The 576716-nt window shown below is 37.9% G+C and overlaps 2 protein-coding genes, 3 long non-coding RNA genes and 2 pseudogenes across 15 annotated transcripts; 3 read left to right on the forward strand and 4 right to left on the reverse strand.

Moving 5' to 3' along the window:
- Positions 1-10700: 10700 nt before the first annotated feature.
- Positions 10701-341439, reverse strand: JMJD1C (jumonji domain containing 1C). Of its 9 annotated transcripts, none has more exons than XM_072823247.1 (26): positions 341316-341439; positions 197985-198149; positions 102926-103039; positions 64869-64974; positions 62471-62595; positions 61319-61462; positions 61033-61225; positions 59241-60925; positions 55247-55419; positions 52783-54992; positions 47584-47785; positions 44782-44996; positions 43664-43816; positions 40166-40255; positions 39358-39485; positions 38983-39196; positions 38248-38462; positions 37248-37526; positions 33782-33950; positions 33114-33204; positions 32503-32633; positions 32004-32126; positions 26950-27089; positions 25484-25660; positions 15666-15797; positions 10701-15152 (listed from the first exon to the last, which is right to left on the reverse strand). In XM_072823247.1, the coding sequence occupies exons 4-26, from the start codon at positions 64873-64875 to the stop codon at positions 15063-15065; spliced, it is 7086 nt and encodes a 2361-aa protein (XP_072679348.1). In that variant the 5' UTR covers positions 64876-64974; positions 102926-103039; positions 197985-198149; positions 341316-341439; the 3' UTR covers positions 10701-15062. The 9 variants fall into 9 exon arrangements, with proteins under 9 accessions (XP_072679348.1, XP_072679344.1, XP_072679343.1 ...); XM_072823243.1 differs by lacking the exon at positions 341316-341439 and adding an exon at positions 273103-273255 and having other exon boundaries at positions 61315-61383; XM_072823242.1 differs by lacking the exon at positions 341316-341439 and adding an exon at positions 273103-273255.
- LOC140631909 (uncharacterized) lies at positions 219156-269946 on the forward strand. Of its 2 annotated transcripts, none has more exons than XR_012029455.1 (3): positions 219156-219252; positions 220228-220378; positions 269762-269946. It is a non-coding gene; the product is annotated as an uncharacterized lncRNA (long non-coding RNA). The 2 variants fall into 2 exon arrangements; XR_012029456.1 differs by lacking the exon at positions 269762-269946 and adding an exon at positions 261164-263929.
- Positions 308320-308746, forward strand: LOC140631827 (large ribosomal subunit protein eL32-like; annotated as a pseudogene).
- Positions 340970-439513, forward strand: REEP3 (receptor accessory protein 3). The gene is made up of 8 exons (XM_072823254.1): positions 340970-341154; positions 386437-386509; positions 412461-412537; positions 415101-415221; positions 415393-415506; positions 426533-426680; positions 435219-435364; positions 436042-439513. The coding sequence occupies exons 1-8, from the start codon at positions 341123-341125 to the stop codon at positions 436096-436098; spliced, it is 768 nt and encodes a 255-aa protein (XP_072679355.1). The 5' UTR covers positions 340970-341122; the 3' UTR covers positions 436099-439513.
- A 7244-nt stretch (positions 439514-446757) lies between these two features.
- Positions 446758-495895, reverse strand: LOC140631499 (uncharacterized). Of its 2 annotated transcripts, none has more exons than XR_012029043.1 (3): positions 495593-495895; positions 495297-495418; positions 446758-446901 (listed from the first exon to the last, which is right to left on the reverse strand). It is a non-coding gene; the product is annotated as an uncharacterized lncRNA (long non-coding RNA). The 2 variants fall into 2 exon arrangements; XR_012029044.1 differs by lacking the exon at positions 446758-446901 and adding an exon at positions 493653-493856.
- LOC140631500 (uncharacterized) lies at positions 446932-459831 on the reverse strand. Its single transcript, XR_012029045.1, has 3 exons — positions 459667-459831; positions 449596-449735; positions 446932-448070 (listed from the first exon to the last, which is right to left on the reverse strand). It is a non-coding gene; the product is annotated as an uncharacterized lncRNA (long non-coding RNA).
- Positions 495896-527056: 31161 nt separating the features above from the next.
- Positions 527057-527422, reverse strand: LOC140631848 (small ribosomal subunit protein uS10-like; annotated as a pseudogene).
- Between the last annotated feature and the right edge of the window lie 49294 nt (positions 527423-576716).

Below are 576716 nucleotides of genomic sequence, written 5' to 3' on the forward strand. Positions count from 1 at the left end.
AGTTCTTTGAGGCTCTTAATAGAATGTATTTGCCTCTTGACTCAATGTGACTCTTTGCAGCATCCTAGTGGTGTCTTCCACAGAGCAGATAATGAAGTGCACCACTTGGTTTATTTAATTGTGAGACCTGGGCACGTGGCCCCTCTGCTGTCGGGGTTTCCGGTGTTCTTGGGTCTTAGTTTAGCTTAAGGCACTGAATGGATTTAGGAATAGCTTGTTTCCACGGAAAGACCACATGTTGTGCTTGTCCCTGTTGCTCGGCGGGCCCTGGTCCTAGGTGACTCGGTGGTGGCCTCTCGCTCTTGAACGCAGATAACTAGTTGGGTGTTGGGCCAGAGAGTTCAGCTTTTCGCAGATGACAAAAAACATTTCTTTCAGAAGGTAAGTATCCTGCCATGGTAACCACAGGCCATCCCTCCTACCTGGAAACCATGCATAAGAGAAGAGGGAAGAAGGAGATATTTTCAAGATCGTTCCATGAAAGCCATTGTCCTTCATGTTTCATCAAGGTTATTGAAATAATGAAAATACTTTGTCTCTAAATCAATTCAAAATGTTAAATCCATTATGTTCTATTTTTAACACTGTAGGTATTACTTTAATATATTTTGAATGTCATTATTTTTAAAGCCTTTAAGATCTCTTCCTTGATAATGAAACAAATTGAGGCCCAGGAGGTTATGACTTCTGTGAAGTTTTATACCAGCTTGGGAGCAGAGCCGGGGGGAAGCGGCAAACAGTCCCGTGCTGCGTTTACTGGGCCACACGGGGCTGGATTGTCTAGTTTTCCTACTTGGGCGAAGTGACCTGGTCATTCACATTTCAGGCCCACACTGTATCCCTATGCCTCAGCTATTCTGCTCCCCAAGGGAAAGCTGGGGGACCACCTGCTGAAAGTCCTCCCTACACTAAACTATAGAAAGCCTAATCCCCATTTTCTGTGGTGTCCCTTTTCATTTGTGTGGAGTCGTGAGGAACATTTTGTTGTTTTAGAAGGTGACTTGAGGCAGTCCGCCTTAGGATGGTTATAACCTATCTGGAGAATCAAGGCTTATGAACTGTAACAATAGTTCATAAGTAATAGTTCAGTAGTTCGTAATAGTTGAGTAGTAACGGCTACCCACCTGTTTCTGGGCCATTGTAGACCAGTTGGCTATATATGTGAAGATCAAAAGTGACTCCTATTATATTTTGTCACATTCCTGGCATAGCCTAATTGGAGACCTCTGTGGAAGCAAGTGGCATGGTTTTATTCTTCAAGATTTGACTTTGTCCCAGTTGGAATAGGGTCCTTTAAGGGTCACTGCTGACTAAGGAAGCAGTGCCATCTAGTGGACAGTGAGAAACTTCTGGTTCTTGTTGGGTCAAAGGGGGAGTGTGGGCAGCAAAGGCAAAAAAAAAAAAAATCCTTAGTTGGTCACTAGTAAATACCTTATATTTAAATGCTCTAGTATTTAGTAAATATTTTCATATTCGAGTCATTCTGTATATACCTATAGGCAGAAAGGGGAAAAAAGCCTGAAATCTGTAATCTGAGTACAGGCACCAGATACTTAACACACAGCATCTTTCCTTCCGCCACTAAAACTATGATGTAGCCGGGGCGCCTCGATGGCTCAGTTAAGCGTCTGCCTTTGGCTCAGGTCGTGATCCCGGGGGGTCCTGGGATGAGCCCCGCATCTGGCTCCCTGCTCTGTGGGGAGTCTGCTCCTCCCTCTCCTGCTCCCCCTCCTCCCTGCTTATGCTAGTGCTCTCTCGCACACTCGCTCTCTCAAATAAATAAAATATTTAAAGAAAATTATAGGGATGCCTGAGTGGCTCAGTTGGTTGAGCATCTGCCTTCGGCTCAGGTCATGATCCCGGAGATGTGGGATCGAGTCCCATGTCGGGCTCCCTGCATGGAGCCTGCTTCTCCCTCTGCCTGTGTCTCTGCCTCTTTCTCTGTGTCTCTCATGAATAAATAAAATATTTTTAAAAATTATAAAGTAGCTAGTGTAGCCTTCATGGAAGAAGCAAGGTTGGCGAAATGGCTTTCTTGGTAGAGAACAGCGTGAACAAAAGTATGGAGTTCAGAAATGGGAAAGAGGAACTGTAAGCTTGCTCAGAATCAAATCATGGCAACACACAGGAGGAAATTGGGTGGAGGCCCATGTGGATTGTCCTTTCATTTTTTAAAAGTGAGGGGGTCAGAATCAGGTCCTGGTCTTGAGTGGAAAATATTTGGAATATGTTCTCAAAGTTAGGATTGCTTACTCAGCAGCCAAAAGGATCTCAGAAGCTGGGGTCAGTTTTTGTTTTCCTTAGCATGCTTCTCTGTTGTAGATGTTAAATTGGAAAAAGAAGGTAGAGTACTCGGTATGACGAAGAGATAAAAGTGAAGGAATCAGGGATACAAATGGGAGTATCTTTAAGGTTACCAAACAGCCCAAGATGTTCAAAGGATACAAGACGGGTTAGATGATGGGGAGTAGGGGCAGCACTGAGGGAACAAAGCCTCATGACGGGTTCCCAAAGGTAAAGGATACTTTTTCTTTTTTTGTATTTATTTATTCATGAAAGACAGAGAGGCAGAGACACAGGCAGAGGGCGAAGCAGGCTCCATGCAGGGAACCCGACGTGGGGACGTGGGACCCGATCCCGGGTCTCCAGGATCGCCCTGGGCCAAAGGTGGTGCTAAACCGCTAGGCCACCCCGGCTGCCCAAAGGATACTTTCTAAAACAAGGAAAGGGAGGTTGTAGCCTGGAAAAGGGGCTCTTGGTTTGAGGAACCAGACAACTTTTAGGCCTATGCTCCTTTGAAGCCGATCCCCCAAAGAAAAATTCTGCTGAGGGTATTATGAAGTCCTCGAGCCTCTGTTGGCACCAGTAGATCTTCTGTTGGCTTTAGATCAGATAATTCGCTATTCTTATGAGGAAATGGCTGTTCAGGGAGGGGCCTGGCTATTTGAAACAGATGTTAACCTCTGCCCCCTTTAGTTTCAGGGTTAAAACTAAACCATGGAGGGAGCAAGAAATTGAGTGGGACAAGGGTCACAGACCCCTTTTCATCTCTAGGTAGGTTTCATTTACTTAAATACCCAACACTTGGGATAATGTAAGTTAAGTTCTAGAGTGGCCTTTATTCCATAAAGTAGGAAGACGGTGGAGTAGGAGGACCCTACATGCAGCTTGTCCCACAGGTACAACTAGATAACCCAGCAGAGTAAATACCCCAGAAAATGACCCAAAGACAGGCAGAACAGACTTCACAGCTGAAGGTAGGGAAGAGGGCAGGTGGGGTGGAGGTGTGGCTGAAAGTGAGGGGGACCCGTGGGATTGTCCACAGAGGGAGGGAACTGTGGGTGCAGAGAGGAGGGACCCTCACAACAGCACCCCAGGCACTGGAACCCTCGGGGAGGATAAATCCCCAAAACTGGCTTTGAAAACCAGAAGGGCATAAATAATCCTCTGAGTTCTTACAGTCTGCAGGGCTTAAACCTATAGCTATCAGTGGGCTCAGCTCTGGGAGACCCAGGAGGGCGAGAGGAAACCGAGTCCCCATCCTTAGCCCTGCAGAGACACAGCCTAGAAGCAGCAATTTGAGAACCTCTGGGGCATATGGGAGGGAGGTTTGTTCACTGACCTCAGAGTGCACGCTGGGAAGGCAGGGATCATTGGGAGACACCCCCGGGAACCGAGGAGCTGGTGGGCGCCATTCCCCTGCCCTGCCACTAGTGCAGACACCTGCAGGAACCAGCGCTGGACCAACACTCACTACCCAACTCGCTAACAGCACACCCTGTCCCCAGATGCCCTTTTGGACATGCCCCTCCAGCCAGGCCTCCACTCCGGGTCCCCTCCCCAAGCACACCTGTGCAGACCTTGCTAACACCGTCCACCTGGCCCCTGCATTCTGTAGACCTTACCTCTCCAGCATGCCATTGGCCAGAGCCAATTCAAAGAGGAGCCACAAGCCTTGCATGGGCCAAGCAGTCCCAACAGGGACTAGCACCACTCCCAAGTGACTCCTGCCCTGGGCAGAGGGTAAGATAACCACACACACTAGTCTGGCTGTAGCCCCAGCAGTGGGCTGGAGGCAAACAACGGGTCTGACTACAGGCCCCACCCACCAACAGAAGTTTCTCGGGGCAACGCAGGAAAAGCACTCTGCAGTTTGGTGCTACTGCAACTCTGGCAAACAGCTGGTCTGACTCACGGCCAAGGTGTCCTCAGACTGGCTACCCCATAGGGACCAAACACTGCCCACAATGGACAGAGAGTCACTGTAGATGACTGAAGGAAAAAACAATTTAGTCACAACTGTAGGGTGCACGAAACCCCCTTGAAGCCTCAGGTTCTGGTTAACAGGGGACCCTGCACTGCAGAGCACTACAGGACCCCTTCTTCATAAGGCCACTACTTTCAAGAGCAGGAGACATAGCTGACTTTCCTAGGAAACAGAGAAATGTACCAAATGAAAGAACAGGACAAAATCACAGCAAGACACTTAAGTGAAATGGAGGTACGTAATCTATATGCCTGATAGAGAATTTAAAGTAATGGTCATAAAGATATTCACTGGACTTGAGGAAAGACTGAAGGACATCAGTGAGACCCTTAACAAGGCAATAGAAAACATAAAAAAGAACCGATCAGAGATGAAGAACTCAATAACTGAAATTAAAACTACACTAGGTGGAATAGATTAGAATATACAGAAGAACGGATAAATGGCCTGCAGGATAGAGTAATGGAAAGCAACCAAGTTGTAAAGGAGAGAGAAAAAAATATATATATATGAAAAAAATGGAAATGGACTTAGGTAACTCAGTGACACCATCAAGCATGATTATAAGCCGTGTTATAGGGATACCAGAAAGAGGAGAGAGAGAAAAGGGACCAGAAAATTTATTTGAAGAAATGATGAAAACTTCCCAAGTCTGGGAAAAGAAACAGACATCCATATCCAGGAGGCACAGAGAGCCCACCCCCACCAAAATCAACCTAAGGAGTCCACACTAACACACATAATTAAAATGGCAAGTAATTAAAATGGCAAAAAGTAGTGATAAGGAGAGAATCTTAAAAGAAGCAAAAACAAAACAAAACAAACAAAAAACACCCAGTTACATAGAAGAGAAAGCCCATAAAGCTATCAGCTGACTTTTCAGCAGAAACTTTACAGCCAGAAAAGAGTGATATGATACATTAAAAATGTTGAAAAGCAACAGAACTACAGCCAACAATTCTCTACCCAGCAAGGCTAACATTCAGAATAGAAGGAGAAGGAGGGATAGAGCTCCCCAGACAAAAGTTAAAGGAATCAATGACCGCCAAACCAGCCCTACAAGAAATGTTAATAGGGGCTCTTTGAGTGGAAAAGAAGACCATAGGTAGGAGTAAGGAGAGAGCATGAAAGCAGCAAAATTATACCTATAAAAACAGTCAAGGGGACGCTTGGGTGGCTCAGTGATTGAGCGTCTGCCTTTGGCTCAGGGCGTGATCCCGGAGTCTAGGCATCGAGTCCCACATCAGGTTCCCTGCATGGAACCTGCTTCTCCCTCTGCTTGTGTCTCTGCCTTCTCTCTCGCTGTGTCTCTCATGAATAAATGAATACAATCTTTTAAAAAAAACAAAACAGTCAAGGGATTCGCAAAATAAAAGGATATAAAGCGTGACACCATATACTTGAAACATGATGGGGAGAGGAATAAAGAATGGGTTTAAACATAGGTGACCATCAACTTAATCTAGACTGCTTTATGCAGAAGATGTTATATATGAACCTCATGTTATATATGAAATCAAAAACCAATAACAGATGTGCAAAAAATAAATTAAAAAATCCCCTATATCACTAAAGAAAGCCAGCAAACTGAGAGAAGAGTAAGAAAGGGACAGAGGGGAACTACAAAAACAACCATACAACAATAAAATGGCAATTAAGTATGTATCTATCAGAAATTACCTTTTTAAAAAAAGATTTATTTGAGAGAGAGAGAGAGAGAGAGAAAGAGAATACACAAGCCGGGGGAGAGGAAGAATCTAGAGCAGACTATGCTGAGCAGAGCCCAATGTGAGGCTTGATTTCATGACCCTGAGATCAGGACCTGAGCCACAATGCAGTCGGATGCTCAACTGATGGAGCCAACTCGGTGCCCCTGAAAAATTATTTTGAATGTAGGGATGCCTGGGTGGCTCAGCAGCTGAGCATTTGCCTTCAGCTCAGGTCGTGATCCCGCAGTCCTGGGATCGAGTCCCACATCGGGCTCCCCACAGGGAGCCTGCTTCTCCCTCTGCCTGTGTCTCTGCCTCTTTCTGTGTCTCTCATGAATAAATAAATAAAATCTTTTTAAAAATCTTATCAAGGGATCCCTGGGTGGCGCAGCGGTTTGGCGCCTGCCTTTGGCCCAGGGCGCGATCCTGAAGACCCAGGATCGAATCCCACATCGGGCTCCCGGTGCATGGAGCCTGCTTCTCCCTCTGCCTGTGTCTCTGCCTCTCTCTCTCTCTCTCTCTGTGACTATCATAAATAAATAAAAGTTAAAAAAAATAAAAAAATAAAAAATCTTATCAAAAAAGAAATATATAGGTAAAATATTTTAAACAATTACTTTGAATATAGATACACTAAATGATCCAATCAAAAGACAGAGGGCGAGGGATCCCTGGGTGGCACAGCGGTTTGGTGCCTGCCTTTGGCCCAGGGCATGATCCTGGAGACCCAGGATCGAGTCCCACGTCGGGCTCCCGGTGCATAGAGCCTGCTTCTCCCTCTGCCTGTGTCTCTGCCTCTCTCTCTCTCTCTCTGTGTGTGACTATCATAAATAAATAAAAATTAAAAAAAAAAAGACAGAGGGTGACAGAATGGATAAGAAACAAGGCCCATCTATATGCTGCCTACGAGAGACTCATTTCAGACCTAAAGACACCTGCAGATCAAAAGTGAGGGGATAAAAACATTCATCATCAAATGGAAGTGAAAAAAAGAAAAAAAAGGCCAGTCTAGCAATACTTTAATTGGACAAAAAACACATTCTTTTCAAGTGCACATGGAGCATTCTCCAGAATCAATCACATATTAGACCACAAAACAAGTTTCAACAAATGCAAAAAGATTGAAGTCATACCATGCATCTTTTCTGACCACAACACTATGAAACTAGAAATCAACCACAAGAAAAAAAATCTGGAAAGATCACAAATACATGGAGGTGAAATAACATGCTACTAAGAAATGAATGGGTCAACCAAGAAAGCAAAGAGGAAATTAAAAATTAACACATGGAAACAAATGAACATGAAAACACAATAGTCCAAAGTGTTTGGGATGCAGCAAAAGTGGCTCTAAGAGGGAAGTTTATAGCAATACAGGCCTACTTCAAGAAGCAAGAAAAGTCTCAAGTAAAACAACCTAACCTTACACCTAAAGGAGCTAGAAAAAGAACAAAAATCCAAAACCAGAAGAAGGAAGGAAATAACGAGAGCAGAAATAAATTCAAACCAAAAAAACCCAATTGTACATATAAATAAAATTAGGAACTAGTTGTTTTAAAAGATTAACAAAATTGATAAACCCCATTTTTAAAAAAAGGACTCAAAACCAGAAATGAAAGAGGAGAAGTAACACCGCAGAAATACAAAGCATGATAAAGGACCACTACAGAAAACCATGTGCCAACAAATTGGACAAACTAGAAGAAATGGATCAATTTCTAGAAATATATAATCGCCCAAAACTAAGTCAGGAAGAAATTGAAAGTTTGAGCAGACCAATTACCAGCAATGAAATGGAATCAGATGGCTTTACCAGGTGAATTCTACCAAATATTTAATGAAGAGTGACTATTCTTCTCAAACTGTTCCCAAAAATAGAAGAGGAAAGGAAGCTTCCAAATTCATGCTATGAGGCCCACATTACTCTGATACCCAAACCAGAGAAAGGCACTACAAAAAAGAACCACAGGCCAATACCTCTCATGAACACAGATGCAAAATTCCTCAACAAAATATTAGCAAATCAATCCAACAGTGCATTTAAAAAAGTCATTCACCAGGGCACCTGGGCGGCTCGCTTGGCTCAGGTCACGACCTCACGGGCCTGAGCTCCAGCACTGCACCCGGCTCTGCGCTCAGCCCAAGTCCGCTGGAAGATTCTCTCCCTCTGCTCCTCCTCCCGTGCACATGTTCTCTCTCTCTCTCTCTCTCAGATAAATAAATAAATCTCTTAAAAAGGCGGGCACCTGGGTGGCTCAGTTAAGTGTCTGCCTTTGGCTCAGATCATGATCCCAGGGTTCTGGGATCGAGCCCTATGTCAGACTCCTTGCTTAGCAGGGAGTCTGCTTCCCTCCCTCTCTCTGCCACTCCCTCTGCTTGTGCTGTCAAGAAAAAAAATAAAATCTTAAAAAAAAAAGTCATTCACCATGATCCAAGTGGCCGTTATTCCTGGGATGTAGGTGGGTTCAATATTCACAAATCAATCAGCGTGATACAGCATATCAATAAGACAAAAGATTAAGGGGCACCTCGGTGGCTCAGTCAGTTGAGTGTCTGCCTTCAGCTCAGGTCATGATCTCTCAAGGCCCTGTGGTCCAGCCCCATATCAGACTCCCTGTTGGAATGGAAGCCTGCTTCTCCCTCTGCGCCTCCCCTCCCCCACTTATGCTCTCTCTCTCTCTCTCTCTCTTTCTCTCTCTCTCTCTCTCAAATAAAATCTTTTAAAAAAGAAAAGATAAAAACCATATATATGATCATTTCAATAGATGCAGAAAAAGCATTTGGCAGAGTACAACATTCACTCATGATAAAAACCCTCAACAAAGTAGGTTTAGAGGGAACATTCCTCAACATAATAAAGGCCATATATGAAAAACCCACAGGTAACCTCATACTCAATGGTGAAAAATGGAGAGCTTTCCCCCTAAGGTCAGGAACAATACAAGCCTGTTCACTCTCACCACTTTTATTCAAATACTGCCTGTGCTGTCTTCTAGAATTTTTATGAATTCAGGTGTCACATTTAGGTTCCTAATCCATTGTGAGCTTATTTTTGTGTGTGGTGTAGGAAAGTGAGGACCAGTTTTCCCTGCACCATTTGTTGAAGACCATCTTTTTTCCATTGTATATTCTTGCCTCCTTTGTGGAAGATTAATTGACCATATAATCCTGGGTTTATTTCTGGGCTTTCTATTCTGTTAATCTATACATCTGTTTTTGTACCAGTACCACACTGATTCCTGCAGCTTTGTAGTAGTTCTTGAAACCTTGGTTGTGAGATCTCCAGTTTTGTTCCTCGTTTTCAAGATTGCTCTGGCTATCTGGGGTCTTTTGTGGTTCCCTACAAATTTTAGGATAATTGTTCTAATTCTGTGTAAAGTGCTATTAACATTTTAATAGGGATTGCATTAAATCTGTAGATTGCTTTGGGTAGTATGGACATTTTAACAGTATTTGTTCTTCTAGTCCATGATCGTGGAATGTCTTTTGAGTCACCTTCAGTTTCTTTCATTAGTGTTCCAGTTTTCAGAATACAAGTTTTCCCCCTTCTTGATTAAGCATGTTCTTAGGTATTTCATTACTTTTAGTGATATTGTAATGTGATTATTTTTTTCTCTCGTCATTTTTAGTGAATAGAAATTTCTGCATATTGATTTTGTATCTTGTGACCTTACTGAACTTATTAGTTCTAGTAGCTTTTTGGAGGGGTCTCTAGGGTTTTCTATTACAGTACTATACCTATAGTGGAATTAAAAAATGTTTAAAGTTGATTGGCTATAAACAGTTATTTGTCCAATTTTTGAAATGTAGGCTCATTTATTTTAAGACTGGCAACAGAATGAATAGGCTCACAATTCAAGACAGAGTTCTGAACTTATCATAGGCTATTTTAAATAATAAATGAAACAAAATAAATAATAAAACATTTCTTAAAAGTAATCTCTACACCCAACGTAGGGCTCAAACTCATGACCCCAAGATCAAGAGTTGCATGTTCTAATGACTGAGCCAGCCAGGTGCCCCCATCTTTGGCTATTCTTAAATGCTATTTTTCATTATCTTTCCACAGTGGCAAAACTATTTGTGGGTTTCTAAAGCTATGAGAAATATTTAGTTTAAAAGTTAGGATGGCACAGTAGTTGGAAAAAAAGACAAACCCAAACAGCATTACCAATCTCTATATAATACATGGATCTCTGCTTTGTGAAGTGGAAAAACCACACTGAAAAGATTTGTGGCAAGTAAACCAATAACAGTGGTCATTTCTAGGAAACTACAACACTCCCTTTACCCCCAATTTTTCATACTTGGTGGTATCTTGATAAATTCAGGAAAAAAGCAATTTTTAAGACTCCTGAGGTTTTTTAACAATCAAAAATGACTCAATTAGTAGTCATCCCTGTCTACCTTTTAAATAAACCCTTCTCTCCATAGTTCGGTTGACAGTGGTGGCTCTGAGTCACTGACCATCACAGAAAATGTGCTGAACACCAGGAATGACACACTGTGTGGCTGGATGAGGACTAAACATTGGACTTGAAAAATTCAAGAAACTGCTAATGGTTGGAAAGATGTGAATAGAATACTTAGAACCAGATGTGGACTCCTAAGAACATATGTCAAAGCAGACGGCGGTAGATCAATGTCCTATGTATGGTATCAAAAGCTCCATTAACAAGGGAAGGGCAGCAATTCCCCAGGACTACAATTTCTGGAGCTTATACTTTTTTTTTTTTTTTTAAGATTTTATTTTATTCACGAGAGACACACAAAGAGAGGCAGAGATATAGGCAAAGGGAGAAGCAGGCTCCCCAAGGGGAGCCTGATGCGGAACTTGATCCCAGGAGCTACACACAGCTGCTCAACCACTGAGCCACCCAGGTGCCCCTATACGTAACCATTAGTCACTGGACTCAATCGCTACTTTCATTTCTCCTCTGGGAGGGAAAGTGAGGTGATGCAAATCATGTGATAATTCAACAGATGTACAAAATTTTTAATTTACTAGAATTTGTTTCTGAAATCCTATAGCGTCACTGGCTCAAAGCTTTGAAGAATTTTTTGTTGTGTAGAGTCAGCTCAGTGGTGGTGTTATGAAAATTCAAATTTGTCCCAACATAAATTTATGGGGAATAATTTAAGCATGATAGGCATTTTGTATTGGCTTAACAGGCAATTTCATTGCAAGAAAACCTTAAGTTGAATGCAGAAAACTGCAGCACCTGAACCCTCATGATGGCATTGAGCCCCCACTCATCCATCCACAGCTGGTGTTTCCCTCTGATTTCATAGAACCCTATTTCCACCATTTCAGTGTTTGTCACAAGCAGCAACCTATCTGATGCCCTTTGCCAAAGCCAATTTCTGGTCTGTCTTCTTCATAGTAAAGTGCCAGATTTATTTTATAGCGTTAATCTACTTCTTAACATTTAACATATGTAAGACACTATTGTCTTAAAAATGTGTCACTGATAAAAGTTTTTCAGTGTTATGCCCAAATCCTCCCCTTTCCCCCTTTAGGTCCTGTGGTTTTTACTGGACTCAGCAGAGAGCAGTGGTTTTTTTAGGGAAGGACTATAGTGGGATTCAAGGGATTCATTCAATCTCCTTCTGCAAAACATTACAGGCTGGCCACTATTATTTACATCTGGAAAAAAGTTTCCGAACAAAATCTTAACCTTGATCTTGTGCTTTTCCCCATCCCTGTATTGATAGCTCGACAGGAGCTGTGAATCAGTTACCACCCTCACTACAGTTGCAGAGGACTATGCTACCTCCTCTTGGGGCCCAATCTTCATCTTGTTTTGTGCTGCTTCATTTTGATTTGTTCACTGACCCAGCTATCCAAATCTTTCGTCTGTCAAATCTGGGGTCAAAGACTAGGGGACAGGAGAGCATTGTTGGGGCTCATTTGTCCTCAGAATGTACCTCCTCTCAAAATGGAGTCCAGCTGTGACCCACACATACAACACACCATTCTTGATTTGCCCCTCCATGACCCCAGGGCTGAGGTCTTTTTCATAGACAAGACACAGAAAAGATAGGCAATCCTCCAGTCTTTCCTGCAGCTGGTTGGCTTATTTACAGAGAACTGAGTGAACAGCTTAAGTCAGCTGTAAAATCTTCCCAATCAAGAAAGGGAACGCACTTTGTATGTAGCCAGTGACCTGGAGCTCGCCAACATTTCATTTTTGTTTGAAAGTCACTTTGTTTTCATTACAAGAACCAGATTGATTACTGTGAGAGCCAAAGTACTTTATATACTACTCCGTTCCTATACCTTTCATATAGTTTCAAGGTGTCACTATCGAGATTACTGTGTAACCAGGTACATCATAAAGTTGAGCCTGAATCTTGGCCACTTGCTACACCCGTTTACAGTGTAAGGTACAGTTGCAGAATGGTAATTAAATCACTTTCTTTTGTTTCCTCTTCTGTGGACAACATTCCTGATCTGGTCTGGCAGAGTGTCTTTGATAGGTTGGCATCTAGAGATAGAACATGATAAATTTTCATCTCTATCTATAGCATGTATACACACACAGAACAAGCAAAGTAAAGGTAGGAGAGAACATTTTTCTTCTGAAGCTCACTAATCTTACACAGATATTATTAAAAGGGAAGTAACTAGACATTGTATGGGTGTTACGATCCAGGACTGTGTTGGCAGAAGAGAAACGGATTGGGATTCAAGTACTTCATTGGTCAGGAAAAGGAATTCATATTCAGGTCCAAATTATAGTAAAATGGGAGGAACCTAAATACTTAGCACAAGTTTCCCTGTATAAAGTCTCCTTGAAACTTTTCAGATTATCCTACACATTTATTACTCTGTCTCTATGGGGAGGAAACAGACATGCTCAGATCGTTTCATATGGGAGAAGCATCTGAGCCAACCAAAAGGATGGAGGAAACAAGGTAAATGGTCAGTCTAAGTACTCCATCAGGGATATGATCAGTAACACAACTCCCGGCCTTCCAAAAAGTCTAATGTCTTTAATGATGTAACCATTATAGTCTACTCTCTCCACCCTGCCGTACCAAGAATTAAGTCACTAGCATGGAATTCAGACCATGGATAGAATACTTTTATCGGTTGAGTGTACTCTGAAAGAAGCCACTTTTCCTTAGTTTCAGCTATTCTGTAGAATTGTAGTATGGTTAGAAGGTGGCTCAAACAACAGCCAAAAAGCAAAAAAGTTTGGAAGACAATCAGCACAAGACTTTGGGTTCTTGGCAGACTTTAGGAAACCAGCAGGCAGTCTACTCCAGATTTAATATCTTGGATTTGAAATTAATTTTATATCAAAATTAAATCAGATGGGACTTTTCAAAGTGTTAAGCAAAAAGTATTGAATGCATTGAAATGTTTTGAAAAACAGTATTAAAAAGTAAAAAACTTACATAAGATTCACATAATCATTTGAGCTATTCCTCAGCCCAATTTTTCTAGCCATCTAGTCATCATCCATCCCATGAACTCTTATGCCACGTGGGCCACTGCTCAGTCCTGAGAACCTGCCCAAGTGGAAGGTGATGTAATAGCCCACATGGAGCTAAAGGGGTAGATGGAAGCAACAGGATGAAAACTAAGCAACTTGCATGGTCACAACTTGGGCTACTTACTACTTTTTTCTTTTAAGCTGCGCTTTCAGGTAAAAATAAAAGGCTGTCCCTTCAATATCCTGCAGGTGTCAGTGGAGGACTACGTATTTCCAGGAGCTTCAAATAGGGCTCTGTGAACCTCAAAGCGACCAGCCAACTGATAAATAGCTATTAAGACCAAGGTTTCAAATTAACTCGAATTACCAAGGTCACACAGTAAGCAGAACTACTCAACTAGGCTGCTGACGTTAGCCACTTCCCTGCCACTGCTTCCCCCCACCAACAAAATTGTATTACCAGCTATCTCTGCTGTGAAAAACAAACACCTACTTGAAACTGATCACATATGCTCATAATCATGGCTTTTAAAATTCATGTATGGGTTTTTATTTCAATTAAAATGCGTTCATAAATAACAAATGGGAGTTACTCGTAGTCCTTTCTTTAGTTGGGCCACAGGACAATTAAGTTGAGGCACTTATGATGGTTCATAAAATCTGAAGAAAAGTTGGAAACTTCTAAGAGTAAAAGAAATGTTCCAGAAGAGAATGCTGTATTACAAGAAAATGCTAGTAGTCATCATCATGATGAATCCCTAGTATTATGTATGTCATAAGAGGAAGAACAACTCTGGAACAAGCCATTTTTTGATAAAGTCTTTTTAATGGAAAATGTAAAACCCCTTTCAACTTTAATGTACAAAGCCATATGTAACACTTGCACTTTTAACAAATAAAAGCAAGCCAATGTTTTAAAAAAATACATCATTAAATGTATATATGTATATATTTACATAGCATATTAAGTTTAATATTTAGCTTTAAAAGTTCACATAAATTTTACCAAAATGAGACAATTTTAAATAAATTACACCTTTTGAAAATGTTTAATTGTACAGTCAATAGCTTCAACAAAATATTGAAGTGTCCATATTTAGTATCTACTTTATATACTTCATATTTTACAAATTTTACAATTATTTGGCAGTAATTTTCTGATTATGACATGAATGCTGTGCGATTCAGCAATTTCCCAAATGCAGGCAATAGCTGGTGTTTGTGTCCTATTCTCACAGTAACTGTCTCAATGTAGTGAAAAATATCAGTTATTTTAGTAAACTGTACAAGGTCACATTTACACTTGATCAACAATATAGCATAGAATTTTGTGGGTTTTTTTTCCTCAAAAATAAATACATCATTTTAAATCTGGCATTTTCACAAACATCATATACACTATAATACAAAAACAGCTATGAAGTGCTGCTTTTTAAATTTAGCTTGTTTTCATAACTAACATTAAATCACAGGAGTTGTGACATATGCTATACTGCTGCGGTATCAGTAACAAGTAATTACTACAAAAGAGAAATTTCTTGGCACTGATGGTTTTATGAAGCTTAAGTCAATGTGCATACATATCATCGTCTGAGAGTAATTCCAGTTCAACAGCCAAAAAACATCGAACTGGATGGACCACACCTAGTTTTCTTCCATATCCTCTACTTCATCTTCATGTATCTTCAAAGCTCTCACCATTTCCTTGACTGCATGATACAGTATATTTTTAACCTGAAAGAGATGTTGGTATTTCTAATCACTTCAGCTGGAGATAAAGTAACACATGAAGAACTGCTATATTAAAATTTTTTTTTCTTAATGAGAAAAGCCAAATTAAAAAAAAAAAGAGTCAAAGTTAAAAAATGTTAAATTGCAAGTTAGACTAAGGGCCACTAAAACTCATACAATTAAATGCATATTGTTAATCTGTGGTTGTTATCCTAATATGACAATGTAGGCAGTGATCACCTAAGCTGGTTTTTTTTTTTTTTTTTTTATGATAGTTATGAGAGAGAGAGAGAGAGAGAGAGAGAGAGGCAGAGACACAGGCAGAGGGAGAAGCAGGCTCCATGCACCGGGAGCCCGACGTGGGATTCGATCCCGGGTCTCCAGGACCGCGCCCTGGGCCAAAGGCAGGCGCTAAACCGCTGCGCCACCCAGGGATCCCCACCTAAGCTGTTCTACGTGCATCCTGTTTATAAAAGGCATGTAGAACAGAAGCTCCTTAGAAAGCTCATTTCTTACCTGTAGTTTATCATCGTAATTGATTTCCTCCTTCAAAAGTCTCAGTTCTTGTGTTAAATGAAATGACTGTACAAGATGTTCTGGAGACACAAAATCTTCAGTTACCTGAATACAGCTGTGAAAATTCTGTACCTATCCCCAAAACAGAAACAATAAAATCTAAATTTTAGGAGGCAGCAATACCACAGAACTTATTTTCTCTAAAACATCAAATGCATTTCAAAGCATAACACCTTATTTTTATGAGAGCTACATCACTGAAAAGCTTTCATGTGGAGACTTTTTTGTAAATGTAAAAGGGATTTTTTTGGTGTTATTAAAAAAAAAGCTAACTGGTAACTATCTGCTTTACCATTCAGTGCAAACAATCTGATGTCTACTGCTGGTCCTTTGGCTTTCACAGCATTTGGGTCATTTCACTGTTAACTTTATTCATTTATTTTTAAATATTTTCTTCTTTTTTTTAAAATTTATTTATGATAGTTACACAGAGAGAGAGAGAGGCAGAGACATAGGCAGAGGGAGAAGCAGGCTCCATGCACCGGGAGCCCGATGTGGGACTTGATCCCGGGTCTCCAGGATCGCGCCCTGGGCCAAAGGCAGGCGCCAAACCGCTGCGCCACCCAGGGATCCCTATTCATTTATTTTTAAAGATTTTATTTATTTGAGAGAGAGAGAGAGATCACAAGCAGGGAGAGGAGCAGAGGGGGAAGCAGACTCCCTGCTGAGAAGGGAGCTCAATATGGAACTCGATCCCAAGACCCTAGGATCATGACCTGAGCCAAAGGCAGATACTTAATTGACTGAGCCACCCAGCCATCTTTTTTTTCTAAATATTTATTTTAAAGAGAGAACAAGCATGATAATGGGGGGAAGGGCAGAGGGAGAGGGCAAGAATCTCAAGGAGACTCCTCGCTGAGCATGGCGCCCAACTCAGGTCTTGATTTCACAACCTCGAGATCATGACATGAGCCAAAATCAACTCGGACACTTAATGGACTGAGCCACCCAGGCACCTTCACTGTTAACTTTTACAATAGAAAGTAGATAATGGGGCACCTGGGTGGCTCAGTGGTTGACCGTGCCTTTGGCTCAGGTCAAGATCCTGGAGTCCTGAGACTGAGTCATGAATCGGGCTCCCCAAAGGGAGCGTGGTTCTCCCTCTGCCTCTCTCTGTGTCTCATGAATATATAAATAAATAAAATCTTAAAAAAAAAAAAGGAAATGAAAGCAAAAGAAATGAAATTTAGTTTGTGAGGAACTGTTCTAGACAGATCTATTGCTCACAGGAGTTTTCAAATTATTCTAGTTTTTTTTGTGCCTTTCTTCCAAATTAACCAACGATAATACCTTTAGGCTCCAGTGGCATCAGTACAACTGTTTTCAATAGTTGTCCCTCCTCTGACTAAATGGTTTTCACAAGAAGCCAGTCAATAGTCTTATGTGTAATTTGTACACCATGTACAAACTGACTCGGTACTTCATTATTTCTTGGAATTGTTTCCTATTCATGTTTAGTATAATGACAGAAAGGACCAAGCTGATCCAATCTGGATTTTATGATGTTCTAGGTTGTCTTCGAATGATATGAAAGGATATCATAAAATTCCTGAGAAAGGAGAAATAACTGAAAACTAAGTGTTTACATTAATTCCATTAAAAAAAATTATTTACTTGGAAGAAAGAGAAGGAGAGGGAGAGAAAGCAGCAGCAGCAGGAGAGGGACAAGCTGACTCCGAACTGAGCACGGAGCCTGACACATGACCCTGAGATCAGGACCTGACTGAAATCAAGAGTTGGACACTTAACCAACTGAGCCACCCAGGTACCCCTACACCAATCCTAATTTTAGTAAGATGAAAGTAAGTTTAATTGGGAGGTACAAGAAGAATATAAGTGAGGAATAGAAGACTGAAAAAATCTAATTTGACAATGGTGTGGTGGATTCCAAAGGTGCTGGAATTCTTCCTCTGGGTATGATGTCTGACCTGGACAGCTGCTCAAGCTTGCAGACTTCTTTAAGTCAAGTAATGTCCTTCTACTGACAACTTGGTAGCATAAATAACCATTCTTGGGGCATCTGGGTGGCTCAGTGGTTGAGTGTGTCTGCCTTTAGCTCAGGTCATGATCCTGGGATCATGATACCCGTTTATCAGGATACCTGCGGGGAGCCTGCTTCTCTCTCTGCCTATGTCTCTCATGAATAAATAAAATCTTAAAAAAAAATTCTCTTCCTTTAATCATTAGGTTGCTGGTTCCTTTGCAGGATGAACATAGTGAGTCCTCACATTCTCAGCACTGCTATACAGTCTCATTGGATCTTTACTATATGTTTCTAGAACAGATGCTCTATTTCACAGAGCAGGAAACTATGGATAAGAACTTCAGTGCCTGTTCCAAGATAAATCAGCCAACAAATGGCAAGCCGAAAGGAACCCAGCTCCTGTAACATCTTGTCGAACAGATGCTGTACGGTCCTATATTAATTCAGTCATACCAGCATACAGCCTCCAGATGTCCTGTCTTGTTACGTCTTTCACTTACGTGAACATGCCCATGGGGATTAAGTCCTTCAAAAGTTCTGGCATGTACCTTTCTTTGAGCATGTCTAGTTCTACTGTTTTAGAATTTGTCTCTTCATCAATATTCTAATTTTGTTCATATGCCATCTTCCTGATTTTCTTTACCAGTTTCCTTTAGCTCTTTGAGCACATTTAAGACAGTTGACTTCAAAAAAAAAAAAAAAATAAAAAAAATAAAAGGCTGTTGACTTCAAGTCTATGTCTAGTAAGTCCAATGTCTGGACTTCCTAAAAGACAGTTTTTGCTGACTGTTTTCCCCTATGTTTTTTTTTTTTTTTTTAATGATAGTCACATAGAGGGGAGAGAGAGAGAGAGAGAGAGAGAGAGAGAGGCAGAGACATAGGCAGAGGGAGAAGCAGAGGGAGAAGCAGGCTCCACGCACCGGGAGCCTGACGTGGGATTCGATCCCGGGTCTCCAGGATCGCGCCCTGGGCCAAAGGCAGGCGCCAAACCGCTGCGCCACCCAGGGATCCCGACTGTTTTCCCCTATGAATAGGCATACTGTATGGCTTCCATTTGTCTTACAACTTTTTGCTGAAAACTGGACACCTGAACATTATAATGTGGCTACTGGAAATAAGATTCTTTTTCTGCCTCAGGGTTTGCTGCTGATTGTCGGACAAGGCCTTAGTCATACATTTCTTTCGTGACTTTTCCACACTATTCTTGCAGACTGTGTTCTTTGTTGGGTGTGATCACTGAAGTCTGTTATCTCAGTGGTCAGCCAGTGACCTGTCAGAGATTTCCTTAACTGTCCCAAATCAGCTGCCCTTTTCTTCACTGAATAGTCCTCGATTGATGTAACTTTGGATTAGATTCCACAGTTCTAGAAAAGTTGATTCTGTCAGTTTTTGCCAGTTCATGGTTATTTTAAAATCACTTTTGAACTGTGACTTTTATTAGTGCTTAAAAATGCTATGATACTTTCTAATGACCTCAACCTGATAGATTTTGCTTAAAGGCTTACAGGTTAGTTTGAAGAGACAAGGTTTAGTGTTAAAAGCAGAACCTTTTTTAACTTCTCATTCTACTTAATACCTTTTTCTGGCCATCTATGAGTCAATTACATTTTACTCCTTTGACAAACTGTCTTATTCATACTTGCCTATGGGATCAATTGTAATCATAAATAGGAAATGTTTAGAAAATGTAACTCTTTGTGTTCACAGTAGGAAGGCTATTATATCTTGACACAGTCACTGTGGTATACATAGTGACTAAGAGTAAAAGGTTTTGGGATGCCTGGGTGGCTCAGAGGTTGTCTGCCCTCAGCTCAGGGTGTGGTCCCGGAGTCTAGGGATCGAATCCCACATCGGGCTCTCCTTGAGGAGCCTGCTTCTCGCTCTGTGTCTCTGTCTCTCTCTCTCTGTGTCTCTCATGAAGAAACAAAATCTTAAAAAAAAAAAAAAAAAAAAAAAGTGAAAGGTTTTGCCAAAGTCCTTTTAGCATTATGAATGCAGAGAATTCACAACTTAGGAGTATTATAAACTCACTATGAGGGATCCCTGGGTGGCGCAGCGGTTTGGCGCCTGCCTTTGGCCCAGGGCATGATCCTGGAGACCCAGGATCGAATCCCACATCGGGCTCCCGGTGCATGGAGCCTGCTTCTCCCTCTGCCTGTGTCTCTGCCTCTCTCTCTCGCTCTCTTTGTGACTATCATAAATAAATGCAAATTAAAAAAAAAAATAAAATAAACTCACTATGAATGACCAAACATGATTAAGATAAACAGCTAAGGACAAATTTATCATAAAGATTTTGTGGCAGGGTCCCTGGGTGGCTCAGTTAAGTGGCTGCTTTTGGACCAGGTCATGATCTGCAGGGTCCTGGGATTGAGCCCCATGTTGGGCTCTCTGATCACTGGGGAGCCTCCTTCTTTTCTGCCCCTTCCCCTCTCCCCACTCATACTCTAATAAATAACTAAAATCTTTAAAAAAAAAAAAAAAAAGAAGAAGATTTTGTGGTTTTTTTTTTGTTTGTTTTAAATTGTTGCTGTTTAAAATGAAGGCCACTGGGGAACCTGGGTGGCTCAGTCAGTTTCTGCCTTTGGCTCTGGTCATATCTTAGGGTCCTGGGATCGAGTTCCCTGTCAGGCTCTCTGCTCAGTGGTTAATCTGCTTCTCCCTCTGCCTCTGCCCTCCCCCCTGCTCATGCTCTCTCTCAAATAAATAAAATCTTCAAAACAAACCAAAAAATATGAATGAATGAATGAATGAATGAATGAATGAATGCCACTGAGAACATCAGGTATTAGAGCTAAGACAAAGTAAATCCTGGAGGTCAGGGTCCACTTGCTCCATCTAGTGATACACTAGGGTTTCACAGATACACTCTGTGATGTGTGGCAAACATCAAAAAATGTTAAAGATTAAACCTGCAATTGTAGAGTAGTTCTTTTTTTTTTAATATTATATATTTACTTATTCATGAGAGAGAGAGAGAGAGAGAGAGAGAGGCAGAGACACAGGCAGAGGGAGAAGCAGGCTCCATGCAGGGAGCCCAACGCGGGATTTGAGTCAAAGGCAGATGCCTAACCACTGAGACACCCAGGCATCCATTCTTAATATATATGGAGGGTTGTGGCTACTCAGTGTGGGTACTCAAGGTACTCCCTGCTGACAAACCAAAGAATACAATGTATCATCTGGTCAAAACCATTTTTTGATAGGTGCCTTGGGTTTGCAAGGACTTCCCTATCTGCCAATGGTTCTTGAAGCATGGTCCTCAGAGAGTAAACAAAAGCATTACCTGGGGACTTGTTAGAAAATGTAAAATTTCATGTTCTTCCTCAGACCCACTGAATCAAAAATTCTGGTGGTTGGGTCCAGCAATCTGTTTTATCAAACCTTCTAGGAAATTCTGATGTATGCTAACACACGAGAAGTACTAACTTAAGAGTTCTGGTTGATTTTAAGAGCTACCTATAGTATATTGGAAGTGAAGTCATCAATGAAGTTTTCAGGACCTCTAAGAACTAAGTTGTAAATAATCATACATCTCAAATTCAAGTTAATACTGTGAACAGAGAGTTCTTACTTCCTTTTAATTCTCTCAAAACTACATGATCATCACTTCTGAGTCATGGACAACACCCTCTTTACAGAGTACAAATAACCATGTGTCATTATCACACCACATAAGGAAAAGACAAATTTTTGTGCTTATAGCTGGCAATTTTATGCCAAATATGTAGCAGAGTGGTCTTGGAACACTGAGCAAGTTAGTAGCAGAGCTCAAAATAGAATTTGCCAGTCTAGGTTATACATGCTGCTTCAGTATATTTAAGTATAACATCTTTTATACTCTAGAAATCTATGATGAAATTTGCTCTCTAGAATCTAAGTGATATTCCTATGTATCTCAAAAGAAAACATATTGTTCTATGTACTCATGTCTATAGTCATAATTGAAAGTTAGAATCCAACCTACGTAAACTTTCCTGAAGTAGCCAGAGAAGACACATCCAGGAAAAGGCTAAAATTTACATGTTTGTACAAAGAGCACAATATATATAAATTACGTAAAGTCATAACTTTGTTTTTATCTATACATGTGTGAAATGTTGTACAGGAGAACATATTTTCAGGCTGTCAGGACTTACAAATATTTAAGTGCATTATTCTAAACATAGGAGAAAGCAATGAAAAAAACCCAGAAAACTCTGTCTTCATGAACCTTATATTCCAGTGGGGATTAAAAGACAATAAACAAAGCAAATAAATTATGAGTAATGTCAGGAGGTGATGATCAAAATGGAGGAGAATAAAGCAGGGAAGATGACTGGGAATCGGAAGACACAATTTGCACTTTTAAACTAGGGTGTTAGGGAAGACCTCACTGAGGAAGGTGACATTTGAATAAACAAACTTTAAAGAATGTGAAGAAGCAAGTCTTATTACAGATATCTGAAAAAAAGAATTCCAGGCTAAAGGATTAGTAAGCACAATGGCCCTGGAGTGGAAACCTGCATGGTGTATGTGAAAACCATAGATAGGGCAGGGTGGCCAGGGAGAAGGAAGGAAAGCAGTGAAGGGGGTAGTTTATGTGTGTACACATGAGGGCATGGACAAGATACAAATGCAGATCATTTAGGGCCTTGTAAAGCTTTGAGCAGTGTTATGTGAGCTAAACTTTTTAAAAGGATCACTCTGCCTACTATTTTGAGAACACATGGTCTCTCCCCATACAAAAGCAGTGGCAGACAGACATGTACATGGCATAGAATCTCTGTGGTAAACAGTGAATGCTTCTGAAGGAGGGGAACAGAGGGCAAAGGTGAGAAAAAGATCGAATTTTTACTGTGAATCCTTTTGTACTATTTGGATTCTTAAAAATCATATAACTGTATTACATTTCAAAATAAAAATTATTTGAAAATAGTCTTTTCAATAGATAGTACTAAGAAAAACTAAACTTAAACTATTCATATGTAAAAAAAAATTCGAACCTTGGTCCATACTTTGCTCTATGTACAGAAATTAACTAAAAAGGAATTACAGATCTAAATTTAAGACTAACAACAATAAAGCTTCTAGAAGAAAATGTAAGAGAAAATGTTTGTGATCTTGAGCTAGGCAGTAACTATGAGTATACAACAATAAAAGTCTGATACATAAAAGAAAAAATTGATCACCTGAACTTCATCAAAATTAAAACACTGCTCTTTGGAAGACACCATTAAGCAAATGTTAAGGACAAGTCACAGTTCAGGAGAATATCAGATAAAGAGCTTATAAAGTAGAGTAGTTAAGAACACTACTCAAAACTCAGTAAGAAAAATGAACCCCCCCCAAAGAAAACCTAACTGCAAAAATGTATAAAATACTTGAACACAAAGATTTACCAAAATAGATATGTAGATGATGGCAAATCAGCACATGAAAAGATGCTAAACATAGTTATTAAGAAAGAGTAAACTGAAACTACAATGTGATACCAATGCACACTTATTCATATGCTTAAAAACAATACTGCCAATAAGCAGAGGAAATGGAACTCATATAGATTACTTTGGGGAATAGAAAATGATATGACTTTAGAGAACCACCTGGCAGGTTCTTATAAAGTTAATCATACATTTATTATATGACCAGGAAATTCCATTACTTGGTATTTATCCAACTGAAATAAAAACTGATGTTCATAGAAAAACCTGTATGATGGGGAGCTTGGATGGCTCAGTTGGTTAACTGTCTGCCTTCAGCTCAGGTCATGATCCCAGGGTCCTGGGATTGAGCCCCCAGTGTCGGGCTCCCTGTTTTTCCCTCCCTCTGCTCCCCCTGCTCCTGCTATCTCGAATAAATAAAATCTTTAAAAAGAAAAACCTGTATGCAAATGTTTTTGGTGGCTTTACCTATTATTGTCCCAGCCTAGAAACCACCGAACGTTCTTTGACTGGTGAATGGCTTAAAAAAACTGTTACATTTATACAATGAACAACTAGCCAGCAATTAAAAAGATCCAACTACTGGTATATCGAACATGGATGAATCTCAAATGTTTTATATGGTGAATAAGAAAAGTTAGACTCAAAAGCTACATATTCTATGACATTCAATAAAGGCAGAACTACAGGAGAAAAACATAAGCAGTTGTAGGAATGTCAGATGGAAAAACAAAAAAGGAATGTCAGATGGGAGAAGCTGAGTAAAAAAGGGCAGTAGGGAATTTTTAAGAGTGATGGAAGTGTTTGATATTTTGTTGTGTTGTTACCTAATGATATATTAGTCAAAACTTGGAGAACTGTGCACTGAAATTATACCTCTGTTTAAAAAACTGCACCGGTTTAACTTTAAGAAAATAGATATTGAGGCAGCCCAGGTGGCTCAGTGGTTTAGTGCCGCCTTCAGCCCAGGGTGTGATCCTGGAGACCTGGGATCGAGTCCCACGTTGTGCTCACTGCATGGAGCCTGCCTCTCTCTGCCTGTGTCTCTGTGTCTCATGAATAAATAAATAAAATCTTAAAAAAAAATAGATACTGGATAAATTAAATATGTAAGGCTTTTCAAGGGAACTTATCTTGTATTATCAAAGAATTCTTTCTATTTACAAAAAGATTAATGTACCATTTTCTTAAATGCTATCTGATATGTAGAAATGAAAAATTCAGCCCTGAGTTTGACATATTAAAAACTAAGCAACTATTATCACTTAAGCAATATTTGTGCTATTATATACTGGTGTCACAATGCTCAACAGGCAGTAATTGCTTATGTAGTTACATAAAATGTGGAAATCATTCCTTGATAAAAGTACATAGATCAGATACATCTCAATTACTAGGTGGTAGGAAAGGTGAAGAACCAACTCTGAAGTGAACTAACATTTGGGGTTCTGGGTTTCCTCTCCATACTCTGTTACTATGAGGGCTAAGCTGGTCTGTGGTAGCTGCAGTCTATTTATAGGAATCCACTGTATGTTCTTAATCCAATCCTCCATGCCCACTATCTATTCCATGCCATTTTCCCAGGTGCCACATAGTTAAGCCACAGCAACAAAGACAATGTGTTTATTTTTGTTTTTAAATGTTACAGATCAACAGCTATAAAAATTATGTATCATCTTTCTTTGGACATGCTATTGCTATGTTGGCAAACTAATAAGGCGAGAGTTTACACTAAAAGCCTGAATTATGGAATGGTTTAGCTGACACTTCATTCTGCTCAATTTGGTGCCTTAGAAAATGTGTGATCTCTTAAGTCTTAATTCTTAAGTGTTAAGTCTCACTTCTGAGAACTGAATATATAGTATCTCTTATTTCTCCCTTAAGTCTTAAAAATGAGATTTTAATCCACTAAACCAGAAACAATACAAAAATGGAAATTTGGCTCACACTGAAACAATTTTAAGTTCTCAAAGCATTTAATTACGTCCGATCTCTTCAAGCACTGGAAAGCTATTTTCGTGATTTCTTAATGAAAGCAAATTGGGTGCGGGTCATTCTCTTATCAGAACAATTTCTTTTTTTAAAAAAATTTTTTAAATTAATTAATTTATTTATGATAGTCACAGAGAGAGAGAGAGAGAGAGAGAGAGAGGCAGAGACACAGGCAGAGGGAGAAGCAGGCTCCATGCACTGGGAGCCTGATGTGGGACTCAATCCCGGGTCTCCAGGATTGCGCCCTGTGCCAAAGGCAGGCACCAAACCGCTGCGCCACCCAGGGATCCCCAACAATTTCTTTTTCAGAATTGGTTCCTTCAAGTAACAGATGTGTGAGAAGTTAAGTGTTTACGTACCTGATGAAGTGCTCCTGCTGGTAAGACAATGGCATCACCAAGGAATTGAATAAGAGTACAGGTTCTGACTCCATATTCCTCAAGTAGTCTTTGGCGGAGCTTTTTGTTCACATACCAACTTTGGTCACGTATTGGATCGTGTTCTGGTAGAACTTCAAGGCCCTGTTCTTTTGAAATCTGCAATATGGATTAAAATTAAAATATATACCTCAATTTTAAGTAAGGGAAATGGTAAATCCTGTTTGGTTATATTTCAATTTTCTTTACAATAACCATCTTTTATTCTTAGAATCTTATGGAACAATGTATGCACTTAAGTTAAATAATATTCTACAACAATTGGAAAAGCCAAAGGATATTAAAACAATATTGCGCATTGAGATGCTGTTAATAAAGTGAGTCATACTACTACCTCCTCACCTCTTCCATCCACCAGAAAGTTACCAACCATCTGGTTTCTTCTTTATGATTGTTTCAAAAGCATAGCACAGAGATTAGGAAAAGCTCAGGTTTAATAGCTTCTTTTTTCCCCCAAAAGCCAAACTATCTGTATGGACTTCTTCTTAAAACACTTCCTGATCTTGCCTTTTTTAAAAATGTAGTACAAAATGTAGGTAAATGGTGCTAACCTTCTAACCTTTGACAAGTCAATTTCAAGGGATCCTTTTACAAACCAGTGCAATAATCATTCTGCTTTTAAGAAGCATAATTTACAATATTTTAAAATTAAAATATTGATAGGTATTCTGGGATAAGATAGTAGGTACAGAGCTATAGCTCCTTCACTTCATACTGAACAGAGACAAACCTTAAATCCATTCTGATGGAAAATTAAGTATATAATAAAATCAGCAGTGATAGTCCCTTACAAGAAATCCCTGTAATTGCATGTTTAGTAAATATCTGAGCAAAAGGTTGAACTAATTATTCCAAATTCATGTCACTTTCAGTGTCTAACTAAAAAGTACAATTACTAAAATTTCAGTCTATTCAAATATATACAGCAATTGATGTGGCAGCAATTGGCAGCCTATGTCAAAAGCCAAAACTATTAATCAAATTAAAAAAAAAAGAAAGGTCCTACACCTTGTTTAGATGTTTCTAAGACATACTAGTTTTTTTTTTTTTTTTTTTTGACATACTAGTTTTTATATCCTGTAATTTTCACCACATTTCACCAAGGGTAACACCTGACTCATCAACAGTTTAGTTCTTCACTATAAGAAGATAGGGATCATTAGCAACTGAAAGAAGTTGCCATTCAAATATCTCAACATGAAATGGGCTTTAAAAGGAACAAAAGAAAGGAGCTTTTGACTTTCAACAATAGTAAGAAGTCCCCTCCTTTTCTGAAGTAAAACTATTTAATGATCTTATATTCCTGAATGCTAAATGAAGCTCCAGTAAAAATTACAAAGTCCTTGCTCAAGGTAAAGAAAGAAACTATTTGCAACCTAAATGTATACCTTTTGAAGAAATTCCCTTATCTTATCAATGTCTTTCCCTGCATAAATATGCCACAGAGCACCAGGTATTTCACTTGAGTCCTTCAATCGTTTTCTTAAAATGTCATCCAAATCTTCTTCCTCAAATTTCTTGAGTATTCCTGAAACATAGGAGAGTATTTTCAAATTGGTCAATAAAGACCCCAGAAAGCCAAGTGTCCTAGAATTGATCTATCAGAACAGCACAGTGCCTAACTAGATCAGGACTCTTAAAGAGGAGGTACACTCAGTTAAACTGCTATAGAATGGAAAACACCGACCATGTGTAACAAGGGACAGAGTAACAGGAATTCTCCCAGATCATTTGTTTTCTGCAAATCAAGGAACAAGATAAAAACTTTGAGGGTTTCTAACTCAAACTTCACCAACTTTCTTCCTGTCCCAAGGGTGTGGTTCTAACAATGATTTGTACTCATACAGCATTTCATAACTTACAAAAGACTTTCATAACCACAACTAACTACTTAGTAAAGCAGGCAAGGATCATAACCTCTATTTTACTTTTTATTTTGGGGAGGGCAGGCAGAGGGAGGAGGAGAAATAGAATCCCAAGCAGGCCCCAGCTCAGTGTGGAGCCCGGCACAGGGCTCGATTTCATGACCCTGAGATCATGACCTGAGTGGAAACCAAGAGTTGGATGTTTAACTGACTGGGTCACTCACGTGCCCCAACTACAGCGAATATTTTAGAGGAATGTTCTTTTGAGAGTCAAAGAAATTTATTGCTTGCTACAAAGAATACATCAGGTGTTTCCTAATTTGTAACAGTAAATTCTTTTTTATGTTTAAAGTTGATTGCAAGGATTTTTTTTTAAAGATTTTATTTAGGGGATCCCTGGGTGGCTCAGCAGTTTAGCGCCTGCCTTTGGCCCAGGGCATGATCCTGGAGTCCTGGGATCAAGTCCCACATCAGGCTCCCTGCATGGAGCCTGCTTCTCCCTCTTCCTGTGTCTCTGCCTCGCTCTCCCTTTCTGTGTCTCCCATGAATAAATAAATAAAATCTTAAAAAAAAAATTTTATTTATTTATTCATGAAAGACACTGAGAGAGGCAGAGACATAGGCAGAGGGAGAAGCAAGCAAGGATTTCTTTACTTGACATTAAGTGTTTACAATGTATGCCAGACACTGTTGTAGAATGTTGGGGATTAGAGCTAAACAAAGACCCAGTTAAGACTTCACAGAGGAAAATAGAGTATTAATAAATGTAGCAAAATAAACAAAAAAACCACAGTGAGGTAAATGCAATCACAGGAGTACGAAAGGTACACAAAGACTGGTTCAGTTCTCAAATGTTATGTATTAACAAAATTATAAACTGGCAACCTCAGAATGATTTCCCCCCACTTTTTTTTTCTTTAAATTTTACTGCTCTGTGAATTACAAAAAGGGAGGAGGGGTGGGACACCTGAGTGACTCGGTTAAGTGTTTGCCTTCAGCTCAGGTCATGGTCTCAGGGTCCTGGGATTGAGCCCCACATCAGCTCCCTGCTCAATGGGGAGTTTGCTTCTCCCTCTCCCTATGCCACTCCCCATTACTCATGGTCTCTCTCTCAAATTAAAAAAAAAAAAAAAAAAAAAAAAAAGACGGGATTATTGGGGAAGAGAAAGTTTAGGCCTCTAGAGGGAGAAGACAGTATGAGCTACACTTTGAAGGTATTTGCCAGGGAGACAAGGAGGTATGAGAGCCATTATAGGTGAAGGAAAAAGCACATGCTTTAAGTAGGTCAGTATTTCTTGGGGTGTTTTAAACATTAACCCTAAAACACTTTCTTTTATGATATCTATAAAGAAATGCAAAAATCTTTAGATAAAGACAGCCATGGATTAAAATGATGAATGTTTTCTCAAAAGACCAAATCCTACATTACAAACGAGGGATGGGAGGTGAGCAGAACCGAAAATTGATAATGAAGTCTCAGGCTTTAAGGACATGAAAGACTAATAGAGGAGAAAAACAGGTATAATTTCTGTATTTTAGAATACATGCTATAGGGGTTGAACAAGTACAATGAGGTACAAAAGAGATAATTAACTCTGTGTCATCGCAGGCTTTGAAAAAATAAGCAATTTGAACCATAAGTCACACATTTTTGTTTTAGAGCTGGGACTACAACCTAACTGTGCCTAACTCTCAAATTCTTGGGAGTAGGGGAGGCAAAGAGTTTATCAATTATAATCAAGTGTCAATTTAGGAAGCTGAGAAACATATAAAAATGAGTTTCTAGTTTTGGGGGAATTTAGGTTGTGTTTTACAGAAGCTGTCAAATACTGTGAATACTATAGGAACCCTCATGTCCTCAGCACCAAATCATTAAGCTTTAGATGCATTCTTGGCTTTAGATAAAGAACTGGTGATGGAACCCAGGGCAATATACACGTTTAATGCAATCCCTATCAAAATACCATGGACTTTCTTCAGAGAGTTAGAACAAATTATTTTAAGATTTGTGTGGAATCAGAAAAGACCCCGAATAGCCAGGGGAATTTTAAAAAAGAAAACCATATCTGGGGGCATCACAGTGCCAGATTTCAGGTTGTACTACAAAGCTGTGGTCATCAAGACAGTGTGGTACTGGCACAATAACAGACACATAGATCAATGGAACAGAATAGAGAATCCAGAAGTTGACCCTGAACTTTATGGGCAACTAATATTCGATAAAGGAGGAAAGACTATCCATTGGAAGAAAGACAGTCTCTTCAATAAATGGTGCTGGGAAAATTGGACATCCACATGCAGAAGAATGACACTAGACCACTCTCTTTCACCATACACAAAGATAAACTCAAAATGCATGAAAGATCTAAATGTGAGACAAGATTCCATCAAAATCCTAGAGAAGAACACAGGCAACACCCTTTTTGAACTCGGCCATAGTAACTTCTTGCAAGATACATCCACGAAGGCAAAAGAAACAAAAGCAAAAATGAACTATTGGGACTTCAAGATAAGAAGCTTTTGCACAGCAAAGGATACAGTCCACAAAACTCAAAGACAACCTACAGAATGGGAGAAGATATTTGCAAATGACATATCAGATAAAGGGCTAGTTTCCAAGATCTATAAAGAACTTATTAAACTCAACACCAAAGAAACAAACAATCCAATCATGAAATGGGCAAAAGATATGAACAGAAATCTCACAGAGGAAGACACAGACATGGCCAACATGCATATGAGAAAATGCTCTGCATCACTTGCCACCAGGGAAATACAAATCAAAACCACAATGAGATACCACCTCACACCAGTGAGAATGGGGAAAATTAACAAGGCAGGAAACAACAAATGTTGGAGAGGATGCGGAGAAAAGGGAACCCTCATACACTGTTGGTGGGAATGTGAACTGGTGCAGCCACTCTGGAAAACTGTGTGGAGGTTCCTCAAACAGTTAAAAATAGACCTGCCCTACGACCCAGCAATTGCACTGTTGGGGATTTACCCCAAAGATACAAATGCAATGAAACGCCGGGACACCTGCACCCTGATGTTTATAGCAGCAATGGCCACGATAGCCAAACTGTGGAAGGAGCCTCGGTGTCCAACGAAAGATGAATGGATAAAGAAGATGTGGTTTATGTATACAATGGAATATTACTCAGCTATTAGAAATGACAAATACCCACCATTTGCTTCAACGTGGATGGAACTGGAGGGTATTATGCTGAGTGAAGTAAGTCAGTCGGAGAAGGACAAACATTATATGTTCTCATTCATTTGGGGAATATAAATAATAGTGAAAGGGAATATAAGGGCAGGGAGAAGAAATGTGTGGGAAATATCAGAAAGGGAGACAGAACGTAAAGACTGCTAACTCTGGGAAACGAACTAGGGGTGGTAGAAGGGGAGGAGGGCGGGGGGTGGGAGTGAATGGGTGACGGGCACTGGGGGTTATTCTGTATGTTAGTAAATTGAACACCAATAAAAAATAAATTAAAAAAAAAAAAAGAACTGGTGATGGATATGGTGGTTGGGTCATGCATAGAATTTCACATGAAGTACACATAAACTAGAAAATGTTAAAAAAAAAAATTCTCTGACTCTAGAAAAGCCTTGGGATTCCATAAGGTTAGTCAATAAGAACTAGGGGAGTAGTATCACAGAAGCCAAGGGCAGTATTTGAAGAATAGGCAGTGACTGTAATTAACAGTGCCATTTATTTTAGAGGGGCAAGCATTAAGAAGACCAGAAAGAAACCAATGAAAACACTGATTCAATTGTGAATATTAGGGAGGGCTGCAGCAATAGTAATTTCAGTGAGGCAGCAGGTATAAGGCCAACCTTTTTTTTTTTTTTTTTTTGGCTAACCTGCTTTTTAAATGTGACTAAGAGTTGACAAAGACAGCAAAGAATTTGTTACAAAGACAGGAGCTATAGGATGGTGGCTAGGAAGACTAGATTTGAAGGTTTTCTTCTGAGAAAGAACAGTCTAGAGTGCACTCCTATCCTGAAGAAGATAAGCCAGTGGAGAGGAAAGGTTTAAACATCTATTTACATACAGAAGGGGTTAGCAGATGGAACAAGGTTTTAGAAAGAAATCCAGAGGATGAAATCTAAGACCTATATACACTGGATAGAAAGGTTATGTCTATTTAGGAGAAAATATCCCTTCTCTCTCTGATAGATGGGGAAAAAATGAAGAATGCCTGAGGCAAAAACCAAATCTTAAATCATCTTCAGAACCCCAGGACCCAGTTTCTATTCTCTAATAAAGTGTTTATAATAAAAAGTAAGCCTAAGAGTATATTTTCACAAATGGAACATTTAAAGATAGAAAAGGAGCAAATAAATATATTCATTCTTAAAATTTAAATTCCTATTATATTGAAAAAAGGTAAATCTAGCACTCTTAAAGTAATAAAGATTAGAATACCCATATATCCACTGCAATTCTTTTTGCAATCCTTGCTATTTACTCAGAGGCTTGACACTCTGGATAATAAATCTTTGTGTGTGTGTGTGTATGTGGTTATTCAATTTCATTTCAAAGACCACTGTTTTTCAAGTTTCTTTACCTGCTTTTGAGAGAATGCCATTTCCCTTTGCTATGCCAACATAGACTAGAATATTTACAACATCAGAAACTTCAACATGGAGATTTGTTGTTCCTATGTCATGATCTTTAGCAGCAGCTACACCTATGTAAAAAACAAAATTTTATTGGACTGAATGTCTTACATATTCCCTCTAAAATCAGCTCTATGAGGAAAATTTGTTAAATGTAATTTGAGCTTTAGGTTTACTTGTTCCAAAACCTCCTCAAGAGCCACAATCCAATAAATTTTTATAAAAATCAAATTAATAGAAAATGTAAATATCTTGCAAGGAATTAGCAAGTACTTAACTATATTGGCTATTAATTTCTAATATACTGTTTGATAGGAAAAAAAGATTTCAATGGATTGCTAAAAAACAGATTTAGTAGAACCTAAATATCATTAGACAATTTATTGTTGGACAGAAGTTAAAATTTCATATAATTCCAAGTTCATGAAAATGCAAATATATACCTACCATAGGCACTGCACAATCTGGGTCCTAGATCAGGGCGTACAAAAAATCCTGGCAAGTGAGAGGCCAAGTTAAATTTTCCTTCCGGATTACAATATTCTGGCAATGGCAGACTTTTTAAAAGATCTTCATATCTGAAGAATAACAACATGGACTTTTTTTGAGTACAGATTTACATTCTTACATGCTTTCATATACACAATTTTCAGGTTGCTGAAAACATAATACAACCTTTCCATAAGGTTTCTGACAAGCAACACTTTCCTTGACTTCATTAAGTTTAAATGAATGCCTAACACAAGGGCAAGAAATGATTGACTAAAACTGCAATTCTGTTTCTCTAATCACAGCAAATTAAAAACACCAAGAGAAGGGAGATCCCAAACAGGACTCCATGTCCTTTGAGATATTAGCATTCTTTCTTTTAAATCCCAACATAAAGACTTTATCCGGCTGAGACTACAGAGATTGGGTTTTGTTCTTAATTTATTTTTAATTGGCAAAGAAAATGCCTGAAGGTCAAATACGTAGAATTCCTTATGCTTCTTCTGGGGATACTCTCAGCTCAATTTCAAAAACCCAACAGTTAAAATAACAAGTTTTAAAATATATACCTTGCTGGCATCATAGTCTTGAAGTCTTCTCCTGAAGGGCAATCTTTCAATTTTAAAACAACTGTTTCTCCACTTTTTGTTTTTTGTCGTTCTATAAAGAATGCAGTTTATTATTAAAAGGTAATCTCTGCCTTTTAATTTTTATTAATGTTTGGAGAGGAAGGAAGAGATGTAAAATGAATGACTTGATTGTCATACAGTAGGTATTTAATGAATGCTTGCTTACTGAGTTTAACTTCTTATGTACTTATACAGTATTAGGACTCCTGTTCCTTATGTATTTAGATATCTGTAATATTGCAAAAATATTCTTTAAAAGTCTGTTTACAGGGGTTATTGAAGTTAGTCTTACATTTTTACTTTTAATTTTCTAAGTGTTTTACATAACTTATGTAATTCTCAAAGGTTTACAGTGTTGCCAAAAATACCCCCTATATAATAGGGAAACACAATATAAATTAATTATTTATTTATGGTCAAAGGAAATTAGGGGTGGAACCAAGGAATAAGACCCAATCTCTTGTTCCCAAGTATCTGTCTCTTCTTTATTAAAAGCCAAAGAATATAGAAGTTTCAAAGATTAAAAATCTTTTAAGTCATATTTGTAATTTGTAATGGGGGGGGATTATGTTTCAGAAAACAGTAAAACAAACAAAAAAACAACATACTTGAAACTTCTTCAAAACCATCCCAGAATTCCTTAACATTGGCATTTGAAATTATGCTGTCTTTGCAGTTCAGGAGATCAGCCTGGTGGTCTCCAAAATCAAGACTAATTGATTCCGCCTTCCACAAGCTAATGTTCATTTTCTTATGCACACCAGAAACCACTGCAGGCTTAAAAATAAATAGATAGATCAATAAGTAAGTTAAAAGGTATATGGACACTTCCAAAATTCAATTTTATAACGCACATACAACAGATAACATGTTAAGTTTTAGGACTACCGACAAACCGTGAAAATAAAAGGAACTATTGCAAATAGTCCCTAACCTGGAAAGATGTACATAATATGCTGGCAAAGAGAAAAGGTAATGAGAAAATGCCATGTAGAATACATCGCCATTTTTTTAAAATTAAAATTAACATGTAAAATAAATAAATACATAAATAAATACATAAATTAATACATACATAAATAAATAAAATTACCATGTAGTAAATTTTCAGGAATGAAGTCCTAAAGGCTATATTAAAGACTTCAGTTCTAGGCAGGATAAATATGGATTTTTGGCTGCTTTATTTATAGACTTATTTTTGATGATAGAACATAACCTACTCATATATCTGTATAATATATATAATAAAATTTTAATAAAATAATACAGTCCTTGAGCTTAAAACATAATTTGTATCACTTGAAACACATATACATGTTCTTTACCTCCACAAGGATTATGATAAATAAAAATATTAAACCAGGCAAAATATTAAGTTTCAAGCTTAATGGCTAATTCCCTGAAAGTAAACCTTTCCTTTGAAATCATATGAATTTGAATTCCATCAAGGCTACCTAACCCAAAAACAACTGAAGATTTAAAGCTTCTAAAACTCCAATGCTGATGTAAAAAAACCTCTACAATGCTCTGATATGCTATCCTCAAGGTTTTCAGTTTTTAAAATTCTTTTATTACAATAAGAAGCAAAAATCTGGGATATAGAGAACAAAGAAAGTTGTGACTTGAGAGTCTCTTGTAAAATACAACATTTATTAAGTTATCTTAAACTTCATTAAGATAATTTTATTTTGGGAACCATAGAGCAGAATAACCTCTAGCTAGGGTTCTTATCACAAAAAATATCTCAAAATTAAAGAAAAACAACAAAAATAACCTTAATTCTGGTTAACTACTTTACTTGGAGGACCACTCCATTAAACTTCTCTTCAACGGGCTAATAATAGAATATTCCACTATTAAAAATAGATTCAACTATTAGATAATTAACTATTGTTGGCAATTCGGATATTAATTCTCAGCCTTTAGTATGGCTATCCAATAATATTCCTATCCAGCCCTATGCCAATCTTTCTAATGATAATCATACTGGTAAAAAAAAAAAAAAAAAAAAAAAAACAAGAGGCAAGTTATGTAGTACATTAGAATATTTTCAAGCAGAATTCTTATGCTAACATCATCATCTTTCTGAAAAACTGGAAATCTTCCTATTTTGATTCCTTGCCCCTAGCCTTATCTTCCTTTAAGTCAGTTTCTTTTTTTTTTTTTTAAATTTTTATTTATTTATGATAGTCACACAGAGAGAGAGAGGCGGAGACATAGGCAGAGAGAGAAGCAGGCTCCATGCACCAGGAGCCCGATGTGGGATTCGATCCCGGGTCTCCAGGATCGCGCCCTGGGCCAAAGGCAGGCGCTTAACCGCTGCGCCACCCAGGGATCCCTTTAAGTCAGTTTCCAATCTGCTTTGCTGTCAGTTATTTTAAAATGCCAATCCTATTACTTTGACTCCTCAATTTAAACTATCATCTACAGGATAAAATTCAAACTCCTTAGTGTAAAATACCAAAAGGCCCTTCATAAGCATAACCGTAACTACCATTTCCTCGTTATTATCCTATAGAATTCTTTTATCTATGTTCCAGGCAAACAAAACTACTTAGCAGTATCCCAAGCACATGATGGTTTTGTTTATTTCCAACCTCTTGTTCACATCTAGAAAAATTTTACTTAATCCTTGAGGCATCAATTCAGACTAGCCTTTCTGAATTAGTACTCAAGCCTGGTCATTCTCTCTTGTGGGTTTTTATAGCACGTTAACAAAGTTCTTAGGATATTTAATGTACTTATTAAAATATTTATGTGGGGCAGCCCTGGTGGCTCAGCGGTTTAGCGCTGCCTTCAGCCTAGGGCATGATCCTGGAGACCTGGGATCGAGTCCCATGTCAGGCTCCCTGCATGGAGCCTGTTTCTCCCTCTGCCTGTGTCTCTGCCTCTCTCTTTCTCTGTGTCTCTCATGAATAAATACATTTTATTAAAATAAATAAATAAATAAATAAATAAATAAATAAATAAATAAATAAAATATTTATGTGGGCAGCACCGGTGGCCCAGCGGTTTAGTGCCGCCTTCAGCCCGGGGTGTGACCCTGGAAACCTGGGATCTAGTCCCGCATCGGGCTCCCTGCATGGAGCCTGCATCTCCTTCTGCCTCTGTCTCTGCCTCTCTCTGTCATGAATAAATAAATAAAACCTTTAAAATATATATATATATATATATATATATATTTATGTGACTGTTCAAGCACACACCTAATCAAGTGGTCTAAATTATGACCCACCAGTGGCATCAGTGCTTCAAGGAAAGCCAACCAGAAAACAAAAAAAGGCTAGATATTGTGTATGTGCAACAAAAGGGTATGATTTTTTTCTGGGGAGAAAGGGAGCAAGATTTCTTCACATTGTGAAAAGGATTAGTGAACCAATCTAACAAGATTATGAATCATGGTACTAAAATATAAAATAGTTTACTATCTTACTGATTTTTATATAACTTACTCATTTTTATATTTTTTTCATTTTTATATTAATAGCTAGTATAAAGAGTAGATTTTATTACGTGCTCAAAAACTATCAATGAATAAAAATAAAATTGCAAATGATGTTTTCCAGAAACCAAGAAAAAAACATAATGCTAAGCCATGCAAATTCTTAATTTTGTTCACAATTTCTGCATTAATGCGACAAACTGCCATGTGAAATGCCTATCATTCTATCAAAACTTTGGTCAAAGAGAAAATCATTTTCATTTTAACAGAATTCAATAATGTCATTCAGGATCTGATGAACTGACGTATAAATACATGTTCTCTGAATGAACATTAAAGGCAAGGCAAATGCTTCTAGTATTAACATTTATTAGTAGATATGGATCTGTTAAGTGGACTAAACTACAAATAAAAAAAAAGGAAGTACCAAATTTTGTTAATACACAGCTTTATTAAAAGTTTGTTGACTGACATGACAGCTAAACAATATAATGTCAAACAATCAATGCTTCCCTATTCATGTCTGACCAAAAAATAAGAATTCAGAAACAGTAATTCTAGTTTTTGTTTTTGATATCTTACTTCCAAATGCGTGAACTTATCCAACCAGCTTAAATACTTAAAATACTCACTTGTCCATGTTTCCAACACTCTTTGAAAAGCTTCCAATTATTAATATTTTTATAATCCTTAAGCCACAGAATATGCTGCTCACAGATCCAAGAATGTGGTATGTCACTGTACAATTTATTGTTTTCCTCCATGGATGATTTTCTGCTCTCTTTAGGCTCTTCTTTAAGCTCTGGTTTTACATTTATCTTAGAGGCTTTATTTGGTGGAATTTTGTTTTCAACAACTGAAGCAATTATGTCATCAAGAATATTTGGCATAGTCCTTCCACTTTTGCCACTCTATAAGGGAAAAAGTTGTATTTTGAGAGGAAATGTATACATCTTTAAACTTTCACTTTGGTTTACTACTAATATAGCAAACAACCAACGCAAACATTTTAACTACCTTCAAGAAAATGTAATCATGTCAGTGGATATGGATCTAGAGTCCCTATGTTGTTCCTAAAAGATAGAAACCAGAAGTTTGGTGGTATTCCATGTGAGAAATGATCAGGTCTGCAAGAAACTAAGTGTGGCCTTTTATATTCCTTTAGGACTGGGGCAGAGTAAAGTTAGATGGTTGGAATCTCCCATATATGTTTAAAGATCAGTAAAAATTTGTGCCTATCTATGCAATTATTGCTTTTTATTTTCTTATGGTGCATAATTAAGATAAAAACTGATTACCAAGTGTTTTAAGTAAAAAACAAAACAAAACAAAACATATTAATAACATCCATGTGGTTTATTTCCCCTACTAGATACAGGGTTTTCAAATTCTGAAGGAATATCTTAGGGCTCTTCTGCTATAAAAAGCCCCTCCCCCAACCTTTTTAACCTAGAAAAAAACCAAAATCTCCAGCTTTTAAGCTAAGAGATTTATAATGCAACTGGGAGCATGCTTAGTAATAAGTGAATTTTATTTCATTTGCATCTATTTATTGTGTAGTTCACAGCCAAATCCCCAAATCATCCAAATTTAAGGTCCATTTGAAAACCAAAAATCTGGCATCTTACTCACTGGGGTTCCCATTGAATACACTGGGGCAAAGGCAATGCCAGCATCTGTAGAACCCACACGTAGCTTGCCAGCAGTTGTGGTCAGCAAATCTCGTAAAGTTGAACCCTGTTCATTATTCTGGGATGCAGGAGGTGATGTTCTGCTATTTGGAGAATCAGGATTGTCTTGTTCTCTCTCTTCTTTAATTTGCTTTTCAAGGGCAAATTCTTTGTTTTCTGAAATACAACATTTACAAAATTCAAATAAAATTAAGCATGCTGCTCAAGTACTGAAAAAAGTGGGACCCTAACATTTGATAGTGAGAGGTAAAAAGTGTAGCACTAGTGATTTATTCACCTGAACACACACCAGAGGATGGGTTAGATCCTTCAAAATGGAGTCAAACAGTTTGAATATGAAAAGGCCTTCCTCAATATCTTAGACATGTAGCTGAGTTTGCACCTGTCACAAATGAAAAATGCTATAGCTAAGACAGGGAGAAAGTATAGTTTAAGTTACAAAACTACTGCCCTGGTGGTTTTAATGATATGCTCATCCACAAATGATTCTGTAACTAATTTTGATACAATCATAGGAAGGTGAGTTCCTAACAACAGAAAACAAATGTTTTGCTGAATCTAAGCCATGCATAATGCAAGCAAATGTCAAATGTAAATTGTTCTAAGTGAATATTATACATTAATGTGCATTGTTGGTTATATTATAGTTTTCTATTATATACTTTATTATATGTACCTTTTTTTTCCTCTCTGGACTTTTGCTCTGCAAGATCTGCTAACCAGTGCAGTGGTGACTGGGATTCTGGAGGAGTTAACTTGCTGTCTGTGCTTATGTCACTCCCAGGGCTGCTATTGCCATTACTCTCAGAATTCTGAGGGTTATTTTGCTGCTGAGACTCAGGCATGCACAGAGAAATTTTATTACTGTGATTAAGAACATTCTGTAAAACCTGTAAGGGTAGAAGAATTAAACTTTTTAAATACTACCTTTTCAACTATTCAGAGTAACATAGAAAACATAATTTACAAAACACAAGTCCTAAGTTGTAGCTCAAATATCAAAGCTAATTAATTAACCATGCATTTCATTTCAATAATTAGTTGTACTCACTTGAGATACACCATTCACTGCAGGAAAATTTCCAACTTGTATATTTTGTTTGTTAGTGCACTGACAATGGGATTTAATACCATATTTTTCTCTAAGGGTATGCATCACATCTAGAAGATCTGTCAAAACTATAGAATATAAGAGTGGTTAATAAAAGGATTGCCCCAGTTGTTAAGATCATAAAACATTTTTCCTATTTTTCTTGTGTCCTTTCTTCACTTTTCCTCCCATTTTTTCCATCACTTCCATCTATTTCAGGTTTGATCATTCAGCCAAATTCATGTTCTCTAATTCTTTTCTCTCTTCTTTTATTTAAAATTCAGTATCCTCAAAAAGGGGAGAATGATTTTTGATCATAAATCTAATAAGCTTTCTCATGGGGCACCTGGGTGGCTCAGTCAGTTAAGCGTCTGCCTTCAGCTCAGGTCATGATCTGAGTCCTAGTATTGAGACCTGCATCAGGTTCCCTGATCAGCGGGGAGTCTGCTTTGTTCTCTCCCTCTGCCCTTCCCTGCCACTTGTGCTCACTTACAAATAAATAAATAAAATCTTAAAAAAAAAAAAATTAAAAAACTTTTTGATTACACTCTAGTTTTCCCCCTCTAAAATGGTTCCTCCCGCTTTCTTCATCATTGGGGCTGGGCTTGCCTTGCTAGCTTTATTCCATAGAGAATTCTAAGAATTGAACAAAAACAACTCAGGATTAGATAAACCTTACCTTTCCATTGTATTATATTCCTACATACTCCTAAATAATGTAAAGCAAAAAAGAGCTGTTACACTACTAAGTAAATACATTTATACTTACCAGAACCGGGTATAATTTGAGTAGGCATTAAATGTTTGTGATCATGCGGTTGTCCTTTCACACACTTCATCCAAGCATACAGTTCTTTATCTGTATGATTACAATGTACACTTTTATAGGTCATGATTTTATAATTGTAAAATTGGAGGTTTGTATATAAAGAGCTAACAACTATATAAAATATCAATGGTAGGCTTCAAATGTTCAGTTTTTAAAACAATAAGACAGTTCTATCACTGAGAATTTTATAAAAATAAGATACAAAATTGATTTATGTTATTTAGCCTCTTCTAACATTACCATTACTGTCACTAATATATTTGTTACCTCTATCTTCCTTACTTGATTTTAGCTTCTCTGTCGCTAATTTCCTTTTATCTCTTCACTATTTTCTGTGTCCAACAGGGCTGTTGTCTGATCTTAGTACATTAGACTGACACAAATTTGAGGTTACTACTATTTTCCTCTTATACTTCAAAGACATGTAGAGGAAATGCCATAAGATGTCAAAAAACTGCTATTTTATATAAAATATTTAACTGTTATTACTGCCTTCAAAAAAGGCTCCATACCTGGAGTTGTAAACATATTAAGGCATATCATACACAGGAAAAATATTCAATTACCTTGACCTCAAGGAAATTTTTTTCTATAAATTTAATGACACAGCTACATATTGGTGTGGTTATAACAGTTTCAATAAATATTAGAAAGCTCATTATATTCAGCACACAAAAAAAACTACAACCGTTTCATTAAAAGTTTCAGACTAAAAATTCAAATCTAGTCTAAAATGTCTAAAACTGGGGTGCCTGGGTGGATCGGTGGTTGAGGTCATGATCTTGGGGTCATGGGATTGAGTTCTGCATCAGGCTCCCTGGAGGGAGCCTGCTTCTTCCTCTGCCTATGTCTCTGCCTCTCTGTGTCTCTCAAAAATAAATAAAATATCTAAAAATAAATAAATAAATAAAATGCCCAAAATTGGTTTTCTATAAAAGCTTTCCAACGAGGGGCACCTGGGTGGCTCAGTTGGTCAAGCAGTTACCTTTTGGTAAGGTCATGATCCCAGACAGAGCCCCACAATGGGCTCCCTGCTCAGCGGGGAGTCTGCTTCTTCTGCTCCCTCTGTCCCTCCCCCTTGTGTATGCACACATGCCCTCTCTCTCTCAAAGGAATCTTTAAAATCTTTTAAAAGAAAAAAATTCCAACTTTCCCCTCCAGAGCCTACACAGTAATCTGTAAATGTTTTCTAATTGCTTATATTTTAGATATATAAAACTATATCCTATTCAATGAGTTTATTACAATATTTAACAATGACATAGCTAAATAGATAACAGAATATAAAGCATATAGGTTATATTAAAAAAAGATACAGTGACAATACTTTCAAAATTAATAGTACTATGAATATCAATAGCAACATATTTATTTATTTATTTATTTACTTACTTACTTAGGATTTTTATTTATTTATTCATGACAGAGAGAGAGGTAGGCTCCATGCAGGGAGCCCGATGTGGGACTTGATCCTGGGAGTCCAGGATCATGCCCTGCGCCAAAGGCAGGCACTCAACTGCTAAGCCACCCAGGCGTCCACAGAAGACAACTATTTAGGATTATACATACCCTATCTTATTAAAAAAATACTACATACTTATAATTATGCATACAATATAGGAAAATACAAAACATTAATTTTTTAATTAGGTAAAGGGAAAACAAAACTAACATGGAGCCAGGAATAATAGAAAATGTATGTGATGTTTTTTAACAGTGTAGCTAATTGTATTAGTGGAAAATATCCAAATATATTTTTATAATTTTGAAGATAGTAAATGCCTAACATGCATTCCTTTTTTTAAAAAAAAAAGATTTATTTTACAGAGAGAGAGAGAGAGACACACACAGTGAGTGAGCATGTGCCCAAATACACAGGAGGAGCTGAGAGAGAGAAAGTTCCAGTCTGTGGAGCACCAAGCCCAACAGGAAGCTCTATCTCACTACCTATGAGGTTATGACCTGAGCCAAAACCAAGAGTCTGACGCTTAACTGACTGCACCACCCAGGTGCTCCTAGAATGCATTCACATTTTTGCATTATCACAGAAAACACCCAGCTGTGATGTTTGGAAATGTGTCCCCAGCTCCAGAGGTCTTTTTGGTTAAGTGCTGGGTATCTAAGAAAAAGTTTTTGTAAATTTATCAGTGGAAAAGATACTGATGGCTAACTCATGGTTTATCTATCTGATATACTATTCTGAAAAAGATACCTGGATATGAAAATAGCATTCATCATTTTTAGACATTAAACCGTTTCTATCACTAAATATGATTTTACTTCTAGTACTTCCACAACTTGAATCCTCTCATTTCATGAAAACTGTATCCCAAACAAATTACTCAAAAATCTCATGTTACTAGTATTAGGTATCTATTTCCAAATTTGCCTTGTGTAAACATTCTCTAAAAATACTTTTGGGATGAGAAAAGGTGAACTTAGTTACTTCCTTTTTAAATTTTATATTATTTCACAGATCACCTATTTTTGTGCCACTTTACCTAGAAATTAGAAAATAATAGCTTCAGAGACTAATTTCATATGTAATAAGGACTTCTTCATTATTCTCTAAGAACCAAGAGATAAATGACACTGGGGGAAGCATATTCTTGAACACTTTGATTTGAACTTTATGGTTTTAAGGACAGAGAACAAACCGAGGGTTCATAGAGGGCAATGGGCGGTGAGTAACAAGAAGGCACTTGTGATGAGCACTGGTTGTACTAAGTAATGAACCACTGAATTCTACTCCTGAAACCAATATTTGGCTAGACCATTAACTGTATGTTAACTAACTAGAATTTAAATTAAAATTTGAAGAAAAAAAACTTTATGGACCAATTATTTAGAAAAACCAGTTCATACAAGTAAGTATTCAATTGTGGCTCACGTGCATGACCATGTAATTCATAGGTTCTAGAATGGACTTCAGGTTCCTACATACTGGAATCTGAAAGAAGCAAAACCTATCCTAAATTGGGCTACAATAAAAAAAAAATACCTGCTTGAGGGTGACCCTGGGTGGCTTAGTTAAGTGTCTCTGACTCTTGATTTCGGCTCAGATCATGATTTCAGGGTCATGGGATTGAGCCCCATGTCATACTCCGTGCTCAGTAGGGAGTCTGCTTCAGGATTCTCTCTCTCCCGCCGTCCCTACACCCACCTCACTCACTCTCTCTCTAAAATAAATAAATCTTAACACAACTACCTGCTTGAAATGAGAGGGTGGATCTTACTAGAGGATAAAAAGATGTAGATGGAATTTTTATTCTAGAAAATCTGGCCATTAATAAACTTCATAAAACTTCTTTAATGTAATATATTCAAAATAAAGGAAAGTAGAGAAAGAAAACCTCACACACACATAATTTTCCAGATGACTGATCCTATAGAAAAGGGACGTTATAAAAATTTCAATTTACACAGTTATAAACCAACCTCTAGAACTCTTTCTTTCCTTTGCCTTGTAACAATCTAAGCAGACCACAAATCCACATTTTTGGCAGACCCAATGAATGTTAAACAATGTTGCTTCACATGCATCACACATTTCCCGGACTCCTCTCACTGCTCTCTTCCAGGCAATTTTGGCTGAAATAGAGAAAAATAAAAATTTAAAGGCAAACATGTTCTTTTCCACACATTTTTTGCTGAAATATACAAGAACAAAAATTTAAAGGCAAATCAAGACTTTAAAGGATATATTAACTAAAGATCAACAGATTTCTTGAATTAGTAATTCTTTTCAGAAGTTTTACATCTAATGAATTTTTTCAACTTTAGTACTTTGAAGATTTTTGATTGAATAATTCTCTGTTGTGAGGGACTATTCTCTGCAATGTAGAATAGAATGCTTAGTGGCATCTGTGACCTCCACCCATTAGATGCTAGTACTCTATCAAACACCTCCAACTTATGCAATCAACTTATGCAACAATTATGCAACCAAAAATGTCTCCAGTCATTGTTAAACATCCCTTGAGAGACAAATCATTGATTTAAGAGAAAGGGAGGATAAGAAGCTAACATTTAGAGAATTCATGTTAGATGCTTTACATATGTAGATATAATTTACTTTCTAAACAAAGCTGTGAGACAGTTATTCCCATTTTATAGCCATACAGTTAAAAGGAGTAAAGCTGGGATTCAAATATAAATCTAACTGAAGGTTGTGATGAACCACAGTACATTAAAAACTTAAATTGGCATAGACGGTATCTTTCTCTGGCAAATGCTGTTATTTCTCCATTTCATATCTGAAATATCCTTTTCATGCTAACTATATGTCATGATTGCAGAAACAGCATAATGCTATTGTGATTTCATGAATTGTTAATCCACATTCATTATAACCTCAGTTGGAAAATATGTTACCTTAAGTACATGTAATCGCATTTAAAACAGTACCATCAAAATAAAATCTCAATGAAACTAGGTAAAATTAGGAACTTAGCCCATTAAATATCCTTGAAAGAGAAATTCTTTTCTTTTTTGAAAGAGAAATTCTTAAAATGAAATTTGTACAGTTGTATGTTCTAAGTATTTAACTTCCTTACCATCCTTTTTCACCCAGGACAAAGCTGTTTTTTCAGATGTTACTAACTGACAGAATTTATCACCTATGATATCCAAGATGTATTTTGAAGTTTCTACATCTAGTTCATCATCTTCATAATTTTCATGTGTCCATAAGCTCATGGCTTCATCATCATATTGGTCAGGAGAAGAGAAACCATCTATTCTGACCACTCCATTTTTACTAAATGACAATCTGAAATTTTAAAACATAAGAGGATTAGATACCTAGCCAGAAGTCCAGTTTTATAAAGTTATAATTTTTATATTATAAACATACAAACTATATTTATGTTAAAAAATAAGAAAATAGGGTAGGTCTTTCATACACACACATTTTAATTATTAATTAAATTTAACAAACTTAAATGACTTCCATAGTGTTACACAAATGGCAATGATAAGCAGTACCACTTTTAGGTTATTTCAAGAAATAAGATTTCTATCACTTTTAACTACATTGTTAATTCAATCAAATGAAAACTATATCCAAGTGTCTGACAAGGACAAGAATTAAAATGTGGGCCAAATGCTGCCTAGAGTAATGTTGTTATTTTATATATAACTTAAATCAGGAACCTTGAGAATGCCCTAAATGGAGGTGTGTGGATGGCTCAGTCAGTTGGACATCTGACTCTTGATTTCAGCTCAGGTGACGATCTCAGGGTCATGAGCTCAAGCCCCACGTTGGGCTCTATGCTGGGAGTGGAGTCTGCTTAAGATTCTCTCTCCTTCTCTGCCTCTTCCTCCGAACTCCTTTCCCTCAATCAATCAATCAATAAATGGAAAAGAAAATTCCTTAAATCACTTTAAGATATTTACTGGATTAAAAAAATGCCAAGTACAGTTTCATTAATTTAAACGACACTTTAGGGCAGCCCCGGTGGTGGCTCAGCAGTTTAGCGCCGCCTTTAGCCCAGGGCCTGATCCAGGAGCCCTGGGATCAAGTCCCACGTTGGGCTTCCTGCACGGAGCCCTGCTTCTCCCTCTGCCTGTGTCTCTGCCTCTCTCTCTCCCTGTGTCTCTAATGAATAAATAAAATCTTAAAACAAAACAAAACAACACTTTATTTATGACTTAGAGGAACAAGGATGAAACTCCCAAAAAGTTTATTAGGAACCCCATTATGTATGCTTAGTTCCTCTCAGCTTCAAACATCCAATTCATGTAACTACTAAATTCAGAAAAGTTTAAGGTAAATAGAAAGGAAAACTGCCACTCTTCCCCTGGTTAGTGGTTATTCTTCAGTTATTATAGTACTTACTCTTTTTACTCTCAATCAGGGAATATTGGCAGTTCATTATAATTCATTCTCTATTTTTCAAATGGACAACACCAAGAATGTTCCTTCTACTACCTCATCTCATATTTTTATTATCTAAACCTTTCCTTCTTCTTTTTTTAACCAGATTTCTCCCTTTGTTATAATCCAACATCTTATTTCAGCTTTGTGTTATTATCTCTACCTGAATATATATTTCCTTCCTTTTTCTTCAAGAGGGGGGGAGCAGAGGGAGAGATAGAATCTTAAGCAGACTCCACACCCAGCAAGGACTGACATGGGACTCCATCTCACCATCCAAGATCATTACTGAGCTGAAATCAAGAGTCTGACACTTAACTGATGGACACTGCAACCAACTTTCATTTTGATGTTTTTTTTTTTTTCCAGCTTTTCTGCAATTCCAGGTGTATGACCTTTTACAACTATTCTTTAAATTTGTCTGTCCTTTGGAGATTGTTGGCTAGAAAGACCATGAAGTAAAAATATGAAATAGAACCTGTTCTTGTTCCTACCAATGCATTTCTTGGGGTTTCTATTGGGCCACCAGCAGAGGTATATTTGCCAGAGCAAAGGGTCTCCTAACTTAAGAAGATGAGGGTGATGATTAGGAAAATAACAAGTTAACATTTATACACCATTCATATGTGCTTGGTATTAAACGAAGGACTTTGTATACTCTATGTCATTTAATCACGAAATCTTTGCTATATGTACCACTATTATCAGCATTATGCATAGGAGACAGGCTTAGCTGTAACCCTACTATAGTTAACAAAGTCATACAGGAACCAAGAGAATGAGCTAAAACTCAGGAATAACTGATTCTACAATCTGAGACATTAACTGTTGGTCTCTACTGGCTGGATCACCCAGCTATTCGTTTTGTTGAACTCTTATAAGTCCATATATGCTTTTGGTATTGAAGAATTATCTAGTAATATTATTATTAAGAGTAGTATGTAGGATAATAACAACTACAAGTTGTTTTTATACTTACTACAAAACCTGTAAAATATGACATGGTACTGACATTCTTTTTTTCATAACTTAATTATTTTTATAGCTCCATATTTAACAAAAATATGAGTAGTTCAATGTAAAGCAATGACTTTAGTTTAATGCCTAGATTCTTTACTCTGATTTATAGACTACTTGTATTGCTAGCTAACACACAGATATAAATACAACACTACTTTGGTCAAAGTATATAAACTTTAAAAAATTCCTTAAATCAAACAAACTACTGTTTCCTATTATTTTCTAGAAGAAAAATAACATTTTCTGAATAAGGATGAATTCTCTCAGAAGAGAAAGGCCATTTGAATGCAAGTAACAATATGATTATGAAATTTACCACAAAAGTTTAATATTCTTTATGTTTCAGAAACAGGGAAGTTCAAAGGACTCATGCCCACCTCTACGAAGGACCCTCAGAATGAGAGTATAATTTCCAATATCCAGTAAACAGATTTTCCCCCAATTACATATTTTCACTTACCGTCTAAAGTAGTAAAATCTACAGAACACTGGTGAATGAGCTGGTTCTTCTCCTTTTTTACTCCGAATAAGTCTACACTCCCGGCACTTTTGCAAATTAGGCCCTATCTCACAGCAGGAGTCATCCTGTAAAAAGGATTCCCCAGTTTGCTTCAGCTTCTTGACTTTACGCCAATCTTTTAATACTGAACGAGGGATGCCAGCTGTAAAACCAGTAAGAAATTATTAGCAAGATTACAACATTTTAAAAAAGTACATAAACTTCTTGCAATAAAATTCAAGACAAGTACACAATTGTCACAATATATTAAGATTATAAAAGTAAAGACAAAGACATAGGTCCTCATTAATAACAGAAAGTCCACAACAGCATTTCTATAATCTTATGTCAGTATACTGGAAATGTAGAGCTGAGTAAATCTTTTGCTGACTGAATCTTTATATATTAGATATTCATATTTGTATAATAGAAAACACAGGAATCATTCATTTTCTATGTGAAAATATAGCTACAAATATAGCCCTTTTACACAGGAATTTGGTTTATGTAGGAGAAAGTTCTTTCAAGATCCACAGGAAGAACCTGAAGACCGAAAGTTAATACTTTTAGAAACTACAGGTTAATCAAACATACTTGTATAGTTTTGAAATATTTAACCTGACTCTCCACAGTAAGTGTGGCTCATTATGACAAGTTAAATAGTAGTTCTATAACACCAATATTTGAGAGAAGAGGGACTAAGCTATTTCTCTTAGCATCTCTCCCTTATTAGGATGCCCTCCATTTAATTCAACATACTGATGGAACAGTCAGTTTTTTTTTTTTTTTTAAAGATTTTATTTATTTATTCATAGACACACACAGAGAGAGGCAGAGACACAAGCAGGCTCCATGCAGGGAGCCTGACGTGGAACTCGATCCCAGGTCTCCAGGATCACACCCCAGGCTGCAGGCAGTGCCAAACCGCTGCGCCCCCGGGGCTGCCCCAGTCAGTATGTTTTAGAAAATAAAAGGGTTTAAAGAAAATTAAAAAGCCAGTACTAAATTGACTTTTTGATGGTAGAAAGAAAAGCACCAGAGAAATCTAAAGAAAAAACAATCCCTCAAATGACTAATATTTGACGAAGAGAAATTATTTATTTATACTCTACAAGTCATTGCTCCATTATGCTTATTAACTTGAACTTAATTGTTGTCATGGGCTCAAGTAATCAATCACACATCTACAGAGCAGATTAAAAAATTAAAAGCATGTTTATTTAAAAACAACCTATGTTGGGACAAAGAAATATCAAACTCTTAAATGTATACTTACAAGATGTCTGTATGTCAGGTATGAGATGTACATAGTTTGCTATTTGTCATGTTAAAAGATATTTCCTGTGTTTTCTAATCACTCAGATGTGGAAAAGAGGCAGTACAGCTATTCTCCTGAGTCTATATACTTCTTGCAGAAACATGTAGCAGACCTCTTGAGCTCCCACTATCACTTACCTGCTGATACTGAAAGCAGCACAATGACACCAAGATAACATATCTCAACATAGGAAGAATTGTGTATAAACTCCGGGATGGCCCATTTAAAATCTGCTTCCAGTTATTAAGCACTTTTAGAACTGCTGCCTGGGTTCTTTACAAAAATGACATGTTCCCTCCTCTTCTATTTCTGACTCAGGGCAAGCTATTTGGCTTAATCCACTAACTAAAGTTCAATCTATTTCTATTTTGACTAGAAAACAACTACTAACCAATATGCTTTTACATTCTAGGTAATGGAACAATTCAAAGATTATGGATAACCATACCACTGTGAACCATTTAAACAGTATTATAATAAAGAACCAGATATTACAAAGCAAATCTCAATTCTGTGACACAAAACAGACACTTGGAGCTGTTTTTAGATTTAAATGCATGAATGAATTACAAAGACATGAAGGCCCAGGTCATATAGACAGTTTTTGATATTATAATTTTTGCTTCTAAATTAGGCTATACACAATGGTACTTAATGCCTTTTATGGATATTACTATAATAGAATTTGTACAACAAAATATCTTTCAATTATATATGTCTAATTTATTGACAATATCTAAAATCTAAAACTTTGAGAATAAGATATTCAGTCAACAAAAAAATACCTAGTACTCCCCTTTTACCATTAGAATATTTCAATCTTAGCTCTCAATTTATTAGCAAATCCTCAAACAGCTGCTCTAGCCAACAGAAAATTAGGGAGGAAGAAAACAGGAAACAAATACATACTATACCCTTTAATCTCTGATATGCCATCACCTGTAAAAATATTTTTTTGAGATACAGAAATTAATTGATTATAGTAAAGCCACTGGTTTTTTTTTTTAATTTTTTAAAATTTTTATTTATTTATGATAGTCACACAAAGAGAGAGAGAGAGGCAGAGACACAGGCAGAGGGAGAAGCAGGCTCCATGCACCGGGAGCCCGATGTGGGATTCGATCCCGGGTCTCCAGGATCGCGCCCTGGGCCAAAGGCAGGCGCTAAACCGCTGTGCCACTCAGGGATCCCTAGCCACTGGTTTTATCACAGGACTTACATTTAAATTTGATGGGCAATTTCAGTTTATAAAATAATGTAAGAAATTAGTCACGGAAAAACAGCTAACTTTTAATTATCATTATGAAAAGGCAGCAGATATGAAGACATTCCAAAATAGATAAAATCTACTGTACCTGGCTTTATTTTTTTTTTTAAAGATTTATTTATTTATTCATGAGAGACACACAGAGAAAGGCAGAAACATAGGCAGAGGGAGAAGCAGGCTCCCACAGGGAGCCCGATGTGGGACTGGATCCTGGATCCTAGGATTACGCCCTGAGCCAAAGGCAGATGCTCAACCGCTGAGCCACCCAGGTGTCCCTGTACCTGGCTTTAGAATGTATTAAGAAACACAAGTTTCTTTACAGGCATTAATTGTGTATAATTAATACATGGATAGCAGTGAATGTAATCACATTATATTCTCTAAATACAGACTTAGTTCACTCCTTTTGACTATGAGTGATGACAACTCCAATGACCATTAAAAAGATAAACGTATTTAATCCTCAAGGTAGATAATCCACTCAAGTTTAGAAGTCAGATTCATGAACTCTCAATTTAGAGAACTTTTCTAGATAGCGCAAACAAAGGCTAGACAACTGTGCCCATAATTAACAGATAGCAATTAATAGTCACTTTTTATTATTTTGAACTTGAGTATATGGGACTTAGAATACCCTCTCTCTGGGGTTAACTGTTACTAAGGTTTGACTAGGTATTATGAATTAGAGGAAAGTGATGATTCCAGTCTCTTTGTCTTTGAACTCTTACTTGGGAACATGTACATTCAGTCTCAAAACGAAATAGAATATGTACTTTGTTAAGAGTTAATTTTATAAATTTAACTTCACAAGAGCTTCCTAAGTGTTAAAATCTGGAAAATTCCTACCTCTGTTTTCTTTCTTTCTTCCTTCTCTTTTTTTTTTTTTTTTTAAGATTTTATTTATTTATTCATGAGAGACACACAGAGAGAGAAACAGAGACACAGGCAGAGGGAGAAGCAGGCTCCACGCAGGGAGCCCGATGTGGGACTTGATCCCAGGGCTCCAGAATTACACAGTGGGCCAAAGGCAGGTGCTAAACTGCTGAGCCACCCAGGGATCCCCCTATCTGTTTTCTATAAATTTAACTCAATTATATGTATACTCAACACCAAAAGAAATATGTAAAACAGAAAAGAAACAATTATTGACCACACTAAGCCTCTTAAGAATTCACTGGGGAAGTGGAACATATGAGAAAGAAAACAACACTGTACAATATCCAATACTCAAATAAATGGCATGCATGTATCCTGTATCCTCTGATGTCAATCTCCTTCTTTCTTCCTTCTGACTATATTTGCATTTCAGTCTGTCAGCCTCTGTCTCTAGCTGAGCTTGTTTTCCTAGGTCTTTCACTTTCTGGCTGTCCTTTTCTGTGAGCCCATCCTCCTGTTTTTCTCTCCTTCACTTTGCCTCTGGTTTCTACACAGGCACATAAAAAAACTCATTCAGTGAAAAGGCCCAAATAAGAGCCTTCAAGCATCCAAATGCTTGTGAAAGTACTTCTTGAATGTCCACATTGTCAGATATTTCATATATTGTATGTGGATGAATACACAGATATAGTGAAACTATTAAGTGCTTTCTGCATTGTACAACATACCTGGAAATAAATAAGCAAACTGAGAAAAATGATTTCTAGAGTAAAAACACAGAAACACTTTATAGTAAATACCATTGGCAAGTATCACTTATTTCGCCCTGCTGAGGCAACAAATGAAATGTAAATATTACCAGTTTTGAAACTTTTACTTATGAAAATCCTTGAGTATAGAAATGAGCACACAAAACCACAATCTCCTGCTTTTAACCTTTACCCATTGTTAAGAATGTCCTGAGTAACAATATTAATTAAATAGAAGGTAATTTCAATAAGCTTTCATTTTGTTACCAGATGAGAGGATAAGAAATAGGCCACTCACATCCACACTAATTGAAGCAACTTTCATCTAAAAATGTGACTTAAAGGAAGTATACATGTGAATAGAATTTCTTTTACAACTATATCATGGTAAAGGTGAATACCTTATTATTAGAAGTCCTCTTTTGAAATGTGTGGAAAATATCAGAAAGGGAGACAGAACATAGAGACTCCTAACTCTGGGAAACGAACTAGGGGTGGTGGAAGGGGAGGAGGGCGGGGGGCGGGGGTCAATGGGTGATGGGCACTGAGGGGGGCACTTGAGGGGATGAGCACTGGGTGTTATTCTGTATGTTGGCAAAGTGAACACCAATAAAAAATAAATTTATTATTAAAAAAAAGAGAAATCCTCTTTTGGTATGATAGCTTTAACTGCATTTCGACAGTTCTTAGAAATGGTCAAAATCTGAGTAACTGCTAAGTAACATATTGGGTTTTTGTCAGTATGAGTGTAGGTAAAACATTATTTCTACAAGTCTCTTAGAAATGGGAAGAGAGGTCTTATTTGCTTTTACAGTTTACCTGGGAAATGCAGAAATGAGGTCAGTGAGCACATACATTATGCTAGAGCTAGATGCATCTTTTGAGAAAGACACCATTATTTTAAGTACAACCCATTTTACCTGATAGAAAAAAGTAATCAACTTACTTACCACTATTACTGTTGCTCTGTAATTTCAATTTACTTTTTTCTTTGGCACTCCTGCTGAGAACCCCATTGGGTTTTAAATCTTCTTCTACTTCACCTTTTCTCTTCTGCAAATCATTCTGCTTCTTTTTGTAAGTTGGCTTAGGTTGCCTCTTAGTCCTTTGCTCTGACTTGCTTTCACTTTCATCTGAGTCTCCACTTTCAGAGCCAGATTCATAAGTCCTTTTGGCTTTTCTCCTACTGACTTTATCATCTTTTACATATTTATCAACTATAATCTTACTATCTACACTATTTTGTATATCATTAGATGTTGAGGCTATTAAATTGACAGAACATGGCTTAATAATTTCTGCTACAGAATTCCCTGAATTTTCCATTTTATTAGTATTTTTATCTTCCTCTGAGTGTCTAGTAAGCCAGGCCTTTTTCAGCTTAGTATGGTAGTTAGGTTGAGTTGTCTGGGATGCTTGCCCATTTCCTACAGAGTTTGCTTTGTTTATTGTACTACAGACTATAGTGCTATCCAAGAGAAGGGAGGTTGAAGATGTCTGATTTTTTACAGCATTAGGCTCAGTCTCACTGACATTACTACTTTTATACTGAGCTGCAGCCAATGCTGCCTTGTGCTTTTTTAAATGGATAAAATCAGTTGTGCCTGAGAACCCAGGGCTGGGCTGAACAGCACTTCCTGTCTGACTACTGGCTGGTGTAACTGGAGCTGTGGTGCTGACCCTGCATTCTTGCATTTGAGCCACTGAATGACTGACGTTTTTTGAAGAGGTACATTCTAAGGATTTAGAGGCCAAAATGGTATTTGATAAAGAGTAAATTATTTCTGAACTACCCCAGCTGGAAACACTAGTGGTAGTGGCAGCAGATGTGAGTACATCCGTTTTGGTATTACACACTGTATTTACAGCAGACATGACTGAACTGGGAACACTGCCCTGTGAGACAGCCTGGACACTTTTTTCAGATTTTATGTGAGCACTATCTGAATTCACACTTGGCAGAATGATTCTTCCAGTCTCTCCAGCTTCTGCTGGTTTGAGGCAATCTGTTTGATTTGCCCCAGTTGAAGATCTTTCACTAACTCGATCTTTGGAAGCTAACTGCATTGCTGGCACGCTCTCAAGTTTTGTACTAGATGGTGGACGTACAATGACAGATGCCATAGCAGCCTGTGACTTTCCACTGCTTTTCTCCACATGCCATTCAGCTTTTTCTTTGCTGAGGTTATTATTAGATTTCCACATTTCTGACAAACTCTGTTCAGAAGAACTCTTAAAATTTGCCTGAGAGTCTTTTGGCTCTGGAATTAGAGTTGGAGGCTTTTGTGATTCTTGAACTTTCCCACCAGCATTTACAGGCATCACTGGGGTTAGAGTTGGAGGGGAAAGACTACTATAGTTGCCTTCCTTTCTTTCCAAGCTGTGATGGATTGGTGGATGAAATACTGGTGCTCTATGTAAAGCAGGCATGCTCCGGAGTGCATTTGTAGAAGAAACTGTCAAATGGGTAGGACTCCTACAATCATTTCTGAAGGTTGTTACTGAGTGAGAAGCAATCTGATGGGGAAGATGATCTGGAATCTTTCCTACTAAACCTTCACTTTCTGGTTGGTGTTTAATTAAAGGTGGAGGCTTTGAAAGAGACGATATAAATGAAGTCAGAGTTTGAGGATTAGCTGCTGCAGCAACAGTATTACTCTGTTTTTCAGTGTAAATATTTGAAACCTCTTTGGATGGATATGACCTTGGTGGTTCGTTGACCACACTATTAGACAATGTAGTGAAATAGTTACTTTGGGGCAAACTCTGAGGCACAGAATGCTTCATTTTATAAAGATCTGATACTGAGCATTCTATGTCTTTGTCTTGTTTGATGATCACATGGCTTTTAGGGCTAGAAGATGACAATGCTACTTTGGAATAATTGTCCCTCTCACCCTCAAGCCCCTTGATTTTAGTTGTAAAGGGAGCAACATCAATACTTTCTTGAAGGATTCGACGATGTTCCTCCTTATATTTGTGTAATCTCTCTCCAGTCTCCTGGGGTTGTCTCTGTAATTGATTCAATACAGGATCCACAAAATGTCTATGCAATAGACCATCTTTTCCAGTCTGTGATCTGTTTAGATCCAGGTCATTTTTTGCTGATGTGGATGCAACAGAACGTAATGGTTCTATAAAAGCTTTCCTCTCCAATTCTCTGTGAAGAAAATACACATAAAGGTTTCTGTAACAGCTTTTTCTTGCATGATATGAGGATAGCATCTATGCAATATTATGAAAGTAAAACATGACTTTGCATTTACTTTAATACTCAAGTAAATTAGAAGATATATCAAAATGGAAAGAATAGTGCTTATTCAAAGCCTACTTTTAAGATGTTTATTAACTTGTCTAAAAAGAAAAACTAGAAAAGACAAGGTATCTATAAGTTTTAAGCATTAGTGAACTTACTCTTTATGGTGATCTATTAAACTTTTTGTCAATGGTGGACTGGAATGTGCTGTAATTTTAAGAGACCGATGAGGCTCTGCACTGGAAGGTCTGACAGGAATGTGACTAAGTAATCCAATACCATCTGCTGAGGTCACAGGGGTGGGTTGATGTAACCAAGGACTGGGAGAATTCTATTTAACAAAATATATATATATATATATATCAGACTTTAGTAACTAGAAAAAGCTAAACACAGTATCACGGTAGGACTTTAATGTATATTTATGAAATGTAACTTTTTCTAAGTGCATCTTACGAGAAATTTTCAGACAAATAAATAAGTAACATAATTATATGGATTTTTCCATATGATGTAGAAAATCAATCAGCATCAAAATAGTAATTTCCAAAAATTTATTATTTATTTTACCGAATTTAGAACTTGAAATCACTGCCTTTAAGTTATAAATGTACAGAATACCTAGTTCATCAGATTTCCAGTCATTCTAAAACCAAAAAAATATATATATTGCTAATACAAAAACCAGAATTTGTTATTCCTAAAGTCCATGTCAGAAACAGAAATATCAAGTTCGTGTGCCAATTTTTGTTGTCAAAAATAACTTTTTCAATGTAACAATTTACTTAGAATAGACAGAAGATTGTATTTTCAAAGCCCACTTGTACTCCATTTCACTGTTGGACTATTAAACTTGGGAAGTGTGGAAATGCAACAAAATTAATCTTTTATATAACATATTGATAGGCTGCCTTCTCATATAGAATATTTGGTGACATTGATCTCTGCTGATATTTAAAACTCTCTAATTACATGCTTAAGAACTGTTTCTACACTATGACACTGACATTCTCTCAGAACTTACTTTGTAGAGTTACATTTTGTTGATACTGGGAAAATATAATCAATCCCTTTTTGGTTTAAACAAAGAGAAAATTTTACATCTCAAGATGATAATGCAAAAGCAATGATATATCACACCAAAAACATGCTGCTGTGAAATTAAAAATTTCTATTATAAATTTTTAGATTAAAAAATATATTTTATAGACTAAATCTCACACTAGAGGAAAACACACAGACACACACACACACACACACACGAGGATCATTCATGTTTAAAAGGCCTCCGTTCTACATGATCCAGAAGTACTAAGTTGCAATCACTTGATAATGATAAATTTTTTACTATAAGATGCTATTAAAAAGTATTTCCTGTTTCTTTACTTCTTACAATATTAGGGTTAAGAGATCTTCACTTTTGCTCAAAATGTTAAACTTACTCCTTTATAAATTTACCTAAGAAATGAAAATTTCATATGCTTGTTTTTAGTTTAACAAGTGTGTGACCAGTTAATAAAATATTTTATGCTTTTATATACATGGAGGCTAGAATGACATATACTGAGAGAAAATCCTACCCAACCCAGTTCAAACAGTTATTTAGATTGGTTTTTCAGGATTGGGAAATTACGGAAAAAGACTCAAAAGTATTTGCTAGTTCATGTGTTCTTCTAGCCTGTCTTTGTCCAGTACCAGCTGCACCTAACATTCATGACACAAGAGTGAAGGATCAGAGTAAAAATGTGGGTGCATTAGGCACCAGGGTCATCAAGCCCGCTTTCAATAATGGCAAGGAGGATACTACAGTAATTAGTGACTTTTCATTGACATCAACTACATAATGTATACATTCCAGTAAGATTCCAACTACAAGTTCAATAGCACCATCAAGAATGGAAATAGGAAGCTTATGGATCAGACCAATGCAAGCACAATTCTTCTAGAATTGAAATCCTGCCAGGATCAACTGTGGGGATGCTGGCACAGATTAAATTATGGAGTTTACTGGTGACTGCATTAAGGAAGGCCAAAGCTCATATAGAAAGAAGTGGAGCCCAAAAGAATTATTTTATTATGGGATTAAACCATACAAATTATCACTCAAAACTGTTAGCACTCTATATTGCACCACTAACCACTTGATGCCCTTTACCACTACTAAGGTTAACAATCACAACTTGGGAATCAAGGAAGGACTCACGACCATAATCTATGTCATCACGGCTACTGAGAATATAACAATTCCTTGGACAAACTTGGCATGAGGAACACCACCCTTGCATATATTACCAAGGCTCTGTGTGAGCAGGATTATCAAGGATAATCCTGATATCAGGGATAATTACCTTCCAAATCATCACTCCCAACATATTTACTGTAGATCTTGCCCAAATGTGAAAGAGGTAAAAAATTCACAAGTTCACTGCAGCAGTATCCATAATAGTCAAGGGGTGGAAGTAAGTCAAAGTCCACTGACAAATGTATAAAGAAAATATGGTACATGCACATAATGAACTTTATACAGTAGAATATTATAAAGGAAATCATGTTACATGCCATAACATGAACATTAAAGATATTATGATATATGAAAGAAACCATACGAGGACAAATATTGTATGAATATCTATTCATATAATGAATATTCAAATAAATTATCTATAGCAGTGAGAATTACAGAAACAAAGTAGAGACGTGTTTGGCCAAGGAATAGTGGAAAGAGGGAAGGGAATTAGTGTTTAATGGATATAAAGTTTCAGTTTTGCAAGATGAAAATGTTCTAGAGAAAAAAAAAAAAAAGAAAATGTTCTAGAGATCTGCTGAACAACAATATAAACATACCTAACACTACTCAACTGGATACTTAAAAATAATTAGTATGATACATTTAATGTTTTACCACAATAAAAATAAACAGGGGGTGCCTGGGTGGCTTAGTCGGATGTGTCTGCCTTCTGCTCAGGTCATGATCCCAGGATTCCGGGATCAAGCCACACATTGGGCTCAGTGTGGAGTCTGCTTCTCCCTTTCCCTCTGCCCCTTCCCCCCGTTTGTACTCTCTCAAATAAATAAAACCTAAACCAACCAACCAACCATGTTTAAAACGAGTCTGTGGGATACTTGAAGAGCAACCTGGGCTGCAGCAATGACGAAGTTGTGTCCTAGATTTTAAGAGAGCCATTCTCACTATTTTTGATACTGGGGATGGTAATGGCCTCAACAATCATTTCTTTCTTTTTATGATTTTATTTGAGAGAGTATGAGGGGGGCAGAGGGCGTGGTACGGGAGCAGACTCCTTGCTGAGCAGGGAGCTCAATGCCAGGCTCAGTCCCAGGATGCTGAGATTATGACCCAAGCTGAAGGCAGAAGCTTAACTGACTGAGTCACCCATGCAATTCTCAACAATCATTTCTTAGTATGAAAATATATTTGGCTAGAGAAATCACATTAGCTCATAAAGGAATAAGAGCTCTCTATACCACCACCTTCACCAATATTCCTCACATTTGATGTTGGCAGGATCTCAGCCCCAACTTTACTTCTCAAATACCAAAAGTCTCCAACCTAGACACCATTATGAGAACAAGAGCATCAGAGAATTATAGCTTGTAACATACCATCAATATATCTAACTGGGAAATATAACAGTTTGTCTTAAAAAATAATTTTATGATGGGGCCCTGGGTGGCTCAGGTCGTGATCTCAGGATTTTGAGATTAAGCCCCCCACTGGGCTCCACATTGGGCATGGAGCCTGCTTAAGATTCTCTCTCTCCCTTTCCCTACCCTCTTTAAAAAAAATAATAAGATGATGATATATACCAAAAGCCTTACAATTTTATATAAATTTGAATCAACAAATTTTACTTCTAGGAATTTAGCTGGTCAAAAATAATTTTAGATATGATTCACAATTAGTTACGAAGACCTTCGTTCTTCACAACAGGTACGTCAGAAAATTGGCTTTTTAAAATAATTTAGCTTTTCTGAGATGTCAGCTTCCATGTTTCCAAAGTTACTAAGTATCGAAAGTTTCATCATAATTGGAAAAATGTTTGTAAAGTTCTAACATATTTTACCGTAATAAAATGTGATTAATGTTGATTAATAAGTATATACTGATATGTGGCAAACCACAGTATAACTTACCCTCCTTAATGAAGATTCAGCATTAACTGCATTTTCTGGGTGAACCCACTTTGAGGAAGGTAGACCAAGTCCTGAGTATGCATGTGTTCCATTTGGATATTGCCAAATAATTGGATAAAGTCCAAGCTGATTATATGAAGCAGAAGGATGGGCTTGTCCAAGAAGATGAGGTGACTGGTGCTGTAACAACTGTTGCTGTTGCTGGTGTGCTAATGCTAAGTGGCTCAAGCTGCTGGCATGAGCAGTCTCTAGTCGTGGGTGGCCACCAAGTAGGGAGGCAGTAGGCACTCCAGGTAACACGGCAGGAAGTAAATGGGGGTGATGAACAGAATGGTGTGGACCACTAGTAAGAGGGTGTGTGTTAATGGTAGGTAATGGAGTTTGACTGGATGATCCGGCAAGTAAGTGGGGTGCAGGAGTTAAGGCAGGGTGATGGGTACCTGGATTTAAACAGGTTCTATGGGATGAAGAATGAAGAGGAAAGGGATGCTGGTTTAAGAAAGGTGAAATGTGGTTAGCTCCTGTTTCTGACCCAACAAGTGCAGGATCTCTGTAAACTGTGAAATGCTCATTTTTATCAATGATAAGCGGGCTCTTTGTAGCTTCCAATGTATTGCCTCGAGTAGGAACTGAATGAAAGCTGCATCTTGATAACTCATGTTCTATCTTATTTGCTAGTCTTCTTTCACCAGTGGCTTGGCTATTCACATAAGTGGCCTTAGACTTTACAGAATCAGGAGAATGGGTAACTTTGGGTTTAATAACTTCAGGTGAGGGATTCGATTTTGTCTTGTGAGCATCTACTGAAGTATTAAGTTTAGATTTTATGGTCTCTGGGGGTGGGCTTCGCTTATGTAGCTTATCTTCCGTGATAGAAACTGCACTTAGAGAAGACATGTAAGAGACATACTGATTTTTCTCTTTTTCCATAGTCAGGTGATCATTTCCTGAGGAAGTACTTCTAACATTTGATTGGGTTAAATCTACTTTAACTACATCACTGACCCAGCTCTGATCAGAATCTTGCTTTGCTGTTTCTAAGTATTTTGCATTTGCAATAGAATGTTTTGAATCACTAATATTAGGATCCATTTTCTGAAGTGTCTGAAGGCCAAAGGTACTTGAGTTTTCCTGAGCCACCTTTTCTGAATTAGTGTCATTTGTAATATCAATAACACATTTTGGTGTGGGTGGTCTAGATACAAACTTCTCCTTTGGTAGTAATTCCACTGTGTGTGTTTTTTCGATATTGCATTCCTGAAGAAGTAAATCATTAGGATTATGATCAGAAAGTGTGGCCTGCTCTGATGAATGAATAATCATTTTTTCTTGAAGCTGAGAGTCAACAGACTTCTGTTTCTCTGCTTCTTCACGTTTTTTATCTTCCTGTACTTGATCCCAGGGAGGCTGGCTATCTATTATTAGTGTCTCTTCTACCTTCTCATTATTCTGGGATTTTCCTTCTTCTCCATTTATCTTTGAAGTGTTTTTATTTTTCAACTCATTCTCTGGCTTCGGCTCTGAGGAATTATTTATCATCCTTTTATTTGAATTTTCTGAGTCACTGCTCTCAGAAAAGTCTGAAACATTGTCGGTTCGTAGTCTTTTCATATGTAGTTTCTTTTCATCCTCCTCAGGTTTCCTTCTTTTATTCATCAACTGTTTGTTTTTCCCTTTAGGGTTTTCTATAAGATTTAAAAAGAGAAAGTTTTATTTTTCATTAATTAAAATATTAAATATATCTTAAATGTATTTTTATTTGTTCTCATTTCCATAAAAAAATGAGTACTACCTCCTCGTGCTATATAATCATACTTTTCCTCCTTCATCTTCTCTTCATCTGGTATACTGCTATCTGAGCCCTTCCTCTTACTTGGACGAGTATTTCTTTGTTGCTGTTGCTGGTGTGTATTCTGTTTTGGTAGAGCAGCTTGGGAGTTCATTGCTGGTCTGGGACTATTTGCTTGGGCACGTGTATAATGACTCTAAAAATAATTTAACAATGATTATTATTAACTGATCCTAAGTAACCTAAGAAAAAATATTTTATAATAATACATCACTAACAACATACATACGTGAACTGTGTTGCTATTTTGACTGGCACGAGACCTTCGCCGTGATGTAATGCCAATATTTTCACCTTTTAACAAAGAGTGAACAACATCATCTAGAAAGGTCATTTGAACCATAGAAGGATCGACATTCTGTGGTTCTAGTACCTAATCCATGACACAAAACAAGAATAAAAATTAAACCCAATCAGCTAGTCGGTGTAACATTAGGTATAAAAGCAAGTTTAAGAATTAATTGGGAGCATAATACTAAGTCATAAAATGTATTTTAAAAATTAAGAAGTAATTTCCAAAAGAAAAAAAAAACCCAGCTATAAAATAAAGCTAAGAAAATACACTTTAAGAAGAAAATGACAAAAAGTGTAAATGAATACAAACAATAGTAATTTGAAAAAGGTTAAAGAAGCAACTATTTCAAAAACCAATGGCAATTCTAAGTTTCACTGAGAAGTGAAAGTTTCTCACCATTTTAGGAAAAAAATTAAATGTGACCAAACAATATAATTTAGCATTTTAGCTAAAAATTTAACCAAAGCATATGAATCATTTCTAAAGGGGTACTCAGACACCCTCCACAATCCACTTAATTTGGAAGACGTAAAATTTATTTTTTTGGGGGGGGTGTGTGTGTCAATAAAACACAGCTTTGAAAGATTTAAAATCAAGACTTTCAGACTGTTCTTTAAAACTTCTTATGAAATTTGAATCCTTAATATTCACCATAAAACTTAAGGGAGCATACCATTAATGAAATTTGTTTTGACAAAACCTACAGTGGTGTGCATTAGTTTTCATTAGTGAAAAACAATCATTTGGGAAATATATTTATCACCGGAGACAGAAAAAGATTTTAAGAAAGAATTTTAGCTGACCTAAGAATAAAAAAAAAAATTAATCAATTAAAAGAGTTTGATGCTTCTATTTCAGTGACTTATTTAATCATTGTTGAAATAAATTTGTTATCATTAATCTCCCTGTGACCTAAAGTGACCTCTAATAAATATCAGACACATTTAAACTTATTAGGAGTATTACAACTATAAAAAAACCTAAAGATGAAAATTATTTAGTATCAAACTGTTGAACCATTTTTTGAAAGGCATGGAATATTGGCATTATAAATTTCTCTTCAAAAATATTAGTTGTACTATTTACCTGATCATTCATAACGATCATGGTGCGAGTGAAGAGATCATGATGAGTAATTATGCCAGTAAACCACTGGGTGGCAGAGTCTTGTCTATATACTCTCACTCTGTATCCATTTAAGGAATAAGGACCTTAAAAAAACACACACATACATACACACAAGAAATAGGGGTATCTTAAATGGAGACATTTCACTGAAGAACTACCTTTCAGGAGAAACAGGAGCTTTGTGATGAGTAATATCTTATTCAAGTATCAGTTTTCAAAAAAAATTTATTAGAAATTGTATACCTTAGAGCCAGATCACTGTGAATTTATCGTTGAACACACTCTACTACACATATATTTCCTAATTCAATGGAAATAAAGTACTTTAAGTCAGAAAGAAGGTTTCTGGGATCATGAGTTGTAAGAGGACAGAACAAAGTGTAAAGTTAGAGTGGTCTACAAAGTCACAAGGTTGTATAAAGCTACTGAATAGGGTTTGGGGTACATAAAGGAATACACTTGGCTGAAACGGAAAGGTAAAATTTGGAACCCAATATCTGAGTTTTCTAAGTTGCCAAAACACTTCCATGTGACAACTATAAATTTTAATCTTCTGTGACAGCTAGAAAAAGCTGCCAAAGCTAGTGTGTATTTAATCTTCTTCAATTCAGTATTATTTTCCCTTTTATAAAAATTAAAGTGAGGTTGTTAGGTTAAATAAAATCTTAAGTGAAAGAGCTAGGAATGAATTTACTTTTCTGAATCCTAGGTTGATGCTTTATTTGACAGTTTATAAGTTTATAAGCCATTTAACATACAATTAATAGCTGATATTTGCCAATTAAAAAAAAAAAACTGCCAGTATCAGCCTAAAAGTCAATTAACAAATGTATAGAAAATATTCCATTTGACCTATAAGTTAAATATATTCAGAGCCATTATAATCAATTATATAAACTCTAGTCTTTTCTAACTATAAAGAATGAGACTCTAAGAATGTAATACAGTAAAAGCTTATAGAACAACTCCAAACATGACCAATTTTCAATTTCCACTAGCACAATTTTCAATTCCTAACTGCCTTATTCCTATCACAAAACACAGTTTGGAGTCAGCCTTACAAAATAATTCAGCTTAGGATGGACAGGGACTATATACTACCTCAATTTTTCACCTCTAAGAATATGATAAGGAAACAGAAGTTGCTAAAGAATATACTAGCCTGGTATCTTCAATAATTGCAAGGAAAGGAGAAAAAAAGATACAGGGCATATCAACCAATTAAATTGTGGACTTTTTTTGGTTCCTCTGATTTAAAATTCATAAATGAATAATAATAAAGATCAGTCAATCCTGTTAAAAATCATTCAAGGCATTAATAAAACAAATGGAAATTTGAACATGATTATCCAGTATTTAATATTAAAGGACTATTAATTTTAGGGGAATAAGGGTATGTTGGCTTTATTTAAAAACAGAATTTGGCGATGTCTGAAATTTGATAGAAATAAACAGCAGTGTGGTTGGGGCAAACCATCATTTTTGGGGCTAAAAGGCAGATGGAAGTTCACGGAAATATTCTATTTCTGTGTATTTTTCATATTCTCTGTATTAAATTTTAAAGAATACTTAGCCTAAGAATTTAGTAAGTCGATGATCTGCTGCTATAAATACCTATAACAAAGCAGAAGAGCCACACCTTAGAAATTATCTCTATTAATGCTGAAATTAAATGACATGGAAGTTGAGGGTTGAGATGAACATGGGTACTTAACAACAAAATTCCTTTTTAAAAACATTCAACAAAATATCAATACTTCACATCATACTGTCCCAGTTTCAATTCAATTTCAGAAAAAGCTTAAAATATATGATTCTACTGATAGAAAAAGAAATCACTAAGAATTATATAAAACCTCATTGGTCTGAAAGTCACACATTATAGACAAATTTAGAGCTTACTAAAAAAAGGAAACAAAACTAAAACTAGTATTATGGTCATTGCTGAGAAGGGTGAGCTGAAATAGGACACTTTTATCAGATACGAACAGCATTCTTCAAAGGAAATCAATTGTGGCTTTGGGCAATCCTCTACTGCAAACAATACTTCCTTCTCCAGGAAGGACACACCTAATTGTATTCTGTAATATGGAGATTTTCCTATCAACAAAACACCTGTGTGGTTATAATTTCATGTCAGTTATTTAGCTCAAATTAGTTAATAAATTGGTGAAGTTATCAACTTTCTACTGAAATTGTGATTTTGCTATTCTTTTCCCTGGATTGGATATAACTCAAAATATTAAACTGAGTTTTTTATAAACACTGCACATAATTGAACCAAAACCAAACATGAAAAACTGCCCAGTTCCAAAAAAAAAAAAACCTTAATGCATAATAACTTCAAAATAGTTACCTTGCATAAAAATCTCCTGAACCTTTTGTTCCTTTACCCAGACTTTCACTTCTTCCTGAAGTTGCGGGTTGTCCCTGAGAACTGGGTTTAGGCTGTCTATGTCGTCCTAGAATTACAGATTAAAACAAAAGTCCATGTTATGCTGTCCTAACATTAATGTTACAAACTCTCCCTCCTATATTTTCTAAGGATTGAAGAAAATTCCTTCATCTAAATGTATGCAAAAACACAAATTCGTAAGTTATAGTTCATTAGCAATTACATATTAACAGAGCATAAGAATTAACCCATGGTAAGATTTGATCCTTGACAACGATGTCCTAAAGACAAAATGTGAAATTTACTAATGTGTTTTTTCTAACTTTAAGTGTGGCCTTAGATAAAGATATTTTTAAGGGTTTCATGATAAGAAGCAATATACAAACCAAATAGCATCAGGTCATCTAAGGTTGGTAGCAAAAGAATCAAGCAGAGTATTTTAGTGACAATGCATATACACATGGATGAATTACCCTCTCTTCCCATAATGCTTAAAATGTTCGAGTTTTAAACTACACAAGTCATTATCCACTATCTTGATTTAAATGTCAGTGAATTCAGTTCTACTCAAACTCATCTAACCAGTAACTTCACTGCTAAAATTTTTATTTTTTCAAGCCAGTGTCAAAGCATCCAGGCAATTAAAATTACATTATTGATGGTATTATCCTCATAACAGGGTGGATCTAGACACAGAAACAACCGGTTCTCTCTCCTTGGAGATGTGAATCACACAGTCACATGGTTTCCCACAATCTGTTGGTCCCCCGCTGGACTCTTTGACATTCTGTTCTCTCTCTCTCAAAGCACCTCTGCTGCTCCTGCATTTGAGATCAGCGGCAGGAGCCCTAGAGTAGAGCTGGGAAGAACAACAAAGCAGCACTGTCAATTGGCGGCCCTTATAAAAGTGGACTGGCAGATCATGGAAACCAGTGAACAGAAGGGAGCTAAGTAAAGGGAATTCTATCTGGTGAGTAAAAATAATGTGGCAATTTGGAAAAGTCAAAAAAGTGGCTGAAGAGTACAAAGAAGGACCTCTAATGATGTAAGTCATACTTCACTCTTCTACTCTAAAGTTTACCTAAATTAAGCTTTTTCTTCTTACCTCACTACTACTTTACAGGACCATTATGTATTTTGCAATAACAGTGTGGTAAAGACTCCGATACTTCATTTATGCCTAGTGAACACCAAGAGGAATAAAGGACTTCAAAGTTATCAATTATATTCCTTGGAAAATATAAAGAAATGCTATGTTACAGAAGGAAATACTTAGAGTGGAAAGTATCACACAAAAAGTAGGTAAAATCTGTTATTTGGGGGAAAAATGTGTATGACATTCTTTTTCGTAAAGAAACTTTCTAGAATCCCTTTCTCCACACCCCTTTAATAATGAATGCACTGCACACTTCGTTAACCTCTTCATCTTAGGAACAGAAAATACAATGGAAAGTTTAGACTATAAGCCTCTTGATGCACACCAGGTAACAGTCTAGTCTATGAGATGAAACACAGGAAAACATTCTATTTCCCAAGGAAAACCATTACCATTTTCAGACAACTCTGAAAGCTATCAAATTCTTTTAAAATCTCTTACTTTACCTTCCACACACAGATCCAAGTTCAACTCCTTGAAGTCAAGCAAACACAAGTCTAATCAGGCTCCTACCCTACAGTCCTTCAAACATTTACATTCTGGTTTTGTTTCTGTAGTTGTTTTGTTTCTTCTCTAGGCCAAAACCCCACTTTTATCACAACCACTCTTCTCCTATTCTAGACATTTAAGTAGCAAAAAGATGGGCATTTGTCTAGAAAACCACACAATCATGTGGGCGTCAGTGGTGACTTATACCAAGTTTGTATTTCTCCCAAGCTTTTATACTTTGAGGTGGAAGGGTTTAATTGCTATTAAAGCAGCACTGATAATACTTTGTAGACAGGTACAGGTATGCTCTATAAAACTAGTTTCCTGTATTAAATTTTACAGTTAAAAACTATTAGGGGTGCCTGGCTGCTCAGTTGGTAGAACAAGTGATGCTTGATCTTGGGGTGAGAAGTCCAGCCCCACATTGAGCATAGAGTTTACCTACAAAAAAACAAAAACAAAACCCCTATTGGAATAAAAAACTGTTCAATATTTATATTTATGTAGAAAGTTAAGATATAACTTATCTATGGGCTATATTTCCAAGATCATTAAACATATACTTCCTCAACAATGACCCATTAATTTTTCTTTTTTAAGATTTTTATTTTTAAGCAATCCCTACACCCAACATGGGCCTTGAACTCAACAACCCGGAGATTAAGAGTCACAGGCTCCTCAGAATGAGCCATCCAGGGGCCCGAACCCATTCATTTTCTACTGAGAGAAGCATACCATTAAAAATTGATAAATTCAGTGGCTCTGCTGGTTAGGCATCTGTCTTCAGCTGAAGTCGCAATCCCAGGGTCCTGGGATGAGCCATCAGCTGAGCTCCCTGCTCAGTGTGGAATGGGCTCCTCCCTTTCTCTCTGCCCCTCTCCACTACTCCTTCTCTGTCTCTAGCTCAAATAAATAAGATCTTAAAAAAAAAAAAAAAAGAAAACTGATTTGAACCTAGTTACTGAAAGGACCTTATAGAAGTTCAAATTTCTACATATCAATTTCCTCATCTATAAAGCAGTTACTAATATCTGACTCTTTTCATCTTAATGAATACATTTTCATAGTGAGACTTTTAAAAAATAACTGAAACTAGTTTTCTTAAGACATCCAATTCTGAATTATCCATGGTATTGGATGACATATATTACTAAATCAATTAAAACTCAAGAAAATTATCCCAACAAACTGTCTGGTTATGATAGTCATGTTGCTAAAGAACTTTGCTCTGTAAGTTATATGTTATTTCTTTTTTAGAAAAAAAATTATTTCAGAGAGAGCATGTGAGAAAATATGGAAGAGGGACCTAGGAAGATGGAGAGAGAGAAAATCTCAAGCAGGCTCCATGCTAAGTGGGATCCACAACCTTGAAATTGTGGACACCCAGGTGTTCCTGTAGGTTTATTTCTGGTAGTCATCATTCCCCATTTTAAAGGATTAAGTAATCAAATCTTCTAAGAATTGCTACAAGGTGGGACGCCTGGGTGGCTCAGCGATTGAGCGTCTGCCTTCAGCTCAGGGCGTGATCCCGCGGTTCCAGGACAAGTGCCGCATCGGGCTCCCTATATGGAGCCTGCTTCTCCCTCTGCCTGGGTCTCTGACTCTTTCTGTCTCTCATGAATAAAAAAAAAAAAAAAAAAAAAAAAAAAAAAAAAAAAAAAAAAATTGCTACAAGGTAGCCAAATAGGGTGAGGTTTTTTTGTTTTCTATTTATTGAACAATTTTGTGAACGTGCTAAAACTCAGATACAAGGCTACAAGGCAAACTCACAGAGGAGCGAAACTAAGGATCTGTAATTAATACAGATTATTAATATGAATATTCACTATCTTTCAGACTATGATTAACTTCAGTTGTGCTTTGAGTCAGATTTTTAAAAAATCAACTACACAGTAATTTTTCAATAATTAAGTTACCTATACACATAATTTTTATATGAAGTGAAATAATATGTATTTCTTCAATTTCCCCAAAACAAATCACCCAGACAGTGAAGCAACAGCACCCTCTGTGAATCTCTTCTCCTTCATAAATTCTATGCTATGTATTATTCTGTGAATTGTAACTTCCAGCAAATGACTAATGGGAAAAAAATCAGGTAAGCAAGATTTGCTTTACTAGAAGCTTATGTAGAAAGCACAGAAAAGCTCTAAATAATTAAGTGAAGTTTTGGACTACCTTTATTGTTCACTTGTGTGCTGTTTCTCCTTTTACAAAGATAGAAGTTAACTCTAACTGAACACTAGTGGGGCACCTTAATGTACATAAGAACAGCTAACATGATTGCTCATGTTTATTATGGCAGATACCGTGGTAGATGCTTTCTGTACAAGACAATTTTTGTAACACTTTTCTAATGCCTAAATTATTATGCCCTTTTTACATGTTATACCCAGGGAGGTGCATGGCTATATCATTAGGATGTAGATAGAGAGACCTTAGCATTTGAACCTAGTTCTATAACTCTGAGAGCTCAGGCTCCTTTCTCATTCTCCTCTGAAGTAGTTACAATGAAAAGGAATGACCTTTTTTAAAAAAGATTTTATTTATTTATTCATAAGAGACACAGAGAGAGAGGTAGAGACACAGGCAGAGGGAGAAGCAGGCTCCATGCAGAGAGCCCGATGTGGGACACGAGTTCCCTGTGGCCCTGGATCATACCATACCCTGAGAGCCAAAGGCAGGCGCTCAACCAGGTATCCCAAAAAGGAATGAATTAGATTGTTTACTATAACTGCTTTTCAAAATTTGACACATTTCTTCAAATTATATGTAAGAAGTAAAAGGCAGCAAAAGTAAAAAAACTATCTTATGAAGTCAGAATGGGTCAAAAGTGAAGAACCGAACGTCAGGTCGAAGTTATATTGCTGTAACCCCTCACATTAGTTATGTAAAATTCCATATATAGCAACCATCTAACACTTATTTAAGAGGGGAAATTTAGGATAAACTCATGCAATCTTATAATCAGACAGCATCAAAGAGAATACAATCTCTTTTGCAATATGACTTCGTCATGACCTACAAATTCTCAATTGCTTATTTCTAGGTAAACACTGCCCTAAACCACTATTTGAGAGAATAAAGTTTTTTTTTCATATGTAGAAAGAATATGAATCTTTTTTTAAAAAAGCATTTCTCAAAATATGAAAGTCAAAATCAGGTTAGAATCTGTATTCTGACAGTAAGACTATTGTACTAACCTTATTTTTTAAGCGATTCTCTACTTCATTCCAGTTCAAAAGAAAAAAATAACAATCACATTAGTATAAAAAATAAGATTACAGCATGAAGATATTCAGATATCCCTGACTAGGTTTAATGAGAGGAATATTATGACTGTTCATAATATACGTAACAAATTTTCTAAGATAATAAGGGAACTCTGTCTTACCATGACAAAGTGCTTCATACTGGTTCAACAAATATTTTCTTTATGTCACATATATTCTGTATATAACTACTGACAGAATAGCTGACAGTAGCCTGAATTAGAGAATAATATACCAGCTGTTAGGTTTCTAGATAGATGACTGAACTGACTGGCTTAGTAACTCTCAGAGATTTGCTCTGAAGTCCTACCTGATGTCTAGGATAGCACTTTCATTTTAGAATGCAAGAAGTATGACAAGACCAAGTTTCTCTCCTTTTGGACAATTTCTTTTTTTTTTTTTTAAGATTTATTTATTTATTTATGATAGAGAGAGAGAGGCAGAGACACAGGCGGAGGGAGAAGCAGGCTCAATACAGGGAGTCCGACGCGGGACTCGATCCGGGACTCCAGGATCGCACCCTGGGCCAAAGGAAGGGGCCAAACCACTGAGCCACCCAGGGATCCCTGTTTTGGACAATTTCTAATACACAATGACCTAATACATGCTTTTAATCGAATACTGATAATATGTAGCTAAGGAATGATTTTTCTCCCTGCAATAAAATCCTTGACCTTTGTGGTGACCTCTTAAATCTCATCACATTACATAAATTTCTCCATTAAAAAAAAAATCACATTTGACTGCATTTTATTAAGAGTATATAAAGTAACTACTTGTATCTTGAATGTCAGGTTAGGTAATTAAACATGCATTGCCACGCCATTTTCCCACAGTTATAATTTAAATTCATGCTTCAGCAAAACTATAAATGATTGCTTGTCCTTAGATCCCTGGGGTTGCTAGCCAACAGTTAAAAACATGAATGTTAAGTCCATGTAGGTCAAGAGTGATACCCACTGCTATCATAGCAATTCTTGTATAACTTACAGAAGAATCCACTTTGTTAGAAAGGATTTACTGGAACAAGAAACCTACTTAGTCTGAGACCACTACAAAGATCTTCAAAAAGCAGATGTCTAAACCATCTGCAGTTTAATTAAATCTACCAATGAGAGCTTCCATGTCTTTTAATGATTTAAACGAAGGGTTAAGAAAAAAGTTTGCCAACTTTTCTTACAAAGGGCCAAAGAATAAATAAGTCAGGCTTTGAGGGTCATACTAACTGCTACAGCAAGTACTCAACTCTGCTATTGTAGTACTACAAGCTGAACAATACCATAAACAATACATAAATGAAATAGCATGGCTGTGTTCTAATAATTTATTTTCATTCTATGAAATTGAATTTCACAGGATGTTCAGGTGTCATGACATATTATTCTTCTTGTGACTTTTTCTTTTTAAAAATGTAAAAGGCCTAAATGTTTTACCAGAATCTGGGGAAAAAAAAAAAAAAAGGCCTTACAGAAACAGGAGGCAGGATGGATTTGGCCCATGATGGTAGTCTGCCTACCCACGATTTAAAATAAGAACGGATAAATTACTGATACAAAGCAAGATTAGAAACTTTCAGTAGAGGCAATTTGATGGCAAATTGCAAATCTATTTCCATAAATTGCTGCATTTTATACACACACACACACACACGTGGCATGTGTATACACACACACACACACACACACATATATATTCCTATATTCATGAATATAGAAATCTATTCATGAGCAAGGGAAAATAACTCAATGACCAAATCCTTTTCGTTAATAATTAAAGAAAAAAAATACTGAGACAAATCATTTTTTAAGACTTTCACAAATAAACGAGTTTCCCTGGATATATTCCTCTACCATATTAGGCCTTCCAAATATAATAATGTATCTGGTTTTGGAGGAGAAAAATCACTCACTTTGAAAGATAAGATTTATTCTCTTAGGTGAATGAGAATTATACTTATCGAATACAAAGATTGGTACCATCCACATCTGTGAACTTTGTCGGAGGGTAAAAATAGGTACACGCATTGAAAAATGATAATTTTCCTAAAGATAGTGTTCTAATATTAATGCTATGCTTCTAAGATCTCATATCGGATTTATTAAGAACACCAGAGATTAATTTTTAAACTTCTCTACATATATAATGTTAAGATATACCTATTTAAAAACTATTTAAAAACTTTACTAATCAAAATCAATACATAATTAAGTCTTGGGTGTTACATGTTTTTATAATTCTTGGTTGATTCTGGTTAACTCAGAAGCCTTGAATTCAGACTACAATTTACACCCCCCCCTCAAAAAAAAAACCCCAAAAATATAGGGATGCCTGGGTGGCTCAGCAGTTGAGTGCTGGCCTTCCGCTTAGGGTGTGATCCTGGGGGATCGAGTCTCGCATCAGGCTCCGTGCATGGAACCTGCTTCTCTCTCTCCCTATGTCTCTGCCTCTCTCTCTCTCATGAATAAATAAATAAAATCTTTTAAATAAACAACAACAAAAAAGAATTTCTCTTTCAAAAACATAAAGATTCAAATGGCAGAAGAGAAAATGGGCTAACGTTTTCTATTATCCATACAATTCTTTCCTCATTCACATAATCAAGGAAATAATGTGATACACACTCATTCTGGCTAAATTATTTAAGTTGTGAAACTATGTGGGAAAAAATTTAATTTCTATTAACTTCTTAAGACTATTAATCAGCAAATAGTTCTGGAAATAGGACTGATGTTCAGAAAGTTTAAATGACGTTCAGATGTAGTTTTTATTGGCTAAAAAATGATTCTGTTGTATAAGGGAAAACATTTTAATATTTTATAGTTTTTAAATGTATATTTTTAAGCAATATTCTCACATTAGTTTTATTTTTATTTAGAAACAAAAATTTTAAAAGTGATAAATGGTCTTTAACTCACATTGATTCAAACAAGCCAATTTCAGTCAACAGCTTAACGAAAATTAGAACTATTTTGGCGCATTATGTTTTTTCTCTAAAAGTAACTTTTCTATAACTATTTTTATCAGACATTTTGGCCTAAAGGTAACCGATAATTTGAAGTCACTTAAGGCAATACCCAGCAGGTCAATGGGCGAATTATTTTAATTTTGTCTATGCATAAAATGAAAACACCACCATAGCTTTCTCCCACATTTTTTGTTTTCAGTTCCATCATTTTCACAGCATCATCACTTAATCATAAGAACTTAACAAAATAACAAATTATCTAATATCCAAAAGGTTCTATAAATTCTATAGGATCCTGAAGCCAAATGTCTTGTCCTTTCTATAAAATAAGAAATGTAAACACAACTGAAACTTGAGTTATATTCACAATGGTAGTTCACAGGTTTATAAGTATATGAGATATGCATTTTAAAAATCTCTAGTTAGAAGTTAAGATGGAAAAATGAATGTTTTCTTCATGAGAAGGTAATTTAATTCTGTATGGGGGAGATTATGATTATTTTTTAAAAGATTTTACTTTTTAAATTTATTTATCCATGAGACACACACAGAAAGAGGCGGAGACACAGGCGGAGGGAGAAGCAGGCTCCATGCAGGGAGCCTTATGCGGAACTCGATCCCGGACCCCAGGATCACAACCTGAGCCAAAGGCAGACGCTCGACCACTGAGCTGCCCAGGCATGCCTGTATGGGGAGATTAATCTCATTTATATGGTCTCCTAAGGAACACAGATACTGCAAACAACAAAACAAAAACAGGGGAGGGGAGAACCCAGATAGGGATGGAGATTCTCTCTCTCTCACACACACACACATTATATGAAAATAGATGGTTCTATCTATCATCTATCTATCTATCTATCTATCTATCTATCTATCTATCTATCTATCTATCTCCATCCCTATATAATAATTCTTTGTTTCTCTATATCCTCCAAAACCTAACTATATGACTCGGAAAAAGAAAACAATTAGGGGGATCCCTGGGTGGCGCAGCGGTTTGGCGCCTGCCTTTGGCCCAGGGCGCGATCCTGGAGACCCGGGATCGAATCCCACATCGGGCTCCCGGTGCATGGAGCCTGCTTCTCCCTCTGCCTGTGTCTCTGCCTCTCTCTCTCTCTCCCTCTCTCTGTGACTATCATAAAAAAAAATGTTTGAGGGGCAGTCTGGGGGGGCTCAGTTAAACGTACACTCTTGGGATCCCTGGGTGGCGCAGCGGTTTAGCGCCTGCCTTTGGGCCAGGGCGTGATCCTGGAGACCCAGGATCGAATCCCATGTCGGGCTCCCGGTGCATGGAGCCTGCTTCTCCCTCTGCCTATGTCTCTGCCTCTCTCTCTCTCTCTGTGACTATCATAAATAAATAAAAATTAAAAAAAAAAAAAAAAGAAAACAATTAGGGTTTAAAAGAAAAAGATGTTACCACATCTTGCCACATAATTGTCTCTATATACTCTTGGGAGAAATGATCAACAGTTTTCAAATACTTTTACCTGGTATTTTATGTTACATAAAAGTAATGCTATGTTATGTCTAAAACGTTTCTAGGGGATCCCTGGATGGCTTAGTGGTTTGGCGCCTGCCTTTGTCCCAGGGCATGATCCTGGAGACCCGGGATCGAGTTCCGCGTCAGGCTCCCTGCATGGAGCCTGCTTCTCCCTCTGCCTGTGTCTCTGCCTCTCTCTCTCTCTCTCTCTGTGTCTCTCATGAATAAATAAAAAATCTTTAAAAAAATAAAAAAATAAAATAAATAAAATGTTTCTAAAATATAATCGTGAATCAATTCTGGTGACTTGACTCTTTACAACACATTATATGATAAAACCTGAAGTTGATGTGATTATTATTACTAAAATTTTAAGTTTTAGGCAGAATCTTAAATTATTATTTATGAACTACTTGATTCCCTGTTTACAAATACATTAATATTTTTGAGTCAATAGTGTTGGAGACTTTATATAGCACACTAAAAAAAAAAAAAAATGCTATGCAAGACCTCAACGTACCCTAATCAGAAATAAGCTGGTATATACAATTCACTCAACCTTCATCCTTAATTTGTATTTCTTTTTTTAGAGAACAAAACTGACTTCAATGGAAATTAATCCACATTTCTAAAAAAGCAAGCTTTAGAAGCAATGACCTGTTGCAAATAGCTTGGGTGGCCTTGGGAAATTCTTGCCAAACACAATCAAAGACACTGACTAGTTGTAGAAATCAGTGAGTAAGCCAGAGGTCAGCACTGAATCCAAAAGTGGGGACTATTTTATGGATTACAAGCACATAAAACAAAAAATACTCTTGTTTTCTACTTATGAGCTTATTTTTATACTGTTCCTTCTAAAGTCTTTTTGCCATAGTCTTAACAATCTTGTCAATATATTACAACATACATTAAAATAAATCAGCCTTCTAGAATACCCCCTTTCTGACCTTGTCCTGAGTAAAATAACCTACCAATCTTTTTAAATCATTTTACTTGCATGCCTCATTTTATTTTGCTTCACAGATATTTCTTTTTTTTTAGAAATTGAAGATTTGTGGCAGCTGGGACTCGACTAAGTCTATATTGGTGCCATTTCTCCAAAAGCATTTGTTCATTTCGTGTCTATTACACTTTGGTAATTCTTACATTATTTCTAAGTTTTTCATTATTATTGTATTTGTTATGGTGATCTGTGATCAGTGATCTCTGATATCACTAGTCTGTTTTATGGCACCACGAACCACACACTCCTATATGGTAGCAAATGCAATTGATAAATGTGTATGTTCTGACAGTTCTACCAAAGCAGCCATTCTCAGTCTCATTCCTTCTCCTCTGGCCTCCCGATTTCCTAAAATACAATACTGAAATCATGCCAATTTACCCCTACCATGGCTTCTAAGGCTTCAGGTGAAAAGATGTCAATCATCCCTCACTTTAAAACCAAAGCTAGAAACGATTAAGCTTAGTGAGGAAGGCATGCCAAAAACCAAGACAGGCCAAAAGGTAGGTTTCTTATGCCCAACAGTTAATCAAGTTGTGAATGCAAAGGAAAAGTTCTTGAAGGAAATTAAAAGTGCTACTCCAAAGAACACAGGAATGGTAAGAAAGCAAAATAGATAGCAAAATGGTCTAGATAGAAGATCAAACCAGCCACAGCATTCCCTTAAACCAAAGCCTTATCCAAGGACAGGGTCCTAACTCTCCTCAATTCCATGAAGGCCGAGAGAAAGGTGAGAAAGCTGCAGAAGTAAAATCTGAAGCTAGCAGAGGTTGGTAAATAAGCTTTAAGGGAAAAAGCCATCTCTATAACATAGAACTGCAAGTGAAACAAGTGCTGATATAGAAACTGCAGCAAGTTATCTAGAAGATCTAGCTTAGATAACTAACGAAGGTGGCTACAATAAACAACAGATTTTCAATGTAGGTGAAACTGGCCTTCTACTGGAGACGCCATCTAAGAGCTTTCATAGCTAGAGAGAAGTCAACGCCTGACTTCAAAGGTTCCTAGAACAGACTGCCACTCTTGCTAGAGGCTAATGCAGCTGGTGACTTTAAATTAAAGCCAATGCTCATTTGTCATTCTGAAAATCGTAGGGTCCTTAGAAACTATGCTAAATCTACTGTGCTTATGCTCTATAAATGGAACAAAGCCTAGATGACAGCAGATCTGTTTACAACATGGTTTACTGTTATTTTAAGCCCACTGTTGAAATCTACAGCTCAGAAAAAAAGATTCCTTTCAAAATATTACTGCTCATTGATAATGCACGTGGTTATACAAGAGCTCTGATAGAGATGTACATTAATGTAGTTTTCATGCTTGCTAACACAACGTCTATCCTACAACGCATAGATCAAGGAGTAATTCAACTTTCAAGTCTTATTTAAGAAATATGCATCTTGTACGGCTATAGCTGCCATAGATAGTAATTTCTCTGATGAAGTAAATGGAAAACCTTCTGGAAAGGATTCACCACGTTAGGTGTCATTAAGAATATCTGTAATTTATGACAAGAGGTCAAAATATCAACATCCATAAGAATTTAAAAGAAGTTGACTCTAACCCTTATGGACAACTTTTAGGAGTTCAAGATTTCAGGAGAGGAAGTAACTGCAAGTGTGGTAGAAATATTAAGAGGACTAGAATTAGAAGTGGGGCCTGGAAATGGGACTGAACTGCTGCAATTTTATGATAGAACTTGAAAGGATGAGGAGTTGCTGCTTATGGATGAACAAAGAAAGTGGCTTCTTGAGATGGAATCTACTCCTGGTGAAGATGCTCTGATGAATACTGTTGACAACAAAGGATTTATAATATTACATAAATTCAGTTGATAAAGCAGCATCAGGACTTACTCCAATTGAGAGAATTTACTCCAATTTGGAAAGTTTTACTGTGGGTAAAATGCTATTCAATAGTGTTGCAGCTACAAAGAAATTAGTCATGAAACAGAGTCAATCAATATGGTAAGTCATTGTTGTCTTCTTTTAAGAAATTGCCACAGCCACCAAAAACCTTCAAATACCATTGTGCTCAGTCAGCAGCCACCAAAAAAATTACAACTGGGTGAAAGCTAACATGACAGCTAGCATTTTTTAGCAATAAAGTATTTTTTAATTAAGCTATATGTACACTGGCTTTTTTAAAAGACATAATGCTATTACACACTTAATAGACTACAGTATAGTGTAAACATAACTTTTATATGCACTGGGAAACCACAAAAATCATTTGACTCACTTTATTGCAGTATTTGGTTTATTGCAGTGGTCTGGAACTGAACCAGCAATATCTCCTATGTACGCCTATATTTACCATATATATCTCATGGCTCCTAGTTTCAGAAAAGCAATTTTATCGAGTGAATGTTAAAAAAAAAAAATACAACAACTATATGTGGCCCTCTGAAGGGTAACATAATTTACCATTACCTATAAAATCCTGTTTGTAGACTAATCCCAGAGTTTTAACAGAGAGAAGGGAGGAAGGGGGGAATGGGGGGGTAAAGAATCATCCTCAAAAATCTACCTTGAAGCTTTTTCAACTGTAAGCAACCAGTCATTATAAATCAATCCAAGTATTAGGAATCCCCCCTTGAAACCTCCATTTGGTACTATTTGTCATTACTTACTTCATTATTAACTAAAACGGAAATGGTAAAATTAATTTAAGAGTAGTATATACTGTGAGAAATTACAAAACAGTGAAAAGATTCTAAATTTTTAAAGTTTCAAGGTTTTTAAATTTCATGTATAGTTACAGTTCTTTGTTTCTCTGGTCTTAATGACTTCCCCAATTTTTTTTTTTTTTTTTTAAGATTTTATTTATTTATTCATGAGAGACAGAGAGAGAGAAAGGCAGAGACACAGACAGAGGAGAAGCAGGCTCCATGCAGGGAGCCTGACATGGGACTTGATGGGGACTCCAGGATCACATCCTGGGGCCAAAGGCAGGTGTGAAACTGCTGAGCCACCCAGGGATCCCCAGGACTTCCCAAATTTGTAGCAACTGAAATATGATAATGTGAAGCAACATTCCAATATTATTTTCATTACATATACTTCCATCACTGAATGAATTTTAAAGTTAATTTAAAAAAATATTTCCTCTGTTCAAAAATCTGGCAATTCACAATTCTGAGGAACTCAAATATCACTGTAAATGTCTTTTAAAGTGAGAGAAAGGTTCTAACTACAGTGATCTTTACTTCCACTGAACATTTTAAGTAATTTCTTTCATTAACGAATTTTGACACATTCTGATTTGCAAAACTGACTTTGGCCTGAGGGCTTTCACCAAAAATTATCAATACAAAAGAAAAAACAAAACACAACTCAGAAAAGATTGCCATAGTTTTAGCTTTTTATAGTAGAGTTAACTCCTTATAGTAATAAATGGGTATAGTTTATTTGTATAAACTAAACATACTAAACTGAGCATTATGGTTTATCTTTTTTCTGATTTTTAAATTTTTTTCTTTAGTAAACTCTACACTCAATGTGGAGCTCAAACTCACGATCCCAAGAACAAGAATTGCAGGCTCTACTGACTGCTGAGCATTCCTGTTTTTTCAAACTCTTCACAGCATAATGATAACTTATGTTATTTGTCAAATATATTTCTCTGGGTATAAGACTATAATTACTGACAAAAACATTGCTTATAAGATTAGTATTGATAAAAATAGACTAAATAAAATAGAACCAAGCTTTAGAATTCATGTCTAACCAAAGGACAAATCTCAAATAACAATAAACATGCCAGGGAAACAAAATTCATGAAAATATAAGTATTTTAACATAATTTTCTATCATATTGGTCTGAATTTATATCTGGAATTAAAATATTTCCCCAAAGAAAATCCACTTAGGTAAATGGATAAAGCTTTAAAAATACTGGGGGACCTGGGTGGCTCAACTGACTAGCTGAGCATCTGACTCTCGGTTTCAGCTCAGGTCATGATCTCAGTCACGGTCTTGAGACTGAGTTATGCTTCCAGCTCCACATCAGAGATGAGCTTTCAGATCCTCTTGCTTCCCTTACCCCTCCACCACCTCCAACTCTAAAACATGCAAAAATAGGTTCTAAATAAAATAATTCCCTCGACACATAAAGGCTTGGGCCTAGAAAGATGTGTCAAAAATGGTAGTTATGCCTCAGTGGCAGTTATGACTATTGTTATTTTTTAATAAAAATGTTTATTTATTTATTCATGAGAAACAGAGAGAGAGAGAGGCAGAAACACAGGCAGAGGGAGAAGCAGGCTCCATGCAGGGAGCCGGACATGGGACTCGATCCCGGGTCTCCAGAATCATGCCCTGGGCTGAAGGCAGCGCTAAACCACTGAGCCACCGGGGCTGCCCGCAGAGTTATGATTAAATACCACCTTCCTTCTTTAATTTTTTTTTTTTAATAAAGAGCATATGTGAATGAAATTAGAAACTAATTTCAAAGAACAAGGGGATCCCTAGGTGGCTCAGCAGTTTAGCGCCTGCCTTTGGTTCAGGGCGTGATCCTGGAGTCCTGGGAGTTGAGTCCCACATTGGGCTCCCCACATGGAACCTGCTTCTCCCTCTGCCTGTGTCTCTCTGCCTGCCTCTCATGAATAAATGAATAAAATCTTTACCAAAAAAATTACAAGAAAAAAAAAACTTAAGTGTATCTTTTCTGAAAGGTTAACTTTGGACAATTATTTGCTACGTCCCTGATGCTCTTTCATAGTCTTGAAGATGCCCCTATCTTCATATCATCTTGTTTTAAAATTTTGTCTTTTTCTTTGCCTTTACTAAGTATCTTGAGATGCTTCTCATTTATTGTTTTATTTCAATTGCCTAGAATTTATTAACCAGGTAATTGGTAAGTCAATAAAATTTTATTGGCCAAATCAGTTGATTTCGTAAAGGTATCATTTGAAGTATTTTCTTAAAAGGTAAAAATAAAATTTGATAGTTCCAAGCTGGGAAAAATAATTATCATAATTAAATAAACATTCTTTTATATGTAAAAAGTTCTTACACACCATAAGGAGTATGACCCAATTAGATATAAGGGCTAATGACAAAGAAGTATGTCCAAAAAAATATGTGAAACTCTTTCATTATTATTCAGGAATCACAAAATTTAAATGTATTCTAATATTTTGGTCGATCAGATTGTGAAAAGTTAGAAAATTTATGACACCAGGTTGGCAAGACAAATATTAAAAGCATACATAAACACTAGTTATGGGAGAGAAACTTTTCTGAAAGGTAGTTTGACTACATATCCTATTCTGAATCAAGAGGTATTTCTGTAACTTAAATTAGTTTTCAGACTTGGAAAAAATAGGTGAATGATGTTAGTGTAACACAGAAGTAATGTTGGTTCACATGTTAGTATAACACAGAAATAATGCTGTTTTTTTTTTACGCTAATACGAGTAGTTGAATGCAAAGTACAAAAATAAAGCGGAACACAGTACTAGTCACAATACTCATCCAATTAATTCCACTTTTTGTTAAAAGATTTTATTTATTCATTTATAGAGACACAGAGAGAGAGAGAGAGGCAGAGACACAGGCAGAGGGAGAAGCAGGCCCCACCCACACAGGGAGCCCGGCATGGGACTCGATCCCGGGTCTCTGGGATCACGCTCTGGACTGAAGGCGGTGCTAAACCACTGAGCCATCCAGGCTGCCCTAATTCCACTTTCTTCTCTTAGTTTTTAATGTAACCACATGCTGACTTAGACATTCATTATTGATTATACTTGCCCCAATCTTCTTTTGCTTTTGATTCCTTAACTCAGCAATCTCAATTCTTCCCTACGTATTCTTAATATCAACCAACCTTCCCCTTTTTTCTTAAAGCTACAGTACTTTATTAACTAACTTTATTAGAGGATTATTGCTCATATTCATCCTCATTAAAAATTTACATAAGCTTTAAACAATCTACACCAACACCATTTTCCCCCAAATCTGTTATTTTAGTGTGAGATTTTGTAAAACATGAGGTCATTCATACCTATGCATACATTTCTTAAGTTTTTTTTTTTTTTTTAAAGATTTTATTGATTCATGAGAGACCCACACAGAGAGAGGCAGAGACACAGGCAGAGGGAGAAGCAGGCCCCATGCAGGGAGTCCGACGTGGGACTCGATCCCGGGACTCCAGGATCCCGACCTGGGCCAAAGGCAGGCACTAAACCGCTGAGCCACCCAGGGATCCCCCTACATTTCAAATATATACTCTTCTAAAAAAATAAATAAATGAATGAATGACAAAATAACACAGGCACAATAAAGAGTCTACATGCTTTAAAACAGAAAATTTTCCAACAGTTACTAAAAATAAAAAACTTTTAAAAACAGCTACTTAAAATTTGTTACTAAAACTAGAGTTAGGGGCAGCCTGGGTGGTTCAGTGGTTTAGCGCAGCCTTCAGGCAAGGGCCTGATCCTGGAGACCCGGAATTGGGTCCCGCGTCGGGCTCCCTGCATGGAGCCTGCTTCTCCCTCTGCCTGTGTCTCTGCCTCTCTCTGTCTCTCTGTGTCTCTCATGAAGAAATGAATGAAAATCTTAAAAAAATAATAAAAAATAAATTTTAAAAAATAAAACTAGAGTTAAAGGCCTACAAAAAGAATGGGGTGTTTAATACAATTCTATTAAGTCACTGATTATACACCAAATATGGTTCAACCGAATGTCTTATAAAAACTATTCATAAAAATAAAAATCTTTAATTCTATATCTTTGATAAATACTAAGTCATAAAATTCAATTTCATGGAGCTAGAGGAAATCCCTCCCCCCCAACTGAGAGGTTGTGGTACAGAAAAACACTTTACAATTATTTGATAGTGAACATTCAGAGGACAAAAACTAACAAGAACACACAAATAAATGACTTTTTTTAAAAAAGGTTAATTTAGAAAGCACACATGTAGGAACGCCTGGGTGGCTCAGTGGTTGGGCAGCTGCCTTTGGCTCAGGTCGTGATGCTGGGATCCAGGATTGGGTCCCACACCCAGGCTCCTGTGAGAAGCCTGCTTCTCCCTCTGCCTATGTCTCTCATGAATAAATAAATAAATCTTAAAAAAAAAAAAGCACACATGTAGAATAAATATTTTGTATTCATTATAAAAACTTGATGTGGCATTTCAGATATTGTGCTCAAGAATATCTATTCTATTTTTAAAGTACTGAGCCAACACATCAATTTAAGAAAATCAATATAATGAACACAAAAACCAAACTTTCTCAGTTCCCAAGTATTCATAAAGATTACTTATTTTATGTATATTGGGCCAGCTACCCTTCACTCTTACAAAGCTCATCTCTATATAGTCACTCCTGAAAAAGCAATTTAACTCAGCAATTGGCTTTGCAACTTAATTCAAATTTAACCAAAATGAAGACAGTATGATGATAGTTACATCTGTTACCTCTCAAAACATTACTCAAGCAAAATTTAAAGACTCTGGACTATTGGCATTACCACTCTTCAATCATGCTAGATGAGTAGTATCCTTAGGTACAATGTAACTGTATACGATTTATGGGACAAATCCATTTTCAGCCTTTAAAAAATATCTACCTAAGAGTAAGCATATTTACTTGTTGAGTATAAACAATTAAAACATCTTTTATAATTGAAAGAACAGCTAGAAATGTTCATTGTAACAACTCCTTTTCTCGTTTGACATTCTCTTCATTTTACAGATGAGGAAAAATACTCAAAGATTAGGTTATTTATCCCTAATCACACAGCTGGAAGGCAAATTCAGCAATTTATCTATTATCAAGGCCCCTCTCACTTAACCTAAGTCCAATCTATTCACATGTAGAATCCAAATTTTGAATACTGTCTGCTGGGTTTCCAAAAATTTACTTATTAGTAACATGATCACAAAAAGTGAGAAACCCAATGAATCAAATTATTTTTTAATTTTAAATACAGAAAATTATTTGCTAAATCAAGATCAGTTCACAGGAATATGGTATTCTAAGATTTGGAATGGATATCATAAAGTATGATTTATCAGATATAATTTATTAAATCATCAAAAACATTTTATAATGGGATATACTCTATTAATATACATGTCCTATTACATCAAAACATAAGAAAATGACTACATCTCTTGTTTTACTTGTTCAATTATAACAATGTTAAATTAAAAAGCTAACTAAATTATTTTTATTATATTAACTAAAAGGAGTGCCTGGTTGGTTCAGTTGGTAGAGCATGTGACTTTCTATGTTTCAGGGTTGTGGGTTTGAGCCTCACACTGGGTGTAGTGATTACTTAAAAAAAAATTAAAACACCATCACCACTACCACCACCACCACCACCACCATTTATTTGGGTTTCTCTGCTAATCTCCCAGCTAAAACTGACCTTTCAAAGAAGTATCCTCTTGCATAAATTTTATGCAAACTTGCAATATTTCTGCGTTTTTAACTACAACTTGCTAAGTGTCACTGGTGTAAGGTCCTCTCAGAACTACTACAGAGCAAAAATCAGAACAATTAAGTAAAACTCTTAAAACCACTTGAAGAAAAATATTTCCTTCTAAAGCCACATGTTAATATTTTTTGATACCTTTAATAATAGTTTGAACTTTTTATGGCAGTTCAAAAGTTTGGAAGGCAATTTTTCTTTCAAGCTATTTATCAGCATGGTTTTTGCACAGTTGAGTCATCATGAGTTCAACCTACTGAGTCACCTGCTTACAGCATCTGCCAACCACAATTTACTAACTGCAGCTTCCTCAAACTTACAACTGAACAAACTCAGGAAGGCCTAGGAACTGTTTAATGTTTTCCAAAGTAGCAACTGAAAATATTCTTTCAGAACGGCCCAGTTTAAAAAAATAAAACAAAAAAACCCCAACTTCCTTGCCCTGAATGAATACTCCACCTATGGCAGTCTCACTCTACCTTGTATTCCCCTTTTCTGGGAGGAGAGGGAGTTCAACCTAAGGAGGAAATAAAATTATATACTTGCATAATATTTTTAAATAAGTATTCTACTAAAAATAATTCTTAGTACAAACTAATGCTAAGCTGGAGTATATGTATAATTTATGTATAATTGTGCCAATGACTACTCTGATTATATACAGTGAACATTCACTTTAATAAAATGCAAAGGAGGGTGGCCCTGGTGACGCAGCGGTTTAGCGCTGCCTGCAGCCCAGGGCCTGATCCTGGAGACCCCGGATCAAGTCCCATGTCAGGCTCCCTGCATGGTGCCTGCTTCTCCCTCTGCCTGTGTCTCTGCCTCTCTCTCTCTCTCTGTGTCTCTATGAATTAAAAAAAAAAAATGCAAAGGATAGAATTTCAAAATTAATACCACACCACACAATATTGGGGGCAGACTTTCACTATTTCCAACTTTTATTATTTCCAGCTATGAAAATGATAAAACTATAAACCTGAAGAACTATTGTACTATACTTCTCTTCTCAGAAATCCAGTGTAAACTGATATATTCAACAAATCTTGTAACTTGACAGACTTGGATCTGCCAAGGAGGACTTACTCTTTTATCATCTGACCCCTATTTAAGTCTACCTGTTCTCTTCATTAGCATCTAGTAAATACAAATATATGAGAAATGCATTAAGTTACTCAGAAAAAAGGAAGGAGTTAAAACTACAACTCCTAAGTATCGTAACACAAGAACATCTCAATTACCTAGTACTTTTAAGGAAGACAGTATGGCACAGTGTACTTCAGAATGATTTCCAATCAGTTTTGCTATTCCTAAAAGGGTAAGTTTAGCTCATCTAGAAATCTAATTAGAAAAGAGAACATACACTGAAATGTTTGTTAAACATTTGATATAGTCTACAAAAAAAGGAAGTTTTAAAAAGTAATTTATAGAAATAAATTGATCAAATACTAATTCTGAATGAAAATATCTAGTGTTCCTTCACTCACTAAATAACATACTAAATATAATTTAAGATTTTCATCAATACTCACGGTTATCACAAGGATTGATTATTCTGACTCAGTCATAATTATTAACTGATATATAAAGTGTTGTTGCATTTATATCAAACCAGCCCATAAAGACAAAATTTGAGTTGTAACTACTTTTTAGTTTCTTTCATATCCTCCTCTTGCGCTATTAAGTTTCCAATCTATCATCATCCCATTTTTAAAAAAATTCTCCTTTTGGCTTCTCATATGCTGTGGTAGAGGAAACCAGATTAGACAGCTTGTCGTAATTATGTTTGAAATAGTTTCTGAATGTGGGACTAAGAAGCTCCCTTATTAGTAAAATATATGAGGGAATACATTTCATTTGATAAGCTTTTGAACACCAGGTGTCTATTACTTTGCCAAGAGACTAGCAATACATTTAAGAGTTAAGGCCCTCAAGAATCTTAATGGATTCTGGAACAGGGACTAACATACAATTCACTGCAATACAGGTTAAACCAGCATTTTACGTGGGGTAGAGAGGTGAGACAGATTGTGGAGAAAGATAATCTAGTTAGGTGTATGGAAAAGGTATCACAGAAGACAAATCCGAGTTGGAACTTCCAAGACACCTGCCATGCTATGGGACATCAAAAAACAGCTTCCAAAATCAATCAATTTATTTAAGAATGAATGTGAGTGTAGGTATGTGCACATGCAGTGGAGGGGGTGGGGCAGTAGGAGGAAGGGGCAAAGGTAGAGAGAATCTTAAGCAGGCTTCACGCTCAGCAAGGACCCTGGGGAGGCGGCCAGGGCTCAATCTCGGGACACTGAGATCACGACCTGAGCTGAAATAAAGAGACAGAGTCTAAACAGCTGAGCTACCCAGGCATCTAGGAAAGGACTTTTGAAACGGAGGGAAACACAGGTGCAGGCACAGACGGATGAAACAGTATGACAGATGTGGAGAAGTATAAGTATACGGGTATGGAGTGAGTGAGGACAGAAGAATAGCAAGGAGGAAGACCGAATGACTGTATTTAGAGAGCTAGGTGAGAATGAACGCCTTACAATTAATATGAGGATAGGATGGACATAGTGATGCTAAGAAGGTAGAATCAGCAATTTTTGGAGGCCAATATAAGAGGGCAAATGGGCAACCTAAAACATTCCCAGATGTCTATTTTATTGACAAAACAGGGAAGATATGGTCATGCCATTAGCCATAATACAGAAGGATTGGGAGGAATGACAAGGTCTGAGTGATGAAACTTAGCATAGCAGGTCGTAGGATATCGGGTTTTCCCTGCTCAAGGACATCCACTGGCCCACCATTTATTTATATTTTTAACATAATATTCTAATTCTATCATTCCTGATGTTGCTGAGAACTTGTAACTTTTTAGAACATTACTATGAATAATTAGAATTCACCAAATAGGGGATCCCTGGGTGACTCAGCAGTTTAGTGCCTGCCTTCGGCCCAGGTGTGCATCCTGGAGTCCCGGGATCGAGTCCCACATCGGGCCCTTGCATGGAGCCTGCTTCTCCCTCTGCCTGTGTCTCTGCCCCTCTCTTGTGTGTCTATCATGAATAAATAAATAAAATCTTAAAAAAAAAAGGATTTACCAAATGTAAATGTCTTTAATTTACATATGCACACACGTAAATATTTAAGGATGAATAATATGATATATGGAATTTGCTTAAAAATAATATATGAGGGCAGCCCAGGGCATGATCCTGGAGACCCGGGATGGAGTCCCACGTCGGGCTCCCTGCATGGAGCCTGCTTCTCCCTGTGTCTCTGCCTCTCTCTCTCTCTGTGTCTCTCATGAATAAATAAATAAAATCTTTAAAAAATAATAATATATGAGAAAGAGTAAGAGGAAACAATTTTGGCCAGGAATTAGTAATTGTTAAAGCTGAATGACCGGTACATGGGAATTCATTTTACTATTCTATGTCTATGTTTTAAATTATCTGGGGAAAAAAGTTTTATCACCTCACACTTCCTCTCTAAAGCCTCTAAAGGCTTCCATTTCAGTTTTAACCAGAACAAAAAACAAAGTCATTATAATAGCTTACAAAACCCTACTTAATCTACCTTTCTGATTTCATTTTCTACTAATTTCTATATAGGTGTCTTCTTGATATTCTATGAATGCTTTCATTCTAGGGTCTTTCTATTCTTCTGTTCCAGCTAACAATTCCTATTAGGTTCTTTTGCTCCATAGCACTTACAGTCTTCTAATACTTTGCTTGCAGTCTCTTCCCACTACAAGGTAAGCTGTACAAAGGCAAGGAATTTTTTGTTTTGTTCAAGATTGTACCTTAACTATCAGAAATAGTGGCTGGAACATAGCAGGTGCTCAGTAATTATCTGTAAAGCTGAATCAGTTATAGAAAAAAAGGAACACAACTCTGAGACAAAAGACAAGGAGGTAAAAGAAAGGTGCAAAAACAGGTCTAAGAACAGGAAGTTAAGGGGGTTCCTGCTTGTAACCTCCATTTCCACTGTGCTGCAGGAGAAAGGTCTTCTACTAAGAGAAAAGGAGGAAGCTCAGTAGAATAGTGATAATTTAAAATAACTGCTTCAGGAAATGAAAACTCAAGGAACATAAAGAAGGATGCCAACTGGTACTAAAGGATCAGCTGAGATCAGAGACAATACAATGACACCAAAATACATAGATGTAATTTTCTCTTGCTTTTTAGTCTTAAGAGCTTTTAAGCATTTGGGGCAAGGTTTTCCAAGATAATTTTCTGTAATAATGGGAATGTTATATATTAGCATTGTCCCACACATGGCTTTTGAGTACCTGAAATGTGGCCAGTCTGACTTATGAACTTTTACATTTACTTTTTACTTAAATAGCCACATGACCAGAGGCTACTAGTAATGGGTAGTGCATTTTTAGCGTATTAAAAAATGGAGAAAATAAATTGTAGGACTGGTCTAGGATAAGAAATTAAAAAGCGGTTGTGGCAGAAAGACAAAGGCATAAGGAAGTTAAGGTACTGGTAAGAACGGTAATATACCACAGAAGTGTCTTGGTTGGGAAAAAAAAAACAAAAACTAGAATACAGGAAACTCTCCAAATATGTGACCCATTGGTGAAGTGATAAAAGTCTGTGAATGAGATCTATTCTGTCTGCTTATGTTTTAAAAAAGTTATTTCTAATAGGCTTCTTTAAAGTACACATATCACGAACTGAGATTTACTGATCAGACCTATTTATTTTTGAACTCCTACCACATTTATTCTCTTTATCACCCAAATTTAGGGGGCAAAAAAAATCCTTCTATTATCTCAAAGACAATGGCAACACATGTACCATTAAGTAGGTATTACATACCTAATTTTATATGTGAAAAATAAACTCTTAGGTGGCTATTTGCCTTGCTGTGTATTTCAGAATAAGCAGCAGATTTGGGACTGAGTACAAACTGGCCTGCTGTTCTACTATCAAGGTCTGATACTTTAATAGATATAAACTTTTTCCTCCCCTCAAAAGAGCCAGAATTCCCTAAGAAGGTAAATTTTGTATGTGTATATGTATGTAAATGGTATGTATCTTAACAGAGAATTTCAAAAACTTTGGCAACTTATTTAACTTGTATGCTGATTTTGGTTCTTCTTTACTTTCAAATTTGATTCATTTGTAAACAATTTCGATTTTAATAACATTGGCAGTAAATCAGATACTGTAAAGTTCATGGAGTTTTGGGGCAAAAGGCGGAGTTACTCAAGTTGTGCCATCATTCAAACTGAATTCATAAAAATTTTAGTAGAAATATGTATACTTATGTCTATTTGTGGAACAAGACAGAATGGTAAAGAGATATACTGGAAGTAATCGAGACCAGTAAGAACAAACCAGTAGTTCTGCCCATTCCTTGACAGCACTGGTAGTGAACATCATTAATTAACTACACTTTGGGCCAGAGCAGAGCCTCCTAATCCTCCACAACACACACAACATGCTAGTCAGAGGATACCAACTAACGGAAATGTGCTTGACTGATATAACACATGTCCAATAAACATTAAGAAAAATTCTCAACAATGAGCTCTGTTAAGCATTGGAAAGAATCATTAGTATGCAATGGAGCTTAATTCCTTGAAAAAAGAAGTGGATGTGGGAGAAAAAAAGATTTAAAAAAACATCATTCTAGGGACACCTGGCTGGCTCAGTCAGTGGAGCATGTGCCTCTTGATCTTGGGGCTGTGATTTCAAGCCCCACTTTGGGTGCAGAGATTACTTAAAAAAAGAATTTTTAAAAAAGAATTTATCTATTTATTTGAGAAAGAGAAGGAGAGCACAAAGTTGGGGGGGAGGGGGAATCCCAAGCAGACTTTGTGCTGCATGCATAGCCTGACATGGGGCTTGATCTCATGACCCTGAGATCATGACCTGAACTGAAATCAAGAGTCCACGCTTAACTGAGTCATGTGGGTGCCTTAAAAATGAAATCTTAAAAATATTACCCATTTATGATTAATAATCTTGATCAAATAACTATGTCTCAGAGAATGTGAGTGATGTAAGAAAGTGATCAGGGATGAAACTGGATTGGCAGGAACCAGTGATAGCCAACAGAAAACATCATACTACTGAGACTCAAGAAGCAGAACTATGGTAACATTCAGAAAGGAATGGCACTTTTTCCACATTTAAGGTGTTGGCAATGGCTGGTAGGCCATTTTCAGCTGACCACTTCTAAACTGACATGACAAGACTGTTCTGAAGACTTCTACTTTTCCAGTTGTCTTAATCTACAGTCCAATATCTCTAAATAAAGAAGAGGGAAGGAAATGTGCGAGGATGTTTTTCTTGCATTAGCTAATGACTAGGAAGAGGTACTAAAGACACTAAACTGTGCCAAAGCCTACCATCCTACAATTCACTACAAAACAAAGATTCAAATATCCAAAGTACCTGTGACTTGTATTTTTTTTTTTAAGATTTTATTTATTCGTGAGACACAGAGGGAGGGAGGGAGGGAGAGAGAGGGGGAGGGAGAGAGAGAGAGAGAGAGAGAGAGAGAGAGAGAGGCAGAGACATAGGCAGAGTGAGAAGCAGGCTCCATGCAGGGAAACCCAATGTGGGACTCGATCCCAAGACAGGGATCATGCGCTAGGCAAAAGCAGATGCTCAACCGCTGAGCCACCCAGGAGTCCCTCTTTTTTTTTTTTTTTTTTAAGATTTTTATTTATTTATTCATGAGAGACACACAGAGAGAGACAGAGAGGCAGAGACACAGGCAGAGGGAGAAGCAGGCTCCAGCAGAGAGCCCAATGTGGGACTCGATTCCAGGACCCCAGGTTCATGCCCTGAGCCAAAGGAAGACACTCAGCCACTGAGCCACCCAGGCATCCCCAGGCTGTCTTTAGACTCAAAATCAACTCTTGCCAGATTTTCCAGACTACTGTCCTGCCCTTTGGATTTCAGACTTGCCAGCACCCACAATTACATGAGTCAATTCCTTAACCCTCCTCCCTCAACCTTTCTCTTTACATAAGCTTGGAGGCTGCATATGCATGCACACACACACACACATACTATTGGTTTTGTTTTGCTAGAGAATCCTACAGTATCTTATTGAGAAATACTACTAGCTTCCCTTATCTCTTTCCCATCTTCTAAAGCCTTGTCTTCTAAGAAGAAAATAAAACCAAGACAAAGAAACAGGCAAATATCTGGTATTACTGACTGCATCAGTTGATTCCATAGCACAGAACACTGAGTTTTAGAACTTTTAGAATGTTGTTATAATTATGTCTTTCCCCTTGATGTGAAAAAAGAACCAAGTATTTTATGTCTTTAAATTCCTAGTACCTAGCAAAGTGAATGGCACACAGCAATGAATGAATATTATCTTATATAGTTCATCAATCACTGGACCTTTTTTCCTTGAGTCTTAAAAACATACCTTCCCTGCAAGGCAAGCCCATGTCTATCAATTTACACAACAGGAGTTACACTCCAAAAAGACAGATTAGGTGCTTCAGAAAATTTCAACAGTTAGGGAGAATAGTAAGTATACTTTAAATATGATTTATCTTTAGGGTTAACAATTGTTTGGACAAATTACACAGTTGAAGAAAAGTGAAAAAAAAAAAAAAAGTGGTATCCCAAGTAATCAACAGTGTGGTACTAGCATAAGGACAGACATAGAGACTAAAGAAATAGAACTGTGAGCCTAGAAATAAAATTTTAGAATAAATGGTCAGCTGATTTTCAACAAGGTTACCCAGACTATTCAATTGGAAAAGGACAATTTGGTACACCTGGGTGGCTCAGCTGTTAAGTGACTGAGCCCCACATGGGGCTCCCTGCGTGGGGCCTGCTTCTCCCTCTGCCTGTGTCTCTGCCTCTCTCTCATGAATAAATAAATAAAATCTTAAAAAAAAAAAAAAAAAGGAAAAGGACAATTCTTTTCAGCAAATGGTGCTGGGAAACTTGGATATCCCCATGCAAAAGAATTAAGTTGGACTTTTACCTTACGTCCTGTAAGAATTTTAATTAAAAGTGAGTCAAAGACCTAAAGGTAAGAACTAGAACTACAAATCTCTCAGGGGAAATTTTTTATGGTTTTGGGAGTTGGTAAACATTTCTTGGATATAATAGTAAAAGCACAGGCAACAAAACAAAAAATAGGTAAACTGGACTTCATCAAAATTAAAAACTTTTGATGCACCAAAAAACAAACAAAAACACACCACTGAGAGAGAAAAGCTCAAAGAATGGGATAAAATATTTCCAATGTATCTATATTTGATTAGTAATAAAACTCCTGGACTCAAAAACAAACCAAACAACTAAATAAAAAAATGGGCAAAGAACTTCACACCTATTAGGATAGCCATTCCCTTTCCATTAAGAAAATGGAACATAGCAAGTGTTCTTACAGATACGGAGAAACTGGAACCCTTGTTGGTGAGAATACAAAATGGAGCAGATGCTATGGAAAGCACTTTTGGCTATTCCTCAAAAAGTAAAACATGAATTTCCATACACTTCATCAATTCCATTCTTAGGTATATACCCATAAAAACTGAAAGGTGGATGGGATGCCTGGGTGGCTCAGCGGTTTAGTGCCTGCCTTCAGCCCAGGTCCCGATCATGGATCAAGTCCCACATCGGGTTCCCTGGATGGAGCCTGCTTCTCCTTCTGCCTGTGTCTCTGCCTCTCTCTCTCTCTCTCTCTCTCATGAATAAATAAATCAAACATTTAAAAAAAAAAAGAAAGGCAGGACTCAAACAGATACTTGTATACCAATGTTCACAGCAGCATTACTCATAATAACCAGAAGGTGTAAAAAACCTAAAAGTCCATCAAGAGATGAATGAAATAAACACGATGTGGTATATACATACAATGAGTTATTTGGTCACAGAAAGGAATAAAATTCTGACACATGCTGCAACATTCAGCATATTAAGTGGACTAGATCCATTACAAAAGGACAAATATTTTATGATACATAAGGTAGCTATCAAAAAAAAAAAAAGGTATCTATCTAGTCTAGGCAAAGAAAGCATAGACCAAGAAAGTAGAACAGAGGTTACCACAGGCTGGAGAGAGGAGGTTACTGGGAAATGGAGATTTATTATTTAAGGAACATAGTTTGTTTGGGGTGATGAAAAAGTTCTGAAAATGTCTAGTGCTGATAGTTGTATAGCATTGTGAATGCACTTAATGCCACCAAAGTATATACTTAAGTGGTTAAAATGGTAATGTTTGCTTCTTTTTAAACAAATAACCATTATTCCTCTACTCCACAAGACAGTGAGTTTGATGTCAGTCACGTGGTTGACCCAAATGAAAATGGTTTAAAAAGCTCCTCATCATCAGTCCACCTTCACAGGAAAGGTATGGTTACATATGCAAGTAGACTATTCAACACAAATTCTGCTTATACACTTGATCTCATGCACTTCTCCAGCCCTGCTGTGCTACTTAGTTAATTTACATTCATCCTGAGATAATTTAGGGGTTATCTATTTTAAGAATAGGGGTATCCATTCTACCTCTCACAACCAGGGTGGATTCTGTATACCTCCCTGGTGTCTACTACTAACTATATTTTGTCTATATTTTCATTTATACTTTTATGTGTGTGCTTCCCCCACTAGATTATAAGCTCTATGAAGGCAAGGTATTTGTATTCCTGAATACAACACAGCAGGCCCTCAAATACACGAATAAACAGCCTCCAAACATTATTTATGGACTAGGGATTAGTGCTGCTTTGCATTTAATCCGAAGCTTAGAAGATGCGGATTTTAGAGACAATCCTACTGGTCAGAGTCTGAAAAAGCCTCCATGTTAAAACATTTTTTTTAAGTAATCTCTACACCCAACATAAGGCTTGAACTTATGACCCCAAAGAGACACGCTCTACTCACTGAGCCAGTAAGGTGCCCCAAGGACTGCATTAGTTTTCACTTTTAACCTTGAGTAAATCTAGGATTCAGGATACCTATATGCACAACAGAGAAAACTAGGCAGCTGAGAAAACAAGGGGAGTGCAAAATATCTTAATCCGTTTGGATTCTCTGCCTACGGAACAAACTGAATCTGAAAATGATACACAGATTTGGAGTACATCTAGACGGCAGTGTTGGAAAGTCTATGAAAAATGTTCAGGCAATAAAATTAAGAAAAAGTTTAATCTTATACTTAAGAAAGAGATCAATTCTAAGAAAAATAACAAAGTACCAAATAAAGAATGATGCTAGCGTCCACTGGTTGTATGAACCTAGATGCTAAATCACAACTTCCTTAAACTTCACTGCCTTTGCATATAAAAATTGCTATCATATATTGTCTCTCCCTTCCTCATATTTCTTCCATCTTCTCCTTGCAGGCTTTCATTCTCCTACACTCTCTATCTCTAATTTTATAAAGAAACACAAATATTAGATCTAAAAGTTCTTGTAAAGGAGGAGGGGCAGGGGATGCCTGGGTGGCTCAGCGGTTGAGCATCTGCCTTTGGCTCAGGATATGATCCCGGAGTCCTGAGATCGAGTCCCCCATCAGGTTCCCTGCATGAGCCTTCTTCTCCCTCTGCCTATGTCTCCGCCTCTCTCTCTCTCTTTCTCTGTCTCTCATGAGTAAATAAAATCTAAAAAAAAAAAGAGGAGGGGTGAGTAAATAAAATCTAAAAAAAAAAAAAAAAAATGAGGAGGGGCAGGTGGGCGAATTGACAATGACACACAAAGTCACATGGAAACTGGTATTATGAGAAGCAAAACCTATGAGTAAGCAGAAGAAACCTGTCTGCAGAAAGGACACTTGAAGAAGAGGGGAAGAATGAATATGTGACTTGAGTTCCTGACTTTCTAGTTCCCGATTCCATTCCAAATAAGGTTCAGCTGTACTTTTCTGCTACAGCTATCTAAGACGTTGCCTGTTGTATCTTTATAATAACCCCCACTCCTTTTTTATTTAATCTGGTTTAAGTGGGTTTCTATTTTGCTACCTATGCATTTGTACGTTAGACTTCTCACAGACTTGTGTGAATTAAATAAATTAATATATGTACCCTGAAAACATTACAAAATTAAGATAATACGATCTGTTTTACTCATAAGGATAACATAAGGATTTGCTAAAATAATGCACATGGAAATACTTTGAAAATTGTTGAACTTTACAAATATAAAATATTAACACACTAAGAAATAAAATTTTAATTTTGAAATTTTAAAATAGTATGGCTATGTTTTAGTATGAATTTGCAATTGGTTAGGAATAAATATCAACCTATTTTGACTGGCAGAAAGCAATTAGAAAATCTTTCTCAATGGTAACTAGCAATGGCTTAGAATCTTTTGAATCTGATGTCTACAAGCATAATTTCATGTACTTTAAATTCATAACAGCAGTCACAAAAAATTACAAAGAGACTGGCAGATTTTTCAGCATATGATCATAGCAGATTTGGGACTTAGAACTACTGCAGACTGTGACTTATAAATGTTTTTAATCTGAATATTGCAGAACAGCTCATACTTGGGCCAAATTTCAGTCAAAATAACATGTTCCTGGACTCCATGGATACATTTTCAACACACTAAGTTTTGCAACCAATTTTTACAAATGAAGAACTCCCTTTTTTAATGCCAGGCGATAAGCATTTGGATAAATCAACATACCTGATTTGTGGGACGTTAATAAGCATATTTTATAACTATTTTTGAATTTACGGGGATATAAAAATCAGGTACGTGGGACATAAAAAAAAAGAATTTGAACAGAATGTAGCACAAAACTACTAAATATTAAAGCATTATGTACCAACTTTAAATTTAAAAAAAGCCTACTTAAATAAGGAAGTACAATGACTATTTTAACTACTAGTTCCCCTTTTCTTGTAGTCCATCCTACTTTCTAGGCTTCAGCTTGGCTCCACTATTGCAAGCTGTCACTTTTGACTAGAAATGGAATAAAGCCAAGTACTACACAATAGCAGCTTCCTGCTCTGGCTTCGTCTTCTAGACCACCCCCAGGCCAATGCCTGCCCACAGATGCTGATCCTACCACGCCAATAATCCACCAACAGTCAGTTCACAGCTATGGCTATGATCCTGTATTTTTTTACACCGTTGGCAGAGTGTATATTCCACAATCTCACAGTTCTCATTTTCACTGACTTTATGGCAACAAGGCACTTCTAAATTTCAATCAAATGCTAATATGAACGCAGAATGAAATGGAAAAGGAAGATGCATACAAAAAATTCTGGGACTAATAAACAATGTGCTCAACTTCTGTCAAAATATAATTCAGAAAGAGATATTGAAAAATATAGGGTAGAGAGCTCTCTTGATAAGTACTATTAATACAAACAATTCTGTTATTCTAAACCTGTATAATTTTGATTTGCATCTGGCACTGCCTGACTCATCAGTTCTCTCTTTTGAGCTAAACCTAGAGTTAGGTTGAATGTCTCTTATCTCTGAAACTAAAATAATTAGCCCAGGATTAACTTGTTTAAGGTTATGTTGGTCAAAAATGGTTGTTTTTCCACCTTGAGCAACTTCACAGAATTATTAGTGTTGAGAAGGAAGTTCAAAGGTCATATAGTCCAACTCTTATTTAATGCCTAGAGGACTTCCAAAACATGGTACTATATCCACATGGCCTCTCACCAGAGCTAAATAAAGAAAAACAATTCTGTCATTTGTTGAATAACATTTATGCGTTTTGAGATAAAAATAACTATTAGTAGCAAATGCAACCTTTAACTTTCCCTGTGGTAAAAAAGGTAAGAGAGTTTTCTGGAGGGTAACATCACACAAGAGGGTTCTACATTTTTTCTAGTAACATTTTCTTAAAATAATAATTTAAGAAGTCACCAATGGAATCTTACCTAAGTAAGGGGCAGGTTGGGAGGGGTAAAAAGAAATACTACTACAAAGATATGTTAATACACTGACCATGGCTTATATAAATAGCAAAAAAATATTATCTAAAATCAGCTGCAGAAAGAAATGGTAAGAGTTCCAGAGACAACTAGTAAGACAGATTGTTAAAAGTAGGAAGTGCAGATGGTGGAAGACAAATACCCAATGGTTATGTATGATACAAAGAGAAAGGAGTTACAAGTAACTACCAAAAAGGTTTAAGATACCATTTACAAAAAGAGAAATTCAGAACCTGTCTAAATAGGTACCTTCTACTGAGCAGTTTGTATGTAGGAATAGCTCCTCAATATAGCATTTCATTTAACCTTCTTAACAACTCCGAGGTAGACAATAGCTTCATCTTATACATGAGGAAACAATTTATTTAGAATGCTAGAGACTTTTTCAATGTCACTTAGCTAGCAAATAGCAAAGCTAGGATTGAAAACCATGTCTACATGATTTGACTTCAAAACTCATGTTTTTAACCATTATGCTATACTGATTTTTTAGGACAAAAGACTAGTGAAGAAGACCCAATCAATTAGCTGCTTCTCTTATATTAAAATAACCAGATGTCATGGTCATGTAGAAAATTTTGTTACTTCTTCAAAAATGATTCATTTGGCCTACAAAATAAAATTCACTTAATAAATAACTATACTTAGCGCAGCAATCCTTTTCCTCATTTATCTGACTCCATAATACTTATTTATGTAGTATGGTGTCTACTATTCAAAGCCAAACTCTCTTCTCTAGCTAACCTGATATTCTACTATCTCCTAAATCTACCTCCTTTCCTCACTGATCAGGCTATCTCTCTTGCCAAATGTCTGACCTTAGTCTTTCACTTTCATCTCTATTCAAATGAATCCATTCAAGTTCTACCTTCTTCATGAGACTTTAACCATTTCAATCTCTACTGATTTCTCCTTTCTTTGCACTCCTACTCTTTATTATGCATTTTTGGCTCCTGAAATCAAGTCTATTTTTAAATATAAGTTCTTGTCCTGAATTATGAAGTCCTTGGGGAAAAAGTAAGTACTATGACTTAGTATATTAATTTTTTAAACCATTAAGCACCTAGCAGGATGCTGTGCAGAGGGAAACCACAGAATTTAAATAACTGTAAATGAATGAAGTCAGTTGGGATGTTTCCAAGGTCAGACACTGAAGAATTTTAAGTGCAAGTCAAAGGGAAGTAGAGCCTAAGCATAAAATTTCCATTTAAAGACTCTCTTCTGGGGAAGAATCAAGTGAGTCAACAGTCAGTGGAACACAAATTAAGAGCTCTAGCCTCTCTTTCTGCTCTGGGACTGTTTCTTCCTTTCTCAACCACACTGCAAACACTCTCACTCTTGGGGGCTAGGGATGTAGGTGTGTTCCACTCCCATATCCTAAAAGGCATGCTTAGAGTGTTTCTTATAAATTCCTATAAAACGTATCTCTCTACGTTCGGTTATCACTTTTTAAAAATCTAATTTCTTTCTGTACAACAACAGCAACAGTTTGTTGAGGAGTATCTGGAAGCCAATTTTTTTTCTTTTCTTTTCGTTTATTAAGTTAATGGGAAATAGTAATTTGATACCAGGAAGAGAACAAATTTGAGAGGAATTCTGGGACAGAAACACCTACCTAACTATACTAATAAATCCAGCACCCAGTCAAAACCCCATTTTCTCTACAGGATTATTAGTCTTAAAATGATAGATCTACACTACAAACTGAAGTGGGAGTAAAGAAATGTTTAAAAAATAAGTTTTTTCTCTACCCATCAAAGCAATTCTAACATGAAGTTCTGTTTACTTCCTTCTGTAAACTATTAGCAGTGCCACCTTAGTACCCTGGGGAATAAATCTGCTTGTAAAATGAATTACTACCAACAACATTTTCAAATTTTTGTCAGTGGCTCATTTATGCCTAATATTTAATTCAACAAAATGTAACATCTGGCAAGTAACAACCAAACCAGCAGTTAACTGTTCACCTTGGCTGACTGGGGATTAGTTTCACCTCACTCGCATTATCTTGTCCTGGTTGTGAAACAATTCCAAAGTCCACAGGACAATAACAAAAATTTAGAAGGAAAAAATACAGGCCTCTGCTATACTCCACTCCCAAACTACTGGTAATTTATCCTAAGCAATCATTTGAGCTATTTTTAGTAAACCAGAGAAGTTGAGCAACAATTACACCTTAGGGATATTCTGAAATCATAGCCAATAAATTTATATTATCAATGACATAAAACTTGTGGGTCAAAATGGACTCAAACAGGGAAAACAACTTTTTCATTGAGGAATACAGAAACAATAGATACATAGATCTGACATAGTTCAGAAACATTCATTCACTAAATATTTTAAGACACTTACTTCTCTGTTAGTCTTTTAAGTATTTTTTAGTACAGGTACTAAGAAAATACTCAGGTTTGCTCCACCTGTTCCATTTTCCTTCAACCAGCAACTCACAGCAGAGCAGTACTGTATCTAATATTTAGTAAAGCAGCTCAATGTCTATATTCTATAATGATGGAAACTGTAGAATTAATAGTCTTATCTTTAAACTTGTGTCAGTTTATTATGACCCCGAACTTCAAAAAGATCATTCCTTGAGGTCTAGGATAATTCTACTTATTAGTAAGGAAAATATCTCAATACTACAATGAATTTTAATATACAGTAAGATAAACATAGGGCTTAAGTTTGAACAAGCACATTCTGCTTCAAATCTCTAATGGTTTTTTTAAATTAGTGACCTTTGTATTATTCCTTCACTACATTTAAAAACAAAGAGAATTGTGATCCCTAGAAAATACTGGACTAACAAGCCAGACCAACCCAGATTTGTTGATATGAGTCATGTACAATTTTCAGGTAAGAAATAATCTCTTCTATATCCTCTATGAAGCAACCAATGTGAAAACTGCAGGTGTGTGCATGGCCAGAAGCCAAAATTCAGAACAAGATGATTTCAAAATCATGCTAAAAGTTCAATGTTCATATTTCATTATCAAACTGTTTTTATATTAACTTGATCAAAACTTCAAATTTTAATAAGTTTTTTAAAAAATTTCTGTAATCATCCTCCAAAGAATAACAATACCTCAAAAATCATATTAACAAAACCCCTTTCAGAATCAAGAATTCGTTTTTTTCCTTATTCTTCCCAGTCAGTTGAAAGACATAGTAGAATCTGCAGTTTCCTCCTACTTCCTCTCTTTTCCCTTCCCCCTCTACTTCAAAGAAAGTTAACTGCAGCCAGGCATGATCAGGAATCTAAAAGGAGGAAGCAGAAACTCATTTGTGTATATAAGGAAGGAAAAAACAGAATTAACAATACCATGCTCTTCAGTGACCTAATTAATATACATTGATTATATTATCTGTAAGATGGTTGGTTTGGTTTTTCTCCTCATTCAACTTTCTTTCCAAAATACTGAAAAGTGTAATGATGATTGGACCCCAACTCCCCAACTACATGCCACCTAAAAAAGGGGTCAACTCTAAAAAAAGATCAACTCTAATATGTGGCATTTGATAATTCAATGCATTGAAATCAGAGGTAAGTACAGATTCAAATCAGTCACCTAAAAGTGAAATGATCTGTATTAATCTTGAGTAACTGGTTTCCTAACCATTACCTTAACAATATGCTACTATTCTGATATGTTAAAAAACAGGGCTGTACAACTTTATTAAGGAAATTAAAGGGAGCACACTACTATAGAACAAAATGCTAAGGACCAAGGAGAGGATGGTAGGTGGGAATTCCCACTACAAAAACATTTACTGAGATTCATAGCAAGCATTTGTGTGAATTTTTAAAACAAAAGTTATGCGTGCCCATCATTCTATTCTATACACAAAGGCCATTTCTTTTTTTCTTTTTTTTTTTTTTTTTTTTTACAAAGGCCATTTCTAATGAAGGCTTTCCCTCATCACATTTAAGAAGTCTATAAAGGATAATTAACATCTAGATTCAGAAGAAATTGTCTCATGAAATTTTAGAAAGTGAGAAAAAAAACAGGGGAGAGCATTTTAAAAATGTGTTCAATTTTTCCCAAACTCCGTTTGACTTACATAGGGTTACCCTAAAGTTAAGATATGTCAAGACACTATTTACAAAATCTATGCCAGTAACAGCTGCCATGTTTAAGATGCCAAGGAATTTAATGTACTGTTTGGACAAGTGGTTACAGAAAAGCATTCTGGGATAAAGCCACTCTAATTACATGAACTCTAAAATTGTTTCCTTTATCGAGAATGTAGCTATATTTCACAAACTCATTTAAATAAATAAATTTGAAAAACTAGACTGAGCCATCTTAGGTCTCTGGAGCATATATATTTTCACTTGAAATGTTACAATAAGTGTATCATTTACATACTAGAGAAATATCTTTATATTTTTTAACTTGATTAATAGGAATCTAAATACATCAAAATACATATTAAAAAGCTCTATTGTACACCATCTATTACTTTTGAAACTCTTAAATTCTAAAATTAAGGTATGCTGCATCCCTAAATCAAGTGCTGTTAGTGTAATTCCTTCTGATTTTCTAGAACTGAGAACTCACATTTGTGAAAGAGAAACGGTTAAAATGTCAAGAGAATCATTCCACTTTTAGAAGGTTGAATATTCTTCCTGGCTAGAGATCAACCTGCCTATACTAGCAGAGCAATACAAATAGCTTAGTAACAAAGACAATCATACAATTCACTAAATCAAGTAAGACTTTAGCTCGCTGCCTTTATTTTTTAAATAAAATGATATAATTATCAGAATCTAAAAACTTAAAATGCAAACCAAACAAAACACCTTATAAAATGTTAGCATATTCTTTCAATCATTATAATTTTAATAAACATGTTGTGGAGTTTTAGGCCACCTGGCAAAAAGAGTTTATTTTTAAAAATAATTTCTACATAATGATTTCACTTCTCTAAATCAATTCCAAGCTGAAACTTCCAGAGTGCTGCTAATCAGCAACCACAAAATTAAAACATTAAGTGTTAGAAGGTTCCTTTGATTTTACCTAGACTCACCCAGTCTAATTCCCACTAAAAGACTGTTAGAAATGAAACAAATTATAATAAGGTCTATAGTAAGCTAAATGGCATTCACAATTAAAAACAAAACAAAATAAAACCCAAGGGAAAAGCTCTAACCTCCAATATTAAACTGGAACTTGCTATGAATTTTTAGCTATAAATATTGTAAACAAAGAGCAAAAGCTAACAGCATTAAAACTAGGCCATTTAATGAAATAAGAAAAATAATGTGAGAGGACAAAAGCACGTCTATGTAGACTTCAAATAAACATTTAACTCAGGGAGCTATAATCTCATTTTGGTAGATATAACAGAAGAGGCACATAACTGCTCTAATTCCCTAAGTATTATAACTCCACACACAACAAATCACTGCTAATTAACTCAAGCTCTTGTTCTTTCCATGGAAACGATGCCTCTACATTTTATTTTCGGAAAACAGTAACTATTCTGAAATGAAACAGGAGTATTGACTTTCAGCTCCATTTTTAAAAAAAAGTCAAACTAGTTCACTCATCCTTTCTTTCAGTTCAGTTACCATATTATTTTAAACCCTTAAGTAAAAAACATATAAAAGAGTTAAGTCAATCTGAAACCCAAATATACAAGGAAAACAAACCTCTGTGCATTTTTACTTCTATCTTAAAAAATTAACTGGTAGAATTCAACTAGAAATTTAAAAATTCATTTAGTCTACTATTTTTGAGGACTTTCTTCACATGACTTAAATCTAAAACCCTATTAGGAAATATTTTTCCAATTAAATGTATTTGTATTTAAACTGCAACTGGGAACTAAAATATAGAAAATGAACAATTCAATTAATGACAATCTAAAGGAAACTTCCGACTTAAAAAGAACTATTACTGTATGCATACAGTAAACACTAATCTCCCTTAATTACATTAATTGACCCACTTCTTAACCTTTAGAGCTAGAGACAAAGGTAATTTATACTAATATCTAACCAGTTATTTTCTAACAATGAACATTATTTATAATGGCAGGGACTTGATCTTGCTAGCTTGTGTAAGTATTCTCAGTGACAAAATGTTGCCTGGCTCAGACAAAGTTCTCAGTACATAAATCTGTTGATTGGGTAAATTAACCATTCATTCTATAATCAAAATTTATTGAATGCACTGGGTTCCTTATATGCCTAGATGTTAGCTTGAACTGAATATTTAAAAGAATATCTGATTATCAGTGAAATTTAAAGATTAGCTAACTTTTAAAAGCAACCTAAAATTTCTTACCTGGTAGGGTTGAAAGGCACTATCTTCAGTTAAAAAATCCAGTTGTTTATCTACAAGGAATTCTACCGCAGTGATTGAACTGGGTATACTTTTTTCAACCAGGGGTTTGAAAGTCTGGTGAGAGGAAAAAAAAATTCATAATGGTTATTCTCTGATTTTATACTCAAATACAAAGGGCATATATGAATATAACGTACAAATGTCATTATCACAGTGATTTTAGGATACCAATTAATATTTTCATATTATAATCTAAATGCTTTTATTCACACAATAAAATATTTTATATTAAAAAGGAATGAAGATGTAGAATTTGTTTATTTTTAAAAGGATTTAATCAAGTATACATATATAAAAATTTCTTTTTTTTGTATAAAAATTTCTAAGATAAAAAGAGAAATTGCTTCTGAAAAACTCAACTGACTAGGAGAGCATATTTACTCCAACTCTTTTTAAAAAAATTATTACGTATTAATTTTTATAAAAACAGAGCAGATATAGTTCAGAGTTGTTTTTTTTTTTTTTTTCCCTAGCTCATTCACATCAAGGATTTTAAATGATCAGGATGCATCTGGTCTTTTAACTCCACCCCACGTGCTACCCACCCCCGCCCCTGCCCCTGCCCCAAGCACAAATAAAAATCCAGCTGCTTCAGTACGAGCAGCATGGGGGAAGGGAAAAGGAAAAGAAGGAGGTAAGAAGTATTACAGAAAACCTACCTCTCAGTCCAGATCTCTACTACTACTCTAAAAATCAAACAAACAGACAAACCAAAAATGGGGGCTGGGAGGTGGGGGATCCATGGTCATTTTGATTATTTTAAAGAAGACTCACTCATCTTTTACATAAAGGAGTATACTCATATCTTGGGGTGGGGTGGGAGTAAAGGAGGCAGAAGAGGAAGAGGAAGAAAGGAAACAAAGGTACTATGTATGCAGTTTTTAATTACTGTCATACTTTCGAAGCAGAAGCAGCTAGAATAAAAACCAAGAGTCACATCCCTGATACTTTACTAAACTTTACATAGAATAGCTTTAGTATAAAATAATCTAAGTGTGGAAAATGGAATTAACAACCAACTTAGTTTAATAAATTACCTATATTAACATGGAGAAATTTTTCTTGCTACAAGCCAACTTGTGTGACCATTTAGATACAAACCAAAGCTTTTGGCACAGACAGTATAAATCCCCAGGAGATTGAAAGCCATTGTGTTTACCCCTTCTCTTATTATGTCTTAAAGAAATCTAACATCTTGTTAATCACAACTAATTCACACTCTGGGGAAAAACTTTTCAAGATATGTAGTTCAGAGTGGCTCTTAAGGAGTTAATTTCTGTATTTAAGAAATTTCTTTTTAAAGCTTTCGATTCATTGAAGAGTCTGTAACAATGTTTTTGAAAAAGCTAAAATTCATGAGAAAAAAGCATTTAAAATATGCCTTATTTCTATACTACACCATGAACTTAATATCTTCTTTCCTAAATATAGCATGAAAAAATTATCTTACATCCCCACTTATTTTCAGTATCTATGATTAGAAAATCTAACCACAGTTAAGTTCCTCCCTCCCCAGTCCCAAAGCTAACCTTTTAAGTACTACATATGTATCGGGAGTATTCCTATTTGGGTGAGAAATTACATTTTCAAAACAGACATTCCCCTATTACCTAGCTATCTCCTGCAACTATTGCCAACTAGCATTTTCCATTTGCCAAGACTAAATTCCTAAAATTATTTCATAAAATCCTATTATTTTACCTAACAAATTACTAAAGTTTTGTAAGAAATCCAAGAGCATTTATCTAATTTAGACTTTAAAATGTCTACCAATATGTGACTGACCTATGCAACATTTTTCATATTATATATTTGTTTAGTTTTTAGTAAACTAGAAAACACTGGCACCTTTTCAAGAAGACTTGATTTAATCCTTGAACTTTATTCAAATGCTCTATTTCTTTTCAAACAGTACCATGTCAGGTCAACTCGTGAAGGTTAACAAAAAGGTCTACAAAAGCTATTATCTAAGTGGCTAAAGGTACAATTCAATTAAGTAGGATGTGAAAAAGAAGTAAACTCCTGTCTGAGTGCCTCTTTCTTACGCAAATAATACAGGTGGTTTGCATTTCCTATGAGACCTAGTCATTTTATAATATGAAAAACATTCTTGTGAAGAAAACCTCTCAGAACTCTGCTTTTTTTAAGGTAGGTCAGAGTTCCAAGGGTAAATTTTAACAGGCCAACTAATCATAATTTAAATCACTGAGTTAGTTTAGTTTCTAGGCTAAAATAAAAAAAGAATTTCTCATTTTAAGATAACTAACTGAAAGCCACCTGGAAAAATCCAGCTATCAAAAATGTTAAAAGATTAGTTTATAAAGGTCTATTTCTGATACATTAATACTTAAAATCATGTACAAATGGAGGTCAAGAGTATATCAGGCTTCTTAAAATAGTAAATAGGGCCACAACTGGCAAATTTTAAAATGTGCAATTATATTTAAGCTATAAATATGTTCCCAGCAAATGCTGATAAATACTTTTACAGTACTTGTTAAGAAATGTTTCAATATGTATTAAATAAACAACTCTGAAAAATGTGACTGTTACCACTTTATGGGAAAATTAAAGACAAACAACATATGAAACTTAAGTAGTTAAAACACTGATTTTTTTAAAGTGGCAAATCAAAGAAGTAACCATTATTATTTGTACCCAGGTTAAACACATTTCAAAGATCTACTATTAGCTTACAAATAAAAACATAAATATTTAAATAAAAGTGAACAGATCCTACAGCTTTTATGATGATTCTGTACTAAATATTTCATGGGCCTAGGTGTACTGGAATGTAAAGAAACTAGAACTCATGCATAACTAAGTAATTCAAGACTAAAGATATATCCTTCTATGAGGAACTTCCACAGCCTAAGGGGAAGCAATGAGCTACCATCTGATGAAAGACACAGTAGAATATGGCCCGAATCACAAAAAGACTATTATTCCAATGCTGAAAAAAGCCTCTGAAAATCCAAATAAAAATTACTAATTTAAAATCGAATATTCACAATTGAAAAAAACTTTTTCAATTTTATTAATGGATTAAGAGTTCTTTTAAGGTCCTTTGTCTGTGTTAATCATACTTTAAAAATAATTTAAAGCCAAAATAAATAGTTCAGAGCCTGCATTTTTAGTGGGGCCTACACCACGCTATAGGAAGAATGCTTAGAACAACTGTATCCTGTTTGGGGCTCCATGCTGCACCACATTCCATTCACATGAGGAAGAGGAGAACAGATGAGCCCTCCTCAAAAAAACATTTTTAAAATAAATCAGCTACAGCTCTCAAACATAACTCAGCTGCTCAAACAAACCATGTTAAAGCTCACATTTAACATTTAACTGAAAATTCACAGAGTTTATGTCTGCAGTCTGAGTTTCTAACAAATCTCCAGTTAACATTTTACAATTCCTTTTCCAAGTTAAAAAAAAAAATCATGCTCATTAACTACAAAAATCTGATACAAAATTCACTAAAGGAAAACGCTGAAGCAGAAAACTAAGCAACATTTTAGAAGTCAAGGTTTAGTCTACAGAAAAAAAAAAAAAAAAAAGACTGGAGTGACTTGAAAGAACAAAGTCCACATTCCCACCCAAGCAGGTCTATTGAAAAACACGATACTGTTAGAAAACAAGTTGGGGGTGGGGACTGGAATACACCACACAAAACCTTCACAAAACAAACCTCACTTCCCTTAAAACACTGTATTCTGAAAACCCTAACCTGAAACGTTTCTGCTGTAATACTTTAAACAATTAAACTCTAGTTTTTAATCTTTTTACAGTGTTATGAAATTACTACACACACAATAATCTTTTCTGAACAAATGAAAATAGTTAAAATTTCGTAAAACTAAGAAAACTAAGGCTAGATCAGTAAAAGGCAATGACCTTAATTCCTAAGGCTGAGAAGTAAAACCAAATGTAAATTAAAACAAAAGAAAAAGGAAGCAGAAAAATACAAACCGTACTTTGTTCTTTAGAATTTTAAAGTATCTTCAAATCTCAGAAATCCACGACACAGCTTTAAAGGTCAAGAAGTAGCTGACATTTCCATTTCACTCTTGAGCAGTATTAAAAATCTAACCTAAATACTTCTCTACTCTTCAAAAATCACAGGCAAATGGCTCTCAAACCAAGCATTTCTGAGCTCACTTGCAGCGTCGTCATTGTATAGGAAGAAAAGCCAAGACCACAAAACGAAGCAGAGCTGTAACCTAACAAGTCTCCGACGAGCAAATGACGATTTTCTGTCTGCTCTGGCTCAGCCCTGGCAGTGATGAGGATTACAACTCGCTCTTTGTCATCAGCACTGTGGTGTTAACGACTAAGAAATCCTGCAGCTGAAGCACTACTGCATCCTCCGATCTGGGTCAGGATAATTTCTCCCGAGGTCGCTTACATAACCAGTGAGATACTCCAAATAGAGAGAACAGCCATCCATCAGCTAGAGAAAGCCTTTCCCACTGTACTCTGCGTGGAAACACACTGCAGTAGCTTCCAACAGTGCAGACACCCAAATGAGAAAGACTACTTGGCTTAGGGCACTCTGAGAGAAGGGAAGAGGCGGTGCTCTGTAAACTGTAACTAATCCCCCGTCACAGGTGCTGATGGAGTCACTTCCAGCACGAGTCACATTACTGGTGATTACTCATTTGGCTGCGGCCATAGAGACTGGCTCATAATTTTAACAACAGACAAAGACAGACTAGTGGTGAGACTGAGACCTCAAGTTTACTGTCTCTTTCAATAAAGCAAATGCAAATACAAAGTTTTTGCTTTCCAGATTAACGAAGGTGAGAAAGCGCAGAAAACAAATAATATGTATCTCTCAAGTTGGCAAAAAAAAAGAAGTTTAAACTATTGAAAATACTATGTGTTTTAAAGTCCTTGTTTTTAGCTTAATCATTAGCTTAAAAATATACTGATATTAAAAGAAAACCAGGAAAAAAAACAGTTAAAAGCATTTTTGGAGTAACATTCTAAATGAAATCAAATGACATAACCACATAACTCAAAAGAAAAACTGGTCATATTTATTTTGGCAGACTTAAAAAAATACCCCTGAAACAACTTTATTCTTAAAAAAAAAAAACAAAAAACAATTTAATCTAGACAACTCACAGTTATAAAAATCTATCATTTAAAAGCATAAAATTTATTTTTCTAATGTGTTTACTAACATACACTCTTCACTTCTTTCTAACCTCAAGAGTTACGCTGTCCAATATAGTGGCCACTAGCTACACATGGCTATTGAGCACCTGAAATGAGATAGTCTAGAATTAGATGTGTGCTGCATGTGTATATACACACTGAATATGAAAAAAATGACTATTAGATATCTGTAATTGTAGAAAACATTTGCCCTATTTTTTAAATGATGTGAATGGTCATAAATACGATACAGTGTAGACATCTCAATTTTAATAAACCTAAAAATTCATGTTATTTTAATACCACACACAACCAATTCATCAAATCATATTAAGAGAAAAACCGCCAGTCACCAGCCAATGCCTTCTCTATACCTATTCCAGATGTATCAGTTTCATTTCACAGAAGACATCAGATTAACCACTGAAAAGATATTTTCAACTTAGTATATGACACACTGTATCTACAAAAAAATCTCAATCTTTTTGTTTTAAGGATGTTAGAGACAGATAATGATTATTCTAAGAATGTTATAGTAAGATTAGCTTTAGAACACTGATGGTACTAAAATACAGCTTTAGAACAAAATATTTTTAAAATAATAAATCAGGGCAGCCCCGGTGGCCCAGCAGTTTAGCGCTGCCATCAGCCCGGGGTGTGATCCTGGAGACCCAGGAATCAAGTCCCACATCAGGCTCCCTGCATGGAGCCTGGCTTCTCCCTCTCCCTGTGTCTCTGCCTCTCTCTCTCTCTCTCTCTCTGTCATGAATAAATAAAATCTTTAAAAATAAATAAATAAAATAATAAATCAAGTGAATATTACATGATACCATTTCAATAATGAATTCATAATTAGACATGAATATAAAACTTATATGGAAATAAGAGAATTCCAAATGTCATGTAATATATGAAAAAGAAAAAAACAACTGGATCAATACGGCAGATTTATTCTGAGCCCCAAACAACAAAGAAACATCAAATGTTTGATGCAGGCTACTAGATTATAAACATCACATTTTCAGTACATTTTCCACTACATTTCTACAATTTATTGTACATTAGAGAATGAGCTTAATATTTCACAGGATTCATCTTACAAGCTCACATAAATTCAAGTTTGACTATATGATATAGACTTAAAAAAAAGCTTTGTTCCTCAAGTACTATTAGTACACCACAGAAACAAACAGCAAATAGAACTACCCTAAGCTAACAATCCAAATGCCATTAAATTTATATATTCCTAGTGGCATAGAATACAATAATTTTGTAAAAATCAAAATAAGTGATATCAATAAAGAAAAATCATTTTTATTTCATACTATATCACAGTTGAATTAAAATTCTTCTCCATTATTTTAAAAAAAATACTATATAGTCAATTCTTAATGCAAACAGGTGAGCACAAAGATGCAACTAATTGAAAGCCATAAATATCTTTTTAATATTTATTTCATAATTGGGTTTGACAAATATTTTAAAAATATTTTTAAAAATGTAAGAATATGAATCTGGTCTGGTACTCTGGTAAATTTCTAATACAGATAAAAACAGTGAAATAACAATATAGAGAACCCACTTCCTAACAAGCATAAAAAGTTGCTCAGCTTTTACATCAAGTCTCCTTAATTCTCTCTTGTTTTTATAACCTCTTAGGGATGGTAGATACCACATTTCAGACAGCAAAAAGCACCATTTTGAGGAGAGCAGAATTTTAGTCCTTTAGATTGGTTGTTCTTATGGCTTATAACTTAATGGATTAAGGAAGTAAGTTGAATAGTTACTGTTAATTTTTCTTTTTCTTTTTTGGGGAAGGAGGGGAGTTGGGTGAGGGTAGGGGGTAAAAAGTCTTTTTTGGCAGCTAAACCAGGCTAGAGGAAGAGGAAACTACTCCAGTTACTGCCCAGAAATACACATCTCTGACTTCCTTCCTTTTTAGCTGGTTTCTAGGTTACAAGCTGAATAAATCAACAGAGGTGAGAAAGTAAACAGAGGCTAAAAGGAAAGCAACACGGTACGGTATGGCTAGCTAAAGAAAATCTGTTTCTTCCAATAATGTAAGACTCTTACATGTGTAATTAAGAGTTAAAATAAATGAGCATTTTGGTTCCATTTATCTTAGGCCATGGAAGAAATAAATTCCTCACCTTTAAAGATATAAAAGCCTAAAGAAACAAGTGGATTTCTCCAAGTATATCTTTAAAATAAAACCCAAAAGCCTCTTGGTTCAATGGCCTAGCACTGTAAATATTTTTGTAGACATAAAAGTAAGAAAAGAAGATGAACAAGAGTAGTTCAGAGGATTTTAGTGTGATACGGCCTTATGTGAAGGCTAACTAGAGTCAGGAAAATACTTTTCAATGTGCCCTACTGTTCTGTAATACACAAACGTTTAACCATTGTATCGTGGTAGTGTCCAAAGGATTGACTTCTTCACAAAAATGAATCCATGCAGAACCTCCAGGGACTGCAAAGATGGTGTAAAATGGTTCCCTACTTTCAACAGACTAGGAAGTCTAAAAGGATTTTCAGATGATATGGGCCTAGTCTTGCAGATCTTCCCTCCTTCAAGCATTCAGCACATTCATTCAATCAACAGGTATGGGATCTTTTAACGTAACAAGCACTACCTTTGGCCTAGGTATTCAATGGTGAGGAAAAGACAACCAAATTCCTACCCTAGCACACATTCTACACTTTTATTTAGCAGGAAAGAGATAAATCAATTATCATAGAAATAAAAAATTACACTTTTTAAAAAAGATTTATTAAGATTTGTTTATTTATTCATGAGAGACACAGACTGAGAGAGAGAGAGAGGCAGAGACACAGGCAGAGGGAAAAGCAGGCTCCTTGCAGGTAGCCTGATGCAGGACTCAATCCCGGATTCTGGGATCACGACCTGAGCTGAAGGCAGGCGTCCAACCACTGAGACACCCAAGTGTCCCAAAATCACACCTTAAGAACTCAATTAATAGGGGCACCTGGGTGGCTCAGTGGTTGAACCTCTGCCTTTGGCTCAGGCCATGATCCTGGGGTCCTGGGATCAAGTCCCGCACTACGGTCCCTGCAGGAAGCCTGCTTCTCCCTCTGCCTGGGTCTCTGCCTCTCTCTGTCTCTCATGAATAAATAAAATCTTTTAAAAAACCTCAATTAATAATTGGAGAATTAATGTTCCTTCCCCTCCTTTCTTCACTGTATCTTTGATATCACACCCAGTCATAAGAGGAGTGCAACAGAATGCATCCATTCTTTAAGCCTTGCAGATATTGATGACATATAGTTGAGCTAAGAAAAATCACTGTTGAGGAAACTAAAACAACATAAAAACACACTATGCAAATACACTCTATATTTTTTCAATAACCATATGGCTGAATTCAGTTTCCTTTGTTTTGTTTTTTCCTTCTAGGCCATCTGAATACTAATAAGGCATATACTCTATACTCTAGAGTAGTTCTAAGTTTGTCATTGCTATGTTTTCTTTTTCAGAATCTCCCTGATCAGACGCACTTCTTTCCTCCCAGTATTATGAGGTTCGATTTACTCTTCAGTCTCTCAAACTTTGCAGGTGTGTGTCATTAAGATAACAAATTTTTCTTTCTATAAATAAATGAGTAATTCTAAACTGTACTTTTAGATCTGTATTTAATACCAATATTAGGACATTGTTATATTTATATACTGTCACCACATAAAGCTATATATGACTAAAATTAAATGCTTAACCTTTCTTAAGTTATTCACACTTCTTTCAAAACCACTATAAGTACTATTACTACTTACTTTAAATACAGATACCGCAAAATTCACTAACAAAGTGATCATGTTTGATAATTTACTTTGTCTCCCTAGCTCATATATTACTCTAAATACCTGATATTTTCCTTTAAAACTCTGTCAATAATGAAAATGTAATTTTTCGTGTTTTTTTTTTTTTTAGATTTTATTTATTTATTCATGAGAAGTAGGCAGAGACACAAGCAGAGGGAGAAGCAGGCTCCCTGTGGGGAGCCCAATGTGGAACTTGATCCTAGGACACTGGGATCAAGATCTGAGTTGAAGGCAGACACTAAACCACTGAGCCACCCAGGAGTCCCAAAAATGTAATTTTTCTATAAATTATTCCAAAACTTTAATCTGACCTCAATAAAAATACCAATAAGATGTTCGAACTGGAAAAATCAATTTTATGCAAAAGTAAATATAATCAGGAAAGTTCTTGAAAGAAAGAGAGAAAGAGAAATATGAAGAAAAAAATATTAATGACCAGGAACTAGCCTAACAGATACTACATTTCCAGGCTCAATTAATACAACAGTGTGAAACTGGAGCATGAATCAAGAGTCATCAGGAGAGGGCAGCCCCGGTGGCTTAGCGGTTTAGCACCACCTTCAGCCCAGGGCATGATCCTGGGGTCCCGGGATCAAGTCCCACATCAGGCTCCCTGCATGGAGCCTGCTTCTCCCTCTGCCCCTGTCTCTGCCTCTCTCCTTCTGTGTCTCTCATGAATAAATACATAAAAATTAAAAAAAAAAAAAAAAAAGAGTCATCAGGAGATAGTTTAGAAAGTCCCTAAATAACATCAGATAAGTATGGGCATTTAATGTAAGATAAAGGTGGATTTTCAAATCATATGGGGGAAAAAAGAATGAGAAAACTGAATAAATTCTTTTAAAAACAGAAATGGAACTTTAGAGAGTAATAATGTAATTTTTACAGATGAAGAAACAGACACAACAAGAAAATAAGTGACTGAATTTTCCTGTCCAAAATCTTTTTATAGAAGCCCTGGGACTAGAACCTGGATTTCCTAACTCAGAGCTGAATGATTTTTACATTCTAAGATGGTGTGAAAGAACTATATTGTTTTCATTGCTTGTTGGCATGAGGTGGCAAAGAGCAAAGTGTTTTGCCATCTGCTGAATAAAACTTTAAACTTTGAACATAAAATGGAGGAAAAGGAAACCAGTCTAGAACAAACTACAAAATTATATACCTGAGGGGGAAAAAAGGGTAAAACATAATAATTTATATATTTTTAATATGCTTTAATAACATTGATGTTACCTTTCAGGAAGAATAAGCAGGATTAGAAAAAAAAAAGCAATTCAACATGAAAGGGTTTTTCAGATTGTGTTCATAAAAAGAACACAGGAAGACGATAAACCATTAATGGTTAAAAAGAAAAAGAATTCCTATTTTGTTAGTTACTTCTGTCAAGAAAATTATTTTTAATATGGCAAGTGTAAACTAGAGATTACAAATAAACTAAACTAGAAAAGAAAGTAGAGGATTCGTTTTAAGAAACCAAATTAGTTTTCCTTATAAATAACATAATTACATTAGAGATAATTTGGAAAACAAAAGAAATGGGTAAAAAGGACCTTCTACTTTTAACAGTTCAGAAGTAAGTAGACTTTTAACCCTTTTTTTTTTTTTACAAGTATATTTGCTACCAAGTTTCAAGACACAATTTAAAATGAGCAGCCTGGGGCAGCTGGGTGGCTCAGCCTTTGACTCGGGTTGTGATCCTGGGGTTCTGGGATCAAGTCTTGCATTGGGCTCTAAGGAGCCTGCTTTTCCCTCTGCCTAGGTCTCTGCCTCTCTCTGTCTCTCTCATGAATAAATAAATAAAATATTAAAAAATAAAATAAAATGAGCAGCTTATAAATTGTATCTTGAAACTCATTACATCACCATTCTTTAAAATAGTTGCCTAATAAAAACTTAATCAAGTAAATGAGCACTGAATTTTATTATGCATTTTCTTACTGTTGGATATTTAGACTTTTATTATTACAAAAAATAAGACAATCTTCATGCTTTTATTAACTAAAAATCCAAGTTTATATGGGTTCAAATAAATTACATGTTAGCATATTAACTTGACAGATATAAATTCAGAGCCATTACTGATAGTCTTTGAAAAAACAAATCAAGGCACTGTCAAGATATTACAGACAGGTATCTATTGATATAAAGGAGGAAAGGAGCAATTCAGAAACAAATTATATGCTAGTAAACTGGAACTCCAGCAAAACCCCAAGATGGATAACCAGAATCATAAAAAAAAAAAACTAATAAACAGTGATTACTAAGAGCAAATATACTCATTGAGAATAATTTGTCTTTTAATAAAAACAAAGATTACTTTCATCAAGACAACCTGCAATAGGAAAGGCAATGAAATATGTGCCTGGATGACAGTTTTTGAAGCTGGTTAAAGGAATGCTAAATAACAGTACTCTTTTTTTAACCTGTATGTTTAACCTGTACCTGTACTGTTTCTAATCATCTTTTGTCTTACATACTATTACATGAAGACTATCTTTATTTGCAAATTAATAAATGATTCAAAAAGAGAGGCACCAGTCCCTTGAGGTCTTGCATTGGTCATACTATCCCTGAATATCTTGTTCAATTTGAGAAAACATGAGAAATAATTACAAACTGAGATGTGTAAATGAGATTTAAAAATCATGGATTATTAGGATTATTTAAACAAAAGGAGAATGTCTTGCTTGGAGAAGAAGAGGACAAGTAATGATTATTTACAATTATTTAAAGTGTTAGGTTATTTGGAAAGGAAGGATCTTGTGTAAGTAAAATTCAAAAGCCAATTCTAGCTCAGCACAAAGAATAAAAAAATTTATAATAATTAAACATTACCATACCAAAGCAGCCTTACTCATGAAGTAGTGAGCTTCCAATAACTAGAAGCAATTAAGAAAAATCTGGATGAACACTTGACAAGTGTCAAGTCATTGAAAGATCCCATTTCTGGCTGTGGCAAGGAGTGATTTACAAATATTAAAGATTCTTTCAAATTCTAAGATTCTAATACTAATACTGTCTTCTTTAAGCCATTTCCTTCATGTTTATGAGCAAAGTGAAGATAAGGAAGATTAAATCAAATTTTTCATAAACACTGCTTCTACTTTTGCATATCTTAAAGCATAAAGGGAATACTGTCAAATGTTCATGTATCATTCAGATAAGGTGGAAGAGCTAAAAGTAAAAACTAACTTCTCTCATATCAGAATAAATTAAGCTAACCAAGGTTTGTACCACTGGGCAGCAATAAAACTACATGGGAGACTTCTACAATATGGGATTTCTGTAATCCACAGATCCTTTACCTCTTATGATAAAAAAGCAAACGTAATTTTGTGGGAATGGGAAATATTACAAAATTAAATGAACCCAACCATAAATGCAAAGCATGTATTAAAAGGATATTAATCAAAATCACAGAAGAAATTCAAAGTTAAGCTAAAATATGTCTTATAGTTTTGCGTCCTGTCAAGCATACCATCTCAGAAAGTAGGGTATACACCCTAATGTTTGCATATAACAGATTTCCTGGTCTTTTTTGTTCTAAAACTAACTTAAAAATGTATTTTCCAATTTTTCTTAATCATTTCACTATTTGTACTTTTGAAAACTTGAATAGAATATCTATTTCTTTACTGGTTTTATTCATTTCCGTCTGGCAAACATCTATTTCTTGTACAGCACAAGTCAACAAGGCTCTACAATTATTTCACCATTACCTTCTTGTTTGTCAAAAACTCTGATGTCAGCAACAATCAAGAAGCTGAATTTTTCAACGAATGGGGGATTCACAAATTCCATTAAGCATGATATGGTAATTATTTTACTTCTTTAAAAAATTAATGCTTTTTAGGTAATGATGATCATGTATGCTAAGTACCACTTAGATTCAAAATATAGTTAATACCAAAATTATCCAGGTTTCAACCGTATTTCTTTAATTATTGATCATTTATGCCAACATTTTGACAGTTATATCAAAATACTGCTATGCAAATTTAAAAAACTAAAATGGAAGAAAAAACTTTACATAAAGACTTTCATACTGAAGTGTTTTCTTTCAATTACCAACAAATTAATGATTCATTTTAAATGAACTTTTCTTCTTTTATAACATGTAGTATAATCAAAAGTTATAGTACGTGCTCACTTTAGCAGCACACTCTAAAATTGGAACTAAAGTTATACTGCAAATGAGTACAGAGAAGATGTAATTTCAGGTCAATAACCACTAATAAAATTTCTATACACTTCCTTTAAATACTTCCCTCCCCTCTAAAGCTCTAAATTTGCTTAATTCAGGTCAGTTCCTGTTTCCCCTTTAGAGGGACTTTCCCTCTAAAGGATAAGGCAACAAAAATCCCAAATCTAACTGGGAAAGGAAAATATTGAGGCCCATTAATAATGCCCAGAAGCCTTGCTTAAGTTTATCTGTGTATAGAGAAGAAAGTTTCAAAATTAGACTCTTCATGGATAATCAAGATTCCTTCCAGGATCTTAGTTTCCCTCAAAGTTTGAGACAGACTAGAAGCAGTCTGTGAAAATAAACTTCTTTGGGACTCCTGTGGATTTAGTAGTGCTTTATAGCTTTTCAAACAGTTGCTTTTTCCTTGGGGATTTGAAAGCTTCCCTGCACTGACAACTTGACCACCTGTTACAGGAGATTTTTAAAGAACAAGAAGTTTTCCTAATTTCAGGAATCCTTAGGATTATATATTTCCTGCTTTCCATCACATTTAGGTCAATTTATATTTTAATGTTTTAACTTCAAGCTTTATTCTCCTTGGCCTTGGAGAACATAAGCATACTTTATTTTTTATTTTTATAAATTTATTTTTTATTGGTGTTCAATTCGCCAACATACAGAATAACACCCAGTGCTCATCCCGTCAAGTCTTTATTTTTTAAATCTTTTATTTTTTTATTTATTTGAGAGAGAGTGAAAGAGGCAGAGACACAGGTAGAGAGAGAAGTAGGTTCCATGCAGGGGAGCAGGGGGATTGGAGTAGAGAGACAAACAGACTTCCTGCTGAGTGGAGAGCTCAATTCTGGGCTTGACCCCAGGACACTGACATCAAAACCTAAGCCATAATCAGAACCTTTACTGACTGAGCCACCCGAGGCACCTTGAGCATACTTTAAAAGTTACATCATTTAGTTACAGAAAAAAACTATTTTAAGTGGTCATGGAACTATGCAGTTTTCTACTCTCATAGGAAAAAACAGTTGCTACTAGAAAAGCAACTGTTTATGAAACCAGTTCATCAATGAATGGATCAACTAAAAATGCCTGTGTACTTTCCATTGCCATTTCCTTGACCAGGAAGGAGTCTTCTTTACTATTCTCTTACAGTGGTGAACTAGATTGAGCTTTGTTATGCCTCATTATGTTTATTACTATATTAACTGGTGAGGAAATCTGAAAGGTGCACTTTGCTTCCAGACCTTGATGCTGAAGGCACAGAGTAGTTCAGCCAACTAGAACAGTGGTTCTCAAAGGGTAGCCCCTTGTCTGACAGCATCGGCAATAATAAGCAACTAGTTAAAAACATGCATTATCAGGCTCCACCCCCCACTACCTGAAACAGGTAACAAATTGTGTTGTAACAAATATTTTAGTAATTCTGAAGCACTATAAAATTTGAGAACAAGTGACTCAACAGTGACTTTTTTTTAATTAGAGAGAAAAAGGAAGAGGCAAAGGGAAAGAGAATTTTTTTTTAAGATTTTATTTATTTATTTATTTATTTATTTATTTATTTATTTATTTGAGAGAGAGAGAGAGAGGTAGAGACACAGGCAAAGAGAGAAGCAGGTTCCATGCAGGGAGCCCAATGTGGGACTCCATCCCGGGACTCCAATCATGCCCTGAGCCAAAGGCAGATGCTCAACCACTGAGCCACCCAGGCATCCCGGGAAAGAGAGTATCTAAAGCAGGACCCACTCTCAGCATAAAGCTGGGGGCTCAATCTCAGGACCCTGAGATCATGACCTGAGCTGAAACCAAGGGTAAGATACACAACCAACCAAGCCACCCAGGCACCCGAAAGCAAGTCTTCTTAATCTTTTTGGAGTTGAGGAACTCTCAGAGTCTGATAAAAGTTATAGCTCCCCCAGAAACACGAAAATACATAGTTTTGCATCACAATTTCAGAGGTGTCAGGGCAGCCCGAGGGGTTCAGCGGTTTAGCGCCGCCTTCAGTCCAGGGCATGATCCCGGAGACCCAGGATCGAGTCCCACGTCGGGCTCCCTGCATGGAGCCTGCTTCTCCCTCTGCCTGTATCTCTGCCTCTCTCTGGGTCTCTCATGATAAATAAATAAAATCTTTAAAACAAAATAAAACAATTTCAGAGGCTTCCAAGATCATCTGGAGAATCTAAGAATACATATTACTAAGCTTTAACCTTGAAGGACTACTAAATCAAAAACTCTGAAGATGGGGTACTGTACTTGTAAGTATTTTTCAAACAATATTTAAATCTTTTCTATACTGCCTCAACATTCCCACAAACAAGTTCTAATTACCCTGCCCAGGTGACCAGGTACACCAGGTTGATAAGGCTGGCCCCTGGCTTACAAATTCTTCCCATCTTCCTCTATGACCTAGTAACGACATTAATCCACAGATCGTTGTACTCTCTCTTGGCTCCCAATCTACTGGTTGAACCTAGTCCCTTCTGACACACAATGACATTATCACAGGACCTATGAATATAAAAAACTTTGTTTTCCTGTGCCTCTCCTATGGTCTCCTCTTGTGACTATACCTGACTGAACATCACATAAAAGAACACAGGACAAATGAAGGAATCCTTAATTTTAAAATGCTATCTTGGGATCTCTGGGTGGCTCAGCAGTTTGGCACCTGCCTTCAGCCCAGGGTGTGATCCTGGAGACCCGGGATCGAGTCCCACATTGGGCTCCCTGCGTGGAGCCTACTTCTCCCTCTGCCTGTGTCTCTGCCTCTCTCTCATTCTGTGTCTCTCATGAATAAATAAATAAAATCTTAAAAAATAAAATAAAATAAAAATAAAATGCTATCTGAGGTTCGTCAGCTTTGGGAACCATGAATCATGGTTGAGAACATTTGGCCTACAATGACTAGATCTCAGGACAGAATGCCCCAGTCCAGGTCTTAGACATTCTCTTCATAGATCAGATCAGTCTCCTTGTCACTTTGCTAACTTAACCTCCTACTTTCTCAGGAAGCACAGGATCTTTAAATAGCTTACATTGGAAAGCTATTCGTTCTCAATGTGGGGATATTTGAGCCATGTAGGGATCAATTTCACTCACTAGGTTTTCAAATTCAAATAACCTAGGGCTAGCAAGGCTAAACTCTTTCAAATTATGTAGAGAGAGAACTATTTAAAGATGCCCTCCCTTCCTAAAAATATCAAGCAGTTAAAGCACCAGGGCTTAGAAAGCAGCAATGCTGCTTCCCTAGATTACACGGAAAGAGAAAACACACCCCAAAAAAGTAAACAATATAACCACAAAGGTAGTTTCCTCTTGATGCTATAAAAAAGAAGAGGTTTCCAATCATTGCCGTTCCCTACTTTCTACTCCTAGTAGGAGGAACGAAGAGGAAGTTCCTCTAGAGAAGATATGAAGAGCCAGAAGTGTAGTTAATCATTCAACAAAGATTTCAAAGCTGATTAAAATTGCCTGTGAGGCCAAAAAAAAAAAAAAAAAAAAAAAAATCCCAGGTCACATGAACTATGAACTCAGAATGACTTGGCTCAAGTCTGTGGCCCAAAGAGTTGAAGGCCCAAAACTATCCCATAAATGTTTCTATCACTATAATCAATTGTAGCTATCCTAGGGTGTGGGGTGGCGGTGGAGACTAAGGGTAGGTGTCCTACCCTAACATTTATAAAGTACACATGAAATTATAATTAAAGTGCTCATCTTTCAAAAAATATATTCAAAATATTACTCATTTTGATATATGAAGCATAAAACACTACTCGTGAATCAAGTTCTCTAAGTACATGCTTTGATAACTACAAGTTTATGGCCATTCATTATTCATTAGTTAGCCAACATTTGTGAAACACCTACAATGTGCTTGCTACCTATCCACTATGCATGGTATCATACACAGGAAAGCAAGATTATCAATATTTTATTTTCCCTGGCATCTATCTAGATAACAAAAGAACTGGTCTTACACAATGAAATTTAGTAAATGTTAAATCTCTAGTTTTAGGTTCCAAAAAGCTACTCCTTCAGTATGGTGCAACACACACTCCCACCTCATCTCTCACAAGCACACATTAGTATAATATGTGGTAAAACTTGCTTGGCAGCTTTTGATGCAAAAAAGGATTAGGAAGTTTTATTCAGTCTACAAATATTCACAGGAACATCTACAATGTGTTAAGCATTGTCCCAGAGATTTTGGATGATGCAAAGATGAGGCTAAATAGAAACTCATTATGAGGCAAGAATGTTACTGTGGTGTGAATGCTAAAAATGCTACTATACAGTGTTCCAAATATGTTAAGAAACGGTCCCAACATATTAATATTACTTTACAGGAAAATTAAAGGCATCCCATTTAGAAAGATATTCATATTAGAATATAAACAAAAACAGGTGATCTGGATAGAAGTTCTGTCTATAATCACGTCATATTAATACTGGTTAAAGGAATTGGGAATGTTTAGCCTAAGGTGTTTAATATATGGAAAAATTGGGCAGCCCCCGTGGCTTAGCGGTTTAGCACCGCCTTCAGCCTGGGGCGTTATCCTGGAGACCATCCAGTCCCATCCAGTTCCCTGAAGTCAGCTTCTCCCCCTATGTCTCTGCCTGTCTCTCTCTCTCTCTCTCTGTGTCTCTCGTGAATAAATAAAATCTTAAAAACAAAATACGGAAAAATTTAACATACCTTGTTCTAGAACAGAAGAAAAGAAAGGAAGAAAGGGAAAGAAGAAAGAGAAAGCCTTAAAGGAGTCCAGAAAGTCCTTGAAATTATTTATAAAAATTAATTAATATAAGTTCCGCCCCCCCTTGGGAAAAAGGTTATTGATAGTTTCTATCAGATTTTCAAAGGAGTCTCTGATCCAATGGATCTAAGAAATAGTGGCTAGAAAATAAACTAGGTCCACTAATATAAGTTACATATAATCAGATTTTGGTCCAATGTTAGGAAAAGCCTTATAACAATTTTAGCTGCTCAGCAATGGAATGAGCTACCTTATAAAGCAGTAGTATCTTAGAAAGAAAGCATTTATGCAGAAGGTGTTTATTTATATAGGATACCATGGTATAAGACATTGTAAGTACACTTTAATTTTTTTTTTTTTTTACACTTTCAAATCTGTCAGGTCTTTAAGTTGAAAAAACATTTGTTTTGAAATTCTAAACCATATTTAAGAACATAAGAGTTTTCAAAATTTGCCAAAAGTGTGTTAGAGGCTAAAATTATTGTTGTGTAAGAATTCTATTTATAGGTAGGACGTATATGACATAATAAATAGCTGTAAATAGATGTTGTATTTTTTGGATAATATCCAATTCTGTTCTAGCTAACAACAAAAAACGGGAAAGATGAAACACTTAAGATGTGGTTAGTATAGACAGCAAATACCCAGTGTGGTATTTGCTGTGACAAGTGTGGCACAGTAGACACAGAAAGAGAACAGAGAGAAAGAGAATACATGGAAACATCAAGTAAATCTTATCATTAAGCTCAGATGTCAGCCCTAAATGGTCATTCATCATTGGGGATCCCCATTGTGGCCTTATATGTCCTCTGTCAAAAATGTAAAAGATGAAAGGCATGGCTGCTCGGCAAGTCTCTGACAAGTAATACTTGTGGTCAGGTTTCTTCACTCCCACAAAAATAAGCATGTATTGACTCCAGGCCCCTTCCTTTGGCTAAACTCCTAGGTTCATATCCAACTCTGGTCCTTATAGTTATGTTATCAGCAGGGAAGACTGTTGTGGCATAGACAGAACAAAAGAACTTGGTAAGTCTCAGAATTATGATCCTTTCATCTCAACTGCATCATATCATGAATGTGTTCATCAACTTCGTATTCTTCCTCTTCTTTCTTTCCAGTATTTAATATATCTATATCTGTATCTATCTATCTATCTATCTATTTTTAAAGTAAGCTCCACACCCAGCGTGGGGCTTGAACTCATGTCCCCAAGATCAAGTGCTGCATGCTCTAACAATTGAACTAGCCAGGTGCCTCTCTTTCAAAATTTTCTTTTTAAAGATTTTATTTATTTATTTGAGAGAGAAAGCAAGAGAGAAAGCAAGAGTAGGGGGAGGGCAGAGGGAGAAGTAGACTCCCAACAGAGCAGAAAGCCTGACATGGGGCTAGATCCCAGGACCCTGAGATCATGACCTGAACTGAAGGCAGACACTTTGACTGACTGAGACACCCATCGTACCCTCTTTAAAAAATTTCTAATGGATTTTATTTCTTAGAGCAGTTTTAGGCTCATAGCAAAATTGAGCAAAAAAACCCCTTGAGTTCTATATAGTCCCTACTTCTACACATGCACAACCTCCCCATTACTAATATCCTGAAACAGAGTGGTAATTTATTCTAACTAGTGAACCTACACTGACACATCCTTATCATCCAAAGTCCAAAGCTTACATTCGGTTTCACTCTTGGTGTTGCATACTCTACAAATGTATGAGCTTCAACAAATGTATGACCCATAACCATTCATTAGAGTTTCATGGAGAATAGATTCACTGCCCTAAAAATTCTTTGTGCTCTACCTGTTCATCTTTCCCTCCCCACTCACCACTGATTTTTTACTGTCTCCATACTTTTGCCTATTCCAGAGTGTCATATAGTTGGAATCATACAATTACGGCCTTTTCAGATTGGCTTCTTTCATCTAGTAACATGAATTGAAGGCTCCTCTACACCTCTTCATGGCTTCATACTTCATTTCTTTTTAGTGCTGAATAATATTCCATTGTCTAGATGTAGCCCGTTTTATGAAAGACACCTTGATTGTTTTTAATTTTGGGAACAATAAATAAAGCTGCTGTAAACGTGCAGGCATAGGTTTTTGTATGAACACAAGTTTTCAACTCATGTAAGTAATTGCCAAGGAGCACAACTACATTAAATGGTGAGGTTAAGTTCAAGTTTTGTAAGAAACTGCCAAACAGTCTTCCAAGGTGTCTGTACCCACTGTACATTCCCATCGGCAATGATTCAGAGTTCCTTTTCCTCTATATCCTTGTCAGCATTTGGTGTTATTAGTGTTTTGGGATTCTTTTCCTTCATTCTAGTATGTATGTAGTGGTTATTTCCTTATTTAAAATTGCAATTCTCTAGTGATATTTGATGTTGAACATCTTTTCACATGGTTATTTGCCATCTATAAATCATCTTTGGTGAGATGTCTGTTCACGACCAATTTTTAATCAGTTGTTTGTTTTCTTATTGTTGAGTTTGTGTATTTTAGATGACAGTCTTTTTTTTTTTTTTTAAGATTGTATTTATTTATTCATGAGACATACAGAGAGAGAGGGGCGGAGACACAGGCAAAGGGAATAGTAGGCTCCATGCAGGGAGCCCGATGTGGGACTTGATCCCTGGATTCCAGGATCACACCCTGAGCCAAAGGCAGACGCTCAACCGCTCAACCGTTGAACCACCCAGGGGTCCCTATTTAACAACTTTTAATTCCAGTATTTTAATATGATCTGTGCATCTCTCTGTTGTAGAGCTTCTGGGACTTTGTCAGTTAGTGCACATAAAAAGTACATTAAATCAGAGTAATTTCCTATACAACACTTGGAAACCAGCTCACCCATCAAAAATTCAGCATTAATGAAGTTTAAATCACTGTACTTCTTGGTGCATAGTCCTGTGAAAAGGCTTTCATTTGGTTTATTCATAGAAGAATGTCATAAGAGAAAACTAAACATTTTCTCTCCTCGAGAATAAGTAATTTATCATCTAATTATTCATTTTCTATGCACATGATAAAAATTATTTATGATTTTTGCTGTTAACTGAAACAGCAAAAAAACAACTGATGGACAGGAAGAACTTTTAGAAATAGTTTTCGTTTTTTAGCAATTAGCAGCAGTGCTCTGGCTTATAAATTAAGACAATGAGCAGTGACTTGCTTTTCATGAATAGTGACTAAAGCTACTTGATGGATGGCATTTACATATTTATTTATAGTTTAAATTTGTTATTTATAAGATCCTGTTATAATAAGGTTCTAAAAGATTGTACAAATTCCTTAATTCTAAAAGTAAGTATTATTGCAGTTTATATTAAAGGTTGTAGGCTATGGGTTGAATCTTCAAGAAAAAAATTTTTTACTGGGCTCAGTCAGAAAAGCATGCAACTTGATTTGGAGATTGTGAGCTCAAGCCTCATGCTGGGTGTACAGATTGATTAAAAATAAAATCTAAAAAAACTTGTTTTAAACATAGCTTTCAACACAGCAGTATCTATTATAATATTACCTAAATATAAATAAAATCACAGACGTAGGGGCACTGAGTGGCTCAGTCAGTTAAGCATCTGCCTTCAGCTCTAGTTATCCCAGGATCCTGGAATATAGCCCCCTGTCAGGGAGCCTGCTTCTTCCTCTCCCTCTGCCCTTCATCCCTGCTTGTGTACACTCTCAAATAAACTAAATCTTTAAAAAAAATAAAATCATAGATGTCACAAATATTTAAAAATAATGGCATTTTCGAAATGTCATTCATTATTCAAAAACTTGATTACAGAGCAAAAATTCTATGATAACTGTCTCTGTTACATATAAAACTTATAAAAATTATAAAAAACATGATTATGAAAATCACAGAAAAAAATAAAAGGAAAGATTAATAGTAGATGCACAAAATCAAACATGTGTAACTTAGCCTTTTTCAAATAAAGAGACGACAAACAAGATCATACTCTGAAATTACATAAATTACATAAATGTTCTAGGGAGTAGTAAAACAAGTTAATGCCAACACTAACAAAATATCCTTGAAGGATGGTCTGCAGGTATGAATTAGACTTCAAGGAAACTCTGAAAATTTATGAAATTTCAGAAAACGTTTAAAACTGACTGAGCAGGGATGACTGAGTGGCTCAGCCTTGAGTGTCTGCCTTCAGCTCATGATCCCATCCCATCCCACAACAGGCTCCCTGCATGAACTGCACTGCTAGTAACTTGTTTTAAAGAACTGTTTTAACGTCATCCTAGTGGTGAGGGTGCCTGGCTGGCTCAGTCAGTGGAGCATGTGGACTCCTGATGAGGGGGTTATGAGTTTGAACCCCATGTTGGGTGTACAGATCACTTAAAATTAAAACTTAAAAAAAGTCATTCTAGTAGTCATTCCCACAGATTGAATAACCCTAGGAGCTACTTAAGTCTGTGGGAATAATTAAGACAGGACAACCATCATTATATCATACTAATAGTCTATAAACATTTTAATGCCAAATCTATTTTATAGTACCTCATTATTAACATGATGATATAAGACCACCTCCCATTCTTAATCAGACTCAAGTGGGGCTGGATAAACAACAATCACTATGTTCCTAACCATATTCTGAAGTGAAGACCTCTCCTGTTTCTTTTAGTTACTACTAATGGTTACTACTACCACTCTCTCAGTGCTACAACATAAGCTGGCGACATTTAAAGTTTATTTAACCTCCTTTATGGTAAACACTTTATATTAACACACTCTTTGACATTAAAATAAGGCCCCAAGATAAAATCTTCAAGTTATGCCAGTTTTATAAACCGATATAATCTACCTTTCTATTTCTGCATTCTCTTCAAACTACTCTCTCAAAGTAACGGCAAATCCCAATCTCTTTCAATACTCAACTCGAGCATTTTTCATGAACTTTCTTAGAAACTCATTCCTCCTCTGACGCTGAAAATATCATGTTCTAATGCTCTTTCCTGACTCTGACATCTCTGACATCTTCCCAGCTGACTCACTTCTTTTCAACCCTTAAATGTGGATATGGCTCAAGATTAAGTCTATCACTTTGAAGTCCAGCTGAGCATCTAATGGTTTTCAGTATTACCTATATGCAGTAAACCGCCATCTAGGTACCTTTTTTATGACCTTTCTCATTGTACTAATTCAGTTCTTCTAATTTCCTAACTGCCTTTCTGGCATTTGATATTACTCTTGCAAGCTGACCCTAAAGCAAATTTGACTAATCATTCCCTTGTTCAAATACTTTGGTATTTACATACAGAAAGGTGTCCAAATCTTCTTTACCTTACCAATGAACTCCCCCATTCTGCATCATTTTCCACTACCTTATTTCCCTAATAATGCATTCCTTACATCATTAAGCATCCTTCATTCTTTCCTATTTATTCCCTAATTAGCTCAAGGTATTTTCCCATATCCATCTGTTAAGAATTGATCAGTCCTTTTCTTTGAAGACCTAGTTCAAACACGACTTTTTCTGTAACTATTCGGATATCACCAGTCAACATTAATCTTTACCTGTCTCACGTGCCCACTGGTGTTTTAGACTTTTACTATGACACAGTAAAATAGATTGATTGATTGATTGATTGATTGATTTATGACCGTACATATCTATACAAAACTTTGAGATCTAGGAGGACAAAGATCTCTTTTTATTCATCTTTTTATTTTCCATAGTGTTTAAACCAAGGTTATGCACAAAGACTATTTATTTGTAAAGGGGTTGTAGAATTGATGGTCCTCAAGTGAAAACATCTTCCAAGCCCTTAGGAAATCAATTTTAAAACAGTATCATCAAAACTGTAGAACTGAACTGTTACGGTCAGCATGCAATTTTATATGAGGCTGCTATGTAAGGCAATGTCACAACCATCTTGAGGCCACCAAGTTAAAAAGGGGAATTAGTAGGTAAGGAATTCTCCCTGAAATAGTAAAAGATCTTGGTATATTAGTTAGCATTTCGAGGAATTCTGAGGGCAGCCGTAAGTATTATAAAATGAAAAGCCGAATAAGATATTAAGTATTTCAAGCTTCTTACTTTTCATGGATTCTTTTTTTTTTTTTTTTAAGATTTATTTATTTATTAGAGAGAGAACTCGAGGTGAGGAGGGGTAGAGGGAGAGGGAGAAAGAAACTTTAGCAGACTGTGCTCAGCGCAGAGGACATGAACCTTGAGATCATGACCTGAGCCAAAACCAAGAGTCAGATGCTTAAACTGACGGTGACATCCAGGTGCCTCCTCATAGATTCTTTTCTTGCTCTGAATCCAGAGGTTCACCAGGTTAGCCTGTTGATTAAGAAAAAATTAGTTCCAAAGTGTCAGAAGACAAATTTTGTAAGATTATAGTTAGTAAGTACAATTAGTAAGTATAGTTGCTTGTTGTTATTTGCAGTAGTTCTAGTCTATAAAGCTACCACAAATGTTGAATTACCAAACACTGAGCCACGTTGCTCCTAGAGGAAATATAAAAGTAGATTCCTGCAAGCCTCTGGGTCACATTTTCATCAACCTATCAATACATAACTTTATTTATTTATTCACTCATTCATTCATTCATTCATGAGAGACACAGAGAGACAGAGGCAGAGGGAGAAGCAAGCTCCATGCAGGGAGCCCGACATGGGACTCGATCCCGGGTCTGGGATCATGAATCATGCCCTGGGCTGAAGGCGGCACTAAACCACTGAGCCACCTGGGCTGCTCACGTAACTTTCTTTTATGTGTGTTTCTGCTTCAAGACATCTTATTTAACACACTGTTGAATCACTAACATCAAAATTAAGGCCAATAACACTATAACTCGTCTAAATGAAGCTTATCTAACTTTCTCACCTATGAAATAATATACTTCTGATATAAAAATTCAACTATCACTGAGTATAAGTCATTCTTGAATTTATTGAGAATAAAAGTTTGGTTGGTTAGAGCTACTATTTCAGCTATAATTACAGCACAAGTTATCTTCAGAGAAAAGTTAAAGGCATAATAGTAATTTTGAAGAAATTGCGTACATGTGCAAAGTACACTTTATACACAATAAATGCTAACTTTTTTTTTAAAGATTTTTATTTATTCATAAAATAAAGATTTTATTTATTTATTTATTCATTTATTTATTCATGAGAGACACACAGAGAGAGAGGCAGAGACACAGTCAGAGGGAAAAGCGGGCTCCAGGCAGGGAGCCCGACGTGGGACATGATCCCGGGACTCCAGGATCATGCCCTGGGCTGAAGGGCGCTAAACCGCCAAGCCACCCAGGGATCCCAATAATGTTAACTTGTCGGTGCGTTATTTTCACAGACATTTGTTTCTTCATTAACATTTTGATTTTCAAAAGTGCAGTGAAAAATTATATTAACATGAAGAACTTAACCAGGTCATTTTAGACAATGAGAGCATTACAGGGCAGCCCAGGTGGGCTCAGCGGTTTAGTGCTGCCTTCAGCCCAGGGTGTGATCCTGGAGACACGGGATCGAGTCTCACGTCGGGCTCCCTGCATGGAGCCTGCTTCTCCCTCTGCCTGTGTCTCTGCCTCTGCCTCTCTCTCTCTCTCTCTCTCTTTCTCTGTGTCTCTCATGAATAAATAAAATATTAAAAAAAAAGAGAGAGAGAGAGAATGAGAGCATTATAAAGGAAGAAATGAGACAGTTAAAATTTTCTCCTATTCACAAAATGAAAAGGTTGGACAAGATGACTTTTTAAAGTCCATTATACTGCTCTAAAACTATAGAGCCTAAGTTTCTCATAAAGACCATTGAAGACCATGAAGGCAAGCTCTGCTATATCTTTCATGACCGATTCAGTGTTTCATCATGCCCAGGTATTACAGACTTCACAGTCTGAAGAAAAAAAAAAGTTCGGTTTATGGCCCTGATAGATAAACCTGGATGAAAGGACTTCAACTACAGCTTCAGCTAGAGAAGAAAATGAGATTATAGTTGACCCTTGAACAACATGGCTTTGAATTGCATGGGTCCACTTATATGTGGACTTTTTTTCAATATATACAGTACAGTACTGTAAATGTATTTTCTCTCCCTTGTAATTTTTAAAATAACACTTTATTTTCTCTAGTTTACTTTATCATAAAATATGGTTATAATACATATAACACACAAAATATGTGTTAATCAATTGTTTATGTTATTAAGGCTTCCAGTGAATAGTAGGCTATTAGTAGTTAAGTTCTGGGGGAGTCCAAAGTTATACGCAGATTTTTGACTAGGTGCACTGGAGGGTGCAGATTTCTGACAGTGCCTCAATTCTCACATTGTTCAAGGGTCAATTGTATAGAAAGAAAAAGGCAAAGGAAATAGGAAAAGGTGAGAAAAAAAAAGAAAGATTCTTAAAAAAAAAGGAAAGATTAAAAATGAGATTAAATTAGAATATGTGATATTATAATAACAAAATATTTTATTTTTTTAAAGATTTTATTTATTTACTCATGAGAAACACACACAGAGAGAGAAAGAGAGGCAGAGACATAGGCAGAGGGAGAAGCAGGTTCCATGCAGGGAGCCCGATGTGGGACTTGATTTCGGGACTCCAGGATCACACCCTGGGCCAAAGGCAGGTACTAAACCCCTGAGCCACCCAGGGATCCCCAAACAACAAAATGTTTTAAAGTTGTGTTTTATACATTGCCTAGGACTGCTGTAATGAAGTACTATGAGTGGCTTAAAACAATAGAAATTTATTGGCTCATAGTTCTAGAAGTAAAGAAGTGTGAAATCAAGGTGTCTGTAGGGTCATTGTTCCCTCTGAAAACTGTAATGAGTTTCTTCCTTATCTCTACCTATGTTCTGGTGGTTTGCTGGCAATTTTTGTGTTGGTTGCCCTTATAGCTGCATCATTCCAATCTCTATCATCTTTGTGTATCTGAGTCCACTGCTCTCTTCTTAAGAGAATGTTAGCTGTCTTAAATTTAGCCCACCCTAATAACTTCATCTTAACTTGATTACATCTACAAAGTCCCAGTTTTTTCAACTAGAGCACATTCACAAGAACAAGGGGTTAGGGCTTTCAAAATATCTTTTGGTAAACACATTTTATCCCCAAACATATTATTTCCAAATATTTATATATTTGAAGTATTCTCTCTGTACCACTTATTAATCAATGATTTACATATTTAATATATGTTATAGTCTATAATGTTAAGAACCATTCTAGAAACTTTACAGTATGGAAAAAGTTTAGAAATTAAGATATTCGAATTACTGGGATGCCTCGGCTCAGGGCGTGATCCCAGTCCCGTGATGGAGTCCCACATAGGGCTCCCTGCATATGGAACCTGCTTCTCCCTCTGCCTGTGTCTCTGCCTGTGTCTCTCTCTCTCTTTTTAAAAGATTTTTATTTATTTATTTATTTTAAAGATTTTATTTATTCATGAGAGACACAGACAGAGAGAGAAAGAGAGAGGCAGAGACACAGGCAGAGGGAGAAGCAGGCTCCATGCAGGGAGCCCGATGGGACTCGATTCCGGGTGTCCAGGATCAGGTCCTGGGCTGAAGGTGGCGCTAAACCGCTGAGCCACCCGGGCGGCCCTCTCTGCGCCTCTCTCTGTGTGTCTCTCATAAATAAATAAAATAAAATCTTAAAAAGATATTTGAATTATTTTATGCTTAAACACTAAAAATGGATTTCCTATTATAATTGGAAAACTGGATTTTCCAATAATAACAAGTTGGCAAGTCCACTTTAAAACAGACACTTCATGGGACGCCTGGGTGACACTCTGTGGTTGAGCATCTGCCTTTGGTTCAGGTCATGATCCCAGAGTTCTGGGATCGAGTCCCACAGTGGGCTTCCCACAAGGAGCCTGCCTCTTCCTCTGTTTTTCTGTGTCTCTCATGAATAAATAAATAAAATCATTAAAAAATAAAATAGATATTTCACAACAGAACAGAGCTCATTTCTGTTTCAAATACTCTACAAATATATATCCACTATTACTGATGTCCATAATTTTTAAATAAAATATCATTAGTTTGTCTTCAGCAAAAATTTTTTCTTCATGGGATCCCTGGGTGGCGCAGCGGTTTGGCGCCTGCCTTTGGCCCAGGGCGTGATCCTGAAGACCCTGGATCGAATCCCACGTCGGGCTCCCGGTGCATGGAGCCTGCTTCTCCCTCTGCCTGTGTCTCTGCCTCTCTCTGTCTCTCTCTCTCTCTCTCTGTGACTATCATAAAAAAAAAAAAAAAAAAAAAAATTTTCTTCAGCAAAAATTTAATAATAAAATGACCTGTAGATAACCAGATAATATCAATTCCTATGAATTCCAAGAGGCTCTGCATGAATGCCCTTATCCTTGTGTTCAAATTTCAAGACCATCAGAAAAATCATCTCCATAAATAAAAACACAAGGCCTCTCAAAGAACCCAGTCTTCTTGAGTTTTCAGTTTTCTGTGGATGATTAAGTCTTTGAATTATGCCACTTATAATGATGGTGATCCTTTATTTATTTCTAACAAATATATATAGACTATGCAATAAACTCTTAGAAGTAGAATGTCTGAGTTAATGCACATGTACCATTAGAATTGCCAATAATCTGCATTTTCTAAAGAAATAGAGAAGTAGACATTAAACGAGTGTATTTCTTAAATGTTTACTCCACTAAGCCATTATCAGACTTCAGTAAATATAACACCAACCAAATACCTAAGGTAATATGCTAGTTCAATATGGTTAAGAAGCTATGTTAATTACAGTACTAATGAGGCCAAGGTTAGAGACTCTATTTCATATGTTTGGTTTCAGAACCATAAACTACTCCCCTAAAATAGTAAGTCAGTGCTGTGATCAAAAGCACAACAAAATTACTGATGAAATATGTGTACCACAGGGAATGGGAGACTATCCTTCTTTGCCTAGACATAAAACAATTTTGTACATCTTTCAAATATACTACTTTAGGAAATGATAATATAGTTTGGAGAACTTGAAAAAAGGAAAATGTTCCATCACAGAAAGGGTACTTTTATAGAATCATCACTCTTACATGAACAAAATCTTTGCTATTTTCTTTTCTAAATCTTTTTTTTTAAAGATTTTATTTATTTATTCATGAGAGACAGAGAGAGAGAGAGAGAGAGGCAGAGACACAGGCAGAGGGAGAAGCAGGTGCGATGCAGGGAGCCTGACATGGGACTCGATCCTGGGCTGAAGGTGGCACTAAACCGCTGAGCCACAAGGGCTGCCCTTCTTTTCTAAATATTAAAGACAGATCAACTAAATAGCACACCATTGCTTTCAGGGTGAAAACTGAGACCTAAGGAAACAACATTAAGAAAGAACCATCTACAAAGGTTGCATATTCAATTTAAAGACCTCAGCAAATTTCTTTAATAGCCACTAAGGTATAAAATATACAAAGGGCACTAAAGGAAACTGTTTGAGAATCATTCTCAGAAACACAGGATACACAAAATTGAAATATACACAGGGAAACACCAGTCACCCTTTCAATCCAGACAAGGACACCCAATTTCTTTAGCCCAGATGCAACAAGTTTTATAACAAATTCTTCAGTTTCCTTCCAGAGATACAGTATCCATATTCAGGCTTGCATACATACCCATAATATACAGACTATATGTAAAACAAATGGTTAAAAAAATTTTATATACTTTGTACTGCATTTTAAAAACATTTTTTAATTATTTCCCATAAATAATAAATATATTACTTATTAGAGACCATGAGAGAGAGTAAGCATGAGCAGGGGGAAGGGCGGAGGAAGAGGGAGAAGCAGAATCCCCTCTGAGCAGGGAGCCTGATGCAGGACTTGATCCCAGGACCCTGAAATCCATGAAGTGAGCTGAACACAGACACTTAACTGGATTGAGCCCCCCACATGCTCTACTTCATTCTTTTTTTTTTTTTTTTTTTTTATTTATGATAGTCACAGAGAGAGAGAGGCAGAGACACAGGCAGAGGGAGAAGCAGGCTCCAAGCACTGGGAGCCCGATGTGGGATTCGATCCTGGGTCTCCAGGATCGCGCCCTGGGCCAAAGGCAGGCGCTAAACCGCTGCGCCACCCAGGGATCCCTACTTCATTCTTTTTAATGGCTGGCTGCACTCCATTCTTCTGGATGGATATATCATAATTTACTTGATAGATATGTAGGCTGTCCTCCATCTTCTGCTATTACACACAAGAAAAAGCCCTTACTTAAATAATTTCCCACAAATGCATGAAGACTGCAGAACAAATTCCTAGGGAAAAAAACGCCTCAGTTGAGTATTTAACTAGAATTGATCTCCTTAAAGGTTATATTTATACATACTTATATCAGCAATGAATGTGTGGCAGTTTCCTCACACTCTTTCCAAAATGATGTTATCAAAACTTTTGATCTTTCCTAAGCTGGTATTTGAAAAATGGAATCCCACTGTAGCCTTCTCTTGCATGAGAACCTCTTTCAAGAGCGCACAAGTTGTATGTTTACCTTTTTAGATCGCTGAGACTAGACAAAAAGTGAAAAGCAATCTTTACAACATTTCACTGTTTTTTTTTTTTTTTTAATTTTTATTTATTCATGAGAGACACAGAGAGGCAGACACAGGCAGAGGGAGAAGCAGGCTCCATGCAGGGAGCCCAACGTGGGACTCGATCCTGGGTTTCCAGGATCAGGCCCTGGACCGAAGGTGGTGCTAAACCACTGGACCACCCGGGCTGCCCTTTCACTGTATTTTTACTTCACTTATGAATCACACATGTGAATCAAGGCTTTAATTCATCATTTTAAATGTTTATCAAGTTGAGATTGTTGAAGTCTGACTCCAAGTCCTAGATCTAGACAATATGCTATCTCTAATACTAGTTGGATTTAGTAATGAGGCTATTTGTAAGATCAGGTCTTACTTCGAATTAGTCACAATTATGGCTTAATAAGTAGATTTAAGTCACATTCAAATAATAATTACCCCTTAGAGGGATGCCTGGGTGGCTCAGTTGGTTAAGAGTCCAACTCTTGGTTTGGGCTCAGGTCATGATCTATGTATGGGTCTGAGGACAGGGACAGTCTCTCAGTAGGGAGTCGGCTTAAGGATTCTCTCATTCTGCCCTTGTCCTTGATAGAGCATGCACTCACATTCGCTCTCTCCCTAAAATAAATAAGTCTTTTTTTTTAATTGCCCATTTAAAAAAATACTTAAAAAATTAGTAATTACCCCTTTGACACTAAGAGTGGTAAACATCCATATTACTCCTAAAGTTTATAAACACATAAAGAAACTTTATTAAAACTCAAAGCCACAGAGAAAAAAAAATTATGTTTTAACAGTTACTATGCATGTTTTAGGACAATTATTGCAATCCCTAACTGACTAACTCTTGGCCCAATGATTTAAAAAAATCTTTGGGCCTAAGATTCCTTATCTATTAACCTGACTTTATTTATTTATTTACTGTTTAGAGAGCGCTCACACAAGAGAGAGTGAGCAAGAGAAAGCAGCGGCAGAGGGAGAAGGAAAAGCAGACTCTGCAGAGCAGAAAATCTGACATGGGGCTTGATCCCAGGACCCTGGGATCATGACTTGAGCCGAAGGTAGACTCTTAATTGACTGAATCACCCAGGCACCCCTATTAACCTGACTTTATTGTGAATCACCTAGGGTAGAGAGTATTCCCCCACCTTACTGAACAAGACACTTTGTTTTCAGAACACTAGGGTTTTTTATAGGGCATAGTTTGAGATACACTCACCAAAATACTTTAGAGTAAAACTCATGCTTATTACCTATACTAAGATATAATTAAAAATTTCTTCCATAAAGGGCTGTACGATTACAAAGTCCCCCCTTATCCATAGTTTCTTTTCCTGCAGTTTCAATTACTTGAGGTCAAACACAGAAAGCAAATGATCCTCCTTCTGATGTACTCTCAGAAAGTTAATAGTAGCCTTACACTATATACATCATTCACTACGCTTCATCCCATCATGTGGACATTTTATGAGACACATCACCAGAAGAAGGGTGTGTATGGTACAATAAAATATTTTGAGAGAGAGACCATATTCACATAACTTTTATTACAGTAGGCCGTTTTGTCTTATTCAATTATTAATCTCTTACTGTTCCCAATTTATAAATTAAACTTTATCATAAGTATGTAAATAACATAGGGTTCAGTACTGTCTGTGGTTTTAGTCATCCACTGGAGGTCTTGGAACATATCCTCTGCAGATACGAGGGGACCATTGTACTTTGTTCATGCTTTTAATCAATCCCAATGCTAAATTAGCAGCTAGAGCTTGCATATTTTATTCATATGTTATTGGTTCTTACTATTATGTTGCTTTTTGAGTTCATAAGATATTTGAAGCATCTAAGATTAGTAACAAACTCTTTCAAAGCAGGTCCTTTTAAAATATACTTTCTTCAGGGTGCCTGGGTGGCTCAGTCATTTGAACACCAGACTCTTGATTTCAGCTCAGGGCATGATCACAGGGTCAAAAGACTGTACCTTGTGTTGGGCTCCAAGCTTGGCAAAAAGTTTGCTTGGGATCCCTCTGCACCCCTCCCCCTTTGCACTTGTGTGCTGACGCTCTTTCAAATTAAATAAACCTTTTTTAAAAATAAATCTTAATAATAACAATATATTTTCTTGAAAACTTGTCATGGTGGGGCACCTGGATGGCTCAGTGGTTGAGCATCTGCCTTTGGCTCTGGTTGTGATTCTGGGATTTAGTACCTGATCAGACTCCCTGCAGGGAGCTTGCTTCTCCCTTTGCCTATGTCTCTTGCCTCCTTCTCCGTGTCTCTCATCAATAAGCAAAATCTTAAAACAAAACAACAACAACAACAAAAAAACTTGTCACAGTAGAAAACAGTGTTCTCTGCCCAGAAAAGCAGCCAATAAGAGCCTGTTATTTGACTTTACTAAGCCAAAAATTCTGTTTATCATTAGAATATATATAATATGTATATATATAATCATTATATTACAAAGTACTCTCTTACTAAGAGTTTTTCTGGTAACAACAGAATAGCTTCAGAAAAAAACAGCTAGGAAATCCCTGAGAAGGCATAGTCTTTAACATACCAAATCTAGAAATGATATACTCTTATGGCACTCATCTTACTGTATCTTGGATTACAGTAATTAATGTACTTGTCTGAGCAAGGATCTTGCTTTACTCATCTTTGATGTTTTTTTTTTTTTTAATTTTTTATTTATTTATGATAGGCACACAGTGAGAGAGAGAGAGAGAGGCAGAGACACAGGCAGAGGGAGAAGCAGGCTCCATGCACCGGAAGCCCGACGTGGGATTCGATCCCGGGTCTCCAGGATCGCGCCCTGGGCCAAAGGCAGGCGCCAAACCGCTGCGCCACCCAGGGATCCCTTTTTTTTTTTTTTTTTTTTATTTATGATAGTCACACAGAGAGAAAGAGAGAGAGGCAGAGACATAGGCAGAGGGAGAAGCAGGCTCCATGCACCGGGAGCCCGACGTGGGATTCGATCCCAGGTCTCCAGGATCGCGCCCTGGGCCAAAGGCAGGCGCTAAACCGCTGCACCACCCAGGGATCCCTTTACTCATCTTTGTAATTCCTGGCTGTATCTTTCTTTTTTCTTTCTTTCTTTTTTTTTTTTTTTTTCAGATTTATTTATTCATGAGAGACACAGAAAGAGAAGCAAGACATAGGCTCAAGGAGAACCCGGCTCCCTGTGGGGAGCCTAATGTAGGACTCATCCCAGGAACCAGGGGACCACACCCAGAGCCCAAGGCAGATCCTCAACCACTGAGCCACCCAGATGTCCCCTGGCTGTATCGTTCTATTAGAATATCCTCCACACATCCTTTCCCCCCTCCCCCAAACACCATTACCCTTTTTATTCTCTTTCATCATCCAGGTTTGTTCACAACCTTGTAAGAGGCATGAAGAGAAAAATAACTGTGTTTCTTAAATTTAGTCTGTCCAAAGCATGTGATAATATATGAAACCATGCCCTTATCTCTTAGGGGAATAAAAGCATTCAAAAATTATTTTGGTACTAGGAGTAAAGAGGAAGACCAACCTTCAGGTAAGCCATGGGTAAGGTTTAAGGGCAAGCAGTGTTTTCATTCCAGTGATTTTACAGAAATGCAAGAGTCATGTGTATGCCTGGAAATATGTAAATCCTTGAAGGCTTCTGTACTAGCATTTAAATAAAAATTAGCGTGTTGGTGGAGTTTCAGTGGCTTTCAATTTCTTTCACACAGGTGGTACTGAATAAAATCTCTTAATTGTTATCACCCTGAAAGGAATGAAAAGGCCAAATTGATGAAAATTTCAAACTTTTGGAAACCATCTTAAATATGAATAATAGTTAGCTACTGCCTTTGCTACTTATCAGGAATGCAATCAACATAATGCATATTAAAAAAAAATAACTCATATTAGATACCAGGAGTTGGTAAGAGAAGTTTAGGCAGAAGGTAGTCTGTACTTTTTTTTTTTTTTTTTTTAAGATTTTATTTATTTATTCATGAGAGACACACACAGAGAGAGGCAGAAGAGACACAGGCAGAGGGAGAATCAGGCTCCATGCAAGGAGCCTGATGTGGGCCTCGATCCCGGGTCTCCAGGATCACACCCTGGGCTGCAGGCGGCGCTAAACCGCTGAGCCACCGGGGCTGCCCAGTCTGTACTTTTCTTTTTTTTTTTAATTTATTTTTTATTTATTTATTTATTTATTTTTATTTATGATAGTCACAGAGAGAGAGAGAGAGAGAGGCAGAGACACAGGCAGAGGGAGAAGCAGGCTCCATGCACCGGGAGTCCGATGTGGAATTTGATCCCAGGTCTCCAGGATCGCGCCCTGGGCCAAAGGCAGGCGCCAAACCGCTGCGCCACCCAGGGATCCCAGTCTGTACTTTTCAGACACAACATAACCAGACTGCTGGCTACATCTGAAGGAATGAGAATTTAGGATTCAGAGCCAGGAATTAAAAACAAACAAACAAACAAAAAAACCCACAGCTGCCTGTTTAACTTCAAAATGGAAAAGTATTCAAGTATAAATAAAAGTACCACACTTTATTTGAGCATGCATATTAACAAATGCATTTTTTTCTTTCTTTTTTTTAAGGTTTTACTTATTTATTCATGAGAGACCCAGAGAGAGAGCAAGCGAGAGCAAGAGCGAGCGCGAGCGCAGACACAGGCAGAGGGAGAAACAGGCTCCATGCAGGGAGGGCAACGTGGGACTTGATCCCGGGACTCCAAGATCATGCCCTGGGATGAAGGCAGGGGCCAAACCGCTGAGCCACCCCGGGATCCCCAAAAAACTATTTTTTTAGGCTGACTGGAGTAACTCTAAATGTGAGCTTCTTTGTCTTCATGCAGAATTCACTTTTATGATTGGTAGCATCAATCACAACAAGAGTACCAACTACGATAACAGTCTGTATAGTAAAAACACTGAGTCCTGAGCTAAGGTGGAAAAATTCCCAAGACAACAGATAGTAGTTGCTTATAAAGTCTATTGGCAAAGGCTATGTAACAGAATTTGAAAGTATACTCCCTCTCTCTCTCTCTCTCTCTCTCTCTCTCTATATATATATATATACACACACATACACACACATACACACATATATATACTTATAAATGTGAGAAATATATAAAGTGAGAAATTACTTCTACTTTATTCCCAAATAGAGACTTTCTGAAAGCATCTATTTTTTTAAAGTAAACCCTACCCCCAACATGGGGTTTAGACTCATGACCCCAAGATCAAGGACTCACATGGTTTACCGACTGAGTCAGCCAGGCACCCCAGAAACATCTTCTATATTGATCAAGCTATTCATTTAAATGGGAAAAAGAGGCAGTTTTATACAAAAAGTACACCACAGTCAGTTACAATTCAAACATAGTAGGAAATCTCTATCCAAATTCTCATAGAATAGATTTTTCTATACTCCAGTTAACAACTAACCTTAGTTGCTTAGCATACCTAACTAAAGAAAGACTTGGGGGTGCCTGGCTGACTTGGTCAGTGGAGCATATGACTCTTGAACTTGGAACTGTGGGTTTGAGCTCCATGTTGGGTATAGAGACTACTTAAAAAAATAAAATCTTAAAAAAAGAAAGACTTGGGTATCCTATAGACAAAGGTATCTGGGTAAAGATAAGTGCAAAATATCATCTGTTTAAGCATTTGTAAAGTGTTTATTTAGTATTGGGGTAGCATTGAGTGATTCCATGTCTTGGCTAGAGTTCCTACAACAAAAGTGATTATCAAAGCTGCCTCTCAAAGGATCTACTTAACAGGGAGCTGGCTCTTCCCAGAACTAGTGCTGAGATTTCACTGCTGCTTCGCTTTCAGAACCATGCTTCTGATAATAGGGAAACTAAGTTCTCATTGATTACAATAATATTCAAGTACATTTTATTAATATTTTGTCAAATCAGTTTCTTTTTTTAAAAATTTTATTTATTCATGAGAGACACAGAGAGAGAGAGACAGAGACATAGGCAGAGGGAGAAGAAGCAGGCTCCATGCAGGGAGCCAGATGTGGGACTCGATCCTGGGACTCCAGGATCATGCCCTGAGCCAAAGGCAGATGCTTAACCACTAAGCCACCCAGGTGTCCCTCACATACAATTTAATAAATTATTTCATTTCTCAGACAGATATATCCTCTATTTTGAAGATACATTTCTGTAATAGCATATGTTATGGCTGAATTGTATCTCTTATTAAAAAATTCATATGTTTAAAGCTTAATTCCCAGTGCCTCCAAATGTGACCATACTTGGAAGACATGGTTTTCACAGAGGTAATTAAGTTAAAAATGAGGTCCAGGGTAGTAAACAGTCCAGTAAGACTAGTGTCCTTATAAGAAGAGGAGATCTGGACACAATACAGAAGGGAGTGATCTGAAGATGCAAGGAAAAGACAGCCATTTACATCAAAGAGAGAGGCCTGAACACATCCTTTCCTCACAGCCCTCAGAAGGAACCAACTCTGCTGACAACCTTATCTTGGGATTTCTAGCCACAAGAACTGTGAGAAAATAAATTTCTGTTAAGTCACCCAGTCTCTGGTATTTTGTTATGGTAGTCCTACCAAACTAATATAGCAAGTGTTTTACCATTTAACATACTTCACAAAATAAAGTTCTAGTGAAACTATAAGGAACCCATATGGGGGGAAAAGTGACCAATGTATATGTCATCACTATAGAGTTCTGTCTTCTAGCAAAACCTCAGAATGAGTCACTAGATCCTGAGTAAAATTCATACTAAACAATTCTAGCCTCCACTGAAGCAAGGCTTTGGATAGAATGTTAAATGGCAGGAAAAAAAAAAAAAAAGGACTTGGTCACATAAGTTTGTTTATTCTTCTCCTTTATATATTCTTCAAATAGACTGAGACTATCTTAGTACTTGAGTTTTGATATGCAGAGCAATATGTTTTTAGGTAATAGATACTCCATACGTTCTAAGTTTACTTCAGGATATAACAACCTGAATATCATGGTACATAAAAACTGTAAGGTGTCTCTTAACAGTCAACAGTAAAACAAATAATTTAAAAAATACACGCAATGCACTAATTACTAAGTTCTGCCTTGACTTTGCCATAATTTTTTGGATCTTTTTCTGCAGTTTACAACCCAAACTTTGTAGGGATGTAGGTGAGATAAGACTACTCTTATAAAAAATAAATACCCTGATTTACCTATTCCATGTTTTTTAATTTCAAAAGCATCCAATATACTTTGAATATATATATTCAAGTGCAAAGATTTTTAAAGATTTTTTTTAAAGATTTATTTATTTATTCATGAGAGATACACACAGAGACAGACAGAGGCAGAGACACAGGCAGAAGGAGAAGCAGGCTCCATGTAAGGAGCCCAATGCGGGACTCGATCCTGGATTCTGGGATCATGCCCTGAGCTGAAGGCAGACGCTCAACCGCTGAGCCACCCAGGAGTCCCTTTATAAAAATATTTTATTTTTAAGTAATCTCTACACCCAATATTGGGCTTGAACTCACAACCCTGAGATCAACAGCTGCATGCTCCAAAGACTGAGCCAGGGAAGTGCCTCTCAGGAGCAGTGACTTTTAAAGGTTAAGCCTATAGAGGAAGTATAAGAAATTTAAATATCAAAAACCTCTTAACACCAAATGCATTACTAAGCTAACAGAAAGACATTTTTCTGTGTACCAAATATTCAAGTAAGAACCACCATAAAAGGCAGCCCGGGTGGCTCAGCGGTTTAGTACCCCCTTCAGCCCGGGGAGTGATCCTGGAGTCTGGGGATCGAGTCCCACATAGGGCTCCCTGCATGGAGCCTGCTTCTCCCTCTGCCTGTGTCTCTGCCTCCCTCCCTCCCTCCCTCCCTCCCTCCCTCTCTCTCTCTCTCTCTCTCTATCTCATGAATAAATAAATAAAATCTTTAAAAAAAAAAAGAAAGAACCACCATAAATACTTTTTTGGGTGTTTTTACTACCATATAAAAAAGTACTTCTCTCTCTCTTTTTTTTTTAAGATTTTATTTATTCATTAGAGACACAGAGAGAGGCAGAGACCTAGGCTAAGGGAGAAGCAGGCTTCCCTAGCAGAAGCCCAACGTGGGACTGGATCCCAGGCCCCAGGGATCAAGACCTGAGCGAAAGGCAAATGATGCTCAACCACTGAGCCACCTATGCATCCCACAAAAATAACTTTCCAATACATTATAAGGATCATATTCAGTCTAATCAATCATTTTCAAAGATGGCTTAGGCATCCTTGAATTAACTGAATTTATTAGATCTTTGTCGAAGGCATACTGCTCTGCTTGTAATCAAACTTTACAGCACTGTTAAGTAATTTAATGAAAATAAATTTTTCTGATATTACTTCTTTTTCTTAAAGACTTTATTTATTCATTTATTTGACAGAGAGAAAGGCAGAGCAAACACAAGCAGGGGGAGCAGCAGGCAAGGGAGAGGGAGGAGGCACCCCACTGAGCAGAGAGCTGATATGGGGCTCAATCCCAGGACCCCAGGATTATGACCCATGCCAAAGGCAGATGCCTAATGGACTGAGCCACTCAGGTGGCCCTGACGTTACTTCTTAGTAACAATATCGGAAAAGAATATAATTTTTATTTTTTTTAAATATTTTTATTTATTTTTGAGAGAGAGAAGGAGAGACCAAGTTAGTGGACACACGGAGCAGGGGCACGGGACCAGAAGGAGAAGCAGATTCCCCCTGTTGAACAGGGAACCTGATGCCAAATGGATCCCAGGAGCCTGGGATCATGACCTGAACCTAAGGCAAATGCTTAACTGACTGAGCTACCCAGGTGCTTCCAAATTTCTTTATTTCAATATTTTACAGTGATTGGTATTCCCTGTGAATTAATTCAGTACATTCATTTGAATTTTCCTAATATGTCCTTTCTTCTTATCTAGTTCCCATTCCAAAAGGGGAGTATGACTGTTGATACTCACAGAAATAATTAATACCCTTAATGTTTTATTTTTTAAAATATATGGAACATCTAGATATTACCTTTTTCAGGATATTTCAATACTTCATCATAAACATGTACAAATTAAAAACAAGTAGGACAATTAAAAAGTAGGTTTAGGCTTCCAGGTTAAGGTGGAAAATTATATACATGAATTTAATTTCAATCCCTCCTAAAACTCTACTACTATTCACTACATCAAGGAAATCTCTTAGAAGGAAAAATACTTTAGAAGGATAGGTAAAAAAAGGTTAAGAGGAAGAAAAATCAATGACATTTTTAAAGTTAGAAAGGAAATGGACCTTTCCTCAATGGTAAATGACTTAGATCAGAGAAAGCTAAATTCCAGGCTGAAATAGAAGGTGAGAACCAACCTATATTACACCACAGAATTTTCAAAAAGCTTAAGAACTGGTAGTATCAATAATTTTGGAACTGAAGGTAAAAGGAGTAAAGGGCTTGGGCAGCCCTGGTGGCTCAGCGGTTTAGCGCTGCCTTCAGCCCAGGGCGTGATCCTGGAGACTGGGATCGAGTCCCACGTCAGGTTCCCTGCATGGAGCCTGCTTCTCCCTCTGCCTGTGTGTGTCTCTGCCTCTCTCTCTCTGTGTCTCTCATGAATAAATAAATAAAAAAAAAAATTTTTTTTTTTAAAAAGGGAGTAAAGGGCTAATAAAGTAAGAAGGAGGTCAGGTGACAGCTATTTAAGAAAAATAATCAGATCCCTCAATCCCCTCCCATGACTCCATGTACTAGGGAGATATGGTGTCTTGAAAGTTCTTTCTCTGAAAAGTTTAAAACAAAGTGTCTCTGGACAAAGATAGCACAAACTCAGTTATAGGTTTCATTCTCTTGTCCAAACCGAAATAGGAAAAGTGACTATTTAAATAGTAGTATCAAAAGGCAGAGAATCCAGCCTTCTTCTCCAACTTGGGATCCTAACATACATGCAGGAGTGTGACTCTTTCCTGGGGAAAGTAACTAATCTGAGAAATAACTGAAAATCCTACCACTGGAGTTTGACCCACAAATAGTCTTCCCAGATCACCATCCAATAAAGTTCAAAATAGACAAAACCTATCCATGCACTTGAAACTTCCAATCAGCATTTTGGTTTCCTTCTCAATCATGAGCAGCTAGCCAGTGATATCTGGTATCTTTGAAAACCTCTAGCTTAAGAGACAGAGTCTATAAATAGACAGATGGAAGGAAAAGCATAACATGTACAAAACAGAGACTAGGAACAGAGACCACACAGGAACAAAACCAAAATTTATATTCTCATAATAAGATATTCATCAAACAAAACAAAGATGGTACAAAAGAAAATCAGTTGAAATCTTAAAAATAAAGTTGAGGAAATTTACTTTTTTAAAAAGATTTATTTATTATAAAGGGAGGGAGGGGCAGAGGGAGATTGAATCTCAAACCAGACTTCTCACTGAGCATGGGCCCTATGTTGGGCTCAATCCAGGACCCTAAGAGCATGACCTGAGACAAAATCAAGTGTTGGACACTTGGGGATCCCTGGATGGCTCAGCAGTTTAGCACCTGCCTTTGACCCAGGGTGTGATCCTGGGGTCCCAGGATCGAGTCCCACATCAGGCTCCCTGCGTGGAGCCTGCTTCTCTCTCTGGCCCCCGCCCTCTGTCTCTCATGAATAAATAAATAAAATCTGTGTAAAAAAAAAAAAAAAAAATAGTGTTGGACACTTAACTGACAGAGCCACCCAGGCACCTCTAGGAAATTTACTTTCTAGGAAATCAGAAATTCAAAGTAGGACAAAAACAGAGAAATAATAAAGGGGAGAAAATCAGAGAACCAGAAGAAAAGTGATGGGCCATTTTATTAGAAAAAAAGAAGGGAAACTATAATCATAGGGGGGAAAACAAAACCAAAAACAAATCTCCCAGGGTTGAGAAAGTAAGCCACCAGATTAAAAGGGCCTAAACATAATGGATGAAAATTAAAAAACAAAAACAAAAACAAAAAAACCTTAGAACCCTTGGGGGAACAAAAACAAGATTCCATGAACTTCCATTAAGGAAAAAAAGTGACATACTAAGGATCAGGAAATAGAATGTCCTCAAACATATCAACAGCTGGAGCGGAAGCTTTTAAGTGTAATGATGCATCTTCAAAATAGTGAAGAAAACTTAATTATTTTTACACTAGAATTAAATACCTAGACAAACTTTTATCAAGAAAGATGAGGGGTACCTGGCTGGCTCAGTTGGTAGAACATACAACTCTTGATCTTGGGGTGGTGAGTCGAAACCCCACATTGGGTATAGAGATTACTTAAAAACAAAATATTTATTTTTATTTCTTTGAGAAAGAGAGAGCAAGTGGACTTTACAATTATGAAGCAGATAGTGGCCCATTCCTTCTGACTACACTCTATATAGTATCTATATTAGTAAGGGCTCACGAGATGCCTCAGTGGTGGTAAAGAGGACTCCACTATTCACCTTATGAGTGAGTCATTATGATCTCCCTCAAAAGAGACTGTGAAGTCACACAATGACCTAGAAACTATTCTGCTTGTATCTCCTTCTGGAAGCTTTCTTTCAATGGTGGCAATATTATGCTGCATACAGAGTTAAATCTGTTTGTTACTTAGCTTTTGAAAACTAAATAGTAACTGTTTACAGATACATACTTGGGTTATAAAGCTATAAATAAAAGCAAGGGAATGGTCACACAAAGTCATGACACTAGTTACCCATTTTGAGGTGAGGAAGGAGAAGAAATGCAACTGAGGAACACTGGTAATATTCTACTTTTTAACCTGTGTGGCAACTAAAAGAGTAGGTTGCTTATCTAAATTTATGTAAATAAAATATTACATAAAAATAAACATGTTTACACATGTTCTTATTTTTATTGTACATTTCACTATTTTATTTTTTAAAAGATTTTATTTATTTATTTATGAGAAACACACAGAGAGAGGCAGAGACATAGGCAGAGGGAGAAGCAGGGTCTATACAAGGAGCCCGATGTGGGACTCAATCCCGGATCCTGGGATCACGCCCTGAGCCAAAAGCAGACACTCAACCACTGAGCCACCCAGGTGTCCCATAGTACATTTCACAATTTTAAGAATAATGTTTACATTTCCTGAGCTTGCAACATGATTCAGATAAATAAAAAATTTTTCTGTTAAATAGACCTAGAAATGCTCAAGGCAGGCTCCTCCTCAGAATGCAAAGACTATTCTATGAATGTAATTCACCATACTAAGGTATTAAGGGAAAAAACTATATAATTATCTCATTAGATTAAAAAAAAAAGCATTTGATGAAGTTCAATAATCATTTATGAACAACAAACAACTTTAAAGCAATATCAGAAACAAGGAATTCCTTAAACTAATAAATGAGTATCTATGTAAAATCTAGGGCTAGAATCATTTTTTTTTTTTTTTTCAAGATTTTATGTATTGGGATCTTTGGAATGTCTTACTATTTTGGCCTGTGTGCTCATTTTCTTCTAAGAAACTCACTCAAGCAATGTATACAGGAGAGTGCCAGACAACAGCCTCTGTCAGCCCCAGTGAGCTGAGAATGTTGAGGTGGAAAACACCTAAGGTAAAGAGTTTCAGGGGCAGCTGGGTGGTTCAGCCGTTGGTCTGCGTTTGGCTCAGGTTGTGATCCGGGGTCCTGGGATAGAGTCCACATCAAGGAGCCTGCTTTTCCCTCTGCCTATGTCTCTGCCTGTCTCTCTCATAAATAACATCTTTAAAAAAAAAACGTTTCAGGCAGCCGAAAACTAGTCAATCTTTCTTTTCAAAAAAATAATTCCTTAGGAAAGCAGTTTCACTCTTTGATCACATGGAAAAATGTTATGAAGGGGAGATTCTCTTTAGATTATAATTTATCAGTACTAAGAATCTGATGAGTATGAGCTGTGGAGGCAATAGTTCATATTTCACATCCCTAAGAGCAAAGAGTACCATCCTGATTTCACTTCCTGAGGATACCAGGATAAGAATTCTCAGACACTGGAGGTATGGAAGAATTGGGTAATTTGTGTTCAAAGGGGAGAAGCAAGAGCAGAACTCCCAACAGTTCGTTTCCTGTATTTCTTCCCAAAGCCAAAGCAAGATGCCTCCAGCCCCAAAACAAAGCTCTCATCCCTCATACCAGTTCAAAACAGTCTTTCTTTCACCATCTTAGAAGTTTCTCACTGTATCTTCTGCACCTTTTATTTTCCTTTTAATTCTGCTGAAGCCGATCTTGGGTGAGGAAGTCAACAGTGACACTACTTAAAAATGCAAGAATCTGAATCAGTACATTCTTTTTAATGAAGAAATATTTTCTGATTTGCGTATATTAGAAGACTTATTTTACCCTTAAGTTTTCATAACTGTTCCTTGCAATTTCTTGGTTATCATTTTTCCCCCATGTTTCTTCTCTCTCATTTTGGGAGGGTCTTCTCAAATATTGAGCACTCCTTCACTATTAATGTATATAAAAGAGGAATGGAAAACCTGACTGGAAAATGAGTGGATGTCAGTCTCACCAAAAAATGATTAGGTACTGCTGTTTTAGTGAAGGACTTTTAAGTGTCAGAGTATTTCTTCCCTGAAAAATTAAAATTCCAACAAGAAGGAACATCCCTCCAATCTCTTACTTAGGAAGTAAAGGCCAAAACTGGTAGTATTCTGGGAAAATGACAGAGAAAATAGCATAGAGGAGGGAACTCCCACTACCTAGTATGAAGATTTTAAAGTTTCTAGATTCTAAACTACAAATCACAAGAACCTAAGGTCATGATACATTAGTATTTCCTAATTTTTCACATTTATTGAAACTAGTAAAAATTTCTAGGTTTGTCACAGCACAGTTGAGAAGAGAATATATGATATGTTTATATACCCCATCATAAAAATGGTATGTGATTCCCAGTGGAGAAAAATATATTTTATATATATGAAAATTCACATGTACATAAAAATTAGATAATACTAAGGAAAGAACATGGCTACACAGCCAAGACTCGAGTAGAGTTGGGATGAGAGAGTAACAGGAGAGGAAAATCAGAAAATTGTACTCAATAGTCATGAAGGACAGGTGCCAGAGTCAAAATGCAGGGAAGCTTGCTGGCTACAACTAAACCTTGATATTACACTGGTGTGTCCTGAAGTACAAGCTGGAAAACAGTGTTATTCATTCATAAAACAGAAATCACACTGATAAGAGTACAATAAGGAAGAGTAGGAACAAAAAGCTAAAAATAATCCATCATATACCTGTGGCATATTTAGATGGTATATAAAGTGAGATGATAGATGTAGGGACTTTTTCCCCCCCTTCTTGAAAGTTATTATTATAAACAACATAAACTAATCAAAAGGAATGAATAGGGGCTTAGTTGGTTAAGGTCTGCCTTTGGCTTGGGTCATGATCCCAGGGTTCTGGGATGGAATCTCACATTGGGTTCCTTGTTCAGCAGGAGCCTGCTTCTCCCTTTCCCTCTGCCTGCTGCTCCTCCTGCTTGTGCTCTGTCAAATAAATAAAAATCTTTAAAAAAAGGGGGGGGGGGATGAAAAAATGCTTTCATCATCTAGATAACAATGGCTACATTTTATTAAGCTCACTATATGAGATGGAGCATGTTAGGCATTTTTTTTCAATTTTCAAATAAACTATGTTGTATGTCCTCAAGTATCACTATCTAGTACATTCTAATACCACTTTTAGCACAGGATCAGAAAATTTGCCTAATTTCACAAAGCTAAGTAAATGGCTGAGTCCAAATTCAAATTCATGTCCTAGCTGAGTCAAGAGCCCAAACTTGACTATCAAGCATAATAAAACTCTGGGGCAGGGGAGGCCACAGAACAAAATAGGGCCCTAGGCCTTAGGACAATCTAAAGGTGACAACGACCAAATTTATATACATCAACCACCATAAAATTAACATTTTATTTTGAATATAATCTATAAACAGAGAAGCTCAGAAGGATGGGAGATTCAGAATTAACTTCATTCATTTAATAAATGTTTTTCAAGAACCTGGCATGTGCCAGTCACTGGCAACAGTAAAGGAGATAGAGCAATATTTTTGCAAAATCCTAAAACTATGAAGCTCACAATCCTATTGTGCGTGTGAGTGTATGTATGCGTGGAGAGAAAATGGCAATAAACAAACAAGAAACAGAGATGTCAGATGGCGATAAATGCTTTACAGAAAAACACAGGATTTAAGGAGAATAAAGATTTTTCAGGACAGTATTTTACACTGGGTAATCACTGCATGTAAATCTAATCAGGGGAAGTTTAAAAGAGACAGAGTTGAATTAAGCCTTGAGAAAGACTTCAGGTTAGAATGCATATTGTCAGTCCATAAAGTCCTTAGATTGCTTCAATATATTTAAACTATCTGGTGCTTATCAGAATAAGTGAATTCCTTAATCACCACCTCCTATTTCACCCATCCCCACATATCTCCCCTCTGGTAACTATCAGTTTGCTCACTCTATGGTTAAGAGTCTGTTTCTCGATTTGATATCTCTTTTTTTTCTCCTTTGCTAGTTTGGTTCCTTAAATTCCACGAGTGAAATCGTATGGTATTTGTCTTTCTCTGACTTATTTTACTCAGCATTATACTTTCCAGCTCCATCTATGTCATCGCAAATGGAAAGATTTCATTTTTATGCCTCAGTAATATTCCATCATATACATATACCACCTCTTCTTTATTCATTCATCAATCAATGGACACATGGGCTGCTTCCATATCTTAGTTATTAAATAATGCTCCCATAAACCCAGAGGTGCATGTAGCCCCTTGAACTCGTATTTTTGTATTATCTGGGTGAATACCAAGTATCACAATTGCTGGATAGTAGGGTAGTTCTGTTTTGAACTTTTCAAGAAATCTCCATACTGCTGGAGATTTCCAGAGTGGCTGTTGTAGTTTGTATTCCTACTAACACTACAAGAGGGTTCCTGTTTTTCTACATCCTTGTAGAAGGATGGCTGTTGTAGTTTGTATTCCAGAGTGGCTTTTGTATTTTGTATTCCTACTAACACTACAAGAGGGTTCCTGTTTTTCTACATTCTTGTCAACACCTGCTGTTTCTTGTATTGTTGATTTGAGCCACTCTGACAGGTATGAACTGATATCTCATTGCAATTTGTTTTGCATTTCCCTGGTAAGTGATGATGAGCATCTTTTCATGCGCCTGTTGAGCATCTGGATGTCTTCTACAGAGAAATATCTGTTCATATCTTCTCATTTTTTAATTGGATTATTCGGTTTTTTGGTGTGGTGGGCTGTATAAAATCTTTATTATTTTGGATACTAACCCTTTATTGGATATGTCATTGGCAAATACCTTCTCCCAATCCGTAGGTTGCTTTTTATTTTTATTTTTAATCATTTTTATTTTTAAAAAGATTTTATTTATTTATTCATGAGAGACACAGAGAGAGAGGGCAGAGACATAGGTAGAGGGGGGAGCAGGCTCCCAACAGGGAGTCCAATCATAGGCTGCTTTTTAGTTTTACGAATATTTCCTTTGCTGTGCAGAAGTTTTTTATTTTAATGTAGTCCTAATAGTTTATTTTTGCTTTTGTTTCCCTTGCCTCAGTAGATGTTATCTAGAAAATGTTGCTATGGCCTATGTTAAATAAGTTTCCTGTGTTCTGCTCCAGGATTTCTATGGTTTCACATGTCATATTTGGTAGGTCTTTTATTTTTAATTATTATTATTATTTTTTTAGTAATTTCTACATCCAATGTGGGGCTCAAGCCCTGAGATCAAGAGTCACACGCTCTTCTGAGCCAGCCAGACACCTCTCACATTTAGGTCTTTAATCCATTTTGAATTTACTATCAGGTATGGTATTGGAGGTGGTCCAGTTTCATTCTTTTGCATACTGTTGTCCAGTTTTCCCAACAATATTTGTAGAAGCAATGGTCTTTTTCCAATTGGATATCTTTCTTGCTTTGTTGAAGATTAATTGACCATAAAATTATGGGTTTATTTCTGTTCCATAGATCTATGTGTCTACTTTTGTGCCAGTACCATACTGTTTTAATTACAACAGCCTTAAAATAAAATTTGAAGTTTAGAATTGTATGCTTCCAACTTTGCTTTTCTTTTTAAGATTGCTTTTGCTACTTGGGGTCTTTTGTGGTTCCATACAAATTTTAGAATTGCACACCACACACTTATTTTTACCATGCAATGCCAGCTGGCTATCTCCCTAAGCCATCACAGGTGTTTTTTATCCTGGCAAAGTGACCAAAATGTACAGTCTAATTCTCAGTATTACAAACTCAGAAATGTGTTATATACACACTGAGACTACATCTTCTTTGGGACAGACATTAATTAAGTTCACTGATAGTGATACATAAAACAGAATGCAAATTTATTATTTAAAAATAATTAACTTGGGACGCCTGGGTGGCTCAGTGGTTGAGTGTTTGCCTTCGGCTCAGGGCATGATCCTGGGGTCCTGGGTTCGAGTCTCATATCAGTCTCCTAGTGGGGAGCCTTCTTTTCCCTCTGCCTATGTCTCTGCCTCTCATTCTGTGTCCCTCATGATTAAATAAAATCTTTTAAAAAACAAATAAAGGGGCACCTGGGGGGCTCAGCAGTGGAATGTCTGCCTTTAGCTCAGGGCATGATCCTGGAGTCCCAGGATTGACTCCCATATCAGGCTTACTGCATGGAGCCTGCTTCTCCCTCTGCCTGTGCCTCTCTCTCTGTGTCTCTCATGAATAAATAAAATCTTTAGGGCAGCCCGGGTGGCTCAGCGGTTTAGCGTTGCCTTCAGTCCAGGGCCTGATCCTGGAGACCCGGGATTGAGTCCCATGTCAGGCCCCCTGCATGGAGCTTGCTTCTCCCTCTGTGTCTCTCATTAATAAATAAATAAGATCTTTAAAAAAAAATATGACTTTCAGTGTATTGTTACACTTTTCTGAAATCTTCAGATTTCTACTTGTTACCCTTCCCTGTCAATTACAAACTTCTTTTCTTAGTTGTCACCTATTTGCGTTACCCATTTTTCTCTCATATGGATCATTCACTATACGGAATATGTTGCTTTGGTTGCATCAGAACGTACAATATTCACATCTTCGCTTTTCTTATATATTGCTGTTATCATTTAAATTTTTTTTTGTAATTTAGTAAAAGTTGTACTGCAACAAACTTAGCCAGTTAATATGTACAAGCTACTTGGGATGAGCACACTTAATAATGTGTTAACCTACATAGTATACATGTAGTAAGACATATTGGAGTGATGGGGACCACTGTGATACATGGCTCCTAAAAACTTGGAAATGTAACAGTTCTGTGAGATTTAAACTAATAAAGTTCATTCTAACAAGGGTTATATTTAGCTGTCTCTGGAATAAATGGAGTATTTTTATGCCTATTATAATGTGTTAGTTGTGTAAACTAACTAGTGAAAGTCATATTTAAGAAATAGTTAGGAATCACTAATCACAGGAATCACAGTGATTCCATAAAACTACAGGGAACCTTGGGCAACCCAGGTGGCTCAGCAGTTCAGTGCCGCCTTCAGCCCAGGGTGTGATCCTGGAGACTCGGGATCGAGTCCTATGTCAGGCTTCCTGCGTGGAGCCTGCTTCTCCCTCTGCCTGTGTCTCTGCCTCTCTCTGCGTCTCTCATGAATAAATAAATAAATAAAATCTTTAAAAAAAATACAGGGAGCTTCTAACCTGAAAAGGGACAAATTTTATAAAAATACAACAATATCTGGAGACAAGATGCACCTCTACAAAAATATGTTTCGTCTTCATTACACTGTTTCATGAATTTATTACATAAGCGTATACAACTATGGTTTTATCAACTATAACAATTTCTAAACAGATGGAACAGAAAGCTACCTCGTTGCCATAAACTAGACAGATATATATATATACACACACACATACATATTTTCCCCAAGTACCTAAAGCCTTTTAGTGCTTAGAAGACTGAATTTGTGCTAGATATATACCTCCAAATTTCAAATATGGAAGAAGCTCACAAAAGAAAAGCTTTATTAAAAAGCTTACAAAGGTAAAGGAGTTGGGAAAATCCAGCAGATTCCAAGTTTCAGATTTTCATTCTGTTGTCAGTGCTCTTTAAATCAAAGGGCTTCTTTTTTTTTAAGCTTTTTTTAAGATTCTATTCACTTATTCATGAGAGACACACAGAGAAAGAGAGTCAGAGACACAGGCAGAGGGAGAAACAGGCTCCCTGCAGGGAGCCTGATGTGAGACTGGAGTCTCAAGGATCAGGCCCTGGGCTGAAGGCGGCACTTAACCCTTAAGTCCCCTGGGCTGCCCCTTTTTTAAGCATTCTGAAGCCTTTAAGAAAGTAATGAAAATGCTACCTGAGATATCTAGGTAAGCACCAACAAACAAATAAACCTGAGGGGCTTAAAAAACTATGTTGGTAATTCTTGATTTTGTGTGTATTTGAAAATTTTTATAATAAAAAGACAAAATACAGGGAAAAAAAAGCTTCTGCTCCATATTACAAAGACATACATGAACATTTTCATAAATGCCTTATATAATATTTATTGACAAGTTGGCTTTATTTCTAAATTTTTATTGATGAGGGCTTACTGTCACAGCTGTTTCAAATCAGATATGATTTTTTGTTTACAAAATTAAAAGTCAACATACATATATGTAAATGCATAAATATGGGAACAATTTTCACCTAAAACTAAATGTTTCCTCTTCTAGACTGTGTATCTCTGAAAGGCAATGATATATACCTTTGCATCTTTTCTATTCCAAGTACATAACATGTGCTTAACACAATCTAGTGAATGTCTAATAAATAGTCATATCAAAATGTCTAACCCAGTTTTGATATACTTTAACTTTGCTAAAAAGAGGGTTGTTTTAATTAATTTAAGGCACTGGTTTTGGTTACATTTAAGAAATGTAAATATATAATATATAGAAACACATTATATTTTAATTACATTTCACAAGGTTTAAGATTCTTAGCATTTTCCACCTATAGAGAAACTGATAAAAAACAACCTACCTAAAAGGTAGGACATAAATTATTAAAATAATGAGTCACATAGTTTTTAAAGCTAAGAGACAGTATCTGTACTCCTTCTCCTGCATATGAGAAGGGCAAAATACTGCTACTAGAAATTTCTCCAAAGGATAAATCTCACTGAATAAAAATGCTACTACCATCCTATGGTGAGGTCACTGCCCTGTAAAATTTTCTCACTTAATTGCAATCCACTGACAATTAGGAGGAAGAAAGCTAAGAGTGTTAAGAACACAAGTATCCTGCTATAAAAATGAGGAAATGCCTCTTGACAATCTTCATTTAAGCATGTACTATTTTGGCTTAGACTTTTTTCAATCCTTGCAAATGAAGTATATAAAAGTCAGTTTACCCTGATGTGATTCCCTCAATTGAATTTTAGATATTTAAGTACAACTTTTTCTGCAAAAAATTTTTCTAAAGAACTTTTTTAAAACTAATATCTAACCCCAATGTGGAGCTTGAACTTACAACCCTGAGATCAAGAGCTGCATGCTCTGCCTGAGCCAGACGGTCACCCCTCAGCAAAATTAATTTATAAAGATAAAGTTTTCTAAAACCAAATACCAAAATGAAATCACAAAGCTATTCCTCAAAACAACTAAAAATATTAAATGTAGTAAAATCAGAGACTGGGGCGCCTAGGTGGCTCAGGCTTAAGCATCTGCCTTTGGTTCAGGTGGTAATCCTGGAACCCCAGGTCTGGTTCCTTGCTCTGTGGGGAATCTGCTTCTTCCTTGGCCCCTCCCCCCACTCCTCCCTCCCTCTCTCTCTCTTTCTCATTCACTCTCTCAAATAAATAAATAAAATCTTTTAAAAAATAATAAAATCAGAGACTATTTTATATACTGATAAAAATCAAAGGAAGTGATGATAGCACTATTAAATAACCTTCAGAGACTGTATTGATACAAGACTACTGTCACAGAATTCATTAGATGTTGACCTACTAAGAGGTAATAGATACATTCCATTATCCTTAGCATATACGACTTTTTCAGTACCATTAAATTTGATTTATTGGCACCAAAAGTTTTAATAAAGGAGAAATACAACAACATGGTCTTAACTATTCCTTCTGAATATAAATTTGTGTTCAAAAACAAGTTTCTTTAAAAAAGACAGACTTTACTCTTTTTAGATTTAGGGGAAAAATCTAATTTGGCTGTCACTTTAATAAAATTTTATCAATTTTATAGTTTTTTGCATTAAAACAGTAATTAACACAGGTGACTATTATCTATAATTATATATGCTAAGCATACAACAGGATTTTTTTATCAAATTGTGGCTTCTTTTGTTTTTAAATCTTGTTCCCTAGGCTAAGGAGTTCTAGTCCTTCACAAAAACGAACTGACCCAGAAAAACAGAGACACTACCTCACAGAGGATAAGGTCAGTACAGCAGTCTGACAAAGTGCCTCTAAATGTTGCTATTAGACTGTTATTCTACGTGGCTTCAACCTTGATAACAAAATTTATAAAACTAACTGGATACCTATCCAAAAAGGATTACCTAGTAGTAGGAGCAACGAAATGCAAGAAAGGCCTCTGCAATATGGTATAAAGCTAAATATCCCACTTACATTGTTAAAAGGAAATTTAATTCTAAATATAATTCCTCTTTTTTTTTTTAAGATTTTATTTGAGAGAGAGAGAGAGAGAGAGAGAGAGAGAGAGAGAACTCATGGTGGGGAGGGGATAGAGGAGAAAGAGAAGCCGGACTTGGAGGGAGAGAGCAGGAAGCCTATGTGAGGCTCAATCCCAGGACCCAGAGATCATGACCTGAGCCGAAGGCAGACACTTAACCGAGTGAGCCACCCAGGCAACCCTATAATTCCTCTTAAAACCTGGCATTTTCACTGTGATAATAGAATTTGAACCATTATAATTGTTTAAAAAAATTCTAATTGGATAGAAATATCTAAACTATCTTTTTTTTTTTTTTAAGATTTTATTTATTTATTCATGAGAGACACACAGGGAGAGAGGCAGAGGCACAGGCAGAGGGAGAAGCGGGCTCCATGCAGGGAGCCTGACGTGGGACTCCATCCCAGCTCTCCAGGATCACGCCCGGGGCTGAAGGCGGTGCTAAATCACTGAGCCTCAGGGCTGCCCTTTAGCTTTTTATTAAGCTTAATTCTCTATCTTTTATGGTGGGACAGGTTATTTTTTCACATAATAAAGATGTGAGAATGGGCAAATATTATTTCCTTCATCCCAGTGGAATTTCCTTGCTTATAGGGGGAAAGAAAAAAAATTAGATTTTATATATATATATATATATATAAAGATTTTTTTAATTTACTCAGACACAAAAAGAGAGAGGCAGAGACATAGGCAGAGGGAGAAGCAGGTTCCATGCAGGGAGCCTGATGTGGGACTCGATTCCGGAACTCCGGGATCACGCCCTGGTCAGAAGGCAGGTGCCAAACAGCTGAGCCACCCTAGTTTATATTTTCAATAACATTCTCTTTGAGCAGATACATAACTCACTTTAATAAGTGCTTAACAGATCTAGCCAGCCCAACAGGAAATGGACAGCACTGAATATACCAAAAGGAAAGGAGTAAAATGGGACAATAACTGAAGCATAATACACTTACTATCTGCATTCTTTAACTGCCCAGCTTATGAAACTTTGTTATGTTTGGGAAAACTTCCACATTTTCAGGCATTCGCTTATATATAGAAACTGGAAAATGCAGATACACTTCCAGACTCCTTAGTAGCTAAATACTATCATTCAGACAAATCTGCCTCAGAATCTGAATCTAGAGCCTGATGGTGGCACCTGGCCGACTCAGTTAGATGAGCATACAACTCTTGATCTCAAGGCTATAGGGTTCGAGCCCCATGTTCAGTATAGAGATTACTTAAAAAAGTAAAATATTACAAAGAAAGAATGAGAGAAAGCTAGCAAGCAAGAAAGCCAGCCTGTAGGAAGAAGCAAAGGACAAGTGAACTCAATGCTGGCAGGAGTGTTTGAAGTAGGAGCATCTTTATGTGCTTTCCAGAAGCAGTAATGTTCCAACATTAGAATGGTGACCATGTACTTTATTGTCCAAACTGGGAACTTCTGAGAGTGTAATGACATATTAATTATCCTCAAGAAAAACCAAGATGTATGGCTACTGTGAGCATCAATGGTATTGCTATAGTGCCTCTGTCCAATAATGGAACCATTTGTGATTTGTGATTTGATTTTGCATCTATATTGACTTCCACAGAGCCTCTGTGCATGGTTCTTAGATCTTGCTGGGATCCAGTGTTCCAAACCTTACTGAAGCCCTTTTTCTGCTTAAAATGGTCTTAGTTGGTTTCACGATTTTAACAAAGTACATGGTAAGAAGATCTATAAAGAACAGGTACCTATTTATTAGTACACTGGGGAGAATTAAATTTGGATGCCCAAAAGTAAGAATATTATGAAATTTATCTACCATATTTCTAGTTCCCTCTTATTTTAAAGAGATGAACTACTTTTTCTCTACTATATTTTTCTACTTTAGCACAGGAAAATACCATTGTTGTCTCAATTTGTCTAAAAAATAGTTACAGTTACAAGACGTAATGCTTAAATGGAAAGATTTGTCTTTTCTGCAACCAGCTGGAATGAGGGGAAAGGATATCTAATTAGTACCCATTTTCTGCTACCATCCTGACCCTTCTATTCTTAACTCCTTTCTCTTGGAGGTTGGGCCAAGAGTCCCACAGTATGCTTTAAAGCCTGTCTCAACAGTGCACTTAACAGTGCTGCTGTAAACTCCTCTGTGCCTCATTTTACAGCTCTCCCTCAGGCCCTTTATATTCAAAGTATCATCACTTCTGTCATCCTGGCTTATTTCCAAGGGGAAGGGGAGGGTAACCTCTCTACTTTTTGGAAACAGTTGGTGGAAACTCATTTCAGTCTCTAACCAAAAAAAGATACCCCCAAAAAAAAGAAAAACAGAAAGAAAAAGTCATATAAATCTAGAATAGGTATATCCTATTTTGTACAAGAGCTTTAAATTAGTTCTTAAAATTAATAAGAGAAACTATTAAGAGACCTATCCACTCTAATGTTCCTAAAAGAAAGGTGCCTCTGGCCATATTTAATGTGATTTTGGCACCCTCTCTGCCTCTTCCAAAATCCCTAATAATTACCCTATATCTATGATAACTTTCTCCTATGAGAAAAACTGTAGGGCAGAAGAGTACACTGGAAATACCAGAAGAGGATAGTTTCCTCGTATCTCTAAAGAAGCAGTTGAATTTGAACCTTTTCTGGTCTCCTTTAACACAAATACTGTATAACTCTACATTTAATCATTTCACTTTAAAGTAAATTTTATAATTTAAAAAAGTTTATAATCTTTGAAATAATGATAAAAGAAAATTCACTTATGAACATGCATAATGGCTTCTTTAAAAATTCAATATAATTTGGGGAGCCTGGTGGCTCAGTGGTTGAGCGGTTGTCTGCCTTTGGCTCAGGTTGTGATCTGGGATCCTGGGATTGAGTCCCACATCGGGCTCCCTGCATGGAGCCAGCTTCTCCCTCTGCCTGTATCTGCCTCCTCCTCTGTGTGTCTCTCATGAATAAATAAATAAAATCTTAAAGAAAAATTCAATATAATTCAATACAAAATATAAAATTATAATTTTATAAGCTGTTTTTCTCTTAATGTTTATAAACTTGGTAGTACCCACCATACTACAAAATATCAATCTACTTTATGTAACAGCAGACCTAAAGATCACGTGAAGAACAATGAGAGAGCTTGTTTTTTAATTTTTTTAAAATTTTATTCATTTATTCATGAGAGACACACAGAGAGAGAGGCAGAGGGAGAAGAAAGCTCCATGCAGGGAGCCCGATGTGGGACTCGATCCCGGGTCTCCAGGATCATGCCCTGAGCCAAAGGCAGACATAGAACCACTGAGCCACCCAGGCGTCCCCCAGAGCTTGGTTTTATCTCTATGCTACTCACATTAACACTGTAAATTTGAACATATCATATAACATCTAAACAGCCCGTAGAGAGGATCCCTGGGTGGCTCAGCGGTTTAGTGCCTGCCTTTGGCTTAGGTCATGATCCTGGGGTCCTGGGATCGAGTTCCGAATCAGGCTCTCCATGGGGGGGGGGGGGGAATGCTTCTTCCTCTGCCTGTGTCTCTGCCTCTCTCTGTGTCTCTCATGAATAAATAAATGAAGTCTTAAAAAAAATAAAATAAATAGCCCATAGAATAATACAAGGACTGTGGAAAATAAATAATGACATGGGACATTCTTGTCTCATTCCCAAAGGTAAGTGAAAAAGCATGCAATATTTCACTATTAAATATGTTAAAAGCCAAAGACTTAGTGTAGATATTCTTTATCACAATAAAGTTCCCTTTATTTTTAGTTTCTGAATTTAAAAAAATCAGAAAAAAATACTGAATTTTATGAAGATATTTTTTCTATTACATAGTTTCTCTTCTTTCTTCTGTTAATGAATTACATATCATCTTTTTACATGTTAAACCAGCTTTGAATTGCTGAAATAAACCCATCTGTTCATGTTGCATTATGTATTTTTAATGTATCACTGGATTCTATTAGGTAATATACTTTTTTATAATTTGTGCATCCATGTGCATACTATAAATTAGTCTACAATTTTCCTTTCCTATAATATGCTATTTAGGTCTTATCAATGTTATGCTGGCTCATAAAATGAGCTAGAAAAGATTTTTCCTGTTTGGCTATTCTTTAAAAGGATCTCTGGTATTTCTTCTTAAATATGTAAGAAAATTTGCCCATGTAGCCAGGTGGGTTTAGAATGATCATGTGGAAAAGTCTGTGAGCTACATACATTTCTTCATAGATAAAAGATTATTGGAATTTTCTATTTCAGGGGCTCCTGGCTGGCTCAGGCAGTACAGCATGAGACTCTTGATCTCAGGTTTGTGAGTTCAAGCCCCACACTGCACATAGGGACTATTTTATTTAAAAATATTAAAAAAAAGAAATTGTCTATCTTATTTTGTGTATATTTTGTTAACATCGAACTTTTAAGAAATTTGCCCATGTCATTAAAAATTTCAAATATACTGACATTAAGTTGCATATAATAGTTTGCAAGTAACTTTTTAGTTTACTTTTTTAAGATTTTATTTATTTATTCATGAGAGATACAGAGAGAGGAAGAGACACAGACAGAGGGAGAAGCAGTTTCCCCATGAGGAGCCCGATGTGGGGCTCAATCCCAGGACCCTGGGATCATGACCTAAGCCAAAGGCAGACTGCTCAGCCAGTAAGCCCCCTAGGTGCCCCCCATAAGTAACTTTTTATTATCTGCAGTAATAACCAATTTTGGGCATTTGATTTTTTACTTTTATACCTTTGTCTCCTATTTTACTGACTTCTATTTTTTAATTAAAAAAATTTTTTTAAGTAGGCTCTATGCCCAATGTAGAGCTTGAACTCATGACCTCATGCTTAAGAGTTGCATGCTATATCAACTGACCAAACCTATTTTACTTACTTCTATTTTTATTATATCATTCATTCCTTTTTTTTTTTTCTATGATAGTCACACACACAGAGAGAGAGGCAGAGACATAGGAAGAGGGAGAATCAGGCTCCACGCACCAGGAGCCCGACGTGGGATTCGAACCCGGGTCTCCAGGGTCACACCCTGGGCCAAAGGCAGGTGCCAAACCGCTGCGCCACCCAGGGATCCCCAATTCATTCTTTTTAAAAAAAAAAAAAAAGATTTATTTTATTTGAGAGAGAGAGAGAAAGAGAGTGTGGGGGAGGGGGACATGGGGGGGAGAGAGAGAGAGAGAGTGCGCTAAAGAGAGAGAGAAAGTCTTTTTTTTTTTTTTTTTGAGAGAGAGAAAAGTCTTAAACAGACTCTGCGCTGAGCATGGAGCCCAACGTGGGGCTCAATCTCATAAGCCTAAAATCACGACCTGAGCCTAAAGCAAGTGTGCAATGCTTAACCAACTGTGCCATCAAGGCATCCCTGTCCTTCATTCTACAATTATTAGGTTTATTAATTTGCTGTCTGTTCCCTAACATCTTGAAATAGAAACAGATTTTCTTTTTTTTTTTAATTTTTTTTTATTTATTTATTATTTATGATAGTCACAGAGAGAGAGAGAGGCAGAGACATAGGCAGAGGGAGAAGCAGGCTCCATGCACTGGGAGCCCGACGTGGGATTCGATCCAGGGTCTCCAGGATCGCGCCCTGGGCCAAAGGCAGGCGCCAAACCGCTGCGCCACCCAGGGATCCCTAGAAACAGATTTTCAACATTCTTTCCCAATATATACATTAGGAGCTATACATTTCCCTCTAAGTATTGGTTTAACTGTTTACCACCAGTTGTGAAATATATTTTCATTTCATTTATAATATTTTCTAATACTGCAATTTCTTTATTGAGCAACAGATTATTAATATGTTACTTATTCTCAAAGTATTTGGGGAATTTTCTAGTAATATCTCTACTACCAATTTCTAGTATAATTCACTGTGGCCACAGAATTTATGCTACATGAATTCAAATCTTGAAATCTATGAGATAATTTGTGAGATTTGCTTTATGGTCCAGCATATGAACTAGCTTCCTAAGTGAAATAATGTATATTCTACATTTTGGGAGTTTGGGTGGGGAATGTCCTATATACGTTAACTAGGACAAGTTGATTAGTGTTCTTCAATGACAATATTCTTACTCTTTTCTAGACTTGCACCATCACTTCATGGAACAAATATGTTAATTATGGATTTTTATCTATATCCTTTTAGTTTTTTCAGTCTCTGCATTAAGCAACTTTGAAGATTCTCTTAATGAAAGTGCATAAATTTAGAGTTATTATATCTTATTGAATTGATTTTAACATTATGAAGTGTTTCTCTATATCTCTAGTAATAATTCTTACTTTGAGTATTTGTAAAATATCTACAGTTACACCAACTTTCTTTCAGTGAAGTTTTTTTTATAATTTCTTTTTCCATTGTATTATTTTCAACCTTTTATATTTTAAGTATGGTGCTTATAAACAGCATATAGTTGGGCTTTGTTTTTTATTTAGTATGCATATCACTGGATTTTACCTGAATTGCTTAGTCCACTTCAATGTAATACAATGACTGGTATAAATGGGTTTAGGTCGATCATTTGATTATCTATTTGTCCCATTGCTCTGTTTACTTATTTTTTTTTAATTATTTTAAATATTTTATTTATTTATTTGAGAGAGAGAGAGAGAGAGAGAGAGAGAGAGGCAGAGACACAGGCAGAGGGAGAAGCAGGCTCCATGCACCAGGAGCCCGATGTGGGATTCGATCCCGGGTCTCCAGGATCGCGCCCTGGGCCAAAGGCAGGCGCCAAACCGCTGCACCACCCAGGGATCCCCTGTTTACTTATTTTTAAATGCATTTTGGATTGGTCAAATGTTTTAGTATTCCATTTTTTTTCCTACTTTATTCACTTTTTTTTTTTTGGATTGACATATTATTATTTTCAGAAGAGGAGTTTAGTGATTCTTCAGTTGTATATAACACCCAGTGCTCACTACATCATATGCCCTCTTTATTCACTGTAAAGCTTTACAATTTTATTAACTATTTTAGTGGTTATCCTAATATACTGCAAAAAGATTCCTGAATTAGTATTACCTACCATAATCAGCAAAATTAATAATTTAAAAAATGCAACTTTACAACAGTTTAACCCCATTAACCCATCCTATATCACCTATTGTGCCATTATTGTCATATATTTTATTTTTATGATTTAAACTACAATAATAGGGGATCCCTGAGTGGCTCAGCAGTTTGGCGCCTGCCTTTGGCCCAGGGCCCAATCCTGGAGTCCTGGGATACAGTCCTGCATCGGGCTCCTGGCATGGAGCCTGCTTCTCCCTCTGCCTGTGTCTCTGCCTCTCTCTTTCTCTCTCTACATCTATCATGAATAAAAAAATAATAATAATAATGTTTAAAAAAAAACTACAATAATAGTTTCTTAAAGACAATACTTTACCTGCATTTTATATTTTTATTTATCTAAATTTTATACTTTATAAAATATCTTTTTTTTTTTTTTTTTTATGATAGTCACACAGAGAGAGAGAGAGGGGCAGAGACATAGGCAGAGGGAGAAGTAGGCTCCATGCCGGAAGCCTGACGTGGGATTCGATCCCGGGTCTCCAGGATCGCGCCCTGGTCCAAAGGCAGGCGCTAAACCGCTGCGCCACCCAGGGATCCCTAAAATATCTTTATATTTACCTACAACTCCTCTGGCCTCTTCATTCTTTCCTGTACTTAATTTCCTGTACTTAAATGCTTTGCTCTGGAATCACTTTCTGAAGGCTGAAAGAGCATCACAGTTAAATTCTACTATGCTTTCAAGAAACTTTTAATTCCAGTCTTAAAAACATCTTCCACAATAAAATGGGATTTATTTTTTCATAGCTCATCTTATGAGTCTTGCATAACCTTCAGACCAAAAGCAAACAAACAATGTAGAGAAAACTGCACGCAAATCTTAGGACTACAGATGCAAAAATTTCTGAAAAAAGTTATTGGCAATCTAAGGCCAGCTACATAAAAAAAGATAATTCATTAAAACTAATTTGGGTTAACCCAAGAAATCTAGGGATGCCTACTTTCAGAAAATTTTATAACTGTCACTCAACACAGTACAATAGTGAGATGAACCACAGCTTTGATAGCAATTAATTGCATCTTATTAGAAAGCAAAAGTTTTTTTTTTTAATTCTAGGATTGTTAACATACAGTGTTTTGTTAATTTCAGGTGTACAATATAGCAATCCAGTGTGGAGCACAACATGGGGGCCTGAACATAAGACCATGAGATCAAGACCTAGCTGGGATCGAGTCAGATGCTTAACCAACTGAGCCACCCAGGCACCTCTACCATTTCTTTATCCATTCATCTATTGATGCAACTTGGGCTGCTTCCATAATCTGGCTACTGGAAAAAATGCTGCAATAAACATACATTTTTCCAATTAATATTTTTCCCTTTAGGTAAATACCCAGTAGTGGAATTACTGAACCATATGGTATGTCTATTTTTAATTTTTTGAGGGGCCTCCATAATGTTTTCCACAGAGCTATTCAAGTTTGCATTCTCACCTACAGTGCAAGATGGTTCCTTTATCTCCACATCCTCACCTACAGTTTTTGTTTCTTGGGTTTTTGTTTTTTGCCATTCTCAACAGTGTAATAACTCATTCTTTTGATTTGCCTTTCCTTAAGGGTGAATGACGTTGAGCATCTTTTCATGTATAGTCTGTATGTCTTCTCTGGAGAAATGTCTGTTTATGTCTTCTGCCATTTTTAAGTTGCACTGTTTGATTTTGGGGTGTTGAGTTGCGTAAGTTCTTTATAGATTTTAGATATAAACCCTTTATTGAATATGTCTTTGGCAAATATCTTCTCGCATTCAGTAGATTATCTTTTAATTTTGTTAGGTATCCTTTGCTGTGCAGAAGCTTTTTATTTTGAGTAGTCCCAATAATTTATTTAATAATTTATTTTGCTTTTGTTTCTCTTGCCTCTAGAAAAATGTTGTTATGGCCAGTGTCAGAGAAATTACTGCCTGTCCTCTCTTCTAGGATTCTAATGGTTTCAGGTCTCACATTTAGATCCCTAATCCATTTTGAGTTCCTTTTTGTGAATGATGTAAGAAAGTGATCCAGTTTTATTCATTTGCATATAGCCATCTTGTTTTCCCAACACCATTTGTTGAAGAGACCATCTTTTTCCCATTGCATACTCTTTTCTCCTTTGTTGAAGATTAACTGACCATGTAAGTGTGAGTTCATTTCTCGGCTTTCTATTCTATCCCATTGATCTCTGTCTGTTTCTGTGCCAGTACCATACTGTTTTGATTACTAAAGCTTTGTAATAAAATGTGAAGTCTGGAATTGTGATACCTGCAGCTTTTTCTTTTTTCTTTTTTAGCTTTTTCTTTTTTCAAGATTGCTTTGGCTATTTGAGGTCTCTGTGGTTACATACAAATTTTAGGATAGTTTGTTCCAGTTAGTGTAAAAAATGCTGTTGGTATTTTAACAGGGATTGCATTAAATCTGTATATTGCTTTAGGTAGTATGGATGTTTGAACAATATTTTTCTTCTAATTCATGAGCATGGTATGTCTTTCCATTTGTTTATAAGTCTTCAGTTTCTTTCATCAATGTTTGTAGTTTTCAGGGTACAAGTCTTTCACCACTTTGGTTAAATTTATTCTTAGATATTACTGGTGCAATTGTAAATGGAACTGATTTCTTAATTTCTCTTTCTGCTGTTTCATTACTATTATATAGAAATTCAATGTATTTCTGTATATTGATTTTGTACCCTGTGATCTTATGCATTCATATGTCAGTTTCAGTAGTTTCTTTATTTTGATGGAGTCTTTAGGGTTTGCTATATATAGTATCACATCATCTGCAAATCATGAAAGTTTGACTTCTTTCTTCCTGTAGTTCTCTTTTTTTGTAGTGTCTTTATCTGGTTTTGGTATCAGGGTAATGCTGGCCTCATAAAGTAAGTTTGGAAGCTTTCCTTCCTCCTCTATTTTTTGGAGTAGTTTTTAAAGTAAAACGTTAGAAAACACTAAAGAATATCTAGGAAAAATCTAACAAAAGATATGTAAGCCTATTATAAAATTATTGAAAGGTATTAAAGAACAGTTAAATCAATGCAGAAAATAGCATAAACTTAATAGGAACATCAATAAAGTAAAGATGTTACTACTTCCTAAACTAATATAATTGCAATAAAAACAAAAACTGAGTACTGTGGAATATGACACGGTAATTTGCTGTTATAATGTGGTATTTTTGAGTTCTAGAATATTTCCTCGGTCCAGTCCTCTTTAATTTCCTTGAATATATATTTATTTTATATTTGAGTCTTAATTATTACATTTTATGGATCCTCTCTCTTCATCTGTTTCTGCTATATTTTGTTTTACTTGTCTTTCATCAGATGTTGTCCTGTATCCTTTTACGCTACATATATATCTTCTAACTGATTTTGACTGTCAGATACTATCTGTAAGAATCTGAAGAGATAATTTGAAGATAATACTATCTTTTCAGGGGTGAACTAACATTTGCTTTTCACAGGCAGCTTAAAGTAAAAAACTACTATGTATCTCAGATCATCTTAATCTAATCAATGAGAGTATTCTAAATGAGCTTCAATTCCTGTAAAGCCTAGTTTATTCAAGTATACCATATAGGGCAATCTTCCTTAAATAGGGATGGTTTTAGCCAACCAGGGGACATTGGGCAATACATGGAGATATTTTTGATTACCACAGTGGGGGTGATGTGTTGGTACTGACATCTACTGAGTACAGGTCAAAGATGCCTATAAACATCCTTTAATGCACAGGACAGTTCCTGACAACAAAGAATTATCTCATTCAAACTGTCAATAGTGGTGAAACTAAGAAACTTTGATTTAGAGCATAGCCCCCTGAAGTTTTAACATAAAACCAAAGAGGTTTAGCAAAAAACTCTCTTCTTAGAGGTCCTGAACTCCAACTTTTGTCTCCTTAGACCAGTAAGTGTAACAAAATAATGGCTTAGCTTTCCAACCTCTCAGGGGCCTTTTCAGAAATTTATATACCATTACGGGGAAAGAAGGCCTCAAATATCAGTCTCAGTGGACTGGCTCTGGCTCCATCATTCTTCACAACTTTGGTGACTACCTGATGTCTTCAAAGATAAATTCTTGGGCAGCCCCGGTGGCGCAGCGGTTAAGCACCGCCTTGCAGCCTAGGGCGTGATCCTGGAGACCCTGGATCGAGTCCCACATCAGGCTCTCTGAATGGTGCCTGCTTCTCCCTCTGCCTGTGTCTCTGCCTCTCTCTCTCTCTCTCTCTCTCTCTGTGTGTGTCTCTATGAATTAAAAAAAAAAAGATAAATTATTTATCTTTATTTGGTTCATCTTTTATGATTGTTCTCAATCGCAGACTTGATTTAAATTACATTCTTTACTTGACAAGGTTCTAAATGTATATGTGAGAACAAAAGAACAAGAAGCAGCACAAGATTCCTGAAGAGTAAGTACATGGAGGGGTGTCCCACTAAATACCAAGTCATATTATAAAGCCACAGTAACAAAACAGCATGAGAAAAAAAAAAAACTTAAAAGAAAGGGAAAAAATTAAGTACCAAAAAACTAAAAAGAACCTCCCCAATAAAGCTATAGTAATGAAATCTGTATGTTATTAGAATAGAAATATGGAGGAATAACAGAAAAATAAGTAATTTTGCTGGATATTTCACTCACCCTCAAAAAACCCAAAAGCACTAACACTAACACATCAGAAAGATATATGCATCCTTATGTCTTGCAGTATTTACAATCCCCTAGATATGAAAATTACCTAAGTGACCAACAATAACTGAATGAAGAAAATGTAGCATACACACTATACACATACACACACCCTGATGCACTGGAATATTACTCAGCAATAAAAAAGAACTAAATCCTGCCATTCTTCACAACATGGGATGAACCTAGAAGATCTTATGCTAAGTGAAATAAGTCAGAAAGACAAATATCGTATTATTTCAATTTTCTGTGGAATTTGAAACACAAAGTAAACAAATAGAAAAAGACTCAAATAAAGAGAACAACCTGGTGGTTGCCACAGGAGAAGAGGATGGAGCAAAGGACAAAATAAGTGAAGAGGATTAAGTGATACAAAATTCCAGTTATAAAATAGTAAGTCACAGGTATGAAAAGTACAGCATAGGGAATACATCAATAAAATTGCAATAACTCTGTATGGTGACAGATGGTAACTACACTTATTGCGGTAAGCATTTGTAATGTACATAACTGTCAGATCCCTATGCTGTGGACCTGAAACTAATATTTAAGGTAACTATGTTTCATTATTTAAAAGAAATAATAAACATAAATTAAAAATTAAATTAAAAAAACTAAGACATGAAGTGTGCCTGTGTGGCTCAGCCAGTTTAGCATCCTGCTCTTAATCTCATCAAGTCTTAATTTGAGGGTCTTGAGCTCAAGCCCTGCTTTGGGCTCCATGCTGGGCCCATGGAGTCTACTTTAATAAAAGAAATTTTTAAAAAAGACTTGCAATAATGGGCAGCCCCGGTGGCTCAGCGGTTTAGTGCCTCCTTCGGCCCAGGGTGTGATTCTGGAGACCCAGGATCGAGTCCCACGTTGTGCTCCATGCATGCTTCTCCCCCTCTGCCTGTGCCTCTCTCTCTCTCTCTCTGTCTCTCTCTCTCTCTCTCTCTCTGTGTCTTTCATGACTAAATAAATAAAATTAAAAAAAAAAAAAGATTTGCATAAGATGAGTAGGAACTAAAAGAATTAAAAAAAAATTCCAGGCTGATTTAATGATTGGACTGGAAGCAAGGACAAAGAATAAATATTTATAAATTAAAAATTTTAACTTCAGCTAATATATGAACTAATGATGTACAACTGAAGTTGGCTGTTGATTCCATTAGTTTTTCTACTGTCATAAACAGAGCATAAACATATACAGATAATATATTAAGCACAAAAATTTTATCTCTATATATATTTTATATGCCTTCTCTATACTCTAATCAATATCTTAGCTTGAATGGAAAATCTAAAACTGCAAAATATTTTTCAAAAGATTTATTTATTGGGGCGTCTGGGCAGCTCAGTGGTTGAGCATCTGCCTTTGGCTCAGGTCGTGATCCCAGAGTTCTGGGATCAAGTCCCACATTGGGCTCCCCTCATGGAGCCCGCTTCTCCCTCTGCCTATGTCTCTGCTTCTCTGTGTGTCTGTCATGAATAAATAAAATCTTTTTAAAAAATTATTTATTTAGAGAGAGAGTGCATACAAGCAGAGGAGGGGTAGAGTGAGAGAGGGAGGAACAGAATCTCAAGCAGACTCCCTACTGAGTGTGGAGTCCAACATGAAGCTTAATCCATGACCTGAGCCAAAACCAAGAGTCAGAGGCTTAACTGACTGAGTCACACAGGCACCCCAAAACTGTAAAATATTTAAAAGAAAACATAGGAATGGGGCACCTGGGCGGCTCAGGTGGTTAAGTGTCTAACAACAGCTCAGATTATGATCTTAGTGGTCCTGGAATCAACACTGAGTAGGGCTCCGTGCTCAGCAGGGAGTCTATTTCTTCCCTCTCCTTCTGTCTCTCCCCCTGCTCATGTTCCCTCTCTCTTTCAAATAGATAATCTTTTTTTAAAAAAGGAAACACAGGAAGAAAAATTGATGACCATGAGTTAATAAGCACAGTCCTTAGATATGACACCAAATTTTCGATCAGTGAAAAACAAAAACCCAATAAACTGGACTTCACAAAAATTAAAAACTGTTGCTACAAACTGGGAGAAAATATTATCAAGATGCATATGTGAAAAAGGACTTCTATCCAAAGGTGTTTTTTTTTTTTTTTTTAAAGAACAACTCTCAAAACTGAAAAAATTAAAATTTTGTAATGGGCAAATGATTTGCAAAGAGACTTCTCCGAAGAAAATAGACAACACATATGCTCATTAGCAGAGCTCAACATCCATTACTATAAGGGAAAAGCAAATTAAATAACAATATACCACTACACACTTGACAGGATGTCTAAAATCACCAAAGCCCAACTCTGACAATATCCAGTGAAGGAAAAAAGCAACTAGAACTCTCAGACATTTCAGGTGGGAATTAACATGGAACAACTACTCTGGATATCAGTTTGGCAGTTATTCATGAAATTAAACACTGTCTTAACCATATGACCCAGCAATCTTCCTCTTAGGTATTTGCCCAAGTGAAATAAAAATTTACATTCACACATATGAACGTTTTTAGAAGCGTTTTTCACAATTTCCCCAAACTAGAAACAATTAAAGTTATCAATGGGTGAATGAATGTATAAGCAAACTCTGATATTTCTATAAAAGCAACAAACTCCTAGCATCAAACAGCACAAATGAATGTCAAAAGCATTATGCTAAATGAAAAAAGCCAGCCTGAAAGAATTATATGTGCTTATATATACATGATGTTCTGAAAAACACAAAACCTATAAATGAACAGTTTAGTGGGTTGCCAGAGGTCAGGAGTAGGAAAAAACCTGACTACAAGGGGCAGCACAAGGAAATTCTGAGAATGAGGGAACCATTTTGTATTCTGTGGTGTCATTTACATGAGTCTGTAAATTTGGCAGAACTCAGAAAACTGTACGTGAAAAAAATAAATGAATTTTATTGTATATAAATATGTTTTGTTTTTTTATTTGACAGACAGTGAGCGTACAAGTAGGTAGAGTGGCAGGCAGAGGGAGAGGGGAAGCAGGCTCCCTGCTGAGAATGAGACTCCCTCCCGGTATGGGGCTCAATTCCAGGACCCCAAGATTACCACCTGAGCTGAAGGCAGATGCTTAACTGACTAAGCCACCCAGGTGCCCCTGTATCTAAGTTTTTTAAAAATCCAATAATTTTTTTCAGAAATTGTACTCAAGTGCTTACAAAAGTAAAGCTATTGACTCTTACATAAAAGAGGCAGAGGGGTACCTCTGGCACAGTTAAGTGTCCAAGTCTTGGCTTTGACTCAGATTGTGCTCTCAGGTCCTGGGATATAGCCTAACCTCAGGCTCCCTGTTCAGTGTGGAAGTCTGCTAAAGCCTCTCTCTCCCTCCCTCTCTGCTCCTCCCCTTTGTGTTTTCTCTCTCTCAAATTAAAAATAAATCTTGGAAAAAAAAGGGAGGTACAAAAAGCATGTATGTAGACTCAAAGGAAATAGATCCAAATCTTTATAGCAGTTTATTTTTAGAAATATTAAAGATGACTTACTCTACTCCTTACAACTTTCTTTATCTTTCAAAAATCCTAGAATGGATACTACTCTATAATCAGGAAATAAATACAATTTTTAAAAAGTGGAATTACATACCACTTATAAAATTTCTCTGAGTAGCTGATAAACAACTAAAATCAAACCATGGAAGAGGAAAAATAAAAGAGAAATCAAATGAAGAGGCATTAAACCCTGTGATAAACAAGTCTATTTGTATTTCCTTCTATTTTGCTACTATTTTTAATTACGAGTATCACTCAGTGTCACGGTATATTACCCCTTTCTCCTTCATAACTTAGCTCAATTAAAATGCAATTTAAAAAAAACTAAAGTTCATCTGTTTCTGAGAACTTTAGTTTTGAGGAAAAGAGGTAGGTCCAAAATCTTCCAGGACTTAGGTTTTTTTTTTTTTTTTTTTTTTTTTAATTTTTATTTATTTATGATAGTCACACAGAGAGAGAGAGAGAGAGGCAGAGACATAGGCAGAGGGAGAAGCAGGCTCCATGCACCGGGAGCCCGACGTGGGATTCGATCCCGGGTCTCCAGGATCGCGCCCTGGGCCAAAGGCAGGCGCTAAACCACTGCGCCACCCAGGGATCCCGGACTTAGGTATTTTTGCATGAGAGGGCACATCATGCTAACAGTAAAGCTGGCTCCTGCAGGTGACAATTCAACAAACTTTTATTTAATTCCACAAAATAGAAATAAAAGTAACAAATGAAAACTACATTTTTATCCAAGTATATAACTTTTTATTCAATCCCTGATTTAAGTTTTTTCATATATGAACATCCAATCACAAATAAAGGAAATAAGTTTTCTAACTGCAGATAAAGAAAGGCACAGTGGTCAACAAGTAGTTTGAATAAGATTTTTAATAGACTATACTTTCAAATAGTTATCAAAATACATAAAACTATATACAGAGACTATTCCATTACTTTTACCCCTTTTCTTGTATCTATTCCTGTATCTACTCCCCAAAGATCCCCATCTGAAACAGACACACATGAAGATAACCATGACTAATGGTTCTTTTGTAGCCTTGTCAAGTTCGATGTGTAAACAAATATAAGCGTATGTATTAACTTTCCTCACCTATTTTACACTTATTTTCCATAAAAAGTAGAAAACTGTATGTAGAACTCCACATCTATTTTTTCTTGATATGAATTAATATTACATTATATTCAATTATTATTATCTTTTAAGTACTAAGAATAAAAATGAAACGTTAAGTATAAGGCTAAATAAAAATTCTACAATGAAATGTTATACACACACAGATTTAGGTTTTAAGGCCATCAGCAGAGCTGATGTGAAACTATATTAAGAAAATGTTAATGATTTATACAACTGTAAATGAGAAACAAGACTTTCTGGGAGTTAGCTAAGGCTGCTGGCCTATCTCCAGTATAACATTAACCTTAGTGAGATCCCAAAAGGCCTCTTTAAAGTATGGCAACTCCAAGGCTTAACCTGCCTATAATATACAAATGAAAGTTACTAAATTTAAATCAGGAACTTCCATTTTCTTAGCATAGCAGCTACTGGAGTGGCTAAAAACATATAACTGAAGAGCAAAAATATTATTTCATAAATGGATAATACCAAATCCCAATTCTCGCCTCCTAATGGCATAAAGCAGTAAAAGAAAGCACTAAAACCAGTAAAACCTAGAAACTGTGCCATGCGATTTTTCTTCTGTTTATAAATTTAGTCAGGGGATAGACACAAAAAACATTCAATTCTTTAAGCTATAATAAAGCCTGGATTCTTGTCACTTTCAACTGTCTTCTTGTGGGAAAAAAAAATTCTGTAAGAAAACTACATTTGCTAATTTGAGTCAAATGTACTTATCCTAAAATTAGTATATTAAAAACAAATATTTCAAGGTTTATAAAAAATAATATTGAGATCTAAAACTTACTAAATATGGGTGCCTGGGTAGCTCAGTCAGTTAAGCACCTGCCTTCACCTCAGGTCATGATCCCAGGGTCCTGGGAGCAAGCCCCTCAACCAGCTTCCTGCTCAGTGGAGAGCATGCTTCTCCCTCTCCTTCTACCCTCTCTTCTCTCATTCTCATGCTCATTCTGTCTCTCTCTCTCTTAAATTAATAAATAAAATCTTAAGATAATATCCATTTTTTAAGCAAGGAAATCCAAACACTGCTTACCAATGATATCAATGTTAAGAAATTCGAGTATCATCAAGGTATCAAAAAGTCTCAGCATTTGACCAAGAAACATATCCTAAGCAGGTACCATCGAGTCACCCATGAGAATTTGTGTCACCTCCACAGATCATGAAACTATGGAGATGTAATAGCAGTGTGGACTGAGACTGGCCCAGAGCCTACAACATGACTAACAAGAAGCTTTATGTAATCCATAGGAATAATTCATTTCTAGGAAGTTTACTGGGTTAAAATACAAGGACCTTGGGTCAGGATAGCCATGGCTTTAATCCCAGGTCTGCTACTCAAAAACTGTAAATCCACAGGCAAAGTGCTTATATCATAAAATTCAGTTATCTCATCTGCAAAATGTACATGACAAGGATGTTGTAAAGATTCAGATGACACAAAGGTGATTTACACAGTCTGGTATGGAGCAAAAAGTTACTAATAATGTTTTTCTGTTGTCGTATATGTTCAAGATACTATGCTTAAAACTTGGAGAAAGGGAAATAAAAATATTAATAAAATACCACCAATTTCTGTTCTTAAAGTACTTGGAAAGGCAGGTATATATAGCAATAACTATAGCTCAAGGACAAATGTTGAATATTTTTATAAGCTTTACCTACAAAGAGGATTCTCTGACTATAACTGATGGAATTCTTGAAATGAAGGAAATGTATAAGTTACTTCAGATTTATAGAGATCTAATAAGCAGAAATAGGTGAAAAGGTTTTATAGGTGAGGAAAAAGCACAAACAAAAGAACAGAGATATATAAAAATATACAGTATATTCTGGAAGTGCTAAGCATAAGCAGTTAAGTATGGAGAGAATACAGCATTTGGTAGGTATGGGGTAAGAGTAATAAATTTAGAAATATCCTAAAGTTCACTAAAAGAATAATTCATAATTTGAGGTGGTAAGAACTGATGGTAGGTAAAGAGTCTCTAAATATATTATTTAAAAATGTAGGCTTTTAAGAATTCTTAACATTTTGCCTCCCAAAAGTAGAAAAAAGCAGTCTGGCTTAGAGATAACTAATAAGGAAAGCACTTATTACTTCTACATCATAAACAGCCTACAGTGTTAATAAAAATTTCTACTATAAAATCATACAAAAAGAATAAAAATATTTTATTTATTATATATTTGTAAAGATTTCTGTAATTGTTTCAGTGGAATTTCACAAATGAATATTAATCTCTTCTACAATAAATGTTTTCTTATATTTCTTTTCCATATATTTTAAAACTTTATTATCTAATATGATATACTAACTTGAAAATTATTCCACCATTTTACTTATGATTAACAACTAAACCCTCCAAAATCCCACAAATACACCAACAATCATTTCAAAACTTTTTACTTTTCAAAATCAAGTTAAGTTTTGCATAGTAATAGTACCAACAAGTGCCATGAATTTACTGAAGGGTTCTATATAAGCAAAAGCCTTTAAAACTCACAATCAATTATAATCTACATGTGAATAATTCCAATATATGTATTAAATCAGGACAACACTAATTTTGTGTCTGCAATTCCTAGAAAATATTAATTTCACTTATTTCTAAATCCTCATATTGAAAAATAGGAACTTTTACCCTAAGAGCATCTGCTGAATGGAGGCAAACGAGATTCTGGGGAAAGAGTAACAAAACACATAAAAGCCTCAGTCTGCTCAAAGCAAGAAGGCTAACAAGAGACTCACCCCTCCAAAACCTGGAACATAAAGGGCTAACTAACCCTAACTTTAGATAAGAATAAACTTACCCTACTCTTTTCACTTCTTGAGTCTACAGAGAAAGCTAGATTGATACTAAGCAATGACAGTTAAAAAAAAAATTCCTTGGAAGTTTTAACTACAAACCAGCACTCATATGGATTCATTCACATCATCTTAGTGATACAAAAAACCTCAAGCTTTTAATTTAAAAATATCTAAGACCATCAGGACAATGCCAGCCCAAATATACAGCAGACTCCATGGAAATCCACTCTGGAGAAAGCTACCTTCATTCTAGGCATCAAACGAACATCAGAAAACTCCCCCAACCATCTCAACCTGGAAAAGGGAGAAGTGATGTGAAGAGTAATAATGAAAGAAAATAAGGTAACATTCTATATGTTACCTAAATTGAATTTAAATTAAAAAAAAAAAGAGGATAACATCACTGAGAACCAGCAAAGACAAACAGAAAAAAATTCAGACATGATAATTAAAAGTTACAAATTAACACAGAATAATTATGAATACTATATCTTTAAGCAATGAAAGACAAGTTTAGAAATATATGTAGAATATTTTTTTAAAAAAGGCAAGCAGGGACACCTGGGTGGCTCTGCAGTTGAGCGTCTGTCTGCCTTTGGCTTAGGGTGTGATCTCAGAGTCCCAGGATCAAGTCCCACATCAGGTTTCCTGCATGGAGCCTGCTTCTGCCTATGTCTCTGCCTGCACCCCCGCCCCCTCCCCATGTCTCTCATGAATAAATAAATAAATAAATAAAATCTTTAAAAAAAAAAAAAGGGCAAGCAGAGTTGAAAAAGAATCAGAACTTCTAAGTATAAAAAACCCAGATTTACTGAAATTTTTTGAAAAGATAATGGATGGATAAAGCTTATTAAATACTATTCAAAAGAATAAGTAAACTAGAAGTTAAATCAGAGGAAATACAATGCTGAGAAAAAGCAGAACAGTAAAAAAATAAAAAGATATAGATATATTGAGAAAGATGTGATATAGTCAAATTCAGAGTTCCACTAATGGAGGAGAGAATTTACAATACTGAACAAAAACAAGCATGACCCTGTCATCACTGGACATAGACTCTAGTAGGAAAGGGTGATATTCACTAAATAATCACATAAAATACATAAAATTATATCTGTGATAAATGAAATTAGGAAAATTTACTAAGTACTTTCCTCAATTTATTTTTTATTCTTTAAAATTATTTATTCATGAGAGACACACAGAGAAGGCAGAGACATAAGCAGAGGGAGAAGCAGGCTCCCTGTGGGGAGGTGGATATGGGACTTAATCCCAGGACCTGGAATCACAACCTGTGCCAAAGGCAGATGCTCAACCACTGAGCCACTCAAGTGTCCCTAACTTTCCTCAATTTAAATCATGGATTTAGAGAGCCCTTCCATGAAGACATAAAGTAGTATCTGAGGTATGAATTGAGTTGAAGAGTAAAATGTTCTAAGCAAAACAAAACAAAACAAAACAAAAAACAGTACGGTATGAAGCAGGAAAAATTTGCTATTTTTCTAGAACTTAAAGGAAATTACAAGGATGAGCTATGAAGAACAGTGGGGCAGGGAGCAGGGGTGTCTCAGTAGTTCATTAAGCTAGAGAGGCAAAATCACTTAAAAGTCTTATAAAGGGTAAGTTTGGTCTTCTTCCTAACAAGAGTAACGAGAAAATGCCGAAGGAATTTAAGCAAAGCAGGTGAAAAATTGGGTTCTCATTTGGAAAATATATTCGTAATAGTTTTGACTGTTCTCCTTTTAGGAACCAAAGAATATTGGGAATTATTATTATCTAATTAACATTTTATAGTAACTAGGCACTTAACTATAAACATAATCAAGGTATAATCTAATCAGTTACACAACCACAACTGCAACACATAACTTAAAGAAGATCATTATGAATCAACTATTCTAGCAACGGAGAATTTCCCTCGTGTCATTAAATGAGAGGTAAGAGAAAGGTGGTCACCAGATTTATTTTCTTTTATGCCAGTGAAATTCTACATTTTTAATCTCCTTGCTCTAAAACTGTTCATGTTTTTTCATTGTTTTGACATTTTTTTCCATTTAACTTTTAAATTTCTAATTGTATTATATTATTTACTATATCTAACTAGCCAGATCTTTCTTTTAAAAAAAAGATTTTACTTCTTTGAGAAAGAGAGAGCACATAAGCAGTGGGGAGAGGCAGAGGGAGAGGGAGAAGCAGACTTCCCATCAAGCAGGGAACTGGACACAGGGCTCCATCTCAGGGCCCTCACTGAGATCATGACCTACCAGAAACCAGAATTTAACTGACTGAGTCACCCAGGTGCCCCTAGATCAATCTTTCTTTTTTTAAAATATTTTATTTATTTATTTGAGAGACAGAGCACAAGCGGGGGTAGGAGCAGAGAGGGAGAAGCACATTCCCCACTGAGCAGGGAACCCCACTGAGCAGGTAACCTAACTGAGGGGCTCAATTCCAGGACTGACCTGAGCCACCCAGGCACCGCTGCATCTTTCTTATTATTAACCATTTATTTATTTATTTAATTTTTTAATTTATTTATGATAGTCACACAGAAAGAGAGAGAGAAAGAGAGAGAGGCAGAGACATAGGCAGAGGGAGAAGCAGGCTCCATGCACCGGGAGCCCGATGTGGGATTCGATCCCGGGTCTCCAGGATCACGCCCTGGGCCAAAGGCAGGAGCCAGACCGCTGCGCCACCCAGGGATCCCCATTTATTTATTTTTTAAAAAGATTTATCTATTTTAGTTGAGAGAGGGAGAGAGAACACAAGCAGGGGAGGAGGGAGGAAAGAGCAGGAGGAGAGGGAAGGAGAGAATCTCAAGCAGACTTTCCAAAGACTGCGGAGCCCCCATTGTGGGTCTCAATCAGTTGACCCTGACATCATGACCTGAGCTGAAATCAAGAGTCAGACACTTAACCAACTGGGCCACACAGGTGCCCCAATGACCATTCTTCATTTCAAACAATTTTTTCACTTAATGTATATTTTTAGCTATCTGATTTTAATTGTGCTTTATTGGGCAGCCCAGGTGGCTCAGCAGTTTAGTGCTGCTTCAGCCGAGGGCGTGATCCCGGAGACCCGGGATCAAGTCCCATATCGGGCTCCCTGCATAGAGCCTACTTCTCCCTCTGCCTATGTCTCTGCCTCTCTCTCTTTCTGTGTGTGTGTGTGTGTCTCATAAATAAATGAATAAAATCTTTAAAAAAAAAATTGGGGATCCCTGGGTGGCACAGCAGTTTAGCGCCTGCCTTTGGCCCAGGAATCCCCAGTGCCCTCACATCATTTATCAAAAACTTGAAATGGAGACAGACTAAACTGATTTACTTAAGAGTACAAAACAGTACTCCTGGTAAAGATTCAGGCAATATGTGGAAGAGGTAAAAAAGATAAAAGGTGTGGAGCAGGCATAAAAGAGTTTTTGAGGAACAGCTTGTAAGAGTGTCTCTTGGTTAGGGAGAAAGGCAAAGATTTTGTAGTTTTGTTCAGCACTCATATCTTCTCCACTTATTCAAAAGAGATACTATATGCTCATGTGCATTTATTTTAAATAATGATATGGGTACAGCGTTAAGAGGCAAGCAGACCCAGCTTTATTTGGACTACACAATGATGAAGTTTCAAGACTAGCTGATTTAAAGCCCAATAAAACCATAATTCAGCAGAAATAGCAGGCTACAGGCATCACTATTTTCTAAAATAAAACTCATCTGGTACTCTAAAATTACTCATATGTTCTTCAAATACGCTATATTTAAATGAGGACTCCTTGTACTTCAATGAGAAAAGGGAAAACTAAGCTTAAAAACCATTTATCTCACATTTAAAATTATAACAGTATCAGATTTACACAATCTATATTGTAGTATATAGTAGTGCTGTATCATAGTAACGAAAGGGCTGCAAAAAGATTTTTTCCAAACCCATACACACCACCACTACATACATATTCCTTACCACTACTTCACAGATTACAAAACAGAAGACAACATTTGTCTGCAAACACAACATATGTCAGAATACCAGAGATTTCCTGGCTTTACTCACTAAAAAGTGGGAGACAGAGACATTTCAAATGATAAAAATATTTCTAAATCTGTAATTATTTTCTTCAACTAGAAAAGGTGAGACTTCCTTTTTTTTACTGTGAAAGTAAATTACTTCGATATATTTTACCTCTAACCCTTCCCTGAAGAACAGAAAGACCTTGCAAATCATTCTATTCCTAGAAATCCCTAGTTAAGCCTCAAGATGAGTACAACCATCTTTGAGTTTACCCAGTTTACAAGATACTACAATGGTTTGATAGGTATCTTTCATGGTTCATATATCCACTTCATCACCTTAAAATATCAAAATTACATTTAATTCACATGCATAATAACTTCTCTAGTTTTAAAACAAGAATTTTTCATAAAATGTACATGTTCACCAAGAAAGGAGGAAGAAAGTTGGATAGGAAAATCTAAAAAGACATATAACAACCAGTTAATGACAGATACCTATGGAAAATACATTGAAGAGATTGAGAGATAAAATTATCATTTTTAATATTATATAATTCACAATTATTTAAACCTTCCAATACACAGTTCCTTCTGACCCCAGTAAGTTACATAACTATATGTCTCAGTTTACTCATCTGCAAAACAGGGATAATAAAAATATCTACCATGGGCACCTGAGTGGCTCAGTCAGGTTGACACCCAAGGTTGGGTGTCTGACCTTGGCTTGGGTCATGATTCAAGGGTCTTGGAATCAAGTTCCTCATCGGGCTCCCTGCTCAAAAGGGAATATGCTTCTTCCTTTAACCCTCACCCCTGCTCATGCTCTCTCTCTCAAATAAATAAATAATTTTTTTAAGTACCTCAAATGAATAAAAAATGCCTGGAATTTAGTTAGTCTTCAAAAATTAAATGATGTTATGTTGTTGATACTCTTACATGCAATGAAATAATAAAAAGCTAATACAAATCATGTCTTCAAAAGGTAAATATAAATACTTTAAAACAGTATCAAAAGAGTTATCTAATTTATTTTTAGGTATACCCAATGTGGGACTTGAACTCATAACTCCTAGATCAAGAATCACATGCTCTACCAAATGAGCCAGCCAGGCACCCCAATCTATATTTATTTTTCATGAACTCTTCACAGTGCCGTTAAATAACTATGTCAGACAGCAAGGATCATACTGTTGGATTCACAGTACTTGCATAATGCTTAGCACACAGTAAATTGCGAAGAATATTTACTGAAGGAAATTATCATGCAACACATGTACGATGCTGCTGCATTTTAAGCTATCATAGCCATTTATTAAAAGGAAAAGTATATATACAGTATAAGAGAATCTACTTATATAAGTATTTTTACACTGGGTTAGTATACCTCAACAAGGCAGACATTTTCCCCCCAAAAGCTGAAAAAAACTTCTAAAATTAGAGCACATGGTAGACATGGTAACTACATTTCTGGACAGGAAGAAAATAGAATGAACACTTTCCCATCTTTATTTTACATGCCTAGCTGCTTTTGGTTGCTTCAAATTATAATAGTAACAAAATGAGAATCTGTAGCAATTCCAAGTATAACAAAAAAGATACATACCTGTAATGGAAAGGTAAAAAAAATCAAGTAAATGATTCCAAAATAATTTTAGTATGTAGAGATTTTTCATAAATTATATCCTGAGAATAATTCACTGTGGCTCAAGAAAAGGTCAAAAACAAAAAGGCCTATCAAATATGAATACCCTTACAGAGAAAAAATAACCATTCTGAGAAACAAATTCTAGTTAACTGCAACTAACTGCTGATTATGATTACAACAATGAAACGTGACAACAACAAAAATACATGCAAAATAATGTAAAAAGGGAATGCCTGGGTGGCTCCAAGAGGTTGGCCTTTGGCTCAGGGCGTGATCCCAGGGTCCCAAGATCAAGTCCTGCATTGGGCTCCCTTGTAAGAAGCCTGCTTCTCTCTCTGCCTATGTCTCTATCTCTCTCTCTGTCTCGAATGAATGAATAAATAAAATCTTTAAAAAAATGTAAGATAAGATAGATCATAGATTAATGTTTAAAAGGGAGGAAAAAAGCAAAAAGAAAAAAATTAACTGCAAATTCAGGAATATATAATGTCCTCCTGGATCTAAATTTAAATAAAAATAAGATTTTATTTTATTTTATTTTATTTTATTTATTTATTTATTTATTTATTTATTTATTTATTTATTATTTATGATAGTCACACAGAGAGAGAGAGAGAGGCAGAGACATAGGCAGAGGGAGAAGCAGGCTCCATGCCGGGAGCCTGACGTGGGATTCGATCCCGGGTTTCCAGGATCGCACCCTGGTCCAAAGGCAGGCGCTAAACCACTGCGCCACCCAGGGATCCCCTAAAAATAAGATTTTAAAATGGAAAAACCCACATTTGTATAAAAAAAGTTTCTTTTAAATACTTTTAAATTGCTTTTGATTTCAAACGTTAACTGTTTTCAACATTAACTGTGGCTAATGTCTTAAAATCATAATTGTTTTTCGCTTTTTCTACAACTTTTCTGAGTTTTTAAGTTTTTTTTATTTTTAAAGATTTAATTTTTCATGAGAGACAGAGAGAAAAAGGGAGAGAGAGAAAGAGAAAGAGAGAGAGAGAGAGAGGCAGAGACACAGGCAGAGGGAGAAGCAGGCTCCATGCAGGGAGCCCGACTGGGACTCGATCCCAGATTTCCAGGATCAGGCCCTGGGCTGAAGGCGGTCCTAAACCGGTGAGCCACCCGGGCTGCCCTGATTTTAATATTAAATGAGTTCTTTTAATGTCTTAAGAAAGAAACAATATAGCTTGGTACTTGTATACTAAACTTGGCACACTAAAGTTAGAAGTAACAAAGTAACAGATAAAAGAAATGCCTCTGGGGTTTGATATATAATTGCTTCATTTATTTCTTCCCAGTATTATTTATGGCATATTAAATTTATGACTCAGTAATCATATCCTGATCCTCAATTTGATCCCAGTCAACAAACAGAAAGTAAAATCCAAAATTATGGATTAGAAAAAAATTTAGAACTACTTGTCAAAAGTACTCAATCCTGGGGAAAAAAGTACGAGTATTTGGAATACGAGGTCACTTCTTTTTTCATATGACTTTAGAAATATTGATATATTAAAACAACTACTTTGAAAGAAGTTTGACATTAAAAAATAAGAAAATTCCTGGCAATTCATAACCACATTAAAGTGTCTTTTATTCATTCATTCATTCATTCATTCATTAATAGTTACTCAATAGCAGTATCAGGTCCTGCACCTATACTGAATACATTTAAGTGCATAATTGTTATCCTCATTCAGGCAAAAAGTTAACTATAAATCTCATTAGGTTACTATATAATATTCATACACAATTTTATTTATTTATTTATTTATTTGTTTGTTTGTTTTTAAGGATTTTATTTATTCATGACAGACAGAAAGGCAGAGACACAGGCAGAGGGAGAAGCAGGCTCCATGCAGGGAGTCCGATGTGGGACTGGATCCTGGGACTCCAGGATCACACAAACCAGGCCTAAGGCAGTGCTAAACCGCTGCGCCACCGGGGCTGCCCTTTATACACAATTTTAAAACTATGATCAGGCCTCAGATGACTGGTGATCCTCAGATAACTGAGTGATCTTGGTACAGTATCACTGCAGATTTGCTGCATTTTTAGTAGCATTACTGGTGGGTCTCACTACAGATTGGATTGGTGGAAATATGACCATTCTGCTGGAGGATCCTTAACAGTATTTGTTGTTCTTTTCTCTGGGGACCTTCACTTTCCTTGAGAAGACAATACTCTAATTCATTTCCCTAGGGGTACACACCTGCATAACAGTGTTCAAAGTGAAGAATGAAGAAAAAGGCGCTTAAGGAAAAGTTGCACCACTTAGTAAAAGGATTATCATGTAGTCCTCTCGTGTCACACCCAGAAATACTGATGCAAGTGTCCTTGAAGCCGAAACCTCTGGTGCTCAGATTCTTGAGAGAATGTACCTTCCACTTCCCAAGATGAGAAGGGTTGGCTGCCTGGCTAGGAATATGGGGAAGGTCCTGAGAGCCTACCTCTCTTACTATCACCTGTTAATTAACCCTTCCATTTTTAGCCTCATCAATTACTTCTATTATACAAAAGCATATGGTACTCCAATTTTTGAAACTTTTTGGGGTGTGCCTACATTCTCTATCGAGAATGTTTTAGTTTTCTTGAATTTCTCTAAGTGGGTCACTGCTTCTAATCCATTCTATATTCTAAAGCTTTATTAATATCTTATTACTATTGTCTCCTGTCCTCTTTGTCCTTTTTAATTGTTTATTGTCATTTTGGTGCAATTTTGGAGGAATGAAGACAAACATGTACTACATCAGATACATTTATCCAAGTCTCACTTAGATTATTTAAACAAAGGGATAAATGATGAAGTCCTTGTCTCTTTCCCATCACTTCACTCTGCTGTTATGGTAATCTACCTAAAAAGTGACAGTTCAACCCATATGTTATGATTCAATGACTTTCCATTTTGAACAGGAGGAAATGTCCAAAATTTCTTTTGTAACCCAAGGCCATTTATGGTCTATTCTATGTTTGTTCTTCCTTCATCTTCTGCCACTCCATCACAACTACTTTACATTCCAGCTTGGTATAAATCCTTGCGATTTCCCAATTAGAACCAATTTTCTCACAAAATGACTTCTATCCTTTTCCAATTAGAAAATGTCAATTCAGCATTTAAAATCACATCAAGGATCACTCTCCTCTGTGTAGCTTTTCCTTAGATCCCTTACCAAGTAGATACAGCTTTCCTACTTCTCCCAGTTTTATAAACTTTTACTATATCACTGATTGGTTCATTTTCCTACCTGTATCTCTATCTTTCTCTTTACTCTCTGGACTTCCTGACCAAAACTTTTCAGTTTATTCTTGGTTATATCTGCAAGGCCTTAAATTATCTGATCAGGAATAAAGTAAAATGAGTATTATTGGGGCATCTACATGGCTCAATCGGTTGAGGGTCTGACTCTTGGTTTCAGCTCAGGTAATGATCTCAGGGTTATGGAGATTAAGCCCCGAGTTGGGCTCTATGCTCAGCGTGGAGTCTGCTTGAGATTTTCTCCCTCTGTCTCTGCCTTTCCTCTCCCCCTCTTTCTCTCTCTCTCAAATAAAATAAATAAAATCTTTTTTAAAAAGTGAAAGGAATATTAGGCTGTTTTCCTTCTAAGAATTTTTCTGAAACTAGGCTGACTGAAAAATACAAATGATTTTTTGTAGATTCAATAATTAGCAGGGTATATATGTTCTACTATAGAAGAAAAAGCCTTATCTTAGAGATAGAGGAGTTTGGGGTTCCACTTCCAGTTGTGCTAATTAAATTGAAAATAAATGTAGACAAATCAACTAACATAATTCCATTAGACCTTCTTTTTTCTTGCTGGAAAAGGGGGGGGGTCATTAAATTGAATAATGATAGTAAGACCATAACAAGAGGATTTCATAAAGTGTTTTACATATGATATGTGCTTGTATAGTAAAGAATTAACCTAAGCCAACGAGGAATCTGGCCTCTGCCCTGGACTACTGGGAGGGGATCTCTAGGTCTCTGGAATGTCCTACCTAATAGGCATGTCTATTTGTCTAGAGGCTTTGACCAATGTACAGTCTAACCATTTGATTTATGATGGAAGCTCTGGGCCACGTAGTATCAGCTGTGACCTCCACAGAGGTGATAACTAAAGGTATTGGTTTGACCCCCTCCCCCCCGGAGGGGCTAAAGACTAAAGGTCGGTCATGTGGACAGTATGTGATCAAGCCCCAATAAAAACAATGAACACAGAAGGCTTGACTGAGCTTTCCTGGTTGGCAGTAATCTGCAGTGTCACACACTATGGCTGGAAAGAGGTTATACTGTCGATGACTCAATAGGGGAAGATGACCAGGAGCTTCATGTTTGAACTCCTACTGGACTTTGTACCCTAGGAGTCTTCCTCCTTTGACTAATTTAAATTTGTATCCTTTCTCTGTAACAAACTGTGGGTATGACTATAGCAGTTTTCAGTCTGCTCTCTGAGTCTTTCTAGCAAATCATCAAACTTGAGGGTGGTCTTGGGAATCCCTGAACTTGCAATGGTGTCAGAAATGAGGGCAGTCCTGTGGAGACTGTTCTCTCAAATTGCACAGACGGCCAAACTCACTGCAGTTGGTATCAGCAAGATAGATGCTAACCAGCTAAACTGTGTGGATGAGAGGATAGGAGATGACAAATCTTTAGTTTCTGTGTGGCCACAGGTCCAGGCCATTATACGAACTACAACTGTATTGTGAGGTTACTAGAGATACAACTTACCAATTGGAATTTAGAAATGGTGGATCCAAGTCCTAAGGGGTTATATAAAGACATGCAAAGTTTAAAAACTGAATTAACTATACAATCTATTAATTACTGTTATTTCTAATAGCTAAAGAGAAAAAGTAAGGGAAAGTGTTGGGGCAGAGCCTGGTTAGGTTTTGGCTAGATCCAGCTATAACCACAGATCTACCTCAGGACGGAAAAGTTACGCTGAAATAACAAAGATTTTAAGAGAATAGAGAAAGGGAAAGGCAAAAGTTAAGAGACTCATCCTGGCTGTGAGACTCTTTAAATAGTTAAGAAATGGGATCACTGAAGTGGACATTGATGGAGGTCAAAACAAAGATATTATCACAGTACTCGTATTAGAGTTTGGGAGAACTAACAGGAGAACCTGCTAGGCTCCCAAACAGTAAAGAGCCCTAAACAAATCTGCTTTATTCACTCCAGTTTGGGATAATCTTAAAAACCAGGAAAAGGGAAAATGACTATGAGAAACTTCAAATTTCCTGAGCTAATGTTTCCACAATCTAAACAAGATTACAGATGAGAATTCCTGAGTCCCCTGGCCAAACTCCAGCTGGGGTCCAAAGATCAGAGGCACATTAAGTGGGTAAAATAGGGCAGAAAAAGGTGTTTCTGTGACTCCTTGCTACAGGAGCCTCATGCACTAAGGATACAAATCTACTGGTAAAATCCTAATGGAGGCTACAACTGGATTCAGGGAATACAGAAACATAAAGGTTGATATGATTAAGCTGAACATTTAGATGACAATTGGGAGTGGTTTTTTTTTTTAAGATTTTATTTATTCATGAGAGACAGAGAGAGGGGAGAGAGAGAGAGAGAGAGAGAGAGAGAGAGAGAAAGAGAGGCACAGAGACACAGGCAGAGAGAGAAGCAGGCTCCATGAAGGGAGCCTGATGTAGGACTCCATCCCGGGTCTCCAGGATCACGCCCTGGGCCAAAGGTGGCGCTAAACCACTGAGCCACCTGGGCTGCCTGACAATTGGAGTGTTTACACAAACTTTATGTAAAGTGACTGCATCTTCTTTACCTTAAAGTGTTACAAAGATTATTTATAATGTCTGACTGGGGAAGGTTTCTCCTACTTAATACTATAAAACAGAAGGCTTATAAAGCCATTTTAAGGGCAATATTGATTGGACAGGTTAAGTGCGAACCAATGAGAATGCTCTAAACCACACAAGTTAACTTCAAAGAGTACAGAAGGAAGGTAAAAAAAATTATTTATATAATAGCCCTGTGAACAGGATTCTCAAGTGCCAACATCCTCAACTCTTATTTTTCAGGCTATATTTAGTATTAAAGATACCATTTGGAACAAAATCTCTGGGTACCGGTCCTACTGGGCTATTGGACCATGTGGTATACAACTTCTGGCAAACTGATCACTAAACAACTTCATGGCCAAATGCTTAAAAGGTCCCGGTTTATAATACAGAAAACACAGTAGTGGCATGTCTAACATGCCCCAGTATACTATACATAAATTCATATCATCCTTGTTTTTGTGGGTAGAAAGCTATTACACAGGATTAAAAAAGAAATGGGTTTCGCATTTTAATCTCAGGTCATGGTGGACCTGAAACCTCCTGGGAAACCACTCCCTCCTGAGACAAGGAGGAAGACCAATGGGAGGCTTTATGGCACACTCTAAATTAAATTACATCTAGGTATGTTTACCACTCATCTAATCCTAGTAGAGAGACTCAACATTTTAGAGTAAAAAAGATGTATCCTAACTGTTCTCCATTAGTGCACAAAGGTAATAAAATGTACAGTGGATGAAATAACACAGACACACAGAACAGGACTGGATGGATTTGTTTTTAATGAGGAGTGGCAAAAAAAAAAAAAAAAAAAAAAAATAATGAGGAGTGGCATTCAGAAGGAAAAGACCTACTAACTAGAATAAGCAGATTCTTATCTGCTTCTAGGAAGGAGGAGCTCTCTTCCAGGAGGAAAAAGCAAGAGATGAGAGTCATTCTATGAAGATAATGGGGTTGTAGTGAAATAAGTCTGGCAGACTCTAAGAAATAAGGCTAGGAACCAGCATTGGGAAAGAACTGTACTCTGACCTAAAAGGGCCTCTGGACTGTTTTAATACAGATGGAGGCTAAAATAGCCATGAGACAATAGTCCTCTATCTTAGATGATAAGGCTTAAGGGGCACACCTAAGGGGATCTTATGGACCTCCAAACCTATAGAAGTTCTTCTAGGGCACTTGTAATATACATTGATGCACTATGACTGCCCTTACCCCATAACTGATCAAAATAAAACATATCCTTCAGTATAACCTAATAGGGGCAGGAACTATTCTGAACACTTCCTGTGTCCTCCCTATAGGAGAGTGGTAGACTCTATTATATACAACACACAGTGGGAATCAGTCTTAGTACAAGCTTGTGATATGAGACAGGGTGAATTGCTTTGTTCCAAACTAACAAAGCAGTAACAGAATAAAGGCCAACTATAACTAATACAATTGTATAGGGGCAACAGTTAATTCTGTTGAAGAGGCAAATTCCTCCCAAATTCTAATTTGTTCTTTAATGAAACTGAAAAGTATTATGAACATACTGCAATTGTAACCAACATTTAACATTGACACTGTTGGTAAAATTCATGGCCTATATAAAAAAGTCTAAAAATAATACTGGTGATAATCAAATGTATCAGGAGACAGAGTTAAAGCCTTCTCAGAATACAATGCTGATAGAAAAAGAATTTGGCCTGAGGAAAAATTATATTTGGCTAGCAATCAGTTAATTTCTACACTAAATAAGTTTATCAAGTTATAAGTTTATTATAAATTACAAATAGTAATCAATCATGGGAGTAAATGAATAAATTAGTGAAAGAATATTAAAATATATAAAATGGCTTTATGAAGTCAGATTAACTATTTATTTATATCTATTCCTACTCCACACTAAGTTCCTCCAAATGTTGGGCATATTCATAATGCTGCTATTGCTATGACCATTACATAAATGCTTTATGAAGTGTAGATATCCAGACAAATATGATGCTTTTGCTGTAGGACAGCATAGGCCAAAGGCTAGGGAGTGGCCTGTATAGTGAAGAAGCAACCCTATCCCAGAGATCTGACCTAGATGTCAGTTACTAAGAGGTCATTTCTAGGTCCTTGGAATGCCCTGCTTGGTAAGAGTCTTTGTTTGCCTAAGTACTTTTGCCACTAAACAGTTTAATAATGTGATTTATGATGGGGACTTTGGGCATTTCAGTATTATCAGTTCCAACTTCCAGAGGAAGTGATTATTATATATAATAGGTACTAATCTGATGTCCAGGAGGAAACAGAGACTAAAGCTCACAGGTATGCAGATAGTATGTAAACTGAGCTCCAGTAAAAACTATGGACAGCAAAGGCTTGGGTGAGCATCTTTGCTTTTCAAAATTCTGCATAGTGTTGCATATTGCAGCTAGTAAGACGGAATACTATTCATGACTTCATAGGCCATGTTGCAGACCCCTTCTATACTCTGTATCCTATGCATCTCTTCCATTGGCTGATTTTAACCTTCATCCTTTCCCTACAATAAACTGTAGGCACTAGTTCTTCTAGTGAATTATCAAATCTGAGAACATGTTTCTTCAACTTACAATTGGTATAAGAGAGAGTGGTCTTCTGAGGATTCCCCTAAAACTATACAATTGGCAAAACTCATTGCAGTGCTATACTAAGGCTTCTATTTATATATTTTGTTGTTAATCTTCACAACAACTTTATATAGTAGGTACTACTATTAGGAAGACAGTAAAACATAGAATAACTAACTCAAGTTCATCCTGGTATTAACCACAAATGGCACAGTAGGGATTTGAAGGAGGAAATTCAACATCAAGACTTATGTTCTTAATATATTACACTGCATTCCTAGATGACTGCTAAGGTTATCTTTTCCAGCAAATACATTCTCTAAATGTATGACTAGAAGGTCATATCAAGCCATATAAATACTAATTCAGATGCAGTTAAAAACAAACCTTAAATAAGCTTCATTATATTTTATTTTGTTGTTGCTTGTATTATTTTTATTAGAAGGTTTTTCTTTCTTTTTTTTTTTTAGAAGGTTTTTCTTAAGATTTATTTATTTGAGAGAGAGAGAAAGAGAGAGAGCAAGAGCATGAGCAGGAGGGGCAGAGGGAGAGGGAGAGAGTATCTCAAGCAGACTCTGTGTGGAACCTGATGTGGGGCTAGATCTCATGACCAGGATATCACCACCTGAGACAAAACCAAGAGTCAGATGCCTAAGTGACTGTGCCATCTAAGTGTCCCAGAAAGAATTCTTTGTACTAAATAGTACAAATGTTAAAAATGCTGTATTAACAAAATTTAAAAAGCAGCTGTCAAAGTGTATTAACAGAAAACTAAAACAAATCTAAAAGAATTCATTTGAAAAAAAATAAATAAAAAAAAATAAAAGAATTCATTTGGAGAAAATAATTTCCAAAATTAAAACTACATGATAAAGTCATTATATTATATTTATATTAAATTTCTAATTTTAGGGAAATAATAGCTGTTTCTATTGAAAACACAAATCAAATGAGGCATAATCCCATCTTTCTAAAAAAATGATTTTATTTAGTTGGTAATACTTTCTAAATATGTAATTTTGACCCTGCTATAATCAAGACTTTTTTAACTTGAATTATATATGTCCATGCTTCTCTATTCATAATTATAACTTTTATTTATTTATTTTTAAAGATTTTATTTATTTATTCATGAGAGACACACACACACAGAGAGAGAGAGAGAGAGAGAGAGAGAGAGAGGCAGAGACACAGGCAGAGAGAGAAGCAGGCTCCATGCAGGGAGTCCAACGTGGGATTCGATCCCAAGTCTCCAGAATCAGGCCCTGGGCTGAAGGCAGGGCTAAACCGCTGAGCCACTCGGGCTGCCCCCAATTATAACTTTTAAAAGCTGCATAATATCTGTATCCTATTAATTTAACAATATTCACAAATTATTGTAAGACTATAATGATCATCTTTCTGCATATAACATTTTGTCTTCTATTTTTGTATCCAGGGGCCTAGCACACACTGCCTGGCTCACATAAGGTGTCTGATAAACATTAGCTGAACTAAATATAATCTTTACTTCTTAAAAATTGTTTTATAAGAATAATTTCCTAAGAGAAGAATTAATGAATCAATGAGTATAATGAGTATGAGCCTCCTATGCTTCTTACAATAGAATATTTTCCCCTAAAGTAACGTCATTTATGACCAGAAGAAAAGAATAAGTGCTCATTCATTGCAGTCTGTCAGTATTTGCTTTTGTCATTTAAAGTTTGATACTGGGACGCCTGTGTGGCTCTGTGGTTGAGTGTCTGCCTTTGGCTCAGGGCGTGATTCCGGAATCCTGCTACTCTGTCTGCCTATGTCTCTGCCTCTCTCTCTTTGTCTCTCATGAATAAATAAATTCTTTTTTTAAAAAAAGTTTGATACACATAATTTGATCACATAGTTTAACTTTGCAGAAAAACAAAAATCCTGAGGGTATAGTGTCTTTACTACCACTTCATTATTTATCAAAGTACAAAGAACTGTAAAACTAGTAATCCTAACTCTGAAAATTCAATTACTATGTAAAAACTCTTTTAAAAAATGAATTTATTTCAAAGCTCAATACATAGTTGGAATGTGGCATGGGTTCATATTTCAGTAAAATCTGGTTGAGGTCATAATCTAAAAACGAAGTTTGGCAATGTAACAGCCAGATATAAAGGTATTTTGTCCCAAAGAGCAATAAATTCAATTTTAAAATGAGAAGGTTTCTTTCAGAACAGAGAATAACTAAGAAGTACTTTCACTAGGCAAACAATCTAAAGGCAATATATATAAATATATTTTGAAGATTTTATGTATTTGACAGAGAAAGAGAATAAGTACAAGCAGGGGAAGAAGCAGAGGAAGAGTGAGAAGTGGGCTTCTTATCAAGCCAGGGAGCCCAAAGCAGGGCTCAATCCCAGAACACTAGGATCATGGCCTGAGCTGAAGGCAGACACTTAACTGACTGAGCCACAAAGGCATCCCTAAATGGCAATATATTATTAACATTTACATGTTTATGATCTGATCACAATTCCTGATCAAACCAGAATTTACATGTTTATGATCTGATCACAATTCCTGATCAAACCAGAATAACCTATCTAATGAAGGAAAAGTTGCACTAGGAAGGAGAAGCCTGAGTTTCCTAAAACTCACTCCAGAAAAATCAGATAAATTATTATAGATCAGAATACTTAGTTGTCAACAAAGTTGTAAGTTCTTTCCTCCTGCATTTTGAAAATAACCCATTTTGGGTAATTTTACATCCCCTCCTCCCCTCCATGACAATTTAAGATTTCACATTTCTATTTGATTAGAATGAGGGCATCTATTATAAGCATTTTTATTATTTGTCTATGATTACCTGCCATGTTTAAAATTGGTGACTTACATATTTTTACCACAATTGGTTGATTATGGTTTCCTGTCATTTGATCTTAGTATAAAGCAATAGCTAGAAAACTTGCTATAATTCCCAGTAAAATTCTTTTTCACTAGCTAGGGTAGGATAAATTCAACACTTTAAAACAAGCATGTAAGGGCAGCCCGGTAGCTCAGCGGTTTACTGCTGCCTTCTGGCCCAGAGCCTGATCCTGGAGACCTGGGATTGAGTCCCAGTCGGGCTCCCTGCGTGGAGCCTGCTTCTCCCTCTGCCTGTTTGTCTCTGCCTCTCTCTCTCTCTGTCTCTCATGAATAAATAAATAAAATAGTTTTTAAAAATAAAATAAAATAAACATTTACTCACTGTATAAGATAGATTAGGTACTGTACTAGACTTCTAGGAATGATTCAAAGATGACTAAGACATGATTCCTGTCCTCAAAGAACTTACAATCTAGTAAGGAAAGACAGACATGCAAACAAATAGGTATAATACAAAGCAGAAGTGCTGGTTGCTATTAAAACAGAGGTACAAACAAGGTTCTACAGGAACACAGGATGGTGAGATTAATTCTGGTTGGGGTGATCTGGAAGGCTGAGCCAGCAGAAAAGTAGTAGAAAACTCTGCCCCTTAGAAAATGCAGCAGTGTTACAGCCCAGCTGGGTTAGGGTCAAAGCCCCACTCCCCACAGAAGGTTTTCCTAAAGGAGATGGAGCCAGGGCCCTAATCCAGTTAGGTAGGTTATTCGCTGATTTCAATTATGAATGCCAGCACTTTCTTTCCCTGGTGCAGATAAATGTGATTTCATGAGTATTTTACTTTATTTTAAAAGATTAAGTTTAACAGTATATTAAGTAACTTACCTAAAAATATAAGATAAGACACCTTGGCTTTCATTATCAGAATAGCCTCAGGTGGTACCCTGATCATACCGGACCAAGCAAAAAAAAAAAAAAAAAGAGCACCACTTCAGCATGTTACATAGGTGGTGCTCCAATGTATGTTTTATTATTAATACACTGGGAAGAAAGACGAATAGACAATTCCAGAGAAATGGGTGTCATACTATTCCATATTTTGTTGAAGTTTTAACTTTTTAATTTTTAAAATAAACTTTAGAAAAGGCTAATGAGACAATAGGATTTTTTTTTGTCATGTCATGATTTCAAGAACTAGCAGGTACACTGTCAGTTTCTACTGATTTCTTAGAATAAGTAGACAATATAACCAATATGTAATATTTAACAGGTACCACAGGAGGAGTGAAACAACTAGAAAGAGGATTATACAAACATATGCTTAAGTACAAAAGAACATGAAAGTATTAAGTACACAGAATTAGAAACATTAAAATTTGTAGAGAATTAAAGACAAGAGCATTAGTTTCTGCTGCTTAATGCTTTTTCCCCACTGAGTTTAATTCTATTGCCATCTCATATGTAACTCTAAAATTTCTCAAATTTATATAGTATTTTATTCTGCTATAAGAATTTAAAATCTCTGAATTTCAGAGATTGTTGCTTACAGGTATCCTTAAATAAGCCTCATTTTAATGAACAATAGGGAAACAATACAATCTCAGTTATGCATACTATATATAAATGAGTGTTTGTAGAAGTCTTATAAAACTTAAAAATAATTATTTTCTAGAGTACACCATCGTGATTTCAAATATTTGTTCTATTAGTTTTTACAACCTCCTAAAACAAAGAAAGAAAGGAAGCAAGAAGAAAGGAAGGAAAACACATCCTGACTATCTGAATTTAAGGAAGATATCTCACTATATAGAACGTTCTTTAGATACAAACATATAATCCAAAAAGACTTGCTATTGTAAAATTAGTTGAGCAAACCATAAGACACATACAAAAAGGGTTATAGTATCTCTAATAATATAAAGAAAACTTATCACAAATATTAGAAAAACACAAAGTCTTAAAAATAATTTAAAAACGACAATCACAAAAATAACAAGTTGCTAATAAATGAATATTCATCCCATTAAAGAAATGCAAAGTAAAACAATGTAATAGTATTTTAAAATATCAAATTAGCATATATAAAAATTATAACATTCAATTCTGTATTCAAGTTGTAAAAATCCTTTTTTAAATATTTGGGTTTTAAAACAAGACAGCCCAAAAATAAGTAATCAATGTTTGCTGGTGTAGGGGAGGAGAAGAGGTGGGGGGTGAGGATTAGGGTAAGAGAAAAGCACTCACACACTGACTGGGGACAATGAGAGTAAGTATTTGTAGAGAGTATCAAGAGATTTTTATATATTTTTTCAAGTTCATACTTGAACTTTCTTCATTCATTATTGAATTCATTACGGAATCTAAATTTTTAAAATAATGCAAAAAAGATGCAAAGATTTAAAAGATGCAAAGATTTACATGTTTATCACAATATTTACCAATTATTTATAATCACAAAAAATTAGGAACAGTATCAAACATTAGGGAAACAGATCATTATAAGATGAAATACTATGTAGCCATTAAAAACTGTTAAAATTATGACCTGTGAAGAGAAATGAATACATTGAAACATCAAGTAAAAAGAGTAGGATCTACAATTTTAATGCAGTCTTAGCTAAAACTATGATTAGAAAGCAGAGATTTTAGGTCTTGTTGCTTATTTATTAGTTTTATTATGTGGACATAATACAATCTTTAGGGCTTTCTATATATAAGATCATATCATCTGCAAACAGAGAGAACTCTACTTCTTCCTTTCCAATTTAGATGCCTTTTTACTTTTTCTTGTCTACCTGCTCTAGCTAGAATGCTGTGTTGACCAGAAAAGTGAGTATGATTGTTAGCTAATCAGAAGGATATAAAATCAACACATAAAAATCAGTGTGTTTCTATACTCTAATAATGAACAATCTGAAAATGAAATTATCAAGTTGATTCCACTTACAATAACATCAAAAAGAGTAAATTACTGAGTAATTGACCAAGTAAGTGAAAGACTTGTACAGTGAAAACTACAAAACACTGCTTAAAAAATTTAAAGAAAACATAAATAAATGGAAAGACATCTTGGGGTCATGAATTGAAAGGCTTATTATTGTTAAGATGTCAATACTACCCAAAGTAACCTATAATGCAATCTCTATCAAAATCCGAGTTTCAGGCTGAAGTAAAAGTGTCCATCCTGAAACTCAAACAGAATTTCAAGGGACACTGAATATCCAAAAGAGTCTTGAAAAAGAACAAAGTTGGAATACTCACATTTCCTGATTTCAAAACTTACTACAAGTTACATGGAGTGCCTGAGCCACTCAGTCATAGTTGAGTGTCTGACTCATGATTTTGGCTTAGGTCATGATATTGAGCCCTGTGTCTGGCTCCGCACTAAGCAAGGAGTCTGCTTGGAATTCTTGCTTTCCGTCTGACCCTCCCCCCACTCACAAGCACACACTCTCAAATAAATAAATAAATCCTTAAAAAAAAAAACTTACTACAAAGCTACAGTAATCAAAACAGTATGGTACTGGCACAAAAACAGACATACAGATTGATGGAATAGAGAGACCAGAAATAAACACCTGTATATATGGTCAAATAATTCTTGCACAAGGTGCCAACACTATTCAAAAGAAAAAGGAAAGTTTTTTCAACAAATGGTAATAGGAAACTGGATAACAACAAGCAAATGGAAGAAGCTGAACACTCACCTAAAACCATAAGCAGAAATTAGCTCAAAATAGATCAAAGGCCTACATATAAAGCCTAAATAAGAAAACTCATGATGTTGGATTTAGCAATGATTTCTTGGATATGACACCAAAGGCATGGGTAACCAAAAAAATAAATAAAACTGGACCATATGAACATTAAAAAACTTTGTGCAACAAAAGACACTGTCAACAGAGTAAAAAGGCAACCACGGAACTGAAGAAAATGTTTGCAGATTCCATCTAATAAGGGATTAATACACAGAATATATAGAGAACTGCTAGAACTAAACAAATAAAAACCTGATTAAAAAATGAGTAAAACTTAAGACATTTCTCCAAGGAAAATAAATTAATAGCATATAAGCACCAAAAAAGATGCTCAATATCATTAATCATTAGTAAAATGTAAATCAAAACCACAAGGAGGTACTACTATCTTGTGCTAATCAGGATGGCTATTACCAAAAACTAAAACCAACAAGTACTGCCAAGAATACTCGGCAATGGAAATGCAGTAGAAAACAGTATGGCAGTTACTCAAAAGGTTTAAAAATAGAACTACCGTATAATCCAGCAATTCCATTTCTTCAGCAATTCCAAAAGAATTGAAAGCATGGTCTCAATGAGATATAGGTACACCTCTGTGCACAGCAGCATTATTCACAATAGCCAAGAGGTGGAAGCAACATAAAGGTCCCTCAACAAACGAATAAATAAAATGTGGGACATACATACAGTGAAATATTATTCAGCCTTATAAAAGGAAGGAAATTGTGGCACAGGCTACAATATAAAAAAGAACCTCACAGACACTATGCTGAGTGAAATATGCCAATCATGAAAAGAAAATACTGTATGATTCCACTTCTACTGAGGTACAGAGTAGTCAAAAGCCTAGAGACAGTAAAATGGTAGTTGCTAGGAGCTGGGAAAAAGACGGAATGGGGAGTTGTTTAATAGGTATGCAGTTTCAGTTCTGCAAGATGGAGTAAGTTCTACAGATGGATGATTGTACAACAATGTGAGTGTACTCCATGCCCCAGAACTTTATACTTAAAAATGATTAAAGTGGAAAATTTTATGTTAAACATATTTTATCATTTTTAAAAATTCTTCAATTCTATGATGGAAAAAAAAGCAGAGAAATACTTTCTAAGAAAATATGTCTAAAAAAAGTCAAAGAAGTTGGCTATTCCTTGGTGATGAAAACAGAATGATGATGATATTCTTCTACTTTATACCATTTAGCATTTTCCAAATTTTTAATGTATACTTTGTTTTTTTTTGTTTTTTTTTGTTTTTTTTTAAACCCTGAGCCACCGGGCTGCCCAACCACCCGGGCTGCCCTATTGTTCTTTTTTTTTTTTTTTAATTTTTTTTTTAATTTTTATTTATTTATGATAGTCACAGAGAGAGAGTGAGAGGCAGAGACACAGGCAGAGGGAGAAGCAGGCTCCATGCACCGGGAGCCCAACGTGGGATTCGATCCTGGGTCTCCAGGATCGTGCCCCGGGCTAAAGGCAGGCGCCAAACCGCTGCGCCACCAGGGATCCCAATGTATACTTTGTATAAGAAAAAATAAGCTGAATTTTAAAAAGAGGTTACATAATTAAATATTTTGTAAGGTTAAAAGGTTTTCAACAGAAATATATTTCTAAAATAATGGACAAAAATTATTAAACTATTTTCTTATAGAAATTTTCTCCCAATCAGTAATTTATGAATTAATTATGAATTAATAGGAATTCATCTTGATTTTAAAAATTATCTCTAAAACAAGGCAAAGGTTTTCTAAAGTTCTATTTATTCTTTAACTATGATACTGAGGCATACTCTCGAGTATTAGTGTTGTTACTGCTTCCTGCTTGTGAGGTTTTTTTATACAAAATTCACATATTTTAACCAATTTTTTAGTTAAAGTTTATAAAATAAAAAACATGTTAGTCATGGCTTTAAAGGCTTCATATTGACAATTCAGCATATTCATTCAACAAGTATTTCTTAAAATCTATCCTAGATAAAATTAACTTATTTTGCTAGAGCAGTAACATATCTTGCCAAAACTATAGTTTATGGATATCATCTTCCATCTTTTGATATTATATGTATTTTCTTTTAAAATATTAGTTCACTGCATTCTCTCTTCCCCTCCCTGCATTTTCTTTTTAACCACTATCTCCTCAGACTTTCAAAGGTCCAACTCACTAAAAGAGAAAATGGATAGGCACTATAATTATTAACAATAAAAACTATCCTTGTCAATAGTTAATTTGTGTTAAAAAAATCTGAAAGTTACTCACCCTTTTTAGGTATTTATACCAAATATAAATATTTCTTTGATATCAATGTAAGAAAATTATTTCTTTGATATCAATGTAAGAAAATTATTTCATTCAAACACATATAGCACAGTTGTTAAACATATAGGGATTTCTTCCTAATAGAACTATCTTATTTAGTTAGGTTTTTTTTTTTTTTTTTTAAGTTTATTGTTTTTTTTAGTAATCTCCACACCCAATGTGGGGCTTGAACTCACGACTCAGAAATCCAAGAATCACATGTTTTTCTAACTGAGCCAGTCAGGCTTCCTTAGTATGTTTCTTTTACAAAACCCTTCAAAGTAGCAGAGAATTTTGTGAAATCTTTATTTCTTAAGTAGAACACTTTCTGATATAAAGCAATCTTACCTATTATGCAAATATATAATTTCACATTAAATACCTGCTATCATCCACAATGAATTCAATTTTTATTAAATTTAACAAACCAAGAAAAATTACATGCTAATGAATGCTTTATAAAATATACCCTCTTATCGTCTACTACAAAGTCTCAATCTTGTAAAACTGTGCCACATTACATACAAACCAGTCAATTATTTGTTAATAACCATTAATCTAATTTATGTTTCTCCTAACTGGATAAATTAGTTGTAGAGTAAATATGCTAAAATAGTACTAACAAAAAGTTGTTTAAGAAAATAAAAGCCGTATTTTTATATTTTTGCCAGATACCTCAGAGACTCTTCAGGAGTAACCTATGATCACCAAGATAAATCTGAACTAATATTCAGTTTTTGTTCTTTTAAAACAAACAACTGAAATGTTTCATTAAACAGGAACAGATCTTACCAATGCAGGCCACTGAATTTGTTTGTTCTTTGATCCCTGAGTCTGGCTAGGGTCGACTCTTCTGGCCCAGATTAAGTGGTATTCCACCAAGAAAGTTGAAAAATCTTCATATACTTTAACCCACTCTCGTTTATCCCATTCAAGGTCATCAAATTCCACATACACCTATAGAAAAGAATACATAATATTCCATGAGCGATATAGAATATGATATATATATATATTTTTTAAAGATTTATTTATTTATTTTAGAGAGTGAGAGCTGAGGGGGAAAGGCAGAGAAAGAGGGAGAGGGAGAGAGAGAAGTCTCAAGCAGACTCTGAGCTGAGTGTGGAGTCCCACACAAGGCTTGATCTCCTACACTGAGATCATGACCTGAGCCAAAACCAACAGACCCTTAACCAACTGCACCACCTAGGTGCCCCCAAAAAGTGTATTTTAAAATATAATCCATGAAAATTGAATTAGAAAAAGACATTACCAAATACATTCTTTGAATTAACATTTCTCTTTAAATGAAGTTAGTATGATTTAACTAACTTTCTCATTAATCACATTAGAACTCCCTACTTATGTATGTCAAGAAGATAAAGCACACATTTATTAAAGAAAAGCAAATTACATAATGTTAGTCAGTACAGACTGGCTGGTATCTACTAAACACATACTAAAGACTAAGTGAATACTGATGACTATAGGAGCGGAGGTTGGGAAATATTTAAATATTTTAGGCTTTGCAAACTATATGGTATCTATCATACATGCTTACCTCTGATTTTATAGTATAAAAGCAGCCAGAGGTAATATTAATATGTAAACCATAGGGTCTGGCTTTGTTCCAATAAAACTTTACTTACAAAGACAGGTGGCAATTCAAGGATGGTTCAACATATGACCGTGCAATATACCACATTTATAGAATGGAGGAAATATATTACATGATCATCTTGCTTGGCAGAGAAAAAGCATTTGACAATCTCAACATTTTGCATGATAAAAAAAAACTCCAAGTAGGAATGAAAGGAAAAAACAACACTCCGCAACTAACAGCATACTCAATGTGAAAGCCTGAAAGCTTTTCCTCTAAAATAGAAACAAGGATGGTAATATTTGGAAAACCAAAGCTGACTCTCTTACATCCATTCATTCAACACCTTCTTCTCCCACTCTTATCCTTTTTCATTCACAACCTAAGATCATTTCCACACAGAGCTGTTTTCCCTACTACATTATGAGTTTTGTTGGAGGTATTTTTTTCTTCTACGTATCTAGTGCTCCCTTACATCTGAAGTGTTTCACTTTCTCCTCATTTAAATCCTGTTTGCTCTTACGACTTCACCCAAGTTCTTCCAGAATGTTTATAACCCCCACTCCACTCAAATTTACCTTTGAACTCCTAAAGCAGTTATTTTTCGTATAGTTTATATTAGTATATTATCAAATTCTGCCTAATACTTTTCATATATAATATTTCTATATTATGGCTGCAAAGTCACTGACAGTAAAGCTGTTACAGTATCCAGTACAGTGCTGCTTACATGTGAAGTATTTAATAAATATTAAGTATGTCCTGATTCTTGCAATCACTGACTTTTAAATATGGACACAAACTGGTATTATGTTTGGTTCTGAGGTATTTGTGGAAGTTAGTTAGATACACTAAAGAAGAATACACTGTTCAAAAAGTTAATATCTATTCCTAGTTATCTATGCCAAGTTAGAGCAGGAGCCCAAGTCAAGGAAGGAGCCAACAAAACTGTTGGCTTCTAAAAATGCATCCTAAGAGTTTGAGCTGAGGTCTACCTGATGTTAATGCAGTTTCAACTATACCAATTTCTCTATCAGTTGAAATCTTTTGTAAGAGTATTACTAAACTGAGTTATAAATGGACTTTTGAAAACTACAGAAAACTGAAGCAGAAAATGCTCACAATGGGACACCTGGGTGGCTCAGAGGTTGAGTGTCTACCTATGGCTCACTCGGCTTCTTCTAAAAATGCATCCTAAGGGTTTGAGCTGAGGTCTACCTGATGATAATACAGTTTCAACTATACCAATTTCTCTATCAGTTGAAATCTTTTGTAAGAGTATTACTAAACTGAGTTATAAATGGACTTTTGAAAACTACAGAAAACTGAAGCAGAAAATGCTCACAATGGGACACCTGGGTGGCTCAGAGGTTTAGTGTCTGCCTATGGTTCAGGGAGTGATCCTGGGATCTGAGATCGAGTCCCATATCGGGCTCCTTGCATGGAGCCTGCTTCTCCTGTCTCTGCCTCTCTCTGTGTCTCTCATGAATAAGTAAATAAAATCTGTAATAGAAAATGCTCATGAAAACCTAAGTGCTATCTTTGCTTTCCCCTCATGGACAATAATATGTGGTCTTAGTGACAAAACATTTCAATCAAGAACCTAAGAAGCCAAGGTTTTAAACATTTCCCTACCCTAAAGGGCATTAATGCAATTAAATTCTTCCAAATGCAAAGTCCTTGATAATAAAATTAAAGTTTTCAGCATGAAGTGAACTTTCTAAACTCATGGTTTATCTGGCATGGACAGTGTCACTGACAGTTTTAGAAATCTACTAGGACCCTGGGAACAAAGGAAATGAAATTCTTTTCCTTTGCTATATAGCCAACTTACCTTCACATTATCAAACCAGTGAAGGGTTTGAATGTCAATAGATAAGATAGATAGACACTAAAATAAGCTAGCCTGTTACTGTTTCATGGATTCTGGCAAAAGACATGAGACTCCTAGGACTTTATTACTTAGAGCAAAGGTTACATTAAAGCAAAGTAAAAGTTTATTGTTTGTGCTGGCCTCATGCCTCCCAAGACCCATGAAAAGGATGCCAATAGCCCAAAGATGAACACTTGTGCACATAGAGTTGTCATAGGAGAGGAACACTGATCTTGCCCCCCCACCCCGGAGGTGGGGGGAAGGAAGGCGGGGGGGGCTTTTATAATAGAACAAGCCTGCTATTTGGAGGAAGTTATTACTTCAATCTCCACTGTTGCTCACTACAAACACAACTCTGGGAAATGGCCCAGGTAAAGAGTGGTCAGGGTTTTCCATGTTTGGTGTATCTAGCAAGAATATGCAGGGATGCTTAGTGCCCAAATTGGATTATCTATACCAGTACAGGTTAAGATTTTGTATATTGGCTAACTGAATGAGTAACTAATCTAGCCTTATGATGTACTAGTATGTATGTGAGGTGAGGTTTGAGGCATAGTTTCCTTCCATCTATCTGCAAACCTGACAAAAACACTATACACACACACACACACACACACACTTACCTGGCTGTTTAATTTTATATTACTTTATATGGACTCCCACCTCATTCACCTCTACTGGGTCCTTCTATTTCCCCCTTAGTAACTAAGGATACAAGATCCTTGAGGGCAATAATTAGTATGCCTTCGTCTTGTTTTTTTTTTTTTTGTTTTTTATTTTTTGCATATCTAGTGTCTGGCATGGTGCCTAACTAAAGTGCTCAGCAAATGTTTTTGACTACCCAGCACCATGTAAAACATATACAAGTATAAATAAATGACTAATTTGCAAAAAAATTTTTAAAAAAGGAGAAAAGGTCTTAAATTCAACATGAAAATAGTTGCTTCATTTACGAATTAATCACTACATTCAAAATTCTGTAGGAAAAAAGAAAATTTCACTCAATAAACACTTCTGATTGCATATTAGAGCCTATCATTATGAACAGTGGGAATTCAGAAATGAGAGATATTAGATCAAGAGTTAACGGCTATGGATAGTGTGATTACCATAAAGAGTGAATATGTGAGAAAAAAGCTCAGCAAAATAACCATTAAAAATAATTAATAATTTCATAGTGAACATGTGGTAAATACTTTTGTTAGCCCAAGATACAAAACAGTGATTTCGAAGAACTGGTCTCTAGGTAATTAAAAACCTCACATATTTCTTTTAATACATGTCTTTTACAACAGGTCTCAACATGCACCAATTCTGTTTTATATATGCCTAAGAGCAGGCACTGGGTCCTGTCAGACTGCCAGAGGAACCATTAGCAACATAAAAGAAGTATAAGACTATCACACGATGCAGTTTCTGTTAAGTGACCCATTAAAATTAACCTAACCTTTAAACTCCTCAAACATAGGGCACCTTAGTGGCTCAGTTGGTTAAGTATCTGACTTCCAGCTCAGGTCACGATCTCTGGGTCCTATGATCAAGCCCTGCACCAAGCCCCACAACTGGCTTTTATGTGCTCAGCGGGGAATCTGCTTCTCCCTCTTCCTCTGCTTCTCTCCCAACTCCTGCTCATTCTCTCAAATAAAAATAAAATCTTAAAAAAATAAACTCTTCAGACACAATTACCGTCTATGTGGAGAATGTATTTTTTTCTTGTACACAGCTTGATTGCTTGAAAGTGGCAAATGGATACTAGTCACTTGGACACCTACATTCAACTTACACATACCAAAATAATAGCATATTAAAGCTAAGAATAATTATTTTTGTCTAAATTATAATTTTGGCCCTGTCACTTTATTTTAGGACTTCTCAAGAAGTCACAATCTTTGTCTGCAAATGTTATACAGTTAATTGGGGAAAAATAATATGGGAATAGTAAAAATATCAGCTATATAAAAATATACTAATATACCAATTTGAAAAAAATATTTCAGCTTAGTATGATGGATGTTTTTGGAGTTAAAATTCATTAATAATTATCAAAAAATGTTTGAAAGCTCCTAGGAGAATCCCTTATTTTCCTAGAACTATGAAATAAAACAGTGACTAGTAACTAAGAAAACTTATATTCTCTCACAATATACTATTTTCACTGATATTTATAAAGAAAATTAAAATTACATAATTATTGCCACTGTAAAATCAAGTGATAAAAACAAATTTATCTAAAAGCACTCTAAAAGTAAGAGTGATCTGCATGATGTCATGTGGAGAACGGTGAAGAGCTCCTAGGTTTGGTTCTGTCAAAACCAACAAGGAACCATGGGCTAAAACTATTTAGCCTCTAAAGAACTTTTTGTGTTAAAAATAAAACATTAGACTATATTAACATTCCTCAAACTATACATTATAGAATTGTCATTTCTTTATATATAAATAAGCATTAGGGAAGCCAAATAAGTTATGAACAATCATAAACTAATAAGTTACAAATGTCTAACTTTATCGGAGGTCTTCTCAAGGTTTTTAATGATGCCAATGTTTACTGTGATTAAGAGAGTTTATACCATGAGATCTTCCCCAATATATATGTCCATAAAATCTCCTATTATGAGATACCTAATAGAATATTTCTCTATAAAAATAGCAGTATTGGTGGGGTGGGGGGAATGGACTAGTTTTTCCACAAGATTTACCTATCTATATAAATCTATATAAATAATTTTGTGAGGGCAGCCCCGGTGGCTCAGCGGTTTAGCGCCACCTTCAGTCCGGGGCCTGATCCTGGAGACCCAGGATCCTGTCCCACGTCAGGCTCCGAGCCTGACGACTAGTTTTCCCTCTGCCTGTGTCTCCGCCCCTCCCCCCTCTCTGTGCCTCTCATGAATAAACAAAATCTTTTTTAAAAAATAATTTTGTTAAAAAAAAATAAAAATAAATAAAAATAATAATTTTGTGATAACCAATGGGGTGGGGAGCTTAAAACTTGGTCATCTCTGCCCAAATACTGAAAAAATTCTAAATGTGGGAGTGTAAGCGCCTGGTTGATTGGATGGGTTAAGTGTCTGACTCTTGATTTTAGCTCAGATTGTGATTTCAGGGTCCTGAGATAGAGCCCATGTTGGGCTCTGCGCTCAGCACAGTCTGCTCTGGATTCTCTCTTTTCCTCTCTCTATGCCCCTATCCCCCAGCTCACAGCTCGCTCACTCTTGCCCTTAAATAATAAAATCTGTCAAAACTAAACTTTAAATGTAATATTAAATTTATGGGGTTTAGAATATAACATAGTAAAGTCCAAAACTTTTTTACTGAAGACATAAATACTGACCTATGCTTTGATAACCAGAATCTTTAACCACGGCCTAAAGTTCATACATTTAAAAAATCAGATTACCAAATTAAAAATATAATATGACAGATTGTTAGTTTACCTCCTTCTCTAAAAAATAAAGCACACTTATCTCAAAAGACAGACTGTAAGGGATGCCTGGATAGCACAGTCCTATAAGTGCCTGACTCTTGGTTTCAGCTCAAGTCATGATCTTCGGGTAGTGAAGCTGAACCCCATGTTGGGTTCTCCACTCAGCAGGGACAATAATCTCCCCCAAAACACCCTTCCCAGATACATCACAATGGGGGTTAGGATTTCATAACCTGAAATATTGGGTCCATAATAACAGCAGCAATTAAAATTTGAGCATTTACACTGTGTTTGGCAAGGTTTTTGGTTTTTGTTTGGTTTTTTAAAGATTGTATTTACTTATTCATGAGAGACACAGAGGGAGAGAGGCAGAGACACAGGCAGAGGGGAAGCAGGCTCCATGCGGTGAGCGCGATGCCAGACTCATCCCGGGACTCCAGGATCATGCCCTGAACCAAAGGCAGATGGGCTTAACCGCTGAGCCACCAAGGTGTCCCCTGGCAAGGTTTTACAGAAAAGAAAAATAAGGCATAGGAAAGTTAAGCAACTTAATAGCTTTTAGACAATTATGTCAATAATGATACACAAATGAAAACACCTAGTTTAGTTCTCTGTTTTTTTAGTAGCACACTGAAAAACCTAAGAACTGCTGAATAGCTCAGGAGGAGGAAAACCATCAGTTCAGTTTTTTAACATCAGGTTGCCTGACAGAACAGTAATTTCTGGACATTTGAAAAAGTGAAAGAGAGAAACAGCTTGATCAAACAAGAAGGAAAAAGCCTTCCAGGAACTCAAATTCTGAGAATGCTTTTAAAGCTTGGGAGTAAATCAATGAAGAAAGCTTTTCTATTGGTTAAGATTTTATTTATTCACGAGAAACACAGCGAGAGGCAGAGACAAAGGCAGAGAAAGAAACAGGCTTCCCACTGGGAGCCCAATGTGGAACTGGATCCCAGGATCACGCCCTGAGCCAAAGCAGACACTCAACTGTTGAGCCACCCAGGTGCCCCTATAGATTAAGAAAAAAAGGGTACCTAAGAATAGTTTACAAGTCTGAAGATACAAGGATGTAACTAGAGAGTTTAAAGGAGAGGGACAGCAATTGAAAAATATAAGGAAGAAAAATCCAAGTTAAACGCAAAGTCCTGTGTATTACAAATGCTTGTTAATATATATCCAACATAATTTATTTAGAAAAAGCCTCAAATTCTGGTTTTAATCTTTTGAGGCATAATTAGAGATTATACTAAGTATAATGTTTTTATAGAAAAGAGGTCAAATACAGAAGCTCCCATAAACGTATATATAATTCCAATTCCTAGGAGTAATTTTTAAAGTAGGTTGGAAATCTTAGGAGACAATATGAATATCAATCATCTTCTAAGTATGTATTAGCTTTTGATTTCCTTTCCCTAGCAGTTGCTTATTAGCCTCTTAAACTCAGTGCTAGAGCTCCACAGTTTTGAAAATGTACTTTCAATCACCCAACCGACAAATCTTTTCTATAACTATTATTGCTACTGACTTTGGATCCAGTCATTCCTTTTAGATATTTCTGTCCTAGCTACAAGAGACTTTGTTCCTTCCTTCTTAAAAGAAGATAGACAAGGAGAGGAGAGGAATGACAGGAAAAGAAGTATTCCTGAAATCATCCATTTAAGTTAGAATATATAATTCCAATGAAACATTATAGGTGTATAAGAATAAAATAGTGAATAATATTTTACAATTATATTACAACATGTAGTTTTAGTATTATACTTCACTTATTCTGTGGGATCAATGTATTTTATGCTGGTTGTCTAGAGAACATAAGCAATGTTTAAAACATTGTTTCTAAGGAAAAACTTATACTTAGTAAAAGATAACGGACTTAAAAATTTATTTGTGAAATATATCTGCTCACATTTTACTTTAAAAAATGAATGTGCATATTATAATACATACCATTCAATTACACTAGATACAGAATTTGAAAGTATAGTTTCCATTACAGGTTGAGCTTTAAGAAATTCACAACCAGGAAAGTAAAATATCTGCCATAATACTTACAGATTCTAGAATAATGTCTTTCAACAGGTGAATAAACAAGTTGTGATACATTCATACAATAAATATTACTCAGCAATAGAAAGAAATGGATTCTCAAGACTATCAAGCCATGAAGACCTGAATGCATAAGAATACAAACTGCTAAGTTAAAGAAGTTATTCTGAAAAGGCAATATGCTATATGAATCCAACCATATGAAGTTCTGCAAAAGGCATAATTAAAGGGACAACAAAAAGATCAATAGCTGTCAATTGTTTGCTGGTGGATGAGGGCATATATTTGGAACACAGGGCATTTTTTTGGACAATATAACACTGTATATGATACTATAATGGCTGATCAATGACACATTTGTCAAAACCCATAGAATTATACAACACAAAGAGTGAACTGTAATGTAAATTATGGACTTTAGTTAATAACAACACATAAATATTGTCTCATCAGTTGTAAGAAGTTAATAATTAGGGAAAACTGTAAGGGGTTTAAGCATGATGAGGTATACAGAAACTGTACTTTCCACTCAATTCTGCTGTGAACTTAAAACCATTCTAAAAAAATAAAGGCTATTATTTTTTAAAAATACAGTTTACTATTTTTTTGAAAATGGGCTGATATTGCATGTAATACGTTCATTTAAAATAATCAGAAAGCAAGTTACTTGTGTCAAAATCAGATTTTAGTGTCACAAGAAGGTATATAATCAGTTCATACATTAAGAGAAAGAACTGAGGATGGAAAATAACTTCAGAGCAGGGACTCTATGCAGTTCAGTGCCTTTCATAATGCACAACTACATGCAATAAGGAACTAATACAACATCCTTGAAGAATCCAGGGGATGCAAGGTACAGATAAACCATTAAGATTCAACATTATTCATAATAAAACCTAACTATAGCCTCAGTACTCTTGATGGGGAAAGAGGGAGAATTATAAATTTATTGCCTTGTTCTTGAAGCCAAAAGTTAGTATGGAAGGCTCCAAAAGTACAATAAATTGTCTTTACATTTTAATACAGATCCAGCAATGGATTTTCTAGCCATAATAGGTAGAGAATCGAAAGCTAGGTCAAGTAAGCAAAGGTGTCCTCCACATTTTGATCTTTCTTCCATAGGTTATACTCTCTGTTTACACAATACACACACACACACACACACACACACACACACTCTCTATTCCCAAAAACATGTGAAAGACAATTTGGAAGCGCAGGAAATTTGAATGGTTTCAGATTCAACTGAAGATCAAAGAAAGTGAGGTGTCAGAAAGTCCACATGATCTTCCCTAGCTAAGCACCAAGGACCTGTGATAATTGTGTGATAATTGCGTCTTGGTACATAGCATATATGGGTGAAACATATAACAATGGCTTTGCAATGGGCCCTTTGTAGTCACACCTATTATCCCTGAACAAGTAGAAAATCAGCAAAGCATGTGATAGGAATGAATGGTCTGAAATGCTTGACAAAAATGGTAGGCCCGTTTTCAATTAAAAAAGAGAGAGAAAAAAAAAAGAGAGAGAGAGAGACAGAGAGAGAGAGAGAGAGAGAGTTGGAATCTCAAGTTTCTTAGAAAAATAGAAAAAATAAAATACCTACACCTCAAATGGGTGCTCAACCTTAGTATGTGTCTTTATTCAGACAGCATATATTCTAGTACAATAAAGAATGTTAGTTTTAATTATTTTTTTAAATTTATTTATTGATGAGAAACAGAGAGAAAGAGAGGCAGAGACACAGGCAGAGGGAGAAGCAGGCTCCATGCAGGGAGCCCGACATGGGACTCGATCCCAGGTCTCCAGGATCATGCCCTGGGCTGAAGGCAGTGCTAAAATGCTGAGCCACCTGGGCTGCCCCAGTTTTAATTATAATATTCGATGACTTAAATGCTTAAGTGCTACTGAAGTCTCAAGAACTTGGTGGCTGAAATTTTGTTCCCCAATATTTCTATAATACTTTATGCTGGCACTGTCTTCAGACCTCAGGTTGGTAGGAAAAGCCATGTATAACTCTCCAAATAAAAATCTGGATACTGGGATCCCTGGGTGGTGCAGCGGTTTGGCACCTGCCTTTGGCCCAGGGCGCGATCCTGGAGACCTGGGATCGAATCCCACGTCGGGCTCCCAGTGCATGGAGCCTGCTTCTCCCTCTGCCTGTGTCTCTGCCTCTCTCTCTCTCTCTGTGACTGTCATAAATTTAAAAAAAAAAAAAAAATTTGGATACTGAATACTGTAGTTGGCTGAGAGTATAGAAGTATTAAAGACCATTTGATTACCTTTTAATAATATATTAGTAGTATTTAATTAAGTACTAATAGAATTCTGAATGGAATAAAAAGGTATTTATTCTGATGGCCTTTTTCATTTTTTTTAACTTACTAATATTTAAAAATAATGCCTAGAATCTACTTGAAAGTCATAAATGTTTTGGCCTTACAATTCAGGTGATTTTGCACGTCAGGATTATTTTGAAACAGGACAGGGCAGCCCCGGTGGCTCAGCGGTTTAGCGCCGCCTTCAGCCAGGGGTGTGATTCTGGAGACCTGGGATCAAGTCCCATGTCACACTCCCTACATGGAGCCTGCTTCTCCCTCTGCCTCTCTTTCTCTCTGTGCCTCTCATGAATAAATAAAATCTTTTAAAAAAAAGAAAAAAGAAAGAAACAGAATAGACGATTTATGGAATCTTCCCACAAATATATCCTAATCCTTACAAATGACAGAATAGAGCCACAGAAAGGGATGTGATCAACTACTTCCATTTTTTTGGTACTCAAATTATTTAACTGTATCAAAGATGTCTTCATTGAGAAATTCTTTTACAATCAGTAGCAGTTAAAGGGATCAAATAAAGAGATGATGAAATATTGTTTTAAAAAGAGACAATGAATGTTCACCTTTATTAAGTTATTCAGTTTTAATACCATAACTTAGCCTCCAAGTTTTCTAAATTTCTCAACCACAGTGAATTTTTACCTCGTTTATACTCCATCTCTCCAGACCTTGTCATCTTCCAGAACTACTCCATATCAGAAATCTTTTCTTTTTCTTTTATTTTAGAGAGGGAGGGGGAGAGGGACAGGGAGAGAGAGAATCTTAAGCAGGCTCCATGTCCAGCGCAGAGCCCAACATGGGACTGATCTCACAACCTGAGATCATGACCTGAGCTGAAATCAAGAGTTGGGCACTTAACCAGTGAGCCACCCAGGTGCCCCAACAGAAATCTTTAACAATCTATTATTTCTAGGATGCCTGGGTCGCTCAGTGGTTGAGTGTATGCCTTTGGCTAAGAGCATGATCCCAGAGTCCAGGGATTGAGTCCGGCAGCAGGCAGGGAGCCTGCTTCTCCCTCCCTCTCTTTATGTCTCTGCCTCTCTCATGAATAAAAAAATAAAATCTTTTTAAAAAAAATCTATTATTTCCTTCTGTCCCTCATTTCACATTGACCTTGAGTATTCCATTTTCAATGTCTACCAACCATTCATTCATTCAGCAAATACTGATTAAGGATACCACTCAGTACTTGCAATCATACCTCTTTTTCAACTCACCTGAACCTTACATAGTCCTTTATCAGGTTTCTGAACTTCCTTGCTTTAAAAAGCATTTCAGAAGTCTGCTTCTCAAAAACAATATTCTATCACTTGAACTAAGCCAGAAGTCTCTTTTTCTATCATCTTGCAATGCACTTACACATCTACCAATGTATTTAGTAGTCTATATTGAAATCGTTTGTATATTCTCAACTAAATTATGTCAGTTAATGGTACTGATCCAATTTAGAAAATAAGGAATGAAAAACAAAATTGGCTTGGTCTCAAGTGGTAGGGAACTGAATTCATTATTATAACTCTTTTGGAGTCATGTTTTTTGAGCCATGATAACATGGTTACCATTTAAAGCCTTAATCTTCCTTCAACTATAAAGGTTAGTTCTCTCTTGCAGATTAAAGTATGAGTTGAAAAATATGAGAAAAATACATGAAGAATATCCCTTATCTCAAAAAAAATCCCCAAACAATCTGCACTTTTGAGGCTATATGAATATTCTGACTAAATATACCTATATCCCTAAAAGAAGTACAAAATATATAAAAGATTCTATTAGGGTGAGCCAATAATCTAGTTCAATGAAGAATGACCTCTGACTGAAGCTAAGATGAAGAACCAGAGCCCAACAATCAAAGTACCAGAGAGAGGTGGGAAGTCTTGTGTGGGAAGAGCATGCACACTCCTGGTCCTAATTAAAATAGTTGGTAGGATTTAAAGATAAGAAAAAATAGACAACATACAGAGAAATCTATCAAAATACTAGAATGTGTATGTGAGAATTGTTAAAACACTAATAAAAGAAACCAAAGGTTCCCAATATATGGACAGATACACTGTTCATTAATTTAAAGACTCAATATTAAAAAATAAATTCGGGGATCTCTGGGTGGCTCAGCGGTTTGGCGCCTGCCTTTGGCCCAGGGTGCAATCCTGGAGTCCCGGGATCAAGTCCTGTGTCGGGCTCCCGGCATGGAGCCTGCTTCTCCCTCTGCCTGTGTCTCTGCGCCTCTCTCTCTATCATAAATAAATGAATCTTTAAAAAATAATAATAAAAATAAATTCTTCCCTAAATTGAGCTATAGATTCAAAGCAATTCCAACAAAATTCCTGTAGATTTTTTGCAGACTCTAAAATTTACATGGGAAGGGAAGAGAACAGAAGAGCCCAAACAATGTTGAAGAACAACAGAAAGGTGGAGGACTTACACTGGTTGGTTTCAATATTCAGTATAAAGCTAGAGTAATAGAGTATGGTATTGCCAAATACATAGACACACAAATCAGTACAAGAGAATGAAGTCCAGAAACAGAATCCATACAAAACCAGTAAGTGACTTTTGACAAATGAACATATGTAATTCAAAGGAGATATTCTTTTCAACAAATGATGCTGGGATAATTACACATTCATATTCCAAATAAAAAACCCAACCAGAACTTCAATCCATTCTTCATATTCTATGCAAAAATTAGACCCAAACAGTCCCAGACTTATACTTAAAAGGTAAAACTTTTTTTTTTTAAAGGTAAAACATTTTGAAGAATAAAATCTTCACAAGTTAGGGTTAGGCAAAAAATTCTTCAAAAGGACTTTAGAAGCACAAAACATAAAAGAAAAAATGTGACAAAATTAATCAGATGTAACCAAAATTTTAAAATTGTTAAGATTTTAAGAAGATGAAAAAAAAAAAATTTGAAAAAAGACTCGTATTCAGAATATATAAAGAACTTCCAAATCCAACAAAAAGAAAACCAATAAAAAAACATGAGACAAGATCTGAACAGATCCTTCACCAAAGAAGATACTAACAAGCTATGTCAAATAAACACATGAAAAAGATACTCAAAATCATTAGTTATTAGAGAAATGCCAATAAAAAAAACTACAATGAGATACCATTTTATATCTAACAGAGTGGCTTAAATTTCGGTCACATGAAATGAAAACTTATATTTACACAAGAATCCGAATATGAATGTATATAGCAGTTTTATTTTTAAAAGACAAAAGCCAGGAACAACAAAAATTGGGAATGGATAAACAAACTATGGTACATCTAAATAATGAAATACTTCTCAGCAATAAAAAGGAACAAATGCATGCAATAATATGGATGAATCTCAAATGCTTTTTTTTTAGATTTATTTATTTATTTATGATAGATACACAGAGAGAGAGAGAGGCAGAGACACAGGAGGAGGGAGAAGCAGGCTCCATGCCAGGAGCCCAACGCGGGACTCGATCCCGGGGCTCCAGGATCGCGTCCTGGGCCAAAGGCAGGCACTAAACCGCTGAGCCACCCAGAGATTCCTCAAATGCTTTTAGATAACTGAAAGGAACCTGATTCAAAAGGCTACCTGTTGTATAATTCTATTCGTATGACATTCTGTGAAAGCAAAATAAGAATGATTGAGAATTATGAGTTGTGCAAGGTTAAGAAGAGTGGAGGGGATTTAAAGGTTTAACTACAACAAAGTGATAGCAAAAGGAAATTTTGTGGCAAAGTAATGGAACTGTTCGGTATATTGTTTGGGGTAATAGTCACATTACTATGCATTTATCCTAACTCAAAACTGCTAACTAAAGAAAAGGCAAGTTTTACTCTAATTAAAAAACTACAAGCTGTAAGTAGACAATTTAACTGAAAATCAAAGACAAATGAGCATCATAAAAAAAAAAAACAAGCAGGTAGCCCGAGTGGCCTAGCGGTTTAGCGCGGCCTTCAGCCCAGGGCATGATCCTGGGGTCCTGGGAACGAGTCTCGCATCGGGCTCCCCGCATGGAGCCTGCTTCTCCCACTGCCTGTGTCTCTGTCTCTGTCTCTAATAAATAAATCTTTAAAAAACATACAAAAACTAAAACAAAACAAAACAAAAACAAGCTACTCTCTTCTCTTAAAGGCAATGATGTAATAGTATTATACTTTGGGATTATACTGTAAGGTCTTATATGCCTTTAGGGGTAAAGGATAGAAGATTGAGATGGCAACTTCAAATGTAGGCTATCTCCTAATATGCTGGCAGGCCAAAAATTTCTACAATTATACCACATTATCATGACACAGGTTGATCCCAGGATTCTTTCTCCTTGAAAGAGGAAGGAAAAACCCATCTTAGTGAGTCCTCTGATATATCCACTTCCATCTTTCCCTTTTTCTGCTTTTAAAAGGCAAATGTGGAAACAGAGGTAAGGGTAAGGAAAGATATATAAAAATACTGAAAAAAAAAAAAAACACTGAAAACTAAGACTAAATATATAATACATACTTCTCAAATGCCATATAACTGTTAATGAGGCAGCGTCTGTGGAAAGAGAAAGCATTAATAGAAAAGCATATCCCGAAATCAAAAGGACATAATTCTTGGGCCCAGAAAGTTTAGAATATGGAACCCTATCTATAAGCTTGCAACTGTTTTGTTTCCAGAGAGATCTTAGAATGTATATTCCAATTTTTCCAGTAGAAACTAATGGTGTCTTTTCATAATAGGCACAAGGGGGCACTGGAGCACAGAGCATTAAGCATATTTCTGCTACACCTCAGGACTCCTCCTAGGACTGGGGAGTTGTGAGGGAGGAACAGCCGGTATGCATACTATATTTCCATTTCACAATATTTCTATTTTTAGTAAAAGAAAGATTTTACAAGACTGGATTTAAATGTACCCATTTTTTTCCGGCAAATTTATGAAATGAATTTTTCGTTCTATCAAACCTTGTTAACAAAAATTGCCTTGATCTCTTAATTCTTATTAGGTCAACTGTAATTCCAGAATATAATAAATTACCACAACAAAGTCCTTCAAATGAAAATCACTATTATTTACTGATATCACCTTTTAATCTATTGCTCTTTGCTACTCTATGGTAAAAGCTACAAATATAAATTCACAAATAATTCTTCAACTACTTAGTATGCTAGATTAATGCCTCTTATTTTGTATATACAGGCATACTTTATTTTATATACTTCACAGATGCTGCCTTTAAAAACAAAAGCAAAAATAAAAACAAAAAAAACAAAGTGAAGTTCTGTGGCAACCCTGAGTGGATCAAGTCTATTGATGGCATTTTTCCAACTGGATTTGCTCACTTCACATCTCTGTCACATTTTGGTAATTCTTGCAATATTTCCAATTTTTTCATTTTATATATTTGTTAGGTGATCTGCGATAAGTGATCTTTGATGTTAGGAGCATTAATAGTTTTGGGGCAACACAAATCACATCACGTAAGACAGAGAACATAACTGATAACTGTTGCGTAGGTTCTGAATGCTCCACCAACCAGCCATTTTTCCGGTCTCTCTCTCTCTCTCTCCTCAGGTCTCCCTATTTCAAGACACAATAATATTGAAATTAGGTCAATTAATAACCCTCCAACAGCCTCTAAGTGTTCAAATGAAAATATGTCACTCACCTCGCACTCAAAATCAAAAGCTTAAAGTGATTAAGCTTAGCTAGGAAAGGCATGCCAAAAGCCAGGATAGGCCAAAAGCTAGACTTCTTGTGCCAAACAGTTAGCCAAGTTGTGAATGTGAAGGAAAAGTCCCTGAAGGAAATTAAAAGTGATACTCCAGTGAACACATGAATAGTAACAAAGCAAAAACACCCTTAATTGCTGATATAAAAGTTTTAGTAGTTTGAATATAAGACCAAACCAGATACAACATTCCCTGAAGCCCAAACCTAATCCAGAGCAGGGCCCTAACTCTCTTCAATTCTAATTAAGACTGGGAGAGGTGAGGAAGCTGCACAAGAGAAGTTTGAAGCTAGCAGAGGTTGGTCCATGAGGCTTAAGGGAAAAAAGCCCCCTTCAAAACATGTAAGTACAAGGTGAAGAAAGCAGTAAGAACTTATCTAGAAGAATATGCAAAGTTTTCCAGAAGATCTAGCTAAGATAATGAAGATGGCTACATTAAACAAAAGATTTTCAATGGTGGCAAAATAGCCTTCTATTGGTAAATATGCCATCTAAGACTCATAGCTAGAGAGGAGAAGTCAATGCCTGGCTTCAAACCTTTCAAGATAGGCTGATTCTTTTGTTAGGCGCTAATGCAGCTAGTAACTGAATTGAAGCCAATTCTCAACATTATGAAAATCCCAGGGTCCTTAAGAATTATGTTAAATCTCTTCTGCCTGTGCTCTATGAATGGGACAACAAAGCCTGGACAACAGCATATCTGTTTACAACATGGTTTACTGTTATTTTAAAGTCCCCAGTTGAGACTTAAAGCTCAGAAAAAATTTTCCTTTTAAAATATTACTCATTGACAATGCACCTGTGGTCATCCAAGAGCTTTAATGGAGATGTACAAGATTAATGTTGTTTTCTAACCTGTTAGCATAATATCCATTCTGTAGCCCATGCATCAGGGAGTCATTTTGACTGTCAAGTCTTATTACTTAAGAAATACATTTTCATAAGGCTATACCTGTCACAGATGGTGATTCCTCTGGTGAATCTGGACAAAATTAACAGATCTTCCAAAAAGAATTTACCATTCTAGATGCCATTAAGAACAACTGTAATTTGTGGGAAGAAGTCAAAATATCAACATTAACAGAAGTTTAGAAGAAGTTGATTCCAACCCTCATGGATGACTTTGAAGGGTTCAAGACCTCAGCAGAAGTAACTGCAGATGTGGTGAAAACAGGAAAAGAGCTAGAAGTGGAGACTGAAGATGGGACTGAATTGTTGCTATCCCACGATAGAACTAAATGAATGAGGAGTTGCTTCTTATAGATAAGGAAAGAAAGTGGTTTCATGAGGTGGAAATACTCCTGGTGAAGATGTCATGAAGACTGCTGAAATGACAACAAAGGATTCAAAATATCACATAAATTCAGCTGATAAAGTAGCAGCAGGGTTTGAGAGGACTGATTCCAATTGTGAAAGAAGTTCTACTCTGAGTAAAATGTTATCAAACAACATCACATGCTAGAGAATTCTTCTTGAAAGGAAGAGTCAATAGATGTAGCAAACTTCATTATCTTACTTTAAGAAACTGCCAAAGTCACCCAACCTTTAGGAACCACCACCTTATCAGTCAGCAGCTATCAACAAGGAAGACCCTCTACTAGCAAAAGATTTTAACTAGCTAAAAGTTCAGATGATGGTTAGCATTTTTCAGCAACAAAGTATTTTGAAATTAAGGCATGTGCATTGCTTATTTTAGACAACAGACTATAGTATAGTGTAAATGTAACTTTTATATGCACTAGGAAGCCAAAAAATTCATTTAGCTCACTTTATTGCAATATTTACTATATTTAGTGGTCTGGAATTGATTGCACAGAATCTCTGAGGTATGCCTGTATATAAAAAGCTATTTTGAAAAAAAAATTTTTTTTTTTTTTGTAGAGACAATAACAAAATGGATTCCCATGTGCCCATTACCCAGCTCCAACAATTTTTATCTCATGGTCAATCTTGTTTCAACTAAAAAATAATAATTCTCCAAAATTATCTGTTATCACTCAGTATTCAAGTTTCCCAGCAGGGACCTTTTCTCCTATTCAGTTTGTTCAAATTAAGATAACTTACACTTACTGCAACTGGTTGACATGAAACTTACATCTCCTTTTATCTATAAGGTTTTTATCTCTTTTCCTCCAACAACTTCTTTGTTAAAGAAATGAAGTCACTTGTCCCATGCAGTCTTCAATTACCAGTATTTGCTAACTATGCCCCTGAGGCATTTTTAAACATATTCCTCTGTCCTTGTAATTTTCTGTAATTGTTGTAATTTAGAGTCTTTTTTTTTTTTAAGATTTTATTTATTTATTCATGAGAGACACACAGAGAGAGAGAGGCAGAGACATAGACAGAGAAGAAGCAGGCTCCATGCAGGGAGCCCCACCTCCGGAACTCCAGGATGGTGCCCTGGGCTGAAGGCAGCGCTAAACCACTGAGCTACCCAGGCTTCCCTGAATTTAGAGTCTTAATCAAATTCAGAATCCATAGAGAAGACAACCTGATACATGGTACTGTGTTTTTCATCAAGGAGCTTATACATACGGTCTTGTATCTGTGATAATATCAGCCAAGGATGAACAATGCCGAAATGCAGTATGTATTTCACTGAGAGCTGCAGAAAAGTGACACTCTAATTTTATGTGTTCATTATATACACTATCTCTTTTAAGTGGAAATTTTTATCAAATCTTTGGTTTCAAAAAAGTAGTTTGTTTAGAAGAGGAAGGATAAACACTTGATTTTTATGAATTTTTGAAATAATGAGTTGGTATTTTAACCTCCCAGAATGGTAAACAAAGAGAATGTGTTTTTCTTTTCTTTTCTTTTTTAATTATTTTATTTATTTATTCATGAGACAGAGGGAGAGAGAAAGAGAATGGCAGAGACATAGGCAGAGGGAGAAGGTAGGCTCCATGCAGGGAGCCCGACAGCCGGACTCGATCCCAGGTCTCCAGGATCAGGCCTTGGGCTGCAGGCGGCACTAAACTGCTGAGCCACCCAGGCTGCCCAAGAATGTGTTTTTTAGGGGAGGGATGACTATAAACTCTTAGATTTAAATAAATGTAGCATGCTTCAAATTACTGTAGTTGTTTATTTCTATTATTGTCAAATTTTCCCATATTTGGCCTGTGAGAGCCTCTTTAATTAGTTTCTGAGTCGTTTAGACAGACCTTAGTAGTTTTAATAGCTTTCTTGCTTCTGGTATAACAAAATATCCCAAGATCATCTTGTCCATCTCCTGCCCCAGACCCTGAAATAAACCATATACCCAAAGAACTCTGGTACTTTTTACTGGAAAACAGCATTCAGAGACAACAGTCTGGGTTCTAAGGAGTGCTCATTTCTTCTGAGCTGGCATTTTATCTAGACCTTTCATTGTGGTAAGAGCTAGTATTACTTTTTATTGATTCTCCCAAATAAAATTCTGCAGGTTTCAAAAAATTATGTTGATCTTATATTTCTATTCCTTTCTTCTCCCATTCTATATGTGATTCTTGTTATAAAATGTTATAAAATGTCACCAACATAATGAAAATCATTTGCCTTAAAAAAACTAATTTGCCTTGTTGCACAATATATATACAACAGTTTGGGAATAATAATAACAAGACTATGATTAATGAAAACCATTTAAAGTTTTTATATTGTTCTTCTGTCCTCAGGGTAAAATCCACCAGGCATATACAATCAAATTACTGTGTTTTAAAATCACTTAAAATAGTTCCTTCCTATAATTATACCACTCAGGCTTCTTTGTTTCATTTTGCTTTCACTTTTTAGATTTTTTTTTTAAATAATTAAAACTCTGTTTTAGAGTTACGTAAAACATTTATATGGTCTCAACATCACACCTAGAAAACAAGAAATATTTGCAGAACTCTAGCTATTCCTTCTATTCCTGTTCCCTATAGTGGAATAGTTTTTATTAATTCCTAAATTAAAAAATAAAATTAGAAATGGACATATACACAAATATATTTAGTTAGATAAACAGAAACAGGGATCCCTCGGTGGTGCAGCAGTTTGGCGCCTGTCTTTGGCCCAGGGCGGGATCCTGGAGACCCAGGATCGAATCCGACATCGGGCTCCCGGTGCATGGAGCCTGCTTCTTCCTCTGCCTATGTCTCTGCCTCTCTCTCTCTCTCTCTCTCTGTGACTATCATAAATAAATTTTAAAAAATTAAAAAAAAATAAACAGAAACATACTTAATGAACTTTTCTGTATCTTGGTTTTAATGCATAATATAAATTGGCTATTAAGGTACAGAAGGAGCTCTTCATTTGCTTTTATACCTATATAATACTCCACTGGATAAGTGAACTATATTTTATTCAATCAGAACTCTACTGATGAATACTTGTGTCCTTTCAGTCTTTTGCTATTATAAACAGTGCTACAATGAATGTAGCCTTGTGCACATGTCATTTTGTATTTATGCCAATCTATGCTTGGGATATATGCCTAGGAGTGAGATTTACTAGATCAAAGAGTAAATGAATATTTAATTTAGCTAGATATTGCCCACTTTCCCAATATATGAGGCTGTATTCCTTTGTATTCCAATAGATAATCTGTGAAAAAGTGCCTATTTCTCCATAGGCTCACCAAATGGCTATGCTGCTGATACGAAAGGAGAGGGAAAGTGAGGAAGAATCTGACAGGTGAAAATTATTACCTCAGTATAGTTTCATTCACTTTTTCCCTTTTATATGCAATTTCATTTACATATTATACACACTAGAGTTGTATGTCTAATTCAGACTTGTGATTATTTAGGCTCTGTAGACAAAAACTAATTTAGAAAGTTAGCTAGGTATTCTCTTACTGTCTTCTTTACTCATTTCAACTTCATTTACTTTTTAACTATGTTTCTTCTACCTTTTCCAGTTTTCTACTCAATTCTCCTTGGTGGAGAAGATGGATGCAAAAGAACTCAGAACTATTCTTTGTTAGAAGGGGGGGCGGGGAGGAAGAGAGAGAAAGAGAATCTTAAGCAGGTTCCACTCCCAGTGTGGAGCCCAACAGGCAGATCATGACCTGAGCTGCAATTAAGAGTTGGATGCTTAACTGACTGAGCCACCCAGGTGCCTTACATTGATCTACTCTTATCTTTATTTCCTGCCATGTTCTTAGTTGGGTTTTATTTGCTCTTATTTTTCTCTCTTAAGGTAAACCCCTGGGTCATTGACTTTATTTTCCATCCTAATATAAGCATTTAAAGATACAGATGTCTCTCTAAACCAAGAAGATGTATCTACACATTCTGATATGCAGTACTGTCATTATCATTCAGTTCAAAATAACATCTAATTTCCCTTGTGATTTCTTCTTTGACCCACACGTGGGTATTAATATCCAAACATTTGAACTTTTTTTCCCTATTCTAATTTAACTCCACTATGATCCAAGAACATACTCTTGTGTTATTTCTATCCTTTTAAATTTATTTAGACTTATTTCATGACCCAGCATACTGTCTCTTTTGATAAACATACCATGCGCACTTGAAAAGAATGTGTATTAGTTGCAAAATGAAGTGTATTGTTCTATAAACATCAATTAAATCAAGATGAATGATAATGTCTGTCAAATCTTCAATGTCTTTCCTAGCTTTTTATGTAGTTATTCTACCAACTGCTATGGAAAGGGTATTAAAGATTTCCATCTTGGTAATGCAAAATTACCTATATGTAATTTCTGTGATTCTGTAAAATTTTGCTTCATGGTATTTTGAAGCTATGCTATCAGGTGCACACATATTTGTCACTGTTATGTCAGAATTGTGACCAAGAGGCAGTACACACATATAAAAAGAAATAGGAACCTTATTAACACTTGTTCTAGGTCCATTGTTTAGGAAATTCAATCCAAAAATATGAGTCATTGCTATTTACTAGTTGCATTGGATAAGGATCAATATGATACAGTTGTATCCAAAGAAACATACAATCATATTTCAAAAGGATTGCAATAAATATATAGATAGCAGTCCTTATAAAAATATCACAGTATAGGGGCACCTGGGTGGCTCAGTCAGTTAAACATCTGCTTCGGCTCAGGTTATGACCCCAGGGTCCTGGGATCAAGCCCTACATCAAGCCCCACATGGACTCCCTGCTCAGCAGGAAGCCTGCTCCTTCCTCTTCCTCTGCCTTCCCCTCTCTCTGCCTGCTGCTCCCCCTGCTTGTGTGCTCTTTCTCTGTCAAACAAGTAAGTAAAATCTTTTTAAAAATACCACAGTATAGCTCCTTAAATTTAAGAAGTTTATATAGTACATGTATGTACACTCCTTTCAATTCATTTTTAACATCTAAATCCTCTCAATTCACCCTATGAAGTAGATACTAAGTATAATTTATGTTGAGAAATATAAAACCCAGAAAGATTACATGATTTATCCAAAATTACAAACATTCGGCAGAGCCAGAACTCAAACCTGAATCTACTTTTATAACACCACACATAGCTCAAAAAAGAAAAGAGTATTCAACAATGTATATTGGAGACCAAAAAGCAAAAGTTATAATTTTAATTATATAAATATGGATAATTCTAATAAGAAATGGGAGGAGATATTACCTATGAAAGTATGAACTCTACTAGTAAAAGTAATATCAACTATCTTATTTCTCAGGGCCTGATATATGATATACTTTGGGAATTTAATAAATGTCAGTGGATTGAATAAAGGAAGTTGATGAGTGAAACAATATAGCTAATATAGGGTTTTCTGAAGTCAGATTTTAAAAGGACATATATAAATAATGGAAGGAGGGGAATGTAACTAATATTATTTATGAATTAATATCATAAACCTTATTTATTTATAATATTGTCAAAATAGACTACATTTTATAAATGATACAAAGGAAAACCAAATAGGCCTACTGGTTGTATAAATTTAAGAGGACGAACTAAGAAGAAACAAGAATACTGCATGGGAAAGATGATGTAATGTTAACAGATGCAGAGAGAATAAAGAACTACTCACACCTCCTCTTTTGCATCCATCTTCTCCACCAAGGAGAATTGAGTAGAAAACTGGAAAAGGTAGAAGAAACATAGTTAAAAAGTAAATGAAGTTGAAATGAGTAAAGAAGACAGTAAGAGAATACCTAGCTAACTTTCTAAATTAGTTTTTGTCTACAGAGCCTAAATAATCACAAGTCTGAATTAGACATGCAACTCTAGTGTGTATAATATGTAAAACATCATAAGAAAACAATTTCTAAAGTGCACTGATTTGGGAAACGGAAAAACATTTTTTTTTTTAGAAAATTGTGTATCAAACAAAGACTCTGAGTTGAAAAGGGTTTTGATGATCCACTGATGTTGATCTACGTTCAAAGTACAAAAACTACTACTTGTAAGTGGGCTTGTGAGCAATAAAAAAGGAGAAAGCTACACCAAGGGCAAATTTTATTTCCCTATAGTGATGTTACATTTTTTCTCTATCGATAAACTTCTTCTTTTTAGGGAGGCCAGTATAACTAATACACTAGATTTTTTTTTTTTTTTAGATTTTAAAAATTATATAGGGAAAGATCCTGAAAAATACCTTGAGGAATAAAATAAAAACTATGTAAGCTCATTAATAATATAGGATAACTTAGTACCCATAATGGATTAAAAAACCCACAGTTTACAGTGTTAACCAAGAACTAAAGTAAAACTGATTGAATGTCTTCAAAAGTAATTCACAGGACTCGAACCTCATACTTTAATCAAGATACTCAGCTGACTCAACAGGATGCAAAGAATAACAGTTAATATGTTGGATGATAAAATGAAGACTCTGAAAATTTTCAACAGACTGAAAAAATGAGCAGAATCAACTAATATTAAAATAATAGCAATAGCAGTAGAAGCTTACTTCATGAAATAAAAGGGTGAAGCTAAAACCAGAACTGAGGAAAGCTGATAAACACTCCAATTTACAACACAGAAGCTCACAATATTTTAGTATTTAATTTTTTTTTTGAGAGAGAGAGAGACAGAGAGAGAGAGAATCTCAAGCAGGCTCCACACTCAGTGTGGAGCTCAACATGACCCTGAGGTCATGACCTAAGCCAAAATCAAGAATCAGACAACTAACCAACTGAGTCACCCAAGCACCCCAGAAGCCCAGAATGGCTTACTATTGGTTGAGAGGAAAAGGCTAATAAGAAGAATGATATTAGTTGTTTAAGCAGCAGCTAGACACACTGATCTCTCCCTGGCTCTAGCCTAGCAACTACCTCCTCTCTCATTTGGTTAGAAAGGGAGGTTTTTCCCCCTAGAAAAAGGTTACTGGAGGGTTTATGAATAAGGGAGCATATTAAAGGAAGACTTCAGGAGACTGCTCCTGAAGCAAGAAAATCAAGTGAAAGTTTACATAATGAAATAAAAATGCTGAGAACCAAAGCCCTCCTGCAATGTCTGGTTTTGTTGGTTTACCTCAATGCATATAAACTTTGAGAGGGAAAAGATTGGCAGAAATCTCTGGGAAACTTGACCAGTGTAACAAAAAGCACACTGAAATACAGCGACATTAGGTGTTCCCTAAAAAAGCAGGCTGATCTCCAAACAGTAAAAGTACAGTCCACAAACCCTGTCCATGTGCTCAGAGCTCCTAATGTGTGTTTTTTTAAATTTTTATTTATTTATGATAGTCACACAGAGAGAGAGAGAGAGGCAGAGACATAAGCAGAGGGAGAAGCAGGCTCCGTGCACCGGGAGCCCGATGTGGTATTCGATCCCGGGTCTCCAGGATCGCGCCCTGGGCCAAAGGCAGGCACTACCGCTGCGCCACCCAAGGATCCCTCCTAATGTGTTTTTTAATGTAAAAGCTATTAAATCTGAGTAGTCAGAATCATCATATATTTCATATGAGGAAAACGTCAAATTTAAAATGCAGAGACTAAATTACACAAAGAGAAAAAAGTGACTGGAAGACAACAAAACTCTGAAAGGAGAAAAAAAAACCCTAATATTAATATTCATCAATAAGATAAATGTAACAATCAAAATACAGAAATAGAAAGCTATCAAAAAATAACTGCTGGAAAACAAGAACATTTTAGGAAATTAAACTATGATGACAGAAATGAATAACTCAATAGAAGATTCAGAATATAAAGTTGTAAAAATTTTCCCATTAAATACATTAGAAAGAATACAGGAGAAAAAAAATATTGTAAAAAGAAGACTAGTGCAGTCCCAAATGACAAAACGAAAGTTTTGGAAAAGAGGAAAAAAAACTACAAAAGAAGAAACTAAAGGAACAATTCACTAAGATTTCCCAGAACTGAAACTCAAAGTTCCCAGACTGAAAAGCAACTCATAAAAAGCTAACAAGCATTCAGATGCAGAGATGAACATCTAGGAATGTTATGGTGAAATTTTAAAGCACAAACAAAAGAGAAGATAAGATCCCACCTGCTTCTTTAGAATATTAAAAAAAGCAAAATTGCAGGACCTCTCAAAAGCAACACCAGACCCTGAAAGATATTAGATCAATGCTTTCAAAATTCTGAGGAAAAATCATTCCCAATCTTGAATCCAGAATTCTATATTCAGTTAGATATGAGTCAAGTTTGAGCTGAAATTCAGATCCTTTCAAGGCACCTGACTAGCTCAGTTAGAACATATGACTCTTCATCTTAAGGTTATAAGTTCTAACACGACATGTGTAGAGATTACTTAAAAAATAAAATCTTAAAAAATTTTACAGATCAATGAAATGAACAGGCCATCAAAAAATGTCTTTTTGGTTCACGTGGGTGGCTCAGCGGTTGAGCATCTGCCTTCCAGCTCAGGGCATGATCCTGGGGTCCCAGGATCGAGTCCCGCATCAGGCTCCCTGCATGGAGCCTGCTTTCTCCCTCTGCCTATGTCTCTGCCTCTTTCTCTGTGTGTCCTCACAAATAAATTTTTTTTTTAATGTCTTTTAGGGGGAAGGGAGGCAGTCTTTCCTTTTTTTTTTTTTTTTTTAGGAGGCTCTACACCCAACATGGGACTTGAATTCACGACCCCGATATCAAGAGTTTGCATGCTCTTCTGACTGACTATGCCAGGTAACCTGACAGATAATTCTTTTTAAAGAGATTACTGAATGATCTATCCCACCTAGACATGGAAGCCAGGGGGAAAAAAAAAAAAAAAAGAGGCAAGGGAATCACCAGTATGATGGCAAAACAAGATCACAAGTGGTCTGGAGAATACAATTATAAAGTCTCCAGGAAAGATTATATAAAGAAGACAAAATGGACAGGATATCTAATACACGTTCTTGAATGTAATGAAAAGATTTTATAAAATTTGGGGACTATGTGATTAAATTAGTGACAAGTACACAGAAAACTAAATAAAGGGAGGAAATACAATAATGCATTATTATACAATATATAAAATATTTTCCAAAAAATTAAGTCAATATATACTAAAGTAGGTAACCAAAAAGTCTCTATTAATCGTGATAAAAAAAACATCAGGTATTCATCAAACCAAAATTGTAACTATATTAGAAGTATGGTAAGATACAAGTTTATCTAGTTTTTAGACTTTTATCTATCCTAGATATTTTGGAAACATAATTTTTAAATGTTTGTTTTTAATGTTCCCTCCTCCCATGCATATTAATTTCAGAAATTCCTAAAGTTTAATAAGTATTGTTAGTATTTCAAAAGTATGGCCATTGAGGAACCACTTATAACTGAAAAAAATGACTGTAGAAAGAGTAAAAAGTCTCACAGCCCCCTTTCTGAATGCTTGAAAGTACTGTCAAATATCTATCAGAAAAGTCAATGAGTAGTAGGCCTACCTGTTCCAGATTTAATATGTTTTAACGATTGATGAATGACTCCAAAAACCCATCACATAAAACAACATGTTACTTCATCCAGGCACAAATTTAATCACATATACTTGATGGCTTCTGTGCATTGGAAATTATTTGCTAAATGAACTTGGTAAATGAACAAAAAAGCATCCGCAGTTTAACACAGTTATGAATCTCTCCTAAATCAACACATATATTTTATTCATCCCAACTTAGTCTAAATATAGACTAACATTTGTAAAGTAAAAAAATGTACCAACAAAAAAAACACAGTGTTCCTGGAAGAAAGGAAGAATAGGTGAACAGGTATGAAACTGGATAGTATATGTGATTTTGGGAACCACTGCAAATACCAAGGGCGATATGAAAAATTAGAGACATGTTCCATAAGGATCCAAAGACATGTACATAGTTAATAACAGAGTCAGGACTACAAATTAGCAGTCCAAACTTCTAATTACTTTCCCAACATATCATACTGCCCTTCCTTCAGTTAGCACTTTTTTTCTAAAGATAGATAATATATTGGGAGAAGCTGGGAAGCTCCTCCCATGGATACAACTAGGTAACACAGACATTAGTGTAAGCCATAAAATGACCTGAAGACTGGCAGAATAAATTCCACAGCTAAAGGTTAAAAAAAAAAAAAGGCTACATCAAAGAGGGGAGGAGGGGCAGAGACATGGTAGGGAGTTAAACACACCGCAGGACCATCTGGGAGGCGACCCACTGGTGTGCAAAAGGGAGAAAAACAGACTACCATACTGGGGAGCCTGCAAGCGTAAGACCAATCCCCATAAATTTGGCTTTGAAATCTAGAGGGGCCAAATTTCCTTAGCTCTTACAATCAGCAGGACTTTAAGCCTGGAATTTAAAAAATCAGCAGCTCAGTTTTTGGAAAGGCTGGAAGGCAACAGGAATCTGAGTACCTGTCATTAAAAAGACAGCACAACTGCCATAGAGATATAGTGTAGAAGCAGTGTAGTGTAGAAGCAGATATAGTGTAGTGAAAAATGCCTATGGCATATGGGAGGAAGAATGATTTACTAATCTGAGAGCCTATCCCAAAGGGGCAGAAATCACTGAGAGACTCCCCCAGGAACAAAGGAGCTGGCAGGTGCCATTTCCCTTCTCTGCCACCAGCATAAACAGACAGCCAACACAACACCAACATTCAACTACTTGCTACACCAAGCCCTGCCCCCCAGGCTTTTGTGGATCCGCCCTTTACAGTCATACTTGCCTAGTCGTGGAGCTGTAGGTCCCTCACCTGGAAGACCAACGCAAACCTTGCCAACAGCACATCTCCTGACCCCTGTGTTTTGTGGGATCTCAGTCTGGTGGTAGAAGACCTATACATATCTTGTTAAAACTGCATGCCCTGCATGCCACACACACACTTTGTGGGTCCTCCCAAACCAGCCTGCCTCCAAACAAAATCAACAAGTAAATAGTAGCTTTGAATGACACACTGGACCAGATGAATCTAACAGATATATCCAGAACATTCCATCCTAAAACAGAATACACATCCTTTTCAAGTGCACCTGGAACATTCTCCAGAATAGATCATGTATTAATTAGGTGACAAAATAAGATTCAACAAACTAAAAAAGATCAAAGTCATACCATGCTTTTCTGACCACAATGCTATGAAACTAGAAGTCAACCATCAAAAATCAAATCAAAACAAAACAAAACAAAAGAGCAACCCTGAAAAGAGCACAAATATCTGGAAGTTAAATAACATGCTTCTAAACAATGAATAGGTCAACCAAGAAATAAAAAGAAAAAATTACATGAAAGAAACACAAATGAAAACGCAACAGTCCAAAATATTTCAGATGCAGCAAAAGCGATTCTAAGAGGGAAGTTTATAGCAATATGGGCCTACTTCAAGAAACAAGAAAAATCTCAAATAACCTAACCCTACAGGTAGGGAGTTAAAAAAAAAGAACAAAACCCAAGCCCAGCCAACGGAAGGAGATTTAATAAAGATCAAAGCACAAATAAAGAATATAGAAAATTTTAAAAACACAATAGAACAGATCAATAAAACCAGGAGCTGGTTCTTTTAAAAGGCTGATAAAACAAAATTGATTGGGATGCCTGGGTGGCTCAGTGGTTGAGTATCTGTCTGCTTTCGGCTCAGGGCAAGATCCTGGGCTCCTGGAATCAAGTCCCACACTGGGCTCCCTGCAGGGAACCTGCTTCTCCCTCTGCCTACGTCTCTGCTTCTGTGTGTCTCACATGAATAAATTAAAAAAAAAATTGATAAGCCTCTAGCCAGAATGATCACAGAAAAACACAGGATTCAATGAAACAAAATCAGAAATGACGGAGGTGAATATCAACCAAAAATTCAGAAATACAAAGGATTATAGGAGAGTATTATGAAAACTTATATGCCAACAAATTGGACAACCTATTAGAAATGGACAAATACCTAGAAACATAACCTACCAAAACTGAAGCAAGAATAAAAAATTTGAACAAACTGATTACCAGCAATAATACTGACTTAATAATCAAAAATTCCCAACCCAAAAAAAAAAAAAAAAAAAAAGCAAGACCAGAGGACTTCACAGGTGAATGCTACCAAACACTTAGAGAAGAGTTAATCCCCATTCTTCTCAAACTATTACAAAAAATAAAAGAGGAAGGAAAACTTCCAATTTCATTCTATGAGGTCAGCATTACTCTAATACCAAAACCAGATAAAGATACCACAGAAAAAGAGAATTACAGGCTAATATCTCTGATGAACACAGATGTAAAAATCCTCAACAAAATATTAGCAACCAAATCTAACAATACATTAAGAAAATCATTCAGAGAGGCAATCTAGCTGTTTTAATCAGTAGTACATGTGACTCCGGATTTCAGGGTTATGATTTTGAGTGTAGAGATTACTTAAAAGTAAAAAATAAAATCCTTAAAGGAAAAAAAAAGGAAGAAGAAGAAGAAGAAGAAGAAGAAGAAGAAGAAGAAGAAGAAGAAGAAGAAAGAAGGGAAGAAGAAGAAGAAGAAGAAAGAAGGAAGAAGGAAGAAGGAGAAGAAGGAAGAAGGAGAAGAAGGAGAAGAAGGAGAAGGAGAAGAAAGGAAGAAGAAGGAAGGAAGAAGAAGGAAGGAAGAAGGAAGAAGGAAGAAGGAAGAAAGAAGAAAGAAGAAAGAAGAAAGAAGAAAGAAGAAAGAAGAAAGAAGAAGAAGAAGAAGAAGAAGAAGAAGAGAAGGAGGGAGGGAGGCAGGGAGGGAAAATCATTCACCATAATCAGTGGGATTTATTCCTGGGATGCAGAGTGGTTCAGGATTAGCAAGTCAATCAATGTGACACAACACATCAACTGGAAAAAGGATAAGAACTATATGATCATTTCAATAGATGCAAAAAAAGCATTTAACAAAGTATAACATCATTTACTTATGAAAAAACCCTCAACAAAATAGGTTGAGGTTTAAAATACCTCAACATAATAATTTCCATATATGAAAAACACACAGCTAACATCATACTCAATGGGGTGGGGGTGGGGAGGAATGTCACCTTTTCTCCTAAGGTCAGGAACAAGAAAAGGATGTCCATTCTCACCACTTTTATTCAACATAGTACTGGAAATCCTAGCCACAGTAATTAGACAAGAAAAAGGAATAAAAGGCATCCACATTGGTAAGGAAAAAGTTAAACTTTCATGATCTGTAGATGATATAATACTATATATAGCAAACTCTAATGACTCCACCAAAAAAAAAAAAAAAAAAAAAAAAACCACACCCTACTAGAACTGATAAATGAGTTCAATAAGATCACAAGATGCAAAATCAATGCACAGAAATACACTGAATTTCTATACAATAGTAATGGAATAGCAGGAAGAGAAATTAAGAAATCAGTCCCATTTACAATTATGCTAATAATAAAATACCTAAGAATAAATTTAACCAAAGAGGTAAAAAACCTGTACTCTGAAAACTGTAAAACACTGATGAAAGAAACTGAAGACCACACAAATGGAAAGACATTCCACACTCATGGACTGAAAGAACAAATATTGCTAAAATGTCCATAGTATCCGGGGGCTCCTGGGTGGTGCACCTGACACTTGGTTTGGGTTCAAACCACCATCTCAGGGTCCTGGGATCAAGCTCCGCACTGGGCTCCACACACTGCACAGAATCCATGTGAGATTGTCTCTCACTTTCCCTCTGCCCCTTCCACTCATGCTCTCTTTCAAAAATAAGTAAATAAATCTTTTTAAAATGCCCATACTACCCAAAGCAATCTACAGATTTAATGCAATCCCTATCAAAATACCAAAAGCATTTTTTACAGAAACTAGAACTACCCTAAAATTTGTATGGAACCACAGAGACTCCAAATAGCTAAAGTAATCTTGAAAAAGAAAAAAAGCTGCAGGTACCACAATTCCAGACTTCACATTTTATTACAAAGCCGTAGTAATCAAAACAGTAGGGTACTGGCACAAAACCAGAGAGATCAATGGGATATAACAGAAAGCCCAGAAATAAACTCACACTTACATGGTCAATTAACCGTTACCAAAAGAGGCAAGAGTAAACAACAGGAAAAAGAACGTTTCTTTAATAAATGGTGTTAGGAAAACTAGACAGCTACACGCAAAAGAATGAAATTGGACTGCTTTCTTACACCATACACAAAAATAAACTCAAAATGGATTAAGGACTGAAATGTGAGACCCAAAACCATAAAAATCCTAGAAGAGAGCACAGGCAGTAATTCTTTCTGACACTGGCTGTAACAGTATCTTTCTAGATATGTCTCCTGAGGCAAAGGGAACAAAAGCAAAAACAAATTAGTGGGGAGGGCCTAGCTGGTTCAGTTGAAAGAGTATGTGACTCTTGATCTCACCTCACAGTCGTGAGTTTGAGTCCACCTTGGGTATAGAGATTACTATAAATAAATGAATGAATGAATGAATGAATGAATAAATAAATAAATAAACAAACAAACAAACAAACTTAAAAACTATTGGGAACAGAAAAATAAAAATCTTCTGCACAGCAAAAGAAACAACTAACAAGACCAAAAGACAACCTATGAATGGGAGAAAATATTTGCAAATGACACATTCAATAAAGGCTTGGTATCTAAAATATAAAGAATTTATACAACTCAACACTAAAAAAACCAAATAGTACAATTACAAAATGCGTATAAGACATGAATAGACATTTCTCCAAAGAAGACATACAGATGGCCAACAGATACATGAAAAGATTCTCAACATCACTCATCATTAGAGAAATGCAAATCAAAACAATGAGTATCACCTTACACTGGTCAGAATGGCTAAAATAAAAAACTAAGAAACAACAAATGTTGGCATGGATGTGGAGAAAAAGGAATCCTCCTGCACTGTTGGTGGGAAAGAAAACTGGTGCAACCACTGTGGAAGACAGTATGGAAGTTCCTCAGAAAATTAAAAACAGCTACTCTAAGATCCAGTAATCTCACTACTGGGTATTAACCCAAAGAATACAAACACATTTATTTGAAGGGACACATGTACCCTTTATGCTTATTGCAGCATTATTTATAATAGTCAAACTATGGAAGCAGCCCACATGTCCACTGATCAATGAATGGATAAAGATGGGGAACAGAAAATAGAACACACACAATAGAGTATTATTCACCCATATAAAAAAAAGAATGAAATCTCGCCATTTGAAACAACATGGATGGATCTGGAAACTATACTGTTAAGCAAAATAAGCCAGATAAAGACAAATAGCATATGATTTCACTCATATGTGGAATTTAAGAAACAAAACAAACGAACAAAAGAAGAAAAAAAGAGAGACAAACCAAAAAACAAACTCTTAATACGGAGAACAGATGGTTACTAGAAGAGAGGTAGGCGTCCTGTCCCTTTCACTGCCAATATTCTAGTTCAAGCTCCTAACTACTTAATGAGATGTTATAAAACAGCACACTGATAAGGAGTAGTCTTGGTTTAACTACTGCTCTACAACTTAATAGTAGTGTGAACTGGGTAAATTATTTAAGTTCTTCTCCATGCTGCATTTTCCTTATTATGTAAAGGAATTAACAGCAGTGTTTACCTCACATCATTTTTTGAGGATTAAAGAAATTAGTATCTATAAAGATTCAGTACAAGTACCTCAGGTATAGTAAGCTCTATGTAAAATTAAATGTTTCATAATTATTTTCTGTCTCCAATCATTTTTTTCTCAGCTTAACTACTACTATCAGACTAATGTTCTTAGAAAAATTATTTTTGTCATCTCACTTCAATGTAAAATATCATGACTACTTTCTAAATGGAGATCAAGCTTCTATGTCTCACATTTATAGGTCTCCATTACCTAGTCCACAGGTCAGCAAAATATGGCCTATAAGCTGATCACCTGTTTTTAATAAAGTTTTACTGAAACATAGCTATTCTCATTAACTTATGTATTGCCCCTGGATGTTTTTCTCACACGGATATAGAATTGAGCAGTTGTGACATAGTCTGTAGGGGCCACAAAGCATAAAATGTTTACTCTCTGGACCTTTACAGAAAATATTTGCCACCTGCTGACCTAGTTCAATCTCCTATCTATACTATCTGTAACGTATATTCAGCATGCTTAAAATGAAACTCATTTTTTTTATATTTGCTTGTCTCAAGTTCCCTTTTTTTTTTTAAGATTTATTTTTTTTATTCATGAGAGACACAGAAAGAGAGAAGCAGGCTCCCCTATAGGGAGCCTGATGCAAGACTCGATCCCAGGACCCCAGGATTACGATCTGAGCCAAAGGCAGACACTCAATCACTGAGCCACCCAGGTGCTCTCAAGTTCCCTATTTTATTAATATCTAACAAGTATTTATTATAACCTTATTGTATGCCACATACTGATCCAGAGGCTGGTAAACAGCAGGGGATAAAAAGAAAATCTCAACTTTCATACAGCATATTTTCTTTTGAAGGGCAAGAAAACCAAAAATAAAGCATACATGTAGTATATGTCAGTTAGTCATAAGTGCTATGAAGAAAAACAAAGGTGTCTAGGATGACAGAATGGCAGAAAAGCGGGGTGCTATTTTAGATATGATGACCTTTCTAATGAGGCAACATTTTTAAGAGTCTTAAATTAGATAATGACCCACAGGAATGCTTTGGGGAAACATAGGGAACTCAACTCTAACAGTGGGTGCCTCCTTACACTTGTACCTTAGGTGCCTCATCTGCCTCACTCTAGTCCCAAATCCTGCTGCCAATAACTTACAACTAGAATATATAAAGTCCTCCTACGAAACAAAAAGACAATCCATTTTTAAATAGGTATAAGACTTGATTCGGCATGTTTGTCAATAAGTATATGAAAAGGTACTAAGCAAATTACTCATCAATGAAATGCAAATTAAAATTACAATACCTTCTATTAGATACCTAGGAGAATGGCTAAAATTATCAGGTGAGTTCAGTTTTATTCAGAAGCCAAAACCTGGGAACTCAAATGCCCCATCATTTGAAGGACAGCTAAACAGTATATTCACACAATGGATTAGTACATGGCAATAAAAAGAGCGAACTTCTGGTAAATCTAATAACACAGATGAATATATTAGTTTTCTAAGGTTGTATCACCAAAACACGTGCGAAGCCCGACCTATGGGGCTCGATTCCAGACCATGACCTGAGCCAAAATAAAAATTTGGACACAACCGACTGAGTTTCCCAGGAGTCTCTGAAGTTCAGCAAAGGCAAATCTTACTCATGATGATATAATTAGTGGAATAAAGTAGTGGTATAGACTGGCAAGGGGTATTTGGGTAAAGATGGTGTGTTAGAAACATTCTGTATTTTGATCTGGGTGGTAGTTACATGAGTAGATAAACACAAAAAAATTTTTTTTAACTAAAGAACAGTGTATATTCTGTATGATATACTTTTAAAAATAAGAAAAAGGCCACAACTTGCTAAATAAATTATGATGAAAGACTAATAGTTCAGAGCTATCTTAAGATTTAAGCCATTGTGGGGATCCCTGGGTGGCTCAGCAGTTTAGCGCCTGCCTTTGGCCCAGGGCGCGATCCTGGAGTCCCGGGATCGAGTCCCATGTCGGGCTCCCAGCATGGAGCCTGCTTCTCCCTCCTCCTGTATCTCTGCCTCTCTCTCTCATGAATAAATAAATAAATCTTTAAAAAAAAAAAAAAAAAAAGATTTAAGCCATTGTGGGACACCGGGGGGGGGGGGGGGGGGGCCTCAGTGCTTGAGCATCTGCCTTCGGCTCAGGGCATGATCCCGGAGTCCTGAGATTGGGTCCCACATCAGGCTCCCTGCATGGAGCCTGCTTGTTCTTCTGCCTATGTCTCTGCCATTCTGTGTCTCTCATGAATAAATAAATAAAATCTTAAAAAAAAAAAAAAAAAAAAGATTTAACCCATTGTAATCAGGCACACTGAAAGAGAAATACTTTCCAAATACTTAGTCTCATCTTTCAATATATGTGTTTTGTGTATTTATCTGAAAGAGCTAATAGCAAAATAGATCAAAGACAAGCACTCTTCAGTATTTTGATTTGACAGCACTATTTGAATTACACAGTTTTGGTGCTGATTATCAAAATAGCTTATTTGATTTGTGTTTTGCCATCTTAAATATGCTTAAACATATTTTAAATAACATGTTCTAGCTTACCATGATTTTAAATAACGAGTTTCCTGAGCAGAGTCTTATAAAATAAGAGACACAAACTCATATTGTAGGAACATTTTATGTAAACAGCTGCAATTATTGGGAAGGAGGAAATCTTGGATTTAGTAAAATAGTTAGCTAAACTCCTTTTTGATGGGAAAAAGGTCCTTCACAGCTGCCTTATGCTGAACCTGTTCTTTTCTGCTTTGCTAGGAGACAAAAAAAATGGTTATCAGGAGATAATAACAGAGGATCTATGCAAGCCTACGCATATGTAAAAGAGAGAGAGAGACAGAGAAGAAATGCTTAGAAATCTAAGTAAAGCAATTCTTTTAACTTTAGGAAGCATTTAAACTTTTCTCCCTCAAGTCAGATTAAAAGCTGAATTGGAGGACAGTCACAAATTTTTGTGATGAAAATTAGAGGATTACAAAATTACAAACACAATTAAAATTCCACATTAATGAAGAAAAATTAAAAGTTGATTGATTCTATCCATATCTGAAAGAGAACCAGAGTAAAAGAATGCTAGATACTGAAAGACTGAAAAGTACAAACTTTTACAAAGATAACGGTATTTCTGGAAATGAACTAAATACTACATATTCTTCCAAAAACTATTAATAATTAAGAAAACTTTAATAGAAAATCTTCACTACAAAAGTTTTTTTTTCCCCCCTCTCTTTAGCATACTTGAGGGGTGCCTGGGTGATTCAGTCAGTTAAGCATCTGCCTTTGGCACAGGTCAAGAACCCAGAGTCTTGGGATCAAGCCCTGCACTGGGCTCCTGGCTCAGTGGGGAGCCCGCTTCTCTCTCTCCCTCTGCCATTCCTCCCCCTTGTGCTTTCTGGTGCTCTCTCTCGGTCAAATAAAAGTAAAATCTTTTAAAAATAAATAAAAAATAAAAATAAATAAAAAGCATACTTGAGTCTGTGTTATATTTTCAGGTTTAGAAATTTCAATATAGAGATCTAAATGATCTTTCAATCCCCTAAACTAAAGCTTCTTTCCCCACAGCTTTCTTTCTTTCTTTTTTTAAAAAAGATTTTATTTATCCATTCATGAGAGACACAGAGAGAAGCAGAGACATAAGGCAGAGGGAGAAGCAGGCTCCATGCAGGGACCCAATGTGGGACTTTATCCAGGAACTCCAGGATCACGCCCTAGGCCCAAGGCAGACATTCAACCACTGAGCCACGCAGGCGTCCCCACCCCACAGCTTTCTCATGACTCTCATAATGAGAGGACCCTGCCCAATAGATGAATGTGATTCTAGTGACTAGAGATAAAAGAAAAATATAAGTGTAAGAAAATCACTTAATCTAATATACCAAAGGAAAAAAAATCCCATTACTGAAAGAAAAAAAGCCAGCTGTGTTGGATGAATGATAAAACAATATGTTAGTCTTTCCTAAAACAGCTTTACAAGTCCATTTGATTAGATGCATTTTTCCCTGCTGTTGCCAACTCTACAACCTAATCCCTTATTAAACTACAACTCCATTCTACTGCTTTTGAAAATGAGTAAATGTAGCAGTGTGTATATAAGTAAGAATATGGTTACTCACCAAATCTCACTTAAGACACATTTTTTCTTCAGATAAAATGACAACTACAACTTTAATATTAGTATGTAATATCACAAGTCAGATATACATTAGAATTTTACCTATAAACTTTAAGTGCTCTATTTATCTATATATTTTTAAAGCCCCCAGTTTGCAGTAAATTAAATAACCTTTTTCACCCAATAAAACCTTACACATGACTTTTGTAAGAAAGCACTAATATGCAAGGGTAGTATAATATAATGTGATAATGTTACTAGAGGAATAATTATATTGTTTAATGCTTTTATATACAAACATGTAACTGGTTAGCACAGTGCAATGGATACTGGCCATTAGTTTGGTTCATGTTGAGTCAGCAAAACTATAGCACAGATGTTTGATTCTTTTAATTTCTGGTTTAGTATGGTTAAAATGAACTCAAAATGAATCTATTGAATGTCTGACTTTAAAATAACATCTTTTTATTTTTAAGGTGACATATAAGCACATACCAACAATTCAATCATAACTTAATCATAAGCCTTTATTTAGAAGAACTAATTCAGTATATAAACCTAATTATATATCTAATTGTTACAATACCATAAAATGGAACTACAACAGATAATATTACTTTAACCTTTCTTAAAATAAAATCTTTTTTTTGCACATCTGACACAATAAAAAGCAACTGCGATGCCCTATGGAACAGTAGCACCTGCAGGAAAAGATCCAGTCTAGCAATTGTTGGTACTATCAATACATTTACTTGATTCTCAAACATCAAGGCACTCCTTCCTCTGCTTTCCTGTACATTCAATCAATGAAAATGAAGAAAACAGAGCTTAGAGTGTTCATGCTGAACTCCCACAACTACATAGCTGAACCTCATATATCCTCTAAAAATACTGTCCTGAGGTCAGGCTTTAACACACAATTGTGCAGCATCTTGTTCCTAACTAGGAGTTCCACAAAAGATAAATATTTCGTGATACACTTAACCTCTATAAAAGAGTCTGTATTTTTAAAGGATACTTACAATTAAGTAAGAACTAGATAAGAACACTAAAATAAGAGAAACCTGCAATGCTTAAACTGCACAAGGAAACACATGACCAAGAAAAGAAATTACATACATCAACTCTTAATGATATTTTACAGGCAAAAATATCTTCAACAAGAAAGTACAATATTATTCACTCAACAATGATTTTCTTAGTGTATTCTTCATAAGTGAACATGTAAACATCACCTGAATTGTAAATCCATGATTTGAGAAAAATAATCTCATTTTGCCAGTATTTTAACATGTTTTTAATATTTTAGAGAACTTTAGATATTACAAAAAAAAGCTTAAAATTTCTTTGGCATGTTACTACACATCAAGGTCTATCAATTAAGGGGGAAAACTCTAGTCGGCTGTTCATGTGCTGGCAAATTCTCAAATATCTGCCGAAGGTCAGATTCCCATTGCATGGAAGCAATCAATGGCACTACACAATTCTCTTAGCACTAAAAGAAGCTAAACAAAGAACACTATTTTACATAAGTAATGAAACATAACTCTAGCTTTGTAATAAGTTGTAGCAAAGTCTATCTCCTCCTCCACAGAATTAATGTATTCAAAATATGGGTATAATATTCTATTTGCATTTTATTTTAAAGTTATGTTTATTATCCTTATGAAGTGTGAAATAAAACTTCATACCTTCCATTTGGTAAAAAATTATATAACCGACTTTTTAATTTCACGCTCCAAAAAAGCACTATATATCCAAATGAAATTTTAAGGATAATTCAAACATACTAAGAAAGTATTTACAGGTTGTTGTTTTTTTACAAGTATGAAAATATAATGGGAGGCCACTTATTTCAGTGAAAGTGATTCATTTTGCAACTAATTCACATTAAGTTGACTGAGTTTACAAGAAGTTAAATTGCTAAAACTAAACTTGTCATAGAAACATTCAGATTTTTCTATGATCATAGAGACTGATGTCACTTACTTTGAAAAAAATTCTTGATCTAAATCACCTTGACACATTCCATACTCTATAACTCTGAGAACTTGATCGATTGTTTAAGCAAGTAATGAAACACAACAGGTTACCAAAGAATTATAGTTAAATATTACACAAAGCATTTTCAATGTACATATTTAGATGAGCTACTACTCTATTGGATTTTCTATTTTTTAGGAACAGAATTACAGCTAAAATTAAAAGTGAAAATACTTTTCCCTTCAAGTACTACTCTATGTGCTAAATACTCAAATTTGCTGCCAAAGTTTTACACTGTAGCTATAAAGTGATGAAATATTTTTAAATATAAAAATGTGCCCTTTTATATAAGTCTACCCAATTATGAATGGATAGCTTTAAATCTCAGATTAAAATACTTTGCCAAAAACCTCTCAGAAAATTAGTGAGCAAAATGTAAATGATCAAATAATTATTTGAAGCTTCATTTTTTTAGAAGCTTAATATTTTTAAGTAACATAGGAATTTTCTCTCATTTAAAAATATGTTAGGGGCACCTGTGTGGTTCAGTGGTTGACTGTCTGCCTTTGGCTTAGATCGTGATCCTGGGGATTGAGTCCCCCCCCCGCCAAAAAAAGAAGGCGACAGGTGTCAAAATAAAAATGCAATGGAATTTTGGATACCATGAAGGAAGTAAAAAGCCATTTGTCAGAAAATTATTATAATGATAACAAATTAATATTTTTTTAAAAGATTTTATTTATTTATTCATAAGAAACACAGAGAGGAGAGAGAGAAGCAGAGACACAGGCAGAGGGAGAAGCAGGCACCATACAGAGAGCCTGACGTGGGACTCCATCCGGGGTCTCCATGATCATGCCCTGGGCTGCAGGCGGCGCTAAACCACTGCGCCAGCAGGGCTGCCCATTTTTCTTACAACATTCCTTCTACCTGAAATATTTTCCATCCAGTCTAAGCACTTTTCTCCAGGTGACCTAGTCAAATAAGATTAAATGTGGTACTGAACTCCCACACTACATACAAAGCAGCTGGACAATGATACGCTATCTGAATGTAATTAGCATGAAAAGAAATAGTGAAACTTGGGAAAGTAATTAAAATCAAGGTCATAAAAAATAGTCAAAAAAATTAAGATTTTGCTATTGCCTACTAAAGTGGGATGGTTTAAGTAAAAAATATATTTTTGTCTTTTGTTCATGGTAAGATATAAACTTGTCATTTTTATCCAGTTTTAAGTTTATAATTCAGTGGCATTAATTATTTTCACACTATTGTCCAACGATCATTACTATTTATTTTCAAGACCTCCTTATCACTATAACCTCCTTTTTCTTTAAAGATTTTATTTATTTATTTATGAGAGACACAGAGAGGCAGAGGGAAAGGCAGAATCCCTGCGGGAAGCCTGACAGAGGATTCTATCCCAGGACCCCGGGATCACCACCTGAGCCAAAAGCTCAGACGCTAAGCCACTGAGCCACCCAGGTGCCCCCACAATAAACTCTTTATTCATAAGCAGTAACTCCCCATTCTGCTCTCCTCTTGGCCCTATATAACCTGTACTATACCTTCTGTTTCTATGAATTTGCTTATCTAAAGATTTCATATATGTAGAATCATATAATATTTGTCCCTTTGTGTACAGCTTATTTCACTTAGCATATTTTTAAAGTTCATTCATATTGTAGCAGGTATCAGAATATTATCTCCTTTCATGGCTTTGTAATATCCCATCGAATCTATTACCACATTTCATTTATCCATCTATCTTTTGCTGGGTATTTAGGTTGTTTTTGCCTTACAGCTATTATAAATAATGCTGCAATGAAGATGGGTATACGAGTATCTGTTTGAGTCTGAGCATTCAATTCTTTGGGATATACCTAGTAGTAGAATTGCTGGTCATTCTGTTTAGCTTTCTGAGGAACCACCAAAAGTTTTCTGTATCGGCTGCACCACTTTTTACATTTCTACCAATAATACCTGAAAGTTCCATTTTTTCCACATCCTCACCAACATATTATTTTGTTTTTTTTTTTTTTAATTTTTATTTATTTATGATAGTCACAGAGAGAGAGAGAGAGGCAGAGACACAGGCAGAGGAAGAAGCAGGCTCCATGCACCGGGAGCCCGACGTGGGATTCGATCCCGGGTCTCCAGGATCGCGCCCTGGGCCAAAGGCAGGCGCCAAACCGCTGCGCCACCCAGGGATCCCTATTTTCTGTTTTTTTGGTCTGTCTTATGTGTGGTTTTTCATGCTTTTTAAAAATTATAACCATCCTAGTAGTAAGTGTGAAGTGGTAGTACATGGTAGGTTTGATTTATATTTCTCTAGTAACTAAAGATATGGAGGACAACTTTTTCATGTGCTTATTGGATATTACTATACCATCTTCTTTGGAGAAATGTCTATTCGAATCTTTTTCCCATTTTTAAATTGAATTGTCATTCCATTACTGAGTTTTAGAAATTCTTATGTATTTTGGATACCAAACCATTATCAGATATATGATCATGTATACTTTTGAAATGAAGAACACAATAACATTTCTCATATAAAATAGTATTTTACTCTATAAAGACTAGTGTCATTTTAAAGGGGCTTGCTCAGATTTTTCTAAATGACTATGAGATAACAGAAAACATTATTAGTCTCTGTCTCTGGTCCCTGGCAAAGAACTCGATAAACCCTTATAATTTCCTAAGTGATTAAAAAAACAAGGAACATCTCTTGTTCTGATATTTGTCTTTGACTATCCCTAACAGTTCTCCTAAAACTCTTTTAACCTCCTAAATAAGTGAACGAGGAGCATTCTTTTGTTCTACTGAGGTGACTAGATGGATGGAGGCTGGTAAACAGAAAATGTAAGCCATGATTAGAAGCTTGAAATTTTCAGCCCTACCCATCATCCTCCAGAGAGATGGGAGGGAGCTAGAAATGGAGTTTAATAACTGATCATGCCTAAATGAGGAAGATTCCATAAAATTCCAATAGTATAGTGTTCAGAGAGCTTTCACATTGGTAAATACATCCACATCGGGAAGGCCATGAACCCGAATTATGAGGATAAAAGCTCCTATACTTGGGACCCTCCTAGACCTCACTATGTATCTCTTCTCCTGGCTGTAAAGGTAAGTAAGTTTTTCCCTGAGTTCTGTGAGCAGCTCCAGCAAATTAATCAACCTAATGTTTCCCTGAGTTCTGTGAAATGCTCTAGCAAATTAAATGAACCTAAAGAGGAGAGAGTCGGAACTTCCAATCTGTAAGTGGTCTAGCAGAAGTACAAATAACAGCCTGGTGTTTGCAACTGGCATTTAAAATGGGGGATGGAGGAGTAATCTTGAGGAATGAACACTTAACCTGTGGAATCTGATGATACCTTGGGTAGAAAGTGTCAGAATTGAGTTGAATTCTCAGTTACCCCACTGGTGTCCAAGAATTGCATGCTGTTGTAGAACCACCTCCTCATTGAAATTGGGTCTGAGAACCCTAAAAGAATAGCCAAGTCAGACAGATAAAAGATTACGTTGAAGGGACACCTGGGTAGCTCAGTCAGTTAAGCATCCAACTCTTGATCTTGGCTTAGGTCATGATCTCAAATCAGGATCAAGCCCTGCATCAGGTTCCACGTTTGGCCTGGGGTCTGCCTGTCCCTCTCCCTCTGCTCCACCTCCTGCTTATGTGCACACACTCTCTCTCTCAAATAAATAAATAAAATCTTTACAAAAAAAAAAAAAATAAAGATTATGTTCAAGAATTGGGTCTGAGAACCCTAAAAGAGTAGCCAAGTCAAACAGATGAAAGATTATATTCAAATAAATTATACAGTTGACCCTTGAACAATACAGGGGTTAGGGTGCCAACCCCCATACATTTGAAAATCCATATCTAACTTTTGATTCCCCCCCAAATTATACTGAGAGTCTACTACTGAGCAGAAGCCTTCCTAATAACATAAACAGTTGATTAAACATATTTTGTGCATTATATATATTATATACTATACTCCTATAATAAAGTAAGTTAGAAGAAAATCATAAGGAAGAGAAAACATATTTACAATACTGTTCTGTATTTATCAGAAACATCCACATATATGTGGACTTGCACAGTTCAAATCCATGTAAGGGCCAACTGTATATTGATTTACAAACAGTAACTTCTCAATCCTTCAATAAAGCTATTTAATAAGGTTCATCATTATATTCAATTCTAAAAGACCAAATTAATTATTGAAAAGGTTAAGAGAATCAGAAAAAAAAAAAAAACCACAACAAACCAGGAAAAAAACTGGGGTAAGATTAATGCACTGAAATACCTAAAAATGACATATTTCACTTGTTTTATAAGTGGCACCATTATGAAAAATAAGATGGCCCGACCTATAGCTGTTAAGGGGCTTTTCCCAAAGTACCACGACCTCTGAGGCATGGACTTCAAGTTGTATAACCAATATCCATCCACCCCATTTTTTCCCAAAGCACACAAATTTTGTTAGGGCCAATAAAGGCCAATTCTAAATTTCCCAGCCTTCTGGAAATGGCAATACGACACAATTCAGGAAAATAAAATATATGTAAGATCTGAGGTAACTTGAGCTGAGGTTTCTTAGAAAGATCTTTAACTAGGGGCAAACACAGATGATATGAACTTTTCCACTTTCTCCTCCTTTCTGTTTGGAGCTACACCAAGCAAGGCAATAGCAACGGTTTTGTTGTATTTGACGTCAACCCTGGAATGTCTACTTCTGTGATTCTTGTTATAACAGGGACAACTAAGTAGGTCTTTTAACTACTGTTACTTGGAATTATGGTTAAGCGAAACCAACCCAATCTCTAAAATTACCTCTAAACTCTCTAAGAATAGAGAACACCTATAGATCCCCAGCCCACCATAACTGGCACTGCAAAAAAATTATGAGATAGAAGGGTACAAAAGCTTTTTAAAAGATCATATGCAAGTTGTTGGTTTTTTTTTTAAGATTTTATTTATTTATTGGAGAGAGAGAGAAAGAGAACACAAGTAGGGGAAGGAACAGAGAGGGAAAAGAGAGAGAGATTGAAAATCCCAAGCAGACAGACTCTGTGTTGAGCACAGAACCGGACTGAGGTCTCAATCTCACGACATTGAGATCACAACCTGAACAGAAATCAAGAGCCAGACACCTAACCAACTGAGCCAGAAGCAATTTCTAATAACATAAATATAGAAACCAAGAGGCCAACTACAAATTTTAGAGCTTTCAAGTATACCTCAAAACAAAAATATACAGACTCTGAATATCTAAGAAAATGATGTCTTCTAAAATGCCATCTACATCTTTTAAGTTAACTTTCACGGTAATCATAAAACTAACTGAATGCTTTTCTTACACTAAGAAACTTAAGAAAAGATGATGCTTTTATTAACTGACCTGGGCTCTTATTTATCAACCAACCAGAGGCTACACATACAATAAAAATAATTTACTTTTCTACCTATGAAGATCTCAAGTAAGAGCTTAACTTTGCTAAGTATGTGAAAGTCAAAGAACAAAGATGGCTTGACTGTAACAGAAGACATAGTAATTCAATTGTATCATTCACAAAATCACAGTAGTAATTTTCATTTGGTACCTTCTTAATCATGATGAATCACTGAAACTGACCTCAAACTCAAACTCTACTGGAGTCAAGGCAGGTAACATAAATTAAGTGAATTCTAAAATAGGGGAAAGGAACTAACAATCTAGAGAAGGTATGCCTTGACTAAAGAAGGAAACTTTGCAGCTTTGGCTAACAGTTAAAATGACAATTTCAGACACAATGTTACTAGAATGTACAAATTTATTTATTTATTTATTTAAGATTTTATTTATTTATTCATGAGAGATACAGAGAGAGAGAAGCAGAGACAGAGAGAGAAGCAGGTTCCATGCAGGGAGCCCAATGTGGGACTCCATCCCGGGACTCCAGGATCACGCCCTGGGCCGAAGGCAAGCACTGAACTGCTGAGCCACCCAGGCATCCCCAAGTGTACAATTTATTGAGAGAACCCCCAAATCCAAGTTTTTAAGTTAAATTCCTCAATATTTAAATTGACATGTCAAACAATAAAACAGGGGCACCTGGGTGGCTCAGCTGTTGAGCGTCTGCCTTCGGCTCAGGGCGTGATCCTGGGGACCTGGGATCGAGTCCCACACTGGACTCCCTGCAAGGGGCCTGCTTCTCCCTGTGCCTGTGTCTCTGCCTGTCTTGCTGTGTCTCTCATGAATAAATAAATAAATAAAATCCTTTAAAAAATAAAAAAATAAAACACTTCTACAAGCCACTAATTTGCAACCTTAGAGCTAGCATATATTACTTCCTATGCACATTTTATTTTTTAAAAAAGATTTTATTTATTCATGAGAAACACAGAGAGAGAGGCAGAGACATAGGCAGAGGAAGAAGCAGGCTCCCCGTAGGGAGCCTAATGTGGGACTCGATCCCAGGACCCTGGGATCACAACCTGAGCCAAAGGCAGACGTTCAACCACTGAGCCATCCAGGCACCCCTATGTACATTTATAAATACTTAATGACAAAAATCTAAAAAATGGCAAAAATCTAAAAATGTAATGAACCAATTTTTGCTTTGAGCCAAGATGAATTAACAGGGTCTACATTTATCATTCTGAGACTACTAAAAATCCTGAGAAAAATTTATAAAACAGTAATTTCCAAGATAATGAACATAAGGCAACAAAGGATAACGAATTGTCAAAAAAATGGGACACAGGTTAGGTAACCTTTCCAGTTATATTGGCTTATCTACTAAAGAGAGTTACATACCACCATGTAAAGGAGGAGGAAATCATATGGAGCCTAAGAGTTTCTATAAATTGAAGACATAAAGCTGAGAATTCAGACAGGCCAAGGAGTTGCAGGACACACATCAGGGAGGAAAAAGCCACCAAGAGAAAGATCACCAGAGGGGCACCCTAAGCACTGAGCTAAAAATAGGGTCTGACAGCCCATATGCTTTAAGAAATTAAACAAAGGTAGGAGAAAACAAAAACCTGCAAGGACTAGAGAGAGGAATTCCCAAAGCTCACATGAGCCTGGTGCAGTTCCTCTTCCCACTAGTAAAAGTGATTAATCTCAATTTATAAGGCACTGATAGAATACTAAGAAGGGTTTGTAATGGAGAAAAATTAGCCCTAGACTAAAAGCTGGCTTTTTTTTTTTAATTTAAATTCAATTAATTAACATATAACATATTACTGGTTTCAGAGGTAGAGGTCAGTAATCCATCAGTCTCATGTAACACCCAGTGTTCATTATATGAGGTGCCCACATTAATGCCCATCACCAAGTTACTGCATCTCCCACCCCTCTCCCCTTCAGGGACTCTCAGTTTGTTTCCTATGATTAAGTCTCTTTATGGTTTGTCTCCCTCTCTGATTTCTTCTTGTTTTATTTTTTCCTCTCTTCCCTATGATCCTGTTATGTTTCTTAAATTCCACATGAATGAGATCATATGATAAAAGTCTTTCTCTGATTGACTTATTTCACTTAGCATAATACCCTCTAGTTCCTTCCAAGGTCATTGTGAATGGCAGGATTTCAATTTTTTGATGGCTGAGTAGTACATCTTCTTTATCCATTCATCTGTCAATGGACATCTGGGCTCTTTCCATAGTTTGGCTATTGTAGACATTGTTGCTAAAATATTGGGGTACAGGTGCCCCTTCAGATCACTACACTTGTATCTTTGGGGTAAATACCCAGTAGTGCAATTGCTATATGGTAGGGTAGCTATTTTCAACCTTTTGAGGAACCTCCATACTATTCTCCAGAGTGGCTGCACCAGCTTGCATTCCCATCAACAGCATACAAGGATTCCCCTTTCTCTGCATCTTCACCAGCATCTGCTGTTTCCTGTGTTGTTGATTTTAGCCATTCTGAGTGGTGTGAGGTGGTATCCCACTGTCGTTTTGATTTGTATTTCCCTGATGCTGAGCTACTCTGTTTATAACTTAAAAAAATCTTAAAAACGACCCTAAAGATCAAATTGTTTCCAAGTAACTTAACTTCATCCCAGGAAAAACAAAACAAACAACATATATTTATAGGAATACAACATCTTTGAAGCAATAAAATAAAAAAAAAAAAAACCTGTCAGCTTAGAATTCTATATCCAGTAAAAAGAAATTAGTTATAAATAAATAAACAATTTAAAAGGTGAAAAAAATACCTTCACAGATATGTACCAGCTGAAATAATTCCTTATCAGCAGGCTAGCTCTACAAGAAATATTAAATAACATTTGACCCAAAAGATCAATCCCTCCTTTCAAACTTTTTTTTCTATTTGGCTTTCTGAACATCACTTTCTCTTGGTTTTCCTTAACTTCTTGGCCCTTTTTTCTCACCTATCTAACCTGTAAGTATTACTCCAGAGCTCAATCTTTAAGTGTCTCTATCTACATTCACTCTCTACCTACATCAATTCATCCACTTTCATAGTTTTTAATGCTGTCTATATATTGAATACTCCAGACTCTCCAGGCAGACCTCTCTTGAACTAATAGACACAATAGTTTAACTAACTGCCTACACTTCACCTGAATGTTCAATAAACACCTCAAACCTGACATACCTAAAAATCAAATTTAGTATCCCCACCACAACCATGAAATCTGCTCCTTCATCATCAATGTCCATTTGAGGAAATGGTGACTTTATCTTTTCAGTTGCTGGAGCCCAAAACTTTAGAGCTTATCTGTAACACCTACCTTTCTCTCACATCAGAAGCAGTTCAGCAACTCATCCTATCAATTCTGTATTTGAAATAAATGTGAATTGAAGCATTTCTTACCATCCTTATCACTGGTAACAACCATGATCCAGAGTTATCATAATTTCTTACAGCTGGAACATTAGAAGTGCCTAACTGCTCTCTGTTTCTGTTCTTGCCAGATACTCCAAAAGTATACTCTCAAGAAAGCAGGCAGTGATCGTTTTGAAATCAAGTCACTTATGCCTTCCTATCTCACAGAGAAAAGGCTGTAATCTGTAAAATAACTTTTAAGGACCTTCAAAAAGTGCATCCTTATCATCCTGTTACTCTTCTGCTACTCTCACTTTTTACTCCTACCTAGCCATATTACCTTCATTGCTCCTCAAGTATGTTTGGCCTCTTGTGTACTTGCTCTTCTCCATTCCTAACATATTCTTACTCCAGATATCTGCATAGCTAGTTTCCTTGTTTCTGTAAAGTCTTCAACCCAAAGACACCTTCTCATAGAGGCATTCCCTGGCTATCTTACCTAAAATGTCACCCCCACCCCTTCAATTTCTATGCTTTATTCTCCTTTCAGGTATTTATCCATCTTATATACTATTTATCATACTTCTTTATTATCTTTAGCTTTTGAGTCTCCTTATTTAAGGGAAGATTTTGTTCTGTTTTAACTACTATATCCCCCGGCCTTCTGCCTGATATGTACAAGGCATGCAATATTTGTTTAATGCATTTTAACTCTAGAATCTAACCCCTGTACTTCAATCTTTAACTGCTACCCAGCACCAAAGATAAGCAAACAAAAAATGATATTCAAAGAAAATAGTACAGAAAATGGTCTTCAATTATGACATAAATTATTCAACCTTATTACTACATATTCAAAACTATCATTTTTTATAAAGCTGGATCTTTTTAAAAAACATTTTCATTTATTTCTAATACCAATTCTTTTTCTTTTTTTTTAAAGATTTTACTTATTTATTCATGAGAGACAGAAAGAGAGAGAGAGAGAGGCAGAGACACAGGCAGAGGGAGAAGCAGGCTCCATGCAAGGAGCTTGACATGGAACTCGATCCCAGGACTCCAGGATCACACCCTGGGCTGAAGGCAGGCGCTAAACTGCTGAGCCACCCACAGAACCCTAAAGCTCAATCTTTAAATCACTTTTTTCTCTATAGAAATTATGCAGGAAGTTATGGTATAATGTCCTGTCTATGGCTGTTACTGAAAATTACTATTTTTTAAAAGCCATATGAAGAACACCTACACATAGAACACAAAATCATTATAAATGACATCATTCATTATGGCATTATGAACTATTTAAAGGAAAATAATTTTTATTTTTAAACTCTTTAGAGCCAGGAAAATCATTCTTTCAAAATCTGTTCGTTATTAGCTAATAAAAATTTCTAGCCTACAATATATCCCTGACTCTCTGTCACATATAACAAATTTCAGATTTAAACACCTAATCACTATTAGTTCATATATCTAGTTTATATTGAGCCCATCTCAGTTTACATGAATTTTTTAAATGTCCTATTTGCAATCTGTCAATCTTACTTACAGTTACCTTTAATAATAGCTACCTCAAAGTCTTTTATTCAGGTAAGTAATTGACAAATATACTGTGTAGTCCTCTAATGTTACCACATATACAAAGACAAAAAATAAATTTTAAAATTATAAAAAATTACCTATAGGTCATAAAAATCACTTCACGGACATATATACTGTAATACTGCTAGTCCATAATCTATTTCTTTAAGTAACTGGCATTACTTAATTTCTCTGTCAACTACAAGGATGACTGTACTACTACTAGCTAGAGATAAGCAAGGGAATAAAATGCAATGTTTAACCTTAGGGGACAGTGACAAGTGAAAGCAACCTTAATCTACAAGTACATACAAAGAGAAATGTGAGCCCGTTACAGAGAAAGGGTAAGAATTATTAAGATGTTAAAGATAATCTACTGCTAATAAAGGGAGTATTATTCAAACCAACAAGAAAGCATAAGCAGATAACTACAAAAAAATCATTCAAGGATTCAATTTGTTTTAATACCTTATAAGATTCTAATTACATTATTTTCCTGTACAAGTTTGTACTTATTAAAGTTAAAATGCATTCTCAGCATCTACCAAATAATAGGAGATGCAGCTTTTACAAAGTTTCTATGGTCTATCATTCAGTAACCCAGTGACCAACTAAATCGCAGAACAGAACCACTAGACTATTGCCATTCTGTTGCTGTATCTTTTCATTCCAGATATCTTCCTTAAAGACTGAATCTTGAGGTTACTGTCTTTTATTACTTCATCATCTACTGTAGTCCCCCAAAGACAAGTTACATGCATAAGTAGGTTTAGTAAAAGGCACAATGGTAAATGCTTTACATAATTCTTGTAATGGTGCTTTAGGTAAAATATTCTCTTAGAAAACCAAGAGATTTAATCATCTTTTCATAGACACAGACAAGCAACAGTTATAAAGAAGACCTGCCCCCTCCCAGTCACCTTACTCTACCAGGGATGAGGGAAAATGGGGGTGGATGGGTAGGAAATACTTCCTGGAAGAGCTATGCCTTAAAAACACAGTAGAAATTGGGGCTCCTGGGTGGCTTAGTTGGTTAAGTGTCTGCCTTCAGCTCAGGTCATGATCCCAGAGCCCTCACATGGAGCCCTGAGACATGGAGCCCTGCTGGGGGGCTCCCTGCTCATCGGGGAACCTGCTTCTCCCCTTCCCTCTGCCTGCCACTTGCTCCCCCTGCTTGTGCATGCTCTCACTCTGTCAAATAAATAAAAATTTAAAAAATCTTTTTGAAAAAAGACAGGAAAAAAAAAAAACAAAAAACAAACTAACAAAAAAGACAGTAGGGATGCCTGGGTGGCTCAGTGGTTGAGCATCTGTCTGCCTTTGGCTCAGGGTGTGATCCTGGAGTCCCGGGATCGAGTCCCACATCAGGCTCTCCGCATGGAGCCTGCTTCTCCTCCCTCTTCCTATGTCTCTGCCTCTCTCTTCTGTGTCTCTCATGAATAAATAAAATCTTAAAAAAAAATTTTAATTTAAGAAATTTTAAAAAGACAGTAGAAATTAAGCAATGAAGAAGATAAAAATAAAAAAAAAAACTATAGGCAAAAGGGACAAACACAAAAAAGGCAGAGTGGAAAACAGTATTATGTGTGCTGAAGAACTAAAGGCTCTCTTAATATCCATTGGCTCAGGTAACCTTCCTTTTGAATGTGGTTTAAACGGAATCCTGGCAACCACTTCATTTCTAACTCTTAAAGAATTCCATGGACTTTACTACTGAGGCAGCATTAACATACAAAAAGTGGACTCTGGAATCACAGAACCTAGATTCTAATACTAGCCATCACTTACAATATGTATGACCTTGAGTAATTTCCTGAATCTCTGTATTTCTCAGTTGTCACATTTGTAAAAAGGACATAACAGCAGTAATGGACCCACAAAGTTAGTATGAGGACCCATAGTTAGTATGAAATAAGTTAACAGATGAGGGAATCCCTGGGTGGCTTAGTGGTTTAGTGCCCGCCTTCAGCCCAGAGTGTGATCCTGGAGACCCGGGATAGAGTCCCACATCAGGTTCCCTGCATGGAGCCTGCTTCTTCCTCTGCCTCTCTCTCTCTCTCTCTGCCTCTCTCTCTCTCTCTCTTCTTCCTCTGCCTATGTCTCTGCCTCTCTCTCTCTCTCTCTCTCTCTGTCTCTCATGAATAAATAAATAAAATCTTTAAAAAAAAAAAAAACCATGTGAAGTGCTTAATGTTTAGAAAATGCTTGCCACATTTGTAAAGTGGAAATAACAGTAGTAATTAATTCATAAAGTTAATACAAGGATGAAATATGGTAGTGGATATAAAGTGCTTAACATTAAGATAATGCCTGGCACATACTAAGGGTATCTATGTTAAGTGGAAACTAATTATCACCACTATGAACCAACCATTCCTCCCTTCTTCCTTTTATTTTGAAATTCTTCTCTCAATCATCTCATCTTGCACTCTTTCAATCTCTATTATTTTCACTTAAAAACTCTCTTTTAGTTTTCCTTTTGCAAGCACTACCCAATTTTCAATAAAATCACATAGTAGCCAACTGCCAGTTCAAAAGGTTAGCTCCAGTGTAAGTTGGTAGTGGGGGAAAAACATGACTTTTGCCCCTTTTGTATGACTACCAGTACTTGACCCTCTTCCTTTGTTTTTATTCTCTTATTTTAATCTCTTCCTGTACTTTGGCCTCAGTTATGCTATCTATGGATTTAGTTGCCTTTAATAAATAGATGTTATTCTGCTTACCTCATTTCCTCTTCTCTTTTAAAGCATGGGAGAACTCGGTGAATAAGTTTACCCAACATTTCATATATTCAAGAATAGTCATCTAGCATCTATTCTTTGTTAGGCACTATTTTGGGCATTACATCTAAGATGATACACATAGACAATGATGACTGGTCAAGGTAACTGGTGAGATCACCAACAAGAAAATACTTGAGTAAAACAATGTAGACAAACAATCAAAAATATTGTCCAAAGATTCAGGGAGACTGAGCTATTAGGAAGGTAGGTCTTCCCATTATATGTTAAAGATCACCACAAACAGGTCCAGAAACAGACTGCCCTAGATTGTGAAAGAGAAAAAAGCAAACAGTAGAGAGAAAAAAGCAAAAGCCTAAGTGGCTCAGTGGTTGACCATCTGCCTTCAAGTCATGATCCTGGGATCCTGAGATCGAGTTCTGGCATCAGGTTCCCTGCAGAGAGCCTGCTTCTCCCTCTGCCTATGTCTTGACCTCTCTCTGTGTGTGTCTCATGAATAAATAAAATCTTAAAAAAAAAAAAAAAGCAAACTGTTTGACATGACAAGAAGTTGCTCCTAGTTCTATCCTCATAATGGATGCAAGTCACTCTTAATAAACCTAGGATACCAGAGAAGTTAAATTATAATTTTAAAATTCCATTATATGCACATACAAAAACATAAAGACAGTTTTAGGTGTGTGTTCTCATATTTGTTCTTTTGGATTTTTACTAAATTTGATTTCAAGGAGCCATTAAATTTAAAATTCTAAAAAGAATAAACTGTAATTTCTTGTGACTCAGTAGAATGTTCCATATATGGTGAACATAAAATACACACTCTGTAAATTTAAACATTTTTTTTTTTAACTTTTATTTATTTATGATAGGCACACAGTGAGAGAGAGAGAGAGGCAGAGACACAGGCAGAGGGAGAAGCAGGCTCCATGCACCGGGAGCCCGACGTGGGATTTGATCCCGGGTCTCCAGGACCGCGCCCTGGGCCAAAGGCAGGCGCCAAACCGCTGCGCCACCCAGGGATCCCTGTAAATTTAAAAAGTAACCAAGTACAGAATGAAGAGAAGGTTTAAAAAAAAAAAGATGATATAAAAAATTGTGAGTATTATTTCCATTCTAAACTTATTCTTGGCCCCCCTAAGGCAATATTCACATTATTCCCCTCTCTGGAATGTAGTCTCACCATCAAACACACATACTACCTATTCTTTATAATCCAGCTCCTCAATGAGGCCTTCCTACCATAGAAAATATAATAATGGCACACTTTCAAATCAGCCATTTCTCCTAATTTCTACAGCACTTAATATTATCATATAATTAATCCTTAACTGTTGAGTGACCTTTCCCCTTCTGATATCAAGTACATGGTATATTTCCTAAAACCACTCCTCCAACAATGGTATATTTTCCAAAACCACTCCTCCAACAATCGGATACCAAGGATTCAATTGGATTCTGACACTAACTACCAGGAGATATCAACAGCCTCCACAGGTTCAAGGTGTTGGTCCCACAAGACTGTCATTTCAGTCACCTGTCAAAAGTATGGAGGCATTCATACTGACTTCTGACTAACTATATATTAGTAGCTCCCATGACCCCCTTTCAGCTTCATCAATTTCTTAGAATGACTCACAAAACTAAGAAAAACACTACTTGATATAACCAGTTTATTATAAAGGATACAACTGACGAACCTCAAATGGAAGAGATGCCTAAAAGCAAGCAACGGGAGGGGAAATGGAGTTGTGCCTTCCCTAAGTACACTACCCTCTCAGTGCCTTTTTGTGTTCATCAATCCACCCTGTTGCTTAGTTTTTAATGAAGGATTCATTACACAGGAATGATTGTGGTTACTAACTCAATCTTCGTATTATGCTTTTTATTATGCAAGGACTATACCCTATAGCATAAATTAAAAGTTGAATATGCTAGTAATCTCCCTCTACTAGAAGTACAGATTACTTGAGAATAGGGTTTACCTCTTAAATTTTGGATAAGTCAACAATGCTGACCACATGATAGATACTTGGTATTTATTCAACATGTACGGAGAGCCAATGTATAACAGTAATTGGAAAGTGTTCTGATTCTACATATGCATATTATAAAATTCTTGTATTGACTTTATTAGGCTTTTCATTATGTAAAAATGTATCTAAAAGGATTAGAGTTAAATTTCAGAAAATTGTAACATTTCTTTGTATTTTAAACAACTATTTATATCGAACACACACTAGCTGCTAAGCAATGTTCTAGGTGGCCAGGAATACAGCAGTTACCAAAATAAGCAAAAACCAGTTTCATCACACTTAATTCTAGGGCAGAAAAATAAGTAAAAGGTTTAGTCTGATAGAAATTAGAGACAAGGGATCCCTGGGTGGCGCAGCGGTTTAGCGCCTGCCTTTGGCCCGGGGCGCGATCCTGGAGACCCGGGATCGAATCCCACGTCGGGCTCCCGGTGCATGGAGCCTGCTTCTCCCTCTGCCTGTGTCTCTGCCTCTCTCTCTCTCTCACTGTGTGCCTATCATAAATAAATAAAAAAAAAAAAAAAAAAAGAAATTAGAGACAAGATGAGTAGAACAGATAAAAGATAGAAAATGTTGAGGAAAGAGGGAAAGAGTCAATTTTAGATAAGATGAACAGAGAAGAGCACAATAAGCAAGCATATTGACATCTGAACAGATCCACCTAGAAGAGAAACAAGTGTAAAGGCCACAAGGGAGGACAATACCTGGTATGTTCAAGAAACAGCAAGGAGGCCACTGTGACTGGAAAAGAACACATAAATCAGAGAGTAATGAAAGAGGAGGTGAAAGTGGGCTGATGGGACAGAATATACTGTAGAGCCTCTCAAGCCATTATAAGGCCTTTAGCTTTTACTCTGAATCAATTTAAATGTCTTTGAAAGTATATGATTTCTGGAGTGACATAATCTGACTACTTGCTACAGGCACTTTTATGGGTAAGGAGAACTAATTAGGAGACTAGTTAGGTACCTAGATTTTACTAGTAACTAGTTAGCAGGGTACCAGAACTAGTTAAAAGCTACTGGAAAATCTAGGCAAAAGATGATGATGCCTTGGAGTACAGGGGTAGTAATGAAAGAGGTGAAATGTGTTGTTGATTCTGAATGCACTGAGAAGACTTTGCTAACAATTTAGATATGGGATGTAAGAGGAGGCAGTCAAGAAGGACTTCAAAGGACCAGAAATAGAAAGATGGAGCTGCCACTTACTCCATGTTGAAAATCGGAACAGTGCATGTTTAGGGGGCTAGTATCTGAATGCCAGTTGTGGACATGCTGAGTTTAAGATGCTCATTAGACATCCAAATGGAGAAAATCAATGAACTGTTCCAAAATGAGTCTGAGGTTCAAGGGAAAGGTCCAAATTATGGTACTAATGTGGGAGTCACCAAGGGACAGATGGCGTTTAAGGTACTGAGAACAACAGATGTGATAAACAAGGACAAGAGTGTAGATATAAAAGAAAAAAGGTCCAAGAACTGAGCCCTTAAATAGGCTGCAGAAATGAGGAAATAAGCAAAGAAGATTTGTAAAAAGATGTAAGATAGGTAGAAGAAAAATCACTTGAGCATAATGTCCTAGAAGCAAAATAAGCAAAGTATTTGAAGTATGAGAGGGTGATTAACCGTATTATATGGTCCAGTAAGAAGAGGTCTGAGAAATGACATTTGATTTAGAAAGTAGCAGGTCATTGGTGACCTTGATCACAGCAGTTCCCCTGGAGTAAAGGAGGGGCCAAAAGCTTACTAGAATATGTTCAAGGGAAAACAGGAGCCAGAAACTGGGAATAGCTTGGATAACATTACATACCTTATATGGTCAAAGGGCCAAGGATACAGTACAGATCACTTTCTTTACAAAGCAGGGATTCCAACTTCCTTCCAAACATCAGGAAATTCTTTTCTTTGCAACACTGTTTTTCTGTTACTATTATATTAATGTTCCAAGTTATTTGCAAGGAATTGGTAGAACCCGAGGGACAAAATATTTTAAGTATTTTACAAACAGAAATAAGATTTAATCAACTTTTAAATAAAAATCAGAATTCCCAAAAACTCCACAGAAATAGGGTACTTAAAGTGTTAATGGTCACATTCTTAACAAGAAAGTTTCTCAAGCTTGACCTTACACAGAGCCTCCCATAGAGCACAGCACACCACAAAAGCACTCAAAGGTTTACAGCTTTCCTGACCTCAACTTAGTTCTTCCCCGCGTTCCCACATTATTTCCACAAAGCTTCTCAGAAACCTCCTCTTCTTCACCAGAGTGAAAAGGAGACTATAGCAAGATATCTGGAAGACTTCAAAACAGAGGAAGAAAAAACCCATATTTTAAAGGGTACAGGATAGATTTCAATACCCTCCCCCACGGTTCTCCTATAATCAAAGTCAATATATTCCCAACCTCTTTCATTTCCTTTTGCAGCACTAAGTAAGCAAATTTCACCCAGCCTGTACATTTTTCTTCTAACTTTCAGGGCCCTCTAAACTTTGACCTGAATCATAATATCTCACATTATTTTAAAGGACAGAAATGATAAAAGTAAAAGATTACAATCTGAAAAGATTAAATAAATCTAACTTTCTATGCCTCTGAGGCATTAAAAGTCCAACTAAAAGGAGTCAGCAGTATAAGTGCACTGTCCATCTAATTCTGATGTCAAGTATGGGATAAGGCAAGATAACGTTTAAGATACTAGTAACATTATCATTTTACTTCTTCTTTACAACATTTTCTTACATATAACCTCCACATAAGCTAAAAATATGCACTGGGGAAAAGAGAGGAGACAGTAGTCCAAAAATTGTGCTTGTCATTAGATACAGGTCATTAAAATGTGTCCAAGCCCATTTGACATGTATTGTCACTGAAAGAAATCAGTGACTTATAAAGTTATGTATAAATGATTCAGGATATGTCCACATACATTTAAAAATCAAAATATATAGTGTCGAAAAATTAAGCCCACAAAAACACAAGACCTATGTGAAGGAAATCACTGCAGAACTTAAAAAAAAAACTGGGCAGCCCGGGTGGCTCAGTGGTTTAGCGCCACCTTCAGCCCAGGTGTGGTCCTGGAGTCCCAGGATCTAGTCCCACATCCGGCTCCCTGCTAGGAGCCTGCTTCTCCCTCTGCCTGTGCCCCCTCCCTCTTCTCCCTCTGCCTGTGCCCCCTCCCTCTTTCTCTCTCTCTGTCTCTCATGAATAAATAAAATCTTAAAAAAAAAAAGAACTTAAAAAAATTGATTATTCCATTTCATTTGTACTACAGACTCAAAAATGGAAAGGTGTTCATTCTTATCAAATGTGTCTATGATGAAATGGTATACAGTTCTAAGCAAAATTACACCAGGATATTTATAGAGAAGAGAGGAGAATGACAATTACAAAATTATTTTTAAATTAAATACAATAAAAACTATCATATATAGAACCAAGTAGGATTTACTCCTGGAATGCAAAGATGATCTGACACACAGAAATCAATCAATGTAATATACACTACAGTAACATAATGAAAGAAAAAAACACATAACAGGGTTATCTCAATTGATGCAGAAAAAGCATTTGACAAGGTAAAACAATCTTTCATGATAAAAATACACAACAAACTAGGAATGGAAGAAAACTACCTCAATACAATAAAAGTTAATACATGAACTTTCCACAACTAACATCATACTCAATGGTAGTAAGTCTGCAAGCTTGTTCTCTAAGATAAAAAAGAAGATGAGGATGCTCACTTTTGTCACTTCTACTGAATGCTAGTGAAGTCCCAGAAAATGAGACACGAAAAAAAGACAAAATTAGAAAGAAAAATTATCTATTTGCAGATGACAAGATCACATATGTAGAACACTATAAAAATATCACATAAAGAGAAAAAAAAACTGTTAGAATAAATGAATTTAGCAAAGTTGCAGGATACAAAATCAACACATAAAAATCAGTTACATTTTGGGACACCTGGGTGACTCAGTCAGTTAAGCACCTGACTCTTGATTTTGGGGCCAGGTCATGATCTCACGGTTGTCAAATCCACCCCCATATTGGATTCTATGCTGGGCATAGAGACTGCTTAAGATTCTTTCTCTCCCTTCTCCCCATTCCCTATCTAAAAAACAAAAACAAAAAACAAATAGCAGCTGTATTTCTACACAGTAACAATGAGGAATATGAAAAGAAAATTAAGAAAATAATTCCATTTACAAAAGAATCAAAAGGAATAAAATACTTAATAATTAACTAAAGAGGCAAAAGACTTGTAGACTGAAAACTACAAGATGCTGCTGAAAAAAATTAAAGACATAATGGAAAGACATCCTGTGTTCACAGATTTTTAAAATTTAATATTGTTAAGATATTGATACTACCAAGAGCCTGGGTGGCTCAGTGGATGAGCGTCTGCCTTTGGCTCAGGTAAAGATCCTGGGTCCCAAGACTGAGTCCCACATCAGGCTCCCCGCCCACAGGAAGCCTGCCTTTCCCTCTACCTTTTGTCTCTGCCTCTCTCTCTGTGACTGTCATGAATAAATAAATCTTAAAAATATATATATATATTGATACTACCCAAAAGGATCTATGATTTGATACAATATCAAAATTCCAATGTCATTTTTTTCAGAAAAAGAAAAATCAATCCTAAAATTCATGTGAAATCTCAAGGGATCCAAAGAGACAAAACAATCTTGTAAATGAAGAACAAAGTTGGAGGATTGACACCTCCTGATTTTAAACTTAATACAAATCTGCAGCAATCAAAACAGTGTGGTAATGGAATATAGATACAAAGACCAATGAAAAAGAATAGAGAACCTGGAAATAAACTGTCACATCTACTGTCAAATGATTTTTTTGCCAAGGGTACCAAGATCATTCAATGAAAAAAGAACAGTCTTTTTTAATAAATGGTACTGAGAAAACTATACTATGTGCAAAAGAATGAAATTGGATCCTTGTCTTAAAGTATACAAAAAAAAAAAAAACTCAAAATAGATCAAAGAACAAAATATACGAGCTAAGACTAAAAGAAACATAGCACACACAAGTTTCACAGCACAGGATTTAGCAAGGACCTCTCAGATATGAAACCAAAATTACAGGCAACAAAAGAAAAAAGATAAATTGACTACATCAAAATTCAAAACTTTTGTGTGCTAAAAGACACTATTAAGAAAAAGATAAAAAAAAAAAGAAACCTACTAAACAAGAGAAAATAATTGCAAATCACCGTTCTGATAACGTATTAATATCCAGAATATACAAAGAATTCCACAACAAAGAAAAACAATCAACCTATTTTTTAAAACGAGCAAAAAAAACTACAATAAACATTTCTCCAAAGATATACAAATGGCCAATAGGTACCTGAAAAGATGTTCAACATCACTAATCATTAGGGAAATGCCAATCAAAACCGTAATAAAATACCACTTTCACTCATTAGGATAGCTATTTAATAACACACACAACAACTCAGAAAAGAGCTAGTGTTGGCTAGGATGTTGAGATATTGGAACCCACATGCATTGCTGGTGGTAACGCAAAATAGTGCTGCTGCTGAAGAAAACAGTATGGTAGTTCCTCACAACACTAAACACAGAATTACCATATGATCCAACAACTCTTCTGAAGTGAATGGAGTATGGATTTGAACAGAGATTTGTAACACCAATATTCAGAGTGGCATTTTTCACAATAGCCAAACGGTGTAACTGGAGTTGTCAAGTGTCCATCAAAAGATGAATGGATAAAGAAAAAAGTATGTACATGCAACAAAGTATTATTCAGTCATAAAAATGAATGGCATTATGCTAAAACTTGCTAAAACAGGATAAGCCTTAAAAACGTTATACAAAATTAAATATCAGGTTCTCCAGATTCCATTAATCAAAATATTACAACAGAGACCACATTAATCTCCTGCAGAAGTATCTTCATCAAGTGTCATTTTATAATTATGCCTTTGATCCTTAGTTACTAAAAAAGAGTTCTTAACTTGCTGGTAAAATTCACTGTCTTTAACAAAAGTTGAAGGGGCTCCTTTTCAAAATCACTTTTGAAAACCAATGATATTTGTTTGAATCATCACAATTCTTTTTGGCTATAAAAGCTAGGAAATTCAGAAGCAAATTTAATACAATATTATGTAGCTCTAATCTTTATAAGGAAATTTACCTTTTACTTTGTTTACAGCTTTAACTTTGTATTTCAAGGGAAATTAATAATTATTCCTATAAATACTTGTGTTTATAGATTTCAAAACCATTATGGAAAGATGGGACACATATACTATACATTCATGTTCATTATTTATTCCCTTAATTCAGATGAACAATGTAAAATAAAATGGTTTCCCTTAGAGGTGCCTCAGTGGCTCAGTCCATTAAATGTCTGCCTTCAGCTCAGGGCATAATCCCAGGGTCCTGGAAGGCTCTCTGCTCAGCGGGGAAGTGTGCTTCTCCCTCTCCCTCTGCTTGTGTTCTTTCTCTCTGTGTATCAAATAAATAATATCTTAAAAAAAAAAAAAAAAGGTTCCCCTTAAACTTCAAAGATTCACTTTTGTGTTAATATATAAGAGATTTTGAATGTTAAGGCCATTACACATTCTAGGGAATAAGGGAAACACCATAAATATAATAAGTTAAATATCTTAACTAGTACTTGTATTACCTAGTATTTATATTGACGACAAGATTCAATCTTAATGACAATTTGGAGAGGAAATAAATCCTATATTCAATATATATAAAGCTATTTTACATTAAATGGGAATGTATAACTTTATCCACACATTGCCATACTACTTCCTTCTGTGACATTCCTTTGAGCCTAAAGATGTTTTCTGAATCATACTTAAACTCATAATTTGACAGATGGATCAGATGTTTCAGCTTCTAAATGACAGTCTTTCACAACACATGAATTAGTCATACAGACCAATCCTAGCTTTGAAAAATTCTATAATCTATTCTAGGAATAGTGAGTTAATTTCTACTGCATGTTCTACTGTTTCTACATTCTATGGCATGTGACAGGAAATCTATGTTTAAAATACATAATGTTCAGAGCAATGCAGCAACATAGCAAATACTAGAAAATATGTCAAATGATGAAAAAGCCAAATTTATTTAAAACCTCAAGCACCTGCCATTATACCAGTTTACATAATTCTAACTAAGGAAATAATTAGATTAACAGGTATCTTCACTACAAGCTTTCATGGCTAACTGAACCTATTCAAAGGTTTAATAAGGTAAAATTTTCCATAATATTTAGATGTTATTTGTCTTTTCCACCCTTACTCTCTCATCAGTGTATAAGCAGTTTTCTACAAATTACATGCATTGTGATAGCACTGTTCTGACAAGTAATGGCATATCTAGTTGTATGTCCTAACTTGTGAGTTTTAATTTTTAATGCAGTAAATGTCAATAGATATAACCCACAAAAACAAAGCTCTACAGGACCCTCAATAATTTTTAAGACTTTAAAGGAATACCAAGACTGAAAAGTTTTCACAAGTAATGTAACACATCCTGTAGGCAGACTACCACCAGTATATTGTCTATTCTGAATAGTGATAAATAAGTCACTTTCGATGTGAACTACTTATAAAATGTGCCTTAATTTCAAAAACAATAAAATTATGGAATATGTCTATTTTAAAATCAAAATGGTACCTGCAAATTCATGAATATTGTGTAAAATGCTATTAAATTAGATTTTGTCTTTCAAAAACAAAAAATAATTATATATGATTAGTAGGAGTCTGTTTTCTCATTTGACTCAGTTCATGCAACACAAAGTAATATGGTATTTTTAATTTCAAGTTTTTATTTAAATTCAAATTAGCTTATAGTAAAATTGGTTTCAGGTGTAGAATTTTGTGATTCATCACTTACATATACACTCAATGCTCATCACCACAAATGCCCTCCTTAACAATTATCATCCATTTAGTTCACCCCAGCCTACCTCCTCTCAACCTTCAGTTTGTTCTCTATAGTTAAAAAAAGTCTCTTATGTTTTGTCTCCCTCTCTTTTTTCCCCCTTCCCCTATGTTTATCTGTTTTGCTTCTTAAATTCCACATATGAGTGAAATCATATGGTATTTGTCTTTCTCTAACTTATTTCATCCAGCTCCAACCACGTTTTTGCAAATGCTAAGAGTTCATTCTTTTTGATGGTTGAGTAACACTTCATTATATATTATGCACCACCTCTTCTTTATCCATTCATCAATCAGTGGACATTTGGGCTCTCTCCATAGTTTAGTTACCAATGATAATGCTGCTCTAAACGTTGGAATGCATGTGCCCCTTTTGTATCTATATTTTTGTATCCTTTGAGTAAATACCTAGTAGAGCAATTACTGGGTAGAAAGGTAATTCTATATTTAACTTTTTGAGGAACCTCCATACTGTTTTCCAGGGTGGCTGCACCAGTTTGCATTCCCACCAACAGTGTAAGAGGGTTCCCCTTTCTCTGCATCCTTGCCAACATCTGTTGTTTCCTGTGTTGCTAATTTTAGCCATTCTGACAGGTGTGACGTGGTATCTCATCGTGGTTTTGATTTATACTTCCCTGATGATGAGTGATGTTGAGTATCTTTTCACCTGTCTGTTGGCCATTTATATGCCTTCTTTGGAAAAATGTCTGTTCATGTCTTCTGCCCATTTCTTAACTGGATTATTTATTTTGAGGGCGTTGAGTTTGATAAGCTCTTTATAGATTTTGGATACTAACCCTTTATATCAGGTATGTCATTTGCAAATATTTTCTCCCATTCTGTAGGTTGCCTTTTAAGTTTTGCTGATTGTTTCCTTCACTGTACAGAAGCTTTTGTCAATTACAAAGCTGGAAGCATCACAATTCCAGACCTCAAGGTATATTACAAAGCTGTAGGGGCAGCCCGGGTGGCTCAGTGGTTTAGCGCCACCTTCAGCCCAGGGTGTGGTCCTGGGGACCCAGAATTGAGTCCCGCGTCGGGTTCCCTGCATGGCGCCTGCTTCTCCCTCTGCCTGTGTCTCTGCCCACGCCCCACACCCCGTCTCTCATTAATAAATAAATAAAATGTTTAAAAACAAAAAAACAAAGCTGTAATCATTAAGAAAGTAGGGTACTGGCACAAAAACAAACACAGATCAATGGAACAGAATAGAAAACCCAGAAACGGACCCATAACCATATGGCCATCTAATCTTCCACAAAACAGGAAAGAATATCTAATGAAAAAAAGTCTCTTCAATAAATGGTGTTGGGAAAACTGGGCAGCAGCATGCAAAAGAATGAAACTGGACCACTTTCTTAAACCATATACAAAAATGAATTCAAAATGGATAAAAGACCAAAATGTGAGACAAAAAAAAACACCAAATCCTAGAGGAAAAGACAGGCAGCAACCTCTCTGACCTTGGCTGTTTTAACTACTTACTAGATACGTCCCTGGAGGCAAGGGAAACAAAACCAAAAATCAACTACTTGCACTCCTCAAGATAAAAAGTAATAATACCATTCTCAACAAAAGAGAATATGCCTATCAGTTTGATATCAGAAATTTCTTAAGCAAATGAAATTTGAAAGTAAACATGAAATGCATTTTATGATTTCATAAAGAGTTTTTAAATTCCAACAAAAGAGTATCACTAAACACAACGGTTTGCATAGATTAGTGAATTTTAAATTTCAAAGGATGGGGGATGACTGAGGAGGTCTAAACAGTAAGGTAGGGCAGCCCTGGTGGCTCAGCGGTTTAGCGCCGCCTACAGCCCAGGGCCTGATCCTGGAGACCCTGCGTGGAGCCTGCTTCTCCCTCTGCCTGTGTCTCTGCCTCTCTCTCTCCTCTCTGTATTCTCATGAATAAATAAATAAAATCTTTAAAAAAAAAAAAAAAAAAAAAAGTAGGGTAATGGAGTTTGGACTTTATTGGAAAAGCAAAAGAAAAACTACTATAGTGAGCTGATGGGAAACTCAGTATGAGTAATCTGTTCACATTGCATAGAACAGATTGGAAAAGAAATAAAATAGAAAGATCACTTAATGTATGTGCTGGACAATAAAATTTGTAGCCAGTGGCAATACAAATTGAAAAAAAACCACAGAAGTAGTGCTGTGGGGAGAGCAGATTGTAATCTGAAGGAAGAAATTTGCAGGACTCAGTAAATACCTACATTCTAGGTGGTAGAAAGGTGAAAATGAATGAAAGTTTTAAAACCAGTATGAGATGACTTCAAGTCTCAAAAGGGTCACTAATTTCACATGAAGATAATAAATGAACACTTCAGACAAATTTTATCATACTCAAAGGTAGGATATTCGTGTAAAGTCATCAAAAAGAAAGTAGGAGCATTTGGGTGGCTCAGTCTTAAGCATCTGTCTTCAGCTCAGGTCATGATCCTGCGGTCCTGGGATCAAGCCCCTTGTCCAGCTCCCTGCTCAGTGGGGAGGAGCCTGCTTCTCCCTCTCCCTCTCTGCTGCTCCCTATACTTGTGCCTCTCTCTTAAAAAAAAGAAAAGATAGTGATGGTGGATTCAAACTGAAGGCCAATGCTTAAGCTGCAGACTTGTGACTAATGATGCAAGAACTATCAGTAAATTTTCTAGAGAATAACAAGAATTAAAAAACAAAACTAGACAAAATAAAACATTAAGCAAAGGACTGAGTCTCTAAGAATAAATTAAGATGGTAGAAACTAATCAGGAAGGGAAGAAGTCCCCAAAGGACTTGAATCATGAGGCTAACAAAAATCAAAAAAGAGCAAAGGTTCAGGGAGAATTTTTTTTTTTTTTAAGATTTTATTTTTAAGTAATCTCTACACCCAGTATGGGGCTCGAACCCACAACCTCAAGATCAAGAGTCACATGCTCTATGGACAGAGCCAGCCAGGCACCTTAGGGAGAATATTTATTCTAGCAAAAAAAGAGGCTTGTTTTTGTTTCATTGTTTTTTTTATTTTGAAAGTCTGTGAATTACTAATCATTTAAGGAAGTAAAATTTCACTCCTTTTAGTCAATTAGAACTAGGGAGTATTTTCATCAAAAAATCAAATACAGGGCAGCCCTGGTGGCACAGCAGTTTGGTGCCACCTGCAGCCTGGGGTGTGATCCTGGAGACCTGGGATCGAGTCCCACATCCGACTCCCTGCATGGAGCCTGCTTCTCCCTCTCCCTCTGCCTGTGTCTCAGCCTCTCTCTGTCTATGAATAAATAAATAAAATCTTAAAAAAAAAAAAATCGGGGCAGCCCAGTGGCCCAGCGGTTTAACGTCACCTTCAGCCCAGGGCGTGATCCTGGAGATCCAGGATCGAGTCCCACGTCAGGCTCCCTGCATGGAGCCTACTTCTCCCTCTGCCTGTGTCTCTGCCTCTCTCTCTCTCTCTCTCTCTGTCTCTCATGAATAAATAAATAAAATCTTTAAAAAAAAATCAAATACAGGGATGCCTGGGTGGCTCAGCGGTTGAGCATCTGCCTTAGGCTCAGGGTGTGATCCCTGGTGGGGGATTGAGTCCCAAATCGGACTCTCTGCAGGGAGCCTGCTTCTCCCTCTGTCTATGCCTCTGCCTCTCCTTCTGTGTCTCTCATGAATGAATGAATGAATGAATGAATGAATGAATGAATGAATGAATAAAATCTTTTAAAAAATCAAATATAGCTAAACACTTCCAAGTGTATAAGAAAATACATACTGAATTATTTCAAGGCCTAATATTGCAGCCTTGGGATACTTATTCTACCTCAGTTTCTACTGTCATAAAAATTCAGATCTTAAGAATTCATCCTGATCATCCAAAAAAACACTATTAAATAGAAATCACAATGTTTTAGCCAGAATTGTGATCCATGTACTATGATTCAGAAGGTGTGTCATAATGAAAAATTTCATTAATTCAGAATGAAGAGCTTTTGGGAGGGAATCTGAAATTTATTTCTGCTTAATAAACACTTTATTCCAGGACATTCCAGAGAGAAACTTTTAATATCACAGTTTCAGAATTAGAGAAGAGAAAAAACTTTGAATCTAGACTAATTCCATTCACTGATTGTATAAATGAGAAAACTGAGACCCAAACTATAAATCAAGTGAAATGTTAAAAAGTACTTTTGAGAAATATTTCAGTAAGAGATATTTAAGGTCTTTAATAGTAATTAGTTACATGTATTTATACATACTTATACACAACTCCTATTTCTTCAAACTAATTTAAAAAGACATTCTATTAACACCTATTTTGTTGGGCTGATTTGAACGAATATAGGTAAAAAACTGCACCTCATATTTGTAATGTATTAAGAAATATGTAATCCAAAACTTTTATTAATTCTAAAGGGAGCTACTACCCAATAACCCCCAAAACTCAGATTTCACTGTATCCATACTTTTTAATAAGAGGTTTAAGCATTTATCTACCCTGCTCAAATTCAATAAACAAATTCTTACGTGACTCCCAGTTCCGACTGGTTAAGAAATGTGGGCTAGATGGTGTTATATCTCAAAAATTTATGCCCTACATCCAAACAGTAAAAGGATAATAGCTGTTTTCTACTAATTAACCACTTGTTCATAATTAAATCAATAGGTTCTATATTATAAAATAAACATAAGATTTTCATCAGTGGATTTACTAGGATAATTTTATAAAACAGCTAGAATATAAAAAATTCTACCTGGAAAGACTCCATCCAATTAGATCATTTCAGAAAATGTTTCAACATTTTGAAACATTTTAATATTTTAGTGAATAATCTTTTTTTTTTTTTTTTGTGAATAATCTTAAAGGACAAATTGCATAATCCTTAAAAATTTATCACATTAAGAACTTTTTATCAAATAAAACAGAAGTCTGTTAAAATTTTCTTTTTCTTTTTTTTTTTTTCTTTAAGATTTTATTGATTTATTCATTCATGAAAGACACAGAGAGAGAGAGACAGAGACACAGGCAGAGGGAGAAGCAGGCTCCACACAGGGAGCCTGATGTGGGACTCGATCCCGGGATTCGATCCCGGGACTCCAGGATCACGTCCTGGGCCAAAGACAGGCGCCAAACCGCTGAGCCACCCAGGGATCCCTAAAATTTTCTAAATTGAAAACAACTGTTTATCCCAACATCAAACCAAAATATAATCACTGTCAAATCTTGAAACAAATGAAATTAGTAATATCTATTACCATAATAGCTACCATTAAAAAAAATCAGTATAGGGGTGTCTGGATGGCTCCATCAGTTAAGTATCCAATTCTTGATTTCCACTCCAGTTATGATCTCAGGATCATGAAATTGAGCCCCATGTCACGCTCCTTCTGAATGTGAAACCTGCTTAAGATTCTCTCTCTTTTAAAAGTTAAAAAAAAAATAATTCTCTCTTCCTCTCTCTTTGTCCCTCCCTTCCTGCGTATGCACTCTCTTTAAAATAAATAAATGAGATCAGTATTAATTTTTATATAACCATCCCTCATCCCAAATCCTTCTAACTAGATGGGTTTGGGAGTTCAAAATTTGTTGGATTTTAAAAAGTTACATAGGGTATAGATATAGTGACAGTGAATATGGTGACACAGTACATGTATCACATGTATTATTACATGTAAAAGTACCTATGTTGTATGTAAACCTGTGGAGTTTAGAGCAGCACCCTAAAATTAAGCACATTAATATTTCTCTTACAAGACAAGAAATTCAGTTCATATTAGGTTTTACTTTTTAAAAAGTTCATTTATTTCAGGTTTTCCTAGTGAATCCTTAAAAATATTCTGTTATACAATACTATCTGAATTTCAGCGCTGCAGATAAAGAATAGTATACTGATAGGTATTCATTTACTGGCCAACAATAACTGAGTGGAAACAGACATTTACGGTATACGACCTAAAAACTAAAGATTAATTTCTTGTTAATTTCTGAAATGATACTTTTCCTAAAATTTCTTTTTAACTATTAAGGGGTTTATAGATTCTTCCTGACATAAAAATTCAAATGTTATTTATTTGTCATTATTTATAAGGTTAGGTATTTGTACATCTTATATATATTAAAAGAATTTTACAAAGTTTTGGGATACATCAAGACACAAAGCAGAGTATATCACCCTTTCTGAAAATTACCAATGAAGTTAATAAGCATGACAAAACTCTAAATGTCTTAACATAAAGTAACAAAGAAAACAAGAATGTTATGAAAATGCTTCTTACATGTGTTTTCCAAAATATGGAATGGAATATTACCCTGTGTATCAGTTAAAATGCTTTTAGTTCCAAAGAAAAAATAAAGGAAAAACACACTAGGTTAAATTTACTCTTCCAAAATGAAAAATCCTGTAAGTGAAAAATCCAACAGTTTATTTGGGCTTCAGAAAACAATTTGACCTGTTGTCAATCTTGTCCTTAAATTGGCTGACCTTAAAACAGGGAAATGGCTGTGGCAATTTAGGCATAACACCCACACAATACTGTACTTGACTTCATTCTGATTGAACCTAATTAGTTAGGGCCTACACTCATCAGTGTAGCCAGAAGAGTTCAATTACCTGATTATTTTAGGAATACCATGGCCCACCATTTAGTCAAACCACACAACACATAATGGATACTGGGGAAATAACCACTAAGATACACAATGCCACAAAACAAAACAAAACAAAACAAAACAAAAACCTGTTACTCAGAATTTATACTAAATAGTAATGTAATTGAGATGGTTGGTATAGATTAAATTACAAAATTTATGACATTTGTCAGTTAAACATTTATTAAACATCTAAGTAAATACTAGATACTATACTAAATACATAAGGGGAAAATGAGTATGAGTTTGAGTTGAAGACCTTCTTTGTACATAACTTGAAATTGTCAAAAGTAATAATACTATAAACATAGGAAAACAGCTTCTTATGCTTTCAACTACGTTGGAGTCTCTGGACATTTTTATTTTCAAATGCAATGAAGGTAAGAATACAGTTCTCACGGTAAAATCTTTAGTCCAAATAAATTTTTAAAATTCAATAAAATTTCAAATAAATTTTAAAATTCTATATTTTAAGTTAATGGAACCAAATTATGTGCCAGAATATATGTATGATAGGTCAAAAGAGAAAAAAAAATACCTCCTTTATTTAATTAATTTTACACAGAAACATACAAATCACACCATTAAATTACTGGGTGATTACCTTCTTTTAAAACAAGCTAGGCTAGTGGTTAAAACTGAAATGCACAATTTACAAGGTACTACCATAGCCACCATAGATAGCTACAATTTACATACTCCTCTTAGTGTATTTAAGTCTTCTGGGACCAATAACAACAACTCCAGAGAAGAGAAAAAACGTCTACTCAAATCAGACATAAAAAAGTCTACCTATCAGCTAACCAATTTTCCTTATGGTTAACTCATCCAAGTCATACTGAGCAATGAAGGAAAAAAACCACTCACTCACTCATTGTGAACAGACCAAAAATTAGCATTATCAATACTGCAAGGCCATTATAAATTTCAGATTTACCTAAAGACTTATCCTAACAAAATGTATAAGGGAATCAAATGTTACCAACTCAACATGAAACTTAAATGAAAAGACAGCTGAACAAAAACATAATAGTACTAAAAATGGAAAAGGCTTCCTTACAACAAATAAAATCACAGGTCTCTTTAAACTCCTTAAATATGAAAATTTTCTTTATATTTAATATCTGCAAAGTAACTTATCTGTAGGTACTCATTTAGAACAGTTTAAAATCTTGTCACTAAGTGACCTTCAGAAAATTCCCCAACAAACAAGCAAATTTATGTGTTTGGTATATTAAGCAAAATATAATTTTTGTTCCTTTTGGGTACTAAAAAATCTGACACATTTTTTAAGAAATACACTTTAAACAGAGTTTTAGCTTGAAACAAGGATGCAATCACCGTAAGCATCAAAAGACGGTGAATGGGTAGATAACTAGACGGCTGGATAAAAAAATAAGTAAAGGGCTGATAGGTTATGGACAGTAAGTTAAAACAAGTAAAAAGTAAATCAAGTTTTGCTTTTTTTTTTTTTATGATAGTCACAGAGAGAGAGAGAGAGAGAGAGAAGCACAGAGACACAGGCAGAGGGAGAAGCAGGCTCCATGCACCGGGAGCCCGATGTGGGACTCGATCCCGGGTCTCCAGGATCGCGCCCTGGGCCAAAAGCAGGCGCCAAACCGCTGCGCCACCCAGGGATCCCAAGTTTTGCTCTTTAATCAGCCTGACGATATTATTCAAGGATGAGTATTATGCAACTTCTCAACGGGCAGCTTCCCTTCTATAATACTACTGGTCTTCTAGAAAAGTTCCTTAAAAAGTAAGGCAGTAATAACAATCAACATGTATACCAAAGCAAGAAAAACTTTTTAAATAATGAGGCTAAAAAAAAACCTCCACATGCTGAGGACTCACAATATACTTTATTAGGTATTTCAACTTCAACAAATTGGTCCTACTGAATAAAAAATATTCAGATAAAATCTTTTGTTGATTAATGTAATTCCAAAACAGATAACCCAAAAGGTTTTCAAGTCATTTTTTAAAAACCATAAAAAATACATAAAATTATTCAAGCGTAGTCTAGTAAAAATTCTAACAATTAAACTCATCTACTTAAGAGATCAGATAATGATATTATTACTAAAACTCCTGGCATGAAAAAATACAATTAATTTTAGCCTTAATTTACTTATATGAAATCATATAGATTCATAGTTTAAAAGAATATTTTTGCTACCTTGGTGTGGTAGGCAGAATAATGCCACCCCAAAGATGCTCATGCCCAAAAACCATGAAACCCTGTATCAAAGTTACATTATATGGCAAAGGAGAAGTAAGGTTCAGATGGAATCAAGGTTGTTAATTCGCAGGTAAGATTATTATTTATTACTGGGGTGAACCCAATATTATCACGAGGGCACTTAAAAGTGGATGGGAGAGACAATAGAATCAGAGGGAAAGGTGCCTCAACCAAGGAATGTGGGATACTTCTAAAAGCCAGAAAGGGGAAAAATATTGATCTCATCTAGCACCTTCAGAAAAGAACACAGTTCTACCAGACCTTGACTTTAGACCACTGTTAGCCATGTTAGACTTGTCATCTCCAGAACTATAAATAACCAATTTGTATTGTTTAAAACACATAACAACTCTTCATACGTAAAATTAATAAGAATTGATGAACTTTTGAGATAAGTATACCTTAAACTATTTTCAAGTTGCTAGTTATCCTTTCAATCATGTGCCATAAATACATATAACTGAGATTTCTAATAAATTTGTACATTCTAAGTTACATATATATTTAACTTAAAAAAACCCAAACACAAAAAGAGCCTAATTACTAGCATTTTTCATATAATCCATGAAACTCTTTAAAATTTATTCTGCAGGGATGCCTGGGTGGCTCAGCAGTTGAGCATCTGCCTTTGGCTCAGGGTGTGATCCCAGAGTCCCAGGATGGAGTCCCACAACGGGCTTCCTGCATGGAGCCTGCTTCTCCCTCTGCCGATGTTTCTGCCTTTCTGCCTCTATCTCTCTCTCTTTCATGAATAAATAAAATCTTAAAAAAAAAAAATCTCATTGCTTGTCTACTTGCTCTACCCTCAAAACAAGGTAGGCTTAGTTCACTGTGCTCATGCCTTGAGTGCCTCCTGAAATCTTCTCTAAAGTCTACATTGGCCTAACTATAAAATTTTTCCCTACCTACTCCCTCTAAACTTCTATATAATTCCAGGGGGCACCTGGCTGGCTCAGTTGGTAGACCATGCGACTCTTTTTTTTTTTTTTTTTTTTTTTTTTCCATGCGACTCTTGATCTCAGGGTTGTGAGTAAAAGCTCCACATAGGGCACAGAGCTTATTTAAAATAAATTAATTAAATAAAATAAAATTTATTCTGCAGTAACAAAAGTCTCAAAGGGATGCCTGGCTGGCTCAGTCAGGGAAGCATGCAACTCCTGATCTCAGAGTTGTGAGTTCAAGACCCATCTTGGGTGTTTAAGATTTAAGATTTTAAAGTAAAATCTTAAAAAAGTCTAAAAGGAGAATTACAGTATACTGATGCTAACCTGTTCCATGTTTTGTTTAATTTAGGGAATATGAATGTAAAAAAAAAAAAAGGAACAAACAAACACGATGTAAGAAAGTTTGGGAGGGACTCTAGAACTGTAGGTTTTGGCTGAAAAAACTCAGTTACACTGCATAAAAAATTTTCAAATAAAGACTTGTAGACAGATGAAAACTGCTAGAGGGGCGCCTTGCTGGCTCTGCAGCCTGAAGAGCAAGCGACCCTTTATTTCAGGGTTATGAGTTTGAGTCCCACATTGGGTATAAGGATTAAATAAAATTAATTTTTTTTTTTAAAAAAAGGGAAAACTGCTGGAGGTTCACATAGATATGACTCAAAATGAATTTTTATGTAAAATTTGCACATGATGAAATGCAGTTATTAACTATATAATTCAAGAAGTTTCAACACACATATACATCTGTTACTATTCAAGATACAAAACACTTTCATCACCTGAGAAAATTCATTACTGGGATGCCTGGGTGGCTAGTGGTTGAGAGTCGGCCTTTGGTTCAGGTATGATCCCAGGGTCCTGGGATCAAATCCCACATGAGGCTCCCCAGCCTGCTTCTCCCTCTGCCTATGTCTTTGCCTCTCTGCGTCTCTCGTGAATAAATTAATAAAATCTTAAAAAAAAAAAAAATTCCTGTTCTTTCTAGTCATTCCCACCATCCATATATATTTTTCATTTTTAAATACCCAGCTTAATATTCTGCTTCTACAAACATGATACATGTAAACCCATTTTTTATGTCATTTAAACTTCCATGCAAGAAAGTTTTGGATTTTCTGTTGTTTTTTTTAAGGATTTTATTCTTTCATGAGAGACACGGGGGGGGGGGGGGGGGGGGGGGAGGGCAGAGACACAGGCAGAGGGAGAAGCAGGCTCCATGCAGGGAACCCGATGCGGGACTCCATCCGGGTCTCCAGGATCACACCCTGGGCTGAAGGCGGCAGCAAGGTGGCACCAGGGCTGCCCAGAAAGTTAATATATTTAACTTTGATAACTTGACTGTCATGAATGATACTCATGATTTAAAACTATATTTTCGAATTTTCATGCATTTACTAAAATAAAATCCAGGTTTGCTTGGAAATAATTTATAAATGCTAAACCATAATCCAACTAGCTTCCACATAAAAGCCAAGACAATATGGTATCACAATAAGAGGAAGTTAGAGAAATTCAGCACCTGTCTTTTATACAAAAAGAGTTTCTGAAATGACACAATCTGTAGAATCATTAAGATGAGAAATTTTTAAAAGACTTGCTTTTTCTTCTTTCCACTGAGAATAACCAACCAAAATCTTCAAAATTACCTTTACTCTGGCTTATTTCCTACTAGAAATACCTATTAGCAAAACAAACCTATTTTGCAGTATCAAGTCAACATCAATACATGCCCCATGAAGCCGTATCATTGACTACAGTAATGAAACAGGGGTTTCTACAAAAACAGTCCAAAACCAAGCAAGATATTAAAACAGTTATGTACATGCACAGATAGTAAAGTGAATTCGGAAATGTAAAGTTGCAGATAAACAAAAGGAAAAAAATTATCGTGTTTGAAGTTTTCAGTAAAAAATTAAATACCCCAGGGTACTAATAATAAATTTCCTGGATTATGTACTCGCAAATCAACCTTGGGAAGGCTAGTCAATGCCTCAGCCTCTACTGCACCCCTTCCAACCTGTCCCCAAATTAAAAAAAAAAAATGTGCTTGGAACACTGACCGAACATATCCCGTCTCTAAATGGTGCACAGTCCTACATTACTGAAAGAAAATATTGGCGGTATCATATGAAAGGAAAAGAAAAGCAAAAAAAAAAAAAAAAGACCCTTAATGTTCCTCAGGGCAGAACATTTTATAGTATTTCTTGCTTCATTTAAAATTGTACAAGATCCAGGATGATTTTTAAAACACTATTTACTTTCTAAAAAAAAAAACACAATCGCATGGGAAAAAAATGGAAATAAAGAAGGAAGGGAGGAAGGGAGGGAGGGAGGGAGGGGTTAATTTCTGACCCTCCAAATCAAAATTTTCGTTTTCATCGTTTCCAGTTAGAAATCCAAGCGACTGTAGAAAGAGGTTGCATCGAGATGCCGCCACTCACAGTCTTTGCCTGGACAATGTGCACGAATCCGGCTGCCTGAACAGCAGCTGCATCTCCCTCCTTTGCTCCCTCCCCTCCCGCAGCGACCGCACTGCCGAAGTTTGAAGTCTCCAACCCCCGCTCGAGGGAGACTTTGCAAGGGAAGATGCTGGTGAAGATGGCCCCTCGGGCCTCGAGCGGTCGAGCGGTCGGTGTTCGCCCGCCCCCACCTGGCCCAGCGGCTCCGGCCCGCAGCCCCGCCTCTCCTGAAGGTCTCCACCGCCACGGCGGGGGCCCGACCCCGGACCCCCGACCCCCGACCCCCGAGGCGGCCGGCCCGGGAGGAGGCCGGGGAGTCCCGCCCCGGCGCCGTGCACACGGGAGACCCGAGGCCCCAGCAGCGGAGGAGGGGAAAGCGGCGCCCGCGCCGAGGAGGGGCGTGACCGGCAGCCGGCGGGTCCGCGCCAGGTGCCGCTGCCCGGGGCGGCAGGGCAGGCGACGGCGGCGAGGCTGGGGGCGAGGGGCTGAGGAGGGGGGGCGTGGGGGGCGTGGGGGGCGCTCGCTCTTACCGCCAGGTCTGGATTGCGGCTGTCCCGGTGGGACACGGCTCGGATGACCCCCGCTCGCCAGCCCCGCCAGCGCCGTCCACTGTCCCGGCGCCCCGGCCGAGCCTCCTCGCCGGCCGCCACGCACAGGAACCGCTTCCCCACCAGCTCCAGACGAGTCTCCACCGCCGTAGCCATCGCCGCTGAGGCGGCGGCCGCCTCCTCCACGGCCACGGCGGGCCCCGTGAAACCCCGCTCCTACCGGCCGCGCATGCTGAGGGGAGGCGGCAGGGGCCGGCGGCAGCCCCGCGGGCAAGCGAGCGCGCACCCGGGGCGCACCGGACCGCAGCCCAGAAGGGCACAGCGACCCCGGCGCCTCGCGGTCCTCCGCACCCCGGGCGCCCACAGACCAGCAGCCCCGGGCTGTGCACACGCACACGCACACGCACACGCCCGCACCCTGACAGGAGCCCCACCGCGCGGTGCCGTCGGAGGCCCCGAGGCCGCCCCCGCCGCCGCCGCCGCCGCCGCCGCCGCCCCGCCGTGGACAGGACTACTCCGCCTCCCCATGCCTCGCAGGCTGCGAGCGCCGCGTCTCCTTCCGCCGGCGCGGGCGGGGGCAGGGAGCCGCGGGAGAGGGTCGGAGGAACCGCCGCAGACGGAAAGTAGTGCCCGGCGCCGCTGCCCCGGGGGCTGCAGGGCCCGCCAGGCTACGCAGCCAGGGGCGGGGGGGACAGGGATGCTCTCCCCCGGGAACACCAGGAAGAGCGTTTGAGGGTCACCTCTGGCCGCTCCCTCAAGGGCGGGGGCGGGGGCGGGGGCGGGGGCGGCGGTGCAGCGTGCTGGTTCCACCCTGGGTCACAAAATAAACTCCAGGTTAAACCCCACATCTCCGGAGCGATGTTTTTCAGAACACAGGGTGCCAGCCGCCTGAATTTGCCCAAATTTCGCCTGAAACAACAGTCCTGTAGTCCCAGCAGCAAAACGGAGCAACACTTTCCACTGAAAACAAAGCAGAGCAACACTTTCCACTGAAAACAGCCACTGCAGAACAGTCCATAACTCTGGATGAAAAGGAAGAAAACACTGTCATCCTTTCATCCTTCCTGTTTGCAACGATGCTAATTACACCTCTGAACTCTTGAGAGATTATACCTCGCTATTGCTTTGTTGTAAGAACGTCAAACGCCCGGTCGGTCGAGGGCTTCTGTCAGTGTCCCTAAAATTTACATTCTCTGTGCCAATTCGAGTACTTTCAGTTCCAGCACATACCTCAAACTCACTAGTCCTATAAAAACAGGGAAAGGCTCCAGATTCGGTTGTGAGAGAACATCGTGGAAAGAAAGGTTTTTAGCCAATCACAATATAGGAAAATAAATTATGTTTACTTCCCATCCAATCACAACAGGACTTTGTAGTCCCTACACATACAGATCTCAAATTTAGAATAATTACCTCTTATTTGATCCCAATCCTCGAATTCTTCCTATTTTATACATGTCAGTAAGCAGTTCAACTTCAGACATCCATTAAGTGTTTTTAAAAGGTAGTTTTTAAAATCCCAGTCGTGTGTGGTTTTGTTTTGTTTTTTTCAGGGCCACTGATGATCATAATCAACTCCAAAAATTCTTATAGACCAATAAAAATTTATTCTAAATTTTGGTTTCTAAAAAAAAAAACTTTGGTTTTTTAGAAATTTCCCTAAACTTCTACTCCAAAAAAAAAAATTACCTTTTCAAAAATTATTTTCAGAGAGAGAGAGAGAGAGAGAGAGAGAGGCAGGTGGGGAGGCAGAGGGAGAGAAAGAATCTTAAAACAGGCTCCATGCACACAGGGTGGAGCCAAACCCCAGGCTCATCTCACAACCTGGAGTTCAAGACCTGAGCCAAAATCAAGAGTGGGACGCTTAACTACTGAGCCACCCAGGTACCCCCCCTCCTTAATTGCCTTGTTAAAGGAGTTTACACTAGTGATCTGAATGTTTAAAATAAACTTAAGGCTTTTATCTTTCTTAGAACACCCAAGCCAAGTTGTTTTAAGTAGAAAAAAACATGGCCACTGATACTAGGTTATAAAAGAAAATTACAAGGAAGACATTCTAATCATCATGATCTAATTTCACTAAAGACCAAATAGGAAATTGTAATAGATAAAGGAAAACCATGTCCAGAAATGCATGCTGGCAAGTTGAGAGAAAAATTTAATTTCACTATGCAATTTATTTCCAGGTCCACTCTTTTAGTGCATATTTAATCATCTTGAGAACTACAGACCAATATAGTAAGATTTCTAAAATCTCAACTTGAATTAAGGAGCCAGTAAAATAATCTGGTGAAAATAACGTAACATCTGGAAGGAGAAAAGAATAAGATCTACACTGATACCAAATTACCAATGATTTGCTTTGTCATCTTGAGCACAACACAATTGTTACAGAAATTGCCAGCTTCCTAATCTCAGTGATATTCTAGGAACAAGTGAGAAAATATAGTCACTTAAGAGATGAAAATAACACTCTTATTATATAAATCCCACTCATCAAATTATATATTTGCAGTATTGTCAGGTTGACTTACATAAAATTGCCACCTGATTTCAATTTTTCTAGGTAAATTTCTAAATGTACTCCTAAGAGCCCTCGTTACATGTTGAGTGCTATCCTTGGAAATGCTCTTGAAAAGCATGTAAATCCACCAAATCAATCAAAATACTTCAAAAGTGCTGAAGTCCATATATCTTCATAACCTTTTCAATCAAATGTCTTATATCCTTAGCACTGCATTCCAAAAAATATCTTACGAATCCCTTGACTCTGGACAGTGACAACAAATTACAAGAAAAAAAAAATCACGAATTTGTGGATATTTTGCTTTTGGAGAAACCTGAAGTACACTTTTTAAAATGTAGAATAAAAAAGCCTTTAAGGATTTGTTTTCTTGCTGGCATTTTTTGCTTTATACTGTTTATATTGTTTTGCCAGCAAATCCTAACTGTAAGTAACATGGAATAAAATAAATTTTAAAGTCAGATTTTAAACCTTAGAATATTTGTTAAATTAGTTCCTTTACATCCTTTACTTTTGTAAAAATCCTCAGAAAAGGCATTAGTCAATTTTTTTTTAAATTATAGAATTTTTCACTATTTAGGAGAGTGACACAAAATATTTAAAATGACTAAATTTACTTACAGAAACTGAAAAATTAAAAATAGACTAGATCTTATACTTTCTCCATCCCTACAGTTAATATGTACATTAAACACACATACCCCCAATTCAAGCAAACTTCATACGTCAAATATCTTCATATAAAAGACACATTTGAGATTATTTTCTTTAAAAATCCACAAAAATTTATTCACATAAACAATTTGTCTTCTTTTAAAACGCAACCTAAAAAGGAAGGAAATATATTCATTGCAATGATAAAGGCCTTAATTACCTACTTAATTTCAATAATTAGTAGTGCATAAAGTTTACATTCAATAAGCAAACAGCCTACCAACTATAAGTTTTTCACTTTTTGATTTGGTGTAGTTATAGAAAGGGCCAAGTTATCTGCTCTCTTAAATACTAGTCATTTGTGTCACTATAAGCGTCTATTATGAACACACACACACACACACACACACACACAAACAGATAAAAGTTTAGTGCACATATCTTATAATAATACTAGCCGCCATTTATGGGACACTTAGTATGCGTCAGGCACTATGCTGAGTACTTTATACTTGTAATCTTACTTTATTTTAAAGATGAAGGAAATGAGGTTTAAAGATCTTTAGTTACTCATCTAAGCATACACATTAAGGAACTGGGATTCAAATAGGCCTTATGGGGCAGCCTGGATGGCTCAGCAGTTTGGTGCTGCCTGCGGCCCAGGGTGTGATCCTGGAGATCCAGGATGGAGTCCCATATCGGGCTCCCTGCATGGAGCCTGCTTCTCCCTCTGCCTGTGTCTCTGCCTCTCTTTCTCTGTGTGTCTCTCATGAATAAATAAATAAAATCTTAAAAAAAAAAAATTAGGCCTTATGATTCCAAAGCAGCCTGCATTATGCTAAATTGTCACTTAAACATAAAAGTCAGTCACCAGGTTTCCATCTCCATATTAACACAGGCTATTCATAACTGATTATTTAGCACTTATTATGTGTCTCACATTCTGCAAGGTTCTAGAGACAGGGCCTCTGTCTTTGAGAAACTCACAATATATGTGGAAAGACAGACAATAGAAATGCTTCAATTTGTTTATTTGTTATATTTAACTTATCCTTTATGCCATCAATGGAATGGCATAAAGGATAAGTTTAATGCATTTTAACATATAATTTTTAAAACTATTACAATTTGGAAGCTTTTATTAGCTGTCAAATGTAATGACTGGATTAGGTTATGAGGTCTTAAACTTCATATACAGGCACATCTAGGGCTGTTAAAGCCAATATTACAATGAAGGCAGCCAGGGTAAACTGTTTAGTAAAGAACTTCTTCTAAGCATTAAAAACAAATAAAAATTTAAAAATAAAAATAGGAATAAAAAAATAATATAAAGGAAGCAAAAAGTTTCAACTGAATTATGCAAGTGGAAGACCTAGAATGGAAGTAAGTTTATGTTACTGTGTTTATCACTAAACGTTGAATAACTTCCATTTAAGTATTTCCCTAAACTCTTATTTAAACCAAATTCCTTGATCACATGTATGATAATGATAGTGTAACTCAAATGTCACTTCCTAGAGAAAGCCCTCTCTCATTCAGACTAGGCTGAATCCCACACTATGGATTTTCAGAACATTCCCTATTTGTGTTAGTACTTACCATACCCATATTTTTTTTTCATACCCATATTTATACCATTTATTGTTTCATTGATTATATTTGTCTCCCTTGGTACATTATAAGCTCCATTAAAAGCAAGAACAATGTATCTTTTTCAACTATACTCCCAGTATCAACTAAACTTTGTGCAGAGTGGATACTCCAATGGCACCAAATCAATTAATGAATATAACAAAATGTACCTTTTTCTAAATCAAACCAAATTAAGAGGAATTTCAAATCTCTAAATCTAGAGTCATAAATGCGAATTCTTGTTTTTCCTACAGTTATTCATTGTTTTTAAGGTAACTGCTTACACACATTATTTCATTTCATTATGGAGAACATCAAGCCTTCATAAAACCTGGGCTTCCCAGGAAAGCACAGTTGTTCCTGGGGATCATTTCTAAAGAACAGACATGGAGAAACAGTTACAATTCATAAGAAAAACATTCATTTCGTTACCAAACTACCAATTTGATACAAACCCAAAAATGATCCCGTGAGTATATATCCAGAGCACCAGTCTATTCTTGGTGTTCTAAAGAGTACAATCTGAAATAATGTCTTTGATGAAGCCAACATACAAACATAATTTCCTCAGTGTCATTTTGATGCCATGTGGAATGGGCAAGATAGAAAATTAAGAAAGTAAGCTAGAAGGACAGGAAGGAGAGAAAAGCAATCTCCACCTGGCCTTTCAATTGTATGCTCTCTACATCTGTTACCCAATTTCCAATTTATATTCTGGCTGTATAGGAACCAACCACTTCTTTTCAACATTTACTATTAAAAATGAAACTGCAGGGGCACCTGGGTGGCTCAGTAGGTTAAGGGTCTGGCTCTTGATTTGAGCTCAGGATCAAGCCCTGCACTCAGCACAGAGTCGGCTTGGGATTCTCTTTCCCTCCCCCTCTCCCTCTCCTGCTCATGCTCTCTAGCTCTATCTCTCTAATAAATAAATAAATAAATAAATAAATAAATAAATAAATAAATAAATAAATAAATAAATAAATAAATAAATCAATCTTTTTTAAAGAAAATTTAAATCTTATTTTTAATGATAAAAAATTTTATATTTAGAAAGAATACACATAACATCAGAATTTTCCTAATCTGCTGCATGAGGAAATACAAGCAACAAGTAAACAAATAGCTTCCATTAAGCATTCAGTAAGGTCTTTCTAGGGTGTCCCACCAAACTTTTTTTTTCATCATCCCTCTCATAAATGCTTTAACTACTATTAAAACATGCTACATGGCAGTCTGCGTTTTTCATCCTCAACTGTTATATTAGCTCTTTAATATATGAAGGGGTTAGGTTCCTAAAGGATTACATTCCTATAGATCTCATAAAATTTCACTTAGCCACATGGTAGTTGTAGCAGAGCTTAAAAGTCCTAATGAATGCCTCTATTCATGTCTGTGAAATTAATTAAGGAAAGACCTTCTATCCTAACATTTAAAGCTATAAATGAGGAAAGTCAAAGTAAAATCTAAGCTAAAAAGTAATACTGGGATGCCTGGGTGGCTCAGCGTAAGCATTTGCCTTTGGCCCAGGGCGTGATCCTGGAGTCCCAGGATCCAGTTGGGCTTCTTGCAAGAGCCTGCTTCTCCCTCTGCCTCTCTCTCTTTGTGTCTCTCATGAATAAATAAATAAAATCTTTAAAAAAAAAAAAACTAATACTGACTCAAAACCTCAGCATGCGATCTATACTCCATCAATGTTCTTCCCCAAAGGTGCAGCTAGATTCTACATAATGAAGGAACTTTATGATCAAGAACACACAGCTCTGAGGCACATTTCTCACATTAATAGAATCTGGTTTCAAAGAAACCAAAACAAAACAAGACTTAGCAGCAGTAAAATATGGGGAATCTTTAGTCATTCTTTTCTTTGGCACTTTCTAGAAAAAGCCACATGTTTACATATAATAAGATATATAACATACTATAAACAGAAATATGCAATGAAAATAAATTACTCCATATAAAGGAAAGCATTATCTTCTGGCTCCACATATGCTTCACTACTACAGATAATTTATTTATTCAATTAAAGAGGGTATATAAAATAGTGTTCCAATTCCAACGCCTGTGTTCACATAAGCTTACAAGAAGAGAGGCCTTAGAATTTTCCCTTAAAATCACAACTGACACATAGGAAAACCAGACCTCAAAAGATCTTAACTAAAAACTTAAAATTGAAATCAACATTCCCTAAACATTTTGCTACTCCAGGGCACATTTTTATATTACCTAAAATTAAATGGCCAAGAGAAATACTCAAAAGGCTAACCAACTTCACTTTTCACAAAATACACAAATACTTAGGTTAAAACTGGTCAATTCCCATTCCATATAGCCATTTACAAATAGATGTTTTAAGATGTACACCCCAAATGTGGAAAATTAGAAATTAGCAGCTGAGTAATATAATATCATCAAAGAGCAAGAGTCAAATAAGTCTAGGTTATTTCTACCACTAACTTTGGGCAAACCACTTTGCTTCTCTAGAAATAATATATAACATGTAGAGGCTGATAACCTTTAACGTTCCTAAAAGCTTGCATTTAAGACTTCTGAATAATTCATCAAGTAGAAAAGTATCCTTTCCTGTCACATGGTAGTTTCAAAGCTAAAAAACATTGAAGGATTGATGAAAGTAATCTTGCTTTAGGAAAACAAATGTGTTTTTAGCCAGAAAGGTTTGATCTCAAAGGTCTCACAAAAGATAAATATACCAATCATTAATACGTACATACAAATAGTACAGGCCGAAGGACTTCCCAATTAAACAACAATTTTTAAAGAGCACTATAGAATTGCTTCTTTTGTCCGCTCTCCAAATCTGCTCTTAAAGCTGTCATATTGGGCAGCCCAGGTGGCTCAGCAGTTTAGTGCGGCCGTCAGCCCAGGGTGTGATCCTGGAGACCCGGGATCGAGTCCCATGTCGGACTCCCTGCATGGATCCTGCTTCTCCTGCCTGTGTCTCTGCCTCTCTCCTTCTCTGTGTGTGTCTCTCATGAATAAATAAATAAAATCTTTAAAAAAATAAAATATTTTGTTATTATAATATCACATATTCTAATTTAATTTTTATATGATCCCTGTGGGGAGCCTACTTCTCCCTCTGCCTGTGTCCTTGCCTGTCTCTGTCTCTCATGAATAAATAAATAAAATATTATTTTTTAAAAAAGTGTAAGCCTGGTCATGGGGTGATTTCCTTGGTCTACAAGGCAGTGCATGCATGTTGAGGTTACTACTGCCTTTTCTATAATTGTATTTTAAAAATCTCTTTAAATTCTTTTGCTTGCATCATTCTTTCAAATAAAGTAATTTGGTAAGACACCCCCACCCTCCCAAAATTATAAATTACACAAAATCTCAAGGGCAAACAAATCAGTCAGGAGACAAAATCGTCAACAGAAGCAGACTTAGGAAAAAAAAAAAAAAAAAAAGGAAGGGTTAGACATAACTGAAATGTTGAACTATCAGCCAATGAATTAAAATGATTATTAATAATTAAGGATCAAATGGAACAGGCAAGCAATAGGTATGATCAGATGGCAAATATCATAGAAACTACAGAGTAGAACAGAAAAGCTAAGAGTCCATCTGAAATGCAATAACAAAATTTTAAAAAGCTTTGACAGATTCAGCAACAGACATGACACAGCTTAAGAAAGAATCAACGAACTTGAAGATAGGTCAACAGAGATTATCAAAGCTTAAAGTAGACAGGAAAAAGAGTGGGAAAAAAAACCTTAGCTTTTCTGTTCAACATTTCAGTTATGTCTAACTCTTCATCAAGTAAGATATATGAATGGCAAAATAAGCATATGAAAAGACGCTTAACATCATTAGTTATTAGGGAAATGCAAAGCACAACTATTTGTGTGATACTATTACACATCGACTAGGATGCCTAAAATTAAAAGAAAAATAAAACCGCCAATACCAAGTACTGAAGAGTATGAGGAGCAGTTGGTAGCTGGGAGCAGTGCAAAATGGTATAGCCGCTTTGCAAGAGTTTAGTAGTTTCTAACACAGTTAAACAGACACTTTTCATATAACTCAGCAATTCAAATCTTATTTACCCAAGTGAAATAAAAATCTATGTTCACACAAAAACTGATACTCAAATATTTTTAGAGTTTTATTTATAATTGTCAATAGCTGGAAACAACCAGCTCAACTGGAGAATAAACAAACTTTGAATGCTACTCAACAATAAAAAAGAACTGAGTATTGATACTTGCAATAATATGGATGAACCTCTGCAGTTCAGGGGTCTCCAATGCCACCCTTAGGTTCAATGATTCACTAGAAACTCATGAAACTCAAAAGAGCCATTTTATTCACGGTCACAGTTTATTAGAGCAAAAAGATACAGATTAAAACCAGTAAAGGGGGCCGCCCTGGTGGCCCAGAGGTTTAGCGCCACCTTCAGCCTGGGGCGTGATCCTGGAGACCCGGGATGGAGTCCCACGTCCGGCTCCCTGCATGGAGCCTGCTTTTTCCCTCTGCCTGTGTCTCTGTGCCTCTCTCTCTCTCTCTCTGTCTCTGTCTCCCATGAATAAATAAATAAAATCTTTTAAGTAAATTAATTAATTAATTAATTGAACCAGTAAAGGGAAGAGGGATCTAGGACATGGTCCAGAAGATTTGGACCTTCCAGTTGTCCTCTCCTGGTATAGTTGTAGAGACAGCACTTATTTCTCCCAGCAAGAATGTGTGACAGCATTCATGGAGTACTGGCAACGGGGAAACTCAACTGAAGCCTGGTGTCGAGCATTTTTATCAGAGGTCTCACATGTAGGTAAGACTGACCATCTGCATAGCTGACCTTAGCCTCTGACTTTTCCAGAAGTCAAGCTCCTACCACACCACACAAAGTCTCTACCATATTGTCAGCCACACTGTCAGCATAGACAACATAGGGTGGCCAAAAGCCCTCAAGTAAACAAAGGCATTCTTACCGGGCAGGATATTCCAAGGGCTTAGAGGTTATCTCCCAGGAAATGGGCAAGGGCCAAACCTTAGGAAGCTGAGTTGCCTATTCTTTGACCAACTGAGGTATTTTTACTCAAATAACACTTCTGACACCAAATATATCAGGTTTTTTCCTCACACCATCTAATTCTCTAACTCTCCAGATACCACCAGGTATCCCACAATTCATTTCAATTCTGACAATAACTACTCAGTCAGCATCAGACTCCTCAGCCTTTTGGGTCAACCCCACAAGACTGCCTTCACTTCAAATGCTAGTCGCAAGTACTGGGTCCCCATGTTACACACACTTCTGTTTGACTTGGCTACAAGGTGGTGCCACAACCCCAACTCCCTTTCAATTTCAATAATTTGCTAGAACAGCTCATAAAATTCCAAAGAAAAAAGGAGAGAAAAAAATTCCAAAGAACACTATTTACTATTACCAGTTTATTACAAAGGACACAACACCCAGATGAGAAGGTACACAAGGCAAAGTCCATATGGGTCCTAGAAACAGGAATTTCTGCCTCCAATGAGCTGGACTATGCCACCCTACCAACAAGTGGATATGTTCACGAACTGTGAAGCTCTCCAAGCCCCATTGTTTAAAGGGCTTTATGTGGGCTCTGTTACATAGGCATGACTGATCAAATCATTTGCATCCCTTAAAGATGATACATACAAACATTATGTAAACTACAAGACAAATGCCCTTGCTAAGTGAAAAGCAATGGAAAACTGTATCTCTGCTCTACAATATTTAATAAAAATTACGCACGCACACAGCCAAAGGAAAACATTTTGATACACTGGAAACCAGGATTATGGGGTAACATTTTTTTTTCTCTTCAAGTTTCATTAATGTTGTCTGTATAATAAAACAAAATAAACTACTTAAAATGTTTTATTAAAGGCAATAGTGTAATATTGGTAAGCAGGAGATTCTAAAAAGACCCCCAAGGCCCCATGCCCTTGTATAATCCTCTCTCTTTGGGTGTGAGTGGGACTTGCAACTTGTTTCTAACCAATGGAATAGGGCAAAGGAAATGGGGTATCACTCCCATGATTATATTATTTTAAATGGCAAAGGTGAAAAGAGTCTGCCAATGTAATTAAGGTCCCTAATTGTCATTCAATTAATCAAAGGGAAGATTTCCCTGAATGAACTTACAAAATAAAGCTGAGCCCTTTAAGAGGGAGTCTAGAGGTCAGAGACTTTCTAGTGGCCCTGAAAAAGCAAGCTGCCCTGAGTTCAACCACTAGAAGGAAATCAATTCAGCCAATAACCATGTGAACGTGGAAGAAGATCCAGAGCCTCAATGACATTTCAGCCCTGGCTAACACTTTGATTTGTAGCCTTGTGAGACCCTAAGTAGAGGATTCAGCTTAAACTGTGTCCAGACTCCTGATCCATGAAAATTATAAGATACTAAATCTGTGTTGTTTTAAACTACTGTCACAATTCATTACACAGCGATAGAAAACTGAACCAGTAATTAAAATTATTTTCTAGGGGGATCCCTGGGTGGCTCAGCGGTTTAGCGCCTGCCTTTGGCCCAGGGCGTGATCCTGGAGTCCCGGGATCGAGTCCCGCGTTGGGCTCCCGGCATGCAGCCTGCTTCTCCCTCCTGTCTCTGTCTGTCTCTTTCTCTCTCTCTCTCTCTATCGTAAATAAATAAATAAATCTTAAAAAAAATTATTTTCTAGAGTCTTGGCTTTACCCATAGGTACTCCCTTGGCTAATCTCAAATTAGAGATAATGTCCTGTTCCTGTTAGTCATTTCAATTTTCACAAAAGAACGTAAACTTTAACATAGCTTCACTGAATAATGGTTCAAATTTAATCAATAACACAGAAGATCTGTATTTCAGACAGTTGCCAGAAAAATAAAATCTCAAATTCACTGCTGCCCAATATCCAGGAAAAGCTCCAGGTAAAAACAATGTTTATGGAGAACTATCTGCAGGATACTTTATATAATCCATCTAGTTACTCTAACACAGATTCTTTGGGCAGGGGGAAGGGAATTAATACTAAAATCTCTGAGTAAATGGCAATGATATTTTAAATGCCTATTTTAATACATTTTTTACATTTAAAAAGACTTGTTTTTGAGATAAACCATAGAAAAAAAAAGTCAGTAAAATTTTCTTGGCCAACTAGAACAGCTGTAAGGAAATGTATATATTGTATTAACTAATTTGTGAAAGAGGACTAGAGAAGGAAATTATAACAGAAATGGAGGGGAGGAGAGATGAATGAATAGAAAGGTTGAGTTTTTTTTCCTAGGCTTTTTTTTTTTTTTAGTTTTTGTTTTTTTTTAAGTAAATTCTACCCCTAACATGGGGCTCAAACACGTGACCCTGAGATCAAGAGCCATACACTCCACTGACTGAGACAGCCAGGTACCCTGTTTCTCTAAGCTTTTAAAAGACAGGAATAAGACTTCTCATGAATTATACTGGGGAACCCTACACAGCTTGAAGTTAAGGTTCCTGGAATGTATCATAATGGTTTGCCATAAAGCTGGTTTCACTGGAATTAACCATGGATGGTATTCCACTAACCATTTTGATGAATGCTACAAAAAATATTCTATTTATAGAAGGGATGTAATTTAAAATGCTTTTAAAAATATATTACATGGTGTCCTCAAGAACATAATGAAGAAAAATTTTTTTGATCTTAATAGGAAGAGTCATGCTTTTCCCTAGCAGGTGTTTGTTTTCATCACATAGACACTGTGTTATGTTATTGACTCAGCTTTCTTCCTATGCTAGAAACCTTGATGCTACACATTTTTTAGGTTTTAATTTTTTCAACTTTTGGTCTGAAAATTTTCGAACATTCACATAAGTAAGGAGATAACTGTAGAACAAATGCCCATGTAACTCAGAAATGTCTCGTTATCTTCTTTTTCCCATCCTACAATTTTTCTCTCTTCTGGGGGGGGCGGGGATTGGAGTATTTTAGAGCAAATCCCAGACATTATATCATTTCACCCATATTAGTAATGAAAATATCACTATCATTTAAAGACTTTAATTTGACACTACAATGCGTTTATCACATCTGACAAAATTAGCAATTCCTCAAAATCATTTAATATGTACATTATGTTCAAATTTCAATCATCTCAAAAATGAAATTTTTACTGTTGGTTTTCCTGAACCAGGACCCAAACTAAGAACCACACATTTGTATCTGATTAATATAACTCTATACATTTCCTTTAATCTGTAACAAGTGAGTTGTCTATAGAATTTATCACATTCTAAATTTAGCTGTTTCTTCCTGTTATTAATGTATTTCTCCATTCCCCATATTTCCTGTAAACTATAGTTAAGATCTAGAGACATGATTCATGTCTTTGGCAAGAATACTCCTTGGGTGATACATGTACTTTCCTAACCCATCACATTAGGACACACATGATGTCTGGCTATCCTACTTAAAGTGATGTTCATATTGGTTAGGTTACTGTATTCAAGTGTTGCCAGCCTGATTCACTCAATGACCATTTACTTAAGGGTTGCCCAAATGGGATTTACTAATTCTATCATTCCAATCACACTTATTATCTGGAATTCTTCTAAAGAAGATTTTCCCTAATTAACTATTTAGTTGTCCTACAATATAGTTTACACAGCAAAAAACTCTGAATTCTTGATTGTTTCCACTTACAAATTCTCAAAATAATGAACTGATGATCTGGCACCTTTCAAAGCTATGACACCTATTTATCACTATCAATTTCTGTCTTTCTCACTAACTTTTAAATTGTGTTATCTTGCAGAATTCTATGGAAATTGTGATAATATATTTGGACTTCTTTGGACAGATTCCTGAATGCTAATGTGAAGTACTGTGAACTTTTAACAGTGAAAAGCTGTACTGAGTAATTTTAACAAAAACAGGGCCTCTTTCAGAGACTGACAATTAGCAACATCAAGAAAACCAAAGCAATTTGCAGTGTCCTAGACTTTATTATTATTATATTTTTTTAATTTCAAAACACTGCTCTCATTGCCCTAAAAACATCCTTTTGGATATCTTTGGCATAAAGCATGGATGTATATAGGTAGTTAATGAGAATACTATAGGCATATAGTAGGAAGAAAAACTATAAAGGCAGCATAAGAAAATATCTCAAGCAATAGGTGAAAATCATGAGTGAGAAATAAAATTTGCTTCCCTAGAATTACCTTCTGAAAGTCAAAAGCATCTGGTGATTCCAAATCACAGGGATCGATACCTCCCTTAATTGACTAGGAAAGCAAAAATGTACATGATATATACAACTAAGTATAATACAATATGGCAAGTGTTATAAGCAGTGTAATTAGTTCCTCTGGAACACCTGAGTAAGTAATTTATCTGGAACAATTTAAGAATGCTTCCCAGGAAAGATAACATCCAAGTTACATTTTAGAAGTTAAGAAGCATTTTGGGAGAAAGGTAAAAAAGAAAAAGGATTTCAATTCAAAAAAAAAAAAAAGCACAAAAGATGACTGGTATTTGGAAATATGGGTTGCATCTAGGGGATAACAGAATTGTATGGTTTAAGTCACATATGCAGTATAGTCAGAGGCCACTATAAATGAAGTCACTGTATTTCCTATGCCTCTAGCACATTATAATGTTATAGTATGTTGCCACACTTTCTAAAGCATTTAGAGACACAGTTATGTTTTTAAGCCAAGTGATAGAATCAGATTTGGTTTTTAGAGAAATAAACCTACTAATAACGTGAAGAATAAAAGAGGAAAGACAAAAAAAAAAAAAAAAAGAGGAAAGACAACAAAAACAGAACAACCAGGTAGAGAAGACTATTTTAATATCTAACAATAACTGTGAAAAGGAATGAATCATGAGGTAAGGGAGCTAGACAAATTAAGAGCCAGAGCAGACACAGAACTAGCAGGATTTACTCAATGTAACTAATGAAAGAAAGATGAACCAGAGATTTCTTCTTTGGAGTATTAAGAAGGGAGGACCCCAGCAACCTAAAAGAGAAAAGATTTTTTAGAAGACTAAATAGTGGGCAGCCCCAGTGGTGCAGCGGTTTAGCGCCGCCTGCAGCCCAGGGCGTGATCCTGGAGACCCTGGATCGAGTCCCACGTCAAGTTCTCTGTATGATGCCTGCTTCTCCCTCTGCCTGTGTCTCTGCCTCTCTCTCTGTCTCTATGAATAAATAAATAAAATCTTAAAAAAAAAAAAAAAAAAAAAAAGGAAGACTAAATAGTATTAATGGTTTTATTCCAGTAGTAGCATTACCAGATTTTGCTGTTATATTGTTCATCTTCTTCCTATTTTCCTGGATCTTTCCAACATAGGACTGTTGAAAAGTACTATGAAAAAATGAGTATCTATTTCTTTGACAATTTAAAAAATCATCTTAAAAAATAGTCGTTTTATTATAGAGGCTGTCTAATCATACAGCATTTTCCTCTGGTCAATATAAAAGTTCTAACCCTGGTAGGAAGGAATCAAATTTCATAGAGAAGTAAAACAGCCCAACTGCGTATATTCAATGTGGGCAATAATGAATCCTTCAGACAAACAGCCTACTATGTAGTTTTACAAGCCAAGACTATTCAAATGCCTAATACTCTAGCACTGAAAGCTGTAAACACAATGGTTATGGGATGGATGCACTTAACCTTCCTTCAGTACATGTTATTGATGACTCTGAATTATCATTACTTTACAATAATAATTATTCCTGACAGAGAGTTTGAATGCATATAGAACGAGGCACCATTTCTGATAGAGGACACTTCTGGTTCAAAGTAGATAGGTTGTTTTTTTTTTTTTTCCCTACATTCCTGATACATCATTCAATAAAAAGTGGATGGATGAAAAATGAGAAAACCCAGGACCACCATGGCTACCAGTATATATATGTGTGTGTGTGTGTGTGTGTGTGTGTGTGTGTGTGTATTTTAAAGAGTTCTTCTTTGTGAGTCTAGGAAAGTCCTTTCCTTACTTTCATTCTATATATCACAGAATATTAATTTCAAGGGTACAAATGGTAAGCATTTTCACCATCCAGCCCATTATTCATATTTATATGTTAGAGAAATTATGTTCACTATAACCACATTGTAACTCATAAAAATAAAAGTCTCACATTTATAAATTTTACAAATGCCATTCATATGCTAACACATTTTGTATTTTAAGCATTACTATATATTAAATCCTCAATATTCTATTAAATTCAATATATTCACTAAGAAGGGCACCTGGGTGGCTCAGTCAGTTAAGCATCCAACTCTTGATTGTTGCTCAGGTCATGATCTCAAGGTAGTGAGATCAAGCCTGCAAGTCTGGCTCCATTCTGGATGCTGAGCCTGCTTAAGATTCTCTCTCTCCCTCTCTATCCCCCTCTACCCCTCACCACCAGCACCAGCGTGCTCACTGTCTCTCTCTCTAAAAACATTAAAAAAAAATAGATAGATAGATGATAGATAGATAGATAGATAGATAGATAGATAGATAGATAGATGCTCAGACAGACGGATGCCTGGGTGGCTCAGCGGTTGAGCAGCTGCCTTTGGCTCAGGGCATGATCCCGGAGTTCTGGAATCGAGTCCCACGTCAGGCTCCCTGTGTGGAGCCTGCTTCTCCCTCTTCCTATGTCTCTGCCTCTCTCTCTCTCTCTCTGTCTCTCATGAATAAATAAATAAAATCTTTAAAAATAAAATAAATGCAATATATTTGCTGAGAAATAAACCATAAGTGTTTCTCTGAAAGACTAGACAGGATTTCCTTGATTATAGGTATAGCTAGAAATAATATGAAGCCTTTTTCTAGGCTAATAGTTGATAAATAGCTGTAAAATAGAATAGCTTTTAATCTTACTTTAGAAAATTTGTATTTTAGGATTTTAAAAAATTAAGATATCTTAATTTTATTTTACCTTAAAATTTTTAAAGATATTATTTTATTTTATTTTATTATTATTATTTTTTAAAGATTTTATTTATTCATTCATAGACACAGAGAGAAAGGGGCAGAGACACAGGCAGAGGGAGAGAGAGAAGCAGGCTCCATGCAGGGAGCCCGACGTGGGACTCGATCCCGGGTCTCCAGGATCACACCCCAGGCTGCAGGCGGTGCCAAACCGCTGCGCCACCAGGGCTGCCCAAGATATTTTTATTTTAAAGTTGGATTTGAGAAACTTTCCCTTGGAAATTACACTGCTAGAAATGTCCAAACTCATATTTATTACAACTGATCTATCTACTAGGTAACTATTTATTATAGGTTTTAAAACAGTAGGCATATTTCCTTTTAAAACTAAACTGAATTTTTTTTTGCTTTTTTTCCTTTTAAAAATACGAGCAATACTCAAATAGAACAAATAGTCTTTTTAAATTCTGTGCCTTTGAGAATTCACTTAGAAGCTTCATTTAACAAAAGACATTTCTGAAATAAACCATAGTCAATTACAGATCATCCACATATGGTTTATTAACTCTGTATGTTTCTGATATTTTCTCTGCCACCCAGGACATTTTTAGTTTTTCCATGACCTCACTTAGTAAGAGAAACATTTCTTGTAGAAATAAATTAAACTAGTTTATTAAGACCATCTTAGGGAAAGAGCAAAGGTGAAATCAATAGGCAAATAAAACCTAAAAAACAAAGTAGTCAAACATCTGAGAGGAGGAAAAGACAAACAGAAATTGGAAAGACATATGGAAAAGAAAAACTTAAATCACAGAGAGACTCCTAGGTTTTCTTTGGATAAAAGACCATTAAGATCAAGAAAAACTCTAAATTTCCATTCTTTCACATTCTAATCCAGATATACGAACTAATATAGTACATCCTAATGCCACAAGTACATTTTTAAAGTACAAGCCTTTCAAGGTTTTTGGCTATACAGTTGACCCTTAAACAATGACCCTTAAACCCTTAAACCCTTTTAACTGTGCAGGTCCAGTCCTTCATATATCTTTTTCAATAAATACAGTATAGTATTGTAAATGTATTTTTTCTTATGATTTTTTTCTCAAGCTTCCTTTCTGTAAGGATACAGTATGTAATACATACAACATACAAAATATATGTTATTGGCTATTCATCTTATCAGTAACGCTCCAGTGAAGAATGGCTATTAGTAGTTAAGTTTTGGGGGAATCAAAAATGATAGCAGATTTTCAAATTCATAGGCAGACATCCCTAACTCCTGTATTGTTCAAGGGTCAATCATATACTGATATAGTCTAGAGGATGTAATTAATCAGAAAATATTTTAACATTCTTGGTTGACAAGTCAGTATAACATAACATAGGGATTAAGAGAGCAAACTTGAGCTAAACTCTCTAAATTCTGATCCCTGTTCCACCATTTACCAGCTGCATGACCCTAGGCAAATAACTCTATCTCTCTGTACCCCAATTTCTCATCTGTAAATGGAAATGATGATAGTCCCCAGATAAAGAACTTGTTGTGGAGATCCAGTGAGTGAATACATGTTACATGCTTAGAACAGAGTTATACAAAGCAAGCATTCAATAATTACTGGCTATTGCCAAGAAAGGTCAGTTGTTTATTCTTTATTTGTTTATTCTTTAAAATTAGTGAAATGCTTTCAATTTTTTAAAAAAATTAAATTGCTAATTACCATACATGGTTGATCTAATCCAACCATGATCATTTTGTGAAGTCTCAACATCTTTATGTAACTATTTTCATAAAGGAATTCATCTCAAATTACAGTAACCATAAAATCTAAAGTAAAAGAATGAAAATCATCTTTAAGATGGGTCAACTGGGTTGTTTCTTCTTATTCCTTATGAAGACAATGAAGTGATCACCTAAGAAATTTACTAGTTTAATTCTCTCATGAAAACTAACACAATTTAAAGAAGGTAAACCACTATTTTCAAATAAAGCAAGAAACATTAAAGCAATCCAGTCATTTCTACAAAGTATTTTTTTTTAATTTTTTTTTAATTTTTATTTATTTATGATAGTCACAGAGAGAGAGAGAGAGAGAGAGAGAGAGAGAGAGGCAGAGACACAGGCAGAGGGAGAAGCAGGCTCCATGCACCGGGAGCCTGACGTGGGATTCGATCCCGGGTCTCCAGGATCACGCCCTGGGCCAAAGGCAGGCGCCAAACCGCTGCGCCACCCAGGGATCCCTACAAAGTATTCATTATAAAACATATCCTAATGTTAGCTCCTAAGTAAGCTGATGCTTAAGTCTAGATAAAGGGCACTACTGACATTTTGAGACAGATAATTCTTTGGGGAGGAGGTGCTATCCTGGTTATTAGAGGATGTTTTAGCAGCATTCCTAGCCTGGACCCACTAGATGTGAGCAGTACCTTCTCCTCTCAACCCTTTACCCCACTGCCTCCTCATGACAATGTCTTAAGACATAATCAAATGACTCCTGAGGGCAAAGTTGCCCTTAGTTGCTTTAGATTATGAGAAGAGCTTCTTTTAGTTTTAACAAACAGGAGTTATGATAACAATCAGGTTTTCCCCTCCAGCCTCCCCCTCTTTTGGGGCTATTTCCTTGATAAGTTCACAAAAAAAGATTATCTACCCACAATATATTTTAGTATCTTGATAATACTTGCAAATAGGATTGCTGTGATGTCTATTTTACACTTACTTAATTCTCTGCAGAAACCAAAGGATGTAATTCTTCTTTAATACATTTTTCAAAACTATGATTCATTTAAAATTTTCCCTTTAGGCATTAGGATTAAAAATGTTAATTATATCTTCCCTTCAAACCAGACACATTATGTTGCCTCCAATCACAAGCACAGTACTTCTGCAAAGGAACGGCTAAGACTCATTAACATGTGAGATCTATTAAGTCTGCGATAATCATTTAACATGTATTACTTCAGGGGATCCCTGGGTGACTCAGAGGTTTAGTGCCTGCCTTCGGCCCAGGGTGTGATCCTGGAGACCCAGGATCGAGTCCCACATCGGGCTCCCTGCCTGGAGCCTGCTCCTCCCTCTGCCTGTGTCTCTGCCTCTCTCTCTCTGTGTCTCTCATGAATAAATAAAATTTAAAAAAAAATAACATGTATTACTTCATTTAGTCCAAACAATATTCTTTAGAAGTACTAATATCTCCAATTTTTAAGATGAGGAAACTGAGCTAAGAAAGAATAACATCACTAAGTCATGCTGTTCATGCTGTTAGTAAATGACATAATCAGGACTGGAATACAGGTCTCCACTACCACTACACACATGCTCTATACCAGAAAGAATGATCCTACTAACCAGCCCTTTGAAACACTGAATCAATGGACCACTTATATTTTGACATAGTACTGCTTTTCCTCATTGAAAAAATTTTGAATATATAACTTTTAGTGTATCTAGCTTTTCTTTTTTTTTAAATTTTTTTTTGTATCTAGGTTTTCTAAATGAGTGATACCCTTTTCCTAACATTTACTCCCCCTCCCCCCGTGAACAAGCACAGCACTTACCTCAACCTCATAGTAGCTTTGTAACAGAAGAATTTATAGTTGAAGAACTTAAGATTTTATGGGAAAATAGGGTTGAAAAATGTAAGATTTGGATCAAAACAATGAAAGCAATGGCAATCTTACTTTTATATTTATATAGTATTTATATTTTTTTATTTTTATACAACAGCAAGAATTTTTAAAAGTCCATTCCAAATTATATACCTAAAATTGATCATAGTGATTACTATGCACTTAATTTGCTGACTTGGAGATAACAATGACATATTTCCTCCAATACCTAGATTCGTGGTAAGAAACAGAGAAAAAAGGGAAGGAGGAGTTTCCCCTCAGTCTTCCTGGCCCCACTATTACAAGGCCTCGGGGATCTTCCCTATAGCTATACGAGGACAAAGCTAGGGCTCATGCTGCTCTCCTCTCCCCTCATTCTTTAGAAGAATGAATTAGGATCTGACAGGATGGATTTGTTTAAAAAAAAGAAAAACGGGCAGCCTGGGTGGCTCAGCGGTTTAGCTCTGCCTTCAGCCCAGGGCGTGATCCTGGAGACCGGGATGGAGTCTCAGGTCAGGCTCCCGGTATGGAGCCTGCTTCTCCCTCTGCCTGTGTCTCTGCCTCTATCTCTCTCTCATGAATAAATAAATAAAATCTTAAAAAAAAAAAAAGAAAAGAAAAGAAAAACTACTTAGAATTAGCTCTTCTTTGCACAAACTAAATGGAAAAATCCAGGAATAGAAATTATATTCTCTAAAGGGATAATAAAAACACTAGCCTCATGAGGGTTAAGTGAAATAATTCATGTAAAATAACTAGCACAGTGCTGGGCACAGAATAAACGCTCAGGTAATGTTATATTATTTGTAATTTTTGTTGTTGTTAAAAGGAAATGTTAGTATAAAGACTTGCCCAAGGTCCTTCCTGAAATACCTTCTGTGCTTTCCCCTTTCCATACTTGTTCTTTAAAATTCCCCTTGTTTGGGGTTATCCTCCACCCAAGTTTTTCTCACATCTTATTTTGTCTGGCAAATCCTTATTCAAACAACAAAATAGTAGTAGGGGAAAAAAAGAGAGAGACGGTATCTATTTTCCCCTTCTCAAGTCTTTCCCTTCCTAAGCTCGTGACAGTTAAATGTAGAATAATGAGGAGGAACATCTTATACTAGAAATAAAACTCTCACAATTGACAAAAAGGGATTACAAATATATCCAAATTTACTGAAATTTCAAATTATGAGAACTCATATTCAGATAGGCATCACTGTGCACATTATACTTCCACAACTGGATCAGAAGCATTTTGAAAGAAGTGATGAGGACCTCTGAATCCCCCACAGCACTTAACAAAATACCTAGCAGAGTAATTGTTAAGTGTTATATAAGTGGGTTAACGTTTTTCTCATTTTAACCAAAAATTAAATCTATTAATTTATGCAACAAACATTTGTCAGGGCCCTACCATATGCCAAGCACTGTTGCCTAGCATGGGGATCCAAAAGTGAACAGGAAGCATGTAATTTCTACTTTCACAGAGTTTATAATGTAGTAGACATACAAACATGTAAAAAGACTTTTATCATTTGGTATAAAAGTATGAGAAATCTAAGAGAAGATATTAAAGGACAGATGAATGGCAGCACACAGAAGGGCTAACTAATCCAGGCTTCAAGTTGGAGCAGTGATCAGAAAGAAATGGTAGGATTGATGAAGCCTGAAGAATGAATGAAAGTCAGCCAAAGAAGGAGAAAAGGGAAAGGATTTCAGGCGAATGTAAAAAATAGAGCTTGGGAGAACCTAGCATATTTGAGGAACTGAGAGAAATTCAGTACAATATGACTAAAGCCTGAAACACATATTTGGTCAGAGAGTGTGTGGGGGCAGAGGGAGTATATATAGGTGGAGAGAAAAGGAGCAGTGAGAGCTGAAGGTGGACATATTAGCAGCAGCAACAAGTGGCCATGATCTTATGAAGTTTGGGATTAAGACTACCGGCAAGTGCATACATTTAAAGGCTTTAAGCAGGGAAGTAATAAATCAGATTTGCACTTAAAATGATTAACTCAGGGGCACCTGGGTTGCTCGGTTGGTTAAGTGTCTGCCTTAAGCTCAGGTCATGATCCCAGCATCCTGGGATGGAGCCCAGCATCAGATTCTCTGATCAGTGGGGAGCCTGCTTCCTCTCCCTCTGCCTGCTGCTCCCCCTGCTTGTGCTCTTTCTGTCAAATAATTTTTTTTAAAAGAACATTTTTAAAAATTGATTAATCCACTGCGGCATGGAAAATGGATAGAGAATAATTAAGAGGTTGTTGCAGTAAGTTAGCTTATTCTATTTCTTTTTTAACTTTAATGTTTCCCTCTCTGATGATACCTTACTATGGGCATTTATAAATCCTCATGTCTTTCCCATCTAAAACTAAACCCACCCACTCACTCTCTCATTGCTCATCGCCCTACAGTTACTATTCTATCTCTCATATTATATTATAGTCCCATTTTTTCAAGTCCTTTCTTCAAATAACTCCATGTGGCTCATGTTTCACTTTCCCCAGAGTCTCATCTCTAACTAGAGGCTCTCTCTGCGCTTCATATATAACAACACTCACTTCTCTAGCTCTGACATTTCCTAACCCCATCACAATCTGATAATGTGGGCAAGGCACTATGCTAAGGTCATGACAGCCATAGGATGAGTGAAGAAAGTGACACGTAAAAGGCTAACTTGTCAAAGGTCACAAAATTAGATAAATATAGGTGTCAGAATTGAATATCAGATAAGCTCATGATATCACAAAGTTGAGGGAGGACAAATCTAAAACCTACCTTCTAAAAAACTAAATAAATAAATAAATAAACAAACAAACAAATAAAAATAAAACCTACCTTCTTTTCTCTTCAAAGAGAAGACAAAGTCATCCACTAAGAATAAAAGAAAGGCAATGAGACAGGAAATTTGAGGTGAATAAGGCCTAAAATAATTCCAGGAAAGTATTAAAGAACTACTAGGCACAATTAAGGACCCAGATGAATCAGAAACTACGGATTTATGGGAACCATGACCCATATGATTTTTCCTCTGAAATACAAGTGAAAAGGCAAATTAAGGCATACAGTTAGAATAATGGTTTTCAACAAAAAAGGATAGGACAGACAATTTTGTCCCTTTGCGAAATGTGGCAATATCAGGAGACAATCTGGTTGTCACAATATACAGGAAAGAGCTTGCTACTGGCCTCTACCGGATGCTGTTACAATCTGACAATACACAAGACAGCCTCCTACCACAAAGAATTATCTGGTCCAAAGCATTAACAGGTGTGAAACTCTGGAATAGAACAATCCAGGTTGGGAGATTTTCTAGGCACATGAACAGAAAGGCAACAAGACAAGGAAACTAAAGACAGCTGACTGGTTAAGGGGACAGATTCTGAAGGTACGTAAAGGAAAATTTTAGTCTGTGAGAGGCCTTGGAGAGCATCACCAATGAGAAAGGCAAAATGGCCTCTATCTGAAATACCTGAATGGGAGACATGTCACAATGAGAGGACATTCCTATTGGGCAAGTGCAGAGGTTGGAAAATCTAAAGTGCACCAAGGAGACAGATGGTTAGCCTAGAAAAGGCAGTGATGGATAATAAGGTCAGAAGTTCTCAAGCCAATCTATGAAGTCCTTCTATGCCAGACTGCTGGCCAAGAAATCTACTGATGTTTTTAAAAAGGAAATAGCAAAGATGGGAATAATAGTTCAGGAAGACAGATCTAGAAAGGCAAGCATTTGAGATTAATTAGGGCAGGAGACGAAGAAACTATTTATTAAATTACTATAGTTATGTAGGAATAATGTGATAAAGGCTTTGACACTCTTCGACCTTGAATAAGAAAGGAGATAAAACTATCATTTATCGTGAATCTGTGTGAAACCAGCAGGATTTTAGTATACATCAAATTCATCATGCCATTTATTCCTCACTTATAATTTAGAAAAGATATATTATTCCCATTTTACAGACGACATGGAGAGGTGAAAGGAAGTGCATATGGTCATAGAGCATGGATGACAGAACTAGGATTCACTCCACAATGACCTAATTCCAAAATTCTACTTTTAGGAACTGGTATAATAGAAAGTATAACTTTTTTTCTTTTTTAAAGAGAGTGCTGGAAATGGGTTTGTATGTTTGCATACATTTATTTGATAATCTTAGTACTCTATAGTCAGAGCATGAATTCATATACATGAACATTTCTTTAAATGGACAGAAGGCCCTCCTAGTATGCCCTGCTTTCAAACCACAAAGTGGGGATCCATCAGACCAGAAGAGTAGTCCAGGTGCATCCTCCTTAGAGCCAAGAAAACAGCATTTTTAAATGGCATTTTAAGCAATAATGTTCTAAAGCTACCTCAAATTAAGGCTTCGGGAAAGAACTATGGTGCCTAAAAGAAAATATAAAATGCACATTAGAAAAAAAAGAGGTAACTATCCTAACATTTCCATGAAAAGCCATTAAGCCCAGCTTCTTTTCAAAATGGGTTGAAAGTGAATCTTAAAAAAAAAAAAAAAACAAAACACAAAAAACACAGCTGTCCTGTATTTAAAGGCAATACTAACACTACAGTAGGAACACATTCTCGGAGGTGATCACAACCATTTAATTAGGACAGCAGTAAACAGAGAAAATAGGAAAAGAGTTTTATATAACCTACTTTACGTGAATAAGTTGGGATTAACTATTCTTTTCCCATCATTTGATAACTAAAGATACATTACAGTTATGCTATAAAATAGTTTATGTTGTGGGAAGCTGAGAAAGTGGATTGGGTGTTTTAGGGGAGGTCGAGGGGGCTTTAGAGCATTGGTAACATGCTGTTTCTTACTCTAGGCACTGCTTATATGAGTGTGTTCAGTTGTGAAAATTCATTGAGATACATATTTAACATATATACTCTTTTCTGTGTGTATAGTGTGCTTCAATAAAAAAAAAAAATTGTAGTTGCTGCAAAAAACTATGTGTGAGGAACCTGACAGATAGATGGAAGGTATATCATATTCAATTCCTTAAAAATAAAAGAAAATAAAGATGTAGTGGAAATAACTGAATAAGAGAATGAGAAGGATAGAAGGCTGTGATCAGTGTGGGATCAAATTCATGATTTTAGAGCTGGAAGATTCAAGGTAACTTACAGGACTACCATTTGTCCTTACAAACAAAGTGGAAGAAATAAAGCAGAAATAAAAGTTGCTAGAGATGAGGTCAAGGAAATGAGAAACTATGTTGTTGGATATGCCACACAAAGACAAAGTGGTGGCAAGAATAGAAGGCAAGAAGTGAATGAACTTTATTCATCAGGGAATGGAGATTCACAACTGGAATGAAGGAGGAAGCAGTATGCCTGGGGGACATGAACCTCAAGAACCAGGGTTTGCCACAAGAGGAACATGAAGAATGTTCTGGAAACAGCACTGGGCATTGAGGATTTGACACTATGCCTTATGACCCTGAAAAAAAAGCATAAGAAGAACTGAAAGCCAAATTTTCAGTTAGGCAAGGTGATGATGATCAAGAAGCCATTAGTGTTTCCCAAAAGAATAACATCTTAAAGAATTTATCAAAACTTAACCATGTAAATCAAAGGAGGACTGGAAAAAGATAAGCTAATACTTATAATTAGAATAAACATTTTTTTTCCTCTAGAAGCAGGCTGAATTTTTTTGGTAATACACTTCTTTATGGCTCTCTGCTAAATAAACTAGGCTACCAAATATAATGAAATAGTCAAACTCCCCTACCATTTTAAAAGCATCTAGATAATTTGCAGTATATTCTATATTAAATATGACAAAAGACGCCTGACTTTTATAGTAAAATATATTTTGAGCATTCCACAAAACAGTTTAAAGATTACTTACATGCAACTTTGGGGACTGAATTCAACCTGGTCATTCTCTTTAGGCCAAGGATCATGATTATGTTAGAGTGATCAAAAAGATAAAAAAAAAAAAAAGGCACCTGGGTGGCTCAGTAGTTGAATGTCTGCCTTTGGCTCGGGTTCTGATCCCGGGATCCTGGAATCGAATCCCATATCAGGCTCCCTCTGGGGAGCCTGCTTCTCCCCTCTGCCTATCTCTCTGTCTCTCATGGACAAATAAATAAAATCTCAAAAAAAAAAAAAAAAAAAGGATAAAAAAGATAAAAGTTAACAACAAAAAAGGATATAAACCTCATACAAAGAATATAACCAACACAAAACCATAAAAAAAATCCCTAATTATAAGCCTACCTTACCATATAAAGACATCCTACGCAACAGAAAAGTCAGTAACAGACAAATAAATATATTGGTCTCATTTTCTTTTTACCTGAAACCTGGGATTCTCTCCTAAGATTAAAGTTAAATACAAAACTGATTAAATAAAACCAATTTTCCAAAGTGCTTTTAATGTCCTGGTTTCAGGGCAGCCCGGGTGGCTCAGCAGTTTAGCGCTGCCTTCAGCCCAGGGCCTGATCCTGGAGACCCGGGATCGAGTCTCATGTCGGGTTCCCTGCATGGAGCTTGCTTCTCCCTCTGCCTTTGTCTCTGCCTCTCTCTGTGTGTCTCTCATGAATAAATAAACAAAATCTTAAAAAAAAAAATTCTAATGTCCTAGTTTCAAAAGTGATTTTTTAAAAGATTTTTTGATTTGAGAGAGAACACAAACAGGTTGAGGGGCAGAAGGAGAAGCAGACTCGCCACTCAGCAGTGAGCCAGACACAGAGCTCAATTCTGGGACTCTGTAATCATGAACTGAGCCAGCCAGGTACCCCTCAAAAGTAATTTTTAAAAACATTTAATAATAACACGAAAGATAAAAATTTAGATGAACAAAACTGCCTAAAGTACTGAAAAAACAATTTGCTCAACTACTTTTCTTAACTATTCCTCTGGAAGAAATTCCCAAAAACAGGTAACAAGTGACTCACAGTAGACAAGGAGAAACACATTTTACTGTTTGGTGCAAAAAATTTTTATATCGTCTTTTATTTATTTTTTATGTCTCCATCTCACTGATTTTCCCTTTTCTTTCTATTCTATTTTGTTTTTCAGTTTTTACATAATATGCCTTGTCAAAAATATAATTTTATTTTTTTAATATTTTTATTTTAGACTTTTTAAATCAATTAACATATATTAGTTTGAGACAGAGTTTAGTGATTCATCAGTTGTATACAACACCCAGTGCTCATTATATCAAGTGCCCTCCTTAATGTCCATTATCCTAAAATGTAATTGTAAATAAAAGTTATTTAAAAACTATTAATAAGCTTAAAACTGTAATTATGAGAAACCATGGACAGAACAACCAAAAAGAACAAAAATTAAACTGAAAAAAAACTAAAGACAAACCATGTCTTTTCTGAAACAACCAGTAATAACTGGTTGAGTTTAACAAAGTTTGGACCTGAAGGACACCTGGGTGGCACAGTAGGTTAAGCATTCTACTCTTGGTTTCGGCTCAGGTCATGATGATCTCAGGGTCATGGAATGGAGCTCCATGCAGGGCTTTGCATTCAGCGCAGAACCTGCTTGAGATTCTCTCTCCTCTCTCTACCCCTAATGCTGTGCTCTCTCTAAAATAAATAAATAAATAAATAAATAAATAAATAAATAAATAAATAAATAAATTTTTTAAAAAGTGTATGGAATTAAAATTTTAGAGTTTTTAATAAATGACTGGTTTCCTGACCAATCTGAGGAAGAGAGAGTTTCAGAGGTCCTCCATCCCTAGGTCCAGTGCACATGCACACCGAGGTGATCTTCCCCTGGGGTCTCAGGTAGCACTGAAGGTTTTCTCAGATGCACTGAGCAGGAGTCTGCTGAGGAAAACAGCCAGACAGGGCCCTAGGCCCTCTCAGACCACTGTTCCCTCCTTTTCCACAACTATCCCTCAAATGGGCCAAGCTGCCTCCAACTCTTGAGCCTTGCATTGATGCTCCCTTTATTGGAATGCACTTTCCCAGGCTCTCGACCTGATGGGCTGTCAATCTTTAAGCTTCAGCTAAAATGCCACCTCTTCAAGAAGGTCTTATCAGATACCCTCACCTAAAGTGACCTCCCCAGTTACTCTTCCTTTCTCACCCCCTTTATTCCCTTCATAGCACTAAGCATAACCTATAATTGCTTATTTACTAGCTCATATTTGTCTTATTAACAAGAATGGAAACTTCATTTGGGGAAGGACCTCATCTTGTTTAATCACCAATTTCTGGGATAGTAGCTTCATAAACATTTTGGTTGAGTACATGAATACAGAAGGTACTGATAACAACAACAATAGTGATAGTAATAATAGCTAACATTTACTGAGCACGCATCATCTGCCAGGTACTCTACAGAGAAATTACAGATAAAGTGTACCAACCTTAGAAATAACAAGACTGAGATACTGAACTATTAAGTTACTTTGCCCAAAAGTCACACAACTTAGTGTATGGGCCTCTCCACAGGACAACCCCAAAGTTGGCAGGGAGGAACCAACTCATTAGATGGAGAAAACTGGAATTTTTCTTTTTTAACTCCTCTACTTCCTTCTTTCCTCTTGCCTTTCTCATCTTGTTTTATTATTATAGTTCTTCTTATCAATACCTTTCTTCCCCACACCCAATTATTTTAAATTACTGACCCTTTTCTCTGTTTAATCTGATTAAAAATAATTTCATAGTATACTTTAAAATATATTTTTTTAAGATTTTATTTATTTATTCATGAGAGACGCAGAGAGAGAAGCAGGTCCATGCAGGGAGCCAGATGTGGGACTCGATCCAGGGACTCCAGAATCACGCCGTGGGCCAGAGGTAGACCCTTAAGCGCTGAGCCACCCAGGCATCCCTGATATATAGTATTTTAATATAAGGTCACTAGTATTCACTAAAATATTATACAAAGATCTACAGTTTTATTTTTTAGTAAGAAGTAATCTGCACCAATACTCTTGACCCTCCTTTTCTTACACAGTGACTCTCATATACAGCAATCAGTGTGGTTGTGGACTGTTTAGAATAAACAGGAAAGAATAAGAAAAGGAGAGGCTTCCTTTCCTTTCCTCTCCTTTCTCTTGGTCTCCTAAGAAGGTGAATATGAATATAAATACTGTGCAAGCCTACCTTAAGGAGCCCCTTCGTTACTGTGTCTGAAAATTTGCTTTGGAGTACAACTTTAAATTTATGTCTTGGTACTACTCTATTTCACACTGTAACCACAGAATCTTTCATGGTTGTTCCCATATTGGCTTAGAGCTACAACACTCCTCAGGGGAAAAAGCCAAATTTGGGCTCCAGACTCTTTCCAGACAAATAAGGCAACTTTCAGAGCACTTTCTAAGCAGCTGGATCAGATAGCTGCCACAACACTTCTATGAGAGTCCCAAGAGGGAGTTTTCTTGCCAGCCTCAGAAACAGTTATTTGTCACCACAAAAGATAATTCATTCTAAACTAAAAAAGAAAAAGAAAATCCAATCTAGCAGAAATTCCTTGCCCTTATAGAGAATTTATTTTTAAATAACACAGAATAATTATCACTTTTTCTTTGAAAGGCAAGCTAAATCTCCAAATAAAAAGGCTTCTTCTAAAAAAAAAAAAAAGGCTTCTTCTGACATGAACAAGTATGACAAAATTAATGAGAAGAAAACTTCTAATATATAATAAAGACTTAAAAGATCATTTTTAAAAAGCTAATTTATAATCATTAAAAGTGTAAGAAAAAGAAAACAAATCATACTTTTATATATCAAGCTCAAGGTAGGAAATCCAAAATGAAGTTGGGCAGGGGGTGATGATCAAGGCAATTGAAAATAACCCAAATAACCTACCACAGTCTGAAAAACCACAATATTAAAGTCTTCACTTTATTTTAGCTGTGAAGCTCTGACTAAAATATAAGTCTAGATAACAGCTGCATCTTTAAGAGAAATGTCAGATGAAAAAGTGTTAGCTTTCTATTTAAAGGGGAAAAAATATGATCTTAAATCATCTGGATTTCTTCAATTTCTTTCTCTTTTGTTTATCTTTTTCCTGATCTTCTTTTTCTTAATATCATTCCTAATTCTAAAAAATTCGCTGGGTATGGAGACCTAATGAAATTATGTATTTATAGCAGAAAAATTTAAACACAGAACTATTAAAATATGGATTGAGACATATGTATGAATCATAGGCCATTTTTAAGTAGACAAACAAAACATATAATTTCTCAAAGTACAGATAATATTAAGATAATAAATTCAATAGCACCTAAAAGAGAAAGCACAAATGTTTTGCTTTCACGTGTAAATTAATTTATGGGTTAGCCATTTTCACAGACCACACAAATGGCCACCAGAAACTGAGGTAGTAAAATCATATAAAGGTAGAAACAGGCTGGTAAAATTAGAAGGTTCTCAAAATACTTTAAGAATGTTTTCTTTCCAGGGCACCTGGGTGGCTCAGTCAGTTAAGCATCTGAAGCAACTTAGGTCATGATCCTAGAGTCCAAGAATCGAGCCCCATGTTGGGCTCCCTGCTCAGCAGGGAATCTGCTTCTCCCTCTCCTTCTGCCCCTCCCCCTACTCATGCTCCATCTCTTGCTCGCTCACTGTATCTCAAATAAATAAAATCTTCTAAAAAATTAAAAATATAAAAATTAAAGTTAAAAAAGTGTTTCTTTCTAACCCAAACCTCCAGATCATATTCCAAAAACCAAAACAAAACAAAACAAACAAAAAAATAGAGTGAGAAATCAGGAAGCCTTCTCTTCCTGCAGCTGGTGAGAAACAAGGGTATATAATATCTAGGTATCCTGACTTTGAGTTACTTACAAAACATGAAGTTATTAATACATAGTAAAGTATTAGAAAGATCCATTATAAAATAAGTTTCTAGGTTCCAGAAGTACTGAAAATACTGTAAATTAAAAATCATATATTCATTTTGTACAAGCAAACAAGGGTATCTGGATGGTGCAGTTGGTTAACCAACCAACTCTTTAGTTTTGGCTAAGGTCATGATCTCAAGGTCGTGGGATTGAGCCTTGCTCAGCACAGAATCTGCTGGAGATTCTCTCTCCTTCTGCCTTTCCCCCACCCCTACTCGCTCTTGTACTCTCTCCCCATACCCCAAAATAAATAAATCTTTAAGAAAAAAAGAAGCAAACATATTAAAATGAACTTCCTTTGATATTCTGGGAAGGAATCATAACAACTGATACTAAATAATTGAAAAAATTGAGTTTTAAGATTTCACGATCATAGGTGTGAAGAAATAGGCACTACTGTCCTGTTGGTAGAAGCTATAAACTGCTATAACTTTTTCTGATGGTGATTTGGCAGTCTCTATAACAAAGGTTAAAATGTACATATTCTTGAACTCTGTAACTTCCCTTCTAAGACTCTTGTCCCACCACAAAACAAATGCACAATAATATACACACAGTGATATTTCTTACAGTATTACCATATAATTACTCAAAGAGAAAACCTGAAGACAGACAAAATGTCAAATTTCCAGTGAAGCAAAATGAGTCTCATCTTGGTCAGGTCACTGGTGGGAAAACAGAAGCATATAAAATGTATGACCTAAATAAATAGACTCTTGAAACTATCTCTGCTTTACTTTATTCCTCAAAGCTAAGATCAAGTGTTGTCACTGGAGGAAGTCTTCCTTGACACCCCCCTTTCCTTTATGTGAAGCAACCCTCTTACATGCTTCCACACCAAAAACCAAACATTTTTTAGCATTTGTAACATCATGTCTAGTTATTATTAACAATGACAAGGATCTATTTGTCCAGTATGAAACATAGGGCCTATGCATTAAAAACAACAACAAAAATGTATTTCCTAAATCTGTTCACTAAAAAAACAAATAGTAATGAGTACTCCTAACACCCAGATTGTGGTCTCTAAGTATCAATGTTCTTTAAGCAAAAGCCTATTTCCTGGTCTGTGTCAACACATTTACAAGATGATCCTGGGATATCCTGCAGCAAAAAAAGAAATCAAAGACTACGAGGGTGGGATCTCTGGGTGGCGCAGCGGTTTGGCGCCTGCCTTTGGCCCAGGGCGCGATCCTGGAGACCTGGGATCGAATCCCACATCGGGCTCCCGGTGCATGGAGCCTGCTTCTCCCTCTGCCTGTGTCTCTGCCTTTCTCTCTCTCTCTCTCTCTCTGTGTGACTATCATAAAAAAAAAAAAAAAAAAAAAAAAAAGACTACGAGGGTCATGTCAAGAAGACACAATAGACAACTTGAAGAAACTTTGGCCAATTTGAGCATTAATGCAGTAATGGGCTAAAACATAATATATCTCTAAATCCATAAATATTTTAAAATATTAATCTAAATCTTCATTAAATTAATTCATTAATATCAATCTAAGATTAATTCATTTACAATCTTTGGAGGATCCCAAGGAATCAATTCATTCATTTGAAAATTGATAAGTAAAAGGAAATACTTAAGCATCTATCCTCCATATTTAAATTTTATCCCAGGGTAATAAGTTATAAAATATAAGGAAGAAATAACTTTTAAAAAGAATATCATTTTGCAACACCTAGTGAATTAATGGATGTAATCCATCAATGGCTGCTAACATACATTAAATGCCTCTTAATGGAAAGACACATACAATCTTTGAGATACTTGGGCCAAGAAAACCTCAGACCTGAATTTGATCAAGCCTCTAAATCCAACGACCGATTTATAGGTAACACAAGAGCAGAGGAATGTGTTAAATGACCATGGGTATGCAATCAACAGAATTAAGACTGAAGGAAACTCTCCAAAATAAAGAACCTAATTTCTTCAACAAAAAGTACAAAGGAATGAGGGCAGAAGAGATGAGAAATTTAGAGATTAAAAACTTTAAGAGACAGGATACTGTACAGATTCAAGAAAACAGACTACATTTTTAAAAGGCAAAAATATATAATTGGGGAAATGTGAAGACTAGATGAGATTAAGAAATTGATTTTCTTTTAAAGATTTTATTTACTTAGTTATTCATGAAAGACAGAGAGAGAGAGAGAGAGAGAGAGAGAGAGAGGCAGTGACATAGGCAGAGGAAAAACAGGCTTTCCACAGGGAGCCTGATGTGGGATTCAATCCCAGGACCCTGGGATCATGACCTGAGCCAAAGGCAGATGCTCAACCACTGAGACACACCTAGGCACCCAAGAAATTCTGATTTTGTTTTGGTTCTTTGGGAAGAGAAGGGGAGTGGTGCGTTGGTTATGAAGGGAAGGAAGAAAGGAAGAGGAATGAAGGTAAGGAAGGCCGGCCTTATCTCCTAGAGAGATTTACTGACAAATTCACAGATTAATTGGTGTGACTTGCTTCAAAATCATCTCAGGCAAGATAGGCGTTGGTGAAAATAATAAATCAGTCCTGGCCATGTGTTCATAACTGCTGAAATTAGTTACTGAATACAAGGGGATTCCTTATTGTCTCTACTTTTCTATATATCCAAATTTTCCAGAATGAAAACTTAAAAAAAAAATGCTGCAAGGTCTGAGATGTGAGAAGTATACTGGTAGCAGGGAGGGAAGGGCATAAGAGGACAAATTGATTTAAAAGTATGGGGAGAGGAGGACACAGAGTAAAACAATACAGTGGTTCTCAAACTTTAGTATTTATCAAAATGACTTCAGACAGACTTCTAGCCCACAGCCATGGAGCCTGAGAATTTCTAGCAACTTCCCATGTGACGCTAATGCTGTTGGTCCCAGGACCATTTTGAGAAGTGCTATAATAACAGATAGCTGAGCTGGGAAGCACAGTATTTATGGTGGGACTGGCCTGACTTGAGACCCTTTCTACTTTCACTACAGTGAGCTGCATCTCAGAATTTTCAAGTCAGGAAATAACTGTCTAAAGTACATGACACCCAGAAGATAATCAAATAAAAAGCTCTTTTGATGCCTGCTATAGCAGGAAAGGGGTATCAGAAAAATTGGGTAGGTAGGATAAAAATAGGTTTGGTTCAATTTTCTTTCTGGTTCAACTTCCCAAGTGACAGGGTAACAAAGTGCCTGGAGAGGAGGATGAGCTTCTAGTATGATGAGCTGTCAGGAGAGGAATGGGACTGGTCAAAAGATTGCTCCCAGAAGTTTTAAGAAGAAAGAGAAGTAAGTCTTTTCCCTGATAAGTCATCTCTTACATAAATTACATCACATGTAACACACTTGATAGATCGCTCACCCCCACCCTCATCCTCTTGCATGGGTCTTTGGCTCACTTCTAGAAACTGTTGGTTAAAGTCTGCAATCTCTTAAACTTAGTGCTCGAATTCAAAAGACATGGTGTTTCACCAGCTTCACCTCCATCTTTCTTTTCTTTCCTCCATAAGTTCCATTATTTTCTTCTGAGGTGTGATAATCTGAATTTCTGTTCCCAATTATCGGTGCCTCCTTCCATGTATAAGAAGGCTCTATATTCCCATATAATGCCATGTGACTACCTGTAGTGAGACTGTATTTCCCTTCCCAATTGTTAGGTTTGCCATAGGACTTTTCTAAACCAAATACTGCGAGCAGAAATGTGACATTTGCCAGATCTGAGCAAAGGCTTTTAACGCATGTTTCCACTAGTTTTGTTGCTTTTACCTTCAGTTATAAGAATAGCATATCCCAAATACAGGTTGTTCCTTCAGCCTGAATTCTGGAATGAAAAGACAGAACAGAGCCCCAGACAACTGCAACTAACATGTAACATAAGAAACAAACCTTTATTATTGTTAACTATTGAGATTTTGAAGTTATTTGTTATTGCAGTAAACCTAGCAGAAGTTAACTAATATATGGGAATAATAGGGATAGAGAATTTTTAAATATATGCAAAAAATTTTTCTAAAAGTAGCACCCAACTTCTTTTCCTTTAGAACTTGGTTATTTTACTCTTCCTTGGCGCTGCCTGTGGAGGTGGTAGCCATCTGTTACTGGGCATAATGGCTGCCCTCAGATCTTTGGTGAGGCCCAAGATTGTTAAAAAGAGGACCAGGAAGTTCATCTGGCACCAGTCAGACCATTCTGTCAAAATTAAGCGCAACTGGCAGGAACCCAAAGGCAGTGACAATAGGGTACACAGAAGATTCAAAGGCCAGATCTTGATATCCAACATTGGTTACAGATACAACAAGAAAACATGGGACAGGCTGCCCAGTGGCTTCCGGAAGCTCCTTGTCAATAATGTCAAGGAGCTTGAAGTGTTGCTGTACAGAGCTTGCTAACAATCTCTCCTCCAAGAACCGCAAGGCCATTGTACAAAGAGCAGCCTAGCTGGCCATCAGAGTTACCAATCCCAAAGCCAGGCTGTACAGCAAAGAAAACAAACAGACTTATGTGCACGTCATATTTCTGTTAACAAAACCATAAAACTACAAAAAAAAACTTGGTTATTTTACTTTATAAAAATAATAATTTCCCTAATGAAAATATAAAAAAACCTGTAGATTGCATGTTCATAGCAGCATTATTCATAATGACTCCAAATTGGAAACAATTAGATGCCCATCAACTCATAAATGGATTAAATAAAATGTTGTATATAGCCTTACAAAAGGATTTTATTCATCAATAAAAATGAATAAAGTACTGATACATGCTACAAATGATGAACTTCAAAAACATTTTGGTAAGTGAAAAAAGTCGGTTAAAAAAAACCCTACATATTATATAATTCCATTTATGTGAATGGAAAGTGACTGCTAACATGTATAGAGTTCCTTTGGGAGATGATTTGGATTTTGTTTTTTTAGTTTGGATGTTTTAAAACTGATTGTGATGACAGCTGTACAGCTCTGTGAATACACTAAAAACCACAGAATCATATGCTTTAATTGAGTAAATTATGTGGTATGTGAATTATACTTTAACAAAGTTCTCATTTTTAAGTCTCTAAATGGTTTAAAAACGATAAATCACTATAAAAGAAATAAGTCAATTTTCTACTCCAAAGTTGTACAAGTTTTCTTTGTAAACTGAGAGAACAGCACTGGAATAACAACCTAACTAAAAAGTACCTAGAAAAGAGGTAAGAAAGTAGCATATTTTAGAAAAACCTCAGAATAAAAGCTTAGAGAAATTTTTAAAAAATGATTCTAACTGTAACCTTCAGATGATACGGATTCAAAAAACTGAGGCCTTCAGAAAAACAAAGCAACCCTAAAACCTGTTAAATATCAAAACAACCAATCACTCTGCGTGGTCCTGTACAAAGGTACAGAAAATCGTTCTTACTCTTGGAAAGAGATCAGTTAATAAATATGTACTGAGTATAGCGGGCTTTAAGGTACATAAAGGTCATCTTCCAGACATTTGCAAATCCCCAAATTTGGAGATAAAATGATGGCACCTAATTTTGCCTATGCACTTGTTGGAAAAAAGAGCAGAAAGTCACCACATTCTCTAGGTAAAGTTCTCATCTCCACTAGACGAGTGACTCATTCCTTTCCACAAGATCCCCTAGCATGCAAAATTCTAATTTGTGTCTAAACAAAACTATAAAAATTACTACCTCCTGGGGCACCTGGGTGGTTCAGTTGGTTGGGTGTCTGCCTTCGGCACAGGTCATGGCACAGGTCCAGGGTCCTTCAATCAATCCCCAAGTCAGGCTCCCTGCTCAGCAGGGAGTCAGCTTCTCCCTATACCCCTCCCCACTGCTTGTGATCTCTCTCTCTCAAATGAGTAAGTAAAATCTTTTTTTTTAATATTTATTTATTTATGATAGACAGAGAGAGAGAGAGAGAGAGAGAGAGGCAGAGTGAGGGAGAAGCAGGCTCCATGCCAGGAGCCCGATGCGGGACTCGATCCCGGGGCTCCAGGATCGCGCCCTGGGCCAAAGGCAGGCGCCAAACCGCTGAGCCACCCAGGGATCCCCAGTAAAATCTTTAAAGAATAAAAATTACTACCTCCTGGACCTTCAGGTCTCAAGCAGCTGAAACAAATAGCTCAACTGAAGAAAGATATCTTTACATACAAAATACCAAGATAGGAAGAGTGGCAGATATATAGAACAACTATACCTTCTTCCTTTTCTCAAGTCCACAAACTAGTCAAGGAAACTAGGCAATCAAGTAATGGTATAAAATTGTCACTCAGTTTAGCAATAATAAAAAAAAAAATAGTAACATTTTGCATCAGACCCTATAATAAACACATTATAAACAACAGCTAATTTAATTCTGAGAAGACCCTAAGACAGGCCTTATCACCCCCTAGATTGGAAAGTACATGCCTAAAGATCACAGTCAGAGTGGTGAGGGCAGAATTCACATTGTGTCATTCACTTTAAAATCATCCCTTTTAATCAATGAGCTACATTGCTTAGTGACCTTTAAAGTATGTTGTCAATATTGGGATTAGAAGGCACACGGTGAAGAGAGGGGGAAGGAGGGGGAAGGAGAGTGAGAGTGAGAGAGAGAGAGAGACAGGAAAGTTATATGGTCTCTGAGATAAAAATATCACAAGCATACACTACAGAGGCATTGGGGGGAAAGGGCTAAAAGAGAGGAAGAGAGAGTTTTAAGCAGACTCAGAGCACAGCACATGAAGCTTGGGGCTCGATCCCACAACCCTAATCTGAGCCAAATCCAAAAGTCCCAGGCTCACTCGACTGTGCTACGCAGGCACTACAGTACACAAAAGGACTTTTAAACTTGTGTAAAATCTACAGGCAAGACTGATTAAATACCAATGTATTAATGTCAATTTTGGCCTTCATGTTAACTGAAAAAGACTTAAATTAGTCTCAATAGCAAATGTATCATGGAAAAACAGCAATTCAGCCAGAGCTGGAAGGCAGGCTACACATGCAAACACTAAGAAAAAAATGGAAAAATCAAATCCACTAAAAACAAATTCAGGGGTGCCTGGGTGGCTCAGCCTGGGCATCTGCCTTCAGCCAGGGTCATGATTCCAGGGTCCTGGAATCAAGCCCCACATCAGGCTCTCTGCTCAGCAGGGAGTCTGTTTGTCCCTCTCCCTGTCCCCCTTGTACTCGCTCATGCACACTTGCACACGCACTCTGTCTCAAGAAAATAAATAAATAATTCAGGGTTAAATCTCAAGCCCTCAAGTACCTCAAGCCCTGTTCACTGAAATTTATAAATTCAAACTCCTGAAATATAGTTTATGACAGTTTTTGAAAAGCAAATTAATAAATAGATGTAAGATTGAAGGAAGCAGGTTAAAATACCTCAGAAAACAACTGTTAAATAGAATCATTTAAGTGAAAGTCTGCACTCTGTATTTAAAATGTTTTGTGACATTTATAAATCATTTTTACCTATTTTAATGCTATCACTCAATGAACTTTACTACTTAACATTTAGTAGTCATTCCTGTACTTAAGACCATTTAAAATATTCCTATTAAGTAGAGTAGCATTAATTAGTCATATTTTAGGTTTAACTAGGGTTAAATAGAAATAACCCCTGAAAGGCCAGACATATAATTTATGTCCACAAGTAAATATTTAACCATCAAAGGTGATTTGGTAAAGAACTACCAACCTAGTTAACATAATGTATTTTAAAAATAAATAACACTTTCCCCCCTGGATAGCACTTTAGAATTCTAGCACATAAGAATCATTATACTCCTATGAGACAGATTTCATAATTCCCATTTTATGCATGAGGGTGAAAAGGCAAAAAACTGAGTAACTTGCCCAAGATTCTCAGTTAATAAGAGGTAGGGTCAGAGTCTGAACTCAGGTCTTGGCTCTTGGACCTGCTTGGACACTGTACCTTCATCAGAACACATGAGCCCATATTACCAGCTCACTTCAATGCTACCTTATAGGATGTTATGAATAGTTTATAACATTTTAGTTATAAAAATCAGAAAGCATGAAATTTAATTGTACAAGTTTTACACTACTTACAAAGATGTTGCAGAAGACAAAGAAGTGATTCACTGAAAAAGACTGAACCAAAGATACTGATGTTAATTGTGTGCTTTTATTTTAAAGTTAAAAAACTGGGGCACCTGGATGGCTCAGTTGGTTAAGCATCCTCGGTTCAGGCCATGATCTCATGGTTCATGAGACCTTGCCCCTCTTTGGGAGTCCCCTTGGGGATTCTCTCCTCTCCCTCTGCCCTTCCTCCCACTTGTACATGCTGCACACGTGCATGCACGCTAAAATAAATAAATCTTAAAAAAAAAATAAAGTTATAAAACTGTCACACTTTCTAGCTCTTTCTCCCTATACTTACTCTTAGAAGGTACTAAATCTAAGATTCTTTTCAAGGTAAAATACAAATCAAAATCACAATGAGATACCACTTCACACCAGGGAGAATGGGGAAAATTAACAAGGCAGGAAACCACAAATGTTGGAGAGGATGCAGAGAAAAGGGAACCCTCTTGCACTGTTGGTGGGAATGTGAACTGGTGCAGCCACTCTGGAAAACTGTGTGGAGGTTCCTCAAAGAGTTAAAAATAGATCTGCCTTACAACCCAGCAATTGCACTGCTGGGGATTTACCCCAAAGGTACAGATGTAGTGAAATGCCGGGACACCTGCACCCTGATGTTTCTAGCAGCAATGTCCACAATAGCCAAACAGTGGCAGGAGCCTCGGAGTCCACTGAAAGACGAATGGATAAAGAAGATTTGGTATATGTATACAATGGAATATTACTCAGCCATTAGAAATGACAAATACCCATCATTTGCTTCGACGTGGATGGAACTGGAGGGTATTATACTGAGTGAAGTAAGTCAGTCGGAGAAGGACAAACATTATATGGTGTCATTCATTTGGGGAATATAAATAATAGTGAAAGGGAATAGAAGGGAAGGGAGAAGAAATGGGTAGGAAATATCAGAATGGGAGACAGAACATGGAAGACTCCTAACTGGGAAACGAACTAGGGGTGGTGGAAGGGGAGGAGGGTGGGGGGTGGGGGGAACTGGTTGGAGGGCACTGAGGGGGGCACTTGACGGGATGAGCACTGGGTGTTATTCTGTATGTTGGCAAATTGAACACCAATAAAAAATAAATTATTAAAAAAATTATTTTCTAAAGAATAGTACCACTGGGATGCCTGGGTGGCTCAGCAGTTGAGCATCTGCCTTTGGCTCAGGGTGTGATCCCGGTCACAGGATCAAGTCCCACACCGGGCTCCCTGTAAGGAGCCTGCTTCTCCCTGTGTCTCTGCCTCTCTCTCTGTGTGTCTCTCATGAATAAAAAATAATTTTTTTTTTAAAAAAGAATAGTACCACTATTTCTGCCACGTGATTCTTTTATGCTAACTCCAGCAAAATCACCATGAGAACAAACTAGTGGTAGCACTAAGAAGAAAAGGGAAAGACGGGAGGAGGCAGGGAGAGGGGAAAGACTCAAAATCCAGCCAAATTCACCACTAATCTTTTCCTAAAATTAGTAAATAAGACCAAACTATAACTTCAGAGGGAAACAGTCTTCCTTCTATGTTAAAGTAACATGCCAATGGCTACCAAAGAAGTATACTTTATTCATTCATGTACAGATATCTTCATAGTGATTCCAATTGAAATGTATTGCAATACAATGGAGTGCATGAAAGACACTCAAGGTCAGAAGCATTTTTACAAATTTTGCCAATTTGCACATTTTACCCCTCTATCTTCTTACTTTGACATAAGGTGACCTCTAAAATATCACCAGCAGCTCATTATGTCACCTTAGTAAACCATTTATTATTGAGGTTGAAGCCTGTTTCCTCTCATCCTGTGCTTAGTAAATGGAGAACAGCTGGGTTGTTTTTTTTTCTTTTTTTGTATAGGATGGAGGCTTTAAAAACCTGCCAGCCCCTCCATTCTCCCTTCACCCACCCATAACTGCCAATATAATAAATTCTTTGCTCAACTCCATGTTTCTGAGAGTTAAAGGAGAAAGAATCAATTCTTGGGGATAAAAAGATCAAACTTTGAATCCAAAACCTACAATACAACTCCAGGAAATAGAGCTGCATACCTTCTAAATAGCAATAGCAATTATAAAAACAGAGTAATAGGGCCGCCTGAGTGGCTCACTCGCTTAAGCATCTGCCTTCAGCTGAGATCATGATCCCAATTCCTGGGACTAAGTACCACCAGAGTTGGGCTCCTTGCTCAGGGGGAGCCTGCTTCTCCCTCTGTCTGCTGTTCCCCTTGCTTGTGCTCTCTGTCTCTCTCTCTGACAAACAAACAAATAAATAAAAAAAAAGAATAAAAAAAAACAGAATAATGGCTAATAATCATTGAGATTGTACATACTATGCATCAAGCAATATAATTTGCCAGTAATGAAAAAAAAAAAAATTTGCCAGTAATGAAAGACACCTCAGGTGATTTTCAAAATAACTTCCTGAAGTAGATACTATTGTCATACTCATTTTGCGGATGGAGGAACGAAGTCTCACAGCAAAATAATGTATGCAAAATGGCAATGCTGTAAGTGACAAAGATTTGAAGTCAAAGGACCTGAGAAATAAACTTAGAGCTTCAATGGCCAAGCTACAAAGCTCTCAATCTGAAGGCCAAAGGTCATCTTTAATATTTAAAAAATCTAAATGAAACAACCATTCACCTACAAGTTAACTTAAAATTGTAGGGGTGCTTTTGCCTTTAGTTGAACTTATGTCAATTCAGTATGGGTAGCATATGCTGTTATAATTACAATTCTTGGTTAAAAATGGGGAAGCAAATTATAATAATGCCTTGAGGAAAAATATTTTTGTAATATGGAATTCACAGTGGAAAAACAATTTGATCCTCTGTGTGAAAATCTGGGGAGACAATGGACAAATGATCTCAATGATATGTGATGGATCTAGCAATATCCGATTCTCTGCCAAATAAATGCTCTACTCCAGAAATATGTCTGCTCCACCCTCACTCTGATCCCTCCCTCCTTCCCTCCAAATCTCACACTCATCACCCACCAGCTGCTTTCTATTATCACCAGCAGGCCTAGGAAACTCTGAGATTAGCTCTCAGTAGGATGAGCTGACTACAGGCAGCTGACATTGACTCAACATTCTTTTCTGTGAATCCTAGGCAATTCTCTCTCTCATTTACCTGGTTTCTTTCTCTCTTTTTTTTTTTTTCCTGATTCTCCTGGTTACTTGCTGACTGACTTATTAACCTTTTGTTCAAACACTTCCTGGTGGTTGCTTAGTGCAGGTCCCTGAATCTGCATCCCAGCCCCGCTCTCTGGGATCTGGAGCATTCTGACTCCACCAGTATGCACATGTTTGTGTCTCACAAGTGCCCTGTTTTCCCCATTCTGCTTCCTTGTTAGTTCCACTTGAGCTGCTATAAGCCACACCCTACCAAATGATCACTATATTATAGCTGATTTGGGGTTGGGGCACAGTCCACAAAATGCTATGGGCAGCCTGTGAACAAGAAGTATAGTTATCACAGCCAGTGTATAAAATAATGACCTCTGTGCTGTATGGCTAGTTGCCCACTCAAAATCCTAAAGGATATTATACAGCTAACCTCACAACCTCCCCAACTCCAACTCCCTGAATAAAATAACTTACGACTCATTTCCTTGGAATCTTCTTAAGTTATTTTTATTTGCTATATTATGACATTATCAAATCATCAATAACTCTTAACTCTTTCTTATTCCCCATTTTACTGGCTTTGGGTACATTTGCTTATTCTTCAAGATATCCCTAGCCCTATGAGTTTTAAAACCTTGACTAGTTTGAATAGTCTCATAGCACTTAGTGTGGTCTCAAATGTTCATTCATTAAGACTTAATGTAGTCCAGAGGCAACTGGGTGGCTCAGTTGGTTAAGCGTATGCCTTTGGCTCAGGTCATGATCCCAGTATCCTGGAATATAGCACTGCATCGGGCTCCCCGATCTGCGGGGAGTCTGCTTCTCCCTCTGTGCTTCCCCCTGCTCATGTTCGTGCTCTCTCGCTCTCTCTCAAATAAATGTCTCTAAAAAAAAAAAAAAAAAAAAAAAAAAAAGGCTTAATGTAGTCCAAAATATTTCAGTAAACATTTACTGTAGGTGCTGAGAATAAAATGGTGAAAACAGAACAATGTTTCTGCTCTAACAGACTTCCCGTTCTAAGTAGAGGAAGATACAAAACACAAGAACAGCAGCAGTATGAGTGGTACTGCAGAGAATCAGAATGATGATCTGGGTTATTGGACTAATAAATGAATCTGAATAGCAGAAAGAAACCAATCCAGGGGGAAAGAGTTGCTCATTTCAGAAGTAGGGAACAGCAAATGCAAAGACCTGTTGACAGAAAGATGGCATGTTTATAGAAACAGAAAAAAAAAGGGCCAGTATGGCTGAGCTTTGCAGGCTAGGAGGAGAGTGTCAGGAGATGAAGTTGGAAGACAAGCACAGGCCAGCTCGCACAGGAATTTTAACCCACATGCAAGGAAAGCCACTGGAGGGGATTCTAGACAGTTAACAAATCCCTATCATCTGTGGACTAAAAAGGCCACTTTGGTTACTATGCAGGTCAAGAACAGAAATACGCAGCTCCATTACAAGTCTTGTAGTCCTGTAGCAGAGAGAGGTAGCAGAAATAGATCCAGAGATATTCAGAAAGTTAGGAAGTACAACTGACAAGATTTGATGGTATATTGGGTATAACAGGTGAGAAAAAGAAATCCTATGTTTTTGATGTGAGGAACTAGATGGAGAATGCTGTCTTTTAGTGAGACAGGGATGACAAGGCTAGAGAAGATGTTGGGTTTGATGAAGGGAAAAACCAAGTGTACAATTTAGTGAGATAGAGAAGGATACGGAAGGTGTTGGCTTGAAGAGGGAAATTAAAAGTGGAATTTTGGAGCTGGAGGGATACCATGGATCATTTACTTGACCCACTTTAGACTAGAAAACAGTTATTCAAGCTTGCCAAAAATGACAAAGTACCAATACATTCTAGAAGACACATTACCTCAGTTTACCAAATGTTCTTAACCTTTTTGTGCCATAGACCCCACTAATAGTCTGATGAAGCATGGACTCAAAATAATGTTTTAGTTTAAAAAGAAATTTTAAGGGGATCCCCGGGTGGCTCAGCGGTTTAGCGCTTGCCTTCAGCTCAGGGCGTGATCCTGGAGTCTCGGGATCAAGTCCCGCATCAAGCTCCCTGCATGGAGCCTGCGTCTTGCTCTGCCTGTGTCTCTGCCATTCTGTGTCTCTCATGAATAAATAAATAAAATCTTTAAAAAATAAAATTAAATTAAAAAATTTTAAAAGATGAAATTCTAAAATAAACCCACTGTACCAAGATAATTACCAAAATAGTAAAAAAAAAAAAAAAAAAAAAGTGATTTGTTAACACTATTTGTGCTTCCTTACCAATTCATTAAATAATAAGACCTCAGAGTGGATCTCATAACCACCATAATTTCAGAGTAATTGTAGGTGGTATATGCAATACTACAAGATGTTTGCAGCAACTTTAATGTGATAGAAAAATGTGTGATTTCTATTGGCAAAAAGTTAAAAGTACTACTAACGTTACTGTGGTTTGTTTCTTACACTCATAACTGAAGGATAAGCTGAATTTCAGAAAAAGGTTAGTGAGGAAAAAATGTAATTTTTCACTAAGTTCATGGCCTCCTGAATTCTATCCAGGATCACCTAACTTGCAAAAGGTTAAGAGCCCTTGATTAACCTCCTGGTCATTTCTCCCCCAGATTAATATAATATCCTTGGGACCGATCACCCTGCCTTTAGTATTTCCTCAAATCTATCCTTCCATCTGATGAAAGATCACAAAGCTCAATCTACTGACAATACTCTCCTGCTTAATGTCATTATAAGTGTTCCACATAGTTTGTGGGACAGCATGGTGGTGATGGAGACACTCTCCAGAATCTGCTTCTTTAATACAGTACTTCAACTTGATGTCTACCATTGCACTGCACTTCTAAGATTTCCTGCCTGTGTTTTCTTCTCTCCCTTCTACTGGTACAAGACTACCAAAATATCATCCTTGAAAGCATCTGACTCCTCTCCCCCAAAAAGAGCAAGCTCTCTCTTTCCTATGAATTTCTTCAAAATCAGTAAGTTTTTGTTTGCACATTATCCTGAGCTGTGGTCATCATCTATATATACAATCTTTTTTCCCCACACATGACCGTAGGCTTTCCCCAACTCAGTGTTATCCAGCTGCAAAAGGCCATCTTGACTATTTGTGCTGGACTTCTACTAACCTAAAGATAGTATCTACTAACTCCATTTCAGTATTCACTCTATAAAGAGATTTCCTGAATTTCCTTATAGTAATTTTCTTAATAACCCTGTGAAGATAAGCAGCCTAAAGTACTACTCTAAAACCCTACAAAGATAGGCAATCTAGGATATTACCTTTATTTTGCAGATGAAGAAACATAAGTCAAGTGACATCAACTAATTTGCCCGGATCTAATTATTTAGCCCCAGGTTTCTTGGCGTAATGCTTGGTGTGAACTGAACTAATAAAGCCACTATGCCAGGCCTGAGACAGGTAAATAAAAAGCATGAGAGAACTTCTCTCAAGAATCTTTTCAACATAGTACCGCAGCACCAATATGACCCTATTAACAACAGGTTTTGTTATTTATTGTAATAACACAATTTCTATAATAAAAACATATCATAAAGTCAAACACTCCTTAATATTTAAAAATACAGCTGATTTCTTTTTATGCCATAATTTTTCTATTACATTATTCATATTACTCTAAATCTCTAAAACGAAAGCTTCTTATAAACACTAAATATGGGATGCCTGGGTGATTCAGCGGTTGAGCGTCTGCCTTCGGCTCAGGGTATGATCCCAGGATCTAGGATGGAGTCCCACATCAGGCTCCCTGCAAGTAGCCTGCTCTTCCCTCTGTTCCTCTCTCTCTCTCTCTCTCTCTCAGGGTATGATCCCAGGATCTAGGATGGAGTCCCACATCAGGCTCCCTGCAAGTAGCCTGCTCTTCCCTCTGTTCCTCTCTCTCTCTCTCTCTCTCTCTCTCTCACTCTGTGTCTCTCATGAATAAATAAATCTTTTAAGAAAAAAATTTTAAAAACACTAAATATTACATAACTTAGTAGAGGCTATTTCTATCTATAGAAAAAGAAACTAATGACCTTTTTATAGATTTTATTTATTTATTTGACACAGAGAGAGAGAGCACAAGCAGGAAGAGCTACAGCGGGAGAGGGAAAAGAAGACTCCCCATTGAGCAGAGAGCCTGACTTTGTGGCTCTATCCCAGGAGCATGACCTGAGCTAAAGGCATAAATACTTAATGGACTGAGCCACCCAGGTGCCCCAATAATATTTTATTTTACTTATTTTAATTTTTTTAAAGATTTTATTTATTTATTTGACAGAGAGTGAGTGAGAGAGCACAAGCAGGAGGAGTGGCAGAGGGAGAGGAAGAAGCAGGCTCCCCACAGAGCAGGGAGCCCAATGCCAGGCTCCATCCCAGGACCGAAGGATCATGACCTAAGCTGAAGGCAGACACTGAACAGTCTGAGCCACCCAGGTGCTCCCCCCAATATTTTTTTTAAATTTTTATTTATTTATGATAGTCACAGAGAGAGAGAGAGAGAGAGAGAGAGAGAGAGAGGCAGAGACATAGGCAGAGAAAGAAGCAGGCTCCATGCACCGGGAGCCCGACATGGGATTCGATCCCAGGTCTCCAGGATCGCGCCCTGGGCTAAAGGCAGGCGCCAAACCGCTGCGCCACCCAGGGATCCCTCCCCCAATATTTTAAAAGACCTCTCAAGGATATACCAATTTAAAACCGTCAAACAAGAACTAAGAATTCTCCACATTTATCCTGCTAATGCATGTTTATTTTGATTGTTACTGAGATATTTTAATGCAATTTTCATGTATTATAACATGCCTAGATTATCAACAGTTCTCTTGAGAGATGTGAAACTTGTAGAAAGCTAAGTTTTCAAGAAGGTATTCCATGAAGAGTAAAAAAACAAAATTTAATTCAACAAAACAAATATTTATTATCTATTTTATGTAAGGTTAGCAATGCTGGATGGGATGCATAGGACCCAATTCCTGCTTTCGAGAAGCTTAAACTTAAAACCTAGTATATAGGATGATAATCATAAAAGTGATGCTTTCCACATCATATACCTTAGATTAACCTTCACATAGGAAGGTACAGCAAAAAAATAAATGAAACAAAAAATACACTGTTGTATATACATATAATGAAATATTCCATAGTAGTGGGAATCCATGAACTACAGTCACAAATCACAAGATAATCTAAAAAACATAGTATTAAATAAAGGAAGGAAGATGGTAGAGACGGAAAGAAAGAAGGAAGAGCACATAGTCTCTGGAAAGAAGTGTAAAAAGGGATCAAGGGCTTCCGGGCACTCAGGGGGTAACATGTTTTCTCAGTACCAGGAATAAAATAATTATAGTAAAAGGAGGATGGTAAATGATATTAAGAATTTCAAGGTAAAAAAAAAAAAAAAAAAAAGAATTTCAAAGTAAGAGGAGGAGGAGCAAGATGCGGAAGAGCAGGGTCCCCAAATCACCTGTCCCCACCAAATTACCTAGATAACCTTCAAATCATCCTGAAAATCTACGAATTCGGCCTGAGATTTAAAGAGAGAACAGCTGGAATGCTACAGTGAGAAGAGTTCGCGCTTCTTCAAGGCAGGAAGACGGGGAAAAAGGAATAAAGAAACGAAAGGCCTCCAAGGGGGAGGGGCCCCGCGAGGAGCCGGGCTGAGGCCGGGGGGAGTGTCCCCAGGACAGGAGAGCCCCGTCCCGGAGGAGCAGGAGCTGCACCAACCTTCCCGGGCGGAAAGGGGCTCGCAGGGAGTTGGAGCAGGACCCCAGGAGGGCGGGGATGCCCTCGGGCTCCCTGGGACACTAACAGCACCTGCCGCGCGTGCAGGAGAGTGCGCCGAGCTCCCTAAGGGCTGCAGCGCATTGACCCGGGCGCAGCTCGGAGGGGCTCCGGCGGCGACTCCGTGAAGGGGGCTGCGGGGCAGGAGCGCGAATCCAATAGCGCAGACCGGGAGCAACGGACGCCGGGACACAGCCGAAGATCCGGCCTCCCCCTGGGACAGGCAGAGGCTGGGAGGGCCCAGGACCTCAAGGACACTCCTGCCCCGAGCTGAGCAGATCAGCGGCCCCACCACGGAGCCTCCAGGCCCTGCAGACGGAGAGCTCCATAGTTACTGCGGGGGCTGAATCCAGGTTTCCAGAGCTGCCGCCGCCACCGCCACTGGGGTTGTTCCTCCTGGGGCCTCACGGGGTAAACAACCCCCACTGAGCCCTGCACCAGGCAGGGGGCAGAGCACCTCCTCCAAGTGCTAACACCTGAAAATCAGCACAACAGGCCCCTCTCCCAGAAGACCAGCTAGACGGACAAGTTCCAGGGGGGAAGTCAAGGGACTTAAAGTATACAGAATCAGAAGATACTCCCCCATGCTGTTTTTTTCTGTTTGTTTTTTCTTTTATTTTTTTTTTTGTTTGCTTTTTGATATGTTTACTTCCCCCACCGCTTTTCTTCCTTTCTTTCTTTTTCTCTCTTTTTCTTCTTTTTTTCTTCCTTTTTTCTTTTTTTCTTTTTCTCTTTTCTTTCCTTCTTTCTCTCCTCTCTTTTTCTCCTTTTCCCAATACAACTTGTTTTTGGCCACTCTGCACTGAGCAAAATGACTAGAAGGAAAACCTCACCTCGAAAGAAAGAATCAGAAACAGTCCTCTCTCCCACAGAGTTACAAAATCTGGATTACAATTCAATATCAGAAAGTCAATTCAGAAGCACTATTATACAGCTACTGGTGGCTGGAGAAAAAAGCATAAAGGACTCAAGAGACTTCATGACTGCAGAATTTAGATCCAATCAGGCAGAAATTAAAAATCAATTGAATGAGATGCAATCCAAACTCAAAGTCCTAACGACAAGGGTTAACGAAGTGGAAGAACGAGTGAGTGACATAGAAGACAAGTTATGGCAAAGAGGGAAACTGAGGAAAAAAGAGACAGACAATTAAAAGACCATGAAGACAGATTAAGGGAAATAAACGACAGCCTGAGGAAGAAGAACCTACCTTTAATCAGGGTTCCCGAGGGCGCCGAAAGGGCCAGAGGGCCAGAATATGTATTTGAACAAATCCTAGCTGAAAACTTTCCTAATCTGGGAAGGGAAACAGGCATTCAGATCCAGGAAATAGACAGATCCCCCCCCTAAAATCAATAAAAACCGTTCAATACCTCGACATTTAATAGTGAAGCTTGCAAATTCCAAAGATAAAGAGAAGATCCTTAAAGCAGCAAGAGACAAGAAATCCCTGACGTTTATGGGGAGGAGTATTAGGGTAACAGCAGACCTCTCCACAGAGACCTGGCAGGCCAGAAAGGGCTGGCAGCGTATATGCAGGGTCCTAAATGAGAAGAACATGCCAAGAATACTTTATCCAGCAAGGCTCTCATTCAAAATGGACGGAGAGATAAAGAGCTTCCAAGACAGGCAGGAACTGAAAGAATATGTCACCTCCAAACCAGCTCTGCAAGAAATTTTAAGGGGGACTCTTAAAATTCCCCTTTAAGAAGAAGTTCAGTGGAACAATCCACAAAAACAAGGACTGAATAGATATCATGATGACACTAAACTCATACCTTTCAATAGTAACTCTGAACGTGAATGGGCTTAATGACCCCATCAAAAGGCGCAGGGTTTCAGACTGGATAAAAAAGCAGGACCCATCTATTTGCTGTCTACAAGAGACTCATTTTAGACAGAAGGACACCTACAGCCTGAAAATAAAAGGTTGGAGAACCATTTACCATTCGAATGGTCCTCAAAATATAGCCATCCTTATATCAGATAAACTAAAATTTACCCAGAAGACCATAGCGAGAGATGAAGAGGGACATTATATCATACTTAAACGATCTATCCAACAAGAGGACTTAACAATCCTCAATATATATGCCCCGAATGTGGGAGATCCCAAATATATCAATTAATAACCAAAGCGAAGAAATACTTAGATAATAATACACTTATACTCGGTGACTTCAATCTAGCTCTTTCTATACTCGATAGGTCTTCTAAGCACAACATCTCCAAAGAAATGAGAGCTTTAAATGATACACTGGACCAGATGGATTTCACAGATATCTACAGAACTTTACATCCAAACTCAACTGAATACACATTCTTCTCAAGTGCACATGGAACTTTCTCCAGAATAGACCACATACTGGGTCACAAATCGGGCCTGAACCGATACCAAAAGATTGGGATCGTCCCCTGCATATTCTCAGACCATAATGCCTTGAAATTAGAACTAAATCACAACAAGAAGTTTGGAAGGACCTCAAACACGTGGAGGTTAAGGACCATCCTGCTAAAAGATGAAAGGGTCAACCAGGAAATTAAGGAAGAATTAAAAAGATTCATGGAAACTAATGAGAATGAAGATACAACCGTTCAAAATCTTTGGGATGCAGCAAAAGCAGTCCTACGGGGGAAATACATCGCAATACAAGCATCCATTCAAAAACTGGAAAGAACTCAAATACAAAAGCTAACCTTACACATAAAGGAGCTAGAGAAAAAACAGCAGATAGATCCTACACCCAGCAGAAGAAGAGAGTTAATAAAGATTCGAGCAGAACTCAACGAAATCGAGACCAGAAGAACTGTGGAACAGATCAACAGAACCAGGAGTTGGTTCTTTGAAAGAATTAATAAGATAGATAAACCATTAGCCAGCCTTATTAAAAAGAAGAGAGAGAAGACTCAAATTAATAATATGAATGAGAAAGGAGAGATCACTACCAACACCAAGGAAACACAAACGATTTTAAAAACATATTATGAACAGCTATATGCCAATAAATTAGGCAATCTAGAAGAAATGGATGAGCATTCCTGGAAAGCCACAAACTACCAAAACTGGAACAGGAAGAAATAGAAAACCTGAACAGGCCAATAACCAGGGAGGAAATTGAAGCAGTCATCAAAAACCTCCCAAGACACACAAGTCCAGGGCCAGATGGCTTCCCAGGGGAATTCTATCAAATGTTTAAAGAAGAAACCATACCTATTCTACTAAAGCTGTTTGGAAAGACAGAAAGAGATGGAGTACTTCCAAATTCGTTCTATGAGGCCAGCATCACCTTAATTCCGAAACCAGACAAAGACCCCACCAAAAAGGAGAATTACAGACCAATATCCCTGATGAACATGGATGCAAAAATTCTCAACAAGATACTAGCCAATAGGATCCAACAGTACATTAAGAAAATTATTCACCATGACCAAGTAGGATTTATCCCCGGGACACAAGGCTGGTTCAACACTCGTAAAACAATCAATGTGATTCATCATATCAGCAAGAGAAAAACCAAGAACGATATGATCCTCTCATTAGATGCAGAGAAAGCATTTGACAAAATATAGCATCCATTCCTGATCAAAACTCTTCAGAGTGTAGGGATAGAGGGAACATTCCTCAACATCTTAAAAGCCATCTACTAAAAGCCCACAGCAAATATCATTCTCAATGGGGAAGCACTGGGAGCCTTTCCCTTAAGATCAGGAACAAGACAGGGATGTCCAGTCTCACCACTGCTATTCAACATAGTACTAGAAGTCCTAGCCTCAGCAATCAGACAACAAAAAGACATTAAAGGCATTCAAATTGGCAAAGAAGAAGTCAAACTCTCCCTCTTCGCCAATGACATGATACTCTACATAGAAAACCCAAAAGCCTCCACCCCAAGATTGCTAGAACTCATACAGCAATTTGGTAGCGTGGCAGGACACAAAATCAATGCCCAGAAATCAGTGGCATTTCTATACACTAACAGTGAGACTGAAGAAAGAGAAATTAAGGAGTCAATCCCATTTACAATTGCACCCAAAGCATAAGATACCTAGGAATAAACCTAACTGAAGAGGTAAAGGATCTATACCCTATAAACTATAGAACACTTCTGAAAGAAATTGAGGAAGACACAAAGACATGGAAAAATATTCCATGCTCATGGATTGGCAGAATTAATATTGTGAAAATGTCAATGTTACCCAGGGCAAATTACACGTATAATGCAATCCCTATCAAAATACCATGGACTTTCTTCAGAGAGTTAGAACGAAGTATTTTAAGATTTGTGTGGAATCAGAAAAGACCCCGAATAGCCAGGGGAATTTTAAAAAAGAAAACCATAGCTGGGGGCATCACAATGCCAGATTTCAGGTTGTACTACAAAGCTGTGGTCATCAAGACAGTGTGGTACTGGCACAAAAACAGACACATAGATCAGTGGAACAGAATAGAGAACCCAGAAGTGGACCCTGAACTTTATAGTCAACTAATATTCGATAAAGGAGGAAAGACTATCCATTGGAAGAAAGACAGTCTCTTCAATAAATGGTGCTGGGAAAATTGGACATCCACATGCAGAAGAATGAAACTAGACCACTCTCTTTGACCATACACAGAGATAAACTCAAAATGGATGAAAGATCTAAATGTGAGACAAGATTCCATCAAAATCCTAGAGGAGAACACAGGCAACACCCGTTTTGAACTCGGCCACAGTAACTTCTTGTAAGATACATCCACAAGGCAAAAGAAACAAAAGCAAAAATGAACTATTGGGACTTCATCAAGATAAGAAGCTTTTGCACAGCAAAGGATACAGTCAACAAAACTAAAAGACAACCTACAGATTGGGAGAAGATATTTGCAAATGACATATCAGATAAAGGGCTAGTTTCCAAGATCTATAAAGAACTTATTAAACTCAACACCAAAGAAACAATCCAATCATGAAATGGGCAAAAGACATGAAGAGAAATCTCACAGAGGAAGACATAGACATGGCCAATATGCACATGAGAAAATGCTCCGCATCAGTGGCCATCAGGGAAATACAAATCAAAACCACAATGAGATACCACCTCACACCAGTGAGAATGGGGAAAATTAACAAGGCAGGAAACCACAAATGTTGGAGAGGATGCAGAGAAAAGGGAACCCTCTTACACTGTTGGTGGGAATGTGAACTGGTGCAGCCACTCTGGAAAACTGTGTGGAGGTTCCTCAAAGAGTTAAAAATAGACCTGCCCTATGAACCAGCAATTACACTGTTGGGGATTTACCCCAAAGATTCAGATGCAGTGAAATGCCGGAACACCTGCACCCCGTTGTTTCTAGCAGCAATGTCCACAATAGCCAAACTGTGGAAGGAGCCTCGATGTCCATCGAAAGATGAATGGATAAAGAAGATGTGGTTTATGTATACAATGGAATATTACTCAGCCATTAGAAACGACAAATACAAATACCCACCATTTGCTTCAACGTGGATGGAACTGGAGGGTATTATGCTGAGTGAAGTAAGTCAGTCGGAGAAGGACAAACATTATATGTTCTCATTCATTTGGGGAATTTAAATAATAGTGAAAGGGAATATAAGGGAAGGGAGAAGAAATGTGTGGGAAATATCAGAAAGGGAGACAGAACGTAAAGACTGCTAACTCTGGGAAATGAACTAGGGGTGGTAGAAGGGGAGGAGGGCGGGGGGTGGGAGTGAATGGGTGACGGGCACTGGGGGTTATTCTGTATGTTGGTAAATTGAACACCAATAAAAAATAAATTAAAAAAAAAGAAAGCAATTTAAAGAGTTAAGGTATAATAAAGTACAACAATTATATCTGAAATAAAAAAATAAAAATAAAAAATAAAAGGATTAGGGAAATAAGAATGTTATACTGTATTCATCATTTAAAATGACTTGCCCATGCTGAAAGGGTCTAGAACATAGCTTTTACTCTAGAACATAGCTTTTACCACTACAATAATAGTGAAAGGGAATATAAGGAAAGGGAGAAGAAATGTGTGGGAAATATCAGAAAGGGAGACAGAACATAAAGACTCCTAACTCTGGGAAATGAACTAGGGGTGGTGGAAGGAGGAGGGCGGGGGGTAGGGGTGAATGGGTGACGGGCACTGAGGGGGGCACTTGACGGGATGAGCACTGGGTGTTATTCTGTATGTTGGTAAATTGAACACCAATAAAAAATAAATTTATTAAAAAAAAAAGAAAAAAAAAAAGAATTTCAAGGTAAGAATAGAAACTCTGAGAATTAGCAATGGATAAGCATTCTGGTCAAGTCCTTCCAGGGTTAAAGTCAGAAGGGACTGGAGCTTGCTTGATCAGAGCAGCAGTTAACAAACTTTAGAGTCTGAAAGAATGGCTCTGAAATTTTAACTATTTAGTGAATTTTATACCTAACTATGGTGAGATTATTTTAAAAGATTCCTGTGCCCTAAGCAGAGATTCTGATTTAATTGGTCTGGGATACAAACTGAGAATCTGTTCGTTTCAGAAGCTTCACTGGTGATCTGAATATAGGTTGTACAAACAATTTTGATATATACGATATGGAAGTCGTTTTGGGGAACGTAACAGAGAAGAATGAAAATAGCTTTTAAACACACACTTGATGGGCCGCCTCACACACAGGTAGAACCAAAAGGCCTGGGATAAGTTCTTAGAAGTGGACCTCAATACTAAAGATCTAGCATCTTTAAAAAGGTAAACATGTGTTTAATTTCTCCCTCAAAAAATTTCAATAGGGACTCGGGAATACCACACATTGACCAACACCAAGGGAAAACACGAATTCTTGCTAATTTGGCAGTAAAAAAGAAAATTTTGTATCTGGATTTCCTTAATCAGTGAAACCAAAAATACTTTCTTAGTCTGACATGGAAAAATTTATTAACACGTGAATGTCCACAGCCCTCCTCTCCCCCATTTATTTTTCCCTTTCTATAATGGAATGACTTGCTGATACTAACTTCATCAACATAATAAAGGAAACAAGAAATGCTAGGGGGAAGTGACCTTATTACCTGGGATTTGAGACAAAATGCTTTAAAGCTTGACCTGTGAAAAGAAGCTCTAGGGCAGTAAAAGAGAATTATTAATCTGGTTATGGATTAAATTCTCAATGTCCTCTTTGAGGACAAATGGAATTCCTTTTTAATAACTTTTGGTGTTGAACTATGTTTCTTGAACAGGAACAAGTCCTGAACTTGGATCACATGGATCTCTAGATTAGTTAGGATTAGAATATGTCCTGGCCATTTGTACTGCTTTTGTAAATTGCCTCTTGATGGTCTTTGTACATTTTTTTCTACCAAGATTTATTTTTTCATTAATAAACCTCACTCTTCAGAGCACTTTTAGGTTCACATAAACTGAGAGGAAAGGACAGGGAAATTTCTGTATGCCTTCTAACCCCTGAAATGTACAACCTTTCCTACTATTAACATCGCCCACCAGAGTGGGACATTTATTACAATTCATGAAACCTACATTGACACATCAGTATCACCCCAAATCCAGAGATGATCTAAAGCTTTGGACAAATGTATAATGATATATTTATACCAGTGTAGTAATTTACAGAATAGTTTCACTGCCCTAAAATTCCTCTGTGCCCTGCCAATCCATCTCCTGCTTTGCCCCTAACCCCTGGCAACCACCAGGCTTTCTACTATCTCCATGGTCTTGCTTTTTCCAGGATGTCATGTAGTTGGGCTCATACAGTATATAGCCTTTAGCTTTTTTTTCTCTTAGTAATATGCATTCAAGTTTCCTCCATGTCTTTCCATGGCCTGATTAGCTCATTTCTTTTTGACTCTGAATAATATTCCCCTGTCTGGGTGTACCAAAGTTTATATACCCATACCCATTCACCTACTAAAGAACATGCTGGTTGTTTCCAAGTTTATGCAACTATCAATAAAGCTGATCTAAACATCTATGTATAGGGTTTTGTGTGGACATAAGTTTTCAACTCCTTTGGGTAATACTAAGGAGTGCAATTGCTGGATCTGCTGGATCGTATGGTAAGAATACGTTTAGTTTTTGTAAGAAACTGCCCAATTTTCTTCCAAAGTGGCTGTACCATTCCACATTCCCACTAGCATGAATGAAAGCTCTTGTTGTTCCACATTCTTGCCAGCATTTGGTGGTGGTAATGTTTTGGATTTTGGCCATTCTAGTAAGTATGTACTAACATCTTGTTTTAATTTACAATTCCCTAATGACTTGACATGTGATGCTGAACATCTTTTCATATGCTTACTTGCCATATGTATATCTCATTTGGAAATATATTTGTGCACTAATTTTGCCCATTTTTCAATCAGGTTTTGTTTTCTTATTTTTGAGTTTTATGAGTTCTTTGTATATATTGAACAACAGTACTTTATCAGATGTGTCCTTTGCAAATATTTTCTCCCAGTCTGTGACATACCTTCTTATTCCCTTGACAGTGTGTTTCACAGAGCAGAAGCTTTTTATTTTAATGAATTTCCACTTATTTCTTTCACGGATAATGCCTTTGGTTTTGAATCTAAAAAAAGAAAATCATCACCATAACCAAGGTCACCTAGATTGCATCCTATGTTTCTTCTGGTAGTTTTTGAGGTTTGCAATTTACATTTAGGCACATAATGCATTTTTATTTAATTTTTGTAAAGGGCATAAGGTCTATGTGTAAATTCATTCCTTTGGATGTGGATGTCAAGTTGTGCCAGCACTATTTGTTGAAAAGGCTATCTACTCGAATGCACTGTCTTTGCTCCTTTGTGTCAAAGGTCATTGACTATAATTATATGGATCTGTTTCTGGGCTTTCTATTCTATTCCATTGATCTACTTGTGTATGCTTCCGCCAAGACCACAATGTGCTGATTTAATATAGCTTTACAGTTAATCTAGAAGTAAGTTAGTGTCAGTTCTCTGACGGTCCTTCTCCTTCAAAACTCTTTTCACCTGGCATATGAACTTTAGAATCAGTTTGTCAATACCCACAAAATTACCTGCCAGGATTTTGAGATTGTACTGAATCTATAGATCAAGTTGAGAAGAACTGATTGACATCTTGACAATATTGAGTCTTCCTAACCATAGGCATGAAATATCTCTCATTTAGTTCCTTGACTTCATTCAGAAGTCAGTTTTCCTCTTATAGATCTCATACATAATTTGTCAGGTTTATACCTATTTCATTTCGTGGGGGCATTAAACTAAATGGTATTGAGCTTTCGATTTCAAATTGTGTGTGTATATATATATATATATATATATATATGATTTTGTCAGTTATTTCAGATATTCTACATAGATAAAACCACTAACAAAGATAGTTTTATTCCTTCCCCCTTTCCTCCAAATCAGGATAATTTCTTTTCCCTTTTCTTGCCTTACTGCATTAGCTTTGACTTCCAATACGAGGCTAAAAGTAATGGTGGGAAGGGACATGCTTGCCCTATTCCTGACCTTAGTAAAGAGTCTCTAGTTTCTTACCATTAAGTATAATATTAGTTGTAGGTTTTTTGTAAATGTCCTTTATCAAGTTGAGGAAGTTCTCCTCCAAAAGTACTTTAAGAAGTTTTTTTAAATAACAGATGGATGTCAGATTTATAATCACGCAATTTTTTTCTTTAGCCTGTTGATATAATGGATTATATTACTTAATTTTCAATTGCTGAACCAGCCTTGCATACCTGGCATAAATTCCACCTAGCTGTAATATATAAATCTTTTCACACATTGTTGGATTCAAATGGCTAATATTTTGAGTCTTTTTTTTCATCTAAGTTCATGAGAGAATTGGTAGGCAATTTCCTCATAATGTCTTTGGATTTGGTGTTAGGATAAATGCTGACTTCACAGAATAGAAATTATTCTCTCTCCTTCTATTTTTTGGGAGAGACTGTAGAGATGCAGTATAATCTCTCTTTCTATTCTTCTCTTTCTTGGTACAATTCACCAATGAACCCATGTGGGCCTGGTGCTTTATTTTGAAAGGTTATTAACGGATTCAATTTTTAAAATAGATACAGGGCTATTCAGATTTTCTTTTTCTTCTTGTATGATTTCTGACAGATTGTGACTTTCAAGGAATGGATCCACTTCATCTAGGTTATCAAATTTGTGAGCATGGAGCTTTTCACAGAATTTCTTGATTACCCTTTTAATGTTCATGGGATCTGTAGTTATGTCCTCTCTTTCATACCTGATCAGTAATTTGTGTCCTTCTTTTTCATTAAGTTAGCTAGAGACTTACTGATTTTATTGACCTTTCCAAAGAACCAGCTTTTGGGTTGATTTTCTCGGATTTCCTACTTTCAATTTAACTGTTGTCATTCTTACCGTTTCTTCTCTTCTGCTTACTTCAGATTTGATTTGTCCTTTTCTAGTTCCCAAGATGAAAGCTTAAATGGATGATATTAGAACATTCTTCCATTCTAGTATACATATCCAATACTATAAATTTCCTTCTAAAACTCCTTTTGTTGATAAGTTATATTTTCATTCTCATTTAACTCAAAACATCTTTCAATGTCTCCTGAGATTTCTTCCTTGATCCATGTGTTTTTTTGGATTATGCCCCTTTAATCTCCAAATATATGGAAACTTTAGAACTCTCTTATTAATTTCTAGACTAATTTCATTGTGATCTGAAAACAGATATTATATATCTGTTCCTTTAAATTGTTGTTAAAGTGTGTTTTATGACCCAGAATGATGTCTATTTTGATGAATGTTCATGTGAGCTTGAGAAGAATGTGTAATCTGCTGCAATACAGGTCGATAGATGTCAGTTATATCCAGTTGATTAATAGTTTTGTTGGGTTCAACCATGTCTTTACAGATTTTCTGCCTGCTGGATCTGTCCAATTCTGACAAAGGGGTGTTAAAGCCTCCAACAGTAGTGGATTCATCTATTTATACTTGCTGTTCTATCAGTTTTCGCCTCACATATTTTGACACTGTTGGGTTTATAAACATTAAGGATTGTTATGACTTCTTTAAGTACTGACCACTTTATTCCATGTAATGCCCCTTTTTATTCCTAATAACTATCTCTGCTCTCAAGCCTACTCTGTCTGAAATTAATATACCTATTTCCACTTTCTTTTGATTAGTGTTAGCACAGTGTATGTTCCTCTAACCCTTTACTTTTAATCTACATGTTTTTAAAGTGAGTTTCTTGTAGACAACAGACTGGAGTCTTGTTTTTGATCCACCCTGATAATTTGTCTTTTAAGTGATGTATTTAGAGGAAATTGTTTCAGGTGGGTTAACTTCTACCATATTTGTTACTGTTTTCTACTCCTTGTCCTTGTTCTTTGTTCCCTTTTGTACTTCCACACTTTTTCTGCCTTTTGTGATTTTGAGTATTTTATAGGATTCCATTTTCTCTCGTATCAATTTTAATCTTTTTTTTTTTTTAACATTAGTGGTTGCTCTAGAGTTTGCAATACAGGTAAACTTGGTTATATGTATTGCTCTACTGTACTTCGAAGATACTATGTCTTCTTCAAATTAAAGTTTCATAGCAACCCTATGTTGAGCAAGTCTATGGGTACCATTTTTTCAACAGTATTTGCCCACTTCATGTCTCTGTCACATTTTGCTAATTCTCCCAACATTTCAAACATTTTCATTGTTGTAATATCTGTTATGGAGATCAGTGATTTCAACTCTCTGAAAGCTCAGAGGGTAATATTTTTTAGCAATAAGGTATTTTTTAATTAAGGTATGTACTTTTTTAGGCATAATGCTATTACACTCAATAGACTACAGTATGGTGTAAACACAACTATTATATGCAAACACAACTATTATATGCACCAGGAAATTAAAAAATTTCTTTGACTCACTTTATTGTGATATTTGCTTTGTTACAGCAGTCTCAAACCAAACCCAAAATATCTCTGAGGTAGGCCTGAATATATTTACAAGTAATCCAAATCCAATTCTTCCCTCTGATCTCTTATACAATTGCTTTCATTTCATTTCACTTATACATAAGTATACAATTAAGCATACACACAAACTGAATATATTGCTGCTATCATTTTTCAAACTGAAAACAAACTGAACAACTGAACAAACTGAAAACTATTAGATCAAAAGTATTAAAAAAGTTTTTGCCCTCTTTTCACTTATTTCTTCTCCAAAGTTCTTCCTTTCTTTATGTAGATCAGTTTCTGATGTGTACCATTTTTCTTCTGTCTGAAGTACTACTTCTAACATTTCATGCAATGCAGGTATAATAGTAACAGGTTCCCTCGATTTGTTTGAGAAAGTATTTCTCCTTCACTTTTGAAGATAACCTTACAAGATACAGAGCCTAGGTTGGTGGGAGTTTTTCCTCGATACTTCAAATAGTTTTACTCAACTCTTCTTGCTTTCTGCAAAGTTGAAGAAGTTGAATGAACGTGATCCTCACCCCTGCTCTTCTATAGATAAGGTGCTTTTTTTCCCTCTGGCTTCTTTCAAGATTATTCTCTTTACTGCTGATTTTCTGAAGTTTGAATATATTATGCCTAGGTGTAGGGTTTTGTGGGTTGATTTTTTTGTTGTTGTTTTGTGTTGTGTTTTTTTTTTGTTTTTTTACCTTTATCCTACTCGGTATTCTCTAAGCTTCCCAGTTCTATGATTTAGTGCCTGGCATTAATCTGAGGAAATCGTCAGTCATAACTGCCTCAGATATTGCTTCTCTTCCTTTTTTTCTCTGCCTGCTATTCACATTACACATATGCCATACCTTTTGTAGTTGTCCCACAGTTTTGAGATGTTCTAGTCCACTTTTTTCCATTTTTTTCCCTCTTTACTTTTTAAATTTGAAATTTTCTATTGGCATATCCTTAAATTCGGAGAGATTCTTTCCTCAGCCAGGTCCAGTTTAGTAATGAGCCCATCAAGGACATTCTTTGTTACCATATTTTTGATCTAATATTTCTTTCATTCTTTCTTAGAATTTCTACCTTTCTGCTTACATTATCCATTTATCCATGTCTACTTTTTCCATTAAAATTCTTACCACATTAGTCATCTTTAAAAAAAAAAAAAAAATTCCTGGTCTGGTAATTCCAACATTCCTTCCCTGACTCTAGCTAGTTCTGACAACTGCTCAGTCTCTGTCATTTTTTTGTCTTTTAGTATGCCTTGTAATTTTTTGTTGAAAGGCAGACATGATGCACTAGGTTAAAGAGCTGTGGTAAATAGGTCTTTAGAAATGTAGTGGTATGGTGGTGGTTAGGGGGAGGCATTCTCCAGTCCTAAGATTGGTCTCAGTTTTTCAGTGAGCTGGCACCTCTGGACTATGAATTTCATCAATGTTTCTCAGTCCCTACCTTTCCACTCCCCAAAGATGGGACAGGATAGCTAAAGTTATATATTTCCCTTTCCCTTCACATATGGCTAGATGAGCTCAAATTGGGTTCTTTCCTTACCCCCAAGTGTAAGACTAGGGCTGGTTGATGCTGCATATTTGCCTTCCCCCATTTAGGTTAGGCTCTGGTAAAGTACTTTCTCCTGAGGGCCTTTCTTGTTAAGAAAAGCAGAATGCTCTGGTTTATTTTGAAATGGTTCCTTTTCCCCTCCTCCTTTTGGAAACACAGTGTTTTTTCTCCAATATTTACTGTGAGGACTGGACAGAGCTTGTGGAGGTAATACTCACCAAAGTGTGGGGGTCCCTCATGACTAGATTCTCTCACAGTTTTTAACCCTCAGAGTTGTCCACCCTGAGCTTCCAGATTCATCAATTATAGTTTAGGTTTTCCTACCCTGGCACTGGTTGCTGCAGAGGTTTCTACTCCAGTAGGGTGTGATTCCCTGTATCTTCCTGTAATTCCAATTCTGGGGGCAACAGTTTACCCTGTGACTTCATTACCCTGAAGAATCTAAGCAGAGTGTATCTCTTTAGTTCAGCTTTTTACTTGTTAGGATAGAATAGCAATTCCTAAACTCCCTACATACTGGGCTGGAAACCAGAGATCCCAAGTTTTGAGATATTTTCAGTTAATGTTCTTTATTTGTTTTGTTGTGTTGCACTTTGTATAGCAAGACTATCAACCCTTTGGTTTTACAAATTTTTTTCCCCAGTTTATCATTTGTCTTGAAATCCCATTTATGTGATTTTTCAGGGCGGAAAACTTCTAAATTTTTATGTTACTAGGTCTGTGAAAAAATTTTTTTTTAATTTTTAATTATTCATGATAGTCACACAGAAAGAGAGAGAGAGGCAGAGACACAGACAGAGGGAGAAGCAGGCTCCATGCCCCGGGAGCCCGACGTGGGATTCGATCCCGGGTCTCCAGGATCGCGCCCCAGGCCAAAGGCAGGCGCCAAACCGCTGCGCCACCCAGGGATCCCGGTCTGTGAAATTTGACTTTGGTTCTGATTTTATCACATGCTTTGAGAGGACTTTCCAACATCAAGATCATATTACCTTTATGTATATATTATTTTTGCACTTTTATGGTACTTTTAGTTTTCACATTTACATTTCTTATCCATCAGGAATTACTTTTTCTTCAGGTTTTACTAAACGGCTGGCCGTCACAAAATCATTTACTAAATAAACCCATCATGTTCCAACAGATGTAAAATTCCACCTTTAACTTAGGTTAAATACCTACATATAACTGAGTCTGTTGCTAGACTTTGCTCTGGCAAAAGACGAAAACAAAAACAAAAGCAAAACAAAACACTGACAACAGAGATAGCCTGTGAAGGGAACTGGAGAGCTGGAGACAGGCAGAAAAGACTAACTTCATTGTTTACCCTTGTGAATTATATTCCATGTGCTTTGAATTACCACTCAAAAACACCAATAAAAAAAATTTTAAGGTCTGCTTAATACACATGGTAGAATTATCAAATATTTCAACTTTTTGGAAATTACACCACAACCTCTGTATGCACCTGAACAATACCTGAAATCATAGATCTACCTTGATTTTATTTTTATTTTTTTAAAGATTTTATTTATTTATTCATGAGAGACACAGAGAGAGAGGCAGAGACACAGGCAGAGGGGGAAGCAGGCTCCATGTAGGGAGCCCGACGCAGAACTCGATCCCGGCACTCTGGGATCACGCCCGGAGCCAAAGGCAGACGCTCAACCGCTGAGCCACCCAGGTGTCCCCTACCTTGATTTTAAAACCGGAAACTATGATTCAATCTATTCTTTTTTAAATGAATAGTGAAAGTGCCCCAAATATGTCTTGAGCTATGTGTTTCTCTGCCATTTAACATGAATGACCAGAAGGGGAAAAAGTTCTGTATAAGTCCTTAATTGTCATAGTAAAACTACTATTTCCAATGTAGAAGAACTTCAGATATGGTCAATTCCTTACTATATGTGTTCCTTAGATCCGGCCATCACAGACATATTTTGCTTTCATCTTCTTCAGAATCTAATCTTTCCATTCTCCTGCAATCTGATTATTGCATTCTGAATATTACTTTTCTTTATAATTTTATTTCAATGTTAGATGCAAATTTCACCTCTATTGTCACCATAATACTAAAACAGATTGGCTAAGATAAAAGAAATATTCATCCAGCAGGAGATAGAAAAAGAACAGGTTTACCTTTTAAGTCATTGTCGTTAGATCCTCTCCCTGACACTATTTTCTAAACAACTATTAAGGCAGATGCGTTTAGTAATTTTAGTCTTCCTCCAAATAAAAATATTTTCAAGCACTTGAAAATACTCCTCCAGTAGGAAGGGGAAGGTGACCTATTATTTAGTACCACTGGCATACTCATTAATAATTACACAAATTAGATACTATCTCTGTACCATGTAATTCTGCTCTTACTACCTGTTCTCCTAGGTACTTTACTACTCTTTTTTTCTTAATAAATGAACTCCTTTAACATGTAAAAGATGCACATTCTACATATCTCCTAGGAACACTAAGGGAAAATATAGAAGAGAAAGCAACTCTTTTAATAGAGTCTAATTAGCCTTAAGTTTTAAAACCCCTTGCGTTTGATAACATTATCAACCCCATTTAAAAGCAAACTGACTTGCCAAACATCACATTATTAATAGCAGAAATAGATCTCCTGATAGAACAATCTTTAAATACGCTGCCTCCCACCATGTTACATTCAATACCTAAAGAAAAGTGTCTTTGCATAATATAATGAAGGAAGCACTCCATAGCACAATAAATGAATACCAGTGATATATGTTAAAATAAACCATTTAATATTTAAAGAAATAATTTTCTACTTTCTATACCAGAAACGATCTCAAGTATACCAAATGAAACAACACTTTAAATAAGCTTCTAGGCCGCAGGTAATGTACTTCAGCTTCTCCCAAGTCTCTAGAGCCTTGCCTCACACCACGAAGCACTTATTTAATGGCCACCTACTAGAAGATCTCTCCCATCCAAGATTTGGCCCAGGACACAGAGATTAGAAACAACTCCTACTGAAACTTGGGCACTTTCCATAAGAGACTCCTCATCAGATAAATTTACTCTTAGTTTAGCCCAAGAATTCTCAACCTTATCAGACTCAGTGTTTCCCCTCCATAAAATATTTTCCAACTTCTGCATCATCACCCTGAAATGAAATTATAACACTCTTCCTACAAACAACTTCTAAGGAAACCATGTACCCTAAACAAAATATAAATGTAAAAGGAAAATGAAAATTTATGAGTATTTCAATATTAATCTTGAAACAAAACTGAACTAGAAGACACATAAAAGTAATCATGAACATGATAGCAAAGTGGTCTGTGATAGTTTTCCAAAACTAAACAACTCGTCATCAAGTTGTGAAAAATATCTTCCTTTCACACAACATTTGCATGTGGAAATAAACGAAAGTTCAGTCTCCATTAAAACCATTAGTTTATATGTAGAATGGTTTCTAGATTCTGATAATTACAAATGTTACACAAATGTCAAGCAGGATATTTCTAACCACACAGGAGATGGGAACATTCTTTGCTCAGGATTGCCCACACACTGCGTCAAGTGTAACATCCCTAATCTCCACCCATTAAATGTTAGTGGTTAGCCCCAGCCACCACCAACAACAAAAAATTTGTCTCCCAACTTCCTCCAAGAGGGTATTCCCCATCTGGACCCACTTCCTTAGACACAATTTGATTATCACAGTATAATGTCAAGAACAGCCAGGAAACATGGACTAGTTCCAATTCTGTCACCTATGAGTTATGTGGTCATTGGCAGTGAACTCTCTAAACCTCAGTTTCCAGTATATCAAATGGGGATAACACTACCTACACATTTTGGGTTGTAAAGGTTGATTCAACAACATGTGCTTAGCAGAGGGCAGGTGGTTTCCAGCACATGGCATATTGAGATGTATAAAGAAGGGGGCTGTTCCAGATTGAGAGCAGCAAAACGTGCTATGAATATGGAAGAGACTGAAGATAAAATAAGCATACGAAATGAAATTTAAGACACAGCAGCTTAGGGACATTTCAGAGAGCAACCAACAGTCCTACATGTCTCAGCAACCGCTGAAAGCATACATTACGGTGAAAGTTGTGAGATAATATTCAGAATGATGACCCCCCAAATGAAGAACACAAGACATCTTTAAGAGACTTCTACAGTACATGGCTGAATTTTCATAAAGCTTCAACACTTAAAAGAGAGTGTATTAACGAACTTCTCAAACTCTCAATGGGCAATTATCCTATTCTAGAGACTTGGAAAACACAAAAGATATCTTATCTAGTATACCATATCTGTCCTCAAACATTTTACTACCCAGTAGATTAGACATCAGTAAGACACAGTCATAATATAAAGCAGAATGAAACAGGTATTAAGTAGAAATTCAACTAATAAATTGTGAGGGCCTAGGAAAAATTATGGATAATTTTCACTGGGGAAAATCAGGGACATCCTCATAGCATAGGACACTGAAAAACAAGGATCCTGATAGGTAGAGAGTAGAGAGTACATCGTTAAAGAAGAAATGAAGTCTGGTCAAGGTGCCGGGCATGTAAATACAGCTGGTTCAGAGAAAAGAATGAGGGGAAAGGGCAGGGATCCAAAGGGGTTGAGAAAGCAGTAAAAACCCAGGCTGTTAAAAACATTTCAGGACCTGTTCATGGAGAGATTTAAGTGCCATTCAAATGAGTTTGGACTTTTTTTTTTTTTTTTGAAGACTGTATTTATTCATGAGAGACACAGAGAGGCAAAGACACAAGGCAGGAGGAGAAGCAGGTTCCCTACGGGGAGCCTAATGCAGTACTCATCCTAGGACCCTGGGATCACAACCAGAGCCAAAGGCAGACGCTCAACCAATGAGCATGGCTGAGCCTGGCGTCCCAGGAGTTTGGATTTTATTGGGCAGCAGTTTTCCAGAAAACTAGTGCTTATGTGACACACGTGATCTCCAAAGAATGCTAAAAATAGCCAAAAATAAGATTCCAAACACATACAAATTTTAAGTGATCCCTGAAACTAAAATACATCTTTTTTTATATATTCTTAATATGAGTGAATAAGAAAAAGAACCTAACCCTGAAGTTGAAAGCAACTTTTGAGCTCAATTCTTAAATAATAAAAATAGTACTAAATTTCTTGAACCTGGGAACTTAAAAGAACTCTGGACAATCTTATGTATGCCCTCGATTTTCTTCCAAGCAAGCTGGAGAACTGCCTAAACATGTTATTTAGCACTGCCTCATGTCACTCCGACAAGGTAAGCTGCAGTATTATTAGTCTCTTTTTACTGTGGGGAAACTGAGGAACAAAAAGAATAAATTACATGGTCACAAAATAAGCTGTTTTTTAGGACTTTATAATTAAAGGCTTGAAGCCCACATTTCATCCTTTATTCTTCGTACCATCTGAATATTAGAATTAACTTTTACTGTCCTCTGAACTGGGGGGGGGGGCGGGGGAAGAAAACAAGACTACACTTGAAGATCATTTTCTCAATTGGGCACTACAACCAGAAACAGTTTTTAAATCCTCTCTCTTGAAATTAACGCTATCTGCAAGAACTGCAAGGAGTAAGCAGTAACCCAACCCACCCCCACCCCCCAAAAAAGACAACTGTAAATAGCAGAGCAGGTCAGGAGCCCTAGGCCCTTTTTTACTTTGAATACCCGGCAGGTTCAGATGTGTTTGTAAAACAGGCTTTGCAGATGTTGTGATTGGGAAGGTGGTTTGAGAGGCCCAGGACGGTGATATCGATACACCCACTGCTGCAAACACGAAATCCGACGCCACGCACGTCCGCCCCTCCCAGCTCTGCAGCGCGCAGCACCAGGCTGCCGACCTACACCGAGGCTTGCACAAGGATCCTGCCGACGTCTCCCTCAGACGCCCGAGACAGCGGATGCGATCGATCACACACACCTCAAAGTCCTGCCGGGGATCCCCGGCTTCCAGGGCCTGATCCGGAGGATTCCGCCGGGCAGAGTTCCTGCTATTTCTTTCCACACATAAATCCCAGCCCCCGCCCGCAAGCCCCCGGCCTCGGCCTCCCGCCACCCCCTCGTCCCCTCCACGCCGGGTGGGCGTCCCAGAGCTGGAGAGAGAAGGCGGGCGGGGGCCCGGGCGCCGGAGGCCGCGCCCCGAGGCTCGCAGGCGCCGGCCGGGGTCCCCGCCGCCCAGACCCGGCCTCGGCCGCCGCGCCGCCGCCGCCGCCGCCGCCGCCGCCTATCAGCGGAGCGCAGGGGCGGGGCCGGCTGGCTCGGCGGCGGCTCGGCCGCGGGCGGGGACGGGCGGGGACGGGCGGGGGGCCGACCGCCGCGCAGCTCGGGCCGCGGCGCGCACACACCCGGCCCGGCTCCCGAGGGCGCCGGCGCGGCCCCGGGGAGCGCGAGGAGCCGGCGAGCGCGCGGCCTGCCGTTGGCGGCCTGGTCCGCCACGCTCGGCGCCCAGCCTCCCCCGAAGTGGGGGCCAAGCCCCCGGGAAGATGGTGTCCTGGATGATCTCCAGAGCCGTGGTGTAAGTGCCGCTCCCGAAGCCCCGCCGCCCGCGCCAGCCCCGGGGAGGCGCAGGGAGGGGGGAAGGCCCGGGCCCGGGCCTGGGCCGGAGCGGGCTGGCCGGGCCCTGGGCCTGCCCGGGGGCGGGGGGGGGGGGTTGGGGGGCGGCCTCGGCCTCCTCACCCGGGTCCACGGCGCTGCGGGGCTCCCTGTGGCGGGCGAAGGTCCGGCGGCGGCGGCGGCTGTGGCTGCGGCTGCGGCGCGGCCGGGCTGCGTGCGGCGCGGCGGCCCTGCTCCCGAGGCGCTGGGCGGGCGGGCGCGCGAGGCCGGCGGCGCGCGCTCCCCGCTCCCGCTCCCGCTCCCCGCGCTGCGCGGCACCGCCCTGTGGGCCCGGGAGCGGCGCGCCTCGCGGCGGCGCCCTGCGCAGTCTCCGCTGACGCGAGCGCGGGAGGCCCGGCGACCCTCCCGAGGATGCGGCGGCGGCGGCGGCGGGAGCCTTTGTATCCCGCGGCTGGTGCGGTGCGGGGTCTCCCTGGGCGGCCGAATGCCATTCGGTCACGTGTGGTAGGAGGAGAGATTTGTCTAAAAACCTGAGAGCGCTCCTAGCTCCCGTCCCGGGGAGAGGTCCCGCTTGCCCCAAGACTGGCGCTCACCCAGCGTCTCCCGTGGAATGGCGACCACCCGCTCGCGGAGGGGCCCGGCCTGGTGTGGTCGGAGGCGTCGGCCAAGTGACTGAGAGGCTGCAGGTGCCTCTTGCTCTTATCAGATTATCGGCTAATTTCATCGTGCCCTTACCAAGCGCTACAGGTCCGTGAGACAAAAATTACACAGCGCCACTCCACTAACTCCATTTTGTCTGACTACAATTTAAACCGATTTTTTTCTCATCCTCCCCACCTTACCCCCGGTCTTCAAACCATAAACAAAAACAAAAAAAGAAAATTGGTCACAAAGTAAGCAATGACGTAGGTACAGCCAGGGGCCCCCCGGATTCATTATTCATGATCTCTGTAGGAGTACTGTTACCTCAGCACCTGTACGGAATGTTTTTGTTGAGCAGCAGGCTTCTCCGATCAGCTATAGAGTGTGGAAAATAGAACATTTACCAGATTTCCAGATTTAGTTTTTCACTGAGAAGAAGCTAAATTTTCTGAGTTTTGGTTTTTTGTTCGAGAGTGGATCAGTCACTCAGTAGCTCTATTCAGCCTGATTTGCAGTAGCCTTCTGACTTCATCATTTGATTGTCTTCATGAAGTTTGCCCTACCTCCCTACAGATTCTAGGTTTAAAGCTTCAGAGCTTCCTGCATTCCTCTGAACAGAACTAAAAATCAGGAAATAAAAGCACACTGCAGATGTCTTCAGATTGGGGTTTTTGAGGCCTTTTTTTTTTTTTTTTTCAGCCTTTTTCAGCCTTTTAAGCGTCATTTACATAATCCAAGCACACCTTTCTTGACCTGCTAGATGTATATCAACTGTTGTGTTTGCACCTAGAAAATGAAGTGCCCCATTTAAGAAGCTGTAACTATTTTTTTTAAACTGGTTTCCTTTGACCAGTTTTCTTTTTTTTTTTAACAGAAAATTGTGAAGCACTTTGATGTAGTTTGCATTACTCAAATCAAATTTTTGGTTTTGATCATGGACTATGAATATGAAAGTCTTCTCTAGGTGCTACCTATAACGCAAAAGTTAGTAACACAGTGTTGATGTTACTGGAACTGACAGTTCAAACACTGATACCTGCTGCAATACAGGTGACAATGTGGAGTCTTGTAAGAGTTACAACCCAGTGCTATAAGGGTTAGAAAAGGAGGGAATTATATCTGGTTGGAGAACCAGAAAAAACAAGGGAGATTACATTTGAGATGGACCTTAAAGGACCTTCTGAATTTAGACAGCCAAAGATGAAAGAGGAGAGGATTCCAGATAAGGGATCTTTGTGAGCCAAAAGCACAAAGCAGGGAAAGCCCAGATTAGTTACAGGGAACTTGAGGGACAGGAGAGAAAGCTGGAAAGGTAGACTAGGGCCTGTTTTCAAGGAATTTAAGGAAAAAGTGATAAATTTTGTTAGGCAGTAGTGGCTTCACTTTTGAAGATTCTCTTCCTTGCTGAGTGAGATGGTTGTAAATGAAGAAACTCTGAAGACAAGGAGCTCACTTAGGGGGCTTCCTAACTGGAGAGAAAAGACTAAAGCCTGCAGTACTAGAATCTATGGAATTTGAAGTGTGAAGCAAAAGAAAAGAAAAAAATGGGAGGGAGGAAAGGTCATGGAATTATATGTCACGAGCCATTGAACCATTAGCATACTAGAAAGCACAATTGTCAAGGAATACAAGCATCGTTATATTTTACCCCTGCTCTCCTCAATTTCTCAGTAGAATGTATTCTCCCTTGTTGTACTATAGGACACAAAAAGCCCAGTCCAGGACCTACACAAACTTGGAGACTTTTTTTCATGCCAGGAGATAGAATTTATTTACGTTCTTTTTAACCTGCTGGTACAGCCTGCTAGTCCTGAGCCTGAAGAAAGATCAGATAGTTTTCTTACTGTGAACCTTTGGGTGGCATGCGCAGGGAACACAAGGAACTTCCAGAACCAGAGCTTCCTGTGCATGAGCACTCTCTCTCCAGACCTTGTGGTAGATACTAGAGGAAGAGCCCTGGCTTTGGAATCAGATCCTGATGCCAGTTAATAGCTGCGTGATGTACTAAACTCATCTGAGCTTCACTGCCATCTTCTTAAAGTGGTTATAATATTAAACCACTATTAAAACTATTGTAAATATTAGTTTAACTAAAACACACCAGATGTGCAGCTTGGCATTTATTCTGCACTTAAAACGTAATAGGTATGGTTTTTTGTGGGGGAGGGGAATAAGGCAGTATAGAAAGAAATATTGTTGGACCCCTCCGGGAACCTGGAATATAGAACTAGCTTTCGTTATATTAACCACCCAAATGACCTTGAGTCAGCCTCTTACTGATTGGAGACCTCAGTTTCTCTATAGAGATAAAGGGATTTGGTAATCAACTCTCTCATACAGCTCTAGCATTCTGTAGTGGTATGAAATGGTTTTTATTTTGTTGGGTTTTTCCATTCTGTTTAAAATCAGTTTTAACTTTGCAGGCAAGATTGAAAAGTTAGCAATTATTAAGGTATAGTAGTCTGAGATTACCAAATGATATTTCATTCATTTGTGATAACCTATACCTTACCTTTTGAAACATGACTCTTACAGGTTGAGAGAAATCCTACTTTTCTAACTTTTCTTAATTTAGGTATATATCATTGTGGTTAAGATCAGGATGAAATACTACCTGAATTCAAATATCAGCTCTGCCATTTATTGACTGCAGCCTACCCCCATAGGATTATATGTGTCCATATACATAACGTGTATAGTCCAGCATTGGACACGTGATAAGTATTCAGTAAGTATTAGTTGTTATCAGAACAAGGAAGAACGTATTCCCCTACAGTCCCAACAGACTGGATGTTGAAACTGTTTTCAATTTACATTTTTCTTTGTCTTGTTGTAGGTGACATAGTTATATTTAGAGTATAGTAAAAAAATAAATAAAAATAAAGTTTTATATTATTCTTAGTATATTGTAAGCATCTTCTGTGTTCTCTGAAATCATATTTTATCTCTTCTGTAATCAGGCCAATATTCATAATTTTCATAGCCATTCATTTCTTTAATTTTGCTTTTAGTTCATTTTTAATATTATCATAACTAATGTCAACATAATTATAATGCCACAGTAAACATCATTTATGTATACTTTTTTTCTTTTTAAGTATTTTCTTAGGCAGAATATCCAAGAGGAGCATTTGGGTGAAAGGCTATGAGTATTTTTAGGACTGGTGATATGAATTGCCAAATTGCTGTCCAAAAGGATGTTAATATTTTACATTGCCACCAACAGTGTATGATTACTGTCTTTCTCACAGTTTAGCCAGGCTTGGGTGTTTTAACTTTTTCGTATTTTCCTAACATGTATAACAGATTGCATTGGGGTTTTTTCTGCATTTTACTGTTAGCAAGATTTAATACTTGTCCTGATATTTATAGTATCTCCTATTGTACAAGTAGTCTGTATGTACTTGACCCATTTATCTTTTGGTTACTTGATAATTTACTTGTTTGAGCTCCTTACTTAATTAACCTCAAGCCATATTCAACTTAAATTTGTTTCTCAATCTAGTAATACTTCTCTTTAGATATTTTATTTTTAGTTGTAAGGAGAATTTGTAATTTTAATACAGTTCAACTTGTTCATTTTTTACTCTGTGATTTTTCACTTCTAAATATAGAGTACTAATTACTCTAGATATTTGATAAGTACTACTTTCTCATATAGAATTAGATTAATTTGGAGACCTTTTATATTCCATACATCTGTATTTCCCTTTTTACATTAATAACACTTTTTGTCTTACCATAGTTTTATTATCTAGCAGAAGTAAATTGATCCTCTTTGATTATATTTAATGGGTATCGTTAAAGTCTAAATTACAAACCTTAAAAACCATACTCCAGCAATTTTCCCACTTCTTTCCAGCATGTTTTCCCTCTGTCCTAGATCTTTCTCCACAAACATGCTATTATTTCTCCTACTTAACAAAAAAACTCTTGGCCTACTTTTCATCTTATTATCCCATTCCTCTCTCTCCCTCCTCCATTTTTTTTTTAAGATTTTTTATTTATTTATTTATTCATGACAGACACACACACACAGAGAGAGAGAGAGAGAGAGGCAGAGACACAGGCAGAGGGAGAAGCAGGCTCCATGCCGGAAGCCTGATGTGGGACTCCATCCCGGGTCTCCAGGACCACCCCCCAGGCCCAAGGCGGCGCTTAACTGCTGAGCCACCAGTTCAGCAGGAGGAGCCCCTTCCCCCTCCCTTTTAAAGCAAAAACTCCTCAGAAGAACGTCTATGTTCACTTTCCCCATTTCCTCTCCTTTAGGTCACTCTCAGACCCATACCATGTAGGCTTTGCCACCAACCACTCTACTGAAATTGCCATTCTCTAGGTCACAGGTGACCCCGTGTGACCCAATTGTTTGGTCCTCATCTGACTTATCGGGAGCTTTTGGTATAGTTGCTCACTCTGTCCTTGAAGTGCTTTCTTCACGTGGTTTCCAAGAAACCTTGTTTTTGTATTCTTCATAACTCAGTGGCCACTCCCTTCTTTGTCTCCCTTGTCACATTCCTCCACATGCCCTGACTTCTTCAAGTTGGCAGGTCCAGGAGCTCAGTTCCTAGATTTTTTTTCTCTTTTCTATGAGGACTCTCATAATTCACATCTCTGACCCAGACCTTAGTGCTGAACTCATGATTATACATATTTTCAGGCGCTTACTTTACTTGGAAACATCTGAAAATCATCTTCAACTTAAGATATCCAAAACTGAGCTTCTGGATTTCCTTCCTAGTCTGGCTCCCTTGGCAGTCTGCACTAGCCCAATTAATGACAACTTGGTACTTCCAGTAGGTTGGGCCAAAAACCTTGGGATCATCCTTGGTTCCAGTCTTTCTCTCATGGCCTGCATTGAATCCTAAAGCAAATCTTGTTGGCTCTACCTTCAAAATAGACACAGCATCCCCCCTGGTTTTCATCAGCTTTATGTATGTTACTCTAGTCCAAGCCAGCATCAACTCTTAAATGCATTATTATGATAGCATCCTGCCTCTTCCCTTTGCATGCAAAGATCATATAGGATTAATGAAAAACATCTTGAGTAATTTTTAACTCCTCGTGGAAGTTTGAGGGCAGTCACAATTTATAAGTGACATATTTCTTCCTTGATATGTGCTTTACATACTTTTAAATGGTTGTAAAATCTCAGAGATGTCTAAGTTTGTCATCTTTCAATTAGGTTAAGGTAGATTTTATTTTCCAGTTTGGATGAGATTTATCATGTGAATAACTAAAATGTTTAGGAAGTGTTTCTAAGAACAAGATACAGAAATTGCTGTGAGGTAATGAGAAATAAGGTAAATAGCAACATTTTCAAGGAAATTGAAAAAGTTAAAATCTTAAAAATATAATTTTTCATCAGTGATAAGAGGTTATCTTTTCAGTCTTCCTTCATTAGGACAGAAAACACATCCGAAACTGTTGGGTCTTGTTTTCATTGCATAGGCCAGAACTTCCAACAAGATTCCTTTATTAGCCTCCATTTCAGAAACAATTTGCTTTTGTTCACTTTTTGTGACTGCAGCTATATTAACCATTTATTCTTTCACTGGATTTTTGAACTCTTTAAGGACGGAGATTTTTTTTTAATACTCTCTGCTTTTGGTATAGGTTATAATGTTCAAATGAGAGAGTGTCTTATAATAATAATGGCATAAATGGGTAAAGATCTTAAATATATTACTGTTTTGTCAGGTGGAAAAAGATTTCTGTTGAATCTCTGCTAGCAGAACATGAGCTTTTGATGTCACTGATCACGCATTGGCACTAAACTAGCCCTTTCATGTAATTAAATGAAGTTAAATGAAAAGTTAGAAGTAAAAGTTTTTCTGTTATAAATGTCTTCATGTTTACAAAAACGGTTTAGGGTTTATGTATATTTATCCCTATTACAAAGTACAGTTACCAAAAAAAAAAAAAAAAAGTACAGTTACCAGCTTCAATCATGTCAAACTGACATAGGTCACTATGATTGAAAATCAGATGAGGTGGTGTACTTGCTAAGAGACTATGGACAGAGAAAACAGCAGTTGGGATGGAATATTGAACAATGACAAAAGATTTCAAGAGCAAACTTGCTAATGTTAGAATATTATATGGCTTTTGAATATGTCTAGGTTTCTGAAACTAACACTTTTGACATTTTGGACTGAATAATCCTTTCTTCGGGATGCCTGTCTTGTTCACTGTAGGATGTTTAACAGCATTCCTGGCCGCTCCCCACTAGATCCCATTGGCACCTCCCAGTTATGGCAGCCAAAAATGTCTTTTTGCCGCACGTCACCTAGTGGGCAGAATTGCCACTCCCTGAGAACTCCTGCGTTAAAGGGAAAAAGAAGGAAAATATGTATGGGAGGGAATGAACCCAGAAGCTGTGCTGTTCAGTGTGGTAGCAGTGGGTACCTGGGTGGCTCTGTTGGCTAAGCATCTGACTTTGGCTTAGGTTATAGTCTCAGGGTCCTGAGATCCAGCCCTGCATCATGTCATGTCATCATGTTTGGCTCCCTGGTAAGCGGGGAGTCGACTTCCCCTCTCCCTCCACCCTTTCCTCTGCTCATCCTCTCAGTCTCTCTCTCTCTCTCTCTCTCTCTCTCAAATGAATAAAATAAAAAATAAAATCTAAAAAATATATATGGTAGCCACTAGTCCCTCGTGGCTTTTTAGGTAGTTAAACATTAAGTTCCTCAGTCACACTAGCCACATTTTGAGTGCTCAATACGCATTCAAGTTTAGTAACTACCTATTGGACAGCACAGAAATAAAACATTTCCATTATTACAGCAAGGTCAACTGGAGTGTTTCCTTACAAGGCACAGTCTGCTCAGCATTTCCATCTGAAAATGGCTTTGTGTGCTGCTCCTATGTACTTTGTGGGAGAAATTACAGGCTATAAATAATGATATTCAGGAATTCCTAAGCATCTCAGGATATCTTTTGCTTAAGAATTTTCTATATAAAATAATGTTGCTGGGGATCCCTGGGTGGCGCAGCGGTTTGGCGCCTGCCTTTGGCCCAGGGCGCGATCCTGGAGACCCGGGATCGAATCCCACGTCGGGCTCCCGGTGCATGGAGCCTGCTTCTCCCTCTGCCTGTGTCTCTGCCTCTCTCTCTCTCTCTCTCTGTGACTATCATGAATAAATAAATAAAATTTAAAAAAAAAAAAAAAAAAAAAAAAAATAAAATAATGTTGCTGATCTTAATTTTTTTTACTGTTTCAAAATTAATTTCTATTTCAGTATTTACAGAGAAGTTCCCAAAATTGATGAAAATCTGATGTAGTATACTGACATATTCTTAGAAAATGATTTATGTAATCCTATATTCTACCCTCAACTTTTATATTCCTTATTCTCTAAATTTGTGAATAAAGTGTAGTTTACAGGTTATAGTTTTCTTGGTCCTTTGAGTTGTTTGGATATTAGGATTTGAGTACAGAGCCAAGGGTTCTTACTGTTCTTACTATTAACAGTTACATCAGCTCTGCAAAGGCAGAGCTGCTGAGAAAATTGTGAAAGCAAAAGTCATAGGAAAAAACTAAACATAATAGGTTTGTCCTAACCAGTAGTTCAAAACATAATTTCAGGAAGTATTCAAATGTATTATTGCTGAGAGCATTTATGTTTCCAAGTAATGGTAAGTCTATTTTAGGAAAGAATTATTCTCACCCATAAACAAAACATCCTGCTGTGGAAAATTTCTTAAACCTTTTATCATGTCACATTTCTGAGAAATGTATTTGCTGTAATACCAGAAACTGGGTGGCCTGAACAACAGAAATCTACTGTCTCACAGTTCTGGAAGGTAAAAGTCAAGGCGAGGGTATCGATGGGTTCCCTGGTTCCTTCTGAGGGCTTTGAGGGAGAATCTGTTCCAAGACTCTCTCTCAGCTTCTGGTGCTTTGCTGGCAGTCTTTGTCATTCCTCGGCTGATAGATACATCACCCCCATCTCTGCCTTCATTTTTGTGAAGGTCTCTGTGTCCAAATTTCCCCTTTGTATTAGATATGTAAGTCTCATTGGGTTAGGGCCCACGCTAATTACCTCATTTTAACATGATTACCTCTGTAAGGACCCTATCTCCAAATCAGGTCACATTCTGAGGGAGTGGGGATTAGGACTTCATGTTGTAGGGGCATAGTTCAGCTTATAACAATCTCTTTTACATATCCTGAGAAAAACTAAAATACCAAGGAGTTTTAGGGGTTAGGTAAGGAGAACATTTAATGTCTAACAAAATTGTCTTGATTTAAAAGTTGTCACATGGGGAAGAGAAGACTGATTTTTCCCTTATTGTGAATGTAACGTTAGGGCAATAGGTGGATGTTATAGGGAAGACAGTTTTATTCAGTAAATAAAGGAAAGCTTTCCAATACCCAGAATTGTTCACCATTGAGACTGACAACCTTGTGAGAGCAATGAGTTCTCCATCACTTGGGGGAAGGAAAGGGAGAGTACAACCCTCACTGAAGATCTCGTCTCTTATTACTTGGATGCTTCCTATGGAGAACCATAAATAAATTAGTTTTCTGTGAGAAACTGTGAAGTATTTTGAATATAATAAAACTGCTTAGATATTTACAAAGAACAAACTGATGGTTGACAGAAGGAAGGAGGTGGGCGGCATGGGCAAAATGGGTGAAGGGGAATGGGAGACAGGCTTCCAGTTATGGAATGAATAAGTCATGGTAATAAAAGGCCCAGCACAGGGAATAGAGTCAGTGGTATTGTAACAGGGTTGTATGGTGATAGATAGTAGCTACACTTGTGGTGAGCATAGAATAACCTGTAGAGAAATTGAATCACTGTCTTGTACACCTGAAAGTAATGTAACATCCTGTGTCAACTATATTCAAAAGTTTAATAAAATAAAAATCGAAGGTTTGGAAAAAAACTACTTGAACATTGAGCTAAGTAAATACATTACCCTTGTATTACATGAATATTAGCAGTGATTAATAAATGGTATTTAAAAATAGCATGAATGGGGGTCCCTGGGTGGCGCAGCGGTTTGGCGCCTGCCTTTGGCCCAGGGCACAATCCTGAAGACCCGGGATCGAGTCCCACATCGGGCTCCCGGTGCGTGGAGCCTGCTTCTCCCTCTGCCTGTGTCTCTGCCTCTCTCTCTCTCTCTCTCTCTCTCTCTCTGTGTGACTATCATAAATAAATAAAAAAATAAAAAATAAAAATAGCATGAATGTATACAGCACTGAATAAATTGTATGCTAAAGATTCTGCTAATGTGACACTTTTTCATCACCAAACTTCAATTATCAATCTTTAGGACTTCCAAAATTTAGAATACACTTTCACCAAAACTGTAAATGGATAAACTGGCTTCTCTGTGTTTAAATTTCCAGAGGCCCACTGAAACAGTGAGCAGTAGTCACTCTTCTTGAGTGTGGATTTAAAGAAAGGGCAGATATAAGAACAAAAGAGAACTTGGTGATATTTGCCTAATGGGGATCATAATTGCCATGATTAGTTCTTTGCTGCTTTGTGCCTGTGATTTTTGTTTTCTTTTGGGGACACCAACTAATCTCAGTATTGCTGAACAAACTTCCTCGTTGTTGTTTGGTCAATATTTGTTTATTTGCACTGTTTTAAATCATTAATTTTCATCAACCTTAGTTTTTTATTTCTGGTTTTCTGAAATCTAAGGCTTTTCGATTTTCACTTTACATACCTTAATCTTGCAAATAGGAATGATGGTGGTTTTAAGGTATTTAATGGATCATTAATGGATAGGGAAGACTACACTTTAAAGATACACTGCTAGCTCCATATAAAAGGGCCTTAGGGGATCCCTGGGTGGTGCAGCGGTTTGGCGCCTGCCTTTGGCCCAGGGCGCGATCCTGAAGACCGGGGATCGAATCCCACGTCGGGCTCCCGGTGCATGGAGCCTGCTTCTCCCTCTGCCTGTGTCTCTGCCTCTCTCTCTCTCTCTCTCTGTGACTATGAAAAATAAATAAAAATTTATTAAAAAAAAGGGGGGCCTTAGAAGTGTATAAATCTTAAAGAATTTGAAAGCATTAAAGCGTTATATAAAATTACATGAGAAAAGTGGCCTGAAAGCTTTGCTTTCCAAAGCTTATATATTCCAAAGCTTATATATTCCAAAACGATATCTGGTCTTTTCCTTGACAGGTAAATGGCAGAAATACAAAATGGAAATGAACTCCCCCCCCCCCCTCCATACACACACAGACAGTTTATGCTCTTTTATCATGGTTAAATACTTTCTTAGGAATTTTTAAATCCTAAATTTTGTGTTATTTCCTGTGGTAAACATGATGCAAATACTGCTTTGTTTCAAATGTTCTCCTAAGCCTAAGAAATAAAATGTACCTTCGGAGCACCTGGGTGGCTCAGTGGTGGAGGGTCTGCCTTTGGCTCAGGTCGTGATTCCGGGGTCCTGGGATGGAGTCACCGCATCAGCCTTCCCGCAGGGAGCCTGCTTCTCCCTCTGTGTCTCTCATGAATAAATAAATAAAATCTTTAAAAATAAAATGTACTTTCTCCCTGTAAATCTATACCCCATTACCTTAAAGTTTTGCTAGTGACAAGTTCTTGTAGTGCTTTAACTGAAATAGCTCAACTAAAACTAATCAGAAAAACAAAAATGGTAAGCCATCTTAACAGTAATAGTTATGATAAAAAGAACCCATGGTTACCTGGAATGACTAAGAGAGGTGAAGGAAATGCTGAAGATGATGTAACGTGTAACCTACAAGTGCACTGCCTAAGTGCCTAGAGAGAGGGGAGGAAGGAAAGCATGCAGCCCCGTCCCGTGGAATGTTCAGTTCTGCTCCCCACTTCCCACTTCAGAGTACATTTTCACAGGCTCTTGCCCTCCGCTTTACATTTTTCTCACCTTTTCCTCTAGTTCTTCTTTTTCCTTTCACTCTCAGTAAAGGCGAGGAGAGAACAGTATGGCCTCTGTCACATGCAGAGATATAACAACTTAAGAGGTTATTATCTATAGTTTCCAAACCAACAGAGGGGGAGGAGACAGGAGGCTACTGGGATAGAGAAGACCAAAATAAAGGGACAGGTGATGGAGGACACGTGGACCAAAAATGATGCAGGAAATGGGTTCAAATATGGCAGTAATGACAGTAACTGTACACAGATTGCCTTCGCCTGTTAAAAGGATCGGTACCAATGGGGACAAAACTATAAAAAAAAGTTGTAAACGTGAACGTTAAAAGATGATCTGAGTAAATGGATAGTCCATGTTGATGGATCAGTATTGGCTAATGTTGATCAATTCCTCCCAACTAACTATAAATTCAGTGGGATTCCAACAGGATTCTTACTGTTTGTGTTTTCGTGGAACCTAATTATCTAAAGTTCACAGGAGAGAGCTAAACTCCCAGCAATGATAAGACAGCTGTAAAGAACAAGGAAGGAAGACTTGCCCCAATTATATATCAAGTTTGATTATAATGTTATAGTAACTGAGACCATGTAGAATTGGTGCAGTGATTGATAATAAACTTACTGGAACATAATCAAGAATCCAGAAACTAACCCAGCACATGTGGAAATCTGATACAACAGAGTAGTATTCAAAATCAGTGGGAAAGGATGGGTAACCTAATACTGTTGTGACAACTAGGTCATCTCTTAGAAAAAAAAGAATGAAATTACATCCTTATTTCACAGCAAACTCAGAAATAAATTATAAGTGGACTACCTGCTTATATGTCAGAACTAAAATATTTAAACTTTTAGAAGAAAATGTAGGAAAATGTCATTATAATTTGGTAGAGAACTTTTCAGACCCTACAACAAACTAAATGATAAATGCAGCCTACCCTACATCTGACGCTGTTTCTGCATTAGGAATTATTCTAAGCACTTTCACACAATTTCATTTATATCTCACAACGGCCCTAATAATACAGATACAGATACTGCTGTATAATATAATAATATCTGTATTATTACCCCATTTTGCCATTGAGAAACCCAAGGCTTTAGAGAAGCAAAATAACCTGCCCAGGGTAGTCACACAACTTACTCTAAGTGACAGAGCTAGTGGCAGTCTTGCTCTGGAACGAGACCTGAACCAGTGTGCCACCCCACCTACCTGTGTACTGGAATTTGCATGCAATAATTTCAGTAAGTTTTGTCAAATACTCCTGTATCACCACCCTTAACAAGATCAAGATTCACTTTACATTCTCAACGGTGGTGTTGAATGTGTATTTCTACCACCTGTGCCATCCCTGACAATTTTATCTTTGCTAATCTCTGTGAAAAAATACCCAATTGTTTTAAATATCCTTTTCAGGAAATGAGTTTTAAAGCTCTATTTGGAAACCCATATTGCTGTTTTCTCAATTCCTCAGTAGTTTGGGGGCTGGAAAGGAAGGTGTAATGGAAGCCAGCACTAGAATTGTGGCCCAGTGAGGGTGAAGAATGCAGACAGTTTTATAACATATATGACAAGGTATGATAGTAGATGTAAAGAATTGCTTAAAATCAATAAGAAAATTAGCAATCTAAAAAAAAAAAATGGGACGAAAGTAAAAGGCATCTCCTAGAAGATGAAACCAATGGCAACTAGACATATAAAAAGAATCACAAAACTCATTAGTTTTCAAGAAAATGTAAATTAAGACCACATTGAAATTCCATTTCACACATTCTACATTGCAAAAATTAAGAAGTCTGAAAATGCCAAGTGTTGGCAAGGATGGGCAGAGCAACATTTTTTTGGGAATGGCAGAAAAGGAAGATGTAACAGCTCTGGAAACTTACAGTGTTCATCATCCCCATACCTGGAGACCTAGCAATTCCACTACCTGGTAGACCTAGATACCTATGGCAGGAGACGTTTGCAAGGATATTAATAGGAAAGTTCTTAAAGCAAGAATCTACCAAGAATACTAGTTTACAGAGGAGACTGGGTAAATGAATGTTAGTATATTTATATAATGGAATATTATGTAGCACTAAAGCTGAATGAGATACCACTTAAAAAGTATCAACATGGGGCAGCCCGGTGGCTCAGCAGTTAAGCATCTGCCTTCAGCTCAGGGCATGGTCCTGGAGACCCAGGATCAAGTCCCAGGTCGGGCTCCCTGCATGGAGCCTGCTTCTCCCTCTGCCCCCCCCACCTCTGTTTCTCATGAATAAATAAATAAAATCTTTAATTTAAAAAAATAGCATCAACATGGATGACGGGGAAATTATAGTGAAGTTTGGTTTGGTTTGGTTTGGTTTGTTTTTAAAAAAAAAGCCAGATGGGATTACATTTAGTAGGTTACCATTTTAAAGACTCCAACAAAGGTAAGACCAAACAATATAGGAAATATCTGCCTATATGGCAAATCTATTCTTCCAAAAAGAAAAGAATGATAAACACAGATTTTAGGATTGGGGGTCACTTCTTGGGAATACCCTAGCAGAAGAAAAATCTCAGAAATAATGATAATGGTGCTATTCTGCCTTGATTTTGGATGGCTGGTTCACTTCATTGTGCTTCATAACTTAGAAGTACGTGTCATATTTTCTTCATATCAACTCTTATATTTAAGAAATGCTTGGGGTGCCAGGGTGGCTCATTCGATTAAGTGTCCAGCTCTCGATTTCAGCTCAGGTCATGATCTCAGGGTCCTGGGATCAAGCTCCAGGTTGGGCACTGCACTCGGCAGGGTGTCCACCTCAGCATTCTCCTCTCCCTCTCCCTCTCCCACTGCCCCTCCCCCAGCTTGCACACACGCTCACGTTCTCTATCTCAAATAATTTTTTTTTTTTAAAGAAGTGCGTGACAAAATAAGGACAAAGATACGGTAATTAAAGGGACAAGCTTAGACAACGGGGGAGCAGATACCATCAGAAAGGAGATGCTGCCCCTGTCCCAGCCCATATGCTTCTTGCTGGTGTAGAGGCCAGTTTTAGTGCTCAGCCAGGCCCCAGATGGAGGGAGGGAAGGCGCTGCACCTGTCATGAAGAGTTTGTGAACAGAAGGCCAGAACCCCTGTGAAATCACTAGGCAGTCTGTCTCTAGTCCCTTCTTTTTCTCAAAGCTGGTATGAGTCCAGTGAAGAATGTCCAATTTCTTATATATCCAAAGGATTTTTGAGGTTCTAGAAGTAGGTACATAAACACTTAAGAGTTTTTTTTTTTCCCCTAACTTATTTTCAGATGACAGTAGTTTTCTTGCCTATCTGTTTGATATGTGGGATACTGCTAAAAAAAGCAACTCAATGCCTAAAAAATGTATAAATTCATGTGCCTTCACTATAGCTACTTCCAGACTAAAACAGACCTAAGAGAGTGTAAATGTTGAAATGCAGAAATAATAGCCTTACCTCTGTAATCTGCTTTGTATTCCTACTGATGTTGCTTGTCCATTTTGAGAGTTCAGTTGGTCAGAAATGTTACATTACTTGAAACTCCCTAACGGCTCCATAAGAATGATTTAACTTTTAGGTTATGTGTTTCAGAGCAATTCCCCACTATTACAAAGGAGATGAGGTTAATTCTAGAATCTGGGATGGGCCCGAACCTATCAATGGGAAATAATGTCTAATAGTAACATTTTATACCAATGTGTAGCTCTGGTTTCTTATACATGCTGAGCCTCATTTATAGAAAAGGAGGAAAAAGGAAAATAATAATAGAGAATTTTGTGTTTTCTGTGTGGTCAGCATTGCTGTGGGGGTGATCTGGCTAAGACATCTGTCACCCACTAATGGCCAGGATTTATTTGGCCTGTTAGGCTGTCCCCTTGCTCCCTTGTCATTCCATGTTCTGTGCTCACTTGGTTAGTAGAGGCGGACGTTCAGGAACCTGATTGGAAGATGATTAGCTAGTAGATTTGCAGATTCATCGGCAGAGATTTCTAGTGTGGGAATGCAAAATAAGTAAATTTACTAGCTTTAACTTTAAAAGTTATCCATAGTTCTGTACTACCCTAGCAGCCTCCCAGAAATAACAACAGGGTGGCCAACTTCGTTTGAATAACACTTTTTTTTTTTTTTTAAACGTGAAGAATTTTAGCCAAGTTGAGTTGAGGAATCCTGTAGGATTTTGTGAGAGTGCTTTAGGAAGAAGGAAATCAGGAAAGGAATCAATCGGCTTCTATAACGTGTAATGGAGTATTTCCCAAAGCCCAAACATGTACTAGGGGGATAAATGAAGTGGGTTATTATGGAACATTTCTTATGAAACATGATGGGAAATTCATGAAATAAAATGAATTCCTAATATAAACAATAAAAGATTGGAAAGCTGGTATAAACTGGAAAAAAAAAAAAACAAGAAAAAGAAGTTAACTTGAAACTGAGCTCTGAAATCAGTGACCATTTATTCCTTTTACTCTTTGCCAAATTCTTGTTTTATTAAGGTTTTGTCAGTTAGTCTTATGTTTTGCTAACAATCCCTCAAACTAATCCTAAAACTTCCCGATAAACAGACAAGATTTCCTAACCTTATTTACCCTTTAAAAAGAAGTTTTGTATGATGGGATACTTTAAAACTATGGCTTTAAACCAGAAAGCAGTTCTCCAGCTTTACAAATGTTGAAAATGGGTGCTACTTATGAGAAATATGGTTGATAGAATGATAACTTTTCACCTTTTAAAAATCTTAATTAAATTATTTTCACTGTTCCTGAACATGGGTTAAGAGTATCTATTTACATAGAGATGCTGTGGATTCTTTATTTAGAATAAGAACTCACACAGCACTATATGGTATTTAAAAGCTTTTAAAAACACCTTTCCCGGACCCCATCCTCAAAGATTCTGACTTAATTGATCTGGAATAAGGCCTGGACATCCTTTGTTTTAAAAGCTCTCCAGGTGATTAGGATATACAAACAGGTTTGAAAATCTTTACACTAGAGATTGTGAGAGAGAAAACCAAGTGAGGATTTTGAGAAATAGTAGTGTCAGGAAACTATACAGAATTGAGTTGCTGAACTGTTACCATTTTAAAACAAAGAGATAAAAATTATAAAATGTCTGTAGTTTGGTGTTCAGTGATTTCAGGATATTTGAGTACCCAGAAAATATTCGAAGCTTAGCAACATTAGTGGTCTATAAAGCAGTAATCTTCCCAGACAGACTTGCTTGGTCTTTTTAGATTGAATTACAGAAGTATTAGAGGAAAGGAATGTAGTGGATGGAATGTCTGGATTTTATTATAACATTCTCTATAGTAGTGCTTCATGAAATTCACCTTGGAAATGAATTTCATATTCCCAGCTAGTATGTGAAACAAAGTCTAGCCAACAGCAAAATATCACATTTGTCAGATTGGCTAAATAGCACGTTTACAGCAGTATACAATTTAGACTGCCTTAAAAAGATCACTTTAAAATTTGTTGGTGCGGAGATTTTTATGTTTATTTTTAAATTCATCAAAATCATTCCATGCCTTTAAAAGTATCCATAGTATTAATATTGTATATCAGAATGTCTTATAATTGGCTAAAAATATAATAGGTAAAATCTGGAGGCCGGGGGAAGGTGAGAGGAAGCTCAAGGCAAATTTCATCATAAGAGAAGGACAGATGCTGTGTAGAGCTAAAGCACCAGCCGTTCCTAACCCTTTTCTTAAATCAAAGGCTTACTTGAGGCTCTGACATTTTTCCTGTTTAAATAAAATTTCATTTTTTCCATCAGTTATATTTATCATTTAAATTAAGGAAAATTAGGGTTATTTTTTAAATGACATGTATTTTAAGATCCCATTTTGTATATTTTTTTAATCTTTCTCCATCAATAATACTGAAAGAGATGTTTAAATCATCAAATGTTATTACTGATTATTTCTGGGGTGAGTTTTAAATTTCTTTGAAGTGTAAGTTCTTCAGAATTTCATAATGACGAGGTTTCTACAGGATAGATATTTCTTTTTGCCTGCTAAACTGGCGCTGTTTTGTGGCAGCAGTATAAAAACAGTACAAGGTAAAAATATCAATATTTTCATGTTCCTTTTCTAATTTACAAAATTTGGAGTTTCATAAAATGCAGCTTCACACATTATCCTTTGAGTAACTGCAAGTGACATCACTACTTCTTAGTACAGTTGACCCTTGAACAATCCAGGAGTTAAGAGCATTGACTACTGTATAGTTGAAAATTTGTGTATAACATTTGACTTCCTCAAAACTGAAATACTAATAACCTACCATTATTGACTGGAAGCCTTACCAATAACATTCAGTGAACACATATTTTGTATGCTGTGTGTATTATATACTATATTCTTATAACTAAGTAAGCTAGAGGGAAAAATTAAGAAAATCAAAAGAAAATACATTTACACTACTGTACTGTATTTATTGAAAAAAAAATCTTTGTAAGTTGATGCACCCAGTTCAAACCTGTATCGTTCAAGGGTCAACTGTAGTAGTATGCCTTTATTTCATCCCTAAAATGGAGGTGATTCTGTTCTTGATTAACTCAGGTTGCTTTGAGGCACAAATGTGATAAACTGTGTGAATGTCCTTTACACAGACATGGGCCTATTATAGAGAAATATATTATTAGTCCCTGCTCCTTAAAACAGTCTGTTTCCGTTACAGCCAGGCACTAATGAGTATTACAGAGTTGTAACCCTTCCATAACAATGTCATTAGAATTATAAAGAAATGAAAGATGAAGAAAAACAGACTTTTTTATTTTTAGTTTTGTTTATTTTAATTTTAGTTCTGTTTTATATTTTAATATTCTCTCCCCACCAACGTGTGGGCCTTGAGTAAGGTTACTTTAACAATTGACCCTAACTCTAATAGAGTACTAACCCTAGCCCAGCTCACTTAGATAAGCCCTCATGTCTTCACTTCTGTCTCTCTGGGTACATTCAAGAATATAGGATGCCGCCCTATGTATATCAGCCGCTGCCTGCAGCTCTCCAGTCTTCTTGCTCCATGGTTTATGATGTGCACCAGTGCCCCCCAACCATTCATCAGGCAATCTTGATCCTCCCCTCCCCCACCCCCCAGATTTCCATGCCCTCAGGAGTCTGGGCTCACTTGCTGCATAACAAACCACCCCAAAACTTAATGGCTTGAGATAAAAGTGTTATCATGATTCTGTTCCACATGAAAAGGGAAATCATCCTTCTTTAATCTTTTCTAATGTTATGATCCCATGGCAGTTGCTATTGTTTAGAATTATTTTTTAAAGCTGTTTCATGGATCGGAAGGATTCTGGTGCATTAGAACTTTTTCCTAGCACTGGTAGACCTAATGTCTTAAATTTAGTGGTAGGATGAGAAAATTTACAGGTGTCATCTTTAAGTATTTAGTTGATTTTTGTCCCAGTATGCAAGCCATACTTTTTCTCTTCCTCATAAACTGACTCAAGTTCTAGGATGATTTGGTCAATAAGAAAGTAAAACTGATTCAAATGAAGAAGAAAATAGGTAATCTGTCAATTCTTCAGTGATCCTGACTCATACTAGTAGTATAAGTAGCTAACTTCGCTTACTGAACAGGTTACTTTGATTTTTAAAGAAGAAATCTCTTATGAAACAACTTTATTTAACAGGTTTAAACATTTGGATGGAAAACAATATAATTTTCTAGAAGTGATTTTTTTTTTTCCTGAGTGACAAATATGAACACACAATTTATGACACTGTTTCTACGAAACAATACTTGGGAAGATTCATTTTGTGAATCTTTGTCTCTCTGTAGCTGGTATGTGTGTGTGTGCACTTTAAAAAGAAATTGTTGGAATTTGTCCATCTTCTCTTTTATATCCCTTCTCTCAGGAAAGCTATGTGATATTTAAAGTACAGTTCAATGTGCTGCTATGGAAACTAAAATAAACACATTTGGGATCCCTGGGTGGCGCAGCGGTTTGGCGCCTGCCTTTGGCCCAGGGCGCGATCCTGGAGACCCGGGATCGAATCCCACGTCAGGCTCCCGGTGCATGGAGCCTGCTTCTCCCTCTGCCTGTGTCTCTGCCTCTCTCTCTCTCTCTCTCTGTGACTATCATGCATAAATAAATAAAATCTTTAAAAAAAAAAAAAAAAAAAAAAAAAAATAAAATAAACACATTTAAAAAATAAGGGCAATCGATAGATAGATACTAAATCTTTGGCCATCAACCATAACAAAAACATTCTGTGAAAATAAAAAAAAATTTTTTAATGAAGCAAATACATTTTAAACAAGTTGAATGTAAATGCTCTCCACAAAATAGGAATGAATCAGAAATGAGAAAAACCACCAGTCCAAATGAATATAATGACATTGGGAAATATGACCATTTATATATGTATGTTGACATTGAGACTTCTGCTACTGAAGGATATTAGACTTCTCTCACTGCTTTTTTTGGCTTCATGGTTTAATAAATTATGATAAATAATGTGTGTCAAATTGAGAATTAAAATTGCTGATACATTATGTTTAAGTGATGGTTATACTTAACCAATCAGAAAAAAGTGCTACTGCTGTCATAATTTTTTTTTAAGATTTTATTTATTTGAGAGAGAAAGAGAGAGAGAGCATAGAGAGGGGCAGAGAGAGAGAGAGAGCGAGAAAACCAGACTCCCTGCTGAGCCAGAGCCAGGCTGGGGGGCCTGATCCCAGGACCTTGAGATCATTACTGGAGCTGAAGTCAAACACTTAACCAACTGAGCCATCCAGGTGCTCCTGTAATAATTTTTTAATGGGATATGGCCATTGTTGAGACATGTGGGTGACTCTGTTGTTTAGCACCTGCCTTCGAACCAGGGCATGATCCTGGGAGTCCCAGGATTGAGTCCCACATCGGCTGCCTGCATGGAGCCTGCTTCTCCCTCTGCCTGTGTCTCTGCTTCTCTCGGTGTCTGTCATGAATAAATAAAACCTTTAAAAAAGGAAATAGCCATTGCTCTTTTTTTTTTTGCTTATTTTATTTTTTCAAAGGCCTTAAAAGAAAATGGTACAGTTATCAGATTGAGTAGCAATTATCGTTTTCTTTTGTCACTTTTTCATTTTCTTGACCTCAGTATTTTAGACTGCGCGTACGAAAGATTCCATTCTGCCTTTTTGTGTAAAGGAACAAGGTTTTATTATTATTATTATTATTATTATTATTATTATTATTATTATTCTTTCTGCAAATATTTACTGAGTACCTACCATGTATCATAGTGTTCTAGGTCTTGGGGATGTGGAATTAAACATGACAGTTTTTGTCGTAGAGAACTGCTGAACATACAGACAGCAAACAGGAAAGTCAGTGAACATGCCATTGTGGAACAGTAACTGATATTTGTAGACTATGTACCACATGCCTGGCATTGTTACCTGATGTAACTTATTTAACACAAGATAGTTACTATTATAGCTCAGAGAAAAGTAAACAGGCACAGGAAAGTTAATAATTTCACAAAAGTCGCAGCGCTAGTAGCATCCAATCAAGCTTGCACAAGATGCTGCAAGAATGGCAAGGGGGTCTCCTCCTAAGGATGGCAAGGAAATCCTCTGGGAGGAAATAGTCTTTGTTTCCCACTTTGAACTGATCCTGCTTGAGAAGCACCAGTCAGAGGGGAAAAGTATGACAAGGCATGGAAACAACAACAGAAGCTCCTGGGTGGCTCAGTAGTTTAGTGTCTGCCTTCAGCTCAGGTCATGATCTCAGGGTCCTGGGGTAGAGCCCTGTATCGGGCTCCCTGCTCAGTGAGGAGGCTGCTTCTCCCTGTGCCTCTGCCCTGCCCCTTCTACTCATGCTCGCTGTCTCAATAAATAATCTTAAAAAAAAAAAAAAAAAAAAATGGGAAACAAGGGCAGCCTGAGTGGCTCAGCGGTTTAGCGCCGCCTTCAGCCCAGAGTGTGATCCTAGAGACCCAGGATCAAGTCTCACGTCAGGCTCCCTGTGTGAAGCCTACTTCTCCCTCAGCCTGTGTCTCTGTCTCTCTCTCTGTGTCTCTCATTAATAAATAATTTTAAAAAAAAAAACCTTTAAAGAAATAAAAAGGGAAACAAAATGACATGACTGTCTTGGGGAACAGCAAGCAGGTAGTCCACTATCATTGGAGCATAGAGTTGACAAAGATGAGATTAGAGAATGAGGAGTTGCTTCTTTACTGAGAAAGCAAAGAAAAGCAGTAAAAAATTTTGAGCAGTGATATTAATGGGGAGCATGGAGAAAGTGACAGGACAGGGAGTCCCATGAAAATGAAAATGAAAATGGGTCAGGATTAAGGTTGAAGTCCGTGTTTGAGACATGGGAATAGATATGAGACCTGTGGGGATGGAATTTAACAAAAGGAGGAAGAAGGAATTTCAGATGTCTAGCTTGGATTACTGGAGTGGGAGGTGTTGGGCATTGAGCGAGATGGGAAACATGAGGAAGAACAGGTTCAGAGAAGGAAAGGAACAATAGGCTTGACAACAGTAGCAGCCACTGCAAGGTGTGGGACTAAGAGGGGTGTTAGAGCTCCTGGACAGGGAAGCAGCACAGATGTCACAGACATAGATGGGATGTTATTGGCAGTGCTCTCGTTTTATTTTTATTTTTTTATTTTTAAAGATTTTATTTATTCATGATAGACACAGAAAGAGAGGGGTTGGGGGGGGGGGTGGAGGCAGAGACACAGGCAGAGGGAGAAGCAGGCTCCATGCAGGGAGCCTGACGTGGGACTTGATCCCGGGACTCAAGGATCATGCCCTGGGCGGAAGGCAGGCGTTTAAACCGCTGAGCCACCCAGGCTGCCCAGTGCTCTCATTTTAACTTGGGGTTTGGGTCCACAGGCATTGTTGGACGTCATACCTGCATATATGCTATAGATACTCTAGTACAGATCGAATATTACATAGGTAATCTTAAAAAGTAGCATTTGGTAAAATGGTTCTAGAAAAAAATACTCTAATACATTAAGATTTGGGGAAAACTCCCCAATACTCCTTATATGCCTCAGAGTTTTAGTCAAATGCCACCAAAGCGAAGACCATTTGACTTACCTACTCCTTTCTCCAAAGGTTAAAATTTAAAACTAAGAAACAAAAGAGCCAGGGATTGATGGGCAGCAAAAGGGACTATCCTCTGCAGCTTCATGGCAATTATCATTGTCAGGTCAATCTCCATAACTGTCTCTTTTTTATTTTTAAGATTTTATTTATTTGAGGAGGGAGAGGGGCAGAGAGAAAGGGAGAGAAACCATTCAGACTCCACACTTGATCCTAGAACCCCGAGATCAAGGAAGGGACATTCAACCAACTTTGCCACCCACACACCCTGATAACTGTCTTATTTTTAACAAATACAAGGAGGATTGAAAGAGCTGCTTGAAAAAAAAAAAAATAACACTTTCCTTTTAAAATCGCTTATATTTATTAAGGGACCTACTTTATATTGTATTTCTGTTAAAAGATAAAGCATCTTGTTTGGAATAGTCTTAGGGTGACTTGGAATTTGTGACAGGATAGTTAGGGAAAGCCTCAGTGAGTAGTTGATATTTATTTTAGGAAAGACTTGAAGGAGGTGAGGACATTAGCCGTGAACATCCTGGGAAGAGCTTCTCAGGAAGGGAGTTGACTCAGTACCAGCCCTAAGCTGGTACTCAGCAAAAGGAGGTCAGTGTGGCAGGGCAGAGCAATACTGCAGCCAGAGATGTAGGCCATTGTTAAGGACATTGGAATTTACTCTGAGGGAGGTGGGAAGCCAAATGAGCATACGAGTGACATTATCAGATCTTATTTTAAAGATTTTGTATATTTGAGAGAGAGAGAGAAAAAAAAAAAAAAAACAGAGTGAGAGGAGAGGCAGAGGAAAAAGCAGACTTCTCACTGAGCAGGGAGCTCCGCACAGGGCTCAATCCCAGGACCCTGAGATCATGACCTGAGCTGAAGGCAGACTTAACCAACTGAGCCACCCAGGCATCCCAGATCTTAGTTTTAAAAATTTCTCTACCATGGCAAATAGACTGTTAAGGGACTAGGATGGAAGTTTGATCATTAGGAGGCTGTGTTAATAAACCAATGAGTGATGGGCGGTTATTTGGAGGAGGTTGGTAGGAGTTGTCAGATTCTAGATTTAAAGGTAGAACCCAGAGGATTGCCTCACAGATTGGCTGTGGATGTTCAAAGTGATGAAACTGAATTCATTTAAGGAGTGAATATGGATATATATATAGGAGAAGAAAATTGACAAGTTATCTCTAAAACATAAATGGAAATGCAAAGGAGCAAGAGTAGCCAAGACAATCTTGAACTAAAAGAACACAGAGCAAAAATTGTGGGATGACATACATGATCAGATATTAATAGTGGGATGAGTTAATCATATCAAGATTGTAAAGCTACAGTAATTAAGACGTGATATTGTGGCAAAGATAGACAAATGGGCCAGTGAAAGAACATAGGATCGAGAAAGAGTGCCATACATAGGTGAATGCGTATCTTATGACAAATATGGCAGCACAGAGCAGTGGGGAAGGGTTCTTATTTACAGTAATGATCCTGTGCCAATTAGTTATCATATGTCCATATTTTTTTATCATATGTCCATATAATCATAGCCCCAAACTCAGACCATACACAAAATTTCCAGTTTCGTTACAGGTGAAAAAGAAAAAGTTTCTAGAAGATAATACAGGAAAATATGACTTGGAAATAAAGAAAAGTAATCAAACAGGGCACAAAATACATTAGTCATAAAGGAGAAGACTGAGAATAATAAATTGAAAGAGACTAAAATACTTTTCATCAAAAGGCATCATTAAGAGTGAAAATAAAGGGCAGAGTGAGATAAAATATTTATAATATATGAAGGCTCATGCTCAGACTATAGAAAGGAAAATGGGCAAAGGACTTCACACCAAGAAGGAAGAGGAGGACATATGCCAATAGCCAATAAAGATAAGTAAAGATGCCCTCACTTGTCTTTCTGGAGTAGTAGCAATATTACGTAATGCTGAACCGCATTTCCATCATCCTCATATATCTTGAGGGAAAAAAAATCCAGTTTCCTGTGTCTTTATTTGTATTATTAAATCTTTAGGATTGAATAGGAATTGAGACTATTCAAATTATGCTAAAATTTAAGTGGCCATTTAAAGAAAATAAAAACCAATTATTGAACATGAGATTACTGTTTTAGGAAGAGTTCTCCAATCATAAGCATCAGCAGTATTAGGCACACTCAGCCTAACCTCTTCATTATGAATTAGATGCTTTGGCCTTGCTCTTTCTTCAGACCTGTGGGTTTGAGGGGCCAGGTAAGAAAAATAACAACACGAAAACTAACATTTCCCATCTTAAAGGAATTATCACTGGGGAAGGAGAATGCAGAGACTATTCTATACACAAAGTGCATATTTTCTTGTAATGTTTCAAAATTTATTTTGTCTTTTTTTCAAGAATGTAACCAAAAGTAGAGGCTGCCCAAATTGGCAGTTATTGATGGTCATAGAAGGAAGGTTTTCATGAGATGGCCCAGGGATCCAAGGTAACCAGCATGTGATTAGTGGGGACTGGAAGTGATAAGGATAGAAAAGCATCTGTGTTTAGAATGCTCCAATGAGCAATCAGCACTCTCCTGAGATGACCCTTTACTGTTGCTAGGCGCTCATTTCTGTTTCTGGAGTGGGTGGCAACATTATGTAATGCTGAACCACATTTCTATCCTCCTTATATATCTTTGGGGAAAGAATTACAGCTTCCAAGTGTTATTTTTTTATACTATTAAATTTTTAGGATTGAATAGAAATTGAGATCGTTCAAATTTGGCCTAAAATTTGAATGGCTGTACCTTTCAAGAAAAAAAAAAGTCTATCCCTGAACATGAGATTACTATTTTAAGCTCTTTTACCATAAGCATCAAATAATGTTAGGTACTCTCACGTATAAGCAGTTTAGGTGATTAATTTACATAATTCACATCAGATACAAGAAACTCCCATCTCAGCTAAATCTTCCAGCCCCAGGAGTGCTAGATAGAGACTGATTTCCTTTCTTCTTATGGATTGTTCTGATTGTTCTTTTCAGAACAAAGCCTCAAAAAATTTAAATATAAACAGCAGTTTAGGGGCATCTGGGTGACTCAGTGGTTGAGCACCTGCCTTTGGCTCAGTTTCTGATCCCGGGGTCCTGGGATTGAGCCTCACATCAGACTCCCTGCAGGGATTCTGCTTCTCCCTCTGCCTGTCTCTGCCTGTGTGTGTGTGTGTGTGTGTGTGTGTGTGTGTGTGTGTCTCATGAATTAACTTTTAAAAAAATCTTAAAAAAAAATAAACAGCAGTTTAGAGTTTCATTTTGAGCAGTCTGGTGGGCAAAAATGTAACTGTGATGGGCTTTCATATTGAAAACATGAAAAGAGTCTAGATAAAATGTTTTATGACATATTTTTAAATGTACTAGTGATGAAAGCTATTAAAGTTATGAGTATTCTTACAATTAAATGAAAATGCTAGCTAGCAATATGATCAATCAAAAACTTTATAACCAATCAATATTATTTATGTAAAGAAAATAGTATTATATAGCGGCTGGAGATTAGAAATGTCTGATGGTGATCTCCTCTAACAGCCGAAACAAATGCCTTTGGAGTTATTTAAAAGAAAACAAAATATACCACTGAGGGGTACCTGGATGGCTCATTCAGTTAAGTGTCTGCCTTTGGCTCAGGTCATGACCTCAGGGTCCTGAGATTGAGCCCTGTGTTGAGCTCCATTCTCAGCAGGAAGTCTGCTTCTCCTTCTCCCTCTGCCCCTGCCCCCACACTCTCCCTCAAATTTTAAAAATCTTAAAAAAAAAAAAATTAATAAACCACTGAGATGACTAGGAAGTACAGACTGCTCACAGGCCAAAAGCTCACCAAGACAAAGAAAGCACTAAAGCTAGTGTTTACCTAAGGTCATTTCCTGAAATCTGTTGACCTTAAGTTTTTGGTTTTCCTGTTCTTATGAGGCATATTGGGACCAGAACTAAGACCCAGTGTAGGTAGTCTAATACCATATAGCTGGAAACCAAGACCTAGAGAAGTAGGTCTCAATCATTCCATAAGAAGAAGAAAGAGAGAGGGAAAACAAGTAGGACAAATAGTACAGGATAAGACATTATATTTAAGCATAAATGTATCAGAATTACAATAAATATACATAAACTAATTATTCTAATTAAAAGATTTCGGACAGCATAGCATATTTGGTTACATATTTATAAGAGTATGTATTTAGGCAAAAATAGACTGAACGATAAGAGGATATGAATCAACAATTATGGTAGGAACTTTTTAATATAAAATATTTTAAATATTTCTGTCTTTAGTTGTTACTGTTCTGTTATGCTTTTTTCTCTAGAAAAGTTGAGTTTGTAATTCAGTTTTAGATAATCCAGTTTTGTACATAATTACAGTCTTTTAACTGAAACTTAACCCTTTGAGAAACAAAGAACTTAATGAAAATACTTCTAAAATGTATTTCATTCTTCCCTACCTTCTTTATAAAATTATTTCATTGTTTTTATAGAAAAATGTTAAAGCTACAGAAAATCTGAAAGAGTATAAGGAATACCTATTTACCCTTCACCTAGATTCACTTATTGTTTTGTGGGGTTTTTTAAAGATATATTTGAGAGAGAGAGAGAGAGTGCATGCATATGATTTTTGGGGAAGGGTAGAGGAAGAAAGAGAGAAAATGTCTCACGTGGACTCCCTCTTGAGCATGGAGCCCAATGTGGGGCTCAATCCCAGGACCCTGAGATCATGACCTGAGCTAAAATCAAGTCTCCTACCTAATGGACGGAGACACCCAGAGGCCCCTAGAATCACTTATTGTTAACAATTTGTCACAGTTGCTTTATCTTTCTTCCTCCTCCCTCCCTAACCTTCTCCCATCTCTCATTGTAATTCTGTAATAGCAACAGGTTTTTGTTACTCTTGGTTTTACTGAAACTGTAAAAGTTGCTGTAACAATTAGATGTCCTTGTACAAAAAAAAAAAAAAAAAAAGCTAAAGAAAGAACTTATACCTTCCACAAAAATGACTTCAAAAATGGATCACAGACCTGAATGGAAAAATGCAAAACTTTTGTACAGCTTCTAAAAGAAAATATAAGAGAAAATCTAGGTGCCCTTGGGTTTGATGAATTTTTAGATATGACACCAAAAGCATGGTCCATGAAAGAAAAAAATAAATTGGACTAAAACCCTGCTCTGTTAAGGACACTGTTAAAAGAATAAAAAGACAAACTACAGACTGAGAAAATGTATGTGAGGAACACTTAAAACTTAACAAGGAAATAAATAACCCAAATTAAAAATGGGCAAAAGAGCTGAACAGACACATCACCAAAAGAAGATATACAGATGGCAAATGCACATGTGAAAAGACACACTCTGCATTCCATATGTCATTAGGGAAATGGAAATTAAAACAGTGAGATACCACTACACACCTATTAGAATATCTAAAATCATAGAAGTTGACAACCAATTGCTGGCAAGGATGCAAAACAAAAACTCCCATCCATTTCTAACGAGAATGCAAATGGTACAGCCACTTTGGAAGACAATTTGGCTATGAAAAAGCGGAACATAATCTTTACCATAGAATCTAGCAATAATGCTCATACATATTTACCCAACTGAATTGAAAAATTAGGTCCATGCAAAAACCTATAATGTGAACGTTCATAGAAGAATGCTGAGAGTAGATAAAATGCTGGAGGCAACCAAACTGCCCTTTGCTAGGATGAAGAAACTGGTGTGTCCATACAACAGAACAGTACAAGAATAACAAGAAGTGAGGTTATCAGGCCACACAAAGACATGGATGAATCTTAAATGAATATTGCTAAGTGAAAGAGGCAAGTCTGAAAAGGCTAAATACTGTATGATTTCAATTGTATGACATTCTGGAAAACGTAAAACTGGAGAGATGTTAGACACAGTGATTGTCAGGCATTGAGGGGTGTGTTAAATAGGTGGCTCCCAAGGGTTTTAGTAGGGCAGTAAAGCTGTTGCATATGACACTGTAACGGTGTATAAATGACATTATACATGTCAAAAGTCATACAACTTTACAGGACTAAGCGTAAACCCTAATATATGCAAACTTTAAAATATCATTTTAGGAGACAGGAATCAGGATGGGATGCTAAATGTAACTAAAGAATCTGTATACATGGGGATCCCTGAGTGGCTCAGCGGTTTAGCGCCTGCCTTTGGCCCGGGGCGCAATCCTGGAGTCCCGGGATCGAGTCCCACGTCGGGCTCCCGGCATGGAGCCTGCTTCTCCCTCCTCCTGTGTCTCTGCCTCTCTCTCTCTCTCTCTCTCTCTCTCTCTCATAAATAAATAAATAAATAAATAAATAAATAAATCTATCTTTAAAAAAAAAAGAATCTGTATACATATATCAAACAGCTTTGTTGAAGAGAGTAGAGGGAAAAGGTGCTGATCTAAGTAACTTGGGAAATAAACCAAGTAAAAAAGAACTATAAATGGCATTGTACTCTAGTTGGTAAAGTTGCATCCCATGAAAGTATGGGTTAACAATTTTGAGGGATCCCTGGGTGGCGCAGCGGTTTAGCGCCTGCCTTTGGCCCAGGGCGCGATCCTGGCGACCCGGGATCGAATCCCATGTCGGGCTCCCAGTGCATGGAGCCTGCTTCTCCCTCTGCCTGTGTCTCTGCCTCTCTCTCTCTCTCACTGTGTGCCTATCATAAATTAAAAAAAAAAAAAAAAAAATTAAAAAAAAAAAAACAATTTTGAGACCATTATGCATGTATACTGGAATTAAACAATTAACAATGTTTCTCCCTGTTGGAATGGATGATGACAGACAAGCACAGGGAGGACCATATGGAGAAGAAGAAAGATGAGAGAGGGAGGCATGTGGGCTGGATGCACACACTCCCCAGACTGAAGCAGAAATACAAGAGGCATATTGAGGAAACCATGTTGGAACATGTGGTTCATGTAAGGCAGTGGGTTTCAAATTATGTTATGAGCCTCTTCAGAGGCTGATAGGCAAGCAGGTAAGGAGGCCAACTATTGAAGTCTTTAAGCAAGGCAGTGCAGTAGGTGTATTAGGAAGATTGATCTCACAGTGAAGCCAGAGGCTTGTGTTAGGAAATTATTCTGTAAGTCAGATGAGATGCATGAGCCTAAAGGTATACTGGTTTGAAAATAGATGAGAAAGATGGTTGCTTGGACTTTCACTAAGGAAAAACCAACAGGACTGGGTTACAGATTAGCTAGAGGGGGCGTCAAAGATCCATGATAGAAATGGGTAAAGAGGGTAGCACCTGAGTGGCTCAGTCAGTTAAGCATCCATCTCCTGGTTTCAGCTCAGGTCATGATCTCAGGGTCATGAGATCAAGCCCAGTGTTGGCCTCTGTGCTGAGCACAGAGTCACTTGAGTTTCTGTCTCTCTTCCCTCCCACCTCTCTAAAATAAATAAATCTTTAAAAGAAAAAAAAAAAAGGATAAAGGGGGTCAAAAGGTACAGTCTTCCAGTTACAAAGTAACTAAGTCATGAGCATATAACATACAGCATGTTGACTATAGATGATAATACTGTATTCCATATTTGAAAGTTGCTGAGTGTAGATCTTAAAAGTTTTCATCATGTGAAGAAAATTTTATACCTATATATGGTGTTAGACTTCCTGTGATCATTTTGCAATATATGCAAGTATCAAATTGTTATGGTGTATATCTGAAGCTATTATAAGTAAATTATACCTCATTTTTTTAAAAAAGGGGAAAGAATTAAGCATTAATAAGAAAAACACTATCTTGCTACCAAATCTGGACAGACCAAGTGAGCTGAACCACTCAAATGATAATATAAAGGGACTTTTTCATAGCAACTTAATACAAAGTGTCTTTTAAGGTCTTCAGCTTTACAAAAGAACATCATCATAATTTAATTTATGGAATAAAGGAAGTGTTTTTTAAAGTTGTTTTTTTTTTAAGAATTTTATGTTGAATTTAAATCCAGTGGTACTGGGTTGTAAGACATATGGAAGATAATACATAGATTGTATCCATGCTCTAAAGGGAAACACAAAGTGGATTGAAATTAACTTGAATATATAAACTAGAACTGTGATGGCTAACTGTAGGATTTGTACCTGTGTCAGCAGTGGGGATGAACACACCAGACCTGGAAATAGTATTGTTAAGTTCTATTTCTTAAGGTTAGTTGCTTTCTCAGAACTCACTAGGCTGGATAGCCTCTGCCTTTTAGGGGTTGCCCTGTGTTAAATCTTAAAGCCTTAGGTTCTGTGACTAGGCTAAAAATCCCATATTCAGAGTCTGTGGATTGGCTTCCGCTGAAATAGCCTTCACAGGGTAGTGTTGTTAGGTAAGGCAGAGATTGTTAATGATGTGGCTTCTAGTTTGTGAAGATAAAATCCCCAGCAGAAGATTCAGTATTCCTTTGAGGTGGTGACATCAGCCTGAAACCCAGGTTCATCTTTGTGAGTGGTAACAAAGTCACCAGGGATTTACTGTCCATTCTCTCACCATCAGAAATTAAATAAACTAAATGAACTAAAAATATAGTTATTTACTTGCTCTCAGTGTAAGAAAAGCTAAAGAGGAAGAAAAACAAAAACACAAATGCAAATTTATTCAATCTAAAGGTTCACAAGTGTATAACATGTTAGTAAGATAAACAAAATCAAAAGATATTATGCTAGGAAAAATCTTGGTTAAGATATAAAATAGACAACAGAGGTGCCTAGAATCAAGAATACTCTAGGAGGGGCCTGGGTGGCTCAGTTGGTTAAGTGTTTGCCTTCAGCTCAGGTCATGATCTCCTCGTCCTGGGATTGAGCCCTGCGGTGGGCTCCCTGCTCAGTGGTGAGCTTGCTTCTCCCTCTCCCTCTGCCTCTCTCCCTCTTGTGCACACCCGCTCTCTTTCAAATAAATAAAATCTTTAAAGAATACTTCAGTAATAGTATGCTCACTATCCAGATCTTAGTTTCAAATACATTTTCCAATAAAAGGAACCAGGGCTCCTTGGCAGAATAGCTGATTCTAGGAATGGGGCAAGAAGTACACAAGATGAGCCTGGACAATCTTGTAGTGCCAGAAAGTAACAAAGTACTCAAAAAAAGATAAAAATAAGAGCAATGATGGTGGTATGTCAAAGTAACATAGGAGCCAACTAAAAGAGATCCCAGTGCCCAAATCTAGAACAATTTGAGCAGCAAAATAAAGCACTATTTTTAAAAAAGATTTTATTATTTATTTATTTATTTATTTATTTATTTATTCATTCATTCATTCATTCATTCATTCATGAGAGGCAGAGACATAGGCCGAGCAAGAAGCAGGCTCCCCCCAGGGAGTCTGATATGGGAGTCGATCCCAGGACCCCAGGATTATGACCTGAGCCAAAAGCAGATGCTCAACCACTGAGGCACCCATGTGCCCAAGCGCTATTATAATAGAACCCAAAGTGTATAATAAATATCCATGAGTTCATACTGATATAAATAATGATTGAGTAAGTGAATGGGGAAAATAGAAACATCTCCCATGCAGGAGAATTCTAAATAATGTATATAGATACTCTGCTCTCAAGGTGGTGGAATATAACTTGCCATTCCATAAACATAGGTTGTATATAGTGACTTCCTTCCAAAAAGTATGGTATGGAAAGTGGGACAGGGTTTCAGGAGGTGTTTAGTAACTTTCCTGACAAACTGCTGCAGTCAAGTGATCAAGGTTACCATCATAAGTGATGAAGTCATACTAATTGGACATACTCTTGAGGTATGATAAAGATGGCATATCATGTTTGTGATAAACTCACCAAAAACCCTTATCCCCAATCTAATCCTGACAAAAACAAAGGAAAAATCCCTGTTGAGAGTCATTCTGAAAAATACTTGACCAGCACTCCTCAAAACTATCGTCATCAAAAATAAGAAAGACTTAAACTTTGTGAGGAGCCTAGGGAGACAGGATGATTAAATGTATTGTGGTAAATAGGGTGGGATCCCAGATGGTATCCTAGAAGAGATGGATGTAGAAACTAAGCAAATCTGAATGAAGCATAGACTTTAATTAATACTAATATATTGTTAATGGTTCATCAATTGCGCAAATGTTCCATTCTAATGTAAGATTTTAATAGAGGAAACTGCGTGTGTGATAGATGGGAACTATCTGTACTATTGTCACAATTTTTCTGTAAATCTAAATCTGTATTAAAATTAAATTTTTTTAGAAAGTTAAAGACTTTGTGACATTTAGTCCTAATTACTAGGTCTCCTAAATAGGGGCATTCTTTTATATAACCACAGGAATGATATCACCTAAAAAATATAACATTGGTGAGATGTTAACACCTAAAGTATAGCTCATAGCTCATATTCAAATTGCTCAAATTGTCCTAATGATGCCTCATGAAGCTGTACTGTCATTCTTAATGCAAAAGCCAAATCAAAGACAATACGTTGCATATAATTGGCATTTTTCTTTGGTGTCCTTAGTATACAACATTCCCTGATGAGGAGTTTTTTGTTTTTTGTTTTTTTTAAGATTCCATTTATTTATTCATGAGAGACACGGAGAGAGAGAGGCAGAGACATAGGCAGAGGGAGAAGCAGGCTACATGCAGGAAGCCCAATGTGGGACTTGATCCCAGGACTCCTGGATCAGGCCCAAGCCAAAGGCAGATAGATGCTCAACCGCTGAGCCACCCAGGCATCCCTGATGAGGAATTTTAACACCCCTTTCTTTAGAATGTATAAATCAACTGCCTTTTGTTTAATCACTTGTATATATTTAAGGAGCAAAAAGCAGCAGAGTCACAGTTGGTGGAGACTGATACCATCTCTCAGAAATGGAAGTAGGGCCATCCAAAACTGCTATTCATGAAACCATGTATGATGTTTCATAAGAGGCAGAGGCCTTGGTAGTACCAACTATGCTGGTTTTGTGCTGTAATTACTGGTGTCAGAATTAAATTAGGTGGTGGTGTAGTTCTTGTGGCACATGTTTGCTTTCTTTTTCTGTTGGTGAGTTGCCCAAGATGATAGTATAAAGTTCTCCAATTTTCCTATACAAAAACGTCCTTAGACATTCTCTTATCAGTTGACCACCTCAAGAGAAGAGAATATGAAGAATAATTTTTCATTCTTTTATATTTAAATTACAAAAATAACCAGAACATTAAAATTTCCGTTATTTTTTTGCTATACAAAATAAGAAGACCAAACCTTTCAACCTCATTAATGAGAGAGGCCATAACATGCTGGGTGCCTGAAAAGAGGGAGATTATTCTAACTCTTCAGGTAAGGCATGATAAGAAAAAAAATCACTGAGTTGGAGATACTGGAAATACTAGAAAGATTTGAATGAATGAAATGATTTAAGAAATATAAAAACAAATGTTTTGATTTCCAAATCACTGCAAATTTACTTTTAGTTAAAAAGTTATGGGGAGTTCACAGATGTATCAGTGCTAGAAGACTTGGTGCCTAGCACATGGTATGCCATAAATGATACCTGGTTTTGTGTAATGGAGAGGAATTAAAAGATCATTTTAAAGCAGAGTATTAAGTTCACTCTAGGGTGGGTGGGGCCTGGAAGAGTTGATTCGTGTATCTATGATGTGACTGTAGTTGACTGCTGCGCTAACCCAAGCTACACAGAAGTGTCCAATGGGAGGACTTGGCAACAATTCTAGACCTGAGTTCACTTCAGGGAAGTTCACTTCATAGTCATGTGGTACCAAATGAGCTGCACAGAACAAGACAGAATCCAGATTTATGGCTTTCCTTACTCATTTGTGTAGAGGCATGTATTTTAAAAGAGAAAACTTTCCCAGCATTTTCAAAAGTGGTTTGTGTGTTCTTTTTCTTCACCAGAAGCTTTTTTTAAACCTTAGATTATAACTGAACTCTTGTTATCTTTAATGTCCGTGGAGCTAATGCTAAGTTTGGGTTCCAACATATCCTGTGCTGAAGGGACTAAGTGAAGAAAGGAGCTCCTCCGAGTTCAGAGTTAACTCCAGAATCTGGGGTTGGTCAGATGATAGGAGAAATTCTTAAGCCCACCTTGTAGAGGCTTCTAACCAGTTTCGTAGGAATTGGAGCACGTATAAACGTCGACTAAAGATGCAGGTATTCCTCCATGTAGACTTGGTACACAATCAAAAAATGGCTCTCAGATATCTTTTTACACACGACAGTAGTAGTATACTGGAGGGTCAAGGTTACTTAGGTAACTTCTGAACATTGACTTCATTCAACTCGTATTGGGGATCTGCTTGCTATGGGTCATACGTCATAGGAAGGACAAAGTTTTTTGCTGTAAAGGGAAGAGCACAATTCTTAAAATTAGAAGTTTTGTGTTTATTATGTTTTGGGTTTGACACTTGTTGGATGCTTAATTCAGAAGTTCCTTATTGCCTCTGAGCCTTATGTTTATCATCTAGGAGTTTATTTGTAGTGACAGTAAAATTACACCTGGTGCACTGGAGAACACTGTAGATTGGTTCATGTAGCTAAAAAATGATGGCCCCCACATTCTGTGCAACTCTCTGCCCACGGGATGCAAAGTAACTTCAGTGCTTCACGGGTTTCCAGCCCTCGTTTCTGTAGTGTACTCTGTTGAGTTCAGCATACTTTTTAAACATTGCTCTTTGGTTTGGGTCTACCACATAGTAGGCCCTAGTGGTGAGAAGGGGTGGGGGTGGCTTAGGGAAGAGAGTGAGAGGATGAAGTACAAGTCTGATTTGCTGTGGACCAATTTCTTTCCCCTAGTGTTATCTTTAGCTTTCCTCTTAGAGAAGAAATGAGAAACTCTGAAGTAAAATTAGAAGTTCAGCTCTGACAACATGAAAATTCCAAGCTTCCTAGTGCTTGATGACTATAATTAAAACATGTATAAGGTCTTTCAAAGGAATTTTTACTGTCTTTAGCTCTCCTTGGCAGTTTTAAACTTGTATCATTGGTTACAGAATTCAGAATTTGGGGTTTTCTCATGGGTTTGGCTTTTTCTTTCTGTATGTAATTTTCATAATTTTCTTTAAGACTGTAGCTACCTGATGGCCACTTAACTGTTGTTTTCCTGAATGAGAATTCTCTACTAGCAGAGATTCTTAGCAACAAATCTTTCTCGAAATTTTTGTAGGACAGAAGTTACGTCTTATTTTGGCAGTGATCATACACAAAATTTTGCTCCACAATGGCTGCTTAAACAGTGGCATAATGACTCAAGTAGGAAGAATATACTAGATACAGCAGTTATTATTGGGCCTTGCACTGTTTGTAATCATTTGGCCTTAAACAGGCATAAATTCATTATCTTCAAAGATTAAATTAATTTTTTTAAGATTTTATTTATTTATTCATTAGAATACACAGAGAGGAGAAAGAGAGAGGCAGAGACACAGGCAGAGGGAGAAGCAAGCTCCATGCAGGGAGCCTGACATGGTACTCAATCCCGGGTCTCCAGGATCATGCCCTGGGCTGAAGGCGGCGCTAAACCGCTGAGCCACCGGGGCTGCCCCAAAGATTAAATTTAAATATTAATTTTATTTAATTATTAGATGTTAAGCTTTAGTATGTTGTAACTCTTCCTCTTTTCCCTTATATTCTTATATTTTAGTGTCTGAGTAAGGATAGAGTTTGGCAAAAGTCAAGATAACCTATAGTTATTTTAATATTACTTTAAAAAATTCAGTTAGACCGAAACCAGCTTACCGTACTGACAACATATTGCTTAATCATAATCAGTTTTAATCCAAAACCAACCTAAGAATATTGTCACACCTTAGGTTTGCTGAAGATGCAGAACTCAAAAATTCAAATTCTTGGGCCTCACTTCCAAAAGATTCTCATTCCCAATTGATTCTTCTACTAGACACATTTTGGAGCTAAGCCATTTGTAGAGGATGCTTTTTAAATAATTGGAAGGGGGATCCCTGGGTGGCGCAGTGGTTTGGTGCCTGCCTTTGGCCCAGTGTGCGATCCTGGAGACCCAGGATCGAATCCCACATCGGGCTCCCAGGGCATGGAGCCTGCTTCTCCCTCTGCCTATGTCTCTGCCTCTCTCTCTCTCTCTCTCTCTCTGTGTGTGACTATCATAAATAAATAAATAAATAAATAAATAAATAAATAAATAAATAAATAAATAAATGGAAGGGGGGCTGCCTGGGTGGTTCAGACGGTTAAGGGTCCAACTCTTGATTTTTGGCTCAGTTCAGGTCATGAACTCAGGGTTCTGGTATTGACTAGGGCTCGAGGCTGAGTGTGGAGCCTGCCTAAGATTCTCTCCCTCTGTACCCTCCCAACCTATGCACACACACTCTCACGTTCTCTCTCAAAAAAAAAAAAAAAGAAAAAAAGTTCAGAAGGTCTTGAGGATTCCTCAGAAGATTCTGCAATCATTGGAATTAAGTTCTCTAAGGACAACTTAATTATACTTGTCTTTTATTCACATCTGTTTTATTTGAAGTTCCTAAGAAAGATTTCCTCTGGAAGAAAAATACTGCTTTGGAAAAAGTCATGAAACTATTATTGTAAGCTAGACTGTTTCTAGGATACCTTATCATTTAAGGTTCTGATCCTATTTTGAAAATTCACAAGAGTTTTTGTCCATATTAGAGACCTAATATTCAAACAGAGTTGAAGTGAATTGTAAAGGGCAGAAGACGTTTGCCCTTTTACTCTATCTCACATGCAGCCCTTTATAAACTTGATTGCCATAATAACCTGCCTTTTTATTATTTCAGTAAATTCTGTGAATACCCTGTATATACATGTTTCCTGGTTTTTCTGATACTATAGTTTCCCCTGGCTAAAACACACATGCACTGGTGTGCTGGTAAGGCTTAGCTACTGGGGGAAAGATGACTGATTCCTCTCATTTGCTAATTTCCCTGATGCAAATTCTCCCTATGATAATGGCCTGGGCTGAAGGCGACGCTAAACCGCTGAGCCACTCGGGCTGCCCAGGAATAATATTTTTATCAGATGGAAGGTCATCATTTTCTCAAAGAATGCCAAACGCTACATTGTACTGAGTTCCAGTGTAAATCTCATACGTGAAAATTCATATGTAGGGATCCTAATAGACGATGCCCTTGACACTATTCCTCTAGTATTTATAGCTTGGGTTTCATATGGCTGTTTCCTGTACTTCAAGAAAAAATAAGAAGGTGATATTAAAAAGCATCTCAGTTGAAATGGCTTTTCCTCAAAGGGAGACAGGTATAACAGTCTAAACTGTCATCTTCCTGTTCCTAAAATAAAACCAGGTGGTCTTGATTCAAATTTGGAATGACACCTTCTAAAGGAATAAAGATGGAGAATGAGGATGACAAAAGATGGCAAATAAATCTACTCAGCTTCTGTCCTGTGTTGAAGAGGATTCTGAGACCAGGGTCAGCAGAAAGGAGTAGAGCGATTGACCAGCAATCTGTCTGGGTCACAGAAATGGAGAATAGCAGAGAAACTTCGCACATTTGCCATCCTTACACTTTTATATAAATTTCACTGGTCGGGACACCTGGGTGGCTCAGCGGTTGAGCGTCTGCCTTCGGCCCAGGGCCTGATCCTGAAGTCCCGGGATTGAGTCCCACATCAGGCTCCCTGCATGGAGCCTGCTTCTCCCTCTGCCTGTGTCTCTGCCTCTCTCTCTCTCTGTCTCTCTCTCTCTCTCTCTGTCTCTCATGAATAAATAAATAAAATCTTTATAAAAATAAATAAATAGATAAATAAAAATAAATTTCACTGGTCTTAGTCTCTAGTGTAAGGTGGATTACAGACAAATGAGGCTTATAGTCTTTTTTTTTTTAAGATTATGTATTTAAGTAATCTCCAAATCCAACGTGGATCTTGAACTTAACAACCCTGAGATCAAAAGTGGCACACTCTACTGACTGAGCCAGCTCGGTGCCTCTAGAGTCTTTGATAAGGGCCTAGAGTGTTGTTATTTTGTATTGCTCTTTATAAGAGTATATGCAGTATCTATGTTAATTGTGACTGACTAATCCTAACAGCCTGATCCATCTGTCTTCCATCATTCTGAAATTTGATTCTATAGTTTCTTTGTTGATTTACTATTTGGTATCCCATTTTAGCTCATCTCTAGTCTCCTTGAGTTGTTTTCAGTTTTTTAGTCTAATAGAACACTGTCATTACTATTTTTTTGTTTGGGAGTAGGATTCTAAAATCAATAGAATGAGGAGAATTTGCCAGGCAATTCCTATTGTCTCATTATGCATTAGTATCAGATAGTTCAGATTATCAGCAATGAGCTATTTGTTGCATGTACTTTTTAATGAACTACAATTTAAGTCCTTTTATATTTTAAAGGAAATTTATCTAAAGACAATCTTAAGGGAAATTAAAATAGTTTAGAAATGTTAATATTGTTAGCTGTAATGTTTTGGGATTTTTTTTTTTAGTAATGATACACTGCATGACTATTCTAATCCATATCTTAGAAACCGTTCATCTGTTGAAAAAAAATGCCTACTATCTGATGTTTCTAATTCTATTAAAAATAGTTCTGAAGTGAATATTTCCCTATAAGAATATAAATTGATGCTACTTTTCTAAAGAGCAGTATAAGTAATATATAACAAAACGCTTGAAATTTCAAATCCTTTGACCTAGTTATTCTGCTTGCAGAAAGTCATTAGGAAATAAACACTGATTTTTAAATTTTTTTTTTTTATTTATTTATGATAGTCACAGAGAGAGAGAGAGAGGAGGCGCAGAGACAGGCAGAGGGAGAAGCAGGCTCCATGCACCGGGAGCCCGATGTGGGATTCGATCCCGGGTCTCCAGGATCGCGCCCTGGGCCAAAGGCAGGCGCCAAACCGCTGCGCCACCCAGGGATCCCAACACTGATTTTTAAATGTGGATTTTGGAATCAGAGTGCATGCTTTGAATCCAGACAGTAAACTTACAAGGTGTCTAACATTAGTTTAACTTCTATCAGCCTCAGTCTTCACATCTGTAAAATAGGTATGAAAATAGTACCTATCTCTGGGTATGATTGTGACAGTTAGATGCAGCAATATATGGAAAGTGCTTAATATCCTGCCTACTATAAATGTCAGTAGAAATTGCTGTTTTTAGTAATCATAGAAGGATTATTCATCATAGCATTCATTAAAATAGTAAAGACAGGAAAGGATTTGAATGATTTTCATCCATATGAGGGAATATTATACCGTGTAGTTTTTAAAATGACGTTCTTTAAGGATACGTATAAAGATGTAAGGAAATGCTCATAATACCACATTTAGTGAAAAGGCAGGATAAAAGTCTATATGCTCTAAGATATCAGTTAATTATGTTTTAAATAGGTTTTGAAATATATTTCCCTAAAATATTGTCTTTAAGTATGTTAACTCTGTTATAAAATGGTTTTTTTTAAGATATTGTAGAAAAAAACGGAAAATACCAAATGTTAAAGATCATTGTTAGTCATTCTTAGAACTGGGTGATAGGTATAGGGGGATTATTATTAGTACCATTGTTTCTATACTGTAGGCTTTCATTTTTCATAATCATTTATTAAAAGAATGACTATAATAAAAGTTTAAATCCTTAGAATTAGTGTTTTGTAACTTGTTTAGATATAAATTAACCCTTGGTCAATTTGATTATTAAACTTCTATTGGTGCTTTAAGATTTTTAAGGCATTTTAGAGAATGACAGGTCAGACTTCAGAATGTTTGCTAAAAATTATGACAAATATAAATGTTTGAATGGCATTTAACAAAAAAGATCATTCAGTTAATGGAATTACCAGTGATTTTCTTTCTTTCTTTCTTTCTTTCTTTCTTTCTTTCTTTCTTTCTTTCTTTTTTTTTTTACTATTTTATATCTTCTAAAAATTATAGAGTAAGCTTTGTTTAGGATCTTAATTAGGAAAAGCTTTAATCAATTTTTAATGAAATATTGATAACTTATGTGTTAAGGACATTATTCTAGTACTAAGAGCACTCTTACTAGTTGCTTCTGAGACTTATTTTTGAACAATGCTGTTCTTCTCTAAGACAGTTTTGGCGAAGGATGGATTTATGTCTGAACATCTGTCCAGAAAATAGCTATTTCAATTATTTTCCATATATGAAATATGATACAAGGGCCATCTCTATTATACACTTGCATAAAAATTTTTTAAATAGTACAAACTTTTCAATATAGCCAGTATACATAGAGAAAACTTTACCCCCATGGGAGGAAAAGGTATCGTGAGTATTTTGGCAAAGTTTTACCTCTTTAAGCAGAAAAAAAGATTAAGAGGAAATGAGTAACTATTTGTTTTTTGCCTCTATAACTGAAACAGTGTTCAAATTTATAGGTGAATTTTATTTGTAGCAAACACTTTCTTTACAAACCATGAGTTTATCTTGTAGGTGGCCTTTTAAAATAAACTATTTGATTTTATACACTGTGCATCATGCTTTGGCTTTATGCCTGACCTCCCAGGTTGCAAACATCCAGAGTAGGACCCAATATTAAAGAAACCAGAAGAAAAACAACACCTAGAAAATATTACAGATGTTAGTAATAAATTACTCAGTAATATTCACATTAGAGCAGTAATAAATTATGATAGTGGTGACCCTTAAAAATTGTCTCACTGTTTACTAAGACATTTAATCCTTCCCATGTTCCGAATGAAATGCATTTTTTTTTCCTACTCTTACAAGAGTTAGGTGCTAGGGGATATTGTGTTTATTCATTTGAGTGATTGTATTCAATACAGAGGTTAAAAAAAATAAAGCAAAGCACCTATATACAAAGTATCAACTAGTACCAAATCCTTACTGTATGTGAGAAAATTATGTTTTAGAAGTCAGTTACATTATAAAATATAATCTAGAATATACTAAAGGCAAATGATTAATCCTGACAAATTCTAAAATTCAAAACAATTTAGAAGTCTATGGAGGAGTAGCAGTCTCGAAGGGAAAAAGAGGCATTAATTGAGCAAAAAATAAATAAATAATAAAAAGAAGCATATTGAGGAAACCATGTTGGAGCAGATGGTTTATATGAGGAAGAGATTTTCAAATTATGTTCTTGATGAGCCACCACCACAGGGGCTGGTCAACAAGGCTAGGTAAGGAGGCCAGCTATTGAAGTGTTTAAGCAAAGACAATCCAGTAAGATATATTGGGGAGATTGATTTGACATTGGAGCCAGAGGCATGTGTTGGGAAATAATTGGGAAAATAATTCAGCTAAGTCAAATGAAATGGCATGAGCCTAAATGTATCATTGGCCATGGGTTTGAAAATAAAATAGGAAGATAGATGCCTGGACTCTCACAAAGGAAAAACCAATAAAACTGGGTTGGAGTTTGGATGGATATTATAACAGAAAAAAGGTGGAGTCAAAGATCCATACAGTGATAGAAGTGAAGAGTCTCGTGTTAAATTTAAATCTAGTGATACAAGATGACGTGGGACTATGGAAGATAATCAATTGTATCCAAATTCTAAAGGAAAATACAAACTGGGCTGAAATTAAATTGAATATTTAAACTAGAACTATGAAGGCTAACTGTGGGACTTGTACCTTGTGTCAGCAGTGGGAATGAACACAGCAGACCTAGAAATTGTGTTTTGGTTGACACCCCAGTTCATAAGGTTTGTTGCTTCCTCAGAACTCACTAGGCTGGATAGCCCCTCTGCCTTTTAGGGGTTGCCCTGTGTTGAATCGTAAAGCCCTAGGTTCTGTGACAGGCTAAAAATCCCGTATCCAGAGTCTGGATTGGCTTCTGGTGAAGTAGCCTTCCCAGGGTAGTGTTGTAAATAAGGCAGAGATTGTCAATGATGTGGCTTCTACTTGGTAAAGATAAAATCCCCAGCAGAAGACTTGGTATTCCTTTGAGCTGGTGACAACAGCACCAAACTCAGAGTTCATCTTTGTGAGGAATAACAAAGTCAACAGGTATTTACTATACCTCTCCCACCAAAAAATAAATTATAAATGGACTAAAAATATAGAAGTGTAGATAATCACTTGCAGTGTAAGAAAAGCTTGTTTAATATAAATGCAAACACCTATTTAATATAAAACTTCATAAATATCGGTTTTTTTTTTTTTTTTAAATATCGGTATTATAGGCTGAATTGTATCCCCCTCCCAAATTCATATGTTGAGGTCCTAAGAATGTAACTGTATTTGGAGATAAAAGATTAAAGAAAGTGATTAAGTTAAAATGAGATCTTTGAGGTATCTTAATACAATGTGACCGGTATTCTTCTAAGATAAGAAGGTTACACAGACCAAGGGATGACTATGTGAGGACACAGTGAGAAAGTGGCCATTTCAATCCAAGAAGAAAGGTCTCAAAAGAAACGAAACCCACCAGCACCTTGCTCTTGACCTTCTAGCCTCCTGTGAGAAAATAAATACCTATTGCTTAAGCCATACAATCTGTGGTATTTATTTAACAGCCCAACAAACTTTCTTCAACACATTTTATCAATATGTAAATAATACCGAAACAGCATCACACAACAATAATATCAAAACGACCTAGGGATCCTTGGGTGGCTCAGCAGTTTAGTGCCTGCCTTTGGGGCAGGGCGTGATCCTGGAGACCCCGGGATCGAGTCCCACATCGGGCTCCCTGCATGGAGCCTGCTTCTCCCTCTGCCTGTGTCTCTGCCTCTCTCTCTCTCTCTCTCATGAATAAATAAATAAAATCTTTTAAAAAAAATAAAAGACCTATAAACAATATCAAAAGATAATAAGAACATAGACAAATATTGTTTAATCTGCAAAATAGAGAAGGACCTAGAACCTACAACACTCCAGTAACAGTGAACATATGTAGCACCCAGAACTTGATCTTAAATACCATTCTCCAGTGAAAGGAACCAAGACTCCTTGGAGAAATGACTGATTCTAGGAATGAGGCAGGATATACATTGGATGAGCCTGGGCATCATATAGTGCCAGAAAGTAGCAAATTGTTAAAAAAAAAAAAAAAAAAAAAAAACCCTCACAATTATACATCTGTCAAAGGGACACAGGAAAGAACTGAAAGATCTGTGTTCAAAGCCTTAGCAACAAAATGAAGTATTACTGTATTAGAACCCAAAGTATAGTATTGATATAAGTAAATCATTGAAGAAATAAATGGAGAATAGATAATGTCCAAGGCAGAAAAATTTCAAATGATTCATGTAGATACTCCACTCAAGAAAGTGGAACTAATTCCCTATTCAGGTATGGCCTGTGCATAGCAGCTTCCTTCCCAAGAACACAGCATGAACAGGTATGGGGTAGGGGGTAACCTTACAGTGAAGTCTGACAAACACTACTCAGCCTGGTGGTCAAGGTTAACATCAACAGTGATAAATCATACTGATAGTATGTCCTTGATATCATAAGATGAAATGATACTTTACCTCCTGTACTCCTCCTCCTGAAAACCCATACCTCAGTTTAATCATAAGAAGAGCAGCAAATTCCAGTGCAGGGATCTCCTCCAATATTCTTCACCAATACTCAAAACTGTTGCACTCATTTCCCAAGGAAAGTCTGAGAACCTTTTTTTTTTTTTTTTAACCCAAGAGGACCTAAGGAGACATGATAAATAAATATAATGTGTTGTCCTAGATGGGACCTTGGGACAGAAAGGATGGTAAGTAAAAACTAAAGAAATCAGAATAGAGTATGTACTTCAGTTAGTAATATATCAATATTGGTTTGTGAATTGTGGTAACATGTACCATACTACTGCAAGATGTAGATAATGGAGGAAAGATGGTGTAGGGTTTGTGGTAACTATAGTGTATTCCAACTTTTCTGTAAATTTAAAACTATTCCAAAAGATTTTTAAATAGACCAGAAAAGTAGACAACAGGATATCATATACCATATGTATCAAAAAGCCAGTAAACACTTAAGAAGAAAGTCAGGTTTGCTAGTATTCAGGAATGTATATTACAACATCTATGAGATTCTCCTACTTAGCTGGCAAACTTTTTTGTTTTTTAAATAATGATGCCAATGATCAGCAATGTATAGGAATGTAAAGTAGAACCACTACTCTGGAGGGCATTTTGATAATAGGTAAAAATATATGTACTCTTTGAAGCAGCAACATCCCCAATGGACAGAAATGTTTTTATGATATGTGCAATGGCAATAACCTGGAAATCAACCATAAGCCTATTATGTATTTGCAAGTACAAATTTAGATTATGGGAATACTACATGTGGATAAAAAGTAGGATTTGTATACAATAAAATGTTGCCTGCAGTTATGTCTGGTACAGTTGGGACAATTTTTGTTTTTGGTGATTTTGTTCATTTTCCAAATGTTAAGGAACCGTAGAATATTCTTTGTGATGACAAAGGCTTTATTTTTAAATTCAAGTATAATTAACGGTGTTAATATTAGTTTTAGGTGTTAAATGAGAAAGTTTTTTATGATTATTTTTAAAATATAAATTTTTTCCCATGAAACTATACCTAGAATATTAAAATCCTTTTTGTTTTAAAAAAAAAAGAGTATTTTTACTTTGCTTTTCTGAGTGGATTTAGTCTGTGCACAAATTTGCATTCATACAAATTTACACCGTTGTATGTTTCCCATGTAGTTTCTACTTTTCTATTGGGTGAAATTTTTATAAGCTCTTAAAAGCATTGTTGTATTTGATTGGTCTTCTCATACTTTTTACTTTTAGGTTGGTGTTTGGGATGCTTTATCCTGCATATTACTCCTACAAAGCTGTGAAAACAAAAAACGTGAAGGAATACGTAAGTATAGCTTTATGGGTGATTAATTCTAGCTTAATGTATCTGTGATATACAAGACTAGAAAATAATTATTTTAGAAATAGCTGGGATAATGTTTTTGGTTAAAAAGTTTATATAAATAAAAAGACTAACTTCATAAACTAATTTTGAATACAATTCCAAAGTGAAATTTCAAAAAAAAAGTTCACTGTCAGTTGGCATTTAAATAAGTGCATGATTTCCAATTACCTAAATGGGTAATCGGATCTACTGCTATCCATTTTGTCTAAGTTCCAGTATAAGAAGTTGGGGGTGGGGGGACGACTGTGTTTTTTAGCCTGTGAATTTATAGATACACTAAGAACATAATTCCCACCCCAAACTTTTTTCCTTTTCTCATAGGAGTTTTATAACTTTTTAACTGAGTTAAATATACAGATACCTATCACTACTGACAATTACAGACAGTCTTTTCCTTCTTAAGTCAGACTCTACAGTTGATCCTTGAACAACATAGGGGTTAGGGCCGCTCAGGCATGGACACACACACACACACACACACACACACACCCTCCTCCCCATGTATGTTAAATACTGTATTAAAAGTAAGCTAGAATGGATCACCTAGGTGACTGTTCCACATCAGACTCTTGATTTTTGGCTCAGGTTATGATTTCAGTGTTGTGAGATCAAGCCCTACGTTGGGCTCCGCACTGGCTATGGAACCTGCCAAATTCCAGAGCAAGGATTCTCTTGCTCTCCTTCTGCCCTTCCTCTTTCTCTCTCTCTACCTCTCTTTAAAAAAAAATTAAAGGCTAGAGAAAAGATGTTAAGGAAAATCATAGGGAAGAGAAGAATATGTTTATAGGACTTTACTATATTTATTGAAAAAGAACTTAGGTATAAGTGGACCTGCACAGCTCAAACCTATGTTGTTCAAGGATCAGCTGTACTAGCCAGGCACTCCTGGCTCACTCAGCGGTTGAGCATCTGCCTTTGGCTCAGGTGTGATCCCAGTCCCAGGATCAAGTTCCACATCAGGTTCCCTGTGAGGAGCCTGCTTCTTCCTTTGCCTGTGTCTCTGCCTCTCTCGTGTATCTCTCATGAATAAATAAAATATTTTTTTTAAAGTAGCCAATACATTCCTTCTTATTTGGAATGTTTGTTTGTTGTACTGTTATTAAAGGAGATCTTTTTTTCTGAATCTAACCACAGTTCAAATACAGGGTGAAGTTTCTCAACTTTGTACCCATTTCACCTATAAAAGTATTGTAAACCCAGGATATGCAATAACTGGTGTTCCCCCGTGTGTCTTTGTGTATATATTTGTATTTGTGGTATTCCCCTATCTTCCCTCTAAATCTGGGTGATTTTGTTGGAAAAAAATTAAGTACAAATTGAAAATGAAGTCTATATGAGAAGGTCTAATAATACAAAGATATTATCAGTGGGTACACAAATACCATGCCCTAAAAGAAAAAGGGAATAACAGGAAGAAATATGAAAGTATATACTATAAAAAAAAAAAGAAATGGGCCTATCATGTATGAATTAATGTTAAAAGAGCAGAAAAGATATTGTTATTTAGGGGTTGATCTAAGAACCATTATAAAATATTTGTCTGTTTCTTACTATGCATCAGTTAACTTTATTAATGTTAATTTTTAAAGACTTAGAAACATGGGTTTGTGTGTTTTAATCCTTTAATAAAACACTCAAATTTTTATAACTATAATTTATTCTATAAATTTGGGATTAATAAGAAAGATCTAACCCCGAAATTTTAATTCTACTTCATAAGTTGAAGATAACCTGTGGAAGAGAATCCAGTAACATTCTTATTCACACTGATGGAAAAACCATAAGACTATATATGTGGATATATATACACATATGTTTGCATACGATGTGTAGTTAGGTATATACTAAACAGATTGCCTTGTAGTGTTTAGAGAATAACTCATTATCAACAAAGTAGGAATTATTTGTACATAATTTTGCTATAATATTGTAATTTTGGAAAGTTCTCTTAACATTGTTTTGGGAACATCAGCATAAGGAGTAGTTGAAGAGAAACCAAGGAAGTAGAAAGGGAATTGGTTTGATAGTTACATGGTAATCAACTCTCCACAAGGGAAAGGAAAGCTAAAAGCAGAAATGGTCAGGCTTTAAAACAGAAAAAGCAGCGCATTAGCCTTTAACAAGGAAATAACAACTCAGAAGACTTTGTGACCAAGTTGTCTGCCATCAAGGCTGCTGGAGAGATCAAGCTGAGATACCACATTAGAACATTTGCATTTATATGATTTCCTATGAGTTTCAAAATACTTTTACATATTATTGTTTCCAATTGTTACTGTAACAAATTGCCAAGCACCTACCGGCTTAAACCAACCCCAACTATTCTCTTACAGTCTTAGAGATCAGAAATCTGAAATGCATCTAGAGGGCTGTACTCTTTCTGGAGGTTCTAAGGAAAAAATCTGTTCCCTTACCTTTCCTAGCTTCTACAGGTTGCATACATCCTTGGCTCAGGGTTCTATTCATCATCTTCAAAGCAAGAAATATTGAGCTGAGACTTCTTACATTTCTATGTCTCTGGTTCCTTCTCTCTTCTGCCTCCCTCTTCCACTTATAAGGATGCTTGTGGTTATGTCAGGTCCACCTAAGTAACCCAGGGTCCTCTCTCCACCATAAGGAGCTGGTTAGCAACCTGAATTCCATGTGCAGCTCGATTTCTCCTCTACTGTGTGACCTAACATTTGCACACGTTTTAGGAATTAGGACATGGACCTCTTTGGGAGTGGGAGACATTATTCTGTGTACCATAACATCTCATTGGTCCTCACTACAACTTTAAATCAATAAATAAATAAGAAAAATATTTCAATATTACACTCTCAGAGAAGTATATTATTGCCCAGGGTCACATTAAGGCAGGAATGATTGGATATCTTGTTTCTAATGTTTTATTCCTTCTCTTGTACCATGCTACCTTTAGAAAAGTAGGTAAGGATTCTAGCTTCAGGAAAAAGTAGAAACAGTTTTCACAACTAGCCAGGAGACAGACTTCCAGAGCACACTTTCCAGGGCCACAAAAATAGGATATTTTCCAAGAAGGCCACGGAGGCTGCTTACTTAGCCTGTACTGGGGCAGGACTCAGAAGCATCTAAGTCAACTATGATCAGAATAGTTAAAGATGAAGTGAGATTTTGAAAGTGTTGGCAGTTCTTTAATTATTTCCAATGTAAGTTTACTTTTGACAAAATGCTTGAATATTATTTTATTGCTGAGTCTCACTTAAACTCTTATCATAACAGTTTTACTAGAACTCTGTTCTCATTAAGTTTTCCTGTATAGAGGGATGCCCGGGTGGCTCACCAGTTGGGTGCCTGCCTTCAGCTCAGGTCGTGATTCCCGGATCCAGGATCAAGGCCCACATTGGGCTCCCTTTGAGGAGCCTGCTTCTCCCTCTGCCTGTGTCTCTGCCTCTCTCTCAGTCTGTGTTTCTCATGAATAAATAAATAAATAAATCTTAAAAAAAAAAAAAAGTTTTCCTGTATAGTGATCCCATCCACTTTTGCTTTCTTTTGCATATGGTAGTTCACCTTCTTCAGATTTCCTGGTTATATTTTTAATAGCCTTTTATTGGGATCCCTGGGTGGCGCAGCGGTTTGGCGCCTGCCTTTGGCCCGGGGCGCGATCCTGGAGACCCAGGATCAAATCCCACATCAGGCTCCCGGTGCATGGAGCCTGCTTCTCCCTCTGCCTGTGTCTCTGCCTCTCTCTCTCTCTCTCTCTCTCTCTCTCTCTGTGACCATCATAAATAAATAAAAATTTTTTAAAAAATAGCCTTTTATATTATCATATATTATCTGCCTGTATGTGTGTCTGTCCTCTCCACGTGCAACAGCTCCGTGGAGTTTTGTTGTTTTGTTAACTGCTATGTTCCCCTTCCTAAAACAGTACATGGTGTGTATTGTAGGTACTCATTATTTGAATGAATGAGTGAATGAATGTTCAGAATAAGAACAGGAAGAAGAGTTGAAGAGTACATTTCTTAAGTAGATTGGTCTAGTTTCTCAGCTTTGATTCTGCTAGGTTAAGGATTATACAGTCCAGTCTGACTTATCCCCAAGCTCATTTTCTTAGTGGTATTTGGTTATTACCTAAATTCCACTGATATCTACTTCAAAATTGTTTTCAGAAAGCAAACATTTTAGATTAATTTACTTCTTTCCACCCTAACTACTACCATTCCCCTTAAGCCTGCAAATAGTAGATTGCACCTGATAAAACAGATGCTGTACTCAAATCAAAACAAATGGAAAGTGCTGTGTATTTTGGCAACCTTCCTTTCTTCCTTTGCCTATTTTTAAAACAGAGCTTTCCTAGGATATAATTTCCTGTATAGTGTGGCTGATATGGCCTACTTAAAGTCTTTCAGCCTTGCAGTAATTGAAATGTAAACTTACTGAAGAATTAGTATGGTTTTGCAAATTTTTTTAGGCTTATACCATCTCGTGACTTGAAAATAGAGTGTTTACTTCCAAGTCGTGTGTAATTGCTGTAGCTTTTCTAGGAAACCATGTTCTTATTCTAAGAATGTTGGAGAACGTGGCAATGAAAAGATTGGCTGACAGCACTTAAAAAATCAAAATCAGACATTTGGTCCTGAGATTTACTGTGAGCAAGAACAAAGAACAGTGAAAATTCTGGGAGATTACACTTTTAAAAGCTTAGAAATAGCCCTCTAAAACCCTATTGACTTGGTTTTGAAAGTGACCTAATTTTTCTTGAATACTTGGGTGATAGGAAAATGAACAAATACACCCCTATTAGCTTTATAGTTCTTTTCAACTGGTAAAATCTGAAGTTGTCTGCTAGTTTCAGGGTGAATATAGAAGAGGAAAAAATACAATAAATTCAATACAATAAAGAAAATATATATTTCTTTATTGTCAAGAAGTGTTTTTGTTCCCTAGGCATCTTTTCATATTTTTGTTTAAAGATTTTATATATTTATTTGACAGAGAGCACAAGCAGGGACAGGGCCCAAGGGAGAGAGAAGCAGACTCCCGCTAAGCAGGGAGCCCAAGGCAGGGCTCCATCCCAGGACCCTGGGATTATGACCTGAGCTGAAGGCAGATGCTTAACCAACTGAGCCACTCAGATGCCCCATCTTTTCATGTTTTGGATTAAAAATACTCATTCGATTCAAGGGTTTTAATTTGGAAAGTGTAAAGTTTAACCCAGTGATTAAGGTGGAATTTTCTGAAAATTAGTTTTGTCAAGCCACATGCTTATCTGTTTACTTTCCATTCTGATCTACTTTTAATTTAGTTTTTATTTTTATCAAAGCTGTACTTATAATTTTAAAATCAGTTTTCTAAAGGTTATAATGGAAAACAACAGTTCCCCCACCTTCCCTTCCCTGTTTCTCTCTTGATGCTACTTTCAGCCCTTTTATCCAAATCCTTTAGTATTTATTTCCATATCTAAATAATATGCTTATATTGCTATTTCTTAATTTTTCAGATGGATATTATCAGTTGACTTCTTTCTATTAAAGATGATTAATAGTAGCTATGCAGTGTCACTATACATGTGCATATTTCCCTGTTCCTGATTGCCTCCCAGGGTCTTACTCAATATTTGCATTATTTAGGCTAAGTTAGAAAGACACAATAGACTGAAGAGATAAAAAACACAACACCTAGGACCAGGCTGCCTGGGTTATCATCACAGCCCTGTCCATTACTGGTTGTGTCATTGTACAAGTTTTTGACCTTCCTGTGCCTCAGTTTCCTTCACTGAAAAATGAGAACTGTTATAGTACTTACCTCCTCAGGTGGTTGTAAGAATTATGAGTTAATGAACATAAAGCATTTAAATCAGTACCTGACATATAAGAGTACCTGTTATATAGGGGTTTTTTTTTATTATGAAAACGTTATTTGGATTTGGTCTCTTCAGTGTCTACATTATCATTTTTTTTCCTACACAGTAGTTTCTTTTCCCAGGTGTTATTCATTGTCTTGTTTTTCGTTTGTTTGAGTTTTCACTTATATGATATTTTGTATTGCGCATTTAGACCCAGACTCTCCACAGTTGTATAGATTTCTTCTCAGTGTGTCAACATCCATCAGATATTCCATACTGGCTCTTGTTTTAAATCCTCAGATTTCTTAATCTCCTGTTTTCCTTCTTTTTTTTTTTTTTTTTAAGGTTTTATTTATTTATTCCTGAGAGACACAGAGAGGGGCAGAGACATAGGCAGAGGGAAAAGCAGGCTCATCACAGGGAGCCTGATGGGGGACGCAATACCAGGACGCCGGGATCATGAGCCAAAGGCAGATGCTCAACCACTGAGCCAGCCAGGCATCCCTGTTTTCCTCCTTTTTATTTTACTTCCTCATTTAAAGGAAATACATCCTTCCCAAAAAGGCTGTGTGAGAGGCAAATTTTTTGAGATACTAGATTGTAAATAATTTTCCTTCAGAATTTTGAAGGCATTTCTCCATTGCCTTTCAGCTTTTAATGTTGCTGTGGAGAAGTCTGAAGCCATTCTGATTCTTACCTGTTTGTAGCATCTTTCTCATGTCCCCATTGTTTACAATTTCATGATGATGTATGTGTGTGAGTTGACTGTGATAGATTTTACCAAATCCTCAATAGTTCCTTTTAACTTAGGAATTCTTTGTCCTTCAGCTCTGGTTAGTTAAATTGACTTCTCAAAATGATTTTCTCCTCTCCATTTTCACCATTTGTTCAGTCTGGGATTCCTTTTATTCAGTTATAAACCACTTGGACTGATTGTCTAATATTCTGATAGTTTTTCTTCTCTTTCCTGTCACTTTTTCTTTTTGCACTATTTTGTGATGGGTTTCTCAATTTCATCTTCCAACCCTTTAGTTAATCTTTTAATTTCTGCTCCCATGTGTTGAATTTCTAAGAGTGCTTTTCATTCTCTGAATGTTCCTCTTCCTTATAGTGTCCTACTCTTGAGTTGTCTACAATAGGTTCCCTCTTGCCTCAGTCTATGAATGATGGTGTTTTAGACGTGTTCTTTCTGTACAGTCTCCCCTTTGAGTTCTGTTTGTCTTAGTATCTGTCTCTCACGGATGGTTTTCTCAAATGTTGGGTAGTCCTTGGTCCTCTGCTCGTGTTGGAGCATGATAATTACAAGCTGGCTGGAAGCCCTATGTCTGTGAGACTTGCTGAATGTCCTTTTCACTGTAGGGTGATCCGATGAGGTAACTATATTTGTTCCTGAGAGGAAGTACCACAAACCGAATAGCTTAAGAAGAAAATCAGAAATTTATATCTCACAGTTCTGGAGGCAGAAGAACATCATGAAGATATGCACCGGGTCACACCTCCCTCTGGAACCTGTCAAAGAGAATCCTTTTTTTTTTTTTTTTAAGATTTTATTTTAGGGACGCCTGGGTGCCTCAGTGGTTGAATGTCTGCCTTCAGCTCAGGTCATGATCTGGGGTCCTGGGATCCTGTGTCTCTGCCTCTCTCTGACACAGACAGAGGACGAAGCAGGCTCCCTGCAGGGGGCCCGATGTGGGACTCAATCCCAGGACCCCAGGATCATGCCCTGAGCCAAAGGCTCAACCATTAAGCCACCCAAGTGTCCCTAGGAGAATCCTTTCTTGCCTGTGTCCAGCATCTGTGATTTCCTGCAGTCTAGGGGGCCCTTGCCTTCCAGCTGCAGCACTTCACACTGTCCCTGTTGTCACACAGTGTTCTGACCTATGTGTCTGTCTTAGAGTTGCTTCTGTCCTCCTTACAAGGAAGCATTGGATTCAGGGCCCAGCTATACCCAACTACAGCCTCATCTTAATGAATTACACCTTCAGCGACCCTGTTTCCAAGTGATGTCACAGTCTTAGGTAGTTGGGGTTAGAACTTCATATTAGTCAGCTCAGGCTGCCATCATACAGGGAGGAACTTAAACAGCACAAGTTTATTTTCTTACAGCTGTGGAGGCTGAAAGTCTGAGCCAAAGGTGCCATAGGGGTTGGGTTTCGGTGAAGCCTCTTCCTGGCTTATAGATAGCCTTTTCTATGTGCATGCATGAAGAAAGCTCTCATGAGTGTCTCTTGCTTATGAGGGCCCAAGTTCTGTCAAATTAGGGCCCCCTTATGACCTCATTTGATCTTAATTACCTCCTCAAGGTCCTGTCTCCAAATACAGTCACTTTGGGGCTTATGGCTTCAACATATGGATTCGGGGTGATCACAGTTCAGACCATAACAGACTTCAACATATCTGAGGGAGATACAGTTCAAACCATAATGACTGTTTCTTGGAAAATTAACAATGCCTAGATCTTTAGGTATTTTCTCTCATGCAAGTCAGATTCTTGAGAGAAGATTCTTCCATTCTGAAAGGATGCTTGGTTGCTCGTATTCCGGTGAGAAAATAAGGGTTGGGGGCTTTCAATATTTAACTTATAAACTGGAACCTAATTACTATTCTCAACTGTGCCAGGATTTCCAAATCCAGAGCACCTCTGACTCACTCTTTGCAGAGAGTCAGCCACAGGGTTCTTCTGGGAGGAAGGAGGTGAACGGCCAGACCACTAAGTGGGAGGGCATCTGGGCGCCTGCCTGCTCCTTAGGCAGACCTACCTCCATTCTACCTGTCTTTTGCCCTAGTGGCCAAGAATTGTGTCACCAGTTCTTGAGCTTTTCAGGAGCCCTGTAGTGTCAGCTTGGGATTGCTTCTCAGTTTCTCCCACTGTCAGCTTAATAACTATCAGGCCTCCTAAGTCACTTGCTGCTCATCCACTTCCTTCCTACCTCCAAAAATTTCAATGCTGTCTTCTCTTCTACATTCTTCCGGACTTAATATCTTTTTTAAAAATCACTTTTATTGTTGTTTTAATCAGATTTGTGGTTAAGGATACAATTAAATGTGTATATTCAGTTTATCATCTTTTACCCAGATTCCCAGATCGACTTTGTGAGTGGAATACTTCTGGTTGAAATATACTGTGCTATTAAATAAGACTGATTTTACCATTAACATTGGTTTTTAAAATCTCATAGAAGATAGCTTTTTTTTTTTTAAGATTTTATTTATTTATTCATGAGAGACCAGAGAGAGAGAGAGAGAGAGAGAGAGGCAAAGACACAAGCAGAGGGAAAAGCAGGCTCCATGCAGGGAGCCCAATGTGTGGAACTCAGTCCTGGATCCAGGGATCCACCCTGAGCCAAAGGCAGATGCTCAATTGCTGAGCCACTCAGGTATCCCAGAAGATAGTTTTAAAGTAGTATTAGATACCATTTTTTAGATTTGACAATTATTTTAGAAGTTCATTTTAACTGACATATAGTGAATACATGTGTATCTATCTTGTCTTGAGTTATTTGGTTTGTAAATCAAGTTTTGATAAGTCAAAATCACAATTATCACTTAGGACAGTTAGATAAAATCACTTGGGACAGTTCATTATCTTTTTTTTTTTTTTTATCTTTTAATGAAATAAATCTACCTACATTTGCTTTAAGTGAAGTAAGTGATGAATATTCTTTTATAAACCTAATTTTTGATGTGCCAAGTTTACTTCATATGTATATAATACATAAAAGGATATAATTTCACTGCAGAAGTAATTGATGCTGTTATAATTAAATGACCTATACTCCTTATGTTTTCTAAAAACAATTTCTTCATGATCATCTCATGACCATTACAATGAATCCACTTTAGGAAACAAGTGTTAAATTTAAATAAGGTGATATAATTAGGGGAGGGGGTGTTATATGAATGTCTAGCACACTTTCTTCTAAAATTTTACAACATGAGGGATTCCTGGGTAGCTCAGCAGTTGAGTGTCTGCCTTCAGCTCAGGGCATCATCCTGGAGTCCCGCGATCGAGTCACACATTGGGCTCCCCTTGAGCCTTCTTCTTCCTCTGCCTGTCTGTGTCTATCATGAATAAATAAATCTTTTTTTAAAAAGTTAGAACTGGGGGATCCCTGGGTGGCTCGGCAGTTTGGCACCTGCCTTTGGCCCAGGGCGCAATCGTGGAGTCCCGGGATCGAGTCCCGAATCAGGCTCCCGGCATGGAGCCTGCTTCTCCCTCTGCCTGTGTCTCTGCCTCTCTCTCTTTCTCCCTGTGTCTATCATAAATAAATAAATAAATAAATAAATAAATAAATAAATAAATAAATAAATCTATCTATCTTTAAAAAAAATTAAAAAGTTAGAACTTGAATTACAATACCCCTTGACCTTTATGAAGTCAACAAAAGCATTCCTACAGTTTTCACACCAAGATATAGTGAGCCAAACACAGCTATCTTGTCCTTTTCTAGCTTCCAATGCAAATGCTTTGGAAAACATACACAAAAATAAAAATTCTCACAGTAACATTTAAACCTAATAGGCTAACTTGGGCTTTTGCTAATATCTAAGAAGAATTTTACCAACTGTAGTGCCAATGGAAATAGATTTTTAAAAGCAGAGACAGAAATGGTTGTTTCCATTAAAGGAAATGTTAAGTAGTAAATTGGAGGGAGGCCTAGCCACCTCCATCCCAGTCCCCAGTGATGGAACAGCTGAAAATCAAAGAGGCTACAGCATCCAAAACACTTGACCGCCACCATCTTCGCTGTGGGGAAATAGCTCACTTTCTGTCTCTGTCTCTGTCTCTCTCTCAAACAAATAAATCTTTAAAAACTAATAAATGAAAATAAAAATTCATGAGAGATGTTACTTTAGAAATAAAAGTGTAGAAAAAGGAAATTCTTTTGAAAAATTACAAAAAATTAAACTATATTGAATTATACAAATATATGAAATTTTGTCTATCTCTTGGCTATCAGAATATAGACTGAATTTTTCTTTAAACCACAGATCCAAACTCTATAGGTAAAATGCAAAAACAATCTTCAAGAGGTCTTGAAAAGCCACAGAAATAGATTGAGTTGATTGGTTTTATTTTAAATTATTGTATTACAAAGGCATCTTTTTAAGTTTTTATTTAAATCCCAGTTAACATGCAATGTAATATTAGTTTCAGGTGTACAATATAGTGATTCAACACTTCCATACAACACCCAGTGCTCATCACAAGTGCACTCTTTAATCCCCATCACCCATTTCCCCCATCCCCCACCTACCTCCCCTCCAGTAACCGCCAATTTGTTCTCTATAGTTCAGAGTCAGTTTCAAAGAGGTTTGCCTCTCTCCTTTTTCCGCCTTTGCTCATTTGTTTTCTTTCTTAAATTCTACATATGAATGAAATCATATGGTATTTGTCTTTGACTAATTTTGCTTAATATAATACCCTCTAGCTGTATCTATGTCATTGCAAATGGCAAGATGTTACTCATTTTGATGGCTGAGTAATATTCCTTTGTATATGTATACCACTACTCATTTATCTATACGTCAATTGGTAAACATTTGGACTGTTTCCAGAATTTGGCTATCGTAGATAATACCTCTATAAACATTGGGGTGCATGATCTCTTGGAGTTAGCGTTTTTGTATTCTTTGGGTAAATACCTAGTAGTGCAATTGCAAGTGCTGAATCATAGGGTAGTTCTATTTTAACTTTTTGAGGAGCCTCCATACTGTTTTCCAGAGTGGCTGTACCAGTTTGCATTTCTACCAACAGTGCATGAGGGGTTCCTCTTTCTCCACATCCTTCCAACACCTGTTGTTTCTTGTGTTGTTGATATTAGTCATTCTGATAGGTGTGTCTTGGCGATAGCTAATCTGGTAAGATTAAATATAGACTGATTCCTTTTTTTTTTTAAGCCACAGCTCCAAATTCTGTAGGTAAAGTGAGGGGGGAAATCTTCAAAAGGTCTTGAAAAGTCAGAAAAGTAGATGGAGGGCAGCCCCGGTGGGGCAGCGGTTTAGTGCCGCCTGCAATCCAGGGCGTGATTCTGGAGACCCTGGATCAAGTCCCACATCAACCTCTCTGTATGATGCCTGCTTCTCCCTCTGCCTGTGTCTCTGCCTCTCTCTCTCTGACTCTATGAATAAATAAATAAAATCTTTAAAAAAATAAAATAAAAAAGAAAAGTAGATGGAGTTGAATAGTTTTATTTTAAAATATTATATTAATTTTCAAAGGTTGCTAAAAGGCATCTTTTATTTTTTATTTTTTTTTTTAATTTTTATTTATTTGTGATAGTCACAAAGAGAGAGAGAGAATGAGGCAGAGACACAGGCAGAGGGAGAAGCAGGCTCCATGCACCGGGAGCCCGATGTGGGATTCGATCCCGGGTCTCGAGGATCACGCCCTGGGCCAAAGGCAGGCGCCAAACCGCTGCGCCACCCAGGGATCCCAAAGGCATCTTTTAAATGAAGATCTAGCACTTCAGTTTTATTATATCTTTTTATAATTATTATTCTAAATAGGCTCCATGCCTAGCATGGAACCCAGTGTAGGGCTTGAACCCATGACTCATGACCCTGAGATCAAGACCTGAGCTGAGATCAAGAGTTGGACACTTGGGTACCTGGGTGGCCCAATCAGTTAAGCATCCTGCCTTCAGCTCAGGTCATAATCCCATGATCCTGAGATCAAGCCCTATATCATGCTCCCTGCTCAGTGGAGAGCCTGTTCCTCCCTCTCCCTCTGCTGCTCCCTGTGCTTGTCATGTGCTCACTCACTCTCTCTCTCAGTCAAATAAATAAAATCTTTTTTTAAAAAAAAGACACTCAAATGACTGAGCCACCCAGGCACCCCATGATGTTCTACCCTTAAGATGATTGTCAAAATAAATTATTGGAGCCACCTGGAGAAGTTTCTGCCATTCACATGAATGTTTGAACATAATTTCAGCCTACTAAGATAACATTCTTACCTTTTCTCTGTAAGAGGAAGACTTAGATGTGCTCTTAGGGAAGAAAGTCTAAGGGCACTTCCTCCTTGGGAAAAGAGGGGTCTACCAAGTGGTCAGTGTCCAGATAACTCTAGGCTCTGGGGATGGGTAGACAACAAGGATGTTTCTCATGGAACCTCTTTGAGGTAGAAGAGGCTATAAGCTGCTCTTCCTGGGCAGTTTGCAGAAAGCTTTATGAATAGTGCCTCTGAGAGGTGAGCTAAAGGCCCAGCTTCTTCACTTTTTTGAACTTTTTTTTTTTTTTTTTTTGGATGATGATGTGTCCAAACAGTGTTATGAAAATAAGGGTACATTTTAACTCTTCACATTTTTTTAATTTATTTATTTATGATAGTCACACAGAGAGAGAGAGAGAGAGGCAGAGACATAGGCAGAGGGAGAAGCAGGCTCCATGCACCGGGAGCCCGACGTGGGATTCGATTCCGGGTCTCCAGGATCGCGCCCTGGGCCAAAGGCAGGTGCCAAACCGCTGCGCCACCCAGGGATCCCCTAACTCTTCACATTTAATAAGTTATCACACAAAACTGAGTTCGTCTTTTCTACAAACCCAAGGCTCTTCTTACATTCTCTTCATGCATGATACCCACCTTCCTCTAGGGTGCCATTGTCAGAACATCCTGCTGCAGTGCTTCTCAAACTTCAGGGTGTGTAGGACTCACCCTGGGGTCTTGTTGAAATATAGAGTCTGATTTAGTAGGTCTGGCCTGGACTTGAAATTCTGCTTTCCATCAGGCTTCCAGGTGATCCCAACGCCACAGGTCTGTAGACCACAGTTAAAGTAGCAAGAAATTTGGGCACATTCTCAACTCTGGTTACACATCAGAAACACTCATAGAGCTTCTTCTCTTTTAAACTTGTATCTGCCCTCTCTCTACACATGGTGATGATGGGACCTAAACATCTAAAGATGAGGGTTTTTTCTAAGATTTATTTATTTACTTGAGAGAGAAAGTTCAGGAGTGGGGATAGGGATTAAGGGACAGACTCTCAAGCCGATTCCCCACTGAGCACAAAGCCCAGTGTAGGTCCCAATCGTCATGACCTGAGCTGAAACCAGGAGTCAGATACTTAACCAACTGAGCCACCCAGGTGCCCCTAAATATGTCTTTTTAATCCTCAAGTAATTTTTATCTACAGCCAAGGTGAAAATAATTGAAAGGTATCTTATTGTGAAAAGTGAATAGTTTTTACCACATTGTACTTTTTTAATATAAGTTTATGTATGCAGATGGACACCAAATAGCAAATTGTTTTAGAAACATCTGTATGTGAATGGACTAATTAACAACTTGGAACATAATGTAGAAAAATAATACTTTCACAAAATGAACCATACAATACAATTATAGGGGTAAGGATATTGAGTTAGACTTTCTCCTAGTTTCTGTGTTGTAGAGCTGGTCATACACAAAATTTTCTGCCTCAGGGAAGTTTCCCTGTAGAATCATCCACCTTTCTTCACTTCACTCCAGCCTCTTTGTTCCTTTGGCTGTGTTTACCCAGGACCTCATGCTGTCCTGCACCCTGGTACTCAACCAGCCCTTCCTTCCCCCAACAATCCTGTGACCCATCACTTGTCTCTGTCCACTCACCCAAATGTGAACCTCAGCTCTCCAGGTGAGATTGATTGCACATGCTTTTGAAAGAAAGTAATTTGGAAAAAAAAAAAAAAAAGAAGAAGAAGAAGAAAGTAATTTGATATCCCAGGTTCATTTTCAGTCATGACAGAGATTTATTCTTTCTGCAGTTTTTTCCTACCAGTCTTTGCTTCTCAAGAATAGCATGTTATCCCATGTAGCATAAAGGCTGGTTCTTACTGTTTGAATGACTATTGGACATTTAAAGTGTGCTGTTGAGCCCAGAATATAATACTATTGTTGTATATAAAAGAGTATATCTTACCTAAAGAATGAAATTTTTCATATTCTGTGTCAGTCTGGCCTGTCACCTAGACAAAGGAGCATATCACCTAGTAGCAAGGTTAATTCACTTGTGGAAACCAAGATGGAATTGTCTATGTGAAAAGAGATGGAATGGGGGTACCTAAGTCCCTAAGAAATAGTGCCAGTCCTCAGAATACTTCATGTGAGAAACATGATGAGCCAAGACTTGGGGAACACTTAGGAAAAGAAGAAGGTAGAGTGACACATACTTATTTTTTTATTTTTAGGTAGAGTGACAACTTAGTGTTAAAAGTAGCATATTTCGGAGGCATCTGAGTAACTCAGTCGGTTGATCCGACTCCTGGATCAGGTCATGATCTCAGGGTCATGGGATGGAGCCCCACACCTGGCCCTGCACTCTGAGGAGTATGCTTGAAATTCTCTCCCTCACCCTTGCCCTCTGCTCTTCCCAAGAAATTCTTTGTGGTTCTGTTATAAGGGAACTGTCTTTCTCACAAATATTTATTATCCCAAATAAATCAATAGTACTTTAAACAGTATAAAAAAACAAACTCTGAATTCTCAGCCAGTGTAGATGGAGAGAATTATTTTGGAATGAGAGTTCATTCCTTTCTAAATTCTGCTTCCGGGAACAATTCCCATCAGCAGATCCTGCTTTTCACATCGTCTTTCCAGCACTCCTTTTAAATTAATTACCACCTACTTTTTAAACATTTTTGCACTTTTGGCTTCTCTCAAGTTCCTCAAACTGCTGAGGTTTGGTATGAGATGCACGGGCTTCTGTGATTCACAATTACTGAGGGACCGGAGGGAGTAGGGTGATGGGCTTCTATTTCTAGTTAAGTCCTTGAGACCTGCAGACTAAGCCGTGAGGTCTTAGGGAGTGAGGCGTGGGATCTGCAGGTAAACCGTGTGGCAGCAGCTTCATCATCTGAAAGTAAAACCCCCAGACCTCTGAATTCGGGGAGCTGTACACAGTTAAGATAGCCTTAAATAGGGCAGTGAGGGACGAAGTACACCAAAGTCAAGGAAGCCCAAGTCATTTCTAGTTTCATGTAATCACCCCAAACACGTGCCCCTTTTTTAAAAAAAGAACTCTTTTCATCCATGGTTTCTGTTCACTTTGGATTGAACTTCAACTAGCTTATTTTCAAGCATGCTTCTAACTTGGCACAGCTGTGGGAAAAATCCCATAACTGAGCCATCTGGGTTGGATAAAAGAGGGAGTTTTTGTATTGATTTCTCACATTTTGTTCCTTTTTGTTTTAGTGGGGAAAAATCATTATGAAGTAACCAAATTATTGCATAATGTTAATGAAACAGGAGAAATCTTTTCAACTCTATGCTATTTCTAAAGCATTCTATATTAGAAGGTCTCCCTGTTGTCTCTGAAATGTGGTGTAGAATGAATGTTTTGGGTGAATTGACTTGAGTGAATAATAATGGTCAGAAAATAACATTCTTTTTGGGTGGTCTGTAATTCAGCAGTGTTTTTTTCTTTTCAGACTCAGCAAAGATTTTTTTTTTCCCCTGCAAGGCATATTTTAGTATTTTATGATCTGGATTTACTTAGTGTGGTTATAATTGAAATCATTAGGCATATGTAATTTTTCATTTTTTTCTTAAAGCCTAGCATTCATTGCTTTCTGATTCAAAGAATCTGAAGTTAAATGTTGTGAAATTGTTTAATCTCTGATAACTCTGAGAACAACTTTGACAAAATAGACTATATGTTACAAACTGCTGTTTGTGCAATCCAGAGTTACTTGTTTGAGTCTTGCATCAATCCAGACCTTAGAATTAAGAAACTAAATAAAGATTTCATTTATTTATTTGAGAGAAAGAGAGTGCATGTGAGCTCATGTGGGCGTGGGCACACGCACACACACACACACACACACACACATACATGAGTGAGGGGAGAGGTAGAAGCAGGTTCCCCACTGAGCAGGGAGCCTGATGTGGGGCTTGATCCCAGGACCCTGGGATCATGACCAGCGCTTAACAACTGAGCCACCCAGGCGCCCCCAGACTTATGAAACTATTAAGTAAAAGCCTTCCTCTGTGCTTGCTTTACCAGGAACAAGGTGCTAGGGGCTGGCAACATGATGGTGAACACAATGGTTTCTGTCCCTGTCTAAACGGCTGGGGTAGATGTTATACGAATCATTGCTCAGATATTCTACAAAGAAAGAGTAGGTGCACAAAGATTATATATGACCTTCAGAGGGTAAGGAGTTAGGGAAGGCTTTCCTTTGGAAGTGAAGAAATTTTATTTGTACAAGACAAATAAATAATATATAATAAAATATTAGTTACATAATGGAGCAAACATGCTGCTAATCACTAATTCTTATCCTTTTATGTCTTCTTTTGCTAATCCCTCCCATGAAAGCTTCTTGGCAGTAGGAACACCTTAACATCAGAGTTTATGCCTATTTCATATCCAAGGGCTTTGTTTATTAAAGGCCCTGAGTAATATTTATCAAATTAATATATCACATAATTTTTCTTCATCATGCAAGTGTAATTATACACTTATATCATTTAACATGTATTATTGGTAATATCACTGTTGTTATAATATCACACTGGTCCTACCATAGAGAGAATAAGTTATATAAAGATATAATTTAAGAAAAAAAATTTTTTTTTCTTTTAATGGGCTCCATATCCAGTTGGGCTCCACACAACATGGGGCTTCAACTCATGACCCTGACATCAAGACCTGAGCTGAGATCAAGAGCCTGACACTCAACTGAGACATCCAGACACCCCAGTATTTTTTAATTAATATGCCATTACTGCTATTACCATGACTTATAAATCTGTAGCAACATGCCTTCTTCCACCAAACATGATATTCCCCCATATTTTGGGGCTCATGCATTGCATCAAGTTCTGTGATGGAAATCATAAGGATTGTTTTACAGTTACTGTTCACTTTTTGTTTGCCTTATTTGTTTGGGGATTTCAATCAATATCATTGTGTAAGGATGTAAATCGTAAGAACTTATTTTCTTAAAAAATCTTAAAAGATCATGAAATGAGGCCTACTTTTCTTTGGCATCAAGAGTAGGTAAATGCATACCTATTAAATGGAGCATGGTCTTTTGATAGTAAATTTAGCCTATGGGTATATTCATTTTACAGTATTCACTCAAGCTTAAAATATCCTCTAATTCCTTTGAGAGAGTAAAGCTAAGAACATCATCACATGACTGTCTGGGTTTCTGAAATGCTAAGGCTTTGTAAAAGCCTTATGGATTTTGAGTAATAATAAAGCAAGTGCTGGCTTGTTAAATAAGCTAATCTGATCCATGCACTATATAAACTAGAATATAATTTTAGATACTATGATTTTATATCACAGATGATTCCATAATCTCCAAAAGAACTTGCCTAATTATAAGAGTATATTTTCTTGGGGATATAAATTCCTTTTGATATTTAAATGATTTTAAGATTCCATTTGAGGAATCTTTTACTTATAAATATTGTATTTTACATTAAAATATTCACCACATTTCTCTAGTCACAAAAAATAGAGTACATGAAGTGTTCCAAGATTTAAGTATGACTGCCATTTCATTGTGACCACTTTCAAAAAAGGTTTATGACCAAATAATCAAGAAGAATGGAAATTCCAGTCTTGTGTATAAGTTAGCCTATTCTTTTGTTTATTCTTTTAATAAGTTATTTGAGCATCTCTTTTGTTCCTGGTACTATAGTAGGCATCATATAGATGCCTGGGAAACAAAACACTGCAAAATGAGCATCTAACGTTTTTCAAGCAGTATTCCACTGACTTCTATGTACTTTATGCTTTGGATATCCTGGTCTCCCACTCAGAGGATACCCACTTTAAGCTTTATATATATTCTAACCAGCCTATTTATCTGATTTATTGGCCTATTGAAAATAGAAGCAGATTGCCACTGAAGCCATACAGATCAACAGTGCAGATGATAATGAACAAATTCACATGGATAGAACCATATTTGCCAAGGGATCAGAAAAATAATTTCAAGTAGTATTTCTCTGGCCCTGCCCAGTCTGCGATCTGAGAACATCGATCCTTCCTGTCCTCCAAATCCTTCTGAGAGCCCTCAGGTGTCTCCACCAGAATTTCTTACCATGGTAGTCCTCTTCTCCATTTTCAGATCCCTGTGGTGGGTTTACCATCACCACCAACCAGGGCATTAACCATACCACACAGGGCAGCCAATGGCACTGACACTGATACTTTCCTCATCCTGGAACCTTTGCCACTACAGCTTTGCTTTCTCAATCTCTGTGGAGATTAGAGTGTGACCTTTCATGTTAGGGTAGGCTAAGTACTATAATTATAGTATGTAGCAAAAATGCAACTGCTGAAGGAATATAGAAATGTATTTCTCTCTCATATAACAGTCCAGATTAGGTGTTCATTTTGGCAACAAATTCTCATGCCATCCTTCAAGAATGGGCTCTACCCATCTTCAACACATGGCTTCTAAGGTTGTCCTACTCCTTGTGCTCCCAGGCCACAGGCAGAGGGAAGAGCCTGGGGAAGATACACCCACTTCTCCAAAGCCTAAGCTCACGTCCTGCTGGGGAGAACTGGATGCATGGTCCCACCTGCCTGCAAAGGGGGGCTGAGAGGCACCAGCCCTGGCTGAGCCACTTCACAGCCACAATTCTGCTGTTAGGCCTCCTCGCAGATAGCAAGCTGTCACCTCCCATTTCTCTTTTGCTTCACTGTCCTCGACCTACCCCCTGGCAGCCTCGTAAATCTAGCCTTCAGAACAGATGAGGCCATCCTTCATCACATAATCTGTAATCTCTCTACCCTGGGCTGCTCCTTTTCCATCCAGATGAACAGCTTGTCTAAACCTTCACTACTGTGCTCAAATCCACCCTCCTTCCCACTCGTACCCACCCTGAAAGGATGCCCTCCCTGCTCCTCTAGGGTACAGATAGAGGTCCCTGGCTCTGGTCCTCTTCCCAACACAGCCAGTCTTTTCTTTCATTTCATCCCAGAAGAGCATGCATCTCTGCTGCTTTCTTGAGCCCACTCTTCTTCCTAATCTAATTCTTGCCTTTCTTGTGTGGGATCTTGTTCCATTAAGTATCTCTTCTTTCTCTTCATTTGAATCTTCTTATCTTGCTAGTAAAATTTTTAGTCCTTGAGAATGTAAACGTGGTTTATTTTTGCTTCATGCTATTTTTTTTATTCCCCCTCTTTTTTTTTTTTTTCCTTTAAAACCAGATCCCCTGAAAGGCTAGTTTATGCTCACTCCTCCTGCTGTATCTCGTATCAAGTGTCTAGCTTCTTGCAATCCTTACAGAAGGAAGCACACTGAGGTGTGCACAGCTCATATTCATTCAGCAATTCATCAATATGTATTTATAGAGCTCTATCTTAGCCAAGCACAGGGAATTCAGCAGCAAACCACATAAAAGTCTTTGCCTTCTTAGAGTTTGCATTCTAGTAGGGACAGGCCAAAAAAAAAAAAAAAATGCATGTACTGAGGCCCTGAGGCAGGAGCATATATGCATATACAAGGGACAGTAAAAGGGCCAATGTGACTGGAGCAGAACGAGGCACCAAGGAGGAGCAGATGAGGCCAGAGAGGTAGTAGGTTCCAGATCCAGAGGGTCTTCTAGGCCCTAGTAAGAACTCTGATGGGAGCCATGAGAGGGGTTTGAGCAGAGGAATGACATGATTTGGCTTCTGTTTTAAGGAGAGACTTTGGCTGCCCTATGCAGAATAGACCCAAAAAAGCAGAGTGACCAGTTAGGATGCTGTCGGAAAAGGCAGATGGGAGAAGGTGGTCATCTGGGCTGGGGAAGTATCTGTGGAAGTGGTGAGAAAAGGCTTCCTTTCTGAGCAAATCAGAGACGTGGCAGGCTAGGTGGTGTTGGGACTTGTCATTCACCCTTCCAGTGGGATTTCTCCACCTTGCTTATGGCCCAGGAGTCTGATTCACACAGACTGCATCGCTTCTGGCTTCCCTTGGGTTTGGCCCGTGAGAGGCTTCTGCAGAAGATCAGAAGGCAGGATGAGCATGAGATCAGAGTATTGTCCTCCCAGCATCTTCCCTTCCTCCTCTGCCACCACGGGTTGACTAGACTGTCTGCCTGAGGCTACAGCTCTCCCCTGCTGCTGCCCTCTCCGGATTCCAGGAAACTTTGCCCTGCCCTCCCTCCTTCCTTCACATCTAGGGGTAATGCAAGCTCCTACTGTTGCTAGCTCCAGGGTGCACCAGTATCCTTTTATTGAGCTTCCTGAACCTTGCCCACAACTTTATAAATAGTCCTTTTAGTAAGCTTTCCTCAGATTCTTGTGTTCTTGACTCACAGTGGAAGCTAGGACATGTAATGTAGTAAAAACAGCAGAACACTTTTTTTAAGTCACAGCTTTTTACTCATTTTTTTCCCCAGTAAAATGTTATATCTTTGAGGACAGAAGCTATCAGATTCATGTTTCTATTCTCATAACATAAAGTAAGTAGGGTTTGCTACACTTGTATCAGTGCATGTCAGATGTAATGATGCCACCTGAATCCTTAAGAATTGTCTAAATTATGTTTGATATAAAAGATTTATCAAAAGTAGGTGTAACCATCTTAGTGCTTATAGGTGTAAGCTTCACTTTGGATAATTCAGTTCCCTGGGACCAAAGAGCCTTTTAAGAAAAAGTTGGATACAGCTTTCTTATTACTTCCTGTTCTCCAGGAGATATCTAGACAATGGTTTGCTGACTCTGCCAATTGTTTCTGAACTAAAAAGATACTATACTATTTGTTTCCACTTTCCCAAGAACGTAAATTTTTAACAAAGAATAGTGATACCAGTAACTTTCCCCAGCAACTTAGAAGGTGGTTGTAATTTATTAAGGTTACCAGTTAATTACTAACTTATATTTGTATAACATTTTAAGAGTGATAATATATGGTTATATATATTCACAAGATTATCAGTGTGATTGTTTTTCTACCAATTTTCAGTTTTATTTTTGCATTTTGTTTACTGATATTTTCTGTTGATCTAAAGAATATTTTATCTATAATCTTCATATGTTTAATTATAATTTTGTGACTTTTTTTTCCCCCTTTTTGACCTTGACTTCTTGTTATCTCCTTGGAGCAAAACCTTAAACATTAGGCTGTGTAGCCTTGAGGTATAGTTTTAATAAAAGCTTTGCTGAGTAATCATTTGGTATAAAATCCCAACCTAATCCATTAATAGAAAAAAGAAAGCAATATCTTTTCAAGGTTAACACTCTTTGTGGTTGCTCCCACGAATGGCACACACTCATTACATTCATTTAATTATTACTGCCTGCCTATTATAATTTAATGTTCCTATTTCTGATAAGAACAAACAAAAATCTTAAGAGATTATCAAGGAATTTATTCATTAAAGACAAATTCATATAGCATGGAGTTTTGCTTATATAAAATTGTTGTCAATACTCGAGGAAAATGTCCAGGAATACCCTCGTAATTGAATAATAGTTCGTTGTGTTTTAACTAAAATGTCAAAGCCTTCTTCTGTTTCTTTTTTTTCTCCTTTTTAAATTTTTGACATTACTAAATTTTCTCACAACCTAAATAAATAAATATATAGGGGTTTTTAAAGAAGTAAATATTACATACTATAAAATACTTTTATTCTTTGGGCTTTAAAATTAATTTAATGACTGCATTTGGAAAGTGAATAAGCAGGACACCTGAGTGGCTCAGTGGTTGAGCAACTGCCTTCGGCTCAGGGTGTGATCCCAGGGTCCCAGGATCAAGTCCCTCATCGGGCTCTTTGTGTGGAGCCTGCTTCTCCTGCCTGTGTCTCTGCCTCTCTGTCATGAATAAATAAATAAAATCTTAAAAAAAAAAAAAAAAAAGAAAGAAAGAAAGAAAGAAAGAAAAGAAAAGCACATTACAGAAGCAAAAGTTGCTCTTGACATCTATGGGATGTGTAGTAGCTTTCATTCACTGGAGAACGAGTCATTCAGGGAGTATCACCAGTCACCACATATGTACCACCTCCCCTCCTCTCTTTTCACCAGTAAATTATGACTCCTTGTGGAGCTGTCATCCCTTTGGGAACTCACAGCCATAATAGTGGTGGGAAATAGTGAAATAATGAAAAGTAGCAAGCACTGACTTAAATTATTTTACCTTTCTTGAAAGTTTCCTGAACTTTCTGTGAAACAGACAGTTTAAGCCCCTGCTTTCCTGGGAAAGATGACAGTCGACACTCAGATCCCTGTGTTGAGTACCAGGAGAGGGACAGGGGACTTGACAGGACGGGTGTGTTCATAGAGAAGCTGCCTCGTTGGCTTTAGAGAGACTGTGCCTCCTCCTGCCATTTCTTAGCTCACTGGCCTTATGTTCCTTATTTATTTTGGCCCTTGGGAAAGTAGGAGTTTACTGTATTATTTGTTTTCAAACGCTGCCCAGGGAGCACTTGGGTTTCTTAGAGTCTCCTCCAGAATCCCACTGTGGGTGGAATGGGAAACCCAGTGGGAGCACTTTCCCTTGTGATTGTTTCACAGTTTTTCTCAGTAAGGGATTGTATGGTTTTCAAAAGTGTGATCACCTCTAAGATGCCTCCAAGCTGTGGAAAAGCTCATTATTCTGTTTGCAGCCTTTTCTTCATTTCTTTTTTGGGAGAGGCTTTTAGTCAATCAGGGTAAAAGCTAACCCCCTGAATACAGTGAGAGGTAAAAATGCTGAGTTAGGGTTTGGCTCTGGAAGGGCCCGGGTGAATCAACTCATGGAAGAGTATCACTTTCCTTCAAAAAGGGAGGGGTGGGAGAAAATATACATAGGATGTTAGCCCTGGAAGAAAATCCCCATATTTGGACAAAAGTTTGGAATTGGCAGCAGTGAGCAATTTAAGAGAACTCATGAAAAGTAGAAAACTAAAGACTACATTTGGGCTGTTTTGTTCTTTTTTAATTTGAGATAATCATTGTATATCAATTGCCTTGTATTTCAAATGTAGATAATATGCCCTATTATTTGCTTTGGGCAAATTTTTTAAGTTTTCAGGAGCCTATAAGTTAGAGTGAATTGGTATTATTTCTATTTCATAATACATTTCTTCAAAAATTATTTATGGGTATTTTTAATTGATTTATCCATGTAAAGAGAAAACCATAAAAACCACTTGAATTATAGTTTCTATTATCTATGGAATACCCAAACAAGCTTCTATATTAAAACTAAATAGTTAGGTCAATTTTCTGGCTATTTATAGAGACCTGAATTTTTTGTCATCTCATTGAAATGAGAACAAGGGAAGTAGTGGTTATTCTTGGATCTCACATTTAACAAATCCTCACAAATTTGTTCTCTGCATAGTATAATTGATTAATAGCACCAAATCCAGAGTCAGGCAGCCTGGATTCAAATTCTGGCTGTGACCTTGAGCAAGTCATTTTACCTCTCTGTGTTGCTGTTTCCTTATCAATAGTAGAAATAATTATGTTTCCTGCCTCGTAGTATTGTTGTGGAGAATATATGATTTAATATATGTGATGCACTGAGTACAGTCCCTAGCCCATACATAGTTGGTATGGTTTCATGTATTAGCTATTATTATAATATTGAGGAGAAGATTAGTGATGTTTATCCTTAATGCAAATCCAACCTTCTTGAGTGATAAGAGAGTCTGTGTACTCAGGTGAAACAGAAAGATATAGTTGGGAAAGTGAGTCCAAGACAAATTAATCAGGCAGCATTCTATGAAAAGGATTGATACAAAGGGTCACTGGAGTCTCAGGAATTGGTTAGAGATGCTGTATTTCCAGGCACAAGGTAAAAATGTCCTGTACTACTGTCTCAGTCCATTCAGACTTCTGTAACAAAAGTACCATAGACCAGGTGGCTTATAAACAACAGAAATTTATTTCTCACTGTTTTGGAGGCTGGAAGTCCAAGATCAAAGCAGCTCTGGTGTCTGGTATGACCCACCTCTTGGTTCGTAGACGGCCATTTTCTCACCATGTTCCATGTGGTGGAAGGGATGAGAGATCTCTCTTTGAGAAGAATACTAACTCCATTAATGAGTTATAAGCTCCACCTTCATCACCTCATCACCTCCCAAAGGCCTCACCTCCTAATACACATTTGGGGTTAGGATTTCAACATACAAATTTGAGAGGGAGGGAGGAGGACATAAACATTCACTCTACTGCAATGGCCACTGTGGTGTCGGTAGGAGGACACGGAGCTTCAGGGGAAAAGAATACACTGGGTCACCTGAGTGGCTCAGTGTTTGAGCGTCTGCCTTTGGCTCAGGTCATGATCCTGGAGTCCTGGGATCGAGTCCCCCATTGGGTTCCCTGGAGGAGCCTGCTTCTCCCTCTGTTTATGTCTCTGCCTCTGTGTGTGTGTCTTTTGTGAATAAATAGATAAAATCTTTAAAAAAAAAATACACTAACCAACTTTCAAACTGGGTGACCAGACTTATGGATATAACAAACCCAGGATCTTTCTTTGGTTCCTGAACAGTTTCTATATATTGAGAATTAAGGAATGAAATATTTAAAAGACTAATAAAGATTAAATATGGTCATATCATATTTTGCTGTTATTATATAATAAATAGCTAATTGTCATCATAAAGAAGCATGTAGATAAGAATAAGATTTTTTTTTTTAAGAATAAGATCTTTTTAAAGAACTTTCCTCCAGTTAAGAAAAATCTAGGGATCCCTGGGTGGCGCAGCGGTTTAGCATCTGCCCTTGGCCCAGGGTGCGATCCTGGAGACCCGGGATCGAATCCCACGTCGGGCTCCCGGTGCATGGAGTCTGCTTCTCCCTCTGCTTGTGTCTCTGCCTCTCTCTCTCTCTCTCTCTCTGACTATCATAAATAAAAAAATAAAATAAAATAAAAAAATAAAAGAAAAATCTATCCTCTTGTTCTGATTCTTTGATTCAGATTCCTAGACTATATTGTGTCAGGACTAAAGATTTGTTATTCTTTGATTCTTGTCTTGTATCCCAAGACTATTGATGTAGTGATGTGAGGAACTGAGACATAAACCTGTTGAGAATTAAACCATCACCTTCTGCATTTGATCCAACACACTGTATGTGTAGTGTTTTATATATGTATATAAAAATATATACATAATCATTCAGAGTTGCAAATAATCTTAGTCTGTTATTTCAGAAATATTTTTATTATTTCCAGGTCCGATGGATGATGTACTGGATTGTTTTTGCTCTCTATACTGTGATCGAAACAATAACAGATCAAACAGTTGCTTGGTAAGTCCTCGCCCTGAGAAAGGGCCAGACTATAGACTCCTTATCAGGTGTCCTGAGTTTTTATCCTGCTCTTGCTGCTAACCAGGTGAATTTGATCAAGTTACATAATTATCCAGTGTTTCATTTTCTTCATCTGGTTTCCCCATAAGAACATTCCTTTCTTCACTGGCCCCCCTCAGACAAAGGCAGCTCTTTCTTCTCCCCATGTGTCACACCCTGCCTACCTCCCACACAGGTCCCAGTATCTTAGAATAGAAAAATTTGGTTGTCATTATCCATTTTCCACTCGATGACTTCAGGCTATTTTTCTTTATCACTTCCTAAATGACTCCCCCTTTGAAGCCCACAGCATCTGGTTCTAGCTCTCCCTCCCCATCCTTAAAACTCAACTACAAACATTCAGACCGGATGACGTCAGCATCCACGTGGACACCCACTCACCACCAGCTCCTTGGTTGCTCTGTTCCAAATAGCTGAGACAAAATTAAAGCATGTTTATATCCTCAAGGATTTAACATTTTACCAAGAAGTAATACCAAATGGAACAACCTGAATCTCCTTGTGCCATATTTCACTAGTGCGTTTCCACCTAAACCTTACCATTACTTGGAGAAGTCCTCCTTTTAAAATCTTTAAACTTCATACCTTGCCGGTATCCTAAACTGCCCTCGCTGCAGAAACCTTCAGCCTAAATTACCCCTTCTTTGCTGCTTTGCCTGGGTTCCCAAATGCAGCCCCCCAGAACATCAGCCAGCTGCTCATAGAGGTCTCAGTCTGAACCTCCCCCATTCCCTTTACTTGCTACTTCTGTGCCCTCCTGCATCTGTTTCAAATATTTGCTCTTCTCTCCTTAAACTGTCTTTCTGGCTTTGCTCTTCTCATCATACTCTCACAACACATTAGGTCACATTGGATTGCTAGAAAAAATAGAGGGGCCCTGGGTGGCTCAGTGGTTGAGCATCTGCCTTTGGCTCAGGTCATGATCCCAGAGTCCTGGGATGGAGTCCCACATCAGGCTCCCCACAGGGAGCCTGCTTCTCCCTCTGCCTATGTCTCTGCCTCTCTGTCTCTCACAAATAAATAAATAAAAATCTTAAAAAAAAAAAAGTCATCAGACTTAAATGGTCTTAACAACTTGCTCTTATTTATGTACTTCTGTATGCCTGCACCCATCTTTGTCTTCTGATTTGAAACATAAACTGTCTTTCCTCTGTCCCAAAGCTCATTCATTTACCTGTGAAGTGTTTAGTGTAGAGTTGGGGGAGAGAGTTTCATGTTTGGTTTTACGTGGTAGAACAACATATTTCAAACCATGCTAGGTCTCCTAATGTTTCAAAGTTCTCTTTTTAAAGACCTCATTTTTTCCTGATTGCATATATACCATATATACATTATTAAAAAGCAAATGATGTTGAAAAAATTTATCCTGAACAGTGACAGTCCAGAATCCTCTGTAATCACACCGAGGCAACGACCCTTTGTTGCCTACACAGCAGTCATTCCTCACTGCCTGGTACCTGCTTGCCTCATCAGGAGAGCCCAGATTTGCTCAATTATTATGAATCTTAATTCCTGGCCCACAGGATGCTAGTCCCCTCTGGTATATTAGTTCACTTTTGCTGTGGCAACAAACAACCCCTTTCACCACAGTGGGTTAGAAAAACAAACATTTATTTCTTGCTCAAGTTATTTAAGAGCACAAGGTTGGCTGCAGCTTGGCAGTGTCACGTTTCAGGACCAAGACTGAAGAAGCAGCTGTTCTCATGGCAGAAAGCAAAAATTTAAAGCAAGAGGTTGAAGGTGTTAGGGTGAGAAAGTCAAAGGGCATTTAAAGTTTCTGCTTGCATGTGACATGTCAGACTCACGTGATGTTGGCCAAAGCAAGTCACGTGGCCGAACCCACAGTCATTGTCTAGGGAAGTGCACCTGCAGGGAGAGCACTGCAGAGTCACCGGGAAAGGGAAGGGGGAGATAACACTCATTCCCAGCCTAACACAATGGTAATTCCATTCCCCGTACAAGTGAACGACTGTCTGCCTGGTGTCACAGTTCTGGCCAAATGAGATTGGAAGGGAAGTGTTTGGGGGGTTCTGAGAAAGAGCAGATGTGTCCGTGGGGTAAGTTGGGCCCTTGGAGCACGTAAAGCAGAGTCTTGCTACATGGAGAGATGTCAGATACTGACATGACAGTTGGGCTCTGCAGAAGGGTGTACCTTGCCACCCTGCGTAGATGCTGTTAATGTTCTCTCGGGACTCCTCCCGTCTGTTGGCAGCTTGCCTGTGGTCTCTTTAATGGAAGAATCTTGTACTAGAAGTTGCTGAATCTCTGCGGGGATCAGGTCATTCTTTGGTTAACTAATCTATATTTAATGAAAGTAAGTCAATTCAAACATAGTTTTTTCCTTAATCACTGACTTTTACATGTGAAAACTTAACAGTGATTGAACTTTCTAATAAGCACGTGTGTGTGTGTGTGTGTGTGTGTGTGTGTGTGTGTGTGTGTGTGTGAATTCCTCGTTGTAGTTGATTTTCACCAGCAGTTTTCTCAAACTTTTTCTTGTTAGGTTCCCCCTGTACTATGAGCTAAAGATTGCTTTTGTCGTATGGCTGCTGTCTCCCTATACCAAAGGAGCAAGTTTAATATATAGGAAATTCCTTCATCCACTTCTTTCTTCCAAGGAAAGGGTAAGACATGTAAATTATTTCTACAAATCATTTGTTAGAAATGTACATGATCACATGGTTTGTGCTATAAAACGAGTGAAACTGTCATATCATGAGGTAAATGTCCTGGTTTTTGCCTTCTTGTCACTACAGTCAAATAAAGTTTATATCTGTGAGTTTGTTTTTCCTCAGGAGATCGATGACTATATTGTACAAGCGAAGGAGCGGGGCTATGAGACGGTAGTAAACTTCGGACGGCAAGGTTTAGCTTTCGCAGCCACTGCTGCTGTCACTGCAGCAGTGAAGGTAACTATGTTTTTGTTTTTTTATCCAATGTCACATTAAACCAATGAACTAATCAGCAGGGTGGCTTTTTATTCCAGATCATTATAAAATTTTGGGAGAATTTTGCTTTCTGGTTATTTCTGTAATGCTGGAAAAAGCAAGTGGATAATTTAAAAAACATTTTAATGCATGTTTGTTATAACTACTCAGCATTTTGAAAGCCTTAATTGATCACAAAATGAGAGCTAGTTAATACATAAAGGCACACCTGACAATGTCATTTTGTCATAATCTTCCTACTTTATAACCTTAAATAAGGTTGAGTAAGTCACCTCTAGTAAAGATGACCATTCTTTCTTTCCCTGTCTCTGGTGTTTCTCTCTTTCTCTCTCTCGATGGCAATATCTTGGTAGGATTTCTGGCTTACTCCTGCACCCCTACTTCAACCAGTTTGAGGTAACATTATTCAAAATAAGGCATGAAAAAATTCTGTTCTTAAAACTTGAGATTTTACTTAGCCAATTACTAATGTCATGTGTTGTGTTTTGCAAGTGAAGTTATCAAATGTATGCCTTCTGTGAAAATTCGCATTATGGCTTTTGGATTTTTTTGCATGTAGTATTTAATGTGGTTTATTTTAAATACCATAGCATAATCAATTTGGGTGTGTAGTATATGGAAAGAAAACAGGCTTCAGATCCAGAAAACGCTGAGTGTGATTTTCTAAATAACTGTTGGTGATTTACTTAACCTCTGTGTTCACTGGTTGCTTCATGCATAAAATGGAAGTAATATACCTGTCTGTGAGAGCATATACAAAAGCACAGTGCTTGCCAAAATATAGTAAGAGTCCAATGAATATTAATATCACATGTCTCTCTCAAGTGAAAATTTGTGTTTGTTGCTATTAAGTTAAATTGAGATTAAATAGTATTCCAGCTTTTAAGTTAGGCTTTTTCAGCTTGATTATCTTTTTTGTTTTTTTAAGATTTTTGTGTATTTATTCATGAGAGACACAAAGAGGGAGAGAGGCAGAGACACAGGCAGAGGGAGAATCAGGCTCCATATAGGGAGCCCGATGTGAGACTCGATCCTGGGTCTCTAGGATCACGCCCTGGGCCGAAGGCAGCGCTAAACCGCTGAGCCACCCTGGCTGCCCTCAGCTTGGTCATCTTGAACCAAAATAACAATGCTATGGGAATAAATATTCTAATTAAGTGGCAATTCTCTATAATAGCAATGGTGAAGGGATATCAAATGGGGTTTCCAGAATGAGCCTTAATTTTTCAGAGTGATCTTTGGCTCAAATACAATTAATATGATCAACAAAATTAAAAATCAAAATTATATTAAAATTATATACCCAGAAGTGTTGCATTAAGTGGAAACTTATTAACTATGTAGCCCTGGCCTTATAAGATAACTATATTATTAATGATTATTAACTATCAACACTGTAGTGAAGTATAGTTTGCCGGTTAACTTGGCTTTTAAAGGCTCTTTTATTACTAAAGATATAAGCAAATACTAAAATAGCAGAATTTTCATCATATTGAAGGAGTGTTTTCCATTTTAAAAGAAGTTCACTTGCTTTTTATTTGTTGCTTAATGAAAATACATGCCTGATTTCCACATGGCTAAAAAAGAACATCCAAGAGATCTAATGTTCAACAACTAGGAATTCTACCAGGGGACCGCAGATGCAGTTCTATTTCCCAGAACTGAAGGACACGAATCTCTTGATTGAGGGGACCCACAAAGTACCCAGCACAATGAATGAAAGAACGACTGATTGTAAGCAAGGTCAATGGAATATTCCAGGACACCGAAGAGAAGGAAAAAAAATGTTAAGGATTCCAGAGATAAAAAGTATGTTACATTCAGATGATCAAGAATCAGAGTGGCAATTAAATTTCTAAATAGTAACAATAGAAGCTTGAAGACCAAAGAATTGTACTATCCATTGATGCCATAATGATTTTCACCCTGAGACTCTGTAGCAGTTAAGTTCTCAGTCACATGTGAGCTTAGAATAAATCTTTTTGTTTTTTCCTTAAGGCATGCAAAATCATGAAATTGACTTCCTGTGTATTCTTTGTCAGGGTAGAAATGCTCTGCCAAAATTAGGAGATAATCCATGAAAAAGGAAACCCACAGGATCTAGGAGACAGGGTATCCAACACAGCAGGAAGGTGACAGGACTTCCCAGAATGAATGTGTATAATGCACAAGTGCAGAGTGCAACTGACCAGAATTGGATGTGATGGGTGCAAGTGCCAGGCCAGGTGTCATAGGGGATAGTAGGGGGGATAGGAGTTTCTAAGAGATTTAATCCTATGCAGGGATGATACTCAAACAGGTCAGCACATGCTATGACCAGTCAAGACACATTGTATGTCATGAAAAATATACTTGAGGCAATGTTAAGAACAGCATAAAATGACTAATCAGATGAGTATTAAAAAAAAAAACAGGATAATTGTTAGCTCTGGAAAATAAAAAGGAAAGAAAAGGAAATATAATAACAGAGCATGACTCGACCCAGCCGCAAACAACATTTACATAATTGTGAGAATACAGAACCACAGATTGAACAACTGGTTTTGCTCTATCAGGAAGGTGAAGGAAAGAGAGAAGGAAGTGGAAGAGAAAGAAAATCCCCACCTGCCAGATAGGAAAGCGGAGGGTTGAAAGTGGTGCCTGTAGGAGGATGGGCAGGAGAAGGGAACCAGGGAAAAAACAAGAAAGATTATTGCATTCTTTTGTTATAAAAGGTAGCTTTATTTGACTTCACAGATGAAGTACAGTTGACCCCTGAACAACAAGGGTTTCAACTTGTTAGGTCCAATTATATACCAATTTTTTTCAATAAATACAGTACTGCATAAAGATTTTCTCAGTAACATTTTCTTCTCTCTAAGCTTACTTTATTATAAGAGTACAGCATGTAATACATATAATATACAAAATACATGTTAATTAGCTATTATCAGTGAGATTCCCAGTCACCAGTAGACTATTGGTTAAATTTCAAGGGAGTCACACAGATTTTCTACTGTCTGGTGAGTTGGTGCCCCTAAACAGTTGTATAGGTCTTATATCCCTCCCAAGAAGATGCTTCCTGAATTTTACATATTTAAGAGACCCTTCAACATGATTCTATGCCAAAAAAAAAAAAAAACTAAAAATTAAATTGAAAAATTGCTTAGAAAATATGGACATTTTAGAACATTCTTTTGGGAGACATAGAAGCATACAAATCCCATTTTTCATCCTCACTTTTAACACTTAAATATATTTCTAGTCCCATACTCTGTGAGACACTTTCCATACTGTGACTATTTCATGGGATATTTATTATACTCGGACTAATGTTTACTACTTCCAAACCTTCCACGTGGGGAATCAGAAATCCCCACTGTATTATCTTATCTTCATTCTCTCCTCATTTATATTTATTTTATCCTTTGCTGTGATCAGTGTTTAGTACCCTGCATATTTGTTCAACATCTGTTTGTTTAGTGCCTGCTATTTGGCAGATGCCGGGCATGCAGCCGTGAACAAGACACAGTCCCTACTCTTCAGGCTCCTGTCTAGCTGAGTGTCTGTTCACTAACTGAAAATTGTATCTCTGGTTGCCAAGCGCTTTCCTCCAGCCTTCCATTATTAAAATAACCATTAACTCACAGAAATGCTTTCCTTCAGAAAGGCTATGAAAGCATTTCTTCCTTGTGATTCATTGTTTGTTTTTATCTATATATTTAGCATCATAAAACCACCTCCCCACTTCAAAGGCAGGAAATAGAGGACATAAGAATCATCTGAGTTACCACTGCACATCAGACACATGTCCCATTATGCCCCATAATTTGAATGCAGTTTGGAACTTTGCCTTCTCATTTGTGATGTGGAAGTCCTTTTGTTATCAAGATCACTGTGTGTGAGGTGGCCCTCGCCATTCTCAGCATGAACACAGTGAATGTGGCTTCAGCCATCCTGGATTTTATTCATTAGAAATAGTCATTAAATATGCTGAACATGGTATTCTGTTAACACTATCAAGTTGTACTGTGCCTATTTTCGTGTAAGTGAAATTAGTTTCATCTCTGGAGATGTCAAAGAAAGGCACTATGATGGAAGAAATCACTGAACCAGACACTTCATACTATGGAGTAAATTGAAACTGAAATAGGAAATAGGTCAAGTTTAAGGAGAAACTTCAGGAAAGCCAATAGTAGGGCTTGAGAATTAATTTAAGATTTTTACAACCTATAGTTTGTTAAAAATATCTTTCAGGCTAAAAATGATTGGACTCTTGGTGTGACCTTTAAAGATTGGTAATACCCCGGACTAGGGTTCCCAGGTTGAACCACCTGAGCATGTTAAAGATGAAAATAGGAATCTAATCAGAACATTTATTACACCGTAAAGCAATTTTCTGAAAATGTTACTCAGTTCTATGACCTCATTACCAGGCATCTGTTCACAAGGTCAGTGTACAAGTTTATTTTGGCTGAGCAAAGCATAAACATATGAAGGACCTTCAAGGATTTTGCTGAGGATGTTCAACATCCCATAGCTTTCACATGAGAAATGCAGGTGGCATTTGTACAGATGACCACCACTACTGCCAGATAAAGGACAGAAGAAAAGTATTGTTTGTCCTATTAACTGTCTCTGAATTTTCTCTGGCAGCCTTTTCTTGGTGAACTCCTTAGTAGATACTATTTTTTTAAAAAATCAATTATCACAGAAATTAGAACCTTATAGGTAAAATTGCTAAAATTGAATAGACTTTAAATGACGATGATTAGGTCGAAATCCTGACATCTTGCTGTCTGCTTTAATGGCTTTCTGTTTGTGAAAGGATTTAAGGATATTCAGCTGCTTTGTAGCAACCATTTAAAAAGAGAACATTTGTCCAGACAATGGAAAGAAGGGTCATACTATTTTCCCTACAATCTCAGGAAGCAGAATATTATAATGAATATTTAATTTACTAATAGTTGAGTTATCTGCATTTTCTAGTCTGATACTGCCCTAATTAGTCATGAGATTTTGGGTGGACCATCTGCACTGATCTAAGTATTAATTTTCTTACCTATAAATCAAAGAGATGAAACCTGACTTCTGATACCTCTTATAGCTCTAAAACAGTGGTTGGTCCTCACTGGGAGGGGCTTTTGCCCCCAAAGGAACATTTGGCAACATCTGGAGACTTTTCCGGTCGTAAGAGCTGACAGTGAAGGGTGCTGCTATTTGTGTCCAGGGTTAGAAGTCAGGACTGCTGGGTAATATCGTATGAGCCACAACAAACAATTATCCAGCCCAAAACAGCAATAGTGCTGAGACCAAGAAAGCCTGCTCTAAAAGTATGAGTCAGAAAAAGCTAAAAGGATATATGAATGTGTATATAGATAGTTTTGGTGGTGGGTTACAAGTAATTTTATTTCCTTCTGTTACAAATGCCCTTTGATAAATATGTATTACTTTAATCTTAAAACCACTAAAATATATTATTCACTTAATACAGATGCACTCAATCCATTGTAGGCCTAATTAGATTAATGCTCAAATGTCCTTAGGGGAAAGGGAGATTTCCCTAACAACTTGGAACTAACCTTATCTGCATTTTAATGTAATATGTCAAAGAACAAGAAACAGAGCTTAATGGCTATTCATTATTAAACAGCATGGTAAGAACTTTTCTGTAGAAGATTGTAAGATTCTGTTTTTAAATTCCTTTTTTATGATTTATTTTTATTTAAGAGAGAGAGAGATGCTAGTTGAGGGGGGGCAGGGTGGGAGGACAGAGGGAGAGGGAGAATCTCAAGTAGACTCCCCACTGAGCACAGAGCTGTGTGTGACTTGGCGCTCAGTGCCAGAATCCTGAGATCATGACCTGAGCCAAAATCAACAGTCAGAGGCTTAATGGACTGAGCCACCTAAATGCCCCTGTTTTAAAATTCTTAATTAAAAATATGAAGAGAAAAAAAATAAAAATAAAAAAATAAAAATAAAAAATAAATAAATAAAAATATGAAGAGAATAGGCTTAAAGTTTTGGGTTGTTTCTTTTCTTAAGATTTTATTTAAGAGAGAGCACGCAAGCAGGGGGAGGAGGAAGTAGGCTCCCCGCTGAGCAGGGAGCCCAAGGCGGGGCTCAATACCAGGACCCCAGGATTGGGACCTGAGCTGAAGGCAGACGCTTAACCAACTGAGCCACCCAGGCAACCCAACTGAAAGTTTTATACTAAGGTGCTGATAAGCATAGTAAATTCCCCTTATTTTGTGTTAACAACAAAATATAGTTTTAACATAATGTTTAAGCAGGAAACACAGTATTTAAACAAAGGCAGAATTCTAATTAATTAATTTAAAAGGACAGAATTATTTGGGAGTAACAGAGTTAGAATTAGTCATACATGCAAGGTGCCCCTTCTCAGCTGAAGAATCTTTCCCAAAGCATGAATGTGTTACATTTGAACCCAAGGCCCCACCCTACAAGTGCTCCCATTTTAAATGGATGTTCTGGGTCTCTCCAAAATCAAACCCTGAGAACTTAACTTGAGTTACCTAAAGGGTTTAGAAAACTCCTGCTGGAGAGGATCAGTTTTGTTTTGTTTTCTTAAGATTTTACTTTTTTATTCATGAGAGACAGAGAGAGAGAGAGACCGAGACACAGGCAGAGGGAGAAGCAGGCCCCATCCAGGGAGCCTGACGGGGGACTCAATCTTGGGTCTGCAGGATCACACCCTGGGCTGAAGTTGGCACTAAACCGCTGAGCCACCAGGCCTGCCCTAAGATCAGTTTTAATGTAAAATATTCTGCAAAATTCTTCTTAATTACTTTGATTTTGTGTTCTCATCATATCTCTCTTTCTCTTCGATTTTTAGGATCAATTTGAACATAAGCAGTGTACATACAATTCTGTAGAGAATGGGATCTAAAATCTGGGATATTGACTTGCCTTATAAACAGGAACTTCTTCTTTATTGATTAATGACCAAAAGTGCTATTTCCATATGTCTTTTCCCCCTCTAACTAGAACCTTTCTGCATTTTTTCATATAATTTTGGCTTAATATTATATAAACCAAATAGGAGAAAATCAATAAAGCATTATTAATTTAAACAAAACCTCAATGCTTTCTAGAATTGTTACTGACAAGTGACTATAATGCCCTATTTGTGCCCTCAAAATAGAGAAACAGTGTTTCTTTTCGTGATGGGAGTAAGGAATTGGATACAGGGAAAATGAGCAGAAAATAGATCAGAAATTCTTATAGTGAACACATTACAATTAAAACTTCATTGTAAAAATAGAAAAATGTTCATTTGGATAGTTGTAGCCAGGCATTGGAGGAAACAAAAGGAAATCAGGATCCTATCCAGTTTATAATAAACAGTATTCAAATCTAAAAAAACAAAAACTTCACTATACCATCTATCTATGACTTATCTAATTTTGTAATATTGAAGAAATTGTTGAAAAAAGGAATAAAATCACCCATCCCATCTGCCTCAACATCATATTGTTTTCATTTTTGCATATATCCCCTATCTGCTTAAACCATACTCATACCTGCAACCATGTTATGGATATGATTTAGAATTCTGAGGTTGGAAGGGAAAGGTTTTCACTTAACATTTTATTTTAAACATAATTTCTTTGTTAATGGACTTTTTATGCTGAAGTTATAAAAATTGGAAGGAATAGGTCTGCCTTTAAGTGATTATTTTATAATTACATTTCTTTAAAGTGGTCACATTGGCCACTTTAAAGTGGTTACAGACTTATAATTTATGTAATGTTTTTGAAGTTCGCAATACTGAATTAATTCTCTCTTCCCACATTAGTTCTGTTCTGGGCCCATAAGAAAATATACAGTGGAAAACCCAATTATTTGAGGCAGTAATGGCTGTTGAAGTCTTGGGAGTCCTCAGAGTGTCCACAGCCTCCTTTTGCTTCTGCCTGCTTCTGCCTCCTTTAAGCCTTGAGGATATTGATGATACTTGGGGCTATAAGGTTGGTTACCCAAGAGCTCCATTAAAATCCAGACACCTGTATTAAAGTCAACCTGAGGGATGCCTGGGTGGCTCAGCGGTTGAGCATCTGCCTTCGGCTCTGGGCATGATCCCAGGATTCAGGATCGAGTCCCGCATTGGGCTCCCTGTGAGGAGCCTGCTTCACCCTCTGCCTATGTCTTTGCCTCTCTCTCTCTCTATGTCTCTCATGAATAAATAAATCTTAAAAATATATAATAAAATAAAAAAATAAAGTCAACCTGAAGCAAACCCCTAGTGGATGGTATCATCTACCTGTGTGAGCCCATGACCATACCTGCAGTTCACTGCCAAACCTCTGCTTATATAGTTACAGTAAAACACACTGCTGTCTATGGAGAACTCTCTAGCAGTCAAGAGCAATGAAAAAGAAGAGGCATAAAGAGAATATTTTGCCTACTTATTACATGCTCGCTATCCGTATCATACCAATACACTAGGAGAATAGAAGAAGCCTAAAATTAGTCAATCTCCTTTAGTTTCTGAAAATCCTCCCCTGGAGACAAGATATACACAGCACAACAATAGAACTAACAATAATGTATGAGTTTATTTGTGAGGTATGCTCTAAGTAATTCGTGAATTATGCTCATTAAAGATACCAAAGTTTGTAGATGATATAATGCTAGATTGATTGAGTGGCAGTTTGACTAATTTGCATTTTGAGATGTTCTTTCTTGAGTGGGAGGGTTTGGCAGTTACAGCCCACCTCAGAAATTGCACCTGAGTCAGGTATCGGGTATACACATGTGTGTATGCCAGTTATCATCTGTTTGGCAGTAGGTAAAAAGTCAAGAAATACCAAGTTGGGATAAAGAGAATTCTGAGAAAACAAAGAGTCTGTTTCAGATGTGCACTGGTCACTTCCTTCTAGTGCATGTCTGATGTCTTCTGTCCCCAATATCTTTAAAATGATACCTGATAAAGAGGAAGAAAGTATAATGGATTAAACCATGGCAAGAATGTTTAAAGATGTGTGGAACCCAATTATTTTTTATTGTGAATATAGACCCTTTAATTTAACAATTTCTTTTCACAATTTAAAAAATGTGGTAGAGACCCTAAGTGGGGCATAGAAATGGCATTTGGTTTTGACATAATCTAATATCACTGACCCAGAGTGGCAGAATCAGGATCTTTTTTCAGTGTAAAATACAATAGTATCCAAATGTTTACAGTGCCTCAGGCTTTGAAATCTAGAAATTTAGAGATGCACCATTAGGGATGAGTTTCTACAGTAAAATTCTAACAGGAGGCAATCATAAATTCATATATGTGTGAAGAAATAATAAGAGTAAAAAACCTTTAAAAGAATATTTTTGAAATAGCTATAAATAAGAAATGAATCATCTGTATGCTATGGAAATTTTCAAAGTGGTTAAATTTAGAAATTATTTTTTCCTTTTATATTTGGGGGGAAATGTAGTTAGATCTGTAAAGTTCAGAAATGTCTCTTTCAGAGCTGGTCAGTGATGAAAATTCTTGAACTTTCTGCAGTGATGGAAATGTTCTGTATCTGTGCCATCTAGTACAGTAGCCACTAGCCACATGTGGCCCTTGAGCATTTGAAATATGCAATTGAGGGAATAAATTTTTAATTTTAGGTAATTTTTGTTCATTTAAATTTAAATACCCACATGTGCCCAATGTCTATCATATTGTTAAGGCTTTAAAATGACTTAAAGTCAGGGGCTCCTGGGTTGCTCAGCCAGTTAGGTGTCTGCCTACCTTCAGCTCAGGTCATGATGTCTGGGTCCTGGGATCAGCTAGCATTGGGCTCCCTGCTTAGCAGGGAGCCTGCTTCACCTTCTTCCTCTTCCCTTTCCTCTGATCATTCTGTCTCTTTCTCTCAAATAAATAAATAAAATCTTAAAAATAAATAAATAAAATGACTTTTAAAGTCAGACTTCATAGTAGTAGATATGCCTTGCCAGATAGTGAAATAATTAACCCTAATTAACCCAATATCATTTTGTGTCCAAAATTCTTTATATATATATATATATATATATATATATATATTTTTTTTTTTTTTTTTTTTTTTTTTTTTTTTTTACCTCGTACTAAGTAGAGTCATACCATGTCTGACTTAGCTTATCTTTAAAACAGTATACCTTTAGGGTGCCTGAATGGTTCAGTCAGTTAAGCTATGGGCTCTTGGTTTTAGCTCAGGTGATGATCTCCAGGTTGTGAGATTAAGCCCCACATCTGGCTCTGAGCTCAGCAGGGAGTCTACTTGAGATTCCTCCCCCATCCCTCTACTCCTCCCCCCCCCCCATGCATGCATGTTTTCTCTCTCTCTCTCTCTCTCTCTCAAAATAAAATCTAAAAAAATATGTATCTTTTAACTTTAAATAGTTTTTCTGGGGGCATCTGGGTGGCTCAGTTGGTTAAGCGTCTGCCTTTGGTCATGATCTCAGGGTTCTTGGATCCAGCCCCACATGTGCTTTCTGCTCAGCAGAGAGGCTTCTTCTCCCTCTCCCTCTGCCTGCCACTCCTCCTGCTTGTGCTCTCTCTCTCTAATAGGTAAAATATTTAAAAAAAAAAAAAAATGTTCTCCTAAATCATAAGCTCCAAAGTGCCAGTTTTAGGAGAGAGCAAAGTAACGGATGCTGTCTACTCAGAGGGGGTAAGCTCATCATACTTTTTTTTTTTCTTTTTTTCTTTTTTTTTTACATTTAAAACAAATTACAAAGCTGAAATGTTTGGGAGTGCAATGTACTGATGTCTACAGCTTTCTTTGAAATGCATTTTTAAAATGGGTTGATGGGTGTATAAATGGTAGATATGTGGTAAAGAAAATATAGCAAACTATAAACAATCTAGGGCTGTTCACTCCGCAGTTCTTTCAACTTTTCTGAAAGTTTCATAATAAAATCAGTAACCCTTATGATAAAATGTTGGGAGAAATATAAATGTAAGCATATGAAATATTTTAAAGTGTGTTTTTTTTCTTGGATCTATCACCTCTCTGTTAAATAGAGCCAAGGAGCAATAACTGAACGTTTACGAAGTTTTAGTATGCATGATCTAACAGCTATCCAAGGCGATGAGCCTGTGGGCCAAAGACCATACCAAGCTCTACAAGAAACAAAAAAGAAAAGTAAATCAGTCTCCGGTGAATCAGCAGGTGTGCTTGTTTGTTTTAATATATTTTTCTTTCACAATTAGAACTTGTGGGTCCAGGCGGATATTAAATAATACATGGTAACTTTCTGAATTTGAGTAGACAAAATTTACTTTTAAGCTTATGTTTGTGAATTTACACTTAACTGTAGTTCTTGTTCTCTAAATTTTCTCTTAATAAAGTTGGTGCTTGCCTTTGTTGACTCTAGAGATAATCTAACTAAGACAGTAACAGTAGCCTCTTGTGCTGCCATGAATTTTTAGAAGCCTTAGGTGTGGTTACTACCAGCCTCCTAGCCACCAGCGCCAGTTCTCACCTGTGATCAGTACTCTTTATATTCAAACTGTGTAGTGACATCTAAGAATTTTTATAGTTAAACACTCTTTACTATAAATGCCGTACAAATAAGGATATTGACTCACAAGATAAAAAGTTCTAAGGAGGTGACAAGGGATGACTCAGTTTGTAAATAGGATTACTACAATGGGAAATATGTTGAAATGAAATATTCTAATTCAAGAACTAACTTGTCAGTATTTCTAATATAAATTAGGAACTGGCATAGTTGATATGTACTAAAACTTTAATAAATTATGCTGATTTTAGAAATATACACATAAATAAAAAGACACAGGGATCCCTGGGTGGCGCAGCGGTTTGGCGCCTGCCTTTGGCCCAGGGCGCGATCCTGGAGACCCGGGATCGAATCTCACATCGGGCTCCCGGTGCATGGAGCCTGCTTCTCCCTCTGCCTGTGTCTCTGCCTCTCTCTCTCTCACTGTGTGCTTATCATAAATAAATAAAAATTAAAAAAAAAAAAAACACAGCTCCTTAGTCATTTTATCACAGGTAAGAAAGTTTTAGTTCAAAGTTCAGCTGAAAATTACGATCTTCACGACATTTCTTATTAGTATATTTTGAAGTCCATAAGGTACAAGGCTATTTGTTTGCTTTTTTTTTAAGTAGTTTTCTTTTGAGGGAGGTTAAAAATCATCCTTTATATTGAAAGCAATTTGGGAAATAAAATAACAGTCCTTCCTGTAGAGAAAAAACCGTGAACTTTCTTCTGAGTTCTCTCTAGAATGAATAACTTTACAAAGTGGATGGCTGTTACCTAAGAGATCATAAGAATTGGCCATGGATTAAGGTAGTAATATCTGTAAGAATGAGAACCATTGAACTTTGAACTATTATTCTGGAGACCCGGGATCAAGGCCCACATTGGGCTCCCTGAATGGAGCCTGCTTCTCCCTCTGCCTATGTCTCTGCCTCTCTCTCTGCATGTCTCTCATGAATAAATAAATAAAAATCTTTTTTAAAAAAGAGAAAGAATTTTAGGGCATGAAATTAAAATAATTTAAGATTAGAGAGATACGAAATAAGTAGTAGTATAAGAAAGGGACTTGTTCAGTTATGAAATTAAAATTTTAATATGCATTACTTTGCCCAAGTTCCAAATTTCCTACAGAATGGTATATATTCTGAGCTCTTTTTCCCTAAGGAAGAAATTTAACAAAAATATTATCTCTTGAAAATATTTTTTAAAAGTAGTGAGAGCCCAGGACAGGAATAGATGAAGAGAAGATAATAATAGTCTATATAAACACAAGTCCAGACATACATGGAAATTTATCAAATGAAGATGGTGGCCTTTCAGGTGGGTGGGAGAAAGGCAGATAAATAAGCAGTGTCAGAATAATTGCTAGACTTAGAATATGGGGTAGGGAATGAAGTTATACCTCTACCTTAAGCCTTTCATCAACATACTTAAAAGATTAAGACCTAAACTATAATATAGTGGGACATTCCTGAGTATATATTTATATCCTTAGGATATGCCAGACTTCTTAAGCATGACATCAAAATCAGAAGACATAAGGGAAAAACTTGAGAGATGTTTCTATATAAAAAAAATGTATAACATATAAGGGAAAAATATTCCACACCATTAAAAACAAACTAGAAGAAATATTCTCATCCGATATAGGCAAAGGGTTTGGTATAAAAAAAAAAATGTATAACATATAAGGGAAAAATATTCCACACCATAAAAACAAACTAGAAAAAATATTCTCATCCGATATAGGCAAAGGGTTTGGATTTTAACCACACAAAGGATTCTTACAAGCCAATTATTGTTAATTCTACCAAAGAATACAGCTGATCAATTAATACATGAAAAAGATACTCAGCCTCACAGTCAAAGAAACAGTAAATTGAAATGATAGTAATAGTAATTTTTGCTCACCAGATTGGCAAAAAGATTTTTTTCATTAGCAGTATTCTGGTGGTAACTTTTCCAGTTACCTGTTTCTGTGTAACAGAGTACAAACAGTGGCCTTAAAAAAGTCACAGTTCAAAAAAAAAAAAAAAAAAAGTCACAGTTCATTTATTTTGCCCATGAATCTGGGAGTGACCGGGCTCAGGAAAGTAGTTCTTGCTCAGGGCCTTAATGCAGCCACAGGGAAACAGAACCTAGGGATGGAGTCATATTGTCAAAGGCTTCTTCACTCATATGTCTGATGTGTTCACTGTAAAGAGTCACACAGCTTGGGATCCCTGGGTGGCGCAGCGGTTTGGCGCCTGCCTTTGGCCCAGGGCGCGATCCTGGAGACCCGGGATCGAATCCCACATCGGGCTCCCGGTGCATGGAGCCTGCTTCTCCCTCGGCCTGTGTCTCTGCCTCTCTCTCTCTCTCTCTGTGACTATCATAAATAAATAAAAATTGAAAAAAAATATTAAAAAAAAAAAAAAAAAAGAGTCACACAGCTGACGGTTCAAACAGTTGGGGCTTCTCTGGCCTTACCTGGTGGCTAAAAGCTCTTCGAGCCAGTGTTCCAAGAAAAGTGGCAGAAATCGTGCAACATCCCTTCTGTCTTAAGGCAATTTGTTGAGACACATATCTACAAACATCCTTAAGATTTAAGGGAAGAGGAGGGGCACCTAGCTAGCTTAATTGGTGGAGCATGCAGCTTTTGGTCTCAGGATCATGAGTTCAGGCCCCATATGGGGTTAGAGATTACCTTTTAAAAAATGTAAGAAGGGGATCCCAGGTTTGGTGCCTGCCTTTGGCCCAGGGCATGATCCTGGAGTCCCGGGATCGAGTCCCATGTCGGGCTCCCGTCATGGAGCCTGCTTCTCACTCCTCCGGTGTCTCTGCCTCTCTCTCTCTCTTTCTCTCTCTCTCTCTCATAAATAAATAAATAAATCTTTAAAAAGAAAATAAAATAATGTAAAAAAATGTATTTAAGGGAAAAGGAGAAAAGTGTCAGAATTTGTGACTATGTTTTTAAATCACCACAGCAAGCTTGTTGGGAGACAAACATTCTCATATTCTATTTATGAGATTTCAGTGGAATAATTCTTTTTGATGACAATCTGGCAGTAATTATCAAAATTTATGCCTTTTAATTCAGTAAGAAACTTCCAGGTCTATGTCATAAAGAAATAATCAGACAAATATTCAAAGATATATGTACAAAAAAGTTCATCTCGTTGTTGATAGTTACAAAATACTGGAACAAACCAAATGCCTAAGAGAAATGGTTAACCAGGAGCATGGTGTATTAGCCATGAAAATTTATACTATCTACTTTCAAAATTCCTCAAGAAAAAATAGTAAGTTTTTCAGTGAGGTAATTGCATCCACATTGCAAAATCTGTTTATTGGTTCATGTGATCAATACATTTACCTTAGATGCTCTGCTTGTTCACAAGCAACTCAAATATCTGGAAATTTGAATCTTATTTGAAAACTCATCATGGCCTGCTCTGAGTGGTTTGAGGTTAAGTAGTCAAGAGAAGTCCTGCTTTGATGAAGTTACGTATTTTTTAAAGATTTTATTTATTTGAGAGAGCCTGCACACAAGTGGGGGGAGGGGCAGAAGGAGAGGGAGAAACAGACTCACCTCTGAGCAGAGAACCCCACACAGGCTGCATCCCAGGACCCTGAGATCATGACCTGAGCCAAAGATAGACACTTAACTAACTGAGCCACCCAGGCACCCCTTGATGAAGTTATTAAATCTGCTTGTTGTCACTGTGGCAAAAAGAGCTCCCTCCAAATGCTTCATTGTTAGAAAATGGATGCCTTGAACATGATGTTCACCTCCTTTGAAAGAACACCACATTGTGATAAGTGGGAATATTTTTTCTGCAAAGACGTTGCTGCTCCCTTATGAGTTAAAAGTGGCCCAATATTCGTGCTCGCTTCGGCAGCACATATACTAAAAAAGTGGCCCAATATTCAGTTTCAATAGTAGTACATAAAGAAATAAAGCACACATTTTTTGTTGTTGTAGGTGCTTTTTATGTATTTATTTAATCCTTAAGATGACTCCATGGGTTAAGTATTTCATCCTTATTTTTTATTTTTATTTTTTTAAAGGTTTTATATATTTATTCATGAGAGAGAGAGAGGCAGAGACACATGCAGAGGGAGAAGCAAGCTCCATGCAGGGAGCCTGATGTGGGACTCGATCCCGGGACTCCAGGATCACGCCCTGGACCAAAGGCGGTGCTAAACCACTGAGCCACCCGGGCTGCCCTTCATCCTTGTTTTTTAGATAATAAAACAGACATAAGGAGATTAAAATACCTGTCAGGGGCTACATAGTCAATGACAGGAAGGAGGTATCCAAGGTTCTCTTTTTCATTTATAAAAAGTCTACACTTAGACGGTTGAGCTGGAACTACAAATTCAAATAATTTGAGAAGGTACCAGCCTTAGAGATGGCGTTGGTCAAAGATGGCAAATAGGTGTCCTGCGTACTCCCTGCTCCCTGCCCACAGCAGCAGACATCGCTTCAGGACTCTGGCACCTTCCCACACTGCTCACAGGTCCTCAACATGGTGCCCCAGACAGTCCAACTGGGTCAGAGTTGGGATTCACATTGAAATCTATTGGTCAAAAAAAATAAAAAAGGAAAGAAAGAAAGAAAGAAAGAAAGAAAGAAAGAAAGAAAGAAAGAAAGAAAGAAATCTATTGGTCATCTCTCATCCATCCCACCACCTTACCATATAAGAAAACACAGGCCTGGAGAGAGGCAAGACTAGCTCTGGGTCTCACCACTAAGAGGTGGTGAAGTACTCACATCACATCCCCCACCATAGGTCCAGGGCTCTTTCCAGGGCAGAATTTCTGTGATTCCACACTTGTATTAATATGCAGAAACTGCTTAAAGCAGTGGGTTGCTAAATACTGGATTAATATTGGCTATTATTATCATATGGTGGGAAAATTTAAAATATACCAACTCTAAGATGTAGGAGCTGTGTGAACACCAGGTCAGTTTGCAAAAGCATCTGCCAGTTTCTAAAATGTCCACAGAGGTCTGGGCTGTAGCTGGCCAAACAGTTACAGCATTAGGCCCCAAAGCCCCAGGGTCATACAGACTCCTCAGCCTTAGGTCCCCAGTCACTGCTCCTCAGGAATATACATGCAAGGGCTCTGTCCAGTGTACATCAGCGACGTAAAGCAAGCAGCCTTAGCCTCACTTTCGTATGGCATCAGTAGCCCCCAGAAGCTTCACTTTGCCCGGGCTCAGCAGACCCATAAGCCACTCTGCCTACTTGCTGAGTGCCTACTGTGGGATGGAACCCAGATATGGGCTTCTCTGATAGTCTCAGGTCTCCCTCCTCCTCCAAACTTCTAAATCCTCAGACAACTTCGATTAACACTTCCACCGCTCACAGCAGAATGTTCATACATATTCAATTCCAGGTTTTAAGTGGAATAGAAAATGCATATTTTAGTGAAGATATTTGACTTGACTCCTCTCTTTTTTGATGCACAGTTTGGTTTAGTAAATTGCTAAGTTAAACTTTTCAATTTCATCTTCTAATAGATCCCAAATTTGGCTACTGTCTCTGTCTTTGCTCCTTGGACTTCATCATTTCTGACCTGCCATACTGCAGTAACCTCCTTGCTTCCAGTCTTCATCCACTTCTGATTCATTCCCCGAAGTGTAAAAAGAATCTTTGAAAGACTCCAAGTGTAATCATGTCACCCTTCTGCCTAAAATGCTTCAGTGGCCCCACATCGCTCTCTGATGAATTCCAAACTCAGTAGCATGAGGTATATTAACTCCTCTGACTTGTTCTCCCACTCCATCATGTGCTAGTTATACAGAATCATGAGCCTTTTTAGATGGTAGCCATCTCCTCCTACGAGAAGTCCTCTCTCACAACCTATTTTCCCCCACCCCCAGGCTGAGTTAATTATCTCACAGTGGGCTCCCATAGTACCTCATCATCTTTGATTTATAGCATCTAGTACAGTATTGTAATGCCTGCTAAAGTCTGTTTCCCCCTGGTGGACCCAGAGTTTCTTTGGGTGAAAAATGAAAGTTGTGTCTTCTTCATCATTCTATCCCCATAATTTAGCACACTGCCAAACACATAGAATTTTTCGAGTATTAATGGAATAATGAATCAACCCATCATTTTCTCTGAAACCATAATTAGAAAGCTAATAAGATTTGTTACCTGAAATTGGAAAAAAAGAAAGAAGATGTGTACCTAATCCTCTTTTGAATGAAATTCCAATTCCTAATCATATGCATACAGTGAGAAGTGATTAAAATAGCAAAGGCCATGATTGTTGACCTGTAATCTTATGCTTCATATGTGACCTTAGAGAACTTTCTTGGTCACAGTTGCGTCCTTTCTAACTCTTTCCTTGATTCCCCATTCTGCGTTTTACTTTAGTTTTATTGGCATTAGGAATATTGTGTAGGCAACAGCGATGGAGAAAAATCTAGAAATGACCACCTAAAAACAACTTTTTTTCTGGTTTATTCTCCCCAATTATTAAAAACAATACAATTTTTAAATAAAATTGGGCAAATTTAAAAAGAAAAAACAAAACTTAAAATCACCTAAAAGCCCACTTTCAAGAGATCTAGTGGTTTCATTGTTGTTTTTCCTTTATTTCTATATGTACTTTTTTTTTTTTTAATGTACGTTTTTTTCCCACTTAATACTGTATGAGGAGCTTCCTCCCAGGACCAGTGACCCAACCCATCCTGGAGCCACCACACTGGCCTTCGTGCCTCCCCCAAGCTGCTGCTCCCCTAGCCCTAGCACCTGGCAAGTGCTTGCTTTTCTACCTAGGACACAGTTATTTGGACTGATGCAGGGAAACAAAGGATCCTGGCCCCAATTATGACTGAGTCTACTTCCAAATCCTTCTTAATTTTTACCCTAGAAGTCTGGCAGCATAAAATTGTATTTGCATGTTATACAATTAAAGGCTTGTATCTTATTAGGAGATTAAGAAGCTTATTAACAAATCTTCATGGTTCGTTTAGTGAGTCGCAAGTTATTCATGGCCTGGGAGAGCAGATTAGGAAACATGTATTTAGTATATTTTTCTTACCTGCAGATTTAGATATGTATGCTTCTTATCTTTATTAAAGGAGAATTTGAAACCTAATGGAGCCTTGTAACTTCACCCTTGTCTTTATACCTAACTGCTTATCTTTTTGGCTCTCCATTTTTGCTGGATTGGGGCCCCTGTCTTGCTCCACCCAAACAGTGGCTCAAAAGTACAGACCCTGCACCTAGCTTAAACATCACCTAGAAACTTGTTAGAAATGTAGATTCTTGCCGCCGCCCCCCCCCCCCCCCCCCAGGCCCAGCAGTCTTCGTAGCAGCAAGTTCTTCCGGTGACTCTTAATATGTGCTAATAAGTCTTTGCTAATTAGCTCTACTAAGCTTGAGAACCTCTGCCTTAGGAACAGGAGTCTTCAGGTCTCTGAATCCCAGCGTCAGAATGCTGTCAGACTCCCTGACAATAACCAGCCTGACTACCTGGATGTTTGCATATTGGCCAATGTTAAATCTTTTGTGGCTACACATAATAAGCAGCCTGTTAGCACACCTCCACACAGTCTCTTACTGACCTTCCTGATGCTGGCTATTTCCTTAACATCTGTCATCATAGCCTGTGGTGTTTCTAATACTGTAGCCTGTCTGGCTGGTTTTTATCCCAGCAGCTGCAACAGTGTTGGTTTAACATCCCCATCACCTGCCCATTGTGCCCAAAGTCCTAGCCCCTTTGGGTATTACTTGACTCCTTTAAATTCACCCTCCCATTCTCAATCTTGATGAAAGTTTTGACACAAGTGGTTGGAGGAAACCCTTCATTTCTAATTAAAGTCAAAGGCACAAATGACAAAACACAAAATTGCGTAGATTATTTAGAGTGCATGAAGAGATCTGGCTCAGTATACACCTGCTTATATTCTTTTGAGTTTCGAATAAGGTTTTATTTACCTTCTCAAGAGTCAATTACTTTAAATTATTCTGAAAAACGTGTAGTAAAAAGTAGGAATGGTTGGGAGAAACTTCCTGGAAGACATGAATTATGAGCTTCATGCAGAATAGTACGCAGGGCTGAGATTAATGATAAAAGGCAGAGAGCACGTTCCAGATGAGAAAAGGAGAGAGAGTCAGGGGCAAATGCAAACCATGCAGAGAAGTGCATCAGACGGAGTGCTGTCCTTTCACCAAAATATCCTGGTTTGACTACTCGTTTAGGTTATGGAATTCCACTGAAAGACAGAGATGAGAAAACAGATGAAGAAGCGGAGGGGCCGTATTCAGATGATGAGATGTTAACCCACCGAGGGCTTCGAAGATCGCAAAGCATGAAATCTGTGAAAACCGTGAAAGGCCGCAAAGAGGTCAGTCAGGTGCAGAGTTGTTTTCCTAATAGATTCCTATTGTAGGGTTTCCTTGCTGCATTACCACTCAGGATGCTAATGATCCATAGGTGAAGAACAGAGGGGTAGATCGGCAGTTACATTTTAAATTCTTTATTCAGATTGGATACCTTAGGAGGGCTGGAAATTTACAAAGTGGCAAATCCCTAGTCATCCTCTGTAGGTCGAAAATGGTGTTCTCATAGAGCAAGTCATAGGGTTGTCACGAGCACCCAGTGCTGGCCCTACAACAGATGAGCAGAGGGCAACTAACAAAAATAACTACATGATATGGCTTTGAGCCAACCCTGTGTGAGGATTAAACAGAAGTTTATCCACAATAATATATTGTCTTTGTGTCCAGAAAGCAGTGGAGGATTTCAGTGTATGGCCTCAGGTCATTGTGAACAATTGATGGACCAGGCAAAGCACAATTAGCAACAGTTAATGTTTTTATTTGTTATTAGTGATAATAGTCTGAGCATATTTCGAACTAGTACCAACTCCACTTTTGAATACGTAAGCATACTTCTAGGATAATTGGTTCTTTATATGAGAAAAGTTAAAAAAAATTATCACCGTGACTAGGAACTATTCATTTCCATCTAAGTTCAAAAGTAATCATTGAATTTGTAATAATGACACATTTCTCTCTTCAGGTGCGATACGGGTCACTAAAATATAAAGTGAAGAAGAGACCACAAGTGTATTTTTAGCCATCTGCACTTCAAGAATCCCAAGACAAATTATGCTAATCCATCGACATTTTTGCTAACATTATTCATTCAGGATTTACGTATTAAAATAATACTTTCCATTGTGGCAGTGATAGGGTTTATTTTCATCTAAATTTAAATAGCTTTTATTTCATTCACCAGTACTTCCATGTCCTGACTACTAAAGGTAGTTATGCAAAGTTTATTTATACATATAATATTTCAGAAATAATAGAAAATTGTGTTACCTATTTTCAAATTCCTCAACAACACTGAGTGCCTGGGATATTGCGATGAAACACAGACCCACAGTATACTTGAAAAGAGTCTTTTTACGGTTTAAGATACATCAGCCTTTGTGCTCTTGTATTGTGTTTACCTCCATGTATATTCTATCACATGAGGATAGAAATTAATAAGCCTCTGATCCAGCAGTGATAGGACAAGGGCATAATGTAAGATACAGCGTGTTTTATATATTCTTTAAATTTTTACTTTTTTAATACTTCCTGGTTTTGCCACCATCAACTGAAAGTTTTCAAAACAAATATTTGAAAGCCAGGTATCCACATAGCACTTTTATTCCTGACTAGTTTTGCACACTTGAAAATTGTTTACTTATTTACGACTGTACATTTATTTTAAGTTTTATTGACACTGTTTTTATTGTTTTTTGTCGTATCCCAACATGTCACATTTATGCCTTGAATTTCATCATCTCTTTTCCTGTGGGTTTCATTCATTAAATTCGTTAGATTCTAATTATATGAAAATATAGCTAATTGTTCAAATTTAACTATTTTAATTAATTAATTATCTTCTCTTAAGTAAGAAGGTATTCTAAACATCAACCAATTTTCCACATTTAAGCCCTATATTGTGGTTGAATTTAGCATGTTCTTGTTAACACTGGTTACATTTTCAGCATTTAAAAAGAGTTGCTTTTGTGAAACAGAGTCATGAAGTTATCCAACAGTCGGTCCATTCATAAGCTTGGCACTGATGTGTGCTGCTGATTTATGAATCTATATTGGCTAGAATCACTTAAATCTCTCATCTTCTGGCTAAGATGGTTTCCTGAAGAGAGGTGCCAATGCAAAATACAGATGTTAATCTTACGTACTAGAAGTGGTTAGAATAGATATTAGAAAAATAGTTTTTAATACGAGAAATTTTGAATTATGGAACGTGGAAGCTTTTTAGGTGGCACTGATAACTATGCATTATGAAGTCTGTATTTCTGGTGGTGGTTTTAGTGATCAGTAGTCCAAGTTGTACAGTTATAACCATTCAGATAATTTACTTATGTTTGTCCGGAGGAAAAACACAGTGGGCGAGATTTGTGAAATCTTTGACCTTTCTATCTTTTTAAGAAGTGAAACCAGCTGGCAGTGTATATTCAGGACCCCCTCAGAGTGTTGGCAGAGAACAGAATATTTACTTAGGAGTACTTAGTTTAATTCAAACATTTCTCTTGGTACAAGTCTTAAAACATTTTCTAGACTATCTCACATTCTTGATACATCAAGAAAAAATTCACTCAACTTCTTTCCTCCAAGAGTTTAATTTTCTGAATAGCTTAGGTGAAGATATTTTTACTACCTTGACTAATTTGTAGCCTAAGTTTCTAGAAAAGCTCCTAGTGTTCAAAATTCCTAGGAACTCTTATGATAAACTCTTGGAAGAGAGTTTTATTTATATTGCCTAGTACCAGACTTGCTAATACAAGTGCTACACTATGTTTGTCTTTCCTGCCCGAAAGCAGTGTCATCAGTTGCCTGACAAGGTCATGTAAGTGACTCTGTATAAAAATATTACCTGTGCAGGCTTCTCTCTGTTCCATTTTATCTTTTCCAAGGCCGATCTGTTAAATCTATTCCTTAATTGTAGTTAACTCATAAATACTATTCTAAATTAGAGGCATTATTTATCCCTCTGAACTTCTGCAAACAAAATGTTGAATCAAAGACAACACAGGTCACAAAGGGGTGATGTATGTCCTTTTTAATTGTATCTCTCCATGCAGTGCCTCCTTTGATCTGTTTCTACTGTTATATCCTTATAAGCAGTGGGTGTCATTTTGCTCTTCTATCATTTCCTTTCTCTCCTTTTTTTATATTTCTGAGATCTTGCTGTTTTTCTCTTGTGTGTGTTTTAGCATGCTCTTTCCTTTGAACTTTGTATGATACACTTATAAATCTTTGTCTCTCTTAAGGTGGAGCAGGTCATTTGTTGTTTCTCTACTTTTGAGTTCAGTGCTTTTAAAGGAGGTAAATTTATCTCTTGACCACAGTGCCTTGCTTTCCCACCACCACCATTTGGTGAATGGGCATCAGATGCTGCACAACTTCACTTAAGGCACCATAATGGTAGCTGTTAACATTTATGCAGAGATTGTAGCCGGTATTTTGTTTTATTATATATTCATTCATTCAATTTGTGCATTAATATTAACCATTTCCCAAGTTTGTTTGGAAGTGACAGTTGATCTGTTCTTTAGTTTACCATGTTTTTCCTGGGATAAAAAACGAGCCAGAAGTAAGTCTTCTTGCTAAGTGATTTAGTATGTAAACCCATGTAGGTCCTGCACAAGATCCCCTCCACACAAGTCACTATTGTGTATGTGGATTTGGCTAGAAAATGGTAACTGCCAGCATTACTGATCATCAATACTTGACTACACAGATTGATGGAACAAAATTATTAAAGTGTTTTCAGGGAACTGAATCCATATGTCACCACCAAAGATTTCTACAGTGTTATAAAATATGTAAATATTCCAAATTTCTGTAAAACACTGGTTAGATAAATACGTCTTCTTTCGTTTCCTTTTTTGAAATAACGTAGTTTGAGCTTCTGTAATACTTGAATTTTTGTGTTGTTAAAAATAATCCAGTGCTATCTTCTATTAAATATCAGTAATTTGTATGTTTAGTTGGAATGGACTAAATTTTTGTTTTGATTTTCTTTTATCAGGAAAATTAAGGAGTTAATATGTATCGGCAAGCAATTTCCTACTTGTTCTCCTGTATAGGCTGATTCATTTGCAAAGCAATTAGGTAATTTTGAGATCATTGTTACTGTGGTATGCAATGTATATTTCTTAGTAAACATCATTTAAGAGTAAAACTTTCTGAAAGAAAAATACAGCTTTTTCCTCTAAATGGTTAAGATTTAATCTTCTAATAGTATCCTACAGATTTATTGTATATTAACCTTTTAAAAATTGACCATGAATTAACATTTTTCTCCTCTAACACCTCTTAAATCTCTGTAGTTTCATAGTTAAGAGAAAGCAGTTTTGTAATTTTTTAATCTCTTTGTAAAGGCTTTTTTAGGCCTAGTGTGGGGCTAACTTTACAAATGTGTTTTTTGAAAACATTAATACAAAATAAACTCATTTTATTAGCGACAACTTGTATTTCTTTGTGTGTGTCAGAATACCTATGTTGGGTTCCATAAATGTATATCACTTATCATGGAGTATGTATATAATATAGGTGTATATATTATATAATAAATAGCATATGCATACACTTAAGATTCCAAATCACAGAACAAATTATAAAAAAATCATATACATTCTGGAATGGTCATAGGATTACAAAAAGAAACACTGGAATGTTAAATTTGGATTTTGGAATGGCAAGGTATAAAAAAACAATTAGTACAGAAACCCTAGCCATCAATTTTGTATTGGTTAGCTGTCTCAGACATAAAATATAACACAAGATTCAGTTTTATGTATCCTGGAAATGTTCTAGGGTTCCATCTGTTTTAAAGTAAGACGTCTGTCTGCCTCACATTTAAGCTTTAAAGAGAAATCCTATGTTTAAAAAAAGTTTTTTTTGTGTTACTTCATTATGCTATATAATGTGTTAAAGTATTTCCAAATGGAGTTGTGTTTTCATCTTTATTAGGAGGTATATCCTTGTGATGATCCAAAGAAGTTAGACATTTAAATAAAAATTCAAAAAAAAACTCAATGAATATATGAATTACAGCATTTTTCCCAATGTTTTATTCTCCCTTTAAGTGGTTCACTGTCTTGAGAAAGAGATTCATGAACAAAAATCAGGTCAGAGACCGATCCATTTGTTCCCTGGTAGACAGTCCCTCCCTTTTACCTACCCATCAATATTCTGGCCTTGAAACACTCTCCTTAGGGTCTGGTTTTGGTAGTGTTTTTTAAATTGCTTTTTATAAGATAATGCTTTGAACTGAAATGTTGAAGCACAAAAATGGTAATTGTCTATACATGTAGGATACTAAAAAGACTGCTCAGCAAAAACAGTTAATTCTCCAAGTATATCCTTAGTTTATTTGGCAATCCCAGATTAAAGGCAAAGAGAAGGGGGTAGGGAGAGAAGGAGAGTATGGGATTTTGGCATTACATGCAAATCAGAGTATCATCAATTTTTTCATTTAGAAATACTCCTTAAGGGCAGCCCCGGTGGCGCAGCGGTTTAGCGCCGCCTGCAGCCCAGGGCATGATCCTGGAGACCCAGGATGGAGTCCCACATGAGGCCCCCTGCATGGAGCCTGCTTCTCCCTCTGCCTGTGTCTCTGCCTCTCTCTCTCTCTAGCTGTGTCTCTATGAATAAATAACTTTTTTTTTAATTTTTTTATTTATTTATGATAGTCACAGAGAGAGAGAGAGAGAGAGGCAGAGACATAGAGGGAGAAGCAGGCTCCATGCACCGGGAGCCCGATGTGGGATTCGATCCCGGGTCTCCAGGATCGCGCCCTGGGCCAAAGGCAGGCGCCAAACCGCTGCGCCACCCAGGGATCCCTGAATAAATAAATAAATAAATAAATAATCTTAAAAAAAAAAAAAAGAAATACTCCTTGAGTGCCTGCTGTATAGAGCAGTACTATCATGTTTCTGTACAATGCCTGTATCCACGTGGGATAGGATAGCAGTTTAAGGGAAATAATTCTTGCTTTAAAAAAAAAAAACAAATGTTTAAATTATTTGAGGATCACTTATGCTGGAATTTCTTCCAGATTATTGAGTAATTTATTTGGTTTCTCTCAGAGCAGGTTTTTGTTTGCTTATTTGTTTTGTTTTTAATCCTTGGTTCCCTTCTTTTCCTTACTTCTTACATCCAAAACATTAGTAAGCCCTTTTGACTCTGTCCAGAATATATAGGCTGGCCATGGAGAGATTGCCAGTTTGGTTTCAGACCACTGCAATAAAGCAAATATCTCAATAAAGCAAGGCAAATGAATGTTTTGGACATTATATTTACATTATACTGTAGTCCATTAAATGTGCAACAGCAGTATGTCTAAAAAACACTGTATATACTTTAATTTAAAAATACTGCTTAAGGGGATCCTTGGGTAGCTCAGTGGTTTAGCACCTGCCTTTGGCCCAGGGCGTGATTCTGAAGTCCCGGGATCAAGTACCACATCAGGCTCCCTCTTCCTGTGTCTCTGCCTCTCTCTCCCTCTCTGTGTCTCTCATGAATAAATAAATAAAATCTTTAAAAATAAATAAAAAAATACTGCTTAAAAAAGGCTAGTCATTAGTCACTGATCACAGATCTCCATAACAAATAAATTGTAGTGAAAGAGTTTGAAGTTTGCAAGAATTACCAAAATGTGACACAAAAACACAAAGTGAGCAAATATTGTTGGAAAAATGGTGCTGATAGATTTACTCAATGCAAGGTTACCACAACCTTTAATTAATTTGAAAAAAAAATATATATATATATATAATCTACAAAGCTCAATAAAGAGAAGCACAATAAAATGAGGTATGCCTGAATCCTGAATTTGACTATTAAACTGCCCTCCCCTCCAAATTTCCTAGTTTAAGCTATCATTATCTCTCACCTGGAATACTCAGAGCATAATTTTTATTGAAGGCAGAATTTCTTGAGACCTTACTATATTTTTTTATAGCCTTAAAATATTTCAAGGTGACTCAACCTTGAGTCCCAAAGAACTGTCACAGCTTCTTATCTTTCACCTGGTATCTTCAGGAAATATAGAAAGAGAAGGTTGTGAACAGAGCAGGGAGGGGAAGAACAGGGCCCAGATAGTCTTGCACATCACCCTTGGAAGAGAATTTTTTCTCTTCCCAGCATTGTTTAATGCTAAATTTGGAAAAAGTGAGTGAGAATGGTTGATGAAGCCAGGCAGAGAATTATAATGTGTTTTGACCTGATGCTATCTCAACGTATTGAGAAAGAATTTGGGATAATAGGTGGAGATTTTCCCCTTTAGAATTTTATGCCTAGTTTAAGTTACTCTAAATTTGAGTGTTAACAGCGGACCATGGTAGTGGCAAGAATCAACACTAGGCATCTATATTAGAGTTCTCAAGGGAAATGGAACCCATAGATATATGTGTGTGCACATGTATAGAAAGAAAGAGAGGGAGGGGGTGCCTGGGTGGCTCAGTCAGTTAGGTATCTGCCTTTGACTTGGGTTGTGATCCCAGGGTCCTGGGATCGAGCCCCACATCAGGCTCCCTGCTCAGCAAAAAGCCTGCTTCTCCCTCTCCCTCTGCCTTTGCCCCCAACTCCTGCTTTCTCTCTCCTTCTAGTGTTCTCTCTGTGTCTCAAATAAATAAAGTCTTTAATAAAGAACGAAAGGGAGGGAGGAAAAGAGATTGACTTACTTTAGAGAATTGGCTGATACAATTGTGGAGGTTGTCAAGTCCCAAATCTGCAAGCCAGGATGGCTTACTGGAGCTCAGGGGAAGAGTTGATGTTGCTGTTCCAAAATATACTGTAGGTAAATTCCCTCTCAAGTCCTTCAACTGCTGTGGTTAAGGGCCACCCACATTATGAAGGGTGATACGCTATTCAAAGTCTGACTGTTAATCTCATCTAAGAAATACCTTCACAGCAACATCTAGAACAACTACTGACCAAATGTCTGAATGCTGTGCCCTACTTAGTTGACACATAAAATTAACTGCCACAGTATTCTTAAGTTCTAAAAGAAAATATTTACCTTGAAATATAAAATTAAATGTAAAAATTACAAGTCTTGGGTTTGATGAGTTTATCTGACAAAGAAAGGGAATGTTGCAGGCCAGGGTTTATTTGGAAGAGGAACTCTTAGTCTACATGGCTTATAATGCCTCTTGAATTCAGTCATGATAACATTTGTACATTGGTTTGTTTTCATACCTTAGGAAGAGGTATCACCCTGGTTTGCAGATAGGGAACCCAGGACTCTATGTTTTTTAAGATTTTATTTATTTTAGAGAGAGGAAGAGAGAAAGCACACGCCAGTGGGGGGTAGGCAAAGGGAGAGAATCTCAAGCAGACTCTCCACTGAGTGGGGAGCCTGAGGCAGGGCTCAATCTCAGGACCCTGACTGAGATCATGACCTGAGCTGAACTCAAGAGTTGGATGCTCAACCAACTGAGCCACCCAGAGGCCCCCAAGACTCAATATTGACCAGCCGAGGGCCCAACCACAATATTTGTGACTTCAGACTCTTGTTAATTCCATTATGCTCAGTTATCTTGGCAATCACAAAATATTTAAACGGCTCACTTAGAAATTACTCTTAGCATATATGTATTACACAAAAATTTCAGATTATTTCTGAGAAGACTAAATGGAATGAAGTTTTTGAGTCCTTGATGTTAATAAGAGCTTTTACTCAGAGTAGCTTCAGTAAGAAGAGAAAAAGGATGCTTTTCAAATGGAGAGGAAAAATTAAGACATATAATTCACTATCAATTATTGGCTAAGACAAACAGGAAGAGATTTGAAGAGAGGATGTAGCTTAAACGGGAAGAGTATCCTCTCAGGAAGTGTTTTCCTTCCTTCCTCTCTTTTCCCACCAGCACTTGCTCTGTGGCTTCCTCCCTTCACACCACACCTTATAAAACCTTTTATGTGCTCTGTTCACAAGAATTTTCATGCATTGTTCCATATTGGGTTTTAACTAATAAAACACACCAAAAAGGCCAAATGCCTTTTTACATAGGAGATGAACTTTATTCAATCTTTTTAAGTTGAAAGCAAGTACAGAGAGTATATATAGCAGAGGACAGTTTCCATATGTTCTAGGAAAGTGGGACTGTATTATTTATAGTTCACAACATGTTGTATAAAATGAAAGCTTGCAGGGGGCTCCCAGGGAGGTAAATGAGACAAAGGTGGGAAGACTTGGGATATTCTATTTTGCTATATTTTGAGAAGATGCCTATAAGAAAGCAAAAAATAATTTTTAAAATATTTTACATTAACCAATATACAAGAGAGGTTGTGGTATTTACCTGACAATAACTTACATTCTAAAATAAGACACTGGAGCATGAGGGGGGGGGGGTGAGCTCCTTAATATTGTAATCTCAATGGGAGAGGGTTCAGAAAAGCAAGGATAAGTAATTGTCATTAAAAGGATGTATCTTCCCAAGTGCAAAGCACAGTTATAGGAGATCTGGTTGATATTTGACCCGACAGTCTCAGAGCCCATTAGACTGCAGCAAGTAATAATTGCTTCCTCATTTAGATTAGACAATGAGCACTCTCGCAAGCTGCTCTCCTCTAAATAGATTGTAGAGAGTAATTGAAACAAGTTATACTGGGAAGTGGAGTGACCGATTCCTCAAAGTGTGAGAGCAGAGCTATGGTAACCTCTTAAGCCTGGCCTTCATCCTGTTCCTATTTAGGGAACCCGCAGGGCAGCCAGCGTGGAGTGCCGTCTGCAGTCCGCCAGCTTTATTGTTTAGACTTGAAGGGAAGGTCATATGCCCTCTTTGACAGGGAGGTTTATGGGCTCTCTCTAATTAGCAGCACCCTCCACCAGACAGACTGTTGGCCACCTTCCAAGAACGGGGATTTGGTAGCGGCCACTGATGAAGGAGAAAACAAGGTTATTTACCCTGTGACTGTAATTCTTGGCACAAATTCTCGCCTTACACTCAGACACATTTTCCTTTTGTTCCAACTTGCCTTTGGAATTCTGAGTGGGGCGTTAAGGGAGAGAAATGCGGCTATATATTTAGTAGTGTAAACAACCCATCTGTTGGCCTCAGATACTTTTTACTATTCCAGGGCCTCACCGTTCAACAACATAAATCGAAAGAGAAAGAGAAATAAAAGGCAACATATTCAGAGCGTTGCTTGCAAATGTAAATACTTGAGCACATGGCCACACACAACCTCAGAAAAGGAAGTTTGATTTGCAACATTAAAATAACGACAATTGTGCGTTAGGGCGCTCAAACACCAGCGGTAAAACGTGATTGGGTTTAGCTATGACTGGAGTGTTAAAAGAGCACCGGGAATATATCTGGCTTGTCCTGCTCTGTCGGTTCCATAAAAGGGTGGGTTAAGCTGATAGAAATGCTTTTTGGTTGATTTAAACCAGATGCTCTATTTTTGTCCAGTTAGCAGATGCAGCAGCGCTGCAAAAGGCAATACTGCCCCCCTCGGCCGGCCGCCAACGGCGGGAGCCTCGGCTCCACCAGCTACCTCGGCCAGAAAAACCTTTCAAGTCCCCATTATTATTCCAGGCACATTCCAAGGGGTTTGAGTCACAGGGTTCACTTGGCTTTTCTCCCGTCCTGAACTGCCTGTACCAGGTGGAAGACGACCTCCGCCTTCAAAAACGCAATCCATACCGGGTCAAAGCGCGCTTTAGGGCAAGCCCCAGGGGTGACCCTATTGCAACTTCTCTCCCACACCTGCGGTTTGGCTCGCTGGCTGCGCACCTGGAGTCCCGCGGCCAGAGCTAGGCCTGCTTGGTCGAAACACGGGGGTTTTCGGGGGGGAAACCTAAGGCCGCTCTGCTTTCCCGGCGGATCTGAGCAGCTCCGAGGGCTGCGGGGCAGCGGGGACGCGCTGGAAACTCGCGGGTTGGCGGCGCGTCGGGGAAGCGGGGCCGAGGTCCGCTCGGAGGGAGAGCTCCCGGCCCGGCCACGCGTCGCGCAGACTCGCCGGCCGCCGGGCCCGGGGCGCGGGCGCGCACATCTGGCCGCCCGGCGGCCGCACCTGGAACGCTAACCCCCAGCCCCAGATGTGCGAGCGGCTCGAAGGGCGGGGCCTCCGCGGCCGGGCTCCTCCCCGCGGCCCACACGGCAGGGCCCAGGCCCGGGAGACGCCCCCCGCCGCCCCCCGGGGCGCGGGAAGGGCCGGCCGGTTGGGGGAAGGAGGCCCGGGGGGCGGGTGCTGCGGCCGCGGCGGGGGCAGTGGGAGCCCCAGTGGGGGGTCAGGGGAGGGCGTGGGGATGGTGGATGGAGGTAGAGGCGCGCGGGATGGGGTCGGGGGCTGTTGGGCGCTGGGGGTGCTGGGCTCCCGCGTCGGCCCCACTGCTGGGATCTTACGACCTGAGACCCCGGGGGGGGAGGGGCAGATAGGCTGGCTTCCCGGGGGCGGGGCGGGGCGGGGCGGGGGGGGCACGCGGCTCGGGCGGGCCCTGAGGCCGGGGTTCCCCCCTCCTTGGCCCAGTGCCGTAGCCCCGAGACGCAGGCTCTCCCCGCCGCGCGGCCTGCACCGGGTCTGCCCGCCCCTCCCCCCACCGCGGCCCTAACCCGGGGAAGGAGCCGCACAAGCCCCCGGACCTGTCACGACCCGTGAGCTCGGCCCTCGAATGTGCGCGCTCGGGCCAAGCCGTCTAGCCAAGCCGCAGTGGTGCCAGGCGGCGGGGCTGTTCGGAAGATGCTCCCATCTGGACAAATCGCTTCCATTCGATTTATTTAACCAAGGTGAGGGCCGACCGTGTCCCTACTTCAAAGCTTTCCTTCATCCAAGTTGTCCTTAGACTTTTTCAACTCAGGGTGTCACAACGCCTCCGGTCATTGTGCAAATGTTTTGTGACAATCTAGAAAAAACAGGGAAAAGATGCCCTAAAATAAAAATCACAACCGACAGGAAAACGTTGAAAGATGTTGGTCCTGGTTCCTGTGACAGCCCCAGTCGTCACCTACTCTCCACCGAAACAAAGTGAGTAACTCTGTTCACCGCCTCCAGTGTATGCACGGCTCCCTCGGTGGGGCAAAGCGCGTGGGTGAGCTCTGATGCCACCTTTGGTCACCAGCTGAAACTGGACAAGCTTCATTGTCTGCCCGGCTTCATTGAGACCCATCAAAAGAATACAGGCGTTTAAGTGCTCAGGGTACAGTGTCCAAATAACAGCTCTTCCGCTGCTTACCTCCGTGAACAGTGGCACCTTCCTCCCCCCCTCAATGCCTGCTGCCTCGGTCTCACCATTCTACAGTGTGACTGTGCCTGTAGCGCACGGATGGTGTCAGGATAGAGGACTAATGAGGGTGCAAATCAAATGCTCTGACACAAAGCCCAACGCTTAGGGAGAACTCAGTATTCTTATTACCCCTGCCCATGAGAGCAGCCTCCGTGTATCACCAAAATAAAAGTTGTGGGCAATGGCAGTTGGAAAGGTAGCCTCCTGTAAGGAAGGCTCGTGTCTTTACACCTGCGGAACCAAACCCGCAACCCTCTGGTCACAGCTCCAAATCCTGGCCCTGGTAGAATTTTCAGTCTAATTAGAGGAAATTAGGTGAAAGGGTGATAATGATACATGAGCTTTCTTTATAATGTGACTTTCTTATAACATGAATTTGACTTCTGGGTTTCTCGTTAAAACCACTTTCCAGAGAGGATCACTCTTCTTTGAGAAATTTCACTGGGGTGATGGTAACGTGTGCAAAATCCATCTTTCTTTACTCCTTTTTCCTTTTCTGCACATCTCCCTTCTCCCTTTGCTAGAGAGGAGTCAGATTAGGGCATCCTCCGTATCACATGAAATGTGGCTACTTAGAGATATTTTAGATGCACATAATACCTAAGTCTGAAAAAGTCAAGGCTGTTGTGAACACAGGGCAGCTGTTGGAATTCATGAGAGTCTTAAATTCTTCAGGCTCAGTTTCCTCCACTGTAAAGGAGATGGATTTCCTTTTCCTTCCTGCACTAACATCCTCTAGTTTCTAAAGGTTGCTGTGTCCAGGTGGTATTTCCTGTGCATGCCAGGGCCTGCAGGGGGAAGGAAAGGATTTTGAGAGGCCTTGGGCTTGAGAATGATCATCCCTGGGTGATGAGAGCAGGTGATGCAGAAACTCAAATCAGTACTGAACTGTGAAGCAAGGTAAAGTACCTATAATCAGGTAAATGCTAACATATTTCTATGCACACAATGGGTGTATTTACGTCATATACACTGGCATATCTACTTTATTTGTATAAAAATTTTATTTTTATGTCATCTCTACACTCAACATGGAGCTCAAACTCACAACCCCGAGACCAAGAGTCGCATACGTGTTCTTCCAACTGAGCTGGTGTATCTATTTTAAATGTAGGAGGCACATATATATGTTTTTGTAGTACATCCACAGCCTATATATGTATTTATAGTATATCCTCAGCATACATATATATTTATAGTATATCCTCAGCATCTATATGTATTTATAGTATATCCTCAGCATATATGTGTATTTATAGTACATCCTTAGCGAATATATGTAATTATAGTATATCCACAGCATACATTCTATATACACAGATCCATCCTTTAGTAAGTTTTTCTACCGCCTGCAAAAAAGGTAGAAATTTCTTCCTCTGGCTATGACTGCTCTGACTTCCCCGCAGACTGGGCTGAAACAGAGGGTGTCCATGATTCGGACTGGATGAAAAAAGTATGCCCTTTTGTTAAAGAAAGTCCCCAGAGAAAGGAGGTCAGTGGCCCTAGTGTTCACAGCTCTAATCCCATTTTACCTCAAAATGTCTCCCGTACAGTTTTCTGTCATCATCTTCCCTGAGATAGTTTCCGCATAATAACACAGCTCCCCCCACTTCCCATCACCCTAGATCCTTCTCCCTCACACTCCGAATCCAGTGTATCTGCCGTTCCTGTCAGATGCTCTAGTTTATACCTGTGCCTGGCTGTGGAGGTGGATAAATGGCAAACCCCACCACCCCTTCTTACCACTTCCTGTTCTACCAACTAGTGCAAGCATCACTGCTCCTTGGCAAACCCACTGCAGTAGCCTCCTCATTGTCATCCCTGTGGCCACTCCTTTAGCCTATCTTTCATTCTCTGTGCAGCAGCCACAGCAGTCCTTTTAAAATAAAAATGAAATGTGCTCACTCTCCTGTTCAAAGTCCTCCAGCAGTCTCCTATCACATCACATTTGGAATAAAACCCACACTCCCGATGACAGCCCGTAGGATTCGACTCTGTCACTCTCTTCTGTGTTCATTCCTCTCTAAGTCATACCAGCCTTCTCACTGTTCCTCAAAAAATGTCAAGCAGACTCCTACCTCAGGGTCTTTGCATTTGCTGTTTTCCCTGGTTTTTAACCCCAGATTTCCACCTGGCTTCCCCTGAATCCCTTCAGGTCTCTGGGCAAGAGTCACCCAAGAGAGGACCTCTTTTAGTATAGATGCAGCATAGCCATAGCCACTCACTCGCCAATTACCCTGGTTTATCTCCTTTCATAGTTCGTAGCAAATCTCTTAAATGTCTACCTGTTTACTTGATTCGGGTTTGTCTCACCTCTAGAATGCATGCTCCGTGAGGGGAGAGGCTCAGCCAATCTTGTTCCACAAAGCCTCTCCAGGCTCAAACAGTGCCTGTCTTATAAAAGGCACTAAAAAAACAATTGCTGACTGGATGAATATAAAGAGTCTCCAGACCTGGAAAACAAGGTATCCCTCAGTTAGTATAAACTCCAGAAAATGTCACGCTTCCCCAATCTCATGAGCTTGCTCCTGATTGGCTCCTGCTCCAAGATGGATCTATCTGGACCATAGGAATAGAGTTTAATCCTACCTGTGTATAAATATGTGAATCAAACTTCAGTCAAGGGAGGAGCGGAAAAGAGAGAAAAGCAATGTAAATAGTGTGGGTGATTAGTTTACCATTTTACTCAGCAAGTGTATGTACTGAAATAAACAGGAGATGGGAGACAAACCTGCTCTCTTCTCAGTTCCTCTGTGCTTTTCATAGTGCGATCAGTGTGCCGAGCTGGGAGTTTAAACATGCTGTCTGCACAGTGGGGCCCCTGCAGAGCTGGTGGGAAATGAGTTTGAACCCTCGACCCACCAGGCTAGCGTGTGACCTTGGGCAACTTACCTTTTCAGTGCCTCGGCTTCCCCATCTGGGAAAGGGCCAATAACAACACCTCTTTAATAAGATTGTTATAAAGATTACATAAATAATATTTGAAAAGTTCTTAGAGCAGTGCCTGGAACAATGTAAACTATGTATGAGTATTTCTCACGAGAGTGTATTTAAAATGTTTGCCTGCACTTGATTTTCCCCTTCTCAGTGACTTTCGTATAAGATATTGCTCTATTGTGAATGGCACTGGAGTTTTCATTATACTTTTAGACTAGTAATTTTAGTTTTAGCAGCAGGCACAATAGTTATTTTACTGCCACTTTCTACTCTAGCATTTAGCTTGGCCATAAATTCCATTTGGGCCAGAATTTTCCTAACTTCACAAAAAAGAAACTGTACCTTCAGGGGGTCATCCCCTCTATTTTACTTGAACAAAAGATCTTCCTTACTATTCGGTTCTTTAAGCTTTTCTTGGCCAGCTTTTCTATAACATGATATTGTTATTTGGTAGTTGAGTGTTAGTCCTGCAGGAAAATAAGAATCAGTGCTTTTCCTAAACGTGTGTGCCAAATCATCCCTGAACCAGGGGAATAATCTCTGGAAGTCTCTTTAGCTCTGTTTTTCTGTGGTTTTCATGAAAAAGGAAATAGCTTGTAATTGAGAGTTTTAGGACTTAGCACTATATTAATTGTGCCTGTTTGCTCTGTGAATCAGGGACAATTGAGATGGTTTAAACTCTGCTGTATTATCTGGAACAGACTAGGCTCACATCAGATTCGACAAGAATAAAGTCCATTTGAACTGTGGACAGTCTGTCAGCACTCCTCTGGGCTCAACATTTCACCCCTCTGCCCAGGGCCTTGGCCACTCTTTTGTATGTCCTGCATCAGGGTCTCTTTTTTCTTTTTTTTTAAAAGATTTTTAAAATTTATTTATTCATGAGAGACCGAGAAAGAGAGAGAGAGAGAGAGAGAGAGAGAAGCAGGCTCCATGCAGGGAGCCCAACATGGGATTTGATCCCAGGACTCCAGGGTCACGCCCTGGGACGAAGGCAGGCCCTAAACCACTGAGCCACCCAGGGAGCCCTACAGGGTCTCTTAAGAAAGGATTGGAAACACCCCTTACTCATGTCTGGTAAAATCTCCTTCAGGTTACTCTACATGTGATACATTAGTAAACATACCTCTGTAGTCTTTGCCTTAGTTATGGTACCATCCTTCTTTCAATATTGACCGAGGGTTTAGTATGGATAATACTAGGAATAGTAGGAATTACTACTAGGAATTGTCCTAGTATTAGCTACCTGGTTGTCCAAGTTGAAAACCTGGGAGTCATCTCAAATACAATTTTGTCCCTTGCTCTCAAAATGAGGTCAGGCACCATACTGGTGTCAATACTACCTTCAAATATCTCTCATATTTTTGTCCTCCGCTCTGCTCACTCCCCCACCACTGTGCTGGTAAAGGCAGGTGAAGCCCAGCTACTGTAGAGAGCAGCGTGTGAGGCACTCTGTTGAGGACGCACCGGCCCAGAATGGTGACAGTGAGAGAGGCAACGAGGCAAGGAAAGATGTGACCCAGTGCAATGCACTGTGTTACCATACTGATTACTGTTGTGTAACGACACAACAGTCTCCCAACAGGCATGAGACTTAGATTTTTCTAGAAGAGCTACAAGGAGAAACTACATCTCAGACTCATCTACAAGAGAGGAGGAGGTATCTGCTGACCTCTCCCCTGGCTCCATTTGTCAGTGGTGAAAGTTTATCCCTAGAGAGCTGAACACCCCTAAACTTCTCCCAGGTCGTATCATCTGGCCACTTGGTGGCTCCCAGGTGGTGGGCTCTCATGCCCAACACGTGCTACTTCATTGGATTTCAAAAGTAGAGCAGCACCTTGGCACAGGTGAAGCTCTGACCTAGAGAGAGAGAGAGAGGAAGAAGGCAGAGATCTGAGAAAGTACCAGGTTTGTGTTTCAATATAAAAAACAAGACTTCAGGGACTCCTTGGTGGCTCAGTGGTTAAGCGTCTGCCTTCGGCTCAGGGCGTGATCCTAGAGTCCCAGGATCGAGTCCCACGTCAGGCTCCCTGCATAAAGCCTGCTTCTCCCTCTGCCTGTGTCTCTGCCTCTGTGTGTGTGTGTGTCTCTCATGAGTAAATAAATAAAATCTTTATTTAAAAAAAAAAGATTTCATAATTTTTCCTTCAGATCCTCACATCTGCCTACTAAGTGGATTTGGTGCCTCTCATTTTCTCCCTTCTAATCCATGCTTCACACTGTACCCAGAGTGATCTTTGCCAGACACAAATCCTTCACTAGCTCTCCTTAAATTCTATTACTAGATTCCAGACTCACACCATCACATGTCAGGCTCTGTAGTCTCCGCTTGGCTGTTTACAGTCTTCTTATTAAAGATCATTTTTACCAGTAGAACCAGAGAGTCATTCTTAAATTCTTTGTTAGCCTTTACTGGTTCATTTTCTGAACCAAAAAGTAATACACTCAATGTAAAAAATTTTGAAAATATGAAAATATAGAAAAGGAAATAAAAATCAATTGCCTTGAGGCAAAAACTCCTATTAACATTTGGAGTACATTCTGGCCATATTTATTCTATGTATATATATGCATTCTTTTAATTCTCAGATGCATATATTAAATAAAAATTATACTTCAAGAATTACTACATTGAAGTTTATATTCAACTAAAAGTATGTGTCAAGACCACCCAAGTGGTTCAGTTTGATAGCTTGCACTTTATTACAATTTTTCATTTGTTTGTTTTATTTCCTTAACTGTTATTTAAGTGTGGATTGAAAATGTGTGCTTACCTTTCAGAAATATAACACATTTTAAAAAGTCCTCTGTAGACATAACCCCTTTTCAATGTATGTCCCTGCTTTGTTTTAAATAAAATAGCTTAATAATGAACTTAATAGATAACTTCATCTAAAAATCATAAATGCAACTATTAACTTTTGTTCTGCTACATTGGGAGAGATAATTTAAGGCAATTATAATTAGCTGCTTTCTACATCATGGCCTAAAACCAGATACAAAATCTGCCCTACATTAAAGGCTTGTTAAGAAATTATTTTATGATTCTGTAAATACCAGTATAATATTTTTGCTTTTTATTATCAATACACTGACATTTTAGCATCACAAATTACTGTTTTTTTCCCAATCTGTCAAGTATGGACTTTTCATAGTAGTTCATAAAAATTGCTGTGTGTTAAAAAAAAAAATCACGTCAAGACTAGATTTTGAGAACAATAGCAAAGAAAGTTGATCTTTTAAAATCATTAAGCCTTATTAAAACTGCATCAGCATATCTAAACAAGATAATGGAGACATTAGTGATCATGTATTTAATCATTTAAGTTTTAAAAGCCCAACACTCAAAAATCAATGAAATCAGATTACATCTATATTAGTATTACGATATGTTTAAGGTTTTGTTAGAGGAACAGAATCAACACCATCCTCACTTTCCCCCAAATTATTTTGAACCACTTCTGTTAGATAAAACTTTTTGGGTACACATATCATTACACAAAAATGATCTTAGAACAACATAGTTATCATTCTGGATGCTGGGGAAATTAACTATTTTAATGACTGGAAGTCCTCATTCCTTGAGAAAATATTAACACATTTATAAATGAAAGACATCTCTTGTCTATTGATTTATTAGAGAATCACTTAGAGTTCATTAGATAAGCACTCAAATTATTTTACTTAATACAATTAGGAAAAATCTGCATGTTGGCCATCTTTCATTTTACACACTACATTATTCTCTTAGGCTTTCAATTAGAGGGTATAAGTCATAGAAAGCAAAGCATCACATTCTCAGCTCATGTTCCAATTATATCTAAATGATTCAAAGTGCACGTAAGTAATTATTTTTGAAATCTAAGTTTTCAAAAAACATAATCTAGTAGGCAGATGCATATAGACCAACTTAATTTATACTAAAGAAACTACATTTTTTAGATATAAAAGATTACAAATTTTGCCACATGCTCTTATAGAAACCAAGATTCTGATGTACATAATGAATCTAAGTCAGCATTCACCAAGGCTACCTGAAATTCTATCAACTTTCAGCCCAATGTGAGGCAAAACCACGGCTATGCATAAACAATTAAAAACTAGAGCTTTGGGCAGCCTGGGTGGCTCAGCGGTTTAGCGCCACCTTCAGCCCAGGGCGTGATCCTGGAGACCTGGGATCGAGTCCCCTTGTCGGGCTCCCTGTGTGGAGCCTGCTTCTCCCTCTGCCTGTGTCTCTGCTTCTCTCTCTCTCTCTCTCTCTCTGTGTGTGTGTCTCATGAATAAATAAATAAAATCTTTAAAAAAGAAAAGAAACTAGAGCTTACAATGAAAATGACAAGTCGTAACTTCTATATCACTTATGATGTGTTCTACTAAACTTCCCACAGGATACAACAGACAGCAAAATTTGATAGTTTCAGAAAATGAAAGCTATCAGAGCTACAAATAAAGACTACATTAGATACTAGAACATAGCAAGTCCAAAGCTTTAATGTTGTTCAAAAATGAATAAGATGTGGGGCACCTGGGTGACTCAGTTGCTTAAGTTTCTGACTTCAGCTCAGGTCATGATCTCAGGGTCCGGGGATCAGGCCCCAATTCAGGCTCCTCACTCACTGGAAGTCTGCTTGTCTCGCTCCCTCTGCCGCAACCGCCACTTGTGTGTTCTCCCTGTCTCTCTCTCAAATAAATAAAATATGTTTAAAGAGGGGAGCCTGGGTGGCTCAGTTGGTTAAGCATCTGCCTTCAGCTGGTGTCATGATCCCAGGGGTTCTAGGACTAAGCCGTGCCTTGGGCTCCCTGCTCAGTGGGGAGTCTTCTTTTCCCTCTCCCTCTGCCCCTCGGTGCCACCATGCCCCCGGCTCTCTCTCTTGCACTCTGTGTCTCTCGAATAAATAACAAATTTTTAAAATCTTTTTAAAAAATGAATAGGATGTAAAGTGACATCTGCAAAACATAGAACACAAGCTGACCACAAACCAAACCATATGTCATTTACTCTTATTTATAAATTTATGTTTTTAATAATTACTATTTAAAGGAAAACATTTATATCTGTAATGCAACAGGCAGCAATTTTTTTCTACCTCCCTGACTACTGTGCAATCTTCAAACCATCTTGCAGACTGGCATTATCTCATCAAGATTTCTCCCTGAAGTCGGCTCGTCGTATGTTCAGCAGGCCTTCATGCTTTGGTAGTCTTACAGAGCTCATTTCTCCTCTTCCTAACCCTAGGCTTCTGCTAGCCTGCCCAAATCCTCAATGTCCTGTCCTCTCCCTGGCTAGGGGCTAAAGAAGGACATGCTTAAGTTTCTGCATTGCCCGTTTTCCACCATCTACATGTGGAGCATGAGGAACTAGGCTCTTTCTGCCAGTGCAAAGCCATCCATGGCTTCTAGGCCACCCAGTGCTAATGCAGTACCTCTTTTTGTGCACCTTCCCTCTGCCTGTTCCCGGAAGAGAAAGCCAGTAGCTGCAAGGTTCTCAGCCTTACCTGAAAGTCTTTATTGTTTCTTTCACCTCCCTACGCAGACTTTACCCTAAGAGGGGTAAATTGTGGATACCAGCATTCAACCTCCCCTCCCTAATCCCTCCTTTTCTCTCTCCTCTCCTCTCCACAGACTGAAACTTGCCCTAAACTCTCCCTTCTGGGCAGAAAGGTGCTACCCTAATGTCATATCTTGTGTGCAAAAAGATATTTGCCCTTTCTCTTCTCTGGGGTCACAATGACAGGATGGCTGCAGAGGAACACAATTTATGGGAGGAATGAAAAAACACACCAGTGCAATATTTTCTAGATAAACCTTCTTATGCTATGGTAAGTGGTATCCACTGTTGCTGATAACTTTACAGTTTTCAAAGCACTTTCTTATCTGTTATCTCACTATCGTCATGTTACTACATGATGGTTGGGTTCCCAGAAAACAGAGTCTAAGATGGAAATTTACAAGCAAGAATCTTCTGGGGGCGGGTGCTCTCAGAAACAGCCTCTGTGAGGGCGTGGAAGGAAACGGCCCTGGGCCCACAGAGAGATTGGACCACTCTGCACTGTAACAGGGGGCTTGGCCGACCTCACAAGTTGCTCTGCAGTTGGGATAGTCCTTCATATTTTCCCCAATCAAGGCAAGAGGGCATGTCCTTTGGAGCCTTGAATTGACAGTCATTGGATACGAGCTGCTTCCTGGGAAGGGGACATGACCTCAGATGAGGCAGCTGCTTTCAGCAGCAAGCAATTCTCCAGAGGGACTTAGATGAGCACCATGAGCCCACAAACCCCAGGCAGCTGCAGTCCTGAAGGGAAACCAGCTAGCACATCACAGCATCCCCTGTATTTTACCAGAAGTGCACTTGCTTCCTGCCTGTTATCTGTATTTTATATCTGGGAACCTGGGGTCCAGGGAGAGTAACTAGATCAAGTTTCCAGAGCAAATAAATGACTTACATGTTTCTTTTCATTTGGCATGCAAAATAATCCTATTTGGTATATCTTGTTAGCTCCCTTTTATGAACAAGGCTACTGAGATTTGGGGAGTTTCATTGATTCCTCTAAGTGTGCAAGGCCAGCAAACTGTAGAACAAAGATCCAGGCCACCTAACTCCACGTCTGTGCTTTCGTAGCTCACACACTGACTTGATCCTGCCAAATTGCGTGGAATAAAGGAAATTTAAGACTGGAAGGCACTTCAGAAAACAGTCCAACCCACTCGCTTCTCAGAGATAAAGTAACTTAAGGAATTGTTCAAGGAGATGAGGCTGGTGAATAACCTCTCTGCACCTCAGTTTTCTTATCTCTTAAATGGGATGAGCTGCCCCCCCACAGGGTGGTTTTAAGATTCAAATGAGTTGATAAATGCCAAATAAACTTGAAACTGATTAAAATGGTACAGGATTGTCTGTGTTTAGCCACTTAGACACTATGTTGGAGATAAGAAAGTGCTTCCACCTGTTAAAAACAGCAGAGTGTAACATTTTAAGTTCGGGGTAGTTGCACAGAAAATGAACTTATGATTTAACAAAATCTACTAGTTCAGTTTCTTGTTAAAGGTGGGAAAGTTCAGTAGATTTAAGAAAAGTGTAATATCTCATTGGAATAATGTATTTTTGGGCTGGGGGTAACATTTCATTTAGCTGTTTAGCATTTTGCTTAGTTTAAGGAATTATTTCAGGGGTTTATTTTTTTTTAATGATTTAATGGTCACAAAAGCGAAACATGTTGAATGTAATAACTTGAAAGAAATACAAAGAAAAAAAATCTGTAATCTTCCACATACCCCCCCCCCCAAAAAAAAGTGGAAAAATTTCCAGAAAACAAAAACAAGGAAAAAAAAAAGCCAAACTTACTTTCTGGCAGGTTTTGATTAGAAGTTAGATCCTAGGAGGTATTTGCTATAAAGAGTTCTAAATGATACCCAGAATTCAAAATCCCATAACTTCCCATTCTTAGATAAATTAAATAGCACAGCTCAGTCTGCTTTGTATAAAGGAAACACCAGAGTTCCTTCCTCTGAACTTTGGAACTGTTTGTGACATAAAAACAAAAGATCCAAAATATTTTTGTGCTTTGTCATGTAGGCTGAGTTCCTAAAACACCACAATTTATATTTAGGTTATTTGGCTTCTTTATCCACAAATGATCACAACTTCTGCTTTATTGACTTCTTAGTGTGGAGCTTGGAATTTAAGAAAGTCTGTGAGTTGATTGTGTCCTTGTTTCTCTCCTGGAAAACTCACAGGTGAATTTTATTTCAATGTTTGTAACATCACAAAGTAGAAAGTTCTATTCATAAAGTTGTTTGTAACAACAATGCTATCTTTTTAAGGACAAGATGGATGTCATCTATTACTGAGTCACCCCAAAACTTAAAATAGTAATAATATTATCTTTCATTTTCCCTGGGTCAGAAATTCTAGAGCATCTTGGACTGGTTCTGACTTGGGGTCTCTCAAGAGGTTGAGGTTGGATGTCAGCTGAAGCCTTGTGAAGGCTTGACTGAGGCTGGAGGACCCACTTCCAATAGAAGGGGACTGGCTCAGATGGCTGGCAAAGTGATGCTGCCTATTGAGGGAAGACCTCAGTTACTTCCCACTTGAATCTCCAGGGCCACTTGAGTGTCCTTAGAAGATGGCAACTGGCTTCTCCCAGAGTGAACACTCTAAGAGAACAAGGTGGAAGCTGCAATGGCACTATGACCCAGTCTTAGAAATTACTCATCTTCGCCTATTAATAACTCAGAGTAGTGCTCAGCCCTGGTTAAATATAGAATGATGTTACACAAAGACACAAATACAGGGAGGTGAAGATCATTGCAGTCCATCCTGGAGGAGTAGTAGTTGGCTGATGTGTGAATTCCAGCCATTTAGATTATCATGGATCTGACTGACTCAGTAGGTAGAGCATGTGACTCTTGCTCTTATTGTGAGTTTGAGTTCCACTTGGGTATAGAGCCTACTAAAATATAAATAAATAAGTAAGTGAGTAAGTAAGAATCAAACATGTGTAGTGAGAGAGGTCTGACATCTCTTCTTATCTTCCTCCAGACAAGGGGAAATGCCATGATACCTAAAAGAGATTAAATATGGAAAATCCAAACCCTCCAAGAATATTTACACAGAACTCAGAACCTCAATCAGAAAGGGCTGAGTGGTCCATCTGGGTGTGCTCCACCCTCTGAAACCAGGCTGATCAACCCTAAAAATTCCAAGCCAAAGTGATAAAGTGTCATGTGATTTAAAGGCAAGTAGGCACAGCCAGCAGTGGGAAATATCAGCTGTGATGTCTCTATTTCCAGCACTCATGTGTGAGAAACTCTTCTCCCCTACCTGATATCTCAACTCTCTCAGAGCCATCATGCCATGGGAACATCTTATATCAAAATATTTGAGTTGATGCTTAGAGGGCTAAATGCTCAAAATATCAGACTTCCCAGCCCCAAATGCCAACTCTCACCTCTAGTTGGATGGCTAACAGGTATCTGAAGTAGGTCATGTCTGAAACAGAACTCTTAATTTTCACCCCTTTATTTATTTATGTTTAAGATTTTATTTATTTATTCATGAGAGACACAGAGAGAGAGAGAGAAGCTGAGATACAGGCAGAGGGAGAAGCAGGGTCCATGCAGGGAGCCTGACGTGGGACTCGTTCAGGATCCCAGGTCTCCAGGATCACGCCCTGGGCAGAAGGCGGCGCTAAACCACAGAGCCACCCGGGCTGCCCATTTTCACCCCTTTAATATTCAAACCTGTTCCTTTCAATCTTAGTAAATGTTACCCACTACCACTACCCACTCAGCGGCTCAGGCAAATACCTAAAGAATAGCCTTGATTCCTCCTTTTCCTCAACCCTTAAATTTTATTAATTCTCCAAAATCTATCCCAAATTCTTCACTCTTTCCCATCTCTACCACCTTTATCACCACCATTACCCCCACAACTCTCAACTAAGTTACCTCTACTTGAATGAAGCAAGAGTCTTCTGACTGTGAGCTTCATTTCCACTTTTGGAGTTTTCTCCTTTGCATTTTCTCTCCAACAAGCAGTGTGGTAGGTGTCCCAGGAAGCCAGGAGACAGGTCCACACCAGTGAGCACCTGAGGTGTGGGTATCAGAGAAGAGTCCACCTCCTTCCCAGTTTAGCCAAAGAGCCTTAAACAAAGTGCCACCAATATTTACATCGTCCTTTTTCTTTTACTCTCATTTTGACTTGAACATGGGCACTGTAGACTCATTCTGCTTAGTTAGAATCACTCCAGTGCAAATATGTGATCTTAGAAAATGGAAGTACATTTAATTATAGTTTACACATTACCATAGCCATTGTAATTTATTTTTACCTTACAGTTAACAGTGTATGATGAGAATACATGCATAGATATCATTTCCAATGTCAACCTTTTAAACAAGCCAATCCGAAACCTCCCAGGTGATAGAAACCACTGATGCAGTGAGGAATAAGGGTGGGAATCAATATATAGCATTGTGAGTCAAAAAGACGAGTTCTGAGTGTGTATGACAAAGAAACCAAATGAAAATGATGATAAATGTAGGTCTTCAGTCAAGCATAAACAGTGACTTCTTTTAAAAAATATTTAGAGGCATATACATTTATGCTTATTGTTTTGAGGAGCGTAGGGCCAGAAGGTCATCTTGACCAAGAAGAAAGTCATCTGAGTCATGAAAAACTCCCCAAGTATGACAACTTTACAGAGACAATAACATGCAAGGTAGCTGACAGAGGAACCTAAAAGCTTCTGGTAAAACACTAATCTTTTAGGCTTTTCTTCTTCTACTCTTTATTTGGAATTAAAAAAAAGACATTGATGGCTGAATTATCTCTCTGGACATTATGTATACAATTAGAAATTATATTTTTCTTATAACAAAATATGAGAAATGTTCTTCATAAATAGAAAAGGTCTGAAACTAGGACCAGTTCTTTTGACCATGTTAATAATGAAACTTCCCTTGGGTAGAATAAATTTAAACCAAATTTATACTAAATGATTCAGAGGATTGCTCTTACATTTTTCCCTTTGGATTTTAAATTTCCTAGCTTGAATGTTAAGAAAGGTCATTAAAGTTTTTACCAAGGACTGATCCGAATCAGAGTATGATTCAGAGTTGCTGAAAATACTTTTTTCCCCCTTATTTGTGGTCTCTGTATTTATTCACAGGTTTAGGTAAAAATGTGTAATGTAGTTTACTTTTTAAATAGCCTCTTAAACTTTTAATGTATACTCTGCTCTAACACAATAAGGAGATGATTATTTACATAAACCGCTAATGATGCCATGCTTCAATGATGCCATTCCCCACAGCTAAATCAACATCAGCTAGAGATTTTCAATTCTAGTTTCAAAACTTCAAAACTCTGTGAACTATTATCTAGAACTACCTTCAGATATATTATAAAGTTCTAAAACAAACTAACTGATGAGCAAAAGACTTTCCAAATAATTTGATTTCACTTTCATCTTGGAACTCTTGCACTCTTTCAAAAGAGGAAGAGGAAGAGTCTTTAGCTCAAGTGAATAACATTATTTGAACCTGCCAATACATTTGAGCATCGCAGAACCATACAGTAAAATGGCAGAAGCCCCATTTATTGCCCTTTGGCCTCAGTTTATACAATTGTAAGATTTAAAAGAAGACCCAAAGAATCACAAGGCTGGATCCTTCCCACCCTATATGCTATCCCACTGGGTGGCCTGTATACATTACAAGACCCTGACCACTTCTGAGCTTCACTTTGTCTTTTCAAAACAGAAGCGATACCACCGACCTCCCACAGTTGCCTTGAGACTTAAGCAAGATAATGAATGTGAAGCCACACTTACTGAAAAAATATAAGACCTTGTTCAATTCTTAATGTGACGATGAGTATTTCAGGCTAGGTGCTGCCTATAAATAAAATATGTCTTTGTATTTTAAGAACAAATACATACTATTCTCAGTCTTTAAATTTTAAATTAAGTGTTAACAGAAGGCCTCTTTGAAGAATCATTGAAGGAAAACATGATCCAAAATTCAAGGAAAAGAGACATGGTAAAACCACTTAATTTATTAGAAAATGTAATGAAACTCATACAATAAATGAAAATCCATTTAACAGGAGTACCTTGGGCTTGGGTCATGGTCTTTGGGTCCTGGGATGAAGCCCCATGTAGGGTACCCTGCTCAACAGGGAGCCTGCTTCTCGCGCCCCCCTTTCCTTCTACCCATGTGTGCATTCTCTCCCTCTCTCTCAAATAAATAAAAATTTAAAATTTTTAGAAAAAAGAAAAGAAAATCAACTTATTGGACAGAGATAAATTGGTTCACAAAATGGAGATCAAAGAAGTGTCTGAGAATTCCATTAATTGGTAAATCTTGAAGTGTCTTATTAAATGAAAGGAAAACTGACAACCATATACTTTATACTAGCCTGCTTTTTTTAGGAGCTTCAAAATTATTTTTATATTTTGATTAGTATTTATGATATAGGTAAGACCATTTAAAAACACCACAAGTGCTATCTTCACTTGATGCAGGTAATAAATCACCTTGGCTTGGTATAAGTAAAAGGAGATCTCTGCTACATGGCTGTACAGCTACTGCTTCCAGACTTCTTTGGCTCTATCTCATCCAACACAATGCCTTTGCTAGGAATGAGCCTCATCATTGCAGATTGCTCCCAGGCAGGTTTGTGTTTCTCCCCCTCAATGCACATTCTTCTCTTTCTACCATTGTTCCACATGTGCTTGATGTGTTATTATAGGTGTGGTTTATGCTGACAGATAGCATAAGCTGATAAAGATCATCAAAGGGCCCATTTTGCCAGCCTTGCATCTACACAGAAGACGAGTGAATGAATATATTTTCATACGTGTAAGTTAAAATCAAATGTTTGATGTATCTTTTTAGAATATGATTTTTATTTTAAATGATTTTTTTTCTTGTTCACTAAGCAACTCCCAGACCAGATTGTGTCAAAAAAGAAGGCTGCCACGTGTTTCCTCAAAGGACAAATCTAGGATCAATGATTTCAACCACAGAGAAACAGACATTGGCTCAGTTGAAATAAGGAATTTTCAATGATCAGAACTGATCAAAAAAAAAAAAAAAGGCTTCCTCAGTTGATAATCCTGAGATTGTGAGGTTTTCATCAGAGGCTGGTAAACATGGGTTGGAGACGTTCATTCATCCCCTCATCCATTCACTGACATCGTTATTGAAAATGTATTGAGCATCAACTACATGCTCAATATGTATTTGATACAACAGAGGATCATGTGGTGAGAGCTATAAGAGATCACGGAGCTTAGTCTAGAGGACTCAGGTTTGAAGCCAAGAAGGAGCTGAACAAAATAGCCTGCTTTTCTACTCAGAGTGTACTAGTCCACCTGGAAGCTATCTTAGTAGTGTAGAATTTCATGCCCTGCTTTAATCAAACCACTTTTTAACAAGATCTCAGGGTGATCCTGTGTTTGAAAAACACTGTTTTAGGTTTCTTTCTAACCTTGAGATGATATGTTTCTATGACTCTACATCTCTCCATGCTAATAACGAAAGATATCCTGAAAAGTAAGTGACTTGAAAAGGCTGAGAGCCCTGGAATGGCTTTGCAATATGGGACCAAACTTTCAGAATGTCACTTCAGTCTAGACCTAAATCTCCAAACCAGTCCAGAAAAGTCCAGATGCCCTTTTCCTAGATTATTCTCTTGGTAGCCTCTGTGCTACATCTCTGTTCTCCTTCGCTAGTGTTGCATCAGCCTGACTTAAGAATTCCACAAATAGTTAAGGATTAAATCAAGCACAAAAGAAAATCTTATTTACAGTTGAGTCATACCGATGTTGATATCTCTATGATATTTCACACTTATTGTAAGAAACTTGAATTTTTCTCAGTAAAAGATAAAATCAAATACACATATACACACACATACTCTGAACCTATATCAGAATGTGTCAACATCTGCTTAAATACCTCTAATGTTTGACATCAGGATAAAAATTCAAACCCCTTATCATGCATGGCCCAAAGGCTCTAAAAATGATATTCCCCTGTGATTCTTTAAGCCACATGCCACTGTCTCTCTTGCTTCTAGAGAGGGCAAGTCATCTGCCCTTCTGTCAGTTACTAAAGCTTTTTTCTGCTTTGGGACCTTTGCCCGTGTAGTTCTTTCAGCATAAATAACTCTTGCCTTGACTTTCAATAGCACTGTCTTCTCATCACTTAGGTCTTGGCTGAGGTGTCACATTTTCAGCAAGGACTTCCCTGATCCCACCATGTAAGAAGACTTACCATTATTCTCTTCTACAATCCATGTTTATTTTCTTCATTGTACTTCATTAATAATCTCTGTTTTGGTGTGCCTGGGTAGCTCAACTCAGTTGAGTGTCTGACTCTTGGTTTTGGCTCATGTCATAATCTCAGGGTTGTAGGATGGAGCTCCATGTCAGCTCTATGCTCAATGTGGAGTCTGCTTTGTCCCTCTCCCTCTGCTTCTCCCACAGCTTATACACACACACACTCTCTCTCAAATAAGTAGATAAAATATTTTTAAAAAACAAAAATAATAACCTCTGTGTTTTTATTAGATTTTTGACTCATTTATTGTCCCTTCTCTTCCCACCCCTTTCTACTTTGTGATGTCTGTAAGGGTAGAGACAGCAGGGGCTGTCTTACTTTCCATAGCATAGTGCCTAGCTCATAGTAGCCTTGCAATAAATTCACAGACAAAAGTTAAAGAATTAATGAATATAGTGAAGTCACTTTTTTATTTGAAAACTTCCTTTGCATCAAATGAAATGATAGGTAATTATAACCATTTACAGAAATTTTTCACAAACATGAAATAGACTAACTTCCATATTTGATTGCAAAAGTAAAGTAATTAAAGAATGAAGATGATGAATTTTCTTTGCTAAGGCTGGAATATATTTTGTCAACTGTAACCTTGGTATTACTATAAGCATGTTGAAATGTAGTTTTTCTATAAGTAGATGACATCATTTCAGTACAATCTCTTTTCTTTTTAAATCTCCTACAGTGCTATTAATCAAACACAAAACCTATAAAACGAGCCTGGTGTCATCTTGTCCTTTGCTGGTTTTCTGATTGGAAAGCTCACCCTTGGCCTGTGATCACATTCATTTGGCAGAAAGTCAGTATATTTGATGGGTAAGGGCATCAAAACGTTTCTTTTCTTGGCTAAATTAATTCTCCTTCCCCCAAAATACAGTATATGTGTTAAATAAACCCACAGATACTATTTCTTCTAATTCTCCAAATGCTACCATAGCTAACGTCTGAGGAATAGAGTAGGCAACATGAGAGACAATACTATCAAATATAAGCTCAGCGAGTTGGCCAGCTGACACTTCCCTTGGGTGGCAAAGTTCATCTTCTTCTCCCCCCTCTTCACTAAGTTGTAGATTTTTTGAGGATAAAGACGGTGTCCTTTTCCTTTGCAATTTTGCACACACATAAGCTGACCGATTGAGTCACAATGCCACTAATTATGTACCATAAAGTCTTTTTGGACTCCATGGAAGAATGTTCCACGTAGTACAAACTATTCAGGATAGAAACACATTTACTTACCAAAAAAACCAAAAAACTCCCATCTGCCTCATTGAGCAACATTATGTAACACATAATAGTTACAACTTAAGATGATATTGTTGAGCGCATGCTATATTCTAGGCATTGCCTTAGATGATTCACACACATTATCTGATTTAGTACCCTGTTATAACATGCCAGCTATTGAAATGTATGTGAAAGACTAATGTACAGAATGGTCTAATGAAGAACCAATGCAAAGAACTTCATTGTTTAATGTTTGTTTTCCAGTTTTATTGAGATATAATCATGTAAGTTTAAAGTGTACCTGTGATAAGTTAATACATGTATATATTGGGAAATGTTTACCACAATAAGGTTAGTTAACAAATTCTTTACCTCATATAATTATCATTTTGTTGTTGTTTTGGTGAAGACATTAAAACTCTACTTCCAAAACAGCTTTCAAGTATACAATATGGTATTGATAACTACAGTCCCATGCTATGCATTAGATCCCAGGAAATTATTCATCTTATAACTGGAAGGTTGAAGCTTTTGACCCACATCTCCCCATTTCCTGCCTCTCCTCAACCCCTTTAGTCCCTGGCAACCACCATTCTGCTTTGTCTGAGATGCTTTTTTTTTTTTATTTTACATATGAGTGCCACCATATAGTATTTGTTTCTCTGACTTCTTTCCCTTTGCATACTGCTGTCAAGGGCCATCCGTGTTATTCTTAATGCCAATATTTCCTTATTTATTTTTTATGACTGAATAATAGTCTATTATATATACACACCACGTTTTCTTTATCCATTCATCCATCAGTGGATAATTTGGTTGTTTTCGTGTCTTGGCTATTGTGAATAATGCTGCAATGAACATGGGAATGCAGTTATCTCTTTGAGATAATGATTTCATCTTTTTTTAAAAAAAGATTTTATTTATTTATTCATAGAGACGCAGAGAGAGAGAGGCAGAGACACAGGCAGAGGGAGAAGCAGGCACCATGCAGAGAACCTGACATGGGACTCGATCCCGGGTCTCCAGGCTCATGCCCTGGGCTGCAGGCGGCACTAAACCGCTGCACCACCAGGGCTGCCCTGATTTCATCTTTTTAAAAATATATTCCCAGAAGTGGGACATTTGGATTATAGGGTAGTTCTATTTTAATGTTTTGAGGAATCTCTATACTATTTTCTATGATGGCTATACCTTTATAGCCAGTATAATGGCTATACTGTTTGTTCCCACCAACAGTACACGAAAGTTCCCTTTTCTCCACATCCTCACCAATACTTATCCCTTCTCTTTTTGATGGCAGCCATTCTAACATGTGTGAGGTGATATCTCATTGTGGTTTTGATTTTCATTTCCCTGTTGCTTGGTTATATTGAGCATGTGTTCATGTATTTGATGACCATTTGTATGTCTTATTTGGAGAAATGTCTGTTTAGTTCCTCTGCTCTTTTTTTTTTTTTTTTCTCTGCTCATTTTTTAATCAGATTTTTTTCTTGGTATTGAGTTGTATGAATTGCTTATATATTTTGGATACTAACCTCTTATCAGATATGTTTTACCTTAATTGTTTATTTATTAACAAATTTACCAGAGAAGTCTGGGTTCACTCCCTTTTCTTTAGAACTTAGGGGTGGGAACAATGTCATGTGAACAGAAGAGAAATTTGCCTTCATCCATTTCTCTATCTCATTCTATTATTTATAATATCCTTATTTTCCTGATGAGGAAGTGAAGGTAGATTTAGATCTCATGAGCGGCATATGTTAAAGGCAGGCTTAGACTGTGGTTTATTTGGTTCCAGAGTCCACAGACTTGACAGATATCCTATCAACTGCCTCGAATGTTTATATAAGCTTCTAGTAATTGGTTATGGTGTCTCTTATCACTCCCAAAAAGTAACCTTTACCTTCTAAAAAATAAAATCAGGGAAATATTTGAAAACACATTAGGAATAGAATCAAGAGCTATGGGTTCTATGTATAGCATCTATCTTAAATGTGATGAACCTTAGAAGTTACTTAACTTCTATCCTCAGTGAAGTGGAGGAATAGAAAATTCTATTATTTCATTCCAAGACTCTTAACAATTTTAGCAAAGAATAAGAAGGTCATTTTGTGGCTCATCTATTCACATATTTTTTTACTTGCTATAAACACTATATAGATGCTATTTTATGTTTCCTTAGTGATTGTAATTTTCTAAACCATTAAGTTCAGAGAATGGTGATTTAGGATAAATTAGGATAAGAGTACACCTGTTACTCTTTATTACTAAAGAGTTATAAATAAAAGTTCAGGGGCATCTGGGTGGCTCAGTACGTTAAGCACCTGTCCTTGGCTCAGGTCATGATCCCATGGAATCCAGTCCGGTGTTGGGCTCCCTGCTCAGCAGGAGCCTGCTTCTCCTCTCCTTCTGCAACTCCCACTGCTTGTGCTCTCTTGCCTACTCTCTCTGTCAAATAAATAAGTAAATGTTCAGTATTGTAAAAGCTAGACAAATAATCTAGATCAGGAGGTTTTGTTTCGTTTTAAAAGATTTTATTTATTTATTTATTTATTCATGAGAGACACAGTCATAGGCAGTGGGAGAAGCAGGCTTCCCACAGGGAGACTGATATGGGACTCAATCCCAGGACCCTGGGATCACAACCTGAGCCAAAGGCAGATGCTCAATGACTGAACCACCCAGCCACCCCTAGATCAGGAGTTTTTAACCTGATTGCACATTAGAAACACCTGGATAGGGATGTGGGGTAGAGAGTAGTTTTGCAAAAATATGATCCTAGAGCCCTCATAGACCAATTATATCAGAATCTCTGGAGTGAAGCCTGGGTGTCAATATTTTTGAAATGCCGCCTCTCCTGTGATTTTAATAGAGCTGGAGTTTACAACTACTGATATATAATAAATCACTGTGTATTGCACTGAAGTTTCTGATTATTGCTCAACTGCTTTCCCAAGAGCTAATTAATTCAGTAATCCAGGGGTTTAATGGACCATCAATTGTTAATATGAAAACAATATTTCTTTATTCTAATAGCATAATTTGGGCTCATAGGATTTTTTTTTCATCAACAATTTCAAGTCAGCCATTATAGTTTGTTTTATGACTATGTCATTTTTGAACCTTTGGTAGGAAAAAAAAAAAAAAGAACCTTTGGTAGGAATAGAACAGCTCCCTATCTAAGTACTTGATATTTCTTAATGAGAAGTGAAGATGAGCATCTGGCTGTCTGAAAAAAAAGTTGTGGATTGGGAATTTGACTTATGAAGTTCCCTTTTGAACACTAATAAGTTGGCTTATTCTTGAAATCTCTGTTTTAAAACTAAAGCAATGATATAATTTTATTTTTTGCTGCCAAATTCTTCAACAGTTCTTAAAGGTCGGCAGCTATTTGCACAGTGAAAACGGGACCCAGAGGTTTTCATTAACTGATCCCCAGAAAATTCGGTAATAAAACTTGAATTTGCATTCACTGATACTGAAAAAATCTCTTATCACCAAAGGACTCTGAAAGTCATGGTGAAAGATATCCACTTCTAGGTCAGGACACAAAGACTCAACTTGTTGGATGGCTGATTAAAGGAATTATCTCAAATTCCACAGGCATAACATTGAAACAGACTTGGTTGTAATTTATTTATTTACTTAGCCATCTGGTCTCAGGCACTAGAGGAAAAAAGGTTATTATATAATACACAGATGTACCTGCAGTTCATTGCACCAGAGAGATTCGAAAGGCTTATTCAAGGCCCACTCTGGTCAGACTGCAAAACTGTAAGAGCCCAATCTCAGAACCGTCCAGTGGGGTCTTTTTTCTCTAGGAAACAGGGAGCAGGGAAAACTTTTCCCTAACCTTCCTCCACATGTGAACCACCTGCCAGAACACCTGGAGAACCCTTTCAGGGGGACCTATACACTCAAGTATGGACAGTGTCCATTATGTCTACCCTACAAAATTCAAGGCCAGGATTGAGTCTTAGGAAGGAGAGGAAAAGACAGATGGATCCAGTGTTATGGAAGATCTTTCTGCTTGTTTGTCATCCTTGACCTCTTATTTGTAACCCTACTGTGGGTAATAGAATTAAAGGTAAATGGAGGGCAGCTTGGGTGGCTCAGCGGTTTAGCGCCACCTTCAGCCCAGGGTGTGATCCTGGAGAACCGAGATCGAGTCCCACATCTGGCTCCCTGCATGGAGCCTGCTTCTCCGTCTGCCTGTGTCTCTGCCTCTCTCTCTGTGTCTCTCGTGAATAAATAAATAAATAATCTTTAAAAAAATAAAAAAATAAATAAAGGTAAATGGAAACATCTCCTTCTTAGAGAAGAAGGTGGTGCCATCCAACTATGACTCCTTTTTTGTCAACTCCTTCTATATGTTTTTTTGGCTCTTTGTTGCCCAAAGGTATGCCTGTGTTGCGATCTGGTTCCTAGATTTCAAAGTGCTGCCATAAGAGGCAGCAAAAGAAAAGACTCCTCATATTTCAGGATGCTACTGGGAGGGAGCCCTCATGTAACCATAAGTTCACTTTCACGGTCAGTTTTATTCTCCACTTAAATCTGAAATAGGCTATAATTAGAAGGTTGATCAAAAGCACGGTGGTGAAAAACCACTTGCAGAACTATGAGAGTACTTTTGTGAAATATGAAAAGTCTTCAATGAAAGTCAACAGACGGGGAAGAAAAGGCTGAGGCGGGGACCTCCACATTGAATGTTGGGTTTTAATACCCCCTGCTGACTTTGTCCAACTGTTAGTAACGAATGTGTTCATTGTAACACTTCACAGACACTGTACTGAATCCATATGCGTGTATTAGCCTACCGGTGGCAGGTAAGATAATGTGATTATCCCTTAGATATTCAGAGAAACTGAGCCCTTGAATGGATAAATACAAGAATCCTGTGCTGTATTCCTAATCAAAAGACTCTTATTTATACAGATTAACAGAATAATTTTTGTTTTATGCATCAGATTTACTTGATATTTCCTTTTTTTTAAAGATTTTATTTATTTATTCATGAGAGACACAGAGCGAGAAAGAGAGAGGCAGAGACACAGGTAGAAGGAGAAGCAGGCTCCATGCAGGGAGCCTGACATGGGACTCGATTCCGGGTCTCCAGGATTACAACCTGGGCCGAAGGCGGCGCTAAACCACTGAGCCACCCGGGCTGTCCTATATTTCCTTTTCTAACAGCATACATTTTGTTTGTTTGCTTTTTTTTTTAGAATCGTGTGCGATCCTTTGTACAATTTTAGAGATAATAAAGGTCAACGTATTTTAAAAATACCTATCTAATCTGATTTCTTAGGTTTTCTGAGGAGCTTTCTTTTTAAACATGCATTTATAAATTTGCATACTTTCTCCTTCAGAATTGGCTATGTCAAGAATACCTTTTTTATTCTAGTAGTACTTTAGTACAATGGCTTACATAAGATCAGCTCACAATTAATATTTATTGGTTGGTTGATTTTATGTTAATGGGACACAATCTATAATATGAGTTTTCATGCTGCCAGGCCCTACCAAACTTTTTGAAAAAAAGTGATTTTGCTTCTGTCTCTATTTTGATGCCTTTCATTCATTCTGTGTCCATGGAAACATAGCTCCTGTCCTCATTAATCCACTGAAACAGCCTTTGATGAAGTCACTAATGGTTACCTTACAGTTGGTATTTTCCAAGACTTCTGTTGTAAATTCTGAAATTCTCCTCTCCTTTGGCTTTCTTTTTTTTTTTTTTTTAATTTTTTATTTATGATAGAGAGAGAGAGAGAGGCAGAGACACAGGCAGAGGGAGAAGCAGGCTCCATGCACCGGAAGCCCAATGTGGGATTCGATCCCGGGTCTCCAGGATAGCGCCCTGGGCCGAAGGCAGGCGCCAAACCGCTGCGCCACCCAGGGATCCCTCCTTTGGCTTTCATACCATTTCCTACTTCTCTACTTCTTCTCAGTCAGTATGCCTTGAAGATTTCTCTTTCCTTTGCAGATCCCTTCAATATCATGATAGATTCATCTGTGCCTTCTCTTCTCATTCTACCCTCCTTAAGGGATCTCGTCCCACTTGTGAACTTTAGTATTACATGCTGGAGAATCTTAAATTGACCTGTTCAGACAGGCAAGGTTTACCTGAGATTTAGATCATTATTTCCAGGTGTCTGCCAAACATTTCTACCTAGCTATCCCAAAGGCCTCACAAATTCAACATATAAAAACTGAATTCTCTGGGTAACTGGATGGCTTAGTCAATTGGGCATCTGCCTTTGGCTCAGGTCATGATCCCAGGGTCCTAGGACTGAGCCTCATGTCAGGCTCCCCGCTCAGTAGAGAGTCTGCTTCTGCCTCCTTTCTGAGGCCTTTGTCATATCCAATAAAGTAGTTAGATACTCTCACCTCTAGATGCCCATAGATGCATTTATTTTTACTATAGTACAAAATTATGTTGTATTGTAATTGTCTGTGTGCCTCTGTTCCCTCCACTGGACTATGAACTCCAGGGAGTTCACAATGACACCAAAAAAATAAGAACAGCCAGTTATTCCTCATTGTAGAACCCTAGTAACCCAATTCACTATTTTGGTTTTGTTTGTTTGTTTGTTTGTTTTTTGTTTTTATTTATGATAGTCACATACAGAGAGAGAGAGAGGCAGAGACATAGGCAGAGGGAGAAGCAGGCTCCATGCACTGGGAGCCCGATGTGGGATCCGATCCTGGGTCTCCAGGATCGCGCCCTGGGCCAAAGGCAGGCGCTAAACCGCTGCGCCACCCAGGGATCCCCAATTTACTATTTTGAAAACAGATAATAAAAATAATTAAGAAAGTATCCTGCTTGTATGAATTAAGAATATATCCTGCTTTATGAATTGTACTTTGGGGAGCTATATAGTAAATTAGGGAAACTTTCTTTGTATTCTGGCTAAGAAATGAAGAAGGACTAATAGAATTATAACATCATCACTATGCAACCTCCATATTGAGCACAGACATCTGGTAACATGGTAAAACAAGAAATAAACAGGCATTAGTTGTTGTGCCCAAGATTGCAAATCCGAGAGAAACCACCAAGGAGCCGATACCGATGCAAACACACGAGGGTTTATTTACAAGCTAGAGCCTGGGTCCAAGCGTACCCGACACAGCGGAGCAGGGACTTGGCCCCCGTGACTAAGAGGCGTAGCAGCTTTATAGGGGCCAGTGGCCCATGGGATACACAGAAAGTTGCACAGTCATGTCGGTCCACACGCAGGTGGCCGAGTGAATTACACCTTACCCTATAGTATCCATTTGAACTGGCCTATTACTTTGGTCAGAATCCAATTTGCGCAGTTTTGGGGGGCACAAAGCAGGGTTACATTGTTATGAGCCGATTTCCGATTAGGGTGTGCCCAGCTGCTTGACTAGGGTGGGGCAGCGCCTTAAGCAATAAGCAGGTTATGTGGGGGTCACACAGGAGGTGGCAGGTGCAGCACAAAATGGAGTTAGTCCTGCTCTGCTTGTCCAGGGGTAGGAGATTTTTGTTAAACTTCCTGGGTCCCACATTAGACATCTGGTAACATGGTAAAACAAGAAATAAACAGGCATTAGTGCCTCCTGGTGGAAACACACCCCATTTATTGAATACTCTTACCAAAGCCAATCATATCTGCATCTTTCCAAATCTGTTGGAGTTAACCACTGATCTAAAAGTTGAAGAACATGTTAACAATACCTTTACGTTACCATTGGTCAGCAAAACCCAATCTTTGCCTACAGGAAAAATGAACTGATTTCTTTCTTCAACAAATAAGTTACACATCTGAAAAAAGATGGGGGAAAGCCTAGAAATTTTTTAAAAGACCTAAGTAACCTGTAGCTAATCACAGTGAATGGACTTTATTTGGATCTCGATTCAAACAACTGTTAAAAATTACTGTATTTTGAGACAGTTGGAATTTTGAACACTGTATATTTGATGGCATTAAATTATTATTATCAAGTATTTTAGGTGTGATAACAATATTGTGGGGTTCTTTTTTAAAAGACATCTTTTAGAGATACATACTGAAATATTTATGGAAGAAATGCTATGTCTTGGGTTTGCTGCAAATTATATGAGAGGAAAGATTTCAGTGGGATTTAGTTGAAATGATATAGACTATGAGTTTAAGATTCCCAAAACTAAGTGATGGGTCAAAGGATTCATTTAAGCGTTCCAGAATACAAAGGTTGTTTTGTTTTGTTTTTAAAGAGTCTAAGTCTCTGACTCTCAGTGCAGAGCTCTTTGCACCACTCTGTTAAACCGATCATGGAAAAAAAGCAAGCAAAATTCCAGAATTTTCTACTTTTTTTGGAAAGGGGTTCCCAAAACAAGGAACAAAAGCAGTGGTTAAAAATGTTCACCCTTAGAGTTCATGAACTCTGTTTTCTCATCTGACTTTGCCAAGAACTTCCTATGTGGTCTTTGGCAAAATTAGATTTTTCTGCCTTGATTTGGTTACTCTCCAAAAGTGGTCAGAGATCAAGATCTACACTAGGACATATCAGCAGCAGTTTCAGTTGAGGAGGGCTCCAGCATTTGTATGAAGATGGTGCATAAAGTGATTCTATTTTAATCAGCTTTTAAATAACTATTAATACAATGAATTACATGACAAATATAAAAATTTTAAAATCTTCATAGAGAAAAAAAAAGATGTATTATATGAAAAGCTGCTATTGACCAAAATTTTATAACTGACTCACAATAGTAGGAATGCTTTTTATTTTAATATTAGAATCTCATGGTTAGGGTCCTCTATAACTTCTTTTTTTTTCATAGTTTTCCTTACCATTAGTTATTTGAAATATGGTAATAATGCTTTCTACATTGGTTTTTAACCTATGGTTTACATTAATTTCTTTCATAAAGAGCTGCCCTTGCATAGATTTTGAGATGTTTTCAATGCCAGTATACATAGACAACTTTGCAAACAAATGAAACATGATGATCATCTGATGCTGATGCATATATATTTTGTCTGTCTTGCCCCAGAAATAAATGACGTGGTAAAGTAGATGGAATCAACTCTCTCTTTTACCTAGCTGACATTTATTTCCAATTCCAGGCATCTAGTTGAAGATACTTTGTCAGCCAAAGAGGTTGGGGTCATCCCAGAATTCTCAATTGCTTATGTCACTACTAGACAATACACTTCTGTAAAGTGGTTTTTTAATACATACTGATCCTCTCCCATACATTTGGACAGATATGCTTTCTGAACCACAAACATATGCCTAATTTTTTACCTCATATCTGTAAGTTATTATGCCCAAGATATACTTATTCATCTGTTTCATATTTAGATAGGTTTCCTTGGTGTAAGCTTTAAAATGCTGTCAGGCTATTGGAAAATTTTTTTCAATAAAGAGAAAAGTACATGAAGGGTACTTAGAAAGCAGAGCTATTACATATTCTATAGGAGGGAAAAGAAACAGGGAGGGAAAGTTGAATGCCAAATGGACATACCAGAAAGTTTTGAAACTTCCACAGCTCACAAAAATTAATGGGGAATCACAGGTTGATATTCCTTGCTCTAGAATACTGAGAAAAAAGTGTTAATGTTAAGCAAAATACAAGCTATAAATCTTGGGTTGGAAAGTAAGAATATGAAAATAAAAAGTGCAATGAGGATTTGTTTGTATGTGGAGGAAGTACCTTAGAAATTCTCAAAACAAGCTGTCATTAGACAATAGATTTTTCTTCTGGGTCTGCTGTAAGTGTGCAGAGAGATACGATATTAGAATGGATCTTGGATTATAGATGATGTGTTAGAAGTTCATCAATAAGTTTTAGTATTTATAGGCCAAACATTCTTCACATTGTTCTCTATCAAATAGCCTTTTCAAAAATGGGCTCACCAGGCATATTATAAGAATGAGGGCTTAGCTACCCACCAAAGTCTAGAATGGAATTGTTAAACTTAAGCATTCTCAATTCTGGATACTTTTTAAAAAATATTCACACACTACCAGAGAGTCCTGCATTTCTAAAAGTTTTCGTGAGAATCAGCTATTCCAATAATGACATTCAAATTTTTTTTTGTGGCTTTTAATGATAATATTTTGGGAGCTACACTGTAAAATGTGCTTAAACAACTCTAGGAAGTTGTATAATTTTTAACTAAAACAGAGGCAGTTGATGGGTTGCAGATTATGGACTGCTATTAGTAGGCACTGTGTGGCAGAGATTGGCTAGATGCTCACTGATTCCCTTCTACTCCTCCTAGATACACAGGGAGACTCATGTTCCAATCCTGTCTGCACTTAGGTTGGTGTTGTTGGACTAGGTCTGGCCAGTTGGGTGTGGAGGCGAATAATGTACCCTACTTCAGACTTCTTTGTAAAACATTTGAATGTTTTATAGTCCTGAATGATCTTCCTTGCTCTCTCTCTCTTTACCTGATGGCTGAGTGATGATCAAGCTGAGCAGTCCATGGAGGCACTAATGGACAGCAGAGCCATAAAACAGAAATAACCCAGATCTCTCAGTCACTGTCTGGAAGACAGCCTCTAAGGAGAGCTGCCCAATCGGTATTGAGCAGGGAAGTGAGAAAGAAAAATCTTTTAATTAGATGATGGGAATTCTTTCACAATGTATACTATTTCAAATCACCATGATGTACACTTTATATATCTTACAATTATGAGTGCCTGGGAAGAAGAAAGAAAGAATTTTTTTTTGTTAAGCATTGGAGGTGCATATTAATAGCTGCTAATATTAATTAGCCTGAAACTAGTATTTTTGTAGGTATTTGGTATGCCATTCTTTCCTTTTATTTGCCAAGAGCCACTTGCTCAGTACCCTGCCTTTATTTCTTACAAAATGGTCTGAACTTCTCCACTCTCAGACCTCTGATATTGACTCCAGGCCCTGTATCATGTAGGCCATGATGTTATGCTTCCAAAGAGAGCTCACTTCCTGATCATCAGTTCCCAGAGTTTCAGAGGGCTTGTCCGTTCTTCAGGTGATAGATACTTCCATTTGAGCAAAATAATTTCTTCTGGGATAGTAAACAATTTTTTATGATAAGACATTTTACATTTTGGAGATACCCTCCTCCACATGCACATACATCCTAACCCTTTTTTTCACATTTTTCTTTTTCAACCCAAGATTCCTAGTTGCATTCTATTTGGATATAAAAATTTCTTCACAAATTTCACAGCAGGGAATTTTAACCCATGGGTCACCATTAGTCATGGTTTGTGGAAGCTTTAAAACTTTCTGGTATGTCCATTTTGCTTTCACTACTCCCTCCTATTAAGTGTAAATAGCTCTATTTTACAATCAGCTGCTGTGTATTTTCCTCTTCATTAAAAAAAAAGTTTTCTGTGTTGGAAAAAAACCCAGTTCTCATCCTGTGCTTCTTCTTTACCTCATGCCACTACCACACTTAACCACATTTCTGGCAACAGATGTACAGTTGTTTTTTTTTCCCACACCACACAGTTCTGCAATACCAGCTGGGAGCCTACACTTGAACTCGATCATGACACTCCTGACCTGGAAACAGCATCAGATCCTACAAGTGAAGGGCTCAGTCCCAATAGATTACCCTCCTCTTCAATGGCAGTTGCCAAGTCTGGATTGTCATCTGTGCCTCTGACCAATTGGCTATAGGTTGGAGCTTCCCATGACCCCCCTCCTCAGATTCAATTAATATGCGAGAGCAGCTCACAGAACCCATGAAAACAGTTTACCAGTTTATTATAAAGGGACATAATAAAGGATAGATGGACATCCCAATGGAAGAGATGGTTTAGAGCAAGGTACGTGGGAAGGGGTGCAGGCTTCCCATGCCTCATTGGCTATGCTAGTCTCCCAACACATCTACATTTTCACCAACCTGGAAGCTCTCCAAAACCCACATTTTTAGAATTTTTATGAAGGCTTCATTATGTAAGCATGATAGATCATTAACTCCATTTTCAGCCCCTCTTCCCTCTCTGGAGAATGGGGGGTGAAGTGGAAAATTATAAGCCTCTAATCATGACTTGGTCTTTCTGGTGACCAGTTGGCTTCATCCAGGAGCTCACCAAGAGTCCCCTCATTAGAACAAAAGACACTGTTATCACCCAGAAAATTCCAAGGGATTTAGGAACTCTGCATTAAACTGGGGACAGGGATCAATGTATATTTTTTCTATTACCTCACAGTTTCTAATAACCGTGACAGTATTTTGCACCCCTATCCCCAGTGTCAGCAAAAAGGGCACAGTATTCACAGGGTATCTGTCCCCTCCCTGCTTAGCACAGCCTATTTAAGGAGCAGCATTTGCAACATGTGCTTAGAAAATCCCAAGGCCCTCATCTCCTTCATCTGACCGTTTCCAAAACCTCAACAGAACCTCTGGGCTGTTCTGCATTCCCATCATTGTCAATCCATTGGCAAACCTGCCTACAAATTCTGTTATCCTTGAAGCTACTGTGTTTAACCCATTTATCCCAAACCAAGTTCCGCATAATCTCAAAAACCAACTTACTTTCCATGCTCTCAAATTTTCCTCACCTAGGAAAGTCCCCATTTTGCCTAAATGAATAGCCTTGACCTTACCAAATGCCTCTGGTATGAGAGCAGACTCAATCTGGTGACTAGGACGAGTGGAGGTATTTTCCCAGAGCCCAAACGCAGCCCAGATCTCAGGCCAGCTCTGGATCTTGGCAGAAGTCTAAAACAGATTCTCAATCTGGTATTAGAATTACCAAGGAGATATTTGTTCAAAAGCAGATTGCTGGACCTAAAATCTTCGGAGATTTTAATCCATAAAATTTGAGGTGGGTCCTAGGAATCTGTGAAGCCCTTCAGACATATCTCTTCCTGATGATTCAAAGTCCTGCTTTGAGAATGCAGATGGCGTAATATCAGATATCAAGTGACATCTTAAGATGCCCTGAGAAAAATGCTACTTTGTGTCAAAATAAAGTCAATTAAAAGACAGATTGGCCTTTGCCATTTGAAGCATTCTCAGGATTTCAATGCTTCATTCCTTCTTTGCTCACAGCTCTCCAAATCTCCTTTGAGCCATGACTCAGCCTTTTGTTATGTGTCCTCAGCTTTGCCTCTCCATGTTTGTTTCTGTCCTTACGTTATATTAGGAAATCATCCAAAGGTCCTGGTCATTGAGTGTGTGGTGGAAATCACTCTAATATCCACTTCTCTGGATGACTGACACAGAACTCCTCCACCCTCTTGTGTTAGGCGATGGCATTAATTCTGGCTAATGAAACATGAGCATCAGTGACAAATGTCACTAGTCTCTAGACTCTCCCTTTCCTTCCACCACCTCTTTTGGGTCTTGTGTTCCAAAAGGTGCAGCTATAAACTGGTGGAGACTTAATCTGCCTTTAATCCTTTAGTGACTGCGTGTAAGAGTTCTTTCTGATTTTCTTGGAGCAAGTAGTGTGAGCAAGAACTAACACTGTGTTGGGTTAATCCACCAAAACTTGGGGGTGACTTGTTATCACAGAAAACCAAGTCTATTTTGACTAATATGAAGTGGTATTGTGCTTTAATGGAGTTTGCCCAAGGCCACGTCTATTCTTGCTCATTTAGTTGATGGCTGCTGACCGTCTTAGAGACTTCAGTCCATTGGCAATGTAATACATTGTCTTTATTTAGTGATGATGTTTAGATGAGCACCTAAGAAATGTATTTAAGTAAATAAACATTTGGTTTGAAACAGAAATGTTCAGGGGATTCTCCTCCTTACTGATTACACCGAGCGCTCTTTGAATCTTACTAGCACAGAGCTGATTGAGCATTTATATTTTAGAATAATTCAAACATCCAGATTGGAGATCCAGCAGCCATCACTTGCACTGAATTTAATCTGGACAGAATTTTCTAAATTTCTTCTGAGTGTTTTCTATTCTATAGCCTCAAAGTCTTAATGTATCTTGTAAGCTCAAAAAAAAAAAAAAAAGATGATAAATTGTCCTGATAAAATGTTAAAATGACTGAATCACGGCCTTTTTTTTTTTTTTTTTTTTTTTTTCATTTAACACCTCTGGAGGTAACAAGAAAGTTCAGGGCAGTCATAACCCTTACGAAGCTTATAAATGTGATTCTTGTGGATGTGTATTTCATGTGTCCTCTTTAAAAACTTTCATTGTCCATACAAGGCAAGTTAGGTTGACTAGATTGTCCTTGTTTTACCTTTGCAAAGCCTTAGTATAAATTATGCAGCTGGAAGAATGGCCTCCAAACAGGTTTTGCTGGAGCGAATTGTGTCTGAATACTGGCCCAGAGCAAGATAAAAACTAACAATTTTCTTTTGTTTTGTGTGCCCCCTCCCTTACCCCTTTGCCCCAATTACAAATGATTAGGTCTGCTTTTGAAAGTTTTTTGTTTTGTTTTGTTTGCCTAGTTGTATGCACTCCTAAGTCTGGCCGGCTTTCAGGGCCTGGAGCCAGTTTACTTTAACATTGTTTACTGTTTCAGAGCCATCTTGGGAGATTGGTATTTTAATTAAGAACATGTTGATTTTAGATACTAGCAAATGTCTTTTCACCCAAAATGTCTCTCAGTTCTAAGCCTTCTCAACAGACTTCTCACGGAACCCTAATCTCTCCCTAAAGATGATGGCATTTTATTTTGAACATCTATATTGAACAGCAGTTTACATTGTTGAATGTAGTTTTTCTGATAGTACTCAATTAACACACTTGGTACACCTTGGCTACACTATTCTCTTCACCATAGTTTGCTAGTTTTCCCCCCTTTTCCTACATTTTAGGTTAATTTATATCTCCAGGAAAATCTTAGCTCAATATGAGGTCTTTGAAATAAAGAGGTAATCAACTTTTAATATAATAGTCATTACTACTAGTAATAACATTTTGTAATATTTTAAATCTTGTTTACTAAAACAATTTGGTGGTAACTATAATTATTTATTCATGTCCTGATTTGTGTTCTCTCAAGTTTGCCCTTCATAAATATCTCTTCCTTCCTAATATTTTAAAATGGATAATTCTAACTCTTATATGATATAGGAGTTCCCCATTTTGAAAATGGGGAAATGTGTGAATAGTAAGGTAATTGAGTAAAGAAGGGAGGTAGAAAAAGCTCATACTGTCTTGGTTTGAATTTTCCAGCCCAGAAGAAGACTCTGAGATAAAGATGGAAATTCAAGTAGTTTACTTGGGAGATGATCCTAGAAAACACTAATTAGGAAGTGGAGAAGGGACACAAAAGAGGCAAGGAAGCCAACAAAGAGTGAATCATCAAGCTATTTCCTCTGGGCAGCTAGGGCTCAACCTAGGGTCTCCTCCCAACTGTGGAGGAGTGTGAAACATTCTCTAGAGTTTATCCCATCTCAGGGGTACAACTGGGGTATTTACTGCTCAGCTTGGTTGTAGCTGCTTCTGAAGGTATTAATTCTCTGGTGCTTCCCAGGTGCTCTGCACAGCTTTCCCTTGCTAGGCAACCAGAAACACCCTCAGCATTGGAGTCAGCAACCAGAAGCCATAAAGAAGAATACAGAAGGATATGAGAGGACCTGACAGTGTCTGCTACTCTTAGGAAAACCTATCTCATTAACAATCAAATACATGTAGATTAAAACAATGAAATATTATTTTTGGTGTATTTTGACATAATTTTCACATATTAAGGTAGATTTTTTTTTTTTTTTCCAGAAGGGAGAACGTTGGAAAATATATACTACTGGTGAGGCTAAAAGTACAATCTTTCTCGAAGGGCCATTTGGGATATAAATCAAAAGCCTTAAAAATATGCTTCTCTTTGATCCAGAAACTCTGCTTCTAAGAATGTATTCTGAGAGGATAATTAAATCAGTATGTGGTGTTCATTGAACCATTGGTTATAAAAGTGAAATAATCAGAAAAATCCAAATGTCCGATAATAAGTAATTAATTAAGGAAACGATCCATCCAATCCATTCATCCAGTGGAATATAATGGAGTCATTTGAACGGATAAAACAGAAATGGTTAACCTGGAAATATTTTCACAATACTGACAAATGTTCAAATCAATGTTCTTGCACGTAAAAAATTCTGGAAAGATGACAACCAAAATGCAGCTATTGCTGATTGGTAGGAATACAGATTCAAAAAATTGAATGTATTTTTATAATTTTCCAGTTACTTATAATAGTATTATAATATCTAATAACAAAGTTAAAGTTACTTTTTAAAAAAGAACATATAGTTTATGAGATTATTACATAAAGGCCACTTAGCATGCAAAAATGACACTTTAAAATTGCCAGTTGTGGGCAGCCCCGGTGGCGCAGCGGTTCAGTGACGCCTGCAGCCTGGGGTGTGATCCTGAAGACCCATGTCGGGCTTCCTGTATGGAGCCTGCTTCTCCCTCTGCCTGTGTCTCTGCCTCTCTCTCTGTGTGTCTCTATGACTAAATAAACAAAATCTTTAAAAAAAAAAAATGCCAGTTGTATAAAATCAATGTAGAGTGGTAATTTGCTGTGAAAGCTACTTCTATGACCTAAAAAGCGTAAGATATGCACGAATCTAATCTTTGAGAAATTTTTTATAAAATTAAAATCACTTGATTTTTTCCTAGAAGAACATCACATAGCACTATCTCTTCTCTTTATACAAAAATATCGGTCATAGGAATTTTGACTTGAGTAGAGTTATAGCTCAAGTAATTTTGCAACTTGGAGGAAAAACTTATTATAGCAAAACCCAAAATTACAAGTAGATCATGTTTAAAAGTTTATGTATATCCTGTGGCTAGAAATGTGGAATAGCAATCAAGAATGTGTTTTCTCAAAAAAAAAAAAAAAAAAAAAGAGTGTGTTTTCTCATAAGACGAAAAAGCTGTAGAAATAATGATGAACAAAAGGTTATGACTCTTTGTGGCCTAAAATCATCATTACATACATTATCTGATTTATTTTTCTCATCAAAACTTCTTTGAGGTTAGTACAATATTATTATCCCGTATCACAGAATGAAGCCCCTGAAGCCTGAGAAGCTTTAACTAATTTTTTTCTACCTCAGTTAAAAAAGCATCCATTTTAGGATACAGAGGTTTTCTGGTTCTTAAGTTGATTCTTTTTCTTCCATGCTACACAAGATTCAGTGACAAGGTCTGGCTCTTATCCCAGACTCTATTAGCTGGGTGATGGATGAACTCACATTCCCTCATTGGTAAAATAAGGAGAGTCATATGTATAGATCAGAGCACTTGTTTCCAAACTGTAGTGTACATGACAATCACTTGGAGGAATTGCTTTTTGCTTTAATTGAGGTATAACTGACATATAACATTGTGCACACTTAAACTGTACAGCTTGTTGATTTGGTAATTCTAGTGCTTGTTAAAGCACAAACTCTGAGTCCTCATCCCAAAGTTTATGAATCAGTAGGTTTGGGGTGGGGTTTGAGAATGTGCATTTCTAACAAGTTCTCTGGTGATGCTGCTGCTGGTGGTCCAGAGACCCCTCTTTGAGAACCACTGGCTTAGGATCTTTTAACTATTTCTCCTACTAAGAATTGGTTTTATCTGTCCATGGCATTATAACCACAATGTAGATTATAAATTGTGTGTGTGTGTGTCACACACACAGATATATACATATGTGTATGATACAGTTTTTTAATGTTTTGGTGGGGTCCAGAGCCAATAGCCAAGAAAGAATTCTTGAGATTTCTTTGGTGCAAAATGGTGGTTTTATTAAAGCAGAGGGACAGGACATGAGGGCAGAAAGAGCAGCTGCCTGGGATGGTGAGGAGCACTGATGTCATTCTCTGGGGTTGGGGGAAGAAAAGATAAGGGAAGTTCCAAAAGGATTTTTGTGTGTTAAAGAAGACTCAAGATCCTGAAAGAATGTTATGATCTTCCTATCTCAAGTACTTGTCAATGGGCTGCAGGTTGTAAGGAGATTTAATTTTAATCTGTTTCTTTCTGCCTTTGTTTCCCACATCATATATGTATACATACTTAATATATATTTGACCTATTTTGAGCTATACAGATATAGGTTTGTTTTTTATGTTTTTTAACTGACTCAGATTTTCCCCAAATTATTTATTTATTTAATTATTTAATATTTTATTTATTTATTCATGAGAGACACACACACACACACAGAGGCAGAGACTCAGGCAGAGGGAGAAGCAGGCTCCAGGCAGGGAGCCTGACAGACTCCATCCTGGGCCTCCAGGATTAGGCCCTGGGCTGAAGGCGGCGCTAAACTGCTGAGCCACCTGGGCTGCCGCTCCCCAAACTATTTAAGTCTTGTGTTAGAATTATGAATAATACCTCTACTATGAAAATTATTTGAGGGCACCTGGGTGGCTCAGTCGGCTAAGCGTCTGCCTTCAGCTTGGGTCACAATCTTAGGATCCTGGGATCAGCCTGCTTGGGGCTCCTTGCCCAGCATGGAATCTGCTTCTTCCCCTTCCTCAACCCCTCCCCGCTGCTTGTGCATGCTCTCTCAAAAATAAATAAATAATAAAATCTTTAAAAAAATTATTTGAGGTAATTATTTTGAGTAAGAGTATTTTTTTTTTTTTTTGAGTAAGAGTATTATAGTATTGTCAAATAAACATAAGCTAAAGATCAACTTTGATTGTCTTCAGAAATTAAGAAAAAGGGGATCCCTGGGTGGCTCAGCGGTTTGGGCCTGCCTTTGGCCCAGGGTGCGATCCTGGAGTCCCGGGATCGAGTCCTGCGTCGGGCTCCTGGCATGGAGCCTGCTTCTCCCTCCTCCTGTGTCTCTGCCTCTCTTTCTCTCTATGTCTATCATAAATAAATAAATCTTTAAAAAAAATTAAGAAAAGAACGAAGTGCCCACTCCAAGTTGCATGTTTCGTCCTCTCAGGAATGCTGTTTACCAGATTTTCTATATCATTCGGAATGAGAGGTGAACTATTATTGTTATGGAAACAGAAAACAAATAAAGCAGAAGAAACTGAAATATGGGCTACTTATTTGTTCCTCTCTTTTCTATCAACGGCTCTTGGAACTTCAAGTGATTGCACAATCTTGCCATGCTAGAAGCCATCTCAGTATTTGGGTCACAGACCACAGACTCTCTAAGAGAGAGGTTGACCTAGCAAGGGCCATAGAAGAGAACAAAGATTTCTGAAGCACCTTCCATGTGCCTGGCACTGTGCTAAGTGGTGGGGGACAGACTGTTGACTAAGATTCAGGCTTCAAGAAACTGAAAGTTCAGACAAGTGATCAGAAAATTATACTACTTCTGTGGTAAGCGGGATGAGACCTTCTGCCTATGAATTCCATGGTTCAAAGTAGAACTTCCTTTTGTTTGTCCTAAGTGCATGGGCTCAAGTTTCAAGAGAGAGAGACTCTCTTATCCTGGCAAGTTAAGGACAGGGTCATTTTTTTTTTTAATCCATATAAGTCATTAACTTTTGTATCTTTTTAGTGTTTACCTTTTTCAGACCAAGAGTATGGAAGCTTTTTATATTTTTAAGTATGAAAATAAACAACAGCTGCTGTTGATAATCCCATAGTGTGCTACATGGGTTTTCACCAGCTAGATATAAATCTGAAAATTGATGTTGTTTGCTTTTGGAGGCTGTTACCCTCGGTGATAGAAGACGAAACTGGCTGTTGAGGTTCAGTGGTTAGCCCCAGGCTAAATACCTGCAGGCCCAGCCCCACGAGATTTCAGATTTAGATCAAGGACCAGAAACTTGTGGTGCTTAGCCTTTTGCTCTGAAAGAGAATCAAGAGAGACCATGCTGACCCTTAAGGAGATCTGTAAACTTTCCTGCTTATGGATCCACTTCTTCACTAATATGCCTTCCTTATTTCTAATCATGGAGACCAGATAGCTATTTGAGCTTAACGTTGCTTCATTTTTACAATGACATGTGTTCTTTGTTTAGCTTCATTTTCTTTCACAGGGCTTTGGTTTGAAATAGCTCAGGAAGGGGATTTCATGTCTTGTAGCTATCTAATTTAGAATCGCCTTTCATTTCTCACAGTAATTTTAGCATAATATGTTAATCAAAGTTGTCTTATTTGTTTCCTCTTCTTATTTCTCTGTTTTCACATGACTTTGTTCTTTTTTGTCTATCTCTTGCACAAAGAGCCAAATAAAAACCCCACAAAAAAACATATAATTTGGACCAATTAAAATAACAAAAATGTTAGGACAATATGGTATTTATTTCTGAGCTTTCTGTACTAAAAATAATAATGCCTCAGATTTATGTTGCAACTCAAGGCACTGTTGCAGACATTTATCTTCCTATTATTCTCAGGAGGAAGAAATATTTATTACAATCCCAATTTCAGACATAGAGAATAAGTGGTTTGTCTGGAGTTTCAAAGTTAGTGAGTGGCAGAGAGTCTCCAGGTTTCTTGATTCTCATCCTAGTATTCTTTACTGTAGACTTTGTCGTTGTTAGTGTAAGAATATGCTTTTACGACATAATAATAGGCATTTAAAAAAACATTAGTTATGGATTATGTTTTATTTTGGCAGAAGCTCTATATAGGTTTTAACAGTTTCAAATGGACTCTGGCTTTATCTTTAAGTCAGTTTACAAAATTGCAAATGGCATGAAATTCTATGTAGTATTGGGGTATGGCGTGACGATTTGCCAACCTTGGTAGATGTGCCAGATACCTCTGGGGTTTTGTCCTTCACACTTCTTTATAGATTCTTGAAATATTCACATGGAGTAAGCCAAAGCTTGTTTGTAGCTTCCCAGCGGGTTGATTACTATCTTTTCAAAACAAGGGATTATGTGGAAAGTTTGAACATGGCTTATCATAGAGCATTCGCATTACATTGGAAGCATGAAACAAGGTGGTCCCAAACTTTCCTACTCATCATCCTGTCCTATCACAGGGCCTGTGCATTTCTATCTTCACTCCTTTGGGATAAGAGATCTATTGCTACCATTGAAAATAAATGCTATTCTGGTAAGGATTATCGATAGATAATAGTTAAGATTTTTGTGTTAATTTGTCACCTTAAATTTCATCTTCTGCATGGGCTTTGAGGTTGAGGAGTCTGGATAGGAAGAGGATCTACAGTTGAGAGGTCAGAAGCCTAGTGAACTCACTGGGCATCTGGGAGGTTAGAAGGCCAAAGGAAAGCTAGATGTGGAATAAGCTATAAATCATTCCCTGTTGGTCCATCCTACATTATTCACAGAAGGTCAAACAATTTGTGAAATGGGACATGTGCCCAATAGAAGCTACCATAAAGAGTTAAATCAGAATTTTTTTTAACCTAACAGAAGCTGATAAATTGTAACTGATTTTATTTTGAAGTAGATATAATCTATTAGTCTGTGTCATCATGGTGTGCAAGGACATTAAATAGTTAATTATGAAATATGAGATAGTATAATACATGAAAAACAATGCTTTGACCAGAATGGATATTTTAAAATAAACCTTGGTAAAATAGAGGCCCCTCCTGTCAAACCCCCAATGCAACTTCTGCTCCATCTAAAGAATATATCAATTCAATTCATTTTAATTCAAATATTTGGGGGTGTCCACTTTGTGCTGGAGCACCAGGGCTTCAGACACAGGAAGCCACAGCTGCTGCTCGAACTCAGAGGCAAATCCCAGTGTCTCAGAAAGCAGATTATAACTGGAAAGATCATGGGCAACCTTTGCCAGAGAGAGATGCAAAGTGCAAGAGGAACATTCCTTTTGTTTTCTTTCATTTGTAAAGAAAAAATTATCAATTTTTCCTACTTTTGCAGTATACATTGAAAGGGAAAAAAAAAGAAAAATGTATGTTTGACTAATCAACATGAAAAAAGATGCTCAACATTATTATTATTATTATTCATCAGAAAAATGTAAATTTAAATAACAAGATCTCACTACTCAAATGATAAGATGGCTAAAATTAAAAAGACTAAGGGAGGGCAGCCCCGGTGGTGCAGCGGTATAGTGCCACCTGCAGCCTGGGGTGTGATCCTGGAGACCCGGGATCGAGTCCCGAGTCGGGCTCCCTGCATGGAGCCTGCTTCTCTCTCTGCCTGTGTCTCTGCCTCTCTCTGTCTCTCTTTCTGTGTCTCTATGAATAAGTAAATAAATAAATAAAAATCTTAAAAAAAAAAAGACTAAGGGACACTGGGGGCAGAGGTACTCAGTCAGTTAAGGGTTCATCTCTGATCTCAGCTCAGGTCTTGATCTCTCAGTCATTGATCTCTCAGTCATGGGTTCAAGCTCTGCACTGGGCTCCACACTTGGCATGAGCCTACTTTAAAAAAATAATAAAAAATTAAAAAAAATTAAAAGACTGATAATGCCAAGTATTTGTAAGGATGTGGAACAATTGGAGCATTCACCCATAATGACCCCAAAAATTCCACTCCAAGGCTTACATGTGAATTTTCCTACCAGCTTTATTCATGACAGTCCAAGCTGTAAACCCAAATGTTGATCAACAGGTAAATGTATGAAATATTTTGGTATATCTTCATTCAAAAGAATACTATTCAGTGATAGAAATTAACTATTGATGCAAGCCAGAAATGGATGGATCTCAAAAACTAACCAAGTTAGACACAAAAGAGTACATACTATATGATTCCATTTCTCTGAAGAAACAAGTGCAGTCAAAATTAATATATAATGGTTAAAAGTGTATCAATGGTTCCTCGAGATTGGCTGTGAGGGGCTTGGGGGAATTGACTGCAAAAGAGCACAAGGTAGTTTCTTGAGATGATGGAAATTGTATATCTTGGACTGGAGTGAGGGTATATGGTTATATACACTTGTCAAAAATCATCAGCCTATACACAGAAAATGGTATACATTTTATAAAAAGTATACTTCAATCAAGTTGATTTAAAAAGAAAAATACTCATATCTTTATTATGATTTAGCACTAAAATTATTTTTCACAAGATGATTCTTTTACAGAGGATCCAAATTAGTCTCAACATGGTACCCAAGCAGTGAGATAGGGAACACTTTTATTTTAGTGAAAAGTAGGGTGCTGATATTGGGGAAGCTGTTCTAGAAACTGCTATGAGGTGATTCTTTTTCAGTCAAGCATGGGTTAAGTATTATTTCTCTAGATTCAGGCTGTCAGGATTTGAACCTAGCTCACCATCTGCTAGCTAAGTCACCTTGGGACAGTTACTTAATTTCTTGAAGCATCAATTCTCTTATGTATAAGATGGGAAGAACAATGGTCTCCACGTTTTAATGTATGCAGAGATTGAATAAGACAGGTTATATAAAGAGTCTAGGATACGGGAAATGCTTCATAACTATTATTTATTATTTCTGGTTTCACTCTTTCTGGTACACTCTTTACATGAAGATCTGGAGAGGGGAGAACACAGTCTGTGGAGATACAAATCTGTTTTCTCCCTGGGTTTTGTTTTTCCTTCGTAATGTACTTAAGGCTCTCATGAAAGGAATATTGCTCATTCCCAGGAAAAGGATGGAGACTACGGACAGTGGGTTGAAACTAAGATATTGAACTCACAGAAAGCATGAGGCTGAGTTTCACAGCATTCTGTTTGTCTGATGGTTTTGAGCAACAGATGAATTAAATGGCAGGCGGCTGCTCTTCAGCCATGTACCCTGCTCCACCACAGCAAGTAATTCTGGACCACATTAGGCACAGGTGATAATAAAGCCCCACCAAATATTACTTCATGCCCACACTTAAAATCACAAATCAAGGATCTGTGAATCATCTTGCATTCTGATTTCAGGTTCTGGCATTCTATTTAACCTCAAACTACCTAATCCATTATATCCATTATATAATCCATTAATATAATCAATAAAGAATGGGGTGTATTTGAAGATAGTGTTATGGCTGTTAAGTTTAAAAATGTGTCTGAGGAATGCAATCTTCTCCTGCTTGTCTTATCTGCTTTTTGTTCAGGCATTTACAAATTCTGTTCAGATTCTTGGAGTAAAAGTGAGTAAGTGTATTTTTAAATTTTTCTGTGGAAAAAAATAATAAATGAAAACATTCTGGAAGATTCATTTATTCAGAATACTTTCCCAGTAGCTCAGTGTGTGTGTGTATGTGTGTGTGTGTTTGTGTGTTAGACATTTTTATGGAGTTATTTGGCAGAATTTTAAAACTCTGGGGTATGAAAACTATCTGATTATTTTCTTTGCTTTGAAAAATCTGACTGAGTCCTCAATTCTTGAAATCTTAAGATGAGTGCATAATTACCTTATAAGCCATTGTGCACATTAGTTTGCAAAGGAGAAAAGCCAGGGAATCAACTTTGCTTAAATGGAATGAACTTTCACAATTAAATCCTTTTTGGGGTGTGTGCTTCCTGAATCCCCAAGATGGCTATGTTCCCAAGGCAATGTGGAAAAGCAGAGGGGGTGTTGCAACACATCACCCATGAGAATGCAAATGTAGTCTGAATATAAAATTAAAGACATCTGTAGGAACAATGAAAATGTGTGACTTAACATCTAGTGTCCCAAACCAAGTGAAACACCCAGGTCTTGGCAAACTATATGTCATTAGTTAAGTGATAATGTGAAGAAGGCCTGAGCTAGTCCAGATTACCCCATGAGAAACTGATTAAGATTGTCCCATTTTATCCTTTATTTAAGAATAGATTTTTCTTTTTTTTAAATATTTTTTTTAAATTTTTTTATTTATGATAGTCACACAGAGAGAGAGAGAGAGAGAGAGAGAGGCAGAGACACAGGCAGAGGGAGAAGCAGGCTCCATGCACCGGGAGCTGGACGTGGGATTCAATCCTGGGTCTCCAGGATCGCGCCCTGGGTCAAAGGCAGGCGCTAAACCGCTGCGCCACCCAGGGGTCCCAAGAATAGATTTTTCACATAAAAATATCCTATTGGTTGACTATTTCAAGCAATATTTGAATCATTTGAATGTTATCAGGAGGAAAAACACTAAACATAATAACTAAATGTTTGGGAAAACAGTTTAGTTTACTGTGAAAAAACACTAGACTGAGGTCTCTGGATACTTAGCAAAATAACTTTGACCTGCTATCAGAAAATTTTACTGAATATTAGTTCTGCTGCTAATGTTCATGAACAAATCACAGTAACTCCTTGCATTGTTTGTTCTTCTTGAAAGTAAGGGGGAGAGGGTTGGACCATCAGTCGTAAGCTCTGTAATTCTGTCTTGTCCAAACATAGATGGAATTTTCAAGATATCTATGTACAGAGAGGTACCTTTAAACTTCATGACTTTAGTGTAGTATCTCAAAGTTTTCACTAATTAATAATGTGATACTTAACATGTATGAAAATATAAGGAATTAAATGGTAGTCACATCATTATATAAACTGCTGGGTAAAGATGGTGGCTTCAGGACACACATATCACTTCAGTTCCTCATGAACTCCCACTTAAGCTACACATAGACTCATTTTTAGTTGAGGGCATAAACTTACAATGACAAGGAGAGTATGACTGTCTCCATAAACTTAACAGTGAGAGCCTACCTGCAAATCACACATAATAGACACTTCCTAGTTGGTCTCTTCTTTTTATGACCAGGCTTAGTTTGTATTTTGTTTCACAGCCAAGGGGAATCCATAGCAACAGCATTTGGGAAGCGTAAAAATAGATGCATGAGTGGGAATTGACAGTAAACCTGAGAAAGCCAAATCCTAAACTGATATTGGGAAAAGATGAGAACCAATTAAGTTTATACCAAACAATCCTGAAAAATCTCAACATTAATGGCACCAGTGTTGGGGGAGGGGCGGCAGGGGCCGGCAGGGGTGGGAGGGGAGGGTTGAGAGAGGGGAAGCAGAGGATTAGCTAAAGACTGGTAAGAAGCATTCAGATCCTAAGGCCCTCCCATTGCCAACCCAGCAGAGAACATGAGACAAGAAAAGAACAAGGGCTAGAGCTTCCAAAATCTGAATTAAAAAAAGTAGCAGTAGGAGAGGAAATGGAGAGGAGAGAATCGTCAAAGTAGTTCTAGAATGCTTTTCAGAATCAAAAGGCATGGATTTTCCAAAATGAAAGAGCCTAGTGAATTCTCAGCACAGGATTGAACAAGATTCATATTAAGGAACAACAACATTGGAAGCTAAAAGACCATCAAAAAATTCCTTCAAAATTCTGAAGGAAATGATTTCTAAACTAGAATTTTATATCCAGCCAAACTATTAATGAAGTGTCAAGGCAAGACATTTTCTTTTTTCTTTTCTTTTTTTTTTTAAGGCAAGACATTTTCACACTCAAAACATTTCTCTCCCAAAAATAATTTATTAGAAAGTTGTGGGGTGTTATGTTCCACCAAGATACATGAATAAATGAAGAAAGAGGAAGACATAGGATACAAAAAACAGGATGTACAACTCAGGGAAGAGATCAAGGGACTCCCCAGGATGATCGTTAAGGAAGTTCCCCAGGTGACAACTGTACAGCATGCTTAAAGTTCACATTGGAGCAGTGTGATTCAGAGTCATATATGACATTATCTTTTTGACCTAAAAATGGCTAGGTGAGCCTGCTTATCTGTAATTGGCTTTCTTGGGTCATGTGCAGATAAATTTTCATTTCTTCTCTTCCTGCATGTCAGGTGAGGACACTTGTTCCCCCTGTATATATGTTCTATTTGGACCTGTTCCTGACAGCTAAAGGTTAACCAAGGTGAGATCAGAAGCAGCCAATACAGACCATATTTCTGCCTGATGTCCAGTACCTGGCCCATATGATGCCCTGCCAATGTCCCAATTATGTGAGTCCAGTGTTCCCTTTTCTAAAAAAGATTTTCTTTTATTTATTTATTCATAGAGACACACAGAGAGAGGCAGAGAAATAGGCAGAGGGAGAAGCAGGCCCCATGCAGGGAGCCCAATTCAGGACCCAATCCTGGGACCAGGATCATTCCCTGAGCTGAAGTCAGATGCCCAACCACTGAGCCAGCCAGGCGTCTCTAGTCCAGTGTTTCTTAGAACTTACTCATGGCCTAGCCTGCTGTCTCCCCAAAGGACTTTGGTAGACTATCAATAAAAATAAAGCCAGACCAAGATCCAGAATCACCCTGTAAATATCCTTCTGTAAATTCCTCTTTTCCATTTAATGTTATTTTAATGAAACTTACCCATGTTGATGCATTTGGCTCTAATTCATTTCTTTTCACAGCTTGCATTCTATTGCTTGACTATACTATAATTTATTAATCTGTTCTTTTGTTGTTTGGACTTTTAAGTTGTTTACTATTTTGTTATTACAAACAATGCTTGTATGAATATTTTTGTACATGTCTTCCAGTTAATATGTAAAAGAGTTTTCTTTGGTATGTGCTTAGAGAGGAATTGCTGGATTATGGCATTTGTGTGTAACTTAATAGATATTTCCAAAACATCCTAGATAATGTTTCATCAAGTTTTACTCCCACCAGCAATGTATAAAAGTTTCTAGTGCTCTACGTTGTCACCAATACTTTACTTGGTCTTAGCAGACTTATTGAAGTTTGCTAATTAAGTGTGTATAAAATGTTTTCTCATTATGGTTTCCATTTTCATGTGACCAGTGAGGTTAAACATCTTTTTTTTTTTTAATTTTTTTTTTTATTATTATTTTTTAAACATCTTTTTGAGTTCATTGGCCATTTAGGATTCCTATTCTTTGGCTTGTCTATTCACCTCTTTTGCACATTTTTCTATTTAAATATTCATCCTTTCCCCTGGATTTGAGGAAATTATTTATATATTCTGGGTAATCCTTTGTTGATTATAGGTATTCTAAATATGTTTACCCAGAGTGTGGTCTACCTCTTCACTATTATTATGGTATCTTGTTTTGGGTAAACTTAAAAAAATTAAAGTATAAGAGATATATAGAGTACACAAATCTTAAAGATATAGCTCAATAAATTTTCACAAATAAATATACCATATAAATATGCATATAAATATATTATGTATCTGGATGCATTGTTAGAATGTGGTTAAATTAACGAATATTTTCCTTTATGGTTTGTATTTTGTGATTTGTTTAAGAAATCTTTCCCTATCACAATGTCATAAATACATTCTCTTATTTTTCTTCTAAACATTTTAGTTTTATTTTTTTTTTCATGGACCTGAAATATGTGTGTATATGTGTGTGTGTATACTTCGAAGTAGAGATCTAGGTTTGTTTGTTTGTTTCCATATAGATAATCATTTGTTCAAGCACTATTGATTGACTAGTCATTGCTACTCTCTAATCTACAAATCCATCATTTTTGTGCATCGAGATTCCATACATGTGAGAACCTAATTTTGAGGTACCCCACTGTGTCCACAGGTCTCTGTCTTGCTTTGCACCAATACTCATTATCTTAATTACTCTATCATAAGATTTAATACTGAGGAGAGCAAAAATTGCTCCATGTTTTTTTTTAAATTTTTTTTAAATTTTTATTTATTTATAATAGTCACACAGAGAGAGAGAGAGGCAGAGACACAGGCAGAGGGAGACGCAGGCTCCATGCACCGGGATCCCGACGTGGGATTTGATCTCGGGTCTCCAGGATCGCACTCTGGGCCAAAGGCAGGCACTAAACTGCTGCGCCACCCAGAGTTCCCATCCATGTTTCGTACCATATGCTCCCAGCTGGGGACTGAAGTATGAAAGCACAGAAGGGATCCTGCAAACCCAGGGTGGTGAGAAGAAACAAGGCTTGAGCGCACAAGGGTCTGGCCTCAGTTTCGTCTTATCTGCATATTTGATTTTGGGCAGGTCACACTTCTGTCTGGGTCTCAGCTTTTTCATTAAAAACATGTAAATTCGACTGACTCCATGAGGTTCCTTCTCACTCAAAAAGTCCTGACTCCATCAGATCTGTTTTTCCAGCTCTCCAAGAACCAATCCCCTGTGCCCAAATGAAAAGCAATGCTGTGGAATTTATCACTAGAAAAGGATGACTTTAACCTCCAATTTTTTGTTCTCATTTTCAAAGATTAAACTAGACTTTTTTCCCTTTTAATATCTTCTCAGATCTTGTCAACTATCTAAGCTCAGAAGAGCACAGCCACCATTGATTTCTCATAAATGTCTCATCTATTTCATTTTGTCTAAAACAACTTGGTTTACAAGTTTAGTTGGTCTCATTGGGACTGTAAAAATACCTCTTCCTCTTTCAGAATGGATTATTTTGAGTAATGATATAAACGAAAATCAGCATGTAGTTTTATCTTGGTTATTTTGAACTAGAACCACCAGAAGAAATGTTCCTGCCCTTATAAAGCAAATAAGTTCTATAGTGACTTGCTGTAATGAGTGTTCTTTATTTTAAGATTTATATTCATTCATTCACATTTACAAAATAAATACTTGTTGGAGGGTAGATGTAATTATTCTTGCTACTGACGACAAAATTTTTAAAATATTCACTATGGACTTTCTTTAAAATATTATTTACCGGAAAATAATATTGGAAGTATGGCGAGACAGGTATCAAATCAGGATTATCTGCATTGGAAGGCATCTTACGGAGCCAGACAAATGTGCATGTTTTATTTATTTATTTATTTATTTATTTATTTTTTAATTTTTATTTATTTATGATAGTCACAGAGAGAGAGAGAGAGAGAGGCAGAGACACAGGCAGAGGGAGAAGCAGGCTCCATGCACCGGGAGCCCGATGTGGGATTCGATCCTGGGTCTCCAGGATCGCGCCCTGGGCCAAAGGCAGGCGCCAAACCGCTGCGCCACCCAGGGATCCCCAAATGTGCATGTTTTAAGTTATGAAAGGTAAGTTCAGGCAAAAGAAGAATGACTTGCCCAAAGATTCAACTTAGGGGATCTCTTCTGCTCTAGAAAACTCTTCTAGAGGAATTGATGTTTACGTGCTTTTCTCAAATTGTTTAATTACAATGTTATTCATACATTCAAGGGCAAATCCAGGTTTTGTGGCATCAAAGTAACTTAATTGGAGGAGGGGACTTTTTTTAAAGGACACAAAATTATAAATATAAAATTCAATATAAAAGGGAATATTTATTTAGAATAGAAAACCGATCAAACAAATTGCTGAAGATTTAGAGACTCTAGTACCTTTCTTCAGAGATATTTTTAGGTGACTTACCAGAAACACATACAGTAATGTTTCTAAGCGCAGTCTGCCTTCCCTTCCCCATGGAGGAGAGTCCACAACCCCTAGCAGCAACCAGCTTTTGTGGCTTCATCAGCTTCGTGGTAAATCTGCAACTACACACATTACGCACACTATTTCACTGATGGTAAGACACAGCGTAATACAGACAATACAGGCATGTATATCTCATTTTTATGTCATAATAAAAGAAAAAAGCAGATTTGTTATAAAGTGTAGTGGAACACATGGGCTTTAACTAAAAAAATAATGATAAGGAAAAATGATACCTTTTATTCATTGTCTGTTACAGTCCAGACTCTCCCTTGTTTTTAGATGAGGAAACAGAAGCTCATAGAAGTAGAGCAAGCTGTCCAAGGAGCTAGAGCTATTTGTATTCTATCACTCCAGCCTCCCACCAATGATTCCAAAATGACTCTGTTCAAGTGCTCTGTAGAGGGCCTACTGCAGGAGATGCAAAATGATAAATGAGGCCATTCCCTGGCAGTGGAGCTCAGAAGCACAGAATATTTCCCCCAAAGATACCAGACTCACATCCCTTTGGAAGCTTTCTTAACAAAAATAACAAACCACACAGCTGGTCGGAGGTAGAGTTTGGGTTATTTCCCAACATTTTAGTTTTAAATACATTACATAATGCAGCCTGCTGCAGACCAGCAATGCCAATGCATCTCCTCATGGCTTGTGATTTTATCCTTTTCGTCACTTAGTGGAATATAGTCATATATTCAGAACTGACAATTTCAAGGATATACCATATTGAATTTATCTGAACAAGCCATTTCAGTACCCACTTTCAATACGTGTGTGATGAAAAGTACTTAATTTTAAGACTTTGTATCTTATATACCTGGTGTATAGGTTTAGTGTGCCCAGCGTGCAGTATGAGAGTTGGGAGAACTAGTCTCGCTCCTGTCCTTGCTACTAACTACTTTTCTGCAGCTTGATGATTTCTTTCCTTTGGGTGCAAAATTGTTTAACCTCTTTCAATGTACCTCTTTCAATTGCATTCCTTGGTAATGAAATAAAAGTGTTAGAACTCTGAAATAGTCTATGATAAAAATTTTTTTTCAGAAGACTGATCTATGAAAATGATGCCAGCGTTATTCATAATGGGAGGGTTGTGGAGGTTACCTAGGGAACCATATGTGGTGAATGGAGATAAGTAATTTGGATAGCATGATTACCAAGGGATATCACTCAACTATTACAAGCACTTAACTAGATGTACATATGGCAGTGTGACTAGATATTAAAAAATATAGTAAAAAAATATATATAGGAACGATCACTTTTACAGAATAATACCAGTTACATAAATTATAAACATGTATTTTTAATACAAAATGACAGTATGTGTTTTGCAAAGGTAAGTGGATATTCAAATACATATGTTAAATACATCAGGTGTCACTGTTAGGGCTGATATCGGGCATGGTGATGAAGAAGGAAAGGGTACGATGGTAGAAAGAAGAGCCTTGCACGGACCAGAGACTCTAGGGTGCTATGGAACAAAAGGCCTGGTTAACTCAATCGTGTGCACACACACAATTCAGTAATAGTCATTTGCTCAAGAAAGACTAGGGACTTATAAGACTCAACACCAAAAATATTGACTCAGAACAGTATGAAATGTAAATTTCAACCAACAAACATAGGCAGCATAAATCTTCTCATATAAATTCAAAATTACTGATAAAATTAGGAAAGGTAAACTTAAAGAAACAGTCAGAACTTATATATTAGACTCATGTCCTCAATTCACATATGTGAATACGGGTCAAATTTGGGTCTTAAAAAATTTAGAAGAAATCCACATGTGATAATAATGAAAGGTTACATATTCTCAGCATTGGACACTCACCAACTTCATTGTTTCTATCATGTTTGCTTTTTTCAGCCAGATTATTTTTGGCTCTACTTTCTCTGGCTTGCTTCTATGGGCAGTCCTGGGCTTCCTCTTCCTTTGGCTGCTGTCTTGGCATGAATATTATTGATATTTCTTTTAAAGAAGTAAATAGTTCTTGCTTTGGCCACACACAGTATAAATTCTCTCCCTTTCCCCTTGTCCCCCATCTCTGTCACACACACACACACATGCACACACATCACACCACACAACTACTCTTAAGACATTTAATAGAGCCAACTCTACAATTAGTGGCTTAAGAGTGATATTTAATACCAGGGTGAAAGGGGTGGTATAAATATGATAATATGGAGGAAAAATGTTCCAGAGAATTCCAAGAAACTATTTGTTCCACAGGGAAAGAGATAACCAGGGACCAAAATTTATTACTTTATTATATACGCCATTCCCATAGCCCAAATCTAAGTATTTAAATTATATTACCGGGGCACCTGGGTGGCTCAGTGGTTGATTGTCTGCCTTTGGCTCAGGTCATGATCCCAGGATCCTAGGATCGGGTCCCACAGTGAGCCTGCTTCTTCCTCTGCCTATGACTCTGTCTCTCTTTGTCTCTTGTGAATAAATAAATCAAATCTTCCAAAAATAAATCATATTAGTATACATGATAGGTTTAGTATTTTACCTAAGGAAAAACTTTTGATGATCATGAATTCCCTTACGAGGTAGAGCTTGCACCCACAACTTTTTCTGTGACCACAACTCTTATTCTCTTATTAAGTGAATGTTGCTAATTTGTGATGGCCTGGGAAATGAAGACAGCAACTTACTAGAATTTTGTCTAAAATTAAGTTGAGGGACGCCCAGGTGGCTCAGCGGTTTAGCACCACCTTCAGCCCAGGGCGTGATCCTGGAGACCCTGCATCGAGTCCCATGTCAGGCTCCCTGCATGGAGCCTGCGTCTCCCTCTGCCTGTGTCTCTGCCTCTCTCTCTCTCTCTCTCTCTCTCTCTGTGTCTCTCATGAATAGATAAATAAAATCTTTTTAAAAAATTAAATAAATAAAATAAAATCAAGTTGAATAGTTTAAAGAACTTTCTTATGAATCATGCATATGCTCTTTAGTTCTTGTATGAGGAGACTTCAACCTAATTTGCTCAGAGATGGTCCTCTTTCCTCCTCTTCCAAACACCAATTATGCTCTTAAAAAAAAAAAAAGATTTTATTTATTTATTCATGAGAAACACACAGAGAGAAAGGCAGAGACATAGGTATAGAGAGAGAAGTAGGCTCCCTGCGGGGACCCTGATGTGGGACTTGATCCCAGGACCCTGGAATCACGACCTGAGCATAAGGCAGATGCTCAATCACTGAGCCACCCAGGTGTCCCACCACTTATGTTCTGGATACTTGAGTTCAGCTGCTAACTGTTCTATACTTAGCAGGGCTTATCATGCTACCTTTTGTTTGGTAAAATATATTCTGCATTGAGTATCACAGTTCTTTACATTTTCCTCCCCATTTATACAAATGCTTCTATAGCCCAGCAATCATTCTGGGATAGCAAAGAATGTGTTGGGCTCTGGGAAGAAGAATGATTATCATGGAAGGTGATGGTTACACAGTCTCTCCTGTGCTCAACTTTTTATTGCTTAACTGCAGAGAACTGCCATAACTCTCTGTGAGCTTCTGGACTAACAGGGTTTTCTTAAAAGCTTTTTTTTTTTTTTTTAACCTAACCTGTGTCTTCCCAACATGAACATAGGTGCATAATTCCACTTACGTTGTATGAAACAAGGCAAAGCTGTTGAGAACTCTTTTAAGTCATCACTAGGTTGACTCTCCACTTCCTTCCACTCTCCACCTTAAAATGCCCAACAGCCAAAAGACAAACAAATCATTCTTTTGGAATTATTCTTCTTGGCTTTGTAGTTAATGGAAAGAATGAATTTAAGAGCAATCTTGAAGGCTGCCAAGAAGACCTTAATTTAAGTCATGGTCATAAAATTTTTGAGTTAGAAGGATCCATAAAGGCTACTTAGCTCACTTTCTGGATTTTTCAGATGAGGAAACTGAGACCAGGAAAAGTTGAATGACCTGACAAAAATTACAATGTCAGAACTTGACGTTTTAAATGCTGGTAAAGCAGTAATTTTTTTGGCCATGATATCTACTGTGGGCTCTGAGATTTATTGTAAATTGTATCAGCTGGGTTTACCTCAGTTGCAAATGATTAAAAAAAACAAAAAACAAAAAACAAAAAACAAGACATCCAGAAACCTAGTCTAACTAATTTAAAGAAAAGAGGAAAAATTATTGGCTCATGTAATAAAGAGTCTAGGGGGAAGTTTGGCTTCCAACATCCTCCAATCCAGTAGCTCAAATAATGTCAACAGAACCCATTTCCTCTATCTGCTTCACTCTGTTATTCTCTGATGTATTCCTCTTCCATATGTGAAAGATGGTGGCAACAGCTCCCAACTCAATATCCTCTCAGATTCTATCCTCTCAAGTTCGGTAGGAAAGAGCCAGGAGCTCCTGAAGTAGACTCATATCATCATATTGGCTCTAATGGGGACTATGTGGCATTTCCATAGAAACCACAGAGACCAGGAGAAACATGATACATTGATTGGCTTAGGCTTGTGTCACATACAGTGAGAATCAGTACACAAATTATCTGAAAAAGTTAATAGATACATGTTACTTGTTATTTTCTAACAATTATATAGCCCCTCTCTGCCAGCTTGTTCTAAGAACTTTACAAATATTAACCCATTTAACCATCTTAACAACCCAGTGAGATAGGTACTGTTACTACCTCTATTTCAGAAATGAAAAAACCAAGTCACAGAGGGGTTAAGTAATATGCCCAAGATTATACAATCTGTAACCTACAGAGTAGCCCCAATTCCATCTGAGGCAATCTTGCTTTTGAATATCTGCTTTCCCATTGTGTGCACTTTATCTAATACAGCTATCTTCTTTTTTAAAATATTAATTAATTAATTAATTAATTAAAGAGAGAGAAAGTGAGTGTGAGCATGAGGGAGGGGCAGAGGGAGAGGAGAGACAGAATCCTAAGCAGGCTCCACACTCAGCTCAGGGTAGACCCCTACTTGGGCCTCGATCTCATGAGCCTGTGATCACAACCTGAGCCAAAACCAAAAGTTGGACACTCAACCAGCAGAGTCACCCAGGTGCCCCTCTGGAACCACCATCTTCTTAACCACAACAGTTCACTAGGCTGAGACTATTATTTTTCTTCCTTCTTGTCATGGGGAGACTGATGGACAAGAAGAGTGAGTATAAAGAAGGTGGCTTGCTAGGGTCTGAGACAAGGGATAGATCCAGCTCAGGATAGGAAACAGTTCTGGGCTTCCTTTTCAAACAGTCTTTTGGGCTCTTGTAGAATGAGTTCACATGCATACTACATTTGCTAATTCTGGGAACTGAAATGATCTGCCAATAAGCTTCTTGGAGATGGATGACTTTTTAAATGTCAAATGCAACATTGAGCCGTTAAATTGTGCTGTTTAAAATGTCAGGAAAAACCATTATTTTTGCAGACAGAGCTTCAGTGTGGTCTGATTTCAAGTCTGTGGAATGAGTCCTGTCTTTGAGAAGAATCCTTCTTTTCTTATTTTGAAATGCTGCTATTGTTTTATCTAGAGAAGAGTAGTCTGAGAGGCATTTCTGGCCACTGAGCCCAATCTAGCACCGGCAGATGGCTGAACTCTGACAAGGTGTTTCCACCCCTCACTAGCCTAGTCCTCTCAGAAACTGGGCCAACAGCTCGCCACCGTCCTGCCCTCTTCCCACCTTCTTCCTGTAGGAACTCCCTCTCCCAATATGGAACTCTGGGTAATATTTCCTCTAGAATACTTTCCAGTTATGTCGTTTTCAACCATTTTTCTGCAGACCATAGTGGGGATTAGTAGAGTAAAATTTACTCCTCCAAAGAATAGTATAGTTGAATGCCTTAGAGTACATTCAGCTATACCAGGGCAAGTACCATATGTTGACCAGTCCCAGTGGAGAGCTAGAGCTTTGAAGCTTTGGGTCTCTTTCTCCATACCTGTCATTTTCATCCAGGTATTGTCACATGATTAGGAGCCAGAATTAAATCCCCAGAAAGTAATCTCAAGTTTGAGTGATATGTGTGGAAGTGGGTGAGAGAGAGGTCAACTAACTCCCCTTGTTGCAGCGGGGCTGGGAGAGGCAGGGATGAAGCTGCCTCTATAATCTGTGGCCCTGTGGTCTGATGAAGCACTGTTTTGGTACAGTCAGCTCCTCCTCCTCTGGCTTTCTCCTTCATCATGACCCAGCTTGATCATCTCAAATTGTTAGGTTGTAGGAGATAACTCCCAATCCGTCTCCGTATCTGAAATTATATGGTAAGGCCTACCACATAATTTACGAGAAACACAATTAATTTGGCCTGTGGTGGGGGGGTGGGAGGGGAGAACCTCTGTCTTGACAGTGTGGGAGACTGCCATCTTGTGTCTACCAAGACTCAGTATGAATATATTATTTTACATGTTCTATATCATGACATTTATAAAGCCCTTTAAAGAGGGTGAACAATGTGGCATGAGCCCCAAAGCACTGCGTTGATGCGGAAAGGCCCAGTTTTTAGCCTTAACTCTAGAACTATCCAGCTTGCTCATACTTAACAAAGAGAAATTTTTCTGATCCTTTTTTTCTCGTGCGAAATGAGGAAATAAACTAGATACATTTTTAAGATGTGTTTCCTACTTGAAGAGTCATAGCTGTATCTCTGAAGTCAGAATAAAGAAAATATTAACAATTGTTTTCTATCTGCACAGCCTTGGAAATGTAAATGAATATTTGTCCCTGTGTAACAAACAGATAAGAGAACTGAGACACAGAGACATTTATAGCTCATCTACCATCAAACCCTGAGTCCTTCAGAGAGCTTCTGTTCCCTTGTGTGATACTTTGTCTGTGAGTCACTGACCTACATCACACAGGCCATGCTGGCTCTTCCACTCTGGGAGTAACATGGTAAAGTCCGTGGGTACGAACAGCTTGGTTCCCAGATCCCTCAGCTGGGAGATGATATTTAGAATGATGGCTTAAAAACAATTCTGACCAAGCAAAGCATTAGTCAGCTTGGGAAAAACTTTATGGCTTGGGAGGAACTTCTCGGGGAGGGAGAGGTAACAGTACATTCTATTCATCCCAGGAGGACCATTTGCCATAAGTCAGTCAGGGAGGAATTTGTTTCCACACAGAGAGAAGGGAAGAAGTGAGGAAAAGCGAATCTGACCGGAAGTGAGAAGACTTCATTTGCTCCTGGTCTAACTCTGCCAAACACTTACCACGGGACAAAGCACACACCCTTTCTGACCTTAACTTTTTCGGTCTGTAGAATGAGAGGGTAAGACTAAATGGTCTCTAAACTTCTCTAAGCTCTGACGTCCACCTCTGTGTTAGAGCCATGATTTGGAGGCTTCTTAATTTTCAAAACAAATCCTAAAGGAACCAGAAGGATCTCTCCCCTTTTGTCTTCTGCCCTGGCTTTGTGTTCTTTTTAGCTTATGAACACCTTCCTATGAGTTCCCTCAGCACAGCCTGATTTGTACTATTGAAGGTGATTCCCCTCTCTTCTGTGCTGGGTTCTTGGCAAACAGGTTCCAAGTCATTCATTTCCGGGTCCCTCTAGCACTCTGCCTTTTGCTTGCTAGAATTGCATATCCAGGAACTTGCAAGTCTGCAATTGCTCCGTCTTTCAAGTGTTACAATTTCTTAGATTTTGAATGCTAAGTATTTAATAATTTCTTGTGCAACTTTTGTGGCATGCTAGTGAAACGCGGATATAGAACTCTTTTATTTTGGTGTACAGTCGTTGGTTGAGAATTAATTTTTTCTCATTAAGGGGGGAGCAACTTACCTGTGCATATGATTGCATGTACATATGATTTTCTATATACATTTTCTCCTGGGCCAGTACATATTTTATTGGCTTAAATAACTGAACGGGTTTTATATTTGTTTTTACTTTTTGTGTTATACTTCTGGGGACAACTATCTTCTAGTCCTTCCTACTCTTTGCTTATTATTATTATTATTTTTTAATTTATGATAGTCACACACACACACAGAGAGAGAGAGAGAGAGGCAGAGACACAGGCAGAGGGAGAAGCAGGCTCCATGCACCGGGAGCCCGACGTGGGATTCGATCCCGGGTCTCCAGGATCGCGCCCTGGGCCAAAGGCAGGCGCTAAACCGCTGTGCCACCCAGGGATCCCTACTCTTTGCTTATTATGAAGGCCTTAGATGAACTTTACAGCTGGAAAGTTCCTTTAAGTTCATCTCTGATGCAACCCCTTATTTTACAGTTCAGAAAACTGAGGCCCAGAGGGGTTAATGTATCTCTGCTGGTCACAGCCAAGGGAGATTTAGAACTGATGCATCTTGCTTCACAGCCCAGTGATTGTTTCCCTGCTACAGCACAGTAATATTCATAGACATATAACACAACACACATGTATGTTTATAAAATACAAACAAACAAATATTTATGTTTTGCTTACATTCCAGAAAGAGAAATTCAGGTATAAATTTCCCTGTTGGATGTCTCGGAAATGTGCATCTTCATGAATATTATTCATGGTTGAAGAAAATATTGCTGGGTAAGTAGAAGATAGTATCCTGTTTCTTTAGAAGCCCAGGTCGCGCTGTGCCAAGGGGATAGAGTACAAGTGCTGGTTAATAATTTATAGTGTGCATTCATCTCCATTCCTCTTTGACTAAAATATTAATCCTCCATTGATCATCATTATTTGCTTTTTGCCTTGGCAATATACAATGTGCAGAGAGTTTGATGAAAGGGTGATTTCCTAGACTCATCATGGCCCCCCTGTGCTCTGCCAGTAATTTACTGACTTTATTTACTTGTGGTAATGAGCACACCATGTAGAGAATGCCAGCTGCTGGGATTGTCTTGGGTGCCTTTTTTCTAGGGCAGGACAATGTAAAAACACAGCTGTTTTTCTAATTTAGTATTTACAGCATGTGCCTGCATTTTTATTACATTTTTAATGGAACAATGCAGGTGAATATAGAATATAAAAAATCTGAGCCTGGTTTCTATTAATAAAGTGAATTTGTTTAAAAGTATCTCGAGAAGTGTGTGGGGGGATTTTGTGCATGTATTCTAAAAAACAAAGTCAGGCTTTGGAAGGCAGGACATAGAAGATTCGGTTTAGTGACTTAGAGATTGTGTAATTGTTTAACTGGTATCATTTTTAAATATGTGGAACATTTTATATATGTGCATATTTTGCATGTGCGTATAATTTATATGATTGTTCATAAATTGCAGTCTAAGAGAAAGAAATTTAGTACGTAAACCATCCTTTACTAAGTGTTACATATACATTTCTATATTAAAGGAGAGAAACTTTATATTTTGATTTGTAAGAAGGAAGTCAACTTGCAAATCATTCTTTGTTTACTACGAAATGCAGTTTTGAATTTTAATTTGTCTGGAAATATCTGTTTTTCGAAGTGCAGGCATTTTGACTCACTCATGAAGCCATGAGGGTGACTTAATTAAGGAGGAACTAGCATTTTTCCTGCTTCCTCATTTGGCCACTTGTCCATTCTCTTTCTGGCCCCTGTCCCATGATGGGCATTGAGTGCCTTGCTGTTCAGACCACAAGATCCCACAAGGTAGCTCCCTTCACCCCTTCTCTTTCTGATTTTCATCTCTGCCTTCCTCTTTTTTTTAAAAAAGTAGAAACATTTCTGCTTTTATCTCCTCTCACTACCTCTTTAAATCTTCTTTATTTAAATAAACCTGAGTATTGCAAGAGCTCTTGGCACACCCAAGTTTGTGGGCAGAGCTGCATGCCTATTACAATACTCGTAGTTTCTCATAGGTAATGAGCCAGATATGGTGACCGTGGGGCACTTGGTTCCTTATTACACACTTTCCAGACAATGGATTCATGTTACAATTGCTCCCACTCAGCTACAGGCCCAGTTTTTCTTGAAGCTCAGGGAGATAGATCTTCTCTTTGAATAGTCATTTATGTGATTCCTACATATTGGGAGATAAGGGATGGGGGTAGGAAAGACGGTAATTGTGCTCTACTCTTGAATATTATAACTGTACTACTTGGCAAGTCACCATTTTAATGTATCAAATATATTTTTTTCATGTATATTTAATATATATTTTAATATATCTGAGAATATATATATATACATATACATCTATATAAATATCAGGAAAATCAGAAAACACTTTAAGTATTTACAAGAGAAGAAATTCAACATAGGAACTGTTGACACAGGTGATGAAGAAGCTGGGAAAAGCAGGTTTATCAACAGAGAGAAAAGTGAAGGAGGCAGAGTTGCATGCAAGCAAGGCCACAGGAGCCAGGGTCGCCTGGCTTTGGCTGAAAATATGACAGCCCCTTCCACAGGAGCTAAAGCCAGAGGGGAGACCATTCAGTCATCTGAAAAGCTATCCGAGGTGGAGGAAGTTGCAGCCTCATGTTTCTCCCTACTTCCCATCAACTTCACAATCTCATGCCAGTGCCTCTTGTTGGCCCATCAAAGAGGGCAGCCAGTGACACTGGAAAAATAAACTGTGGAGATCAGTTCCCCTTTGCCAGCAATACAGGTCAGAGCAGGATGGTGGAGGAGGGACCCTGGGGGAAGAAAGAGAAGAATGGATCATATAGTGAATAGGCTCAGAGCACCCACATGAAGGTCACCACCCGACCCTAACTGAACCCTCCTGACTCCCATTACTGGCAAAATCTTCATGGCAGCTTATGAATCCAAGTGGGGAGGGTCTACAGAATCTGAAGGTTACTCAGAGCCTGCCTGTGACTCTTGGAGGACCAGATTGAGCTTCTCTTTGGGACTTTCTATTTTTCTTTCTCCTCCCTCCCACTCTCACCACTACTTCCTTGCTTAAACTTTCCCTGTGGTTACTAGTCAGAATTATGTAGGTTTTCTGGGGAAAAACCTCAGCTCTTCTTCAGCTGGCGTACAGCCTTTGTTTAGGGTTAGAATAATTAAGTCAAGGATGATGTCTGCAGAAGAGTTGCTCAAGTTTCAGAGGTGGAATGGGACCTTCTCCACACATCCACACAGAAAGTGACCTCTGAGTGCAGTGGTGGGTTCTCCTGACCTACCTATCATCACATGTTGCCAGATATTGGAATTATTTGGTTAATTTCTTTGCAATCCTAATAAGATATAGATTTCTTGTAGATAAAGACTGTGCCCTACAGGAGGCTGACATCCCATGGCATAGTGCTACTCAAATACTAGGCACTGAAATGTTTTTAAATGGAAGGTGAAGATCCCAAAGTGGACAAAGATAAGCCCTAGTGCTTGTGGGTTTGGTTGAATTATATAAAGTCTCAGAGCCCTTTTTTTTTTTTTTTAATGCTTTTTAAGGTAGAATTTTAAATAAAGAACATGCTTTTATGACCTGTCCAATTACATCACAAGCAATTTGAGGGCAAGGACACTAGCCTACATTTTTATGTATAGCATCATCCAGCACACTGTCTTGCACAAACAAGATCTTCAGTACATGTTTAATCAAGAAAAAAATCTGATAGAAAAATTGAAAACAAGATTGACCAAGCTGCAATATAAACTGTTGAGATATATTTATCTATGTTCTTTTAAAATTTTCTATTTCTTTTTATTATTCAGCAGTAAGAAAAATTTTGGAACCTACTTATCAGGTGTTGCAAACTCAAACGCTTACCAGGGTTCAAGCAAGTAAGGAGAAATGAACCTGGTTGTAATGAAAGAGACTAGTGGGGGCCGTGTGGGAACTGGGGATTACTGGAGAGTCCTCTCCACACGGAGCAGCTGACATTCTGTCCTAGCCAACTGGCCTACTAGAGAGTAGCAGCAGTGTTGTCAGAATTTCTGGATATGTATGTGAAATTTCTATATCTTTAAGGCTAGATTAGCCAGTTAGGGGACTCTGCTAAAAACAACACCCATTTTAGACTTCTAAGTGTTAATATTCCTTATAGTTCCTAATAACGTGTTTACTGAAGATGCTTTGGGAACTATCTTATGATTTTGGGGTTCTAATTTTCCCTGTCTCCCTTTCCAATTTTATTTTGTCTTATTTTTAAGATTTTATTTATTCATATGACAGACACCATAGTGGAGGGGAGAGGCAGAGGGAGAAGCAGACACCCTGCTGAGCAGGAAGCCTGGCATGAGGTTCAATCCCAGAACCCTGAGATTGTGACCAGAGCCCAAGGCAGCTGCTTAACCAACTGAGCCACCCAGGTACCCCTCCCTTTTCAGTTTTAACTGGAATCCTTTATCTGTGCAACTTTCTGTTTTACTCAGTTTAGGGGCAGAGGTAACTATAAGGCAGAAAAGAGTGCTAATAACCAATGCTGAACTTTGACCTTCTATTGACAAAAGTGCTGAATAGTTGCCTTTGCAGATTATTTTCAACAACATATATAATTTTTTACAAACACGTGAAAGATAATAGATTTTCAGTTAACCAATAGATTATCAACAAATGTGCTTATTGCAGAGAGACCACAAAGTCTATGCATATCTTATACTCAGATGTGGTCACCTCAGATAATGCAACACACTGTTGACAAAAGTATACTTCCGAGTTCTTGTGGCCAACCAACCAGTGAGTTTCATAGACCCAAATCCTCTTGCACCAGCAGAGACTAATGGCTCAGGCAGCGCCACCTGAGTTTCATAAGCCCTACTCCAATTTGCAGTTGATTTGATGTTGAGGGGACCTAATAAAGATAGTCAGTGAGTCATTTTCCAGCATGATATAACTAGAATTGGTTCTTGGCCCAGAAAGATGTGAGTCAGTGTAGTCTTGACTCAGTTCCCAGTCTGATGCACAATGACTCACTTCCCCATGTGATGTCATGTTTGTTCCTTGTAAGATGTGACCTCCTCGTTGTTTTGTTGTATTAGGGTTGTTTTCTTTCTTTTTTTTTTTTTGAAGGAGAAGAAAATGAGAATATTGTAGAATAAGATGGAATACTCCAAGGAATACAGCATCAGACTAATAATAAAAAAAAAGGCTTGATTTTCTCACAGTGAGCCTGAAGGAGTAATTAAGCTTTAAATGCCTATATTGTTGTTCCCATGTATTAGGATTGTTAATTTCCAAACAGCCTAGCTATTAGCCAACATTTGATTGAAAACATTTTGCATGTAAAAGGAGAAAAATTGGTAGAACAACAATTCAATCATTTGGTAGATATATTTATAAAAGGCAGCTGCATCTGAAAAAAAATCAACAATAGATGATGAGATTGAAGAGGACACATGGGTTGATCTTTCTAGAAAAATACACTAATTTATATACAGAAAGTAAACCCCAAATGGAACATTTGTTATGAACCCTATGAGCATTTCAGAATATGTAGAATTTTTAAAAAATACTATAAAAATGGCTTTTTATGCTTATGTCATTTGTGAATGAAATTCAGTGTTCATGGCTTGTATTTGGGGGGTTTGGAAGCTGAGGAGAAAAAGCAGTATATGCATCTCAGATACTATGTGGGGAAATGGATTAACTTTGTTCTTCCCCTTAGGCAGACCAAACATTCTCATCATCAGTGGATGACTATACTGAGAAAGTCAAAGCAATTCAAGTTAAGGTTGTTTCAATGACAAGCAATAAAAGCCCCTTTTGGCTAATTGAAGTGAAAAGGGGGATATTTTAGGGGATTGATGAATCACAGTAGTTGCCCAGTAACCAAGCCTCAGAGCACTTTGAGTGCCCCCAGATGAGGTAATTTCAGACCTGCTAGGGTTCTATCAACTTGCAACTCTGCTCTAAAAGCTTTCTGTAACTGTTTCTCTCTATTCATGTCTCAGAGACCTAGAAGAATGATCCACTCATTGGCCCACCTTGGGAGGTATATCTCCCTTTGGATGAATCATGTCTGACAGAGGAGCTAGCTGTGCAGTTCTCACTGGGAGAACTGCTATGAGCTGGTAGTCATCCCAGCTTGTGTCTGCTACATAGACCATTTAGTTTGTTCTCCAACTTCTTTCCCCTACAGCCCCAATCATAATATTTTTATCTGTCCTGTAGATGAGTGTTCTCAAAGTGTTATGTTCAAATGGCTCACGTGGGGATCTTAAAATGCAAATTCTTACCTAGTAAGACTCTAGGAACTACCTGAGATTCTGCATTTATAGTGAGCTTCCAAGTGATGCCAATAATGCCAGTTCATGGACCACACTTTCAGTAGCAAGACTATAAAGAGTTTTTTGGTCACCTCACTAATATCTATTCTTTCCACCCCCTCTCCTAATAACACAGAGGTCTTTGTCTAAGCATTTATTTCCACCCCTATAACAGCCTATGTGCTTTGGAGGAAACTGAACACGTTCTCAGCTCTAGTGGTGGGTACCAATTGGCTTAGCACAATCAGTCGTTAAATATTATTTCAATGGCCCAGGATATAGAACAGTGGCTAGCAGGTAGTACACATCAATAGATATTTGTTAAATGAATGCATGGATTGATGTGAGCATAGATAGGTGATATGAGTTTATCCAATTAAGATGGATTTCAGGGCACTGGCTTGGAATGCTGGTGTGGAAGCCCCCTTTGGATGTGAATGTTTGAGACTTGATAATGACTGGCAGCCTCACTCATAGGGAGTCAGCCTTAGAATGAGGCTGATACTAGAAAAGGCAGAGCAGAGAGCCAGAAAGAAATGGGCCACTGATAACATCATTGAAACACTGGATGAACAATGTTCACCCAACAGCTGTGAGAACCAAGCATCCCCTTCAATTTTATAGCTAGTTTTAGCTGGATCTTCTGTTTCAACATAGTCTTTTTAAAAAATATTTTATTTATTTTAGAGAAAGAGAGCATGTGTGTGTGCACGCAAGGGGCGGGGGGCAGAGGGAGAGGGAAAGAGAGCATCTCAAGCAGACTCAGTGTTCAGCATAGAGCCCAACTTGGAGCTCAATCTCATGACCCTGAGACCATGACTTGAGCTGAAATTAAGAGTCGGACAGCCAACCGATGAAGCCACCCAGGTGCCCCTGTTACAACATAAAGAGTCTTAACCGACAATGGGAAATGTCTTATTCCATTCCTAGGACATCACATCATGGTGCAATGTGGTGGTACCTTCATGAGTCACCGTGGTCAGAGAGTACCATGGTCAGAAATGATCCCACAGCACTCTATGATATGGATTTAGAAACAGACTTTATTGACGAAGTGTACTAAGAAAAGTGTCTGCAGGAAGAGCAGAAGTCTGTGATCTTAGCCTCTCATTGATCTAAGGAAAAGCATGTACTGGAATATGGAAGGTCTATGTTCTAGGCAAAGGACCTCATCTCCTTGTTGCTTTCCACACAAGGATAGTGAAAGAACAACTCATCAGTGGGGGTACAAACAGATACCGGGGCATCAGCCATTAAATAGTGTTAAATGTTTGCAGGATGTCCAGGAAAGCCAGTTAGTTTTTCAGTTTTGGAGATTTGAGGCTTGAGGGGAAGTGTGTAGTTTATCTGGCTGGGGTAGGGAGAAAGTCTCCAGTCCTACATAGGAAGCTGAGTTGAGTTGGAGTCCATCCCACTAGGAGAAGGGGAAGGCCCTGTTCTAGTTGGCTGCCTAAAGTGGCCTCCTAGAGTCATTTCTAGAAACTTCTGCTGGGCACCCATACTACACTAAACTATTTTCGCAGCCTGCCGCTTAAAATGCTTCACATGCTTCACCACTGCCTTCAGAATAAAGTCCACGGAGTTTGTTTTCCAAGATCATCATCACCTGGCCTAACCCAGCTCTTCAGTCTTTCTTGTATCATCCTGACATTATACCATAAACTTCAGCTGTACCAGAGGATCTTCTACACTCCTGACATTTCGTATATCATCACTTCTCACTGTCTGGAAGACTTCTGCACCATGGCTCTTCCTGGAATGCATCTTGTGGAGTGCTCTGCCCACTAAATTTCCTCATGATCAAAGCCTGCTTAGCCTTTAAGTTTTCAGCTCAACTGTTACTCTCTCTGGGAAACAGTCCCAGATCTTTAATCCCCACACCCAGCATAATTAATCACTGCTGCCTCAGAGTTCCCATAGCACTTGCTTCACACTGCTAGCTTCCACTTAGCACCTTGTTAAGCAACATATCCGTGGCCTCCCCTAGATTATGAGTTTCCCTAGCATAGAGATCTTGTCTTATTTGTCTTTATAGTTTAAGCCCTACTGGGCTGCTCTCCATGGGACTGATCCTGCTGGCCCCACTGGAAGCTCCTGACCTTTATTCTCATTAGGGAGCATGCCAGAATGCCAAAGTTGACCAAACAATTGTACAGGGTTCTCTCTGATGATAAGGGAATCTAAAGGTAGACTAAGTATGGCCTGTTAAAATGCTAGAATTTATACGCAAGCAGGACAGGGCCTAACGAGGTTAGAAGGGAACAAAATTAGGAAAAGAAGAAGTTTGATCTTTAACCCCAGAGGGTTAATGGGACCAGTTGCTTTGGAGAACAGCCACTGATACAGAAGGGAACCAGTATATTTTTTAAAATAAAAATTTCCCCCTTTTTGCCCTTTTCTCAATATGATCGTCGTGCTGTTAGCTTCACGCTCAAGATACCAGGAAGCACATCCAGAAACAGCTGTGGCCATTCATTGTTTTGCCCCCACCGTTGGGGTGGGAGAGGTGGGATTTCTATTTCCACAGCCTTGGCTCCTGGGTTGTTCTTGTTAGAGTACTAGTGACAGGCACCTAAAGTAGACCACACAGAGTTACGGGAAGTAGTTGAATCTTTCATTTTCTTTAGGCCAACAAACTTCAGAGATTTGCAACTATACACATTGACCTCTGTGGATTTTTAGAACAAGAGAGTAACTTGCAGAACCATCAGGACCAGCAGGTCACGCGGCTTTTCTGAAGGTCTTTTCAGCCACCTCAGAATATACCTACAGGCACACTGATGCCAAAGTACACGGGCCATTGGGTGTGAGCCTGTCGGGAGTGGAGCCCTGGAGGCCTAATGGAGCGGTTGGCACGGCGACAGTCTGCAGGCCCAGTCTGGCCTGCACGGCAGCTGCACATGTTCCTGGGACCAGAGCCAGCTGGTGGCTCATGGCAACGGTTTCTGGGTCTTGGCACTATCCCAAGGACGGCCCAAGCTCCTTAGCCCTGACCTGGCAGTGGCTTTGTTCTGGCTCTGAGCTAACGTTCAGCCCCCCTGAGCCACAAGGTGAAGGCAGGCCCTCAAACTGTGACCCACGTCTTCCTCCCAGACTGCCATGCCCTCTGCTCCGGGTGAGACGAAGGGCCGTCCTTTGGGGTTAACCTGGGTCAGCCTCCGAGCTTCTGTAGTGGTTCTGCGGGCTATGGGGCTCAGCACAGTGCTGTCTGCCCACTGGGGCCCGGGTTGGTGTGGAGATTACAAGGGATGGGACAAAAACCTGGCAGGAGATTCCCCGGACCCCACTCTGAGGCAACGCAAGGACCGCATTTCAAAACTGGCCTCGGTTTCCTCACAAGTGTCACCCCAAGCCGGGGACTCCCTCACCGCACATCAGAAACGCCACGCAACTCTCAAGATAAGCTGGATTTTGAGCTCTATTAGAACCTTTCACACACATTTCAAATGCAAACATCAGTGCTTTCGGGTGTCCTGCCAAGTGTGGCTAAAGCATCTTTAGAACATTTTGGTATCTTTATTGATTGGAAGGGGCAATCTAAGTAAAGCAGAGTGCTTGCAATGCAAATAAAGCTTCCAGACACATCTCCAGGCTTCCTCCCCCAGCAGATTGCCTCCCGAGCCCCTCCCATGTGGAACTCCGAAATCTGCTTTTAAAATATAGTCTTAAAAAAAAAAAAAAAAAATATATATATATATATATATATATATATATATATATATATATATATATATAGTCTTTATTTGCATGTTCCCCCCTCACGTTGCAGTCTAATTCACCCAGATTGAGAGAAACACAATAAAGGGGGAAAAATTTGTTTTCAGTGCTTCCCTTTTCACAAACTCTTTTTTTGGAAACCACAACCTCGGATCCCAGCAGAGGTTCCTGGGGGCTTTAGGAACATCAATCAGTTTCGCAGCTGGAGGCCGAGGCTTTCCTCAGGGAAGACTTTTTACATAAAACAGATTGTACTTTGTCCTTGCCAGGGCAGACAAAGGTTTAAATTAAATATGCAGTGAGCTGCCTTTGGCTGCCTGCCACCGCCTGGGGGAGGGGGAAGGAGAGCTCGTCCCCACTCTCCTTCCTTTCTCCGCAGTTGTTTCTTTTTCCAGTTTCTGGTTTTCCAGGGACTCAGCCTGCAGTTAAGAGACCTGGGCCCTGGGCTGGGCCTTGCTGTACACTCGCCGGGTGATGCAGCGCAAGTCACGGGGTCCCCCGGGACCTCAGGTTCCTCCTCCCTGTGCAATGAGGAGTTTGAGATGATGTGTGAAGGTCTTTTCCATATTTAACCTTCTAAGTTCTCTCCCAACCCCGCTGATTGCATTTCCCACGCGCGCCGCCAGCCTCGGCCCCGGCTGCCCCCCTCCCCGCCGACCCCCGGGCCGGAGCCGCCGCCACGTGCTGCCAGAGGGAGGCCCCGCAGAACAAGATAAACGGCCCCGGATTCTGTTATCAGTCCGGGGGGTGGGGTGGGGTGGGGTGGGGTGGGGGGTAAGACAGAGCCGTGGGGGTTGGCCTGAATTGGGGAGAAAGATTCCTCAAAAAAGGGGGCAGCCGCTACCCACCGCAGCTGAAGCCACTTGTTGCCACTTGGGAACGTGGGGGGGGACAGCCAGGCTCTTTATGTTTTTTTTTTTTTTTTAAGATTTTATTTATTTAGGGGGATCCCTGGGTGGCGCAGTGGTTTGGCGCCTGCCTTTGGCCCAGGGCGCGATCCTGGAGACCCGGGATCGAATCCCACATCGGGCTCCCGGTGCATGGAGCCTGCTTCTCCCTCTGCCTGTGTCTCTGCCTCCTCTCTCTCTCTCTCTCTCTCTCTGTGGTTATCATAAATAAATAAAAATTAAAAAAAAAAAAAAGATTTTATTTATTTATTCATGGGCGAGAGGGGCAGAGACCCAGGCAGAGGGAGAAGCAGGCTCCACGCAGGGAGCCCGACGCGGGACTCGATCCTGAGGCTCCAGGATCACGCCCCGGGCCTAAGGCAGACGCTTAACCACTGAGCCACCCGGGGGTCCCCAAGGCTCTTTTTGTTTCGAAGACTATATTTTTAAGTAAGCGCTGCACCCAACGCGGGGCTCGGACTTAGAACCCGGAGAGCAAGAGTTGCTTGCTCTACCCACGGAGGCAGCCAGGACCCCCAAGGTTTATTTATTTAGTTTTTTAGATGTCAAAATCCGAAACGTTTAAGCATTGGCAACTAATTACAAAAAGAAGTTTATGAGTCTCATAAAATAGACCTACAGGGCCAGGGCCTGAATTCAGCTTGATGAGGGGCGGTGTGCTGGGTTCGTGGACCTTAGGAGTACGAGACTTGGTCTGCTCTACCGGGCAGAGCCTCTGCTCTACAGAGGGTCTCTGTATTTATTTATTTGTTTAATTATTGTTATTAGTATTAGTTTTTAAGGATTTTATTATTTATTTATGAGAGACAGAGAGAGACCCAGGCAGAAGGAGAAGCAGGCCCCATGCAGGGAACCCGACGTGGGACTCGATCCTGGGTCTCCAGGATCAAGCCCTGGGCTGAAGGCGGCGCTAAACCGCTGAGCCACCCCCACCCCCACCCCCACCCCTACCCCCACACCCACCCACGGGGCTGCCCTGGGTCGCTATATTTAAAAGTGTGTTGTAAACTGCAGCATGGACTACAGACCCGAAAGCTATTTGAATATAGAAATGCCCTATGGGAGGGGCTCCTGGGTGGCTCTGATGGTTGAACATCCCCTAGGAGGGTAAGTTTTAGGAAAACAACTTGACTCATTTTCAGGTTCCCGATCAACTCTTGGCCTGGGAGTTAACAGAATTCTTCTTTTATTGTTTAAAAATAATTTTATTACCTAAGTCCACATTAAAAAAATTGATTTCATGTTATTAGCCTTGTAGGGAAGGCAGGTTGACAATGGAATATGTCTTTAAACTTCAGAATTCTATTTTGCATCCTGTAACAATGCATATCATTAGCGTTAATGTTAGCATATTAAGTGAAATATCATTTTAAGATATAATTAAATATCAAAGATTTATATAAGGTAATATGCATTTTGGTCAATATTTCTATTATCTGGATACATATGTGTTCTATAATATACTATAATAATTGCAACAGTAAGTTCACAAAAGACAAAAGCAACTTGAGAGAGGTTTTGTTCCGTATATACTCAAGTATTAGGCAATCTTTTTATCTTGAGAGAGAATCAAATGAAAATGGGATTTTTTTTTTAAGATTTTATTTACTTATTCATGAGAGACACAGAGGCAGAGACAGAAGTAGGCTTCCTGCGAGGAGCCTGATGTGGGACCCCAGGATCGGCCACCAGAGCCAAAGACAGATGCTCAACCACTGAACCACCCAGGTGCCCCATTGTGACAAGTTTTGAAGAAAATACTGTTATTGTCAACATTTATTTATCTGAAAGAGAGACAGCACACAAGTGCAAAGGGGAGGGGAGGGGAGAGGGATCCCAAGCAAACTTTTTGCCAAGCGTGGAGCCCAACACAGGGCACAGGCTTTTGACCCTGTCTTTTTTTTTTTTTTTTTTTTTTTTTAAGATTTATTTATTTATTCATGAGAAACACAGAGAAAGAAAGAGGCAGAGACACAGGCAGAGGGAGAAGCAGGCTCCATGCAGGAAGCCTGACGTGGGACTTGATCCCGGGTCTCCAGGATCACACCCTGGGCTGTAGGCGGTGCTAAACCGCTGTGCCACTTGGGTCTGCCCTGACCCTGTCTTTTGACGGAGCCACCCAGGTGGCCTGAAAATGGGATTTGATCCTTTAAAACATTCATGTTACTGGTTAGATTGCCTCTTTTCCTGTTTTATTTGTATAAGAAATACAAATTTTGATTTCAGGAATACATATGAAATACAATTGTTCTAAATGTATTCAAGTGATGTGCAAATAACAAATAGACACAGGTAAATTATTAGGAAGCAAGAGAAAATGATTTCTCTTCTTGGAATGCCATAATTTTACAGACTAAAACAACTGAAGGGTATCTAAATATAAAAGCATTTCCTCTTACATGGATGGATAACCATTTTCTCTTTTCTGTTTTTTCCTCTTGATCTTACTAACTCAAGACATAAAGACTTTATTCTCGTTTCTTCTAAGTTGGTCTCATTTTCTTCCCTTGTATATAGGCTTTTTATCTTTTTGTTTTTTTTTTTTTTTAAATTTTTTTTTTAATTTTTTATTTATTTATGATAGGCACACAGTGAGAGAGAGAGAGGCAGAGACACAGGCAGAGGGAGAAGCAGGCTCCATGCACCGGGAGCCTGACGTGGGATTCGATCCCGGGTCTCCAGGATCGCGCCCTGGGCCAAAGGCAGGCGCCAAACCGCTGCGCCACCCAGGGATCCCGCTTTTTATCTTTTTGTCTCCTGTATGTAGTAAGTCTCTCAGATTAAATCCATTAAAGTTTCTGACTTGTAACTTAAAAATACATTTTATATTTTTAAGCTCTCATATATTTAAATTAATTTTTTTTTCAGATTTTATTTTTATTTATTCATGAGAGACACAGAGAGAGTGGCAGAGACATAGGCAGAGGGAGAGGCAGGCTACCTGCAGGGAGCCCCATGTGGGACTTGATCCCAGGACCCCAGGATCACGACCTGAGCCAAAGACAGACGGTCAACCACTGAACCACCCGGGTGCCCTGTAGTATATATTTAAAGGACACAAGGAAATAGGATTTCCCCATAAGCAGGGCAATATGTGACATATTTGCAAAATGAGACAGCAAAGGCATAATCAGAAAGGACACAGGACAAAGACTGGCTATAAACAACTGCTCCAGACTTACTGTTTTTGTTTTTTTTTTTTTTTTAACAAGTTGCAACAGTGCAATTATTAACACTAGAATAATTATAGTATGGGAAACACTGAGACATTCGGTTACCCTGTTAGTCTGGATAACTACCTACCAGCTGCCACAATAGACCAGCTCTAAGATCTCAGGGGCTTTACACAACAAGCATTTATTTCTTGCCCACACAAAATGAAGTAGTCAGTAGGGATCTTCTTCCACTCAGAGACCAGAGGCCCCTCCATCTCCTGACGTTGCCATTTTAGCACGAGGCTTCCAGAGCCAGGACACAAGGAATGGGAGAACTGGAGAGCTTCCCCTGGGTCTCAGGACCTGGATCAGAAGTGATACACGAAACTTCTTCTCACCTTTCATGTGTGGGAACTAGATACGTGTCTCTAACCCACCTGCAAGCAAAAGGAGAAAAAGCAGGGAAGCCTATCAGTTGCTTTGGAGTTAGCAGCCCAAGCACCCATGGTGATTTCTATCTCACGTCACGCGTTCATTTAACTGATGGTGCCTTGCAACCTTTGCTGCTGACTCATGGCCTGATTCTGTGACTTCTTTACTTCTCTAATTAGTTCTATCATACTCTCTCCAATCTACTTCTGGATCAGATGTCCGAGAGGGACAGTCTTATTGTCTTGTTTATCATCATAATCTGTTTGGGCAGAGCCTTTGTTTAAAGCCATCTGAATTGCACTGGCCAGTCAACAGACGGACTGCTCCTGATTATGTGCCCACACCTGTTTTAGCCATCTGTGGAAAAAAGTTGGGGAATAAACAGCATAGAAATTTGGAGATAAAAAAATGAATAAATAAATTCGGCAAGACTGTTTTGAACAGTGAAGATTTAAAAAACATGTCTCACAAGGTCTTCATTGTTATTAAATTTTTACTATATCACAATAACTGCAAAATCAGAATCTGTCAAGGTTTTGTACAGCTTTATTTTTTCAAACATATGTAAGCAGTATGAATTAAGAGTAGCTGCTATACATGTCAGGCCGCAAACTAAGATGTACAAAAATGTATCTCTCATTTTTTCAATAGTTGAATTTAATTTCTATTTTATGTTTTCATTCTGTCGAGTGCAAGAAACAGAATTTTATTAAATTTCAGGCCTCTCCTGCCTACCCAGGGTTGCATCTAAGATTCAAAGTACTTATAGATTTATATAGAATTGAGGCATTGAAAGTGTCCAATTTTGTTCTCTGTATATATGCCCCCTGGTTTTTGTTTTTGTTTTTTTTTTTTAAAGATTTTATTTGTTTATTCATAGACACACAGAGAGGCAGACACAGGGAGAGGGAGAAGCAGGCTCCATGCGGGGAGCCTGATGTGGGACTTGATCCCGGGTCTCCAGGATCACACCCCAGGCTGCAGGTGGCGCCAAACCACTGCGCCACCAGGGCTGCCCTTTCCCCTGGTTTTTATGAGATATTGGCAGTGGCAGAGATGACCACTTATCTACAGATACCCAATTTCTCTTTCTTTAAAAACCACCTTAATTTTCTCTGGGGACATGGCTGCCCAGCTCGTGACTGCATGCCCCAGCTCTCCTAAAGCTAGGCACGGACATGTGCCCAAGGGCTGGCTGATGGGTGGAATGATGTGTCAACTTCTGGGTCATGCCCTTAAATGGCATCCACTGGCCCTCAGCTTACCATGGTCCTTTGGCTTTCTCTCCAAGGCTGGAATGAAGCTAGGGTGATGATGAGCCAGTTTTCTTTCTGTGATGGCACAGGGACAATATTCTGGGGGGTGGCAGAGCAATGAGAAAAGGAACCCGGGCTCCTGGTGACCTGGCAGAGCAGAGCAACCCCAGCTCCCTGGGGGAGCTCCTACTCCTGCCTTGAACTTGTATGTGATAGAAATGAGTGTTCTCTCTTGCTAAGGCTCTGTATTTGGGTCTCTGTAAAGGCAGCTGAGCCAATATCATAAAGGATTTGCCCATTTTCTGGGGTGGCTCCTGCTGTGCTTCCCCCTGGTTTTGGATGGCGAAGCCTCTTGTCTGTTGCTTCTCAGTGCTGTAGCTCTCTCCGTGTTAGTAATGTTCTAATGCTTCCTTACCAGCTGCACGATGAGACACTGCTTCTGTGCTTGTCTTGCATTTCTGGCACCGTTCTGCTGCCACCACCCAGTCTGTGTGGCTCTGAGAACTCTCTGGGACTCAGAGGACCATCTGCCTAGAGATAGCAGACATATTTTCCATCCTTTCCTGTACACGCTGGACCCAGGAATATAGAATCCTACAGCTTCCAGATTCCACCTAGGGAGGGGTCAGAGTATTTTGCTCTAGAATCCCCAAACATATCTGGGCATTTTATCAATCAGCGGGCTCAGCTTAGGATGGGAGTGAGATGAAACTAGGGTCCCTTCTTCGGAGCCCACTGGTGTCTTTGCTTTTCTTTCCAGTCTCCCTGTTCCTCCTTATCAGACAAATATTTCTGAATATTAACAGTATGGGAAGCTCGGTTCTAACATGTCAGGTTTCCTTCTAGGTCTTTTTGCTTTACTACCGGGGCCTAAGCTTTAAAAATATTTTGTTTTTACCGTTGGTTACCAGAGTGGATGGGGTGGGGGATGGGTGAAATAGGTGATGGGAGTTAGGGGTTTGCTTGTGGTGAGGAGCACGTGGCATCAAGGGCAAGGGCTGAGTCACTATACTGTATTCCCAGAACTAATGTAACCCTGCGTGGAATTAGCTGGAGTTAAGGTAAAAATTTAAAAAAGAAAAAACGAGAAGACAAGACAAGAAAAATACTTTCTTTTTCTGGATTCTGCTGTATCATTCCTTCTGTGAGGCAACTAAGGCAGAGCATCCCATGAGGCAGAGGGCGGTGATAACTAAAATAATGCAGATGGATGGAAGTGTTTGTTAATATTTCAAAATCTCATCTGTCAGTTAACTAGCAGCCAATGTTGCCAAAGATGCGTCTTGTAGGAGTTCCTTCAGTCAGTAAATAAGAATTATTTGTTGTGGTGCAGTGGAAGGTTCATTGGCTCAAGATTTACAAGGTTTGTGTTCCAGTCCTAGTTTATGCTTCTTCTTTGGAAGCATCCCTTCTCTGTCAATAGCAAAGTGCAATTCCAAATGTTTGCCTCTTTTATCTGTGGACTTTGACTCTGTTGATTGTGTAACGTTGGGAAACTGACCTAGATTTCAAACTTCAGTTTTGCTATATATTTCCATAGCATTTTGTACCTCAGACACGGGGAACTTCTGTGGAATAATAATAATAGCTCATGGTTAAACAGCAATTCTGAATTGTAAGTATTATTCTTAGTGCCTCCCATCTATTTCTTTTGTGACTCATCTACGAGATGGGTACCGAGATACAATCCAAAGCAGAGCTAGGATTTCAATCTATAGAATCTGATTCCAGGGTCTCTTAATGATGAAGCTAGACAACCTCTTATAACAGGAAATATTTTGAAAGAAAGGAATGAAAATGTATTGTAGTTACTGGAGTGCTGTCCTGGTTTGATTTAGAAGTACTGATCTTGCAAAAGCAAACTATGACTCAGCTCTTGCCTAGAGTCTCCCAAAGTTCAGGTATGCTGAGAAGTAACCGAACGCATGCTAATAGTACACTTATTAAAATTGCTATTAATTAAAAAAAAAAAAATTGCTATTAATTTTTTATAAAGTGGGTAATAAGTACATTTACTTTATTTAAACTACCTTTTTCAGGGGTGCCTGGGTGGCTCAGTCGGTTGAGCTCCTGCCTTTGGCTCAGGTCATGATCCCGGGGTCCTGGGATGGAGCCCCATGTCAGGGTCCCTGCTCAGCAGAGAGTCTGCTTCTCCCTCTCCCCCTCCCCCTGCTCAAGCTCCCCCTGCTCATGCTCTCTTCTTCTGTCTCTGTCAAAAAAAAAAAAAAAAAAAAATCTTAAAAAAACCCCACCCAAACGACCTCCTTTCACAGATGTAAATCCATCAGTCAGGAATCGAGGCAAGCAACTCAGTTTGAATTTCCACTCAGAAATAAGAATTCAGAAGCAGCATTCACCAAGTAATAATGAAGTATAAGTTGCCTCAGCCTACTTGGAGGTGTGCTCTTTGAAGGACTTGCACCCCAGCCCGGCTGTGTAATTGCAGTGTAATTGCACAGTAAGACTCTATCACCATCTAGTGTCAGGAAGGAGCACTGCAGTAATGCTGCGGGCCTGTCCCTCTTCTTCAGGAGCTTCCTGTGTGGCAGTATTAAGGAGGGCTCCCAGGGGCTACTGCTGGATTCCTTTATCACCCACCACGGACTCTGGAGACTCTTCTCACAATCAGATTTCCGAGGAACTGGGTTCTCGCTTCCAAAGCATAGTTTATTGTACGAGGGTGCGCTCAGGGGACCATGATGCTCATCCAAGGTGGAGGCCATGTGCTCACCCCTAGAAGACCCTCTCCCGCAGCTTCAAGGTGCTGAACGTGGGCAAAATGTTCATTCTATGTATTTAAATTATTATGAGATCGCTTAGACGTTCAGAAGAACGCCAAGATAATACGTCCAATGTTGATGTACTTGCTGTATTTGTTACCTACTGCTGCATAACAAATTGCCCCAGTGCAGCAGCTTAAAACAGCAAAATGTTGATTATTTCACACAGTTTCTGAGGGTCGGGAATCAGGGGGTGGCTTTGCGGGGTGGTTGTGGCTCAGGGTCTTCCTCCAGGTTCTAGGCCGGCTGGAGGCTGGGGCATCCTCTTAGAGCCTAACTGGGGCCACAGGGGCAGCTCCCAAGCTTACCCTCGTTTGTGGGCAGGTTTTGGTTTCTTACTGGCTGCCAGAGGCTCAGTTTCCTGACATGTGGGCCTCTTCATAAGGACTTACTTCCCCCAGAGTGAGAGAGAAGGGAGCCTGAGGGGGAGAGAGGGTGGAAGGGAGGAAGGCAGGGAGGAAGGGAGGGGGAGAGGGGGAAGCCATAGTCTTTTTTTAGAATCTAAGTTCAGAAGTAATGTTTTACTTCTACCATGTGCTGTTGGTCACTCAAACTGGTGTGCCTGGGCCTGGTACCATGGGGCGGGAGGCTTTACCTGGTGTGCATAAGGGGGGCAGCCATCACTGGGGCCATCCCCGAAGGCGGACTGCAACACCGGCCTTTCAAGCTTCACTAAATCGAAACATTTGGCCCCATTTGTGTACCTCATAAATGAGTTTCGTCCAGGGCTAAAGGCTGAGAGATATAAATGGGAAAAAACTTTTTCTTCCCAAGGGCTTTCAAGCACGCTGCTCAGTCTCCCTCCCTGGGTGACTGGCATCCCTGCTAGATCCCATAGCTCACGCTGGGCGGGCGAGACACCCAGAAGCTTAGCGCCATCTCAGATGCAGCTCAAGTCTCCCTTTACTTCTTCTTTCTGCTGACTCCGAGGAAGGAGAGCAGGGGTATTTCAAGAATTTTTTCCTGTTTTTTTTTTTTTTTTTTTTTTTTTTTCTTCTTTCATGCTTTCTAACTGCTCTAGCATGGGGTCCAGTATGTGGATTAAAGAAGAGCAAAAAAAAAAAAAAAAAAAAAAAAAGTCTGTACTAGCTGATATAGTATACAGTCCTTTCTCAGCTCCTTCTAGCTGTGCTGCTCCAGCCAGTCTTCTGCGATTGGAATTCTCCAGATGGGCACGGATCCCAGGTGTAGATGCCAACAAATGCTTGCGGATGCTCGTCGGCTTTCCTTAGAACTCTCTTTGCCCTTGTCTTTGGTCTCCAAGTAGCGCCAGAGCCTGCAGTGTCAGGGCTCTGGAAGCGTCCAGCCAGAAGGCCAGATGCCAATTTGCTCTCTTGTGGGCACACCTGTCCCTGTGACGGATTTGCCTGGAGCCTCTCTCTCTGCTTGGCAGTGGGTGGGAAGCATTCGATTACAGGAGGGGGACCCCCTCCCCCCCCACCCGGCCCCAAATCCCATTCAAATGAACGTATGGCCTTCTCTTAAAATGGCCAGAGAGAACAGACACAGATTGATATTTAAAGGACCAGCCTGGTCATTTTTTATAAAATTCTGCAGAAGTGGGTCGAGTAAGTCTCTTTGGCTGCAGGGCCTTAGCTGAATTCCAAAGATAATGAGAAAACCCCTTTTAACATATTCAATTCTGCTCAGCTTAAAGCATGCAAAAATTTACAAATTTAGTTGAAATCCCCTGTGTCCTTGTCCTGAATTCCCCTCCCCTCCTTGCTACCTAGAGGATGTTTTCCAGCACCTATGTATCTAATACTTGTCCTGGTCCATTTGGACTGCTGTGACAGGGTACCACAGATAGAAATTTCGTACTTACAGTTCTGGAGGCTGGAAATCTGAGATCAGAGTGCCAGCACAGTCAAGTGAGGGCCCTGTTCCAGGTCACAGACTTCTCATTGTATCCACACATCGTGGATGGGACAAAGGAGCTCTCTTGAGCCTCTTGTATAAAGGCATTAATCTCATTCATGAAAGGCTCTGCCCTCATGAACTAATTACCTTCCACCTTCTAATACCATCACATAGGGCCCTGGCATTTCAACTTGAAACTGGGGCAAGGGGGTGGGGGGTGAGGGGGAGGGAGGAGGGGGAAGCAGACACAAATATTCCGGCCATAGTAATACAGCTACATATGCATACATATCCATGAAGAATATATTGTAGGTATTTTTCACACTTATAGAAATGGTATTTTAGCATCCATTTCATCCTGCAACTTGCTTACACTGCTCAACATGTTTTTAGGATATATCTATGTTGATACTTGAAATTCTAATTATTCCTTTTAATGATTTTATAGTTTTTCATTTGTTAATATGAGATATCTTTTATTTAAGAATTGCCTGTATTGGTTATTTAAATGATTTTTAGGGACACCTGGGTGGCTCAGTGGTTGAGCATCTGCTTTTGGATGAGGGTGTGATCCCGGTCCAGGGATTGAGTCCCTCATTGGGCTCCTTGGAAGAGTCTGCTTCTCCCTCTGCCTGTGTCTCTGCCTCTCTCTGTGTGTCTCTCATGAATAAATACATAAAATCTTAAAAAAAAAATAATAATTTTAAAAGTTTTCTTTCTTTTTCTTTTTTGCTATTGCAGATGAGATAGCAATCACCATCCTGGTTCTTGTCTCCTTTTTTTTTTTTTTTTTCTTTTTTAAGACTTTATTTATTTATTTGAGAGAGAGAGAGAGAGAAAGAAAGAGTGCACAGGAGTGAGGGGAGTGGCAGAGGAAGAGGGAAAAGGGAAGTAGACTCTCTGCTGAGCATGCTGAGCATGGAGCCATCCCAGGACCCAGATACCATGACCTGAACCTAAGGCAGATGTTTAACACACTGAGCCACACACCTGCCCCTGGGACATGTCTCATTATATCTTGTAGAATATGTACCTAAAAGAAGTATAGAGGAATTGCCAGCTTGAAAGATATGCTAATTTACATCTTTACTAGATGTCACATTTCTCACTCATGTTCTTTACCACTACCACCAGCAAATCCAAATCCTCAGCAACATTTGGTATTGTTGGATTAAATAATTGTTATCAATTATCTTGTTTTAAATTGTATATTGTACTTTTTTGATTGTTAGTATGATTGAACACTTTTTCGTATGTTCTTTATTCTGGTCTTCTTTTATATCTTTTGGGATAGATCATCACAAGGCACTAAGAAAGCCCTTAAGTTGAAAAACTCCTATGCTTTGTGATGAAGCCCTTATGTTAATTTGAAATTCCCATGCTCTGTGGCATAGCCAGAAATTATAATCATGGAATTCATTTTTTAAAAAAGATTTTACTTAATTATTCATGAGAGACACAGAGAGAGGCACAGGCAGAGGGAGAAGCAGGCTCCATGCAGGGAGCCCAATGTGGGACTAGATCCCAGGTCTCCAGGATCACGCCCTGGGCAGACAGTGGCGCTAAACCGCTGAGCCACCTGGGCTGCCCTAATCACGGAATTCAGACATTAGGACTGCCCATGGCAATTCCAAGTTTATCACTTTCTTGTAAAGGTTGAGTTGGACATTAATGATGTAATATCCAGCTATTAGAGGATAAGAGGCCAAATAACCATGAGATTCAGCACCTCTGTGTCCCGCCCCATCTCTGCTGGCAGTATATTTATATTGATATACAGATACAGATGTAGATGTAGATAGATACAGATTCAAATAATCAAATTATATATATATTTATATATATATTAAAGATTTTATTTATTTATTCATGAGAGACAGAGAGAGAGAGAGAGAGGTGGAGACATAGGCAGAGAGAGAAGCAGGCCCCCCACTGGGAGCCCGATGTGGGACTCGATCCCAGGACTCTGGGATCACGATCTGAGCCAAAGGCAGATGCTCAAACACTGAGCCACCCAGGTGTCCCTCAAATTTTATATTTTATTGCTGAAACAGTTTATATCCTTCCTCTTACTTTTCTGCTTGACAGCAATATATTAAAAATATCCCAAAGCAGTTGTAGATTTGTAAATTTCTCCTTTTATGTATTTAGAGCCTATGTGCTTAAGTGCATACACATTTATGATTCTTGTGCCTTTTCAAATGATTTTCCCTCTAATTCTATGTGTTTTCCTTCATAATCCCTATTAATACATATTTCCTTAAAATCTCTCTGATATTAATATTGCTATAGCAGGTTTCTTTTGATTAGTATCTGCACATTATACATTTCTCTAGGCTTTCATTTTCAACTTTTTAGTGTAGTTTTGTTTTATTTTTATTATTTTTTTGTAGTTTTGTTTTATTTTTTAATTTTTTTATTATTATTTTTTAAAAGATTTTATTTATTTATTGAGAGAGAAAGAGCACAAGCATGGGGAGAGGTGGAGGGAGAGGGAGAAGCAGACTCTCTGCTGAGCAGGGAGCCAGACATGGGGCTCGATCCCAGGACCCCGGGATCACGACCTGAACCAAAGGTAGACGTTCAATCAACTGAGCTACTCAGGCGCCCATGTAGTTTTGTTTTAAATGTGCTTCTTATAAGGGAAATGTAGCAGGATTTTTAAAAGTCCACTTGGTAATATAGGAGAACATTTTAGTAATAATTTAATTGTTATTAGAATTTGATTATGGATAAATTAAGAATTATTTCTAATATCTTATTTTTTATTTTCTGTATATTACCTCCTTTATTGCTTCTTTCCCCTTTCCTCAACTACAATGTCTAGCACTTTGTTAAGAACTCTATGTGTTTGCTATTATTATTATATTGAATCAATAAAGCTTTTTATATTCCTCTTTCCCCCCTCTTTGCTGTTTTATAAACTATAGATTTTGTTTCTAATTTTAGTGTTAATACTTAATTTAGGGATCCTTGGGTGGCGCAGTGGTTTAGCGCCTGCCTTGGCCCAGGGCGCGATCCTGGAGACCGGGGATCGAGTCCCACGTCCGGCTTCCTGCATGGAGCCTGTACTCCCTCTGCCTGTGTCTCTACCTCTCTCTCTCTCTCTCTCTGTGACTATCATGAATAAATAAATAAAATCTTAAAAAAAAATACTTAATTTAAAAACATATATTTAATTATTTCCTTCTCTAAATAGATACAGCCATTCACTATTTGTGTTCCCCTCCTGAATAGTTAGCCATATTTTAGTACATTATTCAACCCCATTCCCATCTTATTATGGTTGTAAGTGTTTTGCTCTTTTTTTTAACATATAAATGACATATTACTTACTTGTATCATACTTATTAATTAAAATTACCAACACATTTTGACATTTTTTCTGCATATTACTTTCTCTTAATTCTATACTTTCCTTTTTTTTTTACTTTTATTCTTACTGGAATGCATTCTTTGGTTATTGTTTGAGTGAGATAGATTCTGTGGATATTAAACTGTAGGTGTTCTTTTTTCTTTTTAATAACTGATAATCAATTTAATGAAAAGGTTGATTTAGTCATCATCAGTGTTGACTTCAACATCCACTCCTGGCTCAATACTGATGTACTGAAGTAATCTGCTTACCAATCTCAGGAAGACGGTGCAAATTAATGAGTCACTTGCAGATCCTCACTTGAAGATAATCCCAAATCTTAGAACCTTCACTGAGAGGAGTTTTTCTTGTGATTCTCAGAGTCTTGGTGGGCTAGACTGGTCCTTCCGCTTTGAGATTCTTTTCCTCTATGCCTCTGATCAAGTCAGCACATACCTTCTTTTTTTTTTTTAGCACATACCTTCTTCAAAGATTGTACATTGAGGCTGGTTAGAGTAATTCTAATCCAGGTCCATGGGTGACCTTCCACTATCTTTAAAAGCCATGGCTGTGGCATGGCTTCCTGACCATCCGTTCCCCTGTGAGAGCCAACATCAGGGAGTCAGGAGCAGCAGGAGGAGCCTCTGAGCAAATGCAAGTCCTTGGAAGCTGGTTTGTGTCTTCCTCAAGCAACTTAGTGTTCTTCTAAAAATGTTTTTCTTTTGCTCTTCCTCTTGTGTGATATATTAGCTGGGTATACATTTCTAGAGCAATACTTACTGCTGATGAGAAATCTATCAGTCTGATTATCATTTCTTTATGGAAAATGTGTCTGCTATTCAGGATCTTTTTTTTTTTTAAAGACTTTATTTATTTGAGAGATAGAGAGCTATAGTGAGTGAGCATGAGTGGGGTGAGGAACAGGGGGAGAAGTAGGCTCCCCTGATGAGCTGGGAGCCTCACATGGGGCTCGATCTCTGGACTCCAGGATCATGACCTGAGCCAAAGGCAGATGCTAAATGATCTGAGCCACCCAGGCACCCCTATAAGGATCTTTTTAATATTTTTTTTATCCTTGACATTTTATAATTTTACCACAAAAAGTTTATCACTCATTTCTCTCTTTTTTTTCTAAAATAATCTCTACACCTAATGTGGGATTTGAACTCACAATCCTGAGATCAAGAGTCAGGTGCTCTACTGACTGAACCAGTCAGGCACCACAATTCCTCATTTCTCTTAACTGCTTTTTCATCACTCACATTTTTATGACTGTCTCTCTGTGCTGTGTTCTGGGTAGGTTTTTTACTGTTACCTCCCATTTCACTAATTTTCTTGTTTAGTGTATCTGGGCTAGAGTTTTTCTGATTATTGAATTTTTAATTTCACTCTATTTTAGTTTCGAAGATTAAAATTTATTCTTTCTCATATAACCTTTTTTCTTATTTTTTGTTTTTGTTTCACAAATTCTTGCTTTACAAAGCTGAAACATTCTTCACTGAACTTAATAAATCTACTTATTTTCAAATTTTGTCAGATTTTTTTCAAAGTCTTAATATGCTTTAGAGTGTAGAATTTTACATTTGGAATGTAGAATTTTTGGCTTTCTTAGCATTAGATATTACTTTTCATGGTTCTGGGATTTTGTTTGTAGGTACATTTTTGAGGCATGTGTATATTTCTGAATAAAATATCTACTCTCCCTCTACTTTCATGAGGATGGGATGAGGGTCTACAATTTATAAAGAGGAAGGTTTATTTTATAAGCTAATTATTAATTATTATTTTTAATTAATTATTATTATAATGAGTTTACCTTTTCATCATTAGTTTTCTTTTGTGGTTCAAGCTTGTTGATGCCCATGGAAGTGATGTGTAATCATATTTGGGCCAGAATGTTAAGCATATGAAATATGGGGGGGGGGATGGAGAACAATTCAGTACATAACAACATGTCTTCAATATTTGTTATATTTGTTAAATATTTGTTAAATTAGCATCACTTATTTCCAAAGGTCTCCCTATCTCTGATGGCCATTTTCTCTTAACATAGAGTTGATCTTTTAGACTTTCTTATGTCCGTATGAATTTGATATTTTCCTTTCTCTTGTGGATCTCTTCTGAGTAGATCAGTATCCCCAGTCTTCTAAGTATTCCTTGATATTTCATAAGTTTGGATATACACAACACACTTTCTGGGATGATCAAAATGAAAAGACAGAAATGCCGAGTGGTGGCAAGGATGAGGGGCAGCAGGAGTGCTCACACCTACTGGCAGGAGGGTAAATTGGTACAAACATTTGGCGAGCTCTTTGGCAGCATATCAAAGCTAACCATATGTATACCCTCTGACCCAGAAGGTCTGCTCCTAGGTGTTTATCCAGCAGAAATACACTCATATGTTCACCAAAGGACACACAAAAATATTCAAAGCCACACTATTCATAATAGTTTCACAGTAGAAGTTACCTAAATGCCTATCATACATAAATGAGTAAGGAAGCTCACTTGGGAGACATGACACTCACAGAGGCCCTGGGTATCCCATGAGCACAGGGCAACAAGGGGGTCTATCTTAGATGACCTTTCCCTCTAGGCAGGAGTAGTGCAGGGCTAACAACTTCTAACTCCAGGAAGATGGCCTGCTGGGCTGGAGTGTGCCCCAGTCACACAGCTCTAGAAGTCCAAGGACCCCAACGTGCTCCTGGGAAAAAAGATGAATAAAGACTTTGGTAGTATAGTAGCTCAATGAAATTGTATGCAGCAATGAAAATGAATGATTGACAGCTACACACAACCATATAAATACATCTTCTAAAAGTAATGTAAGTTAAATGGTGGTGTACTTGTATGAGTGGGTGGCAGAAGGAGTTCACCCCAGGTGTAGACAATAAGAATGTGCAGTGGCTGTGGAGAATTTAAAAACAAAAATAAAAATGGACAAAAATCAGTTTTTTTAAAAAATATTTTTTTTAAGTGTGGGGGGTAGGGGCAGAGGGAGAGAGAAAATCTCAAGTAGGCTCCCTGCTGAGTGCAGAGCTGCATGGGGGCGTGGGGCTCCATCTCATGACCCTGAGATCATGATCTGAGTTGAAATCAAGAGTCAGATGCTTAACTGACTGAGCCACTCAGATGTCCCTCAGTTTCATTTTTTCACTGCCACCATGTGCTATCATTTGAAGCAGTACAGGTGATAAAATACTCCTTCCTGTGAGGACAGACCATCTATTCCCACATCCACCTCCCCCGTCACTGGACTGAAAGAAGCGTGACACAAAAGAGTATAGGCTACATGATTCCATTTACAGAAAATACAAAAACCTTCTGTACAGAAAGTACAAAAAGGCAAAACTTATCTATGCTGTTGGCAGTCAGGATAGTTTTTTAACCCTTTGTGGGGTAGTGCCTGGAATGGAGCAGAAAGGGATTCTAGGGGCTGGAAATGTCCTGGATGTTGGTTACAGGGCATGTTTCATCTGTGAAGTTTCATTGAGTTGTAGCCTATGGCCTGTGCTCTTCTCCATATATTACTCCATATATTACTTTTCTGTTTAAAAAACAGAAAGTTTTTAAAAAAAGCTACGACATGGGCACCTGGGTAGCTTAGTTGTTAAGTGTCTGCCTTTGGCTCAGGATGTGATTCTGGGGTCCTGGGATCAAGTTCTGCATCGGGCTCCCTGCATGGAGCCTGCTTCTCTGTCGGCCTATGTCTCTGTCTCTCTCTCTCTCTGTGTCTCTCATGAATAAATAAGGAAAAACTTTAAAAAAAAAAAGTTACAACATTTATTTATTTTTATTTTTTTTAAAGATTTTTTTAAAAAATTTATTCATTCATAGAGGCACACAGAGAGAGAGAGAGAGGCAGAGACACAGGCAGAGGGAGAAGCAGGCTCCATGCAGGGAGTCCGATCCTGGGTCTCCAGGATCAGGCCCTGGGCTGCAGGCGGCACTAAACCACTGTGCCACCGGGGCTGCCCAAGCTACAACATTTAAAAAAATACATACACTTTAAGAATTCTCATTTTACCCAGGAATGTGTATCTGGCTTGATTTGGGGAGGCAATCATTCTGTCTGCTTTGGCAGAGACTTTCAGCAGGATCCCTCAACAGTCTGAAACTGATACTTTTAGAATCAACTCCTAAAAACTAAGCACAGACATTCATTAAGCACCTGCCTCATGGGAGAGGTACTGAGCTCCGTGCTCTGATGATAAGATACAGAAGTGGCTTCTTTTGCGGAGAAAAACTGACTATAAAGCAATGGAACTGCTTGGGACTTAATCACATGAAACTATACATTTACCTTTCAACACAGATGGCAGATAACCAGTAATATCTCCCCTTTGCTATTTCTGTGGAGTGTGAATTTTTTTTGAGGTCACTAACTTTGCAGAAGACGGGCTGTGTTGGAGCTGGGGAGAACGAGAAAGGGTGAGTGGAATGACGGATGCCAAAAAAAGAAGCTGATGAAAAGGCGAGAGACAGGAGAGAAGATATTGCTCCTTCCATCCACATCAACCAGTGTAGATGAAGAGATTAAACAGAACCAAACTGTCACTCACTATCACTGGGTAAAAGAAAGGACATCTTTTTGCTCTGACGAAAAAGCAGGAAGGATGTCATCTTAGGATAAAGGGTTTTTCTTTAAATTGAATACATTTAACTTTATGAAAAATCTACTTTTTTATATTCTCTTGTAAAATTTCCTCTCTATCTCCTGTTTGAGAAGGGTCTCTGCTCTGACCCAGGGCTTGGCCAGTTTTTTTCCATAATGGGTGAGAAATACATATCTTAGGTTTTGGGGCCACATTCTCTGTTGCCAACACTCCACTCTGCCATTGTCCTTTGGATGATATGTAAATGAATGGGGGTATCCGTGTGCCATAAAGCTTTCAGATGTTGAAAGTTTTGGACACTAAAATTTGAATTTCGTGAGACTTCTTCAACACAAAATATGATTCTTGTTTTGATCTTTTCCCTCCACTTCAACCATTAAAAAAGGCAAAAGCCATTCTCAGTTTGCAAAACTAAGCTATACTGAAACAGGTGGTAGGCTAGATTGTCAGGCCCGCCAGAGTTGGACTCTGGGGCTTTATCCGGACACCTCCACCTTTATGCAAGCTGTTTCTGCTGCATGCCTTGCCCTCCTGGCCGCGTTTCACTCCTTTTTTTTTTTTTTTTAATAAAGATTTTATATATTTTATTAGAGAGAGAGAGAGAAAGCAGGGGGAGGGGCAGAGGGAGAAGGAGAAGCAGATTCCCCACTGAAGCAGGGAGCTGGATCCCTAAGATCATGGCCTGAGAAAAAGGCAGACACTAAACCCACTGAGCCATCCAGGGGCCCCATCCCTCTCCTGACTCTTCTTGTTCAGCAGCTCTGGTATGCTCAGTCCCAAGCTGAGATCTGCCCAAACATTCCTGGTAGATCTCCTTCACATGTTAATTTACGGTGGCTCTGCCATTTCTTAGCTGGAGGATGTCAGGCGAATTATTTAATATCTCTACGCCTGAAGATGGAGATCATACTCATACCTACGCACAAAGTATTGTGCGTGTGTGTGTATTAAATGAGATAGTGCATATCAAGCACTCTGCACAATGTCAGACAGACTAAGTGCTCACTAGTGTTATTTAATGTTATTTAAGTTAAGCACTTAGGTCACTTCAGTGTTTTTGTAATAGTTTCATTTCTTCACTTAAAGCTTCCTGGACTCTGATGTTTTTCTTGTGTTCTCACAACAATAGCCTAAGGCTCTGTTTAAAGCAGGTGCTAGGGCAGCCCGGGTGGCTCAGTGGTTTAGCACCACCTTTGGCCCAGGGCCTGATCCTGGGGCCCCGGGATCGAGTCCCACGTCAGGCTCCCTGCATGGAGCCTGCCTGTGTCCCTGCCTGTGTCCCTCTGCCTCTGAGGCCCTCTGTCCCTCTGCCTGTGTCTCTCTGTGTCTCTCATGAATAAATAAATAAAATCTTTTTTTTTTTTAATTTTTATTTATTTATGATAGTCACACAGAGAGAGAGAGGCAGAGACACAGGCAGAGGGAGAAGCAGGCTCCATGCACTGGGAGCCCGACGTGGGATTCGATCCAGGGTCTCCCGGATCGCGCCCTGGGCCAAAGGCAGGCACCAAACCTCTGTGCCACCCAGGGATCCCTTAAAAAAAATAAAGCAGGTGCTATAAATATTGAAAGTAAAAAAAATAGCCAAATTTAGGAAAATTTAAAATTTCAAGAAAGGTATATGGAAGGTAGGAATTATGGCAGCAGCCCCGGCCATACCTACTGCTGGAAACTATAGGGCAGGCTCGTATGGCATACCCAGGCACTCAGTTTGGTGCCTTTTCAAACTCATGTTCCTTGAGTATTTATTCAGGATCTCTTTATTTTGGGGGCAGGCTCAGCAGTTGAGCATCTGCCTTTGGCTCAGGTCATGATCCCGGGGTCCTGGGATCGAGTCTCACATCAGGCTCCCTGCATGGAGCCTGCTTCTCACTCTGCCTATGTCTCTGCCTCTCTCTCTGTCTCTCATGAATAAATAAAATATTAAAAAAAAATCTCTTCATCTGGGAAAAGGTTAAATACTCTGTGGGAGGGAGACAGGCCCCTCAGCCTCTTCACTGTTCTCAAGAGCACTTCTGTGCTAGCCTGAGACTCAGCCTCTTCCATAAATCCCACTCAGAGGCTATCTAGGTCCTAACACCAGCTTAGCGACCACCTTTACATGCCCCTGTAGGATCTTACGGTCTCTAAGTTACATAGTAAGGTATTCCCTCCAGCTCCATGCCACACTTCACAGAAGGAGTTTTGGTAAATACAGAATTCTCTATCTGGTTACATTTCCTGTGATATCCTGTCTGCCTTTTAACCCAGCTTGGTGTGTAGTAATCAGGTTATTAATGGGTCTTGGCAAAAGGAGGATTAAAAACCACCCCGAGGAGGGCAATGCAGAGTATCTGTCTCAGATTTAGTTGTCTGGTCCAATGTTGAGAGAGGGATCTCAGGCAGAGATGGGGTTTCCGAAGGTTCTCTGTGAGATACTGGACTAAGCTGCCATTTGGATGGAAAGAGGGATGCTGGCCTGGGTGAGAGATGAGTTCTCTGCACTCCTGTTCTGAGCCAGAGAGCTCGGGGTGGGCATAAATGTGCCGCTCCGCCTGAGGGCAGGGCACTGCCACTGGGCTTCAGAGGGAAGGCCAGATGACCTTGTGCTATTCTGAAGGTGAAGAATAATAAATGGAAGATAAATGGAAGATAAATGTCACCCAGGAGCATGTCCCCTGGGAATGCAACCAGTAGGGGATGCCCAGAAACTGCTGGCATGTAGAGTGTGTGGCTATTAGGAACACAGGTTTGGTGTCAGGTGCTCTACTACTTACTGATAACCTTGGGCTATTGATTTAGAAATAGAGATGATAATACTGGCCACATAGGATTGTTGACAAGATTAAGATAATATGGGACGCCTGGGTGGCTCAGCAGTTGAGCGTCTGCCTTGGGCTCACAGCGTGATCCTGGAGACCCGGGATCAAGTCCCACATCGGGGTCCCTGCATGCAGCCTGCTTCTTCTCCCTCTGCCTATGTCTCTGCCTCTCTCTGTGTCTCTGGTGAATAAATAAATAAAATCTTAAAAAAAAAAAAGATTAAGATAATATGAATAAAGCACCTGGTAAGTGATACTGAAATACCAGAAAGAGTCATGGGTCAGCAACATATGAGATATTTCTGGTAATGTGACCCCATTTGAATCTATAAAGAGTGGACTGGCATTCAGACACACGAGTCACATATGTTTCCATGTGCCTTGGGTGGCCGTGAGTTTAAGTGACTTCCCCCCCGTTAAGAAACACATCCCTTTAATAGAAAGCTATGGCTAACACCATGCAATATGTGAAAAGGACCACTTATTTATTATCACTACATGTCAAAAACCATCTGGACCATTTTCTTGTAACAGATGTTTGCCAAATTAACTTTGGAAACAGAGAATTCATGGAGGGTATTTCTCTTAGCACAATGAATGCAACTAGGGCAGATACGGATAAATCTTTCAAAACAATATTAAGCCATATTATGGTCAGGTAAAAAACCATGGTGACTGCACACCTTCTTAGAATTTGCAGAGTGCTCAGAAAATGTCAATAAACGTTCTCTTAATTCGGGCGAAATTCATTTAGAAAGGATCTGAAATTTAGAAGAGCTTTAAAAACTTGATCATGAAGACTTAAAAACATTCAATTTATGTTGTTTATGGTAATGGTAATTATAATATGAAATATTTTTGGTCTTCCTCTGTTCCTGCACAGGCCTTCTAAAACCGTTTGAATTTCCAGTGATGTGAGGAATAAAGGTGTCCTTTGTTATGTCAACAGGCCAACTTTGGAAAGCTTCTAAGGATAGAGTCCGGTTGCCAGAGGAGCCAACTGGGTGATGAGAGGGTTAGAATCTTCAGCCTTGAGCCCTTCACGGCCAAGGGTGGGGCTGGAGATTGAGTTCAATCACCAATAGCCAATGATTTAATCAATTATGCCTATGCAATGAAGCCTCCATAAAAACCTATAAGGATGGGGTTTGGAGAGCTTTCAGGTTGGTGAACACGTAGAGATTTGCAGACAGTGGCATGCTTGGAGAGAGCATGGAAAATGGGCTCTTTTCACATACTTTGCCTTATGTATCTCTTCCATCTGACTATTCCTAAATTATATCCTTTGATAATAAATAGGTAATCTAGTGAGTGTTTCTCTGAGTTCTGTGAGCTGCTCTAGCAAAGTAAGCCCAAGTTGGGGGTCAGAATCTCCAATCTATAGCTAGTTAGTCTGAAGCACAGGTAACAACCTGGACTTTCGACTGGATCTGAGGAGGGGGAGGAGGGCAGGCTTGCATGACTGAGCTCCTAACCTGTAGGATCTGATGCTATTTCCAAGTAGGTAGTGTCAGAACTGAATTGAATTGTAGAACACTCAGCTGGTGTTTGAAGAACTGCTTGGTGTGGGGGAAAAAATCCCATATGCTAGAATCGTGCAGAATTTTATTAAGAAATAGTTAACCTTCTGCTGATTCTTGAGGAGTGTTTCATTCACAAACATACTGTGCCAGGACCTGAGAATAAAAAGTCTATTAATAATTAGGCTCTAATTCTCAGAGATCTTTTAGTCTAATTAGGAAGCAGGTAAGACAGCACATCCAATGTGGTTAAGGGCCTTCTAGGAGGTCCAGAAGACGGGCATGAAAATCAGACTCCTGGGGGAGGGAACATTTTTTGAAGGGGGTGAAACTTGAGAGATGAGGATCAAAAAGCAGCCAGGGGAGGGTGGGACATCGTTAGTGACTTGTCTTTATTGTAGGCAACACAGGATAATAAGATAATAATGACTATAGTATCCAATAGCTTTCAAAATGTCAATCTCCAATATTTTCAACAAGCTTGCTTTCATTAGCTTGAGACTTAATATAACCTAAAATCTAATCTTTGCTTTTTGTAGCATCATAGAATGGTAGAACATTCTATGGTAGAATGGTAGAATGAAAGGATGGTTAATGATACTTATTAACCATTTCTGACTGGGGAACCCTCCTACATCCCTGGTGGGAATGCAAGCTGGTGCAGCCACTCTGGAAATCAGTATGGAAGTCCTTCAAAAAGTTAAAAATAGAACTACCCTATGACCCAGCAATTGCACTATTAGTATTTACCTAAATGATATAAACATAGTAGTCCAAAGGGGCATCTGCACCCCAATGTTTACAGTAGCAATGTCCACAATCGTCAAAATATGGAAAGAGCCCAGATGTTCATTGACAGATGAGTGGATAAAGATGATATGAGATATGCACACACGCACACACACACACAATGGAATATTGCTCAGTCATCAAAAAATTGAATGGAAAAAGAAGATGCGATATATATATATATATGTATATATATAATGGAATATTAGCCATCAAAAAATGAAATCTTAAAAAAAATGAAATCTTACCATTTGCAATGACATGGAAAGAGGAGGATATTATGCTGAACAAAATAACTCAATCAGAGGAAGACAATTATCATATGATTTTACTCATGTGGAATTTGAGGAACAAAACAGATGAGCATAGGGAGAGAAGGAAAAATAAAATAAGATGAAAACAGAGAGGGAGGCAAACCATAAGAGACTCTTATGTATAGGAAACAAACTGAAAAAAAAAAAAAAAAGGAAACAAACTGAGTGTTGCTAGAGGAGAGTAAGGTGGGGGATGCAGTAGTGGGTGAGGGGCATTAAGAAGGGCCTTGATGGAATGAGCGTAATGGGTGTTATGTACAATTGATGACTCACTAAATAGTACCTCTGACACTAATAATACACTATATGTTCATTAATTACATTTAAATAAAAAAAACCACCTAAGTCCATTTTCAATATTAAAAACCTCTCATTAAAATTCCAAAGTAATTCATGTTTTTATAGAACATGTAGATAAGCGAGAAGAGAAAAAAATTCATGTTTAATTCTACTTCTAAGATGTCATGAATATTTTATAGCTAAAATCTTGAAAATGCTCGTGTTTACTTCCTTGAAGTAAATTTAGGACTAACTCCAAGATAAGAATTACAAATTAAACACACACACACACACACACACACACACACCCAACACAACCCCACAAAACTCCCATTCTCCAGCCTGTCCCTGATGTTAACAAATACAGAAAGACTGTTCCTCTGTTTGGGGGTCGGGGGTCTGCGCTCTGCGGGAGGGGCCTGGAGCCTCCAGGGCGGCTGCCCGTGACTGAGCGAGGTCCCGGCCCCAGTGGGTCTCCCCGGCTTGTTTATTTGTTTTTTAAATTTCATATTTATTTTTTTTAAAGATTTTATTTATTTATTCATGAGAGGCACAGAGAGAGGCAGAGACCCAGGCAGAGGGAGAAGCAGGCTCCACGCAGGGAGCCCGACGTGGGACTCGATCCCGGGTCCCCAGGATCACGCCCCGGGCCGCAGGCGGCGCTAAACCGCTGCGCCCCCCGGGCTGCCCTCTCCCCGGTTTACCAGCCATCGGGGAACCGCGGCAAAGTCAGGGGATCGGGGCCCCCTCTGCGCAGCAGCCACAGGCACCAGGACAGCAGGAGCGAAAGGGGGCCCCGATCCCTGTGAAGGTTGCCCCGGGTGGGGGGGCTGGTCTCTGCAGCTCCCCGAGGGCGCCCCCCCAGGGCGTCGCGGCAGGTGCCTGTGCTGGGCCGCCAAGGCGCTGGGCCCGCCAGGGGGGGCGGGCGTCCGGGGGCTGCGGCGCCCCATCTGGGCCGCGGGTGCCGGCAGGCAAGGCCGGGCCGAGCCCCTCCGTTCCTCTGGCTTGTGGGCTTGTGGCTCTGTGGACACCAGCCCGGCTGCTTTTCAAAGCTATGTGTCTCAGGGGCTCCTCTCTCAGGCGCAGGTCTTAAAAGTTGGGGGAGACTCGTATGGGGTTCAAGCTGTTGGTTCCTCCAGGGAGAAGCTCTGATCGTGAGCACCCCCCCGCCCTGTCGTTGTCTGGGCCTGGGATGGGGTCCGGGGTGACGCTGTGTCCCAGCCTCTGCTAGGGCTTGGATGCAGAGGGGTTGCCTCAAGCAGTGTTGAGGTTTTGTGTCCTCCCCCCCCCCCCCCAGAGGAAGTTCATCCTTAAGCAGCTGTAGATTTGGTGTGTGGGAGGAGGTGAGTTCAGGATCCTCTTCTGTTGCCATCTTCAACTGCAACCAGATTTTGAAAATGTTATTACTTAATCATATATTTTTAAACAAAGTCGAAAGTAAAGCAGCAAGCCTTTCTTCCTCTTGAACAAGAGGAAGAAAGTATTTTTAGAATGCTTTAACTTCCTTCAAATATCCCTCCCATTGTCTGCCTTTGAGCAGCTTTTACATCTTCTGTGCTATTTTTATCTAGCGTTTTACTTCCATTTTGTTTTCCAGTGCAAAAAAGTTATCATCATTATTTACTTATTAAAAAAAAAAAAAAAAAACTGGGGCACCTGGGTGGCTCAATGGTTGAGCGTCTGCCTTTGGCTTGGGTCGTGATCCCAGGGTCCTGGGATCGAGTCCCACATGGGGCCTCCTGCATGGAGCCTGCTTCTCCCTCTGCCTGTGTCTCTGCCTCTCTCTCTCTCTGTGCCTCTCCATGAATAGATGAATAAAATCTTAAAAAACAAAACAAAACAAAACTTTGGTTTTTAGAGTGGTTTTAGTTTCACAGTAAAATTGAGTGGAAACTACCAAGAGTTCCCATGTACCCCTTGCCCCAGCCTCATTGTTTTTACAGTCAATTCTTACTTAAATTTACCATCTCACGTTCTGGCGTTTTCTTTCCTCCTACTCCATGCATCCTCTACCTTCCATCTGGATTTATTTTTATTCATATGAACTGAACCTGATTATGATTTCTAGAAATTCAAAACAAATTTATAGTTTCTCAGGTATGAAAACTTCTACTTGGATCTGTGGACGGATTTAGTCACTAGAATTTTCATATTTTTTGTCAGCAAGCTCATATTTGTGGGCATTGTCTTTTTTTTTTTTTTTTTCTTTTTAAGAGAGGGGGAATTGGAATAGGGGAGAGGGAGAGAGAAAAACCTAAGCAGACTCTGTGCTCAGCATGGAGTCTAACATGAGGCTCGATCTCATAACCTTGAGACCCAGACCTGAGCCCAAATCAAGAGTTAGATGCTTACATGATGGAGCCACTCAGACCCCGGGGCATTGTCTCTTTTGAGAGTCCCATGCAGGCCTAGGAATGAGAAGTCTCCCATGGGATGTTTTTGTTTATTTATTTGTTTGCCTCTATCCTCGTTCAAAGGTGCTCATGAGCCCTGAACTGTTTTTTTTTTTTTTTTTTAAAGATTTTATTTATTTATTCATGAGAGACACACACAGAGAGAGGCAGAGACACAGGCAGAGGGAGAAGCAGGCCCCATGCAGGGAGCCCGATGGCGGGTGCTAAACCGCTGAGCCACCCAGGGATCCCCTGGTTTTTGTTTTAAATAATTTTAGACTTACAGAAGAGTTGTAAAGATAGTACAAGAAGCTCCCGTGTACCCTTCACCCAGCTTCCCCTATTACTGCAGCCTGTGGCCGGCCTACATTTAGCCTTTAGCAATTTGTTAAAAATTCCTAGCAAAATTCTTCCTGATGCCTTATAAGCTGTCTGAGAAATCTGTCCCCTCTCAGTGAAGGCCTGGATCCTGTTTCTCCCTGTGGGTGCCTGTCTTTCTCAGATTTGGGGTTAGTTGTTGACTCTGTGACCTCGGTTTTCTGAAGGATTTGTAATTTTTTTTTTAATTTTATTTATTTATGATAGTCATATATATATATATAGAGAGAGAGAGAGAGGCAGAGACATAGGCAGAGGGAGAAGCAGGCTCCATGCACCGGGAGCCTGACGTGGGATTCGATCCGGGGTTTCCAGGATCGCGCCCTGGGCCAAAGGCAGGCGCCAAACCGCTGCGCCACCCAGGGATCCCTCAGTTTTCTGAAGGATTTGTGAAAGTTAGTGTGCAGTTTGTCCAGCTTGTTTCTTTTTGTAAGTGGAGGAGTGATGCTTTCCCACATTTTTTTTTTTTTTAATCTCCGAGTGGGACCCGCTGGGGGGTTAGTTTCTTCTCCCAGATTTCTGCACTGCTCAGGTGGTACAGATTTGAAACTTGAATTGGCAGCCAGCACAGTGGCAGTGCCCCTGGAGCAGGGGGCTCTGTGGGCTTCGATGCTGATCCTGGGTTAGTAAGAGGAGATTCTTCTGTCCCCTTCTATGGACAGGTGGGTGGGTTTTGTTTGTTTCTTTTCATTTTTCCTGATTCTTGCCTTTCTTTTTAGAGAATTGTGATTACCATTGACTCCATGGTGATTCCCTGGAAGATAAAAGAATACCTTTTCTTTATTTAGTATTTCTATTTTGTAAATCACACTGACTGCCCATTACTGCTTATGGATTTACCAAATAATGTATTCCATCTGTGATTTTCATCTGTTTTATTCTGCTTCCTGTTGTTTTGTGTCTATTAGATTGAAAACAGTTTGAAGAAAGGGGACATAATTTCTATTTTTGTATAACATGTGTCTTCCTTCATTCATCGAATATCTTCCGATCTCCTGCTAGGCTAGGAGATGGGGGTGCTGTGGGGACCAAGCAGATGTGTTGTGCTTGCTTAGCATTATGGGGAGTCAGATATGAAATGAACATAGAATAAATATATAATTACCTACTACCATAAAGAAAAGTATAGGATGCTCTGGGACCTAATTTTTATTGGGGGTTCAGAAAGACTTGTTTTCTTTGGAAGTGACTCTTACATTAAGACTCGAAAGCTAAATACGAGTTAACGTGAAGAGTCAGAGGGAAGAGTGTTGCAGACAGAGAACAGCATATGCTGAAATCTTTGGGTGGTAGGGAGTGTGGGGCATTTACAGACCTGAATGAGGGTTGGTGAGGTTAGAGTATGCTGAGTGAGGTGGAGAGTGGCATGAAATGGACCTGGAGGAGTGCTCAGAGGCTGGCAGGTACAGGGTCTTGGGGGAGTTGATATTGCATTTTAGTCTTGGCAGCTTTGGAAGGGCTTTGATTTAGTTTGCATTTAAAAACATTGCTCTGGGGCACCTGGGTGGCCCAGTGGTTGAGCATCTGCCTTTGGCTCAGGTCATGATCCCGGAATCCCAGGATGGAGTCCTGCATTAGGCTCCCTGCAGGGAGCCTGCTTCTCCCTCTGCCTGTGTCTCTGCCTCTCTCTGTGTGTCTCTCATGAATAAATAAATACAATCTTAAAAAAATAAAAACATTGCTCTGGCTACTGGGTGGAGGACGGATTATAGGAAGAGAGAATGGGGATGAGCAGGTCATCTGGGTAGTCCAAGCAAGAGATGACAGCAGCCCATGGGGACTGTGGGAAGAAGGAGGACTCAAGCGGCTGGACATGGTGATGCTGTGTTTAGTCACTTCCTCCACTTCTCCACTGAAATAAGGCAGGAAAACTCACATGAGCTGTCTTTTGTGATTTTCATTGGGCAGACACCAGCTCTACAGCCACCGAAACTGGTCTGTGCCACCTGCAGTAATCCATTCTACATTCTCTTCTGCTGGGATTTTCCTTCCCAACTGGGCTATTATCTGTGCGGGGGGAAAGACTGTATGGCTTTCATCTCCTGTGCTACGTAGCATTCAGCACAGTCCTTTGCTCATAGCAGATGCTGAAAATCATTTTTTTGAAATCAATTCTTTTTGAGCACTTTGTAAGAAATGTATTTTTTCTTCAGTTGGACAAGGAGAATTTTATTTTCCTTTATACTTTACCAAACCCTTCTTTCAGTTTTTAGCCCCTTGGAAGTCTATAGTGCACTTGTCATATTGGCTATAAATTCAAGCCAATTTTTCCTTTGCTCTTTGATTTTGGTCTACAGTACAACCGGGTTACTGGACTAGCAAAGAGCCAAGCACTTCATCCAAGCCTGGTATTCGTATCTGTGAGGCAAGAAATACTGACGAGCATATTGAAGCATTTGCACATATGGTTTTCTCTTCTGCCTCTGTGGTAAGACATTTTCCTAGCTGTGCTTTGGATTTTTCCCATTCCAGTTTTGAAATTTCCACATGGGGTTTAGCCACTCGGCAAAGTGCTCTCAGATTCCCTGCTTACCACTGAGGGTGGCTTCAGCTGTGAGATCTTTGATATTTTTCTGCTTTTCTGGCCTAGGTTCACTGCCCCATTTGCTGGCCTTTTTTGCCTTTATTCTTTCCCAGTATTTCATGGGTGTAACGTATAGGCTTTTCCTTTCAATGGTTTTCTGTCCTCAGGGAAGCACTCCATCTCATCTGCTCCGTGGTTTCTGATTTTGACTCCTTTGCTACCCAGCTGTGACCACCACAGCTTGAATCATCATGCCCCGAAGCGTGGGCCATTTCTCCTTAGTTTTCCCTGATTCTGATCTTCCTCTGTCCTGACGTTGTCTTAGACATAGTTTTTAATTCAGCAGAATTTTTCTCATTCTGTTTCTTAGTTGCTGATTCCAGTCTGTCTCTAAAATAAAGCCAATTTTGTCAATTTCTTTTTTCTTTTCTTTTCTTTTCTTTCTTCTTCTTCTTCTTTTTTTTTTTTTTTTCTCCCTATCTGGCAATGTTGAAATTGCTACTGCTCTTGACAGCTGCTATGCAGTATGTCATTACTCAGCTTTGGAAGTAATTTTAGAATGTTGTGTGCCCCTGACTATGGAACAGTGTGTTACCGAGGTCCCGAGGGTGGTACATCTGAAGGTGGGGATGACCTGAAGAAGCATCTGTGACATTTGTACAATGCCTTACAGTTTACAAGGGACCTTTAGCTATGTGATCTTGTTTGGTGCTCCCAGTAAGCCTGGGAGGGCATTAGAATTTCCTGTTTTAAAGTCAAGGGGGAATAAGGGTCATCAAAGTAAGTGTTTTTCCTAAGTTGTCCAGCTAGAAGGTGATGCCCCACCATTGCTCTTTATACTTCAGTCTTGTATCTTTTCAATGCCATCTAAATTTCAGGCTGGAGTGGAGCATTTAGATTTCAGGCACAATGGGACCCAGGAACTCAAACAGTGTTATCAGGGTGGAGTCTTTCCCCTGGCTCTGCTTTCCACTGAATTGACCTTCAGGGCCTTTGCTTGGGGGGCAGTGGGGCTGCCAGTAGCTCCAGGCTAATATCCTCCAGTAACAAGTAAGGAGAACGTGCCTCTTCCTTGGTACAGAGGTTGTTTCTTACCGTCTCTGGTTGGATTATGGTTTATCTTGGAGCCAATCACTGTGATCAGAGGGTTGTGGTGTCACAGGTGCAATCAAACGGGCTTAAATCACATGGTGGGAGGGTGGGGGCAGGGGAGTGGTTCCTCAGAAAAAACCCTGAGGTACTGTTACCAGAATAAAAGTGAATGCACACTAGGCAGGCAAGACATGACGTGTCCTCTGTGCTAAGTATTTTGTTTGTCCCTCTGATCCACCCACCACTCTGTTCTGTGCCCCAGGAGTCTAACTTGTATAAATTGCATTGATGGGCAACCTTTCCCTCAAGCTTCCCATTGCATTTGGCCAATGGAAAGCTCTGGCAGGAGATGAGAGTGAAGAAGTGTGAGAAAGGGTTATTTATTCCACTGGCTCGTTTTCCTGAGGGCACCATCTCTAACCGAAGGTCACAGCTCCTGCCAGCCAACCTCTTTGTCTAGCTTGCCCTGTCTCCAGACTCTGCTGACTGCTTTGCTTCTTTCTTCAAGCCTAAAGCGGGTAACACCCCTGGGGTATTACTGAATCTCTTTTTGTTCCCTACACTCTGTTCATACTTTTGTAAACGACCCTTATTCAAGTGTCCTCAAGTTTTTAACTTTGAGTGTGTCAGCTCTTTCCTGCTAGGACCTGATTGACCCCTGCAGTCAGGGAAGTAAAGGTCAAATCCATGCCACATGAAAAATGACTTGGAGCATCTGCGATGTTAGGTTAGGAGTTGAAAAGATTTAAGTGGGACGTGTTAACAGTGATCAAGATAGATGTGAAGGATAGCCATGGGAAGAGGGGGCAGCCTGGTTTTGTGCGGTTTCATTTAAGTCAGAGTTGTTAGAGGTTTCTAACAATTAGAGCGGCCTGAAAATGTAACAGGCTGCCTGAAAGGTAATGAGTTCACCATCACTGATGGTATTCAACTAGATATCTCTAATGGCATCCATTTTTCAGGGTGTTTCCTAATTTTTAAAAAAGATTTATTTATTTATTTATTTATTTATTTATTTATTTATTTGAGAGAGAGAGGGAGAGAGAGAGAGAGAGAGCGCGCAAGCTCAGGGGACAGGGGAGGGGCAGAGGGGGAAAAAGAGGGGCAAGCAGATTCTGTGCTAAGTGGGGAGCCCACCGCAGGGTTCCATCCCATGACCCTGAGATCGTGACCTGGGCTGAAATCAAGAGTCTGAGGCTCAACAGACTGAGCCACCCAGTTGCCCCGAGGGTGTTTTCTGAAGGGGATTCCTTTATCAGATAGTTGCTGGACTAAATGACCTTAAGAGTCCTATCCTATGGTTCTTTTCCTGTGGGAATATTTTTCATTTTCTTTGTCCTCTGGGTGCCCATTGCCTTCTCACTACCTGGCAGACCTTTTGGTGTTGAGACCAGTGGCTGTGGGGGCCACTGCTCACTGCTGAAGCCCTGAGTCTTCATGCTTGTTTGGATTGATCACCCACCGTGCTGAGTGTCAGGGATCAAAATGGTGAGCTGTGCTTTGCTCTCTTGGCAATTGGAGGTATTAAAAAACCTCACCTGTACCTTTGCTGTCACAAACTGACAAAAGTCTTCAAGCTGGAAGTCATGGGGATGTAATCTAATGATGCCCAATACTAGAGATTCCATGTTGTTGCAAAGAAATCAGCTACTTGTCCTAGAGAAGTAAAATTACATTAGTAATAGGAACTCACTGTACTTTAACCACCAGGACTAGTTAAAAAATCTGAGAGATGATATTGCAATTTTTAAATATCTTTTGGATTAAAACATTGAATTAAAAAAAAAAAAACTTCTAGGGTTTTATAGACCCAATCCAGAACATCCTTCCCTAATCCTATTTTGTTCTGAAGGAATCAAATTCCTTAGGAACAAATTCCCCTACCCTGAGGGTTTTATGGATCACTGTATCAGTTGCATCTGCTTATTAGAAACTGATCTGGCCAGTTCTGTAAAAAAAAATTCCTGTAAAAAGGAATTTACAGGACTGAAGGAAAAGCTGAAGTACTAGGTTTGGAAAGGACAATTTGTAGAGCAACAGGAATCAATGGTCTCAGAAGGGCTCTGCTGTGTACAAAGAAGGTCTCACTGAATTTCTGTCCATGAGTCATTATATTCAAGTTGCAAAATTATGGAATCAGGGGTCCTGGTGGGCTGTTGGGTCTCAAACCTGTCTTTGTTCGGAGGAGGATGGGGCACCTTGGCTGAAGGTCCTGCCAGAACTGCACATGATGGGAGAGGTAGTGTCCTCGGAAGCTGGAAAAGTGGGAACCACTGTCCATGCACCAGGTCCTGCGGTGCCAAGGAATTTCTAAATGAACTTGGAGTTTGAAACACATGTCACAATAATTCTGAGGTGGTATGGCCATCCTAGAAAAGTGTATTATGGTTAATGTGGAAATATGTAGACATGTATTTTAGAAATATCCGTTGAGAGAAATATTTCAAAGAATTGTGATTCTACTATTCCTCTCACCTGCTAGTTTTAGTATTGTCCATGGCGCGATGTGATATTTATCAGCACAATGTAGATTGAGGGCAGCAGTAATAAGCCTTTTTGGTAAAGGGCTACCTAGTAAATATTTTAGGTTTTTCAGGCCATACAGTCTCTGAGCAGCTGCTCAACTGTGCCATCGCAGTGTGTAAACAGCCATAGACAATATGAGAAACAGTGGGTGTGGCTGTGTTCCAATAAAACTTGATTTACGAAAACAGTCAGTGGGGAGATTTGGCTCATAGACTATATTTTGCTGAGCCCTAGTCTAGGGGGTACTTTATTACTATGGTAGCTTGGTGGTTGGCAGGCTCAGTGTGAGTGAGTGGTTTGTGCGCCAGCTGAGTCCTTGAGCACATGACTCTGGAAGACATGTCTAGCAAGAGGAATTTTACACGGGATTGCCTGAGCTCATATCCGGGCTCAGCCACTCTGGGATGGAGGGCAAGTTGCCAGACCTTTCCGAGTCTCAGTTACCTAATCTTTAAAATAGAGAATATAATTAGAATGTCTCTGATGATTGTTGTTCATTTAAATGAAGTAATGCATGGAAAATAGCATGAAGCTTGACACAATCCTCACTGGACACTGTTTCCTCTCTCTCCCTTTTTCCTAAAATTACATGGAAAGCATAAATTACTCAATTAAGGCACCATTGAAAGATCACTGACAGTTCATCCAACTCAGGAACTATTCGAAAAGAAACTAATGCCATGTCTTTGAAGATTCTCAAAAGTGTAGAGGGATAGGGATGGGGGTTAGCAGGTGGAAGAATGAAGAAAAGGCCTGGTCCCCTTGCCTCCTTTACATTCTTCCCTCCAGCTTGGATCCCCGGAGTTGGGCAGATTCCCTTGTAAGTATTGGGTGGTTCCGAAGGGTTATAACAAGCAGGATTTCTTGTCCAGGGGACGTTAAATCAGGTCCCTGGAATAACAGTTCAGGAATATAGGGATATTCAGTCTGGAAACATGATTGTGTCTTTATGTGTCTGAGAGGCTAAGCGTGCAGAAGGCGGGGGTGGGGGTGAGGATCGTCTGCTGGGTGACCCCACGGGACAGAGGTAGGATCAGTGGGTATGGAAGCCATGGGTCATCCAAAAATGACATGGTCAGCCTGGAGAAGGGGTGAGTTTCCTGTTGCTGGAGATATTCAAGCAGAGGGTTTCTGGGTTGTTGAAGAGGGACTAAGGTCTGGAAAGGGCTATCGATCAGACCTTTCCAACACATGAATCCTTCTTAGCCCTGTGAAAGTTCAGAGCAGATAGGTCAGGACATGAAGATCTGTTGCCTGGGGACAGGTTCTTCTCCATGATTTTTTTTTTTTTTTTTTTTTTTTTTTATGATAGTCACAGAGAGAGAGAGAGGCAGAGACACAGGCAGAGGGAGAAGCAGGCTCCATGCATCGGGAGCCCGATGTGGGATTCGATCCCGGGTCTCCAGGATCGCACCCTGGGCCAAAGGCAGGCGCCAAACCGCTGCGCCACCCAGGGATCCCTTCTCCATGATTAAAGAGTGATTGATGGGTCCCGTTTGGAGAAGGATAACAATATATAACTTTTGCTGAGCTCCTAGAATGTGCCAGGAACTCATATATGTACTTCAAATGTTTTAGTTCTTTTTTTTTTTGTCATAATGGCTTTAAGAGGAAGGTGTTTATTGTTATGTTCATTTTATAGATGAGCAAACTGAGGGCAAGGGAGGTTAAACATCATGCCTAAGACCACACAGATAACAACTGATGCCAAAATCTGAACATGAATATTCTAACTCTAGAGCCTATATTTCTTTTTTTTAAAAGATATTATTTATTTATTTGAGAGAGAATGAGAGAGAGAGAGAGCATGAGCAGGGGGGAGGGGGATGGGGAGAGGGAGAAGCAGACTCCCTGCTGAGCAGGGGCTCGATCCTAGGACCCTTAACCTATAGAGCCACCCAGGCCCCCTGAGCCTGCTTCTTAATCCCAATTTTATTTGAAATTAGATAATTAGCAGAGAGAGGCCTTTCTGGCATGACACTGTGCTGTATTAGGTGCTCCAAAAACATGAACATAAATCCATCCTTAATAAGAATGTTGTATTACAGGGACTAAAAATTTGAAAATGTAATGAAGACAAATGTCCCCTTGTAGCAAAGTTAAATAGCAATGTATTGGACGCTGGCCTGCTGTTTGTGGTAGCCCTGTTGGGAGTATGAAACTTTGGGGTTTAGTTCTGGCTGCTGCTGCTACTTATCTGCATTATCACCTTGAGCTGAAATACCCATAGGGTGTCTACTGCACACTCCACTTTCTGCCGAGGCCCCACAAGGAAGTAAGCCATACCGGTAACTGGTGTAGGAAGGAGGGAAGGAGGGAAGGCACCAGCAAGTTCAAAAAGAGGTTCCAAGACATAGATGAAGTTGGGTTAAAAAAAAAAAAAAAAAAAAAAAAGTTATTTAGACAGCTGTCCTTAGGAGAGGATGGTCTCTGGGAAAATTGCTCAATCAGCCCTCTAGTATGGAGGTGCGGGCAGGCAGGAACAATCTGGAAGGGAGCACCTGGAGAGGAGTTCAGCCTCTGTGGCCTGCCTCTCAAGGCTGAGCTGACCCCAGCCGACCAGGGGGCTGCACCTGCACGAGGCCCTCCCCAGACCCGGGCAGCACACCTGCTCCCCGTGCTGACGTCTCACACACACGAGGTTGCATGGTGGGGGCTTTTCCATTGAAGGCTGCTCCAGAGATGTTATTTTTAACCTGATTTTCGTTGGCTGTGAATGCTGAAAAGCTGAGGAGGGGGTGGCTGACACTGATTCGCTGCAGGCCTGGAAACACCATAGATATGTGATTCAAGAGAAAACAAGTAAGGACCCAGAGGCCACAGTTGGAGCTTGGGGGGTGGGAAGCCCAGGGCCCAAGGGGCCCCAGCGCGGGGATGGGGAGTGGTGGGGGTGCTGGGGGTGCGGAGGGCGGGGGAGGGAGGGCAGCTTCTCCCATCTGCACAGTAAGGGTGGTTGGACTGCATGATCTCTCAGGTCAGCCTGTGTGCTGCCAATTCTGTGAGTCTTCAATAGTTCTTTCTTGGTATCGAAGACTTTACATGTTTTTTATTCTCTTCTATATTTAGAGGAGATGATCATTCATTCAAGGAGGTGTCAAGTGTGTGACATGATCCTGGGGGAGAAAAACCTGGGATTTTCTGAATCTTTTTTTAATCACATAGAATTCTATAAGTCTGTGTGTTTCTTGCTCCCTCTTCTGTCCAAACTCTAGTTTACTCTGAATATTTTCACATTCTGAAGGCTGTTGTATTGACTTGGGTCTTGCTGTTTGACACCTAATACTATTATTATAATTGTTGCTATTTTGTTTCTTTTCATTTATTGAGATGAAACTCCACATAAAATCACCTATGTTTGAGGGACACCTGGGTGGCTCAGTGGTTGAGCCTTTGGCTCAGGTTGTGATCCCGAGGTCCTGGGATCGAGTCCTGCATCAGGCTCTCCCCAGGGAGCCTCCTTCTCCCTCTGCCTATGTCTCTGCCTCTCTCTGTGTCTCATGAATAAATAAATAAAATCTTAAAAAAAATACAAAACCCTATGTTCGAGTGGGTGATACAGCGGAGTTCAGTACATATACAATGTCGTAAAAACACCACGTTTATCTCCTTCCAAATCATTTTCATCGGCTCCAGATAAAACCCCAGCCCACTGGCTAGTTATTCACCCCTGCTCCCCTCAGCCCCTGACAAATACCAGTCCGTGCTGCATCTCTATGCATTTACCTTTCCCTGAGATTTCCTATAAATGAAATCGTGCAATCTGTGACCTTTCATGTATGGCTTTTGCTACTTAGCATAATGTTTTCAAGGTTTGTCCACATTGTGGCATGTATCGAGATTTCCTTCCTTTTTAGGGTTGAATAAAATCCCATTCCACTGTATGTGTATGCCACAATTTGCTGATCTCTTCATCTGTTGATGGATCTTCGGTCTGTTCCACCTTTCAGCTATTGTGAATAGTGCTGCTGTGAGCATATCTGTAGAGGAATGTATTTTAGTACCTGTTTAGAGCTCTTTTGGATATATGCCTAGGTGTGGAATTGCTATGGTAATTTTATGTTTAACTTTTCGAGAAACCACAGAGTGGCTGCACCATTTTATATCCCCCCTGGTAATGTGGAAGGGTTCCAGTTTCTCCACATCCTCCTTCACACTTGTTACTGTCGCCCCTCCTGCCCTCCTTTTTTGATTATAGGCACCCGAGTGGATGTGAAATGGTGGTATCTCATTATAGTTTCACTTCTTACTTTTAGGAGATCTCAAAGTACCTTTCATACCCCCACCATCCCAACTTGACACAAGAACTGACAGATATTAGGCAAAAACTTCAGTAAAATTAATTTGAAACACCAATCTGATTTTATTCTCCAGTTTTATATACCCGGCTGCTTACTTCCATACCCTTGTCAACCCCGTTCCTAGGGTACAACACTGCCTTTGTGGGCAGGTGTGTTTTACTGATCTTCTGCTCATCTTTTATAGAAAATAGTTCAAAAAAAAAATCACATGCAAGTAGAGGGTGTGAAAGCCAAGGGTAAAGGAGGGCAGTGTTGTGGTTTTGGTGAACATTCACTCTAAGATACTGGGCTCTTCTCCCAGGGAAGAGTTCTAGGTAAGGTAACTACTCCTGGCTCTGTGCAGACCTAGTTGCACAACCACATCTTCCTGGAAGGCCTCTCCTGGAGGGCCATGTCAATTCTTTCAGTCACTCACTCTCTCCAGGAGGACCTTGAAGCTCTCTTTGGTGTGACACTCAAAGAGTAGTCTTTATCTCCATCTTCCTGAGGAGCGGCTGCTTCTGCAGAGCATGCATTTGGATTTCTAACTGGAGATTCCATCCCCAGGGATCTGCACTTGTGTAGTTCACCTGGCATGACTTCCCCTTCTGAACTCCAGACTTCAGTGTGACATACTAAGGTCTGGCAGGCCGGCAGATGGCCAAGGTTAGCAGGGCTTGGCTGTTTCCCATTGCTACTTGAATTTCTTTTCTTTCTTCACACAACCATTCTTTTTGCTAATCTGTCAAGGCCAAGGTCAACGTTTTATACAGATGTTCTCGTTTTAAAAAACTTGAGGAGGGGGAGGTTCTCCAGCTTCTGTGATTGATGAGATTTGCCCATCCTCTATTACAAAATTAACCATCAAGACGTTAGGAAAAGATCACTTAGAATTTGGAAATAGGACAAGAGGTTGGGTGATATGTCCTTTTAACATCATGTGGAGGCATAGTTTAGCAAGCCCACCCAAGGAGCATTGAGGCAGGAGAATATACTTTGTTCAAACGACTTATTACTATTAATTAACCTTTCCAAACTTAGTGAGGTAACATATTAACATGTAGATTTGGCAAATAATTTCTGTTCGATGGAAAAGATAACCCCAAAGGTAAGTAAGGCTTATTGCTCTTTTGATCATTAGCCTGTTTTATATTTAACATAGTGATCCAGTTCTAACAGTGTCCCAAATACTTATGAGAATCTGGATCCTGAAAATGCTCTTTGGGTGAGCTCTACCACCTTTTTGTCCTCCTCGGCAATTAACAAATTGAATGACATCTCTGACACATGTTCATTTGATACTTGTATGAGAGTCATTTTTTAACCTTTTAAAATTTATACTTTATAAGGGTTTCAGATGACTTTACTGGAAACCAGGGAAGGATGGAAATGGGTCAAAGCTAGTTAGAGAATTATGTTCTATGGGGACCGTCATCATATGCTTCCTTAGATGACGTGGTAACAGATCCATTTGCTGGCTCTGGCCGGGCACTGCAGATTTTGGGGGGCATCTGCCTCCTCTAACATGGAGTCTGTGACTGGGATATTTTGAAGCCTTGCCTTTCACTGCCACTGTTAACTCTGCCCAACGTCTAGTACCTCTAGGACTTCTGCTTCTGGCTTCTCTGTGCTCTTCTACCTCTTTAGCATCTTCCTTGTTTGCAACCCAAACAGCAGACCGGTGAGTCCTTTCACTCCCAGCTTTTAACTTTCCTCTCTTGAGTGTAGACATCTATCCTTGGAGGTTCCAGGGGCTAGATTTTTTGAGCCACTCCTTGGTACCTGCTGAAACTCCTCTCTTCTGCTGGCTGCCCGTGGGGTACGTGTCTGACCTGGCCAGAGAAGAAACACTGGGGCAGAGTTTTTTTTTTACAAGAGCAACTTATGAATTCTAAATTAAAAAAACTTGGCTTCAGAATGAGTTGAGTCTTTTCTTGTCTTTGAAGCTGAGCGAGCCCGTGTGCTCCAGTATATCACTGCCACACTTGGAAACCCACTCCTGTCATCCGTTCCTCAGGCTGTTTAACTTCTTGGTCACGCATCAGCAACTTGAGCTGTTCTATTTTTCCCTCCTATGTGCATTCCTTCCCATGGTTCCAAACAGACTTTTCTGGGATGTGGGCTAGAGCCTATTCCTCTTTCCTTTAGATTAGAATTTGTGTTTCACCTTCTCCATGTGCTCCTGAGCTCTTGTCCTGATTCAGGCTGAGGAAGGAGTGCTTTCATTTGTAGGGCTTCTTTCCTGCCTTTCTGTTTTTCTCCATTCTGGTAACGGCGTCTCTGAGGTGTCTCATTTCTTCCAACTTCTGGATTCCATGGTAGGTCAGGGTCAAACATTGATGGAGGCTCTACCTCCAGAGGTCCTATCTGTCCTAAGGTAAACTCAGCTTCCCCCCACCCAGCTATATATCCATGTTGCCATCTCTCTGGGAGGATGCCTGAGTTCTCAAACCTGTCTGTCTTTGCGCCAGAAGTGTCATAAGGCCTGCTCTGGCCCAGCCTGGTTAGAGGGTAAAGAAGCTATGACCCCCACTTCTGGTTTTCAGGCCATGAGAATCTTTGTAATGGGCTTTGTAGGGCAATATATTTTTAAAGTATTTTATTTATTTATTCATGAGAGATACACAGAAAGAGGCAGAGACATAGGTGGAGGGAGAAGCAGGTTCCCTGTGGGGAGCCCGATGTGGGGCTCGATCTCAGGACCCTGGGACCACGACCTGAGCCAAAGGCAGATGCTCAACCACTGAGCCACCCAGATGCCCCTACAGGGCACTGTTTTTATGCCTTTCCAGTAGCACTTTTCTGCCATGGGGTCTGATGATGTAAGATCCCCCCAGTGCCTAGAATAGCTGAAAAGAGATATGGCATAAGCTGTGTTTGATGAATAAATAAATGAATCAAATTAGTGGTGTTCATTTTGGCATTTGGGTTCCACTTTGGTTTGGGACCTGACTCACAGATAACATTTTCATAGATTTAACTCTGCAGTCTTCATTATTTAAAATGTTATTGTAGAATAAATTTAAGAAATTTCATATGGAGTATAGATACCAGTATAAATATAGATGCCCATATAATTAAAACTTGGGGACTTCTTGTTTTTTAAACCTTACAAAATACAATTCCCATAGATTTTTGAGAAAATTCCAGCAAAAACACGGCAGGTCTATTAGGGGCATGTCAGACCAGAACTGGCCTAACAATTCAGCTAGGATTTGTTGTGCCAGTGGGAAGAGGTCAACTGTGGAGTTTTGATGTGGTACTCCTCACTAAAGACTGATTAATGTTGTTGAACTGTTTGGCTAACTTAATACAAAAAACAGGATAGAATCTTCCTTGCTTAGACACACTGAGAGCCAAGGCTTCCTTTCTGGACTTAGATTGAAGACAGATTATTTTAATTTTTAAGACTTCTTTTTTGCCTCTCTACTCCTCTCAATTCTATTCTCAAGCTGTTGTTGATGGGATCTAGGTTTTCCCAGATGGGACAACTTGAAGCAGAAATTAATTCATTCTCAAATGAAGTATATGAGGAGAGAGAACAGCTCTGGAATGTATTTTGGTGATTAGCCATCAAGCCAGGAGAGAAAGGGCGGTAGTTGGCTGGAAGTCATCAGTATCAAATCTATATTCATTTAGCATCCTTCTTTATACATATGTCACTTTCCTGTTTTAATGGAGAAAAAGTCCAAGTAAACATTTTTTTAAGCATGGTTTTTTTGGGAAAAAGATTTAGTCTTAAAATAAGATTATGCACAGTATTTGTACAAGAGAATTTTGAAATTTTAAGATGCTAATGAAATGAGATAGGCTCAAATCCTTTGTGGACTGAAGTGATATATACATAAATAAATAAATATAATGGAGAGTGGGCCCTCTAATCATCTTTGCGTGTGGGCAGCTAGGAGATAAGAAGAAAATATGTTTGGGGGGACTGAATAAATAACATTTTAATGAAAGGTTTATAAAACTCTACAGCTTTCAATTTGGACAGTGATGTATTTGGAAAAGAAAAGCAAAAAGGTGTCACCTTCCCCACCCCCCCCAAAAGGAAAGGAACAAAATGTGATTCATAGTATGTTAAAGAGACTTTTGAAATGATTTTGTCCAGTCTCTACTTCACACAAAAGAAATTGGTGCTTGGAGAGGATGAGTGACTTGCCCAACATCCCCTAGAGATTTAGTGGCATGTCCTGGGGTTGAATCTAGTCTTCTCTTAAATAAACCAATATTCCTGTAGTGTTAGGAGTCCCCAGCACCTCTTAACTTTATGTGGGTCAAGCAAAAGGTTTGGGAGACTCCAAAAGGCTCCAGCTGAAGAGACTGAGAACTGCAGAATGATCTATGACCCCATGACCTTGCTTTGCAGTTGTGGAATTCATACTCATTTTATTTAAAATATGTCAATCTCTAATGGATGATTTTATGGCAGATTTATGCAGTATTCCCCCTTATCTGAGGTTTCACTCTCTGTAGTTTCAGTTACAGTGGTCTGGAAGCAGATGACCCTCCTGACGTATGGTCAGACGATCAATGGTAGTCAACGCTAGTCACGGTGCTGACGTTATTCACCTCACTTCTCTCGTCACACAGGCATTTTGTCATCTCCCGTCATCACCAGAAGGGTGAGTACAGTACAATAAGGTATTCTGAGAGAGAAACCACATAATTTTTATTACAGTATAATTATTCTATCTTATTATTAGTTATTATTGTTAACCCCTTACTGTGCCTAACTGATAAATTAAACTTTGTCTATAATGAAATATAGTATGTATTGCGTTTGGTACTATCTGAAGTTTCAGGTATCTGCTGGTGGCCTTCAAATATATCCCTTGCAGATAAGGGGAGAGGGGCTACTGTATTTAAAATTTTTGTGTTAGTCCTTTGGAGTGAATTGAAAGTTCCCAAGGACCTTGCATGTACCATAGGCTTTTGCTGTAACCAAAATTTTTGGACTCTAGTCTGCATTCAGATCCATGTGAAACAAGGACATTTTAGCTTTACTACTCTGCTGCATTACTGTAGCTGAGAATTTGAACAGTTATTTTATTATCTTGGCACATGTCTCTGGAACACATATCTATTGGTAAACATTCTTGCATTTGATTCTTTCTGAAAGTTTTTTTTTTTTCAAAAAGCTTTTTGCTTCCTTTTTTTTAATGCTTTGTTCCTGTCTCCTGAAAGTTTGCCAATTTTTGATGACCATTTATTAGTAAACATCTTTTCTTTTTTTCCTATCCTTTTGGCTAATTGGACAGATTCTCTGCCACCTGTTCCCCTGACTCTTAGACTTCACTATTTGATTTCAAATGGGCAGGATTTTTTTGTATGACTTTATCACCTCTTTGAGGCCTAACACATTCTTCTTTATCATGGCAAAATACATATAACATAAAATTTACCATTTTTACTATTTTTTTCATTTTTACTATTTTCAAGTGTACAGTTTGGTGGTATTAAAGTATATTCACAATTCATACAATGTTGTGCAACCATCACCACTAATCATTTCCAGAACTTTCTCATTATTCCAAACAGAAACTCTGTACCCATTGAATAACAATTGGCTGTGGGAACCTTTATTCTGTTTTCTGTCTCTATGAATCAGATTACTCTAGGTACCTCATTGTGACTGGGATCCTACAGTGTTTGTCCTCTTGTGTCTGGCTTATTTCACTTAGCATGATGTTTTTAAGGTTCATCCGTGTTGTAACATGTGTCTGAATTGTAGTACTTTTTAAGGCTGAGTAATAATTATATGGATATGCCATATTTTGTTTATCTGTTCCTATGTTGAGGGACATCTGGCTTGTTTCCACCTTTTGGCTGCTGTGAAGAATACTGTGAGGAACACTGACTATAGGTGTCTGAGTCCCCGCTTTCACTTCTTTTGGTACATACCCAGAAGTGAAATTGCTGGGTCATGTGATAATTCTGTTTGATCTCTTTGAGGAATTGCCAATCAGTTTTCCACTACAGCACCATTTTACATTCCCAAAGCCAGTGCACAGGGCTCAATTTCTCCACATCTTCACCTGCACTTGTTTTTTAGTGTTTCAATACAAGCCATACTAATGGGCATGAGCTGGTATCTCATTGTGGTCTTTTTTTTTTTTTTTTTAAAGATTTTATTTATTTATTCATGAGAGACACAGAGGGAGAGAGAGAGAGTCAGAGACACAGGCAGAGGGAGAAGCAGGTTCCATGCAGGGAGCCCGACGTGGGGCTTGATTCCGGGTCTCCAGGATCACGCCCTGGGCTGAAGGCAGCGCTAAACCACTGAGTCACCCGGGCTGCCCTCACTGTGGTCTTAATTGCATTTCTCGAATGACTGGGGATTTGAACATCTTTTTATGTGCTTCTTGGCCATTTATATATCTTCTATGGGAAAATGTCCATTCATATCCTTTGCCCATTTTTTTTTTTGATCAGTGTTTGTTTTTGTTGTTGATTTATAGGAGCTCTTTATGTATTTTGGATGTTAATCCCTTCTTTAGATATAATGATTTACAAACATTTTCTCTCATTCTGTGTTTTTTTTCATTCTCTTGATAGTGTACTTTGCTCTATAAAAGGTTTTTTTTTTTTTTAAGATTTTATTTATGTATTCATGAGAGACACACAGAGAAAGGCAGAGACATAGGCAGAGAGAGAAGCAGGCTCTCTGCGGGGAGTCTGATGTGGGACTCTATCCCAGGACTCAATCCCTACCCGAACCAAAGGCAGATGTTCAACCACTGAGCTGCCCAGGCACCCCTATAAAAGTTTTTAATTTTGATGAAACCCAGTTACTTTTTTCCTTCTCTCTCTCTCTTTTTCTTAGAGAGTACATGTGCATGGGGGTGGGGGAGAGGCAGAGGGAGAATCTCTCTCTTTTTTTTTTTTTTTTTAAGATTTATTTATTTGAGAGAATGAGAGAGGGAGAGAGAAGAGGGGAGAGGGAGAAGCAGAATTGCAGCTGAGCTGAGAACCCAACTTGGGGCTCGATCTCAGGACTCTGAGATCATGACCCAAGTGGAAGGCAGATGCCACCCAGACACCTGAGAATCTTTTTAAAGATTTATTTATTTATTTTGGAATGGGGCAAGGGCAGAGGGCAGGAGAGAGAATCTCTGGTAGACTCCTCGCTGAGCGCAGAGCCTAATGTGGGGATCAATCTCACCACCCTGATATCATGATACAACTAGAAACCAAGAGACCACAGCTCAACTGACTGAGCCACCCAGGTGCTCCAAGCCCAGTTATTTTTTTCTTTTGTTGCCTGTGTAAGGCTTCCTGTGTTTTGAACACATGGAGGCTGGGGACAGTGTTAGCCTTGGGAGGGTCAGATATGCAGTGGTGGTGGTGCTTCTGCCGTCACAGCTGCAGCATTGACTGTGGATGCTCTGGGCTCTGCCTCACACTGGCAGTGCCTCTTACCTGCCCCTCTAGAAGGCTGCTTAAGGTCTAGCAGCAGAGAGGCTATCTCAGATCGATGACCTAGTTGCACAATGTGCAGACCTGGGGTCCCTTATGCAATGCCAACAAGGACCAAACAGGAGGTATCAGCCAGGCTTTAGCTGAGTAGAAGACGGGGCTGGGAAGGCCAGTACTTGCATCTCAATGCTGGCTCCGCTGTTGGAGCAGTGTAACCTCAGGCAAATGACTCAGTTCTCTGTGCCTCTGTTTTCTCCTAGGTAATGTGGGGATAGGATTGCTAAAAGCATCCATGAGTTCATACACAGAGAGTGCTTGGAATAGTGCTTGGCATATCGTAAGCACTCAGCAAATGTTCTTATGAGGATTAGATGGATTCAAATATGCAAAGCACTGAGAACGGTACCTGCTGCAGCCAGTATTATTCCCAGCTCATGACATTCAAATGCAAAGGTCTAAAAACGTCTTCAAGAAAGAGAGTACAGAGCAAACAACATCTTTCTGTGGGCAAAATTCAGCCTGAGGACTGCCAGCTTGCAACGTCTGTGCTGATGCCAGGGAACTTTGTCAAGCCTCCTGGTCAGAATTGGCTTCCAAGTGTGCTTCCCCCAGCTGTATTGGAACCTGGGCTCCTTTTCCCACCCCCTCACCCAGCCTGCATCTCTACCTGAGCACAGAAGCTGTGTTCTAGCTCCTTTAAAGTGAGGTCCTTTTACCTTTTGTTCCCTTCACTTTGGCCCGTCACCCCAGACCTTATTCTGATTTTCTCTTCAAGATTTGTGGGTCCAGCAGACGTGGCTCTGTCCACATTGTCCACTGACTTCATCATACCTCTCAGGCATGGTCTGACCACAGGCTGTCCTAACAAACAGGGTCCATTTCCATAGACCCAGCTGCTCCAAATGCTGTGATCATTCTTCCAGATGCCTGGTGTTTTGAATATAAGCATAGACATGTCTTAATAGGCCCAGGAAAAAAATGGAGGCTCAAAATGAAAACTCTAGAAAACCAAGATTCTGGAAATCCATTGCTTCTGCTCATTAGTTTACAAAAATGTTTCATTTCTTTACCAATGCTGTACCTTGAAGGAATCATCATTATGGTTTTTATAAGTTTAATCACTTAATTAAAGGGCACATTGTCATGTTTGATCAAATACAGTTTTTTAAAAGCATATTTGTGTTATTAATTTATTCTCTAATTTGAAACACATATATTGTGATTGGGACCAAGAATATAAAGATGAAGAGGTATGATTCCTACCTCCCAATGAAGAAGAATCTAGTATTATGTAGATACTGTCTCAGTCTGAATTCAAGGGAACATCTGGGGGTTAATAGATAGCTAGTATTTATAGAGTACTACCAGTTACAAATGAGGGAAACACAGCTCAAACTGGTAGCACTAGACTTAGGGATTAAAATAGTATCACCGAGTTCATCAGGATCCTGTCTCTTCATTTTTCTCAACTCTGCTTATTTTCCTTTGGCTTTATTCTTTGGCACATGCTTTCCCAGCAACGGCGATCCAGGCCCCAGCAGCTTGTGATCCCAGAGTCTCCCAGTCTCCATATTTCTCATCTAATTGAATACTGCTTGGTCCTGTTATGTGCTTATCTTTTAGACCAATCCCTGTGTTAAGTGCAATAACTTGCTAGATCTGGGTCACACGCCAGTTGCCATGACCCCACATAAAGAAGGAACGTACACATACAAATTTACAAATGTCTGCCTCAAATACTTTCCATTAATGACCAGAAAGATACATTTACAAATTTGAGATATTTTTTACCAAATCTGCTTCTTGATTTATAAGTAGTTTAGGGGCACCTGGGTGGCTCACTCACTTGACTAAGCCTCTGCCTTGGGCTCAGGTCCGCTCAGAACTTGATCCCAGAATCCTGGGATCCAGCCCCACATCAGGCTCCCCACTGGGGAGCCTCTCCCTCTGTCTCTGCCTCTCCCTCTGTCTCCTCTCCCCACTCATGCTCTGTTTCCTTTTCTCTCAACTAAACAAATAAGTCTTTTTTAAAAAAGTAGTTTGCATGATCTTAAGTTTATCCACTGGTCTTCAATTCTCTTGGACTATTTTATATGAAAGTAAAAGTGATCATTAGGCATTGTTTTAGGTGCTAGCACAGTGACATGAAAGTGAAGGACCACCATGAGCCCTAGTAGCCCTGCCTCGGAGGTGATATTAGCCTCCAGATGGACTTTCTCATTCCACTGGGCTCATTCATTTGTTGGGATCCCACTGCATTCCAGGTACTGGGGAGCATAATGCCACAGGAGAGCAATAGGTCATTTTGTGAGATCTCTGTTTTTACTACTTATTGTGATACAAAATGTGTGATGCTTATTTTGTCACAAAGCAAATGTGACTATGATTTGTTTCACATTTTATGTAGCTTATTTTCATGTATTATATTTCACCCTGAATCATGTTTGCAACAGTTAAGAAATGAAAATGGCTTTAGAATTTTTATTCTGACTGTAAAAATGATAAATGTGCACTGTAAACAATTCAAGAAGTATAGAGAAGTATAAAGAAGAAAGAAAAATTGCTCCAAATTCTGTCACCCAGAGATAAATACTGTTAACATTTTGATGAATATGCTTCTAGATATTTCCCTATGCATATATATTATTATCTGTCGAAAACAGGCAAAAATGAAGCCTACATTTTCTCAAGTGACTTTTGGAATTCTTGAAAATGCTGATTGGACCAACAGTGTGTTGTTCTATATTGCCTGATTGAAACAATGAAAAAGAGCATTAGTCTACATTTTTGTTCCTCTTGAAGTTTTTCCCTAGAGAAGCTACTGCTGGATTTACTTATTAATCTGGTTTTCAAATTCCTTAATTTGCTTTTTTCCCCCTCTATATTAAGTCCTTCTTATTTTCCTTAGACTTTTGTTCTTTTTTCTGACTTCTTGGTTAAATTCTCCAGCATCTATTATGGCAACCTAAATTGAGTCCTATTTTTGGATTCCCCTTTTACCACCAGAGGAAACTCCAGAGTTCATATTAAATAATCATCTTTCTGCGTTGTTAACTCTTAACGTGAAGTAGAGAGGCAATGGGAGAGACTGGTGACCTTTCCACGTCACTGGCTGTAAACAGATGGTCTTGCCATTGACTTTTGTTTTGGAAGCTAGAGGCAAATAACCATAGCATCTGGGATGAGATCAGTTCGGTTTAAAGGTGGAAGAAAAGAATTTGGGTTTTTCTGCTAGATGAAGATGTAATAGTCCACTATAAATGTCACCACCGAAGGAAATGTTCCCCGCTGCATAAACTTAGCTCTGCGGGCTCACCCAGCAGGCTTAATATTTAGTGGGGATTGTGGCTCAGGGGCCTGATGTTTTTAACAGAGTTTGGTGATTTCTCTCTGACCTATTAAAACAGGAAGTTTCTGGAAATCCTATTTCGCCTGTTGATTTACTTAGCGTGACCACTCTGTTCAGCCTTACGTTCCACAGTCTCCAGCACAAAACTTACCCTTCTTGGGGGGCCAGGAGCTCAGAATATAGTCAGATAGAATCTGTGCTCAATCACCTCTGAGCTGTGGCCCTGGTCATGTTTCTTGCCTTTTGAACTTTAGTATCATTTCCTAGAATGAAAGAATAATGTAAGAGTTAACTTGGTTAATACATGGAATACAGGAGGGATTTCCAAAATATTTAATAGGGGTATCGATCAATCTGAAGAGGCTTAGATTGTAACGTTGGAGAGTGATCCCTGAGGCCTCCTATTGTGCCTTTAGGTTCTGAGAGCAGAGGATCCAAGGGTTCCTAAGGGAAGCTCAGATAAACAGGGAAGTGGGGGCTCCCTGAGGGTGCTCAGTGTAAAAGCTGTTTGGTAATGTATATGATAACGTTTTTTTCCATATACATTTTTAAAAGATTTTATTTATTTATTCATGAGAGACACATAGACATAGGCAGAGGGAGAAGCAGGCTCCCTGCGGGAAGCCTGATGCGAGACTTCATCCCGGACCCTGGGATCATGACCAGAGCCAAAGGCAGATGCTCAGTCACTGAGCCACCCATGAATTCCCATTTTTTCCATATTTTAATAGCTAGCATTTCAGCCTGGAGGAAAGTATTTAGCACAGTGTCTGGCACACAGGAAGAGTCAATAAGTGTAGTTACAGTTCTTGTTATTATTTAATAATTATAAACACGATGAGGATGATGATGGTGGCAGTACATATTTCTGCTTACAAGCATTTGCTCTCACTGTTGCCCTGCCCGAAGAATGGTTGTGAGTAACATCAGGAGGAATGTGGCCCAGAACAGCTCTTTTCCATTGGCTGCATTTCCTACACAGCCTTCTGTTTCCATCACGATCCTCCTTATCCCTATCGTTTTTTAAAAAAGATTTTATTTATTTATTCATGAGAGACACGGGGAGAGAGGCAGAGAAATAGGCAGAGGGAGAAGCAGGCTACCTGTGGGAAGCCCAATGTGGGACTTGATCCTAGGACCCCGGGATCACCACCTGAGCTGAAGGCAGATGCTCAACCCCTGAGCCACCCAGGCGTGCCTCCTTACCCCCATCTTAGCTCTTGGCCTGAGGATCACTTTCCTGGTGGACAGGTATCATATCAGTTGGTGCATGAGCATAAGGTCCCTTTGATGTACTCAGTGCTGTGTTAGCATGTGGGGTCTGGTCCTTGTCCTCAGGGCGCTGGAATATCTCTCAGATGGCCTGTCTCAGATGTTCAGAGTCTTCAAAGCCTCCCCATGAACTCTGGATTCCCTGTCAGAATTTCCAGTCCTATCTCCTGGCACTCTTTATGCCATCAAGCATCTTCAGACAGTGCTGAAACTTCCTAAGGTTCACTATATGCCAGGCACTGTTGTAAGTACTTTACATAAATTATTTTATTCTGTACTTTCAATAACTCCCTAAAATAGGAGGTGCTGTTATTTGTCCTATTGACTCCTGAGAAGACTAAGGCATGGGAAGGTTAAGTGATTTGCCTACTATGCAGAGTAACATCGGTGCCTGGACTTGAACACATGACGTCTGGCTCTGAGGTCTGTGCCCAAGCTCTGCTCTGCTGGATGATGAGATGGGTATATCCTTTGCATCTCGTCCCTGAAGACTTATGTCTGGGGCTAGAATCATATGAAAGCCTAATGCTGGGCACTACCTGACCTCTAGCAGCTGTTGCTCCAGCAAGTACACAGGCGGTGTAGTGTGGGCAGTGGGGCACAGCCAGGGTCTGGTTTCCTGTCTTGTCTCCCCTCTCTGACAATCTCCACCCTCACTCCTGCATCAGCTCCTCCAATTTTTTCTCTTTCCTTAACAAGCTACTTCTCCAGTTCCTCTCTGAAGAGCTAGATAATGGAAGCAAGATAATAGCAGAAGTTTTTCTAAGTGTCAAAATTAAAAATAGACGAAAATGGGTTATACCCTCTCCTCTGAGTTAGAATGAACACCTGATGATCTTACCGTGGAAGGTATTTTAGTTAGCTTTGGGCTGCTTTAACAAAATACCTTAGAGAGGGTGCTTTCAATAACACATCTTTATTTTCATAGTTCCAGAGGCTAGAAAATCTAAGATCAAGGTGCTCTCAGATTTGGTCTTGGTGAGGGCCCTCTTCCTGGCTTGCGGGTGACTGCCTTCTCTCTGCATCCTCATGTTGGGAAAAGAGTAAGAGAGCTCATCTTTTCTTTTTCTTTTATGGGCACAAATCTAATCACAGAGATGCCACCCTCATGACCTTATCTAAACTTAATTACCTCCCAAAGGTTCACATCACATTGCGGGGTAGGGCTTCATATGAATTTTGGGAGGAGGATACATTTAGTCCACAACAAAAGTATAGTTAATCATTGGAAATGAGCTATAATCTAAAAGGCTTCAGAGTTGAACTTGTGTAATGTTTTTTTTTTTTATTAATTTTATTTATTTATGATAGTCACACAGAGAGAGAGAGAGGCAGAGACATAGGCAGAGGGAGAAGCAGGCTCCATGCACCGGGAGCCTGATGTGGGATTCGATCCCAGGTCTCCAGGATCGTGCCCTGGGCCAAAGGCAGGCGCTAAACCGCTGCGCCACCCAGGGATCCCGAACTTGTGTAATGTTTATCAGATGCACTCTCAGAAGACCTAGGCTGCTTTTCAGGTCTAGTAGACTCAGCAATGTGAACCAAATGAGGATTGTTGAAAGGATTCTCTAGGCCATTTTTTGATGCTATTTCAATTCTCTTTCCTTAAAAACCTCACAGAGAAGGTCATTTGGGCCTTGAAAGTCAAGAGCTTGATGGTTATGGACCAAAAATAAAACCAGACACTCTGATGCATTATGCATGCTGAGTAAGGTAATACTGAGTTGTACTCTACAAACAAGCATTGCACTCATCTTGTATTCTGATAGCAGTGCTGTAGGGAATGGGGACAATGAACATGACTTTACTGGTTTCAAGGAGTCCTTTTAGTAAAGCTTCCAGTTAAGAATCAAAGAGGGCTAAGATTAAACATTTACTTCTCTTTTGAGAGCTCTGAAAGACGTCATTGGACATACTATGATTCCAGCAACATAGCAGAGAGCAGATGAGTTTGCATTAGCGAGGTTGGCATGGTCTGGGCTCTGTGCCCTCACACACTCCAGTTTGAGTCAGGCTCCATTGCTTACTAATCTCATGAAACTATTCATGTCTCTTTGAGGCGTTGCATTTGTAAAATGGACCTAATATTGGTAGAATCCTTTTGAAGATTAAATGAGATCATCTATGTTAAGTGCTTATAATAGAGCCTTAAGAAAGCACTCAATAAGTTTAATGTCATTATTATAGTCAAGAAGGAACAAATGCTACTGGTAGTTTGGGCTTGGAAAGTCCTTCATGCACTATTATTCAACTAATCTTTGAGCTCCTCCATTACTGGCTACCAGGGTTGCTTGATTTAGCAAAATACAGGGCACTCTATAAAACTACAGGATACCCAGTGTCCTGCATTTGAATTTCAGAAAAACTATGAATAATTTTTGTATAAGTATGTTCCCAATATTGCAGGGACATAATTATATTAAATATTATTTTGGTGTTTATCTGAAATTCAAATGCAGCTGTGCAGCCTATATTTTATCTGACAACCATAGTAGCCTAGTAGCTATGTGACCTTAGGCACACTGTGTCTCTGTTTCCTTGACTGTTAAATGTGGGATTAAGTGGGTTTTTACATGTAAAGCACTTAGAACAGTGACTGGCTCATAGTAAGTGCTCTATAAATTATAATAATTGTTAACATTCAGATAGAGATTATATCTGGTTAAGGCCAGCTTGGTGGTGGTAGGGCCATAATATTGAGGATTCAAGAGACATTTAAAAAATTGCATGTTGACTGCCATTGTATTTAGAATTCCATTTGGTATTGTCTTTAAAATGCAACCTCAAAATGAAATCAAAGGAGACTACATCCTCATAATAGCTACCTTTAGCTTTAATGATTTTCACTCTCCCATAAATTCTTCTGATGGGATTGACAACCATCAAGGAAAATTCAATTCTCACTTTCCATTTTTCCAATTTTGCCCTCCGGAGCAGTGCTGAGCTGGAGTTGAAACTGAAATTAAATTGCCTAGTTTCCACTTTTTGCTCAAGTTGCAAAAGGCTTGTCTGAAGAGTTTTTGGACTTTCAAACTCATTCAGAACTATTTCTCCAATACAGGACTTTGGCACTGGGAATGTTTTAGATGGGAGGCTCTGAATCTGGGATGTGGTTGTGGTTCTGATGGTGGAGATGTTTATTTATTAATTTAATTCAGATATTGCCTTTCAAATTTGTTAGAGGCCATCATTTCTTCTTTTCTTACCAGAGTCTTTACTAGCTAAAGTCAATGACCGTACTAGTCTTAGGTCTGAGAAAGTAACTCAATTGAAATAATTTCTCCTCCACTTGAAGGGTCCTGCCAAATCCCCTGGTCAAAGTTCTACTTATTTTTTTAGATTCTAAAATGTTCCACTTCCTTGTGGCCATCTCTGAGTCCTTCCAGAATTAATCCTTATGAGAATATTTGTCACTGTCCATCTTCAGAGGCTGGTGTAACCTCCCTAGGAAGGAGGGGTGGGGATCATCTGTAATTCATCTTGAATTCCCCATGATGTTTTGCAGGTAGTAGACTGCTCAATAAATGTTTGTGGTATTGAGCTGGAAACATTAGAACACTTGATAGGACTTCATTGTCACTACCAATGGCTCATAGTTAAACAAATATTCACCTTTGCAAACCAATCTGAAAGAGTTACTTTCACTATGATAGGTGAAATTCAAATATAGGAAAAAATAGAGGTAAAAGAAAAGTCCAAAGCTTATAGTACTTATATTTTCAGGCTCCACAGATGACATAGATTGGAGCATGAATAATTCATAGTGGGCATAGGAAATATATGGTTTGAAGGAAATTCTCTGAGTTAGCAGAAAAAGGATGATGTTCCTTTTCCACAAGAGGAGAAGGATGTTATCTACAGTATGGACAAGGGCTGGCTGGTTTTAAGGATCCAAGCCAATGTTAAAGGATTGGCCCTCTCATCTGAGTGGATTGTTTTCCATTTGCACCTGCCACTGCTCTGCCTCCCCTCCCCCTACTCTCTTCTCTATCTGTGCCCAGGAGGCCGACTTTTTAGACTACATCTCCCTGGTTCTCCCACTGGCTGCCTTCCAGGTGGGTTGGCCAACAGAAGGCAGCAGCAGGACAGAGAAAAGAGGTTGGGGGTATTCTTTTCCTGTTTCTTCTCTATTTTTACATTGTATCCCTGGTAGCAGCTGGGTTCCCCCACAGTGACAACTCCTACTGGGTTCTTCCTCCTTAGCTGGTTTAGCTCTCCCAAGTTCGGTGGGAGACAACAATTTCTCACTATTGCTGGTCTCTGGCTGCCTCAACCACCCTGGTTTCCTAAATCCTGCCTTCACCTCTATCACAGCTTCTTTCATTCATTCTTTATTTAGAAGAACCTGCTCCACACCTGGAGCAAATTTTTGTTGTTGTCACTGAGACATTAGCGGCCACACCACCTAAAGCAACGTCTTACAGGAAGGTTAGAGCCTTTGAAACAAACGGTTAACAATCTTCACTCGGTAAGTCTTCCTGAAGTACCTACTCTGTCCCAAACCCTTCCTTAGGAGTTGGCAGCAGAGACAGTACAAAGGAGGGCAGAACCAGGTTTCTGCTCTTAAGCCAATCACAGTCTAGTGCTGTGGTCTCTAAAGAGATCTTTAGGTTCTGGGAAGAAAAAATCTATATAAAATATAAGAGATAAGTTTGATGTATATCTTGATAATGATCTGTAGCATAGAGAACAATTCTGATGGGTGAGTGGGAACTCCCCAACAGAGAGACGTGGAGCATGGTGTTTTCACTTCTGTTTGCCTTTGGCATATTGTACTTTGTTACAAGTGTTTTGTGATGCTACATATCTTCAACAAGGTTAATATTTTTAAAAAAGATTTTATTTATTTATTTGAGATACAGAGAGAGTAAGCATGAGTGGGGTGAGGAGCTGAGGCAGAGGGAGAAGCAGACTCCCCACTGAACAAGGAGCCCACACGGGACTTGATTCTAAGATGCTGGGATAATGGCCTGAGCTGAAGGCAGATGTTCAACCGACTGAGCCACCCAGGTGTCCCAACAAGCTTAATATTTTAAGAACAACACCGTTAAATGTAATGAAATAAAAACTTAAGATTCAAAGCTACTCTTGAATGCATTAGGCATTTTTCTTTTGTAAAATGGACAAGTGCTCAAACTTTATTTTTCCCTCCCCACCCCCTTTTTTTTTGTGAAGACAAGTGGCTATCAGGTATACTCTATTCAGGAAATTAAAAAAAATTAAATATGCTTAAATCTGTCCCTTCAAGCTAACAGCTGTTTTAAAATAATGAGAACATAACTACTTTGCAAAAGGAACATGCACAGAAAGAGCATTTTGAAAATATCCTTGAATTTGTATCCATCATTAATGCTGCAGTTAAAATTAATGTAGTGATGTTTACTTATTAGAAATTCTCACATCTGTACACTGCAAATTGGAAAGGAAATTTTCTAACCTGTATACTAATGTTTCAGATGAAGAACTTCAGGAAGTGTTGACTCATTTGTTAAAAATACATATTATACCATTTCTTAATTAGTTTGGAGGTGATGAAGAGACTTCAAGAGGATGAAAATTTATTAGGAGAATGTTTTCAAAAAGGTGTTTTTCAAGTTTGATGTATGGAATTGAAAACTGAGTATATTCATTCAGTAAGTCCAGCTAGTGACAACTTCTTCCATTTGACTTAATGAATTTTTGTGAGGTATTTTTCCCAGCTAGGGCAGATATTAAAACCAAATATTGAAATTAATTGAATCTGGAACCAGAGTGTCTACTTGCTCCACCACTGATAGTTTTACTGAGAGTTCCAATAATGAAGCATATATAATTTCATTGCGTTCACCAAATAATAAATAATATTAAACATTTTATTGTTTAACTTGATTATGTAATTATCTGAATACATACTAATTTAATTATTTTATTTTTTAAAAAAAGGATTTATTTATTTATTTGAGAGAAAGAGAGAGAGCACAACCAGAGGAGGGGGTCAGGTAGGGGCAGAGGGAGAAGGAGAAGCAGGCCCTCCGCTGAGCAGGAAGCTGGATGGGGGGCTTGATCCCAGGACACTGGGATCATGACCTTTGCCAAAGGCAGATGCTTAACTGACTGAGCCACCCAGGTGCCCCAGAATATGTACTAACTGAAAAGAAGTTCCTAATTGTAAAAGAATCTTACTAATGTTAAATGATATCAAACTTAGTTATCTATAGAATCTTTTACCTTAAATCTTTTTGGGGGTATATATTTTTCTGTATGTGTTTTCTGTATATTAGTCCATGTAATTGGGGCTAGAAAAAGCTTTGGAGTTCATTTAGTACAGGTCTGTCATTTCAACGAAGAAGAAACTGAGGCAGACGTGATTAGAATATATGTCTAGAACTACAACTCAGATATCCTAGTTCTCAGGACAGAGTCATTTTTTCTACATCACATTTCTAGGCTAGAGTTATAGGAACAGTAAAATGCAGACTCCACTTTCTGTGTCTTGTAAGTGGCAGCCCATTGTTGGTATAAAGCAGTGAGCCTGTTGATGGGGAAAATAAGATTTCCCAAAGCTCCAGAAAGTGGGGCTTTGTGATGATGATAGCCTATTAACTCTGTTGTCCTTGGAAGTACAACAAAGTCCAGGCTGAGACTATGCACTGGATCTGGAACTCAAGATTTGTGTCACACCGTCTGCATATCCCCTACTCAATGCCAGTTATTCATTCCTCTTGTTCAAACAACAAAAAATAAAACCACAGACAGGAGACAATGTGGAAAAAGTCTTGACTGAGAAATGAGAAGCCCATGACCGTCATGCACAACTATTCACTTTCTGAAGAGAGTTGCAGCTGTATTGTGTGTTCTCTGGGGGAGATGCCCTGCTTGAGATGATGGGAACTTGGGTGTGAAAGGGTAGCTGTGGCATTTGTCTCCATTGAGAAGACACAAATTTATTAACTGGAAGAAGCAGCCATGACTCCTTCTAATGTGATATTTCCAACGAAGAGAATGCCTGTGCATGAGGAGTTAAAGCCAGAGTCAGGCGCCTCCTGTAAGAACTGTAGTTCTAATGCCTCTTCTCAAATGTACTCCCTGGGTTACTGAATGCTGGGAGGCAGGATCCTTGGGGGATTTTTGGGGGCTGTGCCATGGGAGGGAGACAAATCCTAGGCCTTTCTCTGCTACATGCTAGCAGAGTGATGTGGGGCACCTGATTGAAGGGGTCCTCACCTGTTACAGTGGGATAGTAGAGCTTTCCTTGTAGGGGTCTTGTGAGGACTAAATGGAATGAAGTATAGAAAAATGCATAATCTAGGGGTATCTGGTGGCTCAGTGGTTGAGCATCTGCCTTTGGCTCAGGTCATGATCCCGGGGTCCTGGGATTGAATCCCAGATCAGGTTCCCTACGAGGAGCCTGCTTCTCCCTCTGCCAATATCTCCGCCTCTCTTTCTGTGTCTCTCATGAATAAATAAACAAAATCTTAAAAAAAAAAAAAAAGGAAAAGTGCATAATGCTAGTTACAGAGTAAGTGATCAATAATTATAGTATGAAATACTACACATACAGGAACAGTATATAGATTAATATAGTGAACACCAGGGTACTCACCTCTTAGTATAATTAATGAAACATGGAACCCTGACTGCATTTCTCTGTCTTCCCACCACACTTTGTAGATAACCACAATTCTATGAGTATCTTCGTCTTTTTACTAAAAATGATAGAGAAAATACTTGTTTGGATGCTTTTAAACCTGATAACACAGTCTCTGTATTTTATTCTCTAAATTTATTTTTTGCTTCAAAATTATATCTGTGAGGTTCATACTTGTTGATTTGCAGAGCTCTGGTTTGTTTCATTTTCATAATTTATTCCCTTGATGATGGATATTTAGGTTGTGTGAAGTTTTTTTTCTACTGCAATTAGTGCTACAATCACAGTAGTTTCTGTGTTCCTTTGTTTCTCTCATTTGTGAAATAAAATAAAAACATCTTCTCTGCCTATGTCACATATCTCTTACAACATTTTTATTTTTTTTATTTTTATTTTTTTCTTTTTTTTTTTTTTTTCTTACAACATTTTTAAAGAGCACTTTGCAGCTTACACAGTCCCTTTAAGTGGATTACAATTTCCCACAGATGGAGACCAGACTCACACTGGGGTTTTCTGGGTCCCAAACCCAGGCTCATTATAGCCCCTTGTCCTTTGAAAACTCCTTGTAAACTCTAAAGACTTTCACTGATCTGAAATAGCATCATTGTTACATTGATAAAAAGTACCTTCTGCTTATCTTTCAAATAAGATTTCAGATGCCACAGCTGAAGTTTCCCAAACCAAAGTTTTGCAAAACAAATTCGATGTTCAGTTTTTCACCCTGAGGTAAAAAAAATAGTTCGTTGCAATAACCTTGTTATTTGTTGCCTGGTCATTGTGGTTTTGTAGTGAATATCTCTAGAGTCAGGATTTCCGTGGATTTTTTTTTCTTAAAATTTTATTTATTTATTCATGAGAGACACATACAGAAAGAGAGAGAGGCAGAGACACAGGCAGAGGGAGAAGCAGGCTCCCAGAACCTGGGGATCATGCCCTGAACCAAAGGCAGATGCTCAAGCACCGACCCACCCAGGCACCCCTCTGTGTATTTTTTAAAGTTGAGTTTTTTCACCTGTAAAATTAGTATAAGATTTTAATATAAGGATTTGGAATTGATAAATGCTCAAAGAAGAAAAAGTCACTCAGAAACAAACACCATTATCATTTTGGCAAATTTTTTTCAATGTTTCCCCACTTGTTTGTATAGTTGGGCTGTGCTCATGCCCTGGCTTCGTACCCTGTATTTTCCACTTAACATTATAATATAAGCTTTCCCTCTGTGGACTTTTAGTGGCCAAAATTTGCCCAGAAAGGAAGTCTGTGTCTCCAAGGAAGCTCATTCTCAGAAAGGAAAAAATTCTGTTCCTTGCAAGGTTATGGGAAAAATGCGTGTCTGGCGGTTTAGGCTGTCCCTGAGTAACTGTTTATGAAATGTGCAAATAGACTTCTATTTTCTGTCCTAGTTTGGTTTCTCTAAAGATAATAACTGGGGAAAATATTGTAACGTGTGTGTGCTTATCTATGCATTTAGCTGCGTGTGTATGTGTGATTAGATGTTTACATTTTACACACACTCACAGAGACACATCCCTTTAGGGAAGGAGTGGCCAGAGGACAAAGAGTACCACACTACTAATATTTTACGATTTTGAAGAATCAGCTTGACTCTATTTTGACTTTATGTTATGATTTTAATTGCAGGCTTCTTCCAGGAAGGGGGTGAAAGAATTATTAATGACACCTTGTAATCCAAGTTAATTTGTTGTTGGAGGAACTAATTATCCACTCCAGGTGTTCTCCATCAGGGTAACAAGACAACCTGTAACAATCGACTGTTTCGTTTATGATGAAGCTAATTAAAACGAATTAAACAGATTCGAGTTTACAATACAACTAATTACAAGTAATTTAGGTACACTAGACTCATACTATGCATTGAGCAATTATTTTGAAACCAGAATCTAGCTTACTCCGATTCAATAACTATGTTTGTAATATAAGCAGGAATCAAGTCAAGAGATCTGCCAAGGAATAACTTTTAAAAAATAATCCATCACCAACTTTTTAAAAGTTATATCATAGAGTGTTGCCTAATATTTTATTTTATTTTATTTTATTTTATTTTATTTTATTTTATTTTTTCTTCTTACAGGCTCCATGCACCGGGAGCCTGATGTGGGACTCGATCCCGGGTCTCCAGGATCGCGCCCTGGGCCAAAGGCAGGCGCCAAACCACTGCACCACCCAGGGATCCCTAATATTTTAATTCATAAAGTGTGTAAGGGGATACATTTCCCCAGGCAAGGTACAACATACAGAGGAGCCAATTAGCTGTGAAGTTATGGAATAGATTATTTTTTGGAAGTGTTGAAATGCTTTTGAGAGTCATGGTGAATACTAGTGAAATATATGTTCCCATTTACCTGAATGCACCAGAGCCTCCTTTTCTGACTCCAGAGTATATGACAGCTTCACCCCATTTGCCACAGAGGATGTGGAAAACATCTCTTGATTCCAGGATGGAATTCTGTGCAGTTGTCTGACAGGCTGGTCCAGCAGGGACTCATTCCCCCTGCCGTGGCCCCTGGGTGACCAGCCCAGCCTGTCCCTGGGTTGTTTTATGAGTGTGAGCTGGGAGGCAAAGCAATCATTACTTTCTGACTCAGAGCTCTTCCTGGTCTGTGACTGGGGTGGTTTGATGAATGAGAAGTAACATTGGGAGTTATTCCATTGAGGTGTCTGTCCTTAGAAAAACCCTAGTTGCAGGAGGCAATGAGAGCTCAAATTAAGTCAGTGGCTGAGAAATGGAAAAAAAAAGGGGAGGGGGGGAAGGAGATGGGAGAGATATATGCTTGTAAAATAGGAAGGATTTGGCAATATTTGGTTGTGGGTTGTATGGATCATGTCTTGTATAGTGCTCCAAATCCTATTGCCCTCTCCTGATTCCAGCCAGAGCCTTGGCTATAAGCTCCTCTTCGGTTTTGAGCAGCTTCATGCATTTTCAACCTGACAACAATCTTGAGCTAGAACTCTGTGTTTCTAGCTTCCTGCCCTGGGGCTTTTATGCCCACCAGGACTTGCTTGGCACTCAGTATTCCTAATGGGAGAATATTGGGGAATTAATGTTGTGTAAGGCTCCCCTGACCAACGAAACTGGGAGCCAACAGACACATGCTTTCTTTCTGTTTTTCTGGTAGGGAGACTGGAGATACGTTTGATAAGGTGACTGAGCACGCAGTAGCCTGTAGTGTTGGCCAACTTCATATCACATCCTTGTAGTTGTCTCCATCCTCTCTTGCTCTACTCTTCTGCTCCTTACTTCTGACCCCTGGAATCTGACTACCAAACAAACCACTTGAATATGAGTCATTGTCTCTAGCTCTGCTTTTGGGATAACCTAGGTAAGATAGGTTAGGCTTGTGGACATGAGAGGATGGTGGACTTGTCAAGAGGAATGGAAAACATGGATAGGAATGGGACTCTGGTCACAGAAAACCCAGTTAGCATTTCAATGATATTGCTAACCAGAGCTTTCCTGAGATTAGAACTCCTAACTTTAGCTTCTGATACATGCAATGATGATTCTTTGGTTGCTTTTATTTCTCCAGGGGTAGCAGTATGTATTAGTTATCTATCACTGCAGAACAAGTCATGCAAACACTTGGAAGCTTAACACAACAAACACTTAGGATCTCACACATTTTGTGAGAGTCAGGAATTTGGACTTGCATAGCTGGTTCAGAGTCACTCATTAGATTACAGTCAAATTGTTGGCTGGGGCTGCTGTATATACAAAGTTGACTGGGAGAGTCTGCTTCCAGCTAAAGTCGTGTGGCTGTTCTCAGAGACTTCATGTTCTCCGAGACTTCATTTCATCACTACATGGACCTCTCCATGGGGTTCTTCACAACGTGGCTTCCCACAGAGCGAGTGTGCTTCAGAAAGAGATGTATTGGGAAGGAGAGAACACCCAAGACAGAAGCCGTAGTTTCTCATTCAGCTTGGAAATGATATACCATCACTTTTGTTAAGTGCTGTGGGTCTCATGGACATCCTTGGTACAATCTGGTAGGGGGAATACACAGGGGTATGATTACTGGGAAGTGGGGATCCTTGCGGATCACCTTGGAGCATGAAACCACAAGTATTCATTTCTTTCTTTTGAAGAAATATTTTTTTGTATAAGTAAAATATGCATGTATTAAACGTGAAAATCAAACACTGCCAAAAGATTTAAATGAAGAGCAAAATTCTTTCTATTGTCCTACTCCCAGGTCCAGTCCTCATAGATAATCACTGGTAGCTATTTGTTTTTTTCTCCTAGCATTTAACAACTATTTTTTTTTTTTTAGAACAACTATATTTAAATTGTCAGCAATTGTGATCACTTACACAACTCCCACCTCCATTACCCTTCTACAAAGGTGTTATGTAATTATTTTTAATTCTTCTACTGGTTGCCTTAGTAGTATAAGGCATGTACTTGAACATCTGTCTTTGATCCATCACATATAAACATTATCTCTGGACTTCACTATATTAAGGTGAGAGACTTAGTTATACTTCCCCTCACTTCTGACTTCTGTCAGCTATGTCATTCCTTAGAGAATCCTTGGAGGTTAGTAATATTTACATTCTGGTCTGTAGGTATCCTTGCTTTTTTTGCATTTGGGAAACAGTTGTTCAAATCTCTAGCAAGATGACATTGCTGAAGCCAGCCCTCCGTATATTCAAGGAGAAGTGGCACATTTAGTTCTGACCTTGCTGGCAGCCTAACTCTTCACAGAGGAAACCTATTATCTGTTTTACAATGGAAAAATGTTAGCCTAGACTCCTTTCCTTAAAAGGAGCTGGGTATCTGTGTCTTTGAAGATCACATGATTTAACCACCATTTTACTAAGAATAGCAACTATTTATTAGGCACTGCCTATATGCCAGGGGCATATATTATCTCTTTCTTTCAAACAACTTTGAAAAGAAGTTACTATATTTTATAGACAAACAGGCTCAGCAAGTTAAGATAACTTCTCTAAAGTCACCTAGTCAGTAAATTCAAAATTAGGATTTGAACCTATGACTACTGGAGGCTCCAAGCCATTGTGTCTGAAGGGCTTCTCTCTGTGGCTTTTTTTTCCTCAAAGATTTTATTTATTTATTCATGAAAGACACGGAGAGAGAGGCAGAGACATAGGCAGAGGGAGAAGCAGGATCCCCACAGGGAGCCTGAGGTGGGACTGGCTCCCCAGACCCAGGATCACACTCTGAGCTGAGGCAAATGTTCAGCTCCTGAGCCACCCAGGTGTCCCTCTCTGTGGCTTAATGAAAGATGAATAAATACAGTATTTCCAGAAAGCTCAATTTTTTCTTAACTGTTTTCTCAATTATGCAAAAGAGTATTTTCAAAAGTAGCATTTGGCATAATTCTCATCTTCCCTCATGTACAATACTATTTTAAGAAGTCAAGGCTTGTTTATTGGGAGAAAGCTGGTATAGAATTTTGAAGGACTCTCTTGCAAGTGATGGATTTTATAATCTTGTGGAGAGAAATGGGCAAATTTTTGTTTCGTTTGTTTTTTTAAAATGAGGCTGAAGTTTGAGCATATCCCCAGGGAAAGGGGACCATATTCGATGAAGTAGGGTAAATTAGTGCCTGAGTGTTACTTAAAAGTGAGACTTAGACTTTGGGTAGAGAAAGATCTTTATTCAGATCTGCAAGGATTAATCATTTACTATAATATGTGTAGGATACTGGCCAACAAGTTCTTCCAAAACATAGGATTTGGGAAAAATGAGCAACCTACTTATCCGTCAAAATTCTTATTTTGGACAGACATCTCAGTATTCTGTGTGCTAGCAAAACAAACAAACAAAATCACACATACACAAAACCAAATAAAAAAGGGGTGGGAGGTACAAATAAAAGGCAGAATAAATATGATACACACATTAAATGTTGTGTCCCTGTAGAGAGCAAAATGGAGTCTCTCTTGTCAAGCAAACAGCTAAGTACTGCAGCTAGGAGATATGGCTGGGATCAGGGTCAGCAGACACCCCAGAACTGATAAGGAGCAGAACCCGAGGAAGTCTGCGGGGGCCCGAGACCTGTTAAATCCCTTTAAAAAGGGGAGGATTTTGGCAGCAAATTATCACACACTCTTCAGACCTGAACCCTCTATGTCTGACCACTTAAAAAAGGCAGCTGCTGCCGAAGGCTCTCCCGATGGATCTCCGACCAGAACCGAGATCCTTCCCTGCATGAACAGAAGCAGTGGGTGCCGAGGGCTGCCCCGGACCAGACCCAGGCCTGACCTCGGCTGTGTGCCCCCACCCTGACTTCACTTTGGCTCCTTATCTTCCTGCCCCCTTCTGCGATCTTGCTTGTTGTGTGGCTTGTCTTCTGTCCTGCTCTGTGGACTGTGTAAGAGGCCAACTTTAATCACATGGTGAAATGTCACCGAGTTTGGGATCCCGAACCTGCTTCATAATTGTGATTTAACTTTGCTTTACGATTGAATAAAGCTGACGTTGTGGAAACATCCAGCTCGCAGGTGCACCTTCACAGCCTGCTCAGGGCAGCCTGCACCCAACTGCCACTCTGACCGGCGGCTGGGGGCTCTCTCACAGCACGTGGGCCCGTGCAATGACAGCAACATATGCCCTACCGGGAACAATTTGACTTTACTCTGCATTTTGTTACGGGCTGTAGTGAATGAGCCTATTCCTCCAGAATTCTCCCACCAGCT

Source organism: Canis lupus, chromosome 4 (genome assembly GCF_048164855.1).
Source record: "Canis lupus baileyi chromosome 4, mCanLup2.hap1, whole genome shotgun sequence".
Lineage (NCBI taxonomy): Eukaryota > Metazoa > Chordata > Mammalia > Carnivora > Canidae > Canis > Canis lupus.

Bases quoted from the DNA above. Each gene is read 5' to 3' on its own strand.
- JMJD1C (XM_072823247.1), bottom strand. The intron at 25,661-26,949 runs GTATACATTTAG...TCCATATTGCAG, and splicing joins TAAGGGAATTTCTTCAAAAG to ATTTCAAAAGAACAGGGCCT. The intron at 15,153-15,665 runs GTAAGAAATGAG...CATCTCTTTCAG, and splicing joins ATTACGATGATAAACTACAG to GTTAAAAATATACTGTATCA.
- REEP3 (XM_072823254.1), top strand. From the start codon at position 341,123: ATGGTGTCCTGGATGATCTCCAGAGCCGTGGT. The intron at 341,155-386,436 runs GTAAGTGCCGCT...TTTTACTTTTAG, and splicing joins ATGATCTCCAGAGCCGTGGT to GTTGGTGTTTGGGATGCTTT. The intron at 415,507-426,532 runs GTAACTATGTTT...TCTGTTAAATAG, and splicing joins CTGTCACTGCAGCAGTGAAG to AGCCAAGGAGCAATAACTGA.